Here is a 576,716-nt window from a genome sequence, read left to right on the forward strand (position 1 = left end):
AGTTATATTTGTGTTGCTCTGACCACAATAAATAACTGAAATGACATCATGGAGGGAAGGTTATTTTTAGAACAGAATGGTCTCAGAAACCTGGTACTTCAGTAATCATCTTCAGTTACAGTCTGCTATAAATTCAGGTAAGAGCTTATATGTCTAAATGTATTTATTCAATTACTTTTTCAGCCACATCAATCACCAAATTCCTTATAACATGTTAACTCATTTTGTTAATGAATATTACACATATACTTCTATTAGGTTAGTTTAGATTCATTAATCTGTCTTTACAAACATTGTTTTTCCACTGTGCATAATTTAAACACAAATCTGCCCCCTGTGAAGAGCAGAGGGAGCCTTGAGCCCTTATGTAAGAAGAGGATGAAGTGCTGTTTGAATGAGTATTATTGGCAAGAATCAGTCTCCAGACACATTTTTCTGCAAAGCCTTTGTCTGGTCAAAGTAGAAATGTTCTTAGTACAAAAAATGATATCATGAGAGAGGGGAGGAATAGAGGGGAAGGGGTAAAAATGTATAACTCAGTAAAAACAAAAAAAATACTTATCAAATAATTCTTGATTAATAATAAATTGGGGAAGAAATAAGTAGAATTTTCCCAAGAAATCCTATGTGACAAATTATCATGCAAAGGGATCATATTTTAAATGAATTCAAAAATTATTATTTGAAGATCAATTAGTACTTTGCACTATGCCTTACACATATTCTCTGTAAAGAATATGCTTCCTTCACTCCATAATCTCATATATTATTGCAAATTTGAAAGTATGAATTATTTTTGTATTTGACATTGACTTCATTAGGATATTTTCCATTTCACAGGGAAAGGTATGAAAACTTAAATTATGTGTATAATAATGTGTGCTTGCAATAATTATTGTAATTTGGGTATTGTATATCTTACAAAGATACCTATGTTAAAGTTTGGTTGCCACTCTGGAAAATTCCTAGGACACACTGGAACTTTTAAGAAGTAGGACCAAGTCGAAGGGTATTACACGTGTATTTCTGAAAGAGATTCTGGAATTGGGGCTTCTTCCTGTGTCTTTCTCTTTGGCTTCTCAACATCCATGAATGGATCAGATTTACTTTCCCATCATGACATTCTATAATGGAGTCAAGCAAGTCTAGAATCTCAAGTCAAAATGTGTTCTTTCTCGAAAATGATTTATCTCATATATCAGCCACAGAAATAGAAAGCTGACTCACCTGATTTACAATGAAGAAATAAAATGCAGTACTAATTTTTAAAATAAAAAATATATTTTATTACTATTATTTATTTTATTACTACTACTATTATTTTATTACTATTATTTAACTTGAAATACATTGCAATGCATTTTTTCAAATTTGTATGGCACCAACATTTTCTTCTTTCCATACCAAATAAATATATATGTATATTATGTTTTCATATATATTAAAATTTAATAGTAGTATTAATAACAATAATGGCTTGATAATACATAAGGAACTAAATCAAAGACTAGATTAGAAGAATAAACAATATAAGTCCCATTTAAAAATTATTTACTTCATACTATAAGCATAAATTTTACACATCTTATGATAATTGAAGTAAAAGTGAATGAACAAAACAATGTTTTAATTTGTTAAGATCTGATGGTGTTTTGACAAAGCTTATAATTTTCCTCTACTATCTGAGTCAGACATGCATTATTTTCTTTGCAAAATCTTCAAAGCCATAAAATACAGCTATTTGCAACTATAAAAATTCATCCTTTTGCGATGCTGAAGAAACAGAATATGCATTGGTTAATGATATCAATTCATAAATAAAATCATCCTCCTTGAAGCAAGTTTTCTTTGTTTTGGTTTGGTTTGGCTTGGTTTTGTTTTCAGGTGGTACAGTAAAGTGTTGTTGCTTGGGCCTAGCTCTAACTCATAATGTACCACATTTAAATTTTGAACTTTTGGTTCTCCTGGATCATAGCCTGAATTATAGAAATTATAGGCCTTTAAACCATGCCTCGCTTGTATTTTATTTTATTTAGCTATGTTTATTTTTTTAGAGGTGGAGATCAAACCGAGAACCTTTCACATAGAGGCAAGCATTTTCTACTGAACTACATGCCCAACTCTTCTTAAAGAAGTTTTCATTGTTTGATATGCTGATCCTGGATACCAATTGGACTCCAATTATAGCATTTAGCAAGGTTAAGCTTTCCAGTTACCCCTAATGGTCTTACACTACAATTGAGCCTTTTTTAGGAAAAGGAAGGAAAATCACTCCTATGTTGTGGAGCTTACCTAGGTGAACTGTTCATGAAGGTCATGTGTGTCTACTCATGCAGAGTACCCCTGCTCTAGAGTTTATAGATGTCATCAGTGAAACTCATACCACAGAAGCTTTAAAAATAACATATTTATTATGTTTGAGTTTTCCTAGGCTGGATTCCAGGTACTGCTTAGCCAAATCTTTTTCTTGGAATCTCAGTAGGCTGAAATCAATCAAGCTTTTGGCAAGACAACATTCCTTCCTAAATTTTAGGTGCTTCTTCCAAGTTTATGTGTTTGTTTACAGAACACAGTTACTTACAGCTGTAGGCCTGAGATCCTTGTTATTTAGCTTACTGCCAGACTTGGGTCTCTAAATTCGGGCAGGTGGACATCCAACAACAACAACAAAATGCTGAGGGAAATGTTCGCAGTATCACAACCTAATTTCTCATTAAGCCAATTTGAGACATAACATCTGTTAATTCTCTTATTTATCTATTAGTTTTCTGTCTAACAGATCTATTCAATAGTGAGAGGGGGTGTTGAAGTCTCTCACTATTAGTGTGTGGGATGTAATGTGTGATTTATGCTTCAATAGTGTTTCTTTTACCTATGAGGGTACCCTTGTATTTGGGAAATAGACGTTCAGTATGAAAATTTCCTCATGTTTGATTTTTCCTGCGACTAATATGAAATGTCCTTCTTTGTCTGTTTTGATTGGTTTTAGTTTGAAGTCTATTTTTTTTAGATATTAGGATAGTTACACCAGCTTGTTTCTCAAGGTCCATTTGATTGGAAAAAAAAATTTTCCCAGCTCTTTACTCTGAGGCAATGTCTGTCTTGAGGTTCAGGTGTGTTTACTGTATGTAGCAGAAGGATGGATTCTCTTTTTACTGCCAGTCTGTTAGCTTGTGTCTTTTTATAGGTGAGTTGAGTCCATTTATATTAAGGGATATTAATTAATGACTAGTGATTACTAGTTCCTATTATTTTAGTTTTTCTTGTCAGTAATGATATTGTGTGTGCTTTTCCCTTCTTTGGGATTTGCTGCTGTGAGATCATCTATTGTTTGTGTTTTTGTGGACATAGCCAACTTCCTTGGGTTGGAGTTTTCCTTCTAGTACTTTGTGTAGGGCTGGATTTGTGGCTAGGTGTTGGTTAAATCTGATTCTGTCATGGAATATCTTGTTTTGTCCATCTATGGTGACTGAAAGTTTTGATGGGCACAGTATTCTGGGCTAGCATCCATGGTCTCTGAGTGTCTGCATAATGCCTGACCAGGACCTTCTGGCTTTCATTGTTTCCATTGAGAAGTTAGATGTAATTCTGATATGTCTGCCTTTATATGTTACTTGACCTTTTTCCTTCACACCTCTTAATATTCTTTCTTTATTCTGTAAGTTTAGTGTTTTAATTATTATGTGGTAAGGAGACTTTTTTTAAAAATCCAATCTGTTTGGTGTTTTGTAAGCTTCTTATATCTTCATATGCATATCTTTCTTTAGGTTGAGAAAGTTTTCTTCTATTATTTCGTTGAATGTATTTTCTTTTCTTTTGAGTTGTAATTCTCCTTCTTCTATTCCTATGATTCTTAAATTTGATCTTCGAATGGTGTCCCATATTTCCTGGATATTTTGTGTTAAGCTTTTTTTAGATTTAATGTTTTTTATCTTTTAATCGATGGATATATTTCCTCTATTGTCTCTTCTATCTCTTGCATTCTGCTGTTCATGCTTGCATGTGTGGTTCCTGATTGTTTTCTCATATTTTTCATTTCCAGAATTTCCTTGTTTTGTGTATTCCTTGTTGTCTCTATTTTGGTTTTCAGCCTTTAATTGTTTCTTTCATCTGTTTGACTGCTTTATCTTGATTTTATTTAAAGATTTATTGATTTCTTCCACATTTCTTGTCTTTTCCTCCATTTCCTCGAGGGAATTTTTTATTTCCTCTTTAAGGGGTGCAAACATTCTCCTAAAGTTATTTTTTAGGCAATTTTTCTTCCACTTCAACTATATTTGGATGCTTAAGGCTTGCTGTTGTAGAGCCACTAGTTTTTGTTGGTGTCATGCTGCTCTTTGTGGTGTTGAGTGTCACTGTTGAATAATCTTCCAGGTGCCAGTGGATTCAAGGCTCAGATGTTTGCTCCTCGTGGTGCAATCAGGGCCAGAGTTATAGTCACCCTGCCGGTTACTCTGTATTTCTGAAAATTGATTGGCACTCCTGGGTGTTGTTCTGCAACCACAAATGTCATTTGGGCCTCCTCCTACAAAGGTTGTATTTGCTGGTGGCTGCTCCTGTTGCATTTGCTGCCTTGGGCCTGCTTCTGCCAAGGTTGCTGGTTCAGGCCTGTTCCTGTAGATGTCCCTAGCTTGGGCCTGTTCCTGCAAAGGTCCCTGGCTTGAGCCCAGTCCCCCAGAGGTCTCTGGCTCAGGATGCTCCCTCAGCTGTAGCTCCCTTATATCTGCTCCTCTGGAAGTCGCTGTCTGTGGCCTGCTTCAGCAGTTGTCACTGGCTCAGGCCTGCTCCTGTGGAGGTCGCTGCCTCTGGCCTGCTCTGGCAGAGGTCACAGGCTCAGGCCTGTGATGTCCTGCAAATGTCTCTGCCTTGGGCCTGGTTCTACAGAGGTCCCTCACTTGGGCCCAGTTCAGCAGAGGTATCTGCTTAGGGCCTGCTCTCCTTGACGTCCCTGCTTTGTGCCCAGTCCCACAGAGGTCTCTGGCTGGACCTGCTCCCTCATTGGTCGCTCACTTGTACCTTCTCCTCTAGAGGTCATTCCCTTGGGCCTGCTCCGGCAGTGGTCACTCTAACTTACATTATTGTTAATGCGAACATATTAAGGCATATCTACCAGTAAGAATAGTCAAGCAGGGACATGTGAGGTACCTTCACAGATGAAGGTTCCTAAAAGTAAACTTCATGGCTTGCTTCTTATTATTGGACCCCCTGTGGTGAAAAGAGAGAATGGGCCTTAGTACCTTAGTCACTATTCTCCACATGTTTCTCTTTACTTACACACATATATATAGGCTAAATAAGCAATGGTTAAAAAATAAAAATCAAAAACTGATCCATAAACTTTTTAGTTTTCTTAAATCATATGAGACTAATAAAATAAAGTACAGGTTTTTGTGAGGTTAAACTTGGTAATGTCTTGATAATGTGCACACTATTGTTAACTAGTTCGTTTTATTTCATGTGTATTAATTAATATGCTATAAAAGCAACTAGAACCCATGTAAAACACATTACCTCTTCTGTAATATAAAAATTTCCAGAAAATTAAAATTGTTACTGACTTAACTTTGGAGTTTTCTCTCTGATACTTTTCTTTAGAAATCCAGATGATAGGGAAGCACAATAATTATTATTATTGTGTGTCCTCAATTTTATGCATTTATCCCTAAGTCTTTGCTCAATTTGGTATTACTATAATATCAAAAAATGATTATATTCATTCAAAACCAAAATTGCATGTATTGTAGAAATCATCTCATATAAATTGTTCACCTAAAAGAAGAGATGGAAAATGGGAGTGATTAAGCAATTTGAAATTTTTTAACAAGCATTGACCAAAAATCCGAGAGTTGGAACTTTCCTCTAGTTCCTTCTAAGTTAGTGTGTTTCTACCTCAAGCCAAGGTCCCACCTAAATGTTGATTAGAGTTCTGCTCTCTCAAGGTTATTGCCAACAGGTGTGGCTAATAGGCAGACCTTGTGCTCCTGAATAGCAAAGTAGATCTGTTCCTACCTCAAACAGAGGTCTCTGTCTAAGGATCCAACTAAGTTCCAGTTCCCATTATGGAGATAACTTTGGATTCCACCCAGGAAGTGGTTTGCCTACAGAATGTTTTGGTCTAAGGTATAAGCATGACTTGTTTTGTTCTAGGAATGGAATGTTTAACTATGAATGTAGCCCGTGACTTTCAATTGGTATGTTCATTACCTTGTATCATGTTAATGCAGTCTTTTGTCTTACTCCTATCTTTTAGGGTCAGGAGTATTTTAAGCAGTTGGAAATTAAATGTGGGCAAGTTTTCAGTACTCACTGGAATTCCCTCCCGCTACTATCCTATGTGTTTTTCCATTTTATTATTTTCATTTGTGTCTTCATATTCTTTACTATATTTCTAATCCTCACACACTTAACCTGGCAAGAACTATTTTTGTTGTGGCTAGTCCCTGACAAATGGCAGCCCAACATGGGGCAGTCAGCTGACACTTGGATTCCTGTGGTACTTATTTTAAAATAATGAATTCCACATACCAATCACTGTAACTGCTAACTGCAATAAACTACTATTGACTGCTCTCTTAAACACTCTAGAAGGATATGTTACAATAGATTTTATTTTGGTTATTTCTTGCATTCATTCACAAACTGATTTTTTTGAAATATGCCGTAAAGTATCACTCTCTGATAGATATTTTCTTGATTCTGTTATGTTGACAAACATCGTAACTTCATTAACATAATCTTTCTCTGTGTCTATGTAGGTAAATATTTATAGGTTTAAAGCAAAGGCTTCTCTTGCGTTTTCCCTTCTGGATGGATTGATGGAAGAGCAGGGTCAACAGCTTATCTGGAGTAATCAATTTGAAAGGAAGGTTTTATTTTTGTGATTTCCTCTCTGCTGAGCAACCTGTATCTGCACTCAATCTGCTGCTCCCACAACTTTTCCCCATGTGTCGGGCAGGATATTGGAAAAAATCATGGTGCTTTGTAACGCATCCTGATCTTCATCAAGCGTGCCCGAATTTTTAGCATGGTGCCTTAAATGTGTATTTGAGTGACCCAAACTCCAATACACACACTTCAAATCTGAAAAGTAAATTGGTACATTTCTGAGACACTTTGGATGAGGTCATCAAGGAGCATTAATTTCCATAAGTCAGAGGAACTAAAACTATAAATGATAACCTTAATTTCATTTGTCTCTTGATTATTGCCTACATAGAGTAAGCTTTAAAGAATTCAAAGGGAAACACTATGAATAAGAAAACATTTTATAGTTACCATGATATACTTCTAGGTTTTTTGTATTTCCCAAGTTGCAAAGTTAATTGTGATAAACTGTGCACCTCACACTGGCTTGCTACTCCCCCTTTCTAATAACATTTCAGCTCCACATCTTCAGTTCCATTAATGGCCTTCCCATTACTATATTTCCAAAAGTATGAGACAGAGCTTTATAACTTTCCATTTTGTTGTGATACATACTTTCTCATTTAAAAAAATGATTGATGCACAATTCATGTATGTGAGGTCAATTACTATAGATGATTGGATGTAAATAAAGAAAAGACATGGCAGCTAGGTACTTAACAATCCAATAACATGCATTGTTAGATTGTTCTATTACTAAGTAGAGAAAAGAATCATAATGAATAAGAAAAGTTATGGGAAGTGGGTAATGCTTGTCATGATAGTGAATAAAATGTTTGCACTAAAATGACATCATGAATCTAAGGTTGCACCCAGAATTCATATATAGGAGATTTTCCTCAAAAATAATGATGCAATTAGGAGATGAGAACTTAGATTTGATTAAGTTTAGATAAATCCAGGATAATTGGGTAAATGCTGTTGTAAAGACTAGGAAAAGAGGTGAATTTCTGTTCAGTATATACACAAATGAATGAGCAAGAAAGACAAATGCCACATACTTCCACATAGAGAACGTGGATTGATAATAATAATTAATAATAATGGGGGAATAAGTGTATGCAGATGAGAAGAAACTTAAAAAGTACCTATAAGAGTGGGGGAAAGTGGCTTTAAAAGAGAGCCTTAGGAAGGGTAACAGGATTCCTGCGGAATGAGGGTGAAAAGATGAATACCATGAGTGGAATAGTTTAAATAAGGATGGGTGTGGGGAGAGGGGAGGATGTGGAAGTGGGGGAAAGACAAAAGCATAGTAAAAAGCATACTGAAGTAAAATAGAAAATACAAATCTCATATTTTCTGTCATTTTTTCCTGATATATATATATATATATATATATATATATATATATTCACACATAAAATGGTATATGTCTATATGATATAAAAGTAAACATTAAATTATCTATGGGAACAAAGGATGAAAGGGTGGGAACATGCATGGTAGGTAGTTTAGGGCATAACCTCAGCATATGATTCACCTTTATATGAATATTAAATGATATAAAAATGGTCCTCCTAAGTCTGAGCCAGAGACTAAATAAATAAATAAATAAATAAATAATAGGTAGATAGATGATAGATAGACATTTGCTTTATAAATTATGTAATCTATGTTCTAGTATATACTTTGATTATATTATATATTAATATTATTCTTTATTATAATTAATCATTCATAATATTAAATTAAAATTTTTATAAATATAAAATTATGGGTGTTATTATAATTAATAGATAATATGTAATACAGCTAAATATAAAATAAATACTTACAAATGTATTATGTATAATATAATAAAACATAAACAAATACATATTGTTTCATTTTCTGAAGTTTAATGGATCAATTAAAATAATTTATGATATGCATTGACTCTGTGAATGAAATATACTACAGTGACATGCCAAAATTCACCAGAACTTGGACATTTAAAGGGAACTAATGTGTTTCTATATCCACTACCTATAGGAAGGACAGAGATTCTCCATATTACTAATATGCTGAAAATACCATAGGTTAATACAAATAAACTCTGAACCCTTGCTCCAGACAAAGTTTCTCTCTTTGTCTCTCTCTCCGTTTCTTTCTGTCTCTGTCTCTGTCTCTGTCTCTGTCTCTGTCTCTCTCTCTCTCTCTCTCTGTGTGTGTGTGTGTGTGTGTGTGAGTGTGTGTGTGTGTATGTGTGTGTGTGTGTACAAGTACTTGGGGGAAAGTAGAAGTGAGAAGAGAACCTTGAGTGTCATTCCCTGGGAGATGCCCACCTCTCTTTTTCTCTTTATCACCTGAGCTCTTTACCCAGCCTCCCTCAGTCACTTCTATAGATGTGATTCTTTTGCTTTACTAGTCAAAACACAGAACTTAGATTCTATTTCTGTGATGAAGGCAACAAATATGAATTTGGGCATTGCCAACAGGAAAGTATGTGCTCATCTTTTGATCTAGTGTCAAACATTTTCCCAGCACTCAGCATGCATGTACATGAAGTTGATGGTGTCCCAGGGATAGAAAAGCTTACCTTACTTATTATACAATATTTTCGTGTCCTAAAACATATATACTTTAGTTAAAGATACTTTATTGCTAAGACCTACATTCATTTCATCTCCCAATAAGATTTCAATTGCAGAGATCATTTTGTTTCAAATTCAATGGCTGTTAACTGAGGATAATGTTGGTTGCTGAAATCTAAGGTGATTGTAGCTGAATAACAAATAATAATAACAATAAGATAATAGCCAGGCATTGTGGATTATACCTTTATGACGCAGGGAGGCTTCTTGTTGGTTCCTGGCTGCCCAGCCCTGAAATAACCACACAGAAATTATATTTATTAAATCACTGCTTGACCCATTAGCTCTTGCTTCTTATTGGCTAACTTTTGCATCTTAATTTAACCCGTCTCTATTAAGGTGTGCATCACGAGGATGTCATGGCCTAGCAGCAAACTTTCAGCACATCTGTCTCCTGAGGCGTCTCCATGGCATCTTTCTGACTTTGCCTCCTTCTCCCTGCATGTAATCCAGTTTTCCCCACCTAGTTCTGTTCTTCGCTGCCATAGGGTCAAAGCAATTTTTTATTCATTAACCAATAAAAACAACACATAGACAGAAGGGCCTCCCACACCACCTTTAATCCCAGCATTCAGGAGGCAGAGACAGGTGGATAACCTTGTCTACAAAGTAAGTTCTGGGAATGAAAATAACATGGGTATTGAAGCAAAAAATAAAAATAAATAAATAAAACTTGTACCAATTGATAGCATTTCCTGAAAATTTATCACAAGCATGAAATACTGTTTTATAGCCTAGAAGATCTTTCAAAATTTCATGCAATCTTTTCAAATTCTAACATAGATTCACTACTAGGTTTCGGTATTATTTTAAGTTATTTATTTTCAGCTCAATACTGTTCACAGCATTTTCTTAAGAGTAGATCGCGCCGAGCGGTGGTGGCGCACGCCTTTAATCCCAGCACTTGGGAGGCAGAGGCAGGCGGATCTCTGTGAGTTCGAAACCAGCCTGGTCTACAAGAGCTAGTTCCAGGACAGGCTCCCAAACCACAGAGAAACCCTGTCTCAAACCCTCCCCCCCCAAAAAAAAGAGTAGATCGCTTCTGAGGAAGTCATTTCAATTTAATTTGCTCATTAATTAAAAAAAGCAACTTCTCACAAATTAATGTTCTACAGTGAGATTGCAGCCACTGAACTCTCTCACCCTCCACATTCCATGTTTGATTCTTGTCCTCCTACTTTATCCATCATCTCTCCATATTCTCTGGAGTCATAAGCCACTTGGTCTCATCTGTGAGGTATAGATGCAACTTCTCTCAAGCTTCTTTTAATGTTTGTATCTTCAGTTTCTCTCATAAAGCACAACATTCAGAATGATATCTAAGATGGTGAATCTTTTCTTATGGCTTTCAGTGCACTGTTCCAAAATCTACCAGAGGAATCACCAAGAATTAAAACAGGTAAAGCTGAACAAAATGCATTTCTTAAATAATAAGACTTGAATGTCAACATTACTTCTTGATCTGCAGGCTCCAGCATAGATGTTATGTTTGCAAGCATGACAACAACATTAATCCAATACTTCTCTAATTGTGCTCGTAGGGGACTCTGTGCATTGTCTGTGAGAAGTAATATTTTTAAAGGAATATATTTTTCTGAGTAGTAAGTCTCAACAGTAGACTTGAAATATTCAGGAAGCCATTCCATAAATAGATATACTGTCATCCAGGCTTTGTTTTTCATTTATAGTGCATGGTAGCATAGCTTTAGTATAATTTTAAAGATTCTAACATTTCTGAGAATGGTAAGTGAGCAATGGCTTAACTTTAAATCATCACTTACATTAGCCCTTCGCAAGAGAAAGCCTGTCTTTGAAAGTTTGTACACATAAGGTTGTAGGTGGCAATAAACAAATTTTTACTTCATTTAAAATTTTCCATTAGCATAGCCACTTTTATCAGTTATACTGGATATTTTGTGTTATGGGAGAGCTTCTTTCCATAAGTTTCACAAACCACCATTTAAACATTTTTTGCAAAATTTAAACATTTTGTTACCTATATCAGCCTTTACAACATTAAAGTACTGATGTCTTGATCTGGATTATTCAACATTAGTCTTAGCCTTAGGCTTAAGTTTAACTGCTGGTTTATGTGATCTTCTGTCTAGACTTCTAGAACTTTTCAATTTATCTGTCCTAAAGTTTGTTTTACTCTCCCATCTTTAGTATACTAGCTGGTATGGTACGTTCAATTTCCCTCAAGAATTTTTATTTTTCAGTTATAATGTAAGTGGTTGGTAGGAGGCTGGGTTTTCATACTATTTCATAGTTTGATACATATCTTCATTAAGCAGAATCATTAGTAGTTATTGAATTAAAATGAGATGCACTTAAATTTTGTCACATTTGAGTGACTACTAACTAGACCAATATCGTTTTCAGTGTATTTAAAGATGAAAGACTCTGGGGCATCTCAGCATTACTGCCCCCTTCCCTGGGAACCAGAAACCTGATAATCACCCACATGTGCACTAGAGCATTGGGTACTTTCCATCCCTCTGCGGGTTTTCTCCAAATAGACCCAGTTCCTTTAACTGGGACAAGATGACCTGCAGATGTTCCTGCTTGCTCAACCAACCCAGCAACTGCCTGTCCCGACATGGCATTGACCAATTATAGTTAGTTGATCATTAAATGAGCCAGTCACAAACGACTCCTGGACTCCCCCTTTGCTTCTACATTTTTTTTTTCTTTAAAAGTAGCCTGTAACAGCCATTTGGGATCCTTCACCTCCCAAGGCTGAGGGACCCTGATGTGCCAGGCAATTAATATTCCTCTTGCTTTTGTAACAACTGCGGTGTGAATGGTTTCTTGGGGCCACTCCTCAGTAATTTGATTTTAGGGTCCAACAAGGGAAATTGAAGACTAGAAGAGAAATGGAGAACATTGCTTTATTGAGGTAGTGGAGAGGTTAAAATACAGTTATCAATTAAGTTTGCATTCTAATATGGACATAACCCATGCAGAAAGGCCAAAATAATATTATATTAAATACCACTGAACACAGATCATTATAACAAATATAATAACAATGAACATGTTTGAAAGGCTGTAAGAATTACTCAGCTTGGGAAAAGAGATGTAAAGTGGGCCCAGGCTTACAGGAAATAGTATCAACATACTTTAACAGGGTGAACTCAGAACTTCAGTGAAATCTATGCAAAATTTATAAAGGGAATCACAACAAAGTGGGTTGTGAGCATGTACCTGAGTTTCATTTTTTTAAGTTAAAATTAAGGTTTTTATTAATTTTTGAAGATTTACTTCATGATTGTTTGTATGTGGACATGTGTATGTTAGGGTGTTGTACACTGGGGTAGAAATTACAGGGGTGAGAAGAAAGATAATATTGATTTCCTTGGAGCTTTAATTATATAAGACTGTGGGACAACTTGTGTGGGTACCAGGAACTGAACTCTGATCCTTTGCAAGAGAAACAAGCAGTTTAATCATTGATATCTCTCTTCAGTACCAAGGTCTTTATTAGAATCTTACTAGAGTTGTAAGAAATTCAAACTTCACTTTTTCTAATTATGCCAAGTATGCATTATCTGTGGATATGACAATATTCAAAATATCTTATATCAGGAAAGGTTGTTTCTAAATGTGTAGATACCTGCATAGGTAAACAATGCTCTTCCAAAAGGACTTGGGTATTTAAATGAAAATGTCAGTATCATAGATGTTTGGTGTGGCAAGTCCTTCTGTATATGTGCTGCTTTTATTGGTTAATAAATAAAGCTACTTTGGCCTGCAAGAGGGAAGAATAGAGTAAGATGTGAATTCTAAGCAGATAGAGGAGGAAAGAAGGAATAGCCAGGGAGACTCCATGTAGCCACCAAAGGAGAAAGACACCAGATGGAGTTTTATTGGTAAGCCATGAGCCTCATGTTAAAATACAAAACAACAAAAGTAGATTAATTTAAAATGTAAGAGTTAGCTAATAGGAATCCTAAGCTAATAGATGAAGAAGTGTTATAATTAAAATAGGTTAAAATAGGTTCTCTGTGATTATTTTGAGTCTGAGTGTCCAGGAACCAACAAGCAGCTTCTGCCAACAGATATCCATCAATAATATTAGTGTATAATTTTGTTATATTCTTTTATTTTTGGTTTTTCAAGACAGGGTTTCTCTGAATTTTGTTATATTCTTATCAATTTATCATATCAGGAAACTTTTGTCTTCATATCATACATATAGATTTATTATGTAAGTTAATAAAAATGAACATATGAGTTAGTGGTCATGGGGACCCTAAAGTTACTTCATACTATGCCAATATTGTCAATGCTTTTATTGTTTGTCATAATTAGATTGTGTCAGCCAGGTGGTGGTTGTGGTACATTCCTTTATTCCCAGTACTAGGGGGCAGAGGCAGGTAGATCTTTGTGAGTTTGAGGTGAGCTGGTCTACAGAGCAAGTTCCAGGACAGGCACCAAAGCTACACAGAGAAAATCATCTTGAAAAACAAAAACCAAGCAACAAAATTAAGCAAAATAAAATAAATAGATTGTGTCTCTAAGACACCACTAACTTTAGATGCAGGACAGAAGAAAACAAACTTGACTTCTCTAAGAAATTCTCTACTTGGTGATTAGATTACATAGTGCTATAAACCCTGTTGGGAAGAAAAGATGTCAGTTGTCTTGACTATTGAACCGTGTATGTTACAATAATGGTCTGATAGCAATATGTGCTCACTGGTGAAATAGTGACATGATGGTTATGGAAATAACCAATGATGTTGAATTTAAATATGATATTTTCTCCACAAGAGGAATTGCATTCCTTGATTCTAAACCTAGTAATAAGCCCCAAATGGGAAAATCATATGCCCCTTTGGGGAATGTCCTTTTGTTTTGCCAAATGATCATGCTGTGAAACTCCAGTTATGTCTACAGACTTGCGATGCTCTCAACTTTGGTCAGAGAAATGTTTTATGCAGAGATTATTTGTTAATTTAGAGTCTCATAATTTGTCAAAACTTTAAGTAGAATGAACACCGAGTTCTTAGATATAGATGAGTCATCTATAGCAATCTTCCACCATCCAAGACTCAAAGACCTAGAATAAAGGTATAAAGGTTGCAGGAGCCTGTGGATGGGGAAGATAGCTGTGAAATTCTGATTTCTGTACATAGCATTCTTGCTAATTACATCAGATAATATCAGTTGTGGTTAGCTTCACAAGACTTACTCTAGATCTAGCCTATCAAAATTCCACCAAGGATGAGGTGGGAACCTCAAGACTGTACTCCTATTAGAGAAGCTTTGGGTGGAACTCTTCTATGAAAACATGGCTTCTGGTAGTTTGTTAATGCTCCAGTGGATGGCCATCCACCTGTGCCATATGATTATATATATCATTAATTTGTCTCAAGGATTTGTTAATAATAGAGAAATAAAAAATAAAAAGATTACAAGAAGTTGTGAAGGATGTTCAGGTGGTACTAGGGGAAGATGAAGGTGATAATGGTGAATGGCTATAATCAATATACATTAAATATTAAATCATTTGAATTTTAAAGGATAAAAATATTATTTAAAGCATAATAAATTAAGGAAACAAGGACTAAAGCAGCAACAGCATTGAATAGCTGTAATAAATAGATTTCTCAAAGTATATCAGCTGTCAAATGTGAGTACATGAAATAATAATAAACCATGAGATCAATTAAACAATAAAACATCTCTCTTAGGGTTTATAGTGCTGTGACAAAATACCATGAGAAAATAACTTGGGGAACAAAAGGGTTTATTTGGCTTACATTTCCATATCCCTGGTCATCACTGAAGGAAATCTAAATGCAAAGTCAAACCAGGCAGAAACAAGATGGCAGGAGCTAATGCAGAAGTCATTGAGGAGTGGTACTTACTGGTTTGTCCCCATGACATGCTCATCCTGATTTCTTACAGAACCCAAGACCACTGACGCAGAGATGACTATACACACAATGACTGGGAACTTCCACATCAATCACTAAATAAGAAAATGCCCTACAGTCTTGCTTACAGTCCTGTCTTACAGAGGAATTTTATCAATTGAGATTCCTCCTCTCTGATGACTTTGGTTTATATCAAGTTGACATAAAAGTAACCAAGACATATCCCAACAAGAAAAAGCAAATGATCCTATAATTTTGTTATAGAATTTTATCAGATTTTCAGTGAAAAATGTATGCAGTAAGGAGAGGATTGGCTCCTTCAAGACAACCCTACTGCCACCATTTCGTTGGGTATAACGTATGCAACACATTTAGAGTCAGAGGCCTGTCACTCAAGCAAGATACTGATATACACTAGTGTCTGCAATTCTGGGGAGTTTAGTGACATCCTTGTATCTTGACTGAACTGAGTATTGATCTAGTGTAAGCTTTCTTTGGAAACCATCTTTAGACTTTAAGACATTTAAGAATTGTGTTATTTTTTTGTAGTATGAACAAGTCGAAACATATTCAAGGTATATTCCAATGTTCATATGTTTTTTTTAATTATTTGGCTAAGGTTTTTACTATTTTAATTTGTAATAAATTTAAGTTAATAGGCAATATAATATTATTATCACATTGATCAATACTGTCACTTTTCCTGAAACACTTATAGTTATTCTTTTGTATATTATTATTGATTCTCTCAGAACTAGAGGGAAAACTTAAATCAATTATATTATGTTTTATTGTTTTGATGCAAAAAGATTCTTTTGTGCTGTTGAATAATATTGACCTAAATTTGTAGAGCATATCTATTGACTTTGATATTGTTCCTCCTTCATATCCATTTCAAAAAGAATCTATATAAACTTGAAAAATAAAAAAGGAAAATTTTCTAGGAAAAAAAAACCATATACTTAATAAACATGTCACACTATGTTAAAAGTAATGCTTGTATTGATATGGTTAGATATGTTTATGCCATTGTTTGATCTTAACACGAAACTAAAAAAAATCAATTGACTAATAAAAACTCACTTTCATTCTTTCTCACATTATATAAGTAGACTTTAAATTATAAAATTTAGAAAACAAATCACTATGGAATTTAAATTTCTATAATAGGGTTTATTAGTACATACAGGTACATTACCATTTTTAAGGCATAAACCTAAATTCTCTAGAACATTCCTTAAACAAGGAAATAAATAAGAAGTATTTTTAAGAAGAATAAAATATATTTTATAATGTCAAGATACTTAAACACTTAGAATAAAGTGAAAAAAATTATGTCATCTTGTGTTTTCTCCATGCACATTAGCATTGGATTCCAAGTAAATTACCCTTTCTTTGAAAAATACATACCTGATTCTCTCTTTTTATGACATGGATACTAAGAAGCAGTAATTGTTAGGGTAAAAATAAAATAGTGCTGTTCCCCTGAGTGGCCTATGGGCCCTGAGGAACAGCAGATCCCAGGCAGGGAGGCATGTGACAAGAGATGGGGATGCAAGCCATGCAGAGTGAGGTTGGATATTTATTTAGTAGGTTGTGGAAGGGAAAGGGGAGAGGAAGGGAGGGAGTAGGGGGATGAAGAGAAAGAGTCAGAGAGAGAGAGAAAGAGAGAGAGAGAGAGAGAGAGAGAGAGAGAGAGAGAGAGAAACAGAGTAAGGGGAGGGGAAGAGCCATGGCAGCAGCTACTTCTTTGGGAGAGATAAGGAAAGGGAAAGATCAGCTTGCCTTGGCAGATGAGGGGTTGCTTATCTCTTAAAGGGACAAGACAAACCATTACAGTAATAATATGATGAATAAAAATGCTACACTTACCCATAAGTAAGTTAATAGAGCAGGGAATCAGCTGATGGACAAACATGGGATTTCTTTTCACAAATTCAATTGTATAGTGGTATTTATTTGTGTTTTAATAAATAAAGATTATCTGAGGATCAGAGGACAAAGCAGCTATACTTGTCAGCCACACAGGCCAGGGGGTAGTGACACACACCTCCAATCCCAGGATTTAGGAAACAGGCATACAAATATCTGTGAGTTCAAGTCCACCCTGGGGTACACAAGATTGAATCTTTTAGACAAAAGAGAAATAGAGAGCTCACACAAATGTCACACGCTTTTAATACCAGCTAGGACAGTGGAGGAATGTGTGATATGGTTGGTCAGAGAGAGGAATACACAGGGGAAGATACAGGAACTCATTGGAGTATGGAATTTGAGGATTCATGTAAACAGGATCTTGCCTCTTTGATCTAAAGATTTGGTAGAGGAAAAAGGTCTCTCCAGTGGTTAGCTACTTTGCATTTTTTGTCTTCAGGTTGAAACCCAATATTTGTCTCAGGATTTTTATATTCATCTAACACGATTGCTTCTCACAGAACTAGATGCAGATATCCACAACCAAGCACCAGATCAAGCTCTAGGAACCCAACTGAAGAATGGGATGAGGGAATATATGTGCAAGGGAAGTCAAGATCATGAGGGAGAAATCTACAGAAACTACTGAACTTGTGGAACTGAGCTTGTGGAAACTCAGGAACTCGAGATCAACAGCTGTGGAGCCTCCATGGCATGGAATTAGGTCCTCCATATATGGGAGACAGTGTGAAGATTGGACTATTTGTGAGGCAATAGGACCAGGATCCATCCATGATGCATGAGTTGGAGCCCTTTCCCTATGGTGGGATGTCATGCTCATCTTAATGCAGTGGGGAGAGGCTGAGTACCCCCAATATAATGTGCCCGACATTGTTGACTTCCCATGGGAGACCATACCCACTGGAGAATGAACTACAGAAAAAGGTGGGTGTGGGCAGGAGGAGGGGTGGGATGGAGAGCTGTGGATGGAATGCAAAATAAAATAAAAAAATAATTTAAAGTGAAACCACAAATTCAGTTGCTTAACCTAAGGCAGAGTGAAAGAAACCCAATGGATCTAATGTTTTAACTCCACTTTCAGCTGAAACTCAGTAGATGCTAGCTATTACACTAGAAAGCTCATCAGACAAGTTTTTACTTAGAATGCTATTAAATTTGATATCTACATATATTCATTCTTGACTGATAAGTAACAGATAAATCTCTTCCTTCTTTTTCATTGTGTAAACAATAGAATAACTATGTCCAATTTAATTTGAGTACAAAAATAAATTTTGATATAATTAGGTTAAAATCTATGTGAACTATGTGAATTTTGAAAGCATAAGATTGTATTTTAAACTCAATATTTACCACATTTTATAATCATATTATCCTTTGTAACATATTAAAGAATACAGAGAACTTTTTATTGCTCATTAACTTTTACCATAGAAAACCCATGTACTGTCCTTCCATATCAGGATACATGCTAGAACACCAGGCACTTTCTTTTGTGCTTCATTCTGAGCACTCATTGGTGATACAAAAGGAAGCCCATGTTTGGAATGTATTTTCTTTTTGCTTTTCATTTTTAAAAGATGAGCTATTTATGTTATATCAGAAAATGTTTGTTTCTATATTAAATTTACAAAGACTGTATATATGATGATGCAACATACACATATAGTGTGTAGTTGTTATAGCTAATTAACACGGTCAGCATCTTTCATACAGTATCTCAGGTCCTGAAAATATTTTCATCTTTTACCTGAAAGTCCGATAAACTCAAACCTTCATTATAATCACTATTATATTTTAAATAATTTTTTATCAATTGAAAAATCATTCCTTATCAGTACATTTGTCAAATTTTAATTTTATTTACACAGTTGTATGTATTGCTCTGTGCTATGCATATGTTCTATGCATATATGCTTAAAGATTCATTCTTCTCATTTATTTATACTATTGCTTTTTGCTATCTTTACTTCAGTTTGGTAACTCATTTTAAGAGTGTCATGAGATGTATTGTCCATGGAACAGTTGCGTGGAAGTGTTTGAGTTATGTCTAGGCATAAAAACAATATTGGTATATTCAATTCCATTTGAGTATCATGAGGCTTATATTGATTTGTTAAATTCTATGTTTTAACTCTCTTATTTAATAACAAGAAAATTCTGATTATCTTTAATTACCTAGAACTTCTAATCAATTAGTAGTATTTAAACAACCAATTCTACCTTCTTCTCCTAGTCATCTGCCCTTTAGGCCTCTGGGGTACAGAAACTCCACACTGTTTCCTTGATGCTTTATACTATTCTTAGTTTATTTCTGTAGCATTATACCCACTCTGCTTAAAGTATCTTTTCTCCCTTTGCTTGACTTACTATACCTCTTTATAGGCAGGCAGCTTTTCTAAGCCTTATCTCATGGCTTCTGAACAGATAAAATCAGGAAGAAATGCTAAAAGAATAATAAAAGAAAAATAAACAAAAGAAAAAATGGGAAATCAGACATTTCCTTCTAACTTAATAGAAAACGGAAATTTAAAAAGTGATTGTCCCAATTTTGATACCAAACATAATGTCATATAACATAACCACATGATTGTAGAAAAATAAGGACACTCAAAATGAAAAGTTATTTTATGAAGAATATTGGAATTCTCAACTGTACATAGGATTTTCTATGCCAGATCATAATCAAGCTATGTATTTTATCAAGTTATGTATTCAGTTTTCAATGTTTATGTAGGATCCAGCAATGACAAACTCAATAGAGGGCTCAGTAGTTTACCCTGAGGCAAAACCTGGTTCCAAAAAAGACTACAAACTGAGAATATCCAGGTACCACTCAGGAACAGACCATTCAAAGGAAATTCCTAGCATTCCAATCCTTGTAAATACGATCACCTGACAGCACAAAACCATTGCTTTTCACCAGGACACCCCTTGACAAATATTAGCAATCAGGGTCCTGAACCTTAGAAATCCCTCACCCTCACCTTTGCTACTATAAACACCAAACCCTAATTGAGCAGGGAACTTGCTGACCACTCCAATATGATGTATCACACAGATACATCTTGTGCAAACTTGTGTAAGAATAAAGGTTCTTTGCTTTCACATACAGGACTCAGTCTCCTAGTTGGTTATAGGTGGAGTCTGTGATGTGGGCATAAAAGTCTAAAGAAAGCATCAGTGAGAGCTAAGAATTAGATTAATCTTGATATTAATCCTCTTAAACTGATATAGAAACTATTCGTCAGTGTATTGTTAATTTTTATTATCCAATTGTTAAAAAGAATGACAATATAATATGCTACTTGGTCATTTGAATAGCTTGTTTGGCAAAATATATGTATAACTCATGTGTTTCTATAGTTAGCAATACTCTAATAATTTTTAAAGAGTGTTTATTTTGATGCAAGTTCTTATGGTGTAGCCCTCTGCACTAAATTTTAAAGTCTCATAATCCAAAATCTCAATCAGTATGTAAAAAATATTATTAGCCAAGTATGGTAGCACATGCCTTCAGTCCTGGCACTCAGGTGGCAGAAACTGATTCCAATATCAGAGAGATAATTTCTCTATTATCATTCATTATGTGATTGTTATTTAATTTTATTGTTGTTTGATACAAGTTTACTATCTTCTATTTATTGTATCTAGCATTTATTTGTGGTAAAATTATAGGTTTTCAAAACAGCCACTCAATTAAATTTAGTTGATGAAGGCTAAAAAGTGTTTGATTTTTAGGTTAAGATGGAGGATCTGGATTAGGAAAATGTTTTGTTGTACATCAGAAATAATGTTAAATTTAGTGATGTATGCTGAGATTATGGTCAAAATGACAACACCTGGCTGAAAGAATGTGCAATATAATTTTAAAAATGATAAGGAAGCATAAATTATGATTTGTTGACTACTTTTTCTTTTTAAGAAGAAAAAATTTAATCTAACAGATGAAAATTCCCACCTCTAATCTATTTACATATTTTTCTATATACATACATTAGCACATGCAGTGTTAGATTAAAATCTGAACCCTAAGTGGGTGAAAAAGAATAAGATAGAATCATAGATACTCTCATTGGCCACCCAAGTAGTATCAGAGAGGGTTTCCATCTCATGGTCTTAAATTCAATGATCTGTTCTATCCCTTTAAGAGACAAGTCCTGCCCACTCCATCCCCCATCCACTGAGGCAGGGAGATCTTCCTTCCTGCTTTTAGCCTGAGTCTCTTCTTTTTCTGTCTCCCGCTTGGAGAGGCAGCTTCTGTCTCCCCCCTGTTCTCCCCTCTCTCTCTGCCTTTCTGCTCTTCTCCCTTTCTCCCTTCCTCCTCCATAACCCACTAAATAAATATCCAATCTTGCTCCACATGGCATGACTATCCATCTGTCTCTTGCCTGTCTTGTGGTTCCCTGCCCCAGACCAGCCACCTTTGAAAACCTGTGTCATGGTCTCGTGGCATGTCCACCTGTCTGTCTCTCCTCATGGCCCACTGCAGCCACTCGGGGATCCACAACATTTTACTTTTTCATTTACTCTCAGAAGTTTTGTGCCACTGTTTCAGTAGCATAAATTGCAAACAGCTCATCATTTTAGACCTAAGGGTTTGTGACTGTTGGTAATTTTCTGTCTTCTTTTTAATATGCCATGTAACTCCCAGTACCATGAACACTAGTCAGTAGGGGCCAAGGCTATAGCTGGTCACCAGCTCCACTTCTCTGTGTTTTAGTAGTTGTGTAAGTGCTGTCTTCAGCAATTGAGACTCGCAATAGCCTGAGTTCTTTGAGATTTCCCATGAGGCTCCTTTGTCCAAAGACCTAAATGCTACCTATTTCCATAACTGGAGGCTTCATTTGGTGGCTGGAGATGCCCAGTTGGGGCTCTGTCTCCCCATTATTTTGTTATTACCTTTAGACTTCATATAAGTATACATTTTAGGGAGCTTTTACTGTATTAGGTTTCCATGTGACCTCTCAAATAGCTAAATTTTAGTTATTCCATCCCTAATTTCTTCACTTCCCTTCACCCTCTCCCCATGTAATTCTACTCTTCCAGTCTCCCTCCTTCCCTGTCTGTACTTAACTGTTCTATTTTCCCTTCCTAGGGTAGTCCAACCCTTGCCCCTAGTCACATGTGCCAAACCTATGTGACTATATGTATTGTAGCCTGATTATGGAAGACTTAAGAGTTAGCATTGTCTTATTAGTGGATACATACCATATTTGTGTTTCTGAATCTGGGTTACCTAATTCAGGATGATATTTTTTACCCATCTAGTTTTATGAAACATGTTTTTGTTAATAGCTGAGTGACAAATATTCCATTGTATAAATGTTCCACATTATTTTTATCCAATCACCTATTGACTGACATCTAGGCTTTTACAGTTTCTGGTTATTATGAATAGAACAGTGCTAGAGACTGCTTCTGTAGGGGGTTCAGGTCCCAAGGAGGATGTATGGAGTTGGCAGGTGGTGGGAGGAGATGGACACAATCTGAGCGTGAACAGGTTGGCTGCCAGCAGCCTTTATCAAACAAGGAAGAAGATTTTACCTTTTGTACTCTATAGGTTAACATACCATTAAACTAAAGAAAATGGAGTATGTGAACTGCGATGTGTCTAAAAAAATCAGTGATTGAGAAAGCTACATTTTACCTTGACAGTAGGTATCAGTTAATGAAAGGGCCACCTGTTCCTTTTACTAGAGATAAGAAGAATAACTGGTTTATTAAACAGGAATTTTCCTCAAGCTCCCAAGGGGATGGAGACTTTTAGAACTTCATCTGGGAATCAGACACTATATCATAGTTTCTTAGTCTTACTATATAGGCCTGCCTGTTCCCCTCATAATACTCCCCAAAGGGAAGATCCTGAAGTCTTACTCTTGTCCCATTATACTGTACCATTCTGATTTTTCTGTAGTTATTAACTGAATTCTTGCCTTTAATCTCCTCAGGCTATGGGTTTGAATTGCAGGCATTTCATCCTTGGGATCAGGTGTGTCTCCTAAATCTCTAACGTTTCTGTTCTTGGTGTAAATTGAAGAGTACAATGGAATTCCTGATTTGTTGGTGGTGGGGATTTTTTTTCATAAGAATTATTTTGTTTTGAGAGGCTACCATTGTACAAAGTGTCATCTGTAATATTGAAATTCTGGGACTTTGTCAAACATCACCATGCAGTCCACATCAGAGCAGCAATGGACAGGGTCGAGCAAGTGTCTCTACAATAGGCTATAGAGTCATTTGGTTATATTCCCAAGAGTGGTAAGTTGGATTGTGAGGTACATCAATCCCAGCTTTCTGAGGAACTGTCACACTAATATGCATAGTTCCTCAGAACATTTTCGCTCCCATGGGCAATGAATGAGTACTTCACTTACTTAACATCTTTGAAAATGAGCTGTGATTTATTTTATTGATTTTTGTTCATTCAGAATGGTCTATGATGACATGACAAAGTAGCTTTGATTTGTATTTCCCTGATGAACAAGGCTGTTGAATATTTCTATATGTTTCTCAACAGTCTGTGCTTCTTTTGAGAATTTTCTGATTAGTTTTTATGGTGCGGGGGCCAAGTTCTCTGTAGCTTTGGAGCTTGTCCTGGAACTAGCCAGGCTGGCCTTGAACTCACAGAGATACCCATGCCTTTGCCTCTAGAGTGCTGGGATTAAAGATGTGCCCCACCATTACCTGGCTTAGATTTTTTTTAATTGGGTTATTTGGTTGTTTTTGACATCCATTTTTTAAAAGTTCTATATGTATTTTGGACATAAGTTCTCTATCAGATATGCAGTTGGTAACAATCTTTTTCCATTCTGTAACATGCTATTTTGTCCAAATTGTGGTATCCTTAGCCACAAATTCCAGTTTCATGAGTTCCTGTAATGGTAAAAGTAAAATGCTGGGGATCCCCAAGTAGCTACAGCAGGCAGCAGGTTGCAGGCCATGAGACCATGCTGCAGGTCCCCAAGGAGCCACAGGCAGTGGGCAGCGGGTCCCAAGAGCACCATTCTTAGGCAAGGATGGTGTAGTTCTCTGAGTGGCTACAGCTGGCCAGGAGTCCCAGGCAGGGAGCCAGTGGTGGGTGAGAGACCTCAGTGGGGCAGCCAGTCCCACAAGTAGAGACAAATAGATAGGCACATCATGAGGCCACACTGCAGGTCTCTGCCACAGGTCTCTAAAGGTGACTCCTTCTGGGCAGGAAACCATCTAGAGACAGAGACATGGATAGGCACACCATGCAGAGTGAGGTTGGATATTTATTTAGTGGGTTTTGGAAGGGAAAAAAGGAGAAGGGGGAAGAACAGAGAGAAAAGCAGAGACAGAGAGAAACAGAGAGGGGAGAAGGGGAGAAGGGAGAGACAGAAGCTGCCTCTTTGAGAGAGAGATGTGGAAAGGAAGGAACTCAGGCTGGAAACTGAAGATCAGCTTGCCTTGGCAGATGGGGGAGGGAGTGGGTGAGGCTTGTCTCTTAAAAGGACAGAGCAGACCATTACACTTCTCGTTTATTAAGTGCTGATATTCCATACACCCAGCAAAATAAAAATAATTTCTGACAAGAATTATTTTATATTTTACTGTATATTAAAATTTCATAATTGTAGTTATTTCATCATAAGACCAAAAAATCTTCATTTTTCAGAAACTTCATGTAGAATTAAGTTTGATTAAGAATTGAGTTATTTTGTACCTGTAATCTGCTGGCCTCTTGCAGTTTGACAGCTGAGAGATTTGACAGCTAAAAAGGACAGCCTCACCAAACAAATCTCATAATCTTAACATACAAATTCAAGTTATTAAAATTTGTACCTGCAAGTATAAAGGTTTGAGGACAAATACAGTTTATCAAATTTCTCTATCATGCTGCCTTTCACAGTCTCAAAGATACTTTTCATCATGCAAAAACATCTGTCACAGTCATTCCAACATAAATATACTGCTGTTTATACAATGTATGTGTCTAAAACTTATGTCTTCACAAACTCAAAAAATTTTTGTGAGTTCCAGGGAGCTAAATTGAAAGAGTCACCTTAAACAGCACAGATACATCCATATCAATTCCCTGGTCCTGAAAAATTTTTTTTCTTCCTAAACTTAGCTTTGTTCTCTGCTCTGTTAACACCTTGCCAGGTCCAAGAGGACACCAGAAAGTTCCTCACCACGAATCATAGATAGATGCAAAACAACCAGCTACCACAGGATGTGACTAACACCCAGCTATCTCAAGCCCCACACCCCTCAAAGATAGACTTAAATAACCACAAATAATCAGAAAGTAGTTTTGAGAATCCACCATCACAATTCCTTCAACCTGCTATGCCTAATTCACATCTTTTTTATTATAAAAAAAGATGAGAATGTAATCTGCTGACCTGGTCTGTTACCTGGGTACTCTGTCCCTTTAGGATAAAGCCCTGCCCATTCTGAACCGTTCCCTTCTGCCAAGGCAAGTGATCTCCCACTCCCTCTGTCTCTCTCTTTATCTCTTTCTCTCTGTCTGTCCTTCTTCTGGAGAGGCATCTTCTGCCTCTCCATTCTCCTGGTGTGATAGGTCCTTCTGTCTATGTGCTGCTTTCATTGGTTAATGAATAAAGAAACTGCCCTGGCCTGTTGATAGGGTTGCACTTAGGTAGGCAGGGAAGACAAAACTGAATTCTGGGTGGAAGAATGCAGAGTCAGAGAGACACCATGGATCTTCCAGAGACAGATGCTGGGAATTTTACCTGGTAAGTCACTGCCATGTGGCGATACACAGATGAGTAGAAATGGGTTAAATTAAGATATACTAATTAACCAATAAGAAACTAGAGCTAATGGGCCAAGCAGTGATTTAATTAATAGAGTTTCTGTGTGGTTATTTTGGGGCTAAAATAGCCGGGCAGCCAGGATGAACAAGCAGCCCCTCCTTGTAACACCCCCCTTTCCTTACTCCCTTCTCCCTCCTCTTTCCCCTTCCTAACCCACTAAACAAACTCTATACCCAAACTCTTTCTGCATGGCATATCGATCTGTCTGTCTCCCACTATGGCCTTAGGCCACTGCCAGGGGACCTTCTGAGGCCTTGGTGACCCACCACGTCCCCTCTTGGGACCAGTCCCCCACCACTTATTTATGAATAAGTAAAAGTACCAATATAGTTTAGTTTTAATTATTTCCCAGTCCTTATGTACTGAACTGAACCATCCAGATATGTTTTACTCAGTTTGGTATCCTTGCAGGTTTATGATTCAATCAGCCTTAAGACCTCTAAAATCCTTTTAGTTTTTACATGAAACATTCCATACCAATCTTTAAATAATGCATACAATTTAAGTGTGCTCTCTCACCATAGTAATAGACTGTTGTCCATAAAGAATCATGATTGAAATAAATGACCTGCCTTTTCTAGGATAATTATGTTGTTCAGATTAAAAAAAAATGATGCACTCCATCTATCTTCCTGTTACCATCATTCATTCTGAAGAAGTCATATGAAAATATTTAAAATAGTTATACAGGCTTTAGCAACAGCAGCGATATTTATGAGTGATGACAATTCTAACTATGCTTGAAAGTTTAAGGAAAAAAAGATACTTTTAAAGAAGTGATTTTTATTTTTTAATCAAGCCAGTGTAAAAACCCATGCCCTTGTGCATGCTAGCCAAATCTTCTGCCACTATTTACATTTCAATCTCGTAATAACTATTCCTTATTAATTATTGATGAACTATAATCTTGTAATTTAAAGAATAGAAAGAAGTGGGTCTATATATGCAAGAAATTAAATTTAAAAAAGTTTCTTGTGAACACAAGCAAAAGAAAATACAGAAAGATTTAGAAAACTTAAAATTAATAATTTAATTACATAGGAATTTATACTTTAGCCATTAATGAAGAAGAAAATTTAACTGTGGATAAGAATACTGGCTCATCTTTCTTCCTTGATCTTGGCTTGGATACATTATCACTTCAAAGTCCTTTGCAGGGATTTGGTAGGGGTAAGTTACTCCAGAGGAAATATAATCTAGATTTTCAAACTATGAGCTAGGAAGTAAATATTTTACATTATTTAGATTTTCATTATTTAGAATTCTAGAACACTTCCATTATGCTTGAAATAAATAACTTCATCCATCATAGCAAAGAAAAATGTTATATATTCTAATAAACCTCAAAATGCAGTTAAGTAAAAGAAAAATTAATTCAGAGACAATGAAACTTATCAATTTATTTCCTTTATAAAGTTTTTTATAAAATGTGTTTGATCATATTCTTTTCTTCCCACATAATATTCACCTCTGTAGCTAATTTATTTCACCTTTTTTCTCTCTGTCTCCCTCTTCTTTTTTTCCATATCTCAAAAAATGAAAACAAAACCAAACTCACTAATAATAAAAGCAACACAAGACAAAATGAAGCACAAACAAAACAAAAGACAAAATTCTCACAAACAGCAAAGCAAAACATGGTTCAATTTTGTGTTGGCCAACTTCTTGGCCTGGGGCTTGCCCTGGACTGGTTGGTATGTTCATTGACATTACACTGGAGAAAACTGATTTCTTCCTTTGCAAGCAGGCTTCACTTGTAAATAGCTTCTTGCTTAGAGGATGGACATTGTGTCTAGTTCCCCTTTTCCCTGAAGGGATTTTGATAGTTTGAATTGTGGAAACTGTCATCCAGACACAACGGAATTGGTATAAATACGACTTTAAAATATTTCACCTTGTTTCTGAGCTTTTTCTTTACATATTATATTCATAGTACAGACAAGAGTGATTGGATTTTATTTTCTAAGTATTTACTGAAGTTTTTCTAAATGGTGTTTTATAACTCCAAAACAAATCAGGCAATAAACCTTCAATGTAGTTGAAGACTTACATTGCCTTTGAGTACAGACAATGCTTCCCATGCCATGCTCCACTGAACATTCTCTGCTTCACCAAAAACAGTGGCTTTATTGTGTTGCTGGAGATAGAACTATGCATTTCATTTACTCATTGTAGAATGATTCACTCTTATCAGGGCTTACTACTTAGAGGAGGTACTAGTGGAGAACTATCAATCTTTTCTCTCCTTCCTTCCTTCCTCCCTTCCTCCCTCCCTCCCTCCCTCCCTCCCTCCCTCCCTTCCTTCCTTCCTTCCTTCCTTTCTGTTAAGTTTTCTCTGGCCCAATAAGCCTCTCTGCCAATTCTATAATCCAAACTAGACCAAATCAAACCAAATTATAAAAGAACCAGGTTTAATGGATGCCAGCACTTCAGATTCCTTCCCTGGGAAGGAAGACCAGAAAACCATGGAGAGGGGAATGGAAAACTGAAGATACTATGTGTTTGTTCCGGGGGGGGGGGCACAGTTTAATAGCCTGTGGGAGTGGTCTTGACCCTCTCTGGGGAGGGAGCACCTTTTGGCAGGTTTCCTCAGAGATGGAGTCTGGACTATAGCAACTCCAAGAGGCGAAAGGCTTGAAATGGAGCTTTCCACCCAGCATTCTAAAAATGGTGCCAGGAGGTGGGGTGAAGCTCCCAACCAAAGATTTCAGACTTGTTTTGATAAGGATGTTAGGGGCTGAGGTGATGTTCCCAATCAAACATTTCAGACTTCTTGGAAAAAGGAACATGAGCTCAAGTCTGGCTACTTCCTGCTGTCATGGGGCAACATGGAAGAGGAGAGCTTTGGGAGTTAGTGGGCTCATGCTTAGCAAGAGGTGTGGTTGGAGAAGCATCCAGTTTACTGCCATCTTGGCAACCTCAGGCATCTGTTCCTTGAGGATCATGAGAAGGCAGGTGGCTAAGAGAAAAAATATATATTTTTATTATTGGTCTTATGAAGAGGGTTAGCCATGGAAAAGGTCATTAACTGCCAAAAAGAATGGGGCAGGGGGTGCCCTGGCTGTACAGGGGAGGCACGGGTGAATAAGTGAGACACAAGAGCAGACAGGCCCTTTTAAAACAAATTAGTTGGCAGATATCTTTAAGCCAGGAGAGTTGGTACCAATGGTGAAGTCCCAGGAGCTGGTGCAGGTGTTGGCATTAACTGGAGGGTGCTTTGTAAGTTGGTCTTGGCCCAGATAGCAGGAGTGACCTGTAAAATATGCTTGAAAATGGATGGGGTTAGATATACTCTGGAGACTGTTAGTTGTTTTTTTTTTTTTTTTAAACAGACCTAATTTTTGATACAGCAGCAGAACTTTTTCCAGGAACCTGAGGGATCTGTAAGACAACAAGAACAAAAAAAATTTAGAAGACAGTTCAAGGGAATTGGGAACTCTCGATCTCTGAAGATACACCTGAAAACTGTTAATCCTGGACTATGAAGCCTGTGAAAGAGGTACACCTGTCTATAATTTTAGCAGAAAACTTAATAAATGAAGTAATGAGTTACTAGTACCTTAAGTTATCAAATACCATTAGACAGATCTGTGAGAGATAAATGAGCAGAAATGAGACAGGTTGTTTTTTATTCTTTTTTTTTTCTACTCAGGCAGTCCCAAGTTTTTCCATAGTCTTTGGCAACAACAGCATTAGAAGCATTTAGTCTTAGAAGATTTATTATTCCTGTCTTGACGGGATGAGATGAACCATACCCTAGTGTAGCATCTAGGAAGCTGACAAGGTGGAAGGCTGCATTTGCTGTGTGTGTGGCTTTGCCATACCCAAAGGCAAGCCTCCAGGTGGAAGTTTTTTTTTTTTTTTTTGTAACCACGTATCTACTTTGAGGAGCTACAGGATGCTGCAGGAGCTGGCATGTCTTTGTGTTAGACATTTGAGAATTGGGTACCTTTACCTGTTAGTTATATTCAAATTAGACATATAAGTTAAATTTAGACATGTATGTTACCAAATTAGTTACAGCTTACCAATGTTAGTAAATGTAAGAAGAATAAAAGGAATAATTTAGTAGGTTAAGGAATTTTTGAGGCAGAATGTCTCCTTGGTAGGTCCAGCACACACATGGGTACTCTTACCCAAGATGGCACTGAGATCAAAATAGAGGCTACCCACGTGTTCGTATTTTTCTAGAGCTGTTATAATCCGGAGTTATGGATCTTATAACACACACACATATACACAGAGGAAAAGGACAAGAAATACTATGGAAACAAACGCACATATACATGTAGACATAAAAGCATAGTTTGGCCATATTATTTTAACACACAGACAAACAAAACTTCTGTTTTTTTTTTCCCCTGTACCTTGCCTGGGCAGCTCAATGGAGTTGTCCCTGTTGGTGGAGGTTTGGGTCAGTCAACCCCAACGTTGTGATCATGGGAGAGCTGATCCTATTATTCATCTATCTTATGGTGGTTTGGGTGGGAAAGATACTCTCCCACCTCCCACCCCATCTCACCCATTAAGACCTGAGGCAGGTGGGAGAGCTGACCCTGAGGTCATAAAATAATTTTAGAAAAACTCATTTAATACATTTATATATGTATGAAGAAACTCATGTTTTTAATGATAGGAGCTCCCAAGACATCTCTGCCCCGCTTTGCTATCAAAATGGTGACCTTCAGGTTTCAGGAGAAATTTTATCTCAATGAAACAGGGGGAGACTGAGAGAACAGGATCTTTGACTTCGATCTCTTGCCTTTTCCTAAAGTCAGACACATGGACATGAAACAGGCCCTCAACACACACACACACACACACACACACACACACACACACACACACACACACACAAAGTAAATAAGAAAGCAATAAATAAATAAATATCATGAATAAAATATCATTTGTACACAATAACATATAGTATGATATTTTATAGGTGATTGTACAATTGTGTATAATACGGGCTATTGATATAAAGACACCGGAAGAGTAAGTAGACAGAGTTTACTTAGTATCATTTTATGAACTTTCCTAACTGAACATGCTATGTGTTCTCTCCAATCTTTTTTCCCCCTCATTCTTATATAAGAGGGGAGCATGAATACAGTTCCCCACTACCACAAATTTTGTAGTTGAGTTTCCTAAGTTTGGAAAATTGCAAGGGTTAGCACATCCTGAGTGTAATAAATTTGCGTCACCCTAGGAAACTCACCTACCTACATGATATTTGTGACTCACTGATAAGTACGTATGTCCTCACTGATACTAATTTTTATTTCATGGTAGAATTTTGAACAATGCCAATAAAACTTGCCATCTATATACATGTCCTCAAAATAGTAAGCTTTTATTTCTTATTGGGAAGTATTTTGTATATTTTACATGAGTTGCTAATTTCATTCTTTAATCTGTCATTTTGCTTGAATTTATGTAAAGAAAGCAGGCAAGTTTAAGGATCTGACCTTGTTCTACATTTTGTTGTTGTTGTTGGTCAATGACCCATATATAGTTTGAAGCTTTAAAAGATAATGGAGGTCTAAAAGTTCAGTTTGTGCTGTGCCTAATTTCTCAAGATCCGAGGAACAAATTATACATGAAAGATGACACTGTGGTAATAATGGGTGTGAGAAAATGAGTTCTATGTTCTGTCATTAGATGTATCATTTCACAAATAATATAGACTAAATACTGATACCTGGAATGTGAGTGGAGAGAAGTTTGGGTGTTTACTGATATAATCACTATGTAGCTTTGACAACTTTTCTGAAGGCTGATGGTTTATGTAAAAAATCTAAACCATCAAAAGAATTCCACTAAACCATTTTCATCACATTTTACAGCTTCCTGGAAATTTTTGACTGCTGAGTACATCAAAACCGACAGCTAGCAATTAATAACATTTCTGCTCACCATAGACTCAAAGAAAAATATTGAGTACAACCAGCATTTAAGACCTCAGGAATTGTCATTCTTTCTCTCTCTCTCTCTCTCTCTCTCTCTCTCTCTCTCTCTCTCTCTCTCTCTCTCTCAAATATAAGTTGAGATTAAAAAAGAAACATGAGTTAATATCTTGGAATGCATAAGAAATATATGAAAGACTCAGAGCCATAGCCCATTGCAATGAACAGTTAAATAAGCACTGTATAGCCAGCATCTTCAACAATGCTGTGAATTCCTATTCATGGAGCAAATCTTCCTTATACTATTCTGTATTATAAAATAAAATTTATTAATGACTTAAGTAAGGAATATTTAAGGTTTTATAATCTCTAAAGTTAAAAAAGTAAAAATTAATTAGATTTAGTATATAATAGCAAGTCAGTACAATTTCAAATGTTAGTTTATAACTTACTATTTTGGCAATTATAGACTCACCTAACACTTAAGTGACACTCCTCTATGAAAAGATAAAAGTCTAAGAATCTGTGATTACGAATGTGGTTTCAGAATGTGAAATAGACATTTTGTAGAGTATAAGCTTTAAAACTGAAATTTCTGGTGATACAAAATGTAAATAATGGCCAACATTAGTTGGTTTAGGTAGGAACATTAAGTTTTTGTAGATTAAGGTGTGTTATATTTGCTTATGTGGTGGAACATTTGTTTAATGATGTTATGATGGTTTCTATTATTTTAAGTTCTATTTGCTTAACTCTGTGAAGCTGTGATACTTTGTCTAAAATACCTGATGGTCTAATAAAGAGCTAAATGGTCAATAGCAAAGCAGGAGAAAGGTTAGGCAGAACTGACAGGCAGAAAGTATAAATAGAAAGAGAAATCTAGAAGAAGGAGGAGAAACAAGGAAAGGAGGATGCTAGGAGCCTCAGATTCACACAGTCAACCAACGAGTAAGAATGAAAGAATGATACATAGAAGTAAAAAAGGTAAAATCCTAGAGGTGAAAGATAGATGGGATAATTTAAGATAAGAAAAGTTGGCTAGAAACAAATCAACCTAAGGTCAAGAATTTATACATAAGAATAAGTCTTTGTATATTTATTGGGGAGCTGGGTGTCTGTCCCCACAAAAAGTTTAAAAAGTAAAATGAATAAAACAATCAACAACATTTTAATGTTTTAATGTTGGGCTAGAGTAAAAAAAAATCCAACAACAGGGAATATCAGAAATAAACTTCAGAACTTTCTGTATTGTAGGTATTCATAACAAAACAATGGAAATAATATGTTCAATTCCCATTAAAATCGCAATGCAATTCTCCACAGATATTTAAAGGACAATTTTTCAACTTCATATGGGCACACACACACACACACACACACCACCACCACCAACAACAACAATAACAACAAAAAAATAATAGCTAAAAATTTCCAAAATGAGAAAAGAATTGCTGGAGTTATTACCATTACCAACCTCACATTGTATTATAGACGGCATGATATTGGCATAAAAATAGCCAAGTTCTTCAAAGAAAGTGTATTGAAGACCTAGATATAGGTTCCCATACCTTAGACACCTGATTTTTTTAAATAAGGAACCCAGAAGCACACACTAAAAAGGCGACATGGCATCTTCAACAAATGATGCTTGTCAAATGGGAAGACTTCATGTAGATCCAAATACATCCATACTGATTATCTTGTATAATACGCAACATAAAAAGAATCAAGATTCGAACATAAAACCAGTACACTAAATCTGACAGAAGAGAAAGTGGGGTTTAGCCTTAAAGTCATCGACATTGAAACAGATTGACATTGTAAACAAAACATTACTATCACAGGAAATATGTATTATAATTAAATTTTCATAAAATTTGTTAAAAAGTAACAAGGCAGGTATTCAGAGATGTTAACTAAATTTTTTGCTAAAGTTGAGCTATCAATAGAGCTCATCAATTTTAATGCATGCTTTCTTTAAAATATTGAACTTCTACTAAAATTTGATATTATATGATAATGATTTATAAATGCTGTGGCATGATTGGAGAAAACATATTAAAAAGCAATATCATAAAATTAGTGTGATTATCAACTCAAGATTTAAGTAATGTAAGTATTTAATAATACTTAATTTATTTAAGTATTAATATTTAAGGTGTTTAAGTAATAATATTCTTTTAGTTTGGGAAAGAAAACTTCTACTACCCAGAAAGGAAGAATTCTACCAAGGTGGCAGGAACACCATGAATCTTTTAAAGTCTCCCCATGAGCCTGTGAAGAAGCAGATGTCTCTTCCTCTGTGAAAGGAAGAGAAAATAATAGCTGGGTTGCTTGAGAAAGCTTGTGTTCTATTTTATAAGTCTTGGAGTAAAGGAAGAATTGTTTGATTTTTACATGGGAAGTGTTTTAGTGAGACTGCCTTTGAATTAAAAAGGACTGAACAAAATTCACTTAACAGAATAAAAGCTTCTAAAAAAACAGCCTATCAGAGGTTTATGATTTGAAAGGAGGATATTAGATTACTATATCAAATAAATTGAAGATACACTTTACATAGCACTTCAAAACCTAGATAGGATAAAGTATACCAGTTTGTAATACTTTTCTCAAAATGATGATGATAAAGGAGAGATTTTTCTTAGGTTCTCTCTATAAGACCCAAACAGAACATCATGTTCTAATTGACACATAGAATTTTAAATAATAGATAAGTGATAATCTTCATTTATTGCAATTTATTATATAAGAAGTATATATCATTGTCTAAAGTGATAATATATATATATATATATATTATATGTATATTTGTAACCATGTATAACAATTAAATGAGAATGTTCTTCCATAAAGAATGAATATTCCCTGTATTCAAAATGTATAATATCATGGAATATGTACAGTTTATGAATATACCAACTAGAGAATAAAGCATGTAAGCTAAAACTCAAGTATTAATATTAAAATAATTATTTTACCAATTATTTTTAATTAAGAATTTTTAAATACAATCTTCTCTCATTTTGCATAGTTATCCCCATTCCCACTACCTTCTCTCCTTCTGCTCTATTCTCCCCATATCCACTCCTCAGAAAGAGTAAGGCTCCCTCAACAGAAGGATGGATAAAGAAAAATGGGGTACATTTACACAATGGAATACTAATCTCCAGTAAAAAAAAAAATGACGTTTTGAAATTTGCATGCAAATAGATGGAACTAGAAAAAAGCATCCTGAGTGAAGTAACCCAAACCCAGATAGACAAACATGGTATGTACTCACTCATAAGTGGATATTAGACTTTAAGCAAAGTATAACCAGCCTATAGTCTATGATCCCAGAGAAGTTAGGTAACAAGGAGAACCCTAAGAGAGACTAGAATCATATTATTATGTTGATTTCTTTACCAGCAGAACACTTATAATCTCTGTGTAGGTGTTTATGTTTAACTATGACCTAATATAAATGTACTGAGGTCTTTGCAAGCATGATTAATATTTATAAGTTGCCAAAGCCTTCTATTCTCAGAGTCTTGTCATATTATGTATCTATGGATCAATAAAACTAATATTTATTAAAGAATCCCCTAGTAAGATGGTTCCAGTTTAGATATAATACCCAGATTTGGGGATCTACCAAATTTACTAATTGACTAATTAATTTTAAATAATAATAAATAACAATAGGTAATTAATAAACAATACTCAGAATATCAAGTAATTCTGGAAAAGCTGAAACAGAGATCAAAATCTAAGACTAAAACACTGCTACTCACAAATATACTTTTGAAAAGTTTATGTATTAACCACTCATATATTAGCATTCATGTTCATTATATTTATAATGAGAAAAATTACAAATACAGTCTCCAGGGCTATAGAAGTCTCAGTGAACAAAAGTACCTTCTGTGCAAGCATGAGGGCCAGAGTTCAAATCCCCATAACACAAGGACATGCCAGGCAAACATAGAGGTCCATCAGCAATCCCAGCTCCTTGAAGGCAGAAACAGGGACCATCTGAAGTAAGTTGACGAGCTAATTAAGGATCAGAAGGACTCTCTGTCTGAATGTGTAAGGTGAAAATACATTCAAGAAGGCATCCAACATGAGTCTTTGGCCTCTATCTAAAAATATATAGAGAACCTAAAAAACAAGTATTCCCTCATTCATGCAAATATCAAAATTAAAACTTATTGAGCAATGAACAAACTCATCACAAAGATGTAAAAATAAAGAATAACTGTAAAATGCTTACGCAAACTCAAAATACATATATGTAAACTCCGAAGTCAACCAAGCAATGTCAAGGAAGAATTTCATTCATCTGTTCCATGTTCCATGAATTGCTGGTTCACAGTTAAAAGCCTAAAAAAAAGTGTATTTTTGTAGACAATTGAGAAGTGTTTCAGATTAAAAAAAAATCCTTCAGAATGTATAAAATATAAGACCAATATTTCTGGATCTGCTCTACCTAATTGGTGTGCATCAATAGAGTTACAATTAGAAACATAAAATAAGAATTAGATCAAATGTATATAATAATATATTAATTTAATTTTGCTACTATTTTTAACAGCATTAGTGGGAGAAATAAATTTCAGAAGAATAGAAAGTGAATTACGGTCATTAAACTATGGCTCTGCTTGGTACCTGTAACTAGGTGCTATTGAAAACTCCCATGATGCTTTCCTGATGTTAACTGAGTCCACAAGACATTCAGTGTGGTCAAAATGCTTCTCCAGAACTCAGTTGTTACCACCATTCTAACTTCTTAGCATTGACTATTCTTAGTCTTTAGATGAGCTCTTTCAAAGGAAGATGTCACAGAAGTCAGCCTGGTCCCCTACTCAGAGAACCTCCAGATATTTTCATATGTCCCACAACGGGACCAGCAAGCTCATGATCGAGCATAGATTCTGCCAAATGAAGGTAGAGGAGACACAGAAACATCAGTCGTAATATTTTATTCATTATGATAATTCTTTTAAATTCTTTTAATTAAAAAATCATATAGGTATTTGGGTAAAATCCATTACAACGCCAAATACTTTTATTCTTTATTGTTCATTGCAAATTGAAGGTCAGTCAGAGACTTTGCTCTCTATGGACTCTGAATGGCCATTTTGGTATATAAAAAATATAGCTCAATAAAGAAACTCTTGGTGTGTACACGGAAGTATAAATTCTTTATGGAAAAACATTCTCGACATCTATTCAGGATTTCAGTTCAATATATTCAGGTAGAAATTTGCTTGATGTTCTTTCTATTATTTAGATCAGAGATGAATATTAGAGTTAAGTATTCATGTCTTTTCCGTATTCTAGAATGTTTTCATATAGTATATTAAAAATGTTTCTGCTTCTCCATTCTCTCACTATTGGGGAACTATTACCTTACAATCATATTTTTATTTGTTATCATTTAATCTCATAATATATCTGCTTATCTTTTTAGGTACTTATGAGCACAATTCTGTCATCTGTAAAAAACCTTCACTCTTTCTTTGTACATTTATTTAATTGTCAGATTATTTACTTTATTAAAACATTAACTCTTTTTTTCAGTGTATATGGTTTCTTTTTTCCTAAGGCATGTAATTTTTGTTTAATTGACATTTTTTTAATTTCTTTTTTTATTTTTTTTTTAATTTTTTAAAATTAATTTATTTATTAAGGATTTCTGCCTCCTCCCTGCAACCGCCTCCCATTTCCCTCCCCCTCCCCCGATCAAGTCACCCTCCCTCATCTGCTCGAAGAGCACTTAGGGTTCTCTGACCTGTGGGAAGCCCAAGGACCGCTCACCTCTATCGAGGTCTCCTAAGGTGAGCATCCAAAATGCCCAGGCTCCCCCAAAGCCAGCACGTGCAGTAGGATCAAAATCCCACTGCGATTGTTCTTGAGTTCTCAGTATTCCTCATTGTCCTCTATGTTCAGCTAGTCCAGATTTATCCCATGCTTTTTCAGACCCAGGCCAGATGGCCTTGGTGAGTTCCCGATAGAACATCCCCATTGTCTCAGTGTGTGGGTGCACCCCTCGCGGTCCTGAGGTCCTTGCTCATGCTCCGTCTCCTTCTGCTCCTGATTTGGACCTTGAGATTTCTGTCCCGTGCTCCTCTGTCTCTGTCTCCTTTCATCGCCTGACGAAGGTTAATATGACATTTTTTAAACCTTTAAAAGACCTACTTTGAGGTCTATTTTCTTCATTGTTCCACCCTGACTTCTCGAGCACAGAAGTTTATTTGTGTGAATTTGAAAAGTCTGCCTAAATGACTCACAGGTTGGAGCCTTCATTCTCATCAAGAAGCAGTATTGAGAGTCTTTTGGGTCACAAACCTGTTGGCATATGAACATTCATGAATAATTAATCTGTTTGGTTCCTATTTCAGTAGCTTATTTGGAAGTAGGGAATAGTTGAAGGATGAGTCTCTGTTGGTCTTTTTAGAATAAATTTAATACTTGCTCTCTTCCTTCTCTCTGAATCTATCTCTCATCCTACACAAGGTGAGCACCTTCACTTGACTACATCCTTCTAACATATTGAGCTGACTTATCACACACCCAGGTATGATAGAGCCACAAAGCTTTAAGTTCAGCAGCCCTGCCAGGTATTTTGTCTTAGCAATAAAAGCCCAAATTGTTTTCCTTCTACTGTTTTATATTCTTTTACTCATGAGCGTATCCTCAGCATCTATTTACCTCCTGAGAGTATACTAGACCTTGAGCGTTCTTTTCATTTGGATGAATAGTTTCAGGTTTGGTTTTGTTGAAATAGTGCCAGTTTGACAAAACCATTTATGTGTAGCTGAGGCTTAGGTTTCTAATTACATAAATGTTTTATTAGTAAGCATTATAAAAATGTAACACACCAGTAGTAAGAAATAAGGGGACTGATAGAAGAAATCAGGATGGGAAGAGAAGGAACAGAAAGAGAGGAGAGAAGAAAGAACAGAGAAATGAGAGGATTATTGGAGGACTTGGTTCATGTCATTACTAAAACTAAGCTCTACAACAGCTCTCCAAAAGCTGGACATGCTCAGGTTTTCCAAGAGCCTCCATTAAAGTCTCTAAAGATTCAGAATCAGAAAGATCCAACATGTAGTTCAATATGAGAACAAAAGCATGATAACCTAGGGGGTTTTGGCTGTGGGAGCTTTCTGGACTCCAAAGACCTATCGTTTGCTTTGTATTCTAATGAGATCCCTAGCTGTTTGGGAAGTCATGTATGTCTCCTCTGAGAATGCATCTTACTTCCTGATTCTACTTATACATAGCAATAACTTGTAGAAACACTTTAAAAATTCCATCACAGATACCCAGAAATAATGGCTTGCAAGTTCTCTGGAGATTCCTTAATCCAACTAGTAGACAACTGAAATTAGCAATTATAGCAATAACCTGCCACTTCACAGTTTACAGTATTGACCAAGATCTCTTGTCGGTACTTGTTTCTTTCACTCTTAGGGAAATCTTTCCATTTCTCTTTCACTATTCATTGTACTCAAAGATATCAAATAAGTAGGAATTTCAAATGAATTCATTAGTTACCAACTGAACAACATTGAGCCTTCTTCCAAAAAGAAATACCCTGAAACCAACATATTAGAAATGATTACCTAGTACTATAAATGTGTTATGCAATAATTAAACAAAGAAAATTAAAAGAGAAATCTAATTCTTTCTATATTTTTTTTACTTTAAATGTATATGGGTGATTTGTCTGCATGTACAGAATAAATGCAGTGCCCATGGAGTCCAGAAGAGTGCATTGTATCTCTTGGAACAAGAGTTACAGAAGAATGTGAGCTACTATTGGATAGCGGGATCAAATTCAGGTCCTCTGGAAGAAGGAAGCTGGCATTCTTTACTACTGAGCCATCTCTCCAACCCTCTTCTTCGACATTATTACAATGTTTCTTGTTCAAAACATAGAGAAAATAATGCAAAATACAATTGTATAGAAAGTCAAAGTTAAGCTATTTGTCAGGTATAATAGTTTTGTTCTTCCAAGCACTCATGCAAATATTTGCTTCCCCAGAAAGTCATCAGAGCATACAACTGTTCTGTAGTAACAAAATGATAAGCTTATGCTGCAGGAGAAATGCAATTCCTAAAGGAACTGGCACTGTCCTAGCTGCCTAATTATGAAACCAGTTTTAAATGTTAATCTATATGTGAGGCAGCATTCAATAGTAAACCTCCAGTTGCCATTGCCCTAGAGTGGACAGTTACAAGATGTTAGGTGGAAATCAAGTGCTTGGAAATCTCTTCCAAAATAAAACATCACACTTTTATACTTCGGATCATCACTGGACACAATACATAAAATAAGGGACACAGCTGTAGCATTCAGATGTTTAAAATTTTTATTGGAAATGCTTTAGGCATGCTTTCAACCATGTAACAACATCTCTGATGAAGTTCTCTGGAACAATCAGTCCATTCATTTATTCAGTGTTTTGGAGAAATGAAAGGATAACAATAAGAAAAGAGTGTTAACTACCAATTACCTATCACTGTTTTTATTTTGTAGAGTGTACTATGGAGTGGAAACTCTCAAATTCCTTTAAATGGCATATAAAAGACAAATAGAATTCAGACATTCATGGGATTTGAGAAGACTTTAGCTTACATGACATTATTTCCATTTTGGGAGGCAGGAATTAAATTGATAATATGCACACATAGTGGTTCTTTTCTTAGGGTGTTTATGTGCTTGAAGAATGGACTCTTTCAGTCACTTTGTTATCGACCAAAATTTCCATCATACGTTCATTATATGAACTGGGATTTTTGATCCGCCTGAAAGCACCAGCCTCTCAGATTATGAACAGTGGCAGCTACATTTAACTCACTTGAGGGGTATCTCCTTGTTTGCTATTGAAACTACAGAGTATTGAATACTTACCTTTTGAGTGATATAAACAAGAGTACAAAGTTCCATATTCAGTCTAACTTGGGCACTCAAAATTGCATTAATAAAACTGGATAGAATCAAAAGGGCTTAATTATTGAGGGAAGCAATGCATTTCAGAACTGGCCAAGACAGAATCCCAAGGGATCAATAAACTTCATGACAACTGGATGACTTTACATCAGAGACAGGCAACAGGAAATTCTTTGCCTTTTCTGTTGGCACATGAAGCATAGTGCTCAGAGATGTGCTGATGAAGAGTGTGGCATGCTTTCTTAAAAGTCTAAGAAATATCCAAACAGGCCAGGCTCCCACAAAGCCAGTTCATGCGGTAGGATCAGAACCCAGTGCCATTGTCCTTGGCTTTTCATCAGCCCTCATTGTCCGCCATTTTCAGAGAGTCCGGTTTTATCCCATGCTTTTTCAGTCCCAGTCCAGCTGGTCTTGGTGAGCTCCCAATAAATCAGCCTCACTGTCACAGTGGGTGGTTGCACCCCTCGTGGTTCTGACTTCCTTGCTCATGTTCTCCCTCCTTCTGCTCCTCATTTGGACCTTGGGATGGAGGGGGGAGGACCTTGGACTTCCTACAGGGCAAGGAATCCTGACTGCTCTTCAGACTGGAGAGAGAGGGGGAATGGAGTGGGGGGAGGGGGAGAGGAGTGGGGGGAGGGAGAGAGGACTGGGAGGAGGGGTGTTGCTTCAAACTTCTAAAACTTGATACCAGGCAGTTTATTGTCTGCATATTTAAGTTCAGCACAATTTAGAAAACAGTTCTGATGTAACCCAATCCCCTATGCACAATGAAGCATAATCACAGTGAAACTCTTCTCAAAGTATATATTATTTCTTCCAAGAAAAATGGTTCAAAAGATAGGCTAGATGGGTTATTTTAAGTGCCTATGGGAGGATCTGGTTTGGTCTGGTCATACGGATAGGGTAAAGGTTATCTGGACTATTAGTTACCCCTGTTCTTGGGTATGGGAGCTTGGTCGAGCCCCTGACCATACAGATAACACAAATGTTATCTAGATTATTACTTAACTTCAGTCCTAGTTTTGGGACCCCGGGGTAGTCATATAGGGGCTCCTGCCGATAGTACAGGGATTATCTAAACTAATTTGCCACCTCCAGTCTCAGCCTTCTGGGTGGAAACCAGGTTATATATCTTTTCTTTGAAAAGACAGCTGCATGGTTAATGTTCCTGCCTTACCTAGTGCTATCTGTGAGCACAAGGGCCTTTGTGCCCCTAACATTTCCAATATGTCAACCTCATTGAAATTGCTTATTACAAAGTTGCCATGCTTTATTATAAAGTAATCATGCAACATCTCACACATCCTGAGAATTCTTCATGTGAAAATTACTTCATGAAATGAGGAGGGAAAGCACAGGTCACAGAAAGGGAAGTTTGGGTAAGACTAGGAATATTTATAGAGAAATTATATAATAGAAAAATAATTCATGCGCCCACCAAGAATTGCATGAAAATACAACACAAAGAAAAAAAGAGGCTGTGGAGCAACAGGTAAGGGAAAGCCAACAAGAGTAAAAGAAAATAGGAAGATGAATTAATGGAAAGAATTCTGAAACCAACAAAATTGAACATTTTTGATTTCTCCTTAAAGGTACACATTGAACACTTAATTGTCCAAAATACTCCCTGACATCTGGAGCAGGGAGAGAAAGAGAAAAAAGGAAAAAAAAACCTATCCTAAGTGATAAAGTATAAAAGTAGTTAAGATATATATATATATATTCCTTGGTGAGGGTAAGGACTACACTTATATTGTCTAAGGATGTCTATTTAGAATATAGTTTGGGATTATGCTGGTTTAGTAAAGCTAGAGTTGTACATTCTTCCCCAAGATCCATAAATTCACTGGCCCAAGAAGTTTCCTAGTTTCTAGAATTAGTCTTATATTCACTCTTCCTGAATTGGTCTTAAGTCCAAATAGAAAGCTAGCGGTTAGTGTCAAGATATGTATGACACTATTGCATCCTTAGTATTACTTTGACATGTTGGTCATTGTGGTTTAGAAGCTTCATAGTTGGGTAGGACTATATTTGTTAATCTCTTTTAGAGATTTGCAAGGCGCCTTCAGATATCATGGAATCTAGTCCTCATGGTGGAAACTTTCCGATAAATTCCAGCTCAGACTTCTGTAGGCACTGTATTTAAAGTATGTGGTGTCTTCACAATGGGGACTTAACTTTCGCCTCAAAGTCAAGGACTACCAAGCACCATAAGGATAGCCTGTAAAGTTTTGGTTGTCTTTCGTAACCCTTACCAACAGCTCAGATGAGGCATTGTAGTTTCTGTTAGGTGGTCTTTGACTCTTAGTGGGAGTATTGTCAGCTCAGAAAAACCTTTTTTTTCAGATTTTTTTTAAAAAAAATTATTTATTTTTATGCACAAATTGTTCTGCCTGCACACCAGAAGATACCAGATCTCATTATAGATGGATGTAGGCACTATGTGGTAACTGGAAATTGAACTGAGGACCTCTGGTAGGGCACTCAGAGATTTTAACTTCTGAGCCATCTCTGAGCACCTTTAAAATTATTTTTTTTTAATTTTTATTAAGAACTTTTTAATGTTGATATTTGGTAAAATCTCAGATTGTTAGCATCATCATTATCAAGAGCAGAATATATGCACATGACTATTATTTAGACACTGTATAATATTGTAGGAAAATTACTACCATTTTTGACAAGTTCTCAGTTCATATCCTCGGCAGGCCTTGAACTAAAACTCCTTCTACTTTAGCTGCTAATTCTCTAGGACTCTAGGATTAAAGGTGTGAGCTGCCACACCCAACTAAGCTGTCACTCAGGAAACCTTGTTGTAGAGATTGGCTTGTGGGGATTGGCCATAGCTAATTTCATCTTCCATCCAATTAGAGTACTGCTACTTACAGAAGGTTACATATTTGTATTAGTGAAAACAACCATGGAAGGGAATAGGCTTGGTCTTTAGAGACTATATAAGCCCATTTCATGGCCCAGCCATGTCTGTCTATTCTATACCAGAGCAGACAGAGTGTGTTTCTATACATTCTGGGTCCTTGACTGCTGGATCGATCACCTGCACCCATTGAGGATTGAACACCAGAGCTGTTTTGATCCTACTTCGTGTTCTGGCTTTGTGGGAGCCTAGCCAGTTTGGATGTTCACCTTCCTAGACCTGGATGGAGGGGAGAGGACCTTGGACTTTCCACAGGGCGGGGAACCCTGACTGCTCTTCGGACTGGAGTGGCAGGGAGGAAGAGAGGGGCGGGAGGAGGGAGAGGGAAATGGGAGGCTGAGGCGGAAATTTTTTTTTAATAAAAAAAAAAAGAAATAACAACGATTTTCCTCCTGTAAACTATGCACTCACCCATGGAATTTTCTCAGGTCTCAGCACTGTTTAGTGGGGACACCACAACATTACCTCAGCTCTTGTGTTCAATCCTCAGAAAAAATCTTATTGAAACTATATATGAATGTTTTGCACACACTTACATATATTATGTGGGACTATTTTAAATATATGATGTCTTACGACTTTTCAAGATATCTTTACTGTTATTTTCCGTCCTTTCTCCTTTTTCCTATATTTATTTCACTCTCTCTTATTAAAGATCCTCCTTTTCCATTTCACGTGTTCAACTTTCTGTTGCTGCCCCACTCTCTGCTGCCAACGGTCCATCATACTGAGATCATTATCAAAAAACACAGTCAATCAAAATACGAAGTTGTGAAGTCCAACCCTAATGGAAACTTCTACAAAACAATTTCTACAACTCAGTCTTAGGGAATGTTGCAGAAATGGAGGAAGAAGACTGGACTAGCTAGAAGATCAGGAAGTTTGCTATGATGTTGTATCTTCTAGGAATTCCAGAAACTATAGCAAAAAAAATCACACCAACATTACTCTCTAAAACTGAACAATCACAATAGCTATGGACATGCCAAATGAAAAGCCCATAGGACCTCAAACCCTATACAAATTACTACATGAAACTAAAGAAGGTGAAGACCAGGGGAAATGGTCTTCCTAGATGGTAGTAAAGTCACTGAAATGAAGGAAAGAGAAACATCTACGTACACACGTAGAAACATACACATATATGTGTGTGCATGTATACATATATATATGCAAAATGAATATCCTCCAGAAAAGCATAAAAAATAGCAATAAAAATACAAAAAAAAGAAATTTTACACCATCACCTTTTGCGTATTTCTTTTATGTGAATGAATGTTTTGCAAGCATGTACATCTGTTCTCTTGAACAACTCTTCTTCACAGAGTCAAGGAAAGAACATTAGATGCCCAAGAACTGGAATTTGGATAGTGTGAGCCACATTGTGGGTGCTGGGTTTCAAAACCCAATCCTCAAAAAGTAGCCAACCACTAATAGTATTTGGAACTTAAAGACATATCAGCTCTTATTGGTCTTTAAAATAATTTTTGAATTGTTCCTTTTGTGGGCTGGAGAATAACTTCAGCAGTAGAGATTACTTATCATCCTTGAGGAGAACCTGCATTTAGTCATGAGCCCCCATATTATGGCTTTTAGTCCTCCCTAACTCCATTGCAAGGGAGCTGATTCCCTCCTCTAAATTTTCTGGGCACTAGAGTTGCATGTGGTGCACATTTTTATACACAGGCAGAGCAGGCAATCACATAAATAAAATAAATCTTTAAAAAATCACCTTCCCCCCAAAAAAAATCACCTTCCCCTATAATGTCTGGCAATGCTAATATTTTGTTGCTTTTATTTCCTTTCACACTTGATATCTATGTGTGCATCTATCCATCATCTACCTGTCATGTATCTATTAGTTTGTGTGCACTTATATGTATTAACTTATTGGTATCCATATATTTACTTCATAAATGTGTTTTGTATATATTTTTCCTAAAGGAGTTAAGCTAATTTTAATGGACCATGGAATATTATTACTACATGTAGTGTGATAACTTTACAGTAAACTAATTGGATCCTTCCTTCCTTTCTTCTTTCTTTCTTCCTTCCTTCCTTCCTTCCTTCCTTTCTTTCTTTCTTTCTTTCTTTCTTTCTTTCTTTCTTTCTTTCTTTCTTCATATTCAGGATTGATCTTGTACTTTTGGAAAATTAAATTCCAAAACTGCTCTTTCCCCAATATATCCAAAGCCATCCACTCATTATATGAATAACACACCGAGTTAGATATTTTTATCTAAAGAGTTTCACTCTGGCATTATTTCTTACAGGAAAAAATATGTTTTAGGTCTCATACTCTTTCATATCAAAAAAAGTAAACTGTGTTTATGAAATAAATACCCTACTTATAAAGAATGGTGTGGAATCTCTCCTGTATGGAGAAGGTAGAACTTAATCTCCTTAAAAAGGATGCTCTGCTTAAACAGCCTTCCTCCTTACACTCATCAAGCCTTATGGCCAACTTAAAGGAGAATGCTTTTATTTTAGCTTGCAATCTCAATCATGGTCACTTTGCTTCACATGTCTACTCCTGAAGTGAGGCAAAACACATTATAGTGAGAGTCTGAATGTCCATAGTTAATAGTTCAGGAGAGCTTCCTGGATAGTTCTGAAAGAAGGTGAAAAGGCTTCCTGGAATGACTCATGCTAAGTAAAACTAAATGGCCGCCTACCTCACACTTATCAGGTAGCACAGCACTGGAAACAGGAAAAAGCTCCAGGCAGATCCTGTCAAGGACCGCCCCAAGGTGACCTACTTACTACAGTTTTCCTAACACCAATGTCTCTAGATCCTACAAATCATGCCATTATCTATAAACTAAGTGTTCAGTGCAACTAACCCATGAGGAGTGCCTTATATTTAAACTATGACATGAAGAAGTATGAAATATTACATAAAAATAGATAAGGGAGGCTGTAGTTACTGGTCAGGCTTGCCTTCGTTTGATTCCACAATGCTGTCATCTCACAAACAAATAGAGGCATTACTGAACATTTCTGCTCTGAAATGCTGCTAAACTTCATGCAGAAAAGTAACAATTAAGCCTTAGAAAACTCAAATAAAGTCTATTAGCCAGACTTACAAATGGAGTATAGCAGAGATGAAGGACAATTGGGAGACAGTTTAGAAACTACACCAGTATCATCTACAAGAGTTCATGAACATCTTTCTACAAGTCCAAGAACAGACTGTCTATAGCTACTGGTGTCGCATAGAACCTATGTCATCTTGATCTAGATGCTATCCATGGAGCTGTTTACACATTTGTGAATGAACTCTGCTGATTCCTTACCAATGAGGCAGCTTTAATAAGAAATGGGGCAGAAAGGCAAACAGACAGAGGTACCAGACTTCAGCAAGTTTCCAATTCATGCTTCACTCCTTTCCTTTCTCGGTGGCTTCCTTTGACTGTCCCTTTCATCCTGATAGTCCTGGGTTTTCTCGGTGGCTTCCTTTGACTGTCCCTTTCATCCTGATAGTCCTGGGTTTTCTCTTCCTACCCTGTTTTATTCACTACAGGAGAGGGAAAGTACAAATAAACAGTGCATATCACTCTTAAACAGTTTTAAGGATGCTGGTACTAAAGTCAAAGAAAAACACATTTTCTGTTCAAAAAAAAAGTATAAATGACACACAAAATTGATGCGTTAAAATTCTCTTGTAATAACTTTTTATAAAATCTCCAAATCTTATAATTTAAGCCACGACAGAAAGACATTTTATTTCTTGTTGTTATGTAAACATTTTATTACAAAATTGGTAAGCATTGCATAAAGTTTTGTTTTTATGAGCCTAAAACCCACCCTAAGTCTAAGTAGTAAAGCTATTTCTAGAGCTGGTGAGTTAGGTCTAAAGGAAGAGTTAAAGAGCTTCCTGGAATGATTCATGCTAAGTAAAAGCAAGGAAACCACAGTGAGCTTGCCTTATTCACATCAGGACAGCCTGTTCATTAAAGTCCAATGATCCTGGGATATTATGTCTAATGTGTTCTTCAACCCAGTCTTTACGAGTTCTATGGAAGACAGATCAGCTGACAAAGGCAAGAATGAATTTCTGAAAGATTTGTAAACTGGCTTCCTTTCTGCTCTGACATAGTATGTGTCATTGGCCAGCAGTGTTGTGTCCCAGTTCCCTCCGCTACCTTTTTCTTATGTCACACACATTAGTCAAAATGACAGGTCATGAGAGAAGTGTCCATCTGTAGCAGGGAAATAATGCATTTATACAGACCCAGTTTAAAAAGACAAAGGTGAGAAGGTTGAACCATTGACCCTAGGGAGGCAGGATCAGTAGCGGTGGCAGTTGGGGAGAGTAAACTTGTTTAGAACAAAGCAGGGATCCCTGAAATATGAGGCAGGGACTGTGTTGATTACTAACGATTTTCCATCTGCCTTAGAGGTAAGCTGTCAGTGTGAGTCCTTATTGACTCACAGACAGGAGAAACTAAGGGAAACAAGTTACAGACAGATTGAGTGAGACACTGCTCATTTCTATCCATATACTCTAAAACTTAGAGACTAGTTGAGTTTTGTGATAACAACTTCTGAGTTTAACTGCAACAAGTGTGTATTATGTAATGTATACTTAGCATGAGCTAGAAGTCATCCAACATAAACATTGTATTATTAAAGATAAAGAAATTGATTAATTTTAATTATAAAATAACTTTAATAATTAAAGATCACAAAAGTCTTACATGGTATGTATTCACTCATAAGTGGATATTACATGTAAAGCAAAGCAAAGCCAGGCTATAATTTACAATTCCAGAGAAGCTAGGTTAAAAGGGGGACCCTAAGAGGGACATACATGAAGGGCCCCAGGAATAAAATAGTTAAGAAATCCTGGGTAAACTGGGAGGCATGGGAAGAGAGGAAGGATGGGGGTGGAAACATGATGGTTCAAGAAGGCTGAGATAGGGAAGTGATGGAGAGATAGATGAAAGAGGTATCTTGATAGAGGGAGCCATTATGGGGTTAGAGTGAAACCTGGTGCTAGAGAACATCTCAGGATGACCCCAGCTAAGACTCCTAGTAGTGGTGGAGAGGGTGTCTGAAAAGGCCTTCCCCTGTAATCAGATTAGTGACTACCCTGTCATCATAGAACCTACATCCAGTAACTGATGGAAGCCGATAAAGTGACCGACAGCCAAACATGGGCTGATCTCCTGGAGTTCAGCTGAAGAGAGAGAGGAGGTATCATATGAACAAGGTGGGGTCAAGATCATGATGGAGAAAATCACAGGGACAGCTGACCCTAGCTAGTGGGAGCTCATGCACTGTAGACTGACAGCTGGGGAACCTGCATGGGACCAAGATAGACCCTCTGAATGTGGGTGACATCTATATGACTTGATCTGTAGAGGAGGGGGGCTAGCAGTGGCACCAGGCATGAACTAGGTTTTTGGAGCCCACTTCCTAGGGTGGGATACCGTGCTCAGCCTTGATATGGGGTGGGGTAGGTTTGATTGGTACTGGCTCAAGACGGTATGCCAGACTTTGTTGTCTCCCCAAGGGAGGCCTTATCCCCTCTGAAGAGTGGATGAGAGAAGGGAAGGGGAGGAGGTGAGCATGGCAGGAGAAGGGATGGGAGGGAGGAGAACTGGGGTTGGTATGTAAAATTAAAAGTATAATTTTTAAATTAAAATATGAAACAAAGCTCTTATAAAGTATTATAACCTAATTAAATCGTATTTAAGTAACTGAAGTTGTTTGGGTCTTGATGTATGTGATAATTTAAAAATTAAGAAAGTATAGAATTCTGAGAAAATAAAATAAAATACTAGAACTATTCCATAGCGATTATAAATGAATATAAGTATTACAATGAAAATATATTACTGTAGGTCACAAAATGGACTGGTAAAATGGTAACACATCTGCCGATATCCTGGAATGACTGTCTGAGCATAGCTAGGGCAGATGGCCATGAGAAAACAGAAGCCTATCCCCCAGCATGTCTAGAAGCCCAGTGTTTTTCAGATAAGTGTAGCTTCCCCATTCTTCTCTGAATGGTCATCTACCACATGCAAAAGAACTTCTGCCACGCAAAAGTGTCCCGATTGCAGCAGCCACAGACTGGAAAATCTTTTCTGTGAGATAGGGATCTGTTGCTAAACTTTCAGGCAACCTAAATGTTAGGAATATTCCTTAGTGCGAGCTCTCTGCTGACGCAAAAATTCCCAATCAAGCCTAATCAAAACAAGCCAAATTAAGAAATATCCAGCTTTAATGGGAGATCTGCACTCTCAGGTGGTCCCGAGGGGGAACGGGAAGCCGCGAAAATGCAACCGGGGAGTAGGGAAGGGAGACCACGTGTTCCTCTTAAGATCACTTAAGTACCCAGAAAAGAATGAAAGAACAGAAGGAAGGAAAAAGAACAGAAAAGACAGAAAAGGAAAGGAAAGGAAAGGAAAGGAAAGGAAAGGAAAGGAAAGGAAAGGAAAGGAAAGGAAAGGAAAGGAAAGGAAAGGAAAGGAAAGGAAAGAACAATAGCTTTGCCAGGTTATGGTGGCAAGCACTTTTCACCCCAGCACTTAGGAGGCAGAGGTAGGCATATTCTGTGAGTTCAAGCCCAGCCTGGTCTACAGAGCTAGTTCCAGGACAGCCAAGGCTACAAAAAGCAACCCTGTCTTGAAAAACAAAACAAACAAAAAAGCAAAACAGAAACAAAAGGAACACAATATCTGATGCTGAAAAGCTCTTATAACTCCCCCCCCCCTTTTTCTATTATGGTTTTAAAGATTTAACCATCTTTTGTTTTGTTTTTCTTAATTTTGGTCAAATGTCTTTCTATCTTGCTTTTATGTAATTTCATGGATGACCATTTGTTATGTATGTAACAACAGTTAAAAGGAAAGAGGACAGAGACCGTGATTTTGAAAGAAAGTAAGGTGGAAACAGCACATGGGTGGGGATGAAGAAAGAAAAGAGAAAGGGGACAATGAAATAATTGTATTTAAATTTCAAAAGTAAAAGTTAAAAAAATCAGCACAAAGGTCATGAGGATGCCGCGGACTTTTCTCAAGTAAGTTCCAAGAATGTAGCAGGACCTTTAATAAACAAAGGGTTTACAAAAGTTGGAAAGAGACTAAAATATTCACATAAATGTCTTAAAGGATGGGGCAGTTAGAACGATTTTAATCCCTTGTCCTAAGGTCAAGATTAACAGTATTTTGTAGAAAAGACTAATATTTAATGCTTTGCAAGAAACTTCTAAATCCAATTTTAATTCATTATGAAGAAAATAAATTCAAATAACTAAAACTATTTGTGTGTTTTCAGCTTCCAAAAGGGAAGCAAGTTAACTAGCTGCTGAGTCACCTCTCCAGCCTTGTTTTAATTTAATGCTACTGCTATCAACTTTAAACCTAATCATAAAACTGTATAGATAGATTTAACTTGTGTACTTCAAATATAAGGTGATACTCAAAATAAATTATCCCAGTATTTTTTCACAAATTTAAAAGGCTATTGTTTTATAATAATAATGCAAATATATTGCAATATATTATTAGCAGTATAGTGCTATGATATATATGTATATGTATATATTCATTAAGACTGGCCTTATTATTTTAGTATAGGAAAACTGAAAGTTTCAGGTTAAGACATGACTGGATTATAATTAGCACAAAATTGTTAATATTTAACAACAAGTACTCAGAAACATACAACTGTCTTTACTAGATTAAAGTGTACAGAACATCAAAATATTTCACCATACACACATAAAAGTTTGTTTAAAGATTATTTTTAGAACTGTTCTAAAATCTACATTTCTACATAGCTTGTTAACAATCTGTTACCCTTTACTGCAAGACACAGTTAATAGGGAGATTTTGAAATAAATATTTTATAGAATGGTTTTGGGGACTCAACTGCTAAAATTGAAATAACACTGTATTTTTGAGAATTTCATTAGTATGCATCAGTTTATATTTTGAACTATGAAAAGTCATGTTATTTAATATTCTCCAAAATATTGTTTTCTACTTAGCTAATTCTTTGATAATTTCAGACTGTGAATTAGATCATATTAACCAACCCCAACTCCTCCCATTTACCCCCTCTCTACTTTCTTTCTTTCTTTTATTTTTTATTTTTGTTTTTGGATACAGGGTTTCTCTGTAGCCTTGGAGCCTGTCCTGAAAGTAGCTCTTGTAGACCAGGCTGGCCTCAAACTCAGAGATCCACCTGTCTCTGCCTTCTGAATGCTGGGTTTAAAGGTGTGTGCCACCACCGCCGGGCTCAGGCTCCTACTTTTTACCAAACCAATATGAGTCCCCTCTCCTCTGTCACGGCCATCCTCGTCCCACAAGGATGACGCGACCACCGGAGCTCTTCTCACTGCAGTTTTATTCCAGGACTTTTTACACTTCTCTCTCTCTTCCCCTCTCTCTTTTTCTCTCCCCCTCACTCCTTGACCTCTCTCTCCTCTCTCTTTCTCTCTCCTTGACCTTTCTCTCTTCTTTCCTCTCTCCCCCTCTCCTCTCCTTTTGAACTCTCTCCTCTGGCAAACCTCTCCCTTAAGTAGGCATGGGCTGCCAACCCAGAACTGCCAGGTGGGCACTGCCCATAGGTTCACACATATGCAGGCAGCTGATAATCATTGCGTGATCATAGCATAGATCAGGCCTTAGCCATCTCAGGAGTTGATTATACATCTCCATCAGGTGTGACACCACGCAGCTCGCTACACTCCTCTTCTTTTTCCTCTGCCTCCTCTTCTTGGACAGTTTCTTCTACCAATGTTTTGACTTACCCCCCCACACCTAACCTTTGATGGTAGCTTAGAAGCCATCATCTTTATGAGCTGCTATGATCATACTAGTCCACTTCCACATAAAAAAAAATATTCCTATGAAATATTCCTTCACTCTGGGGCTCCTGTTTTGTTAAACGTGATTAATTGTGTACATTGCATTGAATTATGGCAACTTTTCTGCTTTTTTCTTTTGTTAAATTATATACCAACCACTGGGTTGGCAAAAGTTTTTATTATATTTCTTCAAATTCTATGGTCTAAGAACAGACATAAGCGTGCTCTTCCTTTGAAATTAGTAAAATTCTTTCAAAATAATATTCAAGATGTGTCTATTCCAAACACCTACCAACTTACTTAGCTCTCTTCCAGTTCCCAATTAAAAACACTTTTCAAAGTGTTCAATGAATAGTACTGTTTAAAGGGTTCCACAGCTGGCTCTGATTAAATTCAAAGAGTCACAAAACATACCCCCAAATCCTAGAACGTGGTAAAGAAACTTTGAAAGGATAGGGGGAAGATAATAGAGAGTGTTGGGGGAGTAGGCAGAATTTTATATGCCTGTGTAAAATTGTCCAAGAAAAATTTTCAGAAAGAGAATCTCAAGCCAGGTACTATAAACGTAACGACTGGGAAACAGTAGAAATGTTAGTTCATGGCCATCTTAGTCATTTTCTGAATATGTTACAAAAGACCTGCATCAAACATAAGCATTTTATTTTTTTTGAATTGTAGATATGCTATTTTATAATTGAAGCCTACTGAGGCAGCCATTTTTTTTATTGAGAAAAGGAGAAAAAAAAAAACAAGTTTCCACCTCCTCCCAGCCTCCCATTTCCCTCCCCCTCCTCCCACTCTTCTCCCCCTCCTCCCACCCTTCTCCCCCTCCCCCCCATCCTTTCCCCCTCCCTCTCCAGTCCAAAAAGCAGTCAAGGTTTTCTGCCCTGTGGTAAGTCCTAGGTCCTCCCCTCTCTGTCAATATCTAGGAAGGTGAACATCCAAACTGGCTAGGCTCCCACAAAGCCAGCACATTGCGTAGGATCAAAACCCCGTGCCATTGTCCTTTGCGTCTCATCAGCCCTCATTGTTCGCCATGTTCAGAGAGTCCAGTTTTATCCCATGCTTTTTCAGTCACAGTCCAGCTGGCCTTGGTGCGCTCCCAATAGATCAGCCCCACTGTCTCAGTGGGTGGGTGCACCCCTCGTGGTCCCGACTTCTTTGCTCATGTTCTTCCTTCTTCTGCTCCTCATTGGGACGTTGGGAGCTCAGTCCAGTGCTCCAGTGTGGGTATCTGTCTCTATGTCCATCCATCACCAGATGAAGGTTCTATGATGATATGCAAGATATTCGTCAGTATTGCTCTAGGATAGGGTCATTTCAGGTTCCCTATCCTCAGCTGCCCAAGGAACTAACTGGGGACCTCGGCTTGGGCACCTGGGAGCCCCTCTAGGGTCAGGTCTCTTGCCAACCCTAAAGTGGCTCCCTTAACTAAGAATTGTGGTTCCATGCTCCCCTGTCCAACCTTCCTTTATCCCAATCCTCCTGTTTCCCCAAGGCCCCATCTCCTTCCCTTCTAACTTTTCTCTGCCCATCTCCCCTTACCCCCATCCCACCCCACCCCCAAGATCCCAATTTTCTCCCCGGCAATTTTGTCTACTTCCCTTAGCCAAGAGGATAACTATATGATTTTCCTTGGGTTCCCCTTCTTACTTAGCTTCTTTAGATTCACCTATTGTAGACTCCGTGACCCCTATTTATGGCTAGAAACCAATTATGAGTGAGTACATCCCATGTTCATCTTTTTGTGTCTGGGATACCTCACTCAGGATAGTGTTTTCTATTTCCATCCATTTGCATGCAAAATTCGAGAAGTCATTGTTTTTTACCGCAGCGTAGTACTCTAATGTGTATATATTCCATACTTTCTTTATCCATTCTTCCATTGAAGGGCATCTAGGTTGTTTCCAGGTTCTGGCTATTACAAATAATACTGCTATGAACATAGTTGAACAAATGCTTTTGTCATATGATAGGGCATCTCTTGGGTATATTCCCAAGAGTGGTATTGCTGGGCCAGCCATTTTTCTGGGGAGGTGGAGAACAGAGGTATCTGTATTTGGAAGAAATAGCACTGTTGTTGTTATAAATATTGGTTGCCTAAACAACTAGAAAGAAGGCAAAGCTAAACGGAAGAATAAAAACAAACAAGAAAAAAGCCTTACTTCATGCAGAACAGTATGTGAAATTTCATTTTTTATGTTCACTGTATGTTAGCATGATTAAAACTACAAAACAGGGACTAAAGAAATGTGTCTGCTGTTCAGAGACCTTGCAGAGAACCCCCATTTGTTTCCCAATTTCTACATCTTGTGGAGCTACAACATTCTCTGTGATCTCTGCATGCATCCATGCGTGACTGGCATACATGCATGTAGACACATATACATAGATATAAGTAAAAACAGGAGCATTTATTTTATGATAATATACACAACATCATTGTATTGGGTGTCAAAAAGTAACATTGCTTAGTATTGCTTGAGTGAGTACAAAATATTTACAGACAAGTTTGTTAGTTTATGTCAGCAAATAATATTACAACAATATTAATTATATTATTTACATATAATTTTATTTAATCATATAATTTTGTTATTGTATATCATAGTGAAGAAATTATTTTACCTAATAGTTAACAAGTATTCAAGACAGCTGTACAGATTCCCAGTCTGGGGGTAAATCCAGTTTTCTTTGTGTGTGTGTGTGTGTGTGTGTGTGTGTGTGTGTGTGCACATATGTGTATGGGATATATATATATATATATTTATATATATATATATATATATATTTCTCTACATGTGTATAAAGTCAGAGGACAGCTAGCTATAGTAGTTATAGAGGTGTTATTCTCTCTCTCTCTCTCTCTCTCTTCCTTAAGATGCACTAATTATATACAATAAGCTAATATGCTAATGCTTTTGACTACCCTAAGACTGCCAAATTTTCTTTGCCACTTTTTGAGGTAGAGATAATGAAGCTCATTTCAGAGTAGAATAAACTGAAGCTCAAAAGGTTAATAGCTTTGCACAAAGTAACAAAACTAACAAAGAACAAAAATGCAACCTTTGTCTCTCTAATATATCAACCTTTCTGACTCCTAACTCACATATTGATGCATTTCTTGATTCTTTGATAGCGTTAAATAATAGCTAATCATTTTGCATGGCTTTTTATCTTAGGGTTTCCAGTTTTATTCTCCATAAAAGTATCTTTCCATGGCCTTGATTTTCTGAAATAATTATCACTGCTGACTAGTTCGACAAATGCACATGCCTTCCATTGTCAAAATTACACGCTTTAATCTTTTAAACTATTTTAGCACGGAAAATTTAAGTCATGTACAAAGTAAACAGGACTATAATCAAACCTCAGAATCCATGGTTCCCCTTAAAAGATAAGCAATATTCATGGTTAATAAATATCCTTTAGAGCTTATATTTTTGTTCGCTGTTTTCTCAGTCAATTTTACAGGAAAAAATGAATACATTGAAATACAGATGTGCTCACAAATATAGATGTATTAACAAAGCAATTTTGATGAACAAATACGAATGTGTACAATTCTACACCTTTCCTATGAAGGTATGAACCAATTGGATCATTCTGGTCTCTCTCTGATCCTCTCGGGATCCCAGTTACTGTCAATTATAGAAACAACTATAGTTCTGAGTGTTTTCACCACAAATCAAGTTCATCCACCCTCGAATTCCACATGCACGGAATTTTACAATATGTTCTTCAGTGTGCCTCACTTTCATACATCATGTGCCGCCTTGTTTGGCATTATTCACCTTTTAAAAGTTCCAGTTTTTTAATTATAGACTACGAGAACCATAAGTGTTATTACAAAAGTGCTACCCGATATATGCCTTGGAAGTGTTTCTTCACAATCAATAGTTTCTTAGTTCATCCTTAAACTGAATTTAAAAGATCTGAATGTCTTAATTTGGTTAAATTATAATCTATATTACATTTCTAGGATTATGCCTTTGGTTTAGTTGCATAAAATGTTTGACAAACTCCCAAACATATAATTTTCTTCTTGAAATTTGTAATTTCATATTTTATATTTATCTCAATTTTGTAGCAATTTGGAGCATTATAAAAATATAATTTTAGCTGATCGAGATCCAATTTTTCCCAATCCTGTAGTAAAATACTGTCTGTTTTGCTCTGTTGTTTGGAGATTTCTACTAGAAATAAGTTCATTCAAGTCCACATTTTGGGGCCAGTTTCTAGCCTCTCTCTCTATTCAATTGAACTAATCTCTCTTTCTTGACACTCTTTTACACTGCCTGACACTTTAAGTTCATAATTAATGGAAAGGTCTTAACTTCATAAATTAAACCTTATAATTTTGTTTGATTTCAAGATTATTTTTCTTATTTCCCCATGAAATTTTGAATGAACTTAGCATCTAAAAATAGTGCATTTGCCTACTTATTCAAACTTTTGACTTACATTAGTAATATTTTAAAATGTTCAGTGTGTATGTTTTCAAAATATGTTGTGATATTTACTCTTATTATTTTTCCTATGTCATTATCACTTGTATTTATTTTAAAATATTTTATTTTTCTCATATTTACCTGGTATGTTCCAACCTTAATATACAAAGATATTATAGAAGTTAAATTTTGTAGGTTGCAGAAAAATAGTTCTGTATATGTTTTATAATCTGAATCCTTTTTAACTTTTAAACTTGTGACATTGCACTAGCTAAAATCTCAGGTACATTAGTCAGTAGAAGTGAAAAAAGGGTGGTCTCATGAATCATTCTGAAGCTTAATGAATAATATTTGAACTTTGGGGATTATGGATGATGCTAGCTCTGGGCATTAAAATGTACTATCAGTTAAGGAATTTTCTGGCCACTCCTAATTTACCAAAAATTATCATTTTTCATTAACCCGAAAGGATGTTGCATTTTATCATAGCCCTCTTTTCTTTTTTAATTGCAAAACTATTCCTCCAATGAAAAGCTAATGCAGATTGCTGCTAGTGTTATATTTTAATTAATAGAGCAAGTTATAGTCACTTAAATTTGATAATTTAAGTAACCTTATTGTATAGGGGTGAATCCCATCTAACCATAATACATTTTCCTTTGTATGTTTTGTTGGATTTAGTTAAAAAAAATCTGTTACAGATTGTCCTACCTTTGTATGTAAGTGTTATTTATTCATAACTTCCTATACTTACAATATTGCTTTCTTATTAAATTATAGATTAAAATTCTGAGGAATTTCATGGGCATATACTTTTTCCATACAACTTTAGTGTCTACCACCTTATGAATAAAATAAATAAATGGGATGTATTCTGAGATGAATATATATTTATGAATGCTATTTACACATCAGAAACATAAAATCTGATGCATGTGCGGGCCTGCAGATTATCATTAAAAAAAAGTAGAGTGCAAATACAACTACCGCATGATCTCAGCCATCTATGGGAACAGGACATTGGTTACTAGAGGCTGAGAAGGGTATCCAATACGGACAATTGAAAAAAGTTGGCTCATGGATACTTAGTAACAGGTTGGATCAACAAAATTTCTCTATGCTAATGTGCATAATAGTGAACATGTCTTTGTGTGCATATGTGTGAAATATCATTGCACTCATTTTTAAATATGTTTTCATTGAAAATATATTTTTTTCATGCAACATATTCATGTAGACAGAGACTGTGTAACATGAAGGGCCAGGCCTGCTGGTTTGTGTTTTCTGTCCTGCCCGGTCCCCAAGCGGTTTAGTCCCAAAGAAAAATCACACATAATTCTCTGTAAGTTATAAAGCTGATTGGCCCTTTAGCTCTAGCCTCTCACTGGCTAACTCTCACATCTTGATTAACCCATTTTTTGGATCTATGTTAGCCATGTGGCTCAGTACCTTTTTTTTTTTTTTTTTTTAGTGAAGCAGCTCACACCCTGCTGCTTCAGGGGTCTGGGCAGGTGCACTCATTTTTAAATATGTTTTCATTGAAAATATATTTTTTTCATGCAACATATTTGTAGACAGAGACTGTTTGTTCATTCCCATTCACCCAGATCTGAAATAATCACACAAAAATGTATTAATTAAACCACTGCTTGGGAAATCACTTAAGTGTATTACCAGATAGCTCTTATATCTTAAATTAACCCATTTCCATTACTTTATATTTTACCAAGAGGTTCATGGTTTACCAGCAAGGTTCCAGCTAATGGCTGGCATCTTTCTCCTTTGTTGGCTACATGGTGTCTCCCTGACTCACCTACTCTCTCTCTCTCTCTCTCTCTCTCTCTATATATATATATATATATATATATATATATATATATATATATATATATATATTTCTTCTAGCCTGGCTATGTTCTGATATGCCATTGGTTGAAAGCAGCTTCTTTATTCACCAATGATATTCACAGCATACAGAGGGCAATCCCACATCAGATTCAGATTATGGTTGTCCCTCCTACAATTTCAAAAACCTCCCAAATTTCCACTCACCAATCCTATAAATAGACAAACAATTAAATAAACTATATTTTTCAAAAAATAGAAAAAAAGAATGTTTAAACATTTTTTCCACAATGGGATGGTTCATGTTTTAGGTGATATATATCCCCAATTAATTGAGTGTGTAAGTGTTGTGTGTGTATGTATATGTGTATATAAACATCATGTCACTCCTTTAATATATACAATTTTATATTTGTGTGCATATTTCATGAAAGCTACTTAAGAACTATGTCTACAATGAAGATTCTCCACTGGGAGACTTAGTGAATATGTGGGTTTGTTAATGTTTATCTGGAGTTGAGAATTTGAATCAGTGTTCATTCAGAATTCTACAAAGGCTTTTTGCATGAGTGTGAAATTGATCTATTTCTAGATTCTTTGAAGTAATGAAGTAATAAGAATCAAATAGTAATAATGAAGAGCTTCATATATATTTATGTGTGAAGTTATTAAAACACTTCATACTATTGTTTATCCATATTCTTATGCTATCCAAAGGAAACTTTATGTTTGTACAATTTAGAGAAGTCATATCCAGAAACCATGAAGCCATTTGAGGAAATTCATTGTTATAATTTGATTTCTCCAGAACCATTCAGTTGCCAAAATCTATATTAGCTGAAGAAAGCTAGAGGAACAGAAAAAAGACATATATTTTAAAAGAAGAATTTATTAGATTAGCTTTCACAGTGAAAGGCTAAATGGTCCACACTGGTCATCTAGAGATCAGATCCACAGAGACCACAGGTGCTTGTGAGTTTTCAGTTGTTTCTGGGGACTAGTTGCCATCAAATAGTGGACTAATGATGCTACCCAATTTGAGGCAACAACTCATAAACTCCCAGGAGAGACATTAGTGGAAGTCCAAAGTCAAAGGCTGAGAAAGCTCTTGTGCAATGATGATGGCTAAAACAATAAATGTTCTGCTGCTGGACTGTTGTACAACATGCTCACTTCTCTGGCGAGGTTCCAAAAGCTTCAAAAGGCTCTACAATATTCCAACCTACCAACACCAGGGGACCCAGTGTTTTTGTACATGAAAATATTGGGCATATTTGATATTCAAATGACAGCAGAAACCTAGGAAATTATAATTTGAGTGTAATTGTGAGAAAGATTCCTGAGAATACTGCATTGAGTGTCCATCTCATTCTAGAACAAAATGAGTACTATTGAAAATTAAATGACAGACACTAAAAGGGTACCAGGGGAAAGGCATCTTCACACACTGTATATTTTAATGCAAAATAGTGTGACCACTATGGATATCATAATGGAGTTTTTGATAACACTAAAATTCTGTATGCTGTTCTAAATCCCTCTTTGGAATATATTCAAAGAAAAACAAGCATCCTACATAGGTACTTGCATATCTGCATTTATTGTAGTAGGATTCATAATGGCAAATTTATAAAGTCAGCTTATATGGATAAAGGAAATGCAGTATATATATATATATATACATATATACATATTTACATATATTCTCATATGAATATACATACACAAGCATACATCACAAATATCGAAAGGCCATGTCCTGGTTGAATTTTTTCTTCTGTGATTGAATAACATGACAACAAGAAACAGAGTAGCAACAGGTTATATTTTAGCTTACAATTTCAGGTTATTATCTGTTATTGCAGGAGAGCCACTCAAGGAGAATCTATGGATAAAAAGTCACAATCCCATTCAACAATCAAGAGTAGATAGAAATTACTGCTTGCATACTCGCTTGCTTGTAGTCATTTCAGTTCATTCTTATATAGTTCATGTCCCAATGTCTAGTGGATGTTGCATTCTCAGTAGCCTGAGTCTGTCACAATTTCTTATTAAAGAAAATCCCCTATCACATCCACAAGCCAACCAAATGTAGAAGAATTCTTCATAGAGTCTGTCCTCCCAGGTGATTCTAAGTCATGTAGAGTTGACAAGATATGCCAACCAGCACAGAGAACTACTGGCGAAAAACAGGGGAAAAAACATATAAAAGAGAAATACAGAAAAAGCTAGTAGAATATTGGGGGAAATGTTCAAATAAATGATATTCTTGAGTTTAAACATTGTTGTGAAACATTTAGAAATATCTAGTGAATATAAGCCATTAAAATGTTCAGTAGAAAACCAAAATTAACTCAGTAAACTTGGCTATGATTCTGGTAACCTGTGAAGATTTTAAAGAAGGGTATTTGATCTTCTATTTCTAAATATTCACTTCCCAGAACAGTATCTTTCCAGAGAAATTTTCTAAGTAATTAAATTGAATTTTAGTAGTGACAGTCATGCTATTGGTGTTATAATTTTTTCTTATCTTTTAAAGGAAGTTTGGGACTCTAAAGATGGGTGGATATTTAGGCACTTTCAAAATTGTCCTTGTAAATATTGCTCATTGATGATCACCAATCTTAAATAACTATATTGTTATTTCCATATTTTATTTCATTTAGACATTACTTCATTTAGTGAAATTGATATAATGAAGCCTACCCACACAGTTTTATTTCTAGAAGTGTAATTGAATAACACCCTACTCAACACAATCTGTCAACATATTTATATTTTTGAAGAGAAAAAGGAGTATTTATAACTCTTCACTCATAAATTACTTGTGCCTTATTTTATTTATTCACTTAATACAAAAATTTAAAAATGTATCATTTTTAATTTTTGTTCTGTACAAAAAATTAATGTGAAAAACATTGGCATATATTATACACACTAATAGGCTTCAACACGGCATTTTCATATATATATATAGATAGATAGATAGATAGATAGATAGATAGATAGATAGATAGATAGATAGATATAGATATAGATATCCATTCTATGCTTTGATCATATTCCCAATACTCAATTATTCCTTTGCTTTTCTTTCACTGTACATGATCCCTTTGTCTCAAATATCACTATACTCACCACATTCTATTTTCCAGTCTCCTTGATAGTACTCAATGAGTTTTCCTAGAATTTTTTATAGAGTGTGAGGAAAGTTTTTCTTACAAGAGAATGTACACCTTAAGAATGTTTACAATACTGAGAAAAATTCTGGTTCTTCTCCCATTGTCTTAGGGAATGGTAAGGCTTCATGGGTCCCTGCAACTACTGTGATAAAGGCTTATAGGCCAAGTCTTTGAAGATTGTATTAAGGTAATGAAAACTACTGTGGTTTCAAATAAGCGTTGGTTTTTTTTCTGTTTTGTTTTGGTTTTGCACACAAGGTTCGTGGTCTAGGCTACCATTCAACTTGCTCTTACAAATTTCCTTTCTGGAACTGTGAGGGTATTTACATATATCGTTCATAATTCATTTCTTCTCTTTAACTTGACTACTTATGAGTCCCTGGTGTTGCTTCAGAACATTGCCAATGAAACTTTTCTAACCACAGATGAAAGCAATGTAATCTATGACCATGGTGTCTTAGAAGAATATTTGACACATATATTATGTCTGTTTAGCAAAACAACAGCAGTTGCTTCCCCACAAGGGTCTGTAACCTCCCAAGTCATAGCTTCTTTTTATGTTTATCATAGCAGCCTGAATGTTCCCCTGCAGAGCAAGAATCAAATCTAATCAGAGAGTGGTTGGTTCCACCCATAACAGACTTGCCTCTTTCACACCAGTGGATTCATCTTTCCTGGCAGGTTGGTGTTGTTGCCCACAGAGTTCCCAGCTCATTAAGACTGTGGAGGATATTTTCCCCCTGTGAGCCTGCACAGCACCTTAAAACACATGAATGCTTGACAGAAGGAAGGAATCTTCCATACTGGCTCTATTCTGACTTCTCTGTGTCTTGGTACCAAGGCAGGTGATGTCTTTAGTAACATTGTCAGTTAGCTAAGGATGACCACCAACAGAAGTGCCAACTGCCTGTCTTATGTTGGGGACCTGAGGGACCTTTCTCATACTAGCTTATAGGAAGATAGTCCACCTTGTGAGGGTTTGTTTAGGCACTGGCAGAAAGTTTTCCATGCGTTACAGCACAAAATATATAATGCATACATGACCATATTAAGTTGAAATAAACATGATTATATATTTACATATATTCTCTAATTTTATTCTCTTATATGTTCATGCATTTAATCAAGAAGGCATTCTAAATATTCTGCCACTAAAACTGAGTCATTCAGTTCACAATATATGTTCTTTAACAGAATCATTACTAAATGGTTGATGCTTTTGCTCCTGATGAAATTCCTTCATGTTATTAAAATTTCTTACAGCTAATATAAATTGTAAGGTTAAAAAATACAATTATTGCTGATTCATTTTCTTCTAAAAGTTGCTAAATGGAGAAAAAATATTAGCAAGCACCAACCATAAAATAATGCTGACATAAGGAAGTAAATGTTCTTGCGGTAGATAACTGTATTAACAAATGTATGGATTTGCGTATCAGTAAAGATTGACTGAAAAGGAACTGAAATGAGAGGTTGTACTCAGTACTCTTAGAGCATTCTCTAGTGTGCTTACACATATACTTCAGAGAGGTTTTTTTTTATCAAATCAGTGTCAAATATTAAAGGAGAATCAAAGAATTCAAAGAGAAGAAATAAAAGCAGTTCATCACGGGCTTAAGGGTTTTGTTTCTTGGTGCACCATCTGCACTGTCACAGCTCCGGAGGAGGCTTCACTGTCTGCTGAGAGCACTGCTGTTTTGTTGCCTGAAACACTGTTAGCAGGTGGTAAGGACGAGGAGAAGGCAGAAAATGAACATGTGCCACTTAAGAAAGGAAGACTTGTTCCAGCTAGTCCTAAGAAATAGTAAATGGCAATTCCACAATATGTTGTGTCAGAAATTGATAGCCAACTCGTCAGCGTCCTGAGAAAGCTAAAGTACATTTATTAAAAAGCTATAAATATTGGTGTTTATATTCTCTACAGCACTGAGCTGGGAAGGCCTAATAATGACGAATGTTATTATGAAGCACCCTTCACTCTCACAAGCTGTGCAATCTGGCAAGATACATTAGTGACAAATTTATTTTTGTTATATTGAGACACTCTTAAATGACATCTTGTATTCCTGACTGAGATAGCTCACCTTTTTCATTTTTTCTTTTATTACACATAAAATTGATTATTCTACTGTTCCATCACAATATTCCAACGATTACTCTAATGCTAGAGGACTTTTTTTTTCTCCCTAGGAGTTCCTCCAGCAGGACAGAATGGCTTCTACTCATTGTAGACAGCAATGTATAGTACAAGTTAATTAGCCTACTGCTTCACGGAGGATGATCCTAAAATGTCTTAAAGGGAAAGTCCTAGGAGGATATGAAATACTAAATTTGTTTGCACTATTTTGTAATGCTGATCAGTAGTCTATAGTTCCATTCCTTTCATCTTTTAGCATAATTTTACAATAATATCTCCTACTTAGAATTGAAGATTTAATTGTAATGCGAAGTTTTATATGATGTAAAATGACAAATGATGCATAGCTACAAGATTTCTATTAGCAAAATTATGCATACTATAAGTGAATAAATATATAAAGGAAATTGTGGTATAAATGTAATAATTCTACTAGAAAGATCTTTAATAAGTGATAAGTATTCAAGGATTATTCGCTAAAAATTTGTTTTATTGCAGAATTTGAGAATACAACAGCAAAAATTAATAAGTTATTAAAAGTAAGATTAGTCAAGTTCTACATAGTTTTCAGGACAAGTGTTTGATTAGTATACTGGGTTTTCAGAACTTGGGATCTGAAATTAGGCCTTTGCTATGAGCAGTTATGTTCAGGATTTTCTAATAACTGTGTGGTCTTTTTTTTATCTATCCTAGACATGAAAGATTTATTTGGACTACATTGTGTCCTTAAAAGGATTAATGTCTAACGATAAACTTGAACCTACCACTTTTGTACAATATTCATAAATCTGCCTGACACAGCATCATAATACAATCAGAATTTTGTCGCTGTCTCTGATTCTGAACATCACCACTGTCTAAGCAACTGAAAACCTTATCCTCAACAATCCACTCCCCTTTCCGGCTTGCACTTCTCTTTGGATGTAAGTATCATTCATCACGTCAGCTCAGACTGAAACTGACAAATTAGGTTTGAAGTCTAGAACCTCCCCATCTTTTATTAATATGATTTCTGGAACACAGCCACACCCTTTCACTCACACATGCTTTAGAGTTGTTTCCGTGCTATGATGGCAGACTTGATTATTTGCAGTGCAGAGCATAAGGGTAACAAATCCAGAGATGTTTGCTTTCTCTCCCTTTGTAGAAAAGTTCCGGAGTCTTGATTTACCACTTCTGTTTGAACAGTTGTCAACTGTCGACATAACCTTTTAGGAAAGAGGGTTATCATATTTAACACCAAGATAAACATTGTTCTATTTAACACCAACATAAACACTGTCATATTTAACATCAAGATAAACATTGTCATATTTAACACCAACGTATTCACTATTGGTCCTGCCTTGCCAGCCTGTAATCCTAGCATAACTTTGGAATCAACTTACCTGGTCCATAAAACAAATTTGTATCTTCTGTGTGGTGCTCCTTCCTAACAGCTTTGGTCACAATGAAGATAATGAGAATGAGACACAAATGGTCTCTTTTGTCTCCTTCTTTCTCCATGAAATACATGCAAACCTAATTAATTGGTCATGTTAGATTGAATATAGGCTTGTGTGTTTCACCAGCCTCTGTACTGAGGTTTCTGGTTTTCCTCCAAACTGGAGAATCTGTGATTTGTAGTGGAGACAACAGCGTGAGAGCACAGTTGTTAGTTACACTTCTGTGGCTCAATTTTCAGCCCAGGTCCATGGGCTCTGACTATAAACATATTATCACAATGCATTCTGAAATTTTAAATTACTGCAATAATTTAAAAATAGTAAAATTACCAAATTTATTAAAAATAATCAAATTAGAATTTATATGTATGTCCAGTAATACTGATAACAAAATTCTTTATTATTGTATTTTACACATTTTAAAATATATTTCCTTATATTTTTAGTACATACTCAGACTTCATAAGGTTATATGATATACAATATTTCAAAGGCTGCAATTCATCAGCATGTGCTTGCCATTATTAGTAACATTATTGATATTAAGAACCCCCTCAGGGCCTGGTATATGATACACTTCTGTAAAGATGACTCGGATAACTGGACTATTCTTCCCATGCTTGAAACCACACCCTCCTTACTCTTGGCAGTGCTGAGATAATGCATATAATACTATTTTTGAAAGGGGAATCACATTATGTCTTGGTTTTTACCAAATAAATCATGCCAAATATGTTGGTCTAACAGCAAAAGTGAGCTACTTAGATAAGGGTCTCTGAGGCTTCATGTGTAGGTGTAAAGAATTTGTAAATATAAACAGAGAAACAGTTTAACAAGAAAAATCAATTCACTTTGCAAGTAGCAATCATCACTTTTTCAGGATAATATTAACTTTTTAAGTGTAAAATTCAAACAAAATAAATATATTTTGAAAAATGGAAAGAAAAAATGAAGAACAAAAGAAATCAAAGAGAAAAAACTAAAAATGTTCAAGTACTCCAAACACGTATCATATTACTGTTATAAAGAAGAATAAAGGAACAGTAATAGGCTAGAGACCACTACTTATATCACATTTATCTTGTAGATACCTCCTCTCTACATAACGTGTATGGAAAATGTATGGAGTTCATATAATATTATTGATATAAGAACATATTTATTTATTTTGATACATGAAGCACATAGCTTACTAATATAATAATTTTCCTAAGAATTAGTGTTTATTTTTCCTAGACCCTGTACTATAATCTTATTTTCCTCTATCTTGATGTTGATAGGTACAGAAAACATTAAGATATCAACTACTTTTGGAGTTGCACAAATCATACCATATTTTGTAGGCATTAATCTTGGTTAGATCTTATAGAACTGGGTTCTAGAACGGGTGTTCTAGAACGGGTTGTTATGTAGGCATAACTATGATTTATTTTTTTCTGGATTTCTAGCTCTTCTAAATATTTATTTATCTTGCTTCTACTACCTGCGATGTTATTTTGTGATGTCATGCAGCATACCACGATGCTACAAGAACACAAAGGGGTTCTCCTAGTGCAGTTTAGATATTTTAGCCATCATATTTATTAGTTAGATAGGCATCATTTTTTAAGTGCTCAGTCTCAAGTATTTTGGTATAGGAGGACACCAAGTATACAAAACTATTATACTGAAGTTGGACATGCAACCTAACAGATGCAGGCACAAAAATCAGAGACCCAATTGTTCTCAGAGTCAGGAGGCTTATAAAAGTGTTAAGCTATAGCTATATTATATATGCAGAGGACCTGATGCAGATCCATGAGCTCAGAGGAACTTGTTCTCATGGTGTGTTCTATCCCTTTGGGTCTTACAACCTTTTCACATCCCTTTCTTTGAGATTCCCTGAGATCTGAGGAGCAGGATTTAATAAAGACCCCCCCATTTAGACTTTTTCTGCATGGCTTTTGGTCTCTGAATCTCCTCTCTGGTGATGACTGGATAAGGCACTGATCTGTAAGTATAGCCAAATATTATATGTCATTTTATTGATCCTTTTTTTAAAAAAGATTTATTTATATGTAATATATACAGTGTTCTGCCTGAACATCAAAAGAGGCCCCAGATCTTATTATAGATGGTTGTGAGCTACCATGTAGTTACTGGGAATTGAACCCTTGGTTGTGAGCCACCTAAGTTGGTCACTGAGGATTGAACTCAGAACCTCTAGAACAGATAGTACTCTTAACCTTTCATCCCTATCTCCAATCTGATACTTACTTTTCTTTTCTTTAAGAGCAGCCATGTTTGATTTTAGCTTATGTATCCGAGCTATCTCATCTGTGGTTCTTGATTAACAAAAGAGAAAACAAAGTTGGTTATGAGCTCCTTTACCTAGAGTGTGCTTCATGTCAAATTAGACATAGGTTGGCTGCTCCCACAAGTTCTGTTCCACTATTGCCCTAGCATATTTTACAGGTAGAATAGATTGTAGGTGAAAGGTTAGTGTCTGGCCTGGTATTCATTTTTCTCTTCAGCAGTATACGAAGTATTTTTCCACAGCAAAGAGACTAGAACTTAGAGGTGAAGGCTCCATGTAGGTATCAGTTCAACTCCTCCAGGATCAACCTGTTGTGTAGGTGTTATTCTCAACACCTTTATCCCACCCTCACTTTGTGAAAAACAATCCTTTGTCTTCGCAACAGTCTGGATTACTCGTGGTTCCTGTGGGACTCCCTTGGCCAACAAATCAATTGAATGTGACCTAGTCCCACCACTGGAAGCCTAGTCCGGGGACAAGAGATGAGCAGTTAAGACTGTTTCTCCCGACAATCTTCGGTCTAGACCCCAGGAAGCCGAGGAGATGAAGATGCGAAGGGCGACCCGGGTTGAGCAGTTCTCACAGTAGCGTCAGCCGCAGGCGTCTCCGACTACGAGCGGGCGAGGGTTCCGGGACTCTGAGTCCTCAGAGGATGAATCTTCTTCCCAAATTGTTACAAACCAAACAACCTCAAAGAAAACTGTCAGAACACCAGAGACTTCAAGTCCTTTAAGTAACTTATGCAGACCCCCACTAAGAAGCCCAAGATCTGAGGATGGAAGTCCTGAAGAAGAGATGACGCAGTCAGTGAGGGAAAAGGAAGAGGCTGCACAGGAAAGACTGAGGAAGACAGACAGCAGGAGTCTCTGGAGCTATGGTCCTATGTTTCTCAGCCTCCTGATTGTGGCTCTTGTGCTACATTCTGTCAACAGCTACTATTTCTCCCCGGCCCAGCAAGTGACCCAGAACCCAGCTTTGGACGCTTTCCTGGCTCAGTTTAGCCAGCTGAAGGATAAATTTCCAGGCCAGAGTTCCTTTCTGTGGCAGCGAGGACTGAAGTTTCTCCAGAAGCACCTCAATGCTTCAGACCCCACTGAGCCTGCCACCATCATCTTTACAGCTGCTCGAGAGGGACGGGAGACCCTCAAGTGTCTGAGCCACCATATTGCCAACGCCTACACCTCTTCCCAGAAAGTGTCCGCTGTCTCCATAGCCGGAGCTGAAAGAGCCCTGCAGGACAGTGACACCAGCAAGCTGTGGGTTGACTTGGAGCTTAGAAATGGATTTGAGAATGGCCATAAGGCTGCTGTCGTCCACCGCTTCGAATCCCTTCCTGCAGGCTCCACCCTGATCTTCTATAAGTACTGTGACCATGAGAACGCTGCTTTTAAAGACGTGGCCCTCGTCCTGACCGTCCTGCTGGAGGAGGAGACATTAGCAGCAAGCATAGGCCCCAGGGAAACGGAAGAGAAAGTGAGGGATTTACTCTGGGCTAAGTTCACCAACTCTGAAACTCCCAGCTCCTTCAGCCACATGGTCTCAGACAAACTGAGTGGGCTGTGGAGTTGCATTTCCCACCTGGTGCTGCCCGTCCAGCCCATCAAGAACATAGAAGAGCAAGGCTGCCTTTTGTGAAGCCAGGCCCAGCCCAGCTCCGGTCCCCTGGTGGGAGGTGGTTAGTTAGCATGTGGCAGGAAACAGCTGAGAAAAAGAGCTTTTCTTTTTTTTTTTTTTACTTTTATGAAAACTTGCTAGTCTAAACTTTGATAAAGCCAACAATTGGCCTGATGGTTGGTTTTCTTTGCCTTTTTAAGCAAATCAGGCCTAAAATACAACATGAATCATAACACTGACGGATTGTTTAAATCTCCGTGGGCAGAATCACCGCATAGGAAGATCTGATTTTCAGAGGAACCGCAGCATGACCGCTGCCTTGGGAGGACTCCAAAGGGCCTCGGACTAGTAATTCCAATGATTTCCGGGAACTCTTCTGCCACTTATTAAGTATTTTTAAGGTTTACTTTAATAATTTAGTTGTGGGGTTGTATCTTAAACAGATTTGCACTTTGAATAGATGAAAACAGGAAGCTAAAATTACCCTCCAAATCCTACCTAAAAACTTGGTGCATGTCTTCTTTTATTCCATCAAGACGGTTTTGTTAAAAGAAAGTGTTCCTGAGTTGGAATCAATGTAGTAATTGGTAGGAGTCCCTGGAGGTGAGGAAATCCCAACTGGCTGGATCGTTTCTCTGTGCCCACCAGCAGCCCCTTGCTTCACATCTCCGCTCTTGGCTGCTGTATTTGGGGTTCTCTGTTAAGACTTCAGTGGAACTCAGTTTCACTGATAAGGAAGTTTGAAAACCACTGATGAAGTGAAAATCATATTCTAAAGATACAAACTTGGGTAGGAAGAGATGAAAGCGGTAGAGCTTAGGAGTCGGGAGATAAAGTGAGGTTGGTTGTAGAGGGTGGTAGAGACCTACAGAAGGCCTACTATACTGTAGGCTGTAGAGACATGGCCTCTGGCTGGTTCATTCTGTTCATTGCTTCTGCTGCCGAGGGCTGGAATGTCGCAACTGTCTGTGATGAGCGTTGAGTGCATAACTTTACCAAATGGGATTTGCTGTGCTCTGGTGGGACTTCACATTCGTTTCTTGACAGCTAGTTAGAAATGCCATTAGGGAAGGAATTGGAGAAATGCAAGAGGATGTTCTGCATAGGGAAGAGAAAGAGAGAGAGCATGGCCAACAGCACATCCTGTGGTCCTGTGATTGTTAGCCTGGGGCCAATAGCTGCTGATCCACACACAAAGGCTAAAGTAAAACTCTAGTAAGATAACCCCATCCACAAAGGTCTATTCCATTAAGTGGATGGGAACAGCCCTGGAATTTTGCACTAGGTTTTGGCTCGTCTGCTGCTATGAGATCATGTATAATTAAGAAGTTAAGTTATTGAGTGTGGAGGGAGTTTAGGGAACACTAAGATGTCTATCGATAGTTAAAGGATCACAAAGACCTGGGGTAGGGAGTGAGCGGAAAGTGTTTGCCACAGAAAGATCATAGACTGGCTTTGGGCAGAGCCTTTGCTGCACTAGGGTGGAGGAACACAGGAAGAAATGGTACATTTGCGATTCTGAAGGACTCTTGTAATAGATTTGAGAAAAGACTAAACCCAAAATTTAAGCATAGTGAATGGAATTTGAGTGTCGACCCAGTGTAGAACAGAGGGACTGGAGAAAAATCTGTGTAACATCATTTGTTTTTTTCTGTATTTCTAGACTTCTTTTTGTTTGTTTTGAATGCTAGTGGCTTGTATAACCCTGGCTGGCCTGGTCCTCACTCTGTGGCCAAGGGGGACTTTGAAGTTAGAGTAATTTCTCATGCCTCAGTTCCCTGAATGTTGGGGTTATAGGTTTATGCCACCATACCTGGCTTTAATCTCAGCCCTTATCCAAGTATCACTTCACAGAAAACCAAGGGTGCCTTCAGAACTTCGTGTTGGCCTTTGACCTGCACTATCCCAGGCTGCGGAGGAAGTGGTCTAAAGTGTTTGTACGCAGTCTGTGTCCATGGCTCAGATCACAGGTGGAACAAGTTTCTTCATTTGGTTGAATATAGCTTTACATAATTTACTGCCAACATAAATTTAAGATATAATTTATTTCTAAAATTTAATTAATTTTAATTGTTTTTACTGTTGACTTTTTACAATACTTTTCATTCTATACATTAGTGCAATCAATTGAGACTTGTCAGTTTTCTACCCACTATTTCAAAACCCTTTTTTTATTTAATTTTTTTCAGTACTGGGGATTGAATCTAGGGCCTTGATGTTCAAGAAAAGTGCTCTACCACTAAGCTACATCCCCAGACCTATTAAAAAATATTTTGAAAAGAGTAATATATTTGGGCTCAAAACAAAGGATTTTTTGTTTTTGATACAGAGTCCAAACTACATAGCCCAAACTAGTGATTCTCAGGCCTTAGACTTCTAGCTTCTACATGATAGAATTATAGAAGTGTGCCACTACACTAGCTTCATGTAATGACTTTTTAAAACAAAAATATATTTTAAAATATACATATAATTAAAATTTAACTTGAGCTGGGTGGTGGTGGCACACGCCTTTAATCCCAGCACTCGGAGGCAGAGGCAGGTGGATCTTTGTGGGTTCGAGGCCAGCCTGGTCTACAAGAGCTATTCCAGGGCAGGCCTTAAAGCCACAGAGAAACCCTGTTTCAAAAAAAAAAAAAAAAAAAAAGAAAAAAAAGAAAAGAAAAAAAGAAAAAAATTCTGATGTACTGCCTTCTAGTGCATTGTTCTTCACATTTTTCTTATTTGTGATAATTTGCTTGCCTTAGAGAAATTATTTGCAGCTACATGACAGAAAACATCATGTTTGAACGTCATAGTTTAATACCACCATACATACATATTTACACACACACACATTATTTGTTTTGGTGCGGGAGAATTGTCTGTATTCTGTCAATCATGTTATAAATAAATGCTGATTGGCCAGGCAGGAAATACAGGCCGGAAAACCAGACAGGAAGCAAAAATGATGTAAGGAGAACAGGAGAATTCTGGGAAGGAGGAAGCTGATTCCTCCCACTCCTGCCCAGACCAGCAAAGCAACAGGATGTGATCTACCTCACTGAAAAAAGATACTCAGCCACATGGCTAACATAGATCAGAAAAATGGGTTATCAAGATGTGAGAGTTAGCCAGTGAGAGGCTAGAGCTAATGGGCCAATCAGTTTATAATTTATGGAGACCTATGTGTGATTTTCTCTGGGGCTAAACAATTGAGGGGGACCTGGTGGGAGGACAAAAACCCCAACAACAAATAAGCCAGGCCTGTCCATGTTACATTGTTTGTTTGTTTAATGGGAATCCTTTCTTGAGTAATACCAAGAAGCAAGCAGGGTGAGAATTAGAAACTGTTTGGATTTGGAATTTTCTCTTTCAGGTAAAAAAAACCTTCCAGAGATTAACAAAGAAGTTCTAGAGAGTTGTTTCCACTGAAATAATTGTAGCAAATTTTACCTGGAAGCACTCAGGCGTAGTAGGGTAGTGAGGCTCAGCCTGTGGCCCAAGGGCTGGCTGATGAGAGAGCATCGTCTCACAGACTTTGGTTTGTGCTTAGCCTTGTGAGCTCTGCTGTTAGGCTGTGACCGACAGATGTGGCCTGCGAAAGTGAGGGTACCGCAGCAAGATGACTTCACCAGCACTCTTACTTCCTCTGTCTACCAAGATTTCCTAACTGCCAATTTTGCCTCTATGCATTTGCCAATTTAATGGCTTTGACAGTATTGATGTCGGACTTGCTCATGCCTCCATGACTGCTTTTTGCATATGTTTCTATAATGATGATGTTGACTGTGCCTTATTCAATTTTTGGTTGATACACAAATAAATCTCCTTAATTTTTCAAAAAAAAAGACTGTTTCTCCCATTACTAGGAGACCTATTTAAGATAACTTTCATATATTCCAAGAAGTTTCCACTGCATTAGGTTCCCCATGACTCCCCAAATACCCCAAATTCTAGCTGTCTTTTCTTGCACTCTCCTCCTCTACCCCATTTCCCCACCTGATCTTTCATGTCTCTCCCCAGTACACCCATTACATCTGCCCTATTTCCTCTTCCCAGGGTTGTCCATTTATCTCCCCTAGGCCACTCATTTTTGTTTAACCCCTCAGGGTCTACAGATCATAGTTTGGTTGTCATTTACTTAAAGACTAATATTTACTTATAAGCAAATACATACCATATCTATCTTTTTGGATCTGGGTTATGTCACTCAGAATGTTTTTTTTCCTAGTTCCATCTATTTGCCTGAAATTTCCGTGACATCATGATTTAATAAAACTATTGAGTATTATTTCATTAGGTAACTGTACCACCTTCTTTATCCATTATTCTGTTGAAGGACTTCTAGGGTGTTTCCATTTTCTGAATATTATGAATAAAACCACAATGAACATGATTGAGCAAGTGTCTTTTGGTTATATGCCCAACAGTAGTATAGCAGGCTCTTGAGGTAGATCTGGTCCCAAATTTCTGACTGACCATCATATTAATTTCCATAGTGTGTGTGCATATTTGTATTTTCACCTACAATAAAAGTGTTTCTGTTGCTTCACATCATCTCCATCATGAACTGTCACTTGTGTAATTAATTTTAGCCATTTTGATAAATGAAAGATGGAACCTCAAAGTAGTTTTGATTTGCAGTTCTCTGATGGCTAAGGATTTTAGCACTTTTAAAACTATTTTAGTCATTTCTTGTATTGAAAATTATCTGTTTATTTGTACCCCATTTTAATTAGATTATTTGGGTTTTGAATATCTAGTTCTTGAGGTTTTTTTATATAATTTGGATATGAGTCCTCTATTGAATGTGGAGTTGATGAAAAATCTTTTCCTACTTGTAGGTTACCTCTCTATTTGATTAATTATTTCCTTTTCTCAATAAAACAGTTTCTCAATTTCATGGGGTCCAATTTATTAATTGTTGATCTCAGTGCTTATACAATTGGTATTCTGTTCAGAAGGTTATCTTCTGTGCTGATGCATTCAAGGCTAGTACATACTTACTCTTCTATCAGGTTCAGTGTTTCTGACTTTATAAAGTCTTTGATCCAGGAAACAAAGAGAACAATACAAAAAATTAATAAAACTAAGAACTGTTTCTCTGAGAAAATCAACAAGATGAATACTTATTCACACTAACAAAAAGACAGCAAAACTACCCAAATTAACAAAGTAAGACACAAAATGGGGAGCATATCAACAGAAATCAAGGAACACCAGAGAGTCATAAATACATATTTTAAAAATCTGTACTCAAAAAAAAAAAAAAAAAAAAACACCTGTACTACACCAAACTGAAAAACCTGGAAGAAAAGGGAAATTTTCTTTATAGGTAACACTTATTAAAGTTAAGTCAAGATCAGAAAAACAATTCAGAAGATAACCCTGGTAAAATAGAAACATTCATTAGCAATCTCTCAACCAAAAGATGCCCAGGACCAGGGAGTTTTAGTGAAGATTTTGTAACCAGAATTTCAAAGGAGAGTTAACACCAATGTTCCTTAAATTATTCCACAAAATAGAAAGGGAAGGAAAATTGCTCAATTCATTTTTCTGAGGCCATAGTTAACCGGATTCCCAAAGCTCATAAAAACTCAATAAAGAAGCAGAATTACAGACCAATTTTTGATATGAACACAGATGTAAAACATAAGTTCTATTCAAGGGGTAAGTCACTGATAGTATGACCATACACCAGTGAGTGAATGGATAACAGAAATTGGATAATTTTTGGATGGAGAGGAGGTCACAGATTAAGGTGAGGGGTGTGGCAAGGGAAGAACTGGGAAGCAAATGTGATAGGGGTATGTGATACATAATCTCCAAAGAATCAATAAAAATATTATGTAGGGTAAACAAAAAAGAAAAAGAAAGCCAAAATCATAAAGCCAAGCAGATAAAGTTGTTGACAAGATAGCAACAATAACAACAACTAAATATCCCAGTACTTGCAAACTCAATCAAGCACATATCAAAAAGTTTATTTACCATGATCAAGTAGGGTTCATCTCAGACATGCAGAAATTGCTCAATATTCAAAAGTCAGTAAAGGTAATCTTTCATATAAACACACTTAAAGAAAATACCCACATGCTTATCTCATTGGATATAAAAAAGGGCTTTTGACAAATTGCAATATGACTTCATGATAAATATTCTGGAGATATCAGGGATGAAAAAGGCATATGTACCCATAACAATGGCAATTAGTGTCAAACCTAAAGCTAACATCAAATTAAATCAAGAAAAAAACAAAATAATTACACTAAAATCAATAAGGAGACAAGGCTGTCCACACTCACTATATCTATTCAATATATTACTTGAAGATGTAGCTAGAGTAATATGCAACATGACAACTGAATGATATCAAGGACACATAAATTGGAAAGAAAGAGGTCAAAGTATCGTTATTTGCAGATGATAGTATACATATGTAATGGTTGGTGGAGGTTTCTGTCCTACCTGGTCATGCAGCCATTCAGTCCCAAAAAATTACACAAAAGTCTACATTACTTACAAACTGGTTTGCTTAGTAGTTCAGGTGTCTTATTAACTTTTACATACTACATCTTAACCCATAATTCTTTTCTGTGTTAGCCATGTGGATTGGTACCTATTATCAGCAAGGCATTCTCATCTTGCTTTCTCTGCTTTTGGGTGATGGCTGCAGACTGACTCTTTCCTCTTCTCAGAATTCTTTTGTTCTCATTGCCCCACCTCTTCTTCCTGCCTGGCTACTGGCCAATCAGAATTTTATTAAAAATAATACAAGTAAAAGGATAAAAGATCATTGTCCCAAACATGTAATCCAAAAAATTCTACCAGGAAACTCCTGCAGCTAATAAACACTTCAGTAATGTGAGTGGATTCAAGATTAAATTTAAAAAGTCAACGTTCCTCCTATATATAAATGACAAACTGAATGAGAAAGAAATCAAGGAAGCAATTCCTTTCACAATAGCTTCAAATAACTTAAAATATCTTGAGGTAACTCTTACCAAGCAAGTAAGAGACTTGTATGGCAAAAATTTCAAGTCTTTAAAGAACCAAATTTAATAAAATATCAGAGGATGGAAAGATTCCCCATGCTCATGGATCATTAGAATTAGCATAATAAAAATGGGCATCTCACCAAAAGCCATCTACAAATTTAATACAGACACTATTGAAATCCTAACACAATTCTGTATAGACCTTGAAAGGATAATATATTCAACTTCATATATGAAAGCAAAAAACCCAGGATAGCTAAAACAATACTAAATAACAAAAGAGCAGCTGGATGTATTATAACCCATGATTTCAAGTTGTATTACAGAACTATAGTAGTATAAATCACATGGTTTTGGTAGAAAAAGAGACACATTGATCAATAGAATCAAACTGAAGAACCAGACATAAATCCACACATCTATGGACAGTTTATGTTTGATAAAGAAGTGAGAAATACCACTGGAAAAAAGACTGCCTCTACAATAAATGGTGCTGATCAAACTTGGTCTCTTTATAGAGAGGAATGCAAATAGAGAAGGTTCTTTGATGATAGGACTGCATTTCCTGTGCATGTAAGGACAAATGTTTATAGTATGGTTGGAGAATATGCTGACTTAGTAATGCTGTAGTTGTAAGATTCACCCTTTTATGATTTGCTACTCACTGGTATCATTTATATTTGTAACTTATTTCTATAATGTTAATCCTCTAGATAGTTGATGGCTTAGAGTCCACTCTTTACTACTTTCTTTCTGCACAATGTGTAGATTTCACAGTTTTATACTTGGTTCTAATTACATGCATGATTCACATTGAATTCACATCGCTTTCATTGCCCTAAAAATAATTTTGTTCATAAACCATTTTCTAAAAATGATGTCATACCACATTGATATATTAAGTAAAGGATCACATAACATTCAATAAATTCTCTCTAGTGAACTCAAGTCTGCATTTGTTAGTAATGCCAATAAGATAACAAAATATCTATAAAATGATAATGTGGATTAGAAGTCTTGTATCATAAATGGGAATTATTCAAATATCATTGTATAGATGGAACAGACTATATCTATGTATTTAAGGATATGTAACAACAATTAATGGAGAGAAACTGTATTTAAAAGAGAACAAGGGATATATGAGATGGTGTGGAAAGAGGAAGGGGAAGGGGGAATTAAGAAATTATATTATTTAAAAGTTAAATAATATTTTTTAAAAAGTGGGTGTCTGAATAATTGTGGCATTCACAAAAAAAGTTTGTGCTTAATTTTAAAGGTATTATTTTTATTTTAAGAGAATAATACTTGAAGAAAGCCTGTAACTAACAGAGACCTTGGATCTATTATTGGAAATGACCCAGGATATTACCAACATACCATTGCCTCTGACCTTTAATATATCCTACAGTTTCAGGGAAAAAAGCAAAATAAAAATAATATCTTTGTGAAAAATGAATGAATCTGAAGTGGTGCAGCAGTAAGTTTCACACGAGAGCTAGAGGCCTCAGGAATGTATGATACGCAGCATAGGATCACTGAACACTGATGATAAGGACAGCCACAAGCTTTCATCACCTTATCCCATTCACTTAGTAACATTTGTATAACGTTAGACAACAAGAATTCTGGGTATTTCTTGTGCTATGTTGATTAATTGTCTTCTGAAGACATGCAATAGCGTAAGACCATAGCAATATATTTTAAAATTTGTATTGGTAGATCAAGATCACGTGTTTTATACTAAAGTATAATATAAATGAGTTAATATGAATACTAGTGGTAAATTCAATGGAAAATAAATTATTTAACACTATTTTAATAAGGATATATGCAGCAACATGACACACTCATTAAAAAACTGCCTTTATATTGAGTATATTTTCAGTATATGTAACATATTCAGTGTATATTTCAGTAATTTAGTATATTTATATTAAGTATAATTAGGTGTGTCTATATATGTATAAGGAAATAAATATATATTCAGGCTTTTTAATTTTTTTTGCATATAATTGATTGTACTTCTACACTAAAAGTCAATATCCACATATTAAAAGCAATTTTCTCAGTACTATTAGTGTTGAACACATTTTCTAGTAGCTTTACTATGTACAATTTTACATTTTCATGATAACCAATAATTTATAAAATTTGGGTATAGTTCTCTCTGAACTGTTTCCTGCTTTTTGTTGGGTGAAGTAATTTTAGGATTTTTGGTAACCTTTCAGGAAGTCTTGGTCCATCAAACTGCACTAATCAAGAAGGGATTCATAGATTCTTATCCTTTGTGGAAAAAAAAAACAGAACCTTTTTTTCAAGGCAACATATACTTATACCCAAATTTTGAAGTCAAGATACCTTTATGTTTGTTTAGCTTAGCAACCCATATAATGAAACGTCTCTCTGTTCTTAGCTCATTCATAGTCAAAAAATTCAAAGATAACACAACATGCATAATCCAGACTCTCTCTGTATATTCCATCTTTAAGTGACCTAATTTTTTTCTTTTAATCTATGAACGTCTGTACTCCTTTTTAAAGATTTTGTTTTATTTTTTAAAAACCTTTAGTACCTTTTATAACTGTCTATATTTTTTCTTCTCTCTCCCAAGCCTACATTGATGTTTTTAAACACAGTGACCAGTTCAGAAGTTTGAAATACTGAGAACTCAAGAACAATCGCAGTGGGTTCTTGATCCTACTGCACGTACTGGCTTTGGAGGAGCCTAGGCAGTTTGGATGCTCACCTTAGGAGACCTGGATAGAGGTGGGCGGTCCTTGGGCTTCCCACAGGTCAGGGAACCCTGATTGCTCTTTGAGCAGATGAGGGAGGGTGACTTGATCGGGGGAGGGGGAGGGAAATGGGAGGCGGTTGCGGGGAGGAGGCAGAAATCCTTAATAAATAAATAAATTTAAAAAAAAAAAGAAGTTTATGTCTGTCTGAATCTATCTTTATTGTATATCTGTAGTTAACTTTTGCTCAGGAGTACTTTTTTTTCCAAATGCTAACTGGGCAGGGCTGGGACAAACTCTTCCACTCTGCCTGTTGGCTCAGCCCAGTCCAACATGGCAGAGGCATCTTTGCTGCCTTTGAAAGCCATGCATGTTACCCTAGCTCCAGGGTTGCAGTGGGTCTATGTCACCATTAAGCAACTAATAGCATGCTGCTCCCAAACCCCATTTATGTGCTAGGTCTCCTGAAAGATCCAGAGTTCATGCTAACAGCATGAACCAGGAAGTTGCCATTTTTTATGCTGAGTCATAAGCCTTCTTTTAAAGTAGCTGAGGCACTCCTGCTCACTGCCTGCAAACAGAGCCCACCCGAAAAAAAAATGCCTGCTACCAAGAAGCCATGCTTAACCCTGTTCTTATGTGTTTATAATTCTTTTCCAAGATGTTGTAGGAAGCCACTTATTTGTTTCCCAGCCACCCAGAAACCCAAAATAATCATACCGGAACTATATTATTTAAATCACTGCTTGGCCTATTAGCTCTAGCTTCTATTTGCTAACTCTTACATCTTAATTTAACCCATCTCCACTAATCTGTGCATCACTATTAGGTCATGGCCTACCAGCAAAGTTTCAGCACATCTGTCTTTGCCGGTGGCTACATGGCTTCTCTTTGACTCTGCCTTCTTTCTCCCAGCATGTTGTTTAGTTTTCGTGGCCAAGCTAAGTTCTGCTTAAGCTTAAGTATCTTAAATTAATCCATTTCTTTTCATCTGTGTATCACCATGTAGTTGTGGCCTACTGATAAGTATCCGTCTAGCATCAGGCACCTGTCTCCTATGCTGGCTACATGGCTTCTCCTTGACTCTGCCTAACCTTTCTCTATGTACCTGTTCATATTTCCTCCTTGGGTTTACTCTGTTAAGCCATTGGCCGAAAGCAGCTTTTGAAAATTAACCCATGGTATTCACAGAATACAGAGAGGAATACCACATCATGCTTGGGAAAACTTAAGGTCTATGTTTTAGTAATTTTTAGGTATTCAGCATATATTTGTATTACATAGTCACAAACAGTAATAATGTATTGTTTAAAATTAATTATGTTGTAAATATACATCATAGAAAACTAAGTAAAATAATGCTGAAAGTAAATTATTTATATATGTGTATGCACATATATTTAATATATACCTACACACATATAAGCTGAATAGATTAAATTTTACAGTAACTACTGGTTTGTCTCCTGGAAGCTGTTCACTTTTATTAGTATTGAAAATAAAATTAAATATGTTTTTCACTCTAAAACTATCATATGGCTTTTACAAATGTGTACTTGAATTTCAAAGTACCCTGACGTTTTCCATTGAAATCTGCTTAGTTTTGAGTAAGTTGCTTCTTCTTACTCCCTTTATTTTTGCTTTTATTTATATTTTTTTTATTTAATGTCTTTTTGAGACAGTTTTTTTTTCTGAGCTTTGGAGCCTGTCCTGGAACTAGCTCTTGTAGACCATACTGGCTGCGTACTCTCAGAGATCTTCCTGCCTCTACCTTCTGAATGCTGGGTTAAAAGCAGGCACCACCACCATCCAGTTCTTCTCTCCCCCTTCCTCCCTTCAAATCCTTGTATGAAACTTTCTCAGTTCTTCCTTAAATACTTGGTCTTTTTATTTTTACAAATGACCACTGCATGTATGTATGTATGTATGTCTACATACACATATATACATATGTACATTCATTGCATGTATATACATATATGCATGTATGTACACACACATTCTGTTTAGTCTGTATAATGTACTTATATGTTTTCAGGATGACAATTTGGCACTGGACAACCAATTCAGTGTGCTCTTTCCTGGAGAAAACCATGTTTCAGAGCTCAGCTTTCCTCAGTTGCCTATGTTTTTTTGTGTAGGTTTGAGGCATCATGTGCTTTTTTTCTCTTGTTTACCTTAGCATGTCCAGTGGTGTTGTCTTTGTTCAACTCATGTTTGGGGTGTTCTGTTGCCTTTAGTTTCTCTTTTTTTGTGGTAGAGGTTGAATCATTTCCTCCAAATGAAAATCTATGGATGGTGATTCATTCTGTTTTAAGATAAAATTGTCCTGTCGGGTGATGCTAGCTCACACCTTTAATCCTGGTACTGGGGAGTCAGAGGTAGGCAGATCACTGAGTTCAAGGCCAGTCAGGTTTACAAAGTAAGTTCAAGAACATCAAGCATTGTTACCCAAGAGAACCTGTCTCAAAAAACCAAAAGAGTCTATTCCTTGGAATATTTATTATATCATAACACAAACTCACCTTCAGTATGTGAGAGTAATGTTACACCTTCCACATTGCCCACCTCCCAGTTTATTTCTACTGATTTTAAAGTAGTGATACCTACCTATTAAAAACTGGCTAATGCTAGAAGGTAGCATCTGTCACAAGGATCCTCATATAAACTCACATGGCTGCAGCATCTGTTCCGTCACACAATGTTCTATTTCTGTGTCTCACACATTTCGCTGGGATGGAACAAATAGACTATTTTTAAGAAAGGTTTGCCAGTGTTTCTAAATGAAAATTCAAAGCCTCATTGGTAGAACTATATGAGTGAGAACAAAAGTAAGCCATAACTTCTGACTCTAAATGATATAAAAACTTGTTTTATTTACAAATAAATATTAAGACTGTAAAATCAAATAATGGAAAGAGTGTTAATTTTTAAAAAGTGCTGCAAGCTTAAAATGATCTTTAATATGTGCTATAGTTTTTGTTTGGATTTGAAATCTACTATTGAGCATCATAAAACTATGATACATATTCTTGAAAGCTGATAGGTTTGTTATCATTTATTTGCCAAATACTTCTCCTGGGTTGAAGTGAATTAGAACTGAAATATGAATTCAGCTATCCATACATTTATTCAATCTGTATTGATCGATCACAATGCTTGCAAGGAGAGAAGGATACAATAAGAAGAAGGCAGCCAGTGGACAGCTTTCAGAGATAGTTTTCTAGAATAGTAAAGCAGAGGGGAGGGGAAGCACTTAAGAAACATGAAACACATGTCCTCTGAGCAAAATAAGACACAAAGAGATAGAGATTAAAAGAAGAGAGAGTCACTTCAGAAATGGAAAATCTGAATGGGTGTTTATAATCACAGTTTAAAAATAATCATCTGGGCAGTACTAACACACACCTTTAATCCCAGCACTTCGGAGGCAGAGGCAAGCAGATCTCTGAAGCCAGCCTGGTCTACAGGGGGAGTTCTAGGACAGCCAGGGGTACACAGAGAACATTTGCCTCAAAAATTAAAAAATAAATAAATAAAAATAATAAAAAATCAGTGAAATATATATGTAGTCACTTTTCCCTTTATAAAAGATGTTTACAAAGTACCTTAAGTTTTTAATGAATTTATGAAAAATTAGAGAAGTCATCCAAAAGATTGAGTCTGAAAAGGTTTTGATTCAATAACATGTTTTAGCCATTACTTTAATGGAAACAAAATAAAAAATTAGATAAGAAAAATTCAAACGTTTGTATGTATCTCTACAAGGATTTACCATGGCTCTTGAATTTGGAACCATTAGATTTTTATATAAACCCAACACACGGATTATATGATCTAAAAAAGAAAAATGTTTTTCCCTTTGTTTTAAGTGAAAGTGAACAGAGTTATTAGCACTATGTAAATGATTCTTCTTATTGCTGTTCAACAATCTGAGAACATTCTGTATAAGAAAAAATTGTCAAAACATAAGTGAAGGACAACAAATGTGTGAAAGGTAACAGCCTTTTCTGGCACATGGCATGCCACTCAACGCAAAGGATGTTATGACAACATTTCTTCTAATCATTTATTTATTCAGTTAGCTGCTTAAAAAGCATTCTCCTCAGATTAAGGAAGAATGACACAAAAGAAAGAAAAGTTTTAGGGATCAGCTGCCCTCCAATAAGCAAGAAACACTGCCATTATATGTTGGTGCTAACCAAAGACTAAAAAATTCTGCATGTAAGCAGAATCCCATGACACAAATTGAAATGATACTAAATAAATAATATAGAAATAATTTTTGATCAAAGTAATATGTTTGTAGAAAAATGCACATTTTTCTGTTTTGTTTTGTTTGTTTTTGAGACAGAGTTTTCCTGTAGCATTGGAGACTTTCTTGGAACTAGCTCTTGTAGTAAGGACTGGCCATGAACTCACAGAGAGATCTGCCTGCCTCTTCCCTGGTGCTGGGTTTAAAGACATGTGCAATCACGGCTGGCAAATGCAACTATGTTTTAAATTATAAAGCTAGAAGATAGCTCTGCCTTTGAAAATATTAACAACCATGTTGTGACAATTAGTAATATAAAAACATTGTGGCTATTCTGAAAGTCTAACAATTAAATACAATAAGTAGTACTGATCCTGCAAAGTGTGCAAGAAAGCATGCTTGCTGAGGTTTGACTCTATTGGGCCAGATTGAAAAGTCCTGGATTGCAGTTCTGTTGCAGGAGTTTTCACAACAGACATTTTGATGTACATTGTCTCCATATCTAAAATATTAAAATATGTGAAAGGCAGAGAAGAGGAATATGGAAAAGGGAAGAAGGTGTAGCAATCAGAAGGAGAGAGAGAAAATGAAGTAAGGAACTACCTGGTGACTTCAGTTTTGGTCACCATTAATGTAAGAATGCAGAAGGATAGACCTATTGGTTAATTAACCTTTTGTTGAAACAATATTTCCTGAACAACAATTATTAAGCCAGCTCTACTCTGTATAGCATAATCATAGAAGAGAATATACCCTCCATTCCTATTCTAGGTGTGCTTACACTCTTGAAAAGGGAATAGTGAATGATGAAATAAAAGGATATATCAAATATCTGTTGTAATCATTGAATAAAAACTAGATACAGAAGATGTATTCAGACATAGAAATCAGGAAAATATTTTCTAATAAATCATATCTAATGGGATATGAATTACATGAGAGTGCAAACTACTAAAGCTTTATAAAGGTACTTTTATAAGAGTGCTTTCTCAAAATGAGTAAATAAAGTGTGGCACTCTATATGAGACAGACTAACATGTCAGAAAGATGGCAACTGGGATGATGTGAATGAAGAGTATCAAACCAAGATACAGGCTTTAGAGGGTTGCAGTAAGCATCACATGAGGTGGGTGAGGACATTTAGAAATGCCTTAGAAATAATTTCTTGAGAACATAGGAAGGAATTTGGAGATCCACCAACACGAGGAGTGAGAAAAACAGATTTACTAAAATACAAGGAAGCTAAGCCATTGTTGACAATATTAGAGATATTGTGTCAATGGAATAATTGAGAAATAAGCACCCACTGGATGCTGCCAAGTTAAAGTATGGGTGAAATGCACCCAAAAGTTAGTGTTGCATAGACTAGTATAATAGATTTAGTGTGTTGACCACTAAATCTCACCTATTTAATATAACTACTTCATTAAGTGCTTCAAAATATACTATCAGAAGGTATTAGTCTGTGAAGGCATAAAACACTCAAGACCTTTGCAGATTAGAATTTACCCACCTCTGGGTTCTTGAGCTCATTGTAGATGACGAACTAAGAAAGATCATAGTCTACTCCAGGAAGGGGATATACTACCTCATACTTCAGATATTGGCCATTAGTGATGAACGTACTTTACTCAGGTTGCCTGGGAACAGAGTCCATCCGTATAAGAACAGAGGGACCGAACAGGGGAAATTTCAGAAATATGCACATGCATGCAATGTAAGTAAGAGGTAACAAAAAGATGTAATGAAAAAGGTATAGCCATGACAAAGAACAAGTAAAATATATGAAATAAACAATGAAGTAGAATAGAATTTCCAATATCATAACATTATTCCAAAGCATGTATATATGTATATATTAGTATATATGTATACTAATAAATATGAAAAATATAATCATAAAGAGATATTCCATCAATACAATTGGAGCAAAGTATAAGACAATTTTTTGCTGTACTATAATAATTTTTTAATTCAACCTATTTTATAGAATTGTTATCATTCATAAAGTACATCATTGTTAATCATGGCTTTTGAATGATAAAATTACTTTTATTTTATTTTATTTTTTTGTGTATATTATTGTGCTTTCTTTGAATTTTTTTAATTTTTTTTATTTTTTAATTTATTTATTTATTAAAGATTTCTGCCTCCTCCCCGCCCCCACCTCCCATTTCCCTTCCCCTCCCCTGATCAAGTCCCCCTCCCTCATCAGCCCAAAGAGCAATCCAAATCAGGAGCAGAAGGAGAGAGAGCACTAGCAAGGAACTCAGGACCGCGAGGGGTGCACCCACACACTGAGACAATGGGGATGTTCTATCGGGAACTTACCAAGGCCAGCTGGCCTGGGTCTGAAAAAGCATGGGATAAAACTGGACTCGCTGAACATAGTGGACAATGAGGACTACTGAGAACTCAAGAACAATGGCAATGGGTTTTTGATAAAATTACTTTTAAACACTTTTTCATGTTCTCTAAGTGAATAATCTTGGTTCATTATGTGCCTATTCTAAAATGCAATATGTGTATGCATCTGTGTGACTTTTATTCATTAAGAAAATTATTTATCACCAATTAGAGGGAAAGAAAACCTGAAGTGAAAGTATTTCCCTTTGAAGTTAAAGCAGAGATGTTAAAGAAATGATAACATGATATCTGGGACAGCATAGAATCAATGTGAACAGGATCCACAATAATAAGATGCTCTTCTTTAGAGATAACTCAGTAGTTATCTGGGAAATAAATGAAACCACCCATTTACCTGCACATTTGACACGGATGTTTCTATAAAGACCCTTCCAAAACTGAGATTTTCCTCCATCCAAAACATTGTTTATTGAGGCCGTGCAGTTATATTAATGGTTGCCTTTTATAAAAAGTGATCACTCTGAAAGAGAATTTTCATCAATGCACAACCAAATTGGACAGTAATAACTCTTCTAATTCAGCTATCCAGACTCTATGGTAGGAATGCACTGCCTTTTACATTCAGAAACATTAGTATTTAAACAAATTTCTCTAGAATAATATGAATTAGCATCAGTTTAGTTGCTCATGTAAACCCTTCCTCTTCCCTTCCTTATTCTTCCTTCCCTTCTTACAGGACACAAGGACACCACCAACTGGGAGCTAACTGATGTGTAGAGCTATCATTACTCACTTCTTACATAAGCTATTCTTCATGATGTTCATAAAGTTTATCTATTGAAAGCACGTGTTTGTGCAGACACCCCACAAGCAATTATAACAAACATCCTCAAGATTATTTCCAAATTTAATAAATTAGGGTAGTATACAACTACTAACACTGACCATTTTAAACACTGGTGTTTAAATGGAGATGCAACACACTAAAATTACTCTAAGAGTGGAGAATTAATTTTCACTCTTTATTATAAAATAAGAAGAAAGATAATTTTAAAAGAAGGATTAGGAAGACCACTGCCTAACTCAGGGGCCATTTCATTGTCAGGAAAGAAGAAATGGAGAGGCAAATGTGCTCAAAACTATCTGTGTTTGTATTTTATAACTTCAAGTTACAGGGCTCATTGTGGAGACAATGGATTTAGCAGGCTAAATGTAAGATGGAGAGAATGCTTTCATGATAGTAAGTATCTACGTGATCCCTGAATTTGTTTCTTCAGTGAATGGTATATGGCATGGATGACTTGAATTCGGTGTAGGAGTAAACACTCCATATCCTGGAAAGAACATTGAGTGTGATACTTAACCTTTTCCTTGTTCCAGGATTTTGTAACTTTGAAGTATGTATGTACTTACATAAGCAGAAATAGACTTTGGATTTTATCAATACTCACAGAATGGAAAGCAGCTTATAAAGAGTTCTGTCAAAAATGTGTATTAATGTTAACACGGAAATTGGGGGTGGTGACTTACTGCAGTCATACCCTGAAGGATGCTGTGAGTGTAAGTTCAGCCTCAGCTACAATCTAGTTTTCTAACTCAGGCATATGTTCTCTCTCTCTCTCTCTCTCTCTCTCTCTCTCTCTCTCTCTCTCTCTCTCTCTCTCTCCTCTCTCTTTCTCTCTCTCTGTATGTGTTTGTGTGTGTATGTGTCTGCATGCATGTGTGTGTATAATTAACTTATAAATCTGAACATGAACAAGCCTCAAAAATGATATCCCGTTATTTATTAACCAAGTTCAATTTCTTGATAGAGTACATCACAAGATAAAAGCAGTTACAGTCTAATTGAAGTCAAAAAGGTCAGCAAAAGTTTTAAATGATTAAAACACCATAACACCATTTGAAGTACGAATGTACATATTAATGAATCAATTAAAAATTTAGACTGTGTTTTCATTATCTTTAATTACTTGGTGGTTATGGTGATTTACAACATAGATAATATTATTAGCAAAGAAGTTGGACTTTATAATTTATAAATAACAACTTGAGAAATTTGTCGAAAAATTTTCCCCATGGTCTCAAAAAAGCAGTGTTGTATAGTAAAAACTGCTCTAGCTCACTGCTTGTCTAAAAAAACTGAATGACATTCCTTATTGTCCATGCTAAGAATGGACAGTTTGATACAAGGGAAAACAGGCTATTGTAACTTTCTTGATAACACTTACACAAATAGTCACTGAAGTGATTTAGTTATATTACAGAGTATAAGTATTTGGAAACACGAAATTAGGTTTAATTTTTCTTTAACATAAGTCGATTCCAAGAAATATGTTTAACTACGTCAATGCCAACAGATCTTCTAGAATATTCATCTTGGTTTGAAAAAAAAAACTTTTCCTGAAAGCTGCATTCTTAGAGAAACAGAAGACCGCTCACAGAGAAGTAGGTCTTCCATGTCACAAGCTGGTCATAGGTATTATCATCTATTCTTCCATAAGATTGTCACTGTTTCTCAACTTCTAGTACTGAGTAAGCATCTATCCTATTTAATGGTAATAATCTTAGTAGTGTATATGTTTCAGGTTAATGATCATTGAACAGTTAATATTTTCTTTCATTACTTACTGAATGATGTATTCTTAAATCCCAAGAAGATTCATGACTTGAAATACTGATATTCTAATATATTGAGTAGGTACCAACAATGGATTTCAGTTGAATCCCTTACATCAAATCTGAAGACTACTATCTACTTTTAGATTTGTTTAACCCAACCAATCGTCCTGGACCAATCTCCCTATCCATGCTTACACCTTGATTCCAGGTATTTTCCCTGTTCTTCTATATCACAAATACTCCTTCTTCTCTTATTATAGTTTCTACCTAGACTGGAGATCATAGGTCCCCGAGTAGATACTTTATGCATACTCATTTTTGTTCAGAACTTCATTTCCTCATACCAATCAGTGAGCTGTTTCCTTTAAGTCTTTTATCTTTAGTATTTACTTCTGTATTTTCATTTTCCCTGAACTATACTATCCCCTTCCCCATCTCATACCAGTGGCCCGTTTATACTATCCTAGTTCCCACATATACTCCACGTTAAACCAACAAAACAAAAGATTTTAAGATAGATTTGGATGTGAAAAAGAACATGTGATTTTGTCCGTGTTTTTGTCCAGTTCCTCATTAGATTTAAAATTTTATGATTTCTTTTCTCTTTATAACTGAATAATGTTCCAGTGTATGTAGGTAACACATTTTCACTACCCACTCATCGGCTGTTGAACATTTAGGTTGATTTTAGTTTTCCTAGCTCTTGCAAATGAAGTATCAGTGGACATGGACAGGCAAACGCTTTGTCAGTCAAAGTTTCTTTGGGTATGTATCAGATGTAAGAGAGAAAGGTTGTACAGTAAACTCAGTTCCAATTTATTAATAAACTGCAGGCTGGTTATCAGAGTGGTTGAATTCATTTAAACTCCCACAACAGTGTACAAGGGTTTTTCTTTCCATACATCTGCACCAGAATTTGTTGCCATTTGTATATCTGATGATGGAAAAGCAGTTATAAATTTTTAATAATATCATGTATGTGAATGTAAACAAAGGCAAAACTAACTTAAATAAAAGTGCATCATATTAATCAGTAAGTATGCTACTCTCATAAAATGAGTTATGCAATGAAATTCCCAGTGATAGGCATTGGTTACCTCTCTACTAGTTATTGAGGCAGCAGTAACATCTAAACAATACAGGACTATTGTTCTTGGTTACCCATCGTTACTAAATGTTAGGATTTTATTGCTAAAGATAGCACTCTCTTTGGATACTGGAAACAGAGAAATCAAACATTAAATAACCAGGAAACTCTCTCCATGATGACTTTCTTTCGTAGTTATAGAAGCTGCTATGTAGGACGCTCGGCGAGAAAAGATATGAATGATCCTAACTAGCACTGAACCCTGATCCTGTAAAACTCACCTGACAGTCAAGATGTGCCCACTGTTGTGATAGTAGCCAAAATCTTTTGAGAAGGTATTAGTCATGTCACATGAGTCCATGAATTCCAGAAGGGAATTTATGACTGGTACTATGAACATAACAGTGTGTGTGTGTTTCATATGCCCTAAGACTGAGCCTGTTAATTTGGATTTTCTAAACGTTCTTTGTCAAAACATATTCTACATATTAATCTTTATGTGCATAGATCTGTTTTTCCTAATCTAGCTCAAGAAGAAGTTCTTCATTTCTATAGGTATGGTTCAATGAATATTCACAGAAATTCATAGTAATAAGAATAAGAACTATAAGAGCTCAGTTGTAGATGATACATGTTTATCAGAATCATTACCATTACCATTACCAAGGCTCAGAGAATGTTGCCCAAGAGATGGATGAAAGAATGTAAGAGCCAGAATCAGGAGAAGTGCTGTGAAATGCTGTCCTCTGGGAATGACATAGATATTGCACACATACATTCACATAAACTGTGGTTACCTAGATCAGACCTGCACAAGATCAAACCAGATAAAAATTACATCATGTGATGGGGATATACTACCATGGTTCCACTATCACCTGAGGAGGTAGTGCAGATAAGTGTCACTTTTCTGTAGAAGTTGACCACTGGTAGGTTCTCCTTGCCCCAGTGGATAATATCACAGCAATTTGCCTATGAGCAGCATCCATTAGACTCAATGGGTTAGAAATAAATAATTGAAAAAAGTCATGATTTACTCGGCACTGTTTAGAAATTCTCAAGTTACGGAAGGCATCTGACAGGACTTTAAGATCGAGGATGACAGTACTTGAAAACAATGTTTCCAACATTTTGCATATTTTCTTCACACATGACAATACTTTTGCTGACTGCAACATTTTGAAGAACAATAGTCTTCTTTACTAAATATCTATTGACATTTCTTTGCTATCTATTTTTACTTACTAATACTCATGGAAAACATGAAAGCATCCCATAATTACCAGAGAACATGAAGTAAAAAAAATTAACAAGACAGAAAATGAACTATTAAATGTGAAACTTCAAAGAACTTAGAAATATTTCAGACAACAAAATAGTACTATACTCTTAAAACTAAAATGCCAATGCTTATGTTCTTCCCACTTAAAAGTGTATTGGTGAAATAGCTTTCCCAAATATACTCAAGAGAAGTCATGACATTACAATAGTAGACAATGACTAATTAAGTTTTGCATTAATTTGTGTATTATAATGTTATAAAACCAATACCACTGAGAAATGAGAATATTGAATGGAATGAATAGAAATGATAAATACCATTATTAGATTTAAATTTTTAAGTATGCTATATATAGAATACCAGAGCTAACAAAGTTTTTCTTTGATTTTTTAAATTGTATTTTTTTTCATGCAGTATATGTTGATCTCAGTTTTTCCTCCCTCTTCTCCTGGTTCCTCTCAATTCCATATCCTTTGAACTCCGTGCCTTCTTTCTCTTTCTAGGAAACAAATAGGCCAATAAAATAAAACAAAAAAAAAATCAGAAAAAAAACCAATCAGATGAAACTGGAAGGGGGAAAAAAAGAAAAGGAAAGCATGAGAAACATATATTTACAGGGATACACTCATACTCAAAGTACATGAAGCACCGAATTGCATTTGTCTGATGGCCAAGAATATTGAGCATTTCCTAAATTATCTTTCAGCCCCTTTAGAGTCATCTATTGAGCATTCTCTGTTTAGGTCTGTACCCCATTTTTATTGGATTATTTGTTCTTTTGATGACCAATTTCTTCAGTGCTTTGTAAATTTTGTAGACCAGCCTTCTGTCTGTAGTAGGGTTGGTGAAGATCTTTTCCCATTCTGTAGGCTGCTGTTTTGTCTTGTTAACCATGTCCTTTGCCTTGCAGAAGCTTCTCAGTTTCAGGACGTCATATTTATTAATTGTTTTTCTCAGTGTCTGTGATACTAAGGTTATATTTAGGAAGTGGTCTCCTGTGCCAATGCATTCTAGTGTATTTCCCACTTTCTCTTTTATGAGGTTAAGTTTAGTTGATTTTATGATGAGGTCTTTGATACATTTGAACTTGAGTTTTGTGTATGGCAATAGAGATGGATCAATGTTCATTCTTCTACATGTTGATATCCAGTTATGCCACCACCATTTATTGAACATGCTTTCGTTTTTCCATTTTATATTATTTTCTTTTTTGTCAAAAACCAGGTATTCATAGGTGTGTGGTGATGTGGGACTCTCTTCTGTGTGGTATGATTACCACTAATGAATAAAAAAACTGCTTTGAGACTATAGAAGAACAGGGAAGGGAAGATAAGAGCTAGACAGGGAGGACTGGACTGAATGCTGGGAGGAAGGAGAGCAGAGTCAGATAGAGATACAATGGAGCCTCCAGAGACAGATGCTGGGAATTTTACCCAGTAAGCCACTGCCATGTGGCAATACACACATTAATGGAAATGGGTTAAATTAGTATAAGAGTTAGCCAATAAGAAGCTAGAGCTAATGGCCAAGCAGTGATTTAATTAATTTGGTTTTCTATGTGGTTATTTTGGTTCTGGGTGGCTGGGACAAACAAGCAGTTCCTTCCTCTTACAATTGGTGGCCACGTGGCCCGCTAAATCCACTTAAAATCTTGAGAGAATTTGAAAAGGAATTCCAGACACAAATATACGGAGTTTAACACAGCTTCTTGTTGTTGGTTGGTGGCATGCTGCAGCTCCTTTAAGAGAGATTCTCCTGATTCAACCATAGCACAAAAAAAAGCTGCACAGTTTTAAAACACTGGCTTCCTGGGCTGTGCTGCTAGTGTTTACTCTGGCTATGGAGCATTTCAAGGGCATTGGAGGGTCTGTTGTTTGTGTGCCCACTCGGGGTTGGGAGGAAAGTAGCTGAGATCATGCCCATGGCTCAGCACTCCCTGCCTAGGCAGGCAGCAGGATAAGGACTGTTAGGTATGCACAAGCAGGAGAACATCGCGGGTTTTTGCCACCATACACAGAGAGTTCCAGGCTGTGCAGTGCACTGCAGCTATGGGTTTTTGATCCTACTGCACGTACTGGCTTTGGGGGAGCCTAGACAGTTTGGATGCTCACCTTTGGAGACCTGGATAGAGGTGGGCGGTCCTTGGGCTTCCCACAGGTCAGGGAACCCTGATTGCTCTTTGAGCAGATGAGGGAGGGTGACTTGATCGCGGGAGGGGGAGGGAAATGGGAGGCGGTTGAGGGGAGGAGGCAGAAATCCTTAATAAATAAATAAATAAATAAATAAATAAATAAATAAATAAATAAATAAATAAATAAATAAATAAAAGGGTTTACTGCTGCCTGCTTATGTTCAGAGTTAAAGTGCTAAGCATGGCTCTTACTTGGTGGCCCCAGAGCTAGCAGGAATGGTATATTCACCATTTTGAAAGTGGAGAGAGGTGGAGCCAGCATTCAAGCTGCTTACCATTTTAAAAGCTCTTCAAGACAGTAAAGAATTACAGATATGCAATAAAGACAAATCCAGATGAGTCTTTGAGGTAACCCAGATCTAGAAAGATGAACATGGTATGTACTCACTCATAAGTGGATACTAGCTGTAAAGCAAAGAATAATGAGCGATAGTCCATGACTCTATAGAAGCTAAGTAACAAGGTGAACCCTAAGAGTACAGCTTTCTTAGAAGTCATTTTATTACTATTACTGTAGTAGAACAGTAGTATTTGTTTTCTCCTAGGTTCTTGGCCTGTCAATTCTCAGTTTCCTGGCCACAGAGAAGTTATGAGGGTGGGTTTCATCTCGTGGAGTGGGCCTTAAGGCCAATTGCATGTTGTAGTTTGATAGTCCCACAACTTTTGTGAAACTCTACCAGCAGTGTATCATATAGACAGGTCAACATTGTAGATCAAAGGATTTGTAGATAGATTGCTGTTTTCCTTTCTCCTTGGATATTGCAGAGTACTTTTCAATACCATTGCCAGTAGAAGTGGGTGCACTTAGGCACAAGTTTCTTTGTTTATGTTCAATGATATGTAGATGTTGTATTCACCAATAGACCTTGCCATCTCATTTTGGAGAGTACACAGCAGACTTGGCAATAGCATGAGTTTTTTTGGAGGTTTCCATGGGACCCATGGGCCAACAAATCAATTAGATAACAGCCATTTCTGGTACTAGATATTTCTCTTGATTACAAGAGAGGTCTTGGCCTTTGGATCTCTGTTTTTGTTTTGTGTTTTGTGTGTGTGTGTGTTTGTGGGTTTTTTTGTTTTTTTTTTGTTTTGGTAATTCCATTTTAATTTCTTTCACATATATGAATATTTAAAACAAAACTTTAAGTGTAGTAGGTTTCCATACAATCCCTTAAATGATCCTTAGATTTCTCCATCTGTCCCTGTACTTCCTTGCTTACCCTCTCAGTTTTCCTCTTCTCAATTTAATCCAGTCATTACAGTTATTCTTCTCTCTGCATATATTCGAGTTTCCATATGTTAGGGATTCCTTCTTTTCTCCAATAGTTCTTTATTCTTAGATAACCTCTGTGGCTTAGTAGCATTGCCTATTGAAGGTTTAAAATTTAAGACCCATCCATATGGAAATACATGCTGTATTTGTCCTTTTATGTTTGGATAACCTCATTTGGAGTGATTTTCTTGTCTAGCTCCATCTGTTTACTGAGAAGTTTATAATTTCATTTTTAATGGCTGAGTAATATTCTGTTATATAAATGTTTCACAATTTGATTATTCACTTACCTGCCAATGTAATTCTAGGCTGTTTCCAAATCCTGGCTCCTATGAATAGCACAACAATGACCATGGGTGTTGTAAGTGTCTCTTTAGTAGAATGTATAGTACATTGGGTATATAGTTAAGCCTTTAGTTATACTACCCATGAGTGGTGTAGTTAGATCTTGAAATATATCTCTTCCAAGCTTACTGAGGAAACACTACACTAATTTCCAGAGTGATCCCAGCACATTGCATCATCAATGGATGGGTGATACCAATAACCCAAATCTTCACCAACATGTGTTTTATAGACATTGGCAATTCTCATAGGTATAAGAAGAAATCTCAATGAAATTTCTAATTGTATTTTCCTGAAAACTAAGGATGTTGAACATTTTTTTTTTAAATCCACCTTTTGTGTTTTAACTTTTGAGAATTCTCTGTTTGGCTTTGTATCTTATTTTTAATTGGATTGTTTCATTGATGTCCAATTTTTGAGTTCTTTATAAAGTTTAGATATTAGCCCTTTACTGTATATATGATTGACAAAGTTTTTCCCATTATGTAGCCTGCTGTTTTGTCAAAATAATAGTGTCCTTTGCTTTATAAAAGATTCTCAGTTTCATGAGGTCATATTTATTCACTGTTATTCTTGGTGCCTGTGCTAACAGTGTTTTTTCCAGAAAGTCTTTTCCTTTGCCAAAGATGTCAAGATTCTTCCCCACTTTCACTTTTATCAGAGTTTTGGTATTTGGCCTTGTGTTGAATGCCTTGATTCATGTGAAGTTGAATTTTGTAGAAGGTGATAATTATAGAATAAATTACATATTGGTCGAAAGGGCAATAGGGAAATCACTCTTCTGCATGTATCTATCAAGTTTACCAGCAAAATTTTTTGAAGATGCTACCAATTTTTCAGTCTGTTTTTGTTGTTGCTGCTTTGTTTTTGCTACTTTGTATAAAGTCAGGTGTTCGTGTTATGTCTAGTTATGTCTGGGTCTTCAATTAAGTTCTCTTGATCAATGTCTCAGTTAGGTGTCAACACCATACTTCATATATTACTATACATCTGAAAAACAATTTGAGATCAAGGACGGTGATACCACCAAAAATTCTTTTTTATTCAAGATTGTTTTAGCTGTCCATGTTTTGTGTGTATGTGTGTGTGTTTCTATATGTAGTTGAGAATTATTTCTATTTCAGTGAGGAATCGTGTTGAAATTTTTATAGGGATTGCATTGAATCTGTAGATTATTCTTGATAAGATGGTTATTTTCTCTGTATTAATGTTACCAGATCCATGATATTTTTAATGCTTTCCAAAAATCAATATTGTATATAATATAAAAATCTGAAATATTTAATAAATGTGAATAATTCAAATTATGCAAAGTAGACTAATAGATTTAAATAAGGAATCAGTTGGGAAAGATAAAGGAGAAAATATTGCGGGACATAAACATCATCATAAGATATTTGAAAAAAAAACTACATGGGAACCTATTACTGTAGAAGCTTCGCAAAACATATACATATATAGAAATGATCTAAATCGAGTCATAAATAACAAGTGATATAGGCCTCAATTAACACTTTATGTTGTTGAGTAAAACCTCCAGTGCCAAATATAAATTACATATTGGCCGAAAGGGCAATAGGGACACCACAAACTTCATAAGCTTCACAATTAAACTGATACCTGTAACTGATAAAAGAGTCAAAACTCTGAGATTCAAAAGGTCTTGTGCCTAAAGAAAAACCTAATACAAATATTTCTGCTAAGGAAAAAAAATGACTCCCAATGGCAATAACCATAGATGAATGCCTTGTTCAGTCCTCATGAGAGACACTTCTTCCTCTAGTCTAGGGGAACTGACCTAGAGTACCAGAACTGGACAATATACAGAGAGTAAGATAATTTGGAGCATTCTGTGATAAAGGGTTATCTTTATCAAATCCCCTGATAACCAAACTCAGGGATCTCTGCAGAAGAGGAGGCAGAAAGTTTGTAGAACCCAGACATTATGGATGTCACCAAAGAAACAAAGTCTTTTAGATACTACAAGACTGATTAACACATAAATTCATGGAGACTGTGGCAGCACCCATAGGACATGCACAGATTAAAGCAAGGTAAGGTCCAGAACTAAAAGAGTAAAGTGGACAGAAGGTCCCAAATCTAGCCAAGAAGTTTTCTTCAACTGTTACCTGCTAGCAAGAGAAAAAGCTGCTTTCTCCAATGGAGTGCCTCTGGGTATATCAAGCCCAGTTTTGGGTATGCCTGATACATAGGAATATTTGGCCAACACACTGTACTCAGTAGTATTTTTCTGGTATTTCTGTTTGGTTTTGGCTTTCTTATCCCCATTAGACTTTTGTTTATTTATTATTATTTTTAATTTTATATCCAGTTTTTTCTTGAATGTTTTGTTTTTTATTTTTATTTCTTAGTATTGCGTTTCATTAGAAAGAGATAAAGAGAAAGGCAGAAAGAACATAAAGTTAGGTGACTGATGTGAGATTTCCCTCTGAGTGCTGTGAATATATTTTATTACCATTGGTTAATGAATAAAGTTGTTTTGACCAGTGGCCTAGCAGAGCAAAGCCAGGTGGGAAATATGAACAGAGAAATAGAGAGAGAGTAGATAGTTATAGTTTTCCTTATTATGATAAAAGATAGATTAGATATAAAATTTTAGACTCACAATAATAGGATAGATGATAAAGTGTTTTCCTGAATTTGTCAAATGTAAATGGACTAAATATTTTAACTATATTATTGCTTGATAACTGTTTTGTATATTTTATTTACTATATTAAAGTTAAAACCTTCTTTTTAAATTAGATATGAAAAAGACCATGATGTGGCATGTCCTTCTGTATATGTATTGATTTTATTGCTTGATGAGTAAAGTTGTTTCGGTTAATGGCTTAGCAGAGTAATGCCAGGCAGGAAATCCAAACAGATGTATGCATATTTAGAGAATAAGCAGAGTCAAACAGATGCTAGCCAGCCATGGAAGATATAAGACATGTAGAAAATGAGGTAATGCCATGGTCACATGGCAATATGTAGACTAATAGAATTGGGTTAATATAAGATGTAAGAGCTAACTAAGAATACGCCTGAGTCATTGGTCAAGCAGTGTCGTTATTAATACCATTTCTGTTTAATTATTTGGGTCTGGCTGGCCAGGAAATGAAAGTGCAGTTTCTATCTACACAGTACTTTATCAATATCATCTGGGGTAAAGACCATGTCTGTATTTTATTTTCGTCATTATTAATATTTTATGCTACACTTATATTCCAGAAATCATACTAAAATATTTTATCTAGATCATACACTCTATGCTTTTAGTATGTATAATAGTGTTATTGAATTATCATTTTAACTATCTTAAACCAAAATAGAAAGATATAAAAGTGAGAATTCACATGTATACAATGAAATAAAATAATCAATATAGCTGACTTTTGTCTAGTGTTTTCCTTTTTTAAGAAAAACAAGAAATTCTTCTCATACAAATATATACATTCTAACCTCCCCATGATCTTTGAAGACTAAGTCATAACCATATTACCACAATAAGTGATCATGTGTAACAGGAGATCTTTTTCCATTTTCCTCAGATCAGTCACCTGACATTTCAAAAGATAAGAAGTACTGCTCAGCTTGAATGAACTCAAAAATATCTCCACAAATGTATTTGAACTCAGCCTTTGAAATGTCAATTCAGTATCAAGTGATATAAGTTACTCATTCAAATAAAAGAATATATGTATTATGAGTCTGAAGAAAATTATTTAAAAATATAAAATACAGTTGAAGAATATATTTTGAAGAAAAATGAGCAAATATTTGAATAAATATTTGTTTCTAAAAATAATTTATATTAGTGTACTTCAAGCTAACAATTAGAAAGATGCCATTATGGAATTTTTCTATTCATGTATTTATATAATTTCTAAATTTTACTATCACTTATCTTATTAGCTTATCACTGAAGATTTGAAAAGTTACATCCATTTCCGATGTTTTTCCTGTGTTCTAACATATATGCCCTCTAGATTTTTTTCTCTGCTACAAATGTAACAGGTCTCATACAAGCTAGGTTAGCGACCCACACCATGGAGAAATATATTGATATTCCCCATTAACCTTCATAATTATACCCAGATAATAATACTTTGCTGGATTGGACTGGTATAGACATGGTTGTGGCTAAAGTCAATGTCATTTAAAAAACATGTTAAGAACTAACTTGTAAAACAAAACAGTTTAACTCAAGCGATATGAATATTTTCACATATGAACTTGCACATGGAAATTCAAAGCAAATTTATTTGTGTTATTCCAAAGCTTGAAACCACCTGAATGTCCTTTGGTGAGTTAATGATTAAAGAATTAGTACTGTGTCTTGACTCTGAGACACTGTTCAACAATAAAAGAGCATGGACAATTAATATACAAACAGCTTGGATGAACTGCAAGGAAATCATGTTGACTGCAAAAAGTTAATCTCAGAAGGAGGCAGTGTCATTTCATTTATGTAGCACTCGTGAAAAAGTAAAGCAATATTGTTAGGAATTGGTAGGTGATTTCCATTGACTAGGGGGTCAAAGATAGACTTCTGTGAATTCAGACCAATACTTATATTTGCTGTAGTGATGGGACAGGTTGGTGATATGATTTGCCTGTTGATTGTTCAATATACAAGTACAGTAAAATTGATGAATATTTCCACATGCTCACAAATAATTTCATGTATTACTGGTGAAATCTGACTGTCCTTATCAATTGTGTTGGCATCAATTTCTTAGGTTGCTCTGTACTATAATATATATGTTATATATAATATAATTATATGTGTGTATAATTATACACATACATGTGTATGTGCATTAAGTTACATTTGGTGAGATTTGAGAAATAATACATGGGATTTCCTTTTCACATTTCTTAGCAACATCCTTTGAATCTATAATTAAGTCAAAAGAAAATGTTTACCAAAATGTTCATTTGAATTAAAATTATTTTTGACAAATAAAATCTTAAGAAAAATTCCAATGCTGCAAATGTTTGCGTTGTGGACTCTCATCTCCATTCTGAGTGTTCTTAGTTTCTATTTCATTTGCCCTCATAGGAAGCCTCACAAAGATGCTCTGTAAGATTCAAGGCCTGCTTCCTACAGAAGCCATGGGGTCAGATGGGAAATGCTTTTATTTCTTTAAAAATGTGAAAAAATTGGCTTTTACAAAACATCTTTTATTATTGTTTGCTATCTTGAAATGATTCTTTGGCATAAAGGTTGGTTTGATTATATTCTTTAAAGCTTAGGAAAAGGAAAAGTTTCCCCTGAATTTATCTTTTTCAGGAAGAATGACATATTATGTACATGTACATATAATAAAAGAAAGTACAGATGTATTTTTGTGTTTTACAAATTTTTGTTAGATCAGCACATTAAGAGCTAATAATAAGCTTTATTGGTAAACTCCAAATCATGCCTTCAGTTTGTGATTATGCTTCATGTTTAGCGTAAATTTTGAGGGATGTTTTTCTTCAGGGTGTTAGAACTGATGCTAAATTTAACTCACCAGAAGTATCTTATGGACTCTTTAGTGGAATCAGTCACCTTTATAAACCATCAACTCCAAACCATAGCAAATTTTCATGATAATCATATGTTCTTTTGTTAGTATTTGTCTCTTCCAGCTAGAGCTTATCTGCCCTTCTAAAATGTTATAAATTGCACCACGAAGTAAATATGGTTGTTTAAAGAAGCTCAGGAGACAAGGAGACAGTAGGGAAGGGTTAGATCATAATAGTTACTGTGGATATTGTGGGTGGGGGCTCTATAAGTGATTTTGTTCAAGGACTTTTCATTAATATGGTGATTTTGGAAATAATCTGTTTATCTGAAAAAGTAAGAGTTTTATTGCCTGGGGAAAAAAGTTAAAAGTGATCTTCAAGGAGGGACATACACAGGACAAAGTATACCAGGAAAATAATTAATGAAAAAAAATCAGTCGTATGTTATAGTGCAACGCATAGCACTTAAAAAAAAAAACACAAACCTGGATTAAATGCTCTCAGTAATTGAGTTAGCTGGAGGGTTTTTCAGAGAATTCACTGAGACATGAAGTGCATGACAAAGCCTGCCCCCCTAAGTAATTTTGGAATACTCAGAAATATTGTGGAGATCACAGAAATGTTAGCATCAGACATATGATTGTTCCATGTACACAGAATGGGTGAGAGAAGCTAACGGAGATGGTTGTGGAGAAGAATGCTCCCTGGCACCATCTTTTTTTCTCTTATCTGCCACTTCCTTCCTTTGCCACCTCTGACTGCTCAGTGTGGAAATGCACACTGCTTTGCTGGACATTTTATTATTTTACTGTTAGTTTATCACTGCATGTGTGATAAATGTGAATTGTAGAAAATACATAACATGAAAATATAAAATGAAGAAATTAAAATTACTTCACTGTTCACATATTGGCGTGAGCACAGCATAGACTTATTTATTTATAGTATAGATTACACTTCGTTATTCCTTTGAAATTTGCTATTAGTAGCCATCTTTTTATGTAGACAAACATACTTCAGAACACTTAAGCAGTTCTGTGATAATTGTCCTGTGTCACCATTCACTACTTCTCATCGTACACCAGAATGTTATCTATTTATATTCATCAAGATCACCCAGCTTTAATATTTAGTCCAGTTTAACTAATTTGCTGAAAAATTTAAAAGTTGCTGGGCTTAATTAATTAGCCACATTAGAAAGACATGGTAAAATTAATAAAACATGTTACCAATGAGGCTTCTAATTAGCATTCTACCAAAGTACATGAGACGTCATTGCTGAAGTTTACCTAGAATCCTGTTTCACAGGCTGTCAACAATGGCTGCAAAACCTGCTCACAATGATCTCTATTTTTCCTTATACCATGAAGAAAATCTAGTAGTTTTTGCTCCTAGCAAACTACTACTTATGTTATAAAAATGTGATGTTGTGTGAGTTAATTAGTTATGTTTTAAGTCAGCATAGTACTGAACTTAATACACTGTCCTGAGATTATGGGGTTTATCATAGTTTATTTTTTATGTAATATTACATGCATGTATAGTCCAGAATATTGCTCTGAATTGAATGGCATTTTACGTCTCATAACAGCATCATTTTGAGGATGCTTTCCGACTTCTTTAGCCTCAAGAGTCCTTATTATTTCACTGTTCCCTTCTTTCCATGAGGCCAGTTTTCCAAGACGCTGGAGGCAAGCACAGCCACCAAAGAACATCCTACTAAGTCAATTTGGTTCCTCATAAACTATAGCGGCCTTGTTCTTCTTGCACTGTGTTGCAATTTCCTCAAACTTTGAATGTTGGTGTGAAGATCATTAAGAAATAAACCAGCATGAGCCACTGTGGCTGTTGGGCTTTCTGCGGTTTATTTGAGCATCGTTTCCGTTTTTACTACAGACTTCCTTTAACAACACTGTGGACACTACTTTGCTCTTAAAATTCAAAGAAAAGGGACAGTTTTTCAGTGATTATAATATACGTGCCTATTAAAATAAATTACTATTGAAACATCTTCATTTTTGTTAAAGAAAAATTATATTTCTGAACCTTTACTCATTTCTTTTTACCTATTTCTTTTTAATTTTTTGTATTATGTGTGGATGCATATATGTATGTATATATGTATGGATGTGGGGTGCCAGTGTGTACATGGGTCATATGGGTGCCCCACAACCAAAAGTGGGCATCAGTTACTCACTATGGATTCTGAGAACTAAACTCATGTTCTCTGGAAGAATAGAAAGTGCTTTTGAACAACTAACTCATCTCTTGAGCCCTGTTTAGCATTTTTTTAATACGCAATTATTCACTGGCTTTTAGCTTAAACCCCCAAATGATAAGCAACAACCTGTAAATAAAATATAATTTGCCATTAAATCTTAGAAATGTGGATCATTAGTGGAGAGAATGGAATCTAGATGTTTAGGGAAAACATCTTAATGATAAATTAATATTGAATAAGTCATTCAATATTACATTCATTAAATAAAAATTCAGGATATAAAAAATGTACTATTATTGTGTCTCTGAACTTTAAAGGCTCAGTCATTTAAATATACTGTCAATATTTGTCTTTCAGATCAAAATAATTAATATCACCACACAACAAATCATGAATCCTAGAAAACAACTCCACTGTTGCAATTTATGGTTTCTTTAGACCATTTTATGATGATTTGCTTCCCTCTTACTTTTAACTAAATTCCTTCTGAAAAGAATGACACAAGAATGACAAAAGTCATATAAATCAAAAGAATGTGGAGATTGTTGTTTTCTATAATGGTTTATACATGAGTTTTATGTCATTTATCTGTGCTAATGTTATCTGTCCATATTCTTTAATCCTGGTGGTCCATTATCTTCACTGTATCTACACACACACACACACACACACACACACACACACACACACACACAGTGCTATACTATACATCTTTGCAATTGTTGATTTTTATCTCCAAGAAGTGCTTATTGATATATCTGGTGTCTTTATTTCCCTATTAATTCATCCTCTGTTCACTATGCTATTTAATTTTGTTTTTCATTTTGTTTTAAATCAATCTTAAAAGTATAATGGTTTCTCAGACTATTCCCATTATTGTGGAATTTTGAGATACGTTTAAGCAAATTTGTTCTTTACACCTGTTACATTATAAAGCCAGTACTTGTGTTAAAATTCAAATGTTCTACCAGATATGTTACCTAACCTGGTTCCCTCATTTTCTCATTAACATAGGGCTAATATTTACACCCACTGATACTATGGGTGAAGTGATTTTTGTGAAATTATCAAATAGTACTTTACAGAGAGTAAGTTTTTAGTAAATGATATAATGCTGTTGTTAAGATTGCTTTTATTCTATCTAAAATGTAGAAAACATATATGCAAGCTTTTAAACTCATTTAATATATCTACAATACTGAAAATACAAGGGCACTCAACTCTCAAGATGTCCTGTTTACATAATTTTCTCAGACGAAACAAAAATTAATAAACAAATAACTAAAACAAATAGTAAAGGATGTTACATTGTTTTAGATGTTGTATCATCTTATTAGTCATAGGAGAAATCAGAAATCTTTTCATCTTGAAACATGATTTCTATGACTAATAAGATGATACAACATCTAAAACAATGTAACATCCTAACATTTAGTCATGCAAAGTTGTAGGCAGGAAAGAAAAAAAAGCCTAGTTTGTATTCAATGCCTTGGTTTTGTGTAAGTGTTCTAAGATGAATTTCATGGCAAGAAAATAACATATGGCCAAAAGTACAAGGTTTTTAAAAATATTGACATTGTGTTAATTGATAGAAATTATAAGCTGTGGATCCTTCCAAGAAACAAACCAACTCATTATCTTGTCAGGAAAACCTCAGACCTGAATACCTGGCTTTCTTTCAATACTAAGAGGCAGTGCAGTGTCTAGTGAAGGCATTTAATGTCTGATGAGGAGATTTCTATAGAAAGGTGTAACAGACTCTAAGTCAGAGAAGCAGGAGACATTTCAGAAAAACATTTAAAATTTCATTTAACCATATACAGAAAGTTTTTCTAATCATTTGGTGATATAGGAATATAAACTTTAGGCTGAATAAATTTGATGTCTATATAGTTTATATTAAATAGTTACACATTATTTACTCTTCTAGACTGATAACACACACACACACACAAATGTAAAGAATAAGGAGGAGGTGGGAGCTTAGAGATCCTCTTCATAAATCCCTGATCTCATCAATGAGAACACTGAGGCCTAAAGCAGTAAACGCATGCTTAATGGCCACTAAAATGCCAGGGTCCTGTATTAGCTTTAGCATGGACTGAAAAGCTTTGGATTCTTTTGCTGCCATTCCTTAAAGAAATTCTAAAGTAGCTCAGCTATGAACAGAAGTAGGGGAAAAAGCTCACATTTTGAATGAACTTCAAATAGACATCAGTTTTAACTTTTCATCTCACAGTGAGGATTTTTGCCAACCTGGAAGAGGGATTCACTGCCGTTCCTCTATATTTACTTCATGCATTTGGAGCGCATTACAATACGATGAATCTGCTTTCAGCTCCCTAGTGCCAAAACATTCAGGAAAAGGAAAATCAAAGAGGAACTTCCACCTCTTTAAAATAGTGTACCACTGCTGCTCTGGCGTTTCCCCTTTGTGGCAAGCATCTCAACAAAACCCAATGGTCATTAGCTAGCAATTGTGACAAACCTATCGTGAAGCCATCAAGAGTCTAGGTGTGTCAGACTAGTGTACAGTCAGCTGCAGTAGGTGTGAACACGAACCCAGCCATGAATTGAAGGAGATGTCTTCTTTTAAAATCACACGTTTTTTGGGAAAAACTTTGTCTTCTGATATTGAATGCTAACGTCCTAAAATTGCCTTTCTGGTGTCTCTCTTTGAAACAATGAATGAATAAATTGAAGGAGGATATTAAAGTAAGAGAACACAACAGACGGGAGGCATGGGGAAAAAAAAGATGCTCTTATGCTGCCCTTTCCCCTAGTTATTTGTTACCCTTTCAATGTAATGGACCAGGGGCAATTAAAATAATTTTAAAAATTAAAACTCTGACATTATTATACCCGTGTTAATTTCACTAAAATGAACTGCATTTTTCTCATTACGTAATTTCACTTCTAAAGTATTCTATCACAAAACATCCTATCAGTGAAAAAAAGCGAAATAAATTCTCATGTATTACCTAGCATAGTACAAATGCCAACAGTCAAATTCTTTGATTACCTGGGACTGCAAACCTACACACTGTAGCTGAGTTTAGATAGTCTACAGTTCACTTCTCAAGAACACGTTGAGTAATTATCTCATTCCAGAAGAACGGAAAGGGTCAAAGGCGGTGAGGGATATGGGTGTTTAAGAAACTAGCCACGGATCAGCAGAGCCTGCGAATGCGCTGTTATGTGACGACAAGGTTGCTGGTGCCACAGTCTGCAAAGGGCAGCTGGCGCTGTGCCAGACTCGGGGACCCGCTGCTCCTCCAACCGAGGAGGACCTGGCTTCCCTTCCTCCTTCAGGGACCTCTGGTCCTCGCGGGCACCTTAGGGAGAATCCTTTGCCCTAATTACCCCCGGAGGAAGACGCGCCTTTCTCGGAGACCGCTAGGCAACACTCACCACCGCAGCCTGCAGATTACTTCCCTCTGTGGGTGTGCGACTTCGTTTAAGCGAGTCACACTTACAGTAGCTTGTCACTGGCGAGGCCTCGAGCAGCAGAGGGCGGGGGGAGCGCGGGGCGGGCGGGGGAGGGAGGACGCGGGGGAGGAGGTGGGAGGCGCAGAGTCGGGCGGCTCGGGGAGACGCCGGAGCTCCAGACACAGCAGGAGCGCGCCGCGCGGGTGCAGTCGCCAGGCAGCTCGCCCTGGCCGCCGCCGCGCACTCCGCCTCCGCGCTGAGCAGCGGCAACCTCAGCGGCTCGAGCCGCCGGGCTCAGCTCCGCTCCCGGGTCCGCGCTCCAGCCTGCTCCGCTCGCCGCACCGCCCCCGGCAGCGCTCAACCCTCAACGTTTGGACTTCCCTCTGCCGGCCTCTCCAGTCGCTAGATCGCTGCCTTTGCTCCACTCTCCTCGCTGTTTGCCACACCACGCTAGCTCTACTAGTCTCCCGTTTATCCGTAGGCACCCCTGCTTGCATTTCCCCCGCTCCTTTATACGGAAAGCATCATTTTGATTTAAGATGAGTCGTCTTTTTTAATCTCGCCCGTTTCAGTACTGAAGACTGAAAGGGAACCTTGAGCACCACTCCAATCCTGGTGGCACTTAAAAAAAAATCACAATTTTAAAAGAAAGAACAAGAAAAAAAGAAAAGTCTTACGAGGCAAAGGAACGGAACTCGGGACCCTCTGCAGACCCTTGATTCTGACCACCCAGGACTATACTAGTCATCAGAACTCCTAATTTATCTCATTCAACTGAAAGGGAGGGCGACTGGAGCTAGAAGCAAACTTCGGTGGTCTCCCTGGATCCTTGATTCCCGCATTTGGAGGGGTCGAGCGCCAGAAGACACAGGACCCCACCAGGAGGAGGAGTCCCGCATCTCTCTCTTTTCTCCCACCAAGCCTGAACCTTAGACTGAGACACGCGGGATATAGAGGAGGAAAGAGGGTAGTAGAAGATGCGGGGCTCCGGGCCCCGCGGTGCGGGACGCCGACGGACCCAGGGCAGAGGTGGCGGCGACGACATCCCCCGCATCCCTGTCTCTCTGGCAGGCTGCTATTCTGCACCTCTTAAGGGTCCCCTCTGGACGTGTCTCCTCTTGTTTGCGGCGCTCCGGACCCTTCTGGCCAGCCCCAGCAATGAAGGTAGGGTAATGGAGGTGGGGACCGCGGCGCCCTGGGATGGATGGGTGAGGTGGAGCTTGTGTCAGCCGGTCGTAGCGCTCCAGGCGCTGCCACCTAGACCAAACCTCGCTCTTCCTCTCCAGTAATGTTTGCCCGCTTTTGCTGGCGTTTCCGGATCTCTCGGGTGTCTTTGGTTGCATTGTTTGACATATCTGCAGAGTGCTTACCAGGATAGGAACCTGCCCGTGGACTGAGGCTGGTTGGGGGCTGGGAAGTAGAAAGCCTGACGGAAAGAGGTCTGAGACCTGAGCTGGGAGGTTGGGCGCGGTTGGGTCCTGGCAACCTAGAGAAGTGACACATCCGGCTTATTGAGAAAAGCGACAACAAGGCTCTTAGGATCGGTGGGGGTTTTAGAGCCATTATTTAATGTTGGTGTTTGAAGACGATGTTAGGGTGATTGGTGCTTTTATTTTGGAGAAAGTGCCTGCCCCAGGAGCTATCTATCATTTAGGGCACCATTAACTACTATTCCGGCCTGAGTAAAAAGAGCTTTAATTTTTAAAAGAGGGGGAAATGATGGGCAGAAACTGATAGGTGCCCTTCTATTTGGGGGGTCCCTAACACCCCACAGCAAAGGGAAAGGAAGGCGGGAAGGTAGGGTGGTGATAGAGGAGAAAGGCATTGTGGATGCTTGGAAGTTGTTCACAGAACCCACTAAGGCTTCCTGAGAGAAGATCTGTCTTAGCCAGAAGGCACCAGGTCCTGAATGAAGTACCCAACCCTCCTATCCGCAGTTCTTTGCTCCGGACTGTTTGCCTTCCTCTGCAAGAGTAAATCTGGAGTCAGGAACACCACCTGTGCTGTTCTTTCCCTAGAGCTGGTCTCAGCCTGCCAGATAACAGTCTTGCTCCATTTTATGGCATTGCCTGGGGTCCTCTCAGTCACTCTAGGATCCGCTGCTCCTCTTTCACACTTCACATCTCTCTCTGGTCTCAGCTGAAGGGTCCAAGCCTTCACAAGGGGGAGGGTGGTGCAAGGGGTAAGACAGTCAGCATCTCAGACCAGATCCTTGTCACACGGAGAGGAGAGGTCCTCCCCACAGTGGAAACGTCAAACCCCTGTCCTCTTGTCTAGAAGCCTGGGGTTTAGCTTTGGGCTGTGGATGAGAAGCCTGAGGTTTAAAACCTTAAATAAACCCTTGCACTTGGGGGTGGGAGATGCTGGACCCGAAAAGATGAAGTGGCAGCAGCAGAGTGGTGTATGCCCTCGTGACTAGCATGGATTCAGTCTGCTGTAGAAGACGCTGAGCTGGTAACCCCCAGAGCTGCCAGTTCCCAAGGAGCCCTGTGAAAGCAGGGCAGATGGAGACTCACACCCCACCCCACTGACTCTCTCACTATGTTTATTATTCAACATCTGTTTAGAGGAATATGTCTATCTGTCGATATCTGTCAGTAATAAGCCACGCTTTAAGCCAAACAAGTTGCTTTTTTTTTCTTTGTAAAGTTTTTTTTAAAGTGATGTATTTTTTGTTCGTTTGTTTTTAGACTTGGATCTTTTATTAATGTCTTACGCTAAGACCATTAGATTAGAAGTCTAAAGGCTGTAAAAGGGCTAATGCAAGAGAGGGGGGCTTTAGGGGAGGGAGGAGCAGGGAGGAGGAGAAAAGAGGAGGGAGGAGGAAGGAGGAGCTTTTAACTGTTTTATTCCAACCAAAGGACCATCCTGACTGAACTGCAAAATGATTCAAGGGTAGTGTCAGTCATTTTTTTCCTCTACGTAGTAACTCCAACCACTGATCTACGACTCCCTTGCCATGAGTGTGATGGGGAAAGGAAGTGGACTCAAGGAAGTCTTTATAAGGGAACTGAAGAAATAAATTCTCAAGGAGTGTGACACACAGGGTGAACAAGGGCCAAGACTAAGGAGATGGATGCAAGCGGAAGGAAGTGCGGAAATAGCGCAAGTCTCCGAAGGTGCCATAAGCAAAACTTGCCTCTTGTGGGCTGGAACCAGGCTAGCATGAGCTTACACACCCACAGGTTGCACCGTCCTTCCCTGCTAGGCCAGTAGAGCACACAGCTGACGTGGTTGCATGCCTATGAGGTTTGGAGGGTCTAACAGCAGCAAGCTCTCTTTTACCCCTGGTGCTCTGAAGACACCTAAATGCAAGTGTGCCTGCTGTTTGGGGAATATATTGTGATGCATAACTAAAAATTTCATTTTAGTACTACTTGAGGTTGTGTGTCCAACTCATTCCTTTGCTACCCGACAGGATACTATCTTTAATACCACCCGAGACCCGCCTGTTGTGTGAAATCTGGATTCTTTTCAGCTTTACATTTTCTTTACCACTGCTCCTATACGTGGAGCATAATGAAAAGATTCTAGCACCTCTCTCCCTTATTCATCTAATGGATAAGATAAAATACAACTTCAACTTGTTTTTTTATTTTTTCTAGAAGAGCTTTGGAAGGTCAAGTGCAGAAATATTTGTTTGGTATGACATAAATTTATTAATAAATTGATTAATAAAATTGACTGTCTACAGTTTACAGAGATGTTTAGTGATTCTTCGATCAAATATGTGTGTGTGCATGTTATACATATAGAATATATATTACATGATTATGTGATAAAATATGAGACAAGAAGAAATAAATGTCAATTATCATTTATGCTTGCTAGTCCAATTATTTTATCTTCACTTTCATAGGTAACTGCATTCTAAACAAATTATACAATCAATATTTATTCACCAAACCACACTTGAAAGAAACAATCTGCATTAAGAAAGACAAATCTACTAAAAATGAAAATAATTTCAAACATTTTAGCAGAAGACTTTTTTTTTTCAGACCAATCTAGGAAGACAGTATTAGAGAGTGCATCAACAAGTGAATACTCTTAAGAAATTTAATAAGTGTCTGTACCAACAATTCTGATGTTTTTCGAGGTGGCCCTGAACTTATTCAATAACTGCCACTTTTTGCTGTCTGGAGATATATTTGTAAACAAGCATTATTTGACAAGTGCTTTTCACAGCAGGGATACTTGGCCAATTACTGCTGAACAGCTCTGCGTTGAAAATGATTCACCCTCAGTGAATCAAGCTTAATTCATTGAAGCCACAGTCAGTAATGCCTCAGTAAAATGCTGACAGTTGTCAGCAGTTTGGATTTGAAAAGTCCAGTTTCTTGTCTCTCAATGTTTTGTGTATTTGAGAAAGTGGGCTAGAAGGTTCTTGGGAAAGAAACACAGAAGAGGGGAAATTGGCTAAAATAACTTGAAAGACAACCATAAAACAGTAAATATTTTCACTGGAAAGAGACTGAAAGTGAAGTTTGTTTTAGGATTTTTTTTTTAACTTATAATAGAACCAGGCCCATAAAACATATGTAAGGACACAATAGACTTGTAAAACTAAATGGCTTCATTTTGTAGCCCTGTCTTCCTGCTGTAATTCATTTCCTTTTAGATTAACCGGCAGGACCCCACAGAAAAGGACAGTAAAATTGTTCCCTCACCAGGACACTACTGAACAAGAAAAGAGAGCCATTACACCCCTTTGAATCATAGGTTGTTGGAACCAGAAGGGACCATGGAGAGTTTTAGCTTTTTGCTTAATAAACCATGAAGGTTTGGGGTGGGAATCTTGACATTTTAAGCTCTTCCTTGGTATCAGGGTGACAGGTAAGATGATTTCATTTTATTACTTAAAACCAGGAGGGGAGAAGTATAACAATTCCCAGACTTTCGGTATAGTAACGTTCTTAAAATTTCAACCTACATACAATATTTTTAGCATAGATAGAAGAAGATTTGCAGTTTTGTTATTTGTTTTTCTGATTGGTTGGTTAGTTTCTTTCTGATTGGGTACACACCAGATCGTTGTAAAGGCTATGCACAAACTATTGTCTGAACACAAGTGCACAGATTTTGATATGTAGAAATGCACTGTTCACCATATTTAAGTCCTCACAATAAGTTATGACTTGTGAGCATTTAGAGTACTTGGCAACTGCAAAGAAAATATCAACCCTAAGTGGCTTAGCTATTTGTAGACAGACATTCCCAAAGCATTTCATTCAGTATTGTCACTGACAGAAAAACAGCAGGGCTTTGTTCTTTCCAGCTAGTATATTGGCTGTTGACTTTCTCATTGTGTTATCGTTTGTTTGGTGTGCTTCTTAAGACATTTGCTGCAACGGGTAACTAATTTCTTTTTCAACTGAGAAAACCATACTACATTTTCCTGTAAGTACAGAACATGAGGGTTCATGATTGTACTAACTGACCCTAGCAACTTTTTATTTCAGGGGTCAAAATTAAGTCTAAAAAAGTGCTACAAACTTCTTTTAAAAGCCATCCTTTTAATTTAAATTAGCAGATATAGTCTACTTGTAAACAAGTTGAGTTTTAGTTTGATGTATTTACTTACCTGAATATTATGATGATAAATTACAAAAATTTTTATAAAGTTTCAGAATTAATTGAAGTATGAATATAAAATTACTTATTAATTGCTAAAATGCATTATTTCTATTTTTACCATAAGGAGCATGAATATAAAGAAGCATGAAAGTGAAATGTAGAAATGGAGAACTTAGAAATTGAGAGTGGTTTTTGCTGTTCTATACATACAGTGATATAGGTCAGTAGGGGCAGAGAGACACATGCTATCATGTTTGACTAGATAAATGCATAAGAAGTTGCTTATGAAAATTAATATCCTTGCATACAAGTAATTTGAAAATTGTTTGCTAGTAAAATATTGTGTGTTCTATTTGAGCCTCAAGAGTAAATGAACACACATGCACAGCCACAGTGTATTTAAAGGTAGGTTTCAAAAGAGCTCTAGAGATTTACTGAAGACAGATTGAAGTGGTTCATGATTTTTTGGATACAGTTTAATAATGTTTACACTTAAAATAAGCAAGAAAATGTCCTTATTCAGTGAGACATAATACACATGGGAAACATAAATAAAAGGAGATTTCCTGATGCAGTCAGTAACAAATTTTAAAGCATTACATAGCGTTACTACTGAAAGAAACTACTTGAAAGAACTGTATTACTTTAGTGCTTTTAGAAACCTAACATTCAATCACTATGATAATCTTGCCTGAAGGTTTCACTGAAAATATTTAATGTAATATATAAGTGATCACTTTCTTAGATATCTTGTTTCACTATCAAAGATTTCAAAGGACATAATAAAATGTCTCTTTGTTTTCTGTGTTAGTATTTTTAATATTAATATATAAGACTATTAAAACAAGAATATTATAGTTTTGGACATGAGAGAATGAATGGCAGTATAAGACTTCTAAGAGTATATCCACTTACTTCATATTTGATAACTCATTCATGAGTTTAATAGATATTAATAGAGAGATCACTGATGCCATAAATGGTGTTGTGCAATAAGTAAACTAAATTAGATCATAAATGGCATCAAGAAATTTTATATAGACAAGGGATTATTTTAAACTCATTGTTCTCACCACATTAAGCAGCGACATGGACATAATCAGGATAATATAAAAAATATAAAATTGAATGTTTTACATATAGTACTTTTATTAATTTTGTGGTATACAGCTTTAAATTTCTATTTAACTTATTTAACTTTGATCTAAATTGTTACCTGGTATTAACTGCCTCTGCAAGTGCAAAAGTAAATAAAAATTAAAAATAAAAATACTTAATATATGTAACAAAATGAACTATATATAGTCAAATGTCTAGTAATTACTATAGTATTTTTTATTTTTCTCAAAGCTCAAATTTTTTATCTGACTTCCTTAATGAGGATCCCAGGTTTTACAGTAATAAAGCTTTAATGTAGTTGGACCCATACTATAAGTTTGCAAAAGATATTTATGATCTTGGATGATGACATTTGTTAACTGATATCATCTTAGTTTTGACTTTTGAAATGGTTTTGTTCTTTAGTGGTTTTCAGAAACCATAAAGAACCAGGCCTGACACATTCCCTGAAAATCTTCTGAAAACCTGTGTGTGGATTTTGCCTTTAGAGTACCAATTAACTGTGTTCCATTTAAATAAAACCTAGCAGGTTCTGAGCGTAATTAAACTTTACTGTAGCTCTTCTTTTCCTATAGGGTGCACAGCCTTTAGTCTCTTATCACCTTAAGAGCGACTTTATTAATATCATTTGAATTATTTCTTATACAATGGGAGAACATACAACCCTTTGTTCAATGGGGTCGTATCTAGGTCATGCCTTCTTCCTTCTGTAGTTCTCAGTGACTATTCATGGTTTTAATCTTTATGCATTCATTTAAGATTGAATAATAACTTTGCTAGGATGTAAGTGAATGTGCTAGGAATCATGGAAAGGTTGTAGCAAGGCTGAAAGGAAGAGTGGGGACAATTAAATATGATACAATAAAAACTCAAAAATAAAAGCATTAGGCTCTTTATAAACCTTTTAAAGAATATGTCATTCATACTTACACAGAGAGTTTAGTTTTATATTTGATTCTCCATGGTTCTGAAGACACAACAATGTGCTGAAACAAAATGAGACTCTTCAGTTCCAAGTACTTCATATATTTAAAGTTTTACAGTTCTTATATTTTTTTCATGAGATCAGTTGTTTGGTTTTCATACCAAACAATTGTGGCCTAAGACACAGCAGATTAAGTAAATGGCATTAAGTATTTGTGACCATTCTAATTATTTTTCCCTGGCTCGATTATTGCCCAGGTCATCTCCTTCATCAGTTAAATTTGTCTTCAGTTTAAATAAAATGGGCCATAGCTCTCTGTAAAAGATCTTGAAAACCAAGAATCCTCAAAGAGCCAAAACCTGAAGGTTGAAATATTTTGCATATGCTTTGTGAGAAAATGTTCCTACTTGGAAACATGTTTCAGGCTAAGTATTGGATGATTTGGAGAAAATACAATCTGTTCTTCCACTCATAGGTGGCTGCTGCCTTTTTTTCCTCATAGTATTTTCATGCTTATTAGCATCTCTCAATTGTCTTTGCCTTGTCCCTCCTCTCATCGAGGAAGACAGCACAGAAAAGAGGGTCAGAACCCAGGCCTTCTATGCTCAGTTTCCCCTAAAAGTCTCACAATTTTAAAATACATATTAAGAAGACAAGACATTCCTCTTAATTAAAATGTAGAAGAATCCTCTACCTAAGTAATAGATTGCAACTAACTCAATCATATGCTGTTTACCTAATTCATAGACCAGAAAAAGAAATGTTTAAGACATCTCTGTCAGTTTTGGCTTTCTTAAAAGGTTTTGCCTTAGCAGGACAATGTCAGGATGTGCTAATGTCTTTTCTGTGGAAACACTAACTTAGCAGGTAAATTCAGTTGGCACCAGTTCAGCCCCTACAGTGCCCAACAGAAACTTGCCATGTGAGCCAAGTTTAGATTTCCTCCAGAGCCTTTCCCTTCTGTAAAGGCTACAGAGGTGGGAAAGGCTTCTCAATGACACACATGATAACACTGCAAACTACTTTCGTAGAAGGGCTTCAGGGAAGACAATATAGAAATAACTCAGCTCCGAGGAGTCCACAGCCATCCTTCTGCAGGAGAGAACACTGAAGAACTGTTCTGTTTGAAGGACTTCAACAATATCTCGTTTTTAACCACCACATTCTTGATTTACCTTGTGAGAAATCAGGGGAGGAACAACAGAAACAAATCTAAATAACTCTTTTAAGATTGCAGATGTGGGGTCGGGTGGTGGTGGCCCACATCTTTTATTCCAGCACATTGGAGGCAGAGGCAGGTACGTCTCTGTGATTTTAAGGCCACCCTGGTCTTCAGAGTGAGTTCCTGGACAGCCAGAGATGTTGCATAGAGAAACCCTGTCTCGAAAAACAAACAAACAAAGGATTGCGGGTGTGAGTCATTGGGTTTGATTGAAGTTCTTGAAACCAAGTAAGCAGAGATTTAAGTGTTAGGAACTGACAGGAATATGAGGGAAAACATTTCCATCTTTGGATTTCGAAATCAAGTTTGTTGGTGCTAATCTCCTTCATTTATTATGTTCTTTGATAATTCATTTTATATTGTGGTAGTTTTTTTAGAATATTTTCTCCATAATAGAAATATATCCACATTTCACAGAATTGTAGTAGGGGAAAATGGAATGAAACAATTTCTTAATTGGAGGAGCTTTATAGAAAAAATAAACAAGCCATGAAAGAGCACAGAAAGTCTTAGAGAGGAGCCTAGTAAATGCTCTCCGCGGGTCACCTAGCTGTTTGCTGGATGAGTCAGGATAAAAGTAAATATTGTTTAATGGGACTTTCATAAAAGTAAATAATATAAAGATTATTCTTTTTTTCTGATTTGGCAGAAATATGGATCTTGGCAATCATTGATAATGCCTCATCTGTATAGATATAGTCATTGCCACTGAGCTCTGTGCCTAGTTGCTATCAGTTTCCCAACTATGGCACCTCTTCTCGCATAGATAAGAATGAGGAGTCTTAAAGACCAAGACACTGAAGTTCTACCATGTGCTATGAGAAATAATAAATTAGCCCCTTCAGGATCTACGCAATAAAAATGGAAATGGTAGGGGCTATACACAGAATCGGTATGATGAGAAAGTACCTCTGCCACTGAGTAAACTTGCTACAGTTATATAGCTAAACAACAAATGTCAGTTCTCCTTTTTCACACAACATGAGATATGGGGTATTTGAGAAGTAATTTTGCAGTCACAGGTCATCATAACTCTTGAAATGAAAGATGAAAAAGATCTTGTACTAGGAAAGAAATCTAATAAAGGAATTCAGAAAATATCCCATATACATCTACAAAATAAAAATGAACCATATGTGTGGGTTTCTTTGTCTAGTGACAAATTTGGGAGTTTGCCTAGGAGATAAAGAAAATATATAAGTACAGGTATCATAGACTGCATTGTTGCATTTTATTTTACACATCCACATTTTATCATCCACAAAATACATCAAGAGATATCTGAGTTTATTTTCAGTGTTTTGTCATCAAATGCTATTGTTTTGAATAACCTTTATATATGTTCTAGTTTGCTATGCATTGTAAGCATGCATTGTAAAATATAAAAATATAAATAGCAACTTTATATTTTGAGAGATGATCATTAAATTTACTTCCCTCCCAGTCTTGAAAATTGATAGGAGGGAACCATGCTTAATGTTTCTTGATAAAGATCTGACACCCCTGATTTCAGATTTAAAGACAGTTTTCAATTTCCCTTTTCCCAGAACACTTCTCTCTACAATGACATGCATATTAACCACATTTCTTGGAAATATGAGTAGGTTTTTATATTTCCAGAAAGTTTTTAATGTAATTACTAGAAGGCTGTTCTTTTGCACACAGGAGACCCTAACAAAACATGAGACTGTTTGGAACATATCATTTAGATTTACTTGTAGAACAGATATTGCATACTCATCAATATCCATGCTTTAGTCAGGATTAAAGCTATCATTCATTGTTGCTTTATGACCATGGGTCATTGTTGTGATTTACATGTGTTTATTTTCTTCTAAATGAATCAAGGAAATCTCCATTATCACCATTTTATTTTAGAGAAAATGAGGTAGTATATATAGTTAAATAGCTTGCCTCGGTTTCTTCATCTGAAAGTGGTACAGCCTTCATGCAAATTTAGGTAATCTGGCACTGTTCTTCCCAACTTTTGGTGCAAGGGACTACTTTGCCATCCAATAACCAAAGCCATTCTTACGTTTAGTCTTCCTGGTACAGTATTATGTCACAGACAAGGGCCTGTAGAGTCAGAGTGCTTAGGATGAAGGCAGATGGAATTCTGAGGTTTTCCTTCCCATACTCACTATTACTGATAATCTCGTTTTCGTGGAATACTTAATCAATGGTTACATATTTTAGATTAACAAAATGCTTTCTTCATAGCCAGTGTCCACTAGCATGCAGTGAGCTCTCTTCTTGTATCTTCTTTTTTTAACTGAACGTTTTTGTTCTTTGCCTTCTTAATTTCTCTCTGGAATTTTAGATGGCAGATTTGATCCGCCATACTAAGCCCAGACTAGGTTCTAAACAGTACTCTCTGTGGAAGAACAGTTCCTGTTGCTTTACTAGGAATGCAAAGGGCGTTTGAAAGTTTTGTTCAACATATAACAAATTCTACTTTTCATGCAGTATACCTCATAATAAGAAATATCACCTAAAAATTCAATGGAAAGTTTAGGCAACGTTTGTCTCTACTAAAAACCAATTATCATTACTTTTAAATTTGGGTAGGATGCTTTGTAATAGTTTTGAAAGTTGTTTATATTATAAAAGTATTGTTCCTATGATTCTCACTAAAATACCCTTATAGGTAGGATACATTAGGGGAATTCATTACTATTACAAAAGGATCTGATATAAGAAAGAATTAATTTAAAATGCTAGAAATTTTTAAAAACTAACACTTTTTTGTTCCTCAAAGTAGTACCAAATTTATAGATGTGCTATGAAGGTTTAAGGATGCAGACTCTAGACATTGTTCAGCTTTTTAGAGCCGTGCACCTTGGGCAACTTCTCTGCATCTCCTTTCTAGCCTGTAAAGTGGTATTATTATTATTTTCAGTGCCCTGGGTTTTAAACACAGTCAACTCCTCCCCCCACTCATTGCTAGATTTTTATCCTAGGTCTGTACAGACAGCTTTCCCCAAGTGTGAGTTCCCATTTTCATTCACTTTATGGTTGTATAGATTTAGTTCATATCTTTAAAGTGTGTTGTAAATTTTCTGACTTAACAGTATGACACTATTAAATATTACATCTTCAAAAACTGTAGGATGGCAATTTGCCATAGAGCAGGGCATTAGTTAGTAAGTACTGTTTTATTTGTTGAAAATAGATGGATGGAAATAAAGACAGAGACATTGGAGCACCGGAATGAGCTCCAAAGGTCCCAATGAGGAGCAGAAGGAGGGGGAACATGTGCAAGGAAGTCAGGACTGTGAGGGGTGCACCCACCCATTGAGACAGTGGGGCTGATCTATTGGGAGCTCACCAAGGCCAGCTGGACTGGGACTGAAAAAGCATGGGATAAAACCGGACACTCTGAACATGGTGGACAATGAGGGCTGATGAGAAGCCAAGGGCAATGGCACTGGGTTTTGATCCTACTTCATGTTCTGGCTTTGTGGGAGCCTAGCCAGTTTGGATGCTCACCTTCCTATACCTGGATGGAGTGGGGAGGACCACTTTCCACAGGGCAGGGAACCCTGACTGCTCTTCGGACTGGAGAAAGAGGGGGGGGAGGAGGGGGAGAGGAGTGGGAGAAGGGGGGGGGAAATGGGAGGCTGGGAGGAGGCGGAAATTTTTTTCAATAAAAAATAAATAAATAAAAAAGAAAGAAAATAGAGATACTAGAAGAAAAGGTCTTGACTGTAGTTCAGTAGCTCAAAGAGCCCTTATCTACTTCCTGGGTAAAGCTTTTCAATGCCCTTCAGCACACTTAGGTTAAAAATCAAACCTTAATTGTGCGTGCTTCAGAATGATACCTCTTGCCAGTTCACCATCACCGATCTACGGAAGAAGAGTGGGGCGCCTTATCTTCATTCAGTGCCCTGGGTTTTTGAACACAGTCAACCCTTCCTCCCACGTATTGCTAGATTTTTATCCTAGGACTGTACAGACAGCATTCCCCAAGCTTGAGTTCCCATTTTCTTTCCTCACGTGACCTGTCTGTCACATGTCACAATGTCACATTCTATTTTCACTTGTTTATGCCTTTCTGATCTTTCTTCAGAATAGAAATCCTATGAAAGAAAAAGTTAATCAGGGAAATGGTTCTCTAAAGTTGGAATTCAGTAAAAACAGAGATCATATAATTTTCCAACAAAAAACAATTTAATTCCAACAAAACTGACAGTAGAATGTCTTGGTTCTCGTATTTATTTGAACACCACTGTGGGGAAAGCATATCTGTCTGGAAGCCCATTGGGAGTCAGATCCAAAACCTAATTTTCCATCTGGAACATCAGGGAAGTACTCTATAAATCCATGCTTGATTAATGAACACTATGAACCAAATCTTTAAGTGGCTTAAAGCTGCTATTTTCAATAGCCACTCTTTCACTGTGGTAGTCTATACTTGATGGAGCCAATGTAACTTTTTCCTAAATCCATAATTAACAGAAGTTAGAATTTGGCTTATAAGGCCTGTAGTAAATTGAAATGTTACCAACTGAAAGACTGTATGGTTCACCCACCACAGTAAACTAATACCAACATATATGCTAACAGAATAATTTACTTGAAATTAACAAAATGTATAACAAAGATTAAATATCTAGTGTTTTATATATATATGTATATATATATATATATATATTAGAAATACTTTAAGTTTATTGTGATTAGCACTTTGAGCCCTTTGTGATTGAATTGAATTCTGTTTTATTTTTGTCACTTTCTTATGGTTACATTTTTGACCCACAATAAAAACGTTCTTTTCTATTTAAAGTATGACTTAACCTTACATCTAGAGAAGCAATTAATGCAAAACATCTGTTTGTAATTTGGGGGGATGGAAAGAATTACTCTTTCATTTACTCCGTTTCCTAAATTACATTCACTGCTACATACTTCATGAAGCGCTGTAGATTCATAGTGTCATGGGAATTCTTAATGTTTAAGAGAAAATGTCAGTAAGAAGTGCATCAACTATTGTATGCATAGATTAGTACTGAAGCATAAGTTTGCTTGGGAAATAATTATCTTTTCAAGTACAGTTTTGGTCATTTATGGCTGCTTTGTTTAATTAAGAATCCCCCCAGAGACAATAGCCTTTTACTTTGCTGTAAATTAGTAACAACTGCATAAAATATCAGATATGGTTCTTTTCACTAAGTTATTTTGAACTGAGTCACTTCCTAGGTAGGGTGAAAATATGAAAATATTGCTATGAAGACTCATTGAATGACTATGAATAATATAATTCTCAAACTACCCCAATGATTCTGATAATTTTAATATGGAAGGAAGTTGATCTTGGTATAATTCAGTAGTTTGTAGTTGGTCACAGAGCACTTAAATTGACAAAGTGTCTGCATGTAATTGCTGAAGCTCTTAACTATACCAATTTAGCCAGAGATTGCATTCCTCTAAATGTTACTATTAATATGATTTGTATTTTACTTATGCTAATAATTCTCAAGGAAGAAATCATACTTTAAAAAGAGCATGTGTCTCAGAAAACATCAATATACCCTCAAGAATATTATGAATACATATGTGAAAGAACGTGGAAAATTCGTATTGAAAATTTATGACTGCCATTGATACTGAGGGACGTTCACAGAAAATTTAAGGTTTGATATTTGATTACAGCTCTCATTTCCTCACTGAAAATCTGTCAGTCCACTAGAAAACTGAACTATGATTCGTAAGATGATGATGGAAACAGTATTTTAGTTTGGAATAGAGAAGGACAACACAAGTAACTATCTTTAGTTTCAAAATATGTGGAAGTGATTTTGTTCTGATAGCAAATTCTGTATTGTGTAAAGAAAAGGATTTAATATTATCAATGTTTTTCAAAGGTTTAATTCTTTGTCATGTACACCTTAATTATCTTCCTCTTCTTTCTCTTCTTCTTATTTCTTCCTCACCTCTCCCCTGCATCTTTTCTTCTTCCTTCCCCTTTCCTCTTACTACTCCTTCTTCTCCTACCTACCCTTATTTGATTAGGTCCAGAAATTTTCACTGAAAATGATTCACTGCAAACCCAACACATATAGCTATTACATCTAGTTATAGATTTCATGGATGTCATTTTTGCACCTCCTTTTCTTTTCCCAATTGGTTATCTAAGATTTCTTCTTTGAGGTTTGTGGGTTCTTTTTTAAGTAACAGTGCTAATATGGAAAGGGAGGGCTGTACAGAAGACAGTGTGATAACGTACTATCTTAGATATGTCAAGAAAACTAAACTGGAATCTGTGGTATAGACTACTTTGAAACAACATTTTCTACCCAAAGGTCTTATCTGAGCCAATCTGAGAACATTGTTAAATATACCATATCTGATGTCAAAAATCACTAAGTCAAATTTATTAAAATTTCCCACTGAAAAAATTTAAAGCCCAATAATTGATAATGTCAGGATATCAGTAATTATTTTATGCTTTAGAATAACTTTACATAAAAGAGATGTACTCAAAATGGGATATGTGGATTAGAATTTTGCTAATCTGCAATCACATGCATAGCAAGATCAATTGCTGTTTTAGAGACCCGCTGCAGTTTTATATTGCCACCATAATTCAACTCTGTGATAGGAGTGTTCATCTCACTGCACTGAGGCATAGCGTAGCTCTTAAGCTGTCCAAGATTAGTTCAATACAGACATATCAGGATAGATATGTAGGGGTGTGCTTTCTAGAATGTGGTCTTCTCTTCTCTAGGTCTCATCCTCATCCTAGCACTTTAGAAGGACCCAAGGAACTCAGATTTTTAAAAATCTTGCTGTTCATTCTAATGTGAAAAGTCTGTATTAGATTTGAATCATTAGAGCAAATACCTAGCGATGATCTACTTTTATAAGAACTTTTTATAAGAACATTTTGGTTTGATTCATCACTTTGGAGGTTTTGATCATGATTGATTGGCTCTATCAGTTTGGTGCCATGGTCAAGTGGCACGTCATGACTGATGAATAAGAGTGGAACAAGACAAACTATATCATAGCAAGAAGGGACCGGAATCCTACTACATTAGTTACTTCTGTTGTTGCTATGACCAAAATCTAGGCAAGAATTACCTAAGCAAGGAAATGATTATTTTGACTCACACTTTATGGGGACAGTCCATCATGACAGAAGCATGGTGGCAGACCTCTGTAATCGTTTCTCAGATAAGTGTCCACAGGCAAAAAGCAGAGAGGTGAATGCAGGTATGCAGATCAGTTTTTCCTCTATATGCAGTCTATAGCCCCAGTCCCTTGCATGATGTCACTGACATTCCACCTGAAGTTACACATTTCTTCAAATACAGGCACAGAAATTATTAGAAGTAAATTTCCATGATGATTCTAAATTCAAATAATCCATTGTAAATCCTCTCTTTATGAAAAAACTCTGATGACCATAATGTCTTCCATTCATTTCTGTCACTTATTTCCACCACTTCCCAATATCGGTAGGTTAGGACTAAGCCTTAATATATATTTAATATAAATGAATATATTATTGCAAGACAATTTATATCTAAATTATAGTGAGAGATTGGGGTATGAGGAGAAACACGATTACTGCTCAGGATAAATGATTTTTATTACTTATTAAGTATGAGACAGTGTGAAAACACTTAAAGGTTAACAATGGTGTAGGTTATTATGAAACATCACTATATACATAAAAGAAATAGTACAAGAAAAATAAATATTCTAATACAGCAAAGGCTATATTCAATAATTATACACTTGGATTTCCAGATTGATACTCAAAGTATATGATTAATATTTCCTATTATCTTTTAAAATAATATTTAATGTATCTTGAATTGGCTTCAGTCATAAGTTGCAAATGTTACCAAGGAAAATTATGCCTTCAAAATGCCTGACTTTGGGAATATTTATGGATCCAGAATGCTCTTCTTACATGTATGACACCAGTAAACACATGGCATATATTCACTCTTACACACACACACATACACATAAATAACAAAAAATAAAAATAAATACCAGGACAAATATATACTAAACTCACATATCTATGCATTTGTGACAGTTTCTTTATCAGCATATATTCAGATCCAATCATTACTTATTCTAACCTGAAGCCCGGAAAATAAATAATTATATATTATATTATTTAATAAAGAATGAGGGCCAATTAGGTCCTGACATACAGAATGAGTAAAAGCATAGAACTGTCTTATATACACCATCCATTTTATTCTATTTTGTTTTTATCTCTTTGATACTTAAGAATAAAAAGTTTGAACTGATATGGATCCAATATTTCTTCAACTCAGGTGCACAGAGAATAATATCTATCTAAATCAGATATTAAGGAAAGAACTTTCATTGATATTTTGTTGCTTACTTTTCTTCTTTTTTGCAACTTAAAACTTGCTGTCAACAATGCAGTAGGAAATCTGATTCTCCAGCGAGTAGGACTCATATCTGCTCTACTACGATTAATCCATTTGAATTTTTCACCTTGTTAAAAATTTGGATGTTGTATTTATGTATTTTGTGTGGGAACATGTATGTGTACATACATGGAGTTCAGAGACCAACCTATGTACCATCCTTGGAGAGGCTATATGTCTTCTTTGAAACAAGGACGTTCCTTGTTCCAAAGCACACTGATTAGCCTGGACGTGTTAGTCAAGTCCCATGGGTTGATTTTTTTCACCTCCTTCCTAGCACTGATACTACAGGTGCACACCATTATGACTGACCCTTTTCTTTAGGTCATTGGGATTGAACTCAGGTCCTCATGCTTTCAAGGGAAGTGCTTTCTTGATTCCTCTCACCAGTTCCAACGTTTTGCCTTGCATACAATATGTTAAGGATATTATGATAGATGCTGGCATCCGCACCATACTATTCATAACCCATTAATTTAATAAAAGTCATTATACAGAAGGCAATTCTTTAGAGGTATCCAACCATGGTATACAACAAGTCAGACACTGGATCGGGTTCAATAGAGAAAGAAGAAAGAAAAAGGCTTTGATGAGATAACGTGGATTTAGATTCCAGATATACGCTTATATTAGTTCTGGGACCTTGGGCCATTGGCCTGTTTAACTTTCCTCAGCTTCAATTTCCTTATCTGTAAAAGGAGGAACATAACATACCAAAAGATCAGTGTTAAGATTAAGTGATAAAATGTATGAGTACAGACACATATAATTTTATTAGTTTCAATCGCTGATGTTACAGACATAAGAATTCAGTCTTTGAAACCAAAAATCATTTTCATTGAGGTTATACAGCAACAAAACTAGTATTAAAGGAATAATGAACATTATCTGTGCCATGAAGTGCTCTTAGATTTAATTGTGTAGAAGCACATTTATTTCAAGTGTTAGACTTTCAACATTCTATTTTTGAAGGGAATGCCTTCATAAAATCGCCTTATACACAGTCATGTAGAATAAAGAATTTACTTAGAAGAATATTCTTTTTAGAAACTCTTCTTAAACTCTTATGTCATGTGAGGCTGACATTTCTTAGAGAAGATGAAAACAATATCAGAGATTTCACAAACATAGCTACCATACCCGACAAGGTAGTCACTGCAAACATATGGCACTGCTCTGTTCAAGCTATGTGTCCTGTGACGGTAGCAGATTGCTCATTACTCATAATCCAGCTGTCAGTAGATTTATGTGTTAGCTCTGCTTAAACATCTTGTACAGACTCGCCAGTAGATATGAGTGGTGAATTTCGTTCTTTCCATCTCATGGGGTTATACCTTTCGACTTCAGTACTAATTCATAATTCTGAGAATGCATTTCTGATTAAAACTCACCCTACCACTGCTATCCATTCTCTGTTGGAAATACTGGTAATTAAATTTGAAAATCAGCAAGCAAATTGTTGTTATTAACAATAAAAATATCATCTAAAAAGTATAAAATTGAATAGCATGGGGCTGATGAGATAACTCAGTTGTTAAAGCATATTATTCTTCAGAGGACCTCAGTTTGGTTCCTAGCAGCAACACTGAGTGGCTCACAAGCACCTGTAAATCCAGTTCCAGGGAATATGATACTCTTTTCTGCTGTCTGTGTGTGTTATTCACGAATCCCTACAGAAACAGAACTGATATACCATATATTGGGTTTATTAGGGTGAGCCTAAAGACTGTAGTCCAACTATTTCAACAATGCCAGTCTCCCAATAGAACGTTCAAGAATCCAGTCATTTTGGGTTCATGAGCCTGGATGTCTCAGCTGGCTTTCAGTATGACAAAGAAGTATGATAGAATAGAGTGAAGGAATAGATTTATCAGCAAGAGTGAGGGCAAAGAGGCAAAGAGCAGGTGCTTCTGCCCTCCATTTTCTTTGCACAGGCTGCTACCAGAAGTTGTGGCCCATGTTTTAGGTAGTTCTTCCCACCTCGATGAAGAAAAATCCCTTACAGACATACCCAGCTACTTGTGTTTTAGTTGGAGTTGTAGTCAAGTTGACAGGCAGGAATAGCCATCACATTGTGGTACCTGCACATCTGTGGTGTACATACAGATACATAAAAAGCAGATACACATCTATACAATTACTAGCAATAATAGTATTCTGAAACAAAAAGACTGGTTAATATTGCAGTCAATATTAGTTATGTTTGATTATACTGATTACATTGATTATAAATAATTACAATCAAAAGAATACTGAAAGTTATTTTTAACTAATTAATGAATTAAGATTTGAAAGGGTTTTTTGCAGTAATGACTAGTTTTGAGCTTGCTATACAATCATTGAAATATTATTTAAAATCATTTCAAAGATGAATATGGGGGAGTCAAGAATATCAGGAGTAATAGCAGTAAGAATTCTGTGAAAAGATTTTATAACTATTGAAAAGCAAGGCAAGAATAGCACACTTTAGAAACAAAAGAGGAATTTGCCTCCAAGCTCCCATACTAGCAGTTGGGATACAAACCTTTGCCAGTGACAACAATCATGTTATCTACCAGGATAAGTAATAAAATTGATTTTCCTGTATAAAAGAAAGTCCTAAGAGAAGGGCCTCCAAGTTATATGGATTACAATAGCTATGATATAATTTGTAGCATATTTCCTATCGCTTTATTCTGCCAAACCTAACCTACAAGCTTTGCTTTTCCACTATTCTTATTTTCTTTACATAGCTGGTATCTGATCCAAAAAGCACACAGCTACTGCCAGGTCAGCCAGGAGTGGTTTGTGTTCTCCTTTTTTTGTTGCTCAATAATGGTTTCAGAAATTCCCTTTCCTTGCAGAATCCCTTCACGGCTCATTGAACAGAACTGTTTTAGTAGTAGGACCCCAGAAAGAGAAGTGAAATTAGTTACTATTCCTAAAGGATTTTTGCCAGACTAGCTGTCTTATAGAATGAAACAGAACCTGCCATCTAGAGATCTATCAAGAACAGGTGGGGAATGTGGTATTTGTTTAGCCACTCAGTTTGGTCCTAAAGATGAAGGAAAAGAAAGACTACACTGGTATCTGGATAGCCTAGTTCCATTCACTGTGTAGGGAAGAGAGGCAATTGGTTTGTGTATGGATTTTGTTCATTAGAAAAGTTTTGGTAGAAAATTGAGGGTTATGTAGACTATAATGGGTTAGGTAAATACTGAAATGTAGTGCTGGAATTGAGAGGAACATTGACAATTTTTATTAATATTATTCATAAAGAAAATATAGATATAACACTCATTGGAAGAGAATTAAAAGTTTAATTTGAATACTTAAATACTCTCAGACCTAGGGGGCATAATATATTAACTAGAAATAAATGAACATAGTTATAAAAACATGTTTTTGGTAAAGATACCAATAACATACACTGAAAAAAAAACAACCTATTTAATAAACGATCCAGGTCGGTGGATATATACCTGCAGCAGAAATTTGGAATATATATATATATATATATATATATATATATATATATATATATATATATTGGTTTTTCAAGACAAGGTTTCTTTGTAGCTTTGGAGCCTGTCCTGGAACTAGCTCTTGTAGACCATGCTGGCCTAAAACTCACAGAGATCTGCCTGCCTCTGCCTCCAGAGTGTTAGAATTAAAGACCTCTGTTACCACCACCTGGCAGGGATATATTTTTAATCCTACAGAAAAAAAATAAAAGGTCTAAGTAGAACAACAACCTTAGTATAAAATGTAAAATAATAAAACTGCTGGACAAAAATTTAAGGGGCAAGTCTCATGACATAGGTACAGACAATTTTTTAAAAAGAAACACAATTTCATAGGAAATAGACCCATGCATTGACAAATGGGATTACATAAAAACAAGGTTTCCTGAAAATCAAGAGAATCCATTGACAGAATGAATAGACAATGTTTAGAATGAGGGAGAAATCAGTCAGCTATATTCCATACCTGACTCACAAATAAAATGTGTAAATAACTGCAAACATTTAAACACCGAAAAGTTCCTTTACAATCAATAAATGAACTGGTGAACTGAATAGTTAGTCTTTGGAAGAATAAATAAAATTGTTCAGTTAATAGTGAGTAAGTAAGTAAATAAATAAATAAAACAAATAAATCCTGGTTAAATGGCAACAGTGTTTGGAGGAGTACACGGAAGAAAACTAGTCACTGTTGATAGAAGTGCATACAAGTGTATTCACAGTTGAAAATGGTGTGGAGGTGTCTCTCAAGCAAAGAGCAACAAAATAATACCTAAAATGTAGGGATTCCATATGATACACCACCGTCACTCCTGGGCACATACCCAAAAGGTCTTTATACTCTACCACAGTAATATTTGCACATCCATGTTTATTGTTGTTCCACTTTGCCAGGGAAAGGTATCAGCCTAGCTGTCCTCCAAAATATAACAGGATAACGAAATCATGGTACGCACACATCAGGGTGCTTCATTTAGCCACAAAAAGTTTACCCATGACATTTGTAAGAAAACGAATGCTATTTTAAAGTCTGTTAATCAAGTTAAGTCAGGGGTCACAAAGAAAAATACTACATGTTCTATTGTATTTGTAAACCTTAGCTTCTGATTTTTATGTATGCGTGTATATGACGGAGGGAGTTTGGAATAGGCCATTAAATTAGGAAGGGCACAGAACACATGTGATTGGAATTTGGAAAGGAGATATCTGGGTATGGAAAAGGTAGACATGAGGTAAGAGACAGAAGGACTGGAGAAAGGACCGTGTGTTTCTGGGATGAGTGTCAGGTGAAACTAAATATATATGATCATGACATGAAGAAATCTATTATTTTGAGTGCTGACTAAAAGTTAAATTAAAAGTAAAGTAGATAAGTATATTTAGAAATATTTTTACTAATATAACAAGAGTACTGACTACTCACCTGTATGCTTGTTAGGTAATGAGATCACTGCTGGGTTAGAATGGACTTGATCTATTTAGTGGTAGTTGTCACACTAAGTGAAGTGTGTCTAGGTATACGTGGGATTTCAGGAACAAGCATTAGGGCTCATAGTCTGTCACTAAGACTTCATGTCCAATGTCATGCTTTCTTGCTCCTTGTTTCCATGCTGGGGTTCGGAACAGGATTACAAGACAGCATTGTTCCTGGTGAACATCGTGGAGGGATTCTAAAACAAGTGTATGAAAGAGATTGTATAATTAAGTTGCACAGAATCTTATACATATGAGTAATATCTCATTTGCTTATATTTTTATGCTCATGAGCTTCTGAGAATAAATGAGGAAAAATAAACCCTCTTCCACTCATTTTCCATGAGATTCTGTGTGGCTATGAATTTCTGTCTTCAAGTCAAAGATATCATAAAACTATGTAACATCCCTCAACCAGTAACAAAACTTTTACCCAATTTACAAATTTAATTTTCCAATGAGAAACATGTGTCTGTGTCCTCTCTACTCTTGTTTATTAGCTATTCTGTGTCCCCTGAAGCAGCTGATAAACTATAAAGTCAAACCTTAAAGTCAAACATCACATCTGTACTGAAGGGAGCCATGGAGAAAGACTGGACAGTTAGTTGTGCATGTGGGTCTATTTCCCCAGATTAGTTAAATGTGTGCTGTAATTGAATGCAGTGGTAAAAGGAACTTAGTAAGCAAGCATTCATAAAATATATATTGCACCCTATGGAATTTTAAGTCTGTGTCCTTAGAGAAAAAGAATGCTGTCCTATCTGCTACTAATTTACATTTTTCCTAAACCATCACAGCAGTAGAGGTCTAAATGGCATTATAAGTGTTTGCTAATGTGAAAATCATGAAAGGAAAGGAACAGTAACAGTATAAGTATGTCTTCTTGCACTGGATTGCCCTTGTTATCCTCAAGGATCGTACATTTTCCCCAGGCCTTGTTGACCATAGATGGATGGTGACAATATCAGACATCATTCATTGGTTGTTTAACTCTTCAGTGACTGAATTGTTTTATTTTTCCTGAGTATTCCAGAACATTTTGTGATCTTAATAATTCATGCTAACTATGTGAGAGAAAATGAAGTACCATCAAATGGTACTTAACAAACTATGGATGTTAGAAAAATCTAACAAAAACCCATAACTATTTTTTTGTTTGTTTTTTGTTTTTGTTTTTGGTTTTGGTTTTTCGAGACAGGGTTTCTCTGTGGTTTTGGAGACTGTCCTGGAACTAGCTCTTGTAGACCAGGCTGGTCTCGAACTCACAGAGATCTGCCTGCCTCTGCCTCCCAAGTGCTGGGATTAAAGGAGTGCGCCACCACCGCCCGGCCCCCATAACTGTTTTTTAATATTGATATTTATCTCTAGTTGTTAGAATGTATGAAGTACATTAAGAGGAATAAATCTTTTAAAACATAGTTCTTTTGATAATTGTTTTCCTAGTGTCTGTTAGTCCCTTCAAAAATAAATTTGCAATTCTTTGTCTTTTTTGAAAATAAATTATTTAAAAGATTTTCATGTTACATGAAACACTGAGATTAATAATTTAAATTGATTATTGAATAATAAAACTAAAGTATACTTGCAATTATTAAGAAATAGTTTTTATCTGAATCTATTTTTGGCTAATACTTATATATTTACTGATTAAAAAGTTACCAGGCTTGCTGGAGAGATAGATGGCTCAACAGTTAAGAACACATATTAGTTTTGCAGAGTTCTCTTCACCCATATCAAGTCTGAAATGACCTATATCTCCAGCTTTGTGGGATTTTGTGCCCTCTATAGACCTCCATGGACACTACACCCATATTCATGTGCTACACACACACACACACACACACACACACACACACACACGCTCACGCACACACAAACAACAAAAAATCCTTTTAAGGAGCACTTTAAAATCATTATATTAGTGAGGTGTTTTCCCTTTTGTACATTGACTAAGAATTTGCAGTAGATTACATACTTGTTCATCGCTGTGGGCTTATTTCTCCTGAAGAAATAATTTCCTTATTGCTAACTAACCCATCAACCCATCTTCCTCATAATTATACGACTAATACTTGAGTGAGAAAATGACCTTGAAGGCTTTTTTCAGTTTCATTGTGTGGTTTCATTTTAAAATATAAATAACAAAATAAAAACATTTTCCACAAAATATCTGATATCTAATTAATGCTTTCCAGAGTAAGTGTGGTATCAAACATTTCCTCTAATTATATTCATTAGTGGCTTCTCTCGGACAAGTTTTAATTAAGTTGTACAATGAAGATCAATACTCGTTGTGTATTCATTGTAATTTACAACACGCATATATACTGTTCAGAACAATTTAATTACTGTAATTGTAGCAAAGAAGACACTTAGAAATTACACTCTATTACTGCCAATCCCCTCTTTAATAAATTTGTTAAAGTCACTGGGAAATAAACTTCTGAAAATTCACATTTGTGTGCACCCTGTCTACATTTCAGTTGTTTTAAATACTACTTTAAAATTTTTGTGAGTGTATATACACAATACATGTATAAATGTGTGTGTACAGAAATTGAGGCATTAACGACATTATTAAAAGTGTCTTTCACATATTCCATCATAAATATTAATAAACTATTAAAATGTAGATAAGAGTATCCATCATATTAACACTGATATTTTTGAAGTATAATTTAAGGGAAAGGCATGGGTAAAGGTAAACTGCCCTACTATATGTAAATTAAACTTCTACTGTTTTATTAATTCATATTCTTATATAAGCATTTATTTTGTTTTAAATGAATACTTTCAAGTATGTTAAATTCTATTATGGGATATTCTTTCTATAACACTATAAAAATAAAATTAAAGTAGAAATTTTGGTAGTATCAATAGATAAATGTCAGAGCATCTTAACCTTGGAATTAATGAAACTTAGAAATCATAAGTATTGTTTGGGTATCTTGGCCTTTTAGAGGGCAATGGTTAGCCACATGCTTGACTTTTCTCAACTCCCAGTAACTGCTTTTGAATGCTGCTTCAGACACACCTTCTGGATCAGCTCACTGAAAAGATGATTCATTCATAATGTACACAGCTATTGACAATTTGAGCTAAGCCAGGTGTGTACACTTCAATTGGTGTTTTGGTCTTTTTCAAGGTTTAATTTCTTGTTTATCTGCATGTATATTTGTGAGTCTCTCTCTCTCTCTCTCTCTCTCTCTCTCTCTCTCTCTCTCTCTCTCTCTCTCTCTGTGTGTGTGTGTGTGTGTGTGTGTATTTGTGTTTGTAAATATGTACATGTGAGGGTAGGTCCTTGCAAAGCCCAGAAATGGGTATCATCTGCTGAGTTGAGGTTCCAGGCTTATATGATCTTCTTGATACTGGTGATGGAAACAAAATCCATGTATCCCGCAAGAACAGTACAAACTCTTAATTATAGGCTCCCTTTCCATCCCCAGTGAAAAGTGCTGCTCTGCTAGAAGGCTGATTATCAACTCCTGGCATTCCTATGCACACCACTTTGGATTACAGATTGAAGCCCAACTGACTACAGCACATAACACACTCTGTTTATATGAGCTAGTTTATCTCAACTACACAGGCATACTGCTGCTCAATATCAGAGATGAACCAAAGGAATCATTAAAACGAATAAACATAACAATTAAGTGTTCACTCCCCTGGCATTTAGTCATGTCTAGACAGAGCCCTAGTGTCCCAGATACACTGAAAGGAGGACAAGGACATTTATGTTTAATGTAACCTTATTCCCATGGAGACAAGAAAGGCTAACAACACAGTAAGATGAAGAGCATGGCTCTTACTGGAGAGACAGATGCAGTGTCCTGTCTGGCAGGATTTATGTGATCAAGATAATTGTGATTTATTTAATTTCTCTTCTTTAAATTATTGATTTTCAGCAAAGGCAACAATCCTTGAAGGAATTAACAATTCTGTAAACAATATGAAGCCATATGATTAAATTAGGTTAAAATGATGATTTTACTAGTGTGAAGTAAATTTTTATGTTAAATGCTCACAAGTTTTAGAAAATAATGAAATACCCAAATTTCCAAATTTAGTTGCTATCTCATAGTGATTTTCTTACTTTCTAGATAAGGTCTGACAATTCATTTAATTGCCTATCAGCTCTTGATGTTGGATTCTCCTCTGAATGCTGTGAATCAGTTTTCCTACCATTGGTTAATAAAGAATCTGCTATGGCTAGGCAGGCAAGAAAACTAAACTAAATGCAGAGAGAAAAAAGGCAGAGTTGGCCAGACACCATGTAGCTGCCAAAGGAGAGAGACATAAGAACTGAGCAATAAGCCTCAGCCTCGTGGCGATACAAAGATTAATAGAAATGGGTGAATAAGTTATAGAAAGTAGCTAGAAATATGCCTGAGCCATTGGCCAAACAGCACTGCAAATAATACAGTTACTGTGTATTTATTTGGGACTGAATGACTATGGGACCGTGTAACGGCATAAATGAATGCAGACAGATTGTAAATATATATATATATATATTGAGAGAGAGAGAGAGAGAGAGAGAGAGAGAGAGAGAGAGAGAGAGAGAGAGAGAGAGAGAGAGAGAAATAAACTTACATAACCACCATTCCCGCGGAGACCAGGAAAGCAGAAGCAGAGGCTGGGAGCACGCTCACCAAATTTATAGCCCGAGGCGAGCATGCCCCCTAAGGGGCGGGACTTATCCCTACAGGACCGGACAGGACAGAAACTTATATCAACTATCTCTTTTGATTTTATACTTCAAGCTTACACTTGCAGATATAATAATACATTTATTATATCTCCTGTATGTGTTATAGGTAGTTTCAAGAAATTACATATGGCTTTTCTTTTGCTCAATCTATCAAGCTCCATTAAAATGGTTCAGTTACATTGTGGCTTAGACAAATTTATGAGAAACAGATGTTACAAACAAACAAAATACCCATACCTGAATTATGTAATTAGCTTTACCCTTTAAATTGATTTAATTTCCCAATGACCGAATACAAACACAATGTGTAAGAATATGTTGGTCAATGTGACTATGTGTACTTATCTGTTGATTCCCTTGTAATGATGAAATTCATATGAGTCCTGGGATTTATAAATATATTATGACTTCAAGACATAACGTATCTTAAAAATTCAGCTTGAGCCACTTTTTAAGTCCCCGTTGTTTCTAAGTAGAAGACATCTGGAATACACAGTACTCTGAACTATAGTAACAAACTTTGAATTGCTATATTCTTCATTTTGAGTAAAAATATATAGATTTGTTTTTTAATTAAACTTTTAAACTTGTATTGAAGGTTTTGATTATCAGTGTGAAAATGTTAAATATGTTTATAAAATGTTTATTTTTACTTAATCTAATGTTTGCCAGTTCATAGCAGCTTTTGAGAGAAAAGAAAAAGCTTAGCTATACCTTTTAAGACTATAAATTAATGTCAACTCTAAGTTTTTACTTTTTTTTAGTACTATTTATTTCTTCCTATTTGTGCTTTTTCTCTTATTTGATAACAACTGTATTTAGGGTTATAAATAGTTTAAGTGCTTTGGTTACAATTCTCCATTCATTTATTACAAAACAACTGTTCCCTCTCATTATAATAATAATTTGTCACCCTTGTATTCATCATAAGAACACCTAATCTAGTCTTAGTAATATGCACGGTATACATCTCAATGGGGTGAAATACGGATATACTCAGTTTGTGGCTTTTTTCTATTTACAGTGAATTTATTGGACTCACGCACTGTCATGGGGGACCTTGGATGGATTGCTTTTCCAAAAAATGGGGTAAGATCTTATGAAAGTTTCCATAAAGCATAAGCTAAGTACATAGCCTTCAGGCTACAAAAGTAAGATTGAAATTTACTTGGACATATTTGTTAAGAAAAGATGGCTATTTCTATCAGGTCGAATATGGAAGAATTTCAAAATAGTACTTACCAAAAAAAAAAAATTAACCAACAGGGAAGGGTTTTCCATAAGTACCAGATGCATTGTTTTCATCTCAGTATTTCTCCATGAAGAGAAATTTTCCTTCAGCACCTAGGAAAGGCAGTGCTTTGCCACTGCCTCAGGAAAGTTGCTGAGGAAACCTGATTACGTCTGTGTGCAATGTTAATGCACATAAAGACCAACTCATCTTTTATTTCATTTCCAGAAAAAGTCGAAATCATAACAAGAAATTCTGTTACATTCATATCAGTCTAAAAGCAGGTCAAATTGTCAGTCCCGTCATCATCCAAAAGTTTCTTTCTGAATCTTGAATTTTTCTTCACTGTAAACTCTTCAGAAATGATTATGTCACCAAAATATTTCTATGATTAATGTTTTATTAAATTATTTATTGAAATACATTAAAGCAAAATCATTAAGTTGAATAATAAATGCCATTTTAAGACTATGTACAACATTAATAGTTTGACAAAATTTTTAAGGCAACATTATACTCAATTATCTTGACAAAAATTTCCCAATTCAGTTATTTGCTTCAAAATTATACTTAAGGTGTTTTAATTGATCTTACTTTAATAGTCATGTAAACAATTAATTTAACATATCATATATATATATATATATATATATATAGAGAGAGAGAGAGAGAGAGAGAGAGAGAGATATCTATTTCTCATGGGATTGAAACAACTTTAAGCAAGAGAATATTAAAACAATACTTGTGATAGAAACCTGATTATCCAAAATATTTCAATGATTATTTTCTGATTAATGAAAACAATGGTTGAATTAATTATTCTTTGTTCTGATGAGTTTTGGTCATCCTGACACATGCTGGAGTTTTGGGGAAGAGTAAGCTGAAATTGGGGAATAGCCTCTCTCTCTCTACATTTGTAGAGCATTTTCTTAATTTTAATTTCTTTGGGAAGGCATCAACCACTGTTGGCTGTGCCACCTGCCTGCAGGTGGCTTTACATAGGCTAAGTAACCAAGCCTAGCTATCCTTGTAGTCATCAATGACCTCTGCCTCTGGTCTTATTTGAGCTCCTGCCCTTTGTTCCCTCAGATTTTAGCAAAATAAACTCTTTCCTTCCCATGTTGCTTTAGGTCATGTTGTTTATCCCAGCAACAGGAAGCAAACTAAGAAAACCCTTCTCTAAGAAAGTTATTTTAAGAAAATTATATAGGTTATATTAACTTTTTAAATTTCTAATTATGTGCTAAAAATCCTTACATCATCTAGCTTTATACAGTTCAGCAACATCAAATTTCTTTGATGTTTCAAATTATAGTTGCACTTATAGATACAATTGTGGGATATTATTTTAAGATATGGTACATTTGTTTATACTGTGGAAACTTTTTTTTTAATGACACAAAGAGGTATTGCATTCTTTCATGTCCCTTTTGTTTAACTCTGTGAAGCTGTGTTACTTTACCTACCTAAAACATCTGCTTGGTCTCATAAAGAACTGAAAGGCAGTTAGCTGGGTAAGGAAAGTATAGGTGGGGATAGCAAGCAGAGTATAAATAGGAGGAAAAGAAGGAGAATCAAGAAGGAACAAGAGAAGATGCCAGGGGCCAGCCACCAGCCACACATCCAGCTACGAAGAGTAAAAGTAAGATATACAGAAGTAAGAAAAGAAGAAATCCCAGATACAAAACGTAGATGGAATAATTAAGCTAAGAAAAGCTGACTAGAGGATGCCTATATGTTTTTCTTTGGGTTCTTCTTCTTATTTAGCTTCTCTAGGATCGCTAATTATAGGCTCAATGTCCTTTATTTATGGCTAGAAACCAAATATGAGTGAGTACATTCCATGTTCCTCCTTTTGAGTCTGGCTTACCTCACTCAGGATAGCGTTTTCTATTTCCGTCCATTTGCATGCAAAATTCAAGAAGCCCTTGTTTTTTACTGCTGAGTAGTACTCTAATATGTATATATTCCATACTTTCTTCATCCATTCTTCCATTGAAGCTCACTTACAGAAATCTTTAATAAATAAATAAAAAAAAAAACAAATACCTTTACTCAGGAAATAATGGCTTTATGTCTCAAGTAGTGAAGCAAGTAACTGTTCTGGTTGTCCTTTGTGTCCTGTTAAAGCAGTCTTTTGCCTTCTTTCTCCCCCCTTTTGTATCAGGGTATAAAAGTGTATGGAAAATAAGTGCAGGTGACTTCAGCATTCAGTATTTGCTGAGTTGCCCTCATGATACTAAAAAATAAAATAAATAAATAAATAAATAAAAAGAAAAGAAAGAACAAAAAAAGCTGACTAGAAGCAAGCCAAGCTAAGGCTGGCCATTCGTAAGAAAGAACAATATCCTCCATGGGAGTTATTTGTGAGATGGATGGTGGACCTGCAAAAGAATAAGTTAAAAAGAAAAAAGAGTAAACAACAAATAGCAACATACATTGCTAAAAGTAATATCGTTCAGATGATAGAATCTGTACATTAAAAAATGATTGAGACAGATGAAATGACTCAATGTAACTGAATCAATTGTGTCATTTTTAACCTTTTTATATTGCATTTTGTTCCTTTTGCTCTATTAAAATTCTATAACTGCTATTATACATGTATATGTGTCTCACTATGTATGTGTGTCTATTATATTGTAGAATATATACCCAAAATGTTTTATTTAACGAATATATTAAGTGTCCTTTTTGAATGTATGATGAAAATGCATTTTAAAATTACATATTTACAGCTCTCAGAAAATGTGTCATTCCCTTTGAATTTAGTTTTATCTTTACACCGTTTCAACTGGAAATTTATTAAAACAGTGTTGAAAGTATATGTCTGAGTGACTATATATATATATATATATATATATATATATATATATATATATATATTATGTTGTAGTTACTCTTAGGACTGAAAGCTTTGGGAGGCACAGTTTAATTCTTGTACCATTCCTTTATAAAAATCAAAGATCTCTGTATAAGGACCAAGCTCTTAGTAACATTTCAACAATATTCTGTTACTTTGTTTTTTTTTTAAAAATTACAATCTTTGTAATAATACTAGTTTCTTTTCTAGATGGTAAAATAATGCTCGTTACTTTTAGGATGACTGTAGGTTTTTATGCATCATATTGTCTTTGACAGAGCTAACTTGTAACTGTGAATACTGACAACAGAGATGTTAATTTATAGAAATTTAGTGATTTTTTAAATTTTGTTTTACAAGTGGAAAAATTTGTGTGAAATCTTTATATTTTTCTTGATAGGTGGCATTTATATGCAAGATAATAGAAGTGATAATATTATTTTAAGTAAAAACAGTGTTCAAAGTCTAAATGAGTTTAGGAAGAAATGTACAAGTTTTTAATGTAATCTGAACAGATTGTGAAATTTATAATTATATAAGCAATTACTGTGTGAAATGTAAGTTATTGGAATAATGTCAACAAAAGTCATAGAATATTGGCCTCTAATAATTTTCTCTTCTATGGAAGTCTGAGCAATATTGGAAAAGATTGTCAGAATCTGTGTTTTTAAAGCCTAGAAATAAACCATGATATGACATAACCCAGAGAACATTTATAAAAAGCAAAACCAAAAAAATTGCCCTCAGTTTTGTAAGAAGAGAAAGGTTTGTATCCTGTGTTTTTTACAACTATTAATCTCTCAGGAATCCCTGAAATACCTGAATCCACCAGCTGAGCAGGCACTGAAAATCAGAGAAAGAAAGAAAATTGCTCATGCTCCCAATTGCAAAGAACTGTCATTATTTGATGTCTGTTAAGTTCCTAGAAGATTGATTTAGATTAGAATTTGAACACTCTTGGTCAGATTATTTTTCATCCTGGAATTTGTTAGAAAGACAAATATCTACTGATTTGTAGGTAAAATTTGATATAAATACTAAAGTCACCATTTATTAAAACTTGTTGGGAACCAGACGGAATGTTGAAGAGGAGGACTGCTCCATTAAGAACAGAGATTGATTTAAGTTTTACTTTTGAGTGGCCTTGAGATCTTTTACAAAAGAAAAACAAACACAATTGCTTAGATAAATGTTCAGTGAACCTGTCAACAGGCACAGGCAGTCACCTGGTGAATATAAGAACACTTTAAGAACACTTACTATTTGGTGAGAATTTTTTCAGCTATTGTATAATATTTAGCGAAACAATCACATTGATGGCCACGTATATGGAAATATACTGTTTTGAGAATTAGTTTAGAATGGTGATTTTACAAATAATCCGCAAAAGCTGGAATGCGGGAGCAATCTAAGTTGACAGATGCCACCAATATGTTTAAAATGCCTAGTTTCCCAAACAAAACCAAGTGGAGTATAAGGAACAACTTGTGTTATAAACAGGGATGACACAAGTAAACAAGAGAAATTACATTGAGGATTCCTGGCATCTGACTTAGTAGGTGTAGACTTTATTAACTTTAATAAGCATTTTAAAACATGTAGAAAGACTGAAAGAAAATGTAAGACAGTAAGACTAAATAAAATATAACTTTATGTCACTGTATTCAGAATGTCAGTAGGGACTGATTATCTTATAAGGAAACAGATTATATAGAGGGAAAAATATAAAACCCAAGCAAAAGGATCCACTACAGATATCCAACAAGAGGCTTGGTCAGGTAGAAGAAAGGGAGAATAAGGGCGGAAGTAGAACAAAGGGACTCTCCCTGTCTGAAAATGAAAGGGAGACAAGGAAAAGGGCATAAGTAGCTCAAAGGGAAAGGGCCAATTCGTGAAGATGAAGTAATTGGAATAATCTCATATTTGAAATAAAACAAAACACATATTTATCAGCAAACATAAGTAAAACTAACTCAAAAAGGTCCACAATTGTTAAAACCATATGCAGAGAGAACTTTGTGGCAGCATCATTTGAGAAATATCTCACCATGTATAAGAAATACTCAGTACTATTATATGTAGATAATTCATTAAAAATCATGATACCAGAGTTAACCCCTAGTGTATTTAAATGCTAAAAAACAAAAAAAAGAAAACAAGTCTCTCTAGAAAGAATTGCATGTCCAGCAAAAGTAAATTTAATTTAAGGAGAAATTGGCACTTTCTCTCATTAAATAAAATATCAGATATATTTTTACTGGAAATATCTAAGAAATAGGTTATAAAAAGCAGAGTTCTATTTTTTAAGATAGAACTTTACTAGTAGTATCTCTCAAACTTTGCTTTTTATCCTCCCTATTTCATGCTGATAAAAACATAGAAAGTGATAAATTACATTTTTCATAAGTTTGCACATTTATTTTAAGAACAATAATTGATTTGAGAATGGTTTATTTATAGAATAATTTTGTGACTTGATATAATACAGCCATACATCACTTGATGACAGAGATTCAGCCTAAGGCATGCTGTATTCAATTTTGTCATTGTGACAGCATTTTAGTGAGTACTTAATAAAACTGAGCTGGATTGGGCCCTACTGGACAATTCAGTGTTAAGGACCACAGTCATATTAGCAGGCCTTCATTGACCAAATACTTGTTCTGTGGTTCATGTGGTTCATGACTGTATTCCAGCATAAATACATACTGGAGCCTGCAGGAACACATAGGGCTGCACATATTTTACGGGTTAAGCATGTATGAGAAATGAACTTGGGAAATTCATTTCCCAAGTGCATCTTATTCAATTACGAGAACCCAGGTTTAGAACCTCAATACCCATTTTTATAAAATTGACACATCATCAAAGAAGCTTCCTCCTGCAGTAAAGGGGAACAAATACAGAAAGTAGACAACATTCAGAAATTGAGAGACATTGGAATCCTTTGTCCTCAATGGGTTGTCTTCATTAAATCCTTCACCTCATGGCTCAGGAACTTTGTGGAAGAGGAGGCAGAGAGGGGGACGTAAAAGCCAGTGTGGCTGGAAGATACCAAGGAAACGGAGCCTTCTAGATAAAACAGAACTGATACACATAAGAACTCACAGATGCAGCAGCATGCTCTGAGCCTACACAGGTATAAGACAGATGGGGTAGCAATGCTGAGGCAGGAAGTGAACATAAGTGCCCATTCTTAACCCAGGATCTATCTCCAAGTGATAATTGCTCACAAAGAAAAAAATAGTTTCTCCAACAGAGCCTTACTGAGTATAAAACCACACTTAAGGGCATGGCCCATCCTTAGAAGTAGATGATCAACACAAACACACAATGGTATTTTTGGAGGTTGTCCCATAATGCTGTTCGCGGTGTCCTTGTTTTGACTTATAGTTTAGTTTCCAATTTGTGGGTTTTTTTTCTTAGTAATTCTCTCTCTCTCTCTCTCTCTCTCTCTCTCTCTCTCTCTCTCTCTCTCTCTCTCTCTCTCTCTCTGTGTGTGTGTGTGTGTGTGTGTGTGTGTGAATGTGTTTTATTTACCATTGCTTTTGCTCTTTCTATTTGTTTTGTCCTATTCTAGGATTTTTAGGGGGAGGTTGTTTGTTTCTTAGTTGATTGAGAAAAAGTGTAAATTTAATTGGGTGGGAAGATGATAGAGATTTAGGAAAAGTTTGGATAGTGAAAACATCCAAAAAATCTATTTCAATAAAAAAGTTTAGGTACTTCTATAGAATATTATAATAGTGACATTATCAACAAAATTTTATCTGTGAATGTGTCAAAATTCTATATAAATAAATCTGTCTGAAGAAGTACTTAATGTTTCCCATTTAAATTGTATTCATAAAGAAAAAAAAGATAAAAAGCTAGGCATAACAAAATATGATGCAGGATCTCTGGGACTTGTCCAATCTAGCATATTTTTTCAGCTACAGCTTCAGTGTAACAGCTCTTCTTAAAAAATAAGGTGGATAGCAATTATGGAAGATAGATCTCAACCTCTGTCTTCTACATGTGCATGCATTGGCAGACATCTACATAAGTGTCATCAAATATACCTCTGGGAATTGTTTTGCTAGACTATAATATTTTGAATTGGTATTGTAAAAATAGAGCACTATACAAAGTAAACTGCTAATCCCATGTATATTTGTTTAAGGATATCTGGATTGATAAAGCATATCTCCATTTGTAGGCTTAATTGGACAAAATTTTAAGGGGAATACCACTATCCAATCATCTATGCATGCAGATATACTAGATACATTTTTAGAAACAATAATTTGTCCTTATTGTATCTTTTTTATCTTCTTTATTATATTTAAGATCCTAGAATTCTTAAAAATATTTTATATTCAATATTCTATAATGTTTATAAGACAGCTCAGTTCTTGTCAATAAACATTTACTATAGAAAAACTTTATATTTTGTATATTAAAACTGATCATAAATTATAAAGTATTAAACTAGTGTGACTTGGAATAACATTGAGTATTGGCAGCCAGTAAACATTGTTTGACCTTCTCTTGCATTTCTCTTGACCTCATACTAACATGTTCACCAGGCCATTTATTTTTGTATGTTCATGTATATATATATAAATATATATATTTACTATATATGCATGTCTACATATACATGCATATATAAGCTCTCATATATGTATATACCTGTTAAATATGTATATATGTATTTATTGTAAATGTTTGTTTATATAAGTTTTATATATTGTATATTATATATACAAACATTTTCATGTGTACAGATATTAATATGTATGTACACCAGTTGACTGTCATTTCCTAAATGTTGGAATATCTCACTTAAAATCTGAATGTCTAGTTTTTGCCGATTCATGGGTTTCAGGGCACATAGATAGAGAATCAGGATTAAGAAACTGAACACATTCTGTGTGGCTGATGCTCTACCTGGAACCCTTCTGTACTCCAAATTGTAACCATCTTTTTCACATTGCATAAACTTCACTCTTTCATTTTGTTCCAGGAAAGACTTTGATTTTTTAAAAAATAATCTTTGTGTAGTTGGACTTTATGGGCTTTTCTTTTGAGACTGCCAGCTCCCAAACAGTGACACAAGGACTTGTATTAATTATGAAAACTTGGCCTATAGCTTAGGCGTATTTCCAACTCTCTCTTATAATTTAAATTAACCCGCTTTTATTAAGGTACATTCTGCCATGTGGCTTTTTACCTCTCCTCCATTCTGCTTGTCTGACTCTCTTCATGTCTCCCTGCTTCTCCCTTGCTCACTTTAGTTCATCCCAATTTCCTCTCTCTGCCCAGAAGTCCCTCCTAACCCCTCCTGCTTAGCTATTTTCTGTTCAGCTTTTTATCCCACCAATCACAATGACACATCTTCAAATATCCTCAATATCTTGGTTGATACATGCTGAGATATTTTTTTTCTACTCCATTAGCTTAATTAGAATGGGTCATTGTATTTCAGCAGATATATTTAGCTATTTTATATATAGTAATCCATGCCTCTTTGTTTGTTTTACTATGTTAGTAACATAGCTTCCCTTCCTTTTTCTTCTAGACCTATCTTTATCTTATCCCTTATTTCAATTATCACACAAATTATTACATAGCACTATAGTCTCTACCCCTCCCACAAACCTTTCCTATTATCTTTCCCCATATGATTCTAGACATATGTTAAAATTCCAAACCTCAGAAACCTCTATGCCACTTTTCTGTGTTTATTAATATAACAGCATTTACTTAGCATTGAGAATGTGGCACACTTATAGGCACTTCAGAATAGGGAAGAACAGGGAACTCATGGTTTTGTAAGAGAGCAATCAAAGGAAAAAGGTGGTAAGAGAATAATATCTAGGCTTGTCTTTTCTTACACAGGTGTTCAGAAGTATCACAGAAATACCAGGATCCCAAGTCACTCAAAACAATTTTATTTTGTTTATTTTGCACCTACAATATCACTTCTCTTTTTAATTCAGTCTAACCAAGCTAAAGCTATGGCTTCAGCACATGAATGCATCACTGACAGTAAAACTTAGCTAGGGAAATATGCAAAGGTGCACTCTATATTTTGTTTTGTTGACAAAGAAAGCAAGGCTAAGCAAAGACAACCATCTTACTTAAATTTAAACAGGTGGCGCTACTGAGTCCACACAAGCCTCTTGTAACACAGAGTCCTTGAAGCTGTAGGCAGGTTACTCCAAATGCTGAGTCTCTTTTCTGTCCCTCTCTTCCTGTGCTTGTATTGGAAAGTTCACATTCAAACTTTACTAACTTGCCTTTTCACTTAATGAAGCTGTACTTTGTTTTCCTTTAATTACATTTGAGTCACTTCAGTCACCTTCTGGAACATTTGCTATTGATTAATCTATATAGACCATGCATGGATGGAAACATAGTTGTTTTCAGGAAATTATTAGCAGCAGTTTCCAAGGCTTATTCTTATGAGAATAAAATTAATGGCCAGGATGTTTGCTAAAAACAGATTATATTCTTACGTCTTAGAAATTCCTCCATCACTCTTTTTTTTTCCCCACATCCTGTTGTTGGAGATGTCGATTGCATACACCTGCCTCACACCTGACTCCTGTGCTTGTTGGAATTAACCATTCCCTAGAGAGTTTTCAAGACTTCCTGGAGAACACGGCATGAAGCCTCAGGACTCCCATGAGCATGATCTCAGAGTTGCACTGCAACTTTAGCATTGAGTTTGTTGTGATTGTTATTTTGTTTTCTAGGTTTTATTTTTTTCTTGTTCCCCCCCCCCCCGGTTTTCTTTTCACCTTCAGAAAAGAAAAGCATCACTATTATTTTTAATTTATTTCATTTCATTGCATTTAGGAGTGATGATATTTCATAATAACATTCGTTTTTAAGAAGAATGTAGATATTGAGTAAATCATATTTGTTTCAAAATGGATGGAGAGTTGCATGTTCTGCCTTGAGAAAAAGGAGAAAAGGAATTAACTTACATAGCAGTTATTTAAACACAATGGTTTTGGCTTTCCTTCTTGCTTCACTCTTTCCTACTTTCTGATTTCTCTTAGACTCAAAAATCACTATTCACATTTATAACTAAAAACATTCAGAATATGCAAAATGAATTGTGATCAAAATTCTATTGTCCTACATGATTTTTTTTTCTGACTCAGGAAAATCTTGTACTGAATGATTATATTTAGTTTTTAACAAATAAAAAAAAGAGCAGAGTGCCCAATATCCCACAAGACAAAGACAAGAATTGGGAGAATCATCTGGGCAAAGCTAAGATCTCACATTTTGGTTTTGATCTTAGTAAATTCCTCTAGGCCCTCATTTTAGCTTTGCATTGTGCAGAACTGTGCTAAAACTAGCAGCCTGTACTTAGGACCACAGCAATCATGGAAGATGATAAAAATCAAGCTAATTATAAAGTGGCAAAACAAGACCACATTGGTGTATGTATGTATGTATGTATATATATATATATATATATATATATATATATATATATATCTTTATAGACAGTGATAGAAAAATATTCTAAGAGGAAATAATATTATTTTTATTTTAATTTATTTTAAAAATTTCTTTTATCATTTTAATATTCTAATATACAAAGCAAATTGCTAGTGTAATGAAGGACTCTTCTGATCCAAAGTTGCTTAGTATTTATTGTAGTTTAGGAAAGCATAAACCACACTCTACCCATTAGGTAATTAAGATAAATAATTTAAGGAATTCATTCAAGACAATCATTAGGCATATTCTGACTTAAAAGGCGTAAGATTTTGCATTTAGATTTCCCACATGGAAACTTAGCAATTATGAAGAAAGTTCTTTAAAATGTCCAACTTGTTTCTGCCTATGAGGCAAATGCCGTATTGGATGTTGGATATATGCAAATATGCAGAATGAATTAACAGACATCAAAGTGCAGTCCTGCAAAGCAGCATTGTGATATATGTGTATTATCCGTTCGTTATAGACCACTGGTCATATGTTTAATGTCAAAATGGGATCATGTGTATCTTTTTCATATGCAGTAAAACCCTCAGCATATTTACATTACTATAAAGAAATGCATAAATAAACTGAGAAGTGAATTTTATCTATGTTATCTTCTGTTAATGCCTTCTCTTTAGTCCAGCTGCAATTGGCTACCTAAAATGTCAGTTTTTCAATGCCAAAAAGCTTTCACCCTTTTATAGATCATGTTGTGCACATTTTTTCACCAGCCTCATAAAAAGCTTTCCCTATTTTATTTCCTACACAGTGCAAAGTATATGGATTCCATACTTATAATTTGTAAGGCCTCCTGTCTAACACATTATTTTGCTAAATTGCTTCTTATTTTAATTTTTTTCCAAGTTGTCACACTCCAGGAGTAAGTATGTAAAAAAAAAAGTTCAAATAATTTCTAAGAAACTGAACATGTTGTTTCTACCTCACTTGTGATGTGAGGGACCAGAACGTTTACTTTACTAAACTGTTTTTATTCAATATATCTATTTGTTTCATGCTGAGTATTAATATTTCCTTTTCTTTATTTTGTAATTTCAAGGAATTTATGTCTGTCAAGATGTTTGTGCACAAAAGGTATAGTCCATGTAAAATAGCCTAGGATTAAATTACTTTATAGAAAATATAAAGTGATTTGTCCTCATTGGTATTTGCACCATTTTTCATAAGTGAACATTATGACATTTTTAAACTTTCATCATCCCTATCACTAATAAAGATGTTAAATAAATTCAAGCTTTTCAGAAGTCCCTGAGGCACAAACAGCAGGTATTTTTACATGTGGATTCATTGTTGTTTATCATGATCCAACAAAAATAAAAAAATAAAAAAAACCTTGCTGTTTTCCATTCATGTGACAGAGCTCCTGTGAAAGTCAATTTGAATTAATTTTGCAGGCAAATGCTTTATGGTTCTGAGTACATAATCTCCCTCTCCCACAGAGAAAAAATATACTGTAATCATCCAGCATTCCTGTTGGTGATTTCCATTAAAGGCAGCAAGGGAAGGGAGAATGCTCAAACCTCTCTCCCATGAAGATTTGAGGCTTTCGCCATTCACTGCTTTTTCTTTTCTCTTTTTCCCTTTATGCTCTTCCAGCTTACACTAATGCAGAAAATGATGGCCCAAACTGCTCTGCCTGGAACTGTCCTTTGGACCCTGGCCACTGTTGTCTTTATGATATTATATCCCAATATGCTTTTCCACAGAAAGTCTTTTCCATAGCATCCTAGAGGATTTGTGTAAATTTTTCCTATACTGTTTTGTGCAAATTTCTAGGAATGATTCTTTCCACACTTTGTGTACATATTAATGCTAATGATTTTCAAAACCCATCACAAGAAATACAGCATGTATCTCTCATTACCATCCAGAAGGGTAACCACTTCTGCACCTGAAGCAAGAGAGCTCTTATCAATTGAACAAACTCAAAATTAGGAATTAAAGGTGATACTCATTGTTTGTGTGAAAGATTTGAGAGCTGCCTTCCTCTAAAGATTGATATTTTCCCCTTTATATTGAGAACATTGTCTTATGGCTCAAATATAAATTTACCTTAGATCCATTAGTACTGGTTGATACTTTGAAATTTAAGTGTTTAGAAAGTATTGAATGTTAGAACAACAACAGCAAAAACTCCCCTTCATTTTAGCTAAAAATGATATAATATGAAAAATATGTCAAAAGTTGAAGTTAGGCAATTGTTTTTATTTGGTGTCAAGCAAGGCTAGGCCAAGAATATTTTACTTAATTGAACAAAATTATTAAATTATAGAGACAATCACTAAGTTTACAAATAGAAGTAAGACTCAATTCTTCTTCACATGTATTAATATAGACAAGTTTCAATTGAACTTTATTATAGTTTTGAAGTAGAAAAACATATGTTCAGTTATGATTTTATTTTTATATTATGCTTGATTCAGATTATTAACTTGTGAAAAGATTTAGCTCCTAAGCAGCAGTACAATTAATATGTAAATAATTAACTATACTAATCCAGAATAAAGTTATAGTTTGTAAGCCATTAAATTACCCAAACCCTCTCCATGTCCCCCTCATGCTACATGCACTAATTGTTGAGTTAGCATTTCATAAGAACTACATGAAACAATAAATTTATACTGAATACAATTCCTGGCCCTGTGCAATGCATCATATGTGATGCCATCCGTCTCTTTCTTCTTGGTTTCTAATTTTAAGAATTAGTTTCTGAATCCATTCTATCAATGAGGTAGGTAGTAAATGGTACAAACACATGAGATTACTATTTTTTTGGTGGTTAACATGCTAACATTTGTAATGTTTGAGCAGATATTAAAGTTTAAAGGTGAAGATATGTATTCACTAATTTCATGAATTATCTTCAGAATTTATTAATAAAGGTTAGACATTTTACAGATAGCATCATTGTGAGTGGGTAAAGTTTCACAAAATGCTTAACTGTTTTGAACAGTGAATGATTCAGTTTCTCATGTTCACATGTTGAGAAACAAAAGTTGAATAGCTGTAGAACCAAGGGTAGAAGAAAAAGAGGACCAGAAAATGAAAGATGTATGGGTGTGTCACTGTCTCATCTTCTCTCTCTCTCTTTCTCTGTGTATTTGCCTTTCTTTTTAAAATTGTTTTTGTTAAGCTATATATTTTTCCCCACTCTCCCTCCTTGCTCTCCTCTCTCCTTCTACCTTCTCCCATGATCCCTATGCTCCCAATTTACTCAGGAGATCGTGTTTTTTCTGGTTCCCATGTAGATTAGATCCACGTATGTCTCTCCTATGGTCCTCTTTTTTGTCTAATTTCTCTAGGGTTGTGAATTGTAGGATAGTAGAATTTTTTGTTGTTGTTTTATGTCCAATCTCTAAAAGTCACTTATGATTGAGAACATATTATATTTGTTTTTCTGGGTCTGGGTTACCTCTCTCAATATGATGTTTTCTAGATCCATCCATTTGCCCACAAATTTCAAGATGTCATTTTTTTCTATGTAGTATTTCATTGTGTAAATGTACTGCATCTTCTTTATCCACTCTTTGGTCAAGGGGCATTTAGGTTGTTTCCAGGTTCTGGCTATGACAAATAATGTTGCTATAAACATAGTTGAGCACATTTCATTGTGGTGTGATTGAGCATCCTTTGGGTATACACCCCAAAGTGGTATTGCTGAGTTTTGAGGTAGGTTGTTTCCTAATTTTCTGAGAAATCTCCATACTGATATCCAAAGGGGCTGTAACAGTTTGCCCTCCCACCAGCACTGCAGGAGTGTTCCCTTTATCCCACTTCCTCTCCAGCATAAGCTGTCATCAGTGTTTTTGATCTTGGCTATTCTTACAGGTGTAAGACAGAAGCTCAGAATTGTTTTGATTTGCATTTCTCTGATGGCTAAGGATGATGAACATTTCCTTGTGTCTTTCAGCCATTTTAGATTCACCTGTTGAGAGTTTTCTATTTAGGTCTGTACACCATTTCTATTGGATCTTTTGTTCTTTTGATAACCAATTTCTTGAGTTCTTGTATATTTTGGAGTTCAATCTTCTGTTCATTGTGGGATTGGTGAAGAACCTTTCCCATTCTGTAGGCAGCTGTTTTGTCTTCTTTATGGTATCCTTTGCTTTACAGAAGCTTCTCAGTTTTAGGAGGTCCCATTTATGAAAATAGACCCCTATCTATTGCCATGCACATAACTCAAGTCCAAATGAATCAAAGACCTCAACATAAAAGCAACCACACTGAATATAATAGAAGAGAAAGTTGGAAGTATACTTGAACAAATTGGAACAAGAGACTACTTCCTAAATATAACCCCAGTAGCACAGATACTGAGAGAAACAATAAGTGTTGTTGGAGGTCCTTTGTCTATGTGTTGTTTTTAGTGGTTAATAAATAAATGTTTTGGTCAGTGGCTTAGCAGATAGAGCTAGGAGGGAAAACTAAACTGAATGCTGTGAGAAAGAGGGTGGAGTCATGAGATATCATGGAGCTGCTAGAGGGGAAAGATGTGGGCTGTCAGCTGGGACCTTGCCGATAGGCCATGAGCCTCGTGGTAAAATATAAAATTATAGAAAAGGGTTAATTTAAGATGTAAGAGTTAGAAAAAATGCTTAAGCTATTGGTCAAACAGTGATTTAAATAATATAGTTTCTGAGTGATTATTTTGTGGTCTGGGTAGCTGGGAACAAAAAAGCAGCCTCTTACAATATCTCTGACTATGTCTTATCTCTGTCTCAGTTTCTGTCTCTCTCTTACTCTCTATCCCTGTATAGGCATGTGTCTATCTGTCTCATCTCTGTTGCTCTGACTGTGTCTGTCTCTGTCTCTCTCTCTCTCTCTACCTGTTTCATCTGCCACTCTTTCTCTCTCTGTGTATGTTTGTCTGCTTCTCTCTGTGTGTACAAGTATGTGTATCTGTCTTATTTCTGTCTCTCTCTATATGAGTGAGCATATATCTGTATCTTCTTGTACATGTGTGTCTGTATATATGTGTAATTGTACTTCATTTCTTTGTTTATTGATTTACCCATTTTATACTCTTTGGAAAAAATACCCTAACATTGAGAAGGGTTGCAATATGTAGTATAGATTCAGTGTTAACCTTTAAATTAAAACATTTTAAGTGTTGTTCATATTTTAATTTAGTCAGAATATAAGAAAAATATATTACCAAAAATGTTAAAATATTGTATTTGTAAGAATAGTTTCTAAGAGATGTGCTTAAGTTGCAGTGGTACAGATAGGTAAATCTGTTATCCTTTATTACTAGTTTTTATGTCAAATTCCAGTTGGTTATACTATACAAAGATTTCACCTAGCTTAAGAAAAAAAATACTTGCTATGAACTTAGAGAACATATGATATATTCCTGCTTAAAATAGTGTTACCAAAGCATTTCCCGAACTCCCATGAATCCTGCAGTGCTCACTTCTCTGTGCCTTCCCCTTCTTCACGGTGACCTCCTCATTCTTTTGTATGAAGACATAAATAATTGTGTCAGTTTGCATATGTGTTTCTTACAGTTCCAAACTTGGCTTTCTATATTAAAGAAATTAGGTCACACTAACACTTCCACACCATAAGACTATAATGATTCCACCTTAAAGTGTTACTCATGACAGATGAGAACTATTCTAACAGTTGGGACAGAGGCAAACACTCTGATCTTTGGGTATCACTGATGCTGTTGGCTGGTGTCACTGCATTATAAGTAGAGTGAATTTAAAAATAATCTTAGTATCAGGGTTTTGTAGAAATTACTGCCTTTATAAATTAGGTTAAGGACACTTTGTTTGGAGTATCAAGCTATTTTCCATGCAAACTTGATTGATCTTATTAAAAAGTACTTACAGTGTAAAATATTTTTTCAAAATGTATAGTTAGTAGAATGAGTTGATTTAGAATATAATTTTAACTATATCTCTAAAGTCTGGTCTATGTTTCATATGAATTATTCACAACATTCAATTCTTTTATTTGACTGATCTATTAATTTATTTGAAGGATGAGTAGCAAGACTTGTTTGTTCATGTATTTTGGACTTCACACCAATCACTGATCATAAGTCTCGAGTTTATCATCATTCTTCATCAGCACTTCCATGATAATTTTAAAACAATATTATACTCCCATCTATATCCTATCATTATGAGTTGATGCAAAACTAATAACATCCTATTAGCTCACTGTTTCCTTAGAGCCTGGAAAAGTCACCCTTGTGGTTACTGACCTGACTGTGCAAGTCCCTGTGCTGCAGCTAAAGTTGTCTATTGCTTGGAAGCAAGTCGTGTAATAAAAAATATACAGGAAAAAAAGGAAGGCATCATTTTCTTTCTACTGATGTACTGTCCTTTGTAGGATGATAACACTTCCAAATGGCATTATGAATCTTAACACCCTACTTTGTGAATCTTATTTTAGTGACTTTTTAATTTTAAAACAATCCTTTTTTCATTTACACATCAATCCCGGTTCCAGTTCCTCCTCTCCTCATGCTCTCGAGACCTTCCCTCCATCCCCCAATCCATCCCAATACACTCCTCAGAGAGGGTAAGGCTTCCATGGGGAGTCAGCAAAGACGGTTACAACCTTTGAGGCATGACTAAAGCCCTCAGCTCTATACCTAGACTGAGCAAGGAATCCCTCCAAGGAGAATGGGCTTCAAAAAGCCAGTTTAAGCACTAGGGTTTTGTCCTGGTTCCACTGCCCATGGTCCTCCGACTTCCCCAGTCATTCAACTGCCACACACATTCAGAGGGCATAGTTTGGTCCTATGCAGATTCCCCAACTGTCAGTTTGGAGTCAGTGAGCTCTCACTAGCTCAGGTCAGGTGTTTTTGTGGGTATCCATATTATGGCCATGACCCCTTGTTCATATTGTTGTTTCTCCCCCTGTTCAACTGGATTCTGAGAACTCAGCCCAGTGCTTAGTTAACACCCTACTTTATGAATCTAACGTCACTTAACAATTCTCCAATTCCTTTTAATATTGTTTAGTATTTATCAAGAGTATAGATGATAAAAATATGGTATAACATCATAAATGTCTAACAATCTTTTATTTATGTTACTGTATATCCTATATCTGTTTAGTAAGTTTTATTTCAAACAAGGTTTTATGGTATATTTTGGCACAGATGGAGTTTAGTTGGTTATAACAGGCAACAATGTAATAAGCCATTGACTCACAGGCTGAATTATGATTAACAAGTGTTCAAGTGGCTCAACATTATTCAGTTTGCATCAACAATTCCTCCCTTTTGTATAATTAAAGGTATAAGAATGAAAATAATGGCCGGGCGGTGGTGGCACACGCCTTTAATCCCAGCACTTGGGAGGCAAAGGCAGGCGGATCTCTGTGAGTTCGAGACCAGCCTGATCTACAAGAGCTAGTTCCAGGACAGGCTCCAAAACCACAGAGAAACCCTGTCTCAAAAACAAAAAAAAAAAGGAATGAAAATAATTCTGAAAAGTAATCACTTCATTAAGTGGTTGTCTTTGACTAATTGCTTCCTTTAAGACTATATTAAAAAAATGGAAACTTTAAAACAATAAGCAGTCAAGAGACTGGATATTGTACTTATCTCCCATATCATTTTACAATAGTAAACTATACATATTATGATTACTGTTGTAAAATATCACATATAAATTGGATATTAGTATTAGGTATATTAACGTGCTTCAAAATTAAAGTATTACCATGTCAACAGCTATCCTGGAAGGCTAAAGATCAGACTCACAGTCTTGGTTTTTGCTACTGCTTTAGAGGCATTCAATTACTAGTCATTTTCATGGTAGAGTTATTGATTAGTTCAATTTAATTAAATTATTACATCTACATATCCTGGTTTTTCCTCTAAAATTAACTATCAGAGTGAAAATATAATATCACTCAGCAAGTGAAGTAGTGAAACAAACTGCTTCCCACTTGAGGACTCACCATAACTTTAGATTGAAGGTTGACAATGTGGCTGTGAAAAATAATAAACTAGACACGAGTTTATAGTTGTGATTCTTCATGGCTATTTCAGTTACTGCTCTACTGTTGTGAAGAGACACCACGATGAGGCAGCTTGTATTCAAGCGTACTTAATCCAGGACTTGCTTGCAGGTTTAGAGGTTTAGTCCAGGTTCATCATGGCAGGGGCAAGGCAGCAGGCAGTTGGGAATGACTCTAGAGAAGTAGTTGATACTTCTGGTTATGGGCAGCAGGGAGAAAGAGAAAGCAAGGCTGCTTGAAGAGGACTTTTAAAACTGATATACCAGTGACAAACAACCTCCAACAAGATTAACCTCCAAATTCTACCTAAAGAGCCCACCAACTGGGAAACAAACATTCAAGTATATGTGTCCATGGGACTATTCACATTCAAACCACCACAATGGCATTGTACAAATATGATCAGGGTCTTTACTATGTTTGAAGACCACTCAACATTTATTGAGATATGGAATGATAGCAGGAACAAGGGAAAACAGCCACAACTTGCATCTGTATGGAGTTGAATTTGTGGGTTTTCCGAACTTAGTTACTCTATAAATCTATTACAACAGAAATGATAACAATTTTAACATCTTATTATATGTTTTGATTCAGAGTCTAGAAAACCCAGGCTTGTTTTGAACTTCAGTTATCATCCCTGCCTCTGTCTCTTGAGTGCTGCAGAGTATAATGTGTTCCACCACGACCAGCTTGAAATTCCCTTTAATACAAAATTTATATTTTTATTGCATGAGGTTTGATTAGGAAAGAAGTATGATACTTTATTATAGCATTTATGAATGTTAACTGTAGAACAAATTCATGGCTGCTATTGTAGATATCACACAGCCTTAAGTGGGTTGGGAAAAGGGACGATATAAATTTGGTACGGTTTACTAATTTTGTTGCAGAATCAGTAGAATTCTGTGTTCTTCAAAGCAAAGGTGAGAGATAAGGTGAGCAGTCACAGACACAGCAGCATTAATGTCAAAAATATTTCAGTAGTTCTGGATGGGTTTCTTCAAGTACTAGTGCAGTTCCATGAATGGCAAGCATTTTGAATGAAAGCAATTAAAGTCAGTAAAAATTTCGGAACAGATGCCCAACATTTTCCCATTTGTTGATTGCTAGAGATTGTCTAAACTTACTGCCATGAATTAAGTTTGGTCAAACAGACAGGTTTTAAGTGAAATTAAAAGCAATACCTAAATTTATCTATTATACAGGGCTTCTAAAGTTTTAGTGGGCATAGGATTGTGTCAGATTATTTGCTGATGCTTTTTTGCTTCTCGTGGTATTTAGGAACATTACATGAAAATTACTCAAATAAGTAAAATTTCATTTAAATTTTAAAAGAAGCTCTGGAGCTGGACAGAGGTCTTGGTAGTGAAAACATTATGTACAGTTCCCCAAAGCCAATTTTCAGTTAACAACCTTCTGTAACTGCACTTCCTTCCTTCTTAACTCCATGGACTGCTTCTCACATATGAGCATGCGTACAAAAAAAGCACACCAGTACATGTACATAAAATTAAAATAATTAATTAAATATTCAAAATAAAACTAGTTCTCAGTAAACCCAGACTTTCCTGAATTAGGGGCTTTCACAAATAGAGAAACATTTTAAATTCACTTTAATAATATAGACCAGGACCATAGAATCCTTTTCCTACAAATACTTGGAAATATGCTAGCTAAAACCCAGCAACTTTCTCCGGGGAATTGCAATCTGGATATAGATTCTCACGTACTTAAGGGGTCCCATCTGGTTTTTCCATTTTTTTAGTACTGGTGTGCAGTGACAGGTTGGAGCTCCAGTTGGAGAGGCTGTCTGCCTTTATAAACAAATATATTTAAACAATGATTTAAACCTTTTATTAAGCTCTTAGTAGTAGTCTCTGTTACTACCTCCATGTTCTATAGTAGGACATAGATGGCAGATATATAAATCCCATGCAGTTTAATTCCTTAAGTCCATTGATGAGTAAATACATGTTCTCTGTGCTACTTTGATCTGAAATTTGTGTTTTCATCTAAATTTGGAGCCATGCTTTGCTTTTAATTTTATTTTGATACTATAATTCCAACATTCTTCTGTTTTCTTTTTGCCCTCCAAACCCTTTCATATACTCCCTTCCACACTCTCAAATCCATCATCTCTTTTTACTAATTGCTATCACATGTATAAATGCATCTGGATACTGTATTGCTGCTCACCATGCCCCCCGTCGGCGCTCTATGTGCTAGAACCCAGTTTGCGAGCTTTGGGCAAGAAGGAGGTTGAGAATACACACTTACAGACAGACCAGCACACAGTCCTCCAATTGCTGGTACAAAAGCCCCCTTCCTTAATAGCAACATGGATGCTTAAATACGCTGCAGTCAATGGCCAACAGGTGAAAATCCCATTCTCTGATCTTCTAGGCAAAGCACAGCTTTTAGTAACTTCCGTTAGAAGTCTCTAGACAGGGAAGAGCAGCCGAAGGCCAGGACTCAATGGGTCCAACATATATAGTTATAAATATTACTCACCAGTCAGTATTATGTGACTTCTATGAGCATTTTCAGAGATTACTGCTTAGCACTGGGCACCAATTGGTGTGTGTTTTTCCCTCTGAAAACCATTTCTCCAATAGTCAGCTTTTTACAAGTTGCTTTTAGTACTTTATTTAGTGTTAAACACTGTGGGATTTTTCCTGTCCATTTTTGCAAGTCATCTGGTGTCGTCCTTAGGCAACTCACATTTGGGAAGTCATAATGGGGACACATTATGTATATAAGTTTCTAATAATATTAGGAGATAAAATTTCACAGAAACTCTCTGGCCTTCTGGATCTTAACATTCTTTGTGCCCACTCTTCTTCAATGTTCTCTGAGTCTTGTGTTTAGGAGTGTTCTGTAGATGTATCCAACTGAGCCGCAGCTCCACAAATCTGCATTTTTTTTGATTGAGGATTTCTGTAGTGGACTTTGTTATAAGTAGAAGTTTTCTTTATGAGGAGTTAAGTCATGCTCTGTAAATGGCACTTCTTTATATAGTTTTAAGGTCAATCTATTTATATAAGGAATAATTTAATATACTAAATGCTAGAATTTTGCTAGGCACTCAGAATATAAATGATTCAACCAGTATTGTGTAACCTTGTAAATATATTCTGGGTGTATCAATATATTTTATACAAATAAAATTAATAGTATACTACAAATGAGCTTTGAGTCACAAACTATTGATACATAAAGGTATCAAGAGCTATTCATGATAAGTTATGATTCCTTACACTATTTCAAAAATATAAAAAAAAGTATAATTGTGTTGCTTAATTATGAGTAGATTCTTATTTTCTGTTGCTAGTGGAAAATCTGAGCAATGACTTACATTTGACTTTTTATTTACCATCGCATGACCACTATATGTTAGATTGCTGAAATACATTTTTAAACAAATACCCAATGCCTGTTAACAACCCCAGATGATTGTATCTGAAAATCAATTAAATAAGTTCATAGAAACCCAAATTAGTTTATAACTTGCAGTTATAAGTTAAAACAGGTATTGCATTGTGGGTAATTTCAAGCACAGTGACAAAGAAAAATTTTAATGATAACACAGTTTAGAAATGGCTTTTCCTAAGAATTAGATGGCCTCTGCTCTTGACAGAGGTTTCTGTCCCACCCTGTCTGGAAGCCATTCATCCTAAAGAAATACACAGAGGCCTACATTAATTATAAACTGATTGGCCTATTAGATCAGGCTTCTTAGTAATCAATTCTTAGATCTTAAATTAGCCCACTATTTTTGTCTATGTTAGCCATGTGGCTTGGTACGTTTATCAGTGATGCAAACTCATCTTGCTTTCTCTGCGGCTGAGTGACGACTGCAGACTGAGCTTTCCTCTTCCCAGAATTCTCCTGTTTTCATCACCTCACCACTACTTCCTGCTTGCTCGCCACACCTATACTTCCTGCCTGGCTACTGACCAATCAGCGACAGGGTACAGACCACCTGGTTTCTCTGTAGCTTTTGGTTCCTGTCCTGGAACTAGCTCTTGTAGACCAGACTGGCCTTGAACTCACAGAGATCTGCCTGCCTCTGTCTCTTAAGTGTTGAGATTAAAGGTATGTGCCATCACACCCAACTAATCTCTTTCTTTTTTTTTATTTTAAGGATTTTATCCTTTTTCTTTTCTCTCCCAAGCCTACATATATTTTTAAACACTTTGTAAACCATTTAGGGTTTTCTTCATCTTTGAATCTATCTTTATTGTATATCTCTCTTTTTCTGACCACATGGATCTTTAATTTGTTAAGCAATATGGCTTTGATGGCTGGATCCACCCCATATTTTTTTTAGCTTTCTGAGAGTCTAGCCTCATGGTAGGGGGATTGGCAAGAGCCATGTTTATTACCACAACTCTATGGAGTTTCAAAATCCTTGCTACCACCAAGAAGCATGCTGTCAGGTATTCATCAACACAATTTAAGTGTTTATTGGTGGTGCCTCTTAAAAGAGCTGCAAGGTTTTTGCAGCTAAAGCTGAATCAGGAAGCCTTGCTTAGATGATACATGATTGCCTCTAACAAACAGAGCCCACCTGAGAAAATTCTTCTACCAAGAATCTGTGCTTAACTCTGTTATTTTGTGTCTATAATTATTCCAAACCCCTCAGGTTTTCAGTGCATTTAGTTATCCACGTTTGTGCAATTCTGTCCTGTAGCTGTTCAGTCCCAAAGAAACACACAGAGGTCTACATTAATTATAAACTGGTTGGGTTATTAGCTCAGATTTCTTATTAATTAATTATTATATCTTAGGCCATTATTCGTGTCTGCGTTAGCCACGTGGCTTGGTACTTTTATCAGTGAAGCATTCTCATCTTGCTTCCTCTGTGGATAGGTGACAACTGCAGACTGAGATTTCTTCATCCCAGAATTCTTCTGTTCTCATCACCCTACCCCTACTTTCTACATGGTCACCTCACATATACTTCCTGCCTGACTATTAGCCAATAAGTATTTTATTAAAATACAAGTGACAGGGTACAGGATGAATAATAATAATAAATAGTTAATATAATATTCAGACTGGAAAGAAAATGTTTCCTCATTTATAGAACTATGTGGTACTAGTGTCTAAAATTTTTTGAAAAAAATTAATAAACACTGTACATCTTCAATTATAGCTCTGGATGTGACTATAATTGTAAATGCTTCCATTCATGTGATACAGTTTTACGGCCTTTTGTGAGACTTGTGGTCCTTTCTTACCAAAAGAGCTTGTCAAGGAGATAAGATCTTTAAGTTTACATAAGTTCTCTATTAGCCATATGGAAATGCTAGCTTTTCCCAAGCTTCCTTATACTTAAAACCATGCCATTTAATTCAGTTAAGATTGTCATGCAACTACAATCCACTCTTAAGTTAAATATTAATACACCAGTTGACAGTTTTCAGACATGCAGAGTGAAATGGCAATCATTCTGCTCTTATTGATAGTTAAAGCTACACAATCTTATAGTTTAAACACTCTAGGAGCCATTGTGTATTCCCCAAATCTCCACAAGCAAGATATAAACAGGCAATATGAACCTCATAGAATTCTAGAAGACATATATTGTTCATGAACCAGTGAGTCAAATTTCAAAGTCAAAACTCTGGATGAATTAAAGTGTCAGACATTTCACTCTTTGATAGTTACTGTTTTATTAAAAAGAGCCCTATGAGTAAAACATAAGCATAAACTTGCCCAAATAAAGAATAGATTATTAAATTAAACAAACTTTGTTTTATCATGTACTTATAAATTCTTACTTTCTTAATAGTTGGTGAATACTTTGACATTGTTTATTGACTGAAATTTGGGTGATGTAAAATTTGTGCCTTCATTTACAGATAAAACTGCTTAACTTCTTGTTTAGATTCCATGTTGCCTGTCGAATATGAGCATTGTGATAAACACACATAGGTCTCTATGTAAGCAAACTAATATATTAAAACTAATAATAGTGAAAAATTTTAAAAAGTATAGTGCTATAATGTTTTTATTATTAACAATTTAGTGTTTTTACCATGAAACTAGCTGACAGATTTAATAAAAAATTGTTATAAGTATACAGTTTACCTTTGAAGAGTACACCAAATCAAATACTGCTTATAGTTGATTCTAAATAGAAAAAAGTTACTTTTCTATAAAATAAATAAGCTGGATAGACCACAATTACAGGACTAATATAATGATGCCTAGAAAAGTAGGGCTTGATATAATAACTTAAACCTCCAGAGCTTCATCTGAGTTTTCAATAAACTTTTTAGGATTTATCAAAACTTAGTCAAATGAACTACTGTTGACTCTCCTTTGAATTCAGAGTATCTGTGGTGATATTCTTGTCTAGTACACCTCCCCTTTGATTTTTCACATCTCAGATACACTCAGAATCATATTCACATACAGGCTATCACACAGAAAGCATGAGTTTAGATATTGAGACTATCATAAGTTGCCAGAAATTTAGGTGTATTTGCTAGAAACCCCATGCAAAAACTTTGTGGAAATAACCACACATTTGAATTCATGTCTTATATCCAGGACACAGGAAATATATTTATAGCTCTGAAAGTTATTTATTTACCTGGACTGTAATTTAGTTTGGATGTTTTCCTATTTTGTTACTGTTTATTAGTTTTATAAATAATACTTAGTGTATAAACTTGTTAATAATGATATACATTGCAAGTTGACAGATGACAGCTAAACTTTCCATCATTTAAGTCTAAGGAGAAAACAACCTATCAAATTAGAAAACAACTTCCTTTTACTGACTATCTCTGACTCTTAAGTGAATCAGTATGCACGGTTATTATGATTCGCACGTTCATCATGTGTGGCACTGCTGTTGTCTCTACCATATCTGACCCCCATGATGATTACTCCTTTTGGGTTCTGATGATTTTTCAGAGTGTTCATACCAGGAAAACATAAAAAAAAAGCAACTCATTTAAACATGTGCTTTCTTCGATCACTGCTATTTTCTTTTGTGTTAAACTTACTATACATTTATTGCAGTGTTTTTAGTCATTCCAAATTCCTTGGAAGTAAATATAGGGTTATTTTTCATGACCAGAGCTTAACACCTAATCCATTTATTTTACTAAGAATTCTGATAGGTCACAGAATAAATGATTGTTCAGCTCAGAAAATAGTGTGTGAAATATAGTATTACTGATGTAGGAGGATATATGTGAACTCCCCTCATAATCAGGCCCCAGTTTTTTACTCTGCTGGCAAAAAAAAAAATGCACATATGTATGCCTTTCCAAATAAAAACTACACTTCCATCTTCTAAGTTCAATATGTTTTCCTATATCCCAGACCTTTTCACTGTGTCCTTAGGAAAAACAATTCTTATCACCAAACTCTATGCTTTGATTTCACTTGCGGATTTTTAATAAGCTTCAATTCTTGTATTTACCACTTTATAAAGCCTCCAGCTGGCCATTTTCAATGGGGAAAAAAATCTTCTTTCTTAGCAGAAGTTTACAATGTTAAGAGGCATTTAGAATGAAAGAACTGAAGAAAATGAGAATGACGAGGTATTTTTAGAGAGGAGAAAAGAAAAAAAGAAGATAAATAGGAGGAGGAGAAAGAAGACAAAGAAGGAGGAGGAGGAGAAGGAATTGGAAGATGAGGAGGAGGAAGAATAAGAAACAGTTACAGCTTTGTATTTAGGATACTAAGCTACTATTTTCCGGGTAGAGTTTTATTTAAGCTTGACCCATTAATTTGGATAAGAATTCTTTGCACATAGATCCTCATGAATATCTGGCCTATTTATATTAATGAGACTCACTCGGAATATATATTGCTGAATGTTTAATTCTGTCAGCATTTTAGGTTAAAAATGGTTGAAACTGACTTAAAGAGAAAAAATTAGTCATCGCTCATTTTTCATTGTGATAACACTTTCAGAATTGTTAAATAAAAGTTTAATCTCAAATATTTGATGAAGGTATGTAGTTTTTTTACTTATATACTGTCAGATACTGGCTTTGAATAAAGTATAAATTACATTCCATTATCAAATAAATATCTCACTTTCTGTTTTAGACCCACCTAACAAAATATGATACTTAGATATATGTCCCTATGAATCCCTGTGTGTCTGTGTGTGTACCTGTGTGTAATACTTGTGAAAGACTGAACTTCAGCTTCTCAGACACAGAAAAGGAAGTTCTGCCATTACATAAAGCATAAAATGTCTGTGCCAAGCACTTTCAAGTGCCTAGCAAGTGCTGAATTGCTATGACTGAACCCAGGCACATGTGTGGTGGGAGGCCAACGTGATTATGTCTTTGTGGTCCCTTTGGGGCAAAGTTCTTTAACTAGAGCAAAACCTTCACTTTATTTATTCTGTGTGATTATGAATGGAATATTTCAAGTGGAGCTAACAGAATTATAAATAGAATCATTTACCCAATGAATGTGAGTGCCTAGTTTCTCACCATAGAGGAGAAAAGTTAGCACATCTGTAGCCTATTTACTTTTCTATAAAAATCATTGCAAAAATTAATTCTGTCTACAGTAAAACTCCGTGGAGCCATAAGCTATCTCTTCAAGAAGGATAGCATTCTTTGCTTATTAACACTAAGAGTACCATCTCTAAAAGTTCATATGATGGCCAATAAATAAAAAGCACACTAAAAAGTCTAATTTAAATGAAATATTAGTTATGAATACTGCTATCTACGTAACAATCTCCATCCTTTAAAATATTCCCTAATAAGTATTTCACATTTTACATTTTCTAGTAATTAAGTATGTTAATAATTTTATGCTTAGTATATTGACTTAGCATTCGTGCCTGGTGAATGGACATAAAACAACTGAGGCTCTCGTAGGAGTTAACTGGCAGAGAGTTTATCCAAGATTTTGAACTTTACATTTAGCCTGAAAATATTTTATTTTGTGACGAGATAGAGATATTACATATCACTTAACATGACTTAAATATGACTCAAGCAGGTTTCAATATCATGACATATAAACTTCAATTTTACTTATATAAAACATTTGTTTTTAAATATTACACATTGATGATTTAAGAAAAAAATTAGTCCTTGGACATCTCCATGGTCCTGCCAACTGTAACTTTCCAGGGGTAATTACAGACCAGGGACACAGAGAGAAACAAAATTCATAGTACTTCAAGTAGAACTCTTCAATGAGATTCAATTCTCTCCACTACAAAACCATGCCTACAGCTGTCAACTCCTAACAACATGTGACAGGATTGAGTTTAACCTTCTCTTTCTTTCCCTGTTAGTTTTCTGGTCGGGGTTATTATCGAGAGGAAAGAAATAGGGGATAGAGCAAAAGGCTGGCAACATTTCAGAGTTGATATGCCAAGTGCTCTTTAACTAAATAACTTCTAGTAAAAGGTGAGAGAAGTGACTGTCACTCAAAAGGTCTTTCCTTTCCTTGCTTTAGATCACAGTACATCTAGTTAAGTGGGACGAGTAAAGCAAATGATTCTAGGTGAATCCATTTATCCGTCTGCTCTTTTACATAATCTCATATACATATTTTTATCATTTTGTATTGCATGTCTGATAAGTTTAAAAGGCATAGAGAGATGATTTAAAAATGGGTTTGTTTGTGATTGAATGAAAAACAAACCAATCAGGGACACAAGTGTGAAAATTGATGCTGAAAAAAATTAGATATGAAGAAAAATATGTGCACAGAGTGAACAGAATTTAATAAATTTTTGTAGGTTATCTCACTAAGTGGCCACAACCTAAGCAATTAGCCAAAATCATAACATTTTCTCCTAAGTTTAATGATTTCTAGGATGAGCCTATGTGTTATGAATATAAGAGCTATCAAATATGAATGATTGTAATAATTAACATAGGAATCTAAATAAGGAGATTTATGTTGTAACTTTATGAATCATATGAATTCAGTGTATATATTTGCAAAACCTAATGCTATAAAGAGTTGAATTATAATCTTTAAAGTTAGATAAATATTACTTCCAATATTATCAATATTCACTATTAATAGTACATGGCATCAACTTGGAATTTTATTTTTGGTATCTCATCTATCTTTCCAGTTTTCTTTTTCTTGTATTGTGATGTGTTGTGTGTGTGTGTGTAGTCAACAGGACATAACAAAATCTGTGTAAATATGCAAATGCTATGATATTACACAGAAATAAAAAATGCTATGTGATCATACAATATGCCCTAGTATGACTGCCACCATGCCTTTTTTGCTGTTTCATGCTCCATCTCTAATTCTGAAAATCATATAGATGTTATGCACCTATAAATTTTGTCCTAGGGAAAAAATTCATAAATAATATCACATAATATTTAAAGTTTCACGGTCATCTTTTGCTCAGAATAATTCTCTAGATCTACAGGCCTGTCTGGTGTCACTCGGCTCAGATGGGTGGAAAACATCCATAGGCCTGCTTGGGTCCTTAAAGTCCAGACTCACTGAAGGCATTCACAGGCTAGCCTGAATCCTCAGAGTCCGGACTCACTGAAGGCATTTACAGGCCACTCTAGGTCTTCACAGACCAGACACACTGAAGCCATCTGCATTTCCAATTGGGTCCTCACAGTCTGGACTCACTGAAGACATTCACAGGCTAGCCTGAATCCTCAGAGTCCGGACTCACTGAAGGCATCTGCAGGCCACCCTGGTGGCACTCTACTCATGCTGGTGAATGATACTAAGTCCTTTGGAACTGGGCAGGGAGGTGCCATTATTATGAGCAAATACACGATGGAGAAATGGGAGAGAAAGAGAAGCAGAATGGTTTATGTACTGTGGAAAGAGGCAGAATTGAAGAAGATAAGGCAGTCACAAACAGGATGATGTTGGCCACTTGCTTGTCTCCCAGGGCCAGGGTGATATTCAGACCAAGGCTGCTGCCAATGGCCATGTTTGGGTCCATGGTCCTTCCAGAACAGGGGTCTGTGTTGAAATCCATGACCCATGTTGCCACCAAAGGGCACAAATGATGGGGTAGAGTCTTCTGTTTTGTGTTAATTTTATTGGCTAAATAAAGAGACTGCCTTGGCCCTTTGATAGGACAGAAAATGAGGTAGGTGGAGTAAACAGAACAGAATGCTGGGAGAAAGAAGCCAAGTCAGTCAGTCGCCATGATTCTCCCACTTCAGACAGATGCAGGGTAAGATCTTTCCTGGTAAACCAGCTCGTGGTGCTACACAGAATATTAGAAATGGAATAGATTAATATGTAAGAGCTAGCCAATAAGAGGTTATAACTAATGTGCCAGGCAGTGTTTAAAAGAATACAATTTCTGTGCAATTATTTTGGGTAAAGCTAGCCGGGTGGCAGGAAGCAGCCGGCCGCTCCACACAACACACAAGGATGCCTGGGGTTCTGGGCCACCACCTATAATATATTGATTTGTAAGAGGCATGATGCCTCCAGGGCCATGCTGATCTGAGTGGCCTGTACTGCTACCCAGGTCCATAATGATATTTGGACCTGAACTGCACCCAAGGGCCATGTCAGTTCAGTTCATGGCCCTACCTTCACCAGAGTCTATGTTGATGTCCATGGCTTCAGTAATCACTGAAGGCATTGAGGATGCCTGGGGTCTTGTCAGTCACCTGAGTCCATGTTGGTATTAGAGAGGCATGCTACTGCTGGAACCATACAAATCTGAGTGATTTGCACTGCCACCTAGAGCCATGGTGTCATCCAGGTCAGGGCTGCAGCTAGAGCTATGTCTGGGTCAATAATCCCACTGCAGCTGGGGTCTATATTGATTTCCATGGCCCATGTTACCACTTGAGTTACCATGGTTCATAGGAACCATGTGCTTTGAAATCAGAGAGCTGTGCTAAGCTGACCCAGACCTTCACTGGCCCTACGATAGCTCGATCTGCCACAAGCTAGACACTGCAACAGAAGAGCTGATTCTATCCCTCACAGAAGAGTTTCCATAGAGGATCCCACCCCTCACCAGAGGTATGGGAGAACTGACCCTGATGGCATGGGCAGAAGAAAGCTGGCTTAGCACCTTGCCTAAGCAGAGTGGTCCCAGTGGCCTGGACTGATCAGTTCAGCTGTCAAAAAGACCCACATTCTGGACCTAGGATTGCCACTGCACCCCAGCATCTACCTATCTATGACCTGCTGCAGTGCAAGAAGGAGATGATCCTGTGGAATGATAACTGCAGGATTCTCATGACTTGAGGCAGCAGCAGAATATCCAAGAGATTTGATGAGGGTTCAGTTATAATGTGCAAGAGGCCAGAGGCCTTGAACCGGACCAATGACTCATTGCTTTGAACATTTTATGTGAGACTGATTGGACAAAATGGTATAATGTGTGCCACACGATAGCATCCAATGCCACTAGGACAATTGAGGAGGTGTTGGAGAGTGGAAAGACGGGAAGAGCAGGGTGTGATTTTTGTTGTTTTGTTTTGCTTTGCTTTTAGTTAATTTTGAGGCAGTTTCTTTGGCACGATATAGTTTGTGGGTGAGAAGAGGATATTGAAGGACTGGGAGGTGAGTGAGTTTGGGGTGCATGATGTGGAGTTCCCAAAGAATCAATAAATAATGGTACTATTTAAAAAGAATAACTCCGGAGAATAATTTACTTGAGAATTATTTAACTCATATTATTTTATAGATATGGAGTACATTTGTCTTAAAGTTTGTTTAATGTTTGCTGGCTAGAGGTCTTTCAAGCTGTTACTGGCTTTCACCGTTGTGAGGAAAGTTGTCATAAATGTTCACATGTACTTTTGTGTGTTTGTGTACACATGAAGAAGGAGAGAGGATAACATTGTTGTGTCAGCTCTCCCTTTTATCATTATGGGGGTTCTAGACATCAGACTCAGGTTGGGAGACTTTTAGGGCAAGTGCCTTTATTCTGTGCCATTGCAGCAAAAGGCATACCATTTCTGAGTTGTGCAGCAATTTCCTCTCAACTACAAGAGAACTCCCTATTTTCCTGAGGAGAAGAACTCATTTCCATTTCTGCTACCAATGCATGGCCAGTGCGGATCTGGGATTTTAAGAATTATTTTTTTTTTCTGGGGTGAAGGTAAAGTTAACTAATAGATCATTTGTCTGAAACATTTGATGTCCTAGGTTAAATCACAGCCCTATAAATATGTGTAAATTTGGTAGCTCACAACAACATGAGTTTATCTTATGTCTGGCGACAGTAGAATTGCTTTTGTCCTTATTTGCTATCTGTTTATTTTTTGTAACAATACCACTGTTCTTGTTTTTATTTGGTAATTGACTTATTCATTTTCTTTGATGAATTTTGAGTCACTTTTATAAAAATCTTTGCAGGATATGGTGTTATTTGTTGATTAATCTCACTCTTCAGCCCTTTAGATATGTATTTCACTCTCTTAGAACGCCCATGTCTTCTGCTGAGGAATCAGTTTATTATGTTTCCATGTATCTGATGAGCTATATTCCTTTGGTTACTTTCAACATACATTTTCAGTCGTACCAGTTATGAAACTATAAGCACTGGGCTCAAGAACGGTGCAGTAGGTAAAGGTCTTTTGGCACAACCGCAAGTATTTGCATTCAATTTCCAGAACCTAGTAAACGCTGGGAGGGGAAAATGTCCAATCTGTAATTCTAGCCTTGGAAGGTATAGACAGAGAATCCCCAAAGCAAGCTGAGTAGTGAAATGAACTCTATAGGTATGTTCTGGGTTTAATTAAGGGATCATGCCTCAAATAGTAAGATGGCACAGAACACTCATGTGGACACATATGCACACACACAACATCGAGACAGATACAGAGAGACTGAGAGAGGTGTACCTGCAGAAATGTGTGCCCCAATGTGCCAGTAAGCATATACACACATTGTGTATACAGACCCAAGAAAAGGAAAAAAATGTAAGCAGCAACACCAAGATGTGAAGTTACTATTGAACAGCAGTCACTACTAGACTTGTTCCACTTTGTTTGCAGTCATTTGTTAACAAGTCATGTTTTCCTCAATTAGAAAGATTTGTAAACATTTGTGTGGGTACATGTGTGTGTGTGCGCACACGTGTGCATGTGTGTATGTTGTTTTGGCTATGAACAAACATAATAAATAAATTCAGAACATGAGAGTTGCAATGGACCTACAGCTGTTTTTTTTTCCATCTCCTTTTACCTCAAGTATAAAAGCATTGGAATTCTGAAAATAATGCCGTCCCTATGGATGTACACGCAGTTGCTGACTGCCCAGCCCTTGACAGTAGAAAGCGTTTATTTCCAAGGATTTCATTAATCCTTCTGTGGCGCGGGAATGAGGGACTGAGTCTCTGTTATGGCTCTCTAATCACTTAAACGTGAATAAGCTCATATCCTTAATGTGGTTGTTTCCCAACAAAAAAATGAGATGGAGATTTGTGTTGAATAGCCACTGATTACAAGAACATGATTAATGTGAGATATGGAATTGATTTATGGTTGCTGTTGTCACGACCTGGGCTACAAAGTGCAATGTTATCTAGTGAAAATCGAGGGCAGAGAGAAGAGCAATGGGCAGGCACAACATCATATTTTCAGATATATTTCATAAACTAAATGCAATATCCAGAGTTACAAATAGTTTACTGAAATCTTTCATTTTCTTGTTGCTGGCAAGATAGCAAGAAGATAATTGTATTTATTTCATCTGAAACAGTATGCACACCAAAGTTAATGTATTTTATTTTATTAAATTGAATCATAAGTATATTTTTTTCTATTTACTGGTACTTTCATATTGCTTTGAAAAGAAGTTTCTCTAAAGACTTTACAGTTGTCTATGACATGATAGCATTTAGATTAATGAATACAATTGTGTCCCTTTTGAATTGCACATGTTACTGAGAATAGACACATGTGAATATTAGTAATAGTCCCTCTGTTCTTGCATGTTCTGTCACAGAGCAACACTTCTCAGTAGTTATAGTAGTAGTGGGTATATGTGCCACTGTGTAAATCTGCATGGAACTGCTTCAAAGACAAAGCCAGTGCTACTAAAAAATTCGCTGGTCCACAACTGGAAATAGAATCATAGTAATCAAAGGACATCTTGAGAAATAAAGACTGTTTTTTTCCACTTTTTGAAAATTAATTTATTCATCTATACATCCTGGCTGCAATATTCTCCCCATCCCAGTCCTCCCTCTCTTTTTAGACTATGAAATCTCAGCACTAAATTTGTATTCCATCTTTTTTTTTTTTTTTGCTGCCATTCAAAGTACTAGCTTTACTTCGTCATTTCCATGCCTTATACCTTATGCTTATTTATCTTCCTGCTTCCTTACCCCTTGCTCCCCTCTTCACTTGTTTCTGGCATGTCCCACGTCATTTATGGATTATGAATATACTATTTATGATGTGGGACATGCCAGCAAAAAGTGGAGAGGGGGGCAAGGGGTAAGTAGTCTATCCTTCTGCTTTCATCTCATGTTTATTAGGTTACTCTCCATCCCTTTTCCTAGTACCTAGCTTCTAGTTTTCCTAGCTTCTCCCCCTCATCTCTCTCTCACACACGTCTATATATAGATCCTGAAGGTTAGAGAAAACATGCCTTATTTGTCTTTCTGAGTCTGATTTATTTCATTTAGCATAATTGTCTTTAGTTCCGTCCATTTTTCTACAAATGTCACTATGCTATCTTTATTCTTGAATAAAATTAAATTCCATATCTGCAAGGCATTTCCTTCATTAATTCTTTTGGTGAGGAATATCTAGTCTGCTCCATAACTTTCCTGGGTTAAATAGTGCCACAATAAACGTGGGTAAGAAATGTTCTTCATAGTATGATGCATTAGATTATTTTGATTCTATTTCCAGTTGTGGATGAGCTAATTTATATCGTAGCAATGGCTTAGTCTTTGAAGCACATTTACACAGTGGCTGCAGAAGTTTGCTATTACACCAGTAATATAATTGCGTTTCTATTTTAAACACATATATAAATGAGGTCACAGACATTTTAAGAAAGACATAAGCACAGTGTTATATAAACTTTTGAAATAGAACAACAAGAGATAATTTGTTCTGCCTGATAGCAAGTGTTTGACTATCTCTTGGCATATTCTAATCGAAAATCTGTGCTGTGAAACCTCAGTGTGAAAATGTCTGCGATATTGCCGCAATATTACAGTGAACTGAATCACTGCTTTGTAACCCTTTTTGACTTAAGGTGCTACTTATGAAGTCATAACTCATGGCACGAAGTCACTAAAAAATTTCATAATATGCACCATAGGAAATCTGTGGTTTTTTAAGAGGATGTGGATGAGATTATTTAAGATTATTCAGTTTATTAATTTGTTAATTTCAGATACTCATATTCACTTAGACCATGCTGTATTCTAAAATTATTATTAACAAGTTTACATGATATAAATTATCTTATTAATAAGAGTTTTTTCAAGGACAAATGTGAGATTTTCAATAATAAAATATTCCTAAAATATTTTGTTATTTTATAGAACATTAAATGATATATCCCTTTTTAAAGTTGAATAATTTTATATTTGACATTTAGCTCTTAATTTTATATTTGATTGTATATTCATCATATAAATTAATTAAGAAATAATTTCTTGATCAAATCTTAACTTTCTGGAGGCATTATTTTTTTGTGTCATTTAGAATTCATTTCAAGGCCTCAGGGATTCACACACAACGCATGCTACTACTGAATGTTACCTTTCGACCTCAGTTATAAAAATGTTTCTACTTACATCTATTTCTATCATAAGTCTTTCCTGAGGAGCTTTTGTATTTATAAGTCATATCTTTTCAGCATAAATAATGAATAATAAACAATTTAAGAATATTTGCTAACTGAAACATTAATGGAGAGAGAGGATAAGGAAGAACTGCTTCTTTGTCATTCACACATATTGTTTTATATAGATAGCCAATTACATATGAATTTCCATATGTAAATTCTCATATAAGCTTCAAAGACTGAATTTATTTCTTAATGATTTTCTTCAATCATGAATTAAATTCAAGATCATAAATATCTGTATTAGTCCATAATCAATGGAATAATCAACTTCAGTTTAATTTTATACCCAGAAAATTAATTGAGTTATTTCTAGCAATAATATTACACTATACTCATTTATTGTAAAGATGTTTCAAGAAACTCAGAGTTTACTTGATGAAAGGCTTTTTACCACTAACATATTACTGAAGAAAAGAAAAGATTTTTGTTTTACCAAAGATCTGTAAGTGTTGGAGAGATTGATTTTAGGAAATAAGAATTGTGTTAAGTGTTTTATTATTAAATCTTTTTCCTTTGGAGTTCTTACATAACCAAAGATGTTTATTTTGACTGCCGAGTTGCCAAAAGTCAGAAAACTAAATAAGAAACTTTTTTTATGAAATAAAAACTATTTTCTATGAAATAAAAAATAATCTGATTCTATAAACATTGAAAAGTTTCCTCTTTTGTTGGTGAAAATTACCTCAGGTGACTCTATATTTTATTCACTAAAATTTTAATCTTCAGAGTTATAGTGATGGCTCAACAGTTAGAAATATTTTTTGCCGAAAACCTGGGTTTGATTGTCAGCACCGACATAGTGATTCACAGTCTTTTTGGGCTTCAGTTTCAGAGGTGCTAATAGTCTCTTCTGACCTCTAGTGAGGCCAGAGGTGCACATGTTGCGCATACATATAAAATAAATGCATCTAGACATATTTCTTTGACACCTCATGGGAGGATGGGAAGGTGGAGAGAGCGGGAGGAATGGGGGAGAGGGACCTGGAATTGGTATGTAAAATTTAAAAAAAGATTGTTTTTTTTTAAAAAGAAAAATTTTTGCTCAGAGAGAATTATAAACAAAATGTGCTCATTTGGAGGAAATATATTCTTAGTAAAGTGAAAAAAGTGAATATATCTAGAAAAATGAAATAAAATCGATCTCATAAAACCAAAGGCACTGGTTAAAATCAGAGCTGTGAACTTAGATAATTTGGCAGTTATTAATGTAATTTACTTATGGCCTGTGCTTGCTTTCCAAAAAGCAGTGTGTTTGTAGTCTCTGAGGTTGTTCTCTACATAAAATTGATTATACAAGATGGATTAAAAATGGGTTTGCATCTATTTTCTTCCTCTAGTATGTAAGCATTGAGGTCTCTATAAATTCCAGAATTATTTTTCATTTGCATTATTTTTCAAAAAATTATGACCCAAGACAAATATTCCTCATTTTTGACTCTTTGTAGCTTGAACATGTTGGTAAGCCCCTGCAAATGCTTACTGACTTGAGATTGAGAGTCTACTCATTTTATAGCATTTTACTTTTATAGCATTTTTCCCCGTGAGAAACGGCTTGCTATCAATTGTAAGAGATTTAGAAAGGAACAAATATATGAAAAAAAAAGCATGTTAGTCTGATATCTCACTGTGCTGGGTCATTCTATATCAACATGGCACAAGCTAGAGTCATCAGAGAGGAGAGGAACTCAGTTGAGAAAATGCCTCCATGTATCAGGTTGTAGGCAATTCTCTGAGACTTAATTCTTAACTAGTGACTTATAGAGGAGAGCATACCCTGTTGTCGGTGGTGTCACTCCTCCCTCAGTGGTTTAAGGTATTAGGTTCTTTGAGAAAGATCCAACAAGCGCTTTGTGGCCTCTGCATCAGATCCTGCCTCCAGTTTCCTGCCCTGTTTGAGTTCCTGCCCTGACTTCCTTCAATGATAGTCTGATATGTAGAAATGGACGCCAAATAACTCTTTGCAGCCCGAATTCTTTTGCTTGTGATGTTACATCACAGAAATAGTAATCCTAACTAAGTTATACACTTTTCCACCATAATTGTACCTTTAGTTGTTCATCCTTCTAAAATTACATGGTAAATGTTGTAGTGAATGGAGGAATCCTCCAAGGGAATCCTCAGATAAAGGACAGATATGCCTCGAAGGCAGACTTAGATCAGGACAGACAAGTTGGTCAGATGGGATGTGTGCTTATGTGTGCTTTAAAAGGTCCATTCTTGTTTCTGCTCCTCGGATATTTTATTTCGGAAATGGTTAGAACATCCTATCTTTAGAACCTTCCTGTTTTTCCTGCTTTTCTTTTTTCTTATAAACTGGGCATTAGTATTTTTAACTGATCACCGTAGATAACTTCAGTTCTCAGCTCAGAGCCTAAGTGCCAGTTATTGGATCCCAATTTATACATTGAGACAGCAGAAATTTTGGCACTAAAATTGAACTGCAAGGCACAATTTCCCACTGAACAACGACAATCAAGCATCTTTATCCAGAGGTTGACTGTGGAGTTTCTTACCACTGTTTCTTGACCTCAAGGAATTGATTAATTCTTTGATGTAGAAGAAAGATAAATAGAAATAAAATAATGAAAACGGAACTGGATGATCTGTAACCTCTGATAGCGTAAAGGTCAGAATTGATTCCATTCCCACAATGCTTCTTAGTATGGATTTGGGAGCACAATCTAAAGGAAGATTAGAGCATAAACTCTGTGCCCTGAGTATTTTCCTGTGTTAAAGGGAAAAGACGCAGTGCAGCGCATGCGCTGCTGAATTAGACATGAGAGCAGGCGATAGCTGGTGCTCCAGGCAAGGCGCTTAAGAAGCCAGTCAGAGTAGACCAAAGAAAATCGTTCTTATAGTTAGGGAGAAAGGGAAAAGAATCTGTGCCACACATATAAAATAGTGAATCAGTTTCCTGGTGAGTGTGGGTGACATGAGAGGCCTCAGCAGGTGTGAGTGAAGAATACAACTTCCTAGGAGGTTTCCAAGCCTGGGGAAAGTTAAAAAGCCATAAGCACATGGGAGAGCTGGCACGCCAACCTACAATGTTTAACAGGAACTTAAATTTTAAGGCAAACACATAGAAAACAACTACAGATAAGAACATGGACTTAGAGTATAGACCTTGGCGAATTGCCCTGACCTGAAAAGACAGACTTTTGTCCACCTTACTAACATCCAGTGAACACAGAATCATAGTTCTTCCAGAAACACTGAACATAAAATTTTTCACATCTTTCGTTAAATTACTCCAATCACCTTGATATGACTTTTGTAAAAGTAACTTGAAATTTACCTACCCCTTTCCTGAGTTCTTGATGAATGGTATTTTCATCATTATTTTATTTTATTCTATTTGTTTTGTTTTTTCATCATACCTGTTTTTATTTTTTGTTCTTTTTCTGAGATCAGAAAGATCATTTCTTATGCTAAGAGGAACAAAACTGCTAGATTTGAGATTATTTCAGATAATCTAAAATAAACAAAATATTTTTCTAGTTCTTTAACATATTTGTTTAACTGAGGACAGGCATGGGAAATCTCAATAGTCCCTGCTTGGAATCTTTTTTTGTCAAAATGTTTAAAGTTGTCTCTTTGTTCATTGAAACATACATTGTGAACCTACAGTTTTATACAGGAAAAGTATAAATAAATAAAATCATATCAGAACAGATTTTATTATATTTTATTTATTATTTTATTATATCTTATTCATTATATTTTATTCCCCATCAATTGAAACCCAATTCAGAGCAGTAAGACATTCATACTCGTGCTTTTAAATTGGCACCTGAAGCAGGAGTACGCAGCTGCCCTGTCAACTGCTGTGTGGCTTGCACTTAGTATTTGTTCTTTGCTCCAAAAGGGTCGTGACTGCCTTGGTTTCTGATATCGGAGGCTCCTTGTATTTTATATTACTCTCCTTGGTAACCTCATCCTTCTGGACCTTGTATCAGTATATGATTATGCTTTGTTTGAAAGAGTCTCATGAAAACAGATGAATATTTTTCATTTCCTTTTCTTTATCATGTCATATTCCTCTTTACTAATACAAAACACACCATTTAACTGATATTATGGTAAATTTATTGTTCACCTTTTTTTGTTTATAGCTCTTTTACTTTAAATATTGATGATGACATGAAGAGATGATTTATAATATAGAATGTAAACTAAAATTGCTTGTAGACTAATACATAAGCAGCTTGTTATTAGAATGACCAAAGAGCTGCTGTAGAATCAGTGGCTATGAAACGTTGATATTAATTTTAAACAGAAAAAAATGATACAGAATGAAAGAACCTAGCCCACTAATGACACACTGGGAAAGTTGTTATCATGATGTCTATGGGTTTCTCTTGTGAATCTGCCACTCAGCAGTTTGATGTCCTTTGCAGCTTTTACATGTGTCTGTCTGAGGGTAGCTAGAATTTTTAGGTAGGCATCTGAAGTATAAAATATATTTCCATTTATTTGACTCTACATTTTTTACATTCCTGCCAACTGAAGAGAATGAAAAAAACAATGCTATCTTTAATTTCACATCCATAGAAATAAATTTCTCTCGGTTTATATGTAATATCTAATGTCTGAAGCTATATATTCTCTACTTATTGAAAGTCAGCAATATTCATTGCTGGGTGTACTTCTAGAATATTAAAATACTTAAGTTTTCAGAGTTATGTTCAAATAGGTTCTGTACAAGCTTACAAAATTCTTAAACTCAACTGATGTGTTGAAGCAATGAATGTCTGTGATGTGCTGTTCTGGAATCTGGCATCTTGATATTCTAAAGGTGGGAGTATTTTGGTGGGGATAAGTTATTTTTGAGTCCTCTTTGTCTAAGATATGTTTTTGGAGTCAATATATAAAATTAAATATTTAATATTAATTTTGAGTTAATAGATTTACTTTCAAATTTTATTATACATTGATATGTGATTTGCAAGATGATAATATTAAATAAATTGCTGTTCTTAAATGTAATGTTTCTTTCATGTGCTTGCTGTTCTCTGTTCTCATTCTTTTTTATATTATGCTTTTTATTCCAGCTAAACTTTATTTGTCTTATTTCCTTTCATCTACTAAAACAAATACCTGCTGTAGTTAAATCATAGAACAAAATGTTAAATCTCAGTTTAAAGTTGTAATGAATTTGGTCTTTGATCAATTGGGTCTCACTGCTCTGAGAATGACCAACAGTGCTGACAAGGGGATGTGGCAGACAAAAACTTCTTACTTGACCCGGATACACCAGAGGAAAAGAAAATACTGGTCCCTCTCGTTCTCTTTGAAGAAAACTGTGAAAAGAATTAATGATATCTCTCCAGGCCTCAACTATTTTGTTTTCTTTTTACTTATTTTTTTCATACAATATATTTTGAGCATTTTATCTTCCTCTCCCCCAACTCCAACCAGTTACTTCTTATTTCCCCTCTTTCCTTTTAATTGATATTTCTCCTTCTCAAAAAAAAATCTGCAAGCAGCAATCAAAAACAAATAAAAACAAAATAAGACAAAAATACACAAACAAAATAAAGCAAAAAAGCCAACCTCTACTAAATATAGGGTCTTTTTTGTTTTGGTCAATTACTATCTGGGCATAGGGCCTATCCTCAGAATGTGATATTCCATTGGAAAAAACAGATCTTTCCTTCCCAGCAGGTAGTGGCAGTGAATTCCTTTTTGGCTATGGGTGCTTCTTTGTGCCCACTTCTTCTCAGCACTGGGATTTTGTCTGTTTTGAACCTGTGCAGGTCTTGTGTGCAGTCACAGTCTCTGTAAGTTCACAAGTAGATCAGTCCTATTCTGTATGGTAGACACTGTTTCTTAGGAGTCATGCATCACCTCTGGGTCTTATAATACTTTTTTCTCCTACTCTACATACCCTTGAGGGAAACGGTTTGATAAAAGTAAACAAAAACAAACTAACAGACAAAAAGCCTATATAGCACAGAGTGCTCTAAAATCTCTCAATCTCTACACATTGTGCAGCTGTTGGTCTCTGTGTTAATTGCCATCTACTGCAAGAAGCTTCTCTAATGAGGGTTGAGTGGTGTACTCATCTGTGGGTATATCAATATGTCAGTAGTAGTCAAGTTTTTTGCTATGTTTCTTTATCAAAATAATATTGTGCCTAGTTATACCTCTAACTGTTTACTGTACCAATATCTTCTAAATAGCTATGTAGCTGGGGATCAAATTTTTAGCACATAGAACTTTTAGAGACTTACCTTTGTTTCATCTAATCCATTATCATTCTTTCTGTTCAACAAATATACATCTTTTTCTAAAATGTTTATTCTAAAATTTTATGTTTTCCATTCATAATTTTTTCATCTTTGGGTTGATCCAATGATGTACACACAAATGGGGGTATAGATTGTAGCTTAGTGGGAAAATGTATGCTTAGCAATGTCAGATCTCAGATTGAATCCTTAATATAAAATTCAGAAAAAACAAAATGCTTTTGTGAATCTGTTCTCCCCAATCTTTTTATATGACTTATTTCAATGTTATGTATGAAAGCATATATATTTTTTTCGGCAAATTACGTTTTATTCTTTTGTGTGTGAGTTTGTGTGTGTTATTTTCCTTTTTCTTTTTGAGTTTTCAGTTTATCACACCTCTCTATTTTCTCTTGTACAGTGGGAAGAGATCGGCGAAGTTGATGAAAACTATGCCCCTATCCACACATACCAAGTATGCAGAGTTATGGAACAGAATCAGAACAATTGGCTGTTGACAAGTTGGATATCTAATGAAGGTGCTTCCAGAATCTTTATTGAACTCAAATTTACTCTAAGGGATTGCAACAGCCTTCCTGGAGGACTGGGCACTTGTAAGGAGACATTTAACATGTATTATTTTGAATCCGATGATGAGAATGGAAGGAAGGTTAAAGAGAACCAGTACATCAAGATTGATACCATTGCTGCTGATGAGAGCTTTACAGAACTAGATCTTGGAGACCGTGTCATGAAACTCAATACGGAGGTCAGAGATGTAGGACCTCTGAGTAAAAAGGGATTTTATCTCGCTTTCCAAGATGTCGGTGCTTGCATTGCTCTGGTTTCTGTGCGTGTGTACTATAAGAAATGTCCTTCTGTGGTAAGACACTTGGCTGTCTTCCCTGACACCATCACTGGAGCTGATTCTTCACAGTTGTTAGAGGTGTCAGGTTCCTGTGTCAACCATTCTGTGACAGATGATCCTCCCAAAATGCACTGCAGTGCTGAAGGAGAGTGGCTGGTTCCCATTGGGAAATGCATGTGCCAGGCCGGATATGAAGAGAAAAATGGCACCTGCCAAGGTAAGCCTTTCCTGTGATTTGTGTTGGCATTGTGTTTCTCTTGGATCATGGGTGTCTATTTCCTGCACTGATTAGAAGTTAACTTTTATTTTGTTAATTTTTGGAAATTATTTCTCTTCAAGTTTTATTTCTTTCTTCTCTGAATTTCAAAGACTTTCAAGCAATGATGAAAGATTTAATGCACTACTTTATTGGGTATACATACTTAATTCTCAGAGTGTGAATTTTGGCACGATGTCTCATACTCACCTCATGCTCAGAAGTTTAATTGTGGTTGGCACAACCGATGGCCTGCTAGCATCCATTGTAGGATTGTTGTCTCTCTACCACTGTGGCTTGCTGTCGTGAAGTTATTTCTATCCTTGTTTTGCTGTACAGAATTAAAATATAAAAATCTTAAAGGAGACTCGTCCTGGCAAGCTTTAAACTTCCATTTAAAAATTCTTTGAAAATGGGTTCAGCCACATGAACTTCTCAGAAAAACATTTGTCATCTCTAAGGACATAGCTTACTATGTTGTTTACATATGGTTGCAATTATATGCTTGCTTTTCAAAATTTATAGATCAATTTTAAGTGCATAATAAGCAGTGCCCTATGAAAATAACTGTTTGGAGACAGAGTCAATACAGAAAGGTCATTTCAAAGCAATTTGCACTTGGAGATTTTTTTTTCTGTTTTAATTTTTCTTTTAAATTGAAACTTGATCATGCATGCTTCCTCATTCATTTGAAATGCTCTTGCTTTGCCCACAGTATGGTAAGTTGTCCTTTTAGACTTGGGTATTTATCAATGGCTTTTTGAAGCAAGGTAGCGCTTTATAACAAAGTGGAGAACAGTGTACAAGGAAACACGTTTTTCCCCTTCAGAAATGTGTGCTCTTATGGGCTTCATATTGTTTTCAACATGATTTCTTAATTTTAAGTAGACAACAAGAGGTTTGTGTGTATTGTCTGAGGCGAAAACATCATACTGAGCAGACCCTCAATCCCTTCTGGGAGCTAGATATGTATTCTTATTTCCTAAGTTCCTTGTAGATGTGCTGAACTACTTACCTTGTTCAAGTTTGATTTCAGTTTATCAAAGATTTAGGGAGACAAAACTGCATCATTTACATGATCATCCTAATGAGGCTGGTTTATTGATTCTTTCAAAAACTCTTTCCTGTAATAAAATTTATCTTTTCAATTTTTTTAAATTTATTTTTAGCAGCCTCATAATATTGTTTATAGATAATTCTAGTTATTTCCAATTTAATCTCTTCTTGATAGGCACACTCACACACATAGACAAATACTGACACACACTTAAAAATGCAGTCAAATGGATATTATGTGTCTAAGTGTGTTAGGAAAATGAATCATAGTTCATTTGATTGGAATCATGTGAAAGGTCTAATACCTTGTCTTTTGTTCTTGAACAGTTGCAAAAGTTTATGGTTAAGTCATATATGTATGATAGAGACAGCTAGTAAATTAATGTTGGCTATAGTTCATTTTTAAATATTGTAAATAGACAGTTTACTAATAATGTCTTCATATTGTTTGTTATCCTTTTAAAGCAACAATCTACTTGACTGATTACTTATGTGATTTTAGGGAGTAAGTGAAGGTTAAATTAGACCACTACAAAATTTGCGTCCTTTCAAATTAAAAGAGTGTATAGGAAGACTCTGAACCCTTAGGATAAAATTTGAATTGATGAGATGAAAGCATTCTATTGACACTTATCATTGAAACTATCATGTCTCAAGGGAGTAGTGTGTCTGATCAAATATGTGTTATTGTGAGAACTTAACACTAATCTTCTTTTCTTTCTCACCTCCTACTCTTCATAATTGAGTAGAGACCACAATGGGTGACAGGAGGGATGAACTGGAAAGGTCATGCTGTAAATGAAAAAAATCTTTAAAATATTCCATATTATTATGACTGAGTGATTGAACACAGATGCTCTAGCACAGGACCTGAGTTCAATCCCCAACTCCCCTATGGCCACATACAATTGTTTACAACTCCAGCTGTAAGAAATCTAATGTTGTCTCTTTGCTAACTGTCCTGCTCTACATGCTAAGCACACAGCTATGTTCAATTTATCAAAAACATTTTTTCATAGCATTACTTGTTCTTTTATAATTCTTCTCTTGCCCTCTTGAATAGTCATCTGTCTCCGACCTTCTAGAAAATGCATTCTCATCCTTCTGATCTACACTCCAGTATTTGTTCTTGAGAGATGTTATGACTGATCAATACTGGGTCAAAGCTCACTCTTATTTACTTATACACTGCCTTTTCACAGGACTTTGTAGTGATGTAACTCCTCTTTCTGTTACCATTACACTATTCACTTCTTATGGCAGGAGTGGTATATAGTCAAATTTAGAAAGAAATTGGAAACCAAGAGAAAGGGAGTAGAGTCAACAAAGAGAGAAGAGAATGTACAAAGATGTGAAAAATGTTGTATTGCTCATTTATTTTACATTTCTGTTCACATACAAAAAATGTTCTTGTTCTGTTCAAAATTAAATTTAATAAATCTTCCAAATTAATCTTCTAAAATAAGTCTTGCCCAAAAGACTCTGAGACAAAATTCTCAATAGTAAGAATAACTCATTTCCATGCTTTGAAATGATTGGCGTTTTGTGGACTCACCACTGTGGGCACCAACTCAGTCAATTTTGTCAAGCCACAAAACTGGGCTATTGAAATATATTTATAAAGTAGACTTATTACATAATGACATTTAATTACTCAGTCTCTCTGCTCACCAAATTAGGTTAAGGTTTAATTAAGGTTGTAATTATGTCAAGAAGCTGGAGTTTGAATATATGTATTGTAATATATTATCATACATGAATATTTGTGAAATTCTCCAGGTGATGACCTGGGAAACCTAGTCAATCATGCTTGTGTGATCTTTTAACTCTGTAGGCATGATTAGATTGACCTAAAGATTTTTTAGAAATCGAATTTCAGGGTTGAGAATGCTAAACAAGTAAGTAACGATATGGTCTCACCACTAAGGACAACAGAGCATAGGTTCAGTGGACAAGTTCAGTTAAGTAATACATGGTTCTTTATTTTCACACCATTGAAAGTTTCCATTGAAGTTCCTGTAAAGTATCAGACAGCTTTATCTGTAATAATCTGTTTTGGGTCAAATAATACAATATTCTAGTTTTTATTTTACTAATATTAAATGTTCTATGTATTCGTTTTGTGATGAGGAAATACATGCCTCAGATTTCTATAATTAACTACTGTATGTATGCAGAATTGTTTTTTGAAGTGTTCTTTGTTTTCAGAAAAAAAATTCTAACCCAATTCCATTTAGCCATGTGTGTTTCCTTACCTGTTATTTATTATTATTTCCTGTGTATTTCATATTATTTTTCTCCAGGAGTCGTATGATTTTTTTTAGCACAAAATGGTTAGCAAAAGCCCATTTTGAAAGTTTCTGCCTTTTATTGAAATGGATGTGTTTGACAGAAGTAATTGAGTTCACATGAATCAAATGTTGCCCGCTGAGTTCTCTTGTGATTGTGTTGCTGACTTTCTCAAATGCAAAGCAAGACCACTAATCTTCATCAGTTGAGAGTGGAATGAAGTAGTAATTTGAAATTAGCCCTAGATAATTATGGTTTCACTTATATCAAATGGGGAAAAGGGATTTAGATTGTGGGTCACTGCCAAAACCAGCCAGAGTGAAGAAGGTATATAGTGCATGTGAAAATACAGGGTAAAGCAGGTTGCACATCAAGGGCTAGGGAGGAAAACCACTTATTAACTGTCCAACTGGGAGATGATTGCACAGCAAGGAAAAGTGTAGTGAAAATACCCAACCCAGGAAAGACCTTTGATTCAGAAACAGTACAGATACAGCAGGGAGCAGTAGAGAGATCATTCATATTTCTGGCTCATATTTATGAGTGAATAAAGTCTGCCTGGAAGTATAGTGTACTAGGTGTTCCTGTAATTATGCATTGGGGGAGCCTAGTTATTTTTAATTAGGCAAATTACCAAAAAAAATCAAAGAGTTTGAACTCTTGGTTCTATTTGGTATGCTATTGTATTCAACAATAAGAAACTGATTTTAATTTTAAAATTTCAGCAAGGGTTAGTTATTATGCAAGTATAAAATAAAAGTTTTTTTTTGCATTGTGCACATGTGTTCATGTGTGAGTATGAGTAAATGTGTGTCTGTATTTATGTGTATATATATATATATGCATGTGTCTTTGCATTTATGCACCTATGTCAGCTATGTGTGTGTGTCTATGTTTGTATGTATGTATAAACACCATGATGTGCAGATTAGCTAAGCCCTCACATATATTTTCAAGTATGACATAGAAGGATAATAAAAATAGATGGCTTTTTGTTTCTTTCAGTTTAAGCTGCTCTCTACTGAGGTTTGGCAGTAGTTTTATAGAATGTTGTCTTTTTTCATGTTTCTTTTATTCCAAATCATGTTTTCAACGCTGTCATTAATATTTTGAGCCAAATACTTATGAGATGGTGTGAGTAGGAATGTGGGTCAGCGACGGGGAGAGGATTTTAGCAGGTTCTTTGATCTTACCCAGTAGCAACCGTAGGAATTCTACACTTCATTTTGAAAGTGAAAAACTGCCTCCAGAGATGGCCAAGTACTCTCTGTGATATTCGCACTCTCAGTGGAGAAGCACTAAGCCCTCTATTTCCCCCAGTGAGCATATATTCCAACAATACTAAAAACGTTTGTAGATGCATTTATGAACTATGTACCGTTGGAAAAGTGAAAAATAATAATTCTTCAGAGATAGAGACATGTTAGATTCCATGGAACAAGCAAGGCACATGTATTAAAGCTGCCTAAATTACCTTCAGAATGGTGAGAAATACTGTTTGTGGAAGACAATGCAGTCTAGGGTTCTAAGCACATTGATTCTGACCCAAAATGGGTTCGAATTGCCCCTTTGTTTAGTCTGGCTATCTCTCCAATACAAGCGTCTAAATCCTTCTCATTTCCTTCTTTCTTTTTTTCTGCTTCATAGCAGCTGACAGATAAAAGGGTCTTAACATAGTATTTAACGCATTGTATTTTTTCGTAGACACTTTTTATTTATTATACTTTATTTAAAAAGGTGTATTTACTGGAGTGTATGCATTTATTATAAGTCTAACTATAGGTTAACAATTCATAATTTCTTTAAAATGGACTGTATTTTTTGAGTGGTTAAGAATAATCTTACATTTTGCTGCATTAGATTAAACCAAGCTATTCAAATATCAATTAACTTCCTAAATAAAAAAAATACATTTTTTTAGAGTTCCAGTACTGTAGGAAAACTTACCATATTAAATAATGTTTCTCCCTCTTTAACTAACATTGTGTCAAGCAATATGTACAGCCTGTACAAGGCTGTACCCCAGGAAGACAGACAGACATGCACATAGCTTCATCTTTGAATACCAGACATAGGAGATTTGTTATTGTTGTTGGATATATGGCTACCTGAGGATGGGATGTGCTAACTTAGGACAAAATAATGTTTCTTTTTAGAAAAAAAAATGATATTTAACACAGACATTGAGGAAATAAAAGAGTAACTCAGCAGATAATTTTGTAATGTCAGGAAAGAATTTAATGCACTAATTTGTGTTACTTTATACATCTGTACTCTTGTCCCAGTGTTTTGAGAATTAAACTTTGAGAAATCAAAGACTAACTAATTCCTAAGTTTCCTGGCTAAATGGGCTATTTTAATATCTGTTACACTATTTAAAGGATAGAAAAATCAATAAACATTTAGGGTCAAATATATACATATTGAATGTAAATGCAATTGTAGATGACAGATGTTTGACTTCCAGCACTTACACAGTGTTCATAACCATCTGCATTTCTGGTTCTAGGGGATCCGATACCCTTTTCTGGCCTCTAAGTTCTACTGAGCACACATTTTATACTTAAACTCATGCAAGCACAGGTGGATAAACACAAACACAACCAGGACATGAATTAGTAAAATGTCCTGCCCAGTACTCGCTCTCTCCATCTTCCCTCCACCTTGGAGGAGGGAAAAAGTACTGGGAGAGACAACTGAAATTAGGGGTCATTTCAGGATTAAGTAGAAACCTAGTGCTGTGAAAACTCTCAGAAATCTACAAAGGTGACCGTAGCTAAGACTACTAATAATGGGGAAGATAGAGTGTGAACTGACCATCACCTGTAACCAGGCAAGACTTCCAGTGTAGGGATTGGGAGACCAACCCAGCAACAAAATCTTCGACCTACATTTGTCCTGCATAAAAGATGGGCTAGGGTAAATGTGGCACACAGATTGTGGGAAGGGAACAGCAATGACTAGCCCAGCTTGAGACCCATGCCACAGAAAGAGGCCACACCTGGCACTGCTTGGATGGCCAGGTAGCAGAGACTGGAGAGCCCAGAGACCCAGGATAGAATCAAACCGGACCAGAAAGAATATTTTTAAAAGAATCAATGAGATGGTCTGTAGTGATATTTTACTATACTCTTAGAAATAAGCCTAGCATAGTTGTCATCAGACAGACTTCATCTAGCAACTGATGGAAACAGAGGCAAAGACCCACAGCCAATAATAAGTAGAGCTCAAACAAATCCTACAGTAGAGGGGGAGGAAGGATTGTAAGAACCAGTGGGATCAAGGACACCAAAATAAAAAAAAAAAATCCCACAGAATCAACCAAGCAGTGATCACAGGGGCTCACAGAGATTGAACATCAGTTCAGGGAGCCTGCATGGGTTTGACCTAGGCCCTCTGAATATAGTTGTACAGCTTGGTCTTCTTGTAGGTAGTGGGAGCGTGTTCTATCTCTGACTCTTTCCACTGCTTTGGGGACCCCTTTCCTCCTAATGGGGTTGTGTGTCATCCAGCCTTCAAACAAGGGGTGGAGTCTAGTTTTACTGCAACTTGTATGGCATATTTGCTTGATATCTCATGGCTGCTTGGCCCTTTCCTGAAGTGAGACAGAGGAGAAGGTAGGGAAAAGGTGTCTGGGAGCTGAGGAGGGAGGAGATACCACTTTTGAGACTTAAAATAAGACAGAAGATAGATAGATAGATAGATAGATAGATAGATAGATAGATAGATAGATAGATAGATAGATGATAGATAGAGAGATAGAGAGATAGATAAGAGAGATAGATAAATATGATAGATAAGTAAAATGCATAAAATCTCCCATGTACTTGATTTATATGATGTTTTATTTTAAAATTTTATTTACATGTGGATATTTCCAGAATGGCAGCCATTTATTTCATAATAGGAAACACTAGGTCACCAACACTGGTATAGTCACAATAGGAAGTGTGTCATTAACGATCACAATGAAAGGAGAATTTCCAATTACCCATTGTCAGTTAACCAGTATTCTTTACCCTTGCCTCCTATTTTTCTTCCTGTTGTTATCTTTTTCTTTTTTCTCCTTTCTTTCTACTCCTAGGTCTGCCACATTTTATCTTGCAGCTTTTTATTATTTTGTGTGTACATGTTGTGCTTGTGCCTAAGGGTCTTCCGTATAAGAACGAAAATATTATGTTGATATACTTAAATCCTTTCAGAGCATGAAGATGGCCCCTTCATTTAGCCTTATTAAGGTGTAGTTTGGATGCAAAGAGAGAAAAGAAAGAAGAGCCCCAGTTTGGGGAAGCAACAATTAGAGCAAATGATCATTTGACTGATGGATCACTCTATTTCTTTGATGCAATTATTAGTAGGAATCTGACTTGGAGAATGAATGCTCCCAAGATCCCGCTGTGTGATTGTAAAGGAGAATAATAATGCGCTACTCCATATGCATAAGGGCTTTTCATCTACTAAATGCAAAGCTCTTTGAAAGTATTCTATTAAGACATTTCTAGGGTAAAGAATCAAAATGTTGTTTTCCATTCCATGGACTGGAAAACAAGTGTGGTGAATTTATCCATTTTCCAGGGTTAATATCGCCTTGCTTTTCTAGTCCAGCCTCTTACATGTTTTAAAATCTGAGAGTGAAATAATTACTTGATCTTATGGTGGTTTTCCCTCCACATTCATCTACTTCCCTAATTTTCCATGCTAAAAGCCTCTTTATTTAGGAGCAGACAGGCCCGCATTACTTATTTATTTTAAAAAATCTCTTTAGAAGGTTTTGTGTGTAGTCTGTTTCTGCTCTCGTGGTTCAAGCATGATTTAATATGTCAACATGGGTTTGCTTAACTGCATTTGATTGTCTTCCATACTTAGTTCGAGGCAGTCTCCTTTCAAGCATGTTGCATCTCAGGTTAATGAAATGTCATAACAATGAAAACTCCTTGTTTGGTGACAGGAATGGATTTCTTTGATACTGTTAGTGGTGGAAAAGGGGGTGCTGGGAGAAGAACTGAAACAGTAACCATAGACTAACTGCAGTTACGTCAGTATTCTTCAGGACCACACATTACAAATGATGGTAGAACAATATATTTAAGCCTGGGAGAACATCCTTATTCCTTCTGTGCTGGGTGGGTATAAATCAAAATCAAAATAAAATACAATAAACAAACAGAAAACATCTGTTAATAGTATTGTCAAAATAACTTCCAAAGATAATACCTCTTTGCTCTAGTTTGATTTCTTTTGTACCTTTTTGCCAGAGCCTAAAGTTTTTATTGCTTTTGGTAAATAGCTTTAATAACTTATCTACCATAAGACTTTTTCCTATTGCCTTTCACAGTAGATTTTAAAACCTCAGCTAAATAAGTAAATTTTGAAGACTGTGCTCTCCAAAAGCTTATTTAGCATGAATTGAATCTGCAATACATGTATCAACTCCGATGACCAGTTGAGGCAAATGGAAGTAAAAACCAGTTTTATTTAAACTAAAATGACGATGGCTACCAGGTCAAAACTCACAACGGATTAAAGTAATTCCCCGGATAAATTCAATTGAATTCTCATAGAGGTTGGAGTTTATAAAAAGAAGGGAAGGGGGTTCAAGATTACAAAAATGAAGTCAGAAGAAACAGGTTGTTACAGTTTTATTGCTTTCTTGGCTACAATAGCAGAGGTATGTGAATCACTTACCTTCTACATTCCACGAAAGAACTGCCTCGATTAAGAGCTTGAGTCTCCTGCCCTCTGAAGGATAGAGAATGGAACTTTTGCATGAAGTGTCATTCATTCTGTTCACCAGATAGCTATGCATGCCAATGCCTGGAAACACTAGCATGTTCTCTGAGTATCCTTTGTATTAATGGAATAATCAAACAGTTGATCTAAATTTGACAGAAATAAAGTTGAGCAACCAGGCATGCTGCAAGTGATTAAATGTGCTACAGGATCGGTGAGCTCATTCATTAAAGGAAGAAAGAAATTAAGCATTCAGGAAACACAAAACTGGGTGAGAAATCCGAGCTTTGGGAAAAGCTTGATGAAGGTGAAAGTTTTCACAAGGTCATTGTGATGTCATTTAGGGGAGCTGGCCTGAGTTCCCACACTTGGGCTCAGGATGGCAGGAGTTATTTTACCTAGAGTGAGGAGGAAGTACCCTGAAACAAAGACAAGGACTTTGTTCTAGAAAACACAAAAGTGCACTGATGGGAATAGTTTGGCTTAGACATTTAAAAGGCAATAGTACAGGAGAAATTATTCAGATCTCGGGGAGTAAGACCTAAGGTCCTGCACATCAGACTTGTCAGGATAGTTCAACTGAGCTGGTAAGGCAAGCAGAGGAGATGGTGCGCATGAACAGAACTGCTGTGTGCCTGTGCTGTTAAATGTTTTATTCATATTCTCCTTTAAGCATGACAACACCCCGTGAGCCAGTTTCTGGGACAACTGGAGCTGAGAAAGTTAATTTTAGCAGGATCACACAACCCAGAACTAGAAAGTGGTAGCTGACGTTCGACCCCAGGTGTGTTTATGTCAGCCAGTAATTTTCTTCCCAGTTGTGGGTTCTACATTAAGATTCGTTTGAAACTCTCTGATTATGTCATCCTGACTCAAGTCATTTGTGAACTTAATCTGTTGTCCTGACTGAACTGTAATGAAGTAAATATGAGAGAGAGAGGTTGCCAAAAGGAAGAAAGAAAGACATGTTTTGCTTTTATATATAGTAGTTTCAGTCTCTACTTTCAGATGTCACACTACAAAAGTAAACATGAACCACACAGTGATGGGAAGAACAACTACTAATGTAGTGACAGTTGGGTTTGCCAGATTGGTCAGTTGGAAAAGGAACCTGCATCTGAGGCTAGCAACCCGAGTTCTATCCTGAGCGCACACGATAAAAGGATAGAACTGATGCTCGCTCACAAATTGTCCTCTGAGTTCCACATGTTTACCTTGGCATGCCCACTCCCTGCAGGTGCATGCACTCACAAAACAAACCAATACAACTGCAATGTGTAATGTGGTAGGGAATCATAGTGATAAGGAAGGTAGAGCAGTGGGAATGTTGAATGGAGAACACCAGGGCTTTTCCTGGGCATCGGAAGCGTAACAGTTAGGGTTTACAAACAGGAAGAACTTTATAATTTGGCATGCTTTCTACGAGAACATCCCAATAAAGACCAAAGAAAGTTTTTCCCCCTAAGCCCAGAATGCATACACGAGAGAGAGACATTGTCTAAGAATGTTGTGACTTTCCATTTTATTTCCAACTTCTGTCCTTGCTCATTCTTGCACAACCAAGTTAGTATTTTCTCTGTTCCCAAGTAAGCTATTTAAATATGTTTTCTGAGAAATCAAAGTGACATTTTCTTTAAAAAGTGTGTTCATCTTTCCTGGTTCTATTTTATTTTGTGGTTTTGATATAGAAGTAATGATAACAAATTGGGTGTGGAGAAGGCTGGTAGAATTCAAATGGAAATCAAATTTTGTCCCCTGTAGCCCAGTATCCAAGCATTTGCTACAAGCAATTCTGACACCACACAGCAGCAGAAACAAAATTTATGACAAGGCACCTTGAAGAATTTTTCAAGCTGTTCTTCCTGATTGTTGGTTACAAACAACATTTTAAAAAGCAACATTAAAAAATCCACTGGTAAACAAATTTCCATAAACAAATCACTTTAATAAAAATAATTCTTATTTCTCTTGGTTGATGAAAATGAAGTAATTACAATGGAAGGAAAAGCAAATGTACTTATGTTCTAATGAGGAAAATGAGCTTACAAAAAAAAGTTGTTCATGAATGAGTCCGTTCTGCCCAGATGTGCAGCAAACTGCTTTATCTTAACAACAAATGTGATACATAGCTGAAAGTAAATATGTATTAGAGTCTGGTGTAAGTGGAATAAGATTTCCAAGCACTCTCTGGCAGTAATTGGTTACAAACACAATTTCATTAGGCTTCAATACATATAACCCTCAGGTAAAACGAATATGTTAGCTTTCTAAATTCTTAGAATCTATTTTATCTACAATAGATAAAGCAGATTTATTTTCACTTTGATGCAGGAAAACTACAATAAAAGACAAAAGTGACAAAGGTCATACCACTCTTCTGAAGAAAAGTAACTGCAATTTGCTTCAATTCAAATTCAAGAGCCAATTTTTGATAATTCTAGAATAAAATGGAAGGTAACTGATTAAATTCAACTGTGTTCATAGTCAGCAATACAAAAGCATTCTCCTTGAACTCATAATTCTACAGTTATCATAGAATTTGATTGAGTGAATAATTTTAGAAGGCAAAATATTTACTGAAAGTACAACTATATTACATTCTTCAAACACATTAAGATTGGAGCACACAAAAAAAATGAAGATGTGAAATTATGAAATGTGGGGAAAGAGTTGAGTGTGGCCAGGATGGGAATAAGAGTGTAATAGGGGTCAATATTACCAAATCACATTATATGCATGTATAAGGTTGTCAAAGAATATATTAGAAACATTAAAATTACATATATGTGTGTAAAGGACTTCTTAAAATAAAGTTTTGTTATAAACTAAGGTTACAAACTTTATATTTATGAACATTAATATTAAAAGTGGTAGACTCCCTTTTTCTACCAATCATTCAGTTTTTAAGTATATGTAATATACTCGAGAAGATATTTGGGGAGAAGGCAAAATCCAAAATCTAAGTGTCTTTATTATCAAATTCTGGCCAAGGACCTTTTGAAAGAAGAACTTGATGTAACCCTTTCCTGACACTGGAGGTTTCATTTGGTGGCAAGAAATGGCTAGTTGGGACTTTGTCTTCTCATTGTTTGGTGATTCCATTTATATTTCTTTAATTTATTTATGTTTAAATGTATTTAATACAGACATGCTCCACAAACAAAAATCCCCACAAGTTCAGAAACAAGAATATCTAAGTGAGAGATAAGTAAGGTAACAAATGCCTAGACAAAACCTTGTGAGTCATTGACATCCCTGAAATGACTATTGTGTTCAAATTAGCTGGCTGTCCTCTGCATGGGATCTGCCGTTTAGTGTAGTTTGCTATACAGTGAGACTTGTTTTAGAGAGAAAGAGAGAGAGAGAGAGAGAGAGAGAGAGAGAGAGAGAGAGAGAGAAATAATATATGGAGTTGGATGGGGAGCAGAAGGACCTGGGAGAGGATGACAGAGGACAAACTGTATTATCAGAATATACTATATGAAAAAAAATTACTTCTAATAAAAAAAAGAATAGAAGGGAAAAAAGAAAATAGGAATTTGAAATGTTTCTTACTTAAATGACACATGTAAATCATGGTTTGAATCTGGGAGTTAAAACACTAAAGGAAGAAGTTAATACATCCTTACAGGCAACATTTTTTTGCATCAAAAAATTTAGTCATAAAATATAGAAGGGTTATATTTAGAATTATTAATAATGTTAGTTTGAGAAAACATTCCCATTGTAAATTTGAGGTATATTTTGCCTATTTAACTCATTTTAGTAATTTAAGAGGAAAGAAAATCCTAGATAAATGAATGAAAGGATTGGAAATGAATTGTGAATATTTATTAAATTAGCTGATATTAATTAATATTGAGCATTATTATATGTAATCACATAAAGGTAAATATTCTACAATGTGAGTAAACGTTTAATTTTAAAAATGTAATTTCTTTCTTTCATTGGTTATGTGAAAAACACTAAAAAACATCCCCCTCATATAAAAAAATTGAATTGAATGTGTTCTGAAGAGGAATAGCCACAAGCCATAGGGAAAAGTGCAGGAGCACAATCAAATTAGCCTCATTGTTCTACCCTATCTTCCTGGAGTACAAGGTTAATTAGTACCATGGGCTCTATGCATTATGCATCACGGCAATCAGGCCTTTATTCTGCTGGGTCTTTATCCAACTGCAAATTGTTGCTTTTCCCTAACAAAACCTTGATCAACTATTGTCATATTTAATTTTACTGCAATATTGGTGTAATACATATTAATTCATATACTCATAGATATGTTCTGAAAGTGCCAATCCAAAATACAAAAATGGATAGAAAGATGAAAGAATAATATCTTCCACTCTAGGATATAAGCTAGCAAGAGAATGGTGATTAATCATTGTTATTTGTCATACTTAGACTTTTTCACTCTTAATTTTATTAACAAAGAACAGTTTGGTAATAGTGGCTTTACCACTAAATAATTTTTCTTTAAATGCTATCATCTTTTAAAAAATGTTTTATGATTAACTTCTTCTTTCTTTCTCTCTCTTAGCCATAATTCCTCGTGAGAAGGAATTTTACATTATTTTCTAGATTGTACCACTTTCATATAGAACTGACTTATGGCTTCAACATATTTTTATTGCATTTAATGAACATAAGTGTGCATTTAAAAACCAAAATATGTATACTGATTAACAATTCATTAAGAATTTTGTTATGGTACTCAAATAAGTAAATATGTTTTCTCAGGAATAATTTATTTCTTTTCTTATATAGGAAATAAAATTTATAATAGAGAAAAGGTAGAGGTAATTGTTAAGAGCAATATAGTTATACATATTTTCTGTTGTTTATCCAGACTTGAAAAGTTGAGCTGAACATTCATGATACTGCATGCCTGTAATTTCAGAAGTCGGGAGGTTAAGAAGGTGGAAGAAGAACATGTATTCAGGATTAGTCTGTTCTATACGACAAATAGTCTTCTTAACAATAATCTTAAAACCATAGATTAATTAAGCTGAAATAATGTCGTGGTTATTTTTTTGTTTCTACCCCCACTGCAGATGTATGAGAGCTAGGGACCTGCTTTTCCTGTTTTCACAAATCCAGGTCCTTATCACTACTCAGGAACTTCCAAAATCAATCCAAATACATAAAATGCCCTTTTTCTTAGCTTTCCTTATTAACTCAGAAACCATAGATGATAGATGATAGATAGATAGATGATAGATGGATAGATAGATAGATAGATAGATAGATGATAGATATTTCTGTATATTTACCAAACTGGTCAAGTTATCAGGGAATCTCAATTTCAGCAAAATATGTCATCTTACTGCCCCTTGATTAATTCATATATATTTTTTCTCACAGTAATATTAGAAGTTTGAAATTATGTTAATTATTTACATCTTCTCTTCCATTCTTATCACGTGCAAATAATTTCTCTTACTAAATCAATAATTTATAATCCTGCTTTTCAGAGAGGAAAAACAAAATATGTTCTGAATAGGCAGTGCCTGTTTTTGCTTATCGAATGCATATATTCCATGTAGTTTTAAGTAAAGATTTTAAAATGCAAAGTTATGTAAGGTGTATCTAAAATGTCTGCTCCCCTGACTCAGACTAAAAATATAATTTTAACACTTGGAAAATTAGTCATAGAGTGTTTGCCATATGGAAAATTTTAAATACATCTAAAATAGCAATGAATACTGTTGATTTCTCTTTGATAAGTATTACCATTTTGTATCTCAGTGCATACCAATGAGTTATTTTTATTTATTTTGTTCTAAATTGATTCAGGAAATTTAAAGTGCAACTCATGATCTGAGATATTGATGAGGAATTCAATTTCTGCCTTTTATAGTTTCTATAATATAAAATACTTTGAGATATGGGTGCAGAAGTTTCCATATTTAAAAAAAAATATTTTACATTTTTATTAACATTTAAGTTCTTAATTATTTTGCCAAAATTTAAAAGTGCTTTCAATAATCACAATGAAATTAGTTCAAATATACATTTAGTCTTGACTTTCATGACACATTTCATTTAACATTTAAAATAGTTGTTATTCATGGTTAATATGATGATGAATAAGTCTCTTCTGATAGTTATAAAGTACAATACATTGAAGATATTATGAAGTCTAATGAAGGTTAACTCTATTGCAATCTATTGCAAGCTAATGTAAATAAAAATGGAAATGTCCATATGTATTAATATGTATTAATAGGAATAAAATAATAAACTGAAAGTTCTCTTTTTCTTTTTTTTTTTTTTTGAAACAGGGTTTCACTGTAGTTGTAAAGCCTGTCCTGAAATTAACTCTTGTAGACCAGGCTGGTTTCAAACTCAAGTAAATTCACCTGCCTCTGCCTCCTGAGTGCTGGGATAAAAGGCCTGTGCCACCACTGCTTGGCAATTAAAAGGTTCTTAAGGCTGATGTTTAAAGACAAATTACTTTTAGATAAAAAAAATAACAAAAAAAAACAAAAACAAAAAAAAAACAGTTAAAGTTTCAAAGAACTCAGTCTGATGCATGGGAACCTAGGCAGGGAACGGTATTTGAGTTGCTTTACTTGATTTTTACGTCACTCCTTGAACTAAGAGACTGATTTCAAAGTAGTTCTAAAAAAGTACTTTCTTTCTACCCATTTTATGTATTATTTGTTTTTCTGTTATATAAAAAATAGACCAACAAAAAGTCTGTCTTCAGGTATGCACATATACAAGGAGATGTCTTTTATACATCTTACCTGATTCTCTCTGCCTAGAAAGCAAACTGTGGGAAGGGAAATAATTAGAAGAAAGAAGATAGGCAAATGTTTGTTAGAAACAAGACATACAGATATCTGGTGTCTTCTTTAGTCTGGTGAAGGTCCAAGGTTTTCTTCAGTGATGGTGACCAGACTTTTTGTGTTTTCTTGATGAACAGGAGGAGGGTGGTTAATTCTATAAATTTCTCTCCTGATTTTCTGCCAAAAAAGGAGACTAAGGAATTTGTTGTCATTTCCAATTACTTTCAATTCAGAGATATCTTTATGAAAAAAAAAATGCTTTATTTTTTGTCACATATTTAATGGATTTTGAATTTAGTGTGCTCCTTTCATGACAGGTTTTCTGTTCCTAAAGATCATTCAGGGGGATATTCGTAATTTGTCCTTTACTTTCTATGAAAAGTTAATAAACCTCATTGTAAATATGAGAACTAGAGTAACTCACATTTTCTTTAGATCTAGAAAGACATTGTTTCTGTCAGGCAGCGGTGGCAAAGGCCCTTTATCCCAGCACTTGGGAGGCAGAGGCAGGCAGATCTCAGAGAGTTCAAGGCCAGCCTGATCTACAGAGCTAGTGCCAGGCTCTAAAGGAGAGAAACTGTGTCTCAAAAACAAACAAACAACAAACCAAAGAAACAACAAAACCTTTGTATCTAAACATTGTTTAATCCACAGTCCCTTTACTGGGACTGTTACTGTTCAGGGTATACAATGGTCTGAAGACTTTGTAAATTTCATATCACCAAATAAAATCTGAATGAAAGTAATGCCGTATGAATAAAAGGTTCACTGCTTTGGACGTGTAGACTCTGATCAGAGAGAAGTGAACCATTATTAGTTTGGGAGGAGAACTCTTCATATAATATTGTAATGCAAAATAAACTAGCATTTTAGTTTCTATAGTACAACATGTAATGTTATAAGCAACTGTATTCAGTATTGTTGATATTTTCTTGTTTACATTATTTTTTTCTTTTAGCTCTGGAATTATTTGTCATGTAGTAATGGTTATATAATATTAGTATAATTAGTAATTTTTTAACATTAACTACACTTCAAAGACAGTAAAAGCATTTAACTCAGGAAAAGCTTCATGATTGAAGTCACAGTAATGAAGTGTAGAACTCTTTTTTATTTTTGAATTATCATATAATTGCAATATATTTTCAGCTCTGACTTTTTGCCACCGAACAAGCAGTTGGTGTGCTCTGGGGAAGATCACCTCTCGTCCTCCCAGCCTTCCTCAGTTGGCTATAATTCTTTGTGTAGGGTTGTAACCTCATGGGTTTTTCTACGTCCACTTTGGCTTCTTCTTGGTGTCATTCAGCTCACATTTGGGCAGCCATGTTTGTGAGACTTTATGGGAGTATTTTCTGATATAAATAAGAGAAATATCATGACAAACTCCAAGATCCTCTGTCTCCAACAATTTTCCCTTCTTGTTCCCCTCCACACACACAATGGTCCCGAAGACTTGGATATGAGACAGATTTGAAACGTAACTGTTGGAACTGGGCTCCATACGTCTGTGTTTGGATTGCTTGTGGTTTTCTGTAATGGTTTTTATCTGTACAAATGGAAGTATTCTTGATGAAGAGTAAAGACTCCACTTACCTGAGGGTATAAGCAAATATTTACAGGTTATTATTTGGGGCTATTTTGATTTAAGTTAGTTGTTGTAGATCCTCCTTTTGTGACCAGTGAACTGAGTAGTTAGCTAGGTTTCCATTCCCAGTCATGGCTTCCCTCTTGTTGAGCAGGATACACGTCCATTTGGATAGCTGTTGATTATTGTCAGAATGTGTGGGTCACTACTGCATCCATAGCGCTATTCTGCCATGCTGGTCATTGATGGGACTCATAGGCGACATAGATGATTAAGACTATTGATTTCCTCCTCTTTTGGAAGACTCTATGGTGCCCTCTGGTAACAAAAGCTATCATCTGGATTAGAGCTTTCCAGTCAGTTCCAAACCAGGAGTCTCTTGTATCTGTTTGTAAAGTGCATGGTATCCTTAGCAATAGGGACTTCAACCTCCATGGGGCAGCAAGGATAATAGAAATAGACTGTTTTTGGAGCCTCTTAGACAGTCCTGACAAGTTATTCAAATAAGGGTTTCTTATGTATGAAATTTGGGGTTTTGATAAGTGGTCTTTGTGGCTTGGAGGATCATCATCAACTCAGACAGGAAACGTACAGTTAAATTATATGCAAATATTTAAAAGTATAGTTATATGTATTATGGTAGAGATTAATTTTGTTGTAAATAGTTAGTATAATCACTTTAAAACAAATGCTGAGCCCCTTTCTTCCTGAAAGCCATTCTGCTACTACCAGGCTTAGTAATGTTTGAACTCAGACATGTACTCATCACATTCTTTTTAAACATCCTTAAGGAGAAACGAGTCTTTAAATAGTTGAAAAACTTAATATGTGTTGCTCAAACAAAATTTTCTCTCCTGGGAGTCACCAGTTCTTTACATGAGCATCACTAGTAAATTATCCTAGTGCTTAAGGGAGCAGAAACTGTGCTGACAGCACACGGAGATTCGTGAAATTCCTATGCACAGAAAAGCAGAATTTTTCATTTATGTCCCTTTGTTTTCAATGTACTGTATATTTAACTCCCAGCCATGCAAAGCTAAGCAAACAATTAGCACTATGGCATATCCATATCATTTTCAGTTTCTTAGCTGACTCAGCCTTTATTGGACATATACACAGTAAAATGAGAATACATTTGAGTCTGAAGAACACAAAAATGATCATACATAGTGGGAAAATTATTTCTAAGTATTTCTAATTTTATTTCTAAAGGTATATGTTAACTGAGGTTTTCTGTCCCACTAAGTCCCACATCCATTTAGTCCCAAAGAAACACACAGAGGTCTACATTAATTATAAACTGATAGGTCTATTAGCTCAGGCATATTTTTAACTCTTATAACTTATATTAGCCCATTATTCTTGTCTGTGTTAGCCATGTGACTAGGTACCTTTTTCAAGGAGGCAGTCACATCTTGCTTGCTCTGCCTTCAGCTTCATCTCTGTCTTCTTCCCAAAATTCTCCTGTTCTCATTGCCCTGCCTCTACTTCCTGCCTGGCTACTGTCCTATCACTTTTATTTAAAATACAATGACAGGGTACAGACTATTGTCCCACAGCACTTCCCCCCTTTTTTTAAAAAAAATAACAACTCTGAATTGAATCTCCTTTGTTTAGCTTTTCTCCTGATTATTATCCATAACAACTTGTAACCAACATTCTAAACAAAGTAATCCATTTTTTGAGTATGTGGGAATAGTTTTTTAGGATACTTCCTGTTGATTGGGGCACTGATAATCTTATGGGGATCTAAAGAAAATTTAGAATTATGATCCAAGTCCTGGCTGAAATATTCTGTGAGGCTTGATCATCTCAGGCAGGAGTCTTTGAACTGCTCTAGATGTAGAACTCAGAAATCTGTGCCATTCCTTCTATCAGAATTTTCTCAGAGGGTTCTTCCTTGATCAAACCTGATTTTTCTTAACCCGAAATGAATCCACAGGCTCACATTTTCTATGGAAATAAAAGCAAAACCTCTTCTCCAAAGTAATATTTCTTTTGACTTATATTTTAAAGTCAAGGCATTATATATATATATATATATATATATATAGAGAGAGAGAGAGAGAGAGAGAGAGAATTAATTCAGCAGTATTTATAATCAAATGTGTTTTAGCAGCTGTTGGTCTTTCCTCAGAAGTCACGCAATTCAAAGACAACACAATAATATATTGTGTATCCAGACTGCGTATTTTCCATTGTTACGTGGCTTTATTTTAAACTATATTTCTTTTACTTTTATTTTTAATTTTTGCCTTTTTGAGACAGTGATTCTCTATGTATCTTTGTACTGGAACTCCCTTTGTAGACCAGGCTGCCCTTGAACTCACAGAGATCTGCCACCTGCCTCTGCCTTCCAAGTGCTGGGACTCACAGAGGTCTTATGAGTCTGCCTCTCAAGCATTGGAATTAAAGATGTATGACACCACACCCAACTTCTCTCTTTCTTTCTTTTTTATTTTAATGACTTTAACCTTTTTTCTTTTCTCTCCCAAGCCTACATATAGTTTTAAACACACTGTAAACTGTTTAGAGGCTTTTTCTTCTGAAACTATCTTTACTGTGTCTCTCTTTTTTTGACCACATGAGTCTTTGATTTGCTTAATGATATGGCTAGGATTAAAGCCATGTCTTTGACAGCTAGATCCAACCCATTCCTTAGCTTTATGAGATTTCAGCGTCATAGTGGAGGTGCCAGCCAGAGCCATGTTTATTATTACAACTCTATGACATTTCAAGGTCCCTGCCACCATTAAAAAGCACACGGACAGCTTTTCATCTGCACCATTTAAGTGTTTCTTGGTAGGACCTCTTAAAAGAGCTGCAAGGTTTTGCAGCTAAAGTTGAGTCAGGAACCCTTTCTTAAGTGAGAGTGCTTGCCTCTAACAAGCAGAGCCCACCCAAGAAAGTGCTGCTATCAATAAGCCATGCTTTACTCTATTCTTTTCTGTCTAGAATTATTTCGTGAGCTTTCTCAGACTTTATGTAGATGCAGCTGTCCATGTGGGTGCCATTCTGTTGGAACACAAAAATGGTAATTAATAATGGGAAAATTATTTCTAATTTTCTTTCTAAAGGTATAACTAAGCATTTTTAAATATTATGGAATACAAATATATGTGGCAAAAAAGGAAACCATAGCCTTAGTTATTTTTTAATGTTCATATAGCTCACATTAGAACATTACATAAGCTCTGCTACCACAATCCTTAATTGCTAATTCTCCATCATGTTCATTGATTTCTTTTTGTTATCTAGGCATCCAATAATAATTATAGTGACAATATAGTAAATTCGCTGAAAAATTTAAATTACACATGTTCAAAAATTCTTATTCATGTAGTTAAAGAAAATAGAATTCCTATAAGATGTTTTCATGAGTTTAAAGATTTTAGCAAAGTTAAAGAAAGCACTGCACCTGCTAATTATAAAACCAAGCTTTCTATCTCAAAATACCACCTACCTGTTTCCTCCATTAAGCTTACTTTCATTCAACATCTAGTTAAATATCGAATTACTGTAGTTCTTAATTATTTGCAAAGTTATAATCTTACTGCTTTTCAACGCAGAACGTTATACCACAAAATGGATAACTATAGACTCATAAAGCAGATAAGAGGTGCTCAGAGTCAGCATTCAGCATGTTCATTTCATCCTTCTATATTTAGTGTGTTCACAATCATAATCTAAATCTTAATGATAAGCGTTACACAGATATTGGTTAGCAGTAGACTCAATGGCAATTTATTTACGTCTTTGGTAGAATTTTAATTTATGCACACTTCTAACATAGTGTAACTGTTTACAAATTAGCAATACTTTAGTTGCTGTCAACATTTTCCTCTCCCACCCATCTGTGGCTCAATTCATCTGAACATTCACAGAGATAAATTTGCCAGATCTTGCGTCTGTGTCCCCCTGCTCACTGAGATTGCCCAGCCACCATGCAAAGAAGTCATTCGCAATATGAGTTGCAGTAGTCCAGGAAGAGGCATAATATTACCTGTAGATTTCCAGTGTTCTCAACCTCCACTCTTTCTGTGAATGGAATTTTCAATGGGAAAACTGAAGAAAGGAAAACACATGTATTGTTTTACTGGGAAAAATCCAGTAGACGTCTATAAAAAGCAAAGTAGACTAGATTTCCTTAGTCTGTTTTCTCCCAGGGTCTCTCAACTTGGAACTAACTATAGTATGTACCAGAATGTCCTCAAACAGACAGAAATCTACCTTCTAAGTGCCGGTGTCAAAGGCTTATGCCAGCATGCCTAGTCTCATACTCAACTGAGGATAAAGATTGGTATGAGACTGGGCACTATATAAGAAACACAGTTCATGATCTCAAAGAAATTATATTAAGTATTTGATTAGACTTTGGAGACTTAAAGTAGATATGAGAGATGACATGGGAATATACATATAGTCATACAAAAAGGAACATTTTTAGCAACTAATGCATTTATACATTAATTTAATTTATAATAACCCATGTATCAGTAATAGTGAATGTGAAGTAAGTAAAATGATACACAGTTTATCCGTTTATGTGAAACAAAGAACTAAGGATTCCTGAGTTCCTGGAGAATGCGGGTCTACTGGAAGTGTCGTAATCATGTGTGAGATGAAATGTGAGCGGACTTCAAATAGAATGCTAAGTGATTTACGTTTTTTTTTCTTTCATTCTTTAGAGCGATTTCCAGGAACTCTGATTTTAAATCTATTGATATTTTATAATATACATTTACTCATGTAGCAATGCTTTAACCTGGGCTTTCATAAGCTTGTTTATTTCAAAATAAAGTTTGAATAATAGAAATATGAAAACTTGTAAAAAACCCTTTATTATCTGAAAGGAAATAATGTGCTTAAATAATAATTGTGTAAGTTAACTAACTTGAATGAATTTTTTACCTTGTTATTCCCTGAACCCTGCTTCCTTCGCAAGAGATTCTTAGTAAATACATAGCAAATTAACTCATAGACTAGCCCTTCGTTAAGTGTAACAGTACAGTTTTAACCACAAATGTCCAAATTGTCATTAATTTATAATAAATCTGAAGTGAGCTGCCCAGTTGTCACATGGTGCACATAGATAGAAGGTGTAAAAGAAGAGACCTTGCAAATTCTAAAGTCAAGTATATAACATTCCCTAAAGAGTTCCATTTAAATTTTAAAAACAAAAATTTAGCAAATACAAAATACCCTTTTTGCTGTAACAATTAAGAATTGAGTTCTAGAGGTGTATTTGTCAATTTATTTATAACTATTTAGAACAAATCTTGATTGCATATGATTTCATCATAGAGTGATGAGTTACACAATTTATAAGTGCAAATCAATTAGTAGAACATTCCTATCACCATACAGAGATAATACTGAAAGTTAGGAGGATGGTCTCTTTTTACAGAGTGCTTAGTCACATCCGTCTCTCCAGGTTGAGGTATGAAGTAGCACGGGAAACTTGGATAATTTTATATTTTTATGAAAGTGCTTACAGGATAGAGTTTGGAATTGATAAAATAATATGAGAACTATGAAATTTTTAGATATTATGGAGACTTGGATATCTTTTTGTCTTAGTACTTGAGTAATAATAACATAAAATGTGCCCAAAATTTCAGGGGTTATTATAACTGTACACAGTCATTCTTGAAGTTTTCCATCTGATTGATTCATTTGATCAAGTTTGTCTGTTTTTCTTTTTATTGTTGTTGATTGTTATCGTAAGATTACCTATTCATTACTTTCTGAAATTTCTTAGTGTCTATACCTAACAACACATTCCTCAATTCAAAACCAATGTTTTCTTGTGAGATAGAGTTTACTCAAAATCCTACCTTTCTGTTAAGGACTCATGCCTTACACACAATAGTCAAGTACTCTACCCCAAGGGCACCAGGCCACTTTGTACCTCTTGTGTAGTGGTGGTGAGTTCTACCATAAAATTCAGTGCTCTTAGAAAGTAACTTTAATGGTTATATAATTTCTCACTATATTATATATTGTTAACTTATTAAATAACATTCTGTCATCAGACACACTGTTTCTTCTCTAATTGTGGAGTGACATCCTAATAAATTTCCACTTTTTACAAGCTATTAATAATCATTTTATAGGCTGTTAAGTATAAAACTTCACTATTATAAATGAGTATATCTGAACATCTTCAAAATTTTTGAAAGATTTTAAATACAGTACAATCATTAGAATAATTACTCATATATAAATAACAAATGAGCAAGGAGGATATACTGTCTTATCTTCCAAATTTAATTTTTAGTTCCATTCAAAAACATGCTGAATGAATTCCATGTAGATAAGCTGAACCCCACAGCCAAAAAAGTGTTTTTTCATCTTCAGCTGCAGATGCCATGTGAACTTTCTGTGTATGGCTGGGTATAATAATGCAGGAGACAGTGTCTTTCTAAGTTTCTTAATTCTTTTTCTTTATTCACATATTACTTAACTCACGCTTAGAAGATTTGAGATACTATAGGGGCTTCAGTTTAAATATCCAAGTCCAATCATGTTTTATAGCTGCATGCCTATCTCTCAAATGTCTGGTATGAAGGTTTAATGATTATTAACATGGGAAAATAACAACCATGATGATTGTGGATGTTTGAATGACAGTTACTGCCATAAATCCATATATTTGAATGTTTTGTCACCAGGGAGTGGAAATCTTCGAAACTCTTTCAGTGAGGTGTGGCATATGTGACTTTATTGGAACAGGTGAAGCCTTGTTAGAGAACATGTGTCACTGGGAATGTGCTCGTATGTTTCAAAAGCCCATGCCATGCCCAGCATTGCTGTCTCCCTCTCCCTACAGATCAGGGCTTAGCTGTTAGCTCCTGTTCCAGTGCATGCCTGCATGCTACTATGGTCCCCGCCATAATGATTATGAACTAAGCCTCTTAAACTGTAAGCAAGCTCCCAATAAAATGTTTTCTTCTGTTAGAGTTACCTAGTTGATGGTGTCTCTGTAAAGAAATAGAGCAGTGGCTAAGAAATAAATTAATACTATCAGAAACAAGAAAACTGTAAGCAACATGTTCTTGATGAATAAATGTGAGGTGACATTTGGAGAAAATTTTCTTAAATCACAGCAATCCTGTGTACTCTTGGTTTGACCCCGAAAAGCAAAATATTTGTTTTGAGATAAAACCAAATAGAACCGTCAAAATGAATTGCAGCTTTTTTTTTATTTGAATAACTTTTTTTCATACACTGTATTTTGATCATATTCTTTTCCTTCCCTTCCCTTGATTTCAATGTTTTTAAATACGTCCTTAGTCAGGACATAAAACACACACACACACATACACGAGAGAGAGAGAGAGAGACAGAGAGAGAGAGAGACAGAGAGAGAGAGAGAGAAAAAAAGAGAGAGAGAGAGAGAGAGAGAAACAGTATACTGCAGAGCAAGCATCTTAGACATATGCATCACATAATTAATATCTTTTTTACACTTTAAGAATTTGTGCTCATTGTAGCTCTAGAGAGGGTAGTTGCAGCTATTATGTTTGTATTCATTTATTTTAAAGTATTCTCCAGAAATGAGCAACATCCACTGTTTGCTTCAGAAATGGTGTCTTCTGAAATAGGTCATTCCATTTTCACAAGAAGAACCTAGCGTAGATGTGGATTAACGACCACTTAGGAAGTAGCTGGCTGCAAATGACCCTTATTATTCATACATGCTTTCTGCCTAGAATCCCATGTCAATGAGGAAATTACTCAGATTAAGTTGTCCCTGCTATGAGATTTCTTCTGATTTTTTCACTACAATAACAATTCTTTCTGAAAATATTATCTAATCTTATCTAATTCTAGGAATTAGGTTAATTAAAATATGAGCAAAATAACCTTTCTTATTAATATTTTCTTTAATTAAATTATATTTACTATAGAAAAACTATTCTGAAGTACTTAATATGATAGCTTTTTTGTTTTTTGTTGTTGTTGTTTTTTTTTCTGATTTTCGGGACAGGGTTTCTCAGTAGCTTTTGGTTCCTGTCCTGGAACTTGCTCTGTAGACCAGGCTGGCCTCGAACTCACGGAGATCTGCCTGCCTCTGCCTCTCGAGTGCTGGGATTAAAGGGGTGCGCCACCACAGCCCGGCCTTTAAGATGATAGTTTATTTAAAAGGTTGAAACTATTTATGTTGGAGACATACATTTATAAGGAAATTTCAGGATTTTGAAAAGTTTGTGGTAATTTGTTACTTTTACTATGTATAATAAATATAATATAGAAATAAAATCTTATTTGGTATAAATGTTGAAATGTTTTACTGTAACTGTAACAACCACTGTCTGTCCATATTTTTTAAAGTAAAATGAAATAAAACAGAGCTGAAGCAATAAAGATCACCACAAACCAATCCCATAACTTATTTAAAAAAAGAGAAGGAATCCTTCTGGCTGTCAGTTGCCCATATGGAAAACAAAAGGGTGGGAAGCATGGACAAAATGACAAACAAATCGATATGCATTCTTCTTTTCTATAAATCCCTTCCATTCACTCCATGTGTTAGTGTCAGTTATGGGTTATTGACTTATAAGAAACTTCAAGGGATTGATATATTGATAGAATCATTCATACCCCAAAGTGGATTTCCAAATTTTCCTATACATAAATACTACAATAGCCCTCATAAAATGCATCATACTCTGTTAGAGCATTTGATATAGTAATTGGTTTAGGATAGTTAGATACTTTAATTTTTTGCTGTCTTTTTCCTGTATTGATCTATTCTATGTATTTTCATCACAGTGAGCCATGTGAAGGACTGGAAGTGCAGGGTGAAACACTAGGCAACAAAAATTGTGTGGATGACAACTGTACTGTTTATTTTTCTTGATCTCTCATACCTGATCCTTCTAGAATCCATGACATTGTATTACAACTCATTTTCTTTACTGCCTTCTCATAATCATAAATCAATTTTATAGCCAGGAGGTGGTTATGCACACCTTCAATCCCAGCACTAGGGAGGCAGAGGCGGGAGAATCTCTGTGAGTTGGAGGCCAGCCTGATCTATAAGTGCTAGTTCTACGACAGGCTCCTAAGTTACTGCAAAATCCTATCTCGAACCCCACCCCCCTGACACAAAAGAAAAAAAAAAGACAATTTTATTATTAGAATTTAAAACTTCACTTTATGTGCAAGCATTCATATTTTCTATGAAAAAGAGGGATATTAAATAATCAGCAAGCAGAACTTAATTCAAGAGGGTTGGGTGTCAAGGATGAATATCATACAGCAATATCAGATAAAACAAAATATGCATTATAAGAATGTTTCAGAGACTCCTTAAACTGGAAAATCCCACTGCTTTTATGCCTGTCTGTCTGTCTGTCCCTTCTGTCTGCCTGACTGTCTGCATGTTGTATGTATGCATATTTCACTACCATTTGGACAAAAATATTTTCAAGCCACCTGGTTAATAGACACATTCATATTCTCTACCTAGTGATCTTCATAAATATGCTTTTAGGTTTATACATCAGATATTGTTGCTGAAATTCTTTTTGAATCCCTGTAAAAGAGGTTTTATTTTTTTCATCATGTTTATTTCTGATCCACACAATGTTGTGTCCCGAAGAGTATTTGATATCACAAATTCATGCATGAATGTTTACTTTTGTTTCTCTTCCAATCCTTTGTTTAGAACTGGCTCCTTCTTTATTAGAGGTGCCTTTGATTTACTGAAGACACTCAAAGATCAAATTCCAGACCTTCAAAAGAGTGTCAATATTCTTTATGTAGCCGTGCTGGAGAGAAAAGAGGATGTTACTCAAATGTTATTTTCCAGCAAACCCTCTGCCAAGTGACACAGCTCAGCATCCAGCACAGTTTCAAGAAACCAAATAAACTCATAATAATCCTTGAGAAATTAGTGTTTTTAGTTTTGCTTTCACAGCACAAAAATAAATATTTTCAAGTTTGTGTTAATCAATAGTTTGGTAATTGCCTAAATAGAAGTGGGAGCTAAGTGTTTATATGTTAAGTGCGTGCACTCAAAGTTTTCACGTTTTTTTTTCTAATGGATAAGACCCTCCAGGAGGCTGAGTACACAAAACTGCGTTCTTAAAATTTCCATAAAATAAACAAATAACTCTACCTTACGGGGAAAGGAATCACCAGAAAAATTTCAGAAAGCTAAAATAAATTAATTTTCTGAACTAACCGTTAATGCATTTGAAGTGCTCTTGAGTGAAGTTGCAGTTGGGTAAGGAAAACAATTTATACTAATTAGCATCCTGTCAATTGCATTTCGCTCCTGTTGAAGATTTGAGGGGTGTGACTCAGACAAGCCTGCTTCCAAAAGAATCAGCCACTGCCCCCCAGCAGCTGTTTCCGCCTTCCTCGGAGCTCAGGGTCAGTCCTTCAGTGTCTCAACCACGAATTAAATTGGAACAGCACTTTGCTGCCTTTCTGGATTTCCATCAAAAAATAAAGAATAATAATAATAAAGGAACAAGAATGCGGGTGAGTGAGATTGTAGAAAGAGCATGAAATTGATTTAGCAAACGATTCACCATTGACCACACAACTTATTTCGTGAATAGGTTTGTTAGAAAATATGTTTCAGAACTGTCCTCATTTCTAGGAATAATTTTTTTTTTTTTGAGAAACCCTGTGAGGTGTCACTTTGTGCTTTGCAACCGGATATGAAGAGTGTTAAGTGGCTTCCTGCAAATATCTATATACATCTGCCAGGGTGAATTGTGTGTTTAATACACACTGCAATTTAATCCATTTAGACTGTTATTATATTGTGACATGTACACTGAACATCTTTGTTGCATGAATGGAATTGCTAACAGAAAAAGGAGACCTCATTGTTTTCTACCTTACAGTCATGAGAAAATAGAGGTAAGAGCTCTTAATTACCATACTTTGCTGTTGGAAATGTAGGGCCCCCACAGCGGTCCCTTTGTCATGCAAAGGACCTTGGCATCCTGAAAGACAAGTTTGAAGGGACATTTTGAAGGAAATCGAGAATGTAAGGTTATAACCAAAGAACTGGCTAAAAGAAAAAATAGAATGTTTCTGACTTTGTAAAATTTAAAAGCATAAGGATAAAAACCTTATAGAAAACATATCTTAGCTTGGCTACTATGCATTAAAAATAATATTTATAATTTATTAAAAGCTAGAGAATCAAAGACAATTTTGGATTTAAATTGATATTTTGTTCTAGTTATGTAGTTACTACAGGTCAGTCTTTTAAGAACATTTTCAGTTGTATATATGTTCCGAAATGCGTATATAATATGCATATCTGTGAGACTCTTCCAAGCAGTGTCTGCTTCACCCTACAGATTTCTATAGTCTTTGACAAAGCTATTACTAACTGATCTTATTTTACTCCTGTTACACATATATGCTTTAAATTTTAATGAAAGCATAGTATTATTACAAATGTTAGTTATGAAATAAATATCTTACATTTTTAGAAACAGACATTCCCCAAAAGCATCGAAGTATAATAATACAAAATGAATACATGTAAATGAAAATTACTTAAGGCAATACTAGAAATCCCTTACTACATTTTTTTTTTTTTTGGAAAACACTGAGTTGTCTTTTTTTTTCATTATAAGCATATAAGTCTCTTTCTGATATAGAAAGAGAAGTGTAGAAATGACTTACTTTTTAAAGGCTAAAAAGAGTTAGAGTGGAATTGGTCTGAATATGTTAGGTACTGAAGTTAAAATTCTCTTATTACAGGATGCCATAATGATGAGATTTAGCTCACTAAAGTTCTGCTAACTTTGATCCACTTAGCAAATGGGTCACACTGAAACTTCTTTTCTGAATAAGTTGGTTAGGGAGAGAAGAATTTGGGAAAAGTCTTTTAGAGAATATATATATGATTTCATTTTATTTAATTTATTTTAAACAATCTTTTATAAAAACTATATTTTTATAAAATTTTTAAAAATCATTTAATTTTATTACATATTTGAGAATTTCTTGCAATGTATTTTGATAAATTTCACTTCCTCTACTTACCCAACTTTTTGTGTATTTAAAAACATACTTCAAGACCAAGTTGTTCTGGTCAACTCTTCTTAGGTGTGTGTATTACACTGGATCATGGTTTAGTTACCAGAGACTATGCTCTTAGAGACGGCTATCTGGCTGTATCTCCCAGCAGCTAATAACTGTCATCAGTGTCACCACTAGGAGTAAGATTGGGTGACTAACCCCTAATTCCATTTTGGGTTTGATCTGACTTGCTATCGTACACATTTAAGGGGAAAAGAAGGGAGGATAGAGAAAGGAGTGTGTGTGTTTGTGTATGTGTGTGCATGTATGTGGATATACTGGAGGTAAAGACACTAAACGCTTTTCAAAACAGTCATATGGAATCCTACTGGTTCAGATGCTTTTATATAGATGCACATACATACATAAAAATAGTTAAAATGAAAATTACCCTAAAAATGGATTACATATTTTGGAGTTAGGGACAGTGAAATTCCATAGTCACCAAACATTACAGGTTATTTGCCATTGCTAGTAGTTATTCTCCAGAATTTTATAATAAAACTCTATTGCTTAAGACATGACATACCTGAGTCAGAGATCACCCATACTATTTACCCTTTAAATATAATCTACATTAAGAGAACACTCGTGATCAGTGATACACAACTATGAGACATAGGAACTATAATATCGCTTGGTCTGAAGAGACATGCCCTCTAGGGTGCTAATGGCACAAACTCTCATCTGTGAAGTTTCTACTTTCAGCATATGGTAACTAGCACAGAAATCCACAATTGTCAAAGGTTGCTCGGCACTAAAGAGAATACATGTAAACTACACTCCCCTGCCACCACGCTCAGGGATGATGGTGGAAGAAGGGGCAGAAATAGTTTAAGAACAAGAGTCATGGATGCCTACAAAGAAACATTACCATCTAGACACAGCAACACAGATGTGCATATAGACTCTCAGAATTTGTGGCTACATGTACAAAACCTGTTCAAGCTTGGAGTCATTTTTCAGAAGTACTGCAAGGTGTCAGTGTATGGTCATTTTTCTTCACAAGAATCCAAGTAGGACTGTCAAATCTGCTTTTTATAACTTTAATAGGTATATAATATTTGATTATAGACTCTGAGTAATAAGTGAAAGAATATATAGTACTATGAGATTCACTTCTGGATAAATGGAAAAAATAGGCAATAAATTAACAATGTATCAAATTATTGCCATAGAGAATGCTGAGTATAGAAATAATGGTAGTAAAAGAAACAGCTAATAAGCAATGTCCTTGTGTCATTAATTGTTTTTGTAAATGTATTTATGAATCAATCTACCTACAAAAATTATTGGAAACACTGGCATTATTTCATTTTACTCCACTAATGTTGATATTAATCTTCTCTTCTAAGGTTAGCAACTGCTCAAAACACACAAAGCTTTTCAGGTCAACTATTCTGATGAGTGGTTGTAAATTATTTCATATACATGTTGCAAGAAAGATTTTATATTTGTAATTTAATCAATGTTAGTTTGGACCCCCCAAAACTGGAGCTGTGGCTCCTTGATGCCACCTGAACGAGCCTGAATTTTCTCTAGAAACCTCCATCCAGCTGAGACTGGGAGTCTTAACTTCGCTGTAGAAAATAATTTCCAGGTGTGTCAGGGTAAAGAAAAATTGGAATTTGTTAAGAAAATGTTTTAACAGATTTCAGCTCTTACAAGTTAATAGAGAACAAAGCCTTTAGAAAAGAATCTATCTGTCTATCTATCTATCTATCTATCTATCTATCTATCTATCTATCTATCTATCTATCTACATGGTATAGCATTGAGATCAGCCTTCTCATTTAGAAAAAAAAATATATGTGTACATGCCAAGACTTGAATGCAGCCTTTTCAAAAGAGAATCTGGGTTTTGCATCCGAATAGTAGCCACACGTATGATTTTGATGGATTCTGAAGATTTTCTACTTAAAGAATTTCTAAGAAGACCCTTTTTGCTCCTGGTTTTGTTCTATTTTTTATTATTTACATTTTCTTAGATTTAAGAGCATAGTACAATTCTGTTTTGGAGATGACTGAACAGGAAGGAATACAAGAGTCACAGCTCAAAAAGCCTCCACTAGCAATGGTTGACGGGATCCATTATACCAGGTCACAAGGGAGTTAGGATACATTTTGGCTGTACACAGAGTTTAAACTCTCGAGATTCACAGAAAATTGCAAGTTTGAGTTAGGAAATAGTTGGGTTAAATGGGAAGGTCGTAGATGCCTAGATTTTTATGTGGTTCATTGCTTTTTAACACTCCTTCTTGAAATGTCTTTATAAAAAAAGACAATTTTCTCCATGTAGCCAATTTTCAAAGCAAATTTTGTTTATTGTGCTGGAATTCTTGACTCTAGTTGGTGAAAACCTTCAACTAAATTCAAAGGAGAAGTGTTTCTTTCCTTGTGCATGTCACTTACTTTTCATGTCTTTTTCTCATAAACCAATAAGATCCAGGGTCAAATTTCATTTTTACATGTTCTAAATGGAAATGATAAAGAACATGGATTTGTCTTAATTTATTTCTTATTTTATTAATTAAAGGCCATGACCAAAACAATTAGTTTACACATTCCAATCACAGCCTTTCATTGAAGAAAGTCAAAGCAGAAACTCAAGCAAGACAAGATTCTGGAAGGAGAAACTGAATCAAAGATCATTGAAGAATCTTTGTTGCCATTTTGACACGTGTTGGGTCCCTGCATTCTAGAATTTTTGGTCAGAAAAAATGTCTCTAACACGATATCCATAGTTCTAAATTTTGGGAGCCTGTTATACTTTCACTATCATCCCATAATCTTGTACATTCAGGATTTAAGAGATTATATTAACACAATTCCCTTATGAAATCTGCACATTTCATTGGGATTTTTCTTCTTATGCGGTCCTGTCTCTGTCTCAGTGTACAATCCAGGACCACCTTGTCTTTTGTCCTCTATGTCTCCTGTCTCCTCCATTCTGTGTCAGCTGCAGTCTTTCCTTTTCCCTCTGGTCCTGAAGAGGTTTGAAAACTGCCTGTCAGGATTAACACATGCAGTTTTATTCAGAGAGACTTTTTTTAATGGTAAGTACAGTGGTGTTGGACTGGCTTCTGCATTAGAAACTAAATAGGTAATTTTATTTCCCCGTCTATAGCTAATCTTTCCCTTCTCCCATCTTCCCTCACCCTCATTTATTACACACGGATCACAGTTTCTTCCAGCCTCCTCTCAGTCTTTCTCTTCCTCAACTCCCTTCTCCTCCTTCAGAAAATGGCAGGTCTACCAGGGATATTACACAAACATGGTGTATCAAGTTGCAATAAGACTAGGCACTTCCTCTCATGTTAAGACTGAATGAATCAACCCAGTAGGAGAAAAGGCATCCCAAAAGTAGACAAAAGAGTCAGAAACACCCTACTTCCAGTATCTGGAGTCTCATAAGAACACCAAGCTACACAGCTGTAATATGTATGAATGTATGTATGTACACACACATGCATGTATATGTATATATATATACATATATGTATAAACACACACACACACATATATATACAAATAAATAAATATGACATATATCTGATCCATACAGGCTTCCTAATTTTCTGTTGAGCCTCTGTGAGTCCTGTTTAGGTGATTCTATGGGTTGTCTTATGTTGTGTTTTACCCTCTGACTCTTCCAATCCTTCCTCCAGCTCATCTGTGGGATTCCCTAAGATCCGCTTAATGTTTGGCTGTGGGTTAAATCATGTATTTTAAAGAACTTTTGAGACATTGAAGATACAGATTAATAATAAATGTTCCACGTATTATTAATCTGCATATTATATAATCACCTTGTGTAATGACAGCATATCTTCCAAAAACATGGATGAAACTGCAAAACCCTCTAGGAATTTTCATGTGAAGTGAGTGAAAATAATTCCAAACATCCTCGTATTAAGTCTACCGTCAAGAAACCCAGAAATATTATTTGTTCCATGTGGAAGGAGTTCAAATATTTCATAAGAATCTACAAATGCAAATACTGAAATTTATGTTGAAGGACCTTTATGTTCTATAGTTTGCTCAAAAATAACAAGTGAAGAACATGGACTTAAAACTTAAACTTGATACTCTAGTCCCTTAGTGTCAATACAGTACTATAAACTAAAGAGAACTCTTCAATACTAGGAAAAATATTAGGAGTGAAACTCATTAATTTCTGTAAATTTACATAGAAAAGGAACTCAAAATTTAAAACGTTCTGTCGAAATTATGGATTAGCAGACATTGTAGGGCACATGCCTGTCATTCTACAATTTGAGAGATAAAGGTAGGAGGATTGAGGTATTCAAGCCTGGTCTTGGATATGCAACTATTTTGAGGCCAGTTTGGGAACACGAGATCCTGAGCATGATCCAGAAAAAAGAAAACAAGGAATGAGTGAGAAATGGAAAGTTGGCAAAAAGAGGAGGGGAAAGCCAAGAAAGAATGGATGTCATCGTTACGTGGAACATGCTTAAACTGAGTAGACTACAGAGCCAAAGCTTAGCAAGAATTATTTCAGGAGCAGTGACTTTTAAATATTCCTCAAATTCTCAAGTAATTAGAAGAATCAAGAGGTCCATTGCATTCAGGTGAAAGTACTTGACTTTCTTATTTCTTGTGTTAACGCAATTACAGATATTGATTAAGTTCATTCAGAATATTGCTATGTTGGATGCCACCTAAGTGGTTATATTACACCCTGTGGGGCTTGAAAATAAATGTTTTATTAACAACTCCAAAGCAATTCTTTCTAGGCTTCTGTGTGAGCTTCAATTTTCTGGCATATCAATTATGTTTAAAAATTATTTCCTAGAATGGCTTCCCCTCAACCCTCTGTGGTTCATTCTACCCTACTGCTTCCAAGAAAGATACCACAGATCAATACATGGATTTGGCTTTTAGTATAATGGAGCTATGTGGACTTGGTGATGAGTTGAGGCAGGAAAAGTTTAAATCGATCCAATGCGTTTCAATTTCAATAGTCTAATGCTTTTGTTACTCTTAAGTCTGCTTTTGCTTCATCCATGTACTTACTCAATTGTGAGAAATTACAATGTACCCGTGTGATCAGTGGACCACTGTGAACAACCTAAATTCTCAAACTGACCTGTGAAGTCCTGTCATGTCTCAGCATACTATGCCCACTATACTTGCGTCTGCAGTACATTTGACTGAGAAACCTACAGAGGCATAATGGGGACTGTGGGGATGTCCCACATGCTTGAGAATGTAGAAAACATCAGTATTCTGTCCTTGCTGTTGGTTTTGTCCTTTGGAACTAGATAACTGACTTAAACTCTTTTATTAGGTGTATTGTTTTATATAATTATCTGGAATGAGCATAGTTTTAGTTTCTACATTTAATAGATACTAAAATTTGGAATTGACCTAAAGTTACATTTCCTTTAATAAATTTATTGTTATGACAAAACTATAAAATAAAACACTTTCAGGGAGGCAGGGATATGTGGTGGATTCTCCAGTGTTTCTTGAACATCAGCATGTTGTCATTACACAAAGTTCAAAGGTCCATATATCATCTACATTCTCTATATTAAATCTTGACTCTCAGTTTGCACTGTGTGTAGCTAAACAATCAGGAAATGCTAGTCGGGTATACTCAAAATACATAATGGTTTAAGCCTTGTGTAGGAATTAATTCATTACCTTTGCAATTTCCCAATTCCAGTAGTTTATTATGTGGCTTGTACGTGGACAAAGACATAGAAAATTGTTCTGAAGTGAAATAAAATAAGCACCATTGGCATTCTCCATTTCTCCCAAAGTGGACTTTGGAAATTTAATATAATGTTATTTCTGATTATGGTAATAGTAATAAACATTTTTGAGTAATGATTTCACTTCTTAATTCAAGGGAAAAGGGTATAATTACAGAAATAAAACCTTTAGAAAATTTTTCAGAAGGAAAGTAAACCTCATTATGTAGGTAAAAATAAGTTTTGATAACAACAACTTATACTCTTTTTTTAGAGATAACTATCATAAAACAGCATTAGTAAACTATCTATAGAAAGTAGCCATAAAAATGCAAAACAGTTATCAGGACTACTGTGCCAATTATCCTTCAGTATTTCCTTACTTGAAAAGAACTATGTGATTATTACAGTAGGCAGATGAACATTTTATATTCCCCTAGGTTTGGCTGTGGGGCACCTGATAGAGTAATAAATTGAATTCAAAAGAATTATGTATTGATTCCAGGGTTCATTAAATCACAGTACATGGTGTTATGTAATATGACACAGTCAGAGAAATCAACTTTTATCTTGGAACCCCAACCTTTTACTCTTATTTGATAATTTTTTGAACAGCGCCCCACTAGTTTGCAGAATTACCTGATGTGCATGCAGTAAAGCATGAGAAACTTTTTCTTTGGTTAATATATATACCAACTTTTAAACCCAATGTCTGCACATAACACTAAATCCTTTTCATAGATCTAGGCATTTCATTTTAGCATTAACAACAACATGGATAAAAAATCATCAGTTATCAAACTGCTTCTGTGTTGTTTTGAATTTATAAAAATATATGAATTCATCCTAAATTTCCTCATAATCAACCTTTTTTCTTTTTCTTTGTCATGGCACAGACATAGACCCTTGGAACTTTAGCTCGTGAAATCTTGCCTTATTGGAGAAATTCACCACGAAACCTGTTGGCAGATAATATTCAACAAGAAATGGCTGGAAAAAAATCTCCATGAAAGAATTGTTCTGGCTAGAAACCAGAGAAAATATCCATTGTGGTTACTGAAAGAACCAGGAACAAATGGTTCACTTCCTAGGAGGAGCTGAGCTGTGTAGTGATAGGAGCGGTGGCGGGGCTGCGTCCGCAACACCCCAGCCACCTGCTCGGCTAGCTTATGCCACGAAATAATTACACACAAACTGTATTCATTTAAACACTGCTTTGGCTCATTTCTACCTAGCCTCTTCTAGGCTAACTCTCACACCTGGACTAGCCCATTTCTTATCATCTGTATAGCACCGGTCTTACCGGGAAGATTCTAGACTATGTCCATCCTGGGTCAGGTCTCTCGCGTGCATCTTCCCGGGAGCAGGGAGCATGGCGTCTCTCTGAGGCATCTGCTCCCGAGAGGAGAGCTGTGGAGTCTGAGCTCACTTCCTCTTCCTCCCGGTATTCTGTTCTGTTTACTCCTCCCACCTATCTTCTAACCAATGAAATGGGCCAAGGCAGTTCCTTTATTAGCCAATGACCTTCCTCCATCATTTCCCCTTTTTTGGTTTAAACAAACAAAAAAAAGGCTTTAGCTTTAACATAGCAAAATTACATATAAAACAGTTATCAAGTAAAAGTTACAATAATCTTTATCATAATTAAGGAAAACTATAACTATAACTAACTATTCTTAACTCCATCAAAGACTCCAGAAAGATACAATACTACATAAGCAAACAAGAAAAAAGCAACTTTTAAAACTCTAGAAATGCAAAATTCAAGAAGTCCTTGTTTTTTACTGCTGAGTAATACTCTAATATGTATATATTCCATACTTTCTTCATCCATTCTTCCGTTGAAGGGCATCTAGGTTGTTTCCAGGTTCTGGCTATTACAAACAATGCTGCCATGAACATAGTTGAGCATATACTTTTGTTGTATGATAGGGCCTCTCTTGGGTATATTCCCAAGAGGGGTATTGCTGGATCCAGGGGTAGGTTGATTCCGAATTTCCTGAGAAACCGAAACACTGCTTTCCAGAGTGGTTGCACAAGTTTGCATTCGGAACTCAGGACCGCGAGGGGTGCACCCACTCATTGAGACAATGGGGATGTTCTATCGGGAACTCACCAAGGCCAGCTGGCCTGGGTCTGAAAAAGCATGGGACAAATCCGGACTAGCTGAACATAGAGGACAATGAGGAATACTGAGAACTCAAGAACAATCGCAGTGGGTTTTTGATCCTACTGCACGTACTGGCTTTGGGGGAGCCTAGGCAGTTTGGATGCTCACCTTAGGAGACCTCGATAGAGGTGGGCGGTCCTTGGGCTTCCCACAGGTCAGGGAACCCTTATTGCTCTTAGAGCAGATGAGGGAGGGTGACTTGATTGGGGGAGGGGGAGGGAAATGGGAGGCGGTTGCGGGGAGGAGGCAGAAATCCTAAATAAATAAATAAATAAATAAATAAATAAGAAAAAGAAAAACACAGTACCACAAAAAAAAAAAAAAAAAAAAAATTCTAGAAATGACAGAGACATCTCGCTGCCTGGACAGTCACCCAAAGTTCCTCTGTACCATTGGGGCATCCATCTTCAGCCTTCAGGCCCATGGTATCCAGCAGACATTTCCATAAAGCAGGAGAATTCAAAGTCAGTTCAGTCACTATCTGTTGTGTCCTGCAGAATGTCTCACAGACTCTTTCATGAATCAGGAACCCCGAAAGATCATCTCACATTAGGCAAGTTCAGTAGTCCTCTCTCTGCGGGTTCTCTGTGTCCAGTTTATGCAATAGTCCAGGCAAGAGCAGTTTCTTGCCCAAATGGCTATCAAACTCCATAACGAGCCTCTTCGATGCCCATCTTCCTCTTGAAGTAGATTGGTGCTGCCAGGAGCAGAGTGTCTCATTGTCATGAAAAGTCCTAAGTTATTAAAACATTTAATGTCCTATTCTGTAATCTTTGAAAGACATGAAGAATGTCTATCTAAAATATATCTCTATATATCTAGAAAATCTAACTAACATGACTACAAGCTTTACTATTTGTAGTAATAAGAGCGGCGGGGCCGCGTCCCCAACACCCGAGCCGCCTGCTCGGCTAGCTTTTGCCCCGAAATAACAACACACAAACTGTATTCATTTAATCACTGCTTGGCCCATTTCTATCTAGGCTAATTCTCACATATTAATTTAGCCCATTTCTAATCATCTGTGTAGCGCCCCTAGGTGCGCTTACCGTGAAGATTCCAGCCTTTGTCCATCCTGGGTCGGAGCTTCATAGTGTGTGTCTGCCTGGGAGCTGGGAGCATGGTGTCTCTCTGAGGCATCTGCTCCTGAGAGGAGAGCTGTGGAGTCTGAGCTCACTTCCTCTTCCTCCAGGCATTCTGTTCTGTTTACTCCTCCCACCTATCTTCTAACCAATGAAATGGGCCAAGGCAGTTCCTTTATTAGCCAATGAACTTCCTCCATCAGAGCTGACCCATTAGCACCAGAGTAGGAACTTCAGTAGGGATGCAAAATGTCCACTGCTTGCCACTGGTGTGGCATTGGCCACTCCCTCATCCAATCCATATGGGTTTGCCTTTTAAATGATGACTAAATTTATGAAAAATCCCTCTGTATTTTATATGTGCTTTACAAACTCTTAGGAATGAGTATATGTAATATCTCAGCAGACTCTAAATTAAACATGGCTTTCATCAATAAATGAACTGACAGTTTCAAGAGAAGTGATGAAAAATGTAAGACACTTCCCTACAAAAACTCTGCATCAAAACCATAACTTATTAAAAGGGAGGAAAAATATCGTGAGATTATTTGTACCTGGTTCAAAAATGATTCTCATCATTTCTATTTAGGAATCAGCTAAGAGACATTTGATGTGGATAGGCAGCATTCTTAGTATAACTTAGTTCTACAGACTGAAAACCTGACATTAAATTCCAGACTGAAACGCTGACTTAGAGTCCAGTTCTACAGACTGAAATCTGACATTAAATTCTAACAACAATGTTAAATTCTAACATTAACACCTTTAGTTTTTTGGCTGGGGGAAACTTTTGAAATACTTCAAAACTGCTGAGTATATTTACATTATATTCTATCATTCTTAGAACATAAAGGTGTTAAATATTAGAAACATATCCACATGCAAACATATATACATATATAAAGAAGAAAATGAGCAAATGAGAATCCTGGTAATACTCTCTATGAATTTTATCATCAACCTGTAAGAAATTTAAATATCCACCAAATGTAGTTCACTGCAGGTGTCACATGTTATAAAATAATAAATGCATGTTACCTTGTTTGCACTCAAACCCTGGAGGAAGATGACAATAAGTTTCTGAATATAGCAGATAGAGAGACTTTAGCTCAGGATCCTTAGAAACAGGCGACTGGTGTTGACAGAAATATCAGTGCCCCTGCTTTTGTTTGGTTTTGCTTTGATGTTTGTTTCCTTCTTTGTTTCATTTGAGTTGCTTCAGTTCTCTATAGGTTCTTTCTGATCATCTGCTGAGTGCTTTTCATTGAAATGTTTGACTGTGGCTATATGTAATTACCTTTTAAGCCTTATTTCCTATGTTTTAATTTTAGCCAGCTGTTACCCTCATACCCTACTTAATCTCACTTCTTGGATTAAGGATTTTAGTGAGGTTGCTTGAATTTATCCTTGTAGTTTTAATTTTTGCTCATGGGCTCATGTGTTTACTGGTATAATATCATCACCTGGACAAAAATGAACAGACCATACTTAAGAAATGAGATTGATATCAATAATTAAATTCTATTTATTGAATAATTGTGTGTTAGTAAAAACATCTAGTTGATTTTTAATAGCAGTATATAGGTTATCATCCTTCATACCGAAGGACTTCTAAAATATATATCTGTAAGCATTCATCACTAAACCCATGAGACAATATGAAAATAGCAAAGGAAATAATAATAATGCATATCTCCTGATATGCATGCATCAGATAAATTCAGCAATAACCGGTTACTCTTATAAGATCATCTCTCCGGCTCTTCACTTTTCATCCCTATTTTCAAACCTAGAATGTTCTATACAAAATGTAATTGATTTTATATGTAAGATCTATCTTTCTAACCTTTTTTTCTACCCTTAATCACTCCTCATTACATAAAAACTGAGAAATACAACTCACAGTTCCACACATGACATGCAGACGTAATTGTGTGAATACTTTGACAGAGGAAGTAAATTAAAATTCACCCTCTATGAAGAAGGACCACAATCTTGTGGCATTTAATTTTTTTTCCATAAAAAGTAAATAAATTTATTTTTTATTTATTTTTTTTACTGCACTTCTCTTTTTTTTTTAACATTTTTTTATTGATAAAAGAAGAATAAAGAAAAAAAAACAAATTTCCACCTCCTCCCAGCCTCCCCTTTCCCTCCCCCTCCTCCCACTCTTCTCCCTCTCCTCCTACTCTTCTCCCCCTCCTCCCACCCCTCTCCCCTTCCCCCCACTCCTCTCCCCCTCTCTCTCCAGTCCAAAGAGCAGTCAGGGTTCCCTGCCCTGTGGTAAGTCCTAGGTCCTCCCCCCTCCGTCCATATCTAGGAAGGTGAACATCCAGACTGGCTAGGCTCCCACCAAGCCAGCAGATTGCGTAGGATCAAAACTGCGTGCCATTGTCCTTGGCGTCTCATCAATGCTCCACTTCTACTAAGCGTAAGAGTTTCAATTATCCTTGACAATTTTTCCTTCAGAGCTGAGCCAGTGCGAAGGAGAAAAAGTGATCAAGTTCTTTTCTGGGTGTGTGAATTACTATAAGGAAACTGTATGGCCCCAAACTTTGTATAGAAGCCCCTGATCCTTTTTCCTAACTTTTCCATCTCCCCTGAAACTATCATGTAAAATCTATAACAATTCATAACAAAGAGTATATGATAAAATATAAAATCCAAAGAGTCGACCATTTTGTGAAATTCTTCTCTGTGTGACTTGTTATCACTATGAATTTGGTAATGAGAGGTGAATTACATTTGTGGATGCAAATCTGTGGTGAGTCAAGCATAGTATACTCCTTCCAATTCCTTATGTCTCTTTACGATATCAAGACATGACTATTTTTATGGAGAGGAGAAATTATCCTGATCATGCATAGGTGACTTCTAATCCTGCCTGTGGACCTCTCAGTGATCTCAGTGTGTGGCTGGACTTCTGCCAGAGAGAGGGTGGATTGTACCCGTCTAAGCGGTGCCACTCACAGGAAACATTTTATTGACATCATAATAGTTCTTGCAGGACCTCTTGAAGCTGTTTCACTTAATCTGACTGGTGGTGAAATAATACGTATCCACACTTGCCATCGAATTGGCTTAATGCCTTCTCAAAGCAAATATGTCAGGAGAATGATGTGTTGTCTGTACAAGAGCTGGCTACTGATGTTTTATCCAGGGCAGAGGAGTTTATCATATGATAAATTCTCAGAGGGATTTGATGACATCTGCACATCTATTGGTATCAGAACAATCTTTAGCTTCACGTTTTAGAAAACCCGGAGGGAATTGGCTTAAGACAGAGTATTGCTTGAAGAATAAATTTCTGAACATCCTGAAAGGTGTTATACATTTTGTACATTTGCTCTTCTTAGGTTGCTTAGTAATCATTTGTAAGACAGCAAGAAAGTTCTAAGCAGACAGATTTTGAAACATTCAAATGAAAAATATTTCCTCCTGGGTGCTATTTTGCTGGGGGTTTTTTTGCTTCTTATTTTATTGTTTGTTTGTATTTCTAGTTCATAGTTTGAACACTGAAAATACCTATTTTGCAACTTTCATTATGTATCATGATTTCAAGTATAAAACCCATACTAATTAATTACTGCTATTTCACATAATACTTCAATCATCTTTAAGGTGTTTTACAAGGTAACCTAGCGTTCAAAAATACATTAGAGCGTATATTACGTGTGATGTTCAAAATAAAACAAATATAATCACTTTAAGAAAATATTTAAACATAAAGCAAAGAAAATTAGCCTACAAAGCACAATCTCAGAGAACTTAGACAACAATGAGGACACTAAGAGTGACTTCCATAGACCTAATCTACATGGGAAGTAGAAAAAGACAAGATCTCCTGAGTAAGTTGGGAACCTTGGGTGAGGGTTGAAGGGGGAGAAACAGAGAAAAATGTAGAGCTCAATAAAAGTCAGTAAAAAAGAAAATAATTCACAAAATCTTAATCACTTTCTTTTTAATATGTGGCAACAGATAAATAGGAAAGCATATGTTTAACAGAGATTTTAGGATTTTGTATCAGGTTATGTGTTTAATTTTCCTTTTTGAATTAGTGGTCTGATTCATAATAATGTGTTCAAATACAGACTTTAGATGTTCCGTCCTAGTGGATTGCAAAATGCTGTATCATCTCTAACCATCTTTTACTTCCTATGTGAAGACACATCTTCTTTACTAATAAAGACATGCCTACGGTTAAAACAGTTGGGAGAAAGAGTATGTTCAGAATTTTAGCAAGAAAAGACATTTTTGTATTAATGGGAATGAATTCATGTTGAAATAGAAAGAAGCTATAGAAATTGCCTGTGTATAAAGTATATCTGTCTCAAAACTGAAAACATATGATCTTAAACTTCCTAGATTGGTTTTCAGAAATGATAAAATTTTACATTTGTAATGAGTTCTTTCCATTATTCTGTTATTACTATGGCATGGCAACACTGAGTTACGTGACTAAACATGCTATATTCTCAATATATAATTTGATATGAAATTTATGGTTGATATAGAGCAAGAACTCAGTAAATATTAGCCATGTGAAAAATAGTAAGTTTATTCACATCATTATCTTTCAAGAGAGGAAAATCCCATGTAGGATAAAGAAAGTTCAGCATCAGATAATTAATAATGGAGATGCCTGGTAGCTAGGGCATAGGGGATTAGGTTAGTAATGTAAATTATGTGTTAATATTATCTGTGATGTTAGAAGAATAGATATGCAGGGGAAATAGAATCTGCTTTACAATGCTCTACTTATTCGTAGCATTAACCTTTCCTCTGTATATCATAGTTTGGTTAATTCATATACTTTTATGTGAGATAGTCTCAGAGTTGTCTCTTACGAAGTTTTATAAACTTTTATAAAAACTGATTTTATATATTGATTAAATAATATTTGTTTGATGAACAAAAGAGAAAGTCAAATAGTATGTCCATTTTATACCTTGTTCAATAAAAGTGCTATGAATTTAATTAAATCATACAAAAATTAATGAAATGGTAGTAATTTAATAATTACATGGATTTTACTTATATTATCATAGGTGCTTGTATATACATATATACACATATAATTATGAACTTTAAATGAGTATGTATATCTTTGAGATTTTTAGCAGTATCAGCAGTGCAAGTATTTCTGACTAAATTTTTATTTCCCTAACTGACATATCTGGAAACATATGGAATTAAAAGCAAAAAGGCTAAAAACATATTTTAATGAGCATTGAAATTCATGTTAACTTAGTAATTTGGGACAACATTTCTTTTTAAGGGCTAAACTTACTGGAAGTGTATTGATATTCTTTGAGTCATTTTAAAAATTTCAAATATACACTTGCTTGTTGCAGCTGTTCAGGAGCACGTCTAATAAATAAAATGAAATTTTACTTCATTGGAGTTTTTTTATTCTGATGGTGTATCTTGCTATGTTGCTGAAAGATTTTTCTTTTGTGCTGAAAATGTTATTTAAGTTTTCTGACAGCTATGGATATCTTCATATATAATTGATTTCAAAACATTTGAGGTCCTGCATCGGAACACTTGATCTGTGAACTGCAATATTTATACAGCCGGAGGGATTAAGGGAGGTTGTCCAGTCCTTCACAAATATTTTGTTAACGTTTTATGCAAACAGCTGTGATCTGTATTTCTTTACATAGAATATTCAAGAAAAGGTTTTCAATGTTAATTTCACCAAATATTTAGTTAGAGCCCTGAATTTGTTGGAAAAAATCTGAAGCCAAATATATCAAAAGAGAAATTGAGGACAGCTAAACATTTTGAAATGTCCAGTACCTTAATGATGTAAAATGTGACGTAACTGTAATTATAAGACATTAGATTGCTAAGAACAATTTTAGAAAGACAAAGGCTATAGGTAGAGAAATTAGCGTAACATGACAGTTGTTCTAAACTGTTTTATCTTGGATGCTTCATATTCTATTCAAATTCCCGCATTTTAATTATATATACCACACATGACGGCTTGGAATACTCGTGAATTCCTTTATTTGGTCAAATTATCCTGATGATATATCCACCTGTATTTCTTCTTTCAATACGTTTAGTACAATTTTTGTAGGAAGGATCTCAAAATGTCTCTTTCTTAAAGTAATCTTGAAGTGTTAAGCCTCCTGGATACAGAAAGCAAAGACTGAAAGATATTCATGTGAAGCATTTAATACTTACTAGTTCTATGCTTTTTTATGTCACCCATTAGTACTATTACCTAAAATGTATGATAGACCCAAGCAAGATATATTTGGAGATTGTATACACTGACAACTAAGCACTCTAGCCTTGGATCAAAAAGCAACTACTCACATAGTTATCATGCCACAGAGAATGCTTGCTTTTGGTGTGACATTAGCCATTTCCATAAGTAAAATGATTGTTTTGCTAAAAATTGTTTCTTTTTTTTCAAGAAAGCATATTTTAATTTGGGTTATTATAATTTAACTACAGTATGACATTTCATCAGAATTTTGTTGTTGTTGTTGTTGTTGTTGTTGTTTTGCTTTCTGCCTTCCAGAAACCAAATGATGTTGAAATGAAATCAAACGTAGTTTAAACATTTTTTTTCAACTCTCGAGTATGACTGGCATTTTTGATGAATCTTAAATAATGATGTCGTCAAACACCAAGACTCTAGTTTTCCAAATATTTTTGTCTGTTTGGTATTTTTGAAGAACCTTAAATAATGATGTGGCCTAACACCAAGAGACTCCTTATACTTCCTGAAGTATTTTTGTCTCACTAATTTTAACCACTAATTGCCTTTGTGTGATGAGTTGAAATTGGCCCCTTCTTCCTCATCAGTGGCTAAGACATCTCACCTCCTACTTTTTAAAGAGGTCGAGACACAGGCCTCTCATTGAATTCTAAATGAGGTTTGTCAGTCAAGCGTGGCAAAATCTAATCTCATCCAAAGAAAAAGAGGAAAACGGACCAGAAAATGATCTGATTTTCTGATTTCATGGCCAAGGTTACCCCGGGAAGTGATGAAAGTGGCATTTAAAGTCTGTAACTAAGGAGGTATGCCAGACGTAGCTGTAATAACGAATAAACCGTGTGGAAAGATAGCGTTTTAACAATTTTACAGTTGCTAAGTGTGAAAATTGTAATGTGGTCAAGCTCCAGGAATCCATGGCAGTCGGTTCAAAGAACTGGAACAATGCTCAACTAGCAAACATTCTCAGCTCCTGTAACTTTTAAACACTGATGAAGTCAGCATCCGTGCTGGCGGTGCCGACATCAGGACACAGTGCCTGGGAACAGCTTCATTAGAGAGGTTGCTGCTTGCTTCCTCTGTGTCATGAATACAAACAGGATTGCTGAGGAGACAGGTAGACCTGGAGTGAAGCCGAAAAGGTTGCTCATCTTGTTTTAGGTGAACATCATTTTCATTTATTTATTTATTTATTTTGAGTTGTGGCTTTGCCAGTCTGAAAGAGGGAAAGGAAACTACCATCTAGATTTGCAAACACGTTACTTCTCCCCCCCCCCCATGTAATTAATTAATATTAGATGCTGATCGTCTAATTTTACCACCTGTACCGAAAAATCCAACTTTTTAAGTCTGAAAATGAAACCAGGATTAATAAACTATTTTTTGTCAACAATTCTGAGATATAACAAAAGTCAAAATGAAGATGTCTTTCTGCATTTACTTACCTTGACAATTAATACTGTTTTGCTCCGAAAACACTATAAAATTTTGTATTCAAGTGTTACTTACGAGCTTTCTTATATCATATACGTGACCTAAAAAGTCATGTGATCTATATAGCAAGTACACTTTCAATTGTTCAGGAAAGGAGAAATAATTCATCATATATGATCTCCCCCGAAAACCAACCGAGGAAAAGGGGCTGTCTTAGTTTTGCTCTCTGTTCTTTTATGTCTTTCGTTGTTTTAAGTAAAGTCGATTGTCACATATACAGAATATGTGCATCTTGGTGTATGTTAAAATTGGAGTTAACATTTTAACACCAAGGTAATTTGGGTAACTGACTCTTTGCAAGCTTAAAAGCCAATTGTTTACAAAGTAAATTATATACCCAGGTAACATATGTATTTTTTATAATTTATATCTTTATACAGATTTGTATGTATATCCAATATATGTCAGATTTCTTTTCTGAAGTTAAATATAGCCTACTCTATTATTAGTAAAGATATTTAACCGATTTTCATGGTTTAAATTTTTGACATTGATACACGCACATGCACTGAACTATTTTGAGCTTTGTTGTTATCTTGTATCTTCTACTAGAAATCTAACTATTATGGAAAATGCATGTCAGAAAACGAATACATATGTCAGTTATTATAACTCATGCAGTTGCTGCAAAGTTCATCATAATAGTTTGAAATTTTGAAATACTCATCAAGGAAAACCACTTTGACAAAGTAAAAATGGGTGAAAACAGTCATTTAGATTTATTTCTATTGTCACATTCATTTAATAACAAAAAAGAAAAGGTTACCAGCATCAATCAACCACACTGAACCTTTGAAGAAGAAATATATATGCTCTACTCTAATCAGTGAAGAAATTGGCAGTCTACACTTCAAAGTAAGTTCTGCTTAATTTTGTTTCCCCATCATTATGTTTTATTATTTACATTAAATCAAAGAAAATGATATTTTTATGAATATTACAATTGTTAATATCATTATAAAATGCTTGTCCTGCTTTTTATGCTTTGAGAAATAATCCTAAATGTGTTTAGTAGCTCCTCTTCAAATGTCAACTATTTTAGATTATGTCTTGTGTGAAATAAAATTTTGATATGTAGGACTATACATAGTCTTTTTTTTTTTTTATCAAGGTATAGTACGCTTTATGGACACCTCAGCAGCAGCATCCACAAAACCTACCGGACATTTTTAACAATAACGTGACATGAACTGATGTTAATGTCACTTAATCTAACCCAAATTTCTCTGTGTGTAATGATTTACTTATATAAAACTCGTAACCGTAATCTTCGTATGTAAAGAATAAAATTTAAAGCAATGTTCTAACCCTGTTCTGACTTAAGTCTATATTAGTCTCTTATTTATTCATAAATATTTGAAATGATAATGCTAATTATTTTTTATGTTTTTCTCCTCTTTTAAGTAACCAGGCTATAGATTGTCCTACAGACTGCAGCATCTTTTCTTCTTAAAGAAAATCATTTTTCATATTAACACTTCTTCCATGAATGGATCACTAGTGAATCACTTTTTCCCTAGCAGAAAGTCATTGCACTCTTTCATCTTATTTGGCTCTTATTTCAAAGAGCAGATCTTATAATGTTGAGTAAATATTAATTGTAGCTTGCATGTATTTGTACTTAGCTAATTTTATCATTATTGCATCATTTATGTTACTGATTTTGTGACTTTTTAAAGGTAACTTTGTGTCTGCTCCCAAAATTTTCTCGCATTAGTCTGAAAATCACAGAGAATTCAGAGGATGTTTTTCTCTCTATAGAATTCTACGTTACTAAAGGTTTCAGGAAGCCATTGATTTAATAATATTCTTCCAGTTTCTATGATTTCTTTTTCCAATTCAGGTGTTAATCAGCTTTATCTCATTGTAAGGACATATGACTTCTCTCTCACTTATTTTCAGAGATATTTTGGTTTTGGTCTTCTGAAATCTTAGGTATATTTATATCAAGAATTGTAAAAGCTCTGCTCTTTAACAACCTTTGAGACATCTAGATTGTGTTACTTCAAGGAGACTTATAGAAGACATGTAACTCCTAGACAGCGCACAAAACCTTACTTGAGAGCATTCGTAGCAACTGAATAGTTAACATTTGTGAAGATCTTTATGCTCATATCTCCCAATAGGCTTGAAAAATGGTGAGAGGACACTTGGACATCCATAGGAGTGATGCAGATTCAAGGATCTCTAAGGATTATAAATCTTCCTTGTTGATCTAGCTCTCTCCTCATACATGTACACACACACACACATACACACACATATCCTCTCTATATCCTCTCTATCTCTGTCTTCTTCTCTTCTTATGACAGTTCAGATTCAAGGCAGTTATGTACATGTCCTTGTAAAAATATTAAATATATTTCTGTTATTATTATTGTTTGATATTTTCTGCTTAGAATTAGTAGAGTTTCTAAAATTTTGTTTGTCCATCCTTCACCAGTGTGGCTACTTCTCAGTTACCTTAATTGGCTCACCCTTGTCTCCCTTATTACTTATTCCTGTGATAGTAAGCTCACGTGTCGAGTGCATTTTCTTTGTTTTATGCCTCATTTTTTGTATTTGACTTCGGTCTCTTACTAATTTTAACCTAGAAATTATATTATCATTTATAGTTTGATTCACTAACTCTTTTTACTCTGTCAAATCAGCTATAGTATTCTTTGATAGAGTAATTTTTCTTTTATTCTGCTCTTCTAATACAACTCAGGAAGTGAGTTAATTTTCTAACTTCATAGTAATCAAATAGGAGTTCGGGAGCTTTGAAAAACATTTTTATTTAGTAAAAGATAACTTCAATGGCTTTATCAGAGAGTTACCATGCATAAAATAATAGAAAAATAAAAACTAATAAGTTCTGTGAAGCATTTTAACTGTGGACTACGTCAGAGAGCACAGACATTGTATATGAAGTGACCTTTTTGAGAAGAGCTTGCCTGTCTCATTTGCTCATTTTTATGATCTACTTTCTTTTGTTCACATCACCAAAGTGATAGCAATAGAACCATTCTAGTTCTTTCTTTATTTTCATTTTCCTTTGAACTCCTGTTCCCTCGTCCACTTTATGTATAGACCACTCCAGGTAGTCAAGAATCCTATTGAATGTAAAAAGTCAAGTTTAATACGGAATGATTCTATCACTTGCTGATTTTGCTTGGCATTTTAAGACCTTTATTCCATCACACCACACAATCACCTACACAGAACCTTTATTTTTTTTTAATTTCCTTTCTTCACATTGATTCATCAACCCAGATATTTGTGAACAACTGTTATTACAGTTTCCACAGCAGTGAACACTATATTTAAGGTTGTAATAACACTTTCAGTCATATGGGGACTTATGAATAATTATACTATTAAGGACAAAGTTGAAATTTTTAATGAATGAATTATGCATCTGGTTGAATTTGTATATTGGACTGGATTTTTTTTTCCTGTCGTTAGGTCTCAAAGTAAAAGAGGAATATGTTCTCTATCTGAAGACAGCCTTTGTTTAGGTGATTGACAGGACAGCATGACTGTTTAAAATATTACTGTGCCACATGGCTGTTGTTTATTTACAGCAATGTTAGGGATATTAGAGTTCATAAATACTGGATCGTTTTACCATCCAGAGGAAATATCAGTAGTAGTAATACTGGTGTTAAACTTGGAAAAGTGGCATTTAAATCACTTTACTTAATCAATGGCTCTTTGATAAACATCGGCACATTTGGCTTTTTAGAGAATACTGAGCTATCGATAAAATGAAAATAATCCAGAATCCTTAGAAATAAATGGCTTCATCAAATTAAAGTGCAAACAAAATTTTTCAGAGATAAAGTGAGTTAATATTCCTTTATAAACAGACTGAATCAATCCCACATTCATTTAAAACAGCCAAATATCAAATTAACTTTTTGTGATGTTTTGTGTTAAACAGAAGAGAAAGGTCAGTAACAAATTAGCACTTATTAGGGTGATATAGCTACAACTTGTGTGCCTTAAATTCCCAAGAGTCCTGTGTATGAAATACAGCATTGATGAGTTAATATCCCATTATCAACACTTTCACTCCGTGATATGTATTTATAGATTTTAAACAAAAACAATATGTTAAAATCTTTACCAATTGTAACAGTAAGCACCTAGACCCGATCTCAATCAGATCCCACTTATTTCCTTATTTTCTATTGGTACATTCTATCTACAGATCAGCATACATGAATTATAGCAAGGTATTATTGCTTAGGAAGTGATACATATTTTGTTTTCCTGACTCCTTTGAATATTTTTATAGTATCACTGAGTACACTAAATTTTGTGTGCTTGTCTTTAGCGATGTTCTAAAACTGAATCTACAGCCCTTGTGGATGTATCAAGTTGGCACTGATGGACAGTTACCATAGCTGCCAGTAGAGTTTCCTTCTACAACATGCTAGTTGACTCCAGTATATGGATTTCTTGGCTAAATATCAATTTTACATTGGACTTAAAAATCTTGTTAGCATTTATGCTTTACGTATTTTTTTTACATACTTCTAAACCAAATGATAATTATTGGTTGAAAATGGAGATCCTATCTACCTAAGGTCTGATAGATAAGTGATGTCAGTGAGGCAATTTAAATTTCTTTCATTCTAAAAAATTACTTAAAAATAAATTAGATAAGTATGTCGATGAGAATATAACAGAAAGTACTTATTACAGAATCATAGATGTCTACCATGCAACTCCACAGTTATTAGAACAGAATAAATTGATCCTGAATAAAGCTTTAGTTTTTCTTCCTAATATATTATTATGATCATTATTGACTGCAGTTTTGTATGCAAAAAGTCAAAAATCATTTTCCATTAAGATCAAATTTTCTCTTTGTTTCAACATAGCTTAGAATAAAAACAAAGATAAATAAACAACAACAAAGTACAGATCTGACTACACAGCAGAAAACACTGAATGATGTAGACTTGGCTGTCTTGAATTCTGTGTGTAGATTAACCTTTCCTCAAGATTCTTGCTACCTTATCTGTCTTAACATTCATGTCTAGAGTCACAAACCACCAGACCTGGATGCAGTTTTGATTTACTGGGAGAAAAATAAAGATAATAGGAGAAAAAGGTAAAAATATAGATGACAGAAAAGAAAAACAAGGAGATACCTATAGTGAATGTTAAACAGAGATGAAGATACACACATCAAAATAGACATAGAGAGAGCCAGGAGACTGTTAGCAAAAGGGAGAGATAGTGAGACAGAGAGTCAGAAATCGCATTTGTTTTCTGGGTAGTCTCATCCATAGATGTAAGCAGTCAGGCTTTACTAACACTTACAAATATTTTTATGAAAACTTAACTGGTTTATAATAACGAAAGAGATTATAGAGAGACACGTTTACAACAAAAGAAGAGAGACAATATCTCAGAATTTATTTTTTCTTATATAGATAAATACCAAAATTTAGGGTGTTGGTTGCTGTATGTTTCCTTTAAATGTGTGCTATGTCTATGAATAAAGCCCAGTTGATGAATAAGGAAGAAAGGAGACAGAAATCTCCTAGTATAAATTAACTATAATAATCAGTTCCGAGAACTATGTGGTGTGCCTTTTTAAAGAGAAAATGCAAAAGAAAGAAGACAGAAAAATGCGGCAAAATGTTGAAAATTGCTGAGTCTTGTTGCAGTACATGAGTGTACCTTACAGTTTTATTTGAATTTTTGAAAGATTTGGAAATAATAAATTATAAAAAGATGGTCGATTAGAAATTTTCTATGTATCAGGATCTGTCAACTATGGTTCAGGATATCAGGTAAAATCTATAAAATAGCCCTTATAATGGTTCTTCCTATCCCATAGATATTTTAATCTACTTTGTTGTTAATAATATAGATGTTAAAAGGAAGAAATTAATAATATATACTGTGAGAAAGTAGAAGCATTATGAAATTTCAAAAAAAGTGTATTGCAAATTTAGATTCACTCTTAAATGGTCCCAGGCAGGAAACACAGAATACGCCGCTTACTATGACCACTACTAAGCTACTAAGTGAAGTGTTGACACTCTCTGGCCACTAATGCAGGACTGAAAGTAGCAGGAGCCCATGTGTGTGGTTTCTTTAGTTACAGAGGATTCACTAGAAATGTTGCCTTGATGGATTAAAATGCTTGGTCGTTTCACAGACAGAATCTGATCTAATTTTGTGAAAAAGTTGTTCATCAAAGTAATCTCACTGACCTACAGTACAGAGTGTGGTTTTTCGCCCTCATGATTTCAGATTATTATAGTGACTTGCAGCCCACTGACCCAACTAAGTGACTCTTCTTGGGATGTTAGTATTGGAATGGCTATTTATCATCCTTATCAACTTACATTGCTTTAACCAGTGAGATAGCGAGTTTTACTTCCAAACTGTTCTCATTCATCCATTCAACTTGAGTGGCATTTCCTATTCAAGCAGACTAGTGATGGGGACCCAGGTGCAAAATGCCATCATTCCTAATATCCAGCCCCCATTATCTCTTTTGATTCTTTTCCCTTCCTATGAAAGCAGATTGGCAAGAGGGTGAATATTGGAAGTAATTTCAATGTCTGTTTTGCAATTGAAAATAAAACATGGCAACAGGTTTTAAGAAAGGGCTTTGCATGCACGAATAGGTCAAATAAATAAAAACTAATATTTTTAAAAGTTAACTGATTGGGAGTAGAGATTTGAATGAATGCCCAGAAGAGTACACCCTTAAAAAGAATGTTTGAGAAAAAATATATGAAGAAATCAGTTAAGAAAGGAACTGGTTTAATGGCACCAATTCAAGTCCAGCAGCTGGCCCCGTAAGGATCTAGTGAATTGAGCCAGGTGCTAAATAAAGTCTACAGCATTTAATAATTGTGGTTTTGGTGGTGTAATAGAAAACCACTATCTCAAAATCCATAATATATCCTTTGAAATGTACCTCTCCTTCACTATAAAATATTTAACTTTCTATTCTACTTATTTTTTTTCTATTTTTTTGGATTGTCAACATATCAATTGTGTTTTAAACCTTTATTGAAAAGAACCATTTAGAACCAAATTTAAGGGCTAAAAAATAGCTCAGAGAGCGCAGGGCCTGTTTTCCTACTGAACTATAAATAGCATTGTCAGAGACAAAGCCAAGTTGGTGTCAAAGCACAGATCATTGTTCATACAAAGCATACTGTGCAAGAGAACTCAACCCTTTCAAAAAGACAGCCATTCCCATGCTCATATTTCTTGCACTTGGAAAATAGTACTTTTCAAAATGTTCTTCTGGCACTTAGTATCCTCCAGTCTGTTGAAATTCAGAACAAACATAATTATTGTTGTGACTGGTTCATTCATGACATCCATGAGAAGATATTGTACATTTTTGGAATTTGTTTCAGTTTAGTTAATTTCATGCATGCAGCTGACTTTATCAGGAGGTTTTTGCTTTCACTATTACATGCTTGTTGAAGACAAATCATACATAATTGCCTATTTTTTGGAAATGCCTCAGAATAGAATAGCCTTTGTAAATCACTCATTTGAGAAGTAAAATAGTAGCCACATGCTTTATAAATTGAAGTTCAGTTCTTGTTAGTTTTTATTTAGTTTTTTTTTTAATTATAAATTCTCAGCCAATAGCTCAGGCTTCTCTTTTTTTATTAATTTATTTATTTATTAAAGATTTCTGTCTCTTTCCCGCCACCGCCTCCCATTTCCCTCCCCCTCCCCCAATTAAGTCTCCCGAAACAGGTAATATTGCTAACAGGATTCACACTGGCAAAAATAGCAATGCCAAATGCATTAGCAGTAGAAGAATGATTCAGGCTTAAAAATAATACAAAATTTACTTTACACTGAAATATTAACATATATATATTAACATATATATATATATATATATATACATAAAATGTTCTATTTATAATCTCCCATCTGGCATTTTGATATTCAGTCCTTTGTAAAAGCTACATTATCCTTATTTAGGAGATACAAGATATGAGAAGATAACAATGGCTTTATCAGTGTTTCACCAACTAGCAGGTGGAACAACTGCTCTGTTACACCCAGTTAATTCATTTTCATAGCAGTTATCTCCTTATTATTTAATATAAGATTTGTGCTTTGGTAGGTTTACTTTTAATCTTAACACAAAACTTCTGCCATATTACTTGTAATTTGGCAGAAACAGCCTACAACAAAGAAACACAAATCAGAGTGGATACAGGAGCAAGGTCATGTGTAGGGGATAATGTAGAGTGTCGGGGCAAGCTTCACTTTATGAATTATGCATAGACCCAATGGGTGGGGCACATATGCAATCACTAACCTGAGAAATCACATGCTGTATATATAGAAACCACTACATTTCTCTACTAATTTATTTTAAAGAGTGGGAAAGAAACACAGATTCTTTGCCTCGTGTTTATCATCTTTATGGTGATAGCAGAAGGATTCATACACAGTTCCTTCCATAACCAATTGGCCTAAATATGCCACCTTTTCACATCCGCTTTTAAGTTGTGCTGAGAAATGTTGTCTTTTGTTGAGTCAGTGTGTGTGTGTGTGTGTGTGTGTGTGTGTGTGTGTGTATGCGTGTGTTGATCCTTAGCACTGAAAGAAATAGAGTTCATTTGTCATTTGTCTGTATGGGTCCTTGGCTTCACCTGATCCTTTTTTAAATAAAATTTCATACATATAATCATAGGGTACATTGTATTGATTAAAAACAAGCCAATAAATTAGAATCCCTGTCAATAAAATTGTAAAAGCCAAATTTATAGGCTAAAGAAAGAGGTACAGGATGACCAGGATATGTCAGTTGTACAGTTTTCATTTCCAGGTCTAAGAATAGTACCAAGAAGGTGAAGGAAGGCAGAGTGACCATCCCATACACATGCATCTATGGTCACAGTTGTTTGATGACAAACTTTGCCTTTTCTTAATGAATTTCTCAGAACACAGATATATGGTCTTTTCTGATGAAGATGGATATTGCTTGAGTGGATATATATATATATACATATATATATATATACATATATATATGTATATATATATATATTTCTTGGTGTGTGGGATTTGTACAGAAGTTTTGATATCTTAATAATATAGATTTAAGTTGCATAAGTGTTCTAGAAAGCCACTTGTTCATTTCCCAACCGCCCTTACTGGAAATTATCACACAGAAACTATATTATTTGCTGAACAATATCTTAACCGTATTTCTGGCTAAATCATATCTTAAATTAACCCATCTCCATTAATCTGTGTATCAACACGAGGCTGTGGCTTACTGGGTAAAGTTCCAGCCTTTGTCTCAGGCGGGGCTACATGGCATATCTCTGACTCAGCCTTCTTCCTCTTAGCATTCAATATAGTTTTCCCTACCTAGCTTTGTTCTGCCTTGCTATAGGCCCAAAGCAGTTTCTTGGTTCATTGACAAATAAAAACAACATATGCACAGAGAGGTCTTCTACACGACATAACTACATATAGACATGCATAAATGTCCAAACTGTGGACTTCCCATGTGGCTTATCCATTGTTTTGGAGGATTTTTATTTGAAGAATTTTGTTTTCAAGAAAATAAATGGTGAGTTGTTCAACAGTAAATACAAGTCAGTCTTTCTCAGCAAATGTGATGTCTTTCTTTGGAAAGTGATGCTATATTGTTAAAGTGAACAATATAAACTGAGAACTGTATTTTAATCAGCACTTGCCTATATACAGAATGCAGATATATATGTATAAGCAGTAATAAACCAAAACTGGCTATCAAATGAGAGTGGGGGTGTTAGAAAATCAAAGAAGGTTAGCTGGGAGTAGCTGAGAGAGGCAGGAATCAGGGGAAAATAATGTAATTATATTGCAATTAAAACATATCATATGAAGCAACTTTGCTTTGTGTTTCCCTGTAAGCAGAGCATTGAGGGAATGCAGAATTTTAATTGTAACTTCACCAGTACTTGTATCTAGAGGCCTGCTGCCATTCTTTTCTTCTATGAAATTTTTGTTGCCAAGGAAGACAGAATTATATCTCAATGACAGATTGACATGGCTTGATGTATTCTTGGTTATCAACATACTCATATAGTGTGGGGTTTTAGATGATAAATATTCACACATCATGTAGTGTGGGGGCAAGCATGGTGCATCCTGTATAACCTCAAATACCTAAATATATGTACACTTGCAGCATCCAGAGGGACACAGCAAGCTGAGCTGCATGTGACTGGGTAACTGTTCTTGGCTTCTTGTGTTTTTATTCCTGTAACACACATGCTACAAAATGACTAAAAGCTTCCTTTCAAAGTTTCATATAATATAAAATATATCATAAAAAGCAATTTAAAAAAGTGTGTTTATGAAGATAGAATGTTTATAGTTTACAGTATTCTTACTATATTTTGAAACATTTATCTAATTTACTCTTTGTCAATAAAAAATTGGGAGTTAGATATTGGGGTAAGAACATGAACGATTAGAGAAGCTGCAGAGAAGTCACTAGTGACTCCTACCTCTCTCATTCCTCCATGCCAAAGGGCCAAGATCCTATGTCAGCCTTGCCTTGCTACTTCCTGTCTCCTACTTGTCCTCAGTCCTCTAAAATGTCTATGATTAATTTTGGTCAGCTAGTGGTTAGGTCTGTCCTCTGACTCAAAGCAAACTTTATTGTCAGAATGTGATCAAAATATCAAACTACTACATTTTAAGGAGAAAACGTAGCATTTGTATGATTGTTTTTATTCTTATGTCTATCATTGTAGCTGTACAAAGGTAAGTGGTAACCTTTAAAATCTCTCTTCCCAGCTTCAATCATGATCATATACCAGACCAACAGGGTTTATGATACAATGATTGTCACTTTCTGTTTGAGATTTTTTTTTTGTTTTTTCTCTCTTTCTTTAGACATAAACTCCTTATGAATACTCTCATGAATTTCACCATTTAGTGAACATTTACAAATTAACTATTAACATTTTTAAGAATTTAACTGGCTTTAAAGTACAAATACAGACATTCTTATGTGTCACATAAGCATTTCAAACTTGACTGTTGCAAACTGAACTGAAAATAACATGGGGTCTTTATACTAAATACATTTAAAGACAATACTTTCTATTGTGCAGTCAGAAAAGAATTCCAAAATTAAAGAAAATTGAGACCTTAGGAAGATTATGAACCTGAGATACCTTTACAGATATTCATTAGCACATTTTATTAATTTCTAGATTAGTCTTTAAGGCAGGTAAGCTTTCTTCTGCAGATACTGTTATCGGTGAAATAGCTAGAGCTACTACAGCAAGAAGCAATTCAACTTTGCTATCTGAAAACCTCACCTTTTTCTTTGTCATTGGTTTTGAGAAAAAAATCTCACTATCAACATAGGAACTACAATAGAGCAACTACAAGAGCCAATGTTGCACAATAAATGTGATCCTTGACTTTAACACCATAGTATTCCAATTTGATTTGAAAATGTGTTCTGTTGAGTTACATGCAATCTCTTGGTAGATAAGTGGCCGTATCCCATTTTCTTTGAACTGAAAGCAAAATTTGGCTCAGTTTCTTCCTTTATTTCTACCACAGGGAAAAATACAGATATTCATTTTCTCTAAGGAGAAATATGTTCTAATTTTTGGATCCCAGGTGTTTTGTAGAAAATTTGTCCCTTTAAGTCATAGTCTGACCCAATTAAAAAGGAAAATGATTAACTCACCTCCCATCTAAAGGACCTGAAACTGGGTTGTCATCATGGAAGCGCCATGATAAGGTGTGCACAACTCTGCGTGCCCCAATAAATTAATGCTAGAAAACTCCATTAATTCATTTCTACCTCCTGCTGAGTCACATGCATCATTTTAAAACTGAGACATCAATGTAAAATATTTGTGATTCTGTCCTTGAAAATATTTTATATATACCTACAATATTTTACGTTGTGGATTATCTTTGGTTCAATTGGAATGAGTCTACAGTGAGCTTCTTAGATGACTGAAATTGCTACGTAACTGCTAGTTCATACATTTTGAAATTGGTTTTTGTATTGATCCAAAGACTGATAAAATTTATTTTAGCAAAAATCTTTTTAAAAATCCATTTAGATTTTATGGGCTTATAAAGTTCTGTGAACATTTTTTTTAGCACAAATACTATAGTGCACTTTGTTATTCAAAGTATTGCTGGATTAGTATTTGAGAGTGCATAGGATAATATTTGTATAATAAAGTCAGTGAAATATGCTTAATTGTATAATACATCTACAATACATCTCTACATTATGAAAACAGAAAGCTATTTTTATCCAAGACCTTGGAAGGAGCAGTGGTTTCCTTGATCAAGTAAGGAGCCAATTATAAGTGATTTTGATGCCTGTCATAATGCAAGGAATGTTAGTGAGTTGAAGAAGTCAGATCAAAGTGATAAACTGCTTTTCTGTGTGCTTCAAAAAGAATCATCAGGTTGGGGCAATTATCACCTCAGTGCTCTGCAGCTGACATAGTCATACCCATTACAGGCAACACGAAAGCATACTCTGATACTGAACGAAGGTTTCAGATATAAAGAATTATACTAATGTGTTAATCATAATTAAGACCTGCTGTTTTATTTCTATTACATAATAATAAAATATTAATTATGACTTTTAAAGGTCTATCAAATTTTTAATTAGTAACTTTTAGTGTGTTCTAAAAATATTTAGAAGACATCTTTTCTTTCTAAAAATTTTGGTTTTGCAAATTATAATATCTTTATGAGTAACTGTAGTATTCATACAAATAATATTAATTAGGACTATTCAATTAAATTGTATCCTCATGATAGTGTATCCCTTTCCTATATTATAAGCCGCTTTGTTTTGCACTTTCTAGACCCAAATTCTGCTCTTTTATGTACAACATGTATTTGAATAGTGTGGCATTATAATATAATAGCATATCTTTAATATTAACCAAAATCCTAGAATATTTGATAAGTTAATGAATTAATTTATCTTGTCCTACAGCAATTAAAGTGAATTTCCTTGGAGATTCTAATTCAGAGACATTCAAGTCTCCAAAATTTTATAGTGGAAAAACAACCATTCTCAAAAGGGTTTTGTTCATTCTTTTTCTTTTATCTTCTTTTCTTTATATTTGCCAAATTGCTGCTTAATCCTTTTGTGTTCTCTGTTTCTTCATTTTCTACTTATTCTCTTGACACATCCATTGGAGATATTTAATCATAAAAATGGGATCAGACAAAGATATCTAACATTATAATGACCTCATTAGCTATTAAGTGATATTTATAGATTATGAGAAGGTTTTAGAGTGTAAAAAAGTAAAATTTCCTTAGTATTATTAGTTCTTATGTAGACATTCGTACTTCATGCCATAATTTATTGTGAGTATAAGGACTGTATTCACAGCAAAGACAAACACCTTTTCAGATTTCAGAAATTATAAACATATATTATAACAATGTTCATAGACCTTGCATGGGTGACTGTTTTCATTGAAACATAAGATTGAACCAAGCACACATTTTTTTCTACACAATTTAGAATTTATAGTAGCACTACTTCAATGTGTTTGGGGCCATAATATGACCAATTAAACTTTTAAAATTATATTTGATACAGTGTCTATCTTATCATCAATATGTACAACTCAAAGATGTTAGCAATGGTCAGAAACAGAAACACACAGAGATTTGAATTTTCAGAGTACCATTTAACTGTGTACATTTTATAAGCCCATGCTTTAGACTTTGGTAGAATATTACTAATATGATACCTATGTATTTGGATATCATCAATATGTATCCCATCTTAAAAAGCATTCTCAGTGTATGGCACAGTCTTCTAATTCCATGACATATTAAAAGAAATACATAATCTCTCAATGTGGAAATTTTATTTCATTTTTATTAACATTTACAAATATAAGTGAAAGGCCAAATATGTTAGTGGTTTTAGTGCCTAAGTAACTGAAATTGTGTCTGACTTATGTAAGAATAATCCTTGAAGTGCTCTGCACTCTGCACTTACACCCTGCAGTCTATTCATCTTCAGATTGCTGGATCTTGTCACTTTGAAAAGCCTTATGAACTGCATCATTTTAAGTCTTAAAAAACAAACAAATAGCAAACAAACAACAACAAAACCATCCTTTTATAGATGATCTCAAGATCACCACAACTCATACCATATTCCAAACACTGTGGAAGACAAGGCAACCAAAAGAGAGTAACACTAGCTCTCTTGGACATGTCCTTAGGTGCCGTGCAAGGCTCCCTCATTTGTCTTAGGATTGCCTCTGCTTTAACTCCAAAAGCAGAACAGAAACAGAAACAAAAGCTGTATATAGATGGGTACATCATCACACTCAGTATGCAAATTTTCTTCATAAAAGATATCAAAAGAATATGCTGACTGCTTAAAAAACAAAGATTATTCATATCAGGATGTCAACTCATATTTGAATGCCTTTGAAAGTGTTTTATTTGTGTATATTAGTGTAAAGACCTTTGTTGTTTAGAACTTATTTAGTTGTGACAAGATATGGAATTAGAAAATCTTATTTCTAGTGACAGCCTTTGCTCCCCTTGAAATATCTTACTGACTGCAACGAGAGGGGATTGCTTATTTCTTAGATAAGATTTATTCAATCTCCCCATCATTTTGTTACTTTATTTCATTGAATTTCAAGTAAGAACATTGTAGCAAAATAATGGTTTTATATACCCATACTCTCATATACTGTAATTGAATATCCTAAAGAGAAAATTGTTTTACTATACAGTTAACAATAACAGTAGACCGCCAGCAAGTATGTATCTTCAAAATGCACTATGACAATTAAGCGAGTATTATTATCAAAAAAGGCAGGTGTAAGCATTCTTAGATTCTTTTGGCCAGATATGGTGGCAAACAGCTTTATCCCCAGCATTCAAGAGGCAGAGATGGGTGTATCTCTGAATTTGAGCCCAGCCTGTCTAGGACAGGCTGAGTTCCAGGACAACCATTACTTCACAGTGTGACCTGATCTCAAACAAAACAAGGAAAACCGAAAAAAAAGCAAAGAAAAAAGAATAGAAGAATCTTTCATTTTCTTAATCCATTTTCTTTTTAAAAATATGTGCAACCAATTTTGTTTTATATTTTTACATTATATATGTGTACTTATACAACCTTATATACTTAAAGGTTTACATACATATAAAAGGGCATATAATTTCAAACATGTTTGTCTATGGAATTAAGAAGATATAAATAATTTATTAATGGTGATATCCATAATAAGAATTATCTGCATTAATAGAAACCTGATTTTTAAAAGCATTATACTTGAATAAGTCATATCAGATACTGAATAACTGCTGGGTATTTAGAAAGATTGTATTTATATAAACATCTTAAGGGCCTCTGTTTCTATTGCTTATGTTTATTACATAAGACACAGTGACAATTTTTTTAACAGAAAAAAACATTCAATCCAATCAAAATTTTGAAGTTGTCACATAACTTAATTAGAAATAAGTTTTGAATACTCCCCAACTTCAGAAGTCACTTTTATGTTTCCTTTATGCTTTTCAGAGCCATCACATCTTAGCTGTATATCACAGGCATTGTTGGCAGCAGGTGAAGGTTTAATTACAATTGCATAGTCACCTCGATGACGATGTAACCTGAAGTCGAGTCCCTGTGCTCTGTTGGCTCGACAGTATATTATCTCTAGGCATTAATGCCAGGGTGCGCTTTAAATTGGCTGTGGACCCGGAGAGGAAGTGATTTACGTGCTCCATTTAGTGCTCTCCTCTTGCTGTCTGCTTCAGGCCACTTTCCCAGGAACAGCAGAATGTGAACAGAATTAAATTTTTAGTGTAACCAAGGATGGAAAAAAAAAATAGCCTGAAACAGGTTAAGGAAAGAAATTCCTGCCCTGCATATTTGTTGCAGGCGTGTTTTATTCCAACACCTGAGTATCTGCAACTACTTAGTATGATATTTGGAGTTTCTGAATTAAATATTAAAAGACAGATTTTACTGAATGAAGACCTGTGTAGACTAAATACTCTGAAGATTGTTTTAGGCAGTGGGAGAAGCCAAACACTTTTCTTCTTTTGAAGATTAAGAAAATATGGTGGTAAGATGACTTAACTAAATTTTATATTTACACAGAGTAACTCCAATAGAAATGTTAAACTCTTCAAAAGGAAAAAAAAATGTAAGAATTACAAATAGCACCAATTTCAAAGGAATCTATTGGTTTTCCTTCATTTAGGATTATTAGCCTAAAAATCTAATTTTTATTTATGCATGGGACTTAACCCAGTCTTCTTCCTTTTAATTTAATTTGGAAACACCACAGATCAGCTCCCTATCCTCTCAACATATGAGAAATGGCATGTGCGGTGCTTAGATGTTTCAGTGATTAAGAACGAATACTGTACTAGTAAATGAGCCAGTTCAGTTCGCAGCATACACATGATAATTTAACCATATATAACTCTCCAAGGGATTTTATGCCTCTACTAATGTCTGTAGGTTTCTTCATGCAAATGGTAGACAGACATAAATGCAGATACACAAAGACACCTAAGCATGAAATAATAAATATTTTTAGCAAAAACAAACAGTGAAGAAACATTTTATAAATTTTAAATTCTTAGTAATACAATTTACACACAGTTTGTTCATACCTTAAACTTTCACCAATATAAGTTGATAATATTATATCATTGGACTTTAATTTTACAGAAATGCTCAAAAATACAGATTCTAGAACTTTAATTCCTATTGCAATCCATTCCTAGCAGTTACTACCCTGTTTTTATATAATACCATCTCAGTTATGGGTTGCAAATATTGCTCTACTTTAGAAAAGAAATGCTTACATTTTATGTCGTTATGACTCTTACATTTAAAAATTGAGTTTGAGATTTTCCTTCTTATTTCCAGTTATAACTTCTTCAAAATTAAAAATCCTCCCTTGCCTTTATTTATTTAATATATTTACTTAATGTGTATGTATGTGTATATATATATATATATATATATATATATATAGTGTGTGTGTTTTTCTAATGAACTGTATAATGCAGACATGCTCATTATACAAAATATAGTCAATGATAATTTCATTAAAAATTTCTCAGCTTTCTTCTTTCAATATTTTGTTTTATCCCATTTGAATCCCATATTAATTTAATTTTCTAAAATTATAACGTTCTACTCCTTTGTTTTTAATGATTTGCAATTTTGCAAATAACATCACAGAAACATGATAAGAATTCTTTTATATGAGGCTTGATAGATATATTAATGTCAATGTAGGAAACACATATGTAAAGTAGACTTTATGTGTTACTGTTAAACCACTCTCTAAAGTGTGTTTGTCCTTAACGTCTTCTTTCTCTTCATCAGCTTTTGGAAATTGTATTATTTTAATTATTTTTGATGTTTTATATGAAAATAAATAGCTAAAATTTCTGTTTGCCCAGCTAAAAGTAATAATGGCCATCAATTGAATACTTAGAATCTTCAGTCATCTCCTATGGTCTCTGTTATTTCTATTAATATAATTTGAAAGCTTACAAATTTTAACACTGCCTATATTTAGTAAATATATAACATTATATAAAGAGGAAGAAATTAAGGAAGATGATTTAATTTTCTCATAAAGTAGGATAAAAAAGTAAAAAAAATTATTCTGTGTAATTAGTGTATAGGTGTATACAAACATAAGTACCGTTGTCATTTTTGAACTAAAATTGGTGTCAAAGAGCAGTATGCTTTTGAGCTCTTTCAGTTTTATTTGAAACAATGACAATGAACAAATTGAGACCCTAATCTTTAAAAATAGTATCTTATCTAAAGAACACCAATAAAGTATGTTGAGACAATTATAACGCTATAACATTAAATTAGAATTACAATATGTACATTATTTTAATGTTTTTATATCTCTTGTGATTTATAGCTATCAAGGCACTAATTATTGAAGAACTTGAGAATGGGTGCTGTTGTGTTCTTTGTCTCCCTTGATGGTCTTTATGTTGCAAGTACTTATTACAGTCATGTGGTGTTGACTCTGTGCTCTGAAAAGACTAAGCACTAGCCAGCTTACTTATGAATTCCTTGTAATTGTAACATTTTCTTTCTCACACTCAAGATTGTGTCCATCAAGGAAGCAATTTATCTAACCACAAATAATATTTGATAAGACAAATATTAATGAATGGTTCATATATGCTTGGTATTAGGATAAATTTTGGCATTGCTCACTGCAACTATAGAGTGAGATAAATGGCATTATTATACAGATTTATATAAAGAAACAAATTTAAAGAATGTTATTTGACCAAGAAATTGGCAGGGACAGCTGATAGGAGTCTTGTTCATAACTTCATCATCAGGGAATAAAGACAATAGCCAGCTATCAACAAGCCTACCAACTGCTATCAAAAACATGTGATTTTGTTTGGTAATAAAAAGAGAAATGGAAGCACAGCGTCTGAAAAAGGCCCTACAATTTTTCTGAACACAAGAGATAAAGAAATTTCATAAACTTTACTGCTATTATTCTTACACAATATCCTAAGACAACATTTTATTGGTTTATCTATGCCAAGGGACTTCATTTAGAAAGCAATGAAACTGTGTGTTTTTTAGTAGCATCGTTGGGTTCTTATTTCTTTATGTTTTCATTTGAGAAAGTCTGTGTGTTTAAATGCGAGCACTTTAAGGCAGGAATCACTGCTCTTTAGAGTATAGTAAACAGCTTTACCAATGGTTCCAATGGGTGCAGTAGGTTACTTAAATAGGCCACAGATGTGTGCCTGTAGTTGTAGAGCAGGAGGAGACCTGTTGAAAACAGATTGGCAAACACTATATATAGACATAAAGAATACATAAAAGGAAAGCAATTAAAAATTTGTTTTAAATTTTGTTTTTCTTTAAAGTCACATTATTCTCTTGAATAGATCTAGGATAGAGTGATCTGAGAATAAATGAATGTAGGAATGAATAAATGAATGAATGAAGTTATATTAAGCCATCTGTCTTCTATAACCACAGTCAAAATGTGGAAGCTTAAAATATATCAAAGCATTGCAGCTGGAAGTCACACATTAACACAGGAATACCAAGCCTAACTGCTTGACAGTCTTTAGCAGATGTAAATTGCAGAATTGCAAGCTCTCCTTAAGGCAGGTGTAGTGTGGCAGAGAAAGGAATATGGAATTTAACAAATGGTGCAGTATGTCAAATGATCCTAAGAAAGGAATATATGTGCTTATAAATATACACATGTACATACAATAACAATCACTAAAAACAATAAATATAAAAAGGTCATGAATTGCATGATGGTAAAGATTTGTAGTCAAGAAAGAGAAGGGATGAAAGTAATTAAATTATAATCTCAAAAATAATAAAAATACAAAAGAAAACCATTGCCATGCTGACTTACAAAGAACACAGAAGTATGTGACTTTCCCTGAGACAGCAAATATTTCTTGTAGAAATTGAATACCTGTGAAAAGTTCAGTAAGTTTAAGTAATATTTTTCCACTTCACAGTTCTAAACAAGCTTTTAGATTATGAATTACACAGATTTAGTAATTCAAAAAATTAAAGATAGAAAAAGAAATATTGATGTAGGTAATATAAGACTGAACTAGTAAAGTTAGTAGGATGTAAAAACAAAAGCTGCAAAAGCCTATGGATATATATTTGCTTTACAATTAAAACTCGGTGATAAATGATATTATGTATTATTATTTGGGGACATCTTTCACTGTGTTTACTTAGTCTTCTGTAATAAACTAAACAAAGAATAGTTTCCTTTTCTGTTTTGTAGACTTTCTTCTAAATATTTTTAAACTTTAATCATTTTTCCCCCAAATATTTATGTACCATTACTCTAAGTTGTCTGTAATGTTTCTAGTTCTGTAGATTAAGTGGGTGGTCATTCCAAAATGGTGAAAGAAAATAATAGTGGGAAATGATGCAATTATAAGATGATATCAAAAAAGACAAGAAATAATCTTCCAAATGATGATAAGATGCTGAAGGTGACGAAATTACTTGCCGTAATGTCTGATTACCTGAGTTTGTTACAGGGATTCCCAGGGTAAAAATTTCTGTTTTTTTCCACCAAGAAACAAGTGTGTGTGTGTGAGTGTGTACAAAAGACCTACACAGCACACACATACACAATAGTTAGCATAATGAAATTTGAAAATAGTAATGAAAGCAAGATAAGCACTCATAAATTCTTCTGTGCCTTTATGTCTTACTTGAATGCAGACAGCACATTATTCTTCTGATATAAAATTTTAAATTATTACAAAACATTTATTTTTAAGTTTTCAAAGAGATTATATGGACCTCATTTGTCCATGACCTTAATTCTTGGAATGTGAAAGTAGAGCGTTCACCTTTTCCCCATAATTGTTCTTTTCAAATTTAAAAAAGCAGTAATTTCAAACTGACTCTTTGACTACAGTTATCTCATATTCAAATCTTTTTGCCAGAACTCTTTTTGACCTCAGAAAAGCAAAAAAGAGAATATATATAGAATATATATATATGCATATGTATTTTGAAACATTCTTTTACAAAAATATAAACTATACTCCTCGTGTGTGTGTGTGTGTGTGTGTGTGTATTCCTCTTAATGCTTGTGTCCACCTATATGCTGAGTATGTTTGTCTTCATCATTGTCTGCTTCACGTACCTCCAAACTTTTGTAGGTTTCTTTGATTTGTTTTGTGGTTTTATTTTTTGAGACAGGGTTCTTCTATGTTACAGTCCTGACTGTCCTGGAACTCACTCTGTAGACCAGGCTGCCCTCGAACTCAGTCAGAATTCTGCCTGTCTCTGCCTCTGTCTCTCAAGTGCTGAGATTTAAGGCTTGTGCCACCATCACCCGCACCCTTCTGTGTTTGAGACATGCTTTTCCACCAAGACTGATGTTCTCAAATTGGGCTACCCAGAAGCCCCCAGAGATTCTGTTCTCTTTGAATTCTCAGCACCGGTGGGATTGTAGACAAGAAGTACCTCACTGTCAGGCCAGGGTTGAAAGGCTTCCATTAGCTGTTTCAGTGGTTATCCCCATCATGGTCTCGACCTCTTTGCTGGTGTTTTCACTTCTCCCTCTCTTTGACTGGACTTTGGGAGCTCAGCCCAATGCTCCATTGTGGTTCTCTGCATCTGCTTCCATCAGTTGCTAGATATAGGTTCTATAATGAGAATTAAGATATTCATCAATCTGACCGCAGGACAAGGCCAGTTCAGGCACCCTCTCTAATATTGCTTAGGGTTTTAGCTGGTGTCATCCTTGTGGGTTCCTAGGAATTTCTCTAGTGCTACGTTTCATGCTAGCCCCATAATGGCTCCCTCAATCAAGATATTCTTTCTTTGTTTTCTGTCTCTGTCCTTTCCTCATCTTGACCATCCTGTTCCCTGTAGTTCTCCTCTCACTTCCCCTTCCCCCCTCCTCCCCTTCCACCGTGTTTACTCCCCCCACCCCCACGCTTCCAATTTTTCTCAGGAGATCTTGCCTATTTTCCCTTCCTAGGGAGTTCTATGTATGTTTCTCATAGGCTTCTCTGTGTTACTTAACTTTTCTGGGGTCATGGCTCCTTATCCTTTGCTTTACAGCTAGTATCCACTTATGAATGCGTACATGCCCTGCTCATTTTTCTGGGTCTGTGTTACCTCACACAGGATGGTTTCTTCTACTTTCATCATTTGCATGCAAATTTCAAGATGTTTAGTTTAGAATATCAGGTTTGTATCTCGATTTTTCTTTCAGATTTCTTATTTTCACATTTGGTTATAAAACCTTTTTGAGTCTGGTGGAAAAAAAAACTTTCTCTCAAATCTTTTTCCCCAAAACTGGATATGTTGTCACATTCAGTTTCAAAATGCAAACAGCCTAAGAGCTTTAAGAACATTAACCAGATTGTTTCCCTTACAATTGCAAAGAGCACCGAAACAGCCTAAGTTGTTCGACTTTGCTCTTTCGTAGCCTACGTACCATCATCATTAGAAATTATTTTACAGGAAGATCAAGCAACAAAGGGCAATATTCAGACATAATATAAATAACGGAGCTATATGACCTTTAGCAACAAAGACGATAGAGTATAAGATCAAACTACCTGGTGATCATAAAGTCGTAGGGACATGGTAATTTGTTCTTTATACATTTGCTCTTTAAAAAAAAATCATGCATTTCAGAATCCATTGGTACACTCTCAATTCCCATGGTATCAATTGGAGAGCAATTTAAAATAAATTATGCAAAAAAAGACACAAAAAGAGATAAGTTTGTTTATACAGCCATAAAGTGATATTGAGTTATTTCAACTATAGTTAGTAAGTTGACAAAGAATCAGACATGAAGAGATGATGAATGGCAGATCACATGTGAAAGCTCACGGTGAAGATGGAGGTGTAAAATAAACAGTATAAATCAGTCCCAAGTTAAGCATTCCTCTGTTCTTTCTCCTTCTTTGGAAACTATTATTTGTACCCTTTCATTAAGATGCACAGAGATCTCTGAAATCTAAACACTTAATGAACTGTGTAAGAATCTAAACCTACTTAGTCCATCCTAACCACAAAGTTCTGTCTATGTAACAAACAAACTTGGAAGTCTCTGAACTCCTGATACCAAATTGTAATGGGAGGCTAGATTTTGAAAGGGGTCATGATGCCTCTTTTAATTATATATGAATGAGAAAGGTGTTTTGCTTGCCAGTATGAAAGAAAGATTAAATAGTTAGAAAAACATTAGTGTGTTAGTTTATGATAGGTCTAATACAAACAATGATAATTAGAACATTTATATTGCTCATTTGCATGGACTACTGTTTGAAAGAATTGCATAGCCAAGGATGAAATATTCACTCATAGCTGCCACTATTATAAAAATGTTATAGTTTGTTCTTTTAATAACACTCTTAGTCTCCACACTGGAATTCAGTGAATATTTACATGAAATAACATTTATTTTATTTAAAACAAACATGTCTTAAATAGTGACACAGTATAAAAATGAAGAAATCGATAAAAACATAGTATATAAAAATTAAACATAAAATGGCTACAGTATCTATTATTATTACTATTCCAAAAAATAGAGTATTACAGCTATTAATAAACAAAACGGAAATGACAAGCTCCTACTATATGAGGAAAATAACAATAAAATATATTTGTATATCTACATTTATAGGAGGTAATTTACATTTCTATGAAGTTATTAAGCGCATAGGAACTACATACATTGAAACCATGAAGAATAGTATATAAAGTGCTCTACACTATCTATAACTCGTTTCTTTAGTGTAAAACTAATAGAAGACAATATTCTCTGCAAGTGGGGATGATAATAAAACAGCTGAACAATAAACAACACTCCATTAATTTTAAAATATCGAGCTCATAACTAGTCTTTTCACAAGGAAAAGAGGTCTCTGGACTCTGAAAATTAAGCAGCAGGGGGCAATAGCAGTTAAGCAAAAAAACATAAAACATCTTCTTGAGAATGTTAAGGTGAATTATGTATGAAAATACATTATAATCCTTTTTGTCATTAAAAGTCTATTTGAACTTAATTATTACAAATTAAAAATGGTAACAGTGAACATTTTTTCATCATTTTGCAACTATATTCAGCTTTACACAAACAAAATCAAATAAAAAAATAGAGATTGGGTTTGGACTCGAACAGACTGACTGAGTTGAAAAGGGAATGGACTATGCTCAATAAATGTATTTTTTAAATGGAAAATAACAACAACAGGGAAGAATATTATGGGTTAGAAGCTTCTGCAGCCAGAAAACTGATGCAGTCACATATCTGAGAATGTAAGAAGGTGGAAGCTGGGAAATAAGGTTTTGAAGTTGAGATATAATTTCCTGGAATTAATAAACACGTAGTGTTATTTGACTATGGAAATTGCTATTTGATTTTGAGAACTGTCCACCGATCTAAGTGGATACAGGAAGGTGATTACTGAAGAAGAGCTCAAGAGATTGGGAGTATTGAATATTTTAATTGCCACGGATTATTCCGTGGGGCAGTGTCGAAAGTCCTGATAATATACCAAATGCTAAAATCTTTTAAGGATTAAGAAGAATCTCAAAGAAGCCAACTGCTCATATGATTTGATGGCACTTTATCTAATGATGTTTTAAGGAGGAAAAGTGGAGTGGCCTCCTGTTATAGATGCATGACAAACCTTCCAAAATTTTGCTCATCAGAGGCTTCAGTTAGTCTCTTATTAATAAGTATACAATTTCAACAATGTGTGACATGAACAGCTCATTCTGTTACACAGGGTTCCAGCCAAGATATCTCAAAGACTAGAGATAAGCTCAGAATTCGATCACCTTTTTAGGGGAGAGGCTAGTAGTATTTGATTAGCCGTAGCTAAACTGTGAACTGAGATCACCTGGATACAGTTTCTATTCATGACTTTCTCAAGATGATGATTGGATTAGAAATGTCTCAAAAAACATAGGCAGAAACATTTTACGTTTAGCCTAGAGGTCTCATGCTGTCGTTTGTCTGATCATTCCACTGCTCAGACTAACTGGCTAGAGAAACAGATAGACTTTTTCCACTTACTAATTAAAAGGATGTAAATGCCAACTTGTTTCTCTGTAAAGAGGATGAGAATGGGAGGATTGTGGTAGCCATATTGGATGGTCTGGAAAGGCAAGGAAGGACAAAGGAAACGTACAATGTACAGAAGGTCATTGCCAAAAGGAAGGTGAAAGAGAAAGCAGCTGTGATTTGGCACAGCACATACATAAAGAGTTAAACATAAAATAAATTTTAAAAAGTGTTATCATATGTTGGAGAATAACTTGATAATATATTGTATAGAGCACAATAAGGAAGTAATATGTTATATTAGCCAAATCATTGCATCTGTTTAAGTCTTAAGTACACAAAATTTCCAAAACTCTCCTGATAATTTTTATTTAAAGTTATCTTTTGAAAGCCTTGATCTCTTTCTAGTTCCTGTTATTTTTTTCCCATGGATCACATAAAGAATGTAGATTTACTTAGTTTTATTTCCATACTATTGTGTGTTTATATGTCAGCTGCCTTCAAGTTCATTTCCACTTCTACACTTCTAGGATCCTGAAATGTAAGTCCATTTTGAATTGACAGGGAAAAATATTGAAACGGTATAATGAAATAGTAATAATAATTATTACAATTACCTTAAAAATTATTTATTTATTGAGTATTTAGCATATGGCAGGAATTTATTCATGTATATTATATACTTGCATATATATCTGTGTGTGTGTGTTTATGTATGTGTGTAAGAGCACAAACAGCTCAATCTACCAATTTCATTGGGGACGATGTGAAGTTACCATGATTGTAAGTGACTACTCATTTTGTGATTCTTTAGTAATAGAGAAAACAGTGTGTTTATTTTGGTTGTGAAAAGTTAGTAATAAACTGGAGAAGAGAGTGAAGAGGAAAAAACAGCAGAAACTGTCCCTGTTAAAAGGGGTCTGCACCATCTCTGAACACAGTGTTTCCATTACGTTCAGACCTTGGAAAGCCCTCAGCTGCAGAGCACAGTTGACAAAGCTTAGCTGTGTTACCATATTCCTGCTTAGAACTTCTACATTCTCAGCATATTGGTTTTAAGAACCTGTCTGTGTTGCTTAGCTTGGTACTCTTAAAAATGGAAGAATGAATACTGTTGACCTTCTCTTATTAATATGCCAATGAAATGATCTTAATCTGTGGAGTCATTCAATCTCTGGCCAAGACTAGCTAAGGAAGTATAATGCTGTTTTATTCGTGTGCTTTCATTGTCATGTAGTCAGAAGGAATTGAGTAAATTGAGAAATGTGACAGAATGCTAAGCATAAAGTGAAAATAGAGGAGAAGCAAGCTTTGAAACAATCTAACGGGTTCAGATTATAACCGTAAAATAAGTTTCCATTTCACAGAATCAGGATTTGTTTTGTAATCACCCCTATAGTCAGCCTTTTAAAGCTATTTCTTTTCTGATGCCCTTTTTCTTCCTACTATGGCTTTTGAAAACAAGTCAAGACCTGCTGTGATTTTTGAATTAAGATTCTTTCCCTGATAGTTAAGATATAAAACCTGGGGAGTAGTTTAAAAGTGCCATAGAACTGATTTTATTCAACACAAAACAGAATAAGTTAACTGAACAAAGATAAATATACATACATTAAAATAGAAAACAATAAAATGTTTTAAAATGAAAACTTTAAAGTCTTTCTGAATGAAGTCTTTGGAGGTTGGGATTGTTGTTGAAATGCCATTTCAAACAAGTTATTGTGACAAGAAATGTGCAGTTGTTAACTGAGACCAGTAAGACATTTGCAAATTGAAAATTCGGAGTTAATGGATAGCAACCTTCACCAAATAAGCTATAGTAGCCAGGAGCCATTGTATATTTATATATTGTTATTTCTAATAATGTGTACCATATAGTACACATGGTTTGAAATTAAAAAAAGGCTTCATTATTTTAATTCTCAGTGTACAATTGTAACAAAGCTGGTTTAAATTTAGTTTGTGTCCTTAGTCTCTACAATTCTTGAATTTATACCCACAAAAACAAGTAAACTATATGCTATATTACCAGTAAACTTTCTCACAAATAATCAAAGAATACATTTTTAAGATTTTATATCAACTTTAGAATGTTACTGTTTATCTGTATAGATCCATATGCTTGGAAAGTTCATTGCCAATGTTTAAATTGAACTCATATTAACAATCAAGGCAATGATTTTATAACTTGGCTGCAGAATAAATTTTTCCCTTTTCTATATTTGTTCGATTTCTAAAAAAAAAAACATAATTAGAGCTTTTATACTGTGCAGGGTGGTTTATTCTGTGTTTTGAAACTGCATAAACATTCTGCTTTTTTAAAAAAATTATCAGCCGAGTTGTGGTGGCACACACCTTTAATCCCAGCACCTGGGAGGCAGAGGCAGGCAGATCTCTGTGGGTTCGAGGCCAGCCTGGTCTACAAGAGCTAGTTTTAGAACAGGCTTCAAAATGCTACAAAGAAACCCTGTCTCAAAAAAAAAAACAAAATAAAAAAATTATCTTAGTCAAAGATGCACAGGACTATTCACTGAAACAATGAACTTAATTTAAGGAACTAGTAGAGAAATGTTCAAAATAGAAATAAGATTTTCCTCTTAATTTTTAATAACAAGACAATACCCATATTTCTCCTTTCAAAACAAATAGCAGGACACTGGATGCTTATACCCCCAAATGGACATTTTATTGCATAAGCTCGGGCAGTTCACTTCATGAGTCACAACTGGCTTTTATGACAATTAAAAGTAATCAAACCAGGCTTCACCAGCTCATGCTGTAAAGGGCGGGTGCTCTGTTTAGACACACAAGCCATTAAGCTTTTCTTTCAATTATAGCAACCACTCAGATTAATATTTAAACTGTATCTCACCTAGCTGTTCAATAAACAATTAAACTAAAGTAAGAGTTAGTTACACTAAAACACACTGATAAAACCTTTTACATTAAGGAGAGAAATCAATGAAGACTGACAAGATGATTTCATAATGTATTATGAATATGTACTTACATTTCGTCAAATTAAATAGGAAAATGAAAAGCCCAGATAATGAAAACTATAAGCAACTCCTAAACAAAATGTCTTTGCCTGCTATGAAAGATAACTGTAGGTGGGATATTTGTAGTTTTAGGGTTACAATTTAAAGGAAATGAGTAATTATGGCTTGAAATAATTTTCTTGGCTAGTTCTGAACTTCAAACTCCCCCTCTGTTTTTATTTAGGTTTTACACACCTTAAACTAAACAATGCATTAAATATTGTTCAGTTTTCCTCAAAGCTTTTAGAATCAAATGCTCACCAATCTGAGAACGCAGCTCAGACATTTTCAGTACATGTTATTCCAAATATTTTAAGTATCCTAAAAATGTTATCCTAGTTCGTTTTATTCATTAAGTATGCCACTAAATCATTGAATTCACCTAGTCTTATCAACAACATTTTCTTTGTATAAATTAATTCAATACCAAAATAGACTAACTCTTTCTTTTCTATCTCTGCTACATTTCCTGTGCTGTTGTGAAATGACTCTTAAACTCGACTTTATAGACTATCACACCCCTGCTGAAAACTGTGACTTACTGTGAAACTGGAAAGTTCTGAATACTCAAAACTTCTGCTTAACCAAAGAAAACAGTTTCATGCACAAATGCTCTTTAGGATGGGCTGTGCACTAAATAACTCATCTGGGGTTGATGTAACTGGAGGTTTCCTGACAGTTCCCAAATAACCACTATGAGGCTTAATATTAATTGTAAACTACTTTTCCTATTAGCTGAAATTTATTATTAGCAAGTTCTTATTACTTAAATTATTTCATTTCTATTATTCTATATTTTACCATGAAACCTGTGACTTGTTACCTCACATCTTGCTTCTCCAGTGGCTACTGGTGTCTCCCAGGCATTGCCTTCTTTTCCCCGATCTCTCCTTGGACTTCCCTCCTAGCTATATTCTGCGTGTAATATGACAAAGTAGTTTATTTATTAACCAAAGGTAAAAAGACACACTCACTGCATACAGAAGGACATCCCACATTAAATTGGAAATATTGTTAAGCAACCTATGTTATTATAAAAATGGAACCAAGGCAGTCAGAAGAAGGCAGGGTGTTAAGTGTTATTAAAGTGTTGGTGGGGGTCTCATCAGTGTTTTACATGATATATACTAAATGTCTTGATAAAATCCATTATGTGGAACACAAAGTCTGTGTCATTCATGGTGTATCTGTGGTGAATGGAGGCTGATGTTATTCCACTTCCCAGGTTGAGAAGATCATCACATAACAGTAGCCTGGGAAAATACCTAAATCAAACACGCAAAATATTTCTATTGAATTCACAGTACTGTTACACCACTGAATGATATAAAGTATTGAAGGTAAACTCAGAACCATGTGTAATTAAGAGTGAGAGAGATTATCAGACTTGGTGCAAGAAGCCTTAATCTATTGAGTCATCTCACTGGTCTGCTAGGAGGAGCCTTTTTCATAGCTGCGGGTGGTATACATTTATTCCAATATTTGTTCCAATATCTTAGTCTTCATGTCATAGTTATATATCTGAATAGTGATTCAATAAAATCTCCCGTAGTCTCCATACATTGCCACGCACATTTTTTTTTGTTGCCAAACCATACTTTACATGATAGGGCTTCAGCAATATTGTCATATAAAAAAGTATCTGTGTTAAAATGGACTTCTTAAAAACAGGCATTGGGGCAGTGATATGGAAGAGACTGGCTGGAGACAGAAAACTGGTCCTGTAAGTTGTCCTCTGACCTGTAGTCACTCACCCATAGCATTTTGTATACACACACACACACACACACACACACACACACACACACACGGTGTGCGAGTTCCTTCTGTAGATGTGTTGCTTTTATTGGTTAATGAATAAGGAACTGCTTTGAGCTTTTGGCAGGGAAAGTTCGGCTGTATGCTGGGAGAAAGGAGGCAGAGTCAAAGAGACACCATTACCTGCAGGAGATAGATGTGCTGAAAGTTTGCTAGTAGGTCATGACCTTGTGTTGATATACAGATTAATTGAAATGGGTTAAATTAATATGTAAGAGTTAGGCAATAAGAAGCTATAGCTAATGGGCCAGTGATTTAATTAATACAGTTTCTGTGTGATTATTTCAGGTCCCAGCAGGGTAGCTGGGAAACAACAAGAAGTTCTCTCCTCCAACACACACACACACACACATGATAAAATCTCATGGGATAGACTGGGGGGTGGGGCTTATGGGGAAGGGAACGGAGGGATCACACTGGTGAGGGGATGGAGAGAGGTTGTTCTCTAACCTTGTATCACTCAACAATAGCATTTGTGTACACACTCACACACAAACACACGCACACATGATAAGATCTCATGGATGAACCAGGGGGCAGGTGGGGATGGGAACAGGAAAAATCATAACGGGGAGGGGATGAGAGAGTCATGGGAAAGATTAATGGAATAAGGGGGCATTACTGAGGTTATGGGTAAACCTAATGCAATAGAAACTTCCTGCAATCTTGTAGGGTAACCCTAAGAAAACTCTTAATAATGGGTATACAGAGCCTGAACCGGCCGTCTTTTGTAAGAAAGCAAGGCTTCAGTAGTGGGACTGAGACATCAACCCAGCCACAAAACCTTCAACCTGCTGCCTGCTAGATGTGCAGGGATAATAATAGTGGCACAGAATTTGTGGGAGTAGAGAATCAATGATTGTTCCAATCTGAGGTCCATGCCAGAAGAGGGCTCCTATGCTTGCCACTGAATGGCCAGGAACCAGAGGCTGGATAGCCTAGAGACCTAGAACAGCACCAGACTTGACTGGGGAAAAAATACTCTGCTCTACCCATTGACTTTAGCCTAGCATAATCATCACCAGAGAGGTTTCTACAAGCCACTGAAACTTAAGGCAGCAGATGTAGAGACCCACAGTCAAGCATTAGGTGGAACTCAGGGACTCCTAAGAGGTGGGTATAGGATGGAGCCAGAGGAACAGGGGGCACCACACAAACAAGGCCCACAGATTCAATGAACCACGGCCCATAGGGGGCTCACAGAGACTGAACCAACACTCAGGGAACCTGCATGGGTCTGAGCTAGGTCCTTGGCATATATGCTAAATTTTGTAGTTTGGGGTTTTGTGTAACTCCTAAAAGTGGGAGCAGGGGCTGTCTGTGACTCTTTTGCCTACTCTTAGAACCCCCAACCAACCTTGATATGAACATGTTTGCTTCTTATTGTATTTTGATATGCCATGTTAGGTTGATTTGCAGAAGACCTGCTCTTTTCTGAAAGGAAATGGAGGCATGGATCTGGTTGAAGGGGGGTTCAGGGACTAGAAGGAGTGGAGGGAGGGCAGACTTTGGTCAGGATGTAATAATATAAAGAATGAATAAAATATAACTATATTTCAAAAAATATATATGATTAAAAATATAATGAATTTTTTTAAAATATAAAGAGGATTCTTCAATAAAACATGAATCAGATATGGAGGACATGTGGATTTGCACTTCATGCCTTTGAAAGCAAACAGTTTAAAATGAAAATGGTTGTACTGAAAGGATAAAAGAAGAAAAATTGGATAACAGCTAATTATGCTATTGGCAGCTAAGGAATCCTATTATAAGTAAAATAATATTTAAATCTTCTAATCATTTAACTACTGGAATGTCCTAATACTATCAGAAAGCTCTTCTTATCTCTCAAATGCCTTCACATTTGCTATGAATTTGTAAGAGCATTAAGGCTTCACTATCACCGTAATTAGATGGACTAAAAAAATAGTACCTCCTTATGTTGCCAATTCCTGATTATTCGGAGTGATGGCAGAAGGCCTCAGCATGGATTACTAAAACCTGAGGTCACTCATAGCAGATGAAAATTACCCAGAGCTCATTATGTCTATCCCATTGAAATATAAATGCCTCTATGAGCTTCAACAAAATTGCATTGATAGTTTAATAAACATTCTTCAGCCTATGTAGAGAATCTTGAAAAGGGAAAACATAAAATAAAATATATTAGCTACAAGTAAAATAAGCCGGTTATTCAAAGCCTCAGTGTAGTTGCTTAATATTGACCAAAGTCTGAGGAATATTGATATTGGAGTTTATAAGCCATAGAGGAGGGGAAGTACATGAACTCTGATTGCATGCACAGAGTAAAAGATCCACTTCATGAAAACAAGCTTACACAACCTAAGAAGTTAAAACAAATACTAGAAAATGATTTCTATTTGATTCTATGCAATGTAGTAGCAGTCTTCAGACTGTATCACCAATTTATTTAAGTATCCCTTGCACTTATTGACACCTGACATGATGAAACACTGAGAAAATTTCTCTGAACATAAAACTGAGTAAAAAGATTTGCTTTCCATTTTTATGATTATTACAAATTTTGTAGTGTGATAGTATTTATTGTATTAGATACCTAAATCCCGAGTTAGTAAGTGACCCAAAACACATCTTTAAAATGCAATAAAATGCCAAAAATATGATACTCTTGAAGCCTCTATATTGTATGGAAAATATTTCAGATAATCATGCATTATAATAAAACTTGGGAAACTTTCAGTATATACTCATTAATCAAGTTTTCAAACATGTTGTGTATTTGTATGTGGAGCGTGCATATGTGTGCATTTGTGTGTTTGTATATGTATGGACTCATTCTTTTGTTTGTGTTCCTGAATATGGAGGCCCAAGGTTGAACTACACTATCTACCTTATTTACTTTCTATCTTGTATGTTAAAGACACGCTGCTTGCTGAATTCAGAGCCACATTTTTGGCTATTTTAGCTACCATGTTTGCTCTGAGTTTTGCCCATATCCCCTCAAAGTCTCTAGGATTACCAGCATGGCACCAAGCCCACCTAGCACATCAATGTTTTGTGGAAACCCTGACTACAGTCCTCATACCTGTATGACAAGTACCTTACTGCTGTGCCAGTTCCATAGCCCTTAATTTACAAATTTAATAATAAAAGTTGGAAACTGTTATATGCCGTACCAGTCTAGAACTATATATGAAAGTTGTATTTCTTTAATATGATTTCTCTAATAAAGAGTCACAACTCTACCTATTGGACTGTTTCTGTTGTAAACACATACAAGTCTGTATCTTTTAAAAAAAATAATGTCTTTCAAGCTCCAGTAGCATAGGAATATTAAATTACCTACATTCCATGCGTGTTAATTTGATTATCTGGATGCTCTGCTATGTGTGATCAGGGAGCGTCTGGAAAATTCTTGAAAGTGGTGCAAAGACTGCCTTCTCTGTAGCTTGTGTATATGCTTGTCAAAATAATACCTTAGTCACAAGCAAGCACTACTTTTGTTCCCAGGAAAAAGCTTAGTCTCTCGTTTCTCTTGACAGTGTGCAGACCTGGGTTCTTCAAAGCTTCTCCTCACAGCCAGAGCTGCAGCAAATGTCCACCTCACAGTTACACCCATGAGGAAGCTTCCACCTCTTGTGTCTGTGAAAAGGATTATTTCAGGAGGGAATCTGATCCGCCCACAATGGCATGCACAAGTAAGGAACCCCGTGGCTATTTGGTGATGTTCCCTTTCACCAGTTTGTAGAAAAAGCATAATGGAGCCTGTTGTGTTTTATGAACAGGCCCCTCTAATGCAGGCATGTTTCCCATTAACAATGCAGGTCCTTTTCCACATTTTAAATTCCTTGGGTAAGCACTGAAAAATAAATGTCCTCTTATGATAAGCTGTCAGAAGTATCCTAGTCCCTCACTTCAAATTCAACATCCAAGGCACTAATAAACAATTCCTTTTATTTTGTGGTTTAATTTAGTATACTTGACTTCAGCAAATCTTTTTTATCTTTTCACATCAGATTTGTTATATAATTCCTTTGAAGACAGTTTTCTGAACTTATAATTACACAACAAATCACAGCTTCAACAACTTCTAGCCTACATGACTAAGCTGTGGGGCTATCCAGACAGAGGTCATTTGCCAAAATATAAAGGCACAGTCCGAGAGCATGACAATCAAGGTGGCAAATCAGATGAGAACACTATATAAAGCCCAACTTTCAATCTAGATTTTCATGCAACCGCAATGTGTCTTTTTAGTTAAAGTTATTGACCATTATAAAAGCTTTACGTTTGATCAAATAATCAGTGTAGATTATATATTAAGCACTATTATCAATATTTGTAGAGCATAAATGAACATCTACCAAATTATATATATATATATATATATATATATATATATATATTTAATTTTAATATATTTGTGGAAACCTAATGTGGCTATTATACACTTAAAGATGGTTGGCTAACAAGGTTCCCCATCATTTGCTTGCTTGGTGACTGTACTTGTAGATATTTTTCACTAGCAAAGTGTCTATAATAAGTGAGAAAGAGTAAGTATAAAGAAAAAAAGTGAATATATCTTTCTTCACAATGTGTACCACTTGTGGCTTGCCTTCACTTTATTTGTTAGTTGCCAGTTAACTATATGTACACTAAATAATGTTCATGAGACCATACATTTTTCATTGATCTATTGACAGAAAATAGTATTGATGACATTACATAAAATAATCACAAGTTGATTTTAAACAAATTTCAGTGGCTGAGTTTTATATATAACTGAAAAATCACTCTTTGTAAACCAAGGGTAATGATTTTGTTGACCAAATGATTAGTAGCTATGAAATACCTTCTCAATAAGTTAGAGTATTATACACACTTTTGTTGTGATAGTTTACTGGAATGATAAAATATTTTGTTACAGTGGAATTCAAGCAGTGTTTAATATGTAAGATGTAAGTTGTAACAAACAGCAAATGGGTGTATCAGAAGGACACACTAAAAATATGGTGTCAGATCATTCCATACTTTTCACAAAGGTGTGTATTTGTAGACTGATTTAACTGATCCAGCCATAGTTTACATTTTTAGCATAAATATGAATGTACGTTCTGTTTATTTTTTTATTTTTGGACTCAAAGGGAAGGCTTTGATTTGGTGGCAAGAATTTCTTAACTCTCCTTTGGAATTAACGTACACAGATTTCACATTTTCTCCATCTTCAGCTCTGTGGATTTCTACTATTGTGTTCAAAGGAGTAATTGATAGTGGTTTTTACTAGTATCACTTTGAGTGTGTGTGTCTGTTTTCAGTTTGATTCAGAGTACCACAGCCGCTCATGATCCCCTCATGGCTTGCCTGAGTTTCAGAAGATCTTGAGCTTTGTTCTGCCATTGACATTTTGTACTTGTATTTATGATTGAAATTCCTTTTAAGATATAAATTCTAGGAACAGAGTTTTAGGAGTCTATCAAACAAAACCAAGCAGAAAAAAAAATAAAAGCCAAGAATCTGATGAATATACTTAAGCCAGGAATCCTTCTCTCAGCTATTCCACGGTCCACACATCTTAACGACTGTTAAGACTGTGGCGTGTTTTAGATGTAGGCTAAGTTGAATCCTTTAATTATACTACTACTTTGTAGTATCACTTGAACTTTGTTTTCTTGGTGATGTGTGATCCACAGCTGTGGATGTGTTATTACCAGAGTTTTAAGTAAAATAAGCCATCCAGGCATACTTTTGTTGATTTAGAACAAAGAAACAAATGTAAGTAGAATTCAGTTGGTAGCAATAAATTGGAATTTGACATGCCTCAGGTCTGTTTCATCTTCTTTCTTAAATGTTAAGCCCATTTTTTTAACCTGAAATTATACTATCTTTAAATTTTTCTATTAAATAATCCAAAGTCTGTAATAAATAATAATACTTTTATTCCTATCTCTAAATATATTTGTGGATTAAAAAGTGGCTGTTGAAATAGTAATGTGGAAGAATGAATGCATATAATACTTCCTAAGGTTCCGTGATGGGCATTTTGGGATGCTTGAGGGAAGCAAGCTAAGACCTTAGATACAGAGTTGTTCTATTTAAATGTAGTTGTAAAACTGTCCTAATCACCAGTTCTCTTCTTAAATTACCTTTAAATATATTCATCAAGGATGGTGGAGTTATGTAAGGTTGAAATAAAACTTGAGACTTACATTTATTTGGAACATACACATATTAGGCTAACTTAGCAAGATTAATTCATGTTTATAATTTATTCAAATAAAAGAAGACTCCATTTCACCACTATTAGGGACATGTACTGATGAGATCTTTGTCTGGCAGAGTTTCTCACTTTGAAACTTACACAAAGACTAAGTCTCAAACAAACATAAGGGCAAGCTTGTTTGAGAACACATGATCACATAATATTTAAGGCTGACTAAAATTTAAATATTTAAACATTTAAAATTGTAACTTATAGAAATTCATTTTGTTTCCTCTTTGTACATGAATAATTAGGTTCTGAAACAGATAAAATGATATTGACTGTTGTTTTCATTTAGACGAGAAAGCTTTTAAGCAATCAAATCTGTCCATGTGTAAAAATGAAATGTGTGATAAAAACTACATGAAATTAGAGAAGCTGTCACTGTGTTAGTCTAAGATGATGTATCTATTAGAGTATTTTAATTGCATGGTTTTTTTTCTTATGGTGGTAAACGACAAGATTGAAAATATCCCATAATACGAATGCTTTCTACTCACATTGCATCATTTTACTAGAATTTCCAACTCAGTTAAAATTCTGATGTTGAATTGCTGTAAGTGAAAGAATCTAGTTTCTAAACAGTGGTCTTGACCTTCTGCTTTTATCCCTGAGCTGTGTTCTCTCAGGAGAGCTTCAAATTCTGTTCATTTTCTATGCATCCAATTACTTTTCTGTAGAATCTATTGTCAAGAGCCTTCTAGAAAAGTTCTCCTTTTACCAATGCTGTTGTTTAACAGAGACTTCATAGTTACTTCTGACTTTCAATGGGAAAAAATAGTATTCAGTGTACAAAGACTTGGATTTTTTTGTGCAGTTTAGAAAGCTTTTAAGCAAACATAGTTACTATGTTTTTAAGCATAAACATGTATGTAACATTTCTATAAATACATCAATTTATTCCATAATTATGAACATCTAGTTTAATAAAAACATCTGATTCTATTAAATAAGCTTATACCAGAGCAAAAGTAAATGATGATTTTTATGTTGCATAAACACCACCATTTTCCTAAAATTTTAATTTTTAAAAATTATTATAAAATAGGACATAAATATTAATTATAAATTTAGTTTTCTCCGGGCCAGGAATTAGTATGATAAAGGACACTAATGAATATCATCTTAAATATGTTTTCTCACTTTACTTTGCAAACCAGGACCCCCCTCAGCTCCTCGGAATGCCATCTCAAATGTTAATGAAACTAGTGTCTTTCTGGAGTGGATTCCGCCTGCTGACACTGGTGGACGGAAAGATGTGTCATATTATATTGCATGCAAGAAGTGCAACTCCCATGCAGGGGTGTGTGAGGAGTGTGGAGATCATGTCAGGTACCTCCCCCAGCAAATCGGCCTGACAAATACCTCTGTCATGATGGTGGACCTTCTTGCTCACACAAACTATACCTTTGAAATTGGGGCAGTGAATGGAGTTTCCAACTTGAGCCCAGAGACCCAGCAGTATGTGTCTGTAAATGTAACCACGAATCAAGCAGGTAAGTGCCATGTCCAACCCAACTATATGTTTTAGAATTCGTTCTGCCAATTGCATCCCTAGCCAGGACTTAACAGACGAAGTCCTATGAGAGAATGTCCTCAGCATGCAGAAGGTCAAGTCTTAAAAGAAACTATATTTCAAAGTTTAGTCTACCTTAAAGAGAATGTTTTCTAAGTGCAAACATCCATTGACAAAAAAAAGAGGCATGTTTTAATGAATTATTTCATTAAACATACATTTCTGGAGTAATTCCTTTAATACCTATTACTTGTCATTTATATGATATATATAGTATGTTTTATGTTTCAAATCTACATTTTGTTGCTTTGTCAATGTCAAGAGTTCTTTTTAAAATTTGTTTGGACAGTATGCTTTATTTGTTGTTTTGTTTCTTGCTTTACAGCATAGCAACATTTTCTTTACAAGCGATAATAGTCGTTTCTTTATTTTTTTCAATTTTATTCAAATATGCATCATTTTTTGCCACATCCACTTATAAAAACAGAATAATTGTTACGTGCTATAAAAACTCAAACCACATTTATTTTCAAGTTGCAATCTTGGAATTATAAAAATGTCAGTGTTGGAGAGGCAGATACACAGGCCTGTTTGAGCTGAAGATTCCTTTGTTCTTTCTTCTGTGTTCTCCTTTACACTAACCAGCATGGAGTTCTGTGCTAAGACGTGAACTCACTGGGTGATCAAAAATCTCTCAGTATAAGAAAGCATTGAAATCTGCCCCTTGGCTTGCACATGACTGTGGTCATATTAACCATCACAAGTGTTCAGTAATGTGAACTGTCATCTGTATTTGGATAAATGCAGACTCTAATGCTATAGCCTCAGGCTTCTGAGGTAAAATCTTTAACTCTCAACAATATTTGATTCTAAAATGAGCTACACAATACCATTTTGTAAATAATAAGAACTCGCTGAGATGCTCTTTCTTGTGAGAAAATTTAGTGGTTTGCATTATCTTAACATCTTTATAAGATACTTCTTAGTGATAAGCTATATGAGAGAATAACTTTATCATTTTATGGACATTACCAACAGGCAACAATATTTTGTAGTTTTCTGACTTACTTGCATCTTCTAAGTACAATGTTTGTGAATTCAACCTTCAATATGTAAAATGGCAAGGAAGTTATTAATACCCAGTAGCCATGTAATATCAATCCTGTAGTTAGTACTTTTTGTCATTAAAGGAGATATTTATGTCTAAGTGTCATAGTACCCACAAGAAAATCACTGTAAACTTATTCCTTAAGTTTAAAACACTGTTTTACTCCGTGTCACTAATTTGCATTAAATAAGTTTCAGTTCCACCTAAAATGTGAATTAAAGAAACTTTTAAAAAGAATTCTATTTAGTGCTACCATGGCTAAAGCATCATTAAGTTTCAATGTCACAGGAAGTGGGCTTTGTATTTAGATTTTATGATTACATTTCTAAGTATTCAGTTTAATTTATACAAAAATACTTTTTAACAAATCTTAACTTAAAATTTTAATTTCTCAAAGGATTGATTTCTATAATGTTTGTTTATATTGTGATTAAAAGATTACAAATTGTACTAGCCTCAACAGATGTTCTGGTATTTACTAATCAATATGTTTTGTGTGCTACTAAAACATGGATGAATTTGGTAAAAAATACAGAAAGAAGAATGGTTATTCAATATGAATCTTTGCATTAAGCCAGGAATGAAAACTGATTACCCAAATATGTCTATAAAACATAAAAATGATTAATGTATGGAAATTTATACAAAAATTAAAACATTTTCCAAAAACTGATAGTCTGAAAAGTTAAATATTAGTGATACTTGTTTGCATTTGTTTTAGTGAACTATAAAGTTGAAAAAAAGTAAATAATAGATTTAAACATTATGTAAAATGTATTTGTAAAGTAACAAGCAGTAATTCTAAATACTTCCAGTGAGATTTTCTTGGTCAAGAAAAGTAACTCATGGAAACGAGAAGGAGAAAAGCAAGGGAAATGTGATGTAAGACAAAGGAAGTAAGATTTGGTCGTGGGGAGAGGAGCATGGTAGGAGAGTAAAATCTGAATGGATTAATACATAATGAGCTCTCTTTCAAACTGGAAAGGGAATGAGAGGCTGAATATGCATTCAGTTATAACTGTGTGCAAGCACATAGAAAAGCAACTAAATTAACAGAGGTTTCCATGTAACAATATTTCTCTCAGGTACTTATTTAGATTTACTTATGACATTAACATTTTTCAGTTTTATCCTTTTACAAAATCTAGAACACATATAATTTAATATGCATTTAACAGTAATACTTTAAAACAAAATATTCTACTGAAATAATTTAATTTGAAAGTTTTTCTGCTCACAAAATATTGTACACATACTATAGCCTTGTAAATATATTTAATTATCTTGTTTAAATAATGGTTCAATGGCCATATTTAAACTAGGATTTAAAAATTCTAAAACATGCACATATATTTTAATACTAAATTATCAGCTATTTCTAAATAACATATCAAAATTATTACTCAATTTGTTAGTCAGGATTCTCTATAGTAATGAAAGTTAAGGAATGAGTCTCTCTAAATAGAAAGAGAATTATTAGAATGACTTACAGGCTGTGGTCCAGCTAATCCAACAATGGTTGTCTATGAATGAAACAAGTATCAATAGTTGTTCAGTCCAGAGCTGGATGTCTCACCTTGTCTTCAGCATACGCTGGAATCTGGAAGACATAGGCTCCAATGCTAGTGAAGGAATAGACTTGCTAACAAGTTGGCAATGAGCAAAACTTTCCTTTATTCCAGATACTTGTATAGGCTTCCAGCAAATGTCATGGTCCAGTTTAGAAGCAGGTCTTCCCACATCAATAGATCTGTATTGAAAGTGTGTCTTCCCACCTAAAAGATACATATCAGAAGCTGATTTTCCAACTTCAAATTAGGGAAACGATCCCTCACAGATGTGCCCTACTTTTGTGTCTTAGTTAATTCAAGATATAGTCAAATTGACAAAAAGAATATAGCTATCACTCTTGTTAATATTCAAAAGTATAGAATTTTACTTTCAATAGGTGAAAACTTTCAGTAAAAGATCTCTTATTTCATATGTGATTCTCAGCCCTTAAACTCTTCAGACAGTCAGCAATGTATCTAAGGTTCTCTATAGTGTGGGAGCTTCATTTTCTGGATCTATTTCAGGCAATTAATTATGGACATCTTGAACCTACAGGAATTGAGGTTAACCTATAATTTAGTATTCAATAATTCCCCAACTCTCTCTTTCTCTAGAATATCCAGAAATAACTAAAAAATGTGTAATTGAATCTAGAAGTATTAATGATGTACAATAAAGGATTATATTGCAAAGTATTCCATCAAGTTAAAGTGCTCTTCTAGTCAGCTAAAGGATTGTGTGGTACAATAGCTTAACCAAGTAGGAAAAGTATTGAGAAGTCATGAATAAGTTGATCACTGAATGTGTATTTCTCGGATTTTGAAATTCTTGCTGGTACAGATCAGAAGACCTGTTATTCTAGTCCAGGCATGCAAGCTATCTGCATATTTTGCAGCTCAGCTTCCTCTGATTATTATGAGATTCATAGTTTTCTTCTGCCCAATAAGATGCCATGGATCGCATTTGCCTCTCCTCTCTTGAGCCTTAGAGCAATCAGGAAGTTATTTCAGTACAACTCAAATTATGTGTCATAAAATACAGATATCAGAAATTATGAAAGTTTCAAAAATTGTACTGACCTTTTATTTTTTCTTTGATGTTATGAAGAAAATATCGACATTTCAGGAGATGCAATCAGTGCAATTGTATAGGGTTTTAACCAAATTGCATTTTAAGATTACTATTTGTGAGTCATCAGATTTATTTTCCTTGGTAAATTAAGAAATCCACGGTGGACCACATTTCATTTCATATTTATTAAATTAATTGATAAAGATTAAATACCTGTGCCAGCTCCAAGGAGTAGTGCATAATCCACAGTCCCATATTTATAGCATGCTGAATACAAAGTTTACATGCTTCTTTATTAGGAATACATAAAACTTAATCTCATACTTATTTCTCCATGACTTTTCAAATTTAATTATAGATTCATGGAAAAGTTATATTCTAGAAATATTTTGTCCCTGCTACTAACTAGATAATTGGTTCCCAGGAGTCAGATGGAATGTTGAACATATGGGATGATATTTGGGCCAAAGAGGATTGCTTTCTATTAGTAGTTACCCTCCTAACAAGGGTGTACTTTAGGTATGAAACAAAGAGAGATGGGCACGGGAAGACTTCAGCAGACATATATATTTCAGAAAAGGCTAGCAATAAAGCTTTTAGTAGTTGAAGTAAATTTCCAGTCACTTAGATTCTTTTATTTATCTAATCATTCCAATACTCGGGATTTCACAAGTCTCAACATACATTTGTCTCATTTATTTAAAGGACAAGCAAATAAATTTAACTGATCCTGTAAACCAGGAATTTGATGGGAAATACTTAGATTCTATTGTTGATATTAGTCCCCTCACTTGTGAAACATTAGATACTTGATGACTCTATTAACACACCTTGATTATCTCAAGCTAATAAATAAGCTAACTTAAACTTCCTTTCATAGCCATATATCATTTAGACACACTCAGCCCTTTACATAGTGTTTATAGCTAACATATGGTCATAACAAATGTAGTGTGATTTTAATGAATAAAATATTAATTTCATGAAGTGTTTTATGTGAGGTAGAACGTATGTAGAGATTATATGCTCCTACAGTTATCAGAGAGTCATCTCCTAACTAGAAGACCCGTGCTACACTGGATGTCTTAGTAAGGGTTTCTATTTCTGAGGCAAAATAAAAATACCATGACCAAACAGCAAGTTGGGGAGGAAAAGGTTTATATGGCTTACACTGTGACCCGCCCAGCGGGTCAGTTATTCCAGGGTCCCCGAAGAGGCGCTATCTGAAAAAGACTTGGGTGGGAGACAGGAAGGAGACCAAGCAGAGTTTTTGTCAAGGTCCCACTTTATTAGCAGAATGGTTGTGGCTTATATAGCCCTTGAATGAGGAATTTGGCTTGGGATGGGGGCAGGGGCATGTCAAGGACAGGGAGGGATCTTGATGGGGCAGCAATGGTCTTGAGTCGACACACCTAGTGTTCTCTATGCAAGCGAAATTGTTCCTTTTGTGATTCCAACCACAAACAATTCTCTAGATAGTTGGAATGTGGGGCAGGTTCCGCCAACAGATAGCTCTCAAGATAGTTGGGTGTGGGGCGGGTTGTGCCAACAAACAGTTCTCAATACAGTTGGGGTGTGGGGTTCTCCGCAAACATCCCCAGGACAATGGTTCCTGCTATAATCTTTGGGAAAATGGCTCCTGACATTATTGTTCATCACTAAAGGAAGTCAAGATAGGAATTCAAACAGGTGGGGTCCCAGTACAGAAAATGATGCAGAGGCCATAACACAGTTATGCTTACTGGCTTGCTTCCAATTACTTGCTCAATCTACCTTATAGAACCCAGGACCAGCAGTCCAGGGATAGCACCACCTCTATGGGCTGAGTCCTCCCCCACTAATCAGTAAATGAGAATATACCTTACAGCTTGATTTCAAAGAGTGATTCCTCAACTGAGTTTTCTTCTATGATGACTCTAGCTTGTGTCAGGTTGGCACACAAAACTGTTCAGTACACTGTAGTACAACTAGGTGCTCACTTTTCTCTATTCAAATTTCTTTTAAAAGTCTGTTGTGAGCATCCCTACATGACTGAGAACAGTTCCTGTATTTGCATTTGCCTTCTCTTTCTCATAGCTTTCTGAGGCTGTGGGGAAGCGATGGCTAAAGACATCCCATTCAGGAATAAGTGTTTCAAGGTTTCTCATTCTGTGAAAAATTTTTAGTTGTGAACCTGAGCATTAGTTTTCATGAACTGCACAACATAATAATCTCAGATGATGTTTGAGAGAGACAGTTAGCTGTGGGTGTAGCAGAATTTCATTAGGAGTCATTTCATTGCACTGTTCCTTTAAAATAACAATAGCACTTGATTTTCATATAGGCCTATAGACAGCATCTGGCATGAGTTACATATCATGGATTAGGTCTTAAATCCAACCAGATAGTGGTTGGTTACTCCTTCAGCATTAGCTCCATTATCACAACATGTCAATCAGACATGTCACCATTATAGATCATACAACTTGTAATTTGGTTTCTCCTCTGGTAGTGTACAAAATAACTTCTATGTACCATGAACAATACTTGGCAGGGATAAAGTATCTAGTTAGGGACTAGATCTACTTCTCTATGTTCAATGAATCATATAAATATTACCTTTAGCAAGAATGATACAATCAATATTAAGTGCTCTGAATTTGCATTCTAATCATTTTACTATGGCCAAAATATTCTATAGCTATATCTGTTGTTTATTTACCATCATTTGCACTTACAATTGTCAAATATCCACTTTATATTTTAATTATGTAGTTGTATTTTGTCAATTCTATACATGTATGTAGTGTTACATTTTTTTCCTCTTTCCACACTCCTTTATTTCCTTCCTATCCTTAAAATCCCCAGCCTTTTCCACACTATTTTATTTCTTCTTTCTATTTTGTGGTTCATTTAGCTTAGTCAAGGCCATATGTCTGAGGATTGGATTGAAACAATCAACTGGAACATGGTGTGGTCACCAGGGGTTACAGTACTGAAACCAGTGACCTCTAATTTTTCCTGAATCCATCCGAGGAAAATAGTTCAGCTTGAGGAGTGGAGGCCCTGAGCCATGCCCCCCAAAAAGCCCTAGTATTGGTGGAAACATTCTTGATTCTAGTATAAACTCAGACAAGGTATGTAAAGAAGCTCTGAGTTTACGATTCGAATATTTGTCTGATCCAGATAAAAGCATTCCATAATCTTTCTTCCTGTCTTCCAGCTCTTTTATTCTCCCACCCATTTCACATGTCTCCTGCTGCATGCTTAGTTTTACAAAAGCCAGGCATAAGGTATAACTACTTTCTTCATTTTCTTTTTTAACATTATAATATTGACAAAATAATTGAGTATAGCTTTACAGAAGAGTTTGTAACAGTGGTTGATGGAATATTCTAGAGCCTCTCACTCAATTTTCTACTGCTCCAACAAAATAGCCAAGAAAATTAGCTTAGGTGTGAAAAGATAAGTTTTCCTCCCTGTGTAAAAAGTCTCAACTCATGACCAGATGAACAGGGATGCCTCTGTTGGCATCCCATGTGAGGAATAGAGTAGAGAAAACTATTCTCATATCCAGGGAGCAGAGAGGCTGTGGAAGATGCATGGGCCCACAAGACGGTTCGTACTCATGGCCCCAATTACCCAAGGATCTGCTAAAAGACCTCCATTTTTAAAAGTTCTACCATCCTCTGATATCATTAGTAGGCAAGCGAACTTGTTAACACAGGGTATTTTTCACATATTCAGTATTTACAGTTCACTTCCCAGTGTTTTCTGACATTATTGGTTTTAACTATTACTCATGATTTGTTGCTAACATACCTTTTCTTTTTTATTGTTTTTAATGAGCTGTTCATTTTTTCTTCTCCCCCCTCCCTTCCTCCCATCTCTCATGATCCTCACACTCCCAATTTACTTAGGAAATCTTGTGTTTTTCAGCTTTCTATATAGATCCATGCTTGTCTTTCTTGCTAAAGTGAATTTTCACAAACTCCATAACCAAAATTTCTGATTCCATTCATAAAAGAAAAGGAATAAAAGTGTGCCACTTCCAGGCATAATCACAGAGCACAGACAGACACAGACCAATTATACTGTATTCCCTTTCTTGACTCGTCTGAGGAGTGTCATCTGCCTAACGATCATCTGGGTACCAGCTCTAAGTTTGCTTTTATATGCCAATTCTGGATGCAAACTTACTGTCATTCCACATGAATGTGTTCTATTAAGTGTTTTCTCTAAAGCCATCGAAGTCTAACTGAGTTCAGAGTCAGCGCTTCTAGGTTATTGGTATGTTCAGTCATTCATCTCATTGGCATGCATCCTATGAACTTATTTGCATAAAGATGCATATTTCATATTTGTGATTGATAAATTTATATTTGTTTCTAAATTCACTGTGATATGTCATTTGTCTTTTGTTACTAGTCCACCAGAACATGGTATTTAGAGCACTCTGAGTGGTCTGGTATCATGAAAATCTTTTTAGTGTACTGTAAAGATGTGGTATAAGAGGAGTCCTTCATGAGATTATAAATACAGTTTACTTAGAATACAAAAACATTTTTGCCAACTATATTTAAAAAGTTTAATTTTTGTGTTTCTTCAAGTTGATTACTATGTATTCAAATAGCAACTCGTTATTAAGTACTTTCTGCTTTCATTGTACTGTTGGGTATACTGTTGTGTATAATCACCTGATCACTATGAAAAAAAAAGTAGTCAAAGACATCTTCAAACTTTAGAGGATTTTCATTTCTTGTGAAATAGTTGAAAAATAAAATCTAATATAATTATGCATAGAGAGGCTGGAGAAATAAACAAGCAGTTGAGTATGTTCTTGCAGAAGACCCAGCTTTTGTTCATAGCACACATACTGTGTCTCACAACTATCTGTGATTCCAGTTCCTAGGGATTCAACGAATTTTTCTGATCTCTGAAAGCTAACAAACATGCGCATGATACACAGATACATGCAAACAAAAATAATACTTGTAAAATAAACCAAAATATGAAAATAAATATTCTGCACTGAACTCCATAGCAATTGTATCAAGTCTTTTACTCTTTAGGGACAGGACTTAACTGTTGAGAGGTGCAGGGGCATAATGATAAACTATTTTAATTTTTTTGTTGTTTTCTCTTTAAATAGTTATTCCTTGTTTGGAGAGATCTTTGCTGCTGATGACCTCTGTGTTGAATGATTTGTTAACCAAATAAATATGTCATAAAATCTATATAATATTACTTGGCTATTGGAACATTTTCAATTACTTTGATATCATAGATTGTGTAAATAATTGTCAGCCCTTTTGAAATATTGTTAGAATACAGTATAAGTAGCTTCTCTAGTTTGATGTTTGATCTTAAAATATCAACATTTTTTTGTCACAACAGGAATCTTACTTCAAAGTGAGATATGATGATATGTGTCTTTAATACCAACACTTTGGAGTTAGTGGCAGGAAAATCTTTAGTATTTCAGGGGGAGCCTAGTCTGCATAGTTAGAACCTGACTCAAGAAGAAAGAAGTCATTCATAGATGCTTTATTCTATAGATATGAAGTTATTTTTATTAAACAAAATATGTTTCCAGTGTGAGATATTTTTTAAAAAATATTTTTGCTTCATTACTAAGAAGAGAAAGGAAAGTTTGTTGCATCTTGAGATCAGGTATGTCTGCACATATGACCCATACTGTAAATTGATGGTTAAATTGTCAGTTAAACAATGCCTTCATTTTAGACTTTTAGAAACAGTTAATTACAAACATAGTATTATTCCAACTATGAATTTTCTCTACTTAATTATATTTCATAGCTAGTGTTTATGTTTCTCTCCACTAAAATTGTAGTGGCATTTGAAGAGAAATACACTCTGAGTTATGTGTCTTAGTTTTATTTTTTTTCCATCAATATTGCATTCAGTATAACCTGCCTGTATTTACAGGTGTCCGTGAGTAATTGATTTGTTGACACAATTGAAAAGGGAACAATCACGGTTCAGCAAGCGTACTTTAAAAGAGTAAATTTTTAAGTATTTAAAAATTATAATTGCCTGAAAATTAACGGTGAAGGGTTTTTTTTTCTTATCAAACATATATGGACAAATGATGCTTATGCTAATTGAAAAAAACAAATTGAATTAATGTTTATTTCTTAAAATGATGCTGACATCAATTCCCTTCAGAAGGAAACGAGACATGTTTCTGTGTGATTTATTTCCTTTTCCTTGTGTAGAGGACTAAAAGTGTTAGCACTTTGTACCTTAAAATCGTGACATCACACATGTAATATAAGGTACTTTTCAGCGAGCCTTATTTTCTGTTTTTATTATAAGGTTCTGCCATTATCTCTAATCTACCATCATTTATGCTCCTCCTGAAAATAAATCAACACTATGTGCCAATACACTACCTTAAACTCAAAAGAAAAATTATCTCCTTTTTCTGTTGTACTCATTAGCAGAAGAAAAATAATCATCTTACTAAATTTAAACAGTACTTCATCAGTTTGCCTCAACTTCTCCATCAATGTCTTCAGCTCAAAATAATGCAGACTTCTATAATGACTAACCACGACTACGTTAAAGAAATAAATGGTATACGTCTTGTCAGGAACTTGCATCAAATTTGCAAATAGACTCCTGTTTAGCAGCAATCTGCTCTTTGATTTTCTTGCTTTTGTTTTACAAAGTGAGTAGTATTTATCATATCTAATCAGAATTTACCTTCAAATTCTTGATTATATAAAGTGTTTAAAATTACTTTAAAGATGTTGATAACAATAGTGTTAATTAAAGGAAAAGGAACTTATCACTACGCATCAAGCTCAGAGTTTTCTGTAGACATTATAAGTAAATCTTTCAGCAAATATGCTAAACTCTTTCTGGTAAAGTTATAAATAGATGCAGAATCTGTCTGCTGCCACTGAAGCTGATCCCCTTTCCAAGGAACTCCTACAGACTTCTTCTGTGGCTCAGACATCCAGTTCTTCTGTTTATTTTTAGAGACTAATACATGTCAACATTTACTGATTCATATATAGTATTAATTTTAAATTTCTAGCTAGAATGTGTAGTGGTTTCTCTTCTTCCTTCTTTGCTTTCCTCCTCTTTGCTCCTTTCTATCTTTTCCTTTCTATTTTGTCCCCTTTGTACATTCACAATGCTAGTAATGATGACTCTAGTTTCTCTCTCTCTCTTTTTTATTGTAACGTGCTGATCTATGCTTGCCTTTATTTCTACTTTTATGTACCTTTGTGAGTTCACTGGCTCTACTTACATTCTTTACATTTCCTGTTTAATCTCTTTCCTTCTGTACCTGTTTTACTTTCTATGTAATGTAACATACTGATTCTTTGAGACAGGATACGACATCCTGGAGACCAGATAATTTACATACTCACTAACTAATCTGACTGTGTTTGCATTCTCTTAAGTATCTGGTGATCAGCAGCTGGTCTATTTTAAGAATGACTTTTGATGGGATAAGTGAGTTTTCTTCTTTGTGTTCTTTCAACCTACAGCAAACTGGTCCATGCGTGGCCTTTGTTAGAGTCAGGTCTGTGCTCAGATTAATTGCTTTCTAGTAGCAGAAACAAGTCAAAAGATGGATCATTGTCAAATTTGAAGGAATAAAGGTACTCTATCCTAGTGAGAGGAACAATGAAATGCGGTATTGTCAGGTAATGTTTGGGAACTTCCGTATTATCCAAAGAGGCTAATCGTTTTGCATCTAAGTGCAGCTATAATTCAATGCTTTTCCACTTATTCCATTGTCAACAGCTTAATCCAAATAACCATTATTTCCTAATGAGAATCTCCAATAGAATGATCCCCTAGTTTATCTCCCTAATTTCCCTTTAGATTACTGAATTTTTTTCAGCACAACAGCCAAAGAGACTCCGAAATAGATTACTGGACATGTCCACTAGTCTCCAATGACTCTTAAAGACATTGTCATACAGGACTTGAACATTTATCTCATCATTTCAGTAAGTTACTGAGTTGCAAGATACACTTGTGATTTACAGCTTACCTTACTTTTCAGAGGTGGACCAGTCACAGGATATTCATACTTGCCTGTATTTCTACTTAGAGCTGGTTTTCCTAAAGTATCCATATATATCACTAGCTTGGCATCGTGATGTATTTTACACAAATATAATTTCAAATATTTTCTAAACACTCTGTGCATGTACCTATGTATTTGCATTTGTGTCACCTTTCCTAGATTTTCAAATATTGCCTGTTCTATCACATAGCATTATCATGACAGACATTGACAGCATGGGAAACATCCATCTTTGACATGTCACCCACAGTTTCGGTAAAATGAGCTCCTACTTAGTTAATACCCAGAAATTTAACATGGCTTCCTGAAAGAAGCTGTGTTGTCATAGAATATGAGAGAATAGCTTCTTTAGATTTTTTCTTTTTACTTCATTGTATGCATATGTTTCATATTATGCTCATATGAATATGTTTACCTCATCTCTCTAGATATAGTTTTAGCTCCTTTAGGAGATTATACATATGCTACTAATGACTCAGTCCTCAATGGTTAATAAGGTTATTATGTTATAGTGTTCTACTTGCTTTTTGTCATCATAATTGTGAGGTATCAAATTAAACTGTGTGTGGGAGGACCCGCTGAGTTGGGAGCAAGGTTTCAGAACATACTTTGCATCACTGTGGGGAAAGAATGGTAAAAGCCTAGTTGTTAGTCATTGTGTTGTCTAGACTCCTCACAGAGTGACTATTCTAGGAGACAGAAAATGATGGAAGCAAGTTTGTGCTCTTGCTCACGAGGTCACCTTTCAGTTACAGACCTCTGCCACCGACCCATTCTTCTTAAGGATCTGTAACCTCCCCAAATAGTACAAACAGCTGGGAATCCAATATTTAGACATATGAAACTACAGGGACATTTCACATCCAAGCCACAACACGTAGGTACTCAGTACATCATTAAAACTGTAATAATTTCAAATTCATGAAAAAGTCTGTATGTAATGTAATCATGAAACTCTAAAATGGTATTAACTCACTGATTGAAAACTTATGACTCTTGACGCTCCTATTAATTCTCCTAACTGTTAATTTATCTAAATGAAACTTGGTTTTCTAGGTAGAGCTATCCTAACATTCTCTACATCTCTCTTTGCTTACAACCTCTACATTTAAAGTAATTCTGTTTAATTTCCTCTTAAAATGCAGAAGCTGTATTTCATCAAGAGTACTTTGTTCAACCTTACTGTTAAATTAATTCTTGAGTTATTTCATAAAAATCAATTTTAGGTATGACTATCAAAGCGTCTTTCTTTTTGATTCTTTTAAAATTGTGCAAGTTATTATCTTTTTAGCTTAGGTTAATTGAGTGCCTTAAAATAAAAGTGGACGAAGATCCTTTGTTGTATCATCAGTACCTTGAGGCAGATTTAATATGCCCTCTTTCTCTTTCATAATTTCTTGTCATGCCATTCATTTAAAATTGGTTCTGTATAAAAATTACATAGAAAAATAATCTATATATGGAAAAGATAATTAGCTCAGATATTTGCTTTGTCAAACAAATAAAATCTAGTCCCATCAGTGCATGTTCTTAGAACAGTTGTGTGTGTGTATGTAGGTGCATGTGTGTTTGTATAAAATTTTCTTTAGTATATTCTTGGAGGTCTTTCAAATATTCTGATCATCAACTAACTTTAAGGAATTTTAAATTCTAAGGGAATGTTTCTTCTGTATTTTATAATATGGCTTTTTATTTTGAAGAATTCTACACATACATACAATAGGTTTTGATTATCTTTACCTCCAGCTTCCACCCACTGCCCAATTCCCCAACTTAATTTCTTCCTTATTATTGTTTTATTTTGATTCCTTTATAACTCACTGAGTCCATATTGTGCTACCTATCTACTCGCGGCCGTAAAGCTATCTCCTAGGGCATGATCCATGAGCCTACAAGGAGCCGCATCCATTAAGAAAACCGAACTTCCTTTGGAAGTCATAAGCTATCACTAGGTCCTCATCAGGGCATGGTCTGATGAGCCACTTTCTAGTCCTTTCTAAAATGATAAGTGGCTTAATTAAAACTCTCACTCTTAAGAACTTTCTGAGCTTTCTTCCACTTGGTCCCTGAAACTTGGTGGAGGATTTTTATATTGACATCTTATTTGGGGCTGAGTACTCTATAATACTTAGGTTAAAACTTTGATCATATATGTATGTATCTGCTTTAATGCCATCCACTGTACAAAGAGCCTTCTATGACAAGTTCTGCAGGCTTCACTCATCAAAGGCCAGAGAGGTAAAAATTTATAGTGCAGTTTAAAACTATATCCACTTGGCAAATTAGTGATTGTAGGATCACCCCTGGAGTCTGTGTGCTCCCCAAACGTAGGTTCTTTTCCAGATTTGTAGTATCAGACATGAATTTATGCTTATAGAGCAATGGTTCTCAACCTCTGGGTCCTGAGCCTTTTGAGGGTCACATATCACTTATCCTGCATACCAGATATTTACGTTATGATTCACAACATAACAAGATTACAGTTGTGGGTAAGCAATGAAAGAATTTTGTGGTTGAAGTCACCACAACGTGAGGAACTGTTGTGGGTCACGGTGCTAGAAAATGGAGAACCACTACTGTAGATCATCCTAAAATTGGTTCAACAGTTTTACCATGGACATAATCTTTGCAGTATGGCCATTACTGTAGTCCACACAGTTCACTTCTGGGTAAGAGTGTTGATGAATGAATGTTTTCCCTCCCTTTGGTGCTTGTGTAATACCTTCCCGTACTGTGAAAGTAGCAAGCAGGGAAGAAAGTGTTGTATTTTTATGGTGTTATGAAATCACATGGAATGACTGAAAAATGATTTAAACTTAAAGGTTGAAAATTTCTTAAAAAGGATTCTAAATTAAAATCAAGACACATCTTCAGTAGTTTGCTAAATTTCTTATGTATGCATTAAATAATTTTGATGATAGCATTCCTTAATGTTTTTCTCTACCTCAAAGTCTATGACAAGTAAAAATATATTGTATCCCAACATTCTCTACCTTTTGGTAAGAAGAGTATGTTTGTGAAAAGTAAATTCAAGAGAATAAGTTTTAGAATATTTGTGTATTATTTACTTCATACGTAATATAGACATATTTACATAAAGCTGGTAAAAAGTATTTTTCAAAGGCTATGCAGTAATAAGACTCTATGCTACAGCACTTACAAAACCCTAGCTTGTTGTTGCTGCAATTCAACTTGATTCTTTTTTGTTTATAGTCAATGACTGTCATATATTTTTATTTGAAACAATCTTTTCCCATTTTATATACCAATCTCAGTTTCCACTCCCTCCCCTCTTCCCATTCCCCCACCTTACCTGGCCTCATCCCTCCCCAACACCACATCCCCTCCTCAGATAGGGTAAAACTTCCCATGACCAATCAACAAAGCCTGGTATATCATTTTGAGGCAGGACCAAGGTCCTCACCCCTATGTCTACCAAAGAGAATGGGGATCAAAAAGCCAGTTCAAGAACTAGAGATAAGTCCTAGTCCCACCTAGCCCCACAGACTGCCCCAGCACATAGCTATCATCCACATGCAGAAGGCCTACTTTGGTCCTATGAGGGTTTCCCTGATAGCAGTCCAGAGTCTTCCATCAGATGCTGGACGAAGGTTCTATGATGACAGTTAAAAAAAGGAAAGAGATATCTTGATTGAGGGAGCCATTATGGGGTAACAAGAAACCTGGTACAAGGGTAATTCTCAGTAATCCACAAAAGGAAGACCCCAGCTAAGAACCTAAGCAATAGTGGAGAGGGTATCTGAACCGACCTTCCCCTATAATTTGATTGATGACTATCCTAATTGGTATCATAGAACCTTCAGTCTATTATTTTGAAAAGACTTTGAAGGTATTACTATATTTCTTATAGAATCACTTTCAAAACCACATGATTGTTATATTTATGCAACTAAAATCAAATTTACAAAAAATGTATTTTGTTTATGTCACCAACTGTACCTTATGAACTATGTATGTCACCTGTGCCAGATAGCTGCCCAGGTACATGTTGCCTGAGACAAAGAGTAGACACTTTGGAATCACAAAGGATCATACCTCATCAAATACAAGTGTTAGAGGTTGCCCATCCTCACTTAAAGAAAGGTTACTGTTGCTACTTCAGTATAAACTAACACTACCAAGCTCTATCAACTGACCATTGGAAATATTTTAAAATATGTTCTCATAGCTGTTTAGTATCATTTTATGTTCTCAAAATTGGACTTACCAACTACAAATTTCTTTGGATTCCTAATAGTCTTTATTTATTAATTTTTAAATACAGAAATAAAGATTTCTGCTTATGTAGCCAGTTCCAGGGATAAAAATACTAAGTGAAGGAAAAATGTGATTTTTTTAAATTAAAAATTTCATGCAATTCTGTTTATATTGGATTTCTATGTGTTTTTGTGTGCTTGTGTTCCTGTGGTGGCAGGGTGTCAGAGGTAAACAGATGTGTATTCCTTTATCAGATTTTGCCTGTTTTTCATCATTGTCATCATCATCATCAGTAGTAGCAGTAGTAATATTTGATACATACTCTTTCACAGAACTTCAAATGGTAGATTCACTTAGACAGACTATCCAACAAGCTCCTTGGATCCTTCTGTATTTTCTCATCAGCACCGGGGTTACTGCCACACAATCGAGTCCTTGTTTTTGTTTATGATTGGGGCTCATTTTATAATTCTATCTACTTAAATTACGCATAGAGATTTTCAAATAATGTTTTATTAATTCTTTGATAATTTTATAGAATATATTTTGATCATATCCATCCCTATCACCAATTCCGCCAAAATTCACCCCAGTCCTACACATCCAAAATTTTGTTCTGTCTTTCTCCTTCTTAAGTCCTTTGATTCTATTCGTGTTGGCTAGCTACTCTTGGGTGAAGGTCTGTGCTGGAGTGTAGTGGATATTCCAGAGGTCTCACCAATAAACAAAAGTGACCCCCCCCAATAGCTATCAAATACTGCAGGTCCTCGCTTGTTACTCACCTCCCCTCCTCTGAGCTTAAACATTGTTTTTCTAGAGCTTCCATAGGTCTTGCTCATACTGGCACAATACCTGTGATTTCATATATGCAACAGCTCTGTTGTGTTCAGGAAAAAAAGTTCCTTGAGGTCATCTTTTGCTGAAGCATCTTGGGTGCTCATAATATTTCTGCTTCCTGGAGATCCCTGAATCTTGGGGAGAGCAGTGTGATATAGGTATCCCTTGTAAGGAGGACTGCTCTGAAGTCTCGTGGTTACTACATCCTTGCTAATTATGAATCTTGTGTTAATTGCCATCTGCTGCAAGAGCAAGCATCTCTGCTAAGGCTCACGAGATGTGCTGATCTATAAGTATACCGAAAGTCATTAGCATTCATTTTAATGCTATATCTTTTTAGCAGAATTGTAATGGTAGATTTCCCCCAAGTCTTATCGCTTATCTAGCCACAGCTTCTTGCCTTTTTAACACTGCCAGGTGTGAGTTCCACTTTGAGGAGCGGGACTCAAATCCAATCCAAAAGTGGTTATTTATTTCCATAGTTCTTAACGTTACTATTGCCCTAGGGAGCAGATCCTGCCAGGAAAGATGTTATTGTAGCTCACAGAGTGAGGACCAAGTGAGATGGATTATCAGTTCTCTACTCTGGAAGTGGAAGAGAAACTTCCAGCACTGTGAAAGATAGCTATGAAAGTAGGGACGGAGCTTTCACATCAAGACCTATTTGATTTCTCCATGTTTGCAACTCGAGCAATGATTTCGAATTACTCATGGCATGGTAATTAGAATCCCAGAGTTGGAAGGCTGAGAGTGATGGGTTGTGTGTTTGAGTCCAGCCTAGTAACACCAGAAGACCCTTTTCTCAAAAACTGAGTAACTAACTAACTAACTAACTAACTAACTAACTAACTAACTAACTAACTAAATATGTTATAAAGATATGATAAATAAATAAAATCAATTAAGATAGTTACTGTATAGCTAGAATAGATAACTCAGAATTTGAATTCAGGCATTTTTGCTTGAACTATATCACATTAACTACCAGAACTATATTTATATTCTGAAGAGAAGTCAGAGATCATTTATTATCTACGTAGAAAAAAACAAACAACCTTCTTGCTTGTTCATGAATATGTATGTGTGTACTTACTTCCTTATCGACGTGTCTTTCAGTCTGTCTGCTTCCTATCACACGTGTCTGCATTTGATTCCTTCAACAATATACATGTGACATGTTCTGCTTGACCAAGTGCACAATTATTCAGTGTCAGCCCTAGCCTGTCACTGTATCTGAACACTTTACTTGAGCTAAGTTAATGATAGCTTCTCACTGCAATGATTCATATTTTGTTTATTTTTACAATTTACTCACTCTGATATTTACATTTTAAAAACTGAGCTGGCAGGATGAATGAATTGTGATTCTCACGGTTGTGCTTCTCATGAAATTCTACTATACTCACAAAGTGCATTGTTTTGTGTAAGGTTTGTATACCTTTAATGAAGATCATGGCATTGCTGGAAAGCTTAGATAGTTTGGTTAAAAGTCTTTTATTTTATTCCTTTACTATCCTGCTCTTTGGTGACACAGTTCAGCGAAGCTTTGTGGGAGGTAATTAGTAAACAAACAAATAAAAAGTTTTAAAAATAACAGAAAAGTACAGAATACATGCTTTTTAAATCTGTCTTATGTTCAGTAAACAGCTTATCAAAAATCTTGGAAGTCCCATAAAAACCCGTAAACATATATTGTCATTTGTAACAATAAACTTGCTATATTTTGATAATAAAGTGACATAACTAAAAATAAATACATTCATGAAGGACTGCTGAATTATACAGATAAACAGAAATGTAATATTAAATCATAAGTGGTAGAGCTATCTGTTCCCACCTCACACAATCCTGCTTTTAGACATGCATGTGAAATTCCCAGAGCACCTCTTGTGCTGATTGTTGGCTAGTTATTAGCCGAGGGGAAAAGAACCACAATTTTACACTTCAGAGATATGCTCGATCACTAAGGAACTGTTTGTAATTTTAATGTGAACACAGTTACCATGTAAATACTCAGGTTTGTTGCATTTATTTCCAGTACTTATGGGTGTCTTCTCTATAACACTGTTGGCAAAATCCTGACTTTTATGAAGTGGCTCATTAGGAAATCCAAAAGAAAAGAGATCACAAATGTATTTCCTGTAATAAACGTTAATATTATGTAATCTAATCCTCAGGCCCTCGTCTTTCACCTCAAATACACACAAATGAACGTTCATTTCATATGAATGTACACAGATGGGTACATTTAATTTCCACCATCATTCTTACGTTTAATGAAAGAAAACACATATTCAGTTTAGCAACAAAGTGTCAAGTAACTACAAATATTTGTAAGGAGTGTTATGAACAGAGATTTCTCATTTTTATCTATCAATCTGATCATAAAGATATTTGACAATATTGTATTAAAAGTACCTGCCAATTATAAATATGATATATTTAATAATATTTTTGTTTTTTCTTTATTCTTTATGGTTGTACAACTTGAAAATCATTGTTATAGCATAGTTCCAGAGTAGTGCTTAATAATTATGAAAAATTTATGTTCAATACTGTTTCTTACATATTTATTTAAATATAGAACTTAAGATGTACCAAAATATAATTCTTCAACAGGATAGTTTGGTAAAGCTGAAACTCAAAAAACAAAATACCTGGAAACTGTTAGATACTAAAATTCATGTTTAGAAATAGAAATTTAGTATAAATATTCCTTTGATACTGCATAGTAATAGAATTTTGAATAGCTTGACACATTTATTTATTTTAATACTTAGTATTCCGAAATACACTTTTGTTAGCAGAGTATATATTCACAAATATAATTCTAAAATAAAATTTGGTGATTTATTTTTAAGACAGTATTACAGAAACTAACTGGAAGTAAAAAGCAAAAATACATTATGATGAGATTCTCAGATAATTTTTTATAGAGCACAGATTATTTTGAGACATGGCTCAAATGTGCTTACCAATGTAAGACATTAGTTCTGTCTGTTCAGCTTTCTCCTAGAAAGCTGTAAGCCAAGTGCTTTTTGCAAGATTGAGTGACTCAGTATTTTAGAAACAATAAATCTATCATTTTCTTCAATTATTTTTTCTTTACTTTGTTGAGACTGAAACATAGTCTGTCTTTGATTTCATTTATAAAATATTAAAACTCTGGTATTTATTTTCTGAACATTAAGAAAGGTTAATAAAGTAACTGAAGAGAAACTGAAAATGCAGAGACAAATATGTATGTTTATGAATTATTTGTAAAATAACCATATTTTTTTAAATAAACAAAATAACCCTCTTAAGCACCATGAATCCTGATATACTGTATTCCTTTCTGTTACTATTTAAGAATAGGAGTCTGAGATTGGAAGATAAGTATTCTACAATCAAATCTGTTTAAAATGACATGAAATAGAAGGACCTCTTACCTAACATCTGTATTAGAAATGGTATCTTAAGGCCCAGTCTGTGGTTAAAATTTTCAAGGTAAAACTGACTAACAGGACTTACAAATAATATATGTGAAAACTCTTAAAGAGCATTTTATGATACAGTGTATGTCCATACTCGGTGCCTCACAATTGCCTCTGACTCCAGCTCCAAGATATCTGTAGGTTCTGAAAGAAAATGCACACCTTCAAGGAGAATGTATTGGGTCTCTTTGCACAAATCAAAAGTTAGGAAAATGTATGTAAATTAAATGACCCCTTTCTCCATCTGTTTTGTTAGAAAAATGAATGTGACGTGTACATTTTTGGTTTGAAAAAAAAAGTACAAGTAGCTTATTGAAATGTCCATTTTTTTCTTTCTCCAATAACTACTTTTGTATATTTAAAAGGTTGGCTTAGGTCAGCATTTCTGTCTGTCCTTTTATTGGTTGTGCCGAATTTGATTATGCTCTGATGAAACAATAATATTTGTTATGCATGTGATATTTACTGCTGCAATGAGACAGTAAATGAACACCTGGGGTTATACATTTTCAGGGACTGAGCAATTTAATCAGATAGAAAGGAAGAAAGTAATGACTTCATGTATATCAACTTGCTTCTTTGGCTTAAAAGGAAAATAAAATATTCACACATTAATAGTCAACTCTAAGAATGTGGATAAGTGACATATTACTGATCAACATGTGCATGTTTTCATCTGGTTTATCCTCTCATGGGTGTTATTTTGAGTCATTTTGACTAAAATAATATTTTTATGCTCCTTTTATGTTGATTAAAAAATTAATTAAACCTTTCTAAGTCCATTAATTAAGTGGCTTTCTTCAAGCTTTGCTATCATAAATTAAGCAGCTTATGAGATTCATTAACATATGAAAATCATGTGACACACTAATCACATTAACATTTTATCAGCAATTCTAAATGAAATTCATACCTTTCCTTTTTATTGGTCTTTGGCAAAATGGGACCGTATAGAGCCATTTACACATCATGCTTAGAAATATGCACATTGGGCTGATGAGATGGCTAAGTCCATCGAGGGCCTGCTGCATAAACATAAAGAACTAAGTTCAATTCTCAAAATCCATATGAAATACACAGGACATCAGGAACCTCCCTTGTAGCCCAAGGAGACTGTTTCAGAGAAAAGAAATATCCAGCTAACCTAACCTATTCATAGGAGACCCTAGACACCGAAAGTCCAAGGTGCATAAATAATGCATGAGGATTATGGTAGTAGCATTCTTTAAGTCTAGCAAATAGGAAACAGAAACAAGCAAATTCTATGAGTTTCTGATAGGATGATATTCATAGAGAGTTCCAGGTTATCCAGCCAGGGCTGTAACACAAGAAACACACACACACACACACACACACACACACAAAAAAAAAACAGCAAATGATCAAAACCAGCAAGGTATTCACACTTCATGAAAGGACGCAAAGTTGTCTTTAGGCATCTCAATGAACCGTGTATGTGTATACATACAAATGCACTTGCATACATGAAAAAACAATATTTTTAAGTGATATTTTATTCTGCAATGTGATTAACTTCCAAGGAAGGAAGGAAAACATAAGAATAGAATAAAAAACGATTCAGAAATAAACCACCGAAACTGATGCAGAAAAGACCTGATGTGACCAAGAAGTGCCTTAGTCAAGAGTTTTCTTTTGCTGACTTCTGAGAGGTTGCCATTGTGGTCCTCTTAGACTGTTCTGTTTAATCAATGTCAGAATTTACCTCGATTGCCTCCATGGCAAGTAAATTTGCAAATGTTTTTTTCATACTGGTTCAACCTTCTCTTCTACCCTTTCGTTTATACTCACCATTTTCCGCTTGGAGGCCTCTACTGCCCAGGAGTGTGTAAAGAATAACATGTTTGTCAATGGTTCTGAAAGTGGTCTTTACTTAAAATTATAAGCAAAACATTTTTCTTTCTCTTTTTTTAAAATAGATTCTTCTCTCATACAATACATACTGACCACAGTTTCCCCTCCTCCCACTCAACCCAGCACCATCCCCACCTCCCCTTCATCAGAGATCCCCCTCTCCCTCCTTTTCCCTTCCAAAAAAAAAGTGAGCAGGGCTTCAAAACAACTTCAAAACAACCAAATACAACTAAACAAGACACAGTAAGACAATGCAAAAGCTCTCATATCAAAACTGGGCAAGACTACCTTTTCAAATTGATATAAAAATAAAGATGTGTGTTTAGTAGGTAGGACATGCATAAGAAATGAGTTTGCAATGCAGATTTTAGTTCTTTTAGACTGCACTTTTAATCATCTAAATAAGTCCTTGTAATATACAAATCTTGCCTTTTGTGTTCAAATTTTTCTTGATTAAACTCAGAAACAGGAACACATTTTGTAAACTGTTCCTCAATATTTTTCTAAAATGCTTAGTGTTTTGTTTATTATGAGAAGTTTCTGACTGCTCTGGTAGAATTCTACTAGTCACTAACTGTGAAGATTTGTGATGAATGTTCTCCACAACTCTAGAACAATATACTAAGTCACAGGAAGGACATGTGTGCTCTGTATCTGTTGGTGTGAATCCGAGTCAATTAATTTATGAAATGAAATGTAGATGACGGTCCACTAATAAGCTGGAAGAAACATAGTAATTATAATATAATTATACCTAGAGAGACAGAGAGAGAGAGAGAGAGAGAGAGAGAGAGAGAGAGAGAGAGAGAGAGAGACTGATCCAAGAAGGAAAATATATGTAATACAGTGTTCTAGTATTTTAGAGCAGGTTAGAATCTAAGAGACTATCTGTAACCCATTTTCTCCAAATAACAAAGAAAAGAGATAGTTTGCAGTTTTAATACACATTGTCCAAACGTTGCTTGAAGTCTGTGCTTAGAAACTGTAAAATTAAGTTATTTTGCTATCTGTTTATGCAGATAAGCTGTAACATGTTCAATTGTGATGATTCATTATGTAATTAATATTCAAGAAACAGAGGCAAGAGAATCATTGATCACCAGTTGAAGGCTAGCCTCCAGTTATGGCAAAACATTGTTTCTTAAAACAAAAAGGGCATACTGGGCACCATTTTATAAAGCTTTGTTTTCAAACATTCTTTTAAAAAAATGTCCATTTTGAACTGTATAATGTATGATCATTTCCTCTAGGTTATTAGTTTTAATTTCTTGTTAAAGCTCAAGTCAGACCAATCTCAAGCATGGACAAAGGAGTTGGTCAGTGTGTCCCACTGCTATCTGCGGGGCTGTTGTCCATTGATGACTGTTGGGAGGGAGATCAGATTGTTTTAACAATGTAGCCACTGATGTGTTGACTATGCACAAGGGGAAGGCCACACATCTGAGAGTATATAGACTGTACACAATGAACTTCAAGGATAGATGAAAACAAAACAAGCCAGGCGGTGGTGGCGCATGCCTTTAATCCCAGCACTGGGAGGCAGAGGCAGGCGGATCTCTGTGAGTTCGAGGCCAGCCTGATCTACAAGAGCTAGTCCCGGGATAGGAACCAAAAAAAGCTACGGAGAAACCCTGTCTCGAAAAATCCAAAAAAAAAAAAAAAAGAAAAAAAAAGGAAAACAAAAGCTGGATAGGTAGGATAGGAGGTATGGATCTGTGAGGAGTGGAGAAAGGAGTGATGTGATCGAAACACCAGGTACAAAGTCTCAAAACCACAAAAGAGTGTACTTCAAACTGTGACCTTCAGAAGGAAACTTCAGATACATTATACATTTTCACATTTAAAGTAAATTTTGCACAGCGGGTGAGATGACTCAGTGGGTAAGTATCCATGTTACTTTTCCCTAGGATGTAAATTTGGGTCCTAGCTCTCACCTCTGATAACTCACAAGGGCCCGGGACTCCAGTCTAGGGCACCTACACTGGCTTCAGTTCCCTGGGCACATCCACATGCCTTGCATAAACCAGACAGTGACACTCATGCAAACACATAAACAAAATAAATAAGTTAAACATAAGTATTAAAAACATTTTTATATTAAATGCCTTCTAACTTTCAGAATATGTACATCAACATAATCATATTTGGTATAAACGCAAAATCTTCCTAGATAAAATTCTTAATTACTATATTTTAAAGAATTGTATAAACATAATATTGATTACACATTTTGCTTTTAGCCTCCCAATTCAGAAATCACTAAGGCAGCCTAAAATAACTCTGAGACATGCAGTCTCAATGATGGCATTGCAAATGAAAATTGCGAGTACATGACTGTAGAAAACAAGTCATTTTATTTTCCAGCCTAGTTCATTCTCTTATGATTCTAAGATACTACACCAGATATATTACCTTGCTGCCACTCAAAGGATAACTTAAAGGGGTGAAACACATGTTTAAGTAACAAAGTAACATGTCTATGAGATAGTTAAAGGATAAAATGGAACTAATTAGACGAGATGGGAAAAGCAGCTTCCTGGTAGGAAGCAGTCTCCTTGATAGCAGGTGTTGATTCTTACAACACACTTTCACAGACTTCCTACCTTTCTTGGCCAACTTAATTGTAAAAGGTGTGTAATGCTATTACTGTGTCTTTACTATTAAACAACTATGTTCAGAACTCTTCATTGTAGGTAAATCTTCCACTACTTCAATACTTTTCAAAAGTGTCATGTAAAGTATTCAATCCTAATGTTTTTGGCTTACCTTTGAATTAAATTGTTAGAGATGTAGATTCTAATCTACTCGATATTCTATTTAGAGCATAACTAAGATTTGCAAATCACCTTTTATGTAATGTTTAAATTATCCAGTCAGAATATTGTATTATCAATTGTTGAAAAACTGCCTGAGCTTATTTTCATATGTATTATGGTTTGTAACAATGTAGTTACTACATACTCTAGTGATTTTTTTTAGAATTTTGCTCAGAATTTTAGTAGAGAATAAGATGAAGAAATTTTTGAAAAGAAAGTAGAAATCAACAGTTTCTTCTATTTTTCTCCCATTAACAAAAATTAACTGAAAGATAAAAATGTGCTTTTTTTTTCCTTTGTCCAAATTATGTGTTGAAAATAGGCCACAGAAATCAGCAAAGTGTACAGAGTATGGAACCCACCTGTTCTGTTAATCATTCTGCATTGTGTAACCATGGGATCTTCTGAGCAGCCTCCTAGGTATTCTGTTATTCTCTTAAGTATCATACGACAAAGTGCCAGGAAGAGTAAGTTTTCACTGTTCATGCTCCAGGTACTAGTCAAAATAGGAAGAGTGTTGCTTTCATGCACGAATACACTTTTAAGATAAAAAAATTATATTTAAAGAGGCAAAATACTACTCAGCTTTCAACCTAAAGATGGAAGACAGAGGATAAGAAAGCAATTTAGGCTCTATACTGGTAATTAGCTTCCACGATTGTTTTGAATTTCTTTGAAATGTTACGCTTTGCTCTTAAATAAAAGCAAATAACTTATTTGAAATATTAAGTGGATAAACAAATATGAAATAACCATATTTTGCCCAAAATCTTAACTAACTACTCACATAACTTAAAGTGTTTAGTACCATTACTGTATGTGTTTCAGTTTTATCGAGTGCAATGTGCTATGATCAATATTCAGGAGAAGAGATGTGTTTAATATTTCATTTAATCACAAAGCATGTGTCATTCTGTATTCATAAAAAAGTGAAAGTAGTGACTGTTTTATATAGATATTGGTATCTGTTGTTGTGTTTAGTGGTCTCCACTGGCATTAAATGTAGAATATGTTTACATAGGTTGAAAACTGGATGTATCATGATTACAAAAGCTTGTTTTCACTCTATCATATTTTGGTGTAGAAATAATTTAATTACCAAAGTATACACTTGTAATAAAGAGTTACTCATACTAATAATTTTTATCATAGAAATATCTCTCGGATGTCCACATCTCACCTCACTCTGAGAGCAAACTTGAAATTTATATAGTTAAATTCTTACTCCACTTATATCTCACACAATTTCTACAGCAGATGTCGTCATCTTCAAGTGTGAGCATGCTGCTTGCACCTGTGTTCATACAGTTTTACTCCAAATGTAGGCATTAATAAAGGGATAAATATTTTAAAACTGTATATGCTGTAATTCTGTCGTAGCCTGTTATAAAATGTTTTTCTACATTTATTTGGGTTTATTTCTATTTTACTTTGCTAGAGATGATACCACAAAGAAATATAAACTTAGTAATCTAAATTATGAAATGTAGGCCTCTTTGAGTTTGGAATGAAAGCACTCCACAATGAAGACGATAAAAAGAGCCACACTAACCACAGCCTTCTCTCCTGCTCTTGGGAATTCTTGGCTCTAGTCAATATAAACCCAGGCTTCCAAAGTCATTCTCCAATTTCATTTATTTTTGTGTCTAACCTACTGCTCATATGTTAATAGTTGGCCTACTATATATGTCCTACATAATGTGATGTAATTTCAATCTTTTTTTTTCTTCATAATCTAGTTTTTTACCACTTTTATCATGAAGCAAAAATGAATTTTATCAAATGTACTATGCGTATCTGTAAACTTTTTCTGTCCTAGAGAGCATTTTAAATGATATGCAGCTTGGCCACAGAAGCCCTGGGTGCTGGCTCTGCCTCCCTTTGATTTTCAAAATGGCTGAAATACCATTACTGCCAGCTCTGGGACTGCCAGATAGGAAAACCTTCCTTATTTAAACAGAAAAGGGGAGGTGATGCGGGATTCCCCTCTGTATGCTGTGAATACCATTAGTTAATAAAGAAACTGTTTTAGGCCTGTGATAGGGTAGAACAGAGCTAGGTGGGAAAAACTAAATTGAATTCTGGAAGAAAGTAGGTAGAGTCAGGGAGAAGCCATGGAGCTGTCTCTGGATAGAGACACACTGGAACCTAGCCAGTGGGCCATGGTAAAATATAAAATAATGGAAATGGGTTAAATTAAGATGTAAAAACTAGCCAATAAGATGTTAGAGCTAATAGGCCAAGCAGTGATTTAATTCAACAGTTTCTGTGTGGTTTATTCAGGAGTCCGGGCAGCAAGAAAATGAATAAGCAGCCTCCTACTATAATAAAGTTTTGCCAAATTTGTTTATTTTCTAAAAACATCAGATATTTAATCTATTTAAAGAAAAGGAATATCTTCTTCAGAGGTATTAAAATTGTTTTTAATAAAATTTTATGTAAAGAAACAGCAATTTTATTTTATAACTAATAAATACAGCCTTCAGAATTAAACTCCTGTAAGTTAAAATTCTAATTTTATAAAAATCTCACACTCATACACTAAATCAGTTATGAGTAGCATAATCTGTTATTTTTATTGAAATAAATCATAACGTTACACTCTCATTTTCTAATAAAAATATTTTGAATATAGTGTTTTAGTATTTTTTCCATCTCACAACAAATATCTACTTAAAGACCATTATCATGAATTAACTATTCACTTAAAAGTTTAATACCCAAAACATTGTTTCCATATAGGCCAAGTGACATTTTGAAAACAAAAACACCTTTAAATTCCAAGTTTATAATATACTAGCTAGCCTTAGAGAAATTTAAATTATTTAATGTAATTGGTTATGCTAATGTAATTGACCCTTACTTTCCTCATTATAGTCACAGTTTGAGGTGACATTGTAAATCATTAAAAACTTCAAATATTATACACCACATTGCTCTACACACACCCACACCCACACACATGCACACACCATTGTTATTCTGTCTTTGACGATGTGTTTATCCACAATCTGTCGCATGGAAAAATCAAAGTACATTTAAACATGTTTGTTTATGTATCATTTTGTTATAAATTGTTTTATTCCCGTAGTTCAGAATAGATAGTCAAATAGTGGTTCCCATAACATATTATCTTAACCTTAACTGACATTTTGGAACCCATTCTTTATGGTGGGATGCCTTGCTCTGCCTTTATTCTGGGGCGGGGGTGGGGTGAGGTGGGTGGAAGGGACTTGGTACTGTCTCAACTCCATGTGCTATGTTTTGTTGGTTCCCCAATGGGAGGTCTTACCCTTTCTGAGGAGTGGGTGGGGAGTTGTTTGGGGAATGTGGAGAGGTGTAAGAGGAAGGGAGGTAAGGAGAGCTCTGTTGGTATGTAAAATGAATAAAGCATTTAAAATAAAAATAAATGAATATGTAAAAATAGAAATGTATTGGGTAAATAAATTAATAAATGGCTTAATAAACAAGCATATTTCTGATTGTCCATGATAATTTTCTACCACAAGTTGGTATACACTAGTAGATAGTATATAATTGTTCTCCATACTAAACCAAAGCTGGCTGTAACATTATACTTAAAACCCATAAATAAAAGAATTTTAATTAATCACATCTATATTCATTGGAGAAGCTTGTTAGCAATGTCAGAATTGCTATATTATCAAAAATATTGTGAGTATATGTGTAGTAATTGGAGTGGTGGGGCTGCATCCCCAGCACCCTGGCTGCCCACATAGCTAGCTCTAGCTTATGCCCCGAAATAATTACACGGACACTGTATTCTTTTAAACACTGCTTGGCCCACTTCTATTTAGCCTCTTCTAGGCTAATTCTCACATATTAATTTAGCCCATCTCTAATCATCTGTATTGCACACCAAGGTGTGCTTACCGGGAAGATTCTAGCCTACGCCCATCCTGGGTCGGAGCTTCATCGCGTGTGTCTGCCCGGGAGAGCAGAGCATGGCGTCTCTCTGAGCTCACTTCCTCTTCCTCCCAGCATTCTGTTCTGTTTACTCCTCCCACCTATGTTTTAACCTATAAGGGTCAGCCAAGCAGTTTCTTTATTGGTTAACCAATGAAATCAACAGATTGATATATGACACTCCCACATCATATATGTCTCAGTTGCTACCATAAAACACCCCAACAACTCACTTGCTGGAGGAAGGCTCACAATTCACAGTACAGTCTATCATGGTAAGGATGTCCAGTCCATCATGATGTGTTGAAGTAGCTATCATATAATTTACCTAATAAGAATGATAGAATATTGAATGTTTTCATGCTGTTCAGTTTATCTTCTTCACTTATGTGCCTGAAATTGTAGTCAGGGAATAGTGACACTCATAGTGGGTGGATTTAATTTAGATGATCCCTTGCAGGACAGCTCAGTGACTCCTCTCCCAGGCAATCTTAGATCTTGTCAGCTTCACACTTAATGTTAATCCCTACAGTACATAAACACACTTGTATCATGACTTAATTTTTATTTGACAAGCTTGCTTTAATAATAACGTAGATAATGATTATGTGGCCTGGTAGACAAAGAGATACAACTTGTGACACTCCTGCTGAATCCAAGAGACATAGTAATGACCTGGAAGAAAAAGGTGCAAAGAAGATAGCATATTTTTATTGCTAAATTAATGTGAAGTTAATGTTTAATACAACAAAGAATACCATATTCTAAATTGTGGAAGCATTTCTATTCCTTCAACCACTAGGAAATGCAAAGAGGAAAATCTGTGGCCTTACCCCCAGGGCAGTACTGATCTGGGTTTGTAGTAGTTTCTTAAAACACGGTCATTTCAACCAAGAGTATTATTTCTGTAACAGAAAATTAATTATTATGCTAATTTAAATGATTAGTGTCAGGGGTATAATCTATCAAGGAGAAAGTCATTGAGTAACTTCATAGCCCCCTAATCTGTAGAAGAATACGCTCCCATTTGACGAGAGGACTAACTTCTTCCTTGTTCTCAAGCGGAAGCTGGAGGACACAGATATTCTGCTTAATGTGGCAAAGTGAAAACTGCGTGTGGTGGGAGATGAGAAATGTGCATTTGTCGTGTATTAATGCTTTGCTTTTATGCTTAATTCTGTAAAGACCAACTAAAAATTCCATCTGCAAGGCGGCAGTTCCAAATGTATTTATCTTTCCTATGGCAAATTTCCTTCAGCGTTCACGATTTCGCTGTTATCGTCACTACCCAGACAGCTATGTGATCAATTAAACTTCCACCACAGAGCTACAGTATCTGAACGTTTGCCACTCACGTCTTTGTTACACTAACTTCTTCAGTCTGGACATGGCAATGCTTTTCACACTGCTTTTCTATGGTTTTGAATACTAAAATCTTGGTCTGTTCTGTTATAAATATATAAACACATGAAGCATATTAACGAATAAAATCTGTAGTATTTCTTCAATAATCTTTAAATAATTTCAAAATGCTGGTTTGAACAATCTAAGACATTAATTAACTCACTAAACTCATCTAAAGTATGTATCTTGAACAGAAGGGTATGGCAAAAATAAACACTTGCAGAGTAACTGGAAGATTTCCAGTAAGCACAAAGAAAAATAATTAGAAAATTGCTGTATCCAGCTCTTATCAAACCTGTGACTGATTTAGTTATTTATTTTATTGGTTTACTAAGATCACCTGGCATCAATGACTATGCAAGCAAATCTACTGATGTATTTATACAGACCATCTATATAATAAATATTTAGAGACAGAAGAACTACAGTTTAAAGGAACAAAGTTCACATTACCAAAATTAAACATGAAGAACAAGTCATTAGGTGTTTTTTTTTTATAATGTGACAATATCTGTCAAAAAGGAAAAGAAATATGCAACAACGAAAGGTCAGCCCAGAATACATCCCAAAGAGTAACATTCTTCAGACTGAGCAGGTTATGTTTCGGTGAGGGTGAGTGTGTATGTGTGTGAATGTGTGTGTGAGTGTGTGTATATTTGTATGTATGTGTGTGTGAGTGTGTATGTGTGTGTGTAAAACAATAGTTTTAAAATATGCGACAATTTGTAAGAGATGAAATACGGGCCAGTGTGTGTGTTTGCAAAGAGAAAAAAGAACACAGAAATGATGCGATTATATTATAATCTCAAAAAATAAATTACAAATAAAAAAGAATAAATATTGCTTATTATTACTTTGGTGAGCTAAAAGGGCAGATTCAATAGTATCACACTTGGGAGAATGATAAAAGCATTTAAAACTAAAAAAAAAAAAACACTTTCAATAGCTATAAGAAAAGCTCGTCACATTGAAATATAACAGTGAAGAGCAGAGCCCATCACTTCCCTTAACTACCTGAGCCAAGCTTGTGGAAACTCATGAGCTGTAGACTGACAGCCATGGAGTTTCCCAGGTACCGAACTAGACCTTCTATATGTGGGAGACAGTGGTGAAGCTTAGACTATCTGAGGGACCCCAGGCAGTGGGACCGGGATCTAGCCCTGGTGCATGAGCTAGCTTGTTGGAGCCCATTTCCTATGGTGGGATGCTATGTTCAGCCTCAATGTAGGGAGAAGGGCTTGGTCCTGACCAACTTAATATCAAGACTTTGTTGATGCCCCATGGGATCTGTTACCCATTGGGAGGAGTGGATGGTGGAGGCCTGAGGGGAAGAGATGGGAGGCTAGAGGAGGGGTGGTATGGAGAACTATGGTTGGAATGTAAAATAAAGAGGAAAAGAAGCTCATTAAGTTGAAATGCTAACCGTGAGAGCAGAGACCCTCTCTTCATCTATCTGAACTTAAATTTTCTCTTTTGGAAAGAAAATAGCACAGTATCCATATAAAGCAATCAGCTCTATAAAGATCCTCAGATGAGTACAATGGACTGGAGAAGCTTGGAGTAAATGAGTTTTGGTTTCCTTTTTTCTTACTCAAACTTTATTACAATTAAATAATTCTATCTAAATGGACATGTGCTATCTTCAGTAGGAATCTCTTATTAGGTAACACTCCATAATTGGTCCAGGATAGATACTGCAAGTATGGCATCTCCAACCCTTTAACAACTTAAAAGGTGCAGCTGCCTAGATTTTATAGAAGTTACTTAGCTCGGGAGAAATAGAATCTGATATCAACTCAGCTATGCAGTGTTCTAAGAATTCTCTTTCACTGTAATAAATAGCTTCATCACTTAGTTGAAACCTTACATATATCATTGGTTATATATGTAGCTTTACTAATTAAGCCTCTAATGCAATAGCTAACACTCTCTTCCCAATTGGTGCTCACTTGTTGATTTTTGTTTGTCTGTCTGTTTTGTTGTGTTTTGGCTGAATATTTTCACATAATAACACCCTGTAGGATATGCTAGGAGGCGTGAGGATCACATTCTTTGTTTACTGTCATAGTACAAGGCGAAGCTGTTTGAATCCTGCACATCTGCCTGGTCACCCCTTCTCTTGCTAAATTAATAAGCCAAAAGGTTGGAAACAACAGAAACATATTAAATGACAATATGCCTTCCTTGTCTATTGCTAGGAAATCTACTTGCAATGGCTTTGCAGGACTAAATCTGAGTCCCAGCAATGTGTCTTCTTTCCCCCCATGGCTTCCTATAGAGTTCAGCAAAGGAATCAATAAAGTGGAAGACAGAAATGGGTAGAGGGAAAATTGGTCTTCCTATTTGTTGCTGTTGCAGGCATTTCTGCCCTGATAATTTCTCTCAGCACAGCAGCAGGCTGTGGCAAACTCCATCTTTTTAGACATTCCAACAACCAGCCTCATTGCCCTCAGAGACCTTCAGGCTCCCGAAATAACAGCTGCAACAAGGCTTCTTGGTTGTGACATCATTCCGTTCTTCCCAACCTTTGATCTCACAAATGAGAGTTAGCCGTTACAGTTGTTTCACTGGATATAGCCGTATTTTCTAATAGTGTGATTTAGTACTGAACCATCAGTATTAGTAACTTTGTTACAAGTCCAGAATAATTGCTAGAAAAATGACCAATTTTGTACACTTAGAAACCTTCTACATTTTAGAAAAACGTGAAAAACTTGCTTAATGTAATTCAGATAGAGAATTGCTATGTGGGAATGGGCTTTTAGGAAGTAATGAATCGCAGACACATCTATGAAGTACATGTTTCAGTCTAGACAAGTTGTAAATAACTAGGGCAAGCCACAGGATACAACAGCTCGACCTGCTCAGCCTCTGTACCAAATGTTTCTGATTTGCTCTTTTAAAAAGCAAGTCTCTGAGGTATTTGAGGTTTCCAGTATTATTCTTTGAAAGGAACTGTTGGAGAATACCGCTTGTTCAAACAGAAACTTTAAAGGGTTTCCAACTTGTGAAGTCCACTGTGTAAATGATCGTGATCTGGTCAACTGAGTAGAGATCTGAGACCTGACAGTTGTCATTCCCAGTGTCGGCAGTGGCTGTGAGAGTAGCAGCAAGTCACTTGCCCTTCTGTGCATTTCAATTTCATCATTCTTTTCAGGATACTTCTGACTCCTGACAGACATTCCATACCATGGAATGACTATAGATTTATTGTTGCATTAACAAAATGGGCAAATTAAAAATTATGATAATTTTTATCAAAATTCAAGGTTTAAAATGCAATGTAGAGTATAAAGATGCTGAGCATATTTGAATTCCTGAATGTCTATGGATTCTTATATATGTATATGGATGTTTTATATACACAGAAATACTCATGGGTGCACACATCGTTGCTTTTACAAACATTTTTAAAATCCATATAACATAGAGATAATTAATAATTTTTTGAGGTCAGGCAGTATCTTATATTCTCCAACTTACTGTAATGAAATAATACAGCCAGGGAGCATAAACAACAGAAATGCATTTTCTTATTTCTGGGTCTGTACATCCAAGACTAATTTGATTCTAGATTTTATTCCAGGCACACAGAAAACTTTCTTCTGTCTAAATCTTTACTGACTCCTTTTTGATTTATTTATGTAGACAGAGAAAAATAAATCACTTTTTGTTCTTCTTTTCCTGTAAGGTCACTAATCATATCATGAAAGCCCAAGATTTCACTTAATCCATCCTATCCATCTATTTATGGCCTTGCCATCGAATACCATTACATACAGTAATGTATTTCGAAACCTTCGATTTTACAAATAATATATAGAAATACTCATTATCTAATGTCCTTAATAGAAGAATATGTTTTATTTTATCCACAAGAAAAATTGATTTCATATTTATGAGACATCTTTGATTTTATTCTGTTTTAATTGTTCTATGTCATTAATTTTAGTATTGGGATATTAAACTGTCTTGAAAGAAATAATACTATATATTGACTTATTAGAAAATCATTATACAGAGCTTTTGGAGATAGCCTAGCTATGCAAATATGAGAACCTGACTTTGGACTCCCATAGCCTAGGCATAATAGCTTGTTTTAGCAGGTTGCAACTGTATCCCCAGTGTTATTAGGGTAGAAAACGGTGAATTTCTGGAACTCACTGGCTAACTCTGGGTTAAGTCAAGAGACCCTGTTGGAAAACTAATAATGCAGCAGGGAATTACCATCAACCTCTGGCCTCCTCATTTGTGTGCTGATTGCACACAATGGCATGCTTGTGAATATACCCACATGAACACATACATATGTCTATTAGTAAGAAAATGTATACTGTAAAGCATTACCCATTTTAAAATTGTTAAGATTCTTCTATTACACAGTAAATTTGTTGCTTAGAATTTTTTGTGAATGATAACTTTAGAAACATGGGTTTTGGAGTGGTTCATACTGAAATGACATCTGATTGAACAGTAAACACAGGTGTAGATGGGGGTCACCTACAGAGATCTTAACCGTCTTTGTTTGCACTGTGCTTGAAGTGTTAAAACTGTGCAGCACCTCTATGTTTTTTCTGCTTCCTTCCAAAAATACTCGTACATTCAGAGAATGAGGGATCACAAGAAATGGTTCTGGTGACTCTAAGATCTCTCTGACTCACAACTCTGCCCTTCTTCCAAGACATTGCAGAACGCTACTCAACATACGATACTCCATTTTCAAAAACTTTCAGATCTCTGCTATGCTGATGTCAAATACTTTAAAAAGGGATCAGTGCATATAGCAGAAAACAGGACTTAACATGGCTGTTGCTAATAATTAATGACACATGCATGAAAAGATGTCAGAACGATTGTATTTAATTGTAATGCTTATTATTTTATAATAAGCAAATAACTATATCATACCATGATATGACTAGAAATAAGTCTTTGTTCTTATTGGTGTTTGTGGCAAATCAATATTTTCTATGATCCTATTTTTCCATATACTTTTACAAGAAATCTATAGGCATATTTAATTTTACATGCAGATTTAGTCAAGCTCCAATTTTCCTATAATATTATTTTCTTATAATCTTAACTTCCTCCATACATTTATTGAATAGACTTTCTAATAAATTAATAGAAAACAAGGTATGGCTTTCTATTTTAATTAATAATATCTATATTATATTTTCAATATTTATTATTAATATTTCCAAAGTTGGTAATATATTACTTTTAAGTAAAATAATTACCTAATTTTAGAATCAGCATTCCTTTTGGTTTTAAACTTATGTATAGTTTTCATGGCAACATTAATAATGTTAAAATGTCTGATGATACTAAGGAATTTAAGTAATATGCTCTAAAAACATCAAGTGGTTTATTTTGCTTGAATCAGATATATTGATATAAAAATAAAAACATGTGTTTAGTAGGTAGAGAATGCATAAGTAATGAGTTTGTTATGCTGATATTAGTTCTTTTAGACTGCACTTTTAATAATCTAAATAAGTCATTGTAATATAAAATCTTGCCTTTTGTGTTCATACTTTTTTGATTAAACTCAGAAACAGGAACACATTTAGTAAGCTGTTCCTCAAAAGTTTTCTAAAATGCTTAGTGTTTTGTTTATTATGAGAAGTTTCAGACTGCTCTGGTAGAATTCTACTAGTCACTAACTGTGAAGATTTGTGATGAATGTTCTCCACAACTCTAGAACAATATACTAAGTCACAGGAAGGACATGTGTGCTCTGTATCTGTTGGTGTGAATCCGAGTAAATTAATTTATGAAATGAAATGTAGATGACGGTCCACTAATAAGCTGGAAGAAACATAGTAATCATAACTTAATTAAAAAGAGAGAGACTGATACAACACCCTTGTGTGTTGTTTCTAGGAAAATGTGTACAATTTTATATTTTAAAATTCAGTGATAAGTATTTTATTCATTAATATATAAATTTTGATAAATCACTTTGAATGAGTAAGGAAATAGCAAACCTTCATGTTTGGGAATGGACGCTGATAAACCTGCTTTAAAATGTTTTTTTTAAAGCTTTATAGCATTGATCTCAGTCTCCAAGACTAATAAAATCCTGATTTACAGAAAACCTGATGCTTAAAACAATTATAACTATGCACATCATGAATTTGAGAACTAGAGCAGGGGATATAGGAAGCCTTGGAAGTATGAAAAGAGGTATAAAATTATGTGAATATAGTAGTCATGTATGAAATTCTCAAAAACATTAAGAGCAGTGCAATACTTTAAGTTCTTTAGTTTGGAGGACTTTTAAATATCAATCTAAGATGTCGTGCAGAAGTGATTTGACACTTGTATAACTTATCCAGAGCTTGTGAAATATCAAAATTCTACTGTGATTTTAGTAATAAGATTATAATTCTAATACTTATCAAAAATATTTTGACTAGTTTTCTGCTCTGTTGATTGGATCGTTTTCATTAGACACATGTGTGCGTCTTCTTCATCTACAGTGGGAGCATATGAAGACAAATGAGCCCACTTGCTGTATTCAAGAGTTTCTTAGTGTAGATAGCATAGTCTCACCCGAAAGATGAAGATTTCTTTTTTAACTTACTATTTTTTAAAATTTCTGTAACATGTATTTTGATCATATTCTTTTCCCTCATGCAAGTTCTCCCAAATCACAACACACCCAAGGCCATGTTCTTTCTTTCTCTTTAAAAAAAGAATAAAATGAGATAAAATAAGGCCTTCTTACTATAATGGGAGGTATACCGCTCATCCATATATTCTGTACAATACTGCCATCCCCCTTCTTCCTGGGATGCCAGAAGAGGACATCAATCCTTTCAAACTGAAGTTACAGATGACTGAGACACTATATGAGTATTGGGAATCCAACCTGGGACCTCTTAACTGCTTAACTTAAGCCAGCACTCTTAACTGCTGAGGCTTCTCTCCAGTCCCTTAAGAGTTTTTATTAAAACATTAGAAAGTAAAATTTGAGCTTAGCTATCTGAAAATAAATCTGTAACTTCTATAGATTATGTTATAGCATAAATGATAAACTTTTATTCATATATTTGTAAATATGAATACAAATTTCTGTCCCACTAGAACAAAATTATACATTGTACACTATGGAAACATTCTGTGACAAACATATATCTCTTAGATTTAAAATGGTTTTGTATAATGTCAGTTAAAAAATAAGAAGCTAACATAGAACGCAAGCATTCGATGAGATTTCTCACCACTTGGAGAATGTGTGACATGTTTCACTGTAATTAGTCCCAGGGTAAGTGCAGAGGAATTAAACATCTGATAACATTGCTAATTTGGAACAGAATGTTACGATTTGGCTTTCTTCTGGGCTTTAATAGGTTGTCCAGCTGTAATCATTTATCTTCTATTTCTCTAGTTCCCAGTTATTGCTAGCAATTTTCCGATTGAAATATATATTTGATAGTTTGGGATGTTTGTGTGCACTGCTGTTAAACACTATTCATTTCTCCCTGGCTGTTCTGCAGACAGAAAGTCTAATTTGTGTGTATCTGTTTCTGCTACAATTTAAATTTCTCAGCAGATGACCTCAAGAGGGCACCTTTAGGAAAAGTCCTCAACATGGATATTATAATGGACATCAATCTTGGTTTTTAAAAAATTGATAGATTAGGTACATGATGGTGATTGTAACAATTATTGGTGTGGTTACCTTTTAAAAAAATCCTGCTCCATATCTTCAATATCATAGAAAATTGAGAAAAGAAATTACAAAGTTTGTCCTTACATATGGAGCATTTATTTTGTTTTACAAAATGTTAAATCGCAATGCTTTATAGTATGGAGACTTTGTGGTAATTTAAAATTAAATTAGAAATTTTACTTTATAGCTTGTTTGATTTTTAGTAGCTTATTTCTGTTTAACAAGATGTTAGATAATATAGAATTAGAGTAGAGATTACCTATTTCTTAGGACCATAAACTCTGGGAGTATTGATTTCTGCAGGGAGTACTGATTTTCCACCTATAAAATAAGTTGGCATGCCACATAATTGCTGTTTAGCTTTGACAAAACAATTTTTACGCTATATGCAAAACCATATTCTTACAAGCAACCCTGTTTTCAAACTTGCCATGTTATTAGCGAGGTATAACTCAATTTTATTTTTAAAAGACTATTATTCTGTTTCTCATAAACTACAGTGAGAAAATTAAGATTAAGTAGTCATTGACACTGAAGCTGCTTTGTTTTTTTAAATCAAAGTTTTTTGTTAAATTTATTAAAAATTCTATTATAGAGTAACAATAAGTGTTTAATGTAAACAAATTACAGGATAATTTATTTGGTGTGGAGTAAATGTTGTTATTAAATAAGAGGCATATTGTCACTTTGTATCTTGTTATAGCTATGTCAAGGATGTAACTTCACCCAAAATTAAAGAGGGTCTGAATGCATATTTGTAATGAATGAAGTGATATTTAATTTAAATCAAATAGAAAGAGAAGCATACATTCAAAATGTTAAAGATAGGGTTATTTCACACAAGTTAAATTCAAATAGAGGAAATGGAAAAATGGTTCAGCAGTTATAAATACTGGGATTTATAAATACTGTATTCAATTCCCAGCACCCACATGCTGCCTCATAATCAACTGTAACCAAACTCAAGTTTACCTTCTTCTTACCTATATAGTTATGAGACACACACGTTGTGTAAAGACATATATGATAGAAAAACACCTATACCATAAAGAAAATTTTTAAAATTACGTAATAAAGTCAACTGGATTAGATTTAGGTTCTATATTTTCTCTCACTGCAATGTTTTATCAATTTTGAAATTTTGTGTTAGTTTAATATCCTGTATCATTTATCTGCTTGATTTCCCTTCTTTTCTTTCTGAATATGTAAAAGAACAAAAAGATTTATGAAGAGAATAAAGGAATTACATCCAAAGTTCAAATTTTCCATATTCAGAATTATAAATTTTCATAATTCTCTATACAGATATAAATTCACTCCACATATGTGCATATATTTATTTTAAAATATTTTTAAAAAACTCTCATTTTATACAGATATTTAGGGACAATAGAGAATAGACCAAAATTATGTTGGTCTCAAATAGTTCACAAAATCTCCATTTTGGTCATGGGAATGAAACCAGGTCCAATAAAAGCAGTGAGTGGTCTGAACAGCTAAGTCAACTCTGTAGCCAATGACAGGCACTTGAAAAAAGTTAAATAAGTTAATGTAGTGATATTAGCATGATGGATTGTCACATAATAAGAATAATTGAATGTTGCTACAGTAATTTTTTGAAAAATTTAACATATATATATATAATAACATATGCTGCAATTAATATAATTTCTGTGTGATTATTCAGGCGTGGGCCACTGGAAAATGAACGTGCAGTCTCTATTTACAGTTTAGATGATCTTTATTTATTCATTTTTATTTATTAAAGATTTCTGTCTCTTCCCCGCCACCGCCTCCCATTTCCCTCCCACTTCCCCGATCAAGTCCCCCTCCCTAGTCAGCCCGAAGAGCAATCAGGGTTCCCTGCCCTGTGGGAAGTCCAAGCACTTTGTAATAACTGAGTGTACTGACATTTTTGCATCTCAACTTGACAGAACCTATAGTTATTCATGAGGAAAGAACTTCAGCTGAGGAAATGCCTCCATGAGATCTACCTGTAAGGCATTTTCTTAATTAGTGACCAATGGGTGAAGGCACTGGTTATGGTGGGCGGTGTCATTCCTGAGTTGGTGGTACTGGATGCTATTAGAAAACATGCTGAACAAGCTAGGGGAAGCAAACCAGTGTACATCTCCTCTTCATGACTTCTGTATCCGTTCCTGCCTCCAAGATGCTGCCCTGTCTGAGTTCCTATCCTGAGTTTCTTCAATGTGAACAACAATATGGAAGTATAAGCCAAATAAACCTTTTCCTTCTTCCCAATTCTCTTTTTGGTCATGGTGTTTGGTCATAGCAATTGAAACCCAAACTAAAACACTGACTGAGTAATGCTGATACCATTGTATAATCATGTTCAAGCAATTTGCATCTGGTGATGAATAGAAACATATACATATATGTAGTTAGATATATGCACATATATTATTTACTATCCATACTTATATTTCTTTCCTCTGTTGGACTGAAAGCAAAGGCATATCAGGTGTATAAATGCATATAACAGGCAGATCTTCATTGCAATGCTGTTACTATATATATATATATATATATATATATATATATATATATATAATGGATAAATAAAATAAACCTATTATTTTTGGAGAAATGACTTATTCTGTACTGAAGCAGTATGAACAAATGGTCTCTGGTTCTCTAGTGTCAGAAAATAAAAATTTACTATAAAAATAAGCTCTTCTATAATCATATAGCTATGTCAAAAAGATATATAAAAGGTTCTTCAGTAGCCTGTGCATTATTTGAGTTAAAAATTAAATATTTGATTATAGCTAATAATAAGATTCAAGTGTATATATTTACATAAACAAATAAATAACTTAATAAATAATAGCAATATAAAGAATGTATAAGCTTTATCATGTTGAGAATTCTCATAATTAATTGGATGGTATATCCTTATAGGAGCAGTTCATAAATTTCAGCCTAAGAATGGGATGCCCATATGGCCTCCCCATAAATGTTACAGTGTAGAAATCTGATAGAAATGTAACCACTCAGTAAAGAAAAAATCACTAAATGCTATTTCAACCAGTGGACAGAGTTAATCCTGCAGTGATTTCATTCTGAATGTATTTAAATCTGGTAGAATTCAATAGAAATAAAAGTTATGGCTCCAGTTTTCATCTAACATATTTAAATCTGGTAGACTTCAATAGAAATAAAAGTTATGGCTCCGGTTTTCATCTAACATACTCTTTTAAATTGTATAACCAAAATACTGACTAATCCTAATTGAAGGATAGTCTACAAAAACATTATATGTGTCTCCTCGAAAGGTATATTTATTAAAATGAAGAATATTAAAAAGTGGAGTTGTGTAGGACATAAAATATGAGAATGGATGGAATTGAAGGATACTGGAAAGGACTCTGTGTCAAAAACTGGACTTTGAGTAAAATATAAGTCTGAGAATTGGATGCAATTTTGCTAGTGACTTATTAATGTAACTCTCTGATAATAGATGTGCTGTATGTATACATTGCTTAGAGTAAAGAAGAGTAAGTGTGGTAGTTATAGGATTTTTTTTGTTATGCTTTTTCTGTAAGTATGAAATCATACTGTCTGAATGTTTATTTAAAATAAAATTATTCCACAAATAAGAATAGCCTGTACACCAATGGCTAAGTGTTTGACATCTTATCCAGTACATGTAGGGTGGCTCTCATGTACACACATGATACACATTTTTAAATATTTTTCACATATCTAATAGTTACAGCTTTGTGTATTTAGAACATTTTTGTGGTCTTCACAATCTCATTTCTTTTTTAATAATTTAGTTTTTCCTTATCTTATACACAAGTTTTAATAGGTGATAACTAGACATTGGTCAACAACATTTTTTGCAAGATTTTCTGACTTGTAGAGTCCAGACCCTAGACTGTATTTATTTTTATTTTGTGTTTATGAATGTTTTGCCTGGATGTACACATGTGATCCACATGTGTTCCTGTGACTCCTGAGGCCAGAAGATGTCAAGTCTATTCAATCCAGAGTTACTCATGTTTGTGAACTACCATTTTGTAGCTGTGAACCTAAACAAAGCAACAAATGCTCTTAACCATTGAGCTCTTTGCCCTAACCAATATTTTCAATGATGTGTAATCATCATTTTTGTTTGATGATAGCTATATTTAATAAAAGATTAAGTCAATAGAGGACAACAGAAGATGAGTAAGGAGCATTGATAATGGAGTGAAAAAATGGACAGTTACTTTCATGTTCTTGATATTAATGATATACTTTATAGTAATAAAGTAATATAGTAATTAATGATATACTTTATAGTAATAATAGAATGTCATCACCATTATGGCTGCAGACACTACTAATGCCCATGCAACTATCATCCATATCATTCTTTCTAGCTGTTGAACAGTGGCTCTTTATTAAACCAATGAGAGCAATCCATTTACACAGGGCACAGAAAGATTAATCCACCGAAGATAGCCCTGACTAATAACTCAAAAGAAAAATTATCGCCGGGCGGTGGTGGCGCATGCCTTTAATCCCAACACTTGGGAGGCAGAGACAGGCGGATCTCTGTGAGTTCGAGACCAGCTTGGTCTACAAGAGCTAGTTCCAGGACAGGCTCCAAAACCACAGAGAAACCCTGTCTCGAAAAACCAAAAAAAAAAAAAATTATCATCTTTGTCGTTGAGATTTTGGTTAGGTGATCATTGGCTATTGAAGAATATATTCTCAGCCCAAATAAGAAAATATTATAAAACTGTTTATGTCTATTTATAAACTGAATTACATATATTATATAAATTTTTAGATAAATAGTTAATATGCTGATGCCTTATGACTTTTCCAGACATACTTATTGTTACATTAGCATCATCCTTCTGTCTTCCGTATTCCTTTACTTCCTTCTCTAAAGATCCCTTTTTTTCATATTTCCCTACTAGGTCCGTCTTTATTGGCCCACAACTACCCTATACTAGTAATGGTTCTGTTTTTCATGCCTTGTGTCTGTAGTTACTCTAGGGTATATCCTTGTATATGAATATTTGGAGCTAAGAACCTCTGGTTATAGAGAAAATGTTACATTTTTCTTTCTGGGTCTAGATTGGCTCATTCATTGTGGGCTTTTCTTGTTCCAATCATTCATTTACCTACAAGTTTCATGATTTCAGTTTTAATTAAAGCTGAATAGTTTTCCATAGTCTATATGTACCATATTTCCTGTATTCATTCATCCAGTTCTAAAGGATACATGTAATCCCAAGTAAAGTTCAGAGACTATTGCAAAAGATAGGGCTGAAATATTGTAAAAACAAAAAAATCAGTGTGTTTTCTGTGTGAAAGTGAATGTTCTAAGAAAATCAGGTTTTACACCCATAATGTCTCACCAACAAGGCTTCCTAAACATGAGCTGAAAACAGACAACAAAAATAGACATGCTAAAGTGGAGAGAGAAAATCCCTGGGGCTTAAACGACACACAAGGAACTACTGGAACTTAAGAAACATGACGAGTGGGAAGACTAGCATTCCCTAGTAGGAGCACACCAACTGGTTATCAAATTTCAAAAGATCAACCAAATAACATGCATACAAGCATCATTATGCAGATTGAGCTGGTTATTTTTTAAATATGCAAGGACATATGCAAGTATATAGACATTGAAAGAGAAAGAAGGGGTAAATTGGAGGCTTTGGAGGAAGGTAAGGGAAAGGAGAAATGTAGTTATGCTATGTCCTCAAAAATTAAAAAAGAGACTTCTTTAATGAAGGTTGTTTACTATACTTATCTGTGGGTATAATAATAATATTTATGTAGTAAGGATTTATGTTTGTCTAGAAAAGTGGCAGTAGTAAATTTTTCATTACTAAGGTCCATGACTTAATGAACCTGGGAAGCTGGCTGGGTTTTCAGTATCAAGCTTGATTTTGTTCCAATTAAGTAGATCTTAAATCCAATTAGACAGAGATTTGTTGTTTCCAACATGTGAGTGTCGGTTATCACACCTTTATGCACAGCTTTCCACGCTGGTAATTTGTGTCTTCATAGGTGTTACTGCATGGTAGGAATGTGTATTACTCTCCACCCTTGGCAACCTGTAATATGTGTACTGGAATTATATGCTAGATCACAGGAAAAGGGCTTTTAGGTCAGATCCAGAACAAATCATTTGAGTTCTGTCTCCTAAGTGATGATTTTAGCAACTAGTGCCACTCTCGATGTCTTAGAGGTAACAAAGTGCTACATTGGTCATCTCTAATATTTTTGAGAATCATTTTGTTTACTCTGAGCAGCTGCTAATAAGAATCATTCTCTTACCTGAGGTTTTGGATTTTTTAGCAGATGGTTCTCATGGGGAGTGTGTTAGCCTAAGTTATGTAACTTCATTTAAGATTATATGTATACATATATGTGCATGTGTATATAATTCCTTTAAGATGCATATATGATTAAGATATATATTTATTTATAAGGATATAAACATATCCTTAGAGATATATTGTATGAAGGACACTTCTTTGTTTCCTGGTTGCCTGTCAGCTCAGACCCAAATTAATCATACAGAAACCAAATTATTTGCAATACTGTTTGGCCAATAGCTTAAGTGTATTTCTGGCTAACTTATATCTTAAACTAACCCATCTCCACTAATCTGTATATCACCACATGTCTGTGGCTTGCTAGCAAAGTTTCAGCATGTCTATCTCTGGCAGTGGCTCCATGGCTTCTCTGAATCTGCCTTCTTTCTCCCAGCATTCAGTTTAGTTTTCCCCACCTAGCTCTACTCTACCCTATCAAGCCAAGCCAGTTTCTTTATTAACAATTGGAATTCACAGAATACAGAGGGAAATCCCACTTCACAGATATATATGTTCTATCTATCTATCTATCTATCTATCTATCTATCTATCTATCTATCTATCTGTATATCATAGATATTATTTCTGGAGGCTTTATTGTCAATCATTCCCCCTTCTCCTTTTATAATCATCTCCCTCTCTTCACCCTGTTGTAGCTCCCTCTTACTTATAACCTCAAAGAATACTGAATTTGAAAAACTATAACAGTTTATAAATCAAACATTCTTTGAAAGCAAAGAAACTTATAGTTAACTTTGATGGATACAAATATGAAATAGTCTATCTTTGCTGTTTGTATGTGGATTGTTATTTATTTCCTAACTTCACCTTAAAGTAGTTTATTATTTTATAAATATACTAATTAAGTTTTCAATAATACCACAGATCTTTAAATGATATTACACTAATATAAACATTTAAGATAAACTTACTGCCAAATATTATGCAATAAATACATTTACTATTCATTTACCTATTCATTTTGTTGCTCATTGTTTATTAAATTTCTATATGGTAAGCAAATTTCAGAACTGATAAAGATTATAGTAAATATACCAAATTAAGTTCTATCTTTATCAAGTTCTCATGCTTATTAAAACCATTGAAAAGATTGTTGGCAATCTATCAGCTTATTTAATGAATACTGATATCCTTAAGAAATGTATCAATTACAGTTAATATTTGTGCTAAAATAAATGAGGAAATTTAATCTTATTATAACCTTCATTTCGTTCTAATGCACAATGCAACAAAATATACAGTGGTTATGAGATAATCCACAAGGCTATCAGTCTTAAAAATTAGTCAAGAAAAAATCATTTCTTAAATCTCTGTTACTCCTTCAATGTATTTCTATTGTTTTACAAACTCTGCAGTGTGTTGGAGAGAGGTGGTTTATTGGTTCCCAGCCACATGGCTTCTTTAAACCCAAAATAATCAAACAGAAACTCTATTAATTAAAACACTGCTTGGCCCATTAGCTCTAGCTTCTTATTGGCTAAGTTTTATATTAATTTAACCCATTTCTATTAATCTGCATATTGCCATGTGACTATGGCTTACCTGGCAAAGTTCCCAGCATCTGTCTCCGTGAGCTCCATGGCTTCTCTCCAACTCTGCCCTTTTTTCTCCCTTCATACAGCCTAGCTTTCCCCACTGAGTTCTGTTCTTGTCTGCCATAGGCTCAAAGCAGTTTTTTTTATTCATTAACCAATAAAAGCAACACATAAGACAGAAGGACCTCCCACACCAGCAGCAGATTGAGAATGCATGGCTTACTCTTGTATGTTCCCCAGTCTTCCCAATTATTTGTTGAAAATGTTGCATATAATCTTCTGTATATAAATGCTGCACATAATTCTTCCCTCACTCAAACCCATAGGAAATTTGAACTTTAGAATTTTACTTAGAACTGTCAATCATCATGGTTTCAACTGAAGGAAGTAAATGAACATTATTTTTTTAGCATATTTACATTATGGTTCTGAAATATTCCAGGCAATTCTGTAAGCCTAGCATGGACAAAAAAGTAAGACAAGTACTAAAGAGAAGGATCAGAATTTAGGAGCACTCCCTGCTCTTCCAGAGTTGGGTTCCCATCACTCACATAAGGCAATTTTACAAACACCTTTAAGTCTTGTTCCAGGGAACCAGGGAATCCACTGGCCCTGGAGTCTGCACATGAACTCCTGTGGTGCACGTGCATACACACACACACACACACACACTTAAAATTAAATCAAATCTTATTAAGTGAAAATAGAGAGAAAGGAAGACAAAGGTGAGACCAGAAATTCTTTGTACCTGAATATCACTATTTCTGCCATTCAAAGAATTAAATGTATACATTAACACACCAAAGCCATCATTCTATCATTGGTAAATAAAGAAGAAGTAGCTTATATACTCTTCTCTTAAGTATTATTAGTATCTACCATATGAATAATTATAAATAAATTATATTGTATATATTATTTTAATTATATTATTAATATATTTATAAGGTATAAATTAAATAAATATTAAGGAAAAATTAAAGCATTTTCTTTTAAAAACATTGTTAAAATTTTGTCATTGGTCAAAAATAAGAAAAATAAAAGTTAAAACATATAGCCAGCAATCATTCACTTGTACACATACTCTTTGGCTCCTATTCTGATTATATACAGACTGTTCCCTATGCAAGTGATCCCGCAATGTTTTAGCACATAATACCACTGTCTTTTCAAATTTATATCATAGTTGGAGTGACCAGGAAAGTAAAAATGTACTATATTTGTAGGGAAGCGTGAGACTCACATCAATAACAGAACACAAAAGAGCTACAAGGGCTGATGAGGGGAGAGGAGAGCATTGTTGAGAGCTGGTAACTCTAAGAGTTATAACAAAGTAAGGCCAGGGATGCCTCAGGAAGGAGAAGAAAAGTGTGTCCATGAATCCATGAGCAATGCATTTCTGTGTGTGTTCATGTTTGTGAGTGTGTAGATCTCGTTGTGCATTTGTGCATGTGTGTTTATGTGAGAAGGGTCTGTGTGTGTGTGTGTGTGTGTGTGTGTGTGCATGCACGTGTGTGCAAGCGGCGTGTTCTCGGAACATTTCTGACTGCTAACCTGTAGACAGAGTGGTTGTACAGAGGGGAGGATGTAAGAGGCTAATCTGAGAGCTGGTGAAGCACAACGCTAAGTGGAAAGACCCTGAAGACTCAAAGGCTCAGACAGAGCATCTGGGCTCTTTCTCTTGAGTCCTGAGAGAGGCTCTTGGCGACTTTGAACATAGGAGTGCCATAGCTTTATTTCTGTTTTAAAAAGCTGACTCTTGTCCAATTGTGTCCCCACAGCTACTGAATCTAATATGATGATGTTTAAAATATGATCTCCATGACCCGTTTTTCAAAGTGTATCCAGTATTATTACAATTTCAAGAAATTGCCAAAAACTGAACATTTAAATTTAAAAGATGTTTTGGATAATCAAAAAATAAATAAATTACATAACATACTATATATGATTAATGTACACAACTCTATTTAACATATGGCACACATGTATTTGTTTATAAATATGTACACACACATACACATTTAACATTACCAAGTTTCTACTCGGGTTTGTGTCTGTGATTATACACAATTCTTTATAGTTGACAATATCCATATTAAAACCCACTACACACTAATTTGTCTCTTTATCTATCTACATTTTCACACATACAGCAAGTCTTCCATATGAATGTGTTTTTATATGCATATTCAACCACTATCAATCTGTGTAATGATAATATTTGAAGGAAAATGGCATGTATATTGAACACATATAGACTTTATTCCTGTGATTACCTAAATCATTGCCATCCAACAAATACTAACAAAGCATTTAAACTATGTTGGTTATTGTAAGTAACTTAACCATGATTTTTAACACTAAATATTTGTGTGGGTTTTTTCTAAATATGTTTATTGCTACTTAATAAAGATATTCTCTGTGATGTTTCATTGGGTGGTTTAGTCGTATGCAAATATTATATAATATACAAAGCATAGCTATGATCACTTTGGCAAATATAGTCTTATGTAACCAATATCAACTCCTTATTTCATCATCTCCATAGAGTCTGAAAAGTATCTCAGCCTATGATAATATGGATTATGGTCAAAATTCCATATGTTTTATGAACTCAGGTATCTAGATGTATCTGAAGGAATATATATATATATATATATATATATATATATATATATATTGCACTTTTACTAGAAATAATGATCTAACAAGCATTCTAGTAGATAGCAATAAGCACCACTATTGTAATAAGAATGGTGGGCTACGTTCCCAGCACGCGGCCGCCCGCACGGCTAGCTTTACCTGAAATAATTACATGGAAACTGTATTCTCTTAAACACTGCCCGACCCATTAGTTCCAGTTTCTTATTGGCTAGCTCTTACATATCAATCTAACCCATTTCTAATAATCTGTGTAGCTCCACGAGCTGGCTTACCAGGAAAGATCTTAACCTGCATCTGTCTGGAGTGGGAGAATCATGGCGACTCCTTGACTCAGCTTCTTTCTCCCAGCATTCTGTTCTGTTTACTCCGCCTACCTAAGGGTTGGCCTATCAAATGGGTCTAGGCAGTTTCTTTATTAATAAGAAATCACTCTCACATCACACCACCATTAGTGATTTGTCATGAAATAATTGAAAGAAATGGAACTCAATCTCTTTCTATTTTTAAATTTTGAGATATAATATTTAATAAAGTGTTTATATAAACTGTTAAAATGGCTTATATATAAATTTATTTTAGATTATTTTCAATAAATATAATAAAGGGAAATAATATTGAAAATATAATTATCTGACAAATAACACATCTATTGTAATAAGTGGATCAAGGACAAAATTTTGGAAATATGGCATATGAAAGGGTACTGGATCATTAAAAACCTTTTATAAAAATATAAGCATTATCATCAGGAATCGATATTCTATAAAAGAATATATTAAAACTATTCATCTACATTTGAGGCGGATATAAAGACTCCAGATAGGTACAGTATTAATAATACATGGTTCTCAGGATGGGTAGCTAATTTTATATGCTAAAATAATAATATCCTTTAACAACTTTCATAGAGATAATAAATTTTTCAGGGTAAATGGAAATGTACTAATAGTTACATCATAACATGCCAGTCATTACACAGAGTAAGTTCTAATTTCTCTATTAACCACATTATTATTTATTTGTGTTATCTTACAGCTCCTTCGCCAGTCACCAACGTGAAAAGGGGAAAGATTGCAAAGAACAGCATCTCTTTGTCTTGGCAAGAGCCAGATCGCCCCAATGGCATCATCCTGGAGTATGAAATAAAGTACTTTGAAAAGGTGGGATTAGGAAAATAAAACTCCTTTTCTTTTCTTTCCACTCTAACAACTTCAGTTCTCAATTTGTACAAGAGGAGATTGTACTCTCGGGTGTAAATCAAAAAAAGTCTATTTTTCAGTTGTGCTTGTGGGAGCCAGATGCCTTCAGTGAGCCCTCCTGTCACATCCTGGAGTGGCTGGATAAAGCATACAGTCAGTTTAACATTTAATTTCACATTAAAAGGTAAATTTGGGGGCTAATGAAACCACTTGCTGGTTAAAAACAAATCCTTGCACTCAAGCATGAGGAACTGAGTTTGGATTCCCAGAACCCATATAAATGTCAAGTGGGTGTGACGGTCATCCTGCAATTTCTGCTTCAGAAAACAGAGTAAGGGGGTCTCCAGAGACAGCTGGCAAGCGACACAAATGATGTTGTTGAGCTCTGGATTTGACTGAGAGATGACCACATTTAATAAGGTGAATGAAAGATCCGGATGTTTCTCCGAATCAAACTCTGACCTCTGTACACATGTACATCCGCATGCCCGCACACACATGCCCATCCATCCACATATGTCCACATGTCCACATACATTCACACAAGGAAAAATATGAATAAAATAAAAGACAAATCATACAAGATTTTGAAAATGTAGTAAATTTTCAGTCTTTTGATTTTCAGTAGTGGGTGCAATACCACACAAGCATAACTATGTATAGTCATGCCTGGTCGCTATCACAGTAACAGTTCTGTTAAAGTATGGGAAATTACACTCACCCCACCCACACACATACATACATGCAATCATTGTTCTCTAAAGGAGGTTAACATCATTTTACTTTCTTCTGACTGTATAATCAAGTAATCTATTGAAAATAGAATCACGTTTGGAAGCTCAGAGTGAGTTTATCGTTTCTGCCGTTATGCTGGCTTGTGTTGCTGAAATACAGGAGTCACCATTTATGGTTCTACCTTCTATCCTATGAAAATGGGAATTTGGGTAGCTTCGACCTAAATAGCATATCTTTAGAACAATCTGTGTTCTAATAAAAAGTTCAGAAAGTTAGATGGATGCCCAAGCCAGTCCCAAATAGGTGACATGGAGACCTGGACGCAGATGTACTGACTTTGCTAATTGGAGAAGAAATTACAGGAGCACAGTACACACAAGTGAATCCTGGTGAAGTGGAATAATGAGGTACACTTAATAGATTCTTATAAACTTACCAAGGCATCATTTCACTTTTAGGGAAGAAAAAATGGAATGTTAATGGCGCAAACCCTTGACTTGTGATTCCTAAGGACCTTCCCATAGAAAAGGAGGATGGGTCTATTCATCACCTCCTGAAATGCTCAGAGTAGATGATGAAAAATACTTAAAATATCTAAGATTGCTTGTGAATAAAAAGAGTCTAAGAAAATGTGGTTAAACAACTTTCATAGTTTTTAGAGATTTAAAAATGCCTTATTTTGATTATTAATTCGACAATTAACTATGTGGTTAAGGATAATGCATTAATAAAGAAATATATAGTAGGGAGAGCTATCTAGATCTTATAGCTAGGCTTTTAAATTTCTGCAATGATGATCCTTTGATCTTGTTAATGGATTATCATACTGTCAATTATTATTGGTGACAGTGTTACCTGTAGCTATTGGATCATACAGAACATAAATGGTGATACTGTTTTCTTTGTTTTTTTTTAAACCTTATTTATTGTGTTGTGAAATTTGCCGGGTTACCTTAGAGTATAATCAAACTGATTTCATTATGTTATTCATTTGCATTCTATCATAATTTCTTCTTATTGTTCTCCTCTCCCGCTGTCCTTCTTGGTGCCTTGTTATTCACACCAAAAATGTAGTTTTGAATGCATCAAAGTACTCTAAGAGTGCACCTTTGAGATGAAATTGTTTTTCAGCATGGTTGCAGGTATTTCCTGTCAACATAATTGGAGGTAATGTGGCAGAATGTAGTGGCCTCACTGATTCCCAATTCTCTGAGTTCAGTAATCAGAACTGTCTCTGAGTTCCAGATATTGATGATATAAACACATTCTATGTGTAATAATTTACAAATTAAGAATACAGTTCCTATTTACTTTTGTAACCTTTTCCATTCTACACAGCGCAAAGGTGTCTAAAATCAAACATTTATATAAGGAAACCAAATAAACTTTGGCTATAAAAATTTTATATTTGCAGTGATTAGTGCAGTTAAAATGGATTTTAACTTGCTAAAATATATAATGGAAACCATTGTTATCTTTACACCACAATTATATACATGATTATATATCATTAATTTAGCAGAAATATGATCTATCAACAAAACCTTATTAACAAAAATTTTAATGTGTGCTTGTGTGTTTACATTGTTTTTATTCTACTCAATTAATGATGTAGACCAATAAGCAGTATTCATGTATTTACTCCCCAAATCCTTTCCATGACTCCGTAGTTAGTAACATTAACTTTATCTACCACTTTCCAGCTTACTTACACTGTTCAGTATGAGCAAGGATGTCTGCTTCTTTCATTCTTTAAGTTGCTTCTTCTATTAGAGCACAGATATTAAATGTGTCTTGGGAAGTGTTATTTTCTGTGGCTATATCTGGTGAATGCTATCCATGTTCTGGAACATTCTCTTCAAAAGAGAATGTTTTTAGTTATTTGAATTTCAACATGATTTGTTCTTTAATAACTTGCAATTAGTGGTATATTGGTATGTTTATTATCTTTATAACCGAGAGTAAGAAAAATAATCTGAAGGGTTGGCAAATCTTAGTTGGAAAAGTATGGAGTGAACATGTTGGAAGACCTGCTTCTAAGGTCCTCAGAACCCATGGTTTCCAGGCAAGCTGGTGCATGCTTGCAGTCCCAGTACTCTGGAAGCGGACCGAGGAGGATCTCTGAGGCTTCCTGAAGAGCAATCTTCATTAATTGATTTTGAGATTGAAAGAAACGAGAGATTGTCTCAATGGGGGTAGATGGCATTTCTGAGGATGCCATTTAAAGATAGCCCTCTGGTCAACCACATGTGCACAAGTGCAAATGCGCTCCTCCATGTCCTTGTACATATATCAGCATGCATGGGTGCATACATACACATGTATTTTTTTTTAAAGAGAAAGTCACTTTATTTGGGGAAAATGGTTTCTACATGCTAAGGGTAAAATACATTGATAATAATTTACCTTGGTTCACATTTAAAAGTAACAAGGGTTATAGTACTTGGTAGAGTTATAAATTGCCTTTGTTAATGTTATTAATCCATGTCGAGTTACTAAACATTCTCATATGTACATAAAGATTATCCTAACACTTCTAAAAGGATAAAGGATAATGAGCCTTTATAACATGTTGAGGTGGGGGTTTTGGTAGATTTCCAGAGCTCATTTGGAACCTTCAGGGTGACACCAATGTTTTGTTGGATGGCTTTCGGCCAGCTACAGGTGGCACAGCCTTCTAGGATGTGCACACTTGCCAGCTGGCACATCAACCACCATTGCACTGTTCTAATAGAGGTCATTGGGCTCCTCTGCTCTGGTCTGGTGATGGGCCTCTTGCCATCTCTTAATTAAAGGCAGAAGAAAAGGGGAAGCTGCCCCTTGACAAGCTGTTTGCCAGCTGGCTTCTTTTGCTGGGTTCTCTCCTCACTACATGTGAGCAATGCTCAGGAAGCAGCTGGGGAATGTAGTTCATTTGCTCAGCTGGGGCCCCAGTGTAGTGAACACCCCTGCCCTGATCTACTATTTGACAGCCAAGTGCAGTTACTTGATTGCAAGGTATATATAGAGCTTGTGAGAAGAGGAACATTAGCCTGTTCAGGGGTTTAAAAAGTGGAATGGAAATATATTTTGTAGAATACTGAGGTTATTCCAGTATATATTAATAGGCTTTAATCAGTTTGCATACTCTTTGCTCAAATATTTTTTAAAAAAATATAGCATTGAACTAACTCAGCAAGACAAAGTATAATTAGACACTAGTTAAAAACAACAAAGATATTCCTAATCATAAAATCAAACAATAATGTCTTTTGTGTAATTGATGTTGTATCAAACATTATTTCAAATACTTTTTCCTTGTTGTAATAAAATATGCAATATATTTACAGAATGCATTTATTCCACATTGTTGTTCTTCACTAGTTTCATCCATACAAGCTTTTGAGTAATCAAATTTGCCTATTTAAAGTGTTGTGATTTTCCTCTTTTGTATTGATAGACTTTCAAATCCATTTTAAATAAAAATAATCTGAGGTGTGGAGCCTTATATATACATGTTAACCATATATTTGGAATTTTAATGTCAATATTCCTGTGCTCTTAAAAAATCCTTCCTATTTTATATTAAAACTGTTTTATGAGAAAAGAAAATTAAAATTATAGAAAATACATTTTAATATAGCAGTGGTTTTTACTAGATTTCTCTTCACAAAGTTAAACTTCTTTCAAAGAGATGAAAATAATATTAGCAAATGGGATATTTAATCATTTCTTACTGAAAGTTATTACTACAATCATAGCCAAACTGCAAAGTTTATTACTGAGAACTGATGATATTTAGGCTCAATATTGAAAAACAGTGAATAATGTAATCAGGTTTATTCAGTCATAAACCTGAGCATCCCCTGAACTCTCTGTAGCTACAGTGGACCATAAAAAGTTGTTTACAATATTTAGGAACAGCTCAAGGAATAACTTTGAACTTCTGTTATCCTAGCACTAACACAATAGACAGAAGGTAAAGAAGGGCTTGTGAACCAGATTCATCTTCTAGCACTAAATTATGTACTTTAACTCCCTTATAAAATAACAAAAAATTCCCTCAATATTTCATAGACTAAGTACTTAATCTGTGCATTAAGATCTAAAGATCAATGGCAGTGCAGAATGAATCAGAAAACTTATATCTATTAGAAACAAATCAGACCATCCCAATTTAGAGATGAATTTGGATATACCTAGATTCATGATGATTTGATGTGTTGAAACATATAAATGAAGACTGATTAGCTGCTTTTAAAAAATGAGTCCTTCCAGGTTTATGTTTTGGGTAGTATTATTGGTGAATTGGAAAGTAGTTACATATCACCTTCATTATGAAGATTTAGGAAGAGTTGAGCATCCATTAGATCATATGTATTAATCCATGAAGCATCTTCATGTTCATTCCTTGTTTCATTCTTACCCCATTCTGATGAGGACACTCAGGCAGTATGTTCTATTCCAAAGTAAATATAAAGGTAAAAGTGAATCTACTGTAACAGCATGTCAGCCTGTGATTAGAGTGTCATGGTAAATGTTGGCCTTTGTCCTAGGACATTGAGAGGCCATGGGGTGGGTGGGGATTTCTGTTATCTCTCCAATGGGAACAGGTTTCCTTTGTTTACCTTCCAATCTCTTTTCTGTTCCACCTCCAATCACTAAGTTGCTAGTGTCTCCAACAACCAGCACTTTTTAAAAAATGTACATATATATAAACATATATGTATATATATAATATACATACATACATAAACACACACACACATATATATATATATACACACACACATGTCCTGTATTTTTGCAATTTTCTTTACTGATTCCTGTTTAGATTAAATCAAACAAAATTAAAGTTTATTGGAAGTACTTATTTCATTTCTTAAGCTTTAAATCTAATTCAAAATCAAATTTATAGAAGATTTAAAGCTTACATGTAATCTGAATACTCAAGAAATAATTTCAGCATTCTGGAGAGCTAGCAAATAAGTTAGAGATATTACAAGAAGTTGTTCCTACAGAAGCAAGAACATAGTCGTAACATAAATGCAGTCTCCCGAGTAATGCTTTCCTGCAATGTTATTAAAGATTTATTTATTGTGTGTGTGAGAGAGAGACAGAGACACAGATAGAGAGAGAGACTGCATGACTGTACGTATGTGTACCATGGGACTGTAGGAGTCTGCAGATTTAAGAGGGCATTGGGCCCCTTGAAACTAGAGCTATAGGTGGTAAGGAGTCATCCTGTGGGTGTGGCGAACTGACCTTGAGCCTTCTGACACCCCAGCAAATGCTCTTAACAGCTGAAACATTTCTCTAGTCCCAAATTATAATATTGTTAAATGTTATAAATTTATTATTGCCCAAGGCATATATGATAGATAAGTAACTAAAATGTCATTAAAATGGTTACGTTCTGGAAACATTTGCTGACATACTAAAATTCTTCAGGGGTAGTAGAGATATCTTTGGTTTTGTTTTCAGTGTGTGTATAATAGGAAGTCTTCGCTTTCTGATCCATTTTATGAGTTTTCTGTTTTGCTGTCAGTAATTCATCTTTTGAAGACTGATTTTTTCCCCCTTTCTTACATATGCAATCCAAGGACCAAGAGACCAGCTACACAATTATCAAGTCTAAAGAGACCACTATTACTGCAGAGGGCCTGAAGCCTGCGTCTGTGTATGTCTTCCAAATTCGAGCACGAACAGCAGCAGGCTACGGTGCCTTCAGTCGAAGATTTGAGTTTGAAACCACACCAGTGTGTAAGTCATTTTAATTACTGTCAACCTCTGTCTCTGTAATGGTAACCAGAAGAGAGCCTGTGGATCGATAGGCTCCTGGGGCTCGCTGTCAGCTTCTCTTCCTTCCCTCTCCACTTCTGACCCCTTCAGGTAGGAGGCCTCGGCCATGCTCTAATGGTAGGTCTGTGGGTTAACACTGCCCTGCTCGCCTGCCCGCTTTGGTCCACTGAGAGCAGCTACATCAAGCATCTTAAGAAATGTTTAAGCCGTGCTTTTAAAGACTTCGTTCCCCCAGGTGCCGTGCTTTATTGAATTATTGTCATTTACTTTTTACTTGCTTTATTGAACTATGCTACTTTAGTCTTTCTAAGCAAATTCTACAGGGAGCTTTCTTTAGCATTGAATTTGACAAGAAAATGGTGCTTTCAGGATCCAATCTGATTTCCTAAAGTAAAAATTAAATTTGTGTCAGAATCTTGGAATGGAAAATCTAGAAATGGTTCTGAAATGTTCTTTGGTGCCCACTTCGTGTTTAATCTCATAAAACATAACTTCAGGCTTCAACAAATGATTTTAGATCACTTGTCCTAAAGCAAATACATTGAAGCTAACTTAGATGACAAAATCATGCTTTGTTTATGGACAAGGGAGATAGTACTATTAGTTTTCTGCTAAGGAAGTAACACACAGGAGGAGTGTAAATTGTTGTGTGTGTGTGTATATGTATGTGTATAAGTGTGTGTGTCTGCCTGTGTGTATGTGTGTGTATGCTTGTGTGTGTCTGTCTCTGAGTATATGTGTACATTCACAGATGCATATGTGTGTGTGTGGATTTATGTGTGTTCTTCACCCAGCACCATACTTCGCATTGGAAAAGAAAACACACAGTTAAAAAGTAACAAAATAAAAGTGTAGTTATTGGATTAATGTTATAATTATTAGAATAATTACAGCAATACAATTTAATAAATTCTTATGATATAGTCCTCTAGGAACCCAAATTGCTTCTGTTTGAAATCTTTCTAATTGATTTACATAAATAATTTTTATTAAGTGTTGAACAGACTCCCTTGTGCTACCTCATGAGACATTATAAGAAAAGATGTCAGTGGTAGAAATTGCTATTTCTTTCCTATACAAAAAAATGCATGACTTGAATTTAATCAAACATATAGAAATTGAAATCTAATGCTTAGCTTTCAGATAAACTTTTAAATAGATATAATAGTGGGTGTTTATGAAATCAGAAAAGTACAGTCTGCAGAATGAATTAATTATTAAATCTTATACTTTAATCTTAAGGTGGATTTGTTATAAAAGATATATTATGGCACCATCCTACTGTAATTGTTTTCATTGTATGTATATTTTACTAGCATTGAATGCTCTACTAGCCTATAAACTCTAGGAACAAAGTATACAAACATTATATATATATAATATTTTACAGACATGATCAAAATAAGCTTTGATACTTTGTAACTACAGAGGTCAAAAATATCATTTTATAATAAATTCCACTATGCATATGGTGCATTCTCAATACTTTATAAACAATATTCAGATATAATCATTTTACAAGTTTGAATCAAAGTGATAACTGGATAAAATATGTGATGAATATGGAATAAAAAGCAAACATATTTAGTAATGAATAGGGAAGTAGTTAGTAAGTAATATTAAGTAATATTGAATAGAAACCTGGGCGATGGGAACATTATAGCTTGGTGGTTTGATTTATGATATATTTTCTTGAGCATTTTCTCAAACCTGCAGGAGTAGAAATGCTATGTAAGCATCATTTTTAAGCATATTTGATTTCCTGTGACAATACAATCAACATAAAAGGAAATATTTATTGAACAAGCAGATTGAATCTATGGAGAGATACAATTATTGAAAACAAAATCATCTTTTGATTTTTAACTTTTGATTTTAAATTTTGATTTGTTAACTGATGTTTTAGATTACTTTTCTATTGGCGAGGAAGACAAGAAGAAAGATAAGGGAAAAGAAAAAAGAAGAAAGAGAAGAGAGGGGAATCAAAGATTTCATCAACTATAAGCACTCATGGATTACTGTAGAGAACATGGGTCACTACAGAGAGCCCTGGAAACAGCAAAAAAGAAACCTTTATTTACTTATTTATTTTGGTTAACAAAGCAACAGGAGGAATGGTTTAAATACTGAGCTAAATATTTCTAGTGGAGAAATTATTTATTGTAGTGAATATATGTAGATGATGTACTCATTGAATTCACAATCATCCATAGCCTTGAAGCAGAAGAAAAGTTTCAGAGAGATGGAACAATACTGACTTTCACTAGATAAGGTTTTTTCCATATAACTCACTCAGGATGCTGGCACTAGGATTAAGAGGGTAAATAAAGCAGAAAAATAAATAAATACGGAAAAAACTATGCAAGCACACTAATAATCAAGCTATTTCACTAAATATTTTATATTTATTCACTCCAATTTTAACAGAAAGGTAGTGATTCTGCTCTATAATCAAGAGAGCAAGGCTAAATGATGAAGTATTTTTATAGCTCATACACCTAGTAAATTCAAGATCTTTTTAAAATTTTGGTTAAATGTTAGTTAGTTTAGATATAAAGGTATATCACTCCCCCAAAGACATTTCTTCCTTTCATTGATGGGTTCAATCCTGAGAGATCACAACCTCAGAGAATCTAGACAATGTAGAGGATTCTAAGAGAGATATACATGGATCTACATAGGAAGGAGAAAAAGATAAAATCTGAGTAAATTGTGAGTGTGGGGGTCACAGGAGAGGGTAGAATAAGAGAAGAGAGAAAGGGAGGGGAGCAAAGAAAAATGTATAACTAAATAAAAAGAATTAAAAAATGAGCATTGGAAGCTTTTCTAGAGGTGCTGGGTTTAATTCCCAATACTTTCATTGTGGCTCCCAACCATCTGTAACTTCAGTTCCTTGGGATTCAGTGGTGTCTTCTTACCTCTGTGTGTTCTAAGATCCGATGTAGTGTGCTGACATACATGCAAGAAGAATACCCTTAAACATAAAATCAAAACAAATACATTTCTTTTAAAAGGGAAAGAAAGGGGAACATAGACTTGTAGATTACAAAGAATTTTACTCATACTTTACCCATAGCCTATAAATAAGATTTTACTCATATAAGCTGTTGAAAATATCAGCACAACATAAAGTTTATCATGCTTATATAGATACCACTACCTAAGACTTTCATAACCATATTGTAACCATTGCATTGATAAAGTTATAAACTGCTGTGAGTCCGTGTGTAAAAATATGTAGTAAACAAGTGCTTCAAATTTGTCTAATCATAGCCACAACGCTTTAAATTGACACTTTCATAATTTTCAGTCATCCTATTTATAAAATATAGTGACATTATATTGCACATGTAGCTGGGCTATTAAATTAGATATAGACTTTTGTTTTGCATTTTATTTCAGCAAGGTCAGAGACATTTCAGACATTCTCTATAGAGGAAGGAATTCTTGAGGTAATATATTTGTTTTCCTAGAGAACAACATCCAAAATCTAGAAATGTCAAAGCTTAAATATTCAACATTTTATTATACAATGTTATAAAATTTTGTTATAAAATATGTAACATTTTGTTATACAATGTATACATGCATGTGTTTAAAGTCATAGACAAAAATTCCCCTTTACCTTGCAAGGTGCAAATAATTGTGGTACCGTATAATCTGCATTGATTTTTATTATAGAGAGAAAATAATTTGTGAGCATTGGGCTTTTGAGTTTTATTTGGTGAGTTAATATTTCCTCCTTCAAATGCCTTTCTGAAAACAGACATTATGAGGTAACTTTAGCTGGATGCGGGTGGATTATTTAAACCATGATCAATTAACCGCTGTGAAGCAGCTCACATTTTGATGCATGTGGTACCTTTAACTACAAGTTCTTTTTTCTCTGTCTTCTATCAGCAGTAGCAGCATCCAATGATCAAAGCCAGATTCCCATCATTGCAGTGTCGGTGACAGTGGGAGTCATCTTGTTGGCAGTGATGATTGGCTTCCTCCTCAGTGGCAGGTAAGGGAGGAAAGAGTTTCTGAACCTTTGCAGCTGCTCGCTCTCTCACCTTGATCCAACTATGTGGCTGTTAAACACACCCTAAAACAAATCAAAGAAGCAGCATGCCAGGAGATAATGCCTATGTGTGCCTTAGTTCTTAAGTTTTATCTGGTCCATGTTGCTGCCAATTGTTATCACATACTTTCCCTCCTTCTTAGATATAGTCTCTCCTCTCCACAAGAACAGCACTAAATGATATTGCTTATTCTGTGATTAGTAGACTGATACGGATCTTCTAACACACTGCATTGCTAATTCTGCATATTTTATTTCACAAAAGAATTGATCATTGCTTGATTCAGTGTTAGTCATTGTTTAGGATGTCCAAAGGAACTGCCTGCTAGTCATTTGAGGAATAGGACTAGTATTTATATAACTCATACATTCTGGAGTAAAAGAAACAATGTAGGAAGTTAACAAAATTTGCATGACTGCAATAAAATTGAGAAATTATATTAGACTTCTGGCAAATTATTGGATACTATCATGGATATGCTGTAAAGATGTTAATATACATACATATATATTTTCTGTCTTAGGGTTACTATTCCTGTGATAAAACATCATGACCAAGACAATTTGATGAGGAAAGGGTTTAATTGGCTTACACGTCTTTTTGTAGTTTATGATGGAAGGTAGTCAGAGCAAGAGCTCAAACATGGCAAGAAGCTGGAGGAAGGAACTGACACAGAAGCCATGAACGGGTGCTGCCCATTTGTTTGCTCCCCATGTCTTGCTCAGCCTGATTTTGTATAGAGACCAGGACCATCAGCCCAAAGTTAGATCCCCCCACAATGGACTGAGTTGTTACCAGGCAATCACTAATTTTAAAAATGTCGTGACACAGGATCATATGGAGGCATGTGTTTCAGTTGAGGCTCTCTTCTTTCGGTTATCTGAAGTCGATGTCAAGTTGAAATAAACAGAGCAAACACTCTGTCTCTGTGACAACAAAATAAGTAATTGATAAACGCTTAATACATGCCTAAGGTTGTCCTGATTTCCCTCTCACTTTGAACTCTCATTTCATAGCGTAACTCCTTGAATAAGAAGTCTCAAGTACAACTTTGCCAACATTTTTGTTATTTGAACATAATTTGATATCTCAATGGTGCAAAATAAATGAACCCATTTTATTTTAATTTGTTTCAAAAATATTATCCAAAATTATATCCAAAATTATCTTCATGTGCATGATGATAATTTAAATTAACATGCAAACTAAAGGAAAATATAATTGTAACAATGACATTTTGAATTTACTTTCATAATACAGAAAAAATACATTTTTAGAGTATGTTATGGTGAATGTAATACAATTAAACTATTGCAAAAATGTCAACTTTTTATTCTAATAAGAACTCAAGATAAAAAGAAATTAAACGCAAAGTTTCAAAATCCTGTTAGATAACTTTTGGCTGGCTATCTTTTAGATTCTTTCTAACTAGATGTGATTTTAGAATACATGTAATTTTGTTAATCTTGAAAAGTAGCACTAATTATATAAAGTAGAAAATAATCAACTCTTTCAAAGGTGTTTATTTTTCGATAGGGCTTTTTACTTTGAGGCTTAAAGTTTTCTTTTTTACCATATTATTTCTCAATAATGTTTAAATTCCCATATGACATTACAGAAAAATTGACAATCTTTCAACAAACTATGACTAATTATCCCAAGAAGATTAAAACTTAAATCCTCTGTAATGTAAGCAAACTGTAAGTTTCTTTAATCTTTCTCTTTCATCTCTTAGAGTATTGAACACAGATGGGTTCTTTATAGCACAGTTTGGGTTTTTCCCTTACATTTCCTATTTCATAAATATAGTTGTTTAATCTGCAGGTTTTGTGAGACTTTCATTTCCACAAGTTAGAGCCTCTTGCTATTTTACTTTCTTGCTTCTTTTTTTCTTTTTTAACTAGCCTTTCCCCCTCCACGTTTTAAATTTCCCCTTTTATACACAAGGGCATAAATATTGAAAACTGACTCTGACAAATACCTTAGTCTACTATAAAACTTAAATTATAATATAAGGATACATAAAAAGCAAAGTAAAATTGACTATACAGAACTGATTCATTTATTTGACTCTATCTTTAGATTTTAGGGAATCAAATAATGATTTGTGATATTTTATTTCTGAAATCTAAATTTTTCATATGTTCTCATATTTAGTTACATCATAAAACTGGAGATTTTCTTTTTACTTCAAATTAATTCTCAAAGAACATCTGGAGATAAGTACACATTATTAGAACTTGCTCAGTCATATATATTCATACGTGCTGTTTTACATCAAGCCCCTGGGCTTAAAGCCTATTGCCTGTTCTGAAATTGGAAAGGAAAGAGCAGGGAAAATATCCTGAAGAAGAGAAGGATTTGGTTTTTTCTGCATGGTCTTTGATGAGACTTTTAAGAGTATTCATTTATGACTTTCAGGTTGAGATATTTCTAAGATAATAAATTCAGTATGAAAAATTTCTTCCTGACTAGAAAATATTATTTCCTGGACCAAGGTTCTTCTCTTGTGTTTTTGAGTATGTGAAGAAGGCATGCCTAGATTTAGATGCTCTATTATAGTGCCTCAATATCCCACTAAGAAACTGATACTTCCTCCTTTTGACATGACTTGCTGATTCCTGAGGTGAGTTTCTTCAGCAATGAATGCCTATTGTATCTGTGGGATAAACTGTAAGAATTAAGACATAGGGTGACATGAGAAAAATAGACAGCAGTTTTATATGAAACATTGCTTTAGTTTCCTCTCATTTTACATGAAAAATTAACAGTAAATTTTGTTTTGTAATTTTCTTCTGATTCCTCGTGTATATCAGAATGCAAATGATTCAGTCTTCATAGATACCCATCACAATGGTTTGTTGAGATTCTGGTACACATTCCTAAGAAGGTCCACCTGTACATTTGAGAAAAAAAAAAGAGCAATCACCTTTGTTCAAATACTTATCTTTTATTTTAGTAGATTTATAAGTAGACACAATTTCATGGGGTTGAATTAAAATAACGATAAAGAGAACAGACATTCAATACTTTTGAAACCCACATTTTTTTCCATTTGTACAAAAAGGATGGTCTGATTAACGCTCCCGTTAATAATGAGCCATCGCTGAATTCTTATATATAATAATCAGTTCTACATAGAAAAATAAACAATAGTTTCAGAGTAAGGTTTTTCAGTGTTTGCTTGGGATCATGAATTATACAAGAGTTTTTAATACAAATTTAGATATATACCAGAACTCTAGCTGCATCTACATTAAATAATTGTGATTTTTCTTTTAGACTACAAAGAGCACTTGCTATTTTTGCAGAGCACCACTCAGAACTCCCCTGGCAGCTAAAATCTATGTGCAACAGCAGTTCCAGGAGATTTGGTGCCTACCTCTGATCTTAATATGTACCAGGAAAACATGCAGGAAAACTCTTACATATAAAATAAAAATAAATAGACCATTCAAAGAATAAAGAATTGTGAGTGTCTTGTAAGGGTACAAAATATTTTAAACTTTCTTCCGAGGAAGTATGTTGCCTAATGCAAATAATAAGATAATAATATTGTCAGAAATAATTATAATGTTGTCTAACACCAATTATGCATGACCCATTAGCGGGCACCACTCTCAGGACCTCACATATCTTATTTCATCACATCATGTCTCAATGCTGAAACTGTCTGATTCATTGTGAATAAAAGTATCTCCCTGCTTTTTCATGAGCATTGTTAGGAATGTCCTTCCCTAAGACTTTTTCACGGTTCTTTCCTACATCTTCATACTCAGTTTAATAGAGAACTACATGGCTTATGTGTTATTCTTTCCAAGTCTGCACAGCATCTTATACTGTCACAGACAAGAAAATGATAATCTAAGGATCTTTCTTCTGCCTACTACAGATGGTTTCTCAAATATGCCTTCATCTGGCTTTTGCTCTTTCTTTTTCAGTAAATTGTAAGACACAAGATGGTAGAGAACATAGGTATTTAGTGAGACTGTGTATGAAGGGATGAGTGACTTTGGGTGCCCAGGTACTACATTTGCAAGTGGGATTCAGAGAACAACTCTACAGAAACTGACTTTCTTCACTATGTCTCGAGTTAGGATTTCTCCATTTGTGCTTCTGCTCTTCCTCTGCACACGTCAGTATCTGGCCTGTAAGCACCCAACAACTTCTATTAGTCAGCTCGATGTTTCAGTAGCAGCGAGAGAGTTACAGATGCTGGTCCTGCCATCCAGCTTTCTGAGAGCTCAGAGGATTGAACTCCAATTGTCAGGTGGCAGCTTGATGGTTTTTACCTGCAGAGCCATCTCTGTAGCGCCTTCCATTTCTTTTCACTGTAGGAATATTCCATTACGTGTAAGCATGAGGTGTGTCAGCTGTTGTATATAAAATTTCCCATTTTGTTCTGCTAGAGTGAGGGATTAACATTAAAAAACTTTTCAGAGTTATCAGTAAAATTAATAAAATACTTCTTAGAACTTAATGTCAATTGACTTATAAGAATAAAGTGAATTACTCCTCTGTCTTTCTTTGGACAGGATTTCCTGCTAAATTGTACTTCATCGCAACTCATTTCTAATGTCACCAATGCCATCAATATTCTTGATTTCCTCAAGATGGTTAGTTTCACTTCTGTATATCCTTAAAACATGTTAGATACTGAAATACTTTCAGCTACCACCTATAGCATCAGTTTTCATTTGGTTAACTGATCGATTGTTTGTTTCTTAAGACATGGTTCCTCTGGGTAACCCGGGTTATCTTGGGACTAGCTCTGTGGAACAGGCTGATCAACAACTCCAAGATCTGACTGTCTCTGCCTCCCAATTGCAAGGAATAATCAGAGATGCTTAACACTTTCATTTGAATGATATGCACAACAGAAGAGGAATATCCAGCTAAGGAGCCATAAGAGTCTATGAAGCTAGAGAACAGCTTGTAGTTGGGTTAAGGATCACTTTACCGAGCTGAGCTTTTAATGCAGTGCTCTTAACACTTCATTTTCAAAGCCAATAATAATAGACTTAAGAAACCTTTATATCAAGCTCTAAAGAATAGGTCAATAAACATAAGAGTGATCATTAACTGAGAGGAGGATGAAGAACTCATCTTGTTAAGAAATGGTCCAGAACAGCAGACACCCATGCTGGAGTATGAGACTCATCCTAAACATACGGTGGAAAATGAGGAGAGAGGCTCTCCCTCTGCATACAGTCTGACATCCCCCTTTCTTTCAATCAAATTTCTACTCACTTCTCAGGGTTTAAACTTTGGCCACATATGAAGACCTGTAACAACCATTCTTTCCTGGCTAAAGCCTCCTCCATTCTTCAGCTAATGGCTTCTCTCTTTACACTAAAACATTGAAATAAGGTATCAGTTGTTTCTCATAAAAATTGAAACTTTCCATCCCAAATTACAGTTCATTATGTGTGCATGTTCTCTCTTTTATATATAAAAAAAGGAGGGAAATATTTCTGTGGCTTTCACACTTAATGTAATTGAATGAGTTACTTACTCATAAATTACAGAATTAAAAACCAACTGTGCATCAATCACCATGTGAAGTGATTTGCCCATTATTAATGATGGCAGTTGGGAAAACTGAGTTATGTTAGTAATGCCAACTTATTATTTACAGAATCTCTTACCAATAAATGCACAGTCTTTTTATAAATGATAAATAAATAGATAGATAATTAAATAAACAGTGATTTGAAGAGAAATAAAAAACTTGACTTATCATAGCATTTTTGACACTTAGCTGTTTTATAAGTATTATTCAGAAGTAAGTAGCAGTGTTTTTTGTAAATAATAATAATATAAAGCCATTTTTATTATTCCTTTTATGTAATAATAGATAAATTGATAGTTTTGATGTGTACAAAGTAACATGGGTTATATAGTTCCAAACTTATGATAATTTAAGAAGAGAATTATAGAAAAATATATTTTAGTATAACACTATTTAAATTTGGAAAGTGACAAATAAACAAATATTTACGATCTCACATACCATCACTATTATAAAAGAGTACACTGAAAGTAAATCTCAGTGGTTTATGAGTCAACAAATAGATATGATTTCATAAAACTGTCATATATCCAGGCAAACATATTGATTTAATACTGAGAGTTATTATCCAATCTATTTTCATATAATTACATGAGGTTTGTTTTTGTGAAAAAGCTCTTAAAATAATTAGAGAGCAGATCATAATTTATTAATGAATGACAAATGAGATGAAGGCAGAGTGATGCGCGGAATCCTAGAAGCATAGCAACAACTAATTGCCCCCTATGGGGAGTCATTCATCCTAGGAAACTGACCCTAACAGGGTTCTTGGCTCAATTGCTCAGCAGCATTGAAAATTCCATTGCGATTTCTCACGGATCAAACACGTAAACATTACTGTATATCTCAGAACATTGTATTGAATTGAACATTTCAAAGCAAAAACTCGGTGGTACTGAGACAAGCAATCAATGCCAGTGATCTGCAGTAGTGCGGACCGTCTTTGGAGAGATTCTGAGATGTTTCTAGTCCACTTAAACCATAAACCAAAACCACAACTTCTCTTGCATGTTCATTGCCTAACCTCTATTTCTGTAAGATAGTGATTCATTCTTCTTTGAGACAGACAGCGGTAGCAGCCAGAATTAGATGGGCTCTAGAAGTTCTTGGTAGGTCTGGAAATCTCATTCTGTCTTTTGAAGGGCACAATGCCATGAGCTTTCAAAGGAACCTGTGATGCAGCTCCAAGGTAAAAATCAATAGCATTTCCTTGAGCCAAAATACAGAACTTTAACAGCAGCAACAACAAAAACTAAATTTCCTAAGAAATTGCCAGGAAACAGAGTACAAAGTTCTAAATGAGCTTAAACATTGACCAATACAGCTGACCAATACAAACCATAGACTAGTACAGATTTCTTACAAAATCCCCTTTTCTTATTATTCTTTTCTTTTCCCATCTCAAAGACAATAATTTCTATGCATTGGGTATTTGGCATGCATGAACTTTTAAAAGTTCTTGCACATGTCTCTTTCTCATGCCCACATCATTAAGGAAACTGTGTGTGTATGTGTGTGTTGATATTAGCTATTAATTAGAGGCCATTTGCTGTTCTTTCTTTTGTTAATGACCTGTTACCCATCTTCTTGATTATTTTTGGAACTCATCTGCCTTGAATAGGAATTGTTTGTTGAGATTTCTGTCTTTTGGTTGGGGGTAGACAGATAATTCTCACATGAATAAGCACAAGTAATGCTCAAGAAAACAAAATAAGTTAATATTCACATATCCTAAAATGTGAAGATGCATCTTTCTCTGTGTTTGAGCCCACAAGGCAATAGATTTGAAGAATGGAAAATTCTCAGTCAGAACCTTTTTTGATGTTTCTCTTTTAAAAAGAGGATTGGGGAGGGTTAAATAGTATATGATTGCCTATTTGAATGATTCTCCAACTTTGGCCTCTGGAAGTCTAATCAACTAGACCTGAGCCTGAAATGATTAGGGCTGTGGGATATCACTTCATGAACTATCGAGACCTGATAGAGGGTTTATAGCTCTAAATTGGTGAGTTTTAATGTGAAGCCCATAGAAAAAAATAGTCTAACTCAGGAAGGAGAAATCTCTCTCTATCTTGAGTTGTTTTACTACTACTACTACTACTACTACGTGGTGTGTGTGTGTGTGTGTGTGTGTGTGTGTGTGTGCATGTGTGCGCATGTGCATTTTCATACCGAAGCACCCAGCTGAGGATCAGTAGATGACATTGTGTAGTTGCTTTCTCCTCCCATCTCTACGTGGCTTTCAGGAATTGACCTCAGGTCACTAGGTTTACACAGTACGTAAGATTCTCTCCTGAGAAGCTCAGCAGGAAGCAGGAAATGAGTGATAAAGTCCAATGACTTTCATCTGATAAAGAAGAAGGTGGCTTTTATTTTTTAGTGTTGGTATCACTTTGCTACAAAGTAAATAAATAAAATAAAACCCACTACTTAAAGTAGGCTATATGTTAATGCAGTAGTATTTGTTCAGATAAAGATTTGAAGGTATAGCCAACTGAAAATTTGAATTCATGTTTTGTTTTTTTTTTTATTGAGCAAAGATTGTTTCTTCAGCAAAAATAAACTGGGAACACTTTGGTAGAAGCTAAGTCAGAATCAGTAAATTTTTAAAAAAGATATTTGATAAGAAGTGATTGAACTATCATCATTTGCATTTGACAGAGAGATTCAAGGACAGACAGGATGATAGTGGAGTAGCTTCATACATGGAAAAGGGGATCTAGTCATCTACTAGTCAGAAGTGAGGGAAGGTGATTGTTACAGAACTCTGAATTGTTTTCCTGTGGTTTGGCTTTCCTTTAGAAATGGTTAGTCTCATTTTCCACTATTCCTTCTTCACAAATTGTATTTTTTCTCATATACAAACACATTTTTAAAACATAAAGATTTCTCACATCCACATATGCAAATATTTCTGAACATTTTCAAGGTGGTACAACAAACCATATTGTGTTTTCATTGTGATGCCAAACAAGAATACTGCTTCCATGATGTATATCATCTTTCTGTTTTATTGAATTTTGTAATATCTGAAAAGTTATCTATAGTATCTATCCTTCCTGTAAATTTTAAACAATGAATTTAATAAGTATACAAAAGCCAAAGGGGGGAAAAACAACAACAGATAGATAGTAAAGTAGATTGATAGCTAGAAAGAAGGATGGATATATGGATAGATGGTGGATGGATGGACAGACAGAGGTAGAAAACAAAGCATCATCAAATCAAGTATTGATATCTTGTCAAGACCGCTGCCTGGAGTTCCCAATAGAGAGAGCCCGAGACAGAACAGAGCATATCCTTAATAACACCTCTAAGTAGTAGAACAAACAACAGCAGCAGGTAGACATATGGCAATCAAGCTGGCCACTCATATCATTAAGGAGAACTCAAGTGGGGAAGCTGAAGTTTCTGACTTAATGGTTAAACGTTCAGTTTCTTTTTCCCATTGTAAGTATTTTTATTTGTTTATACAGAAGATAAACAATAGTAACATCAAATGGAACTAATATACCTTTCAACTCAGTGATTCTCAACCAGTAGGTCATGAGTCCTTGGACTACATATTGGATATTTACATTAAGATTCATAATTGTAGCAAAATTATACTCATGAAGTAGCAACAAAATTATTTTCTGGTTGTTGGTCAACACAGCATGAGAAACTGTGTTAAAAGGTCAAAGTATTAGGAAGTTTCAGAACCACTATCAGTGTGTGTTTTCTTGGGCTTTTCCATTGTTCTCTTTCTTCCCAATCACAATGTTAGGGAAGTAGTCCAACACCATACCACAGAGATATGTTGAGACTAATATAGTTAGGTCTGAAAAGGTGTAAAGGTAACAACCCTCTTTCAAAAGCTAACTTCTTGGTGAGTTCCAACAACATGAGACAATTTACCAATATAATATGCATAGCATTTATTTTGGATACAGAATAAAATATTTAAAAATTTAAAATACTTAAGAATGTTCATTTTCTTTTCTTCTGTCACTCTTTTTATTTTAAAGCAAACATTTGATAAAAAGACATTCAATTATGCATGTCAATGATATAGAGAAAGAAGGAAGCATGGGAATATCATTATTCTGATAGATCGACAGACATGATATATGGTTATAACTGGGCATTCTAAATGAAAGTACACGTTCTACAGTGAGACAGTGAAATACACATTTTCAAACTTCAGAACAAGCTTGCCTACAGTCAGGAATTTGTGTGTTGTATTTATTTATCTCTATTACTTCTGTCTAGGATAAAAATAATAAGACTTTTAATAAATTTTCTCTTTAGGATTTTATTGTTCTACTAGCATTGGACTTGGTGAAAGGGGTAGAGGTAGTGATGTTCTCCATTTCTCTGAGCATTTTATCAATTTCCCTCCTACATTTGAATACATACTGATATCATATCCAGGCCTTCCATAATTTCAGAAAATAGTCATGCAAAGAAGAAAGTTCATCTAATTTAATTAACTTATAGAATTGGTTTTAAATATATACATATACATATATACGTGTGTGTTGTATATGTATGAATTAAATGTGTTCTGTTATATTCTGACACTGAAGCGAGTTATAAACCAATTTCTTGTGAAAATATCTGACATTTTTTCCAGACTAGCTTTTAGAAGGCACGTAAAGGAAAATGAAATTTGTTTTCAGGTAACTTTAAGTTTGTGGTCCAGCAACTAAGAAGGATAAGAAAATATAATTCTATAGCTATGCATTTTTGTGAAATACATAGTCAAAATATTCAAGTAACTGGCATTGAAAATATAAAATACAAAGGAAATGTCAATAACACTAATCTTAAAATTAACTAGTATGCACATTAGGCAATATCTTGTTTGAATTCTTAAAAGGTATAATAGCATTTTAGTTATATAAAAATGTCTCACTTCATTTGTGGACAATGTAAATTAATATTGTAAACAAATTGCAAGAGATTATTTGAAGTACCTACAAGGAAACAAATTGCTCATAAGCACATCCATGTACTTCAGAAGATTTTATTAACAAGTAGATAATTAATATGCTAATTATACATAATCCCTTTCATTCATTAAATAAATTCTTCCAAGACCATTGTAAGACAAGCACATAATTCAATAGAAAATATTTATTGACTAAGTATTGCATCCAAACCGTTTAACCTGTACAGAATCTGGAAACTCTTAATTGTAGTAAAAACAATACCGATTTTTCCCCCACCCCCAATACTGATATCTTTGTTTTTGAATCAGGTTCCTCATTTGTGTGGTAAGATAAGATTTGGCCTTTGCGTTTTGTTATTTAGTTTTTGTATTTCCAATCCTAAAATAAATTCTCTTGTTTATAATTTTTGTATTGTAAAAGTGAACAAAAGATTTCAATGAATGTTCGCATGCAATGATAATGCCTGCTCTATCACTATGGCCAAATAACTAGAGACTCAGCATGTTTGTATAGCTTTCAAGAATAGAAATAAAGGGATTGAAGTTTAGTATAAAGTTCTCTTTGCCCAAATACTGTTTTCTTTCCTTTCATGTAGAATACATTGTCATTCTTTGGGTCAAATAATGATGTTCAATGTAATAAATTGAGTGGTTTTTGATTCCCCATTTAAAATTACTTAATTTTTGTTTGTATTTGCAAATTTGTCTTAAAAGCAGATTCATGACTTCACAATTATTAAGTTGTATACAATTCATTTTACCTCAGTTTTCATGATATAATCTCTGTCATATACATGTCCATAATATAATGGAGCATAGATGCTTAAGGGATCCTTCCATGCTGTTTAGTTATAGCCAACTTTATACATCCTGGAAGGAGAAAACATAGATTGAGATATTGCATTTATCAGGATGAGTGTAGAATTTATGCATCATTTTCTTGATTGATGATTGATGTGAAATAATCCAGCCCCTCTAGGTGGTACCATGATATTGAGTTCTACCAAAACAAAACAAAACAAAACAAACAAACAAAAAAAACCCAACAATCTATCAAGCCATGAGGTGAAAGCCAACCAACAGTGTTCCTCCATGGTGTCTGTTTAAGTTCCTACCTCCAAGTTCCCCCTGTCTTTACTCCCTACCATGACTTCCATTAATGATGGACTGAACTATGATCAGAAACAAACCCTTTCCTCACTAAATTCGTTTTTTTTTTTTTTGCTTCATCACAGCAACAGAAACAAACTAGTTCATGTTCTTCTAACATTTTACAACAAAACAAAATTTGTTTAATTACAGTAGAAGCTACACTATGGAAGTTTGTTTTGGTGTTCTAAATCATTTCTTTTTAAACAGTCCTGAACAGGAAGAGAGCTCTGTAACAAAAGTTTTCGTGAAACTTCTTAAACTGTTAGAGTAGGTTAAGGAAATCAGAATGTTTGAAAGAATCTGGTACAAAGAATTAAACAACAAAGAGGGGTGTGAAGGGAGGACACTTACATCCAGTACAGTGGTAATGAAAGATGTGAATAGTGTTGACCCCTTAATGTCATAACAAGTTCTAAGGCCAATCTTAGAAAAGAATTCTCAGATACATACTATATATTGCAATAGTGGTGCAGACATTCTCAACACAGAGGACTGTTTTTTTATCCAATATTTAGGACTCTAGTAACAAGGTTGCCAGATACTGCTGGTGTTCAGAGTGATCTGCGATAGTGTCTTCCTAATTTATTATCCCATCTCAATAAAAAATTGAAGATGTGAACCCTACTGAGAGTAAGCAGGGTGTCATCGATCCGATAATTGCACTAGATTCTCTCAAGGACAGAGCACTGTTACTCACTGTGGAGTCATTCTTAAAAGAGCAAATGATTCAACCTTTTTTATTTTACTACTAAGCTGAAAACAGTTGCTGTCCAACAGTTGCTTTTGTGAACTTGGCTCTTTTGCTGCCTTTGTTTTTCTTAGGATTTCTTACCTGAGAATTTACATGTTTAGGCATTCATAGTCTCTAGTCTTGTTTTTCTGATCTAGTGTCTTGAGGATCTCTTCCCTTGAGAATATATAATCACCTGCTTCTATGGCAGCAAGATTATTTTGCTCACACGGGCACAGGTGCGCATGAAATCTCTCTCTCTCTCTCTCTCTCTCTCTCTCTCTCTCTCTCTCTCTCTCTCACACACACACACACACACACACACACACACACACACCATGTATACATGTATGGGAAATTCATCATCTTGCTATAGCTGCCAGTAGTTACTTGTGGAGTTCCAGGTGCTAAGAGCTGCCAGGAATGCTGATGTCCCTATGCTCAGGCTTTGCTCTCAGAAATTTTATTGGCTGCTATTTCCAGCACATTTGACTTTCAATTTCTAAAGCATCTTAAAGACTTGCATTCCATCCTGTCTTTTCTGGAATATTTACTGAATAAGAAAACATGTTTTTCTACCACCTGGTGGTAGTGTCCTTGTGACAAACTTCTATGAATTTATTTTAAGAGACTAGTTTATAGAGTTATGTTAGTTATTTATCTGCTTCAAATATGCATAGAAACAAAACCTCAGCTCTTTTAATAATGTGAATACAAAAAAGCTTTCATTTCTAAATCCTTACAAAATGTATTTTGTAGAAATTTAAAAAAAATTACACTGACCATTCTCTGTATCTGTCTGCATGTAGTTAAAAAGTATTCAATTATATTATAATGGGACTATTTAATATGGCAATAGTATATGTGTCATGAAAATAATGAATTACTCTTTTATAAACGGATCTTTTTACATTAATTATAATATTGCTAAAATTAATTATATTTACTTTGCCCCAATGAAATCCTAGTTTATCAAAATCCTATTTACATATCCTCTCACTCACTCTATTTTGAAAGAAACCTGTGAACTAGGATAGTTCCATAGCTGTTGCCTAGACACAGAGAGTGTAACTTAGTTACCCATCAATCTATTCTGCCATCTTAAAACAAGTCAAATATTTGAAGCAATGATTCCAGGAAACCTGTGTATATGTTTTCTGTATTTTTAATTATTTTATTAGATACATCTAAAACAAAGTAAAATTATAATGATGGTGGAAGGAAATTGTGATTTTCAGGAAAACAATTTGTAGATTATGTTTTAATTATAGAGAACTGCATGGGGTAGAAAAGAGAGAGGAGAAAAGAGAGGCATTTCCTCTAATTCATGAGATACTTATAGTTTTATACCTAAGAGCACTGAATAAAACTTTTCTGCTATTGCTCAGATCATGATGTAATTGTTGTTGATTTTGTTGTTGTTAGAACTCTGAGTATTGATAATGTCCAATCACATTTGGCTGTTGAAGCATTCTTAAGCACAATTCTAAGTATGTTTATTAACCTTTTTCATTGAGATAGTTGTAGGTTAGAGAGAAATTACACCGTCATTTGTCTACTAAAATTAACTGGATAGCTTTGCTTCAGTTAATTGCTATTTAGTTTTATTTGCTGAGTTGTACTGTATATGTACAATTAATGCATATAAACAATCCTTTATTAGCAGATATGTGTAAATATTGTAATTGTATTGTTAACAGCAATTATATGAAAATATTACTGAATTTAAATTTTCAGTGTAAAAGCAACAAAATGTAGATATTGTCACCATCTTCAGAAACCAACACTCTAAAAATTTACAAAGCCAAGATGATATAGTTTCACTTTGTGGTAATTAAATCTATAAAGTAAAACCTCAAAGACAGGTGTTAGGGTTCAACCTGAAGACCAGAAAAACAAAATAACCAGTCACTGGTTTTTATCTCAACCTCAGTCCAAAATGATGATCCTGCCTCCAGGAAACATCAGAATGAGACTGACAGCTGTCTCCTCCTGTTCTATAATCCTCTCTAGTTCTGAGCTTAAGGGCGTGTACCACTACTGCCTGGTTTCTATAGCAAGCTAGAGTGGCTACTGGGATTAAAGGTGTGTGTCATTGCTGCCTGGTTTATAAGGCTGCCCAGTGTGGCTATTTTACTTTTCTGATGTTCAGGCAAGGCTTATTTATTAAAATAGGAATGAAATGTCACTACATAAGTCTCTGTAACACTCTATTTTGCACTAGCAAAATAAAATAAAAAAGAACCACATACAATGACATACTGAAAGGTGGCAGCTTTTAGTAAAACAGTACTTGACTGGGGCTGATAGACTGGCCTGGGCCCTGAAGCAATATTCTTGTACCTTTAATCTGAGTACTGATATAAGGCAGTAAAGTAGGAAAGTTACTTGCATGAGATTCTCATCACTGCACTGGAAGACTATGTGGCATTCTGGGCAGGAATGGGAAGAGTGGATCCACCAACATGATCTGAATTTTGGGTATTCCATAAATTCATATTTGCTTTGGAATAACTTAGACACCCAGCACCTTAGTTTCCTCATCATTGAGATGGGATGAAGCTATCTCAGAACATTGCTGTAAATACAAAAACATTAAAATCTGCCCAAAGAAGAAAGTACTTTAAATTTTTTTATAACTGTAATTTTATATAAAGATAATTTGAGCTCATTATAAAAATATATGGATAGTTACATTTAAAATAATTGTTATAGTATCAGTTTTCTTATTAAGTGATAACCAAATACTGAGACATTTATCAATACTTGGTATTAATGATTCACGATGCTTTGAGAGAGAAAAGAAGGGAGAGGGAGGAGAAAATAAAACATATGGACCTGGATATTCTTGTGGGGAAAATCCATTGGGGTTGTTTCCAGACATGCTTGTCTATATTCATAGGCATTTGGAAATATATTGGAGATTGTCTTCACTTTCCTTTCTAAATTTCATATAAAATACAATAGATACATTTCAAGTAAGACTCAAACAGAAAGATTTGAATCATAAACTTGGACTGGCTGGTATATGATACCATTACCGAGTTCCATTACAGGTCTCCAGAAATTACTAAAATGTGCTCTTCATACAAATAAATGAAAGTGGGTGCATCGAAGCACTAAATCACTTCTCTGCTGCATTCTGCTGTACGTTTACATGGTTTTTACCCATAAAATGCATCTTATTAAATAATTTACTTCATATTTTTGGACATTTTCTATCACTATTTGGAAAATTAAAAGAAATTTTGAGTGTTGCAATATCCCCAGAAATGCATGCACTATCTATAATTTATTTCGATATTGCTATAATCTGACATTATACAGTTAGGATTGAATTTTCAACATTCAAAAATGGGAATTAAAATTGATGGTCTTCCAAAAGTTATTTTAGAGTTTCCTAGCATGACATTTTCAATAGTCTTTGATAAGCAATTGCACTGACAAAAGTAGTAGTGGATTGAAAGGGTAAAACCTTGTTCTCAGTCGAAACTTGAGGCTACCTACAAAACCAGTCAAGAAATAGCTACTCATGTCTTCAAAATATAACTTTGAGGGAATTCATAAAAAACATTTAATTTTGCGTATCCTTATTTGCATGTTATAGTAACTGAATACAATCAATTCAAACATATTGGCTCGTTACGTTTTCTACCGAATAACAGTGTTAAGTAAAGTAAAAGTAGCCACTTAGAATAGCTCTGTACTTCTTGTTCTGAGAGATGTCTTAAGTCAAATGGCACCTTGAAAAAAAACTTGATTGTATATGTGTAGGAATTTATGTCTTGGAAAAGTAAAGCAGACAACTGAGGGAAACCCACAGTGTCTTTATGCTGCTCTGAGGGAGTGGGATCGCTTCCTTATCTTGGGCTCTCTTGTTTGCTTTTCAGTTGCTGCGAGTGTGGCTGTGGACGGGCTTCTTCCCTGTGCGCTGTTGCCCATCCAAGCCTAATATGGTTAGTGTTCCCTCCCATTTCCCTCCTGGGTGATGTCCACCTCTATGTACTACCTCCAGCATTCGCTGACTTTCTCTATCTGTGTGTATCTTACCAGTTTAGTAAACCAGCTACACTTGAAAGGTGACAAGAGTAGATGGACCTCATTTCCATATAGAACCTCCTAAGTAATTATTTGATAATGGGTCATTTTAAATCAAATACCGCGAGCAGAGTCAAGGTATCTGTCAAGATCTGTGCTTCTTCTACAAGGCTTTCCAGTGGTTCTGATTTGAAGTAGGAATTCCAAGGAATACAGCATCTGTCATATTTAACATCTCACTGTTTTTGTTGTTCCATTCAACAAAATCCATATCATGCGTGGAAGTACAATGCTACTTCTGTCCAAGTAAAATCACCTATTCTGTCTCCCAGAACCATGGAATGTCCATAATGTGACCACAGTCTTCTATCATCATAAATATCATGGATACATGTGGCATTGATGAGAAAATACAACGTAATTAAAATGGAATATAATTATTTATTATATTTGAAGTGATATTCCTATTTTGATACCACCGAATAAATATATATTTAAGACTCAATGTCCAAGTGGGATAAACTTAATTACTTTTAAACAAAACAAAATTTAAATATATAGTCAGCTTATAATTTTAATATTTTTAGTTAGCATGGACAGCAGAATTCTGTTCTTTCATTTAGAGGGACTCCTACATCAAAGTGAGATAGATTATAAAGTAATCTAGACGTTTCTTTGGTAGATTACAGTCACATTTGTGTATTATTTTCATTTGTAGTCAAGATTTTCAATAAAATTCAGTTTAAATGCTTTTTAGAGGATAACATAGCAGCTTTTTAAAAATATATTTATTTAATTTGTATTTTATCTGTATCGTGTGTGTCTGAACGTGGCTTGGTGAATGTGTGTGCAGGTGGCCATGGAAGCCAGAGGAGGGCACTGGATGCTCCGGAGCTGGAGTTATGGTGGTTGTATATGATCCAATGAGTTCTAGAATATGAGCATTTGTCCAGAGGAGCAACAAGAGCATTAGCCACTGAGTCAGGGGTGGCATTTTAAATTACTACATTGATAACCAATGTAGTAATTTAACATTATTAAGAATAACTGATTTTTGCTCATTAGTAAAATTCGTGTGTGTGGAAATGGGGTTCAGACTTTAAATCTGAAAAGATCATGAATTCTTTAATAAATTCTCATCTTAACTTTTCAACACAACTACTTTCTTTCTCATGTATTAACTACAAGTTTCATGGAGTAGGTGTATAAACCTTGTATAAATGTGAAAATAGCCCTCATATATCAGACATTATAAATGTATTGTTATATTAAAATTCTAAGAGAATTAAATTTTAATTCAACAGTGAGACTATAAGTAATCTTTAGATTAAACTATGAATGTCTTCAATTTTCTACTATTAGTGATCACGAAAAAATATTTTGGCTAAGTGAACAAATCATCAATTCTCAGATACAATATTTGCAAAGGCCCTTTTGATAAAATATTCATCGTGCCATTCCCATAGTCACGAAGACCAATTTTCCATGTAAAAACATTTCTCCTGAGAAGTAAAAATGAGAAGTTTCAATGAGTTGTATTTGTAGTTTACATGTCCCTGTCTATGGAGATCTTGGCATCACAGCTTTCTTGTATTTATGTGAAAAAATATGGATGGGATTCATAATGATCTGCTAGTAAGACAACCTATATGTCCAGTAAACCATTTACATGCACTCTTCCCTCCCCTTACCATACATTTATTGAAAATTGTTATCCCATAAAACAAAATTTACTCATCCAATGTTTAGTAGATATACTGAATTTATAAGTAAAACATCTGTATTTAAGTGGATAACACTTTTCATTGTATGTTCCCAACTCTACCCCCTGGAATGGTCTTACTCTGCAGTGCAGACTGACCTGGAATGAATTATGTACCCCAGATGACTGTGACTGATTGAGTTCCTCCTGCTTCATAATCCCATTGTTGAGACCAAATGCATGCACCCAAATGCCTGACTTAATTGGATAGACTCCTGAAGTACAAAATCCAAAAATTTATTCAAATGATGTGCCTTCACCCTTTTATGATTGCAGCCATAAATTTTTCTAAACTGAACATTATACGAAGATTAGGGTCATTATTATGTCAGGAAAAACGTGAGTGTGGTAGTACACAGTAGTGTGGTTTAAGAAATATTACTTTAAATCAGTGTGGTGGGCAGACTTTAAGTTCAGCACCCTGGAGGAAGAGGTTAGTGGATCTTTGTGAGTTTGGGGCCATTTGGTTATCGTAGCAAATATCAAGACAGTGTGGGGTTGCATAGCGACTATCTTCTGCAGTTTCTCTGAAGAAGATATAAACGCTAAGGCTTCTGTAAATTGTTAAGTTTTTAAAAGTTTTGACATAAAGTTCAACACAAGCACACTATAGTTAACTTTCACAATGAAAGAATGGTAAAGAAATATACACACCCTCAATTATTTAAAGAAATCAGAATAAAAAACTATCTTTCCTTACACTACTGTATTCCATGAAACATTAGTCAATTTGAAAAAAATGTTCATAATATATCATTATAGATTAAGATAATAGGATACTATGATTGTATGAAAGCCGTTGTTGGAGCCAGAATTTGTACTTTTTTTTTTTTTGCTATTCCATTCACCAACCATTTTCTCATTAGCCACAAGAGAGCCATTAATAATTCTTTGATCCAGTCAGTGTATTGCTTGGTACTCTGGAGTGCTTTATACTTATATCCCAAATTTATTAATTTATAACCAGAAAAAAATACTCCTTAACACTTTCATCCTTACATAGATGAGTGTATAGTCTATCATGGGTTATGGGTTTTCTAAAGTCCAACTAGAAATCTAATGGCTAGAATTAAATTTTCAAAATCACTATAACTATCACCAAGGGTATATAATATTGATTCTTAGGATGGATAAAGAAAATAATGATTTATTTTCTAAATCCCTATAGCTTCATGGCTATATTTATATGTCAAGCACCTCTTTGAGAGTTTTAATGAACACTAATTAATGAATGTGACTACTTAATAGCTCATTTTGGTTACAGAAATAGAATATTTTTTCTTGAAAGCGAGAGAATTATGAACAGCTAGTTCCTGTAAAAACAAACACTTCATATACTACTAAGGAAATCATTTCGAAGCTTAACAAAATAGTAATATGAAGGAAAATAAAGAGCATCTTCTCTGTTCAAGAAAAAATAACATTTTTGGAAAATAGGAAGAACAGTTTATGTGTGGAGTAACATCTTCATTGACTCTTTGACTAGTGGAAATTATGCATTTGGAACAGGTAGACAAGACGATATTGACTGAACATGCTTGTATGCAAAGTTTTGCTAATGAGACTGAACCACTACGGAGTGCCAGCTTCTTCTACTTGCTGCGCTTCGCTGGCTCTGTCTTGTGGAAGCTTGTTTTAATGATGCTTTAGGGGTTCCAGAACTTCATTTTATGTGCTAATGTGACATGCAGTGTATATGTTACAGAACTCTAGACATACACAGAGCCTAGCTTTAACCCCATTTGTATGATCCCCCTGACTTTCACTTCCAGGTAATAAAATGTTAACGGGTCCTCACCAATGTGTTCCAATTTTTTTTCAGATGAGATCTAAAGTTTTATTTCCAGTTTAAATATCTGTAAGGCTTATTTAATAATAAAAGTTATTTAAAATGTAGTTTTGGCAGGTTGTTATTTACGTATATACTTTTCAAGTGGGAGTTTCGAGAGTGGAAGTGGATGATTGTTTGCCAAGGTAAACTATAAGGATTCATAAGCCTTTTAGGTTTCCTTAGAATTCCTGCAATAACTTTGACAGGTTACTTAGATAACACAAACCTCGGGATAAATTGGTGTGATTGTGTTTAGAGCACTGTTGATAAGACACAGCAGTAACTGCTTCCCTGAGTCACTTACACCAGAGATAAAAAGGAATACGCAATACCTAGAAAACTAGGGACAATGAAGTGAAATAGCACATATTATCTGGAATAGACAAAATTCTATTTCAGTACAATTTTGTGTGTTTGTGTCTACACTTTTCTATCTATTGCAATGTGGCAAGGTGAAACATGTCTTAAGAACTCTTGAATAAGAAATATATCAAGTGTTAGTAATAGTATTTAAAATACACCAATTCTCTCAGGTGTAGTCTCTTTTTCTAAAAACAATATATTTTAAACATTACTTTCAGTTCTCCAAAATTATGTCAGGTGTATTATACTATTTAATTTGCAGTTATATAACACAACAATGTTGTACTTTTTAAAAAGGTGGTATTAAGATGTATTGCGTTTAGCATTTTGTTGTATCTGTTTGAATAGCCACTAGGAAACCACAAAACAGACTCTGTATTGTTTTTATAATAAAATATATAAATCATTTTAAATATTCTCATTACAAAACCAAAGTGCAATCCTGGTAAAGCTTTATTTGACATTGTACCTATACATACAATAATCATCAACTAAATTTGTAATGAAATACTTAGTCATTCTGGTTGCATTTTCTTAATGCAATAATAAATGAAACTTTTGTATTTAATGAATTCAATTTTGTTGTGGGATCTTATGAATAGTAAAATCACTTCCTTTGAGTTTCATGAAAATTAATTTAAATATTTTCATTTTTTTCTGACTGTTTAATGTTATATAAATCATGTATCACATCAACCAAGTATTCATCAACATAGTCATCTTCCAAATGCCTGTCATCTTGTAGGCACAATCAAACCATCATCCAGTCGTTCATTTATTCATTCATCTCTGTAAATTATGTTGAATGCCAACTCCGAATCAGACACTAGGCCACTGATGAAATTTGTAAATCAATACTAGTGCCTGTCATTTAAGTAGCTGACAAATCCTAAAGGAAAATCAAACTTAAATGAGTGTTGAGCGCTATAGTGCAAGATTCACATCGTGAGAAGTGGAACTTCCTGAGTTTAAGTTTTGGGGGAAAATATATAAATCAAAATTTTTAAAAAACAATATTTGGACATTGTTAGAGAGAATATACTTTTAAAAAGACAAGTAAGTTCAAATGTCTGAAAGCATGCAGAGCTTTCAGTTAATCTGTATTCAGACAAAAATAAAATATAGCAAAGTATGCAAGATATAGTCAATATTTATTATTTTATTAAAGGCTTTGTGTAGTAAGATCATTCAATAAAATAATATGTTAAGTAATATGCTTTGGCAATAAAATAATCTAGTATGATTTGGAGAGTCAGCAGAAGGTGGTACACATCTTTATTCTTAGCACTCTGAATGAAGAGTCAGGAGGATATCTGTGAGTTAGATACCAGCCTGGACTACATAGTGAGGTCCAGGATAATCTGGAATCCATAGAAAGAACCTGTAAAATAATCTAAAATAAAAATTAAAAAATAGTATACTTTAGGAAATAAGCTATAGAATAGATAGCCATTGTTCTGAAGGCACAGAGTTCCAGATAATAAGTACAAAGGCATTATTGATGCAGTGGTTGAGGTTCTGTGGAGACAGGACTTAGGATGCATATTGTATAGAACTTGGGATTTAACAACTAAAGAACATAAGAAATTGCTCAAATTTTTAGGAAAATGGTCATACTAGAGTTAGTCATAAAAAGCAGAATGAAAACTGTTGAAAAAAGTAAAAGTTTATATGTTAGGTACATTGAGTTTGATTGGCCCTAGAACATCTCAATAAAAGCAATATTTAAGAGGTAAGAATAGACCTTTCCGTGAAATTAACTCAGAGCTTTTATAGAAAAGGATGTAAATGATTGGATAGAATAAAGATTAGCAAAGATCTTTGCTTGGGATTTTAGAAAATATCCATTCATAAGCATAGAGAAAAGAAAGGCATCGAAAAAAAAGGAGCAAAAGGATCTTAGTCAATTTAATAATTAAAAGCAATATGTAATCACTAAATTAGAAGTTATCATATGTGAACTGTAAATGAAGTCAGAATGAGAATAGTTTTCAAAATCTTCCAAATTATTGGCTAGTTAAGAAAAACCAGAGACTACGATTTGGGTGATGGAGGTAAGAGAGAGGCAAGACAGGTCTCTGATGAATTACAGAGTACTCTGAATATATATGATTGAAAAGAGTTGCTGAAGAAACTATAGTAAACGAACAAAGAAGTGGGAAGGAAACAAAAAAGAAAGAAGCAAAGAAAGAAAAAAGAGAGAGATGAAAGTGATGTGGGAGAATTGTCTGTATTCTGTCAGTCATGTTACAAATAAACGCTGATTGGCCAGGCAGGAAATATAGGCGGGAAAACCAGACAGAAAGTAAAAATGATGTAATAACAACAGGAAAATTCTGGGAAGGAGGAAGTTGATTCCTCCCAGTCCTGCCCAGACCACCAAAACAGCAGGATATGATCTGCCCCACTAAAAAAAGGTACTGAGCCCCATGGCTAACATAGATCAAAAAAATGGGTTAATTAAGGTGTGAGAGTTAGCCAATGAGAGGCTAGAGCTAATGGGCCAATCAGTTTATACTTTATGGAGACCTATGTATAATTTTCTTTGGGACTAAACAGTTGTGGGGGCCCTGGTGGGAGGACAAAAACCCCAACAAACAAACAAGCCAGCCCCCTCATGTTACAGGAAAGAAGGAAAAACAAAGGAAGGAAGGAAGGAAGGAAGGAAGGAAGGAAGGAAGGGAGGGAGGGAGGGAGGGAGGGAGGGAGGGAGGGAGGGAGGGAGGGAGGGAGGGAGGAAGGAAGGAAGGAAGGAAGGAAGGAAGGAAGGAAGGAAGGAAGGAAAGAAGGAAGGAAAAGACCAAAATGTTTCAGGCGAATATCAAACCAGAGAAAATGCTAAGCAATCAAGGCTGGAAAACGCAGTGGCAAATTGGCTAGAAATAAATGAAGAAGAAAAGAGAAGAGGACTAGTGTATGGTATGAGGAAATAACTTTAAATACAGACTTAGATGGTTTAAGACAGTTGAATCTAGAGAACATTATTTGTTGAGCATCTAAAATAGCAGCTTGAAAAGTGAGTTCCATTCCAAATTAGTGTCGGTCTAATTTTTGTTACTAGTATGGGACTTGGCTCTGGGCTTGAGAAAATTCAGTAGCATTCATTGCTCCATGGGTTATGTAATAGATTCACTACTTTTAGACGTGGCTAACTGTGGCTCACTTTGTTCTAGGCGGTGTGGCTACAGCAAAGCCAAGCAGGATCCAGAAGAGGAAAAGATGCACTTTCATAATGGGCACAGTAAGCAAATTGTGCAAAATAAAACCAGGAGACTTTATTATTATTCTGATTGCTGCTCAGGTTAGACAACTTGTAGTAATTTACCAAATCTATTACGAATAAAACAAGCAAGTATTTCGTGCATTTATAACTCCGGGCTTGAGCAAACTCTGGATGGTTTTTTCAGTTCAAAAACCAATCTTTCCATTATTATCACTAAAATAACAATGCTTACCTACCATAAAAATGCTACTGTGGTTCAAATCAAAATCCAAGGTGAATTCCAAGTTCCATGCAAAGTGAGTAGAAATCCATTATTAAATCATGCCTTCAGGCCTAATGAATTAAGGTTAGTCCACCGCTTCTTTTTGTGGGACTGCAATGGAATTTCCTGGTGTACAAAACCTTTCTGTCATCAGCCTTGCTTGAGATGACCTGAAAAAGGCCATATATTTCAACAAATGCATGAAATCCAGTTTCAATAATAGGCTTAAGGTATAAGTGTGCTTTAATCTTGATAGTTAGCATATACAACATGAGTCAGTTTGAAAACTGAGTGAAGGCAGATATCTTTGGCTTTAGTCCTTCTACTGAGACCATATATAATTTGATGAAAAGCAAGGAGACCACTTCCTAGTCCTATGTGTCGGTTATCCTTCTTTAAAGTGCGATCCTGGTATGATTATCGGTAACTTGGACTAAAATGATAAATGGATCTCTTGGAATAGACACTGAGTAAAAAGTAGTTCTGTTTTCTTTTTAATTTTTATTCCAGCACCACAAGAAGTTGTTTTACATGTTCTTTAAAGTCAGAATTAATAATCTATTGCAATATCTAAAAATGAGCCTATAGACCAAATCAAAAAAGAGGCCACTATATTTTTTCCTTCTTCAATCATCAAAGTGTTCTCAATATGCATCTGAGTCTCTCTGTCTGAATAGTATCTTGAAAGATGATTATAAAGACATGCCAGCATATACACATTTCTTGTGTAGGGGACCGTCCATATTTATAAGTTATAAAAGTAAAATAGCTATGTACATAACTGTTGTAAATAAAAAGAATGCCTGTTCTTGCAACTCAACTCCTTTTAGAAGTAAGAAAATTCAGTCACACTAGAGTATTGACAAAGTTGGTGCTTCCCCTCTGCTTCATTAATGTCCACGTATCGTTACAGTTAAACTGCCAGGGGTCAGAACCTACATTGATCCGCACACCTACGAAGATCCCAATCAAGCTGTCCATGAATTTGCCAAGGAGATCGAAGCTTCATGCATCACCATTGAGAGAGTCATTGGAGCAGGTGAGAGGACAGCCACATTCTGACCTTTCAACTTTGTTTATACTAAGAATGCAATACATCCATGTACTGACCTCACACAGTGTGTTCTTAACCTCTTGAAATGGACCTCTCAAAGTTAGTTGTGACTGATCATCTTTAAATGAAACTTCTATGTAGTTCATAAAGGAGCAGCTGACTATCTTCTCTTAGCAGAGAAACCCAGTGAATAATCTTTGCCCATGTGGTATTGTGTATATGTACAGCGCAGCTGTAATACTGGAAAGTATTTGCTTTGTTTAATTCAACTTGTACAGGTCTTTACATAACCCAGCTGATCTCTGCCCTTTTCCCTTTTATTTTTTTCTCATCAGTAGTAGGTATTGATAGACTATGAGAGAAGTAAAACAAAATGAATTAAAGTCAGTATTTTTTTTAAAAAAAATTCTTCCTAATGTTGCTATTTGGATTGTACGGGTTAAATGATGAAGTTAGTAAGGCCTAAAGTGTTTTTTGGTCATCTGCAGAGGATATTTCCCAATATAACATTTACTTTTGTTAATACTACTGTGGATGTTTGGTCTCACCCTTAGTTTATTTTCTTCCATCTGAACCTTAATGCTTCAAGATTTCAGAATTTTATTATAATAAAAATTCTAAATGAGTTTATACAGTATTTTTTTTTTAAATCTTTATCACAAGGTGAATTTGGTGAAGTTTGTAGCGGACGTTTGAAACTACCAGGAAAAAGAGAATTACCTGTGGCTATCAAAACTCTTAAAGTAGGATATACCGAGAAGCAGCGCAGAGATTTCCTGGGTGAAGCAAGTATCATGGGACAGTTTGATCATCCGAACATCATCCATCTAGAAGGTGTTGTGACCAAAAGTGAGTACATACAGAGACACAGTGTGTGTGTGTTTGTGCCTGTGTGTGCCTGTGTGTGCATGGGTGTGCATGGGTGTGTGCATGTGTGTGATACACATAATGAGTATCTGTTTAAATTGTCATTGTCTCTACACTAAAAGAACTGAACAAACTAAAATATTAATTTCTCAAATGGTAAAAATTTCCTTAAACTTTAGATTTTTATTTAAGATGATCTGTAGTAAGCCCAAGTTTTATTTTATAAGTTGTGTATTCATTTACCATGAATTCACTGCCAGAGAACAAACCAAAACTGTAACCAGTAAAACAACAAAAAATTAGATAAAATTATTTACTTCTGGATATTTATGTAATTTTTGTTTTAGTTGTGAGCCTAGCCTTTAGCAACAAGTCATCTTTCAGGTCTTGATTATGTATTTTTTTTAATTTGTTAAGTTTTGTGCTACTAGTAATTAACTGTTCTCATCAACAGCCTCAAAAAAATCCATAAGGATTAATTAGTTCTTAGTTATAGGAAATTCACCTTTTATTCAGAAACACCAAGATTTTGCATGCCATTTAAATATTGTTAACATTTTATGAATGTATTTTTGTACTATGCCTTTTCATGAAGGATGTCAAATACTTTACTAAATCATCAGTTACTCAATAAAGAATTTAACTGGTCCTCTACTGGTCCAGAAATGATTTTCCTACAAGCTGTTTTGTCCTAAGTCACTTAGCTTGCATTTATTGCTCAGCATAACCCACTCAGTTACCTTTATTTGACATGGCATTCACATGCATGCACACATGCTCTCTCTCTCTCTCTCACACACACACACACACACACACTCAGAAAGTATATAAATATATATAAAACAATTGAACTAATAATCAAATAAACACAGTGATATTAGTAAAGTGGATATGTACTCGTTGAGCATTAACTTGGACAATACCCATTTTGAGTTTTATCTGATTTAATTCATAGTATCTTCACAGATACATTCTGAGGTACCTTCATCCATCTGTGTGATAAAGATGATAACATTTAAAATATAAAAACCATTTAAATTTCTTAATGGGAATGGACATATGGCCAATGAGCAGCAAGATAAATTTTCAAAAATCCTCACTGCTCCAGTAACTCCCATTTAATAATTCCAAAAATATTAAATGGGATTTTTAGAGATTATCTAAAGCTATGTATCCCACACTGTAGTTACAGAAAGCTTTAAAAACTCCCAACCTTCAGCTTTCTGTAGGATTCTCATGACCCTGTTCAGCTGGCCTTGCCCTATCAGTGTACAGGTGGCATTGTGCCGACCACCCTGCCCCCGTGTCTGCGCTCTGTGCATTGGCACCCAGTTACCGAGCTTCGGGTAAGGGAGCTGGAGGTTAAAATACACACACACACACACACACACACAGAGAGAGAGAGAGAGAGAGAGAGAGAGAGAGAGAGAGAGAGAGAGAGAGAGAGAGAGAGAGAGAGAGAGAGAGAGAGGAGACGGGTCATCCTTGAATTCCTCAAGAATGCCCCCTTTATTGTGTTCAGGGGCAGATTATATAGAGATAGCCACGCCCCAGCCAAACCCACCAGAAACCACTCACCTCCCATCAGGAACTCCGGAAAGTCTCGTGCTCAGAGCAGCTGTAGGCACTCAGATCAGGGGATTACAAGAAATTCAGGATCTGGAGTCTTACTACTCCCAACAGCATTGTAGCAGAGCTCATGTGTGGCTTCTTGGAGACCCAAGTTTTCCTGTCACAGAGAAAAATGTCAGTCAAAGCATAACTATGAAAATTCTTTCATAATTTATATGAACAGGAGGATATATACTTTATATTTTTCTCTGACTATAGAGCTTCTGAAATATACACCTCACATTTATTGCCTTTACAATTCCTTCAAAATCCTAGTCAAATTACACAAATTATATCCCACAATAACTCCTAAAGTTGCCTCAGAGTCATCTCCTGGCCTTTCCAGTGCTCTGAAGATGTTTGCAACAATCTAGAATGTTCTCTTATTTGGTCCAAAACTCTTATTGAAATATTCTAGTTAACTTTCTCATATTGGCACACAGTTTTCAGTTCCCTAGGCAAACAGTGAGTTGTTCTAGGAAAGGACAGTTCATGCACTGAGTATTTAAGTAAACCTATTTTATCTGAATCTATGCCAATGCACAGCTACTTTATATAAATACTTTGAGCCTTACTGACAAAAAGAAATGGGAATGCTATCTACATTAAAGGACAGTTCTAGAGATTAAGTTATGATGTTATTTTATGAATGTCGTTGAGTAAGTGTGTCATCAAAATTTGTACTAGTGAGTAGGCACATATTTTAATGTATTAAATGTGTTTCAGAGTAGTAAGCAATGTCCCAATTTTTTAAGATATATTCATTTATATTTGCATAACCTTGATTTATTATAGATCATCTTTATGCAACTGTGTACTGAGGAACTTAACTGAGACAACTTCCTATAATAACACAGGCGAATTTCTCATATACTTTTATGTGCTTGGAACCCTTATTATTAGGTGCTAATGCCAAAGTAAACACATGATCATATGCAGATTATGTTAGCTCTACTCTGAAAAAAATGGCATTGCAGTGGAGAGGATAGTTTTCAATTTTCATTCTCTTAATGAAATATTCTGCTTGATGTTGCTACACGAAGGAAGGCTATATATAAGGAAAGCAAATGTAAAAGCTGAAAATATGTCTTTGGTTTCAACTTTGTGATCTGTGTGTTGAAAGTGTATTTCCCTTCTCTAAATGCAGCCCTTGATGTTCAACTTCGGAAGCCTTCAACTTGTTTTCAATTTACCATGTTGCGACTCACTTTATTTGTGTCCTTAATTTCATGCTCTCTGATCTGATGCTAATTTATTCAGCAATTATTCTCAACCTGCAGCACACAGATAATGAGACATAAGTGCAACTAACTCTTACGATTTTTCTGATTGAAGCTGAAGTGGAGAGTCTGGAGTAGCACCCCTATGGATGCCTCTCTTTATTCTGTTACTGCAGGTGACAAAAGATTGAGGGCCCATTTAGATTCAGTCTATAATTATTTATGAAACTGTATATATGTGTGTGTATACATATATACACATATACCTATGTATTAATATAAAACACATATGTGTGTACTTATATATAATACACATACATATTCATATGCATATATATATATGGTAGAGAAGTCACATGACTTTAGAAACTCCAACATAAGACATTTTGTTGTATATATATGTGTGTGTGTGTGTATAATCATATATAGATAGATAGATATAGACAACTTTTACTATTTAAATGGTTCCCAGAAAAAAATGAAATGAAGACAGAAGTTATGTTTTTCTTTTCTTCTGTTACAACACTTAGCTCTTTCAAGTGTGTGTATATTAATGAGAGAGGACTGTGCATTCATGAAGGTGAAGGCCATCTATGCTAGGCAGGATATTCAGTGAGCTCCTGGGATCCTTCTAAGCTCTCCTCTGCATTCCTGCAGTTACAAATGCAAACCTCAATGCTTGTTTTTTAACATTTATTTTGAAAGTCAAATCCAAGTCCTAGTTATCACTACACTATAACATGAGAAGCAATTTATACTTTAATTACTGAGTTATCTCTTCACCCTACTTGCTTAGTTAACTTTATTTCCATGGGCTGAGAAAATGACTTAGTCAAAAAATTTCTCTCCAGGCAAGGATGAGGGGATGAGTTCAGGTTCTAACCATTATGTGAATGTTCTAGTATAATGATGCCAGTTAGTAATTCCAATGCTGCATATGTAGAAACAAGTAGATCTCTAGGACTCAATGACCAGTTAGTTTAGTGAGAGGACCTTTCTTTAAAAAAAACAAAAAACTGGTTCTGTTTCTCAGTTCAAGATATTCCATCTGAGATTGGCCTGTGACCTCCATGAACAGAGCTACATGTGTGTTTGTTCATTCTCACGAACATATCACATGCAAAATATCTTTTCTTACCAGTGAATAAAGCCTAGAGAAAGGAATAGACATTTCTATTGAGCAATGGGTTTTTTTAAGTTTTATTTGTTAACTAGAATAATGTAAAATTAAATTTACTTCTATTATGAAATTGACAAATTTATCCAAATATTGGAATAACCTTAAAGCAGTAGTCTCACTTCCCTTACACATATTCAGATTAACTGACAATTGATCACTATTGTATCCTGAAATTTTGATGGAATATAAACATTTATTGCTATTTCTCAAATGTCAGATTTTTTTTCCTTAGAAGAACATTCTTTATAAATAATATAATGTTTTTAATGATTCTTTGAGATTTTTCCTATAATGTGTCTTGATTGCTTGCACTACCCACTCTTCCCACTTCTCCCTACACTTTATGTCCTATTTATTTATCCTTTTCTTCCTTCCTTGGAAGAACCAATCTCACTGCATATGTCTAGGGTCCTATTACTCTAAAAAAGAGGTCGTTCACTCTCTTCCATGCTGTTCCCTGAGCCTTAAGTGTAAGGATTGTGTTGTGAATGTATGATTTGAGTCTGGGTTGCCACAATCAGCTCTGTTGACCTCTACATTTAAATATATTCCAAATTCTTTACCAATATCTTTGCTGTAAAAGGAAGCTTCTTTGATGAAAGATAACAGTTACACTTAGATATAAGAGATATAAGGATAAATGTTTAGAATATAATTAGAAATTACAGTGTTTTAAGAAAGTGGTGATATCCAGGAGGTTGTGGCACACTTCTTTAGCCCAGGCATGCGGCAAGCAGAGGCAGGAGGACCTCTCTGAGTTCAAGACCAGCCTGGTCTACAAGAGCTAGTACCAAAGCAGGCCTCATAGCTATAAAGAAACCTTGTCTTGAAAACCAAACCAAACAAACAAACAAAGAACGAAACAAAAAATAAGATCAACCAAAAAGAAAGTGGTGATAGTAGTTTCTCCTCAGGGGTCTATGGCCTCACAAGGGTATCTGGCTAAATTTACATTTCCAGCATGATTTATTCCTTATGAGTGGGTGTTAACCCCAATTGTATGGCTGTTGATTACTCCTTAGAAAAAAATGCCACTATTTTATATTTTGAGATAGCTTGCCATGCTGGCCATTGCTGCCAACTGTAGACATTAGAGCAGGATAGGACTTTTAGTGTTCTTTCTTTTGGCATCTTGCATAACTCCTATAAAATATGGTTAGAGATAATCCCAAGGGAAGAGATTTCCAAATCAAATCCAAAATGATTCCTTCAAGTCCCATGTTTGAACACTGTGGTATCTTCAGCAGTAGGATCTTTGATTATTCCTTTTTGTTTATATTTTAATTAGTATGATTCCAACAACCTTCAAGCTATTTTTTTCCATCTTTGGAAGTTTCACAGTATACTCTTTTGCCCTTAGACTTTACCAAATAGTGCTTTCCTGTGATGTTTCCGTATCAACAAGCAAAGTACTTAATTACAATGCGTTCCAAACTTGATGAAATCCTGCTGCATTTCTCTGCTCCCTTGCTTTCTCTGCAGAAATTCCATGTAATTATTTTGCTCCTTCATGTTACTTTATTCAGTCTCAGAATGAGCTACTCTGCTTTCTTGTGCCTTCGGAACCATAGTCATTTATCTTCACTCTTCCTTCAAACCTGAATGTCTGCATGACAAGAGCTTGACCCTCCACGCTGCAGAATGGTTGAGTGCAGGGAACCTGCAGATCCGGATTAGAATGCCAGCTTAAGAGGGCAAACTGCGAATGAAAGAGGCTCTTACTTTCCTCATGTGCATGGTCCCAATCAGAGCCCAACCTTACAGAGTTTTCACACGTTTATCGAAAGAATATTTCTCAGCCAGTGGCAGTGCTATTCAAGGCAGCAGCATTTCTTGGCACTTTGTCTCAGTGTGCATCGCGGTGCATTTATATTTGCACCTGGTTTTTCTCCTTTACCACACAGTGAGCTACCTGAAAGTGACACACTCTTAGCCACTTGTATCTATCACATATTAAATACATGTAGGGAATTATGTGACAGCTAAACCATTAATGTACAAGTAGTAAAGCTTGCTTTGAAAGTGTTTCAGCTTAAGTTTGGCTCTCTCTATATATTTGTTATAAAGGATAAAATGAGGATTTAAGCTATACAGCCAGTTTGTAATTAGGGACTGATAAGAATAAAGGTGATAAATATCATTCAAAATTCACTTCACTATTTTTATACCCAAAGAGTGAAGAACTGAAATATTGACAAGGGAATGTAGCCATTGAGATGGCCTTTGCTTGGGCACAAAGCCTCAAAACTGAAAGCATGTTGTACTTTAGCTTCCTGTAATATAGAAGTCTGCAAACTATATATTTTATTCGGTCTACAAAAAAATAAAATTTGTTACTTAACAAATCACGCCATTATTCAGTCTTTGGACAAATGAATAAATTCAATTTAAGTAAAAAATATACAACTAATCAAATTAGTATATTTCACATTGTGGATTTTTTTTTAATCTGGGACCTGAGAGATAGGTCAGTTTGTAAGATACATGCCTTGCCACCCAGCATGAGAATATAAATTCAGTTCCCAGTGCCCACGTAAAAAGCCCAGGCACTGTTGGGGAACAGACTGATAGATACCCTGCACTCACTGGCCAGCCAGGCCTACCATATAGTTGGCTTGGTGTTTGTTTTTCCTTTTTTTTTTTTTTTTACTAGGATACCTGCAGTCATTGAGAAATTACATACAGGATAATGATTAAAAATACTAATAGATATTATTTCTTAAGGAATGTAAGTTCCACCCATGTAGAAAAAAATAATTTGTAGCAATAGATAACAACTAAGGTATAAATTATTGTTGGAAATTATGTTTCACAAAAATTTATTATTAAACAGTGTTGCTAGATTTGATCATTTAGATTCTGTACCCTAGTAAAAGTAATGTTTATAATTAGAACTAATTTCACTCTATAATTTACTGATACCCAACTTCACAAACATCAAGATAAATAAGTCATTTTTTTGACTTGAGAATGACCATTTTGGAAATAATTATGTTAATTAAATACTTAAATGTGATTTGTTAGGAAGCTTTCAATTTACATCTATATTAATATTACCATTTCACCTCAGATGAAGCACACTAGCTTTTGTTTATTTAATATTTGCCCCAATTAAAATTACAAGACTTTACAGTATTATCTCTTTTCATTATAGTCAAATGATCTTACTTTTTTATTGGCATTGATCATTAATACTTCAGTGGTTCTACATGTGTTATCCTTGGTTTAACCTTAAGGTCAAACTAAAATCACTTTCAAACTATAAAGTGTCAGTATAAAGAATGGAATACAACCCAAATACTGTGGAACAATAAAATGAAACTACAGATATACAACCATAGACAGAGGCTTATATTTACTCCTGTAGCACTCATAAAGTGTTTCTAAAAAAGCCTCTCTGACCTTTGTTTTCTGTTGAATTATGATGCTTCTAATGAAAGACTCCCTGGTAGCCTGAAGTGGTGTCATGTGTTTATTGATGAAGTAATGGCTTCATAAAAGCAGAGTGTATAAACACAAGTAACGTGAGTCCAGATTTAAATGCAGCATTTGTGATGTTGCCTTGTTTGATGTTTCTCAGAACTGAGGTTGCCTCCTGGTTACTGTCCAACTGCAGGATCTTTTTTTATTGCCTTCACTGAGGACACATATTTTCCATTTCTAACAAGAGTACAGGCTGTGCCTTGGCTACTTATCACGGTCCACACTGTGAGAAGTAAGAGCTACAGTCACATTTCCCAGAGTTTACTTCAAATGACACTGGCATATGGGAAATAAGATTGCAAGATGAGAAAAACAGTATTCTGCCTTTCTTTAAGATGTGTAGTAGATTTTTGCTCAAACACAGACACCACAGAATCCGGACCTGTTGATTTTCACCTGGAATTCCAGGATTCAGAAAACTGAGACAAGTGCAATCATAAATTTACGGCCACTCTGCTAGGTACCAAATTCTAGTAAAGCTAGACTAAAGTATGGGACCCAATTCTATTGTCAAAAAAGAGGGAAACAAAATTAAACATCAAAATCAACACTGTAAAGGAAAGAATTAATTTTGTTTTATAAGTATTATTATAAGATCAATTCTCAAATAAAAGACTTAAAAGCTGTAATACATTATAACTAGCACAATAAGTATAGAGGATGTATTTAACTTCCAGAAATAATTTTTGCATAAATGAAAACTTACACTGATTGAGTAGCAAATACACTTCCTTCCTTTCCTAGCCCTTCATCAAAGCAAACTCAATTACAACTCTTATATTTGTGCTTCTTAAGCTAAAGAATTATAGATACTTCTTACATGTGAAATTGCAGCTTATATCACAATATATTGCCTGAAGTGTATAGGGGCAGGGAGGCAGACAGACGAACAAACAAAAGTAGACACAGAAAAAACGTAATAGGAGAACAATGAGAGAAGCTGAATTCTATAAGAGAGTCAATAATTAAATGGCTTGTATCACGTTCACATGAGCATGTGAAAATTTGAACATACATTAGGGTATAAAATGAAATGCGGGCTGGCAATACATATTTTGGAATTATGAAATCATAGTTTAAAAGGAAACAAAACCCTTCTCATCTCTCCATTGTTCCTTACTAAATGACTTTCTCTTGTCAAACTTAGTAAGAATCTTTCTGAGCCTTACTTGCACTGAGAAGAACCAACTCTCATATCATGACTATAGAACTTTAGGAACAATTAATAACATAGTTTCTTGCATAGATCGACATTTAATAAGTCAAGATATAATAACTAGTTTATGAGCATCAATAGAAAGCAGATTCCACAAATACTGTGCCGCACTTTCGTAGATTACCTGGCGTAGGTCCTCAGGAAATAACACAAAGCTGCGTAGAGTGTCCTCTGTGATTAAAGTCCTGTCTTGACATGCTTTATGAGCTATTTTTATATGGATTTTTGATAATATGCTTTCAAAATTATTGGCAGATCTACACTTTTTCTGTCCTGCCAGCTGGATAATGAAAAATGATTTATACACTTTTATTGAATTTACAATGGTTAGAGTAAGCCCCTGTAATTATTACCATGTCATTTTTGCTGGATAGCTGTAACTGAGAAAAAACATAAGCCAAACTAAATGTAATTAGCATTAAAATGACTCAAGCATAAAAAATAATCGCATGGATCTTGAAGTGTCTTATTCTTATAAACAAAAGAATCTTGTAGTTGTTTGCAAACATCCATTTTAATAGCTTTTTCATCAGAAATGCATTTTAGGTCCTGATCATACTTCTCCAATTACATTTTGTTTTTGACATTCCAACTTACACTATCACACATAATTAATCTGACTTTTACAATTTGATAATAGTGTTTGGAAAATCTCATAGACAAGACACCTGTCTGCTTCGAAAAGATTCACCTTCTTTTGCTAAATGTGTATTTTTCATTGTTAGTCACTTTTCTGTTTAGAGAGTTCTTTTTACAATGGAAATTATATCTTCTAAGTTTTGTGAACTGAGAATAAAATTTAAGATACAAATTTGCACAAAATGAAATACTTTTTGTAAAATGTCTGTCTGTCCCATTCCTACCCTCTAGACCTTGGCTTAACATTTGTAAATATGGTTAGCTTCCTGTAGGTTTTACATCCAAGCATTCAACCTTCAGTAACTAAAATTGCTTGGGAACGGAAGGGGGATTTTGGGAGAATTGATTGTTTACTAAACAAGTATACTCATTTCCCTTACTATCAGACCTTAAAAAATAAAACTATCTCCATAATGTTTCTAATATATTATATATGGTAAGCAATCAAGAAAACATTAAATTATTCAGGATGTATATAGGCGATTTGTAAATATCATATAGTTTTATATAATGAATTTAACTTACTGCAGATTTGGGTATATGGAGTCTTGAAAAAATTCTCAGTGGATGCTAAGGAATGATTGCATCTATTATCTTCTACTACTAATATGTAGCCATTAGTAGTCAGTCTAAAATACACATGGTAGACAGAAAGAATAAATTATAAGGAGAGAAAAACTTGAATCTGTTTTGAGTAGATAAAGAGAAAAGCTCCACAAATATAAGCACAGGTGTAGATCAGTGTTTTCCTTTGATCATTATAATGTCTATTTGTAATTATGAACTAATACTTGACTATGAGGGGAATCAGAGTCTGTGTTCCATAGAAATCTGTACTAATTCAGCTCTTGTAACAATTTGTCATAATCACAGCCCTCTGCATGGATTTCTGTAAGGAAGGGATGGATTAGGTGGATTAAAACAAAGACTAGAACTAAGGCTGATTCAGAGAAACTTTGAGTTGATTCCAGAAAATTGGGCCACTTTGTTTTATCAGCAATTACCTTCAGCAACTAAACTTTTATCTCTAGTTTAGATATAACTTATAGAAATACTTGTATGCTGTGTGTTAATAAGCTAATATTAGATATACACACATATTCCCTCTTCGTGAGAAAGTTTCATTCCTGGTAGCATTGATTTCTAAAAGCAGATAATTATAAGGTATACATTTATGTAGCAAAATACTTCACTTTTATAAAGTCTGAAAACAACTTTAATATTAGTAACTAGGCTGTTTCTCAATCTGACCCTGAGGGTCATACAGATTATGGATTCTTGAAAGAAAAGGGATTCATAAAAATAAACATTGAAATTGGACAATGTGATATCAGCATAAGACTTAAGACTTAAAGAGCAAGCAATATTTTTTCCAGTTTTGAAATTTGTTTGATTTCCATTAAAATAAAGACCCTCCATATCATTAAATAAACTTCAAATTAGAAAAATTTCTCTATTTATGAACACAAACTATTGCCAGACCTCCTTAGCCTAATTCCCCAGGAAAAAGTGAGTGCTCTATATGCCCATTCCACAGCCCCATGATGCAGGACAATCATATGCAATAGGGAGTCAAGTCAAGCAGGAACTCAGTTTATTACTGTGAGTGTCAGCTTATATATGTTAAGTGACATCGTGTGATGTGGGGGTACCTCTAGCCAATGAGAGACAGCTAAGCCCTCCCTCTGGCTGAGGGACATCTACCTAGATTTTGTTGTCTCATCCCTCCTCGGTAGCTTTAGGACTATCCTTCAAACTTGAGCCAGGCTTATCTCTGTCCTACAGGCCTCGAGGTACAGGCCCTGAGATATTTCTGGCCTAAACAAACCACAAATATTTATGAAATAGTCTCCATGTTATACTGACATAACCACTGAAAATGTAGGGTTATGTTTTTTAGCTATTATTATTATTATTATTGAGACAGGGTTTCTCTTTAGCTTTGAAGTCTATTCTGGAACTAGCTCTTGTAGACCAGGCTGGCCTCGAACTCAAAAAGATTCATTTGCCTCTGTCTTCCAACTGTTTGTATTAAAGACATGTGCCACCACCCCCTGACTTTAAAAATTACTGTAATTTTCCCCAACTCTGTCACCCACTGCCCCATGCTGACTTTCCATTTCCTCCAGCAGTCTCTCTTCTCATGTTACAGATACTGCCATTTCTTCTTCTCACCTTTCTGCTCCCTCACTTCCTGTGAGCCATGCTTCTAGTCCCCTTTCTATTCTTCCCATTTCATGTTCTCTTTCTGCTTCTTGACCTGAGACTACACACACACACACACACATCACATCACACCACACCACACAATTTTAAGTCTAAATTTCATGTATGAGAGAAATCATACAAATTTCTATTTGTGAGTCTTGCTTATTTTGTTTCATTTAACAATGATTTATCGTTCTGCCCATTTTTTTTCTGCAAATGTCACAATTACATTTTTGTCTATAGCTGAAGGAAATTTTGTAGGGGATACCCTATAATCTTTATGTACCAATCTCTTGATAGACATCTAGACTGACTCTCTTTCCTAGTCATTATGAATGATACAGCAATGAGCACATGTGAAAGTGTTTCTTTAGTGTGACTTAGGTGTCTTCAAATCAGGTAGTAGAACTGGGTCGTTCAGCTGTTCAATTATTATTTTCCTGAGAAAATACCATTCTGATTTCCACAATGGTTTAATAAATTTTCATTTCTACCAGCTGGATGCAAAGTTTTCTCCTTTCCCATATCATGGCCAGGATCAGTTGTTGTTTCTTTAGTACTGACTGTTATGACTTGGACATCTAATTGTAAAGCAATAGTCCTTTTTTTTGTCGTAATCTTAATTTAAACATAGAAACAAGGCTTTGTCCATATCTGAACTTGATAAGTTATTTTTAACAAGTTTCTTGGGCATATCATGAACCTGCTCTTGAATGTTAGTCACTTCTCATTATACGTTCTGCAAGAATGTCAAATCAAGTTTTAATAAAAAAGTATATTAAACTTTAAAGAGGATGAAGAATAGTCTCCTGCCTTTGTAATACTCTATAACACTCCATTTAAAAAATATTGCTACTAATGTACTTCATGAGAGCATAATCATCTGAGTGAGAAATTAAACTTTACTGTCTTATGATTCTAAATAATAGTTTTAAATGATCTTAAAGGAAAAAGTACTTTTCTGTCTATATTATTTTTTCATATGTGTTTGTCAGATTTTTCTATAGCTAAGTTTGCACTTTTATATAGCGTTTTGTATTTAAATATGTGAGCTCTAATTCAGTGTCCTGAGCTCATCAATTCCTAACTAAAAAACTCATCTTGAGAATATCATTAAGTTAATGACAATGCTCTTAATAGTTGTATGAAACTCACTTCTGTGATTAACATAATATATATAAAATATAAATAATTGATATAAAAGCTAGTCATTTTATTGTTAGAGTTCTTTTTCTTAACTCAAAATAGTTTAAAACAATGCTTAATTTTACCCAACATACTTTTCATTGTACAGCAAATTGGCATGTATTAGGATGTATAAAACCAAATGAACGGCAATAGGATGTATAAAACCAAATAAACTCTTTTTTCTCCCAAGTTGGTTTTGGTTGTTTATCATAGCAACAGTAACCAAACTAGGAGAGCCCTGTCTCAGGTGAATAAAAGAGAGGTAGTGATCATACATGAATATTCTTCTAAGACATGCACATGAATCTATGTGCTCTTCCACACACGCACATACACATACATGTACATATGTGTGCATTTATATGAATATATCTACATGTATTCTAATACAGCACACAATAGTTTTATATTAATAAATAAGATACAGCACTCGGGAGGCAGAAGCAGGCAGATCTCTGTGAGTTTAAGGCCAGCCTGGTCATCAAGAGCTAATTCCAGGACAGGCTCCAAAACAAAACTACAGAGAAACCCTATCTTGAAAAGCCAAATAAATACATAAATAAATGAACAAATAAACAAAGTAACTTACTTACTGCTGAGATAAATATATTTGTGCTCAGGAACTCTATCACAGCTTGACACATATCCGCAGTGAGACTGCAAGAATGTCTGCTTTAGATCTTCTAAATAAGAATTTTCTGGGTGGTAGTTGTTTGAAAGAAAGAGAAAGAACACAAAGCTGTGGGTGGCAGGAGGTGGGAGTATCCGAGGCTGTTGAAGATGTGGGACAAACCTGATCAAAACTTAGCTAATGAAAGTAAATAAATTATTAAATTCATTAATGAAAAATGTGGCACTCTCTGACTACCCTTGACAGCACTCTGTTTCTTTCCAGGCAAACCTGTGATGATAGTGACAGAGTATATGGAGAACGGCTCCTTGGACACGTTTTTAAAGGTAAGACGTGGCTTGACTTTAGCTGTCTATGGCCACATGGATTTTGCTCATGGAATGAGGTTAAAATTGAACAACCTTAATGGTAAAGTTTTAAATGGATTCAAAATAAGTTAGCACCATTATACTCCACAATAAACTGATATATTTGAAAGGTATTTTTTCAGAAAAGTTATATTAATCCAATTAAATGGTTATGTAATTTTACTTAAGTAAATTCTTACTTTAAATAAAATGAAAGTAGAGATAAATAAAGGAAAAAATGAAGGGAGATAAGGAAGAAAGAAAATGTTATACAAATACTCAAAATTATGAAATAATTTTATTTATACTCTGAGAGTTTCATACATGCACGTGATTTTTTGTCATATTCACTCCGTTCCCTTCTCTAAAGTACCTTCCACTCCTACTGAACATTTTCTTTTTACCAGAAAGTTCTGTTCCTAATTCTCTGTCTCATATGTGTATGTGATTACTGTCTTCCATTTGTGTCAGAGGAGGCAAGTCACTTGCTGGTCATGAACAACACTGCACTTAAGATAACAGTGCCCCCCTTTCCAACAAGTATTAATGGCCCACAGGGAGGACAGAGGGTTTATTGAGACCTCCCCCATCCTTGATAGAATATTGAAAGATGCCATGTTGTATAGATTCTTTGCAGATGGCCACAGCTGCAGTGAGTTTGCTAGTGCTGTGCCCATCCCATGTCCAAAAAGGACAGCATTTCATGGCACTACTTCTCATCCTTCAACTCATATATTCTTTTTGCCCCTTCTTTTGTTATGCACCTTGTCCTTGAGGGGGTGAAATAGGTATACAAATTTTTTGATGTGTATACTAATGGACAGAGAAAAATGTGTCTAAAACATCCATGCAGGTAATTAGTTAAGATGCCAAACTGGAGTCTATAATCATCATGGGCCCTCTAAAGGGGTTCAGTAGAAAAGTCATCAACCAGACAATATAGCCAATATTGTCAGACATTTTGGGTTTGAGGGCTAAATGAGTTCTGTGCACACCTCCCAGTTTTAAATATTGACAACTTGCTTTACTCTGAATAATTTCTTTAAAATGAATTTTTATATATGAGTAACCTATCGTCTGGAGATATAAATTCAATGTAGTGGGTGTTGCTTCTGGTGTGGAAAGGTCCTGTTATGAAATTGGTGACATCTTTGAAAGGGGCCTGTGCATGGATCATGGCAGCATTTCACTTCTCTGTAAAGTTTCTGTTTTGATCCCCAACCTGCACCAATGTACCAGCCTCTTCCCAGTTCACTTCTCTGCACTCACAGGTTTTCCAGTCTATTGGATTTGTATCATCACTTTATTCAAAATAATTCAAGCTATTACTTAAGCCTTATGAGTTCATTTAACTTTGTTACATTAAATGCCTTTGACAAAAACAACAGACTTCCAAGAACTGTTGATATTTTCCCATCCAGTGCTCAGTAATTATCCCTGCTCTCATCCACACTGCAGAGATTCCTGAGTTGCCTCGGGCCATTTCATGTTTACTTCAATAAGTTTATCTAGATAGCTTTTAAATTACCTCATTGTATACTCAGTGTTAGCCAAGGTGGGCTCTACTTTGCCGCAATGAGCAGATTCCTCTGATTTATGACAAAAAGAAGCTACCATGCATGACAAGGCAGCAATGTGGATTATTTTAAATGACACATGCTTTTTTAAATAGTCTGTAACATGAGGTACAATATAGCATACAATGTTATGCATGCTATGTGCTTAGCACTATTAAGCAAAGAATGGAGATAAGAAGATATGTTTACACTTGAGTAGTAAAAGAACTACCTATAGAAAAAAGAAAAGGAGTAACTAAAAGTAGTATTATTAGGGAATAACACAATTCAACTATGGATGGTCCATGGTTTCCTTCTTGCACACTATTTTTTTCAAATTTACATATGAACTTATTACTTTTATTACTAGAAAAAAGAATCTATTTAAAACCATCAGTGGCATGCAATCTCCAGCACTAGAAGAACACAAAGTGTAAATTAAGCTCACCTGAGTGTGTTGGGACAAACCGTTAAGGGTGCCACTTGGGTGTGGATGTAGGTAGATCTCTATGAGTTCGAAGTCAGATAGAAGTCAGGAGAAGTAAGTAAAATATATTAAAAATAAATGAATTAGTTAATAGTAATTTCAATTGAACAAAACATAAGTTCTCACAATTTAAGTTTTCAAGTAATTATTGATAGTAGAGAGACACATACTATCAGAGCTATTATCACGTCGAGACCCAAAATGTTTGTCTCTTAAATAAAAGATATAATGACATATTATTTTGTGGGTCTTCTTTATGTCAGTTTTAATCAATATTTTGGTTTATTCTATTTAAAAATTAAGGATTGCATATCAAATACTTATCACAAGATAGCACAACTCTAATAAATTGCTTCATGAAACACTCACCATGTCTATTTCTTCTTCCTGTAGTTATTTTCCCATTATATACAATTCCTTATAGAAAATATACTAGAGCCTTTGCCCTGAATGTATATATCTATACAACTATGTTAAAACATGTTGGAATATGTTAAAACCCGTATTATACACCTATGTTAAGACATGTTGGGAGAGTGTACATTGTTGTATAATTTTTTGATAGGCAGCTATATTAAGAAGATAATTAAAACATTATTTATTTATTTGATTCTTTGATGGTTTCAAATATGTATATAATGAATTTTAGTCTTTTATACATCCTATTACACTGCTTTCTCAATCTTTATTCATCCACTGAAACTCTCTTTTTAAAGTGCCTCTTTTTAATGTGTGCATGTCTGTGCATGTGTTTGTGCGCTGCATGAGATTTTTGAAGGACTTTCAGAGTCTTTGCTGGGTTTGACCTGATCAACACAATCAGTTAAATTTGTGGTTTCTAATGCGTTCCCTCCTCCTTGAGTAGAAATTGCATTTTCATTCTGAAAGGTGCTAACAGTAATTTGAAAAATGAAAGAAGGCTTTTTCCAAATTTTACTCCTGTGAATCATACAGCTTTCCTAAAGTTGCACTGTCTTTGTAGAAAAACGATGGCCAGTTCACTGTGATTCAGCTTGTTGGCATGCTGAGAGGCATCGCTGCAGGAATGAAGTACCTCTCTGACATGGGCTACGTGCATAGAGACCTTGCTGCGAGGAACATCTTAATCAACAGTAACCTTGTGTGCAAAGTGTCTGACTTTGGGCTTTCTAGGGTACTGGAAGATGATCCTGAGGCAGCCTACACCACAAGGGTAAGATCTAACAGAATGCATTTTTCACACGCTAGACTAGAAGCATTTAATTTTTAAAGATGTTAAAAGAAGTAGCAAAAAGGGCGTTCCTCTAATGAAGTCACGAGGAGATAGAGGAAATATGGGGAAAAAAAGGAGAGAAAATAGAAAATCCAGTTCTACATTTTTTAGTACCAGAAAAATCAAATATTAAACTTAGATTATAAAATTATTCACATTCCTATTCTCAGTAATTAATTTATTTTTCTTAGGGATGTTGTATTGGCTAGATATATGTCAACTTAATACAAGCTACACTCACTGGAGTGAAGGAAGCCTCAGCTAAGAAAATACCTACATAAAACTGGACTTCAGGGAAACCTGTGGGGCATTTTTTAAATTAGTGAGACTTGTGGAAGGCCCTGTCACATTGTAAGTAGGGCCATTCCTGGGCTGGTAGTCTTGTATTTTAGAGAAAATAGGCTGAGTAACCCATGAGAAACATCCAGTAAGCAGCACCCCTCTATGGTCTCTTCATCAGCTCCTGCCTCCAGGTTTCTTCCCTGTTTGACTTCCTGTCCTGATGTCTTTTAATAATGACCATTGTTGATGAAGCATAAAACAAATAAACCCTTTCCTCTCCAAGTTGCTTTGGTCATGGTGTTTTATCATGGCAATAGTAATTCTAACTAGGACAGACGCCAAGAAAAAGTATTCTGAATTCATAAATGATGCCGTGTGTGTGTGTTTTATAGAATGTCTAAAAGTAAAAGAATAGTAAAATACAGAATTTTATATTAAACATATATGTTTACATGGTGTGTATATAAAGAATGAATATGATTATATGCACATACAAATTTGTATAGATAGTATTATTGGGAAATTTAATTTATCTTTACTATAGTGTTTTCTACTGTGAAATAAATTAAAAAGATTTTATTCTTCATCTCAAGAGTTTAATTTGTGGGAAAACAAGTTTCATTTTTTTACGTTTTTATTTTCTGGAGGGATTAAAATGTCTCACTACTTGATTTACAAAGTATAAGAACTATTAAGCCTAAGTCTATGGAAAACTGGTTATTACTCACAGTATAATAGCTATCATAAATATGCAGCTTACAGAAAGCTAAATAACTGAAATAAAATAACTGGAATAACAAAGTATAAGATTAGCTGAGGAGAGCAGGGACTGAGGTTATAAAAGGAGTTTGTGAAAAAGTTTCTTTACAATTTCAAATTTTAAATTGAATTTACTTTGTGTTAAAATTCATAAATTTCATTGTAGTATTAAGAAAACCTTTTAATAAATGTTTGAAATATTTTGTTGGATATCCTCAACTTCAGAATTATTTGTAGGCACGGGGATTTATTTTATGTTCCTTCTCTGTACAAATGAGCTAATTGTGTTCCAATACAGAAGAACACTTTTGTCACCTCTAATTCTTAAATTCTCCTATAAAATTGGTAGTCTAATAAAAAGTTCTTTACTATATTATATGGTTAGATAGTTCCAGCTTGACAACTTTGACTTGTGGCACATGGATTTGGAGGGATTTATACCCTGATGCAGAGCAAGAGTAATTTGTTTAAGCAACCAAAGACTTCCAAAGGTCATCTCATTAAACCAATGAATTAATTGATGCGATATTTCTACTTTCCCACATCTAACTATTACAGCTGTTATTTCATTAAATGAAACCTCAATTAATAACTCTTCCCGGGTTAGAATTGCACTTAATAAAGTTGGCGTAAGAAAGATTGAGGTTATGGAAGGTCTATTGCTGCTGTGATGAGTGACTGTCTTAGGTAAATAGGAGCAGCTACCCCAAGGCCCTTGCTACTGTGTTATGCTGCAGCACCAGTGGAAGAGCCCGGGGTCCTGATACTTTCAGGCCTCCCTTCTAGAAATGGGGTGTGAAAGCGGTAGAAAATACAAGTAATGAGACCTATCAGGTAAGTGAGCCTCAGAAGTTAGTGATGCGAACATTGCTCCAATGAACAGGAGCACAATTTAGAGCTGACACTCAGCAGAATCAATGAACTACAGTCTCGAAAAGGCAATTTAATCACATGTTGAAGAACAAGACAATTCACCTCCAATCCAAAAATTCAAGGTACGTACCAAGGCTATTGGATTGCTGCAAATCCCGATCTCAAGGCCAGCCTGAATGACAGAGCAAGATTCTGCTTCAGGTAGCAAAGCAGTAAAAACTTATCCAAGGCCCTGAAGAAATGGTTCCATTGTTAGGAGCACAAACTGCTCTTATAAAGAATGTCAGTTAGGTTCCTAATAGCACATCAGACAGCTTAAAAAAAAAAAAACAAAAAACCTGTAACTAGCTCCAGAAGATGTGGGAGCATCTGCCAACACCTGTACTCATGTGCATCCCCCCTACATATATATACATACTTAAAAATAAAAATAAATCTACATACAAATGAAAATGATACCAAAGAAAACAAGCATATTACAACTCTGTGTGATGCAATGTTTTATATGTATTATTAAACAAAACAGTTTCCAAATATTTCTGGTAATATTACCATATGTGTGCATGTGTTTGTGTGTGCATAAAAAGATTTAGCCTAAATTTTATCCCCTTTTCAAATTTCAGTCATGACATAAAACTTATTTTCTTATATGTCTAAAAAGTTTTCCTAAAAAGTTTATGTCTCTTTTCTTGTATCCTAATGTTTTCACTATTCGTTCTACACAATAGGTAGGTATAAATTAGTCTTTTGGTAAGAAAATCTGTCTCTCAATATATATTAGCAAGTACATGAAAAAATAACTGTAAAATGTGATCTTTTTGAGTACCCACAATTTTTTGAGTACTTAAGTTAAGCAATGGTGTTTCTTAGGTTCAATATTCTAACTGATAAACACTAAAGTATAGGGTTAAGCTAAGAGGTGGATAATCAAGCCTTATAGAAATAAAACAATGTCGAGGAAAAGCGACCTTTTAGTTTTCAGCATGTAGAATTTTCCTGCTTGTCATATAAACTGTTAAACATTCCAGGGTTTCATTGAACAACAAGTCATGCAGAGTATTTGAGTCCTTTACTTTTACAATGCTGAGAGTTCACCTTATTGATGTGCCCGAGTGCCTCCCTCCCCTCATCAGCTCTGCCATCCTGAGCACTCTAATTGAGATGTAGGTCCTGTATGCCTTCCAAGAGTCAAACAGAATTTATAGCAGAAACCTTCCCGACAACCAATTAGTTGTTAGTCTACAAGTGCTCATGGGTTGGGAGATGTGAAAAGAGACTGCATGCTGTCAAACTGATTCACTTAAAAATGTTACATCTCTTTCTAGATGTTCTCAAAGAAACCGCAGTATCCCTAGATACCCTTGAAGTATGCTAATGTATATGCATGCACATATATATTATATATATATACATATATATGTACATGTGTTTTTACTTTTAGGGAGGCAAAATTCCAATCAGATGGACTGCCCCAGAAGCAATAGCTTTTCGAAAGTTCACTTCTGCCAGTGATGTCTGGAGCTATGGAATCGTTATGTGGGAAGTTGTATCTTATGGGGAGAGACCCTACTGGGAGATGACCAATCAGGATGTAAGTACAGGGATTCTCTTTCTCCCTCAAGTTGAGAATGAAACGCTTTGTTCTCTGAGTCCAGGCTCTTATAGTGTTTTAAAATTGTGAAAAAGATAGTTACTTGGAAAATGTAAAATGCTTCGTTTACCTTTTGGTACATTTGTTGCTATGGAAATAATCTTTATGTGAATGCTAAAAATGAAATGAGGTAAAGTAGCATAAGTTGCAGTTGGAAAAAACTTCAGTCTTTTGCCAAGTAGGTATAGCTATACCACAGTGCTTTTCCACTCGGTTTATGTCAGTATTGTTCTCAAAGATGAAGAAGGAGCGGCCATCTAAAAATAAATGCTGAAATCTAATCTTGGATATGAAAGATGAATTATATTGCACTCATAAAAAATATAATGTTTAGAATTATATAATTCTAACAGGAAAAGAACCACACTGAAGAATTTTTCCAATTTCAAATGCTTACATTATGATACTTAGGACAGAACTGTGGCCTTTGCTTTAATCATTTCCCATCATTAATATTCAATACATTCTCTTTGAGTCTGGATCATATTAAAATTTGATATTTTTCCATCTGATAACTATAAAAGTAGCTAGGAGTGTTGAACCTGCAGAGTGTACCATATACCCTTTACCAATGAATAGCTCTTTGTAAATCTGTGTACTGAACAATTTTAACTCAATAATGTACTTATTTGAAATGTATTTTTTCTTTAGCCAATTATTTTTTATATCCCAACTCTATAGCACATCGTTTCCTTTACATATCTTCAGGTTCTCATAGACAGATACTATGTGTTTGCAACTCACTTTGTTTACAATAGAAATCACATACAACCATCAAGTCTGACTTTTGAAGCACAGCCAAAACTACATCTCAGGAATATTTCAAGGTATATGTCCCAAATGTAGGCCATGGAAACCCAAGTTATGTGAATAATTAATAGGACGGCATGGTCAAATATTTGTTCCCTTTTTTTACCAATATTTGTTCTTGGATTGGTCAGGATTTGTCAAAGTAGAGAAACAGAAACCTGGGAGCATATTTGATTTTTAATGATGTATATATGTTGTATATGTATATATGTATATGTACATGTGTATATGTATGTATGTGTGTGTATATACACACACATATATATATACATACACACACACACACACACACACACACACACACACACACATATATATATATATATATATATATATATATATATATATATATATATATACACACACATATATGCAATATGTTCCTTAAAAGCATCTGGGAATTAATGGCATATGTTTGCATTCTGCAAAGACACCTGATAGAGTTTTCTGGAAAGACGAAAGAGGACAATGGAATCTAGCTGACTCCCAAAATCTTTCTCTTGCTGTTCATTTCCCTCCTCATTAGCCCTTACTTTACCATGTGTGTGTTTCCCTAACAAAGGAAAGCACAGTCTTGCTAGAAGTACTGCACTGATCATTGTTTGGAATTGCTTTCCCACTGTGTTGGCTTGTCTACTTTCTTCAATTTTCCATAAGTGGTAGCAAAAGCAACATCTCAGCTTTCCCTAAATTTTTCTCTGGTAGCACCAGAAGATTACATTCAGGAGTCACCATCTCCCCTCTGTAGTCTGCTACAGATGCTATAATTGGTCTATTTGTGCACAGCTCACATCGCTCCAGAAAGCTAGTATTGACTTATACTTCTCTATAGTTTAGGAAGCAGTTAAAAATGCCATTCAATTTCAGAAATATGTGTGTCTATACCTGCAATTTATATCTTAAATATTTTTAATATTATATTTATATATGTAAACTTAAATAACATAACAAAGAGATGTTGTCATTATTTTGCTTCTATAGTGGAGAACTGGGGCTTAGAGAAGATCAGCAATTTTCTTAAGGTCAAAAAATAATAAAATTTATAGTAGACTTATCAATCCTTTTTTCATGCTTTTTTTAAAATATATGATTTATAGCCATGGCTATGATTTAGAGCAACTAAATTATTATGCAATTCTGTTTTTATGTCCCAATCACATCAGTCTCCTAAATAAATGAGTGATGTAATGTTCAATTCAATAGAAAGAAATTAGTCTGAATTGAACATGGCTAGACAAAGCCTTGTTTTCTACAGTTTTTATTTTCCACATAAATGCTAGATGTTCACATCACCTTTGAACCAACACAGTTTTGTTTTTAATTTATTCAACAAGCATTATTTTTTTCTGTCTTGTCACAAATACCTCAAATGAAAATACATCCTATTAATCTATTTCATAGAAATATGATTTCCCTATTTGTCAGCCTCTATAGTTTCTACCCTCTCTTGAGACATTTTGACATCTGATCCATTAGACATTCCTAACTACGCAATGGATATTCAATCAGTGTATATCAGGTATTAACAATTATATCAGTTAAGTTAAAATTGCAAAGTTACACTTAAAATTGTAGACAGTGAAGTTATAGATCAAACAAGAAGACTGTGATGGTAGTTGAATGTTGTTGAGTGCTTCTGTGGACATTGTCTAAACTTGCCTTTGGTCCAGAGAAAAGAAATCTGTATTAGTAAAGATTTATTTTTCTTTACAAGTCTCTCATCACCCACCAAAGCCCAGCAAGAAAGCCAAAAGCTAATATCAATTTCTTAATTTACCAGTATTTTGACAATTTGATGCAAGTTTAGAGTCATCTGAAGACAGAGAACAACAATTTTTAAAATTGCTTCTGTAAGGTTGGTCTTTAGTCAGGACTGTGGATTATTTCCTTAATGCTCGCTGATGTGGGAGGGCCAAGCATATTGTGGGTGGTGGCAGCCCTAGGAAGGTAGTCCTGAAATTTATAATAAAGCAGGCTGAGAAAGCCATTAAAAATAAGCCAGTAAGAAGCATTCTTACATGGCAATTTGAGTCCCTGCCTCCAGGTTCCTGCCTTGAGTTCCTGTCCTGGCATCCCTCGGTGATGGACTATAGACTTCAAGCTGAATTAGACTCTTTGCTATCAAATTTCCTTTAGGTCATTCTGTGTCATCATGACATTAGAAACCGGTGACATTGCCAAGTATCCTCAGTGTAGAAAAAGCTTCCTTACACCTTAACTGGCAACTTGTATGGTAAAACCTCACTGCCTAACTGCACAGTTAGATGAGTAAATTCATGGCAGTGCTTTGTATGGGTGGGCACTGTACTTGTATGGGAAAAGATATAGGGGCAGAAAATTGAAGGATTTAAGGAATATTTGCTAATCATTCTCATCTCCCTATTTTTATCTGTACCTATCTGTACCTCATATACTTATGCTCCATCATTCTACCCTTTTTGTTTTCTAATTCTCTTTGTCAGTTAATAACTTATTTGGCATTATAGCATCATCTAATGTTCCTTGTTGTATGGAGCTGCGGGCCTCTTCCCACAGCCCGGCTTCTGTTGAGGGAGCTGCGGGTTGCATTCCGCCACCCAGCTCCCACCACCGGGTAGCTTTACCCGAAATAACAACATACAAACTGTATTCATTTAAACACTGCTAGGCCCAAGAGCTCTAGCCTCTTACGGGCTAATTCTCATATTCTGCCTGACCCATTTTTAGTAATCTGTGTAGCATCAGTCTTACCGGGAAAGATTCAGCATGTCTGACCTGGTGGCTGGCTGCTTCGCATCTGCCGGGGAGAGGGGAGCATGGCCTCGCATCTGCCCTCAAGAGGAGAGCTATCGAGTCTGAGCTCACTTCCTCTTCCTCCCAGCATTCTGTTCTGTTTAGTCCGCCTACCTAATTTTCTACCTATCAGGGCCAAGCAGTTTCTTTATTTTTTAACCAATGACCTTCCTCCATCAGTTCCTGTCACTAACCACTGTCTTTGCTATTTTATCATCAGTCTTTATTCTCTTTCAGTTTATTTTCCTATCTGAAATCACTTCAGGGATTTCACTGCTTTCTAGACAATGTTTCAACAAAATTAAAGAAAGGAAATATCAGTGTTGTATCTTTAAGTATAATTTTAGAAGAAAACTAAGAGTTTTGGTCAGATCTTCTAATCTATATGAAGCTTAAAACAAAGGATTATCTAATCACAAATCATTCTGGAAAGTACCCTCTAGTACAATGTAGAGTGCATGATATGTTATTTATTGAGCTTTTAGTCATCAGTGACATTATATTGCCAAATGCTACACTAAGTATGTTATGCCTCAACTGTAACTCAATTTGACATAAACAACAGCAAAGCAGACTAAGTGAACTCAATAATCACTTCCTTTCATTGACACAACAAAAGCAGTCTCACAGAACAAAGATACACTGGAGATTCTGCAGTTCTAAAAGTTAGATCCCTTAATACCTACGTACTTGATATGATCTGACCTAAAATGGACTTTTGCTTTCAGAGGCATAATTTTATCATTCATAGAACATACTCTAAATCTCACAGAGGAGACCTTGCTTTATGTCAAAAAGAGGGAATTCAATAAACTTCTTTTGATTTAGGATGACTTCAGCCACAACAGACAAAAAGGAGTCACAGTAAACAATAAAAATAATCATGAATGAATCAGATCATTTTAAGGAAACATGAGACTATGAACTCTGAGGCTATGAATTCCTGCAAGCAATGGAATCTAGTTTATTAGTAGAAAACATTTTAAATATCAACATTTTTCATAACACAAAATAAAGACAAATTTTATATTTATTAAACAGCATCTCTATAGTTAGAGATAGTATCATTCCCTAGTATTTCTTGCTGAATATATGAGTTCATATATACCATTAAGCATATAAATTCAAAAATGTTTCTGTCACTATAGTAATCTGGTTTTCACTCTTCTGTGTGATTTAATTTGTCTTTTCTTTGGCAGTTAATTTTCTATTCATTTTATTTTAAATTCTGCTATTGATAATCAAATAGATTTATTACTACTTTTGATGTGTTACAATTTCTTTAAAAGGTTCACAGGAATATTGGGCTTTAAAGTTTTGTAATGAATGCACATCTATTACCAATCACATACTTCTTTTAATTTTTATATGAATATTTTGTGTAATATATATGACACAATAGATTCTATAAATCACAATAAATAATTTGCTGTCTTAGTGCATTCTGTATTGTCATAGTAGAATATTTAATGCAAGTTAATATATGTTTTCTTTCCTTTTTTATTGCTGTTGTAAAACACCAAGACCAGGGCAACTTATTAATGAAAGCATTTAATTTGACTTCTAATTTCATAGGGTTAAAGGTTCGTCCTGGCTGAGCAGCATGGCAGCAATCAACAAACACATTGGCTAGAGCAGCAGCTCACAACTCACATCTTAAACCACATATATGAACCAAAGATACACACTGGAGATGGCACCAGTCTTCCAATGCCTCAAAGTCATTCTTAAAGACCCAATGACACGGCCATCTTTAAAATCAAAAAGCAAGTTACATGCTTCCAATATATCCTGTCACAGAACAGACATTGTCAACCCAAAAGTGAAGACTAGGGCCATAGGAAGGAAATAGTCCACCACACAGGACCAAAATATAGCTGGACAAACTCCAAATCCTATATTCCATGTTAGTGCATTTAGATGGATCTACCTTTGCTGCTTCCCTGCCGACAAGATGCATCACTGTGGCTGATTCCATTCTCTGTGTCCAATTTCCTTGTCAGATGTTCAGTGGTGCTGGCATGTTCAACATCGTGGGGGCTCCAGTCACATCCAGGCTTCATACTTGCAGTTTAGGCAATGGCCTGTTTATGCTGGGACTGCTGTGCCACACATTGCTTGGCCCTAACAGTTCTCTGAGGAGATCGATAAGTAGGAAGCAGAAGAACAGGGCAATGGCATGAGTCTTTTGAAACCTCAAAAGATGCTCCCAGTGACATAATTCCTATAACAAAGTCGACCTCCACTCTAATCCATCCCAAATAGTTCTTCCAGTGGGGGACTGAATATTCAAGTCTAGAAGCCTATGAGGCAATTATCACTCAAACCACCCCAGCAGGTGAAGAAGAGAGGCCTATTTCTTTCAAGATTCTAGAGGCTGAGAATCCCAAACAACACGCTGTTAGGTTATCTGGTACACAACCTTCTGGATGCAACAAAATTTAATAGAGAAACAGGGAAAATTGGAAAATACCCCAATTAGAACTCCTTTAGTCTTTGCCAAAGATGAAACATTCGGACATAATTATTTTTCACTAGATTTTATTTCCTGGAATACATTCATCTAGCAAATTGTAACAGTGAAGGTAGAGCTTCCAACACATGAGCCTCTAAAACTCAAAAGTCCAGAGACAAAACCATTGTATTTAACGTAAAAAAAAACCCAAAGAATTAATTTAACTTATGCAGGTCACAATTATATAGAGAGACAGGATGCACAGTGGAAAATATTTTAATTTAAATTTTTATTTTATTTTAGAATTTTATACATGAGAACTATATTTGTATCATTTATACCAATCCCTTTTGCCTTCCAATTCCGATGTCCCAACATACTCAATCTTAAATCTATAACTTCTATAATTATCTTTGCTATACATATACACTAAAGATAAATAGAACTAATTAAAAACATTGAAAGAATAGAATGCTACAAATTAGATTAAGTTTTAAGTAAAATTTTCCTGAGTTTATAAAATTTAATGATTTAAATGATATACCTCTATGTTGGCCAGTTAGGGTACTAAAGATAATAGTAGTAGTAGTATCTTATGAAAGATGTAATGAAAAAAACAAGAAAGTAAGTAAATAAGTCCCTTTAAGATATCAGATATATATATCAAATATATATTAAAGTCCCTTTAATATATATTTGTCACATTTGACCTCTTTCGATTTTTTTTCTAAACTTTACTTGGGACTTATTTTGTAATCTATTGTTTTTATTTCCCATGATGCTTTTGCCTTAGTGCATCAACTTTGCTATATTTGTTGAAAACACTTTTTTGCACAGTTTGCCTTTTGATTTCTATATTGTTTTGAAGTTAAATAGGTTAGCTAAGGTAGAAGGCTGCTTAGGTCACTTCTTTGAAATATTCCAACTATTTTCCAGACACTTTCACAATCCTTGAGCACTTATATTTTTCTGACTGCACTTTCTTCATAGAAATATTTTTTATTAATATTTTTGGTAGATAGAAACTAGATAACCTTGTACCAGTTGGATTCACACACATTGTGGTCTGTCTATTCCCCAACTTACAACAAATAAAAAGAAATTCCAGGTTAAACCTAATAATATTTACTTCATAGCTGTGTACTTCAAGATAATAGAAGTTCCTTCTTAATAGGATGCGTTTGAACTTGTATCTGATATCCCTTTTCCCTATACTCCCGAGTCATATATGCTTGTAAATGTATAGTTATTTCTTCCTTACTTTCTCCATATTTGATCATGTAAACCCCTTTATTCTGAAGAGATTGCCTTAACTTAAACCCCTGAAGATTTTTTTGTAAATTTTTTACTGATTTTATTCTACAGTTTGTTAAATAAACCTAAATTATTTGAGGTATAACACATTTGAATCTGCTAAAGGTAATTTATAGTATTTTTGAGAAACATATTAATTAATGTTTTGAATATTTTCATAAATGATTTAAAAGGCCATTGAATTGGTTAGTAATACAAATAAATATTTTTCTGTATTTAGATATCTTGATGACAGTAATAGTAGTATGTTTTTATCCCCATAAATAGAAAATACTCATATATGTGTTTAAAGTAAATATTCCTAATGCCTATGCCAGTAGATACTCATTTCAAATTCCTGACAGAAATCCAAAGATAATAATAAACAGTCAGACCTTGACATTATTAAATGATACATGACACAGTTATGCTAATTTAGCCTTTGACTTATCTATCATTTTCATCCAAAATTCTCTTTTTAAATGAAATTGCCATTTTAGTACTTTGAAATGTGACTGTATATAATTATAAGAAAAATATTATATTTTCAGAGGAATTGTAAAAAATAAAATCCTTATTTAATACTAGAAGTCAAGAATAAATAAAATATGATCTACTTTTTGGCAGTTAGTTTGATAAAATATCCTTCACCAAGGTTATAGGTAAACCTCATCTCAAGTTTGGTTTTTATTTTGTTTTGTTTTCTTTGTTCTATTTTTCTTTTTATTGTTTGACAGGGGATTTCTTCACAAAGTCCTGGTTAAAGATCCAATTACCTCTGCCTCCCTAGGGATGGGGAATGAGGGCGTGAACCATCACTACCATTTAGTTTTTAACATGTGAAAAGGGCCTAATTTTTAATGGTGTATGTGATAGTACCTTCTTTCCTATTGTCTTATTTTGCAGCAAATAAAAGTGGTCATGGTTTACAAAAATAGTGCAGCTGGTTAGTACTGCAAATATACGAATACAGATGGAAATGAGAAGGAGGAAATTTCTCAAACACTTCCATTACATTAGTGGTATTGTGGATCATTCTGTTTTTGCTTTGTGCAGGTGATCAAAGCAGTGGAAGAAGGCTACCGCCTGCCAAGCCCCATGGATTGCCCTGCTGCTCTCTATCAATTAATGCTGGATTGCTGGCAAAAGGATCGAAATAGCAGGCCCAAGTTTGATGAAATCGTCAACATGCTGGACAAGCTGATACGAAATCCAAGTAGTCTGAAGACACTCGTTAATGCATCAAGCAGGTACACGACCAGACTTGAGCAATTTTTCCTGAATATATCTGATCAAGTTGATATAATAAATGTTTCATTAAGTCATTTATGTATTACTACAGGAATCTGTATGACAATTTATTTAACTATGCCTTTCATAATGTTTTCCTCTTGAAATAAAAAAGATATATGAAATTTATACCTAAAACATCTTTGCCTAACCTATTTGTGTGATATGTCATTGTCAAAAAGAGAGTACATGCTTGCTGCACTGAAATAGCTTTAGAAAACAAGATCCAAATGTTTCTAGAGCATAGGTTCAGTTAGATAAATTAGATTTTAGGAGCTTAATTAAGCCCCGATGCATTTTAAACTAACTATCTAGCCGGGGGGTGGTGGCACACGCCTTTAATCCCAGCACTTAGGAGGCAGAGGCAGGCGGATCTCTGTGAGTTCAAGACCAGCCTGGTCTACAGGAGCTAGTTCCAGGACAGGCTCCAAAACCACAGAAAAACCCTGTCTCAAAAAACCAAAGGAAAAAAAACCTGTCTAATAGTAACAATACATGAATTCTTTAGAATATATTTTAGTATTGATCATTAGCATATGGTTGTATTGTGGCATTCAGTTTATGAACATTGATGGCTGATAGGACCCTTCGCCTTTATCTGGTTGTACGGAGATATTTGTTAATAATTTATTATTTGGTTTGAAGAGTTAAAATTGGTAAATGAGTAATTTTGTGGAAAATATGTACGAGCCAATAACCATATTTTCTACTTTTCTGAATTGCAATAAGAATGTATTTAAATAACATTGGATATTTGCAAAGTACTTTTTTCTCTTTAGCAGAAAAAAATATCAAAATATTCCCAGTAATAAAAATCAAGTTGGTTCCAAATTAGAAAATTAACTAAATTATTAGCGTCAGTGTGTTTAGTGTCATTGTTTTTTTTTTTACAAGAAAGGAAATCATGCTAGTAGCTGAAATGGCTATCTATTAAGAAGAATTAAATGAAGTTGTTTGCTTATGATGAAGTTACATAAATTCAATGATCTTGATGCAACACTTGTTTACTAAGTATTTCCACATAAGTCAGAAATGAACCCTAAAAATCTGGTGAGGTATTTTGAACTTTCTATACTAACAGCTAGAGATTATATCTCCTTAGCAATTATTACATGTGTTTTTCCCTAAATAGACTTTTAAATTCCTTATGGTGATGTATAATAGTAGTAAGTCTGTCTCTAATCTACTTATTTGAATGATGTTGAGGCAATTGTCACAAATGAATCTAAGGTGATAATTAAAAAAAGTTCTAGTGTTCTAAATCATATTAATTTTTCCTTAAGCATCTTTTTTTTTACTTTCTTAAACATGGTGTATAGGATTTTCATATATATAATTTATAGAATTTAACGTAATATGCTTGTGCATGGAGTAAGCATTCAGTATGAACTATTCACTACCCATCTTTAATTAAACAGTTTCATACAAGAACTAATTCTGCAAGGAGTTTGCTCTTGGATATCATCCACACTCACTTATATTACAAGATTTGATGAATCCAGTAGCTGTATAAATTCTATTTGAATATCTCTTTGTAGACAGAAGTTTCTGTTCTGCCCCATCCCACAATTGTTCAGTTCCAAAGAAACACACTGAGTCTTATATTAATTATAAACTGTTTGGCCGATTAGCACAGGCTAATTTTTAACTAGTTATGACAACTTAAATTAATCCATAATTCTTGGAGTCTGGATACAAGAGTTGTGTTGAAGATGTGCCATTTGGTATTGAGCACCATCTGATCACTTGCTCTCTGAATTTTGATCACTTGTGGATTTCTGTAATGAACTCTTTGCAAAGAGAAGTTTCTTTGATGAAGGAAAAGATCTATATTTTTCTATAAGCTTTAATATTTGTGATGCAGTTAGTAATTATGTTGCTTTCATAAAATGGCAGTTATTATTTCTTCTCTAAGATCCACAATCTCATTAACCCTGAGTAATTGGGTAGGCTTCCAGTACCAGGGATGATTTCCCATTTGTTGAATTAAATCCAATTAGAGAGGTGATGATTTCTACCATGATGTTAATATTACCACGGCACACATAGTGAGCGTTATTGTGCAATGATGGATATTCTGTAATTCACTGGCATCATCAGTTGTAGGACTATCGACTGCCTCCTACCCTAGCATGCTTCCCTGACTTACAGCAGAATGAAACTTTCAGATCAGATCATGTTTGATCCTTCAGGTTCTGTGTCAGAAGGGCATGGTGCCTTTAGTCATACAGATTTACCATGAAGGTTTCTTTAATGAAGTTGGTGATAGATGGAAAAGAATTGATCAAATATAAAACTTTTAAGTTATATGGATAAAATGTACTATGATAAACTGTGAGGGAAAATGAAAACAAGCAAAAACTGGACTATTGTATCAAATACTGTAATTGGAAACACTTAATAAGTTGATAGAGAAAATGAATTTTATTCCGGCTACGTTGAATTCATGTTTGTATGAGAAACCTGGAAAACTCAAAGCAAGCTTATGGCAAGCTGGAGATTAAAGCTTTACATAATCAATTTAATATAATTTAATGCTATCAAAAATGAACAATGAAAACTATAATTTTTTTACAAAAAATTTAATAATTTCTCTATTATAAGCCCAGATCCACAGTCTACACTGGAAGTCTAAAGGTTATTTTTGTTTTTCCCTACTTCTATTTTGAATTATTTCTTATGCAAGTGATTGTATGTTTCCTTATAGTTTAATTGTCCCAAAGATTCTTTGAATTTGACTTAACATTGTAAGTACAGATCAAAATTCATCATTTATTCCTTGCAATATTTTTGTTTTCTGTGTTTTAGGGTATCTACTTTGTTGGCTGAGCATGGTTCTCTGGGGTCAGGGGCCTACAGATCAGTAGGTGAATGGCTGGAAGCAATCAAGATGGGGCGGTATACAGAAATTTTCATGGAAAATGGATACAGTTCAATGGACGCTGTGGCTCAGGTGACCTTGGAGTGAGTAATTTTTCTGATCATTTTTACATAAATGTTGGGGCAAGAAAAGTATATGCAGACAAAGGAGTGGATGCAATCAAGGGAAAGCAGTTAAGCTGTGTCCTTATGTGGCCGATTTCAAAGAAGCCTCATCTTTTTTAGCCTGTATTATTAACAGCTGCATGGTTCATGCTTCCTGTGACCAGTAACTTTGCATTCTTGTGCATCAAACAAGCAACATTTGAGTATTTGGATAACTGGAATTATAACTTCATGGCAAAGTACTGGTCCTTTATGTTGTGGAAAATTATGTTTCCTTGATGAGTTTTTATACAGATACTTATGTTATATGAATGTAAATATAAAACAAAAGAAACTGTAAGCACAATTGGTGTGGTTAGTCCCTTGTAACAAAAAACAAAAACTGAAAGAACATACCCCGAAATGACGGCTTTCTGCAGTCAATATCCAGGTAACGGCTTAAACCGAGTTTCTCTGGCAGGAAGCTCATTTAATATCCACATGGTGCAACTTACATTCTTGAAGTCTCAGAATATGTTAGAGCCTGCCTCTGATGTGTTGTTATTTGGTGCAATCTCAGTGGAACCAATTGTGCCCTTTTCTGTTTGCACGTTTAAGATAAAATTTAGTAAATCCTATTAAATAAAACTCACTAGAGCTAAGTATCGAATTGTTTAAGGCTATAAGTCATTTGTACTTTATTATATACTCTTTATGTGTGATTATTTTAGCCTAATCATTATTTGTGAAATTAATAGTCCTATTATTGTGGTTCCATCTAGATTAAATCTAAATTAATAATGTTTTAACCTGTGAAATCATGATAACTGACTTCACATGACCTGTGAATTTAAAGGTTAAAATATTGTTATAAGAATTTTAAAAGGTTAGGATGTTCTAAGTCACTAAACCACCATCTAAACTTCATCTCTTAATGTAATATCGATACTGAGTGGTTCTATAGACATCCTTAGCTATCATTTTGGCTTGTTTGATTCATTCAATTCATTGCTCATCACCACAAAAGGTAACAGGGTACCATTACTTATTATGGACTAATATCACAGCACTGTCTTCCTTCATACTGATAACTAAATATACATAACATCACAACCACTTGGCTTGCTTTCTTAGTTTACTTAATCCCATTCTCTGAGTTGCTATTAAATCACATCTTGAAAACATGAATGTTATGTCCATTATTTATTGGATGCTCAAGAAATTCGTTTGTGCTGTAGTTAAACAGTATACTAAAATATATTCCTGATGATTTAAAACTATTTTTACATAATTACTATTTAATTTTTCAGTAAAAATGGTCATTTTAATTTATTAAAGTCATTTGTCATTTTATATTAAAATGATAACTGTAGGTATTTCTTCTACCCAATGTCAGATTTCTTGTAAATACATAATAAAATTATTTGCATTAAACAATGTCTCTGTTTTTATTAAGAGAATTATATCATATATCTATCTATCTATCTATCTATCTATCTATATATATATATATATATATATATATATAGTTAGCTCTGTCTTAGTTTTCTTTATTCTTTCACACACAACTATTGTTACAATACATGGTTTCCTGTTTATTTTTAAAATTTATTTTGGTGAGACTGTTACCTTCTTGTAGGTTGTTCTATTTCTTGGGGACCTCAAAATAGTAAAAATATATCTAATATTATTGTTCCGTGGTTTCATTTTTTCTTATTTCTTGAAGTTCTTTCCTGTTTATTTCTGTAATATTCTAAAATCTCTTCAGTATGTGTGTACTTTCTCAGGTCCTAAGAGTCTCTTCTAGTTTCTCATAACTGCTCCTTTGTTAAATTGCCTCTTTCAATTTACCTTTAAATTTGTTTACTGGAAACAGAAGAGTAAAGTCAAAGAATTTTGTTTTATGTAAACTGTTTCAAATTAATGCGATCCATAGTCATTACTATAATCATTACTGAGAATTGGGCATGTGAACTCTATCTCCAAAAGAAGATAAATTTTTAGAGAGCCTGACATTATTAGAAGCAAATTCTGTTGTTTAATATGACTCTTTATGACCACAGTGTACCTAGTTAATATGCTTCATTTGTCCAAGTATCATTTTAAATTTAATACAAAATAAGGAATCATCAGTTGCTTCTTTGGTCAAGGATTAAAAAAAGTAATTTGTACAGTATTTTACCTTAACATAGAGAAATAAATAAAACTGTCCTATGCTGAGAAAAAACACCCCCAAAAATGAGGTCATCACACAACTAAGTACATGCTCTTGGACACCCTGATGATACCTTTGGATACCTGGACATCACCCAATAACTAAATATTAATTGTATCAATCCTTTGAAAGACTGTAATAAGATAATACAATGTTATTCCTGGAAGCCAATAAGGGACTGACATATTTATAACTATGTATATGTTTAGAAAAAATGTTAAATCAACCAAAAAAGCAAATACACAAACTACTGTACATTAAAATTGTGTTTTACTGCTTGATAAATTTGAGTATATATTAAGTTTAAAAATATAAAGATAGAAAAAAGTTCTCCTTTTTATAACCATTGCTTCAAAACTACCTTAATAATGGTTATTTTGCTTTTCAACTATTGGGCAGTACATATATGAAAAATACAAATGAAGAACTCACATGTCTTGAAGTAAGGCATATTCAATAAGGATAGCTTTGAACTTTCGATGTTTCTGCTTGCTGCATGTCTTCCTTTCCCAAACCACACTATTCTGTCTGTATACAGTAATGATATTTGAATAGTTGTTGCGTAAAAAATGGCAAGACTCTAATGTACAAGTGCAGTGAGTTACTGTTGACATGGGAAATTGTGAGCTGGAGGCAAGTGGTTAATTGAAGCTAAAAGTTTCAAGTAAGGATGTGATCAAAGTTGTTTTGTAAATTTCTTTTTAGGCCAGTGCTGTCAAAATTTGGTTATTCAGAAAATGAGCAAAATCCAGTGAATTTAAATATTATACCAATTTTCTGTAAGCTGAATAAATTCCTGTAATAGTTATAAGGATGGTGGCTTATGATTCTAAAACAGCAGTTTTCTAAATCTGCATCCCAAATTTGTGAAGACTAACTCAAATAGCTTCACCAACCTTAGAAGGAAGTCATTACACATAATTTAGTATGTTCTCAAAACATGTATAGGAGAGCTTGCTATTCTTTGTGCTGTATGCATTTAAACTAATATTCTGAGAGTAATTTTTGCAAGGTCTAATCTCTACAAAATAATTTAATATTCTTTTGATAAATATATTTGCCTTGAACAGTACCTACTAAGTGGTAATTCATATTTTTAAAAGTAAACCAGAAAAAACTGATAGCACACAGCTCCATTTTAAAACTGATAAAACTATAATGTTGTGTGGTTCAGTGAATGTTCATTAGTGTTGTATGTCCCTTCTACTATCAAGGCAGTGAAGATGAGGTTTAATCCCACTAAAAATGCTAAAAGCACAACGAAGAATGAGCAAGGGGATTTTCTCTCTCTCTCTCTCTCTCTCTCTCTCTCTCTCTCTCTCTCTCTCTCTCTCTCTCTCTCTCTCTCTCTCTCTCTTTCTCCCTGTCTTGAACATACACACACGAGTGCAACGTATCTTGTGTAATCAAGAAGGTGTCTCCATATATATCAGGCACATTTTATTCTTTAACCTGTTCTCATACTTCAGAATCACAATATACTAAGAGTGTTTTTCATTATGTTGTATCATGGAATAATGTTAAAAAGATGTTGAAGTATAATTCCAGCAATGTCACCACATACATGTACTGATTTTCTAATACATGTCATGTCAATGCACAGTCTTCAAAGTCCCTTTCTTGTCGTGTTTGCCTATGTAAGTCTGTTCTTTCTTTCTTTTTCTTTCTTTCTTTCTTTCTTTCTTTCTTTCTTTCTTTCTTTCTTTCTTTCTTTCTTTTTTTTTGAGAGAGGGTTTCTCTGTGGCTTTGGAGCCTGTTCTGGAACTAGCTCTGTAGAGCAGGCTGGTCTCGAACTCACAGAGATCTGCCTGCCTCTGCCTCCCAAGTGCTGGGAATAAAGGCGTGCGCCACCATACACTGGCTTGTAAGTCTGTTCTTAAGGGTGCTGTATCACGACTAGAAACATCCTCATGTGTTGTTCGGATTTCAAGAGGTTACAATGCAATGTAATGTGTATAAAGAGGCTACAGCTAAAACTATTCAAACATGGCACGTCTTAGATGCACAGTTAAACAGGACAAAAAGTGTATCCTTAACCGTCAACATTTTTTCCTTCAAAAATCACTGTACCAGAGTGGAGTCATTTCCTTGTCACACACAATGTAATTATTATTACGAATCTGCCCACTTTAGATATGTAGAAGACAGTAAAATAGAATCTGTTATGATTGGGAGATGACTTATTGGCTAAAGTACTTTCTGAGCTGTCATGAATTCAGATACCCAATATGCTTTCAGTGTTTCTTTTCTTTTTTTTCTTTTTCTTATTATTTATTTATTTTTTTACCGAAATCACCCTTTAAAGCAGTGAGAAATGAGAAATTAAAGTTTGGATTTAAAACTTTGGTTTCTGGTTTTAGTCCTACCTCAGATGCCTACTGATGTGCTCTACAGATGAATGTTTTAAATTTTCCAAGTCTATGTTTTTTTGTCCATAAGGTAAAAATTTGTTAAATTATGTGTTACCATTAAATACACTTACAGTACCAAGAAACTGGATGATTATTAAACATCACTGGTTATTCTTACATTTAATGATATGGTTTTCAATATGGAGAGTGTCTCCATTAGGAATTCATCACTGTCTAAAGAATTTTGTCCTGTCACAATGAGGAGTCTCCCCTTTTATTCTAGTATCTGTTCAACAGAAGCCAGGAAGGCTGTTAAGTAACCTACAATAAATAGAGTAGCCTTTAATGGCTTAGACTCACCTAGCTAATGTCAAGCCTGAGAATGCCAATTTAATTTGAAAGAAATACAGCCAAATTATTTTTATTTGTACTTTAATTCTCTATTACCTATTACTGTGATAACAATGATGTCTTTTTTTCTGAGTACATTTTTACTGAATCTATATTTTGCTGATGTTTTTATTACATACCTCATCAGTCATTATTATTTTTATATAGTTTGCTGAAATCTTGTAATTAATGTTAATATCCAAATTGTAAATAAAAAAGAAACGTTTTACTGTCATAGGTATGAGTGATATCTTGGTTGTTTCTCATTTCTAAAATTCTCATAAAAATTTTAGAAACCGTAAAAAGGACAAGCATTATAAAAATCTTAGTAGATGATTCTTTCCAAGGCTGACAAGGTTGAAGCCAAGGTGTTCAATCTTTTTTATAGCAGAGACTTTGTGTTGCCTGAAAATACTGTTTTACTTATCATGATCTTGTCTTTGTCTTTACTCCTATTGGATAGCTAAGAAAATTAAAATTAAGACACTAAATGCAAAAAGTGGAAATTATTAGATTAATGTCTTTAGCAAGGTGACTTCCTAAGGAATTCTAGACAATTGGTCACTTAGAATTATGAATTATAAGTTAATTTTTATTAGAATTAGTTTATAAAATTTTCCTAATATGTGAATTGATTGTATTTGTCCAAAAACCATTTTGAGGAATAATTTCTTTTTAAAATCTATGAAATGGCATTTAAAATTTTTATGCTTGTTTTGGGTGCTCTATAAAATGAATTTAGAAATACAAACATTTTAAATTTTTTTTGTATAATGCAATTATTTTTGTATAGTTTTCAGAATTCTCTAAATGTCAAAAGAAAATAAAAGCTGATGTATGATTTGGTAGAAGAGGATACTCTGGCACTTTGAACCCAAAGTATAAAATGACACAAACTTTGTTACAAAAACACTGTGAGAATGATTATTGTGTAAGGCTATCTGTCATGTATGATGGCTGCACAGAATGAATCAGACTCCAAAATACTTCAACTTTCAATTGATAAGGTGTTAAAATCTAAATTACATTTTACATTTCTTTTAGCAAAAATACTGTTTGATGTTGTTTTAGGATCACATTTTCAATGCTGTTCAATGAAACTGTACCCACTGTATTTAGAATTGATTGGTAAGATATATACATTTATTTTTCATGACTATGTACCATTTAAATTAGGGTTTTCATCCACAGGAATAAATGTGTACATTTTTAATGCAAATATAATCTTTTTAAGTTTTAGAACACACTTTGAAAACTGGACTGTGACTGTCTAAGATTGTCACTATTTTGTGTTACTTCTTACAAAACATGTGCCCCTTTGCCAGCGTGAAATATTGAGGTGTGCTACAAAATGAATCAATACATACATCCAATGTGTGCTTTCTTCATGCAGGGACTTGAGGCGCTTGGGAGTGACTCTGGTCGGTCACCAGAAGAAGATCATGAGCAGCCTTCAAGAGATGAAGGTGCAGCTGGTAAATGGGATGGTGCCTGTGTGACCTCTGTGTGTCACTTCTCCAAGTGAACAACTCTGCACTTTGTAAACAGCCCTGAGATTTCTTTTAACAATTCTAGGAGAAAAAGGGAAAAGAGTGATATCTAAACCTTTGGAGGCATTTGCCTCAGCCGTTGAATTTGTAATCAATATTTTACTAAAATATCCATATCTTCCTTTTATTGTCTTCGTTTTATGAACAAGTGTAACCTTCATAGAGTGGAAACATGGAGATAAACATTCTATAATAAAATAGTAACTCAATCCTTCCCCCATTACTTCCACAGAATCTAGTACATGAAATATATCAAGACACGGCACCTTTACAGACGGTTAAGGTAGCCCCTTTCAAAACTTCCAGGGATCTACTTGAAAGGAAAAGTTTTAAAGCCATGTGTGGGCTAAGAAAAGCTGCATTTCACTGACGTTTACTTCAAGTCTTAATTGTCTACATAGTGTATTGAAGAGCAATATGATTAGATTATTCCTTAAAAGCAGTTTGTAATTTCACATGCAATTACATGTTAAGTTATAGAAAATAGTTTATAAACATTTTGCTTGGTCAAGGAAAAGTTCAATACAGGGTGTATATTTATCTTTTTGTATTATAGGATTTACTTGTAGTTGCTCTTCTAGAGAACATTAGATAATGATTGTGTATATACTGTATGTATAGTTTATAATATGGCCAGGAACTGACTAAACTTGGATTTTGTGTATGTGTGTGTGTGTGTGTGTGTGTGTATGTGTGTTTGAATATGCATATAATATTGTTCTGCTTGCCTTTTTATGGTGTTTTAATTTTGGAAGTATACAGGAAAGGGTGTTCTATGCTGTAATATGAATAAGAGAAATAGGAAACAGTATAACAAAGTCCAGTTCAAGTCGATGTTTTTCTCTCGTTTTGAAAACAACTATTTAGTTTAGTTAAACAGCTAATGCCTCTAAGGTGAAATCCCTTTGTGTTCTTACAAATACATTCTACTGTCTCTAAGAAGTTCTAGCCGATAGTTTTATGCCCTACTATGAAATTAAACCTTCCTAAATGTAGTTCCAGAAAACATTTTCTCCAGCAACTTTGACACTAGGGCACATTTATGTAAGCTGTTATCTGAATGTGCTGGCTTCTGTTGGGATCCAGGCGGGGGCACTCAATGTCTCCCTTTGTGCTCTTCCTTGTAGTCACTGCCATTGTGACTCATCAGTACAAAGGGAGGCGGGGGTGGGGGGGAGGGATGTTTTTTAACTCATATTTTTGTTTCGAGGTTCTTTTGTAAGTAATAACTCCTTGTTTACATTTTAATTACATTCTGTCCACCATTACATAACCTTGATTATACTTTAAAGAATCTATGAAAAGTATTAAGAAATTAAGACGGTTAAGTAGTATAAAATACTCCTTCAGTCCATTTTATAGACTACACCAGTCAAGGGCTGTCATTTGAGGTAAAGTTCACAAGGTTTATTGAAATGTTCAAAAAAATGAGTGGGATAGTGACATGAACAATATTTTATGTTGTTACACTTCTAAAATCAGGAGAATAGTATGTGGTAATTGAGGAGCAGAGAATTTAAAAGAGGACTTTCAGTGCTACCTTGGTAAAAGCATGTAAGAGGAGCCAGATCTGCAGGAGAGGTGTCAGGGTTTTGTGAGCCTTAGTCCTTGCTCTTGTGTTTGTTTTTCTTCAGTGTTAACTCAATGAGAAAAGCAATTGTGAAGCAGACTTTCTCTCTCTCTCTCTCTCTCTCTCTCTCTCTCTCTCTCTCTCTCTCTCTCCCTCCCTCCCTCCTTCCCTCCCTCCCTCTTTTTCTTTCTTCCCCATCCATTTCTCTTTTTTAGTGAATAATGAAAGATCAAAACAACAACAAAGTATTTGTAAGTCCACACTGCATTCTAGAAATCTCTATTACTTTAGTGAAATTTTTAGAAAATATTGAAGGAGCAGTGTAATACTGTCTAGTTAAAAGTCGCAGATAGATATCATCATTAAAAAATACAAAAAAATACATTTATACAATTAAAAAACATAAGATCATTAAAACTAATTCCTATCGAACAAAATAATTGAAGATTTTATTATACTCTACTGACTTTTGAAAATTTATTTAAATATTAGTAATAAAATAATTTAGAGAACTTTATAACAACAAAAGCTTACAAATGCACATGTTAGAGCTTGCACTAGCCACAACTATATGGCTAGAAACACAATACACACAATATATTGTTTTGATAACTCTGTATGCTCAGATATTATTGGTAGGTCACTTATACATAAGAGGCTAGCAGTTGGAGTGATGATTTTCGCTTTCTCAAAATAGAATATAAATTATTTTTAATCAAATTTACTTTTTTTTCTTTACAATTCAAGTGTTACATTGGAAAAGTAATTCAGAGGAATGTTGTATGGTCACACAGCTTTCATCCACATCTAAAATTTGGTTGAGAGTTTCTAAAAAAATGTCAATATGATTTTAGAACAGATAGACTTTTAAGTTATACGTGCTCTGCCCCCCAGAGAGGAAAGAATGCCTTTCTAAAATATTTGTTCACCATTGGACATGTCACCAATTGGAAAGTGTCAATTTCATCTATAAATGTGAGAAGTGGATGAGGGAGAGGAGCCTGCTCTCGTAAAATGTAGTGAGTCTGTCACTCAGCATCAGACTTGGCAAATTCCAGTGGTGCGAATTCTTTTCCTGTGGATTCATTTTCTTACCCACCGACTCCCAAATCTAAAGAATAGATTCCATAATCCTCATACACGCAACTGATTTGTAAAATGATATGTAATTGTGTTGTAAGAAGGTATGACATGGAATTGCTCTGAACTGACTGGTTTTATTTGAAGTCATTCAGTTACTATGTTTATCAATCATAATTTATATCTAATCATGCCATTCACTAGTATGGGTCTGACAAAAATAAATGATCTCCCTGAAATGTAATAATGATATGTAAAATGTAAAGATACTAATTTTCAGCATTTGAAAACTGTAATATGCATGGTTTTTAATTCCTGTATTTTATTAATCAACTCAGCATTCTAAAGTAATGTTATCATTGTACAATTTACACAGAAATATTTTATTAAAACTTAAGTGTGTGTAGAATTATTCATTTTGGAAGTTTTCAAAAATAATGCAAAACACCCTTAACTCTGTTTATAAAACAATTCTAACCTCTTTGTAGTAAAATGTGATACAACTTTCACATCTCATGTTAAAGTGGAGCTGTTAAAATCGGTTGAGCACTTACACATTTGCATGTGTGCTATTTGAATTCTATGTGGAAGTGAAAGATATTTGTATGTCTATTGAAGTGAGTTTTCAGAAGCACAATGAGAAACATTCGCCTTTGGAAAGTGTTTTGGCTGTATGGTACATTAGATGGCAAAGAGTGTCAGGTGTTAGAGTCTTAGTAGGTACACAATGTTGCATAGTAGAAAATATCTCTGTCTCATTTTGTTCTTGCTAAAAATTAGGAGGAAAAACTAAATGTGATAATAAACAATCTTTGTTTAAGTTTTGCCAGATGTTTAACCTCAGTGTAAATAAGAAGTAAGAACAATATGATGACGATGGAGATAATAATGAACAAATGAACAGAATCATAATGGTAGCTTTATTTGAAATTTGATAGCTCGAATAAGTCATCATTTTATCTCAATGCTATAGCACAGCTGGTTACATTGAATATTTTTGCTCTATTATGCTGTTAATTATATAGTAATGTATCAAGAAAGAAATAGATAAGAATTTTCTTCTCATTTCTTGTTAATTTATAAGTCTTTTACACATCAATAGTTGAATGTTCTTATTCAGAATGACCATGTAATTGTCACTTAGAAAAAGCTGCTATTTCTTTTTTTAAAAGTGTGTTTATAAAAATGACTCAAGTTCCTTTTCTCAATGTTATTGAAAAAAGTAAAGTTGGCAAAAATATGTCCCATCTTTTCAAGTTGGGTGCTAGTTTCACTGGTTTGAGTGGTCAACTATATGTGAATATTTAGACTACTGTAGTTTTGCAATTAATTATTTAAAGAAGATATATAAATATATAATGCATTTGTAATAGTCTGAGACTAAAGTCAGACTCTGTCCTTTGTTAATATGTTTATCAAAATCACTTAGTTTCAGGCAAATCAGAGACGTTTGTGAGGCCTATCTGACTCTTCAGTAGGCGTCAGGTTATCTGATGTCCCTGATTCAAAGTATATTCAAGGAAGGATGAGTGTTTTGGTCTTAGTTCCCATCCGCATCTCTGTGAGCTTTCAGTTTGTATACATGTTTTTGTAGTGTACTATATTAAATTTTATATTTTTTCAGAAAATAAAAGTCCTTTGAATATAGTAAATTCTGGTTGTCCTACTTGATCTCTCCTAACATTTAAATTTATAGCCTTTTGCATTGGATTTTTATTCTGATAAAAATGTTCACTTTTCTAAGTTATAAACATAAAGATGATCTTACATATATTTTTCAATAAATAAAATTGTAGAAGATTTTCTACACTCACCATGACAAAATACAACATGCATGTGAAAAAGGCAATAAAATGAAACAATGTCAGAAACCATAACAGACATAAAAATAAAAATGGAAAATTATATTCTATTAGTACCATGTACAAAGGGGATATTTTTGTAACTGACATCAATATGAGTCCATCTTATTGATAGGAATCTCTGCTATCATACTGCAAGAAGTGAACCTTGCTACAAGAAGGGATTAAGAAGCAGGGTTCTAAGTATTATATCACAGTGATCTTTAAAAATGGCAAGTGATAACTCTATTCTGTGGAATGAAGCATGTTTGTATTTAGTGTATTTTCAACATAAAAATGACATACTATGTTTATAGAATAATCATAAGGTATGCTGATGTATAAAATTCCCTATTATTAGGGTTTTATATACTATTTCAATATTTATTTTCTTATGTTACTCAGAGATTACCTTGTTAATGTGCTACATGCATAAAGATACTATTTAAAAAACAATTTTCTCAATCTACTACTTATATTGACAAAATTGGAGTAATGTGGTATTCAGAGTTTAATGAAGAGGACATTCGGAAGTGGAAATTCTCATGCTTACCTTTGAGATTCACATTGTTGACTTTCTTAACTAATGGCAGAGCTGGGACTCAGTGTGGAAATAATAAAGTTTATATTTCCACCAGTCAAAGTGTTAACTTTAGTGCAGATTTCGGGGTCTTTCTGATCACATGCAAGCGTATTCATTCTGTGGTGACGTTTCAACATTGGGATTCTTCGCCCAGGCCTAAGAACTCAGTTCAGACACTTTTGTGATAAAGGTCATCATTTCTTCAACTAATTCAAAACAATGACACAGTTTTGTAATTTCCTACAACTTCAAGTAATTGTCATAAATAGTTATTGTTTTTATTATTATATTTCTATTTTTATTATATCTAATGTTCTTTAGAATTTGTGTAGACAAAGGCTGCTTTGCTTGTTCGTTCCTGGCTGCCCAGACCCAAAATAATCACACTTTATCTATATTAATTCCAACACTGTTTGGCCAATGACTTAGATATATTCCTGCCTAACTCTTATTTCTTAACCCATTTCTATTCATCTGTGTAACACCACAAGGCTGTGGTCTACTGGTAGGCATCTTTCTCCTTCAGCAGCTACATTGTGTCTCTTTGACTACGCCTTCTTTTCTCCTCTATCTCTGCTAGGAATTCCTGCCTTGCTCTATTCTGTGTTGCCATAAGCCCAAAGTAGATTCTTTATTAACCGATGGTAATAAAACATATTCACAGCATACAGAGGGGAATCCCACATCACACTTGGAGGTGCACACGTATTTGACTAACAATTTGAATTCAAAAACAAACTAAAATAAGTAGTTTGAATTTTTGAAAATTTCTAGTAGTCATTCTGAATCAGTTATACATAAAACATCAAGTAAAATCTTGATTTTACCATATTACTTACGATAATAAACTACTTGAAATAGACAGAGTAAAAGAAACTTTTTTTTGAGTTCTGTGCCCTTAAATTATCTTTTCAATTTTATTTCAAAGTTGATAGTGTTAAAAATGATATCGAAGATGAAGAGGTGAATCAGAGTTATTAGCATTTGATGGTCATACAGAAGATGTAGGTTTGGCAGCTCATAACCTAATTGACATCTAAGGGATTCCATGGACTTCTCTGGACTCTGTGGACACCACACACACACACACACACACATATACAAACACATGAACACAGAATGCACATATATACACACATGTAAATCATTCATACACATAAAATAAAAGCAAAATTCTATTTTAAATGTTGTGATGAATTGATGAATATACTTTTTAATTTTTTGTATTTTTTTTAATTTATTTATTTATTTTTTTATTTTTGGTTGTTTCAAGAGAGTATTTCTATGCATTGTCTTGGGTTTCCTGGACTCTTGTCTCTGCATCCAGAGTGCTGAGATTAACATCATATATGACCACCACCCAGCTATGGATTTCTTTGTCTTTTTTTGGTTTCAATTTATCATTTAAATATGTACAATATATTTTGCTCTCAATCTTTCCCCTCCCTCAACTCCTCCAAGAGTCCTACCCTCTCATACCCTCCAACCTTATATTTTGCTCACTCTTAAGACAATACACACAAAAATAAGTAAATAAATAGATAGTAGATAGATGGATAGGTAGATAGATAAATAGACAAAGAAAACACAGAAAAAAGAAAAATCCTCTCCACAGAAACAGAAACATAAAACCTTGGAATTCATTTTATTTTACCCAACTCTTGTGAGCAAAAGTAGCCATGGGTAGTGTGGTTAATATAACCAGTGTCACCCCATTGAAGAAAACATATTTCTTCTCTCCAAACAGCTACCAGTAGTAAAATTTTTTCTTAGTTCTGAATGAGAATTTTTGCCCAATTTTCCTTCTTGGTGCTAGCATTTTCTCTTCTCTGGCTTGAAGTTATGCAGGTCTTTTGCATTTCAAGACACAACAGGGATGATGCACAGATATCTCATAGAATATAGTCAATTTAAAGTTTTGCGGTTTTGAAAGAACAAACATTATTTAAAGATAGCATACAATCTTGAAATAAACCCAATTTTTAAAGCATCATATCCATTGTCATTATTATTATTATTATTATGGAGTGCACACCAAATCCCTGGTGAGTTTCTAAAAGTTGACTCTCAATATAGTAACTGAAGGAAAGGTTTATAGTATTAAGTATTATACGTATGAGAAGTTGTTTCAACAAAAGAAAATAAATGTGAATCATATTACTTGATGCAAATATTTCAAGTTGAGTCTAGTTCTGTATCTTTTCATCTTGCCCTCAGTGAATCTTAGGTTTTATCTACTTTAGAATTAATGCCTATAATTAAGGCCCTCCACACGCCCCGAACATTTTTTTTTTACCTTATCTAATTAAAGTTCTTCTGATTCTGGCTATGCCCTAATCATATCCGAATATCAGTCTGTCACATAATTTTATTTGTTGAATTTCTTTTAAAAACATCTTGTATACATGTATTCATTTATTTGCATAATCTCTTATGTATGTTTGTCCTTTCCTTTGAAATATCATTACATAACAGCAGAAATTGGGTAATTGTGATTTTAGGATACTGTTTCCTTGTTATATAACTATAGCTCTTGCCAAAGCACAGACATTCCAAGTGTTTGTGGAAAGAAAGAGAAAACTCTCTATCAATTTACAGCAGGGAATAAGACACAAGTTTATGTTAGCCCTTCAATTGCTCTTCCAATGACAAATTTAAGCATCTTTTAACATTTATTTATAGTGGGGAGCATGCACAAAAATTTAAAAATGTCTATATCAGTTTTCACACTGCCTAGATTAGTTTGCTCAAATTTCCTATTGCCTTTAATTACAGGATATGTTAACACTGAGATATGTGTTACAGGATATACATTTCAGATATAATCTTTTTACTTCCGTTGTGAAGAAGTAATCCAATTTCCTTCTGGTAGTTCGACCAATCACCTCTTTTAGCATTACCAGTACTTTTCAAGTCAATTCACTTAAGAACATCAGAAGACCTACTTAGATTCCAGTTTAGTAGGTTTGTTGTGTCTTTCAGAATAAGTATTCCACTCTTCAGCCCAAACGTGTAGACCAACAAAGCACAAGTTTGCAGTCCCCCAAAGCAAAATCTTCTTATGTCACTTAGGATGATAGTGAAAAGAAATGTTCCTATTATCACCTCTTGATTCTGGAAGATAACTCCTGGTTATTGAAGAAAGTTGCCAACATGTTCAATACATATTCAAAGCATGGGTCACCTTCTGGAAAACCCTTATCCACCAGTATCCAGGTGTGAAAGTATATTGTTGTCATTGGTATAGTAAAAAGCTCATTGGGTTCCAGTGCCTATTTAAATGTGAAGCATTGATGCCCACACAAACAAGCACCAGCAACTAGCATAGAATTGCTGAAATCTACATATCAGAAAAACAGCACAAATTTTACTGACAAAGTTTTGACTCTAAAAGCTATAGGCATCAATCTAAATCTTCAAAAACACCTCTGAGCATAGAAGTTTATAACTCTACAAACACCAGTCAGGTCGTTTCATCTCAAATATGCATTTGTTTTGAATTTATTCATCCACATTGTAAACAGGTATTTTCAATATTCTCTTGAAACAAATAAGCAGAAAAATAACCATCAAATACATGGGTTTTTAAGACTTTTTATAAGTGAAAAGAATTGTTTAAGATCAAATAAGGAAATTAGGACCTCTAGTTTTTAGAAGTTAAGATTTTTCTGTTCAGATAATTTCTTTCAATTTCTATAAGTATTACCAAAGACTTGGGGATTCATTCATGACTAATCAATTAATGTAATTACTAAGGATTCTTACTAAAGCGATGTTGGATGATTGACATGCGCTGATTGATTGAAGTGTGTAAAGGAAGAAGTACTGTAGACAGTACTCATCTTCCCCACTTGCATCTTAATTAGCATTTTCTGAAATCATTGCCTGATGAAAAGACTACAGTCTGTGAGATCTCTCTGCGAGTTAACACTAAGAGAAGAAAGGTGAAATGAGGGAAATATAGTATGGTAATAGTGTAAAACTCAAGGGTCCCATGTCTATGAGGGTTCTGCAATAAATACTGTAACTATCTCAAAAATATGCAGCTCTGGAGATGGAGTGATTGCATTTATCTATCAGTATATATGTCAAAATGAATGAAAGAAAGCTTCGGGTATCTTAATCAAAATGTTCATTTTTATAGTTGAACAAGATTCTGTATCCTTTGGTTTCTTCAATGGTCTTAAAATAGAAAGTAAAGATACACAAACAAATCAAGGTATCTGCTTTTATTATTCACCATTTTACTTACAGCATTAGTAAGGCTATAGAAATGTGACTTAGAACAAATGCTTGTTGTGTTTGCTTCTTGTATTATTACTCAGATGTATACAAATCTCACACTTCAAATACAGGGAGCTGTATACTGGCTTGTGACCTATTAAATCTTAGAGTATGTATACCTGCATGATTCTTGGGTATTAATGCTCAGTACCTACTATCATAAAACTCCTTTAAAATATGTTTTATTTCTATTATTTGCAAAATGAAATTTCAGAGAGCCACCAGACATGTTCTAGTATTGCTGCAGAAGAGATGACAGTGTTGGGAGCCCGATTCATAGCACAGGAAGCAGGCTGATATATTTATGCATGATGCTGTAAGTGATGTTCATCTCCATCATCCTTCTCTCGCCTCTCTGGTAACCCCTGGAGATCAGTTCACCTTGTAGCCAACCTAGTTTCTTTGTTTGATTGGCAGCATGCTGCTATCCTTGATTGATCTGATATCTTGATTGTCTTGTCTTTTCCGACTCTGGTTGGTATAATAGGCTATTCAGAAAGCACAGAATCCTGGGGAAAAAAATGTTCCCAATGATCTCCAAAGTTCCAGATACAGTTTCTTTGTCTCCATTATATAATAACAATTCTAGTTCCTCATAATAGTTCGAGCCAATTATTCCTTTCAATATAGTAATTAATTTGTCCTTTGGTTCAATAGTCAAATTATAGATTCAGTAAATGAAGCATTTTCTTCCCGTTGCAAACTAGTCCATTTATTACAGCAGTGCACAAATCACAAAAAAAAGAAAAGAAAAAAGAAAAAGAAGGAAGATAACAGGATTTACCAGCAAGTCATTTTATTCATTTCTTAGGACTGTTACCCTACATATCACAAGAAATTGGCATAAGTATTAGCCTTTTGTTCTCACAATTTGGAAGGCTAAATACCTGTAGAAGTCTAGAAATTTCTCTTATTTTAAAATCTCTGTCCTTAGCTTATAGATCATCTTTCTTATCTGGCCACCACATAGTATTCTCTTTGTGTGTTGTGCTCCGATCTTTTATAGTATAGAGTCATCCTCGATTAGGGATCATTCTAATAACTTTATTTCAACTTTACATTTTTAAATACCTCATCTTCGTATATCCACATACTGAGGACTGGGTTTCAGCATGTAAACTTGGGGGGCAGAAAAAATTTAGTGCATGATAGTAAATGAGCCTGATAATAAATCTTATCTTCAACCATTGAAGTCTGGACCTAACCATTCTAACTATAAGTAGAACAGAGTAACTTACTACATAGACTGTCTGCAACATCATTCTTGGTAAAACAGCAGTGCAAATATTCATAGTACCAGTGCCTATAGAACACTTGAAATGAGCCTTTAGTTTAACATCTAAATTTAGTTTTTGTAGGCTACTTCAATATGATGTGTAGACACTAAAGAATCAGTTGAGTTTGTAAAGCCCCATGGCACCCATGCCAAAATGAATTGTTGTGTTTCTGTTATTTGTCATTCTATGTCAGTAAATCACATATTCTTTAAACTTCCGAGATGCTGGCAGAGACATTACAACAAGCATAGAAAGGCTGATAGGCAGCCAAGATGTAAAAAAGGCAGAAGTCATTGTGTATCATTGATTTATAATCAAATATTAATTTTGATATCTAGTGATCACTACATGCAATGCAAAAGCTCGTTCAACATCGTTGGGGATAAATGTTTTTGAAAACTACATAGGTCTTATCTTTACTAATATCACTATTTTGTACATATGCTCATTGCTCCTGCATTGAGAAAAAAAACTCTGAGATTTACTATGTAATTCATTGTCCACACCTGGCTGTTGAGTGTCTTTTTCTGCATGAGATCATTTGTGGCTCGCATTCGTGTAAAATGGAAAAATTGCATCCCTGTGTCTATTCCCATAGATCTTATCTGTGTGTCACTGCTGGAGATGTTGTTGCCTTTCATCTTCCCAATTTTTTTTTCTTTCCAGGGCATTGAATTAACATGTAGGAGTTTTAACCGGAGACTAGATTCTATGTTTAATGTTGCTTAAGGAGACCTTTTACTAAAAAGAATATGTCCAAGTGGACTTGTCAACTCAATACAGTGACAGTCCATTGTTAGCTAACAACAACCAAGAAAGATATATAATTTGTGATGGAGATGGCCAATTCTTGCTTATTAAGGAAGCATGAGAATACACTTAAGTAATGCAAGTTGAACGGGTCATATCTGCACAATAGAAGTTTGTAGCGTAGGAGATGGTGTTATCACTTGCTGAAATAAATGTAGGGCCACTGAATATGATAGCTGTGACCCAAACTAGAAATGCATTCCTATACTATGACTCATAAATTGGAATACTCAGAATTGATTACATCAATCCCCTTTCCTCTTCAGTAACACATAATACTAGTAGTTCATTAATTTAGTACCAGAATGAATCACATGTAATTTTACACTTCTTTTGTACTGTATCCTAAATGAGCTCAGATGTGAATATTATGAATATTAGTAGTAAGATATTACAGCATAGGTATTACCACATATGATGAGATTTCCATTTCTTTCCTTTAAGATAATTTTATATATTATAATTAAAATATTAAAAAGATCACTTTCCTCCTTCTCTATCTTCCCTCCATTTACTCAAAAGTCTTCTCCCTACAACTCCTTCTATGCTTTCCTCCAAGCATTTTGGATAAACAGTTAGAAAGTTCATAACTAAGGGAGTCTAAATCTCTCTCTCTCTCTCTCTCTCTCTCTCTCTCTCTCTCTCTCTCTGAGAAATCATTAATTTCCTGTTCTTCTTTGTCTATGAGTGGGACACCAGGAGATTCCCTCCACTTTCTGTATTAGCATGTATATTGATATTGCCATTGTTATGTCTTTTTTATGGAGCCATTTCTATGAGACACAGTTTCACAGCAGACAGTATTATAATCTGGTTCTTATAATCTCCCTGCCCCTTCTACTGCAATCTTCCCTTAGCCTTACAGATGGAGGAACTTTGATGTGGGATGTATACATTGAGGCTGGGCTTTCAAGAACCTGTTAATCTTTAAATTGGTCCAGTTGAAGGTTTTCTGGAAAATTTAATTTGTTGTAAGGTGGAACTTCCTTGATGAGGGGTGATAGCTACATGTGTTTGTGTGCATAAAGAAAAGACTTAGAATGTAGTTAGAATTTTTTCAAGTCTAACAAAGTGTAGGTAATATATTATCTTCTAAATCCATGGCATTACTCGTCTTGGAATGTTGGCTAAATTCTTAGTACCATACATGATCACCTATTGTGTGGACCTTAAGTCCAATAAGATAGCTGTTGGTTAGCACAAACATGTGCAAATCACTTATTTGTAACTTATGAATATCTTTCCATGCTGGTCATTGTTGTGTTTCACAGGTGTTGCTGCTGAGTCATCTACTAATCCCTTTCCTATCTTAGCAGCTTTCCAAATATTTTCTGGCACTGACAATTTGATCAGATGAAGAAAGCTTTCATGTTAGATGCAGCTTTTATTATCTCCATCATATGTCCTAAGTATGTGATTCATTCAGACACAGGGTCTTACCCTCAACCTCCAAGTCAACCAAGGGCAACAACAATTGTTTATATTGTGTCAGGAGTCGCTAATCAGAAAGTTGATTGGCTTTCCTTAGTGCTTTACCCTACAGTTACCTATACCTGGTTTCCTAATCTCATCTTCCCTCTGGCTTTAGTTTCATAGTTTTCTAGATGTTTCTCAGAGCAGGACTGGAGTCAAAGTCACAGTTTGGAGCTATTTATGTCCTTAGGCAGGACATGAGTGGGAGAAGAAAAGAGGCCAAACATTAGAGTGTTGTGGAGTCATAGCAGGGATCACATGTATCTAAACAGTTGCTTCCCCCAAAAGTCTAGTGGAAGTATTTGATAACTGGCATGTATTTTTGATAAACTCGGGGTTCAGGAGATCATGTGGTGACAAAAATCTTTTAAGCGTTTCCAATTTATTTTAAAATGGAGCCAACATAAATAAATAACTTTCTTGAATTTATCATTAAATAAATTACACTTTGCACAAAGATAACTTGCATTTAGAATTTATGAGGTTGAACATCACTACTCAGAACATAAAATTTTGATCCTACTGCACGTACTGGCTTTGTGGGAGCCTAGGCAGTTTGGATGCTCACCTTACTAGACCTGGATGGAGGTGGGTGGTCCTTGGACTCCCCACAGGGCAGGGAACCCTGATTGCTCTTTGGGCTGATGAGGGAGGGGGACTTGATTGAGGGAGGGGGAGGGAAATAAGAGGCGGTGGCAGGGAAGAGACAGAAATCTTTAATAAATAAATAAATAAATAAATAAATTTTAAAAAACCAAAATAAATAAATAAAATAAAATATCAGATTGTTCCAAAGCCACAAACATTTTGCTTGAAGACATAACAGCTTAAGTATAAACATTCGTATTTGCCTGTCTATTAGTTCATGTCAAAATTTAGGTTACCAAGAATATTTTATTAAATTATCTTCAGTCTGTATAAATAGAATGTGTTCCAAATATAAGTGAATTTTGCACTCATGTTTTATATTTAAGACATCATAGTATATGCGAACATTTCAACAGTTCAGTCCATAAATTCAAAATCCAAAACGCCTTTGCTTGCAAACATGTCAGAGAAGGTAGATGCCTGATGATGATGACAATAATGATGATTATTGTTATTATTATCATCATCTATCTTTTGGAAGATCCTTAAATTCTCTGCCTCTGTATGACAGAATTCCTAGCAAAACAAAGTGCTAAATTTTATCTCCCTGGAATACGTTCAGTGGGTCAGTTCTGTACTGTATCACGCTATCACTTGGAATTCCCCTGTGTGAATATTTGCATCACAAAATCAATAGAGGGGTCTTATTTCCTCTTCCCATTTCCAGTCACATCTGTTTTAACAACTAGCAATGTTCCACTGAAAAAGACAAAGATGAAGAGACCTGCTCCAACACTAGATTCTATGACAATGGTTCTTATTGCCAACACCAGTGGATGTGACCAGAGATCAACACTGGGGACATGACATTTTATCTAAATAATGTGGTCATCTCTTCATTCCCAGACTTTATTCCAAACTAGTTGTTAAGCAGTGAAATTAATTTCCTTTTCAGTCACCATCAGCCCATCAAACTTCATTACAGAAATCTTATGCTAAGTGGGCAAGGTGTGTGAGTTAGTGATTTTGAAAGGTAAAATTTCACTAATGGAAAGTCAAGAAATTAGGCATCTAGGTACTGATCACACCACTAAAATGAAGCTGATAATACAGGTAGGAAAATAAACAGCATAGAGTCAAAATCTTCAAAAAAGCAAAGAGCCTTTTCTTTCTTTTTTTTTTTTCTTTTCTTCTATTTTTTTTTTCTCTTTCTCAGAAACAACTGCCATGGCAGTTAGGTTGTATCTATAATCTCACGCTGTGATCTTCTGGCTAGAAAGGCAGAGGTAGAACACTACTGAATTTGAGGTCAGGATGAAGCCTGTTCTTCCGACAGATAATATGTCCCCAAGATAAACCTAAGCAACAAAACAAAATAAAGCAAAAGTGAAAAGCTGAGTAAGTAGCACAGATGTATTATTTCAAGGAAACACTGATGAAATGGAAAGGACTGGACATCTGAAAGGTAAAATAGCAGTTGGGAATTGGCCTATAAGTGACCCATAGCAGGTAGCTAATAGTTCTTATAGCTACTACTCTTTCAGATGCACCCCCCCCCCCGTCTCTGTCTCTCTATCTCCATCATCCAAAGCACGGTCATGACTTTCCTTTAATCTCAGCACTTAGTAGGCAGAGGCAGGTGAATCTCTGTCAGTTCGCGGTCAGCCTGGTCTACACAAAGTAAGTTCCAGAACAACCAGTACTGTTACACAGAAAAACCCTGTCTCAAAATAATAAATTAAGAAATACAAGAATAAAAGAAGAAAGAATAATAGGACCCAACCAACTTGGGGAAAAAAAATGTTTATTTGGTTTAAAAACTGGCCGCAAGTTCTAGTCCACTGACCATGTTGACGGCTTCCAAAGCAGGAATGTGAAAACAGGAACTGAAGCAGAAGCCACAGAAGAATAATACTTACTGGCTTGCACCTCGGGCTCATATTCAATTGACTGTTTCATAGCTCCCAAATTCACCTCCCTAGGATGACAACATCTCAGAAGGCTAAGAAATCCCACATGACTCATTATTCAAAAAAAAAAAAAGAAAAGAAAATAAAAGAAAGAAAGAAAGACAGGAAGAAGAAAGAAAACAAGAATAAAAGTAAAAAGAAAAAAATTTCAACAGACTTGCCTTCAGGCCAGCCTCACCTCCCAGAGGTATTATCTAAATAAGTTCCCTCTTCATAGGTAACTGTATCTTGTGCCAAATTAACGAAATGAACCGGGACAGACCTCCAAACCATTCTCACCTTGCAGCACATCACAGGTTATTTCACATCAATAGGGTCTGAAAGCAAATATCTTCCTTGTTTGTTCCAGCTTCTTCCCACTGCCTTTGAAACACACGCCTGCATAGTGTGCTGTCTAGATTCCCTTTCTTCTTCTCGTTATCTGGAAATCTCCCTGCCGTCTCTTATCCACTAATGGTTTTAATACCCTAACTGGTGATTGTACATCTGTGTCAACTAGACCTAAGAGCATACTTCAAATCATTTGAAAATAACCGTTCTGTGTACATAAATTTCAAAAGTGCCACCAACCCTCAGTCAGGTGAGTTTTAGAAAGGGTTTATTACTCCAGACAGCTTCTGTCTGTAGCAAGACTTGGAAAGAAACGTGGGTTACAATTCAACCTTTTCACGTTTTTATTTCCGGGAGCTCCAGAGTAAGTCATTTAATTTGTTTTAGGTTTCTTTCTTCACTGTTGAAAACTATTCCTCTACTCTTGATCTGCCAACACATCCTTAGCTGAACAGAACAGAATTATCTCCACAATGCAATGAAAGACAGCCTCACATGACACCTTTTTGGAGGCTTGAGCAAAGGCTCAGACTTTGAGAGCATTTACTGCTCTTGAAACAGATCTGTGTTTGGATCACAACACTCAGGTCTGGTGAGTCAAAAATAATAGTGTTTCTAGATTAAAGGGCTTAGTTGTCCTAATCTGATTTCCAAGGATACCACTACATACAAGTGCACATGCTTGCTCAAGCAAATATATGTACAGATACATACACACACACAAGAGAGGGAGATAAATAAATTAATAAGTTAATTAATTAATAAATAAATAATAACCTTTTTAAATGGATTTGTTTTGTATTTTCTAACATCAGTTTCAAATATGTTCCAGGCAAATTGCTTTACCATCTCACTGTCTGTTTGAAGCATTTCTCCCTAATATTTGACTTCTCTATTAAAGATCTTTCCTTCTATCACAGAAATAAATTCCTGTTGTCACAACTTCATCAAAACTGTCTTTCCAGTTCCCCCTTCTCATCAGGATATAAATGCATGAATATTGTCCATAGTAGAGTGACTATCCCTTAATCCCCTAAAGCCTTTCATAATACCACTTTATACTCCACATCCTTATGTAAACAACTTTTTTAAGCTTTCTGTAATGGAAAAATAGTTTTCCATTTTCTCTCCTTTCCTTGATGCTCACCAATTCTTTTTTTTTCTGCCAAGTTCATTGATAGTATCAGCACTGATATTGACAGAGACCACATTCAATTTGTAGCCATCCAATGATATGATTTACAGATTTCTCCTTGAAACACTATTAACTCATGAATGAATAACTTAAAGACAGTTAAAGGACACAGAAGTTTTGTTCATGTACAGAGTCCGTAGGACACATACAGTGTTAAATAAATATAACTGAAAAACAGCAATCGTCTTAGGACATTTCTTTTATTCATTGAAAATAACTGCTTCTGAAGAAACAAAGTTCTTGCTTAGGGGAAATTATGTGATTTCCTACAAGTTATCACCATAATGATGATGAAATATTTGTGAGTCATTCATAAGACTGCGTAAAATTGAATACGATGATGCTCTTAAAGAGCTTTGTACTAAATAATTATCACCAACATCTCCCTGCTTCTTTTGATAACTGCTGAACTGGTAGTTGACAGAAAGCTAAAAACTGTTTCATAATAGAGATTGGTGCTTTAAAACAAGAAAGAAAACAAATAAAACAAAAAAAGAAAAAAGAGATATTGATGCTTTAAATTTTGCCTAATAGCTCACATTCACAGGTAGCATTGAGTAAGAACTGATCTGTGATGTCCAAGATGTTCCTGTCTGTTAAAAAGCAAAATACACAATCCTACTGGATAAAACATTGCCAGAAATTTAAGAGGAAAAAGGAAGGAATTTACAAATTTCTTAGAGGATTTTGACATTGATCTCTCTATTCAAATGATGACATCCATGTAATATTCCAGTATTCTGACTCAAATTCAACAAAATCTAGCATTTTGGTAATTGATGAATATTTAAATTAAGAAACACTGTTTGATAGTTTATTGTTTATAAACCTAGGTTTGCAAAGGAAAATTTAGTATTCATACAGTTTCTTCATCTTTCCTTTCTCTGTAGCATTAGCTGTTTGTAATCTAATTTTTCTTTCCCTGAGGGAAACTTACTGCTCTAATGAGCTTTCTGTTGATCTTGTTACCCTCCCTGTATTGTCCTCAACTATCATTTAGTGTGAGAATTCTATAATATAACAGCTAATTATTAACAGGTAATACTAATTTAAGGCATCAAATAATTTTTACTGAGTTCTGTTTGTATTTAAAACTACTATATATTCATATAAATGGTAAAGTTAAGTATGTATGAAGAGCAGAAAGCCTTGTTCAAATTTCAGTAGCTCGATACTGAAACATAGATGCCTAGAAAACAAATATTTATGAATAGTTCACTTTGTGCATATAACTTCTTAAATGTTCATTTATTTACTTTTTTGTTTTCAGAAAAAAATCAATTCTTTGTGTGTGTGTGCACGGAGGTCAGAGGACAATTTAAGAAGTATCATTCTCTGCTTGGTTCAAACACAAGTCACTGGATTCACAGTAGTAGAGTTATTTTCATCAAAAAAGCACCTCACTGTTCTTTACTTTAGCCATTGAGAAATGCTCATAGTTTAATGTGGTAAGTATTAAAACATGAGCAATATTTCATGAGAAAGTTAGTCTTTGCTCCGGAAAAATTTTTGTTATGCAAGCTACCTCCCTTTACATTACTTTTTACCATGTTGTGTGGTAATTGTAAAAACTGATTAATAAATATAAACTAAATATACATCCGTTGAATTTTATAGTAAAATCAGTAGAATACTTAATTGCTATCTGAGACTGGATGTCTTGAGACCAGCTCCAATCTTGCAAGCCTTACATTATAAATAGTTTTCACTTGTATTCCTAATTTTTCCTTATCCTCATCTCTCAAATGACGAGATTATAGTCACAAACCACCACGTTGTTTGACTTGGATTTTTGTTTTAAAGGGCAGATAATTTAGTCAAGTATTTATCTCCTATTCTGAATATTCCTTATTTCAAAATGTGTTTCTATAGAATTACGAAGCAGTGTCAAGCACTATGTAAGCTTCCCAGTCAAGCAGGATTTAGAAGGAGAAATAACTCCATTCCAGCAGAGTCAAACTCATCCAATCTCAGATAGTAATTAAGTATTCTACTTATGTTGTCATAATATTCCAAGACCAAAAACTGAAAATAAATATGGATGGTTTTTTTCTAAATCTTTCCATATATTTCCACAAACAGCAAAGTAATGAGAAAATAAGCACTATAATATGAATCAAAAGTGGAAATGTTTCTATAATGAATAGATTTTGTATGATTTTATGTAACTATGTTTTCAAACTAAAGTATTCAAGTCTAGCAGTGAAGGCGAGGAGAAACTGAGATGTTTTATGACAAAGTGAAATAAAATACAAGTCTGAGAAATTAAACTTGAGTGAGATACAGTGAAGAGACCAAAGCAGGAAACTTTAGTATGTTCATGAATAAAACCGAAGACAGCCTATGATTTGTGAAAAAGTAAATAAATGATATTCAACTTGTTTACATGGATAGAAAATGAATCAGCAATTAACTGAAAGAAAAATGTACTTCCTCTAGAACAGTTAGTTTTTTGGGCTCCAGAAACAAACCATCCAAACTTTAGCTTTAAATATGGCAGCTCCTTACCGCGAGGGGTGCACCCACACACTGAGACAATGGGGATGTTCTATCGGGAGCTCACCAAGGCCAGCTGGCCTGGGTCTGAAAAAGCATGGGATAAATCCGGACTCTCTGAACATAGAGGACAATGAGGACTACTGAGAACTCAGGAACAATCGCAGTGGGTTTTTGATCCTACTGCACTTACTGGCTTTGGGGGAGCCTAGGCAGTTTGGATGCTCACCTTAGGAGACCTGGATAGAGGTGGGCGGTCCTTGGGCTTCCCACAGGTCAGGGAACCCTGATTGCTCTTTGAGCAGATGAGGGAGGGTGACTTGATTGGGGGAGGGGGGGGGAAATGGGAGGCGGTTGCGGGGAGGAGGCAGAAATCCTTAATAAATAAATAAAAAAAAATAATTTAAAACATTGTTAATCAATCATAGAGAACATCAAATAAATAATTATCATTTACTGCTTCTTTCGTTTCAGTTTATAAAGTCTCTATCACTTAAAATAACAATTCTAAGAACCATTAGATATTTCGCATCTTCCATTATATTATTATTATTATAGAATATAAGTACTTAGTATCCTTCTCTCATATTTGACAAGTATAACTTAGTATAAAACCATAACTTAAAGCAATCTGTCAAATCTACTCTTTTTCAACTTCAAGTAGTGAGACGTAAAGAAACAGACCAGGGATACAGCAAACAGTACACAAGAAAATTTTAAGAAATCCCAGTACATAGAGCTTTTCATACAATGCTTGCTTTCAGTCATCAATGCATTGATTGTGGAAAACTGAGACATTCTGGAAAATCTGAAATATTTTAATTTTTTTAAATTTGTTTTTTATTGAAAAAAAGGAAAAAAAAAGTTTCTGACTCCTCCCAGCCTCCCATTTTCCTCTCCCTCCTACCACCTTTCTCCCCCTCCCCCCACTCCTCTCCCACTCCCTCTCCAGTCCAAAGACCAGTCAGGGTTTCCTGCCCTGTGGAAAGTCCAAGGTCCTCCCCACTCCGTCCATATCTAGGAAGGTGAACATCCAAACTGGCTAGGCTCCCACAAAGCCAGCACATTAAGTAGGATCAAAAACCCGTGCCATTGTCCTTGGCTTCTCATCAGCCCTCATTGCTCGCCATGTTCAGAGAGTCCAGTTTTATCCCATGCTTTTTCAGTCATAGTCCAGCTCTCCTTGGTGAGCTCCCAATAGATCAGCCCCACTGTCTCAGTGGGTGGGTGCACCCCTCGTGGTCCCGACTTCTTTGCTCATGTTCTCCCTCCTTCTGCTCCTCATTGGGACCTTGGGAGCTCAGTCCAGTGCTCCAGTGTGGGTCTCTGTCTCTATCTCCATCCATCACCAGATGAAGGTTCTATGGTGATATGCAAGATATTCGTCAGTGTTGTTATAGGATAGGGTCATTTCAGGTTCCCTATCCTCAGCAGCCCAGGGAACTAACTAGGGACATCGCCTTGGGCTCCTGGGAGCCACTCTAGGTTCAAGTCTCTTGCCAAACCTAAGGTGGCTCCCTTAACTAAAAATTGTACTTCCGTGCTCCCCTATCCCACCTTCCTTTATCCCAATCATCCTGTTTCCCCAAGTTTCCCCCATCCTCCCCTTCTCCCTTTTCTCTCCCCATCTCCCCTTACCCCCATTCCACCCCACCCCCAAGATCCCAATTTTCTCCGCGGCAATTTTGTCTACTTCCCATAGGCAAGAGGATAACTATATGTTTTTCCTTTGGTTCACTTTCTTACTTAGCTTCTTTAGGATCACCAATTGTAGACTCCGTGACCCAAAAAAAAAAAAAAAAAAAAAAAAAACCAATGTTCATATGTCTTCCTCATTTCAATGGCGTCCTAAGGCTGCTTTAGTGTTCGAAAAGTGAGTTCTTAAACTAAGAAAGTTAGGTGTTATCCTTCATAGGAGTAGATATAATCCCTTTACAACAAAACCAGACAGGGCTGCAATTTGTTTGGGTGCTATACCAACTATGGGAAGAAAATGGTAGATTTTCACTCTTGGTATTACATTCTACGACATCTCTGCTGTTTTCTTTGGTCTCTGAGTTTTCTTTCTCCAGCATTTTACAAAATAATGTTGTGATAGTTAAAAATACACTTTCAAATTCTTATTTTTAAGTTAATTGTTATATCCAGATGAGTAATGAAGGAACTCTCAAATAAATATAGGACATTACTTAAGAATGTATATGGTATAATCAGGGGAGTAAAAATCTTTATCTTCTTTATGTTACCTAGAAGAAGAAAGTAAATGATGTATAAATTCCTTACTTTGCAGTGGCAAAGTAGGGAAATATACATAATTCTGAAAAGAACAATTTATGCTCCACGGGCATCTATCTGCCAACGTGTGGAAGACAAAGACTGCTGTCTTTGCCAAAGCCTCCATGGCCTACCTACTTACCCACCCTACCCCTGCATTTATCTCTAGTCTTGTAGCAACAGCTCAAGGAATAGTGGCAGCCATCACTGCATCTCAAATAAATCTACTAGTTATTTGATATTTGCTTTACTTTTTGTTTTATATATTCTAAAAATTGTTTTATATACTTTGTTTACAATGCATTTTACTTTCAATCCAAAGTCTATGGTTCAGCTATTTTATTATTTATATTCAATACTTTTTCCTTTACGCAATCCCAAAAGAACAAAATAAATGTTATAAATAAAATTTTATAACACATCAATCATATAATGTTTAATCCAGCTATACATATTAAAGTTCTTCATACAATTTGAGTTAAATCTAGTTAATTTTGCAGTAACAGATTCTACTTTAGCACATCTTTTTAAATGTCTTTATATTTAAATGATTAGTAAGACAGTCACCAACTGAATTCCTGTCTCATACCTATGGTGGTGGACTCCTGCGGGGCTGTCACAAGGTCAATAAATTAACCATGTCAGGGAAATGAAAGTGAAGACATTTCAAGGACTCTCAGAAAAACTGGTCTAAGAACAATTGAGTTGGCTTCTGCAAGCAGGTAGACTGTAAGTGCTTTTGGAAAACAACTCCAAAGAAGTTGTTGCACTGTAACTAAGTAACTTGGTAACATCAGGACAATACAGCAAGGCAGCCTAGAGAATAAAACATAAAACCTGATTTAGGTGATTATCCACTTTTTTAAAGTATAAATATCAGAAACTTCCAAGTTGGAGAAACAAAAGACTTAAAATAACATTGTCATTCTAAAGTTACAATGTTTGTTTTTGTTTTTATACTTACTTTGCTTCTTTTCTTAGTATCTTCCTTTGTGTCTTCCTTCTCTGTAAAAGGAAATGAGACTGTAGACCTTCTTACCACCTAGGCAATATGTGATTGTTCGTGTTAAATATAAACAATACATTCTAGCTCTCTATTACTGATGCTGAATTTGTCATATTTTATACTCACATTCACATGGTGGATATTATCTATTATTTTCTAGAAATGCTTCACATTATTTAAGAATGTGGTAAATGTGATATACTATAATCAGTGCCATTAACTCCAGGGGTTAAACAGCATTAATGGAATTACGTGCTTAAAAAAAAACTTTAAGTAAGAAAAAAACAGAAATGCTAACCAAATATGTATCATAAGAGATAAGAGTTCACCGTGTATAGTTCATAGGAAATCATGGGTGCCTGTCTGTATTGGTTAATGTGCTTGTGAATACACACACACACACACACACACACACACACACACACTGTTCATGTGCATTTTCATGTAGAGGTCATAAATCAACCTTATATACCCTTCCTCAGACACAGTCTATTTTATTTACTGAAACAGGCTCTCTTACTAGTTTGGGGCTGTTATTAAACAAGGTTATCTGGTCAGTGAGCCCTAGGAATCCATCTAGTTTGGATATATTTATATATCAAGATTCTTTTTCTTTTTCTGTGTGATTTTCCTTTCTCTTCTCATCTTTATTTTTCTACATACACAACCCTAATACAGACATTGCTGACTTAGAACATGTTCTATTTTAAAACCTTGTTATTTGATACATTGGGCTTTGATTTTTATTATTTCCAGTTGTCTTTTATCTAGCCAAGAATGGATGAATCTTTGAACTTTGATCTCATGATATCAACTAACTGATCAAAAAGTTTATGTGATCTTCCTTCCGGACAAATAAATTCCTAAAAAGAAAATAATATTTAATATTTTTTGCCATTTGTCTTTGGATAACCTTCAACTATTCGCCTTCTAACTTTTAAAGTAGCTGTCCAGCTGTTTTCTTTCACTAAATGATTTACAGACATCGGAGTGTTATATAAATATTTTCTGCCATCAGCATGGTTTCCGTGATTCTGAATGTGATGGCCTGCTTCTGGAGGCTGCGATAAGAGGCCATAGTCTTACCCGAAAGCCTTACTCCTCCCATCTTATTTCAGACAGAAAACAAGCGCTATTCTTTGAAAGTACTCACAATCATATACCTGTTTATTTCTTTTAGTCCAGCTGAGATTGATAAATACATTGTGCTTGTGTTTGCAGACTCATTGCAAAATCTATTTGTGTTCCTATATGAATCAAACCTCTGCATCTCCTATAAAGCCCTTATCTTTTTAGTTTTTCATGTTCTTAATATTAAATTATTTACCTTAACACTTGAATCAAAAATGTCTTCCAGTATATTGGTTCATTTAATCAAGATAAGAAAATTAGTACATTTGCCACATACAGGTTGCGAAGTCCTATGTTTAGTCTGACATATGAGTTTAAGCTTCCCAGAATCATATATGAAATTATTAAATAGTCTGCTTTACTTAATAATGTGCATGATGAATGCTGTTATTGCCAAAAGAAATTGAAAAGTCATATAGTATGTTGTAAGATTGGAGCTATTCACTACCCAAAATAAATGAATAATCATTTAGTATGGAAAACAAAATCAAATGGTGAAATATAATTAAAAGGCAAATATTGGCTGAATTTTCTGAATAGAAAAATAATAGATGCAATACTTGATAGGTTGCATGAAAGACGGGATTATTGTACACTTACCAGATTGACATTCTCATATATATTAAGAATTACTTTATTCAATAATTCAATGACTTGGAAGCAAAAGACTTTTCCTAATTTCCATCAAATTCTCATTGCAATGTTAAAATATGCAGGATTGCTTTGAATATTCTATGAAGAGTAGAGTAAGCTCATTTTGAGTTTCATGTTCAAGCCATTTGGATGATACGACATGTTGAAGCATAATTTTTCTTCCTATTAGCATATTTTGAAGACTGAATTTTTATCATGTTGGTTGATAGTCTGTCTAGTCTTTAGCTTGAGAAGCTTCTCTCTAGGCCTAAAGATCTTGATTTGTCAAAATCAAATCATGACTCAATTTCAACTGTTATTGTAAACTTGATATAAAAAGAAACATATTGGAGCACTGAAAATGTCTTTACAGACAATTTAACCTATGTTCATAAATACACGAAAGAAACAAAATATGGGACTATGTGATATTAGAATAAAATATTAATTAAAAATGCTAACAGTATCAACAATTTTCAAGATAAAACAGTCACACAACTTTTCATAAATTAAAGTTGTTTAGAAAAATACAGAAAAACCCTTCAATATTATGGTCTCTAAATTTCCCTCAGCTTTGAAGCATTAAATCATGATTAACTGTGACTATGCAAAGCAATTAAAATATGACTTTGCATGGTAAAACATTTAGTTAGTTTCTCTTTCTTATTCTGTTAGAACACTGATAAATTGGTCAGAAAGGCTATTATATTTTATTTATATTATATTTTACACTTCAACTAACAACAACAACAAGTAGATTAGATAGATAGATAGATAGATAGATAGATAGATAGATAGATAGATAGATAGATAGATAGATAGATAGAAGATAGATAGATAGATAGATTTGCTCGGGTTTCCTTTTTCTTAAATCCCAAGTGAGAAAAATCAATATTATTCTCTGTGGATCTCTTTTCAAGTAGAACTTTCCCATTCTGCTTCCCTCTTTGCCTTTTCTTGTGACATGAGACCTTTCAATAGGCATTAACCTCCATGCAATCATTAATCCCTTTGAGATAATTCACATGGCTGAAAAAGTCTAGACAGGTCACTAGTGAAATGACCATATCTATGTTCTGTTGTTTTTCCATCAGGATTTTTAATATTATAAGAAAATTGCTCACAAAGGTATTCTCTTCCTTGTTTGCATTCTGATAAGCTGCTTATGCTAAAAAAGGTGTCTGCAATTGTTGTAGTCTTAAGAGGGGTACACACATCTATCCAAGGGATAAACAGGTGACTGGGTTTCAGCTGAGTCATTTACATGTCTCTATAAAATATGTATGACCAAATTTACATATCAATACAAATAGAAAGAGTTGAATGTTCCCTTTGACTCCTTTTGAGAGATAAAAGAAAGATAGTAAGGACTTAGAAAGATTATCCCGAAATTCTCATTAAAGCTACACAATACAGGTGAGAAAGCAAAGTGCATACAAATTTTAAAAACTACTCTAAGTATTCTGAACTCTAAAACCATAAAGCATTTCTTTCAGCAATATTCATTTTATGGGTTTGGATTCTAGGCCATTATGTTGAAAAAATTTCAGTCAGAATTTATCTTGATAACTTTACAAAATTGGTAGTAGCTGAGTCATTGAGTACTCTATCAGATTTAGGCAATATTTATGTTTTATTTATTTTTTGGTATTGTAGATTATCTACTAAATTCTTACCTGAAGAAGACGACCAAATCTAGCTCTCTGAAATCAGAGAACAGCAATTACAGCCTAGGATTGCAGATTTTCTTATGCTTGTACAAAGAACAGTGTATTTTTACTCATTACATTTAGCTGGACATTCCAAGAAATGCACAGAAGAGCCAAGAGTGGCATTTATCATAATGTTCAGGGGATTCATATACACAGTAAAGTCTGAGAAATGCTGGTATCCATATTTTCAAACCTGAGACTCAACTCTGAAGCACTAAAGCAATAGCAACATACTATATTCTGAAAGTTCTGCGTACAAAATAAAATTGAAAATGCTACCATAATAAAAATTTTACCTCAAAAAAAGCTGGATGATTTTACAGCACAAGTCAGATACGTCTTAACCACCTCTCTATAATACAATCGAAATTCCTTGGCCTATGATGACCCTGGCACAGTATGATCATGCCGCATGCAAGTTTCTAAACATAATGGATATTTTCATCTTTGGAAAATTTCTGCCTTGTGTGCATATTTTTTAAGATATGTCTTCTGGCCAGAGTGCAATGTCATTCTCATCTATTTCAATAAGATATAGATAGATAGATAGATAGATAGATAGATAGATAGATAGATAGATATCTTGCATATCTACTATAATAAATAAACTCTCTTAGCTTACTTGTATTTCTACAAAAATTTGTAACAGACACAGAGAAACACACATACATATACAGGGAGAGAGAGAGAGAAAGAGAGAGGGGGGAGGGGAAATACACAAAGGAGAAAAAGAAATACCTAGAGAGAGGTTTTCTAGTTTTTGTATCTGTAGACTAGACTTATTACGTTCTAACTACACCTGAAAAGATGGATAAAATAATGATACTGTTAGAAATTATAATTTAATCTGTAATTCCTGCACTCAAGAGGCTGATACAGGGGTTTGATGTTCATCAAAGTCAACCTTTAACCATGCCTTTAACTCTAACCCTATAGAGTATTACAAAACAGGAGGAGAGAGCTCTCAGACATAGTCCCATTCTGAGATTCCTGGAGGTAGGATCAGACAGAGGATGAGGTAAGAGCAAGTGGCTGGCTGCTTTGCTTTTTGGGTCTTCAGGCTGAACCCCAATGTCAGTCTCTGAGTTTTTATTGATCGTGCATCAATAGAGTATATAAAAGGGAATATTTTGAAATGTGAAGCATTCTTGAAAGAGTTAAAAAATTAATAAACAGGATCTTATGGAGGGGTACAAGTCAGGCTTTTGATTTCCAAAGTTATATGCAAACAACACCGAAACTCATTTTATAAGAAGTATTTTTTATCCAAATTTAAATGTTCAGCAAATATTTTTTATTAAGACACTAAAGTAGAAAGAACCAAATTTGGTTAAATATGGATTATATTTAACCAAAAATTAAATCACAATTTGATCAATTCTTCAATCAGAAGTAAGAATTTAAGCTATTTTTTAAAGTCTTGATAGCAAACATATTCTTTCAATGAAGTACATTTCATTAGTTTATTATAAAATGAGGCTACAAGCATAATTATTTAAAATTTTAAGATAATGACTTACTAGAAACTTCTTAGTTTTATTTCTAGTAGTGTAATTTAAAAACAGCTGGAAACTATTGAAAATTGATACTGTGATGAATAATGATTTGCATTTAGGAAAAATTCTTGACTTATAAATATGTCTACCCTGCCAGTGCCTTTCTTCAGCGTGTACTGTATAACATAGCTTAACTTTTGCATTCTATCCTTGGCTGCATAAATCAATAAATTTTAGTTACATAGCAAAATCTTACTTTCAGTAATCGTAAAAGCCAGTGGCTCATTTTAAACAGTTGCTGAACTGGATCCAATAAGTATGCTGAAAGAAGTTAGATTCACAAACTTATGCAGGCCCCACTGAAGAGCTATGGTAGAGTTACTCACAATCAATACATGTACTCTGTATTGCCACTTAATTCAGCTGATTTTTAATTTGCTTTACATTAGTAGCCTTCAATTTTCTCTGCAATGATTTAGGAAATATAACATCTAAACAAGTATATCTGTTTCAGCTAAAAATTTTTCTTGTCTCAATTTCTAACCAACACACAGAGCTTTATTATAGTCTATGAAACATTTAGGGCCTTTTTGTTTCTTTGTTTTTATAGGGACTATCGCTAATCTGTTGTATTGTTTTACATTGTTGGAAAATAAGATACAATGTTTTCCCGTAAAACAAAATTGATGCTGGTTGTGTGTGGAGGCTGAAAAATGCAGGCCCATTTCTACATGGTCTGATGGTCAGAGAGTCTGGAGATTGACAGGCATAGGTGCATGTCCCAATTCAAGATGAGATTCCTTAATTCTTTAAAATCCAGATAGCTCATGCTCATTCTAGTAAGTCCATGCCATCCTTACAGGTTGTCAGGATATGCCAATGTACTTCTGCTCCGTCTTTTGTAACTACGAGGTCACCTGGTGAAGGGGCCTCTTCAGCATACGTGATCTAGGGCACCTTTGCTACCTAGAGGACAGAATGCTAATGATTTGATGTCTCAGAGTGATAAAGTGACTGACTGTGTGAGTTCTCCTTTGTATCGTGTTAAAAAAGTCTTTTGTTACCTCACCATTACCACCCCCCCCATTTATGTTTGATATAAAAGCTGTGGAAAAATAAACACAGGGAGTTTCAGGATTTCAGTCACTGGAATGCCTCCTGATACTTTCTATTTTTTATTGGATTATTTGTTCTTTTGATGACCCATTTCTTGAGTTCTTTGTATATTTTGGAGATCATCGCTTGGTCCAAAATTGAGTCAGTGAAGACATTTTCCCATTCTGTAAGCTGACATTTTGTCTTGTTGACTGTGTCCGTTGCTTTACAGAAGATTCTCAGTTTCAGGAGATCCCATTTGTTAATTGTTTCTCTCAGTGTCTGTGCTACTGGAGTTATATTTAGGAAATGGCCTCCTATGCCAATGCATTCTAGTATACATTCTACTTTCTCTTCTAACAGGTTCAGTGTGGTTGGTTTTATTTTGAGGTCTTTGATCCATTTGGACTTGTGTTTTCTGCATGGCGATAGCTATGTGTCTATATCCATTCTTCTACATGTTGCTATCCAGTTATACCAACACCATTTATTGACTATTCTTTCTTTTTTCCATTTTCCTGTCATCTAGCAGACTTGCAACTTGGATTAGAAAGATATCTTACAATCTTTTGCTAAAATATCCAATGCTAAAACCTTACTTTAAAAATTTTTATGGGAGACTTTGAACCACTAAGTAAGATTTTTAGAAGGAACAGTGATCCAAATCCCAATAGAAAACTCACAGAAACTGCCAGACAGGTACTCACTCATGTAGATCACGCTATATAAAAACGGCAAGTACATTATATTAACTATGATCAGCAAGTATGTATATTACCAACAAAACTTTCTCCTATAGCATATACAAAACAGTTATCAAGCAAGAATTATAATTACAATATTTAGTCTATTTGTATCTGGCAAAAATTAAAGAAAATATACTGTCATCTATTTTATCTTTGCGAGTCTAAAGCTTTATATCTAATTTACGTTATAACATAACTAAGGAAGACTACAACTGTTATCAACTCTTTAAATACTCCAGAAGGATAAAATATTACCTAAGCAATCAGGAAGTGCATTGTTAACAACTTCTAAAGTTCTAGAATTGACCGATACATATTGCTGCCTGTAAAGTCACTCAAAGTTCTTCTCTAATGTTGGGGCATCCATCTTCAGTCTACATGCCCATAGTATCCAGCAGACTTTTCTATGAAACCGGAAGTTGGAAGATCTGTTCTGACATGTAATGGCAAAGTTTATAAGTTACTTTCTTCTGTTTCCTGCAGAATGTCTGGCAGACTCTTTCATAAAGCAGGAACCCTGAAGGACTGCCTCTCACCTTCTTTTGGCAAGTTCATTAATCACTTTTTGTGAGTCCTGCATGTTCAGTTCATACAGCATACCATCAAGTCGTCCAGGCAAGAGCAGTTTTTTGCCTTGTCACATTGAAGGCAAATTTCATAATGAGTTTCTTCAATGCCCATCAACCTCTCTGAAGTAATTGGTGCTGTCAGAAGCAGACATATCTCACTGTTGAGAAAAGTCTACGTTCTTAAAACTTTTAATTTCCACATTCTGTAGGTCTTTAGAGTTTTGAAGATTATCTATCTAGCTGAAATATATCTCTGTATATATGTAGTTATGAAAACATAACTAACATGACTAAAAGTTTCATTTTTATAGATTACCAGCTATTAATCTTTATTTTTTATACAATGCATTTTTAAATGAGTTGCACAAACACTACCTTAAACAAGATCAGAAATACATATAGACAGGGTAACAAAATTGACCTTAAATCTATCAATAAACCAAGATCCATACCATGCAAAGAATTTATCTCTATATCATATCCCTCTTTAAATGAAAACAAACATTTATAAACAATCATTTTGGGAATTTGGGCATTGTTTTCTCCAAACTACTTCCTGCTGTTCGTATATTTAGGGTTCATGGAGACATAATAAAGGGGTCTTGTTCTATCAAACCACATTAGTCTGAAAGGAATTCACAGGTTCTCATCTTCTGTGGAAACAAAAGCAGAACTTCTTTTCCAATGCAACGTATGCTTAGACCTAAATTTTGAAGTCAGGCTGCATTTATATTGGTTTAACTTAGCAGTCCCCAGAAATAAGTGTCTCTCTGCTGTCAAAAAATTCAAACAAAACAAAATAATATGCATAATCCAGGGTCTCTGTGTACTTTTCATCTTTCAGATTATTTTTCTTTGCTCCTTTAATCTATGACTGCACTCTTTTATATTACTTTTACTGTCTCTTTTAAGACTTTACTTCTTTTTGTAACTGTCTGTACTCTTTTCCTTTCTCAAGCCTACACAGATTTTTAAACACATTGTGTCTCATTTAGAGGTCTTTTATGTCTGAATCTGTCCTATTATGTATTTGAAATACTTTTCTGACAAGAAGCACTTGTAAATTGGTAAGCAGTGAGCCAGCCACTGGGAGCTGGTAGGGCAGGGCTTTAATTTCAGCACTCGGGAGGCAGAGACAGGTCGATCTCTGTCAGTTTGAGGCCAATCTAGTCTAAAAGAATTAATTCTGGGTCAGGCTTCAAAGCAATGGAGAAACCCTGCCTTGAAAAAAAAAAAGGTAAGCAGTGTGGTTACAGCAGCCCTGGATGCTCTTATGGCCTCTCTTGACCTTTCAATATGGTAGAGGTATGTTTATTGCCAGCTCTGGGACTCCTGGGTGAGAGGTGTTCTCACTACCTCAACTCTGGGAAACACCTTGTAGCACATAAACTCTTTTGTCTGAGTAAAAGCTAAATCTGCAATGCGGTGTGCTGCACGCCTAGAAATGTCTCCGAGTATGGCAGTGCATTCCTGCCTGTACATGCCTAGCAGCCCGGATCCAGCTGCTTTTCCAGGCAGGGATACAGAGTAGCAGGTTTGCTCTCAGCTACTTTCCTCTTAACCCTGAGTGTGCATATAAGCAACTGGATCCAAAGTGTGTGACTAGCCATGTGGGTTAGCCGCAAACATATGAGCGCCATTTTCTTGTTGGAAACTGCTTGTTCATTTCCCGGCCACACAGACCTGAATAATCACACAGAAATTATACTAATTGTAACATTCAAGGTCTTGTGGAAATAAGCGTTGTTATATTCTGTTAGTGGTGCTCTCGGCTTTGGACAGAAAATCTCCTTTTTGAGGTAGATGGTGACTATTACTTAAAGACTCATAACCAGTCAATGTGTTGGTTGAAAACGTTGGTGGAATTATTAGCCTTAGAGGAACATCAACATTTTATCACTTCAAGGCTCAAGAAACCAAATGTAAAAAGGGTCTGGAGAAACATAGGAAGCATAGGATGGGGTAAAGCTGCTGTGTATTACTGTTTTCTGGCAGTAACAGGTTTGTTAGAGAGATAAACTAAGCACCTCTAGGATTACATGCATAAGACTTGAACAAGATTCTGAGAAAACCTCCTGAGGCCTCCTTCCTTCCCAAGGAATAGTGGGCATGTGATTCCTGATAGAAGAAGGTCATTGTATTAAGTGGTGTAGTTGCTAGGAACTTGTCCACGCTTCTCAAACAACCATCCTATAAGCAACCCTAGTTAAATTCCTTGTGTCACACATTAACTAGTCAACTAACCAACTAAATAAATAGATAAACAAATAAAAACATGAATGGGGAACTACTTAGGAATATGACAAGCAAGAGAGATAAGAAAACCATAGGCAATAATAAGGGATTTCAGTGGTCAAATGCATTATATACATTTATAAAAGTGCTATAATGAAACCCATGTATAAGTAGTACATGCTGATGTAAATTTACCACACATATGGAAAATAAAGGTAGGTTTTAATTAGCATAAGCTAGAATATGTATGGAAAGATGACAAGAAATAAACATAAATTTTTAAAAAGCAAATTACATAGTGACATCATTCTCCTCTTTGGCTTGATGTCCCCATTTAATTAGAGAGGGTATGTAAAAATAAGCCCTATCATCTTCTCTTGACCAGGGCAGAATTTCTTCTGACCTTTCTGAAAGGCAATATGCATGAAAATTAAAAATGTGCATATACTTTGACCTGATAATTTCACCTCTAATGATTTATGCAAAGAATATAATTGGAGAAACACAAAGATGTACAAAAACATTTTCACAGTATAATTTATAGCACTAAACTGTCAACGTAACACAATCTATGTATTCATGATAAAATTAATGGAAATTTCATAATTCCTCAAGATCATATGCAATTGTCACCATGACATGCTCATACAATATTGCCACAGAGTACATTAGTCTAAATTTATAATGTTTTATGTGTATTTTGTCCCATTTAGGAACATGTAAATGTGCTCAAAAGATTTGTACATAAATTTTAAGAGACTGTGTAAAGTATTATTTAAACAGTTATCTTTGGTTGACTAGTTTGGGATATATTTCCTTAAGAATTTATAATGTTTGTTTTTCTACTAGCATAAAAATATAATATATAAAATATGATATATTTTATGATATATTTTATCAACAAAAAGTAGGTTATTTTCTACTTAGCTTATTTTAACTATCACACATGAACTAGTATCTATTGGGATATATCTATTAGTATTTGTTATGCTTATTTGATAATAGAATATATTTTTAGCATATCTGTAACAGGCTCCTGTGTAATCCAGGAATGGTTTCTCAAACTTCTAATCCCAAATCCTGGGAGGCTGAGAGAGGGAGATTTCCATAAATTCAAGACAAACCTGACTCTTCTTTCTTTTCTTCTCCCTGTCCTTTCTTTCTCCTTTTCTTCATTCCTTTCTTTCTTTGTTTTCCTTTCCTTATTATAAATGAAGACCCCATTTGAAGAAAGCAAAAAAAACTTGAAAAAGAAACTTATTATTTATTAATATCACTCTACCAAAGCTAAAGGCAATTCATCCTATCCAATTCAACAATAATAGGATCCCCTCAGAAATTTTTGTCCTATAACATTTCTCATGATATACAAATGCTAAAGAAATTCCAATTTGTTAATATTTAATCTGATAAAATACTGAAACAAATAAGTTAACAAGAAATCTTTCTACAAGATGTTCAAAGGTAATAAAAATGATGTTTTCAAATGTACATTCAGTAATCAATACAAAAATCTATTTAAACAGAAAACTCCCATAGGACAACCTTACAAAATTGATTTATTCTAATATTATTTATAAATATTGCTTAAGCCTTCCATATATTAATCAAAAATGTCTTCATTTCTGCAAATAACCATCAGTCACAAAATGTCATTTTTCCAATTTATATTAGATTTATTGAGCTCTGAATCTTTCATTTTATTTCAGTAATATTTCATTAAATTGTTTGTCATTTATCATGTTACTTAAAACATGGCCAACTAAAACTGAACTTAAAGCAACAACATGAAGTAAGAAAACTTAACTATCCAGAATGCTGTTGTTCCTGTTCCTCCAAAACCCGGAGTGATTTTAATTAGTAAATACACGTGCTTCCAAGTGTGTATTTTTAATAACATATTGAGCACCAGAGGTCGGCCACTATTTACATAAAAATGGGGACTGAGTTAGCAATGAAAATAAGATGTTAATGCATACAGTAAAATGTTAATAAGAAAGCCTCCTAGAATAAAAGCCACTAACCACATCCACCGAGTTCTTCTGAATACTCATTCTGTATTCTGGAAGGTTGAATCAAATCGCTCTTCAAACTACAAGCTATCAGGTTGTTGAAGCATCAGGCAGAAGTGGGGCCTAAGTTTGAATTGTTTACCATGAGGGAGAAGGAAGTTAAGGAAATAGGGAATCACTGAACCTGGAGCCTGGGACTTAGAATCACCGAACACCATGTTCACAGTCATCAATGGGCAATATTAAATAATATTAGTTAGTAAAGGTCATGCATATATCAGGAATAAATTGTGTGCATAGAATGAAGAAATCCATAGTTAGAAGTACTGGAAGTTTTGAATCCAATTTTTAAAAATTAAAAAAGAAACAATTCAATAAAGCTAGCGTGTTTCCATACCCAGAATTTTTAGATTCCTGACAATATGTTGTATGTACTAGATGACTTTTTTTTCTCCTATTCCAGAAACTCTAGCCTGGACAATGAAGATGCAGAGAGAGCCAAAATCAGGTTTCAATGAACTTACTGTACCATTTTGTTCTTTGAGTCAGTGTGCCAGTCTTCCCTGGTGATAGTTTTATACTTCATCTTTCCCTAAAAGATCATAATATAACTCAGACTAATAATTTAAACTGACCACATACATGAGTTTAATTAGTAGATACTCTGATAATAAGGATAATTATATACTTGATATCTATTGAAGTGCCTCACTCTAGCAGTGATCCTGTTCACACTGGTGGTTTTAAAATTTATTAACTTAAAAAATTCTTAAGTAAGAGCTATATAAGTATGACTTATGCCTCGAGGATATGAATGCCTCAGTATATTACTTATTTTGTCTAACACTCATCTTTTCCAAAGGTGGACTGGATTTAAATAACAAATTAGGCCCTGTACTGTGCAATTTCTATGGCGGAATCTTGAAGAGATTTTATTTCTCCAAGAGCCCTCATAGTATCATCATGGGTTCGTTGTCACTACTCTTTCTGTTGCATACATAGAATTGAATCTAGAAGAAACCTATCTTACTCTTTTATGTCATGGTTTGGATTTGATTCCTGGGCAGTGAGTTCTGGATCCTGAACACATAACCACTTTCCTCAAACACTGTAGATATAGGTTTAGTTTTATTTAAAAAAAAATGATTTAAATTGAAATAGACTTACATTATACTTTTACTCAATGTAGCAAGGATTTGGTTGGAAGCATATGGAGCCACAAGAGCTTTATAAAACCTTCTTTTGTTGAAGGTATTCTTGTCTGTAGTGACACACTTTGAAGGGTATCTAGACCTATCACTTCATCTCCTCCCTTTTAGCGCAATATTTATGTAAGTCTTTCTTCATCATGGCCTTCTGGCATGAAGTGTTTGCTGTCTTTCTACAGGCCTCTGATCGCTAGTCTTGAATGTCAAACTTGACATACCTGATTACATGGAAGAACAACTGAAGAATTACCTCATGAAATTGGCATGTCGACATGTCTGTGGGGCATTTTCTTTGGTGCTAATGATATAAGGTGGCCCGTCCATCCTATTCTGAGTGGTACCATCTGTAGTAAAGTAGGCGAGGGGTAGATACAAAAGTAGTTGAATACGAGGCTGGGCACAAGCCAGTAAGTAATATTCTTCCATGTTTTCTGTTTAAGTGACAGCCTCCAGGCTCATTTTTTAGTTCTTCTTGCTCTGACCACTCTCAACAATAGACTGTGATGTGGCGCCGAAGTGTGAGCCAAATAAATGCTTTCACCAGGTACTGGTGGCATGTTGTTGAATATTAGTTGAAGATGTGTTACATTTGTTTATCCCATGGAACGTTTGTTTAATGATGCAAAGATGTGTTTCCTTTTTTATGCTGTATTTGTTTAACCTAAGCTGTGTTACTTTGCCTGTCATTAACACCTGATTGGTCTAATAAAGAGCTGAATGACCAATAACTAGGCAGGAGAGGGATAGGCAGTGCTGCCAGGCAGAGGGAATAAACAAAAGAAAAAAAGCAGAAGAGAAGGGAGCCAGAAAAGAAGAAGGAGAAAAAGATGCTCTGGAATCAACAACCCAGGCACACAATTGGACACGGAATAAAACAGAAAGAAAAGATATACAGAAATAGAGAAAGGTAAAAGTCCAGAGGTAAAACAGTGATAGGAAATTTTAAGTTAAGAAAAGCTATCTAAAAATAAACCAAATTAAGATCAGGCATTCATAAGAAAAGATACATCTCCATGTGATGATTTGGGATATTCATATAGCCCCCCCACACACACACACAAAGAGTGAAGAATCAAAAAATCAACTACTGTGGAACACAGCTTTAATCTCTTCATCAGGAGGTAGAGGCAGAAGCAGATGAACCTCTGTGGTTTTGAGGCCAGTCTGGCCTACAGAGTTCTAGGATAGCCCAAGTTATATGGGGGAAAAACAAACAAACAAACAAACAAACAAAAACCTGACTCATAAAACCAAATCAGAAAAAAAAGGGGGGGGGGTGAGGGAGGAAAAAAAAAGACAGGAAGAAAGGAAAACTAATACATGCTTTGATTCCCCCAGTTTCATTTTTTTGTGCTATTTATCACAGAAGTAGAAAGCAAACTAGAGTAGAGCATCAATGCAACATGGCTAACTGGCCTTAGGCCAAAACATCCCAAACTCTGAGTGAAAATAAACATTCCCTCTTTCAAACAAGATTTCAGGCATTCAGCCGCAGTATCAGAAAATCAACTAACATAAAGACACCTTCCAATGCATTCTGCAAATTTCCCTGTTCTGTACTTTGTCACAGAAAGCTGACCTTCTCTCAAATACCTTTGGATTACAATTCCTTCTTATTCTCTTGGCTCTTCCTCTTATTCTCTTATGAACATAAGGTGGGGTACTAACTTTTCTCTCCTCTCCTTTACAATTTCCCTCTAGCTTGCTCAGGCTTTCATAGTTATTTTATTAAACCCTTTACTCAGGTAAACACATCCCAACCTGTTCCTTGGTTCTGTTGTAAGAGTCTACACCCCAAATCCCAAATATCTCTCATCATTCTCTCAAGTCTGACCTCATAAAAATTCTCTTGTCCTCATTCTTGAACTTTTCCTTTGCTCTCTTGCCTAGTATAGAAAGGAGCTTCTCCCTGAAGTCTTCAGCAAGCCTTGTGCATCTTTCAGAAAACAGTGGGAGCCTATCAGATCTTTATTCTGTCAGGAGTGACATTTACTGTTCCTTTGGTATTATTTCTTCTTCCATTGTCAAAGTTTGAGCTTTAAATATAATCCTACACTAACTATAATGTCTACAATATGTGTGAAAGTCTATAAAATCATTTTCAGGACTTTCTATCCCTAAAATTCCTAACTGATTAAATACATCTATTCAGCTACTATGATAGGGAAAGTTATAAGTCACAATTTTGACATACCAGCATTACCTGATCCTATACATTTCCCCCAAAATTTGGTTTTGAAATTCTATGTTGTGAATACTCAGTGATTCTTCTCTGTTTCTCAGTCTCTTGCACACTGTCCTTACATTTAAAATTAACTATGACAGGGTCAACTCTTCACATTACTAAAACGAATCTAACTTATGTTCATTTTCTCTACCTGACTATCACTATAGACAAGGACTCTAAATCTTATTTGCAGTATGTTTTAAGATGACTCTTTATTTTAATTTTAGTGTGGGAAAAGGTAATGTAGATTTTTTGATAGCAGAATGCTTGGCGGCTCTGCTGGTCAGAGGTTATAGTCGATCATGGCCTGGCACCTCACTTGAGGCTCAAAACATCATGGAGGATTCTATCCCTTATGGTGGAGTTTTCCTGCTATCTACCTGACCATATTTGGAGACTGTCTCTAGGCCCAGATTCCTGACTTATCTCAGACATGACCCTTGACACAGTTCCTGACAGACTCATTCCCTCTGCTGCTTGGTGCCTTGGCTGTTGTGACAGGAGCTACCATATGGTAACTAGACATTGTATCCAAGCCTTTATGATCAGAGTGTATTGTTTAATGCAAATTTAGGTTATACCTCGTCCACTTCCCCCATTCTTTATATCCCCTCACTGTAAAATAAAGGTGAGCAGCCCTCAGAAGGCTATTTCCGTCCTGCTCACAAGCTGGGCAAAGTCTTTCTTGCTACATCTGTCCCCTTTGACTTTATGGTTCCTTGGCAAAGGGACTGAGAAGAAGGAAGGGGACAACAGCAGAAAATACAGCTGCTTTCTTAAACTAAAAATAAATGTAAATTAGTCATGCTCCTAAAACGTTCTTTTCCAAGCTGGTGTGAAGACAATGGTGCAGTGATTGCTTACGATGCACAAAACCTTTGATTTAGTCTCAATATTCAATTAAACAAAACTGTTTTCTTGTATATGTTGCATGTTTTCTAAACATTTTTATATTTTTGCCACCCATTGCTGGTTATATAATATCTATTAATATTTGTTTGCATTTAAAATATTTCTGTTTAGACCATAAACATAACCACAAGTTTGAGTATAGTATATGTGTTACAACTTAATTGAACTAGGTATTAATCTTCAAGGGAAAACTGTACAAGGTGTCTTTTTAAAAGTCTATCATGGGCTATTCGGCATTTAAAGAAGTTTTCCCCTTCAGAAAAAGAAAGAATATTTTGTTTTTAATTAAAATGTTGAAGATTTCATATGTGAGTGAGTATTGTATTTACATCATTTCTATACCTTCTTCATTTCATGTAAATTCTCCCGTGCCCTTTAACACACACTCTCTCAAATTTCTGAACTCTTAATGAGCATTGTTATACACATACACATACACACAAACACACACACACACACACACACCCTCAGAGTCCATTTATTGTTGTTCCTATGTGTGTGTGTTTAGCGCCAACCTATCAGGGAGCTTGTCCTTGGAGAAAAGATTTTACCACTCACATTGATTACTTGTAGTTATGCATCTACACATGGGACCTTGTGAGTTTTCCTAGTGCACACTGCATGTCAACTGTGGTTATTATGTAGGATTTTTTATGGTAGTCATATCATTTACATTTCACTGATGCATCTTCCCTCTCATGTCTAGAAGAAATATCTCAAAGAAGGTCCTCTGGGTTTCTGGTTTCAACAAACGTTTGCTGCCATCACCCTTATTCTGTGATGTTTCCTAAGACTTATATGTTAGGATTGCATTGTAAATATTTCAGTTAGGACTGAGCATCCCATAGTCACACATTCTCTGTATTTTGACCCTTGTGGATATCTGTAAAGTTGCTACCCATTGCAAAACGAAGGTTCGTTTTTTGTTCATTTGTTTTGATGCAGGGTGAGAGTTAGACTCCTCTGTGGATATAAGGAGTTAGAATGCAGTTAGGATCATCTTGAAAAATCTTTGTTAGGATCCAGGCATGAAAAAAGCCTGTCCCTGTCAGGCAGCACGATGTGTCAGCAGGAATTCAGGCAATTTATTAGTAAGCCCAGGGGCCCTACGACTGTGTGTCACTACATAATGAGCTGCGTGGCCACTTCATGTATTGCTTAATGCATTTGAGATATTTGATTTTTAAAAGCAATACTGTATCGCTCATATACCAATTACTTCTCATTATTGTGGGGAATAATAACTTGCCATAAATACTAAATGAAGAAGGACTTGTTTTGGTTCACTGTTTCAGACGCTTAAAACCATGGTGCTCTGTAACCATAAAGAGCAAGGTGTCAGGAACCTATGTCAGGGGCTGTCCATTCATTCCATAGTCAAACACAAGCAGAGTAACCTAGCACAAGAACAGGCCAGAGCATGAAGTAGACCCAAAGCAAAGGAACCTACTTTCTTCAGCTAGACATCACTACCTCTTTTTTTCATCATTTTGCAAAAGTGCTATCATATTGTGAATTAATCAAATGATGAATCCTTTAACTTATAGATTTCATTATCTAATCATGTCACAATTAGAGTACTGTGCTTCTCAAGTCCCCTAAACATTCTTTAATACAATCAAATTGAAAATAAAAAATAGCCACATGTCCCTTATCTACAATTTTGTTTTCTGAAATTTCAGCTTCTCAAGGTGAGGTGCCATTGAGAAATTAAATAGAAAATTATAGAGATTTATAATACAGAAGCTTTACATTATCCTCTAATTTGGATAGTGTGATGAAAAATCTCACTGTCCCACGCTGTACTACCTAGGGTGTCAATCAGCTATTTGACTAGTTTGTGGTAGATACTACTCACCTGTTAGTCACTTATTAGACATGGTTTTTAACTGACTGCAGCCTTAGTACATTACACAGGTTCTTATTATAATTAATGATGCCCTAAAGCACCAAACACGTGATACTGAAAGCCAGTTATGTAAAAGAAGTCATAAAGTGATCTTTTAAGATGAAGGCTTAACAGTTCTTCATGCCATGAGGGCAGAAAAAATTTCTGCTGAGTTTGCTAAGATATGGACTAAGAATAAACCTCTTAGTCATAAGATATTTGACAAAAACGTTTTTTACTGCTTTTGCTGTCCTAGATCACACCAGAGTCTTCAAAGTTTCAGGACATCCTAAGTATTTAGTTAAAATAAAAATAGAATTACTGTTGTGAATGTGTTATTAGTACAAACCACAGGATACACAGAAAAGCTCTGATATTACGTCCAGGTTCTGATGTCCACTTTAGTTTTGGAAGCATATCTCACTGCATATAGTAAGTCTATCATAGAACTGTGTAAGTGTGGCTTATATGTAGAATTATGTACATATCTGTATGTATGCATATTCATATCTGTATGTCAAATATAGAGTGGACACAGTTTTCTATCCAATGTCTCCTCTACTGTACATTTTATATATAGAAGGGATCTTTACAAAGAAGGAAGAAATAGTGTATGACCTCTGGCCTAGAAGCAACCGACTACATGTGGCTGTTACTAATGGTATCTTGATCCAACTTGCTTCCCCACGGAAGTCTAAGTTTGTGGCCCTTCTTAATCTTATTTTAAGTTCAGGATCTTTACATTCTGTTTAAAAGTCTTTGTTTATTAGATGCTTAATGAAATAAAGATTCCCATTTTTTTTTTTGGTTGTCTGCCCATCGTTTAGCTTCAGAGGGGGAGGAGTAGTTTCAACACTAATGGTATGGTTCATGTTGAGAGAAGTGATTATAGCAATGACTATATAAATGGCTAATAAATGGATTTAAACATCTTTAAATATGTAATGAACACATGAATGAATGATCATGATAATTACAAACTATGTCTTTTTCTGAGACCCATTTTAGATCAAAAATGAATTTCGAACATCTACTTATCCATGCCTTTTGAAAAATTAGTTAAAATTTCTGAGGTATTATTTCTTCATTTATATAAGATAAACAATAAAGAGCCTATTACCTCATATGGTAGTTGTGAGGTATTAGCTGATTTCTACATTTAAAGAGATGATGCGTGCAATATAATAACTGGGAAATATATAGTGGTCTCTACTCCATTATTACAACCTGCAAATGTCACATCATAATTTAGTTTTTAATAATTTTGTGTTTAGATGATTTGCATTTGGCATTTATTTCTAAATAATATAAAAAAGTTTTACTTGTGTACTTTTGTTACTGGAGTACAATTTTATTAAAAATAAAATGAATTTGTTTGCCATTGTATATGTAGGTCCATGCTCAAAATGGCAGGCCTGTAGAGATCAGAGGAAAACCTGCAGAGCAAATTGTCTCTTTCTCCAAAGTGGGATCTGGAATCAAACCTAAGCCATTATACTTGGTGGCAAGTGTCCAGCAACCCACCTCATTGACTACTGTCTTTAATAATTTGAAAGAAAAAGTCTATTTTTCAAGTTTGACAAAAGATATTATATTTGCATAAGTATATTTGTATGCATCTTCCTAAGTGTACTCAAAGTGGCTATAGGTACCCAAGAGGGTTAGAAGAAGACGGCAGATTCCACTCCAGCTGGAGTCACCCGTAGTTATAGATGACTGATCAGAGTTCTGTGAATTGAAATCATATGCTCAGGAAAGGCAGAAAGTGATTTTAACCTCCAGGATGTCCCTCCAGTCCACAAAATATTTGTACCTATTTTGAAAGTTTTGTAAACTTTGGAATTCATTACAGCTGATTGTTTTTCTGGAATTGCTTGTCATGCCACGAATCTCTAAGAATGTGGGTTTTGTTGTTTTCCTTAGAAATAAAAACCGTGTGATACAAAATATTGCTGTCACCTTAAAATTGTGTGCAATGTAATAATAAAAGATCATTTTCCTAAGTCAGCAGCTACATTTTTCTGAGCAATGCCATTACTGTTAGCTTTCAAAAACATAAGTAAACCCTAAAACAGCATACTTAACCAATATTTTTTTTTTAAAGAAATCATCCCAAGAGACAGGATAAAACACTTCCATAGCTTGAAACATGAAAGCTGCATGGCATGGAGGGGCCAGGCTTAAATGGAACCTGACAGTAAGTGCTGTCCCTGTCAATCAAGTCCAAGCAGTCTGAGGTACATGGACAGTTTTGATATAATTAGTCTCCAAGCTTAGAATAGAAGATGGGTTTAATCGGCCACATGACTCCCATTACATGTCAAATGATCAGAATTTGACACATTGCACAGGAAATTGACTTATTCTGAAGATCAATGCCTATAAGGCACACTGTATCAAACACACAACCAAATAGAAATCATCTCTTCATCATCTCATATCTTTCTAGTTTCCTTTTGTTTCAAACTAAATATCTCGACATTTTAATGTGTGACTCCTAGCTGTGAAAATTTTTCATATGGGTTAAGTAACAAATTAACACTAGTCTGGGTAAAGGTCCCTTAATTAGCTGATCAAGAATGACGGGTCTGGGGAGTAAGACAACCACCGTGATATTCCTAACACTTTGCACAGTGCTCACTTGTCCTCCCTCCCTCCTTCCTACGAGTTCTGTCTGATTAGTTTGGGGGCCTTCAAAACCAATTCAGCTATTGTAAGAAAGCTTTTGTGAGTTCCAGCCTTTCTTTCCTAAATGTTTGTTGTCAGCAAGCCAAAAGTACATTTAAAGTCTTCTGTGAGTTTCATCTGAGTGGGAATCGGGTTTTATAATACGTCTATTTGCATATAAATTACGCCAAAGCTATAAGGAGTAGAGGATGAGAAATGCTATTATTTGGAAAGAAAATAGAGGGCAATCTCTCATATAAAGGTGTTTTTTTTCCCCTTAAATTTATGGGATTGGACTGTTTGCATTTCTTATGACAAAACCAGCTGCCAGTTTGGGGAGTGGGGGCCACTTGGCAATCTGCAGTATTCCCAGTCAAGAGCTTCCATGACATTTAATTGAAGATCAACACTCTGTGGGAGTGTATAAAAGTTATCTGTGTGGCATTATCACAAAGTAATGTGCCTTCTTTGTTCTGAATAATAGAAGATATTCAAAATATTATGGTATTTCTGTACTATGTGCAGAGCCTTGCATACAATTAAAACTCAACAAAAATGTTACAAAGAAATATCCCAGTTGTTTCACTAACATTCTGTGTATTACTGTACTATTATTGTATCAACATACTAATTAATACACAGCCGCAGAATATTTCCGCATATAAAATTGGCTTGACATAATCAGGTTTAGAATGCTTGCAGTGCCATGTTTGAAAAGAGCTATTTATCTTACATTTTAAATATTGTTTTGTGAGAAATTTCAGTTTGAAAAGAAAATCTCCCATTTTCCTCTACAGTTTTCAGCACAGAGAAGCTGAAAACTGCAGATGCATAGCCCAGCAATCACTAATGAAATCGAGCAGTCCTTCTTAGTATAAACCATGACAAAGCTACGGCTGTGCAATATGCGACGACAACCATATAAAAGAAGACCCACGGTAATCTACTTCTACTGAGGAGAAAAAGGAGAGAGGACAGAGGGGGAAGAGAAGGAAGAATAGAAAAGTTAGGACTGAAATTTACATTGTTAATAACACCCAAGCTAATTTAAAAAAATAAATACCTAACATGAAGTAATTTATGTTTGTTCTATTTGTCCTTCTCCTTTTCAATTTTTGATCAGTCTTTTATTTAAACTTCAATGTGATGAGTGATTTGTTATAGTAGGGCTATTAGTTCAAGTAAGATATATGGAAAAAGCTCTGAGAGGGATTAGTGCAAAAAGTAAGATTGTAATATATGCTAAAAACAAAACACAAGGTAGAAACTTGCTTGGATAGCTACTCCTTTAAGGACCATTTCTGCCACTTTACAGATTTTCAGTCCATACCTACAGCCCTGTTGCATCCAAGGGACAGCTAAGTTTTTTGCTTCTCACTTAGTTCATGGGAAGTTGATAAATGTCAATAGCTATTGTAGATGTGATTCTGTTTGGAAGTTTAGAGATATGAATTTTGTCAGTGTAGATTAATATAAGAGAATTAACACACACATATGTATATATATTTTAAAATATACACTTGTATATTTTAAAAGGAGCTAGGAATTTGTGAGCAATAAGGGGTACATGAGAGGTTGAAGCAAAAATTAAGTCGGAAATTTTGTGATTATATTTTAATTTAAGAGTGCTAATTTTTTTAAAAAAAAGGACAAACAAGGTGGATTCTTTTAAGTTCATTAATGAATACCAAATATCTGAATTTCACATCACTTCTGTACATCCGCTTCTTCCCTCCCTCCCTCCCTCCCTCCCTCCCTCCCTCCCTCCCTCCTTCCTTTCTTCTTTCATGAACAGGTTCCTATGACAATATGGCTAGTCTTTAACTAAATACATATTCAAGGCTGCTCTTGTTTCCACCTCCCAAATGCTAAGATTACTGGCATGTGCCATCTGGCCTGTTTACCAGATGAATCAAACCCACAGATCATTCATGCTAAGCAAGCCCTTTATCATCTGAGCTGCATCCCCAGCTCCCACTTCTGATTATCAGAGAGAGATGATTTTAAATAACACTTGAGAGTGTTTCTCCATTCCCCTCCTTCCCTCTTCCCTTCCCTTCTACTCCCTCCTAAAGCCCCCATGATCCAAATTTACTCAGGAGATCTCATCTTTTTCAACTTCCCATATAGATTAGGCCCATGTATGTTTCTCTTAGGGTCCTCTTTGTTGTCTAGGTTCTTAGGATTGTGAATTGTAGGCTCTATTTTTGTTTGTTTTATGTTTAAAAGCCACTTGTGAGTGAGTACATGTGATATTTGTCTTTCTCGGTCTGGGTTACCTCACTCACTATGATGTTTTCTAGATCCATCCATTTGCCTGACAATTTCAAGATGTCATTATTTGTTTATGCTGTGTAATACTCCATTGTGTCAATGTATCACATTTTCCTTATTCATTCTTCGACTGAGGTGCATTTAGGTTGTTTCCAGGTTCTGGTTATGACAAATAATCAAGCCAGAGCTTTTACAGTATAACAAACATTTCAAGCATTTACATTTTAATTTCTATGTGAAAATTCCTTTGCTGATTTGAAAGACTCAATATTTTGCATTCATTGCCAAGAACTTTACTATTATCATTCCTTGTTCCTCCTTGTTTAGCAAATGTTTATTGGAAAACAAATGGAATTTGAGGGTCACGGAAATGAGTCAGTGGAAAAAATATGCCATCAACCCTGAATTAGTCCCCAGGGACTCACACTTTTGAGTAGAGAACTAACTCCCACAATTTGTCCTCAGAACTTCATATTCACCTTGTGTGATGTGCAGTACCTCTCCCATACACACACACTAACATATGAGCAAAATCATAAGTATGTGTAACAAACTCTATGATATTTATATCAACTGGTAAACAATATGTAGTCTATTAATAGAAAATATATACTGCTTAAGTATTTCTTAGTTTAAAATTAAACTTTATTCTCTTAATTCAAATTATTAAGTTTAGAACTATATTTCACAAGTGTTTGTTTAACCACATGAGTTAGAATTCTTTATTTACCAAACATGAATATTTTTATAATCACTTTAAGTGTTTTTGATTAATATTTGCTGTAATACACAAACTTAGATAAATTCACTAAAGTTTTAAACTGCATTTGCATATTTAATGCATTTGGTTTTCTTATTAAGTACTCTAATAAATCTTCTCAAGTACTTAAATACTACTTGTGAGTCTAATAAATTAAACTTATAAATATTTTTACTCTTAAGTTCAGTTGAGTGTTCTGGGAAATTTTATGACTGTGTAAAATTTCAATAGTGATTATACATAATATATTGAAATAAAAATAATGTGACCAAGGTTACTTCTTATTTATGTCAACTTTCCTCAAGCATTATAAATGCTAATAGTACTAAATATGGACAAAATAGTTCTTAATTAAAGAGTATATTTAATGTAATTTTTAATACCATTATTTATATACAAACTTTACATTTTCTGTGCTTAATTGGCAACAAGTTATCAAGGAATATTTTTCTGGTTCTGTATGATGCAGAATAACATACTTTCCTTATATTTGTATCTTAATCTCTAGGATTTAAGAATATATTATGTATCAAAAAATTAATGAATAAATATAAAAATACAGATATAATTAGGACTCTGAGATGTAGAATATAATACCCTGTTTTCTGTTGCTGTATCAGAATACTAAGAATGAGTAATTTATAAAGGATGATTTGTTTTATTTCATACTTCTGGAAGTCCCAGTGCATGTGTGTGATGAATAGGTTTATGTCAAGTTGCCATAAACTAAAGTCATCTGAGAGGAGGAAACATCAATTGAGAAAATGCATTCAAAAATGGGGCTGTGGCCATGTCTACAGGTCATATTCTTAATTGGCAAATGATGGGGATCTGTCCATTGTTGGTGGGACTACCCTTTGGCTGGTGGTCCTGGTTTCTAAAAGTAAGCAGTTTGAGCAAGCCATGAGGAGCAAGCCAATAAGTAGCACTACACCATGACTTTTGCATCAATTTCTGCCTAAGCTTGACCTTTTTTCATGATGAACAGTGAGGCAGAAGTGGAAGCCAAATAAATCCTTTCCTTACCAAGTTGCTTTGATCATAGTATTTCATCACAGCAAGAGAAAACTAAGACAAAGTGATATTTGGTTTTCAAGGAAAACCTGATTTAGAATCAGAAGTGTCAAGAGAACAAGTACAGAAGATTATATATTAAGAAAGACAGTAAGAAAGCAAGTTGGACTCTAGAGACAAGCCCTAATCCATCTAGGCGAGCTCCACAGACCACCTTGATGTCCAGATCCACCTCCTGACATTTATGCATGAAGGAATGAGGCCTCAACATGAACTCCTATGAGAACAACTTACAGCAAAGCAAGATATTTGAGAATCTTCTGGATTTTCCCATATATATACTTAAAAGGAATAAGGTCTTTTAAATGGTTAAAGAGAAAATAAAGGAAATCAAGAAAGATATGACAAGAAAAAAACCCAAGCCATTGTCACTGAGTTTTAAGACAATGAAAGACCAAAACCAAAGAATTTAAAGGACCTCTAGAAGGAAAAGATAACCTTCAGCTCATACCATGTTTCTCATCTACAAGAAAGAATCTAAAAGAATGAGGACCTGAATATTCCTTATGGTTTCCAGAAATAAATTTAGACTTTAGACATATAAACATTTTGGTTTCAGTATGGAGATACTTGTATAGGGACATTCTAACCACCACAATTATATATATATAGTGTGTGTGTGTATTATCACTTTATATATTTTAAACCTGCAAAATTGTGATGATTTGTTTTGTAAAATATCAAAATTAAAACCAGTCCCCAACATATTCTAAAATTAGTATCTCAGTTGATTTGTGTAACCTTTGACAGAATCTAATGTCACGCTGAGAAAGCTAAAACAAGAACTAGCAGTTGTAGTATTTTCCTATATGATGGCTGTCTTGAAGCCATATTGATTATGTCTGTAACAGGTAATTTCATAGCTATAAAAAATACCAATGCAAATATCAAGATGAACACATACATGGGTATACATGTATGTGTGTGTAGTTCAAATTAAAATGTACACAAACCTCAAACTTCATCTTTGGGTACTTTTTTACAAGAATCAAATAACACACTTGTCACTATAGTAGTATATGATGATAAAATGCCATGACAAAATAATACATGGGAAAGAAAGAATTTATTTCAAACTTATCACAACCTTATTGAAACCTTGGAGGAACGCAAGGCAGGATCCTCAAAGCAAGAACTAAAGTAGAAACCATGGAGGAATGTTCCTTACTGGCTTGCTCTCCATTGCTTGTTCAGTCTGTTTCATTACATAAACCTAGACCTTTGGCCCAGGTGTGGCACCATCCATAATTGGTTGGACTCACCCACATCAGTTGCTAAATAAGAAAATACCTCCCAGGACTGCTCATAAGCAATCTGATGGTGGCATTTTCTCTACCCAAATGACTCTAGTCTGAGTGAGGTTGATATAGAAACTCGGTAGCACAAATGGCTTAACAGTCTCTTAATTATACACTCTTTAAAATGAGAGCTGATTTGATTTAAAAAATATGTCTATAAGTTTTATTTTCATAAGATCTCGAACTGTAGAAACAGCTAAGAAGTCTTCCCTGATTAGTATTTCCAAAATGTATCTTCTGCCAGTTCCTCTATGTGATCTCTAATTACATAGTTACTTATCTCATTGTTGCCAAAAAAGCCCTGACTCAATCAACCTATAGAGAAAAAGATTTATTCTGATTTACAGTTGAGAAGCTACAGTCCATCAGGTTGTAAAAGCCATGGCTATCGGAACAGAAAATGGGGCAGGTCTCTTTGTATCCAAAGTGACGTAGAGAGTAAACCATGGAGAACTTCCCTCAGTGACTCACTTTCTCCCACAAACTTCCACATTCTAAAGTTTCCACAAATGTCTCAAACGGTGCCCCCAACTGCAGCTCAAGTGTTCAAAGCTATGGGCTTTGGGTGAGCATTTTATATTCAAACCATAACAAGTACCTTGCTTTCTGCTTGTGCTGTGTAACTTGTCAATCTATGGTTCACTCTAGACCTGCTCCTACATGGGGGAAAGATACTTTATGAAGAGCAGAAATATAATTCTGACAGTTATAGAGACTGAACATCAGAGATCAAGACACTAATGGTTTTCCAATATCACCATAGATTTGGCTTACAAGATAATAGTTTATTTTTGTTTGTGTTTTTTGGGAAAGATAAATCACTCCCCTCACCTGCTATAAGGAACTCAGAAGTAAATGTTCAGTTAATTCTTTCTGATCCTTTTATAGAGTTCCAGTGCCATTCATGAAAGCCTCATTCTTAGAACCCACCTCTTGACACAATTGCCTAAGAATAGTCTGACAGGATATATAGTCATTCAAGCAATAAATCCTATATGGGTAAATCTACCCCAAAATGACAGTACGGAAAATGTTTTAAACAAGGTGAGGGATACTTACAAATTAGGACTAAGTATATAAAATAATACTAATCAAAAATGATAAACTATATATACTCCTTGAATTGTAGGAAAACAAAGAAAATGCTTATTAAAAGAATGCTATAACCGAAGCACTTGTGTTGATGATATGTAATCATTTGTCTTGTTAATGATTTTTAATGAGATGGGATGAGTTTATCCCTTTTTTGTTTTTATATGGTACCATATAACAAAGAATATATATATATATATATATATATATATATTATAAGACTTTGAAGGGAATGACTGATTTAGTTTTTACTGAATTTGCAAAGTTACAACTGAACTACAATTTTTATACATTCTGACAAAAGAGATGCTTGCATTAGAAATTAAGTTTTTTCTTGTTTAGAGCAGTAGTAGACCTACAATTTCTACAACACAGTGCAGTAAGTACTAGTTCAACAAAACCTACACATGAAGGGATGTGCAGAACAGTGAAAGACACTACAAGTTTGGAGACCATGAATGTTGCAACCTTAGCACGATTTCTAATTGGTTTTAATAATAAAAACCAGAAGTCAAATATTAGGAGGTAAAAGCTTAGAGATCAGAAAAACAGAGCAGCCGGCCACTGGAGTTCTTTTTTATCTCTACCAAATCCTTAGACCAAAGGTGGCATGATGCTGTGTCCTTAGACTAAACACAATCATCTCCTGTGTCCTGCCAATTTATATTCTTTTTTTCTGCACAACCATATCCTTTCCTCCTGTCTCCACCCCCTTAGTGCTAGGATTAAAGGCATGTGACTCCCAATTACTGGGATTAAAGGTGTGGGCCATCACCACCTGGTGCAGTGCCATTTCTTTTTGAGACTGGATCAATCTAATGTAGCCCAGGGTGGCCTTGAACTCACAAAGATCCATCTGACTCTGCCTCCTGAGGGCTAAAATAAAACTGAAAATGTATGGCACCACTGCCTGGTCTCTGTGGCTAACTAGTGGCTTAGCTCCAAACTCTCATCTTCAGGCAAGATGTATTTGTTAGATCACAAACAAAATATCACCAACATTACCATGTGCAATAGTATGACTGTTTCCTAGAGGCAGGCTTTTTCTATACTCTAGTTAGTTAGTACATTTCACTTCGTAAATCTTCTTGAAATGATTTCTGTAAAAATACAGCACATGAACAGATATTATAACTATTAAGAAAGATGAATACATAGGAGCTTACATTGCCAAAAAGAAGAATCTAGCTTTCATTTTGCTGAGGTCCTAACTGGACAGATTTTGTCTGTTCTTGGACTTACTCAACAATAGGTACAGAAAGGTAGATGGGTAGCTATCTAGAGAATTTGACAGATAGTTTGCATGAGATATGCAGGAAGTTGAGTTATTATCTGCTGTTCCCTGTAGTTATCTGTGGCAGTTTAGACAGAATGTCTATGAAGTCACAGGAAGAAGTGACAGGACCAGCACCCAGCTAAACTTAATTCTCTGGGAAAAGTTTAGGGTAGCCAACACCAATGCTTTTTCATGACAAAGTTTCCAGGAATGATTTTAAAAGAAACAAACAAATAATGCTTCTCAGCTCCCTAATTTTTTATTGAAGGTGTTTGCTATCTTGGCATTGTGTTTATCTTTCTCTGAAAATGTTACTTTTCTGTGCTTGTTAGTTAATCTCTATTTCCAATCATTTTCCACTTGTTTCCAAATGTTTTGTTCAGTAACGTAGGTTTCAAAAGAGGTATGGAAATTTTCATTAAATATATAGTAACCCATCACTCTCATCATCTTTAATCAAAGGAAATTTGGAGGTTGAATATAAGTAATTCTAACAAAATAGTGGTGGCATTATTCTTTGTGATCTATAAAAGTTATATCATTCATTCCACATTCTATGATAAATTAATAGTCTGAGGTAACACTGCAAGCATTTTGTCTTTTACACCAATGTTTCAACATTACATTAAAAAATTCATTTGTGAGAATTGGGGATTTGTCGGAAGACAGGAACTGACCTGTGGGAGGCTCCTGTGTGGGGAAGGGCTAGGATGGAACAGAGGGACGGAGGGACAAACAAAGAGACCGAGTACCAGAAAAAGCAAGGTGCCCGCGGGCTTCATTGAGAATGTTGCAGGAAAAGGCCAAGGCCTGCCTAGGACTGTCTCCAGGAGGCCATGACAGAGGGGGAGAAACAACAGAATGGAGCCTGTCAGTCCTACTGTTTGGGTGAGAAGCATAGGGAACCTGAGAAGCAAGGCTGGGAAGGAAAAAAAAAACCCACAGAAGAAGCCCTATGGTGAACCTCTGGATGGGAGCTACATAAACGGGTGGCAAAATGCCTCTTTCTAAATATTAAAACCATCCTCATACAGCTCCAAAAAATCAATTTGTAACTGTTTTTAAAATCAATTTGTTATTTATTAATTTATTTACATCTTGCTGCAGTTTCCCTTTCCTCCTCTTCTCCCAATCATGCCCCTCATCCCCCATTTCCCACCACCCAATCCACTCCTCCACTGTTTGTGTATAGGAAAGGACAGGTCTCCCATGGATATCAACAAAACATGGCATATCAAGTTGCAGTAAGACTAAGCACCTTCCCATGCATTAAGGCTGGGCAAGGCAACCCAGTATGAGCAGTGGGATCCAAAAAGCCTGTACAAAAGTTCCCACTGTTAGAAGTCCCACAAAAAGACCAAGATACACAACTGTAGCATATGTTTACAGTTATTTGATTATATGCAAATATTTATAGCATATATTCAGAGTCAGTTATTTGTACTTCTTATTCATTTCCATTCCTGAAATTCATCTGGACACAATAAAAAATGTCCACATTCCCATTCTGCAGTGGAGTCCGAGCTACTGAGCCTGTGACAAGCTCTCTGGAACTTCCACTCTGTCAGTACCTGGACAAGGCTTTTGCAGACAAGGTCCAGTACTAAACTTCTATTTCTAGGTTTAGCTTTTAACTATCATCAGACTTGTCCATATGTTTCATTAATTTTCTATTATTAGAAAAGCCAATTACTATAATTACTTCTTCAGTATCATATAATTTTCACATCCTTCAAGGTCAGGCATGAAGTTGACACAAGCAACATTAATGCTCTGTAATTATAAGTATTTTTGGTTGACATCTTGCCTTCAAAAATTGTCATTAGGTATAATTTGATAATCTAAATATACTCAAAGGGATAAGACTAATAAATATATATGTTAGGTTTTACTTGTCTTCTTAGATGCCAAATCACTCTCTAGTTTACATTTAAAGATCCGGTTCAATTTTATATAGGAAATACTATATATGCATTCAAGAGATTGTAAACATTTTTGTCATTAGAAACATTACCATGGTAGACATTGAGCATGGACTATATACAATAATACATATTGTGATTAATAGCAGTCTTATGGGCCACCAAAGCCTCTCAAAACTTATACAAAGTCTGACTCAAAGGTCTGATGCAGTGTGTGAGTTTCAAATCTGTTTCAAGAATTCTCATGTCTTTCTAGCAATAGGGCCTAAAATCATCTGCTGCCCTAGAGATAAGATCAAGGCCACTTCATCATAGATGCAAATCTGATGGGTATCAAAATTATGTTTACTTTTTCAAGAATATTTTCATTTTGAAAGAAATTCTAGTTAGCCTGCCTGAACTCATTAACAATATTAATAATGAGAAAGAATGCATAAACTATGAAAACTGTCTCTTCATGGAGTTTCTTCAATTAAGGTTAACATCTGATCTATAATGATTCTTCTGGCCAATGACTGTGGCATGCTTCTAGACTCCTTCTTAAAAGGACACTGACAGAATAAACTTACATGGCCAACATGCAAGACTAACTTTGATTTAGATTCAAGTGGAAAAACATGTGCAAGGTATCAGTTGCAATCATTGAGGTTTGAATATAGAACATAGTATAAGTGGAGTCATCATGAAATCTAAGCAGAGAATCACAGCATTCTTTTTTTTCATTTTATTTATTTATTTAAAATGTCCACCTCCTCCCATCCTCCCATTTCCCTCCCACTCCCCCCACTCCCCTTCCCCCTTGCTCTCCAGTCCTAAGAAAAGTCAGGGTGCCCTGCCTTGTGGGAAGTCCAAGGCCCCCCTTTCCATCCTAGGAAGGTGTGCATCCAAACAGACTAGGCTCCCAAAAGCCAGTACATGCAGTAGAATCAAAATCCAGTGTCATTATCATTGGCTTCTCAGTCTGACCTCATTGTCAGCCACATTCAGAGTGTCTGGTTTGATCATATACTCATTCAGACCCAGTCCAGTTGGCCTTGGTGAACTCCCATTAGATCAGTCCCACCGTCTCCATGAGTGGATGCACCCCTTGCTGTCCTGATTTCCTTGCTCATGTTCTCCCTCCTTCTGCTCTTCATCTGGCCTTTTCCTATAGACGCACAGCATTCTTACAAATAACATTGGATAATAAGTTTGTATTCATTTTGAATAATTTATAATTAAAGTAATACAATATGTCATTTAATCTTCACCATATCTATAGTTCAATGCCTTTGGAATAGTCCCAGATTTTTTAGACTACATCAGAATTTTCACTTAATTGTAATCATAGTTGAAAGTACTCCTTGAAGAATTATTGGCCTAAAAAGTCTTTGACACTGCTTAAAAGTACTACCTAAAATAATTACTATGAATCAAAATACATCAAATAATTAATGCTGTGTTGTTTTTCTTTGAGAATAGGAGTACTGCCATTTATTTCCATATCCTCCAAATCCAGTAGTGCCTGAAGTGTTCCAGTAGAAACCAGGTGCTAAGAGTCATTAATTTGTAGTTAATACAAGGCATGCATGTGGTATTTAAACAGGTGCACCACATTTTCGGATCTCAGAAGACAAATAAGTGTGGCATAAATGAATGCAGTCAACTAAGGAAAAGCCTTTCACTTATTTCAGTTATGAACTGGCATGCTCATTTTTGAAAGCATATTTGTCTTTTATCTTGAAGTGTTTTGGGGACATACCATCCTGTTTTTGGCATATTTTAAAGTGCTGGTGACCTTATGGTCATGCCAGCCTTGCTCTTGGCTCTTAAACTTCTGGCGCATTCCAAGTTTATACACTGCAAAAAACAAACAACAAAAATGACATTTTACCAATCTGACCTGTTTCTTCCCAAGAGCACACAAGCATCAACTCTGAGTTTATTAGATGAAGCAATTCCCTGAACTCAATTTCGCTGGAGTGTTAGACTGATATTTTTTAAAGAACTGCAATCAGACAATGATATTCTTTAGCTGAAAAGAACGATTAAATTTCACTAGACATGATAATTATTATGCTCCCACAGGACCCATCACTCAAGGATATGTGTCCACACACTAAGAACTATACAAAGAGAAAAATAGTTCTATATGATTTGGAATTAAAAATAAAATTTAATTTTCATATATTATACACTGTTTCTGCTCAGAATATGTGATATTGTGTGTCTTAATTAAACAGTAAATAGTGTCCCAACTATTATTAAATTAATAATTTTGGAGAAAATGAAATCTGAATTGCTATATTTTCAAAAATTTGTAAACATATCAAACAATGGCACTTGACCAAGTAAAAAGAAGATTCTTCTGAAAGAAATATTCATGAGTTAGTAGAAATAGTGTATTAATAATTACATGAGAACAGAGTTTTGACATTCTTATTTTCTCTCAATAGAGTACTTATTTACCAAAAGTAAATTGAAACTCTATTGATTTTTTTCAAATACAATACATTTCAAGGTTGACACTTAAGCACATATCCAAGTTTTAATAATGTTCTCAACTCAAATTGTAGTTTCTTTGTAGCCATAGAATACTACAGTACTGGAATAAAGAAAGTTGAAAATGATAAGTTTACTAAAAATCATTTGAATGATAGACTAAGGGAAAAGATATGATTTTTTGGTTGTTTTTCTTTGTATGATTGTTTTGTTTTGTTTTTTGAGACAAGGTTTCTCTGTAGCTTTGGTGCCTGTCCTGGAACTAGCTCTTGTAGATCATGCAGAACATCTAATTCACAGAGATCCTCCTGCCTGTGCCTCCCGAGTGCTGGGATTAAAGGCATGTGCCACCACCACCTGGCAATATGCATATTTTTATGTATCAACTTTATTCAGTCATTTTCACCAAGACATTTAGTCAAACATCATTTCCATATGCTTGTAAAGATTATCATTTGAACTGGAACATGAATAAGCTGTACGTCCCTCTTCAATCAGACCTTGAAATAACAAAAGTCCTGTAGTAGGTGAAAGAAAAGTCCTCCTAGATGGCTTGGTGGTAGAATACCACTTTTGCCCTTCCTGAACTGGAATCAAAACTTTCTTCTTTCTCCTGTCCTTGGTGTGCTCTTGGACTGAAACCTGTATCATCAGAGCTCCTAATTCTTAATCCTTCCGATTCATACTGCAGCTTTCCCATCTATTCCCCTGTGATGTGGGATTCCCGTCTGTTTGCTGGGAATATCATTGGTTAATAAAGGAACTGCTTTAGGCCTATAGCAGAGCTATAGGGAAACAGAACTAGGTGGGGAAAACTAACTGGAATGCTGGAAGAAAGGAGGAGGAGTCAGAGAAAAGCCATGTATGTAGTCCTACCAGAGATAGATGCCGGAACTTTAGCCGGTAAGCCACAGCCACATGGCGATACATAGATTAATGAAAATAGGTTAAATTAATATGTAAAAGTTAGCCAATAAGAAGCAAGAACTAATGGACTAAGCAGTGATTTAATTAATACAGCTTCTGTGTGATTATTTTGGGGATAGGTGGCTGGGCATGAAACAAGCAGCCTCCTTCCAACACCCCTGCATCTGAACTTATTGACCACAACAAATATTGGCCCATCTTCATCTCTTAAGGGCTTGTGCTACAAAAACATTATCTTTATCTATTTTTAATAAAATATGGATTTTATTAATTCTGTTTCTCTAAACAATAAAATACAAAGGAATATAACACTATAGAGGTTCCAATTTTCAGTATTTTAATTACTTTATATCTTATATATATTCATAGCAGCTACTATCTCAGGTTATTGACTTCACATGATACGTTAACACTCTTCCTCTAGCACCCTAATATAGATAAAACCAGGACATTTTTTCCGGATATCCTCTACTCAGTGACCTGTTGCTGAAATTGACATTTGAGGAGGAATTTAATTAATTTTTTATTTATTAAAAATTTCCACCTCCTCCCATCCTCCCATTTCTCTCCCACTCCCCCCACTCCCACTCCCCCTTGCTCTCCAGTCCTAAGAGAAGTTAGGGTGCCCTGCCCTGTGGGAAGTCCAGGGCCTCACCTTCCATCCAGGTCTAGGAAGGTATATCCAGGTCTAGGAAGGTATGCATCCAACAGACTAGGCTCCCCAAAAAGCCAGAGGAATTTAATTCTTGAATCCGTAAAGTACTTTATGAAGTTTATTGATCTGTTTCAAACATTCATACAATCATTTATGCTTAATTTTGAGACATTCTCTGTAACTAATAAAAATTAGATATTCTAATGAAGATAAGAAGGAATAAAATATTCAACTTATGGTACAAACATTTACTCATGTATATGAACATATATGTGTATATATTCATATCCATTCTCAAATAAAACATGAATGCTAATGCTATTCCAAGCAGAATATATAATTATCTAACGGCTATTCATTAAATACTATGTGTCAAGTTTTATTCTGTGGTCCAGAAATGTAACAGAAAACAAATTCCCTTCCCATAGTGATTACATTCTGAAAAAGAGACAGAAAGAAGTGCAGCAACAAATGTACTATGGTTTGGAAATAAAAATATGACTGCATAGCAACCATATGGCTTGTAGTTCAATCATTTAATCATTCAGTGGCATGCCTTTTAGAATTAAGATGTTGGTATTATCTTGAGATTTTGAAATTATTGATGATAAGATCTTGTTATTTCTCAAAATTTATGGTAATAAATACATCATTTTTTTTCACTATTCAGAGATTTCAGCAAGCTGTGGTTAGTGGATTAGTGATAAGGCTGAGGCAATATCTTTCTCATGAGGTGTTTTCTTGCCCCACCACTAATGGAGTTAAAAATTCAGTGTTTGAATTGACCCATGTCATAGTCTTGCAATGAAAAATCCTTTCTCCTGGTGGCTTAACTTATTGACTCTAGATGCCAGATACCATGACTGAGGAGGGAAGACAAAGAGACTGTCTATCCAGGGACAGAATCTGTACACGTACACACAGCTTCATATTAGAGTGAAATGTCCTCCTTCTTTTATGTCTAAGATGATTGACTGTGATGATGTCTAATTGCACTATTTCATTCTCATTTGCATCACTAATGGATGACCTCTCTATTTTCCACCATAAATACCACAACCTGGCAAGCAGAAAAGAATATCTTTTGACATATGTGGAAAACAAAGACAAACCAATATTGTGTTCTTTCCTTTTTTTTTCTTAGTCATAATTTATTTAAATTGACTCATGGGAAAGGGGTGGTCTTTAGTTTGTCTCCATTAGGATTTCTCTGTGTTAATTTTACTCCATAATATTCAGAGGAGACAGAGCATTGTCATGTGGAAAAGGCCTGAAATCAGAGACATTTCAATAGATACAGGATTTTTTATGGTTCCTGGTTAACTATGTATATATCTATTCATCTGTAAGCATCTGGTTACAGTTATACATATCCACAGTTACAAATAAAATATCCATCATATGTTTTTATATGATGGAGAAATAGGTGACAAAACTATTAGGGAGACATAATAATAAGAAAATTGAATAATTAAGAGTCTCTGGAGAGAGTTATAGAGATGGCTTAGTGGTTAAGAGTGCTTGCTACTCTTATAGAAGATTTGAGTTTAGTTCCCAGCACCCACATTAGGCTTCTCACAAATATCTAAAATTGTAGCACGAGATGTCTATCTTCTGGTCTGTCTCTGTACATGAGCCACAGATGTGGGCATGTTATTTCTCCCTCTCCATATCTCTTAATAATAATAATAATAATAATAATACATAAGTAAAGTTTTCTTTTCGAGACTGGTTTTCTCTGTAGCTTTGGAACCTGTTCTGGAGGTATCTCTTATAGACAAGGCTGGCCTCAAACTAAAAATTTATTTTTTAAAACCTCTGAATATTGCTTGAGGTACTTCCAGGAATATCCCCATACTAGAATGGTGAACCCCATTTATCAAGGAGGTGTGCCACTTTATATAAAATAAAAGAAACCAGGCACTCTGAAATTCTTCTGAATGATACTTTATAATCAGATGGCTCAGTCATGTTTGTATGCCATATTTGTCAGCTGCAGGAACTGTTGACCGAGATGAGGCAGATTTATCATAGGAAGTGGAAGTTCGGAGAGATAGGAATTAAACATTGTCCTCCACATTTGACAGAACTGCTGTACTCAAGAACTCACAACTGTAGCTGCCTGCAAAAGATATGTGAATGAACAAATCAGCCAATATTTGAGCATGGAGAGAAAAGGGTTTTATGAGCCCCACCTCTACCTGTGGAGTTATAAACAGATGATGGTAAAGGAAGTGTCAATTTTCTTCAAGATGAGGCCCCTGGTATTTCAGTCATGTTCCAGTGGATGGTATCACACCAACAAGTATATGACAAACACAAACTGGACTCAGTGAGTTATTAAAAAATTATTTTAAAAAGATGGCATGAGCCAGGCAGTGGTGGCGCACGCATTTAATCCCAGCACACAGGAGGTAGAGGCAGGCGAATCTCTGTGAGTTCGAGGCCAGTCTGGTCTACAAGAGCTAGTTCCAGGACAGGAACCAAAAAGTTACAGAGAAACCCTGTCTCGAAAATCAAAAATAAATAAATAAAAATAAAAAGATGGCATGGAATTGTTGGCAAGGTAGGAAAGGGTCAGTGGTATTGTTAAGAGTTAAGGGATGGCCGGGCGGTGGTGGCGCACTCCTTTAATCCCAGCACTCGGGAGGCAGAGGCAGGTGGATCTCTGTGAGTTAGAAACCAGCCTGGTCTGCAACGCTAGTTCCAGGACAGGCTCCAAAGCCACAGAGAAACCCTGTCTGGAAAAAAACCAAAAAACCAAAAAAAAAAAAAAAAAACAGTTAAGGGAGAAATTGGAGTGAATAAGATAAAATACATTTATGGCATTCTCCACGGATTAATTAAAATTTTAAAGTAAGAAAAGTAATAAAACAAATTAACCATAAAGGAACATAGGCAGAGTAGATCCAACCATCTGGCAGCAATTGTTTTGTGATTATCCAAACTCAGGGAGGTGACTTTTAACCCTGTAATATTTAGTAACTTCCTGAGCCTCAGGTTACTCTTTTATTTCCTAAGACTTGCATGAATCTTTCACCTCTGATTTTATGGGCATCTTCCTCCCTCCAGTGTTGAATATTTCAGTTTTGAGAAAAAAAAATACTTTACAAAATCAGAAAGCAAAACAATCTAAAATAAGAATAGATTTTTAAACTATTAATTTACATTGTTAAGGATAAGTGATTAGAATAAGACCAAAGGCTTTAACTCCACATTATTTTGGTTATGATCAAAGAGGATAGGTTTTCAGATTTAGGAGTTCTTTTGGTAGTGGGTAGAATGATGCCCTGGGCTTGATACATAGCACTGAAAAAATAATAAAATAAGTAAATGGGAAATGCAGTATTTTACATCACCTTGTGTGGAATACTTATAACATTCATTATTTGCATATGTCACAAAATATGTTGCCAGCTAACTTACAATGTTACCACAAATTTATACTCTCCATTTCCTATGAATTATCATTTTACAAGTGCCATTCACACCATATGTACACTGAATCTGCCATCTACAGACCAAATCATTTGAGTCACAAGCCAAGAAGAAACATTCCAAGCCATAATTTCATACATAAACAGGTCTGCTACAATCCAGAAGTTAATCACACTCAAATGAATCCATTAGCTAACCAACATATTTGTGATAAAACTCCAATCTGTTAGGCACACAAATTGTCTGGAATTAGACTGTGTTGTGCTTAGAACCATAAGGTAATTTTTCCCCTTTAAAAACAAGTGTGGAAGACCACTTGCTGAGGCTTTTGATTTGGTAATTTTTAAATTATCAAAATGTCTTCTCAAAGATTAGTTTATTGGTTCATCACAAATCAGAATAAAGTACTTGAAAACATGAATAAATCCTTGTCAACTACTTCCAGCTAGATGGGAAAAAATGTGTTTACACCAATACTGCTAGGCATTATACATAAAGCCATTTACTAAAAACTGAGAGAAAAGGTATTATGTATAAGAAGGTCTTCTTAAAAGAATATCAAAGAGGAGCTTAGAACAAAATGAATAGTTAAGATCTTCATGATTTACTGTAACATGCAGCTGTGTAGATAAATTAAAATACATGAAAATGAAGTAAATCGTGTGACCAGTGACTTTGACAATGAGTGATAAAATGTAGGGACTGAGTTTGTCTTTGAAAAAAAAAAGGACTGATATAAAGCAGATGGCGGAAGGTGAAGATAGTTGAAACCTAGAGTCCCACTATTCTCGGGTAGAAATGCTAAGAAATAAAGAGTTATGGAAAATCATAAGGCAGGACAAGTGATTTTGTGATGTGGGAGTGTCATATATCAATTTGTTGATTTCATTGGTTAAGCAATAAAGAAACTGCTTGGCCCTCATAGGTTAAAACATAGGTGGGAGGAGTAAACAGAATAGAATGCTGGGAGAGAGAAGCTGAGTCAGGGAGTCGCCATGATTCTCACACTCCAGGCAGACGCAGGTTAAGATCATTCCTGGTAAGCCAGCTCGTGGGCTACACAGATTAATAGAAACGGGTTAGATCGATATGTAAAAGCTAGCCAATAAGAAACTGAAACTAATGGGTCAGGCAGTGTTTAAAAGAATACAGTTTCCGTGTAATTATTTCGGGTAAAGCTAGCCGTGCGGGCGGCCGAGTGCTGGGGACGCAGCCCCACTGCCCTTATTTCAACAATTTTGGCTTGCAAATCATAGGAGTTCTGATTGAGTTATGAGAGTCAGGTCAGATTTTGAAAAATGTTTACAATGAGCTGAAAATAAAACCACTTTAGAATGGCTGAAAGTCAAAGACTAAAGTTTTAAGCGATGCTCCAGGAAATCTAAGTAAGGCCTTTCTTGATGGGTATCATCATCACCATGGATCCTTCCAAAAATAGAAAATGTTCTACTTTCTGATCCAACATCACCATTCCTTGGTATTTATCTGAAGGATTTTTAGCTAAAATACCACAGAAATACTTGATCATGAGTGTTTATTGCCATCTCACTTGTCCTTAAGCAGAGGAACAAATAACAAAACTGCGGTGGATATATACACAAGGATTTTGTTCAGTTTTAAGGAAAAATGAAATTATTTAATTTTCAGAAAAATTGACACTAATGGAGATTATTATATTAAAAGAATTAAGTAAGACTAAGAAAAAATTCATATTACCTCTTATCTATATATCTCTGTTTTCAGTACTACATAAAATCATGTATATGTGCATGACATAAAGAAATAAGAAACTGTCAGTGAAATGAAGGAGAATAACTGGAGAGGGATGGCAGATAGAGAAGAAAGTAAGAGAGTTGATGGGAAACTCCTTCAGCCAATGGCCTTTGAGAGGCTGGACCAGGTTGGCGGTGGCTTTTAGGTACCAAAAAGCCCACCAAAGCACCTGCCTGGCCTCTTCCTGCTCGAAACAACCTGGACGTTGGATCCTGTTCCTTTTTCCTCATTGTTAATCTATGGGTTTCCCTTTTAATAAAAAAAAATTAAAAAATAATAAAAAACCCTTAGTATACCCTATTCTGAGCTAGCATGGAATTCCTTTATTCGTGTTCTCTCCTATCTGATGGTTTCTGCTTCATCAGGTGAGGCAAAACTGAGACAGACTACATTATATACTCATAATGCACACATCCTCATGAAAGTCAATATTTCATAAAATATATTGTATATGTCTAGTTCAAAAGTGTTTATGTATGGGGGAAATGCACTTGTGTGGTTATGGATGCTAAAAGACATCCTCAGGTGTCTGTTATCAGGACAGGGTTTCACTTTGCATTTTGAGACAGACTTCTTAAGACCTAGGGTTCACTGATTAAGCTAGGATGGCCTACCAGGTACCTAAAGATAGCCTTCTGTCTTCAAGGTATCAACTGGACAGGGATTATCATCTAATACCATATAACCTGGCATGGCTTTTTAGCATATGTTCTGGGGCTAGAACTCAGAATTTTATTCTTACTCAGCACTTAGTAAACTTCAGCTCTACCTCATAGTATGTATGGTACATACTATGAGGTAGAGCTGAATGTATGGTACCTCATAGTATGTATGATATATATATATATATATATATATATATATATATATATATATATATAATTGTTTCCTGTAAAGATAGCAGATTAGATAATCTATGATGCAACCATATAAATCCAAGCAGATATAAACAGAAAAGTAAAAGATAGTGAACAAAATAATATTATAGTTGGAGCTGATTAACATCTCAGATATAGCATTGTCTATAATTTGCTAATGGTGAGTCATTATGACTGCTTTTTAGCAATTTCCCAAAAAGAGTTAAAAATAGTTTTATTTTAGGTTGTTAAAATTAATTCTATCTGTTGTTTGGGTTTATATTTATGGACTTTGAATAATATTTATGTTAAATTCTTTACCAGCATTTAGAATTATTACCTGAAGGCAGTTTAATGTAGCCATGACACCCTTCCGCCATTTATAAAAGCTCTTAGTTAACATTCTTGTGATAGTCTTTATCACATACAGAGATTAAATACAATTCTTGGATAAATTGAACTTTTACAGTTAAAGACAATTTAAAAATAAAGGCACATGGCATTTTCTTTTCATGTTTTTAAAGATCCATATAAAGAATTCAAAGCATGGTAAGAATTATAGCAAAATTTAAATGATTGACAAATAATAAGTTCAGAATTTTTACTGATCTTGATTTAGTAGATGAAATGAAGCCATATCAGAAATTTCAACAGAGACCATTTGTAATGAAGCCTATGAACAACAAAAGGACACAGGAAAATACATAGCTCTTTGAATAGACTGGAAAAATAAAAACACTTTTATTGCCCTGGATTCTTTATAAGGGCAGAAAAGACCTGTAACTTGCATCCAGGAGAGGAGAACAGGATTAATAAATATATTCATTAAAAATGAGTTCTAATTTAGTAAAATAAACATGAAGGAGAGTTATATAATGCTTTGGAAGGAAGCACACTGCTGGACATAACTTCCAAGACTCAAGAGAAGAATGAAAGGAATTTTTCCTTTCTCCTTCTACTTCTCATTCCTATTGTCCCTTATTTTGAGTCAGAAAAGAACGGATACTGGCTTTGTGGGAGCCTAGGCAGTTTGGATGCTCAACTTACTAGACCTGGATGGATGAGGGGGTTCCTTGGACTTCCCACAGGGCAAGGAACCCTGAGTGCTCTTCGGGCTGAGAGGGGGGACTTAATTGGGGGAGGGGGAGGGAAATGGGAGGCGGTGGCAGGGAAGAGACAGAAATCTTTAATAAATAAATAAATTAAAAAAAGCAAAGAACGGATAATCAATACATTCTTTTCATCATTACTGTTCACACACTATGTTGCATTATTTTATTTTCACAATGTATATCAAGTATTTGTTCATACTAACCACCATTTAATTTCCCTTTCATCTTCACCTGCCTTCAGTCCTGTTCTTCCCTCAAAACAGTTTTTTTTAATTTCACATCATATTTTTACATGTGACACATATTTAATATTTAAATCTAGCTGATCTATTTGAGAATAAAAACATTTATTTAAGTCTGGCTCCCTTAGCTAAGCTTGATGATTTCCAGTGTCACTAATTTTCCTTCAAGTAGCATATTTTTGTTTTTCTATATTGCAGAACAAAATTACATTTCATATATGTAGATGACATGTTCAGCGATAGGGGCTTATGTTTATTTTGTGGAGAACACCCAACAACCTTGGCAATAGTCTGAGTTGTTTAACACTTCTTATTTTGTTACCCATATAAGTGGTGTCCTTAGCAATCATTTGGAGAGTGGTAAAAGGTCCACAAGCTACAGACTATGGTGTTTGTAGATCTGTGGTACCTCACTTGCCAATAACTGCATAATAGTAACACTCTCCTGCCACTTGAATTTTTACTTATTATTCTGTGATTGCTAATATGAGCATTATTGTCCCTATTATAGGGTGATTCTATTTAAAATCTTTTTTATTTATGTCTATGTAAATATTGTAAGTAGCTTCTATGGTATCTAAATAACTTTTTAATTCTTTTCTTCTATCTACCTTCATCTTTAGTTCCTATATGTATTTCTTGCTGTGATAAAACAACATGGCCATGAAATTGTATAGAAAGAAAACCTTTAATTTTGCATTCCTGTTTCTTGAGATCCATGAGCAACATGGTGGGGACGAGAGCATGAGGCAAACAGATATGTGGCTTGAGCAGTAGCTAAGATATTATATCTGCATCTACAAGCAGGAGATAGAGAGAGACACTGGAAATGGCATGGACTTTGAAATTTTCAAACGACCTCCCAGTGGCTCACCTTCTTCAACAATGTCACATCTCCTAAACCTTCGCAAACAAGTTCCACCAACTGGACACAAAGCATTCAAATATATTAGCCTATGAAGGCCATTCTCATTCAAACCACCATCCATGTTTATATTTTCTGCTGAAACATTCATTGGATGTTTATATGACACATGAAAATAAAATTACAGGAATGATTTCATGTGACCCTTATAACATCTTGAAGAATATGCTACTATATAACCTCCTTTTCAGTTTTCTGAAAACTAGTAATATTACATATGTAATCCATGATATAGCAAAGCACACTTTATTGGATTTGAAAATTAGAAAAACATGTCTAAGAAGTCTCAGCACTTGTTATTACCTGCAAGATGGCAGTGGGAGCTTGAGCTGATTTTTATCTTCTCAGAGCTCACTGACCAAAAATTTAGTTTCACATTTACAGTGAATACCATCAAACACGCTGTCCCTACTGATGTCGACAACCTGTTACAGGTAGAACTGAGATTCAACTATTGAAAAACTAACATTTGTGACTATTTCACTCCTCAGCTCTCTCATAGATCTTTTGAGCATTGCACATCTCAGAATGATAGTCTTTCTTTCTTTCCTCCAGACTTCTTTGAAACTCCACCATTTGAAGTAGCTTGAGTTCCTATCACAACATACAAATATTTCTGAGATATATCTTGTCTGTTATCCTCAGTGATTTGAAAATATCTCTATCATGATGGTTGGCTTACAACCCATCTTAAAGAAAGTCATATAAAAGATTTCCTTATCCATATATTACATGCAAAAAAAATTGCCGGTAGGAAATATGGAAGATTCATGGTAGCATCTGATAAGATCTGTATTTGAATCTTGATTCTAAATCTAGAATAAGTAATAATTTTTGAGAGAGAAATGCATATGAGCAGGCAATTATTTCTACCAGCCTAAACTGGTTAGTCTCTGTGTAAGGAGCTAACATAGGAAGTTAAATGACACGTGGCTTTGTGATCTCATTTCTCTTTTACTGTTCCTTCTCTAAAGCTATCACTTTCATGTTCTTTCAACGTATTATGTTTTATGTCTCATTGAAAGTGGGTATTATGTTATCATATAAATGAGACCCAGACCTATATTTACTTCAAAATATAAATACTTTCATCAGAAAACAACTTAAAATACTCTCTGGCCTTCATGAATTTTGCTCTTCAATATGACATTTAAAAGGAGATAAGAAATGGAGTGTCAAGTTTTTAAAGTCACTGCTCAGTTGACATTTCTAAACAGCAGAGGATTATAACAGTGTTGGATCTAAGTTGACTAATCATCTCACAGGTGACCTATTTTAGAATATGCTCACAGGTGAGCATATTTTAGAAATAAATGAAATTTATGACTATACTTATTCCAACATTCATTGGATGTGTATTCACATGGCATCAGACATAATATCATGTATAGAAAGCAACACATTCTTAAAATTTTATATAAACTTTTACACTCCCATGACACTACCTGCTTAAATAAACTATTACATTAATCCTATAAAATGAACACCTTTATCATCCTTATTTTACACATAAAAAACTGAGTCAAAATGGATAAATAATCTGCCCAAGAAAATATAATAACTGACACCCTTATTTGTAGCAGAAGCCATCTTTTTAAAATATTGCTATTTTTCATACCTTATATATTAGGAAGTAAGATAACATGATTTGAATTGCAGAACTGTTTTTTTTAAAGGGATGTTTCAAAATAGAAGGAATGGTGCTATCTACATAAATAAGTAGTTGCATTGGTCATGCAAGAAAAGGATGAAGTCTGAAGAAACTGTGAATTCTATGGTTAATAGCTGAAGCCAAGTCAAAAGTGTGATGTATTGGAAGAGGGCTGCAATTTTGCCCTAATCAAGAATGTAAAATGAATATGTAATCAGTCTGACCAGGTGCTCATTTATATGAGAAGCTCGAATGTTTTTCATGAGGAAAGAAGCAGCTTGTTTCAAAGGGGTAGTTAAGAGTTCAGCATGCATGGGTTTAAAGCCTGACCTTCCCTTATAAGTAGTTGTATAACATTGAATAAATTGCTTAACCTCTGTCTCCCACAGCTTCTTCAGCTTGTGAAATGAGGCTAGAAACTGTAAGACCTCTGTGGTTGCAATGAAAATTAAATGAGTTGTGTTTAGAAAGTACTTAGAACTATGACAGAAAAGTGGTATGGTTTTTAAAGTGAAGATGAATTTAGAAGAACCCAAGTAGATAATATAAGTTTCCTTCCTTTGTGTGACTTTGTACTTCATGAGCTTATATCAAGGTAGTATTTTTAACTAAAATTGTAATCATAACATGGATTCCAAACAGGTTTATGAAAGTGGTATCCAAGTAACGTTATTACCTTCATTTGTCAAAACAACTATTCTGAGCTTTTTGATCTTATATCTCAAGTACTAGATACAAATATTTAATTTTAAAATTCTGTATGTTTTATTACAAGATGCTTCATGTAGGGTTTCAAGGTATCATCTAACATTTTGGCAGAAAACATTGAAACCAAATAACATGAATGTATATGTTAGTGTTTGTGTGTGCTAATGAATGTTGTTCTGGTGTGGGAAGTCGTTCATTATATGTGTTGCTTTTATTGGCTAATGAATAAATTTGCTTCAGCCAGTGGATTAGCAGAATAGAGCAAGGTGGGAACTCTAAGCAGACAGAGGAGGAAAGAAACCATGTTGCCTCCACAGGAGACAGACCCCTCTGACAGAGCCTGTCAAAACTTTGCAGGTAGGTAGATTAATGGAGATGGGTTAGTTTAATATATAAAAGTTACCTAGAAATACACTTATGCTATTGGCCAAACAGTATTGTAAATAAAATAGTCTGTCTGATTATTTCTGGAGTCTGGGTGGCTGAGAAACAAACGAGTGGTCTATACCAACACTATTCCTTAGAATTTGCACTTCTTTGAGGATAAAGTAGAAGAAAATAAGAAGGTATAGAAAGACAAAATATAATGAATAAATGAAGGAGTGAATGTGAATTATGTTCTAAATATTTTAAATGGGAAAAGTGCAAAAGTTCACAACTCAACTGAAGCACAATTAATAAAACTCATAGAGAGAAATTGGGGTTCAACCTGAAGATCCATAAAGACAAACAGCTAGCCACTGGCTCTTAACTCGACCTCAGTCCAAATTGGTGATCCTGCCTCCAAGAATCTCAGAATGAGACTGTATTTTGAGAGCTGTTTCCTCCCATTTAATAATCCTCTCTAGGGCTGGGATTAAAGGCATACACTACCATCATTTAAGGCATACACTTCTGTCATTTAAGGCATGCACCATCCAGTTTCTGTGGCAACTAGTGTGGCTACTGAAATTAAAGGTGTGTGTGACCATATCCTGGTCTGTAAAGCTGACCCCTGGGACTATTTTACTCTCATATCTTTAGCCAGTCTTTATTTATTAAAATAGAATTTAAATGCCACTACACTTACCTCTAAATCATAACCATTATATGTGATGATATTTTTTCATCCTTGTTAGTGGGCGGATGACTCAATCAGTAAAGTATTTTCTGCCAAAATATGGAGACCTGAACTGGCATTGTAAGTACTCTCACAAAGCCAGAAAATATGATACAGGCTCGTTATAATAACGTTGGTGGGTCTGATTCAGGAAGCTCCATGGGACTTGATGATCAGTCATGATATCTGATTGGGTGTTCAAGGTTCAGTAATAAAATGTGTCTCAAAAATAAGCAAGGGAGGAAGGCACATGATATCAGTTTGTTGCTTCCATATTCACACACAAGAGCCTAGACACATGTATACACACGCACACCACTCAATTATGAACTGTACTTTAATGCATAAATACTTTAGCATTTTCTTCATTTTTGCATAAGTTAATAGTTTGAAGACACTTCTAATGTAGATGATAGTGAGTATTTTCTGCATTTGATAAAGGTTGTATTGTTATTTCTGACCTTCTTTTTGAAATAATTTTATTTTATGTGTACAGGTGTTTTGCAAGCATATATGTCTATGTGCAAGTCATGATTAGTGCCTGCATCCAAAAAGGATGTCATACCTCTTGGAGTTACAGGTGCTTCTGAGCCATACGTAGGTGCTTGGAACCAAAGCTTTTTCCTCTGGAAGACCAGAAAATCTTCTTGATAATTGAGCTATCTCTCCCTCAATGTATTTCTGGCATTTATAATTACTTATGTAATTATTGCATAAAAATTAAGTCTCCATTTAAATGTTTTATGTATTTTTTCTATGACAGTGAATAAGCTTGAAAAGTCCTAAAGGGGGAAAAAAGAACAGAAAAGTAAATGAAACAAACATATGGTGCCGTGCCACTATTCTGAGGCTGTGTTATTTCCTATATAAATACATTTTCCTCCAGCTTATTACTTTGGTAGTAGAGTCCTGTCATCTGAAAACAAATACATTTATGATGAACAAAATTGAAATTCAGATACTGTAATTTGAGGTCAAAATGATTGCAGTGACAGCCTGTCTGAATCCTGGGTCATACTTGCAACATTTATAACCTGCAAACAAACACCCACAAGGCTGTCAGGAAAGGAAGGAGTGTGGCGTGGGAGCTTTGCTTTCAGCTAGTTTATCATCCACACTTCAGTGATCTTTATGGAAATGGCCAATAAGCCAGACTGGTGCAAATATGTCTATGGAAGAAGTTCTTAATACCCATTCTTATCAAATTGAATCACCATGGAGCTAATCTTCTACAAATTATTTCTGAGAGTTGACATTTCATGTGCACATTAAAGCACCCTATAAAGTACTCGTCAACTGGAGAGTGTCACAGCTGATCTCTTTCAACCTTCAGCTAGGTTTTATTAAACTAAGAGTATATATCCTTTAGCACTAGTGAAACCTGGCGAGACAAGAAAGCAAACAAACAAACAAAAAAAGCTTGGAAGGACAGGGAAGACCTTATACTCTTGAAGGAGGTAGCTCAAATTAGTATTTCTTGATCATTAGCATTTTCTTTTTAGGTAAATGAATGGATAATGCTGATCTTCTGTACTATGAAAAAGACAAAGACTCTTGCTACGATGATCATACAACTTCTTAGTGAGTACTAATTCTAAACCTCAGTAGCTATGACTACTGAAATAAAAGTCTTCAAAGTACAGCTGAATGTGTAGTGTGATAAACCCACCCAATACATTTTAAACCTGCATTATGAGAAGAGAATTATCTCAGTCATGTCAGAGAAACACAAAATTAGTAAATAAATCCTTCAGTTAATGCTTACAACTGTGGAGGAGTGGATGGGGGTAGGAACAAGAAGCAAAGTTATCAAGACATTATTATATATGACACTAAACTTCACCTTACATAGTTCATTTACCTATAACTTTTAAGAGTCTCCTATACATAAACTATTTTATATTTTGAATATGTAAACTAATGATTAATTCTAACTTACTTAAGATCTATTGCTGTTTACAAAAACACTATGATTTGTCAGTGTTAGCTTTGACTAAGTATATCATAAATTTTGAACCACTGTTTTGATTACACCACTGGTTTCCCAAATCATAAAATTATGTGCCTATAATACTTGTCAATTGCCAATTTTAGGTAATAAATAAAATAAAATTGTTTTTCTTTATTGAGAAGGCAAAATTTTCTCTTTACATTTTCTTTTCTATAATATAGCCAATGTCTTAACTATCTAAACCTAATAATTATTTTAACATACTTTAGTATTTTTAATGCAGTTTCATGTGAACTTCTTTAATAATTCTGAATCATTAAGATCACTATGATTTCTGTATCATTTGCTCCTAAAGTCGTTTTCCATGCCTCATTTTATTCAAATTCCAAGACTACATTCACCAGTCCATTTCCTTCTAGCAAGACCCTCTCACGCTCTGTATATCCTACTTACTAGATCACATAATGTCAACTTGTTCTTCTTATCAAATGTTACAATTCTCCAGGTATTTTTAAATATATTTACCCTAAATCTATTTTCATCAGTATTACAGATTTAATTATTAAACATATATAGATGACCACCAGACTTAAATTTCACTTAAGAGCTAGATCACAAACACAAAACCTAGATACTATGGGATTCTTACTCAATTTATGGAACGTACCCCAAACCCAATGTCTGCCTTTTATACTGCATCATAACCAAGGTAACTTATAAAAGAAAATATTTAATTGGGTTTAAAGTTTCAGAGGGTTAGTGTCTGTGACTAAAGAGAAAAAAGCATGGTGGGAGAGAGAACTGAGGGCACATATTGCAAGTCATAAGAAGGAGGCATAAGGGTACACTGGGAATGGCATCAGTCTTTTGAAATTTCAAAGCCACATAAAAAATTCATATATTCTTATAAGGCAACCCCTCTTACTTGTTCCCAAATAGTCCCACCAATTGGAGTCCAAATATTTAAAAATATGACCCTCTCAGCAGTGTCCAAGGTTAAATTTATTATTATCATTGTGCATATGTTAGACATATTGACAAGGTAGCTTCTAAATAAGTGGATAAAATAGTTTGTTTCAGACACAATTGAAAAATGATGTCTTGCTAAGGTCATGGAAAAATATTTCAAGTAAGAGTATCTAAGTTTACTGAAAAAATACTAGCTCATTTAGAGAATATAGTTAACTAATGTAGACATTATTGTCAAGGAATTCTGAGTTCTGATTATTTTAATGTCATAGTTCCACCTAAGTTTCTTTTAAATAGTGTTTAAAATGAATAATTGTACTGAATATATTATATTTTATATAGTGTACTAGAATATGTAAGAGGAGACAATTAATAATAAAAAATAGGATAAAAAGCTATTCTCTTTTGTAATATCTACTGAGACCAAACAGAAAATTATACTGTAATGATTGTACCAAGCACAAGTAATCAGAATACTAAGTATGAATTTTACTTTTAGATGTTGTTAATCTAATGACATAAATGTCAATTCACGTTTCATGTATGCTGAAATAAATTTGTTTTAAATATTATTTTCTCAATTTTAAAATATTAGGAAATCATCAAAATTTGACTCTGATTACAAATTATTTCTACACATTCTGGACAATCAAAGTTTAACATCATTGTGTTATATATAAATTACATTATTCACTATTAGTAAATAATTATGATATAAACAAGAACGGTGACATTTTTCACACCCTCTTGAAGAATATGAGCTAAGAATGGAATAATGAGTATATGAATGTTATGACCACAGTGTGCAACTAATTCAGGAAAAATAATATCAACAATTTACTTTTCAAAGGATTCCACTGGCTTTAAAGTAGAATGGTGGTACTTATACTTCTATTTCCAAACTAGCAAAATAAATTAGATAATATTTTCTGCTTATAAGCCTACATCTAATTAACAATGTATATTTTAAATTATTTTGTTTTTAATTTATATCTTGTATTTGATTCATAAATTGAAATAAAATTTTATCTAGTTTCTGCTATTTTACATTTCTTCCCTAAAGGAACATAACTGATATAAGATGAATATATGTATGCATATTTATGTATATATACACACACAAATATATATGACTGAATATTATATTATGAATGAATTTTAGACCAGTTTTCAGTCTGTGGTCTAAGTAGACCAACAAGGGCTATCTCCTGAAGGAAAGGCTGACAATCCAGGATTTGTTCATTCTCCAAGACTGACTATCTCAGCAGTCCAATTTGTCCCTTTTTTCTAGTACTAGAATGTTTCTGGGGAGCTGATAATCTCCTACCTATGTGGGTGTCCTGAATTTAGTTATAAAACAGGTAAATAATGTCTCCGCAACAGGAGAGATAAACTTGCCAGTGACAGTCTGGACAAACAGGTAGAAAGCAAAGCTTCCTTTCTTTGTATACATCTTAGATTTAGGCTGGGTCTTCCTATCTTAAATGATCCAGTCAGGAAAATCCCTCATAGGCGTGCCCAGCCACTTGACTTTTATTTGATTTCTATGTAGTCAAATTGACAATCATTATCAGCCATCACTCTTGCTTCTTCTTGTCCTTTACATCCCCCCATCTTCCTCTTTTTCCTTATAATCTTTCCGAACATGTACACACACGCTTGCATGCACACACACACAGAACACAATTTACATTTTACCATTTATATATACTTACATGAACTATAATATTTTGAAGTACACCCGCCTTTTAGAATAGATTAACCAGACTAACATGAGGTTTTCTTCATATACTGATCCTTTTGTGTCTCTCCATATGATAATAAAAATCTGCTCTTCCCATTTGTCAGTATACAATGTGTTTATGTTACCTGTAGATCCTATGACATACAATGGGTATCATTGTCCTGTACTTTGAACGTGGTGTGTTTTGACTCTAACCCATATGATTACCTCAAAGCTACCTTCACATGCTGATGAAAAGTGGCCCAAGCTAGGTTTTATAGTAAGTTGAGTGACATAATTATTCCTTTAATCTTTGTAGACATTTAGTTTGAATCTATTGTTTAGTCTTTCTAACGTCTGTATGGAATATGAGACTAAGAGTATTTCTTCAAAAAATGATTTTGTGTCCCTTGAATATATATTTACTACAAATGCATATTTTAATTTTTCAGAAATTTAATAATGGCCGCATTGATTTACATACCTAATGATGGTGTACAAGGCCCTCATTTTGTCTACATCCTTTATGACATTTGCTATCTCTTTGAGAATAGCTGTCCAAAGAAGTATAAGATGGTGCTACAATGAACTTTTATAGTCCTACTTTGCATCTTACTAATGATTAATGATGCTAAGATGTTTTTCATGTAACTATTATCAATTCGTTTGCTTTCCCTTGGTAAATGATGGTTTCCGGTGCATTTTTAATCAGCTTTTTCTTGTGTTCTTTAAACCTGTTACACATTCTGCATATATTATGCATATTTCAAGTTTTCACTGACAAACAAATTCATTGATAATCTTACTGGAATTCCTTTATCTGTGATTTGCTTTCTTCTCTTGCTACATTTATGATTCTTGCCTTATCTCTGATTTTTGACAGTTTGATTATGATTCGTCTTGATGTAGTCTTATTTAGATTATTTTTGAATTTTCAAAATTCTGTCCCAGTTAGTTATGACTGGTCCAAAGTTTTGGAAGTTTTGTGCCATTATCTCCTTCTATTACTCACCTTAAATTCTAAATCGAATATGTAATCTGCTGATGGTTATATATTTTCTAATAATTTATATTCAGATATGTGATTTCTTTTTCTCAACCATATCTTTGATGCTATTTATTATATTCTCTTTTTCAAGGTTTTCTTTTTTTTGGTCAAGATTTTAAAGACAACTTTATCAATGTCAAAAATTTCATACAGTTGACTTGGTCTTGACTTTATTTTTTAATTGGCAATTCTGGGACACACCCCAATGCGATTAAACAAGATAGGACACTATGTGAGTCCTACACCCATAAGTCATATTTCAACCTTAATTTTGAATTTTATTAGATTGTTTCTATGTATAATTCAGCATCCTTAAAACAAGCATTTTGAACTTCATCAAACAACTTACATATTTGAACTCAGTTAGGGTCAACTACTTGAAAATTGCTGTGTTTTGCACTGACATGGTCTTTCCTTGTTCATTTTTTATGATTCTTCTTGTCTTATATTGATGCCTAGGCGTTTGATGAAATAACCTCTTCCAGATTTTATAAGTTATTTTCGCTGTGCGAAGTACTTTCCATATGGAGACATGATGAGATAATGTAAAAGCATTTAAGGGTTGGCTGCATGCAATGGTCAGACACCAGCAAAGGCAGCTGTTCAGAATCTATGCAAGGATGGTGTTGGCAGACTGCAAGGGTTTTCAACTGCCAACGCTACAGATGTCCAGAGGGGTAGCACTCATTAGTTGTGGGGGTTTTCATTGGCAATGACTGCTTTATTCCTCTTAAACTCTTCTCACTGCATGAGGATTTGCGACTGAGGATATCCCTCCTGGATCTGGGCCTGGCTTGCAGGACAATTAGAAGTGGTGACACTGGTATCTAAAGAATGACAACAGTGATGTCACCACAGAGTTGACATCTGATGCAAGGGAATTTATAAAGAGAATGTAGCTCTGGGGTTCAGTGCAGTCGTGATATTAGTACCAGGTGTAGAGCCCTGTCACTCTTCTGCTTAATTTCATTTTAGGAGCAGAGTTTTCTGGAATCTCTGGGACTTCTAGAAAGAGCACTCAGGCATCAGTAGTCGTGGAGTTGCTACAGTGTCTGGGTAGTTTCTACCTGTGGTTTTTGAACTGACTCTTACTGTTCCATTAAAGACAGTTGAATCCTAGATCAAGGTTGAAAATATCAACTAATTTGCTTGGAAATTTCTGTGGTTTCTGAAATGTGGGTGATATCATTGACATTCTCAGCAGCTGAGTTTGGAAATTAGACAACAGGGTAGTGACGCAACTCCCTACTTATGGGAGATTTCAGTGTGTTGATGACATGGCACAACAGTGGCCAGCTACTGGATGGGTTTAGACTGTGAACCTATGTATCTCTTATTTAGGAGAAATGCTACTATATACTTGGAAGAATGACTTATCAGTGTCCGCTATTGGGTAGACAATTGTGGTCCACAATGATGCCTACTTTATGACTGATACTGTTTAGTTCTGTTTAAATTTACCTTTGGCTTCTAGCTGTATGTAGAATTTCAGATATACCATCATCAACTTTGTCAACTTTGATCACTTCCATGTAATTCTTTCTTATGCTTCTCCACTGTATTTCCATATAGGCTTTAATGGATGTTTGAGGTTTCTCATGGGTGGTATTTAGTGAATAGACTGACATCTTGGTGGGTTGAAGTAGTAGAGGTGTGTGCTAGTCTCTCCAATATCACTATTTTGGTTGTCTCTTGCTTTCCTTTTAGCCATTTTTGTAAAAATATTGTTTGCATGGATATGTGCTTATATATACACCACAAATATATACCTGAATGTTATTTCAGTTATGCCTTCACCACTGCTTTATAAATTCTAAGTTGTAATAATTTTCAGATTTATTTTATACTTACCCAAAACTCCCCACAATATAGTATAACACAATTTAATTTAAATTTAAATTAACAGTGTACATTATATCTGTGGATAGATAGATATTAAGTTATTTATAAGTATTCATTTAACTGAAAAAATGGACTCAAGGTAATATTCTGTAGATGACAATCCCAAATATTAAAAATAATTGTCCTATACCTTTGCCTTAATAAGATTTGGAGCTATGATTCAAATATAGGCCATTATATATCAGTAAATATTTTGATTAACCCTAACAAAACTCTTTCTTTCATAGATGAAGCACAAATTCAAAAGTAAAAGAATGTCAAGTTTTTTGCAAATTACTGTGGTTTGGAGACTGGGATGTCCCAGTGGATAATGAAGTGCAAGTGTATAGGGCTAATATCCAGGGCCTTGTACCACTGAGATGTGGATAGTTCACAGCAAAATGCACAGAGGATGTGAAAACTTCTTGGTGGAAGTTAGTTCCTGGTCTTGTCTTTGAAGATTTCCTACTGTTTTTCTCTGGGTTCTCTGTTCTGTCTTCCATGAAGTAACCTTTCTCTGATGAGAGACACTATAAAATAATCCCATAGTAGCTCATAATTGAGTGTAATAAGGGGTTATTTATTTAGGGGTAGACTCACAGATCACAGTCCTCTGAGTGAATAGGGAACAGGAACCGAATCAATAGCCCAGAAGAGAGAACCAGCAGCGCTTTATGTTGGCATTTATACTATTAGAAGCTATACCCAAGTGGGCTGGTATCTTAAAGGCTACTGGCTGAAGGAGTTCCACAACATTCCTCTATCATGTTGTTTTGCTCTGAGATTTCCACTTTTACGTAGACCTAAAGCAATGAAGTCAACCAAGCATAAGGCAAACCTTTGAAATGATAAGAAAAAAAATGTTGAATGTTGTTTGATCAGTTATTTTGTGTCAAATGAGAGCCTGCATATAAGAGAAATTGATCCCCATATGAAATACAATCATTGCACAGTTTTCATTTTATCTTAATTTATACTGTTTCTTCAGAGAGGAAGAATCATATACACACATTCAGAATACAAAATCAACTTAGATTTCTAATGTCCTCCTACTATTTATAAATGTATGATGGAAATACTAATATCAAAATATTGCTTGAAGATAATACTTTATGAGACTATAAAATTTTTACAATGAATTATGAGCAAAGATGTAGGATGCCTTCTGATTGAATCATTTTTCAAGGGCATTTTCTACAGTGAACATGCTTAGAAGACATGGGACTTTGTGCCTCTAGAATAAATGTGTGATGGGCATAGTATATCATTTATACTAAGAAACAAGGGGATGCAAGCCTGCTATCCAGCACAATGAAATTGCTTTCTAAACCCTGTTTGTTTTTGTGATGGAACCTACCATCCACACTCTCTTCCATTCAGATTCTTCATGCTGTTTCCCAAACTGACTCAAACATCCCACTCCTCAGGCTGCCTGCTGTGTTAATTTTAATAGAATAATTTGTCTCTGACCCAGGAGGTTATGAGCTCTGCCAATAACCATGAAACTATGGCAAAATCACTTGTTAGTTCATAAGTATGTTATGAACTTTAGTTCTCTAAAATGGTCTCAATTCTTTCCTCAGTAATGATTTAAATTGTTGGAAAAAGTCTCACTATTTTCACTGAAACCCTTCAAAACTCTAAATGTCATTATTATCCCACAAAATGCAGCAGAATGCATATTGGAAATTCCAAATATAATATAATTAAATAGTATACTTCTTAAACTTAGTACTCTTCTAAATGCATTTGTTTCGATTGGAATCTAAGAAAGAGACATGTTAAAAATTATTTTCTGTTTTTGCTCTACTAAGACTTCCATTATTACATGACACAGAATATCTCCTGGTATATGACAGAAGCACAATATCAGTTTCAGCCTAACTAACCACTTACCAAAGTTACTAAATGCACATTTTGGGTGAGGTAATGACAAAACAGAATACCACTGTATGAAAATGTGGCAGATGTTATATATTTAGAAGAATGATGATGAACTAAATATGAAATTGTACTACCACTTTGGAAATCAGTATAGTGGTTTCTCAGAAAATTGGGAATCAATCTACCTCAAGAACCAGCAATGCCACTCTTAGGCTTGTACCCAAAAGGCTCATACCACAAGGTCATTTGTTCAATTGTGTTCATAGCAGCATTATTTCTAATATGCAGAACCTGGAACTAACCTAGGTGACTTTCAACCAAAGAATGGGAAAAAATGCTACATTTACACATTGGAATACTACTCAGTGATTAAAAAAATGACATATTGAAATTTGCATGCAAATGGAAGGAACTAGAAAAAAAACATCTTGAGTAAGAGAAGACCGAGAAAGACAAGCATAGTGTGTACTCATAGATGAATATTAGACCTAAAGCAAAGGGTAACCAACCTATAGTCCCTGACCACAAGGAAGCTAGGTAACAAAGAGAACCCTAATAGAGACATACAAGGATCCCCCAGGAAAAAGAATTAGACAAGATCTCCTGAGAAAATGGGGGGAGAGGAAGAAGGAAAGGCAGAAGAAGAAGGGGCGGAAAGAAGGGAAGAGAAGAGGGCAACATGAGAATGGCTGAGATGGGAAAAGGACAGAGAGGAAGAACAAGGAAAGAGATATCTTGATTGAGGTAGCCACTATGGGGCTAGCAAAATAGAAATATTAAATAGAAGAAAATGGGATGATAATTCAAATCACACAACTATTTCAGGATATTTAATGTGCCAAATTCAAGTTTGGGGTTTTCTCACTATCAATGCCTTGTATTAAAAAACTTAATGGATTTTAGGGTAGGATATTACTAGTTAAATACCATGACTTTATTTGGCCTTCTATTGGATTTATACATGCCAATGTTTTCTATTAGGAAACTAAATATATAATGAAAAGACATTGCTCAAAATTAAAAAAATTAAAGTATCTTATCATCAACTTTTGTTCATTATACTTTTTTAATTGCTACTATAAAGCTGTTCCTGACATTAAAAGGCAAATGCATTTGTCAGGGAAAATAAAATAAGATGAAAACAATTGATAGAAAATCTTTTTAAAATTGAAGGCATCCCTGAAACGTGGTGGTTTTCCCTGGAGTGAAGCTGTGACAGCTTTACGAAAGCATGCAATAATTTTGGTTGTAAATTGCCTGTCACTCACTAATCGTGTACCTTATTACCAAAGTTTGATCCCTCTCTTACTTTTAATGTCCTGAGATATTTTGATCCCTTGTATTTAAAAAAAAAAATCCCTTGTCAAAAAAAGTATTTGACAAGCTTTGTGCCTCATTTTTAATTCAATTTTATTCTATTACGTTTCTTCAAATTATGTGTACAAATGTCTTTCAACCTAGATGTGGTACCAAAAACAAACCAAGGTAAGAATTACACATATGAGTTTACTGGGATTACTTACAGTAGTATAAATATATAGTAGAGTTAAATAATATATATCCTGGATAAATACAAGCCTGGATGAATCACAGCATTTATATCATTTCAGAGTTCACATTCCTCATGGATGGTAACTTCATAGAATCTGGATTATGAAATACTGAAATGAGTTAAAATTGAGTTAGTCTTCTATTTGTTGTGTACTCTATCACGCCTACACAGACACATACAGAAAAACATTCACACAGACACACACGCACAGACAGACCATATGTTCCTGGGAAATAGAAATTTTGATTGGAATCTAAGCTGAGGGTCTTGACACCTTTCCTCACCTCCAATAAGTAATATCAATAGTTCATTGCCAGTATCATAGAATTTTCTATAACCCTATTGTTCAACTTAATCCATAGGCCTGACTATTCCTAAGAGTCATGTATAGTGCTGATAGGGACAGATGGATAATAACAACAACAAGAAAATAACAAAGAAAAAGGAAAAAAGAAAAAAATCTTTATGCTATAAGAATTTGCTTGTTGACATGGTTATTAGTTCTCAAATGCATATTTATATAAAATGGGTCATGTTTTCCCCAACCATCCTTTTATATCAAAATTGGTCTGGATTCCAGATATAAAACCTGGCACACCAAACATTTCACCAATAAAAATGAAATGTCCTCAATTAAAAAAATAAAATCAATATAACAAGTCACATAACTGTCACTACATTCACAGGAGTGGGTGGGGGAAGGGAGGGGGTTTGAGAAGGGGAGGGAGAAGGAACTGGGGTTGGAATGTAAAGTGAAATGTTAGTTTTTCAAAATAGTTATGAAAAAAACCAACACAAATGGTATAACCCAACTTTAGATACATTGTTAGTCCAATAACTACTTAGAATTAATGACCTTTTAATTTTTTCTTAATATATTTATAATTATAAAGTAAATTGATATGCAAAGCTTTAAATTTACAAAATAAATAAATGTTAGAATTGTTAATTAATGAATAAGATTATTGCTTAGAAAACATTTCACTTTTAGTGTAAATAGACAACACAAATGTAACTTTTCCATCTAATAACTGAACTCAAATCTTTTCACATTGTTATCTCTTTAATAATCTTGCATTTATCAATGTTATATGAGTACTGTTCATTAATTTATGTCCATAGATCACGCTTCTAATTTCCACATATCTGACTTATTAGGTCTAACTATAAGTTTCATTATAAAACAAGGTATTGTCTTAAAGTAACACAAAACTGTCTTTGTCAGTATTAACAATATGAGCAGAAATCCTTTTATCCCAATTTCTGTATCATTCTAGTACTAAAACTAATTGCTTTTCTGCTTTTTGGCTACAATCAACTTTATTATTAAAACCATCTAGAAGACAGACAAAAATGTCATCTATTTCAATTGTGAGGCTATTTTCTGTAGGAGGAGGGCCTGTCTGGTTGTCCTGGTTGCCCAGAGCCAAAATAACCACACAGAAATTGTATTAATTAAATCACTGTTTGGCCCATTAGCTCTAACTTCTTATTGGCTAACTCCTACATCTCAAGTTAACTCATTTTTATTAATCTTTGTATCACCATGAGGTCGTGGTCTACCAGCAAAGTTCCAGCACATCTATCTCTGGTGGCGGATCCATGGCGTCTCTCTGACTCTACCCTTTTTTTTTCTCCCAAGATTCAGTTCTGTCTTCCCTGACTTCCTAAGTTCTGCCCTATAAACAGGCCAAGGAGTTTCTTTATTCATTAATGGTAATTACAGCACACAGAGTGGACTCCCACATCAATTTTCCATAACTAAAAATCTTTTCAAATCAATAAGAGAATTGCTGGCTATCTTCATAGCATGCATGTCTCCATTGTACCTAGGACCATATCTTGCCAGGCTAGCTAGCTTATAGCTGTATAAGATTGTGGGTGACATTTCTCCCTCAGCAGCCTGCATAGCACCTGACACTTGAAAGCAAACCCACAAAGAATAAATTTACAGTTTATTTCTAGATTGATTTCTTCATGTCCTATGAGCAAAGTATATGGTTACATCAGCAAGAGAGTCTTATCATGCTCTGATTAGCCACCAAGAACGATGGCTATAACTTGTATTATTCTGAAGGCATCTAAGGCCTCATTGACCATTAACTTTTAAGCTTGTGTTCCTCACAGATAATAATATTTTTCTTCAATAAGCTATGGCTTCTGGGAAGAACAATTGACTCCCATAAGGATTTCTTCCATTTAATTTTTTAAAAAATATTATACTGTAATAGTCAAATAAAATATGGATACCACTATTACGTGAGCTAGAGTCTTAGACTAGATATAATGGAGAACATGGTGTGAACATCAGAACTCATCCCTGTGTCTTGATTGCAATTGCGGTATAATCAATTAACTGCTTCATGCATCTGCTGCTATGCAGGGATATAAAAAATATATTGTATAAAAAGTTAAATAGATTTTTGCTACTGTTCTTGAGATCCAATTCCTCACAGTATCATCTCAGCACTGTACCAGGAAATCAGCTACAATCTCTTTCCTCTCTGACTCTATCCCCAAGGTATCCTATCACATTCCTTCCACCACCCATGCCATTATCCCAGCCTCCAATACCAGCAGGCATTCACTGGCAACACAGCAGCTGAGCAGACCAGGGAAACACATAAGTCAACTAAAGCCATCATTCCCTTCTCCCTTCCAAATCTAATCCTAGCCTCTAATTTCTACTGCTGCAAACAGAAGACCAGCTGCTGTCTCCTTCCCCCAATGCTGGCATCTCCTGTGGATTCTAAGCACCTTTCCCTCCTGACTTCTCTCCTCTCAATCTTTACTTTATCCTAGCCCATACTCCAACAGAGAACACCTACAGCTGATAAACTTTTTAAGCAAAGTGGCTGAATACAAAATAAACTCAAAAGTGTAGCCTTCTTATATTTAAATGACAAATGAACTGAGAAAGAAATCAGAAACAGCACCTTTTATTTATAATAACCTCAAACAATAAAAAATATTTGGGGCAACTCTTACCAAGCAAGTGAAAGACTTGTATAATAAAAGCTTAGTCTTTGAAGAAAGAATTTGAAGAGGATAACAGAACATAGAAAGATCTCCCATGTCCATCATTGTTAGGATTAATATAATAAAAATGGTCATCCTAACAAAAGCAATCTATGGATTCAAAGCAACCCCCATCAAAAAGAAGAAAATCCTAACATCATATGGAAAAAAAAACAAAATTTCAGGATAACTGAAACAATCCTGAACAATAAAACAACTTCTGAATAGCCTATCATTCCCAATTCCAAGTTGTACCACAAAGTTATAGTAAGAAGAACCACATTGTTTTGGCACAAAAACAGGCAAATTGATCAGTGGGATTGAAAAAGATAAAAACAAAAGTCCACACAACTATGAGCAGCTGTTTTTTTTTTTTTTTATAAAGAAGCCAATATACATTTGAAGAAAGACAGCATCTTCAGCAAATGCTGCTAGTTAAACTGGATCTCTGGACATAAAAGAATACAAACAGATCCACACTTATCACCATGCACAAACTCAACTCCAAATTGATCAAAGACCCCAAAATAAAACCAGATATAATGATCCTTTTAGAAGAGAAATTGAGAAATAGCCTTGAACTCATTGGTACAGGAAACAACTCTCTAAACAGAACACTAATAAATAGCACAGACACTTAGACAAACACTGAGTAAATTGGACCTCGTAAAACTGAAAAGCTTCTGTAAGGTGACCAACACTGTCAGTTGGACAAACTGATAGCCTACAGAATTGGGAAAGTATTTTTTTTTAATCAACTCCACATCCTATAGAGTACTAATATCCAAGATATATAAAGAACTCAAGAAACTAGCTATCAAAAACAAATAAATAGACTAATAATTCAATTTCAAATGAAGTATAGAAAAGTATCTCATATTACATAAAGAAAATTTAAAGAAATATATGATATTTCACCTAACAACTTGGGGACACAATTAAACTTTATTTTATTTTCCTTTATGCTGTGTATAAGAATGTTTCTTTTCCTTCATGTATGTCTATCCATCACAAGTGTGCAGGGTATGTGTGTAGACCAGAAAATGTCATTGGATCCCCCAGAAATGAAGTTATCCTAGGTTATCTGTTTCAATGCTGGTGTTGGGAATTGAATCTGAACCAATTGTTAGAGAAGCAGCTCCCTTAACTGAACCATCTCTCCTTCCCTAGATTTAAAATGGTGATGTAATTTTCTTTTGACAAATAGTATTAATTTTTACAAATACTTTGTGAAATTATAAACTCTTGCTTTTTATCTGGGATGAATGCCTAGTATTATACCTAAGAAGTTTAAATGTAATACTGCTTTAACAGAAATTTACTCCTATTATTTCATTTATTATACTTAATTCAAGTGGGCAAACAGACACATGTTTTGAAACAAAAATAGTTACTAAATCAACTATATTAAAGAAACATGAGAAAAGCACCTCTGTTGCATTTTAGAAACTATAAATACTCAAAATATAACCCACTGAATTAGCAGTTGCTATATATATATAGGACTGTGTAAGCCAATTATGCCTGAAGAGCAATGGATGTACACCAATCCTCAGGATGTTGTACATCCATTTGAGAATATGGACTTTCTCATAAGAGCTGTCAGATATCAGGCTTACAATCACACAATTGCTCATGTTAAAATTTCAGAACCTGTCAGAGAAATTGGTCATGATACAACCTTTCACTATTATCTCTTTAACCAAAGCATCATAGTGCCTTATGTATTTCTGTTGTAAATACTGTTGAAAGGAAACAAAATGAAATTCACTAGAATCCATGGAAATGGTATTATTATCTGACAAGATGTCAGTCATAAATACTCCCAGTACAATCTTTAGTGATATTTTTAACAAAAAGTACCAAAATTACTATGGTAAGCTTGAATAAAACCTAACAACAGAAGCTCCTAACACAGAATCTTTAACGACAGAGGACTAAACTTAGAGAATTGAATGAGTGCTTTCAGTAGCTGTAAATCTGCTTTCCCTAAGGAAGCCTGGTCTCAATTAATATTGAACAGATAGAAGCAATGGACATATATTGTGCTTAAATTCTTAGAAACTAGACAGGTTAGCTGAACATTCTAGGAATCACCTGTGTTAAATAACCTTTGTTTCAAATTGAATGAAAGTGATTACTTGATCAACTCTTTTTTTAAAGCTAGCAACTTGTTCAGTTATTGTTCTTTAGGCAAACAATAAAACAGGCTGCCTGGGTTTTCTATCAGTACATTCTTCTTGGAGAGAGATGGTCACACAGGAAAATTCTTGTGTATTTGTGTGTGTGTGTGTGTGTGTGTGTGTGTGTGTGGTTTGTTTTATGGAGCTTTGTACCACTCTATTGGGAATTTGTTAAATATTCATTTAACTTTCTTAGCATATTCCGAGCAATTCTGATACAAATAGTGTAAGTGTGATATATTCTCATTTTTTTCTAAGTACATTTGGATAAATGAATTGATATTTGTTCATTTTTAATGCTGGTATTTTATAATATCACTCCTAATGAGATGTGAGAATTCATTCAGTATATAATTCTTTCTACTTGCAAACTAAAATAGTTATAAGTTAAGTGATTTAGTATATAAATCACGTTAGCATAGTATTATGTTTCATATATACATATGTGTGTGTGTGATAGAGACACATCATAATATATGGAGAAAGAGTGACAAAGAAAGCCACACAATTTGATATATTATTTTACACTTTTAATTGCAGTTCTAGTGAACATTTATAGGTAATCTCCAAATATCAGGACACTGATTTTGTCTTGAAAATAATACATAGTTGAGTAAATTTAAATATGATTAAGATGCTTACTGTTCATGAGATAATTTATTTGGTCTGTTCATTGTGATGTTTACCCATCTACCACCCTTGAGTATCAAATCTTTTCCATTCTACTATTTTGCTACTTTATTTGATAACTTCATGTAGAAATGATACTTATTTTCAAATGTTTGAATATCTATCTCCCAATGTGAGATTCTTTCAAAATTGGATAACATTATTTTTTATTTATTTTTATTTTTTATTATTATTTTTTGTTTATTTTTTTTTTAGTTGTTGAAAAAAAATCCGGGCCGGGCGGTGGTGGCGCACGCCTTTAATCCCAGCACTCGGGAGGCAGAGGCAGGCGGATCTCTGTGAGTTCGAGACCAGCCTGGTCTACAAGAGCTAGTTCCAGGACAGGCTCCAAAACCATAGAGAAACCCTGTCTCGAAAAAAAAAAAAATCCGCCTCCTCCCCATTTCCCATTTCCCTTCCCCTCCTCCCACACATTGCTCCCTCCCCTCACTCCCTTCCCTATCTCCCCCTCCTCCCACTCCATTCCCCTTCCCTCTAGAAAATGAAGAGCAGTCCAGATTCCCTTCCCTGCGGGAAATCCAAGGTCCTCCCACTTCTATTCAGGTCCAGGAAGGTGATCATCCAAACGGCTAGGCTCCCACAAAGCCAGTTCATGTATTAGGACCGAAACCTAGTGCCATTGTCCTTGGCTTCTCATCAGCGGGACTGGGACTGAATAAGCATGGGATGAAACCGGATTTTCTGAACATGGAAAACATTATTTTTTAAATAGAGGTTTTTTTTTTTTTAGAACAGATTTCCATATTACATGAACACATATTTGTATTTATAAGATACTTTTAATAAAAACAATTGATTACTGGTGAAGGAGAGTCAGTTTTCTTCAGAGCTGTTTCCCCAGTAGTCTGTCTACTAATATTCCAGCTGATAACCTTACATGTGTGCATGCATAAGCAGGCAGCAGTAAGTGGAATCAGTGGGTTCAAAAACACAACATTTATGAACTTGGGAAGGAGAAGTAATAGAGAAGGGTAAGAGAAGAATTGGAGGTAAGGGAATGGGGATGAATTTTATTAAAACTCATATGCATGCATGAAATTCTTTAACATTAAAAATATGTTATAAACTGGGAGAAAGAGAGAGACATTCTTAAAAATTTTACCCCAAACTCCCCTTTCTTGACAGTAGAAATTAGGAAAAAAACCTAAAATTCATATTTTTTACATTCTTCTCATTATTTTAAAGAGACTATGGATCTGTGTATGCTATATTATTTTTCATAAAAAATAGAATATTATATAAAAGAACAATATGAAATTAAATATATGGATTTTTTTTTAAATAAAAGGTTTTCAGGGTTGAGGATTTTACCCAGAGCATTGAGCTAACTGGGCAAGTTTTCTACCATTAAACAACCATGCCATTTTCAAACAGAATATTGTTGAGAGTGCTATCCATTGTTTAATTAAAGACAAAATGTAATTAAAAAGAATTAAAGTATTTTCCTTTGGCATTTATACTTACAAATATGTTTCTTTTCAAGAACCATGGTACTTTCTCTTTTATGAAAATGCCACAAGGCAAATAGTTGTATTATAACATTTTTCCTCTTCCCTTTCAACTTCAAATTACTGAAAAAAGTCAAGCATTTTGTATTTTTAAAATGTGCTTATTTTGTCCTGCCTTCCAGTTTCCCTTCTATGCAGTCTTTCTTTACTTTTATTTTTATTTCTTTTCTGTGAACCAATTATTATTATTGCTTTCAAAGCAAGAAACCCAGAATAGCTTCCCAGTTTCTCAAACAGTGGAGAGTTTCAAATTCCCTGAGGCAATATTTTAGTTGTGCTCAATAAAAAAAATAAATAAATAAATTCTAACTTCAATCAGATAGGTAAAGGGAAGTTTCTATTATAAAGACATAGCTATTTTTGGTCCTCTAGGAGCTCTCTGATTTTATTATAATTGCTTGTCTTGGAAAGTGTAATGCCTATCTATCTTCTCCTTGACTCTAATTCCCAACTCTTATTTTCTTGGCCTTCTTCTCTGTATACATCTTCCTTATTTTTCAAATACTGTCCTTGGTTGTATGATGTTAAAGGTTCAGATTTATGTTGGACTCTAACTTCTTTCTTTTCATTGCTCCTGAGATTATCCTTTATTTTTTTCTTTCTAAACTATAAACTCTTAATGATTATAACTATGCATAAAATATACTTCCTGGATGATGAAAATATTTCTTCAGGTGTAAAACATGACTCCAGAAAGAGATGTACATATCCTGTTGGTGGAGACCACTTGTTTGTTTCCTGGCCACCCAGACCCAAAATAATCACACAGAAACTATATTTATTAATACACTGCTTGGCCTATTAGCTTAGACTTCTTATTAACTAACTCTTACATCTAAAATAAACCATTTCTATTATTCAATGTATTGCAACAAGGCTGTGTTTTACCAGGTAAAGTTCTGGCATCTTTCTCCTTCGTCAGTTACATGGTATCTCCTTGACTCTGCCTACTTTCTCTCTACATCTATGTTTGGATTTTCTGCCTGGCTTTACTCTGTTAAGCCATTGGATGAAAGCAGCTTCTTTATTAATCAATGGCATTAATACGTATTCACAACATACAGAAGGGAATTTCACATCACCGCCCCATCTCTTTCTAATTAAAAGGAAGGTTTTAAATTTAACATAGCAAGGCTACATACAACAGAACAGTTATTAAGCAAAAATTACAGTTACAATATTTAGTCCATTTAAATTTAGAAAATAAAGAAAAATACTCTTTCATTTATCCTATCGTTGTGAGTCTAAAATTTTATATTTAATCTATCTTTTATAAGCATAACTATGTTTCTTCAACTTCAAAGACTCCAAAAGGATATATTACCTAAGTAAACAATAAGTGCATCTTCCTATAAAATGCTTTGTTCCTCTTATTACTGAGGTTCTAACTAGTTTCCATTATCAAATCTTAACCATCCATTCATACCCAGATCGTTTAATATAGTGAGAAGTTCTTACAACTTCTAGATATGTTTTACTTAATCTCCATCATGATAATTATCAATAATGTAATTTCCTTTTCTTTCTCTATTAATGCTTTTGGATTGTAAGCTCTATCAAGACAGGAATTCTATTGTTTTCTAATTCCCTGCATCTAGAATAGTACTTTGAACAAAACCAGAGCTAAGTAACTCATCGCCTCCTTTTTTGTTGGCTTTAAAATTGTACACATAAGGTCAATCTTTCCAGTACTTGTTATTAACTGAGGTGATTATTATACATTGATTTCATATTTTCCCCAGTAGTAGTCAAATTTCTGTGGCTGTGATAAAACACTGTGACCAAGATACTTATAGAAAAAGGAATTTACTTGGGCTCATAGTTCCTGTGGATTAAGAACGTAAAATGGTGAAGAAATGTGGCAGCAAACAGCAGGAATAACTGGAACAGAAAACTGTGAGATCACAGCCTTAACTACAAGCATAAACTAGAGACAACATGAATCGTTAAACTTCTAAAACCTACCCTTTGTTATTTATGTACTCCAGCTACATCTCACAATTCTACTCAAAAGATTCCACCATTTGGAAAATAAGTATACAAATTCAAGAGACTATGGAGGTATTTATCATTTGAACAACCACACCCCTCACATATCTCTCTAGAAACATTAGACAGTATAAACTCTTAGAAACACAAATACAAACAAAAGAGCCAATACTCCTTAGTAACATGTATTTTAAAAAGAAAATTATATACCAGAATATATGAATGGACCAAAAATATGCTATTTATTATGTTGGTAATTAAAAGAATAAGATTGACAAGCTGCAAAAACTGAGCAGCTGAGTACAACACTGTATGGTAGATCTCGACAATTATGAATGAACTAATGGTACCAGATGTGATTGTGGTCCTATCTAAATTTGATTATCAGCTGAAATGACTAATCTGTGGCTAGCTTAATACCCAGGGAGTGGCACAGCAACAATTCTGGCTAGAACTGATGATGCAGATAAAGGACAGAAATAGCTCCTGTATACTCAAGGGGAATGACAAGACCCATCCATTATCTAGTAATGAGGCCTTAAATACACACAGCCTGTTTACCATATTTTTTTTAGGAAATGAAGAATATCATTTTTTACCACATTAAAAAGATAAAAATAGAATAAAAACTATTTTGCTTATGTACATATGAAAATGAAGCCTTTCTTTAAACATTAATATTGCTGTAAACAGAAGCAAAAAGGGACTGTGGTGCTTCCAGCAAGTGTCCCTTGATGTCATGAAGCTTGGGACCTGTTTTTGTAGTAATATGGAGCGGCAGGGCTGTGTCCCCAATACCCCAGCCGCCTGCCCGGCTCGGCTAGCTTATGCCCCGAAATAATTACACAGACACTGTATTCTTTTAATCACTGCTTGGCCCTTAGCTCTAGCCCTTACTGGCTAATTCTGATATCCCAATCAACCCATCTCTAACAATCTGTGAGCACCGGTGTTACCTGGAAGATTCTAGTTCAGAGTTTCATCGCGTGTGTCTGCCCAGGAGCCGGGAGCATGGCGTCTCTCCTGAGGCGTCTGCTCCGGAGAGCAGAGCTGTCGAGTCTGAGCTCACTTCCTCTTCCTCCCGGCATTCTGTTCTGTTTACTCCACCCACCTAAGGGTGGGCCTATCCAATGGGCCTAGCAGTTTCTTTATTGCTTAGCCAATGAAATCAACAGATTGATATATGACACTCCCACATCACTTCCCCTTTTTCTGTTTAAACAAAAAAAGGAAGGCTTTAACCTTAACATAGCAAAATTACGTATAACAAAACAGTTATCAAGTAAAAATTACATCAGAAACATTCATACATATAACAAAATTGACCGTAAATCTCTATCAATAAAGCAAAATCTATACTAATGCAAATTATTCATATCTATATCATGTTTTCTCAAGAATTAGTTTCTTCAAAATTCACACTGTGTAAGAGGAATGAAAATGCTACATTTGACAAAATTTTCCTTCTGATGGTCTATGGTGTGTAGCTTCCCGTTAATGGCATTTCTAGTTCATTCGTTGGAAGGTCTTGATTAGCAGGCTGCTTCTCTGAGATTATCAGGCAACAAGAAGTAAAGGTCAATAAGTTTCTCTGGGAAAAGCAAGGAGAAGGGATACTACTAAGATCTGAAAATCACAGGTTCTGATGTTGTGTTCCACAGTTTGTGGAAACCTGGTCCCCTGTGCTCCAGAGTGCCAACTCCTCTGCAGTCTCTTTGATGAATAGAATATGGAATGGAAGGAAAATTTTTCCTTGTTAGAAAAATGATATATTTTTGTTATCACATTGTTAAGCTTTAAAAAAAAACAAATGTTTTATGTTTCAATGTACAATTTTATTCTGTTTAGATATTGAATTAGTTTTATAGCCACCATTATATCTTTTATTTATAATTACATTTTTTTTAAGTTTGGATCCCACAAAATTATCTATCACCAATCTGTATTTTTATTTACTTATATTTCTATAATGGAAAAAAGAGGGACAATTATAATTTGAAATATACTCTGGCCAAATAAGTACTTATGGAAAGATAGAATTAGATTAAAGATATGAAGGAATAGATAGACAATAGAAACCACATGGAACAAGAGAACAGAAAATAAGTCAAAACTAAAATGATTTAGAAACATAAACCTGAGTGAATAAATGATGCTAAAGATACAGTCAGGACCCAGGAGTGGGAGGCCATACCACCTAACAAGTAGGATCTTATTAAGACAATACAGAAAATGCTCCTAAGTTCCTAAGAATCCTATAATATATACATTTTCTTAGTCCTATACTACACCAAAGACAGATATGTTCATTGTGAATCTATTAATTATTATTAAAGTCTGAACTGATGAAAATGTTTATAGTGAAAGAACCGGATACCATGTCTTCTACAACTAGCCTGCCAATAATTCTCTTCCTCCCCAAGTTCCCCATGTCTTCTTTATTAGGTGTTGCAATTGCTATAACAAAGTACAGTCAGCTACTTGAATCTATAGGTTCTATATCTATAAATTTAGAAAACCTCAGTAGAAATATATGTAAGAAAAAATTGTCTTTGAACTGAACAAATACATGTGTTTCTACTTGTCCTCTCCTGGTGGCTTGAGTCCACAGGCTAGGGACAGTGAGGGGATGAGGAAAGGAAAGACACACAGATCCAGATACAATGAAAGTAGGATCAAGCAGAGTTCTCTAACTGCCCTAATTCAGAAACTTCATATATGTATTAGGTCCAGCATGGGGAAGGATTTAGCTAGTCTCAGGAGGAAATCTCTGTAGATGAGCAGTTCCAAACTGTAAAAACCCAGAGGGAGGAAGCTGATGTAGTTAAAAACTACATCTGTGCACACAGATCAGTTGTTCATAAATACTCATACCCAGACTCCTCCCCCCACTAAAGCATTGCTGTTTCTCATAAATATGGACCACATTGCTAATAGCTCTTCTAATTTCCTATGGGTCAATTAGTGTTGAAGTCCTAGACAGGCTATGCCTATATCAAAACACACATTTACTCCATATTTCACTCACTCAAAGTTTCTTCTGCTTTCTACACCTATGTTTTATAAGATGTCCTTAAGTTGTGTACAAGTAAAATCCTAGTTTAGATAAGAACTCACATGCCCCAGAGTTTTGTACCCAGAGTGTGTCCTGAACACCAGTCCCTGTGTATGTCAGTGTAATATGAATGTGAAGAGACACCAGGGTCATGACAACTCTTATAAAAGAAAGCATTTTATTGAGGCTTGCTTAGAGTTTCCGGGCTTTAGTTCAATATCACCTTTGTGGGAAGCATGATGGTATGCACGCAGACTTGGTGATAGAGAAGTGACTGAGCGTTCCGCATCCAGATCCGCCTGCAGCAGAAAGAGAGAGAAACTGGCCCTGGCTTGAACTTTTAAAACCTCAAAGTGACACACTTCCTCCTGTTTTGGAGTCGCTTCAGGTTTCACAATCTGTGGAGATGTTGATGGAGAAGTGACTGAGCGTTCCGCATCCAGATCCGCCTGCAGCAGAAAGAGAGAGAAACTGGCCATGGCTTGAACTTTTAAAACCTCAAAGTGACACACTTCCTCCTGTTTTGGAGTCGCTTCAGGTTTCACAATCTGTGGAGATGTTGATGGAGAAGTGACTGAGCGTTCCGCATCCAGATCCGCCTGCAGCAGAAAGAGAGAGAAACTGGCCATGGCTTGAACTTTTAAAACCTCAAAGTGACACACTTCCTCCTGTTTTGGAGTCGCTTCAGGTTTCACAATCTGTGGAGATGGTGATAGAGAAGTGACTGAGCGTTCTGCATCCAGATCCACCTGCACCAGAAAGAGAGAGAAACTGGCCCTGGCTTGAACTTTTAAAACCTCAAAGTGACACACTTCCTCCTGTTTTGGAGTCGCTTCAGGTTTCACAATCTGTGGAGATACCACAAAAAGGTCAGAATAAAACTAGACTTTGTCAGTCAGAGTGGATCAAAATTTCTAGAGAGTCCTAAAACCATGGTTTAATTCTCTTCCATATTTAGATACAGTCAAACTTTGAAGAATAAAGATCTTCATGAGTCAGTGCTCATAACAGTGCTTCAGGGATAACTACATCAAAATTTCCCTTGCAAAGGAGCAAAGCACTGTGATCTTTACAATAAAAGTGAGGTTTATTGGCTGATCAACAGTTCTCAGGGCTAGGGCCTACAGGAAGGACTGGGGGTAAGCATAAGGATGAGTTCTTATGAAGGAGGATGCCAAAAACATGAGTTCGCTTTCGTAATGACAAGTTCTAGTCACTGAAAGAAAACCCAGCATTAGGGCCTAGACACTTCTCAGGATTTGGGGAAATTCTGAAAAAGGCTGCCTCCTAATAAAAGAAGAAACAATCATCAGGTTGTTTGGACATTCACTCCAACAATCCTGTGACCAGGCATTGCTCATTTCCTTCAATTGAAAACACGCCTGTGTGATTAACAGTTTTGATTTATCCAATGCTGAATTTAAAATGTGCTTCCTACATCTTTCTATTTCTGATTTTTAAGGAAATATTAAAGGGTGTAAGAAAGGCCATGGCTGAATGCATTGCCTCTATGGCCATTCTAACTAATACATGCAAGCATAAAAGAATTATAAAAATGGTTAACAGAGGTCCAAGGAAAGGGAAACGCCACCGTATTCAAGATAACCATTCAAAGATCACTTGAGAGATAGATTGTCTCTATTATTTTATGTAGATCATTACTTTGCCCATCAATAGTGTGGGGAAAAGTCTGACAAATTAAAGCAACACACTCCAGGAAATTGTTGACAACTAGATTATGTTTGATCAACAAATCGTAGCTCTATTTTGTAATAATGTGGTCCTCAACTCATGAATTTCCTGGTTGATTCTGCTAATATCTTTGTTGTCATGTTAGTATTTCTTACTAAATATACAGATCATTTTGGAGACCTATTTTTGTATTCCAGGAACTATTCCTGGAATAGGCAGTACAAAATCATTGTGGCTGCAATAGTCAGAGGATCCAATATAAGCAAAGAATCATCACAATTCTCAGGGACAGCTCTCTTAATTCTACTGATTTATTGCAACTATTTACTGAGCAAAATGGTGTAATATGGCCTATTACACATAAACTCATAACCTGCTGTAAAGGTAGAACAAATAGCATTTTCACAAAAAAGAAAAAGTCTATCCCAAAGGCAGTTGTTCACCAGAGACAGAGTTGTAAATAGACGTGGAATTAGAAGTAAATAGAAGGGGACTTAGGTTCGTGTAAAGCACAAACGGTTTGATAGAAAAACACCATTGATGAGAATATCAGCAGAAACCCTATGAATATCGGTGCAGGTGAGTTCTATGTTGTCCCTGTTATTTGTGCACAGGGCTTCTGGGTGACTTTATATAAATTTCTTTTTAAGAACTCTGGACTTGACAGGTCTTCCCTGATACAAAAAGATTGTTTCTCTTGACTGTCATAAGCCTGAGGTTATTTTCTAAACCTCTGGCAACAATTACTGCTATTCTAGGTACAATCATAGCATCTTTGGTATGTATGCAATACATCAGGTATTCCTTTTTTCATCTTTATATAAATATAGTTCCACTATGTGAACCTTCTAAAAAGTGATTAATTATCCCAAAAATTATTACTGTGTTTGGACTGACTATATTAGTCCAACAAAAATATCTACCATTCATATGACTAAATATTTGTGTATCATCTTTTTTTCCCCAGACAACTGGACCTAAAATATAAAGATAATCCTTCCTCTGAACAAGCAATACCAAACTGTCTCCTATTATAGATGTTCCTTTTATCCCCTTGACAGAAAATGGATTTGGATTCTGCCTTGACAAGCTGAGAGTTAACATACAATGTAGCCAGTAATCATAACATCATCATTTTTGGATCAGACCTATTGTATCATTGTTGTTTTCCCAAAATCAGGAAACTTGATGAGTCAGAGTCATGATGCATCCTCAAGTCAACGGTTTGCTCCTCCTATTGGGGCATCTCCACTTGATGATTTTGTTGTCCATCTTTATATGTTTCCTTGTCTGGTGATTTCTGGGATGTTGTCCTGGTAAGGTGTATCGAAGTGAGAGCCATCAGGGACTTCATTCATGTTCTGGAAGGACAGAAGCATTATCTGGCTCTGATGTTAATACTACTTCTTTTTCATTGATCATTTTCAAGATCTTTTCATTTAACATATGCATTAGGTTTGTCTCATTCAGGACAAAATGCTTTGGGGCAGCAGAAGAAACATTATCATTAAAGTGAATTTCTTTAAAAAAAAAAAAAGAGTCAGGACAAGTAAAATAGCATAGTATGTGGGGATCCAGGTGGGTATAGCCACCAAACCCTGCTTTTAATTTGCCAATTAAGTGTTTGATTTTTTTCTTTTTTTTATAAAAGCTTTACGCTGTGTATAGTAAGGCATTTTACTGCCATGATTAATAGTAATATTTCCTAAATTATTTGCCAGATTAAGCAGAAACATTATTAGAATTCAGTTGTGAAGAGAGTCCTAGGAAGGTTATGCGTAGAGTCATTTAACAAAGTCAAGTTCCAGATAAGATATAATGGCATTTTCCTGGAGTTCCCAGAGCCTCATACTGTGCCTGAGGCTGGGCTCTGTAGCTGAAGAGTTAGGGAAGGGCACTATGCATACCTGTAGTAAACTTTAGCACAGATCTTTACATACCTGAGAGTAGAGAAGGTCTCATATATAGACAGCTGTAGTTTCAGATGTCAAACTGATGTCCATTTATCAGTTTGACAGAAGCTTGGAATAAAATAATGTCCTTATACTTTCAAAAACTTATGCCTATCAGTGCCTGATCATGTATCAGACCAATGGCAGGCATAATTTTTTTAAAAAAAACTATCCAATTAACAATTTTTAAAAAATTTAAACCTATGGCTTTATTAACTTAAAATCTGGGATCTTTAGGATTTAGGACAATTTTTATTTTAAAATCAATAAGATTTAATTAGGTGACATGATACTCTGCACTACTTTAGAAATAACCACAGAAAGTCCTATAGAAAATGACTGAGTTTTTCCATGTAAGTATGAACGTCTATATTCAGCTGATACTGTAAATGAAACAGAAATGTGAACAATATAAAAGTGTAACAGTTTTGCAGAGGAAAAACTTGTTGGAAGGCTCTAATTTTAATTATATTTTGTAAACAGTCTAATATAACAAATTTTCAGGATGTATCAAAATAATTTTAGGTGAAAATTTTAAGATAAGTTCACTTTTCATAATTGTACTTTTGGTTAAATTCCTTTTGATTTTCAAAAAAAATTAAGAAACATGCAATTATGTTTCTATTTTGTAGCCATTGTACAACCCAGAAAAAATTGAAAAACCTTTTTTACTACATTTTTAATTTTTTTTTATCTTTTCTTTTTTAACCTTTATGTATGTCTGTGTGAGGGTATCATATACCCTGGAACTGAAGTCACAGACAGTTGTGAGCTGACCTGAGGATGCTGGGAATTGAACCTCAGTCAGTGCTCTTAACCTCTGAGCCACCTCTCAGGTTTTGTCAATTTATTCTTAATTAAATCACTTTCAAATACATCTCAAGTCTATTTATATTGCTTTTTAAAATTTTTTCATCACGTATCAAAATATAAGTAAATATGAAGGTATAGTAATAAAAGATAAAACCTAATTTCTTATTTTGTTAATATTAAATTTATAAGGTTATTGTTAACTATCAATTGTTGTGGGATGCTACTCTATATACTGTGAATATGTTTTATTACCACAGGCTGCTTTATTAAGCTGCTTTCGACTATGACAGAGCAGAATAGAGCTGGACAGGAAATCTAAGCAGAGAGATAGGGAGAAAAAAGTCAGGGTCAGAGAGATGACAGCAGGTGCCGGAGAAGCGAGATATGAGTTAACAAGCCACGAGCCTTGTAGTAAAATATGGAATAATAGAAATGGGTTAGTTTAGGCCGGGCAGTGGTGGCGCACGCCTTTAATCCCAGCACTCAGGAGGAAGAGGCAGGTGGATCTCTGTGAGTTCAAGGCCAGCCTGGTCTATAAGAGCTAGTTCCAGGACAAGAACCAAAAGCTATGGAGAAACTCTGTCTCGAAAATCCCCCCCCCCAAAAAAAAAGAAAAAAAAGAAATGGGTTAGTTTCAGTTGTAAGAGCTAGTTCATAATAAGCCTGAACTAATAATCCAAACAGTATATAATTACTATTAAGCCTTAGAGTGGTTATTGAGGAACTGGCAGGAGGGAGAGAAACCTTTAGTTACAATCAGTATAATCAGAGAGCCAATAAAGATAAATAAATTAAAGCATGAAGTATTTTCCAAGTGACAGAGGAAATATTTTTAGTAAATATTTTAAATGCCATATTCAGCAGAACTCTTAGAAGTTTGAAATCATGGATTAAATATACTTGATTTTTAAAATCTTTAATGGTTTTTAGCTATTTCCCATAGGCTTAACTTTGAGAGTATGTACCGAGGCTAAATAAACTTGTGCTCATAAATTAGTAGAGTTTTGAGCATATTAGAAAATTTGAACATTTATAAGATGACTGACAGTTAACTTGCATGTCCTGATTATTCTTAATAGTTTATGAGCCAGTAGCTTTTTTAAGAGTAGAATTTTACAGTTTTATCCTAGTTAAGTTTGGGCCTTAAAAATTTGAACTCAAAGTCCCTTAGCATTGAAATGAAACTTTTCTCATCATATGCTGGTCTGGTTGGTTTATATCACGTACTCATTCTTAGATGGTGGTGAAGTTATATGGCATGTCTTCGTTAATCTTAGTAAATATGACTGCCAAGACACGGTATTTTCCACCATGATCGGATATCAGGGAAGATGGAGCAAGCCATTTGCTTGCCAGTCAAAAGCATCTTATTTCACACAGTACCCCTATTTTCCAACAAGAAAATAGGACTTGTATATGTACTTTACTTTGGTAAATTATAATTGCATATGGAATTTAATTATCAGCCCTTTATTACAAATTCTAAGTCAATTGTATTATAAATTTTACAGATGTTTTAATCCATACCCACTGAATTCATAAATCTTTAGATAAAGAGTTTATATAGAATATAAGATAGCTCTATCTTCCATGCAATAATTTATACACGAGGTCAGTTAAAATATTCAGTGGCTGAGAAATATCTAAAAAAAGATGATTGATTATAGCACGTTTAGACTTATGAATTCTACAACCTGGGGTGGGTACAATTTGTGGAGCATGTGGAATTTGGATATAAAATATATACTGCTTTTCTTTTAGAAGAACCATGTATAAAAGCATAAAAACAAACTCTATAGGATATTTGGATGTAATTTTAGGCAATACCCGTGGAGTATCTTTAACAAAAATCTTTGTTGAGTGATTTGTTTTTAATCTTTTGGTTCTTTGAGGGTATCTGCCTCCCAGTTTCTACATGGAGGCTTGTTCTTAGTAATGAATATCTGACTTTAGCTTGGCTTGCTTCTTTCCAGCTTTTAAATTATGTTAACCTGTCTACCTTTTGCCTTTGGGCTTTTACCTTTCTCTTTCTTCCATATATCTTACTTTTACGCTTACTCTGTGGCTTGCTGGGTGGCTGGCCCCTGATGTCCTCCTCTCCTTCTCTTGTTCCTTGTTCTTCCTATTTATTCTCTCTGTGTGCCAGCCCCACCTATCTTTGCACCTACCTCGCTATTGGCCATTCATCTCTTTATTAAGATCATCAGGTGTAGTGGCTTTTTAATTGTATTTTTTTGTTGATTTTTATTGAGCTCTATATTTTTCTATGCTCTCCTCCCTTCCTCTCCCCTCCCCCTTCAGTCCTCCCCCAAGGTCCCCATGCTCCCAATTTACTCAGGAGATCTTGTCTTTTTCTACTTCCCATGTAGATTAGATAGATGTATGTCTCTTTTAGGGTCCTCATTGTTGTCTAAGTTCTCTGGGATTGTGATTTGTGGGCTGGTTTTCTTTGCGTTATGTTTAAAAGCCGCATATGAGTGAGTACATGAAATAATTGTCTTTCTCTTTCTGGGTTACCTCACTCAAAATGATGTTTTCTAGGTCCATCCATTTTCCTGTAAAATTGAAGATGTCGTTATTTTTTGCTGTGTAATACTCCATTGTGTAAGTGCACCACATTTCCTTATCCATTCTTTGGTTGGGGCATTTAGGTTGTTTCCAGGTTCTGACTATGAAAAACAAAGCTACTATGAACATAGTTGAGCACATATACCCAAAAGTGTTATCACTGGGTCCTGAGGAAGGTTGTTTCCTAATTTTCTGAGAAATTGCCACACTGATATCCGAAAAAGCTGTACCAGTTTTATTCCCACCAGCAATGCAGAAGTATTGACTTTACCCCACAACCTCTCTAGCATAAATAGTCATCAGTTTTTGATCTCGGCCTTTCTTACAGGTGTAAAATGGAATAAAGCCTGCCTGAATGCTCAGAGAGTAAAACAGTAACACTGGTCAGCCTTACAGACCGGGTTATGGTATCACACACCTTTAATCCCAGTAGCCACACTAGTTGCCATTGAAATCAGCTGGTGCATGCCTTTAATCCAAGTAGTGTACACATTTAATCCCAGCCCTAGAGAGGATTATAAAATGGTAGGAAACAGCTCTCAAAAGACAGTCTCCTTCTGAGATCCCTGGAGGCAGGATTACCAATGCAGACTGAGGTCAAGGTAAGAGTCAGTAGCTGGCTATTTTGCCATTTGAATCTTCAGGTTGAACCCCAATTTATGACCTTGAGTTTTTATTAATCGTGCTCTGATCAGGTGTTTTAGACAGGCACAGTAACACAGCTACACAGAATTAAACAAATACAGAGTAAAAAAAAGTCACACACCTGAAAATAATATTCCCCAAGAAATCCTAAAAATTTTGGGTAGCAATTATTTATAGATCCTGTGTACCCTGTAAATGTGGCCTGATGATCATTATCTGTGTGGACAAATATTCAACCTCTATTTTATTTAGTGGAGCAATGATTTCTGTAGGCTTTTAACCAGTAAGGGATTAATTCTATGAGATACTGCTTTAGCAGCAACATCATTTAATAAGCTAACAATCTGTTCTCTTTCAGCTCTTACCTTTTTTTTTTAATAGAACTTAACTGAGTTTCCAGAAAGCAACATAAAGAGAAGAAACAAATCCTTAGTAGGGATGAATAGATAAAAATATAAGCAACAATATAACCCAACATTTTAAATTTTACTCTTTTAGTTTATTTGCCATGAAAGTTCAGCATTTTGTTTTTTAACTATCGAATAGATGAGCAGAGAAAGCTAACATCCTCCATAAAATGAATGTCCTGTGACTCAGGATATTAAACAGCATATGCTTAGGTGGCTTATGTCCTAATTGTACTTGTTCCTGTACTTGAAGTTGGGGCTATTTTAATTTTTCCCCATGAAGGAACCTTTGATATTGGGTTATTCCTCCTATGAGGGAGGGAAAAAAACAAAAGCAACAAAAACTAAGCAAACACAAAAACTAACAACAATAGCAGCAAAATATAAATTTAAGGCCAGCTAAGCTAGTTCATGCTGCATGATGCCTACATAGTATTGCTGACACCTGCCAGGTCTTGTCTGGCGGAAAAGTTTTTTCTTTCCCTCTCCAAACTTTTTTTAATAACTGACTGCGAGCTGGGTTGTGACAGCCCATGCCTTTTAAACCCAGCAAATCAGTGGAAGGCACATGGAGGCTTCTTTCTGAGTTCAAGCCCAGCCTGGTCTACAGAGTTCCAGGACAGCCAGAATATTTCAGAGAGAACCTGTTTGAAAAAACAAAAAAATAAACAAGCAAACAAAGTATTGATGGTGATTTTATTTTCCCCTTTGTGAATTCCTTTTCATTAGTTTCTGTGCATACAAAAGTTACAGAACTGTTGGTCTGAATATTTTGTTCCTTTGAATCTTAATGAGAATTTCAGTTATTGTAGGAAATATTTTATCTCAGAGGGCTCAAAAGAACCTATTTTAATTCTCACTGTTTACTGAAGATCATAACCCTTTTTAATAAGAGGACCAAGTTTTCATAACTCCTAATTTTTACTTAAAGAAAACTTTTCCTACCTTCTCTGAGGGTTATGTGGCCCAAGTTCAGGCGCCAGATATTGTGGAGTCCTTATAGGTATCACAGTCCACGGAGAAACAAACCTAGAAGGGATGAGAAGGCAAACTCCATAGAGTTAGACTTGGTCAGTCAGACTGATCAAAACTAGACAGTCTGATACCATAGTTTAATTCTCTTGCACATTTAAGCACAAACTTGGGGAGGGGAAAATATCCACATAACAATTCTCATAACTAAACTTTAGGAATGTCTATGTCAAAATTCCCTTGCAAAGTAGCTGTTGAGGCATTCAAATCTATTGGGAGAAGTCAGAGTCTTAGACTCCATTCAAATTTAGATTATTCTGGATGTATTCTGAAAGCCAGCAGGATGCCTTCAGTCATAGACCAAACACACTACGCAGTACAGAAAGAGGGTTCAGGATGACATCAGAAACACATGTATTACAACTACCCATGGAATCAACAGCTGGGCAGGAAAGCCGTTTTACTTCCCTCCGTTATTTCTTACTTTCCCACTATATAGTAATAAAAAGACCATTTTATTTTCATTTCCCCATAGCAATAAGCAGGTTTTCCACAAGCAAGCCCATCTGGTAAGACCTTGCAGCCCATTATCCTAGTCTTTTCTCAACTGCAGATCACTAGGTTCTCTTATACATCCCAGAGTGAATGGTCAATGATCTTTAGGGAATGCCTGGCTCCATATTAATTTTCTTTAGTCATCACAGGGGACCTGTGTAAATTATTACTGAGATAGATCAGTTTACCTCTGGTCTGGTAAAACACAGTGCCATCAGGTTAAAACTGACTGTCATGTCCCCACATCATAAAGGCAGGGTTGTGTGCCTAACAATCCGAGTTTTGTTCAATGCTTATTCTAAACTGTGCTTCCTACATCCTCCAGCAAGGCCACACCTACTCCAACAAGATCACACCTCCTAATCTCTCTCAAGTGGTACTACTCTGTGAAAATTAAGCATTCACACATAGGAGCCTATGGGAGACATTATTATTCAAACCATCACACTATTGGAAGTCAACATGTTCTATACCACCATGTTTTGTGACTTGAACAGAAATCTATTATCTTTTATTCCAAATCATACACCACTTTGAAGGCTGGCCTCAAATTTTTGTTTTTGTTTTTTACCTTATAGATCTTGCTCTATATCTTCTCATTTCTTCTCTCTGAATGTATTTTTCTGTATCTAAGTGCTCTAAATACAGGCACAAACACAATGTATCCACATCCATTCTGAAGACTTCATATTTAATTTGATTGCTACAAAGTATATTTGCAAATAAATCACATTCATAGTAACTAGGGGTTAGAATTTTATCTTCTGGACAGATACAAATATACAATTAAACTCATAACACACTCTAAGTACTATATTTCATAAATGTCATTTATTATAAAAGCTCTTTTTTAAGAAATCACTTATCACTTCCTTTCTAAATAGCTAAAACAGATCTCAATTTTAAAGCATTTTTTTTTTCGTGTTGCTTTCATGATGCCATCCTTCCTTAGACTATTTTCTTGCTGCTCATTTTTTTCAGGGACATTGTTTGGATCTCAATCTTTCACCCACTCTCATAATGTAGGCAAAATGAAAGGACCAATGAATTACTTTTTAAGTAAATTCAGTTACAATTATTGCATCAATGGGAAAATTGTGCCTAAACTTTTAATTCCAGCTCCATTTCTCTCTCATACACAAACATCTTTAAAGGCAAGTAGCTTCCTGAAAACTTAAAAATATGTCAAGTTTCAATTTTAAATAATACGCAAACTTGTATTTGCCAATCTTCCTATCAATACCTGCTCATCTCCCTGCGTTGTTTCACATGAGTTAATGGCAAATACCCTAGCTACTTTTCTGCTGCTGCAATAGAAAGACCCATGACCAAGGCAACTTACAGAGTAAGGGTTTCTTTGAGGTTTATGGTTCCAGGGGGAAAAGAGACCATCACTGTCATGATGAGGAAGCGGGGCAACGAACTCGAGGCATAGTGGCAGAGAGAGCTGAGAGTTCACGTTGTCAACCACAAGAAGGAAATACAGAGCATGAACTGCAGATGAAAGCTTTTGAAGCTTCAAAGACTGCTCCGAATGACATACTTCCTCTTGCACAAACACACCTCCTAGCCATCCCTAAACAGAGTCACCACAATGGTGGACCAAGTATTCAAAACTCGAAATTATGAAGAGAAACTCGTTCAAACCAGGACCACAAGTCACACATTCCACTTGTAAGTTCAAAACTAGGAAATCCTTTGGATACTTTGTTGTTTTACATGCCAAAATAAATTCTCTTCTGTCTAGATTGAAGTGTGATAAGAACTTTCCCACATCCTCCATCAGCACTGTGGGAGCTCTTCATCAAATCACCGTCATCATTTGAGAGGTTTGTTATCACCTACTAACTGGCTGCGTGGGGTACATTCCTGCACCTGCAACCCATTTCACCAGCGCTACAGAGACACTTGGAGAATCTAAGTCAGACCGTGCCATTCCAATATCGAAAGCCTTTCAAATCATCCTCATTTCACTTGGTGAAAATGCTAACAAAGCCTTTCTGAGAAGTACCTACAAGGGTCGAAGAGCTCTGCAACTTTTTATCTTCACAAACTCTCTTCTCATTCACTTTCCTTCAATCTTCTCCTTGATGAATCTCACGTACATAAAAGTGAGAATTGTGAGCCCTCCTACACAGCTTTCTATCTCGCTTGTTACCACCTTCCTAACACATAAATGTATCTGCTCGGCTTATTTAAGTCTTTACTCATAGATTTACTTTCAATTAAAACTAATTATAATCTTTCTTTAAAATTATACTCTTTTCTCAAAACTCACCGTTGGTTATCCCATATGCATGTTAAATGACAGCCAATGATATTTTACTCCTTTTATAATTTTTAGAGATTGTATGTCATATCTATCTTTCAGACCCTTAACATTCCATTTATGTAAACTCTCCAATAGACCTGATGGAGAATGTCTTTTTACTTCTATTGATATATCCTTAATGGTAAGAACTGTATTGCCATCAGCCCTACGGTGAGACTTCACAGGTGGAAAGAGCAGCCTGTTAGTCGGCCTGTGGAAAGAAATGTCTGCATCGCTTAGTCAGAATACAAACATAGACAATGAAATTCAAATTGAAAGACAGTAAAATATTAATATTTTACATATCATAATAGCATTTTACACCCTATTCAATTCTGTTTATTATGTTTTAGAAACTAAATTTGTATCAAATATTAATTTCATTGACAAGTGATGTGTAACAGGTGACATGATAGTTAAGAATACTGCAATGATAGATGAGCCTTGTATAATGAGTAGCCATATTTTATTCATTTCAGTTAAATTATTCATCAAATAGAATTGAATTATCACTCTTTAGGATAAAGCAATACATTTGCAGAATAAAAATATGATGAGGCACTGGCAAGGAAGCCAGGTATATGATAGCACTTGATTCTATGCCTGTCTATTTGAGTTTGATTCCTGGAACTTACATGGCGGGAAAAGAGTACTGTCTCCTGCAATTTGTCCTCTGATCTCCATATGTGTACTGTTGAAGGTGAACAAGTGCACACACAGACATACACAAATACAAGTAAGTAAACAAATACAATAAAAATGGTTTTAAAAGAAGTTTTTGATTAAATTATTGAAGAAGGCCTCTGTACTATTATCAGTAGACTACAAATGCTTTACAGCTGTATAAGGATTTATCATAGTTTAAATAGTTAAAACAGGATTATTCTTTATCATCATAAATGTTGAGAAAAAATATTTTCTTGCTTTTTTTTGACAAAACACTCTATCAATCTGTGTTCAGCTGAAGCAAAACAGAACAGATTAAGTATTTTCTTTAATTTTAACTCATGATTGTCTGAGTATATGGCCAAATATGAAAAATGAGTGAGAAAAGGGTTCACTTCTCAGAGTATCAGGAATGCCATATAGACAAAGTAAATGCCAAAGGAGTCATGGAAAATAACTATGATAGAAAAATGGTAAGACTGATAAGACTCAGGCATCTGACAAATATATCAGAATAAGTGAAAACTGAAACAATACAACGTTCAGATTATGACTTCCCAAATGTTAGAGCACTCTGAGGCAAACAAATACACTACAAGGCAGAGTCTCCTTCTCCCAGCTGGAGAGAAATCCAGCGTGAGCCTATTTCATAAGTGTAAACTGAGAGTGCTTGTTCGTTTCCCAACTGCTCAGACCCAAATAATCACACAGAATCTATACTAATTAAAACACTTTTCAGCCTATTACCTCAGGTTTCTTATTATAACTCTTACATCTTAAATTAACACATTACTATTAATCTATGTAATGCTATGAGGCTGTGGCCTACCGGAAAGGTTACGGCAGTGTATCTTTCTCCTTTGGCAGCTACATGGCGTCTCCCTGACTCCACCTTCTCTCTTTCTGTATCTCTTCCAGCCTGGCTATATTCCACCCTGCCAAAATAGCTTTATTTATTAACCAATAAAAGCAACATGTATACAGAAGGACAAGAAGGACATCCCGCATCACATAAATATATATTCCCCAAGAGAACTGATGAGATCTGTGCCCATATCTTTAATTCAACCGAAATACATTTTTTTATATGAGAGAACATGAGAAGCATTCTGGATTTGAAAGTCTTGGAAGTGAGCACTTTACTAAAGTGGGAGAGAAACGGTATTCTGGCAGAAGTTAAAGAACCATAACCAGAAGCAGAGTGTGATTGGAGACACTGGTGGGCGTTCTTTCATTTTTCCTCATTTTTCAGAAAGCCAACATTAAAAATGTGTGGGAGATCAGGGTCAGATTTACTGAACATTTCTTTGGGAATAAAAATCAAACACCCCCCCCCCCAATGGGCTGGTATCTTTGAGTTAAGGCGTACCTCACAAACAATCCCACACCAGTTTGAAATTATGATTAATAGAATGGTTATTTATTTAAAGGGGAAAACTTACAGTTCACCATTCCAGACAACAGCCCTCTGCACAATCAGGAAAGGAGACTAGTCGCAGGAATCGGCACCGGAAGCTAGAGAGAGAGGAGAGGGAAGTGGCCGCTTTTTTAAAGGGAGAGAGACCACACCCCAATGGGCTGGTATCTCAGTGGCTATTGGCTGATGGAGTGGAAGAAGCTCCCGCAACACCTCCCCCTTTTGTTTAAGAGAGTTCTAAACCTACTATGAAATTATATACAATAAGTACAAATATCCTATTTTAACTAGCTTAAGTCTTATATAATAAATAGCTTGGCCAAGTCATGCATGGAAAGTAATTACATTTATATAGTCTTTAACTCCATCTAAGATCTGAGAAGGGAAATAATGTTACCTGAGAAATTAGGAAATTCAATCAAACAACTTCTAAAACATGCAGCAAATCACAGAGACAACTAGCTACCTGGGCAATCACCCAAGGTCACGTTTGCAGCATTGAAGCAACCAACTTTGGCTAAGGCCTAACATAACTGACATACCATTTTCAAAGGCAAGAAACTTGTCAAAACTATCTTACCCTGTCTTGGCAGGATATGACAGTCCTGTTTTTTCCATTCACGGATACTCTGTATCTCTGTCAGTGAGTGTATGTGTGTGTGTGTGTGTGTGTGTGTGTGTGTGTGTGTGTGTGATTTGAGTGGCTCAGCACTAAATATCAAAGTCTTCTTATATATACTGTATGTGAAATAATAAGAGCAATGATTCCTTTAAAAGGTTAAATAATCTCTTTCTTTGATAACTCATGTAAAGTAAATAGATTCAATTACTGAGATAATTTATTTACAGCAATATTTTCCTCATGAAAGCTATCCAAAGTGGAGTTACTATTGATTTTTAAGAATCGATTTAACTTTTAAAATGAGAGAGTTCAATTTGGAAAACAGTTAATAGTACATAGTGAAAGTAGTTGAACTTGTGTAGATATGTCTTTTATGGCTAAACCTAAATAAATAAAAGTTTATTGCCTTCTGGACAACAAATAGATACAGAAAACTGTTTTCAGTTAATCAAAGTAGTAAAGAGACTTTATGTTCATAGCAATAATCAGCACCCGTGATGATGGCACAGCAACCCTCCAAACTAAAGTTTTGTTGAAACTTTCCACCACTTAAAAAGTACTCCAAGTACAAAAGTGTTCTTCTGCCCACCCCACTCAGCTGCAGTCTCTCTGTTCATCAACTCTAAAAGACCCAGGTTATTACAAACCCTGGAGACTTCATGATTATGGCGTTCTGAATATCAATTACTATTACTAATCAGGATGTTCTATCAATTCAATAGTGAGTAGAATGTTAACCACATGAAATGACCATTTTTACTCACAGCAGTTTCTTGCTACCATTGTTTTTTGTCTATCATTGATTTGAATAATCAGAAAAACTCCTTCTAATTGATCACATGCATTTTCTCAAAGTTAAGTATGAAATTTCTAAAATTTTCCCCATTATCCATGCTTATGCTATTAGATTTTAACAGACGATGAGTTATTTAAGGAAATCACAGAAGTTATCTCTTTCCACAGAGCTGTTAAGTTCTAAAATATCTGCATATTTCATTTACTAAAAGTGAATTTATTTGTATGGTGGGAATTAAATTTTTCCATTAAATGTAAGAGTAATTGTCTGCTCCTTGCTTAAAATACAGCTCTTCCATCACAATTATGCAGAGTGCTCTGCATTATTCGAATGAGATGGCAAATCAAGTCAATTTCTCATTACGTTGTCAAAACACATGAGTGATGGATAATATTATTTCTTTCCAAATTAAATTATATTTTTGTTAAGCACCAAATAATTAAAATTTACATAAGAAGACACATAAAATAACCATTACAGGATCAAGCAAATGATAAAGAAGGGAGAATAATTTATTTCCTTGTGTTGTGGCATGTATGGTAGAATGTTGATTAGAATATTGTTGTGAAACAATGTCCTCCAGGCGTGATATGGTCATTGTTTTCTAGAATTTTCAGGAGCTGTAGATACTCAAGGAGGACACGTAAAGATTGTAACCATTTACTCTGTATTATGGATTGGGAGTGAGGAAAACACTGTCTCTCCCAAAGAATGCATAGATGATTGATGATTAGTACAGAAGTCACACAAGGCTCTAATCATCCCCAAGATTTTAAGGCAGGTAATAAAGGAACTTTTGAGGCTGCATACCTCCTCAAGGATATGTCCATAACTTCAGAGTTACTTGGAGAAGAGTTTTCTTAAATGGTATAGCCTTTCTTTGTAGGAGGAGGGGCTGCTGGTTCTTCTCAGCCACTCCGCTAGCTTAGCACCAAAATAACCACACAGAAATTATATTCATTAAAACACTGCTTGGCCCATTAGCTCTAATTCCTTATTGGCTAATTCTTACATCTTAATTTAACCCATTTCTATTAATCTGTATATCACCATGTTGCAGTGGCTTACCGGATAAAATTCCCAGCGTCTGTCTCCAGTGGATCCATGGCATCTCTCTGACTCTGCTTTCTTCCTCCCAGAGTTTAGCTCCATCTTCCTCACCTATCAACAGACCAAGACTTTTTTTTATTCATTAATGAAAGCAACAAATAGACATAAGGACCTTCTACACCACTTTCTTAACTTTCCTTCATTTTTAAAGTAACCTTTCCCAATTCCTCCTTCAGCAATGTCAGTTAAACTCAGTAGTTCACCCAAGATACACTTGGGTAAAATCTTTTGTGTAGTCATTGGTATGCTGAATGGTGCAAGCAGAGGTTTGTTTGGGACAGTTCAAAAAGTATTCACACAAAGATTATAGTCAAATTAAAACAGAAACCTAAGGGAGAACTCTTTTAAACTCATGTCAAATGCTTTACCTGGTGTTCTGCAGACAAGGCTCTCAAGTTACATTTGCTTACATACCATCACTCACTTTGACCAAGACTTTGATAAGCATATCTTACTGATTTTCATTTGTTTTCTGATACATATCCAATGCATTCACAATTCCCATTGGTTCTAACAATAAATTGAATTTGAAATCTAACCACTTTTTACCTCTTAGTTGAACTGACATAATTGTGGTAGTCAATATTTCCCTAAAAATGCCCATATCATAGTCTGTAGATTTAGGAGAGAATATAATATTGTGAACTCAAGGTTGTAGGAAGAATTGAGGTTGGATAGATAATTAGTAGACAGTGGGAGAGGAAGATGGGTCTATGCTATTTTAGTGGTCTTAATATAGTCATAAGGATGGACAAAAGAGTGGAAGACCTAGAAATCTGAGAATGGAAGGAAGACATGGTTCACATTACAGCCTTTGCAGGAACAAAAAACAGGTATAAACTAAGAACTACTTGTGCTCTGCAGAACTTGGAGAATGTATAAAAATTATCTCTTTTTTCAATCTTCAGAAGATCCGTACTGTCAAACCTTTCTTTGTAGACCAGGAGTGCTCATTTCAGTACAAGAATCTCAGTCACTGCATGAAAATAAATGTAGATAATATTAGACTACTAATTTTGTTATATTTTATGACTGAAATGTCTTTTAAAACTACCATCTTTTTATTGATATAAACTAATAATAAGACACATTAATCAATTTATTTATCCTTTTCGTTTTCTTTTTTTTATTTTTTATTGAAAAAAAATTTCTGCATCCTCCCAGCCTCCCATTTCCCTCCCCCTCCTCTCACTCCTCTCCCCCTCCCCCCACTCTTCTTCCCCTTCCTCTCCAGTCCAATGAGCAGTCAGGGTTCCCTGCCCTGTGGAAAGTCCAAGGTTCTCCCCCCTCCATCCAGGTCTAGGAAGGTGAGCATCCAAACTGGCTAGGCTCCCACAGAGCGAGAATATGAAGTAGGATCAAAACCCAGTGACATTATCCTTGGCTTCTCATCAGCCCTCATTGTCTGCCATGTTCAGAGAGTTCTGTTCATTTTCTATAAAGCAAATTAGACAATTGTTTTTAAATATATGAGCTCCTAGGTTAATTAAACATCTAAGTAATTTATATAATGAGAAAAATAAACTCAGTATCTTGACATCGCCACCACATGTCAAACTTTCTATGTTTATTGCCAGTCTCTATGCAATTTTCATTCCCTTCTATCTGGTTGGGTCTTTGTGAGTATCTACATTCAAAGCTCAGTTATAACCTATGATCTTCGAACACTAGGTTTTCGCATTCTAAATATTCTACTTCTAAAGCTGATCTTGATAGATTTCTTTACATTCTTGTCTTTGATTTTAGACCTTATCAGTAGGCCTCCATAGGCCCAATCTAAGTCAGTCCCCTTTTTTCAGTTGCTTTGTTCCATTTTCTTCACTTCAAACTCACCTATTTCATTGTGTGCTTTTAATTTAATTTGTTTGTTCCACATGGGTCACATAGAAGTAATGTAAATCCATTTTGGAAGAACTCTGTGCACCTTATCAACTTAACAATGGTACTTGTTGCATCTGACATATAGCAAAAGCTGCACATCTATTTGTTGAGTAAAAGAATGAAAGTGTTGTTTCCAGGTTCTGGCTATTACAAACAATGCTGCCATGAACATAGTTGAGCATATACTTTTGTTGTATGATAGGGCCTCTCTTGGGTATATTCCCAAGAGTGGTATTGCTGGATCCAGGGGTAGGTTGATCCCGAATTTCCTGAGAAACCGAAACACTGCTTTCAAAAGTGGTTGCACAAGTTTGCATTCCCACCAGCAATGGGTGAGTGTCCCCCTTTCTCCACAACCTCTCCAGCAAAGGCTATCATTGGCGTTTTTTATTTTAGCCATTCTGACAGGTGTAAGATGGTATCTTAAAGTTGTCTTGATTTGCATTTCCCTGATCGCTAGGGAAGTTGAGCATGACCTTAAGTGTCTTTTGGGCATTTGAAGTTCTTCTGTTGAGAATTCTCTGTTCAGCTCAGTGCCCCATTTTATAATTGGATTGATTAGCCTTTTACTGTCTAGTTTCTTGATTTCTTTATATATTTTGGAGATCAGACCTTTGTCAGTTGCGGGGTTGGTGAAAATCTTCTCCCAGTAAGTGGGTTGCCTTTTTGTCTTAGTGACAGTGTCCTTTGCTTTACAGAAGCTTCTCAGCCTCAGGAGGTCCCATTTATTCAATGATGCCCTTAGTGTCTGTGCTGCTGGGGTTATACGTAGGAAGTGGTCTCCTGTGCCCATGTGCTGTAGAGTACTTCGCACTTCCTCTTCTATCAGGTTCAGTGTGTTCGGACTGATATTGAGGTCTTTAATCCAAGAATGGATGAAGAAAGCATGGAATATATACATATTAGAGTACTACTCAGCAGTAAAAAACAAGGACTTCTTGAATTTTGCATACAAATGGATGGAAATAGAAAACACTATCCTGAGTGAGGTAAGCCAGACCCAAAAAGAGGAACATGGGATGTACTCACTCATATTTGGTTTCTAGCCATAAATAAAGGACATTGGGCTTATAATGCATGTTCCTAGAGAAGCTAAGTAAGAAGGTGAACCCAAAGACAAACACATAGGCATCCTCATGAATATTAACCTTCATCAGGCGATGAAAGGAGACAGAGACAGAGGAGCACGGGACAGAAATCTCAAGGTCCAAATCAGGAGCAGAAGGAGACGGAGCACGAGCAAGGAACTCAGGACCGCGAGGGGCGCACCCACACAGTGAGACAATGGGGATGTTCTATCGGGAACTCACCAAGGCCAGCTGGCCTGGGTCTGAAAAAGCATGGGATAAATCTGGACTAGCTGAACATAGAGGACAATGAGGAATACTGAGAACTCAAGAACAATCGCAGTGGGTTTTTGATCCTACTGCACGTACTGGCTTTGGGGGAGCCTAGGCAGTTTGGATGCTCACCTTAGGAGACCTGGATAGAGGTGGGCGGTCCTTGGGCTTCCCACAGGTCAGGGAACCCTGATTGCTCTTCGAGCAGATGAGGGAGGGTGACTTGATCGGGGGACGGGGAGGGAAATGGGAGGCGGTTGCGGGGAGGAGGCAGAAATCCTTAATAAATAAATAAATTTAAAAAAAAAAAAGAATGAAAGTGTTTACTAAATTCAATTAAGGCCTTAAATATTAAGATCATACATGATTAAACACTAATTCATTTTCTTCTCAGTTTATTAAGTTCAGTTATTCTTCTCTAAAGACACATGTTGTCATTTTGGTAATAATGTCCCATGATGTGATTATAATTTGCATAGTACATTATTAATTGCAATGATATATTTCTCTTATCACAGAGATTTATGATAGGGCTATATTGTGACCTCCAGCATTTTGTAAGGAGTTAGAGTACTCTTCAATTTCTTTTTGTGTGTAATGCTTTTTTCCCCACACAGATGTGTCAGTTGTCTGTCCTCATTAATGATTTAGGTATCTCTATCACAATTCTCAAAGTATGCTCCCCATGACCACTCACCTGAGTGGGCTTATCTATAAAATGAGTTCTTTACTTGCTCTCGAAGAAATTGTTTAAGCTCTGTTACCCCATCTATATCATTAGTTTAACCCTAATATATTATTCTAATTAAATAATCATGGCTAAGTGGACAGTTCTCAAGACTAATCACGTATCAACCATTATAACCACAGGTAGATAGCAAATGTTAGTGAGGTCAGTACCTTCTAAGCACAGTTTGAAAATGTCCTGTTGCTGTCATTTATTTACAGTATTCAAGCATTATGAAAGGGGCACATGTGGGATAAAATGATTATAAGTTTCCCAAAATACAAGTATGAATCTTTTTATTAAAAACAAATGCAAAATACAAAACAATGTCTTTTTTTAAATCAATGTACATAGGCACTAAGTAATTTGTCTTATTTCATTATAGTGGGTTCTTTTTGGAATCCACTAAAGGATAGAAAATTATCCTTCTATAGCACGGCGTTAGATCTCTCACTTCTTTTGAATAAATTTATAATTATCAACTGCTAAACAATGTTGTTGCTTTGTAAAGATAGTAAGGAATATGCTCTTAAAGCTAAACACTCTCGGAGACTAATAATTAGATTCATTATTTTAAAACTAAGTATATAATTGGGAGGAGCATTCTTCAATTGCTATGACTTTTTCTGGTAAGTCTCCTAGTGATTCACAGCAACAGTAAAATGTCCTCTTGTTTACCCTAATTGGTTCCCATGGAAGAACCATGTGTCATAACAATCGGTGCTTTGGGTGCTTATCTCTGAGTGATTCTCTCTCACTGTGCTGTGCATGCTGCTGATAAAACACATGATTATGAATCTAGACTAAAATATTCAGATAATTTACATTCAAACAATTAGGCGCTTATTATCTGTACTGAACCTCCTCACTTTCGCTGCTCCTCTTCCACTTCTTGCTACTTTTCTAGAGATTATGAAAGGATATCTACTCAGTCTGAAATGTTAAGTCTGCACTACTATGAGGAAATCATCACACTTCACAATCATTCAATTTTGACCTGAAACAGGAGTGAACAATCCCATTTTTATTTTTTCCTTTTTTTTTTTTTGGAAAATAGATACTTTTTTCTCATATAATATATACTGATTATGGTTTCTCCTTTCTTTATATTTTCCACTTTCTCCTCATTTCCTCTCCTCATTTCCCCTCCTATTCAGATCCATGTTGTCTTTCATTAGAGAGAAAAATAACACAGGCTTCTAGAAGAAAATGTTAAAAAAAATAAAGTAAGATAAAAACAAAAAACTAACATACTGGAATTAAACAAAACACACAAACACATATAAAAGAGCCTAAGGCACAAAAACCAGAAATTCACTTGTTTGTACACCCAGGAAAACCCTTAAAATGCTAAAGTGGAGCCCATATTATATACACAGAGGACCTGGTGCAGAACTGTTCTTGCCCTGCACTTGCTGCCACAGTCTCTGTGAGTAACTAAGAGCTTTGATCATGATTTAGAGGACCTTGTTTCCTTAGTGTCCTCCATCTACCCTGTCTCTTAACACTTGTCTGCCTACTCTGACAGAGTTCCTAAACCTTAAAACAAGGAATTAAATGGACACATCTAGCTTAGGGCTAAGCCTTCCAAGGTTTCACTCTCTGAATGATGACTATGGGTCTCTGTATTTGTTCCGATCTGCAGCAGGAGAAGGTTTCCTGAAAGATGAGCTAGGTTGATGCTGAAACAAAGCATGTTGGCTGACCAGTCAACTTTTTATTTGGTTAAGGTCTATTCCACAAGAGAGAAACCATGCCTGACGTAGCTTGGTTGACCAAGAATATGAGACCAGATAGGTCATGGTCCTAGGGTAAAAACAAATACTACTGTTCATAAATACACAAAACAAAATTAACTACAAAATGGCTACTAATCACATTCGGTTATCCTCACAGATCCGTGTCCTTTTCAGACCATACCAGAGAAGCTTCCTCCTGTACCTTTTACATTTTCTGTTGCTTAAGTTTTTCAAATTTTATTTGTGATTCAAATATATTACATAGAGCAGATAATATTGAACCTTACACTTTTGATTATAGTAATACATTTGCATATATAGATAACATAAAAACCAATAGTTCTATAATCTGAGACTATAAAAGCATATAATTTTTTTTGCATTAGCCAGAGAATATTGCGTCATTTTTCAGAGGAGTCATAAACAGAAGCAAAAGGCCCCTAAAATGGGAAACTGTGTGTGTGTGTGTGTGTGTGTGTGTGTGTGTGTGTGTGTGAAGTTATGAGAATTTAACACCAAAATATTTGGTTAATCTTATAGTTACTTAGTGTTTTTAAGAAAGAATGGATTTTTTTCTCAAGAACATAAGATGAAAAAATTGCCATATGTAGTCAGAGCACTTTTAAATATCTATGTTACTGGCTTTGTGAAGGTTCTAACTTTTCCAAGTACCTCCAATAAAAGTTAAATCTAAAAGGAGAAATAAAATAATAATTAGCATGTTCCTAAATAATCTACCGGCATTTCTCATGGGTAGATTGATCTACCAATCAGCAGAGATGTATCTGAACAATATTTTTGTATCAAAGCCCCTATTTCATATGTTTAATATCTTGGGCAGTTTCTGTCCTAAAGTTGTGAGAAGTAGAGATTCTTACAAGGACAAGAGTTTGCCAAGAGGCAGTGAGGAACCACAGGGGGCTTTGTTTAATAATTATATTCCCATCACTAGAGATTCAGATCTTTTATTGAAGTTTTTAACTTTGGGTTGATGTTTAATATTCTCTTGACCTATAGTAACACCTGAGTCTTTTATTAACAAAAGTATTCTAAATAAATGTGTCAGACTTAAGGAGATAGACCATAATCAAATAAAAACTGCACACAGCCAATATTCATGGTGTTTGGGGTGGTCTTAATTTGTATTTAGTAGTTAAATAAAGGTGAAAAAAGTGCCTGGGAACTAATTAAAGCTCTCCATCAGCTGAAAGAATATCAAGAGTCTATAGGAAGGAATAAAATTTTCTTTCAGTAACTTCTATTTCAAAAGGTAATGTTCACATCTAGAAATATAACCATCAGAAAGTGAAAATAAACAATCATGAATGCTGTGAGTGATTTTATTTTGCTTATTACAGCTTGTCTGGTGAAATAAGCAGTGTCCAAAAGCTTGCTCCTCAGGTCCAGCATGTAACAGGTGTCTGCTGTTAAGCCCGCTGACCTGAGTTTGACTTGAAGGTCCTATCGGAAAAGAGGAGACTAACTCTTGCAAGTTGTCATTTCACCCTATCACCCGCTCTCTGGCATGCACACCCCACAAAACACATAGAAAAAGAACAAATGGAAGATGTTGTAACATGGTTGCAGTTCACTAAAAATCTGAGAGAATAAATATTTATCTTTAATAATATTGAATAGCAAGAGAATTTAATAAATCTAATAACCAAATGATAAATAACACATGGATACAAGTATAGCTTGTTTCCCACAAACATGGTGGAAAGGTGTATTTACTACATTTCTTTATTACAGTGAAAAGTTGAACATATGAGAAAATGGTAAAAGCATAAATCATGGAAAATGATTAAAAAATAGTTTAATGGAATAGTTTACCAACTCTAACATATCCATAACTTATTAATTTAAATTTCATTAGATATATCACTTTATTAAATTTAAGGCCTTGCATGCTGTTCTTTTTCGTGATGAATTTGCATGTGGTCTTTCAATACATATGCTAATACAAATAGACAATTTGTGTTGGTTTATTATGCCAAAGGTGGCACTGGGTCTGGTACAGAGTGTCTCTTTGAAGATTTATGTTTTCAAACAATTGTCAAGATTCATATTAAGCTGAATCTGCTGCTCAGATGAGCCTACCTTGGGTAATGTATCATGCCTGTGTCTTTTCAGCCAAGATCTATGACTGGAGCACGGCAGTCTCAAGATAGTTGTCGTGATGTATGGCATATTCCATCATGGACGCTAAGCTTTGTTGTAGTCCTCAAGGCATTGTGCACTTGCCGAAGTGTGACATGCAGGGAACAAAAGGGGGTTCAGTTCCTTTGGAAGAGCTTGTCAGTCAGTGAGAAGCCTGCTGAACAGCTTCTTTGAGTAGGAAGATGAAGCAGGAACCATGGAAGAACTGTTGTGTGAATCATCTTCCTGTTAAGGAACTATAAAATCAAATTGAGGACTAATACACATTAATTGAATATTAGAGGCTAGATTGATAGACAATATTTTGTATCCCTGTGTGAACTATTTTAAATGCTAATCCTGAAAAACACAGTTCTCTCCTGGGAAGAACACGGTATTAAAATGAGAAGTATCTACTGTTTATATGTAGAAGTAATTATCAATGAAGATGCGTAAACATTTCAAATGGAAACAAAGCATTATTAAGTGAACTATCCTTTCTTGTATTTTGAAATCAAAATAAGTACATGTGCTTAAGTTAGTTTCAAAAAAATCAATGATCTTTTGTTAAACGTGTACCTTTTTAGAAAAATATTCATTTTCTAATTACATTTTAAAACAATGTACGACTTAGACAACAATGAAAACACTAAGAGAGACATACATAGATCTAATCTACATGGGAAGTAGAAAAAAACAAGATCTCCTGAGTAAATTGGGAGCATAGGGACCTTGGGAGAGCATTGAAGGGGAGTGGAGGGGAGAGGAAGGGAGTGGTGCAAAGAAAAAAGTAGAACTCAACAAAAATCAATTAAAAACATTTGGCAGAACTAGGTAGAGTGCACACTCTGTAAAACTGCAATCTTTCCAATCAGGGAGCTCCTCATAAGCACACTACTTTTCTCTTGGTTTCCTTTTCATATAATACATTTCTTATTTAAGTTTCATTTGGGAGCCCAGAGAGATTTTGTCATCGTTAAGAGTGCTTGCTGCTCTTCTAGATGATCTGAGTTTGCCTCCCTGGATTCTCTGTCCTGACATTTGCTACTCTAGTAGCTCCAGCTGCAGGAGATTCCCTGTTCTCCTATGGCCTCACTGGGCCCCCATGAGTCACATACTTCCATAGACACACATATACATACTCATAAATGAAAACTAATCTGTTCTTAAGTTTCATGCTTTCTAGCTGCATCCATTTACCTGCAAATTTTAAAACTCCAATTTTCTTTGTGTATGTACCATATTTTAAAAAGATTTATTTATTTATTTATCTTATGTGTATGGCTTCCCCAACAATGTTATGGCACTATGCCAGACCTCACTATAGATGCGGTTGATCCACCATGTGGTGCTGGGAATTGAATTCAAGACCTCTGGAAGAGCAGCAAATGTTCTTAATGAGTGAGCCATCTCTCTAGACTATGTATCACATTTTTATAGTCTGCTCACTCATTAATGCTCTTTTCACCTATTAATATTAAAAAATCTCTATGCACTTATAATTTTCTAAAGTTTCTGTGGTTTATTTCAAGTCCTATACAATATGATCTAAACTGTTACCAATCATTGTTACTTGGAATGATTTAATTTCATCAATATTTGTGTTTTGGCTTGATGTACGATCTATTGTTTTGAACTCCTCCTGTGATGTGGAGAATCCTGTGTACTCCACTGCTATTGATTACCAACTTGCAAAATGTGTGGAAATTCCTCCTGGTTTACAGGGTAGCTTAAGACCTTTTGATTCTGTTGTTTTTCGTTCTCTATGATGTGTCCATTGCTGAGAGTGGGTTGTTTTGATTTTAACTTTTCTGGTTATATTGTAATTGTCCTCTTCATTTAGATCTGACAAGATTTTTTTTTCTTAGATTTCTAGATGTTTAGCAACAGTTCTCGGTTGTTTCTCTCAGTTATCCTTCATCTTGTTTGACTTAAATGAGAGGAAAGACTTGCCTTACATTTAAGGTATTCAATATATTGCTTTTAAATATGCTTACTGGCTTCTTTTTGTTGCTTTTCTGAAACCAAGTCTTTGCATAATTTCGATAACTGTGATAGAATTTCTTTATTATTTTTCAACCTCTTTTCTAATTGCTCTTCTGAATTGATAGCATCTAATATATTGCTTTTTACGTGCAAGATCCATTCATGTTATTTATTTAGCACAATTTTGAACCAGTTCATTACATTTCAGTTTCATAAATGGTATTTTTAATTTTAATATTCTATTTCAGACATAGTATTTTTGCTTTTTATTACTTTTCATTTTTATCCTCTTATTGAGAATAGATTTCCTTTCTCATTCAGTATATCCTGATTATAGTCCCACTTCATTCCTGGCTACTCTCTCTTCTAGATCCTCTCTTTCTGTCTCTCATTAGAAAAGAATATACATTTAAAAGATAAAAAAACAAACATGCAAAATAAAATATAATGAATCAAAACCCATCACATCAAGCAACTCAACAAAAGGAAAGAACGCCAATGTCAGGCACAAGAATCAGAGACCCACCCATTCACACACTTAGGATTCTCTGATGATGGCTGAATAAAGCACTGATCTGTGATTATAGCACAATATCATTAGGAGTCATTTTATTGATACATTTTTGTTTTAGACAAACAGCGTTTGGTTTTTTTTTTTAATTTTTTTTTTATTGATAAAAGGAGAATAAAGAAAAGAAAGAAGAAAAAAAAAACAAATTTCCACCTCCTCCCAGCCTCCCATTTCCCTCCCCCTCCTCCCATTCTTCTCCCCCTCCTCCCACCCCTCTCCCTTTCCCCCCACTTTTCTCCCCCTCCCTCTCCTGTCCAAAGAGCAGCCGGGGTTCCCTGCCCTGTGGTAAGTCCTAGGTCCTCCCCCCTCCGTCCATATCTAGGAAGGTGAACATCCAAACTGGCTAGGCTCCCACCAAGCCAGTACATTGCGTTGGATCAAAACCGCGTGCCATTGTCCTTGGCGTCTCATCAGCCCTCATTGTTCGCCATGTTCAGAGAGTCCAGTTTTATCCCATGCTTTTTTTGGTAACAGTCCAGCTGGCCTTGGTGAGCTCCCAGTAGATCAGCTCCACTGTCTCAGTGGGTGGGTGCACCCCTCGTGGTCCCGATTTCTTTGCTCATGTCCTCCTTCCTTCTGCTCCTCCTTGGGACCTTGGGAGCTCTATCCAGTGTTCCAGTGTGGGTCTCTGTCTCTATCTCCATCCATCGCCAGATGAAAGTTCTAGGATGATATGCATGATATTCGTCAGTATTGCTCTAGGATAGGGTCATTTCAGGTTCCCTATCCTCAGCTGCCCAAGGAACTAACTGGGGGCCTCAGCTTGGGCACCTGGGAGCCCCTCTAGGGTCAAGTCTCCTGCCCACCCTAAAGTGGGTCCTTTAACTAAGAAATGGGGTTCCGTGCTCCCCTATCCAACCTTCCTTTATCCCGATCCTCCTGTTTCCCCAAGTCCCCCCTCCTTTCCTTCTACCTTTTCTCTCCCCATCTCCCCTTACCCCCATCCCACCCCACCCCCAACATCCCACTTTTCTCCCCGGCAATTTTGTCTACTTCCCTTATCCAAGAGGATAACTATATGTTTTTCCTTGGGTTCACCTTCTTACTTAGCTTCTTTAGATTCGCCTATTGTAGACTCCGTGACCCCTATTTATGGCTAGAAACCAATTATGAGTGAGTACATCCCATGTTCATCTTTTTGGGTCTGGGATACCTCACTCAGGATAGTGTTTTCTATTTCCATCCATTTGCATACAAAATTCGAGAAGTCATTGTTTTTTACCGCAGCGTAGTTCTGTAAAGCAAAGGACACTGTCACTAAGACACAAAGGCAACCTACTGACTGGGAGAAGATCTTCACCAACCCCGCAACAGACAAAGGTCTGATCTCCAAAATATATAGAGAACTCAAGAAACTAGACTTTAAAAGGCTAATTAACCCAATTAAAAAATGGGGCACTGAACTGAACAGAGAATTCTCAACAGAAGAAGTTCAAATGGCCAAAAGACACTTAAGGTCGTGCTCAATCTTCTTAGCAATCAGGGAAATGCAAATCAAAACAACTTTGAGATATCATCTTACACCTGTCAGAATGGCTAAAGTCAAAAACACCAAGGATAGCCTTTGCTGGAGAGGCTGTGGAGGAAGGGGTACACTCATCCATTGCTGGTGGGAATGCAATCTTGTGCAACCACTGTGGAAGTCAGTGTTTCGGTTTCTCAGGAAATTCGGGATTAACCTACCCCTCGACCCAGCAATACCACTCTTGGGAATTTACCCAAGAGATGCTCTATCATATGTCAAAAGCATTTGTTCAACTATGTTCATAGCAGTATTATTTGTAATAGCCAGAACCTGGAAACAACCTAGATGCCCTTCAATGGAAGAATGGATGAAGAAAGTATGGAATATATACACAGCGTTTGGTTTTATCTAGGGACTCTGGGGTGTATGGTTTCCGATCCCTGATCATCCAAGCAGTGTCAAATATAGGTATGGGTTCTGTCTGATGGAGGGGGCCTTAAGTCAAATCAGATATTAATTAATTATTCCTACAAGTTCTGGTCACTGCTGCTCTATTTAGCACATCTTGCAGGGAAGACCGATTGTAGGTCAAAAATCTTCTAGGTGGGTTGGTATTTGTGTTTCTCTTTTGGGAGCCTGTAAAGTATCTTCCTATCAAAGACAATAGAAAGTAAGGGAGAAGGCTCTGTGTCCATAGGCACCAGTTTGACTACTCCATATTCAATGAGTTGTGTGGGTATTGACATCAGCATTGATACCCCTTTATATCTGCTGATATAGGTAAATCCATTGTCCCAGCAACAGGTTGAATTGTTTAGGGGATTCCATGGAATCACCATGGCCAACAACTATATTGAATGCAACCCAGTCCCAATAATGGAAGCCTGGTTTGGTGCTAGTTGGGATTCTATCTCCATCATTGCAAGGAGGCCTCATTAGGATTACAATAATTTATTTCAGGAAGTTCCCACTGCACTACATTTCAATACCATCTCACAGTTGTCCCTCAGTTACAGTTTACATTTACTTACTTAACACTTTCTCCTCTCCATCTTCCCATCTTCCCATTCCCACATGCCTCTATTTACCAGTAAAATATATTCTATTTGTCTTTCCTAGAGAGATCCTTGTGTCTCCCATAAGTCCCTTCCTGTACACTTAACTTCTCTGTTTACAAATTGTAGTTATTATTTACTTAATGGCTAATATTAACATATAAGTGAATACAAACCATATTTATCTTTCTTGGTCTGGGTTAGCTCCCTCAGAATTATTTTTTTTTGAGACAAAGCTTCTCTATATAACAGCTGTCTGAGGTCATCCTGAAATTTACCCTATAGATTAGGTTAACCTCAAACTCACAGAGATCCACCTGCTTCTGCCTCATAAGTATTGGAATTAAAGGTGGGCACCATCACCATCTAGCTGTGGGATGATGTTTTTGTCTAATTTCATGAATTTGCCAGGAAATTTCATGATGTCATTTTCTAACAGATAGTAAGTACTTCATTGTTTAAATGTACCACATTTTCTTTATCTAATCTTCTGTTGATAAACATCTAGATTGTTTGCAGTTTCTGACTTTTATGAATAAATTAACAGTGAACATTCTAGAATTAGCACCCTTGTAGTAGGATGAAATGTATTTTGGGTACATGCCCAAGAGTGGCATAATTGGGTCTTGAGGTAGATCAATTCCCAACTTTCTGAGGAACCACATAGGTTTCATCACTAGCTGTACATGTTTACTATTCTAGAAGCAATGGAGGAGTGTTATTCTTACTCCACATTGTTATTATTCTTAGTCATTCCCACCATAGGGAATAGGTTCTTCTGTTAAAAAGTCACTTATTATTCTTTTTTTATTGAAAAAAAATTTTCGGCCTTTTCCCAGCCTCCCATTTCCTTCCCCCTCCTCCCACTCCTCTCCCCCTTCCCCCCCACTCCTCTCCCCCTCCCTCTCCAGTCCAAAGAGCACTTAGGGTTCCCTGCCCTGTGCAAAGTCCAAGGTCTTCCCCCCTACATCCAGGTCTAGGAGGGTGAGCATCCAAATTGGCTAGGCTCCTACAAATCAGAACCTGAAGTAGGATCAAAACCCAGTGCCGTTGTCCTTGGCTTCTCATCAGCCCTCATTGTCCACCATGTTCAGAGAGTCCGGTTTTATCTCATGCTTTTTCAGTCCCAGTCCAGCCGGCCTTGGTGAGCTCCCAATAGATCAGCAAAAAGTGACTTATTATTCTAATGGGTATACCTTTACATGTGAGATGTAGTTGTTCTTTTTTGGTTTTAAATACCCTTTCTTTGTCTTGTATATTTTGTACAAGAACAATAATTCAGTTTGGGAAGTTTCTTTTCCAGCCCTTTCCATGGAGTGTTTTATGTACCTCATGTCTCTGAATGGACATATCTTTCCTTAGGTTTGGGAAATATTCTATAATCTATTGAAGGTATGTTCTCTGATTTGATTTAAAATTTTTTCTTTCTTCTATTTCTATAATTAGAAAACTTTGATATTTTCACTTAAGAATTCTCCAATTTTTTGGCAATAGTATTTTATATTTCCTTCATAACTATAATATTGGTCTATAATATTTTAGATGTCTATTATGTCTGCAAATTTTTATGTTTTCTCAGAAGCATTCAGTCTATACGCCTATTTTTTACACTAGCAGGTCATGCTTATCATGCTATACTTTATTCCTTTCTACATTTGTTTTCTGGTTTTGTATTCTGTTCTATTGTTTGGATTAACATCGCTGATTTATATTCTATTATTAATATGTTATTAATATCACTTTAATACTTTTTGTCACCTTTTCCAGTGAATTTTTTCAAAATTGACGACATTGTTCTTCTTACACTGCTTTTCCAATCTTTATTAAAAGTACTAGTAAAGATTTTAAATTGCAACTGTAGAAAGTTAAAGTAATTAAAAAGTATTTATCATATGTATCTCATTTCAAGAGATCAATGTAAATGGAAATGTATTAGATAAAAATTCAAGTTTTAATACATTATTTCATTTAAACATTACACTTCTGTTTTGTTCCTTATAAAAAATTTAATGTTGACATTTATTTTGGGGATTGTTCGACAGTATCTCTTCTTTCATTAATTATAACACTACGATTAATAAAGTCAAAACAGAAATGAAATCATATGGTACTTTTCAGAACCAAATCTTGAAGTTTTAGCAATATTATACAGTAACATATACTATAGTCATTGTATATCTGTAACTTTTAAAGCTAATTCATAAACTGAATATTTTTCTTCTTCATAAATTTCTGTCTAAGAATACAATGTAAAAATTTATTCTATATCATTAAATATTTATGATAACTAACTTTAATAATTCATGATAACTTAAGAAATGCTCATCATTGTTTATCTGTCACTTTTTATGAAGTCTATTTGTTGATCATAAAAGTGAGTATTAATTTGATAAATATGGGGGTATATTCCAAAGCGAGGTTTTGCCACTGATATTGGATCACTTCTTTCTTTTGTTGAATAAATATTACTATGATTATTAAAATTTTCTGCCAAAAGATAATAATGAAATGTGAATATGGAGGACAATTTCACACTGAAATTTCCAGAATAGAACTTAATCAGAAACTTTAATTTTCTTCACACTTCTATTCCTTGTCTTTTGATATAATCATATTTTTTATCACTGAAAGATCAAAAAAGATATTTAATTCTAGAAATAACCATTTGTGTTTTTTTTCAGAGAATAGTCCTCCCCAAAAAAGTTTAATTTTCTCATTTTTGTCTCTTTTGTTTGTTTTTCACATTTGACCTCAATAATGATTTTTTCAAAAGTGGCAAAAGTCACATAAAAGAAATTTGAGTTACAAAAATATTAATATACAAAGAAATGCTTTAAGTATAAAGATTTTTAAGATGAAAAAAAAAGAGACTTATACGGAGCTGCCAAACCTAGCTACATGAAAAACAAGTGAGAAAAATGTAGATTGCTTCCTGAGCTTTCAAAGCCATCAGACACTCAATGTGTAATAATGACTGAACATGTTCACTGTACTTAAAGCTCGTATAAAAGGAAGTGTCTAGAGAAATTTGAATTAAAGAAGATCTGTGAAATTTGCCTAAGTACAGAATGCACGTCTAGTTTGAATTTCCTTGCTTTTATTTAAGACAAGTGGCAGATAATTTCACAGCTGTCAGTTAATGCACATAATGAATGCTTTATAAAAGGATGAAAGCATGAAGCTATATTCATGTTCCCTAAGTATGTAAAATAAATTCAAAGGATGTCAAGATCTGGTGCGAAATGAAAAATGCAAAAACACTTTAGTTAGTGATGTGTGGGGGTAGGGCGGGGTGGAGATGTGGCTGAACATTTCCCCTTTAGGTGCCAATAAATTAAGTCAAGAAACAAGTAGACAAAGTACTAACTACTTTAACTTAGACTTTTCAACAGTTTTTACTGAACTTTTACACGTCATCATTAACTGATAAAAGGGCAACTTTTAATTACGTTAAAGCATATTATCTATAATATCAACTTAATCATAAATTTTGACATTTTTTTAAAAAGTTTTTGAACTCACAGACAGTTTTCTAGACACATAAAAAAGGATCTTCTCCAACTGTGGAGAATATATGTTCATATTAATAAAAGAAAACTCTGCCATATTAATAATAGGTTTATGAAGTATAAATAGAATGCATCTAATAGCTTAAATGGCACTGAATGTATTTATACCACAGATAATTCGTAATTTTTGAAATAAAATTCTTAGGAAGATTTTATTCTTAAATATGATTGTGATAATTAGTGTATTATTTTAAAATGGCTACATAAATAAAATGCATAAGATTAGTAGTTTCAGACAATATGTACAATAAAAATTTATATAAATGGTTCATTTTGATGACAAAGCTTCATTTAAAGTTGATGCAACTTCTGAACCACTGAAAACTTGTAAGTACAATCTAAGTACCTAGTCTGTGGCACATTATCCGCACTGTACAGAATGAGTTATTATCTCTCTGATCATATATTTGATTGGAGTTCTTCTCACTTCCATTGCTTAAATCATGAGGGAATTTCAGTCTATGATTCATTAGCCAAAGTTCAACATTCACAGCGTAATCTACATTTTTTATCAATTCAATTATTTGGACCAATTTAATTAAAAATAATATAAGTCAAATCTCTGTAGATCAAAATGCACAAATATATTTTATATAAGGAAAAAATAATATAACTAATACCTGCAATGTTATTAATATACTGCATGGTACCTTCCTTCCTTATATGTGGCAGTTCTTTATTACTTTATTTGATCTAAATTTCTAAAACCCAATGTGAATTTTCAGTCTTCAGCTTTCAATGCCAACTTTGGCTTTGTCCTATGATCTAGCCTGACAAAGGAAGAAATAGAATATGAGGCAATGAAAATATTTAGAGTTTGTTTTGTTTTGTTTTTTGATCACGTATTTATAAAGAAATTCATGGCAAACTAAAATTTTTAAGAAAATTGCCTTATACTTCCTAATAGTTCATTTTCCAAGGCTATTACTGACAGTAAAATTGTACTAATTTTCATACTGGTGATCAAATCTAGTGTCTTGTTAACATTTGACATGTGTCCAACAGTTGAATCACAACCTATATCTCTAAGATAAAACCAAGCTACTATCTGTTCTTAATTAATATTTCTGGATTTTTATAGTGATGGAAGTATTCAAAGCACCATAATATTAATGTTATTCTTATTAGGATCAGCTTCCTTTGTTCTATATGAAGAAATTGATCGATAGGTGTTCAGAAACAAGTATCTTTAGAACACACACAAACTGAGAGTGCTTTTTAATGAAACCAAATGAATAAGTAACAAGAATGTTAAGCAACTGGTTTAAATTTTGACCACTAAATCTGTTTCCTAGGAGAGAAATAAGCTTACATTTAGTGTGGAGGAAAGGAGCCTTATCTTATGGCCTAAGTATTCCTCTTGAGTGTCTGCATTGGATAGCATTATTATATTTTCACAGATATATTATCACTTGATTTTCAGAACTAGCATAATATGAACTTTCAGTAGCTTTATAGACAGTCTGTTACAATGATGACATGTTAATAATGGTAATCTTGAAAAGTGACTGAATTATATTGAATGTTTTCAAAGAACTTTACTTACTAATAAATGGCTTCTAGATAAACACGAGATCCAAGAATCTATCTCATAAATTATTGTTGTAGGGTATATTTCAATCAGAACTTAATAAAAATTGCTGGCCAAATAAAATTCAGAGAACTAAATTATCTTTCGTTTTCAGACATAGTACATTCCATATTAGAGATTCTAATGGATCTATTATAAGAACTCACTGGAAAAGTACATACGTTTTATACTTATTCTTTAACCCTGTCTCGAAAAACCAAAAAAAAATTATTTGAATAACAATGAATATGCTCTGTATATACTCTACTATTTTATTTTTGTTCAGTACAGGAATAAAAACCATTAATCCCAAGCAAGATAAAGAATGAACAAGTTGTTTATCTTTAAGCGACAACAAAATCATCCTTTCATCCAAATTATTAATACTTTGAGAACAGAAGTGTCTAAATAGAAAAACTCAGTGGCAATACATAAATCCACAAATTCCAATAAGAAGAATGTATAAGAGATTTATAACTCACAAGAAAACAATGGTCAGTTTGGTGTTCCAAACCAGGTAAGAGCTTGACTATAAACATTATTAAAAAAGTGTCAACATACACAAATATCCTGAAACAAATGAAGGTTCGCGGAAACACAGCGGCAAGAAACCATTCATGAGGTCTAAAAACGAGCAATAACAAACATTAGACAGGTTACTAAGTAGAACTTTGATTTACAGAGAAAAGGAAAAAAGCAAGTTCACAGTCTTGGGAATTGCAACTTTATCCACTAAGAATAGCTCTCAGTACACCTAAATTCTAGGAAGTTCCATGCTACTCAAACTCCTAACACTGCAGAAGCCACTGGTGGTTGCTCAATTCCAATCAATACAGTGATGGATCACCAAACCGTGACATGTTCATGTAATAATTGCTATAAAGAAATGATAACTATTATCACATGAGAAACTATGTATGCATTTTACAGATTATGGTTAAATTATATAAAACAGAGAGCAATGTCATGGTTAATTTATAAGAATGCCAATAATAGGAAACTGATGTCAGATTTTAGAAGTTAAAAAGGCTATGTATAAAAGACCATTGCCTTTGAGGGGATTAATAATAAGCAAGGGTCACATAAGACATATGGCATAAGACATATTTCAGATGATGTGCCTAAAATTAAATTTATTTTGAGAAAATTTGTAGAATTTCATATGATTATTAAACTTTAATATACTTAAGTTAAAGCCTAAAAATTGATTTATAAAAAATTAATTGTATGCAGGTGAAAGCATAATGTCCCATTTTCACTAGTATTTCTATACTACTTATACTACTGGATAGATCTTTAGAGTATAAGCTATGGTATCTGATGACAGGTTTCTAAATTTAAAGACTTAATGAAGAAATTCCTCTGAGGGTGAGCCTCACCTGATTCACGTCTCTGGTGGATACGTTCTGTCTCTAGGAAATAATTTGTTCAAGTCTGAGGAAGTCAAAGGACTCTTGTTACTTCTAGGTAAAGTTGATCTGTTTTCATTATGTAGATCTGATTTGAATATTTAGCTTCCTTTTGAAAGAATCAATATTGGATTACCAGAAGTGTTCTTAATTTTGCTTAGCTAAACAAAGTAATGATATTTGTTTAGAGACAGAACTGGATGAAAGGATATGATACAAATAATCTGTTCAAAATAGTCTTGTGGCCCTGTTGTGCCTTCCTTTAAAGCATCTGGTACCATTTCACATGTCAGGACCATTTGCCAAATGAGCTGGGCCTGTTTTATTGATGAGATTGTTTTGTTCTCATAGAACCCTTTTAATGGAAAACAGCATCATTGATTTAATAAGAAAGACAGCAAGGGAGAAGACTTAACAATATGCTATTTCCTCTCCAACAAACAAACAGCATTTCTAAGGGAAAAATCACAAAAGTTGATGTTTTCTATCTGGGGGATGACCCAAAAATTGTGGTATCAAGGTCATGATAAGAAAAAGATAATATTATGAGCTAAATCCAGCCTCTAATAAAAAAATTTTAAAGAAAAGATAACTTGCTATAGTTTTTAAGAGAATTTGTAGGTTTTACAATTATCTAAAATGTCTGCTTATTTTTTAAAAGAAATTTAAAGATCGTTTTACGTGAGATGGCAATTACTAGTTAAAAGCATTAAAATATTATATGAAGTTACATTTTAGTATTCACTTTTCTCCATTATGAAAATAATTAATAGAATTGTCATTTAAATATATTTTCATGTTTTGACCTGTAGAATTTAGCATGTTAACTTCTAAATATATGATTATGACAATTGACATGGATGTTAAATATAAATGTCCTAAAAATACAGGGAGATAAAAATCCTTGGATTGCTTTGATATGGTGACCTATAATGTCTCTATTTGAGGTTTTTCATTCAATTCTGTGGAGTGATACAAAGCATAAATGTCTTTATCTGTAAAGCTTAGTTAATATATGCATCAAATTTTACAGCATAGCTACTTTTGTCATTGTTATTAAATCATCTCATGATGTTACATGTTATATATATAAATCATATATCTATCATACATATCACACATATGATGAATCTAATGTTCACCTATAATATACATACATATTATATATTTAATTAGAATTATGTAATTGAAGTTTTAGAATTGTGAATAAAATATGATTGCAATATGGATGAATTTAAAATAATCTAATCCCAGGACTTCAATTAGTAATATAAATGAATTCTATTATTTGGATCTCAGAGTCTTATACATATAATCCCTGTAGTGCTACAAAATTGCTAAAAAGGATATTATGAGGACTCAAATGTGTGGTTTGATAATAAAAAATTTGCAACTTGTAGCTCTCAACATTCACCTTGAATAATTACTATCCACATAGCTCAGGGCACAGATTTCCTTTCCCCATAGCTTCTGCAGTACCAGTTGCTGGAGCTGAAGTTGACTGATTGCTCAGTTAGATTCACTACAACATCTTTACCTGAACTGACACCACATCAAGACTTCACATTTTATTATTGAGTTTGCATTTTATGTAAAAAAAATAGATTACATTCATTTTAACTGGTATTTCTTCACCTCTGTCATGTTCTAAAATATTTCAAATTCTGAGTAACATTTCTGAAAATGACATTATTTAGGTGAATAAAATTCACACACATAGAATGTTAAGCATTTATTTCCTCAGCTCTCTCAACAATCATAAAAAAAAATTCTTGTCATTTTTCATTTGATTAATTACTCTCAATTATTGCATGTAAAAATATAAGACTACCTAACTTATATTTTAATCCACCAATAAAATGTTTTAACAAAGAAGAGTTATTTAATATTCTAATAATGAGGGTCATCTTTTCCTGATTTTAGATTGACTCAGGTTTAACTGTTATTTCAATAAATCTGCCTGAATATGTCTTGCGTACTCATATGCCTAACCATTCACTAGTCAATTACTTTCCTCCTTTTCAGTTATCACTAGTTTCCCAAGTTATAAAATCTGGAAGAAGATCCTGTCTTTTAACTACACGAATAACTTTTTATTCTGCTTCTGAGTATTACCATGGTAACTGTTCAGATCCAAGTAAGTAATTCACATACTTTCTGTCAGCCAAATAATGGCTGGATGCTGCAGCCAGAATGGCGTTCTAAAGAGAAGCCTCTGAATGCAACTTCTAAGCTTACAACCTCTCCAGTTTTTTCAGTGCTGGGAGAATTACATTCAGTCTTAGCCTTTGAAATCATTAAGAACCCCATTCTCTTCTTGCTTCTCATTCTCTAGACATGAATTACTAATTTAAACTCTAAAACCTTTTAGGTGAGTTAAACACTACACACTCCTTTCTCTTTGTTTTCTCCTTTTACTCAGAAGCCAGACACAGAGTTTTACACATCAATAGGTAGGGCAAGCATTGCTCTACTGAAGGCGAGATTTCACTTGAAAATCTAGAATAAAGCAAAGACAAATGAAGATGGGTAGTTATCAAATATGCTTGTTCTTGTATTTCCACCCTTCATAACTGATACCCAAGTAAGAGCCATAACATGGCTTAAGTATGCCTTCTTCATGTAATCTTATTGCCCACTTCAAATTTCATACACTCATTAAAAAGTGATTCTCCTGGTGTTTTATTAATATTACATGTATAAAAACATAGAAGTTCCAAAGGAGGAGTATCATAGTTAATGATTCATCATAATATATATGTACAAGCATTGTGTGTTTCCTTGAAAGAAGATGGTAATTCATGCTACAATGTAAGCTATTAATCCACTAAACACTTCATCCAAGCTGTATACTTTGCAAGTTAAGCAAACGGTTCTTTTTCTTCAATTGGCAAATAAATTCTAAAGAATTGGTGATTTTTCTCCTTCTTCTTATAACAATGTGGGAAGAAAGGTTGAGAGATGAAACATTTTTGGCTGTGTAATAAGTTTTAAAAAGTTTTATGTAAAACATTTGATAAAATCTGTAATAAGAACAGTAATATCCCAGTAAATAAAAATCATAGGTGAATGAAATAAATGGAATTAAATATACCAAATAATACTTAGTGCTTTTTTAGATTTTACTGATAAGTACAGTTAATTTTTATATTAATTAAAAAACAATGAAGCATCATTCTTGGATTATACTTTGTATAAAATTTCTTAGATGTCTATGTGTAATATAAAAATAATTTCTATCTTTCAATGAAATAATTTTTTTTTCTGAGGAAATAATTAATTGACATAATGCCAAATGAAAAAATTCTAAGAAATTACATGATATTGGAAATAAGAAATTTCTCTAAATAGGCTATGGTTTTCAATTCTAGTTCCCTTTAACTAAAATTTAAAGTGACTAGTGGCCTCTTCCTAAAAATAACATGAGGTGTATTTTTTAGATTTCAATTATTCAACATTTAATCAAAAATTCTGGAAACAGATAGCAAAATAAACATTTTCTTGCACAAATATGTATTCAACTAACAAAAGTTTTAGAAAACTGATTTTGAATATTCATAAATTGAGGAAATTACTTGCTTCATGCATTTTAAAATTTCTGTCATAATTATATGAAAAATCCTTAAATAAAACAAAATACACATATATCACATTGTGAAGTAATGAAAAGATATAATACTCAATTTAATTATAAAATGCTAGATCTAATATACCCATTTTTCTTTCACTTTATAGTATTAATTAAATTTAAAAATAGTTTGAAGGGATTTTTTTCTGCATGCCTGCTAGATTATGCAGCTGTACAAGAATGAGTTTACTCAACAAAACTAGAATATCATTTGAGTTATTTGTCAGGGAAAGCTCACGTGCTTCCCAAACCATTTAGGTTTCGGTTGTGCCTTCTGTTGCCACTATAAGTAAACAGGAACCTCTTGTGGAAGAGACCACACACCTTGACTGTAGGATAGAGAATGCAAGCTAGAACTTAGATAGGATATTCCTCTTCTCTTTTGTTTTCATAGGAGACTGTTAGGAAAGAAAAAAAAGGCACCAATGGTCTTGGTCAACTATGAACCCTATAAATTACAACAGCTACAAGCCAGGCTCACTTGTTAAAGAGCGACACAGTGGTTAAGGGCAGGTAGCCAACTGCTCTCATTGGACATGAGGCCAGCACAACAGAAGGGAAACCATTCTTGGTTCTGTAAATCTGCTCCAAAAGCAAATGGTTGAAGAAGCTTAGGCCTTAGGGGAGAATTTATTACTGTGTTTAGTTAAACAGTCTTCCAACTGGAGTCTACATATCTATGTTTATAATCATAGAAAAAGTCTACTCTCTTAGCCTTAATAAGAGAAGCTTCTCTCTACAGTGTACAACAGTATATGAGGATGCTGACAAGATACTGGGAATAAATGACCTTTGAGTGATCAGCCATGAACAAGACTGTTACCTGGATATTTGATCATACTGTTAAAGCATGAGACGGTGTTAATAAAATTAACCTTAGGTCAAGGGTGGAGGCAGTGGCTAGTTGACAGGAACTAGCCATAGAGAGGACAAAGCAGCTAGAAATACAGATAGATCCACATGGGAACACACAGGAAGGAGTAGGGAGGGATTTAGGGATTAATGGTACTTTTTAGTTTGAAACCAGTAGAGAGTTGGTTCCTATGCTGGGTCTCTGTTCAGAAAAAAATGGTCAGCTGTTTGCTTCTCAGCTTCTCTGATGTAGCAGGTTTACATCCCAAAATCTGACACCCAAGTCTTTGTTCGGTAAATAGAACAACTTCGTTAAAAAGAACACAAGAAATTTATCTCTTTTTTGTTCATTTATCTTTTTGAAGAGTTATAAATCAGTACTGTAGTTTATCATTTCTTCTCTTTTCTCTTCTCTCCAATTGGTCCCGTGTGTTCTCCCATTCTTTCAAGATTATCAGGCTTTTAAGTTCTCATGTAATTATTATTGTTATATCCATATACATTTATTTACACACACATAATCTATTTAATCTAGTATTATTTCTGTGACAAGCTGGGATTATTTTTCTTGGTGAACCAATGAGTTTTCTGGGGTGACCATATTACAGGAATATGAGTGAGGGTTTACTTGCAGCAGCAGAAATGGCTCAATGACAATTGCATTACTAAGGCCCTTCCCAGAATGTGTGACTGTACACAAAGTTGTGAAACCTGGAGATCAATGCACAGCCTTCAGAATACTCAACATGGCTGGAGGGGCCTTTCCAGGTGCCTCAGTTTGCCTAACTTTCTTCCAGGCATTTCTTCTTGTCCAAGTACTTTCGTTGTACCTGGTTGGCACTCAGCAGTCATTAGATCCCTTTACCTAGCTCTTCATCTAGGGGTGGAGCTGTGTGAAATCTTCCAAACCAATCAACATGCCAACTATGGTTGCTATTATGCAGGTCTTATTTAAGAAACCACATCGCTGAGATTTCATGGGTAAATTTTCCCTGCAATGACTAGAAGATAATATCTAGCAGAATGGATCCTGATTCTCTGACTCCTACTAGTTTTTTGTCCTTCCTCCTGTGATGGTTTTTGAGCCTGAGGTGTAGATGTGGTGTTGTACATGTGTCAGTTTATGGATGGAAATTTCATGACCATCATTCTCTATATGAGTACCAGTATAGATCTCTGCAATACTCTACATCAACTACAAAAAGAAGGTTTTTTGTTTTTTGTTTTTTTTTTTTTTTTGGTGAGGAACGAGAGATACATTTATCTGTGTTATCTGTGGATAAAAGGAGAGGTATATACAATACAGTTAGACATTATGTCATGTTAGGAAATTAACAGTAGTAATCTCTCCTCTGGGGTCTGTAAGAGTCTATTATGGGTAGTTGGTTAGGTAATGGTACTTGGCATAGATGTCCTCCTATTGAATGGGCCTTAAAATCTTTACAACAATTTAAACCTCTGCATCTAAGGCTCAGAAACACTACAGAAGAGGGGACAGAAAGAATGTAACAATAGGAAGATAAGAAGGCTGTAAAATAAGATTTTCTGTGCTTGATAAAGACACTGAGATCATGTACTAACGGCAGTTGTGGTTACTTACATTGGATCTGAACAAGAATAGGCCTAGTAATAGCTAGAGACAATTAGAAGAGGGGATCATTGGGTCTCACCCCATGTTGTTCACCTATCTGTGATGAACATGAGTGAATCCATTAGGTGTGTTACCATGAATGAGATTATTAGGTTCCACTGAACAGCTCCAAAGCCATTTTCATGCAGATGGCCTTGATTAAACTCAATGAATCACAAAACAAAACAAAAAGACAAAAATATATATGTATAAGTTAGAGAACAGGAGTATTCAGAAGGGACTGAAATTAAAGAGGGCAGTGAATAAAAGTAATAATAATGCATAACATAGATGTATGAAATTCTCAAAGGAAAAGATAGTTAATAAAATATTATAAATTATTACTGAAATGTATGTGAAGACACAGAAAAACATGTCTGCTTATAAATCCTTTATTTCTGCCCTGTATAAAATGTCATAGCAACACTCTTTTATCTGATATATAGCCATTTATATACTTATAATGTTCTACTAAGCATGATTTTAAACTTTAAACCACTGAAATATTTCTATCTGTCATTTAATGAAATTACACACACACACACTTGCAAATTCCCTGAATAACAAAAGAATTAAAAAGACTTCAGAATATAAGTGAATAGATATCTCATATAAACAAATTTAGTTTAAAAGGCATTAAAAACTGATAGCATAGAAAGAAAATTATTATTATAAAGTTAAAACATGATACGGTCTATATGCTGAACCAGAAAGAGACAACGTGAACAGACTGATAAGGATTAGGATTGTATCAGTAATCATACATCTCTACTAAAGAATATCACAAGACAAGCTTATCGTATTTAACCTTTATTATGTTGATATTTGATCATCTAATACCTATCTTGCTGAGAGATTCTATCATAGAAAAGATGTTAAATTTTGACAATTGGTTTTTCTGCATCTGTAGAGATTATCGTGCTACTTTTGCCCTTCACTGCTCTGATACAGTCTATTGCATTTTTCCTAAGTCTAAAGGATCACCGAATTACCACTAACGCTACTCAAAATCTTAAAAAGAAGATTCTTAAGAAAAAAGAAATGCTTTCAAAGTATATTCACAGGGACAGTTTCACCTACCTCAAATATATCTGAATACTGCAAATAAAGACAATATATACCCATATCAATAATTAATACAGATGTAATAATCTTCAAAAATAGCAACACATTAATCTGACAGCATATTGTCATTCAGTGACATAAACTATATTCAGAAAAACATTATTTATTACTCTAAATTATATTCAAATACATGATATTTCATAGATGTATATAAAATCCACTACATGTACACATTATCATGCAATAAGAGATGAGGTTAGAAGGGAAATTGCCTGGAGAAAGACTAAGGATTTTTGTTAGTAAAGGAAGAAGAAAAGAATATGGACTATCCTGGAGAGACAGTCTGTGAGTGGAACACATGCACAATGGTATAAAGCATTCTGTATTTGTGCCAGTGGTTTATAAACCACGCAAACATTTTTGATGGATGAAGATGTATTATCCCATTCAGTGTTCATGAGAAAACATATGCTTTCTTTGGATGGCATAAACAATATTTATTAACTTTCATTAATTTACTTAAAGTTATTTGCTTGTTCCTTTCTAATGTTTAAAATAAGAATGCTGTTGTTGTTGTTAAGAGTAAGCAATGGTAGACAATTGTGAAGCAAACTACCTGCTCCTCTGGTAGTTCTGATGATGGTTGAGTCTTAGGTCCAGGAGTTTTACAGATGATGTGTCCACTGGGAATGGGCACCATAACTCTGCCTTTTGATCAGCTGTGATTTTTCTAAAATGGCTTCCTTCTATGGCAGAAAAAAGTTTCCATAATTAGGACTGGGTTTAATGATAAATATTCAAAAAGAAACGAGAAATTATACTGATTGTTTCCAAAGAAGACTTGAACAAGGATAACTAACTCAAATAGACATGCTAACAAGAAAGAGGGAAAGCTAAGAAGAACTGAACATTAGAAAAATGTCTATAGGCAACTAAGGGATGCTGAAAGCAGGACAAATAGTCTTCTCCAATGTAAGAACGCACAATTTGTTATCCAATACGAAAGGGTCAGACCTGAAAACACACATACACTGGTATCTTTTAAAATGAATTCAACCCTCATTCCCATGCTGTGGCAAGAAGACATTTCCACAAATTGTTGGACTCTTGGTTGACAAGCTAACAAAGGTCTAGGATTTCAATGTTTGTTTTTCCCCAGTCTTCTTAGAATTCCATATATTTACATTAGTAATGTATTTATATCATAATTCCATAACTTAGCTGGAGCATCCATTTCCCTAAATAGCACTGTTTTTCATGGTGATGATTAAATGGGGTTTTCTGGCACTATATTATTCATCTTTTGGCTTCTTCAATTTTGATGGTTGCTGTTTATACTCTGACTCACCTCTCTGATGAATGGGAAAAAAAGAGTTTTAATTTTCACTTCATTCACATGTTTTCTTCTTATTGAATGGCTATTTTCAGCATAGTGGATAATTCATAGACTTAAACTAGTACCCCAGCCACTGGTTTTAAAGGAAGTTCTCTTCTGTTCATGATTCTAACAGTGGCTTATAGAAAAGAGAAATTTACTTTTCAGGTTTGGTGACTAGGTCAAGTCTCTAACAGATAGGTATTGAACGTTCATGTCCTGTTTAACCTTCACCTGGAAGACAGATCAAAATAGTGCTTCAGCATATCTACTCACGAAATCTCTGTCCATATTATCTAACTGCCTACCAAAGGATTTGTGTCTTAATATTGTCACATGGGCATTAAAACTTCCACATATAAAATTGGGGAGCTTATAGAATAATATCCTCTTAATGAAATCAGAAATCAAAATACAGAAGATTAAAGCTTTTGTTTATTGTTGCAAAATTTCTCTTCCAATAACAGCAGCGCCTGTGTGTCCATATAGGTACGTACACTGTGGATTCTGATTTGGTCTCTTACTCTGATCTAAGGTGGGAAAGTTCTCCAAACTTTAGTTTTCTAATATTCTGAATAGACATAAGTATAAGCACTTAGCTAAGCTTGCTTTGAGAATTAACTAAAAACATCTCTTCTACAATGATTTGTGCAATGTTTTATAGAAATAAATGTTTGCTGGGCGATGATGGCACACACTTTAATCCCAGCACTCAGGAGACAAAGGCAGGTGGATCTTTGTGAGTTAGAGGCAAACTTTATCTACAAGAGCTAGTTCCAGGACAGGCTCCAAAGCTACAGAGAAACCCTGCCTTGAAAAAACAAAATAAATAAAGAAAGAAATAAGAAAAAAAATTCTCAAACCCAATTGCTGTTCTAGTTGTATTTTTGCTCGTGTTGTTCATATAATGACAAATAAGACATATATTTTTTGTTAAACTAATTGTAGAATTAAAGTTATAACAAACATGTACTATCATTCAGTTCAGTGAACTATAATCAGTATAGAAGAGATTTATAATTTCATTTTAAAAGCAATAAAAATCCACATAAAATAATGCTCACAGAATTAAATATTTGAGCATAATTGAAAATAGAGTATCTTAATCCGCAGAATGGAAAATTACAATATGGTATTTGAAATGATCTTAGTGTCCATAAAAACAGAAACTCTAATGTTTGATCTTGCTTTTATGAAAAGACAAACAATTTAGAACAATAATTTTTTCAATTTAACTTAGATTAATGTTTTGGGTTGTTGAAAACCTTTTCTTTCTGGTTCAAGGATTCAATTTTGCTGTTGCTTAAACTGATTGTTTAGTTTACCAAAATATGTAGGTGTGTATCAATCTTCTCCACCTATCGATTTTTTTATCACTCCATTCTGATTATTAAGCTCTTTGCTTCTATTGCACTGAAGAGTGAGGAAATTCTTATTATCTACTCTACTATCTGGTGAAAAAGTGTGGGTCCTGTTTATTTATTTATTTGTTTGATTATTTATTCATTCATTCACTTGTGGGTCTGTTTACTTTCTAAAGAGAGAGGAGATGAAATTGAAAGGATTAGAAAGATGTCAGAGAGAAAAGCATTATCCGATACAGTATATCAATAAAACTTATTTTCAATATAAAAATAGATGTGTGAGATTTTGACATGTTAGTATTAGGATTAGTAAAAAGGTGCTGAACTACTACTGTGAAACAGAAAAAAAATGATCTTAGAAAATATTAATTCTTACTCAACAATTAGTTACTTTTCTCAATACCTTGACTAGTTGGTGGAATTTTAAATGCAACTATAGGTTTCTGGAAAACAGTCACATACTTCATTCTTTCTATATTGATAGAGCTTAGCTTTTCTTCAAAGTTATAGAAATGTGTTCTCATTCCTGTATATTTTTCTTATAAAATATACATACCATAATGTTTTACAAACTGAGCAGGTTGTATTAATATATTTGGAATGTATATATCAATCTCTCCATCTATATCTATACACGGAGTGATGTGAAGTGAAACATGCCCCAGTAATGCTGAAGCATGCATGGGCAGCCTGTCTATAGTGAGTTTCATGGTTTGAGCACATGAGGATGATGGACCAGGTCTCTCCCTCAAGGAACATGTTCCACCAAGGTATGAACTCGGATCTCGGGACTCAGAGACCAGTGTGTTAATACCATGGGAGCTGTAGTCATCAGCAATTAAAAAAATAGATTTGAGAGTACACGAAGAGTAGTATATGCAAAAAGTTGAAGGAAGATAAAGAAAGGGGAAATTATGTAATAATATTCTACTCTCAAAAAACTAATAATAATTAAAAAATAATAATCTAGAAAGGTATTTTATATAAGTTTAATACTTGAAAATTATTTTAAATAAAATATTTTTTAATTTTTTTATATTTAACTTTCAATTTTTCAACTAAATTTATTGAGATTCTTTTTAGTTAGGGCACATAAATATTGTACTTAAATTTTATTAAAGGCTTGTATGATTTTGTCTCCAAAAAGTAGTTATAATGATTGTTGCTACAGATTTTTAATTCAAGTACAATGCAGATCTTCACTTGAATAATATTCATATGAAGTGACGAAGAAAAAGAAAGGAAAGACATGATATTGGAAGAGTAAGTTTCTATATACAAATTTTATAAAATTATCCACAACAATTTTCTATTGAGGTTAAATGAACTGGGGGAAAGACACCACACTAATACAAGATTACCTGTAACTACATTTGAAAAGCCGTTACATCATCTTAGGTCTTTAATTGTTTATAATAATTTTAGTTTTCATTTACAGATGAAAAATTCCAAGTTAAAAGTTTTAGTGAATTCTGACTAAAGTTACACAATTAACTATAGTTGAGCATAGTATGGTTCCACGTTGCCTGATCCTAGAATTGTATGCTCACTTGAATTTCCCTAAAATTCAAGTGCTACAAGTGTTGAATAAGGAAAAGCAGAAAAAAAATATATAGAAGTTTCTAATTGTAACACCAATTTTCTAAAGAAGAAAGAATCATATTGCTCTTGTAATATCTATATCAGAAAGAAGTCTGAAACATTTGTATGGAAGAATATCACGGTGTTCTCTTTGTTTTGCTTTTATTTTATGAAACTCTAGCTATTTGCTTATACCCCTTTCCAGAAGTCCAGAATTTGCATTTTTTTACAATATTTTGTCATGACATTTAAGATGTGGTTTGGACAATTCCATTTCTGTGGTGTCCCTGCAAACACTACATCAATTAGGATAATGATTCCCATGAGGCAAGAAGGAAATCCTGTTCAATATGGCTTAGCTAGCTGGTGCTAGAGAATGACACTGAGCAGTTTATCTTTGCCACATTTAAACAAAGTACAACCTTGAAAAAAGCATTTTCTCCAGGCAATTACTACAATAAAGCTTAAGGCGTGACTTCATCAAAACTCCTTTGTAAAGTACCTATGACATCTTCTATAAGAATGGGTTTTACTGACTGAGAAACAACTCTCAGGATAAAAAAAGGGAGGAAGTATCTGGGGTATGCATGATGGTAAACTCCTTTACAAAGTACATGGGACCTCGCCCATGAGAATATGTTCCTCGACTGAGAAACAATGCTCATTAGTCTGGGATGAGTCTTTGGGGAACATATAGTTTGAGGTAATTTATGTGAAGTTAGGCTCTACAGATAGCAGATAGATCAGAGAGATACAGATAGATCACTAGCTTATTAATTACATCCATTCCCAGGTTTCCAGATGGAAACAGACATAAATCAATTCCACCAAAAAGAAAAGACTACGTGTTTCACATTCTTGGTTTTACTAGTGCTACCTGTGATCACAAGGATCTTATTCCCCTGTTGAAATAGGAGCGGCGGGGCTGCGTCCCCGGCACCTGGCCGCCCCCACGGCTAGCTTTACCTGAAATAATTACATGAAAACTGTATTCTTTTAAACACCGCTTGGCCCATTTCTATCTAGCCTCTTCTAGGCTAGCTCTCGCACCTGGACTAGCCCATTTCTAATAATCTGCTGTAGCCCACGAGCTGGCTTACCAGGAATGATCTTAACCTGCATCTGTCTGGAGTGGGAGAATCATGACGACTCCTTGACTCAGTTTCTTTCTCCCAGCATTCTGTTCTGTTTACTCCGCCTACCTGTGTTTTAACCTATGAGGGCCAGCCAAGCAGTTTCTTTATTACTTAACCAATGAAATCAACAGATTGATATATGACACTCCCACATCATTCCCCCTACACACATTAAGGACAAGACCTTTCTTTTTATTATTTGGCCCTATTACTTGAGTTTTTAGCTATATACTACACCTACAATTTTATGTATATTGATCAAAGTTTCTCTTTTCTTCATTTGAGACCTTAAGCCAACAAAATTCTATAACAAATGCATATTCATCAGAGAAACTGCAGCATTAATTTCTGTGATGGACCAGCCCTACAGATTTTTTTTTCAAATTTTCCAAGAGTCAAGATAATTTCTTCAGAGGCAAATACAATCTTCTTTCATTGCATTCTCTTTATATTGGGTGAATGAAATGAAATAAAAAAATATAATGCGTTAGTTATTTTGAATGTAATTGTTCCCCATAATCTCATAGGGAATGACATTACTAAGAGGTAATAAGCCTGAGCTAATAAGCCAAACAATTTATAGTTAATATAAGACTCTGTGTTTTTTTTCTTTTTGTGGGGGAGGGGATTGATGAATGACTGAAGGACTGGGCGGGACAGAAATTTCCATTTACAAATGTGGGTAACTTTACATTATCCTATGTTATTCTATTTAATTGGAAAGCTGGTTGTAGAGTTGGGTTACAACTCTCCTTTCTCTAGACTCAGTCATGTTTAATTTTAAAGGTTCCTTTTATGTCCTTTGTCAGTCTGAACCCTTTGGTGTACTGATAGGGGAAAAAGCAAAACAAAACAGCTAAAAAAATTAAACTTGGTTTATATAAACTCTCTGTACCTCAAAATTTGTAAGTTTATTGAATATGGCTAAAAGTCTATAAGATCTATAAAAAAATTAACTTAAAACTAGTAACACTGGGAGCTGATAGTTAAAAATCTATGCATAGGTAATCTTAAAGGAACCATGTGATATGATTGCATTTCTGGAAATAAGTAGCATGTGGTTTGACACCATCTTTAGGCAGCCACGTGACTGTTCGCAATCTTTTCTAGGATTGGAGTAGGTGGGTGTCATATGACTTCACTATCTTTAGACAGCTATGCACTGACAGCTGTCTTTGTTAGGACTGGAGAGGAAAGATGTCATGTGACTTTATGTTTAGGCATCCGCATTGCTGAGAGCCATCTTTGTTAGGATTAGAGAAGATGGATATCATGTGATTCTCATGTCATTTAGATTAAAGAAGACCACAAGGATTCTGCCTACCAACTAGACAGCAGCAGGGCTCCAAGATATTTTAATTGAAGCAGATTTTGTTGTATGCTAATTCCTATCCTGTCCTGAAAATAGGGTTTATGAAAGATAGTGTTTAAAGACAATAAAACAATTCTTGTTTAATAATGTATTAAGTCTGTACCTCTATGCTTTTATATGCAAGACTGTTCCTTTTGCTGGCTTCCAAACTTTGTAATATAAAAATCACCCAGGTAATATCGGCTTTAAAGACATGGAAATGACACAGGAAACAGCTGAGCCTTGCCAATGTGTGGCAGGGATAGAGCTACTAAAGAGAGCCTGGTTGCAATAGTGGACTCTAGCAGTTTTGGAAATGCTAGTGCCATGTGATAGTCATCAGAAGCACCAGCCACAAAGAACTAGAGCAAGAAGTGATCTAGAAGGCAGGCTGCCGAGGGTGAAACTGAGGAGGTGACTCAACCCTTGAGAAAGCCTAAAATTTGGTCAATGAATCCCAGATACTGTGCTTTGAATTCTTTGCACTGTTGGAGCTTGGTTTTGTTTCATGAAGATTGTGATTCTGCACTCTTTTTTCCCTCTCAAAGTAAAACAAGAGATTTTTCATTTTTGATATTGCAGGAGTGTAAATGTGACAGATTTCCAAGTTCTTTTAGATAAAATTTTTGACATTCACAGTAAATTTAAATTAAAAAGCTGGTTTTCTTTATTTTTAAAATATTTGTATGTATAAGGTTATGAGACAAATTTAAGTTTATAAAATGTCTTATATTATTAATATTTGAATTTAAAAATAAGTAAATAAATAAAAGGCTAAAAGTGAAAACCAAACCTATGAACAACAAATACTAAATACCAGAAATTGGCATGTTCCTATATTATGATGAAGCAATACAACATGGGGAATTGTATTGAAGGGCACCAGCATTAGAAAATATGAATCCGCTAGCTTAGAGAATGTCTCTTTTTACCTAAGGTCTATTCATGCTTGAGAATATATATGTAGACTCCTTATCTTTACTACCTTTGTTATGCGTAAGCTATTTCAATAACCTGAGTCACATATGAAGCTGTTATAGTCTGTAATGGTATACTATAAAAGGATCAAGATAGTTCCGAGTCTCTCTGTGGACTGTGTTTATGAGTTAAAAGCTTTATTTTGATACTAAAAGGAGCTTCAAATGAGAAATTGTTATTTTTTAAGGCTCAAACTTAACAGAGATAAAGCTATGAAGTCCTTTTTCCCAAATCAGGCATTAGAGGAAAGTACCTATTCCCTCGGGGACTTGATGAAATTTCCTGTTAGCTAAAATAGAAGTCATTCTCCTTATCGCTGTTAAAAGGAACGTGTGGCCCATCTGTAAACTTCTGGCTCTGTTGCCTATTAACTTGTCAAGGACAATGCTAGTCTCTAGGCTCCCCGAGTCCCTGCTCATAAGCACTACCCCTGCAAGTTTTAGTTTTTGAAAGAGAATGAATTATTGTAATCTGTTAACTTGTAGTTCTTAATTATTCTTAACAGCTTACATGGCTACCTTCTACACTATTATTACACTAGGATTTTAGAAAAAAGTTCAGAGTTTTAACATTAGTATAATTCTGATAAGCTGGAAGAACAGTGACGATTTACTGTTTCATCACAAGTTCACGATTTTAAATTTCCTCTGGTTATCTTCTAAGTATAAACTTAAAGGTGTGTCTCATCAGGCCAAAGAGAACTCTGTCCAATCTATATCTAGCTCTCTAGACAGAGGAAAAACTGTCCATAGTTTTTAACCCAAATTGATAGCTTTTACCAAGGCTGAAAGGTGTGCTTTCTTCATCATTTTTACATACAGCTATTACCTGCTTCGTCTTCAATGTGGATTTCAGTAAAGACTGGAAATGTTAATTCTTCTAAATCTTTTCCACTTTTGTGTAAACAAAAAATAATCATGTAAGTAAGCTTCAGCGAATTGAGGGAATCATAAGACTTAGATCTACTTCTCATAGATCAGTGGGGCTCCCAATAAGTACAGCCTAAGTCTCCACATCTGTCTATTCATGAGGATGGTGTTTCTCTCTTTCCTGGGTTTGGGACTCCTCACCTTCCCCAATTACTAGGACTATGTGCCCAAAAGTTCCAAATGGAATATTTCCTTTGCATTCCTAAATTTTAACTTCTCTCCCTATTCTATATTTGTCTCAGAAGGTTTACCCTTGGCTGACAGATACGATCTAAGCATTAGAAAGCGACTACAACCTGATCTAAATGACTGTGAGCTCTGAACTTTCTGAAAGCTACTATGGACCAGTGCAGCCAATGTGAATGTTCGTGTCTCTAGCTGAATCAGCGAACCAGATGCTCTGATGCATGACCCATTGCCTGAATTCCCTCATTGCCTTTGATCAGCATTATATTCTTTCTGGACCCTGACATGAATGTTCTAGTTTAAGCAGGACATAGTTACAGAAGAGAATACATCACCCTTTGTCCCTCAGCAGGCTGAAATGTGAGATCAAAAGGAAACTCCCAGGGAAAGGGGAAAAAATGGAAAGTAATAGGGCCTATTGCATACAAGGAAAGATACCTGTAAAAATCAAGCACACTTATATTTATCAACAGGAAGATTCCTTAGCTGAAATAGTTCTATAGGATGATGGGGTAATCAACCTGATCTATGTAAAACAATGCTTTAAGAGAAAGTTGCTGTTTCTATATAACGAATCATTACAAATAATGTGGCAGTACTTCAAAAAAAATCATTGCAAAAAAAAGTGACCTGAGATGAAGTAGATAAGTGGTCACCATTCTTATTTCCAGGTTCCTTCTAAATAATTCTGATGTTATCTAGAGACCTTTGGCCTTTCTACTTCTGTTAATTGCTGTTGGCTCTTAATCATTGATCCCTTAACTAAATAATAATTTTCATCTGGTAACATTAAACTATAGTATTAGATACCAATATAAATAGTTACCTATCACAGAGTCAGTAAATTGACCTAGAATACGTCTCAAGGAGGGAATGTGAGACCCAAATTTTAAATTTTAATTACTATATCTTAGAGATCCATGAAATAAAAATGTCTTTGATATGCCAACCCATTACCGAAGGACAGGTAGTTCCTAAAACGTTAGAGGCTATTGTTTATGGGAGATACAAATTCACATGTTTTCATGCCCATAAGCATGTTTGTTTGAGCAAGCTGCAGTGCCTATGTTTGACTACATGTTGGCAGAGTATTCACAGCCTAGAAATACATTAAGATGTACGTTTGCCCCTGATAGGAAACAGGCAGGAAATACAACAGGATCTATCCTTGACCTTGATTGGACCTGATAGGAAATAATCAAGCCACTGCAAATGGTAACCTGGGGTCATTTTCAGGGAAGCCAGAGATGGACTTGGTCAGAGCCCATCCTCCTGGCCCCTTATTTAATTAAATCTTACTTCAAATTTGACTTTAAATCATCGTAATGTTTTTATTCTCAATCAGTGAAATTAACAGGGACTGTGGAATAGAAAAGCAGTTGAATGTTTTAAGTACTGCTTAATGGCCCATGCCAGTAAGAGGGTGGAAATCCATGGTGCTGAGTTTGATTTGATGAACTGTTGGGTGCTCACGCTAGTTGTTTCAGAGGAGAAGAATTTTAATATGCTTCCTCGAGACCATTCTTGTGATATTTTGGTAAAGAAAGTTGCTGCCTTTTGACCTTCTTCAAAAATCTTGCCTGCAACTAAAGTTAAGAATCTTTGATTAATTTCCTTGGCAGAGGAAATCAAAACAGTCTTGTAGCCTCTGTTGTGTGGTTATTAGTGGTAACACCAATGAAGATTTATAAAGGGAAAATAATTTGAGCAGGGTGAATTACAATATGTAAAATTTAAGGAGAAAGGGAATGCCAAAAAATGGAATGGAACTAAGCCCTTTGCTCAAGGAGATACACAAATTAAGAGATGAAATAAAGAGAGTGGTAACCTTGGAGCAAGAACCCACCCAACTAAGTTTCCAACTTTTGAAAAGGAACAAAAGAAAAATTTATATTTATATTTCTGTATATCACTGCCTTCCCAGTGTAGGGAACTTAACTCCTACACTGGGAAGGCAGTGATATACAGAGCCAGTTTAAAGAAATCCAATCTTAGGTAGTGAAAGATGAAAAATGGTGGAGATGTAATTGAATGAGGGGGCAAAATTCCAGCCCCAGTCAGCAAAAGAACTTGGCACCTTAGCCCACATGTCTCTGGCTTTAGAGTTAAGGATAGAAGAAACGGATTATGGAATTTCCTTCAATGCCAAAAGAAGCCTTCTGAGGTCAAGCATGTGCCAAGCATGTCCCGGAATTGAGTCCTAGTAGAGACTTCATTGACTGAGTCTGTGAAGTTAAAGCCTGGCTTGCCTTCAAGAACCCAAGATGTTGGAAATGCCAGTCATTGGACTCCTGCCAAGAAGTGCTACAGTTAAAGAGATTTCTTGAATCTCAGAAGAGACTTTGAAATTTAGACTTTTAAACAAGGTTGAGACTACTATAAACTATGGGGACTTTTGAAGTTGGACTAAAGGCATTTTTCTTTAGGGTATTATTACAAGCTTATAGAGACCAGGGAGTGGAATATGGTAGTTTGTATGTAATTGACCTTCATAAGCTCATAGGGTGTGGCACTATTAAGAGGTACAGCTTTGTTGGAGTGAATTTATCCTTGTCGGAGGAAATGTGTCTCTGAATGGTCAGGCTTTGAGGTTTCCTATGCTCAGGCTGCTGTCCACTGTCTCAGTCAATTTCCTGTTGCCAGCAAGATGTAGAATTTCAGCTCCAGTACCATGTCTACCTGCATGCTGCATGTTCCTCCCCATGACGATGATGGACTGAACCTATGAAACTAAAAGCAAACACTCCCAATTCACTGTTTTCCTTTATAAAAGTTGTTATGGTCATGGTGTCTCTTCACAACAATAGAAACCTTAACTAAGACAAATACTAACTTTTTACCAAAATCCAATATTGACATGTTTGAATTAGATTTTTCAAGCAATCATAAATATGATATTTAGAAATACCATAAAGAAAGTCAAGTGAGGATATATGCTTTTTATTTTTTGAAAATAATAAAGAATCAATTTGATTCATTACATTAATTTATTCTCATTTCCATTAAAAATTATTTTATCAAGGGTAAATCAATTCAAGTAAATACCATTATAAAAGTATATATGTTACTAAATTATATGCTTTGCAAGATTACTCGTAAATGTTTTTTATTTTTTGATGATGGCAAGAGATCAATTCATCTTGGGCTTAAAAGCCATCTCATAGTAGAGACAAATTGTAATTATGCTCATTCTTTTTATGATTAACCCTCTGTTTCTCAAGGATTGGTCTATGTCCCACCTGTAACCTTCAGTACAAATGATTCTGTACTACCTGTTTCAGGAAATGGTAATTATGTCTTTCTTTCAAAAAATTGTAATGAGTGCCATGCAACCTTACCTTTGTTTCTAAAGGTTATGACTACTTTGTTAAAACAACCCTGTTATGAGCACCTTGTTATATTGAGCTCCTATAACTGACCCAATTTTGCATAACAAATATTTTCTTTTGGAAACTCCCTACCCCCAATCTATAAAAATATTATTTTTTATGTCTAGGACTGACCTCTTGAACCCTTCCTTTAGGGGAGGCAGCATGTGTACACCAACAAAAAAGCTTGCTATAATTAATTTGGCCCTGACAACTTGCCTTGGTAATCTTTCTTCTTAAATCTTTGAGGAATAAAAAAAAACAAGCTCTTTCAGGGATAAAAAGCAGACACAACTGGGAGCTAAAAATGTGTTTTCGCAAGTAGGACGGAGGACCTGCATTCGGGTGCCAGCATCCACGTCGGGTGACTCACAACTGTCCCTTCAGGTCAAGGGAAAAGACAGCTCTGGCCTCTTTGTACTGCTGCACTGATGTGAACAAACATATTCATGCACACAAAACTACATATTAAAAGAAAGTTTAAAAATTGAATCTAGGGATCCCAGGGAGCTTTCTCAGTTGGTAAAGACACCTTCTTTCAAATCTGATTATCTGAGTTCTGTGCCCAGGAATTGGGACTTATATGGTAGAGAGAGTACCAATTTAGCAACTTATCATCAAATTTTCACATGAATACCATAATGCATGTGTTTCCTTAATGAAATAAATACATATGCAATAATAAATGTAAAAAAATAAAATAAAACTTAAAAGTTGAATCCAAAAACTTGAATTTATACTCTTTTAAAATCATATAAATACAATGTTTCCTTTGTATAAAAGCATTTTTTTTTAATTTTTGAGATTATAATTCAATCACATTTTTCCTTCCATTTCCTCTCTCACATATACTTTAAAAATCATGACCTATGGGGGCTGGAGAGATGGCTCAGTGGTTAAGAGCATTGCCAGCTCTTCCAAAGTTCCTGAGTTCAATTCCCAGAAACCACATGGTGGCCCACAACCATCAGTAATGAGGTCTGATACCCTCTTCTGGCTAACTATATAAATAAATAAATATTAAAAAAACATCATGACCTATGCTGGGCAGGGGTAGCATACACCTTCAATCCCAACATGTGGGAGGCAGAGGCAGGTGGATCTCTGTGAGCTCAAGGCCAGCCTGGTCTATAAGAGCTAGTTCCAGGACAGGCTTCAAAGCTACAGAGAAACCCTGTTTAGAAAAAGAAAAAAAAAGACTTTTTGTCACTACTTCTTATTATATTCATATATGCACATATATACTCAAAATTACAATCTGTCCAGTCTGTATACTGCTAATTGTTTGCATGTGTTTAGGGCTGGCCCTTTGATACTGGATAACTAATTGGTGTGCTCTTCCTTGGGAAATACCACCTGCCCTACTCTCAGCCTTCCTCAGTTCCCTATATTTCTTTACATATGTATGAGACCTCACGGGATTTTTCTCCACCCAGTATATTGGTGTCTCCTTGTTCATCTCGTATTTGGACAGTCAAGTTAGTGAGACTACAAACGGTGCCTCTGGTATTATGAGGAGCTGCACTCTTACAGCAGAGTCCTTGATCTTCTAGTTCTTACAAACTTTCTACAGCCTTCCCCTCATTGTTCTCTTAGCATTATTAGGTGGGAGAGGGTTTTGTAGATGTATCACTTAGGACTGGGCTCCAAAACCCTGCAACTTGATTGATTGTGATTTTCTGTAATGATCTCCATCTGTTGCAAAGAGAAGTTTCCTTGATGAGGGATGAGGACTACACTAACCTGTGGGCATAAGGACAGATGTTTATAGACTGTTGCTAGGGATTAGGCTAATGTTTTTTTTCAGTCAACCTAGAGAAGTTTCAGCACACTCAATGTTAGGTCTATGGTATAATGTGTAGAAATGTCTATATGTACTGAAAATAAATTTATATTATGAATTTGACTACTTGACTCAGAAACTAGAATCATCCAGGGATGAGAAATTAACTTTTCAAATTACCTTTTAAAGTTTTGTAGTTTTCAAATGACCATTCATTGAGGCCATATCTACAAAGACTTATCTCCATTCCTATTTGGGTTCCTGTTCCTTCCATGTCAGGCAACGAAGAGAACGCTTCTTAACAGTTATATTCTCAATTGATCTGTTCTCATCTATTCGATCTTGAAAAAAAATGAAATATATCTACCACAAGTCTACACATAAATAAGAAATTCCTTTTGGAAAACAACTTGTGAACTCAAATAACAACCCAGTAATGCAATCTGTGTTAATGGTTCAATAACTTTAAAAACTAGACCAACGTTATACTTTCCCCATTCTGTTGGGGCTTTCTCATAAACTTGATTATATTGATTTTTTTCCCGTAACATTTCTATGTTCTTATGATTCAATTGATTTCATGCTCTTTTTCCAATTATTGTTGCGGGAGGTCCTCCCACTCCTCCAGCCTATCACTGCTGAGATACCAGCCCCTTGGGGCGTGGTCTCTCTCCCTTTAAAAAAGCGGCCACTTCCCTCTCCTCTCTCTCTTCACTTCCTGCTCCGCCGGCGTCTAGACTCCTGGTCGCGTAGAGGGCTGTTGCCTGGGACAGTGATCTGTAAGTTTTTCCCCCTTAAATAAATATCACCCTATTAATCATAATCCCACATTGGTGTGGCATTGTTTGTGACTTACGCCTTCAATTTGGCACCCAACGTTTGGTTTTAGAACCTCTCCCGGCTCGCAGCCGCGAGTTCGGCTTGGCGGCCGGAAGTTCGGCTTGGCGGCCGGAAGTTCAGCTTGGCGGCCGCGAGTTAAGCTTGGCGGGCGCTAGTTCGGCTTGGCGGGAGCCGTCCCTTCCTCAGCCACTGCCTGTGACTTGCAGCAGCGGCCTTGGCCTCTTCACGTGGATTTAAACTCCACAGGCCCGCGTAGTCTCTGCCCGCATGGTTTGCTCTTTTCTGAGTCGTTTTTAAATCTCCCTCGCAAGCACAACTCTTAAGTGGCGCGAACCAGAGCACGCGGTTGCTGAAAGCTGCAACCCCTCAGGGTGACTCTGTCACGTGGAGGCATAAGCGGCTTCCAGATTGCTCTTCTCTGCCCCTGGATTCTGGGTTTCTGGTTCCATCTCTGGAATTGATTTAATTACATTTACTTTGTTGAGAAACTTGTGTTTTCCAGTTTTTAACATCTACTAAGGCACTGAAACAGGACCATGTTTTCATCGCGATTCTGCAACAGCGCCACCTGCTGGACAATAGGTAATATGGCAATTTTCGTTTCTAACGCAAATTTTACTGCTTTGTTTTCACTAATACAATGGATTAGTAATTTTGTATTTACTAATACAATGAATTACATCATACAAGGTCTATATGATTATGGGAATACCTTAATTTGCTTGTTACTAGGCTTCAGTTTTCTTTTCCATATTCTATCATTAAGGAAGAATATGGCACTCCTAAGAATGATAGAATCTTTACGAACTAATAATGAACAACTAATTGACAGGATTAAAATTATTGAAAATCAGAGGTTATCTGAACAAGTGGATACTATGACAGACAAAATTGATTCCATATCCAAGGGTATTAGAAAGTTACCTGAAAGGGTTCAGGCTATTGAATTTGACCTTCAGAGTTTATCACAAAGTTTTGATAAGGTAACAGACAGAATGTACCTCCAAGATGGGAATCTACATGATATACAAGAAAAGTCTAAGGAGGACATGTTATCTTTGAAGGAAAAAATTAAAGCTTTGGAATCACAGGTGCAGAATGGGGACCAAAAAATTGATACCTCAGTGAAATCACTGGAAATATATACAGGTCAAGAGATTCAGGATTTAAGAGAGACAATGATAAAAAGATTTGAAAAGATTGGAGAAATTATTGCAGCTTGTGAACAGAGTAAGGAGGCACAAGGACAGGATACAATGCCTCCACCAGCTATTAGAACTGGCTTACCCAGGGTTCTAGCGACATACCCTATACTTGATTCTGACAAAGCGTCAACTTCTAAAGGCTCAAAGGGAGTCAGAGAAGCTAGATGGACACCAATAGCAATGAATGATCTGAAAGAAATTAAGCAAGCTGTTGTTAATTTTGGCTTGCACAATGCATATGTAAAGGAAATGATAAAGACTTGGGCTTCTAATGCTAGAGCTATCCCCCATGATTTCCATCAGTTAGTGTCTGCAGTTTTAGATAAGGGACCTTCCTTGATGTTTGGAATTTATTTCAGAGAAGAATCCAAACATATGGAACAGCAAGGAAGAGCAAAAGGTATTGAGGTTTCCCAAGATCAAATTCTTGGTGCAGGAGAATATGCTGATCCACAGGTCCAAGCTCTTTATGATGATGAAGTACTGTGTCTATGTCACCAAGCAGCTTTAAATGCTTTGAATAGGATACAAGATCCAGCAAAAAGGGTTGAATCATATACCAGAATTAGGCAGGGACAGAGAGAACCCTTTATTGACTTTTTGCAAAGATTGATTAAGGCTCTGGACATAGGGGTAACAGACCCAGAATCTAGACGAATACTTCTTGAATCTCTAGCTTTTGAGAATGCAAACATAGAATGCAAAAAGATAATTGGGCCTTTAAAGTCTAGATCAGCACCTATGGATGAATGGATTCAGCATACGATGAATGTTGAGACGTTTAGCTATAATGATGAATCTTGGGTAGGAGAAGTGATTTCCAAAGCAATGAGGAGACATCAAACTGCCAGGTGTTTTAATTGTGGTAAATTAGGACATTTACAAAGGGATTGCAGGCAAAGAATTTCTAGGAATAATATCTCTTCTGGGAATGACAAAAATAGGAGACCTCGGCCTTCAGGTATATGTAGGAGATGTGGTAAAGGCAGGCATTGGTCCAACGAATGTAGGTCAACAACAGATAGACGGGGCAATCCGATATCATCGGGAAACTCCATGGGGGGGCCTCTCGCAGGCCCCCAAGCCAACAGTGGCCCAGTCATTCCCAGTCACAGTGGAGAACGTGCCTCACCAAGAAAATTAAAAGCTCCAATTTCTGCTGTAAAAAGTAATACTGGTCTAAATGATGAATTACGTGTGGAGGATGAGTCAAAAAACCCAGTAGGACAGAGTAAACGTATATTTTGGCAGACTTCTATTAATGATCAAAGACCAAAGCTAAGAGTCTGTATAAATGGCACTTTTATTGAAGGCTTATTAGACACAGGTGCGGATGTAAGTATCATTACCCCAGAATCTTGGCATCCGAATTGGCCTCTTCAAGAGGTAGATGTTCAGTTCCTAGGAATTGGAACCCTATCTCGTGTAAAACAAAGCACAAGATGGGTTGAATGCATAGGGCCCGAAGGGCAAATAGGAAGACTAAGGCCATATATAGCCAATATTGCCATAAATTTATGGGGCCGTGACCTGCTACAGCAATGGAATACCCAGATTAACATTCCTGTATTTCCAGGAATTCATAATTCGGGGAAGGATATGATGAGGTATTATGGAAAAAGGTCACCAGCCATTCAGGCTGTACAAGAACATACAGCAAATACCAAACCTTTAGAGGTACCAACAGCCCTACCTTTAAAATGGCTAACTGAGAAGCCAATATGGATCAAACAGTGGCCTCTAGCTGAAGATAAACTACAGGCATTGGAACAGCTGGTGCAAGAGCAACTAGATGCTCACCATATTGAAGAATCAACCAGCCCTTGGAATTCTCCTGTGTTTGTTGTAAAAAAGAAATCTGGTAAATGGAGAATGGTGACAGATCTAAGAGCTGTCAACAAAGTAATTCAACCTATGGGCCCACTACAGTCTGGAATTCCTTTGCCTTCTCTGTTACCAAAAGGATGGCCTCTTATAGTTATTGATTTGAAAGATTGTTTTTTCACTATACCATTACAAGAAAAGGATAGAGAAAAATTTGCCTTCACAGTGCCTACTTATAATAATTCTCAGCCTAATAAGAGATATCAGTGGACTGTCCTCCCACAGGGTATGCTCAATAGTCCTACACTGTGCCAATATTTTGTAAGTAAGCCATTGGAAATAATTCGTAAACAATTCCCCAAGTCCATCATTTATCATTACATGGATGACATCTTGTTATCTGATTCAAATAAAGATACTTTAGAAAGGATGTTTGAAGAAGTAAAGAAAGTCTTGCCTAGGTGGGGATTACAAATTGCCCCTGAAAAGATTCAAAGAGGAAATTCTATTAATTACCTAGGTTACAGAATAGGGTTAGAGAAAATTAAAACGCAAAAGGCACAAATTAGGAGAGACCGCTTAAAGACTCTTAATGACTTCCAAAGATTGTTAGGAGACATTTCCAGTCTACGACCAGCGGTTGGGATAACACCTGATCTAATAGTTCATTTAAACAAAACCTTAGATGGTGATAAAGATTTGAATAGTCCAAGAGAACTGACAGCTGAAGCAGAAAAGGAACTGACAATGATTGAGGAAAAATTACAGGAGGCACATGTGGATAGGGTGAACCCAAATCTTAGCTGCATCCTAGTCATATTGCCTTCCAGAATTTCTCCTACAGGGATTCTAATGCAGAGGGAAGATATTATTTTAGAGTGGATATTTATACCTAATAAACCAAGTAAAAAATTAAAAACTTATGTGGAAAAAGTCTCTGAATTAATTATAAAAGGTAAGCTGAGACTTCGTCAACTAGCAGGTATAGACCCAGCAGAAATTATAGTGCCTTTTACTACTGATGAAATAAAAAAGTTATGGGAAGACAATGAACCGTGGCAAAGAGCTTGTGCTAATTTTTTGGGAGAAATTAATAGCAACTATCCCAAAAGTGGTAGACTTAACCTCATAAAAAGAACTTCTTGGATTCTTCCTAGAATTGTACGTGATGCTCCAATAACTGGAGCCCGTACTTTCTATACTGATGCAAATAAATCAGGGAAAGCAGGTTACAAGTCAGATGAATTGAGTAAGGTGGAACAAAGCCCTTATAATTCTGTCCAGAAGGCAGAATTATATGCCATCCTTATGGTGCTAAGGGATTTTAAAGAACCTCTTAATATAGTTACAGATTCACAATATGCAGAAAGAGTTATCTTGCATATTGAGACAGCTGAATTTATACCAGATGACACAGAGTTGACTTCATTGTTTATCCAGGTACAAGACATAATCAGGAACAGGCTTTGTCCGATGTACATAACACACATCCGGTCCCATACAGGTCTGCCTGGTCCTCTAGCCCAAGGCAATGCTGAGATTGATCAATTATTGATTGGAAGTGTGTTGCAGGCCTCAGAATTTCATAAGAAGCATCATGTCAATAGTAAAGGCCTAAAGAAAGAATTTTCCATTACTTGGCAACAAGCTAAGGACATTATAAAGAGATGTCCTACTTGTTCTTTCTATAATCAAACACCGTTGCCTGCAGGGAGTAACCCAAAGGGCACTAAGAGAAATGAAATCTGGCAGATGGATGTGTTCCACTTTATGGAATTTGGTAAATTAAAATATGTACACCACACCATAGACACGTATTCAGGTTTTCAATGGGCTACTGCCCTGAGCTCAGAAAAGGCTGATTCAGTAATCACACATTTATTGGAAGTTATGGCCATCATGGGTATACCTGCACAAATAAAGACAGATAATGGTCCAGCATATGTATCTAAGAAAATGAAATGCTTTTTTGATTATTATAATATAAAACACATTACAGGTATACCAAACAATCCTACAGGTCAGGCAGTTATAGAAAGATCAAATCGTACTATAAAGGATATGCTGAACAAACAGAAAGGGACTGAAAATACCCCCAGAAATAGATTACATAATGCTTTATTAACCTTGAATTTTCTCAACGCTAATGAGAAAGGAACGACAGCAGCAGAAAGACATTGGATAATGGAAAAGTCTGCTGAACTAAATCAACCAATTTATTTCAAAGATGTGCTGACCTCTCAGTGGAAGCCAGGAGATGTGCTACGTTGGGGAAGGGGTTTTGCTCTTGTTTCCACAGGAGAAGAAAAATTGTGGATACCATCAAAATTAATAAAGTTTCGATTTGAAGAGGAGAAACCTTTTGGAAAGGAGAAATGACAACTTATCTACAATGATGATATTCATACAGATGGTAAGAAAAACATATAGAATGGGGGCAGGGTTCTGTTCTTATCTCCACAGGAAAACACTCATCTTTGAAAAATTCAAGGGACCCTGGATATTTGGATACTGACAGATGGAAAAATACCTGCCCAATAGGAAATATCAAGAAAACTGAAAGGGTTGTGTAAGTAATATTAAACCATATTTCTAAATTTATAAAGCTGGTTTTGAAGTTGGACTCTGGCTCAGTCCTTCTCCAATTCCAAGCCTGTTAGTAAGAGAAAAACCCAGAGTTTCTGGAGTTTCTGTCTCATGTCAAGAGCCATGATATGGGACAGAAAGAAATATGAGTTTAGAAAACATCTTTGCTTTTCTTCATATCTATCATACTTTTCATTGAATATATCTATCATGTCTTTCATTGAATATATATATATATATATATATATATATATGTCTATATGATTAATGCTTAAGTTTTTCATAATGAACAATGAGTTTTTCCTGAAGTGACATTTGAAGTTTCCAGGAAGAAGATGGGGCCCCATAACAACTCCACCTGGTTGATATGACGTCATGATACTGATAGCGCTACAACAAGACCTGCTTTGGGTACCAGCTGCACAAGACAGTTCCAACTTGGTTAGCTGAAATGGTGCACATCTTATACAACATTTTGGCCAGACCTGCACAAAATACTCAGAGACTATTGGCAATTTTAAAAGACATTGATCTTGAAATTTAACCATCATTTTACTTTCACAGGATCCCCCAGAAAGAACGTCGCCCCCATGACAGCTGGAAGTAATTTTAGAGGACGACGTCCCCTCTCCCAGTAAAGTTTGCCCTTGGGTTTAGGGACATCATTTAGGGGTTGATTATAATTAGTATACGATTGAGGGTTGGGGGAGGAATTTTATAAGCTCAGGGATCATTTTGAAAAAAAAAAAAAAAGAGGGATGATGGGATAATAGATTTGTAATTGTGAGTTACTGTTGTTAGACAAATATATTGGTATAGATTCTTGTATATTGATACAAAGTTAAATTGTATTGACTATTGTATGCATTCATGTTTCTACCTCTGTTTAAAACATTTTTTATGTATTGACATATATTGTATTGATATATATATATTGTATATATTTACCATATTGCAGTGTACATTTCTACCTCTGATTAAGATACTTATATAATGTTTGTGTATTGATATATATTTACCTACTGCAATGTATATTTGTACATTGTTTATATTTGGAGGTCATTGTCCTCATTTGTTTCACAGTCGTTTATTGTCTTAGTCTTTAAGTTAGATAGATATTGAGAATTATATAGACTAATAGTCATCTAAGTTTGTCATTTATAATTAGACTAATCAGGTTCTTTAGATATATAGAGATTATACTCAGTATAGATAGATAATCTTCAACTTCTTCAAAGAGCTGTAGAAAATGGCCTTTAATCTAACTCAGAGTTTTGTGGTAGTGAGACACAATTGCTCCTGGCAACACCACTCTATTCCCGAGAGAATGTTGAGCACCAAAGACACTCCACCTGGAGCATTTCTTTTTGGCAGAACTGGCCTTGGGGCAAAGAAATGCCCATACCTCAACCACTGACAAAGATACAGAGCATGCATCAATGGATAAAACAGGGCTGTCTTATCCTGCCAAGACAGGGTAAGATAGTTTTGAAAGCTGCTTGCCTTTGAAAATGGTGTGTCAGTTATGTTAGGCCTTAGCCAAAGTTGGTTGCTTCAACGCTGCTAATGTGACTTTGGGTGATTGCCTAGGTAGCTAGTTGTCTCTGTGATTTGTTGCATGTTTTGGAAGTTGTTTTACTGAACTTCCTAATTACCCAGGTAACATTATTTCCCTTCTCAGATCTTTGATGGGGTTGAAGACTATATAAATATAGTTACTTTCTCTCATGACTTGGCCAAGTTATTTATTATACAAGACCTAAGCTAGTTAGAATAGGATATTTATACTTATTGTATATAATTTCATAGTAGGTTTAGAACTCTCTTATTTAAACAGAAGGGGGAGGTGTTGCGGGAGGTCCTCCCACTCCTCCAGCCTATCACTGCTGAGATACCAGCCCCTTGGGGCGTGGTCTCTCTCCCTTTAAAAAAGCGGCCACTTCCCTCTCCTCTCTCTCTTCACTTCCTGCTCCGCCGGCGTCTAGACTCCTGGTCGCGTAGAGGGCTGTTGCCTGGGACAGTGATCTGTAAGTTTTTCCCCCTTAAATAAATATCACCCTATTAATCATAATCCCACATTGGTGTGGCATTGTTTGTGACTTACGCCTTCAAATTATTTCTAACTAACATAACCTGAGACCCTCTGCAGCTAATGGATAAAAGATAAAGATTGGGATTCAAGGAAGGGGACATCAGATACTGCCAGGAAGAAAAGGCGAACACAAGTCAGATCCCCATTTCTATGGAAATGAAGCTTTGGAGGAAGTTTTCCTTCCTGCTGTTTCAGGATGGATGCTGGTTCCATGGCAGAAACGCAACAAAGGTCTGTTAAGAGACTCAGGGATTTTGGCTGGTGCCTTTTTTATGCTCAGCCACACAGCTGGTGCAGGTGCATTTTCAGCCATAATAACTAATAACATTCCCGGTGGGGACATTCAACTGCAGTAAGACAGACAGAAATCTATTATAAATGTGAGTACAATGTCAATGTTTACAGAAGGAGGTCAAATAGCAGAATTCTATTTGGTAAATGTCAGTACTGCATGAGGAGAAAGCATTTGCAATATTTACATTCTTATTAGAATGAAACGTGTAAAACCTATAAATATTTCATAGAATTTTTTAACTTCCGTCTTTTTCCTCTCTCACTAGAAATTACTTCTCTTGCCATTTTCTGGCATCTTAATGTCCATTCTCTTGTTTAAGTACTTTCCAACATTTGAAATGATGCAGTGAGCCAGTGGAACATTCAGATCGAGCCTTATTATTGCGACACAGTGCACATTTGCATGTAGATGTGAACCCTAGAACAATATGCCTCTTCTAATACAAATTCATGAACAAGCACAAATATTTTCTCAGTACCCTAAATCAGCCATTGAAGTCTGGTAATGACTCATCATTCTCTGTGACCTTTAACATAGTGAGATAAACCAGTCCAACCACAGGTGATATATACTATTTGGAAATCAAATTAAAAATCGAAACCATTGGATGCATAATGGAACATGGATACAAACCCTTCTAAATGAGATTTAAAATGCTAAGGAGCTTGTTCTGAGCATAAATATTGATAATATACAATTATTTAAAACACTTCAAAAATATTATGAACTACTATCTTAATAACACCTTTTTTTCCACACATCTCATTACTGATTCCATGAAAATGAGAAATACTTTCTTATATAAGGAAGAACTATCGTTCATCAACTATTCTCTGTGTAGACTCTTAATCTGGGAAAAGTAAAGGATGCCAGTATCTTAGCTACTTATATATTATACTCTATTTTTTTTTTTTTTTGGTTTTTTGAGACAGGGTTTCTCTGTAGCTTTGGAGCCTGTCCTGGAGCTAGCTCTTGTAGACCAGGCTGGCCTCAAACTCACAGAGATCCGCCTGCCTCTGCCTCCCTAGTGCTGGGATTAAAGGCGTGCACCACCACCGCCCGGCCCTATATTATACTCTAAAAGCACCTTTTTATAAGTAAGTTATCGAAAACATTAGACAACTAAAGTTAAGAACACACATGCTGACGACAGATGAGATGGACTTTTATAGTCTGGTTCCATGCAGGTAATGCAGCTTTCACTAACAACCTCTCTTCCACAAAGATTTTGCTGCTGCAATGTTCTATTCTGTGGGTGAAGAAGATATATTTGGTCAACAAGCAATATTTTATGTGGATTCTGTTTTGAGTTTTGGTGCAATTATTGAACATACTGATTCTATCTTCAGATATTTCTCTTAATTAGAGAAATTGCCTCCCAATCAGTGATGTAATGGGCCCAGGAATTGAGAAGAGACCTATTTATGTTTGGTAATCAGAAAAAAGTGCAGTGAAAAATATGTTCTCTGAGGATCTATTGGAAAGTTTCAGATAGTCATGTGGAAAGTTCTCATAAATACATTCAAAGATCCAAAGTAAAGAGTGAAGCGAGGTATGGTGTCAGCTTACTGGAAGCCACATAGTTAGAGAGACCGTGCTGAAAGCTAACAAAAACTGGTAGAGGCCTTATTATTACTTTACGATTCAGATGCAGACTCTGAGGCACAGAAAGATCAGATCAGGTGTTTCCTCATTTAGAAGTTAATTTTCCCATGTCTGTCACTTCTACCTGACAGAAATGATTTAGTAACAGAAATACTTTTATTGAATGTACAGAGGGTACAATATCCCCTGGAGGGGAAGGCATGGCGAAAGGGGTAGCACCATCCAAGTGGCGGGAGTTTGCTTCTAGCATACTCGACAACTGGGAAGCACGGAACACAGGCTGAAACCAGAAGTGGGTTGTTTTTTTGCTGTTTGTTTATTTGTTTTTGAGACAGGGTTTTGCTATAGCTTTGGAGTTGTCCTGGCACTAGCTCCTGTAGACTAAGATGACCTCCAACTCACAGAGATCTACCTGCTTCTGCCTCTGGAGTGCTGAGACTACCACCCAGATCAGAAGCAGGTGTGTAAATTGCAAAACCCTGTTGCAAGTGATCAAATACACCAACCAGGGCTAGGGGGTCCAGAAGCTCACAGGACAGTATCTCTGGATGAACAAGTGATCAAAGCCTGAGCTTTTGGGGACATTCCAGATGGAAATGACATCACCAAATGCAAAGCTGAAGTGTTTAAGCACAATCTGTCCATCACATTGGATACAGATAGTTAAACCACAGATTTTGTACAAATCTTTGAAAGATCAAGAAACATTAGATCCCTGCTTTGATCTAGGCTGTGCCTACTTTTACAAAGATTCTAATAGAAGCACTAAATTGACTTGGTAAAAAGAAATAATATACCCACGGTTCCCAAAACAGTAAAATGTAAGGCACATCTCAGAGACTTGAAATTTGAATACACAGAATTTGGTAGAAGAATTAGAATTCTAGAATGCTCTCCCAAAGGACTCAGTGATATCTGTATTTGAATCATTATGGATTCACTTCATTCTTACCAGGCTCATTTCCTTAAGCTCTTGAAAGTCTTTTTAACTTTTACTGATGGTAATAAATATAACACCCACTGTGAAAAACTAAGACCTGAAAATATATTAATAATGATAAAGAGAATATGAGGGAAATTATCTATCTCTTGTTATATTCAAAATGAATGTAATTAAAGCAAGTTTATCTATAATATTTAAATAAATTTGGCTCATGCATTTTGGTAGATTGCACTAATTTAGAGCTGACTGATACCCTTAATGAAACAATAAAAAATAGATGAAACATATAAGAATCATATTTAAAATCATCAAGAGAAACTGGAAAAAATAAATTTTAGATAAATGAAAATTTAGAAATAAAACAGCAGATGAAAACTGATAATGTCAGTTCTTGGGATTTTTTTGGGATACATTATGATTAAAGTACTGAATATGTGTTTTCATGTTAGCCTTAAAACTAAGAGTTAACGTTAATTAAAAACAGTAAAATAAAATCTTCCCATTTCATTGAGTATAAGAAACAAAGTCTTCCAGAACTCGAGTGAAAGACCTCATCGCTGAGGTCACCACACACAGGACTCAGGAAACTTCATGTGATCTGAATACCTCCTCCCTGCTGCCTCCTCCCTTATGGCCTCCTGTCTTAGAATTTGAGTTCTGCAAGCTGCCTGGAGAGAAGTTATTAACAGACACACCCAGTTCTAAATACTATAAACCTCAATAAGAGCTTAACAGGATAAATTTCCTTGTGGTGCTATAGTGGCACTAATAATTTGCAGATACAAAGAGCTCTCTGTCTGGGTGGACTTGAGAGCTGTCTGGGTGGACTTGAGATGTATGCAGCAGATTGAGCTTCAAGGCTCCCATTGTTTACAAATCCAAGGAACCATGGCTTGAAAGATCATGGATCCTTGAGAAGAACCTACTGCTGCCAGTTTCTTAAGGTGATATCTCGTTCAACGGCCATCTAAATACTCATCCTAATAATTACAGCAGGTACTGTTTTCACCCCTTATGAATGATTCTCTTTGGAGAGGACAGTATTGCGTACAGAGAAGCGCAACTAATGAACCATTAGACAAAAGTGTTGATGGATGGTCCTACCCCAAATAGGCCAGAGATAATGGGTTCCCTATACTCAAGGCTCAGATCACTGGGGTGACTGATGTGAAGTAGTGTCTTCTGAACAGAGACATTGTACCTGAGAACTCTCCAGCTGTGGTTATCTGATTAAGAATGCACGGGCTCACAGTTCAGTATGGGTAGGGTAGGATTCTTGGACCCATTCCTTGTTGAAGAAGAAAAGGAAGTCCATGTCTCGGCAAAGGAGGGGAGTCAGATTTCTTCAGAAATAAGCCCCTTGGTAGGTTTTCCCATGTTCAAATGCTCAGTTTCACAACCAAAAGTACATAATGACCACTTTAATTTGATCCAGTAATATACTTATAAATACACACACACACAAAGAAAAAGAGAAGATGAATTTAAAAGGAAAATAATGGGAGGATTTGGATGGGTATAACATAAAAAATAAGTCTGTAATACTGCAACAACTTCATAGAGTGAAAAAAATGCTGAAACAGAAAATGGAGCATAAGATATTCAGAAAATAGAAAAGCATCTAGAAAGGGAAAAAGCAATAATAAGGTTGACAGCTGGCTGTACAGGTGAAAACATTGATATTCCCCAAGGTAGCAAGATAACATATTTAAAGTTCAGAAAAAAGAAATTAGGTAACATTCTAGAACTCTATCTTATAGTAAAATGGGATGTGAAAATGGAGAAATAATTTTCTTGGAAACTGAACAAATATGATGTTTCATGGAACATATATGTGAAACTGTATGTGAAAACTAAAACCAAGTAAAAAAATGAATGATTAACCTCCTGTATAAAGAAATTCAGCCAAGAAATGTAAAAATAGAAACAAAATATCTCAGAGGGGAAACTTATAAATAAATCAAACTGGGTTTAACTTAGTAATATTCACTGTCTTGTGGGATCTAACAAAGCGTGAGATCAGCCCTCACCAAGATCCTGTCTCTCCAATCCCCATCCTCTTGTATATTCTCCTCCTTAGTACTTGGGAAGATTAACAACTTGCTCATAAACAAGGAAATCTCACATGGGGTAGGTTGCTACTCCTTTGACCTTATGCATAGTAACATCTTCCTACCTCACAGATTCCATTGATTCTTGTGATTTTATATAAGCAGCCATCAAAGAAAGGGACATGTGACAAGAAACACCAACCTATTTCTAAAAATATCAGTCAGGTTGCAAGACCTTTAGGAGACCAATGTTGAAGATGTCCTTATTCTCCAAGCAACCAAACCTATGGTCCTCAGCAATGCACTCAATTAATAGTATCAATAATCTCTGTGGTCTTCAAAGCTGATGATTCTCCAATAGATCCCCGATACAATCACACAGATGTCGAACACCTAGATTATAGCCTTCTGGGTCCTGACCTAAGGAGGCATCTAAGCTATAACTGGACTTTTGATATTTAGTAACTATAACAACCAAAATAGGGAAGGTTTAATACTTTTAAGTACATATAATTTTAATATAATTCATAAAATTACATCATATGTGATTTAAAAAGTTGCTAAGATATGCTTGGTAATATGAAATATGAGAAATGTATAAGTGGATTGGGAGATATAGTTATAATGGTATTATTATTGTATGTGGTAATTATTAATTATATATGATGGTAAAGTATATTATTTTCTAATAAACAGCATGTATGTTGTGTTAATTTTATACTCACTTTAGAAAACATAGGTATTATCATTAAAGTACGGTGTTTTCATATGTTCTGATCAAAAGTTGCCATTTATATTTATAGATAATCGTATCTAACAAAAATGAATACATAGATGTGTCTTCTATCGGAATCCTTCCAAACGCATTAGTCTTTATTTCACTAAACTACTATATGACTAAATGATATTGCTATTTATTTAAGTAGACACCTTTTTGATGTATTAAAACATAAACCAACAATAACAATAAATCTTAGTAAAAGATGTCAGACACAAAAGTGTATGACTAATATACTTCCATTTTGTAAGGCACAGAATGTTTGAAAGTAATGTATGCTGATAAAAGACAGGATAATGGTTATCCTTGAAAAGGTGAATTTCATATTAGAATCTAAAATGAAGGAGCTTCTATCCTGCTGCAATGTTCAGTTTATCAGATTAGATTCTGGTTTTTAAAAAGTTGTCAATTTGTCAAAATTCATCTTAAAACTTATATGTAACCTGAAGACTGAAAACACTGTAGCATTTGAAGTTCTTCAAAATATTTATTTGGCCTTCTCCTTGGAAATGTATTGAATACTGGGTGTAGACAGTGCTGTGAGAGATTTTACTTAATTTCCTATGGTAATGGTAGAAGTAATTCTTGCAGCAGAAAATTGAGTAAGAAAGGCAAGGAAGGCATCAATGGTACCTCTAAATGAGTCTTGATTAAAAAGTAAATATGATAAGAATTAATAGAATAAAGAAATGGTAAGAGAACTTCCACTCTTCCTTTGCACGATGCCTAAAGGGATTTGAAGGACAGGGGAGGAAAGAGAACTTAGGAGCTAGAAAGGGAATGAAAGATTGTGTGATGGGTTGGAGTGGGGGAACATATTATTGTTTTCGGTAATTAGGAGAATGCAAATCAAGACAACTGTGAGATTTCATCCTATTCCAGTCACAATGGCATAGCTCAACAATACAACTGACAAGAGCTGGAGAGGATGTGGAGGTAAGGGGACCCTCATTCACTGCAAACGGGTGCAGGCCCTCTGGAAATTGCTGTGAGAAATATTCCAAAAATAAATATTAATCTATCATCCGACACAACCATACCACTCCTTGCACGTGCCCACAACTCAGAATCATACTCCACAGATACTTGCTCAGTTATATTTTTAAGGCTGTTATACTAATAGCTAGAAAGTCAAAACAATCTAAATATTCTTTGACCAATTAATGGATAATGAAAATGTGGTACATATACAATATGGAATACTATTCAGCTGTAAAGAAATATGAAATCACTAAATTTTCAAGTAATCAAATGAAATTTATAAAAAGATCATATTGAGAGAGTGGTAACTCAAACAGAGAAACAGAAACTTTTCACTTTCTTTCCCATCTGAGGCTACTAGCTTCAAATCTTCAATGAGAGTATATAGCCAGGAGTAGGTGCAGAAACAGAAAAGAAAAAAGAGAGCAATCCTGGGTCTGGGGCAGGATAGCAGACAATAGAGAGAATAGCAGAATAAAAGTGATTGGAAGCGAGAAGTGGGGGAAATGGATGCTTTAGTTATGGAAGGCTGAGGGAGATGAATGCTGTGGAATATTCCTTTACACTCTGAATATATGTCACCTTGATTGGTTTAATAAAGAAATGGACTGGCCAAAACCTGGACAGAATAAGGTTAGGCAGGACAGTCAAACTAAGACATAGATGAAGGGTGAAATCTAAAGTCCCAGCCAGACCCAGAGGGAGCTAATAAAGTTACCTCCATGTGGCAGAGCATAAGTAAGGAATATGGGATAACTAAAAATGTAAGAATTAGTTAAGTAATAAGACTGAGCTATTGGCTGAGCATTTGTAATATATATAAGCCTAAGCCTCCGTGTATTTATTTGAGAGCAGTTATGAGACAGGAAAACTCTGTCTACAAATAAGTGCAGAAGAAAGAGAAGTGAAGGTAAAATAACAGTAGAATGTCTGGGAAAGTTGTATGCAAACATACTGTTAACTTTATAGATAAGAATTCCTATAAGACACTTCAGTCTATGTATACATATAAATGTATAGTCTAAACAAAACTTTCCCTTCTGAGCTAAGAAAGAGGCAAAGACCATCCATAAAATCTCAAAACCAGGTTGAGAAACCTTCTTTTGATTTGTTTGTCAGGGTTGTCTAGGAAACTCACAAAATATTATATAGCCTGTTGCTCTTTTTCTTGGTTGTCCCAGAGGAGGGAGTATATATTGTCGAGGACACCATGCACATCAGACCCAGAGGACACAAATTGGGTTTGATTCAAAAGCTTCATTCTGGAGGGACTAACTGTCATTATACCAGAAGGCAGCATACAAGCTTTCTAGTGTGGAAAACAAGCCATATTCCTACCAGGCACCTATAAACCACACTATAGCATGGCATGATAACTTCAAAAGTTCAATAAAAGCAGGCACACCGTGGTGGCAATCAACAGATCTCTAATTGGACTCAAGGCCTTCTCAAAAAAATTCATATTTTTATAACAATGATTACTTTGCATAGTTTATACACATTCTTGTTTGGTTCTCTTTATTGGAAATAATAAGAAACAGAATTTTCTAGTAAACTTAAGAGCAAAATCTTTTTCCTACCTTGGTAAAAAATAAAATCATGGCTTTTGTATAATTGGTTGAACAAAAGAAATACACATTAATGTGATATTTGTAAAAATAAAGCAAGAATATAGTGAAGAACTTTCTCCAAAAAATTTAAAATGAAAAAGTTTCTGCAGTTAAATATATAAATTTCAAATTTCTAATGAACATAACAATATTTTTATTGGAAGAGAAAAAATATTTTCTTAGCTCTGAACTTTTAATCCATAAATTTCAAAAACATAATTTGTTGTAAGGCATAAATTAGAGTTGTGATTATTCTCATCCATTAAATTGATTTAAGTTAATCATCAAATCCCATAGGCATTTTCTATGAGTCTAATTTAGATGAAGCAGTTGCCAAGGCAGAGATTCACACATATGCTGGAAGCGCTAGTAAGGAGCCTTCCTTGACTCCAATTCAACAACTACAAATACTAATCTCTATATAGGATGACTTAGACGGCAGCAGGCTACAAACTTACTGCAAATGCCTAAAAGCATCTGCCTTTGACACAGCTCCAAGTTGAGTTCAGTGCACATCAGAATATTTTACATTTTTAAGAGAAAATCTATGTCTTAAATATTTGAAATAGCTAAGTGAAATAACTGTGTTACATAGTCTTTGGTTGTGGCTGAAAATTATATTTGCTTTCACATTACTTTATACCTGGTACGAAGATTGGTTCAAGGGAATTTCATAGGTGGCACTGGTATAAGATATCCCTTCAGCACAGAGGAGCACACTGACTGCAGGAGGCAAGGGGAAGGTCAATACATAAATTGCTAGTGGAGAGCAGAAATGACATTCAAAAGAATAATTCCTAGGAACTTAAGTTATGGTATTGGAAATAGAAAAATGATCAACTTCGATTGTGGATCTATCTAAGAAAATTCCTACATAGAAAGGGAATAGTAATAGTTGGTTTTACTTACCCCAAGAGATAATGAAATGTCCCCCAAAATAATCAAATTTGAAGTTCTATTCTGAAGTAAAATATTAAATTAGATCTTGTTGGGATAGATGATAAAACTTGTTTTTATTCTCAGGGATTCAAAATGACTAAATTTCCTGCCAATAAGAAGAAGCTATGGAATAATTTTTAAAGCAAGACCTTAACAAGTTATAATGTGCCCAGTCAAATGTAATGTTATTGTTTTTTTAAAAAAAATGCATTGCCTTTAGAGCTTTTTAGCGAAACAAAAACAGGACAATGAGGACTACTGAGAACTCAAGAACAATGGCAATGGGTTTTTGATCCTACTGCAAGTACTGGCTTTGGGGGAGCCTAGGCAGTTTGGATGCTCACCTTACTAGACCTGGATGGAGGTGGGCGGTCCTTGGGCTTCCCATAGGTCAGGGAACCCTGATTGCTCTTTGAGCTGATGAGGGAGGGGGACTTGATCTGGGGAGGGGGAGGGAAATGGGAGGCGGTGGCAGGGAGGAGGCAGAAATCCTTAATAAATAAATAAAATTAAAAAAAAAACTTCAAAGAATATTCCCACAAATTCCTGAATTTCACCTCAATATAGTAGTAGGTTTTCCATTAGACCCATGACCTATACATTCTTGGACACTTTAGCAATGCCAAGTCTAGGTTTTTTCTTATGGAATGAGCCTTATATTTGCTTTTTTGAATTTTAGTTACCTCACTCAGAATGATCATGTTCAGTAACATTCATTTGCCTATGAATTTCATAAGTATATATTTTTTCTTTTTTAATTTATTTATTTATTAAAGATTTCTGTCTCTTCCCCGCCACCGCCTTCCATTTCCCTCCCCCTCCCCCAATTAAGTCCCACCCCCCCCAGCCCGAAAAGCAATTAGGCTTGCAGACGATGAGGACTACTGAGAACTCAAGAACAATGGCAATGGGTTTCTGATCCTACTGCACACACTGGCTTTGTGGGAGCCTAGGCAGTTTGGATGCTCAACTTACTAGACCTGGATGGAGGTGGGGGTTCCTTGGACTTCCCATAAGTATATTTTTTACAACTGAAAATATTCTAATATATATATATATATATATACATATATATATATATATAATTGTCATTAATATTCATCATTTATGACCATCTAGGCTGTTTCCACTTCTTGGATTATTTTGAATAGTGCAGCTGTAAGCATGGTTAAATATGAATCACAACAGGATGAGGTAGAATCCTTTGGGAATATACCCAGGAATTATATAACCTAGTCATATGAAACATATACATCGAACATTCTTCCCCAAGGGATCTATTTAGGTCATATGGAACATATGCATGAAACATTCTTCCACAGGGATCATTGCAGAAGATGGAGAGGAAAGACTGTAGGATCCAGAAATAGTAGACTTCTGAGGCTAAATTGTGTCTGAATGCATAAGACTTGGGCAGTATTAAGCCAGCCAAAATCAAAGCATGGATGGGCCAGGGGCTCATGAGGTCCTACCCTAAGCTTAGGAACTATGGAAACTGCTTGCTACTTAGAGAGGAAGAGTTAGGCCCCTTTACAAATGTGGCCATGAGAATCTACTCAAACTCTAGTTAACTATACTCATGGATATAAATATTGTACTAAGTTCACTCCATATATACATATACATATACATATATACATATACATATATACATATATGGAGTGAACTTAGAGAAGTATAGGGAAAATTGTCAGAGGGAATGGTGGTTGGGTTTGAGCAAAGCACATTATATGGATGTCTACAATTTTCAAACAACCAAAAATAAAAATAAATTACAAAGTAAATTGAATTAATGGCATCAACAGTGATAATAGGGAATCTAGGTAAGAGTGACTGTTGTTGATTTGGAATTTGTTCAGGCAATGACAGTGGACTATAATACAGATTTAAATTCACCAATAAAGAAAGGACAAATTAGAGGACAATAATAAGTTTATGGGATGTAGCCTGAATAGATTGATACTTCTTAAAAGGCCACAGTTTGCCTCAGTTGATCCCCATTCTTCTGATTAAAACTTCAGAACCTACAATGGAAACTGCAAATCAAAATGCCTACAGACAGCCACCAAATCACTAATGATTTTTTTCAACAAGACTTTATAAATAATCCAACAAATTTATGTGAAAATTAATTATCCCTCTCAGCACTCTGTTATTGGCTATTTTTGTGAGCGAGAAAAAGAAAAATAAGTTTAAGGATAAACCACTGACTTAAGAAAAATATGTACTTTCTCCTGGCAAGAAATATAGAAATTGTTTGATGTAATCAATGCTACCACAAGGGAGAATAAAAGTAATGGCCAGCACTAGCCCAAGCAATCAACTGTCGCAGACTTAGAAACAATGAAACAAATCTATTAAAACTGGACAGTTTTTTACTGTCAAAACAGGCTGTCAGTTCTAAACTATGACAGTGATAAAATGCTCCTCTAAGCAATTTCCAGTCACTGCAGAGTTGTTAGTATTTTTAATTGCTACTGAGTACAATTATATATCCTTCCTTCATTGAAGTATTAGATGGAGAAAAATAAGTCTAAAAACTGAGAATTTTGCAATTTTTTCACCATGCATGTGAGCTAAACTATGCAAATTTTTGTGGGTGAGGGATAACTAAATTTATCAAGACTTAGCATTGTTTGAGTTCACTTTAAGAGTAAAGTTGATTCTATTTCATTGTAAAACATCTTGGCGTTTTAATTTATGACTAATTTATTTTTATGACACCCCCACATATGCATAGAGAGAAAGTAGAAGACAGAGATATCTATAAACACATACAATTGTCTTCCTGCTAATATATTTGACAGCTATTGTAGCTGATTCTTAATAAATATTCTCAAATTCTTAGACTTTAGAATCACCATTTCTAGAATAAAATTGTTTGGTGGAAAATTCCATTTCAAGCCACCTACCCTGGGAGTTGTCTCAGTCCAAACACCACCCCTGAGAAAGTCCACCAATCGGTGACCCCTCCCCAGGGAGGGTCAAGACCACTCCCACAGGCTATTTTAACTGACCCCCAGAGAAGGAACACGTGGTCTTTTCAGTTCTCCTTCCCCCTCTCTGTGTTTTCCTGTAGGTGGGCGCTGGCATCCATTAAACCTGGGCTTTTTTTTTTTTTAAACTTGGTTTGATTTGGCTTGATTTGGATTATGGAGAAGCTTTCGGGATACAAAAACTTTACATCTGGAGGTCCCACAGAGGGGGCCCTTATTTCCACTGGCCCAGGGCTACATTTCGGAAAATACCCTTCTTACCCATGCTCTCCACCAAGCTAAGATCTGCTTCCTCTGGGTAAGTTCCCCTTTTCTAAGTAGTTGCCCCTAGGGCTCATGGCCTATTCATTTGTCAGGCAGTCTGTTGAAGCAAACAGGCTGGTGCCAGGCCCCAACCTGACTAAGGAGCAAGGCAGTCCTCTCTCTCCCTCATGGGTTTCTGTTGGACAGGAGACATCCTTCCCTGGACTTCTCACAACCCTCTGTTTTTTGACTCAAGAGTCTTATCACAGTGAATGCATTGTGGTAGGTTTTGAGTCTCAGACTAGGTATAGACTTATAGACTTGTAAAAATGGGCACTTAAGATTAAAGGTCTGATCTCAAAATGCCCTTGGGCTGCAGAGGCAGGTAGACTCTGTGAGTTTGAAGCCAACCTGGTCTAAAAGAACTAGTTCCAGGACAGGCTCCAAAGCAAAAAAACAAAAATTATTTTAAATTGGGTCTATCTCACCATACATCCCTTAATGCCTAACATAAACAAACAAGCCCCCTAAACCCATGGTTTCTAGATGCTGTGCTCCCGCTTCCATTCCCCTTCCCAACTCCCCCTCCCCACTTCTCTAGCTCTTTGCTGTTTGTCTCATGCTGGGACTCTATACAACCCTGTCCTTCCACCCCAAAACTGTATAAGAGTTCTGTCCTTATGTTTCTATTCCTTCTTGTAGTGTCTGCTAACCTGGTCCTTAATGGGACCACCCATGTGCTTCCCTGGCTTCTGCCACCTACCTATACCAGGATTTTAAGTTGGTCAGCTGACATGCATTCCAAAAAAAAAAAAAGTTCTATTTGTCTGTCTGTTAAAACAATGTGGCCACACTATGCCTTTACGCCTATGTTTGTATGTGTGATTGTTACCATAGTATGTTTGTCTTATTTCTCTGTGTGTATGTGTGCATGTTTTAAAATCTGTAAAACTTGTAACTCCGGATTACAACAGCTCTGGAAAAATACAAACACATGTGTAGCCGACATTATGACCTCAGCACCATCTATGGTAAGAGTATCCACATGTGTTGGACCTACCAAGGAGACATTCTGCATCCAAAATTTTTTGACTTATTCAAATATTCCTTTTAATCTTACATTTTACTAACACTGCTAAGCTGTAATTAATTGGGTATTAATTACATATTATTTATATATACCTAAATTTAACTTATATGTCTAATTTAAATATAACTAACAGGTAATAGCACCCTAATTCTCAAGTGCCTTTACAGATCTGTGAGTATGGCATTTAACAAAAGAGCTTCTAACACAGAGACATCCAGGCTCCTGCAGCATCCTATATCTTTTTCAAGAGGATACATGTTTACAAAAGACCTTCCAGCTGGAGGCTTGCCTTTGGGTATGGCAAAGCCACCCACACAGCAAAAAGCAGCCTTCAACCTCATCAGCTTCCTGAAACACTAGACCAGGGAATCAATTTTCTCATTCTGCTAAGGCAGTTGAAATAAATCCCCCCCCCCACTACACACAGTAAAATTTTTGGGTCTCCTGGACTCAGCAGCTAATGACAAGCACTGTTTCTAAGGCTTGTGTTCACCAAAGACTAAGGAGAGGCTTGGGATTTCCTGAATAGCTAAAAAAGCTGTCTCATTTCTGTTCATTTATCCTTCTTACATCAGTATAATGGTGTTTAATGACTTAGGGTACTGGTAACTCATTACTTCATTTGTTAAGTTTCCTACTAACAATACAGATAGGCATGCCTCTTTCACAAGCTTCATAGACCAGGATAAACAAGTTTCAAATATATCTTAAAAGATTCATAGTTCCCAATTCCCTTTAATTGTCTTCTAAAATGTTCCTGTTCCAGGAAGTTGTCATACCTATACCTGCAGGTTCCTGAAAAAGTTCTGCTGTTTTATCAAGAAATCTGGTCTGGTGAAAACTAACAGTCTCCAGAGCCTGTTTTAACCCCACCCATTTTCAAGCATATTTTCCTGGTCACTCCTGCTGTCTCAGGCAAGACCAACTTACAAAGGGCCCTCCAGACAACACAAACACCTACACCAGTTCATGGGACTTCACCATTGGTACCAACTCTTCTGACTCAAAAGTACACCTACCAACTAAAATCTGGTTTTAAAAGGGCATATCTGCTGTTGTGTCTGACTTATTTACCCGTGCCTCACCTGTATAGCCAAAGCACTTCTCTGTCCCATTCTTTCTGGCAACTAATGACCCTTCCCATGGCTAGCCACATTCATAGGGCCAATAATAAAAATATACTTTTTATACTAGCCATCTGCCTTCTCATCACCCTCAAGGAACAGACGCCTGAGGTCTTCAGAGTGGCAGTAAGACAGATGCCTCTCCAGCCACACCTCTCACTAAGCATGAGTCCACCAACTCCCAACTCTCCCCTCTCTCACATCACCCCATACCCATAGGAAGTAGCCATATTTGAGCTGGCACGCCTTTATCCAAAGAGTCTGGGATGTTTGGTTGAACACACCTGACAAATGGTGACTCCTCCCCAGGGGGGGGTAAAGACCATTGCCACAAGCTATTTAAACTGCCCCCCCCAAAGAACAAACACATGGTCTTCCCTGTTCTCCTTTCCCCTCTCTGTGTTTTCTTGGAGGGCCACCCAAAGTACTGGCATCCATTAAACCTGGGCTTTTTCTAATTTGGTTTGATTTCGTCTGATTTAGATTATTACATTGGCAGAGAGGCTTCTCAGGCTGCATAAACTTTACAAAAATGTCTATGAGTTTCTATCAAATTTAATTTTTATGGTTGAGATTTTACCAAATTATGTACTTTTATATAAGCAAAATTGGAAATAAATTAGTAGAAGACATTATCTTATTAACTATGAACAAAACTAAACTGAAAAATTCAGTTCTGTATTTTCTGTGTCTGAGTTTCTTTTCTAGCTGTTATTATTATTCATTTCATGCCATGGTTATTACTCAAGATGATTTTGTCATATAGAGAAGTATGCCTGAAAAAAAAAAAGGTGATCTGCTCCAGGTGTCAAATATGCTAAGTATATCACTGATGATAATTCCTTCGAGGTCAAAGAGAAAATTCAAATTTCTCATCAAAGACTAAAGTAGTTCTTGCACATGAAGGTGAAATTGTGTCCTTATTCTCATTGTCAGGGACAGGAACATAAAGAATTATTAGAATAAAAATGATGATTGTGTTTATATTTCTTTGAATCTACTTAGATATAAAGAGAATCAGTTTTAAGTAACAAGAAGCCAATTATTTGATCTAAATTATTTGAAACCAATTTGAATAATATAAAATTCTATAGATGAGGGTATGATTTTAAATGAGGTAAGACATACAATATGTTTCAAGACTAAAGTTAAAGGGGAAAGAATAGAAATTTAGAAGTACAGAGTCAAACATCAGTTCATATATGTACAAAATATTAATATGACTTTTAACATATATTTGTAAAATTTTTCATCATACTATTTAGCAATCAGGTTGGGACAACTACTTTGGAAAATAACCATTATTTTGCGGTGTGGATCAATGTAGGAGACACAGAGGTCCTTGTGTTCACAGACAAGTTGTAGGGGAACTAGAAATGGCTGTCTCACCTTAGGTTGTCTCTTCAAAGCAAGAGATTTATAACCTGTTTTCTGCCAAGAAGGCTGGGAGGAGAGGCAATTAAAAGCCTGAGGTCTATGTATGATGTGTGTGGCTGAGAGTACACTGGATCCTCCCCCAGACCCTTATCATGAGCTTGTAAATCTACAGGACTTATTTCTATGGGAGATGTTATACATACTTTACAAAGTGTTTCAATGTAGCCACTTATCAAGCTTTGTTGTGCACTTTGTGTTAAATTGATTATCACCATGAAATTTTTCTTCAGCAAATTATGCTTGCTTCAAAATAAACTACTTGGAGTCAGACTTTTGAAATTTGAGTCAACACCAGCTACTGAGATGTATTTAACCAAACTACCTTCTTACCTCTTGCAGATGTACACTTGGCTGGCTATGGTGTTTGCAGAGATCCCCACAGATTAAGAGAATAAGTTTCTGTGACATGAAATACCAAATAAGATGTTTAATTAGACTCTCACAATTCCAGCATCTAATAGATGCTAACTAAATAATGAAGTGGTAGAGATGGGAGGTTGAATTACAGGTTGGCATAGGGATGTAAGTTTAAAATTTAGTTTCAATACTCAGAGATCTGCTGCCCTATGTAGGAGGAGAGCTTCTGAGATCCTTTGCAAGTAACTTTTCTTCACAATTATCTTAGCCTAAGAAAAGTCACTTACAGGGGCTGGAGAGATGGCTCAGAGGTTAAGAGCACTTATTGCTCTTCCAGAGGTCCTGAGTTCAATTCCCAGCAACCACATGGTGGCTCACAACCATCTATAATGAGATCTGGTGCCCTCTTCTGGCATACAAACATACATGGAAGGAATGTTGTATACATAATAAATAAATAAATCTTTAAAAAAAAAAAAGAAAAGTCACTTACATAAAGTAATCTGCTTCTCAAGAATGTTGACATTCAGCACATGAAAAAGACAGTAAATATAGTGTCCATCCTAATCAGGACAGTTTTCAGGAGATCTCCTTCACTGACATACGCATATGCATATAGTACATAACAATAGTTAAAGAAAACAAGAAGCCATGAATCTGAAAGAAAGCCAGGAGGAATATATGGAAGTATGTGACAGGAGAAAAATGAAGGGGAAATGATATAATCTAAAAAGAAGAAAATTTAAAAATAATTAATAAGAATTATTAAAAATGATTGACTGAAATCTTTGTTGAGTTTCTTACTTTTTCCAGTGTTTTCCTTTTTTTCTTTTATGAGTTAAAATTGTACTGCATTAATTTAACATGAGAATATTACTTATGACAGGTATTTCTAATACCTGTGATCCAAATGAATTAAGACTAAAATAGATATTTGGAATTAGATTATCTGGTAGTTAGATGACATAAATAATTCCATTAACAATTATGAGTAGAAATAGTTTCCTTTGTGAGTCTGTGGTATAATTATTTAATCTTATGTTTATGGAAAAGGAGACTAAAACACGATTAATAAACACTCAGGTTCAGAAATTGGGATTCAACCTAAATATCCAAAATGTAAAACAACCATTTACTGGCTCTTACCTCAACCTCATTCTGAAATGGCAATCCTGCCTCCAGGAATCTTAGAAGGAGACTGTGTGACTAAGAGTTGTTTCCTCCTATTTTATATTCCTCTCTAAGGCTGGGATTAAAGGCTTGCACCACTGTCATTAAAGGTGTGCATCACCCAGTGTCTATGGCAACTAGTATGGCTACTGAGATTAAAGGTGTGTGTTACCATAATCTGGTCCATAAGACTGACAAGTAGGACTGTTTTACTCTCAGATCTTCTGGCAATTCTTTATTTAGTACAATACAATTTAAATCCATTACAGGAGATGAAGTACCACTATATATAAATATACTAGCTAATATGATATATCAGGAGTTTGGTGGAAATGGCAAAGTAATTAGCAAATGGCAAAATACATTAGCAGTGTGGAATTGGATTGTTGTTCTCATCTCAAATAATGATTTAGAATGGTGTAACTAAGAAAGAAACACATTAACAGAAAAAGCTGAGTATGAAAACAAGAAGTTTTCTTATTAGAAATAAATAGCTTCTAATTCTTTCCCTTACAGGTTGTAAAACCAATTGTGAGTAGAGGATACACTCAAGGAAGCAGAGCAACAAAAAAATATTTAGGATACAAGAATGAAGTTTCAGTTATGGAATTTTATAGTACCAAATCAGTTTAAATTAGGGAATGATTGGGTATTATAACATTTGTCAGAACTACATGTGTTGATATAACTCAGAATTATGAACCCTGAAATATCCATGAAATTTTGAGCATACAGAAGTGTTTCAGTATGCCATTTTTTTTTTTTTTTGGTTAGCATCCTCAATTCATTGTCAATATTGTCTTTGCAAGACAGTATGGGAGTTGTTCTACAAGTGACTTTTTTTTTACATTCAGACATTGCCTTTATATTCCTCTTATTCATAGCATTAAACCTTCTACCTTCCTGGCTAGATCACATTTGAAAACATCTGGGCTTACCGTTGCCTATTCACACTGTCAATCTGGTTGAAGGCTGACAGCAAGACCATGTCATGCTTTGAATGCTTCTCCTTCTCATGATTCTTCTGACAAAATTATTCTGTCACATTTAAAGTCAGGATCCCACACACTCACAAGTAATTCACTGCATGTGAGTACATGTAAGACTAGAATGCAATTTGCTTGCCCTTTATCCAATGCCCAGTGGATTCTACATTCTTATCTCAAACTCAGAAACAGTTGAGATTCTACTTATATTTTGGCCTTTTGAATCTCCACAATAATTTTTAAGAAGCTTTTCTTATAGCATTCTAGGAGTGCCCTAGGCCACTTCCCAGAACTTTTCAATGTTTCTTTTGTAAACAAACAAGTAACAAAGAAGTAAATAGTCAGTTTTAAACACTGTAGCAAAAGCCTCTAATAGTCTAATATCATTTTCAATTTTAGTTTCTTTTCTTAACTGCTGTGAAAAATTACCTGAGGGGCTAAAAATCTTAGGAAAGAGTATGTTATTTGGGCTCATAATTTTGCAAGTTTTTAGTCTCAGTTAACAATGACATCCAGGAAGTAGAGTGAGGAGATCCCTGGGCAATCAATTTATTATAACTACAGAATTTTATTTCCTAGGATATACTTTGTACAAGTAAATCTTCCTTCCTTCCTTCCTTCCTTCCTTCCTTCCTTCCTTCCTTCCTTCCTTCCTTCCTTCCTTCTTTCTTTCTTTCTTTCTTTCTTTATTTCTGTTTTTTCAAGACATGGTTTTTCTGTAGATTTGGAGCCTTCCTGGAACTAGCTCTTGTAAACCAGGCTGGCCTAGAACTCCCAGAGATCCGCTGGCTTCTGCCTCCTGAGTGCTGGGATTAAAGATGAGTGTTACCACTGCCAGTTATAAGTCTACTTTCTAAAGTTTCAATAATACCTCAAAGTAGTGCCCAAATCTAAGTGCCAAGCTCCCAATATAGGAGTCTTTTTTTTAAATTTTTATTTTGAGTGAACACTTAAATTTGTTTTGCTTTCTCCTCTTTCAAGTTATTTAGAACTTCTATCTTCAACACTGCAGAGTGATGAGAGGCATTCAATACACTATTTTTATTCATTTATGGACTAAAGGTAAATTTATTGTAGTATTCATATATTAGTATAACTTGTTCAGACCATGTCACAATATATAAAAATATCTGGGTTTAAAAAATAGAATATTAGGCAAAGAGACCAAATGGAAATTCCAAGCATTGTCTCACTAAACTATGTAGAGTAAGTCTGTACAGTGAGTATACAAGGCAGAGGGCTCAGTTGTGTTTGCAGACAAGATTCTTCCTGAATGGAGGTTCTGTGGATGGTAATGACTGTGGCAGCTCCACATGACCTAATCTTACAGGCACTGAACTGTCTTGTTCAGTACAGCTGTCCCTCCTCCATCCCTCGATGACCAACAAATGATGGTAAAATTGATTTAATCACTTCATACAGTAGATTCCTGGGCTTATTGCATGAATATTTTTATTAGTTTTTAAGTTTTTGAGATTACAAAATAATTGCATTCTTTTGCCCCTTTCTTTCCTCCCTCCATACCTTCTTGGCCCACTGGTTGGTTATAGAACTCTGCATCTTCTTTCTTCAGTTACTGGAAGAAGGTTCTCTGGTGTCAGGACCTCCATTCAGGAAGAATGTGTAGAATGTAGTTAGGGGTTATGATGGTCGAGCAAATTGGCAGTTGTAGGTTCTCCTCTAAAATCCATATGTTCACTAGTTCTGGCTTGTTAGAGAAGACATTTCATATAGAATTCACAGCAATGTCTTTACTGGATTCTTCTTTAATAACAAAAACATTTAATCAAATAGGAAGTGTATATGATTAATTTGAGAAGTAAAAGTAGGAGTATATTTTGAAAGGGGACAAAAGAAATATAAAAGTAATCATTGGAAATTGCCTAATTTAATTTCAATAAATATGGTACTTGTTTCTGAAAAGGTGTGTGTTTTCACAATCATGTTGAAAAGCTTGACTGATTATATAAGATATTTTGGTTATGACTTGTATGTTAATTTTATAGCTTGTGGTGTTAACTGTCAAAGAACTTCAGGCTGCTGATTTTACTCTGATGCTCTCAATTGATTTGATACATTCAATTGTACACTGCATTGCTTTGATCTTCTACTGTTTCTCTTGACAACAGTCACACAGAATTAGCCAGATTATCTCCAAATTATAATTATATCTTGTCAGTTTTTTTCTAATAAGTTATTTGACAAAATACTAAGGGAATTGTGGAGAATATTGAAAATTAATCAAATGCTTTTGTGTTATAATACAACAATGTTTCATAAGCAGACTATTAATTGGGCCACAAAGAAAATGACACGTTTCTTTAAATGAAAGCCATTTAAGGATTGAATGACAACTTTGTCATTGACAAAAGGAACTTACATTAGATTTTCAATTTAATATATAGCACTAAGAAAAGAGTTTTATTATTTGAAAACAAACCACAGTGGGCACAGTGGGCAATGTTTGTGGGAACATTATATTTCAACCCTAATTTAGTCATCTCAATCGTGTCATTTCAAAAGAGAGAAAATGCATACTCATGAGACTAGATTTTTCCTAGAAAGTTTGACAGTTTTCAAAGCTTTCCCACAAAGTCAATGCTTTGATAAGGAAGCGGAGGATGGCATTGTACTCATTTGGATTGTGAAAGTGCAGCTCACACAATGCAAATGAACTCGAAGTCACAAATCTGATTTATATTCCAAAATAGGTTTCATTCCCTCGCTGGTTAGAATAGGTCAAAGAGTAGACTGACACTTAACTGCCAGACTTTTCCCTGTTGTTCACACAGTTCCTTTTGCTTGTCCAGTGCTTTTATAAAATACTCTAGTTCTTCTTATGATAAATGCATTGAAGTACCAGAATAAAATTTGAGTATAAATTCTTAACAGTTTCTTGACAGAAAGTCAAGCAATCAAAGCAAGAGCGTATTATGACCTAGGCGGTCAATCTTTTCTACCACATCAGTATAGCCCTTCCATTTCTCACACCAAATACAAGAAGTGTTTAAGGGACAGTGAAAAAGCTGACTGATGTTTTGAAATTATGTTGCCTCCACTCTCTTGTTTTCTCAGATACAGGGATTTACAAAGAAGAAATGATGGGAAGGGTATCACATACGTCTTTGGAAGGCAACAGAAAAAGTTAGAAAAAATAAAAATTGAATGCAAAGAACCTTCAGAGACACATTGGTGTGTTGAAGTTAGTTCGATTTGGGAAATAACTAGAATAGCTAAAATATAAAACAATTATATTTTTATTTATTATAAGGGTAAAAACTCATGAAACAGAAATGAGAAGTCCAAACTCAGCTGTGCTGCAGGGGAACCATAAAAAGAGCACACCTGTCTGCATGCCTGTTTTGTCTCAGGATCCCAGAAAGCCACACCCCAACTTAGTACCATTTCTTAAAGATAATCGATTGACAAAGCTTCCCCATCACCTCTCCCTTTTGTCTAAACAAGAAAAATCCAAACCCAATACAAAAGTATATAAAATAGTAACAGATATTAACTATAAAATTCCAACCAACATAAACAATATTAAGCAAGTGATATGGGGGTCTCCTGGGTGTTCTGTGATTACCATTAATGAATAAAGAAATTGTCTTTGCCTGTTGATAGGGCAGAACTTAGGTAGGTGGGGAGGACTGGACTGAAAGATAGGAGAACGAAGGGCAGAGTCAGAGAGACGCCATGGAGCTGCAAGAGTGAGACATGCCAAATCTTTGCCAGTAAGCCACTGCCATATTGCAATATGCGGATTAATTGAACTAGGTTAAATCAATATAAGAGTTGGCCAATAAGAATCTAGAGCTAATGGGCCAAGCAGTATTTTAATTAATGTGGTTTCTGTGTGGTTATTTTGGTTCTGGGAAGCCAGGACAAACAAGCAGTCTCCTCCAACAAGCAAGGAACACATAATAAATGTTTAAATAGACATTCTATTCTAAAGAGTCTAAGTCTTAAATGGGAAACAGGTTTCATAAACCATAAGAGGATGGTAACTACAGCTATGTAATATTCAACCCTAGAAGACCATCCCCTTTCCCTCCCCTTCCCTCTTCAGTCCAAAGAGCAGTCAGGGTTTCTTGCCCTGTGGGAAGTCCAAGGTCCTCCCCTCTCCATCCAGGTCTAGGAAGGTGAGCATCCAGTCTAGGCTCCCACAAAGCCAGAACATGAAGTAGGATCAAAATCCAGTGCTATTGTCCTTAGCTTCTCAGTCAGCCCTCCTTCTCCGCCATGTTCAAGGAGTCTGGTTTTATCTCATGCTTTTTCAGTCCCAGTCCAGCTGGCCTTGGTGAGCTCTCAATAGATCCATCCCACTGTCTCAGTGGGTAGGTGCCCCTCTGCGGTTTTGACTTCCTTGCTCATGTTTTCCCTCTTCTGCTCCTCATTTGGACCTTGGGAGCTCGGTTCGGTGCTCCAATGTGGGTCTCTGTCTCTAGTCTCATCCATTGCCAGATGAAGTTTCTATGGTGATATGCAAGATATTCATCAGTATGGCTATAGGATAGAGCCATTTTAGGCTCCCTCTCCACAGCTGCCCAGGGATCTAGCTGGGGACATCTCCAAGGACACCTGGGAACATCTCTAGAGCCAAGTCTCTTGCCAACCCTAAAATGGCTCCCTAAATTAAGATATATACTTCTCTGCTCCCATTTCCACCCTTCCTCCATCCCAACCGTCCCATTCCCCCAAGCTCTCCCCATCCTCCCCTTCTCACTTTTTTCAAATGATTAAATTTATACTTTTTAATGATAAAAATTGTAAAATAGCATAGAAGTTGGGTCTAAAAAAGTAAAAAAAAATAAAGAGATGATACTTTATATGCCAAGATGTTGTATAAATCTATGGTTAAACGCTGGCAGAGCTCTGGATATGCACCACAAAGGAGGTGGTTCAACGATGCAAGGATTTAAATGATATAAAACTTAGAGAATAATTATGCAGTAACAGGGACGAGTAACAGCCAAGAATAGGGTAAGATGGTAAAAGCAGATGGAGAAAAACTATCGAAAAATGCCAAGCTTTCTGAGTCAGGTGGAAGAGGAGGAGCCAGAAGAATAGACAAACAGAGATTTGGAAATATAAGAATCAACCATTTAAGATGCTGTAAAATATAAAAGGAAAACCATTTTAAAAGGACATATTGCTAATTTTTAAAACAGAGAAAACGTAAAATGAATGCCCAGATAATGGCCATGCTGTTGAACGGTAATAGATAAGAAAATGCGTTAATGGCTATAACAGATAAAAGTGAATGGAAGCATAAAAGTAGGAATATTTGCATAAAGTATCTATAATGGTTAATCTTGTTTGTCAACTTCACTATGTTGAAAAGTACGAAGTGCTATAATATAATTTCCAGAGACGATGGTCATATGGGATTTCAACGGGGGAAATATGCGCACACACTGAGTGTGGGCAGCACTATACAGTAGACCAGAGCTCCAGACTGAATGAAAACAGAAGCAAGACTCTGCATGTGTGTTGTTAGTTATCTAGGAGCCCTCTGCAGGTGATGCGATCCGGGGTCCCAGCCTCTTGTTCAACCACAATGTTCTAACTCACTGTGCGTAGGCATCGCAACACTAGAGCTATTCAACTCTGTGGTATCAAACTGCTGCCATGATGAAACGCTAATGGCTCCCGTTTAAGTCACTTATCTCAGAATTTTTTCAAAATGCCTGAAACTTGGCTGATAACCATACTTATTTGAATTTTTAAGTGCTTATATGTTTGCTTTTATAAGAAGACCTTAGTATAGTAGTTTCATTATCAAGAATATGTGACTGAAATTATATCTTTATAATTACGACACTGCTATGAAAAATAAATGTGAAAATATACTATCCAAAACAGGCAATACATTAGCAATAAGTAAAAACCTAAGCATCACTGAACTGTGAAACTAAGGGAGTCTTCGACATGAGTAATTGACTTGCCTCCAGGTCCCTACTATAAACCAACTGTTTAAGACCCTGTAATGTTTCTACATTGTGACATATACATTCCAAGATAAAATCTTTCTCGTAGAAACGTAGGTACAGAGATTTTTCATGGGGTGGCTAGTCTCTAAAAGGTAACAACACAGATCTGCAGTTCATCACATTGATGTATATACAAGGCCCACATTGTCCAGATGTCTAATACGGTACAGATGGGCAGGAAAATCATTTGGCTGTGGTGTTCTTGTAAACCTAAGAGAAAGCAGTATGGAAAGTTAACTTTTTAAGGTGGTACTCTTCCAGTTGGGGAAATATACAAGGCTGGCTGCATGTCGCAGCCCTCACTGCCATCAGCACCATTGGCATCTGGAGAGAGGTGCAGTCCCAGTGCTCACAACAGAGCTGTAGCCAGGAGCAGCTGTCAAAACCTGAAGCAGCATGCCAACTGGGTTCCATGACCTAGTTAAGGGTCTGGACAGTATTTTTCTCTCATACTTCATCAAAGTTCCTATATTTCTTGTGTGCAAGGTGTCAAATATGTATCAAAACACATAGCGAAGCCAATATTATAACAGGAGAGAAAGACAATGAGAAAGAAAGGTATCTGTCTATCTCACTCAGCTGGGAGAACAGAATAGAGTGATTAAAAGATGCAGTGATAGGAAGACTTATAAACATCAAAGTCTTGATCAATACTTTGGAATTTAAAATATATTTTATATTAAAAGGGTTATATACAATTTCAGAACTCTATGTGAATTTTAAGGTGTTTACCATAAAGAAGAAAAAATTTACGTATCCAAAGTACTTTCTTTGGTTGTTTGCAAAGTTAATTACTGTAAATAAAAGTAATTTCAGCCTGGAAGTATGGCACAATGTGTAACATGCTTGTGAGTTCTGTTGTGGAATGTTTGTTTACAGTGTGAAAATGTGCCTCTGTGACTGGTTTTATAAAGAGCTGAATGTCCAGTAGATAAGATAGGCAGGATTTCTGGGGAGAGAAGAGGAAAAGGAATCTAGGTTCACAGATTAAACCAGCAGACGTGGAGCAAATTGATGTACTGAATTAGGAAGTCCCCCCCCAGGAGGCCAGAAAATCTTTTTCCACTTATTTATTTATATTTTTTATTTTTACTGAAAAATTTCCACCTCCTCCCCTCCTCCCATTTCCCTCTCCCTCCCTTTATTTCCCTCCCCCACCCCCCTCCCTCTCCCTCTCCAGACCAAAGAGCAGTCAGGGTTCCCTGCCCTGTGGGAAGTCCAAGGTCCTCCCTCCTCCATCCAGGTCTAGAAAGGTGAGCATCCAAACAGACTAGGCTCCCACAAAGCCAGTACATGCAGTAGGATCAATTAGGAAGTTGTAACCAAGCCATTTGGCAGAATATAGATTAAAAATATGAGTTAATTAAGTTATGTGAGCTACTTGAAAAATAAGCCTAAACCAAGGCCAACATTTCATAATTAATAACAAGACTCTGAGTTGTTATTTTGGGGTCGGTTATCCAAAGATAGTTCAGCACGAAAGCTTGTTATAGCATTTCAAGTTATAGTAGTCTACACTTGTTTTTTTTGTTGTTGTTGTTGTTTGTTTGTTTGTTTTTTCGAGACAGGATTTCTCTGTGGCTTTGGAGCCTGTCCTGGAACTCGCTATTGTAGACCAGGCTGGTCTCGAACTCACAGAGATCCGCCTGCCTCTGCCTCCCGAGTGCTGGGATTAAAGGCGTGCGCCACCATAGCCCGGCAGTAGTCTATACTTGTAATCCTTGCACTCCTGCAGCGAGATGGGGAGCAAAGGTGGGAAGAACTCTCAGGTCAACTAGTCTGGTATACTTTGTGAAACATGAGAACATGCCTCAGACAAGGAGCAATGCCAGAGTGTGCAACCAAGGAAGTTTTCTAACTTCCACAGTTACTCCACTCATGCCTGTATTATGCAGAGATGCGCTCTCTCTCTCTCTCTCTCTCTCTCTCTCTCTCTCTCACACACACACACACACACACACACACACACACACACACAGAGGGAGGGGATTAAATAGAACTTATTTTCTTTAAAAAATAAATCTAGGTTAAAAATTAAGTTTTCTTTTTCCTCATATTTGTAAGGATCAAAGTACATAGAATGTATCAATTTAAAAATGATGAAAAAAGTTTAAGAAATGTTTGTATGTAAAAGAATATAAGTGTAGCTCACTTATAATTTTTATCACTTTAAAAAGACAAAAAATTAAAAAAAGTTTGAACAAAAAAAGAAGCTTAAAAAGACAAGACATAGAAACCAATTATGAGTGAGTACATCCCATGTTCGTCTTTTTGGGCCTGGGATACCTCACTCAGGATAGTGTTTTCTATTTCCATCCATTTGCATGCAAAATTCGAGAAGTCATTGTTTTTTACCGCAGCGTAGTACTCTAGTGTGTATATATTCCATACTTTCTTCATCCATTCTTCCATTGAAGGGCATCTAGGTTGTTTCCAGGTTCTGGCTATTACAAATAATACTGCTATGAACATAGTTGAACGAATGCTTTTGACATGTGATAGAGCATCTCTTGGGTAAATTCCCAAGAGTGGTATTGCTGGGTCCAGGGGTAGGTTGATCCCGAATTTCCGGAGAAACCGAAACACTGACTTCCATAGTGGTTGCACAAGATTGCATTCCCACCAGCAATGGATGAGGGTACCCCTTCCTCCACAGCCTCTCCAGCAAAGGCTATCCTTGGTGTTTTTGACTTTAGCCAATCTTACAGGTGTAAGATGATATCTCAAAGTTGTTTTGATTTGCATTTCCCTGATCGCTAAGGAGGTTGAGCATGACCTTAAGTGTCTTTTGGCCATTTGAACTTCTTCTGTTGAGAATTCTCTGTTCAGTTCAGCACCCCATTTTTAATTGGGTTAATTAGCATTTTAAAGTCTAGTTTCTTGAGTTCTCTATATATTCACGGAGTCTACAATAGGCGAATCTAAAGAAGCTAAGTAAGAAGGTGAACCCAAGGAAAAACATATAGTTATCCTCTTGGATAAGGGAAGTAGACAAAATCGCCGGGGGGAAAAGTGGGATCTTGGGGGTGGGGTGGGATGGGGGTTAGGGGAGATGGGGAGAGAAAAGGTAGAAGGGAAGGAGGGTGGACTTGGGGAAACAGGAGGATCGGGATAAAGGAAGGTTGGATAGGGGAGCACGGAACCACAATTCTTAGTTAAGGGACCCACTTTAGGGTGGGCAGGAGACTTGACCCTAGAGGGGCTCCCAGGTGCCCAAGCTGAGGTCCCCAGTTAGTTCCCTGGGCAGCTGAGGATAGGGAACCTGAAATGACCCTACCCTAGAGCAATACTGACGAATATACTGCATATCATCCTAGAACTTGCATCTGGCGATGGATGGAGATAGAGACAGAGACCCACACTGGAGCACTGGACTGAGCTCCCAAGGTCCCAATGAGGAGCAGAAGGAGTGAGAACATGAGCAAAGATGTCGGGACCACGAGGAGTGCACCCACCCACTGAGACAGTGGAGATGATCTACTGGGAGCTCACCAAGGCCAGCTGGACTGTTACCAGAAAAAGCATGGGATAAAACTGGACTCTCGGAACATGGCGAACAATGAGGGCTGATGAGACGCCAAGGACAATGGCACGCGGTTTTGATCCTACGCAATGTGCTGGCTTGGTGGGAGCCTAGCCAGTCTGGATGTTCACCTTCCTAGATATGGATGGAGGGGGGAGGACCTAGGACGTACCACAGGGCAGGGAACCCTGACTGCTCTTTGGACTGGAGAGGGAGGGGGAGAGGAGTGGGGGGAAGGGGAGAGGGGTGGGAGGAGGGGGAGAAGAGTGGGAGGAGGGGGAGAAGAGTGGGAGGAGGGGGAGGGAAATGGGAGGCTGGTGGGAGGAGGTGGAAATTTGTTTTTTTTTCTTTTCTTTATCCTCCTTTTATCAATAAAAAAAAAGACAAGACATATTAAATATTAGCTTTAACTGTCTTTCAGGTCAAATATACGAAGAGGTCTTCTAGAAAAGATATAAAAATCTGACTGAGATCATTCTTTGTCTTTTAGAAGTCTGTCTCATTTGTCCTGCTTTTTTGTTTGTTTGTTTATTTCTGTGCTCTGAGAATTCACAATTTTTATTTCTGTATTTCATGTTTATCACATTTACTACTGAAACCAAAGCATGTCTGGATAATGGAGAAAAAGGCAGACATTTGCTTTCACATTAGACAATTAGAAAAATATAGAAAAATGATGATTCTTTTTCATTTCATTTGTTTCCAAATGTGATTCTTTCTGTCATGCTTCAAAAGATGAGATAAGTATTACAAGGAGAAAATGTAGGAGATAAACTTCATGTTTCAAGGATGAGTTGATATTGGTAACTAAACTGTCAGTCCCTATTCTATTGCCTAAGCAGACCTCTGAAGATGGTTCTGTGGTGTGGAAAATCCTTCTGTGTAGGAAGACCTTCTGTATATGTGTTGCTTTTATTGGCTGATGAACAAAGAAGCTGTTATGGTCAGTGGCTTAGAAGAATAGAGCTAGGTGAGGAAAACTAAATTGAATGCTGGGAGAAAGGAGGCAGAGTTAGCAAGACACCATGTAGCTGCTGCAGGAAACAGACATGCTGGAACCTTACTGGGAAGCCACAGCCATGTGGCAATACATAGATTAATAGACATGGGTCATATTAAGATATAAATGTTAGTCAATGAGAAGCTAGAGCTAATAGGTCAAGCAGTTATTTAATTAATACAGTTTCTGTGTGGTTATTTGGGGGCTGAGCAGCTGGAAAAAATCAAGAGGCCTCCTTTAACAGTCAAGTTTCTTCAACATCTGTGTTTTCTTCTCAGTTAAATGCAAGTATCTTTCTTATTCTGTACAATGGTGGTGTTAGTGTTTGTTAATAATGTTTTGAATTATATTCACATGAGATTTGCATAATCATACACCTAAGAGAAGCTAAAACCTTCAAAAATTAAAGTGTATAAAAAACCTCCACAGTTCCAATTTTGCTCTTATTTTTTTTTTTTTTTTTACTACTTATGTATGCTATGACTGTGTAACATGAGGGTTTTCTGGGACTCCTAACAATGAAAGTGTGTGCATCTCTAAGTCTTTTGCATGCTATTGGGACCCTTTTTCTCCTACTGCCTCATCCGGTCTTTATATGAGGGTTTGTGGCTAGTCTTATTGCACCTTGTTATGCAGTGTTTAGATGATATCCCTGGTAGGCCTGCTTTTTCTGAAAAGAATCTAAAAATAAGTGGATCTGGGAGAGAAGAAAAATAAAGGTGCAATGGCAGAAGAGGAGAAAGGGGAAACTGAGGTTGGAATGTATAGCATGAGAAAAGAATAGATTAAAGAATTAAAAAGAGAGAAAATTATCTATACCAGGACAGGGTATTTACACAAATTACTGCCATATGTTTATAAGGAAGTTAGATACACAATACTTAGTGATAGGTGATAGTACTTTTATCATCTAAAATATATATTGATAGCCCAAAGAAATGGTTCACTATTAAAGAGTGATTTCAGCTCCACCAGAAGACTTGAGTTTTGTTACCAGCTCCCATATCATGAGGATCACAAGCACCTATCACTCCAATCTCTTCAAGCACACACACATACACATGCACAGAGAGAGAGAGAGATAAAAGAAAGAAAAATTATGCAATCAGCTGTTCAAATAAGAAGATGTGATCTTAGTGAAGCTCCCACAGCTCTTTGTTTGGTGAGGTTCCCTTCTGTACTGGAAAGACAGACAGAAAAGAACATGGGAAGCTAGCTTCTATGTATGGAAGTCTTGTCCCCAAAACTCCCCCTTCTACTAACTACAAGACACTAAATAAATTTAAGATCAGAGACAAATATTTGATTTTATATGAATAACAAAGTTATGGGGGGAAAAGCAGATACACAAGATACCATGAGGCTCAGAAACTGCAGGTGAGCTAGGCTATATACAGTATTTTATGACATGTGGGAAGGAATCTTGATAATTTCAGCCTTTCTATAGTTTTTAAAACGCTTATGTTAACTTTTTTCCCTGTCACAACTAACAGAATACTTCATATTTATATATTTGCATAATATTTTGTTTGTCAGCAAGTCTGTGAAAATGAAAACCATCTTTATCTTCCCTAAACTGGCTTACATGTGTTGGAGTCACAACCCACACTTGTCCAGTGGCCAAGAGTATGAGCGAATCGGCAATAAATCTGAAGTTTACAATGTTTACAGACGTTGGACAAGTATGTTTTTGATTCTGGAAGTTTGATTTAGTGAATATTGCAAGGTATTGTTTTTTTGCTTGCTCTCTTTTGAGGATTATTTTTCAAAACTTCTGTGCTCTTGTAAAATTCTTTCGATCCTTGTTTAAAAAGCAATTTCTTGAAGACAGAGAGCGTGTCTTAGGTTTGCTTTTTGCACAATAGTTTGATTATACTGAATGTGTTTGTAAAGGACTTTCATGGTTGACATTTATGAGAAAATTTATCCTTTGATCTCTAAAAGCCACACAATATAGCTCTTTCTATGAGCAATGGGATTTTTTTATAACACTTCAGCACTCACGTTGCTATTTTGAAGTATATAACACTTATTAATTTGATACTGAAGAACATATATGCAGCATTTGAACATTAAAAAGTCACAGCTAAAATGTATAAGGCATATTTATATATATCCACTTAACATAGTATATATACTAAAATTAATTACGTTGAAAATTATGTCACAATATAAAGATTTAGGTTAATTCCTATTATTTGTATGTTATTAAAAGACTTTTGAATGTTTTACTTGATGGAAGATTTAGATTAAACAGTCACTGCTACTTTTAGGAATAGAGGAATTGATAGTTTAAGACTCAAATTATGTTGATTCTATTTTATCTTTCATTTTAAAGTAAATTTAGACTCTAAAAAGAAATTATTCCAGAAAGTTACAGTATGACTTTAAGTTAAGCTAGATTTAATGAAAGCTAGCTTAAGGTTATCTTAGATAACTAAAACACTAATATTACAGTAAAGAAATTAATATTGCCACCCGACCATTAATCAAAAACAGTTCAGATTTTGCAATTTTTAGAACTAATATATAGTTCTATAAATAAATATATATATATATATATATATATAGAATTATATATAGAATTATATATATAATTCTATTCCAGAACCTACTCCAGGACTCCACTCCACATTGTATATGTCATGTCTCCTTATTTGTCTCCATTTTACCATAGTTTATCTGTATTATATTTCATGACCTTGAAACTTTGGAAGATATTAATTTACACATTCTCTATGTGATTTGTTTAATGGTTTTTCATAATTACATTGCTTCTGAATTTTTATTAAGAATAGCAAAGTGACGTATCTTCACAGGACATCATACCAATCGTACATGACATCCATACTCCACACTCAACTCAGGGAGACACTTTGATGAAAATGACGATTTAGGTTTCTCCAGTGTCTGAGGTTTTACTACCAGCCAAACAGTTACCTTCATTGTCCTCAAGTACTCTGCTTTCTAAGAGAAGTGAAGAATATGGCAATACAACACAATACGACACTGATAGAAATCTAGCTATTGGTAAAACCCTTTGTAGGGACCACTAGCTGTGTACAAAATTGGATGAAGAAGAGCCCGTTTAAACTCTGCAAAAGAAATGTAAGACAAACCACTGCATTCAGCCCCAAAAAACAAAGGGTGCTAGAAAATTGAAAGCATTTAATAATGCTGAAGACATAAATCACATAATAATGTACTTCATATTTAAACCAAGGAAATTATTGGTAAACAGATACTAAGTACATTTTATGGTTTTCTGAAAATTTTGACAGCATATTACAGATCTCAGTTTTTTAAAAAATTTAAAAACATAAATTCTTAAAGCATGGTTATTTAAATGACAGTATCTCAAAGATTTTGATCCTCATCTTCCACTAAAAGCCTCCATGAATGTTTGACCTCACAAGTAAAGAGACTTAGACCTGTAACATTACGCAGACTAGATGCTTGAAACTACCATGACAACGCTAATATCATTCGTTTCTGTCTGACTAGCCAAGTTCCACTTACTTAATGAAGTTCAGGATCAATGTAAACTTTTTGTGCAAATCTTCTTTTGGATATATTGTAATGGAATTATAACATTATTATTGGAGCACTCACCATATTATGATATTTCCATGTGTTTTCATTTGCTATCTCATTGTTAGCTTAGTGTTTAGTTCAGGATCACAGCACAATAAGTAACTGACAGATTAATCAATTAAAAAGATGAACAAATACTCAATTTAATGATACACAGAAAACTCCAATTGAACTAGCTATTTTCAGTCATTATTCTAAGAGTTAATAATATAATTTAGTTCATGAAAATTATTCATGTTATTATTGTAGATAGAATCAGCACAGAGGCAGAAATTAATGTGTCTGCTAATTTCCTGTCATAAATATTCAGTGACATTTGGTGAGAATGCAAATGCTTTTAAGATGCCTTCATAGTTTATACATTAAAATCAAACTTTATAATTACAATAAAAATAAATATGCAATAAGTTATTATTGAGGTTGTTACAGAGCTAAAGAACAAGTAAATGTAAGACTATCTTATTGATTTCCTTATTTCTTTCAGTATTTGAAGTTATTAAGCATCATTAAAATTAAGACACTAAACTCATTTAAATTGCTGAACAAGGTAAACTTTCTCTTTCCAATCATGAGCAAAAAGAAGTATTACCTGGTAGTTATGTTTGTAAATGTAAAACATTGGCTCATTATTAACTAGATAATCTTGATCTAATTAGTGCTTCCACAAACTAGTGACTTTGGTCAGTTCCTGAACATTTTTTAAAAATAAAAACAAAAGCATCAATTTTGTTATTCAACACTCTTAAATTTGAGTCAGATTCGGACTAAACTGTTGTCACTGAATTTGTTAAGTGGGTTCAGAGTATCTCAGCTGGTAGACATGAAGTCAGAGACAAGGAGAAAGATACTTAATCAGTTGTTCAAACCTACAAGTCAACCCTGCCTCTTCTAAAACAAGTAAATTTGTGTATACTAAGTGGACGTGAGAAGGGAGAAATTAGCCCGATCTTGAGGAAATTAAAGAAGCATAGTATTATT

The 576,716-nt window shown here is 35.0% G+C and overlaps 2 protein-coding genes across 13 annotated transcripts; both read left to right on the forward strand.

The window, feature by feature from the left end:
* Nucleotides 1-68,866: 68,866 nt before the first annotated feature.
* On the forward strand, nt 68,867-69,718 carry LOC142832358 (torsin-1A-interacting protein 2-like). The gene has a single exon (XM_075942795.1). The coding sequence runs from the start codon at nt 68,879-68,881 to the stop codon at nt 69,716-69,718; it is 840 nt and encodes a 279-aa protein (XP_075798910.1). The 5' UTR covers nt 68,867-68,878.
* A 36,957-nt stretch (nt 69,719-106,675) lies between these two features.
* Nucleotides 106,676-385,071, forward strand: Epha5 (EPH receptor A5). Of its 12 annotated transcripts, none has more exons than XM_075942754.1 (18): nt 106,826-107,162; nt 133,976-134,040; nt 175,980-176,643; nt 255,892-256,047; nt 259,769-260,104; nt 309,747-309,871; nt 316,228-316,387; nt 320,327-320,432; nt 336,768-336,833; nt 344,045-344,112; nt 345,270-345,395; nt 346,074-346,259; nt 359,918-359,979; nt 363,026-363,235; nt 366,651-366,800; nt 375,247-375,440; nt 378,289-378,444; nt 384,794-385,071. In XM_075942754.1, exons 1-18 carry the CDS (start codon nt 106,976-106,978, stop codon nt 384,897-384,899), a joined length of 3,123 nt encoding a protein of 1,040 aa, XP_075798869.1. In that variant the 5' UTR covers nt 106,826-106,975; the 3' UTR covers nt 384,900-385,071. The 12 variants fall into 12 exon arrangements, with proteins under 12 accessions (XP_075798876.1, XP_075798869.1, XP_075798870.1 ...); XM_075942755.1 differs by having other exon boundaries at nt 320,330-320,432; XM_075942756.1 differs by lacking the exon at nt 336,768-336,833.
* The last annotated feature ends 191,645 nt before the right edge of the window (nt 385,072-576,716 follow it).

This window comes from Microtus pennsylvanicus, chromosome 12 (genome assembly GCF_037038515.1).
Source record: "Microtus pennsylvanicus isolate mMicPen1 chromosome 12, mMicPen1.hap1, whole genome shotgun sequence".
Classification (NCBI taxonomy): domain Eukaryota; kingdom Metazoa; phylum Chordata; class Mammalia; order Rodentia; family Cricetidae; genus Microtus; species Microtus pennsylvanicus.

Excerpts from the sequence above, each read along its gene's own strand:
- LOC142832358 (XM_075942795.1), top strand. The coding sequence starts at position 68,879 with ATGACGCAGTCAGTGAGGGAAAAGGAAGAGGCTGCACAGGAAAGACTG.
- Epha5 (XM_075942754.1), top strand. The coding sequence starts at position 106,976 with ATGCGGGGCTCCGGGCCCCGCGGTGCGGGACGCCGACGGACCCAGGGC. Across the intron at positions 256,048-259,768 it reads GCCCACAATGGCATGCACAA|GACCCCCCTCAGCTCCTCGG; the intron begins GTAAGGAACCCC and ends TTTGCAAACCAG. Across the intron at positions 345,396-346,073 it reads TGAGAGAGTCATTGGAGCAG|GTGAATTTGGTGAAGTTTGT; the intron begins GTGAGAGGACAG and ends CTTTATCACAAG.